Raw genomic sequence first — 576,716 nt, forward strand, 5'->3', positions numbered from 1 at the left:
TGGAAACATACCTTTGGCCAGCAATCAGGCAAGAGTGCCGTTCTGGACATGCAATAATAAATATTCATTGAGCACATTATCCTACTAGCAAGTAATTGCTACAGATTTGTTAAAAAGGCCCACCATTTTGAAATAACTTTACGAAAACTAGTTTACTGTGTTTGGTACTGAAATCTGTTCAAAATTCTTCTTACTTCATTTCTCTCAACCCCTCCTTTAAAGTTCTTAATAAGTAGTCTATGAACGTTGTCATATCCACAAAATGATGTTTGTTTTAACAGTATGGGTGTTGTCCAATATGTTTAAAATACACAGGTTGTCACTATTTTGTTGTATTGGCTCTGAGCATAAGTCTGCTCCCAATTGTTTGAAGTAGTAGCTCCACCTCAATTGCTTGGTGTGTCAACCCCCCCAAAGTTCTGCTCTAGTTGTGCCTCTGACAACAATCATCGTCTGCAACAACCACAAATGTATCTTTTCTCCCACACCTTGTAAAACACTTATGAAGTGTGTCTTTACACGTTCAAAATTGCAGCAAATATGCAAACATGAGCTACTTTCTTAGCCATCTAATTCACGAATTTGGGCCACTTTCATTTTGGTTCCTGGTTCTATTTCTATTTTCTGTCCCCGACCGACCCTGCCTTGATGTTGTTTACATGTAAAATATTTACTGTGAATGCCCATTACCATTGTCATCTTTTGAGCCTAAAAAGGTCAGTGAAACTTCTTTCCAGCTGCTGCCACTGGACAACACAGTCTTAAACTGGTCCTTAACCTGTCGCTTCTTCCTTCTTGTATGTGGTGCTCTGAGAATTGGCTTTTTGGCTTGTTTCAGCTGATTAATCGTAGTGACATTTTAACTTATGAGGTGGTGGCTTTTCTGTCAGATACACTTTGCTGCACTTGATTGTGATTGATGCCTACAAAACTATCTGTTGTATTGTATTACAATGGTTAGGATTAGAAGAAGGCGGGGACATTTTCAGAAATTTAGCAATACTGCCTGTGAGCCAGACTGAATTGAATGCTTTTGGTGAACTAACAGCAAATTTGTCTCGCCTTTAGTGTGGTGCTGTATACACATGCCTAAGGAAAATTTAAGTACTTTGATTATTTTTTTGACTATATCATTTTGATGTGGACACAGTGGATTAATTAATTTACACCAATTAACAGTTATGATAGGCAAGGAGTGATGAGTGATCTCACATTGGAGGGGGACATTTAAGGAGTGGCAACCTCTAAACAATCTGCTTTTTGAGTAAAAAACATACATTTCATTTAAAATCATATAAAAGTTGGTGATGTGTGCAGGTGATCAATTAAATGACGATGTAATTTTGAACACAGTCCCCAGTCATTGATTAAGAATTCAGTAGTTGTGGACTTAAAGAACATTTTACCAAAGCATTTTTTAACACAAAGAAAGATGTGAAATCAAATGCTGAATAGCCGTGTGACACAGTATGGGTAAGGATGAGCATTAGAAGCCTGTTAACTTTGCTTGTGAAAGGAGATGAGGTCTTGGAATACAGTGATTCAAGACCAGCTACATGCATGTATAGTCAATATCTTGAGTTGTGGTCTTTAATATTGGTGGACTCATGTTATGTTATGTTATGTTACATGTACACTATCCCCGGCGAGGGTATCCAGGCACTGAGCAAGGGTGTGTGCCTATCCTTGCCTAGGGTTGGTTGGGTAATTGAAAAATCAGGTCTTCAGCTACTTGCAGGACTCAAGAATAGAGGAGAGGAGGAGGCTCTAATCAAAAGCTTGAAACTGTTTCCCCTTAAGATGAAATTTAAGAGGACACCCGTTGTACTGATCTGACATCGTGTATGAGTGGGATCTGTGCGAGAAGGAGTCCTGTGGAGCACAGGTGTCTGGGTGGTTGAAGGAAGGAAATGAAACTGAGGTAGGTGGGGCTTGTAGTGTCTTACGGGTTAGAAATTACAGAACCCCTTTGGGTCCTGATGGACTCTGTAGAGCTGTAATGCATAGGTATTAGAGTGGAATGCAATGAAGGCTGGTTTGGAATATTGGGTTCCCAGTTGCACACAGAAGAATAAAGACGTGTCATACTAAGCTCTATGTGTGGCATAGTCATTGGCAGGTACCTAGGCTGAGGAGGACGCTACAGCGCCTACGTTGTGTAGTGCTTTTGAGTATGTATGGAGTTTGAAATGAATGTGTCTGTGTATTGGGAGCAAGTTTAGCTCCTTTAGGTGTATGTAGTGTGATGTGAGTTCTGTTTGGGAGAGTGAGGATAAGTATAGCTGCTGAGGTCTGGATGGTTTGTACCCGTCAGCTGAGTTTCTTGATGATACCGGCATAGTGTTCCTGTAGTCCAACATGCTGGAGACTAGGGTGTGATAGACAATGACCTTTCCTGTGCCATCATAACTAATTGCATTTGTCATTATGTGTTTGTTGATATAGTGGAGTGTTTGTACGAAAATTATGTGTGGGCTGGAGCAATTGCATGATTTGCCATTGATTTAATGTGAATAATATAGTAGATGTATTCTTCAAATGTAGGAATGCATTTGTCAAGGTCTAAGTGGCATGCAAGTATTTGGGTTTGTGTGTGTATAGGTGGTTATCATAAGGTTCAAATCATAATGGACCATTGTGGAATGTTGCTATGGTTATTACTTTTTATTAAGTACTATTTTTATGTCTTGGTTTTACCTGTTTTACCAAACATGCTTCTAATATCGTTTTATTAATAATAATCCACATTTGTAAAGCGCGAACAATCACCCTCAGGGTATTCCAGACGCTGGGGCCGTCGGGAAGATTAAGCAAGCTATTGCCCAGAGTCATATGGTGCTGGGCTAATCTGCCACCGGCGATCGAACCGAGATCCCCAGATTCCTGCCTCAGTTGCCCTGGCCGCAGCGCCACACCTCTCCCTCATTGTCGAGATGATTTTAATGCTGTTATGTGCATAATTTTCTCTCCTTAGCTCAATATGTTCATTTTTATTGTGATACTTGCTATGTAATTTTTATGGATGATTGGGTCATGCGAATAAAGTCTTTGAAACTGAAATGTGTTTTTGATTTAACCATTGAGTAGAGAATCAAGTGTTGCTGGTAACAAAGGAGTTTTCAAGATCTGAAGTGATTTATTATTTTCCGCTGTCTTTCACGGTAGTTTGGCGAAATTGTAAGGGTATCTCAATATGAATTGTTTCATAAATGGATCACTCTTGTCAAATTAGCAGGTATCCCTATACATGTAAGAAACACTACAATGCATGTTGGTTAACATTAATTCTCAAAGAATTGTTGAAGACCTTGAATTAACTAAATAGGCTTCCTGTATTGTTTTGGTGAAAATAGGCGATTGAGCGTTTCTTTTTTTTGTGTTGGCCTGAGGACTTTGGATGCTGACACTGTTGTGGATATTATTCCAATGCTCAGAGTTCATAAAACAGTGCTTGTGCATGCAAATGCGTCGTGTTTCTACACTTTACTGAAGATGTATTTACCATCAAATGAAACTTTAAACTCAGAGAAGGGCATTAACAACCTGTAGCGAACCACATGCTTTGTTCCGATTTAGGGGGATGCCTTCAGTCTTGCTTCTGTGCTTTCGGTCTTTTAGAAGGAATAATATAAGTTGCTGAATGTCATTTTCATGAAGATAGTTTCAATTCTAACAAAGCTGTACATTCACACAAACACGTTTTCATGGACATGTATGCCAGACTGATACAGAAGGTTCTAACTTTGGTGGCGAAGAAGATTGTGCAATTTTCAAGTTGACTATCCTGGAGATTCAATCTCTGAAAAGGTAATGGTGCCTAAAACATTAAGATAAGCTGTTAAAGGAGGACCTGCTCTGAATTTGGGCACAAATCCTTTTATTTCACAGGTGGTTGTGAAATTTATGACAGTTTGGCAGAGATTTTGGCAAAAGTTATGGAACTGATACCGAAACTACTGATGGCGCGAGATTACAAGCTTGGGATATTTCTAAAACACCATACTCACCTGGTCCCATAAACACACACGCTATAAGCCGGTAATCTTTTTGCTGCCGATCAGGAATTTATTTTCCTTATAATGACTTATACCTGCTCACCATCACTTATCAATACCTTGTCACTTCAAAATTTATTTTACTCAGGTCAATGAATCAGGTTGTTAGAATAATAGGCATAAACAACAATTTACCTTATTTCATAGAATGACCACAGACTCAGGAACATTTTAAAACCTTTATCTATGCAATACTTTATGAGTCAAATACCAATACATGTAAATCACCAGTTTCACAAGAATAAAAATAACAATCAAAACAAAAATCTTTAAAGACTTAGTAAAATCTCTAGGCATTGGTACCTGGGAAGGGTGGCTAAGGAAAACCGTAAAAAGACATACCACACAGATTTATATTTACCTAGAATGGTGCGAGGACCAACGCCTGGCTAACGGCTGGAAAGAAAAGGAGCTTCTGGCTGATCAGGAGCCAAAGGATCAGGACAGGTGCAGGACAGGACAGGTAACTTCTTCTAAGTGCAACACCAGCAGCACACCCCTCTCTGCAGCTACTCTCATTCCCCTTGTAGATGGACAGAGTCTTCTCCCTCAGCAAATCTCCCGATTCTTCTTTCAGAGTGCTCGACCAGCCCTCTGAGCTCCGTGGCATTAACGATATCCTTCAGCATACGTTGGGTCAGTGACACGTCTGTGACAAGTCGGACAATCTAACTAACTAAGCCTACCTTAGTTATACCATTTCCAAAATATGTACCACCCCTCAATGTTGCAAATTTTGTGTATTCCCTTCATTCGATTGGTCAGTGGGATGGTGAGAGGTCATCACACCATACTAATGTGAAGTCATCTTGATTTAGCTAATTTGTTCTATGTTCCCGCCCTTAAATTTACTTTCCCATGCTTTTATTCCACTCAGCAACATTCACATTATTTTCTTGTACAATCTAAATACTTTAAGCAAATCTTCTTCCCCTCTCCGGGTCAAGAGGTAAACTTCCCAATCATTTTGATGGTCAGAAAGTCCTTGGCAGCAGTTCAATGTCGCAGGATAGAGTTTTTCATGAATCAAGTGCGCATATGTAGGGTTCAGACAAGATAGAGAATCCAGTCACCCTCCAGGCCCAAAAACGAGCTAATAGTAAAGTCAAAGAAAAACACATTAGAATATGAAAATAAATGAATGCACTGAATACCACTTACTTCTACTCTAGCCCCATAACTTTATTTTAACTATGGCGTTAATAGTTTAGCAGAACATGCAAGGTTTAGTTTAAGAAAAAGCATATGCATTAGCATGTGAGGTTGAAAGCGGCCATTTTATGCTTTACTGGGCAGCTGCAAAGAATTCCCACCAAAAGCGAAAGACACCATACTAAGTAGATGCAGTAGACGCATGCGCAGAAGCGTTCCTGCGTTTTCAGCAGCCATATTTAGACACTCTGATTACTGGTTACTAAAGCACATAGACAAGCTTCCCCTTTAAAAAGAAAATGTCGTGTGGTACAATTATTAGTCTTCACAAAACATGTTGGTTAATTCATTAAATGTTATTTCAAGAGGATTGAGTCCAAGCAAGTTTCTTTATAAATGAAACCTTGCTCAATCAATCCCCTCTTTGATGGAATTCTATCCCATCACTAAATACTGAACCAGATGCCAACTTTAGCAATTTCCCAATTCTATTTCCTCTATTACGTTGGCATTTCCTCTTTCTTTTCTCTTTTGAAATCTTTTCATTCTATTGTAAATATCTCCTTTATTTCTTCAAGCTGAATTTCATCATATTTTCTATTATTTCCTTTTGCATTTACTCCATACCCTATTCTATTTCTGCAGCATTTACACCAAAGCATTATCATTAAGACTAATAATGTTATTCCCAATATAGGCATACTCTCTTTTTAAACGATGGAGACAGATTTTACCCTTTATTTCAAGGTCTAAGGACATAGCAGCATGAGTCTTGCCAGGTGCAATGCAATCTTCCCTCTCAGCCCATTTAGGTATCTGAGGTTTCGTTTCAGTGGGCTTTCAATGGAAATCCTGTCTCTTTTCGCTACTAAATTCTAAAATATCTTTTCTTCTTTATACAACCTACATGTTGGATTATCCTTATGTGCTTCAGCTATATCTATTGTTTTCATTGTTGGAAAATATTCACCCATGAATTGTGAATCTCTACTGCTAAGGACGGGCTTCATATTCTTACGCAAAGGAATTTCTGAAAAAATCACATCTATGTTAGAATAATAATACAGTTCTATAAAATAAACTAGCTAAAATATTACATGAAATACCATAAGTCAAAGATGATATGTCACTCCTTTTGCTACTGATGTAATTGTTATTTCATACATGCATAACAATCACTAACTTCCATGATTTCTACATAATGTACTAACAGGTTAGCGAAAACATTTAAATCTGTCTCAGTTCTATTTATATTGTGGTGTAATTCTGTCTCATCTGGTGCTTTTAATTCTACTCTATCTCGCTTAATGTTAGCTACCTTTCCATGTTTACTAGTGTCATTCTGTTTATTTACAGTCATTAGATAGGGAATGGCTATTGTCATTCCTAACCATACTATGCGCACTAAAAATAGACTGCATATGCATATTCTACAATTTCGTTTAGGTTTTCCAGCAGTTCTATTACGAGCCATTTTCTGACTAAGGAGAATTTATTCCCCTCTTTGTAAAATTTGTACAGAATACAAACTATGGGGGTCATTAGGATCTCAGGCGGATCGCCACCGCCCGCATGGCGGTGGAGATCTGCCCGAGATCTGTCCCCGGCCGCCACCCATTTCCCCCGCCATATTACTATGCTGAGGACCGCTTTTCCACCCGGTCAACAAGTTGACTGGCGGAAAAGAGTTTAACATGGTGGACGTGTCTGTTAGACACCGCCAGCCATATTACTATGCTGGCGGAAACATGCCTTTCCGTAGCGGTATTGCTGCCATGGAAAGGCATGCAGAAATTTCTTGCAGGCCCCAAGGGACTCTGGGGGTCGGGGTGCACATGGGGGTATCTATAGTACCCCCCATGCATTTCAAAAGACAACGTGGCAGGCACCGTGCGGTGCCTGTCACGTTGTGCATTGGAAGGCACAACATGAATTTTTAGCATTACAGTGGGCTGTGCTGCGGGATGGGCCCACCACTGTGGTGGGCACATCCTAATTGCCCCCACGGGACCCCACCCTTATGGCAGGCCGTCCCTCTTAACATCAGGATGGCGGGCGGTCAAAGTCCACCCGCCATCCTAATGAGCCCCTAGAACATTACATTTCTCAAGTTGGTCTCACTTCTTCATCAATTCGATCAGCACTCAATCCTTCATCACTGTCTTCACTTATTTCCAGATTCTTAAAGTCCTCAAGAAATACATATCTCCATTCAGGACCCCTGAATTCATTATTTAGTCATTGTAATCGCAGGCTTCTCCTTCTTGGCCTTTCAGTAGACGGTCCAGATTGGCTTGTTACCTCATTTACTTGGTCAGGTTCTTCATTTATTTTCTTAAGGCGATATTTCAGTCTTTTGATAACACTTGGCCAAGCATCACCATTTCTGAGTCTTTTAGCTGGCATTGTGCTTTCTGTTTCTTCAATTGCTCTTTTATTGTCGTTGATTTAATGCACAATTTGATTAATTTTGTCTTCTGAATTCCTCTCTATCTGACCTTTTCCAGGGCTTATTATCTTTGCAGTTTCTGCCTGGATGTGTTCTTCTACACTATTCTGACCCTGTACAGGTATTTATTTGCTTTGACTTTGTTTTCCTTATTTATCCTGAACTTGTTTTTCTTTACCAAACTGGACCTGCTCAGGTCTTATAATTTCTTGATTGTCTTCTGCCTGAACGTTTTCTCTAATACCTATATTTCCCTTCTCAGATGCACAGGTATTGCTTCTATTTTCTTCAGTCTGAGTACATTGTTCTTTCCTTATCTGGTCCTCCTCAGATTTGATGTTAGTTTTAGTTTCTGTAATCTGAGTGTGTTCTTCTATTCCTGTCTTGTCCTCACTATCACTCTGTCTGTCTAAATAGGTGTGACTTCTTGTTCTTATGATGCTTTCAGGTATGTCTACCACTGGGATCCAGTTGTCTTGACTAGAGCTAGGTTGTTCTTGATCTGTTACTCCAGTATCTATTGCTTGTGATTCTTCAGCTGTGCAACCATCAGCCCTCTCAACCACTTGAGATTCTTGTGATTCTGTTTCGTCAGGTGTTGGTATACGCTTTGTGTGACTGATATGTATCCAATTCAGCAATCCTGTACATGTTATAGCTGTTGTTCTAACCAATATAACCTGCTGTGGCTTTCCCCACCTTGGTGCTAGGCATGATTTTCGAGGGTGCACTTTCACTACTACCCAGTCACCAGGATTCAGCTCATATGCATGGTTCGGCTGCCTGGCAACAGCGTCTTCCCCAACCTGGGGAGAGATAGAACGCACTTGGTTAGCCAACTCTTTGCAATATTCCAGTACCTAATCATCAGATATATTCAACAGCTTGTGTCCTGGTATAGGTGCTTGGCTCATTGCCCTTCCCATGAGGTTCTAATGGGGACTAAAGCCTGTATTCTTGTCTAGGATTCTTCCCATCAGAACAAGAGGTAAAGCATCACGCCACTCCAGTGGGGTGGATGCATACACCTTTCCCAGTCTTGACTTAATTGTGCCATTTAGTTGTTCTACCACTCCAAAGCCTCTGGAAAGTATGCACAGTGCAATTTATGTTTGAATGCTTCACAAATTAATCAACTTATTTCATTATAAAATGAGACCCTCGGTCTAACTCAATAGTTACTGGAAAATCAAACCTAGGAATGAGCTCTCTTAATAGGAGTTTGGCCACAGTTAAACTGTCATTTCTTCTGGTTGGGTATGCCTCCACCCACTTGGAAAATAAACAAACAATGACAAGGACATATTTTAATCCTCGACAAACAAGTAACTAAATGAAATCAATCTGAAGTCTTATAAATGGACCCTCAGCTTTCCCAATCCTCCCTGGACAGGCTACAGTTTTCTTGCCTGGGTACATTTGTTGACAAATTAAGCATCTCTGGCAAAGACTCTCTGCGACATTCCTGAACCTTCCATTAAACCAGTCTTGTCGGAAAAATCTAATCATTGCATCTCTGCCTATGTGTGTGTCTCCTTGGTACATTTTAGCCATTGGTACAAGCATAGAGTCAGGTAACACATGTCTCTCATCTGAGTACATTATTACACCATCATCAGTTCTTCTCTGACAACCTATTTTCTCCCATTCCTCCTTTTCTTTTGTTTCTGCCTCATTTTGTAATTTTTCACCTCTTCCCATGTTCCTATGTCCCCAAGTACCATAAGTTGGCAGCTGATTTCACATGCATCAATTTCCTTGATTACTGCTATTTTGTATTTAACACAATGTTGAGCAACTTGGTCAGCATAACGATTACCAACTGTCACTTTATCGTTTCCAGATTGGTGAGTTGCACACTTGACCATGGCCACTTCTTTTGGTAATTGAATTGCTCCAATGAATTCTTTTATAAAATATCAATTTTTAATAGGGGTTCCTGAAGAAATCAGGAAATCCCTTTGCATCCAGAGCTGGTCAAAGTCATGCACAACTCCGTAACCATACTGACTGTCATTGTAAATGGTTACTCTCCAATTTTTCCCAATTTTGCAAGCTTTGACTAAAGCTACCAATTTGGCTATTTGTGCAGACTTGACTCCTGGTAACTTGGATGCTTTGACTATTCCAGCCAATGTACACACAGCGTAAGCAGCACTCAATCAACCTTCCCCATGACGCATACATGAGCCATCTACAAACAGCTCATTTTCTGCATTCTTTCAAAGTTCTTCCTGTATGTCGGGACGTGGTTTGGTAATTAATTCAGTAACATCAAGGCATTCATGTTCGACTTCATCTTTTACTTTCTCAAAAGGTGAGTCAGGCAACCAGAGTTTCTGGGTTTAAGATAGTACATCTGACTATCATTACATTTTCTGCACCGAGTATAACTCATTCATATTAGGCAGCCAACTAGGAGTAAGATATTGAGTGCAAGTTTGCGTCATCAAATCACAACTGTGTGTGGGACATACACTGTCACAGAGTGGCCCTTTACAATGGATTCACTTTGTTCCATACTCAGGCATTCAGCAGCTCAGATTTTAAACACCCTGGCAACGCAGATGCCACTGGGTCCAAAGTGGAAGAGAAATATGCCACAGGTCGCCCACTAGGCCATGGGTCAGTGTAAGTACTGAGAGAGCACAATTGTCTCTTGCATCACAGAATAATGCGAACTCTTTGAAATAATCAGGCATACCTAATGCAGTTGCTTCACACAGACAGTTTCGCAATTTTACAAAGGCTGTCATGCTTTCATCATCCCATGTGACTGGATCTCTTACTCTTTTCTTTGTCAATTGTATCAATGGTTTAGCTAGCACTGCAAATTCCACAATCCACTGCCTGCAATATCCTACAATTCCGAGAAACATCCTGATTTCTTTCTGAGTCTTAGGTAATTTCATATTTCTGATCATTTTGATTCTTTCTGAAGTCACTCTTCTGACCCCTCTTTCTAATTGCGTCCCAAATATTTGACCAAAGTGGTACAGAATTGTAATTTTTCAGGTGACACTTTATGTCCACCCACAGCCAAGTGATTCAATAATGCAATGGAGTCCACAATACAATCATTTTGAGTTTTAGACGCAATCAATAAGTTGTCAATGAATTGCACCAAAGACCAAAGATTCAAGATATTTTTTCAAAATGTGATTAAAGATTGATGGACTTTCTGTGTACCCTTGTGGAACAAGATTCCAAAAGTAAACATGCTCTACAAATTTGAAGGAAAATAAAAACTGACTGTCTGGATGCAATGGAATAGAGAAAAAGACCATAAAACATCCTTCACTCCATGGTTTCTGATATAGGATCACTGCTGGTTTCGGTACTATTGCCAACATGGCACAACAATTTTATTAATTTTGTGTAACTTTTGGACCACTCTTTATTTTCCATTTGGTTTATTTATGCCAATTATAGGTGATTTACAGGGACTACTAATTATTTCTTTTAATATGCCTTGCTCAACTAAAAGTTCGATTTCTGCTGCAACACCTGCTTTTATTTTATGACTCATTTTGTATTGTCGGGTATTTGGATAGACTGCACCTTCTTTTACAGTTACTTTTACTGGGTCGACATTAGTCATCAATCCTACTTCTTCTCCAGTGAAATCCCACACATTAGGGTTTACTGTATTTTGGACCTCCTCTGGTAGCTCATCTGGTGTCATCTTTTTAACCGCAGTTCCTTTTCTATCTAACATGAACTTGTACACTCAGTCTTCATCAGGGGTCTGAATTGCAACACCATCCAGTGTGCAATATATTGTGCAAGTCATTTTGCACAATAAATCCCTTCCTAACAAGTTCACAGGACTTGAGTTGCAAAAAATAAACTCATGTATTTATTTGAAGTTGCCAAAACATACCTCCATTGGTTTGGTAGAATGGGTAACACTGGTGTTTAACAAGAAGGTGATATAATTTCCCTCAACCTTACCTTCAATATATGGACCTGACTAATCTACCAGCAAGGATGTGCCAAGTACGCATTCCTCTTCCCCCCTCCCAGGCACCGTCATAAAGTCTCTTTGTCAAAAAATGTGTGCTGCAAAAGAAACTATGGTGTTAACAAATTTTTCTTACCACTTCCCTCCCGGAATCCAGTGTCCACACTGTTCTTGGCTTGACTCACAAAATCTGGCATCAGGACAGATGGCAATTGACTCTGTATTACCTGTTGCGGTTACCTCATTAACACCTCATTCTGCGTCTGTGGATTTAAATTTTGAGTTTGGAAATTATTATTCTGTGCAAGTTTACACTCCTTTTTCCAATGCCACAATTTTCCACACCCATGACAGGGAAACTTTTCCTTTGCCTTTTCATTACTCATTCGCTTTCTGGGTTTGCCCCCACTACCTTGCCCTTGTTCCTCACCTTGTCCTTGATAATTTGCCTGATTACTTAGCTGAAGATCTTGTTGCTTGTTATTTGGCCCGCATTAATTTTTCTTCTAATTTCTTTAGTCTATTATCAATTTCACCCCCACAGTATTTTGCATACTTGAGGATCTCGTCGATAGGTTTTGCCTGCCAACACAGCTTATGCTCTTTAATCATTTGGGATATATCTGTCCTTAATCCAGTCACAAAACGACATACAAAATGTGTCATTATGATCTTTATGATCAATAATTTCTAACCCACTGTACTGTTTGAATACCTGAAAAAGGCGCTCATAATATGCATGTACAGATTCATCTTTTCCTGGGTTGTTCTGTCTAATTTTATCCAATCTGCCCGGTTTTCCCTTTTGTTCCCCCCGCTGCCCCGTGCCGCTCTGTCTGTTTTGCTGCTTGTTCTTAGCTGCCCCTGTATTTCTGTCTTCTGTATTTTGCCTCAGTGCCACTCGTTTTTCCGGTATTTCTGTGCCCTTTATGCCTTCTTTGCCACTCATTTTTCCCTCATTTTTTTGCCCCTTTTTGCGTTCTGTTCCACTGTTTTTTGATCCTGTCTGCCTTCTGTACACTTGTTTTTTCCTTTTTTTGTGCCTCTTTTGCCTTCTTTTCCACTTGTTTTTTTGTGCCCTTCTGCCCTCTGTGCCACTTGTTTTTTGTGCACTTCTGCCCTCTGTGCCACTCGTTTTTCCCTCGTTTTGTGTGCCCTTCTTCCACTCGTTTTGGTGCCCTTTTGCCCTGTTCCACTCGTTTTTCCCTCATTTTTTGTGCCCTCCTGCCTTCTGTTCCACTCATTTTTTGTGCCCTTCTGCCCTCTGTTCCACTCGTTTTTTTGTGCCCTTCTGCCCTCTGTGCCACTTGTTGTCCCCTGATTTTTGTGCCCTTTTGCCTTCTGTTACACTCATTTTTGTGCCCTTCCGCTCTCTTTTCCACTTGTTTTTTTGTGCCCCACTGCCCTCTGTGCCAATCATGTATCCCTTGTTTCTGTGCCCCTATTTCCTTCTGTTACCTTTGTTGTCCCTTACTGTCCTCACTGCTGCATCCCCTGCGGCCCTGCCCCCCTGACTCCCCACTGCCCATTCGCTGCCCCCGCCTCCTGCCTTCTAGCTGCACCTCCATCCCACCTCCCCATATATGCCGGCCGCTGCATGGCCGCACCGCTGATGCACTTAAGGCGCTCCTAAGGCAAGCCCGTCTATGACCGTCTGCACCTGGACCATGCCCAGCTCCAGAACCGCTGGCGCCTGCACCCACCACGACGACCAACGCCACTACAACGCAAGCACTCTACACGTTCTGAACTCCAGACGGAGCAACACCTGCTTCAAGGTCACCCCAAAACGCACACACGGCCCCTTCACCTGCCAGAATTGCAGCAACACCAACCTCAGAGCCAACGAACCACCCACCAAGAATGACCTCAACCACCTCCGATGCATACTACTGAACACCTGCTCCGCACGCAAGCATGCTGTCGAGCTCTGGGACCTGCGCGACATAACATCCCCAGATGTCGCCTTCCTGACAGAGACCTGGTTTATAGACTAACACAAAGCTACCCCTATCAGAGGGGAAGACTCCTCCGTGCACTGCTTGTGAGACTAGGAAGTCTAAAAGTCTTATGTTGAAATGTAATCAAGTTTGATCAACAAATATGAAGTTTGAAACTTTTTATTCCATTCTATTGCTTCATTGCTTATGATTCAACGCATTTTCTTTCATGGTTGTAACCACAGGTTGTGAATAGTGCCCAAATATGTCAGTAAATCATATTTCCCAATGCATTTCGGGCTTTACTGGCAGCCCTTAGTCAGGGGATATCTCTACAAGTGAAGAAAGTAAATACCGATCAGTATGAGTATTCTGGAAGATAGTAAGCGCGCAATGCAAGGTGAAAAGGTGGGCTGGTGCTACCAATCATGCTTGACATACCCGTGTTAAAATTGCTTTGATCATACAAATGTTAGGGTCTGAGGTGATGAGATGAGTTCGCGTTTACCGTCATGTCCATAGAGACCTGGTTTAACCACTCTTCCGCACCTGATATCGCCATAGCCATCCCAGACGGCTACAAGATCACCCGCAGAGACAGCACCAAAGGAGTTGGAGGAGGAATCGCCATCATCCACAAGAACAGCATCAGGGTCTCGACTAGCACCAACAACACGCTCAGCACTGCCGATCACATACATTTCCAGATCTACACAGAACACTAACTCCCCCCTCAGAGGCACCCTCGTCTACCGACCCCCCGAACCCCGTCCCCAGTTCAGCGACTCCATCGCCAACTTGATCAGCATGCACGCCCTGACTTCCACCGACTACATCCTCCTCAGAGACCTGACCTTCCACCTTGAGAACAACAACGACAACAACTCCACAACCCTGATCGACAACCTTGCCAACCCCGGACTGAAGCAACTCATCACAGCGCTCACCCTCTCCACCGGCCACACGCCCGACCCCGATTTCTACTCAAACCTGCATATCTCCATCAGCCACACCACCAAACTCCTCTGGACCGACCACCACTGCATCCCCTTCGCCTTCCAGAAACCCACCACACACCACCGCACCCAACAGATCCCCTGCCGCTGCTGGAGCAAAAGTCACCAAAGACCAACTACACGCAAACATCGCTTTCAGCCCACCCACCGAACCCTCCAACATCGTCAAGCTGCCCACAGCCTCAGACGCTGGATTGAGGACTGCACCAACACCCTCACCCCGCTGAAGAAACCCCCCCACAGAGACACCAGCAAGAGGGCCAGCTGGTTCACCCCAGAACTCCTAGCCTGTAAGCAAACCTGCCGGAAACTAGAGAAGAAATGGTACAGTAAACAAACTCCGGACAGCCACGCAGCACACAAGGACGCCATCAGAGACCGATCAGAGCAGCAGATGAGGAGAAAGCAGTAAGTGCTACCTCGTTGAGTAAATGTTCGTGCTTTTAATACACTACAGCAGTGTAAAGGCCCAGAAGAGTTGTCTTCAGTGACTCCGTGTGTCTGTAACTTTGCCACCGCGCCCATAGGCGCCGAGGTCCCTCGAGTGAGCTGTCCATCACAGTGGGGGAAAGGGCTGGAAGAGGTTGCATAGCCTAGTATGTGTGGGGCCGGCCTTCTGTGCGAGTTCACATGCATCTTGTTTATAAAGGTCAGAGACCGATCAGAGCAGCAGATTAGGAGAAAGCAGTAAGTGCTACCTCGTTGGGTAAATGTTCGTGCTTGTCCTACACTACAGCAGCATAAAGGCCCGGAAGAGTTTTCTTCAGTGACCACGTGTGTCTGTTACTTTGGCACTGCGCCCATAGGCGCCGAATTCCCTCGAGTGAGCTGTCCATCACAGTGGGGAAAAGGGCGGGAAGAAGTTGCATAGCCTAGTGTGTGTGGTGCCGGGCTTCTGTGCGAGTTCACATGCCTCTTGTTTATAAAGGTCAGAGACCGATCAGAGCAGAAGATAAGGAGAAAGCAGTAAGTGCTACCTCGTTGGGTAAATGTTTGTGCTTTTCCTACACTACAGCAGCGTAAAGGCACGCAAGAGTTGTCTTCAGTGACCACGTGTGTCTGTAACTCTGCCACCGCGCCCCATAGGCGCCGAGGTCCCTCGAGTGAGCTGTCCATCACAGTGGGGGAAAGGGTGGGAAGAGGTTGCATAGCCTAGTGCGTGTGGGAAGGGGCAAAATGGGCGGGACTTCTGTGTGAGTTCACATGCCTCTCGTTTATAAAGGGTCAGAGACCGATCAGAGCAGCAAATGAGAAGAAAGCAGTAAGTGCTGGTCACTGGAAGTACAGGGTGATTGCGCTTGAGAAACTCGTGGATGTCTAAACCCCCATCATGGATTACAGCTAATTGTAAACGGTAGATCTGGGGAGAAAGCAAACCTGCCTAGCAATGACCGTGCTCACTAGATTCTTGGGCTGATTATAATGTGTTACTGAATTTGAGCTTCAACTCGGCACCTGCTTCGTGCTGGGGTAGATTTAAGGTTTTGGGTAGTGCAATGGTGTTTGGGTAGTGCCGGGGCTCGTGCTGGGGTAGTGTTCTCGGGTAGTGCAGTGGTGTTTATGTAGTTTAGGGGGTCATGCTGGGGATTGTGTTTTAGGGTTGAGGGTAGTGCAATGGTGTTTGTGTAGTGTAGAGGGTCGTGCTGGGGGTCGATTGAGGGTTTAGGGAGGTGCAGTGGTGTTTGTGTAGTGTAAGGGGTCATGCTGGGCTAGTGTTCTAGGGTAGTGCAGTGGTTTTTGGATAGTGTAGGAGGTCGTGCCGGGGTATATTTAAGGTTTAGGGTAGTGCAATGGTGTTTGGGTAGTATAGGGGTCGTGCTGGGGTGGTGTTTAGGGTAGTGCAGTGGTGAATGGGTAGTGTAGGTGGTCATGCAGGAGGTAGATTTAGAGTTTAGGGTTGTGCAGGTAGGTTTGAAACACAATTGTGAAGGTGGTTAGACTACTACATGCATAGTGCATAGGAGTTTCAAGCACTGCGAGCCTTAAAGGCTGGCTCACTGAAACAGTATATGTACTGTTCCACATTCCACATATTTCATTACTGCATTTTACTATTAAATCTAAACTCATTTTGGAAACATATAACCAATGCCTTAATCTATCCTTATTAGCAGGGAAATATACCCTAGCTAAAGAAGGGCAATTACTTCTGGCATTTATGGATCTATCATAACGACTGAGCATTGAAGGTCCAAGGATTCCAGGACCATATCTGTTTTCACAGAAGTTTTTGTGGGGGAAACATACTCGAAAACTCTGGACCTTTTAGAGTTTTAGAAGAAAACAGTTTTATAAGAAGTAGAGTATGTGTTCCAGTTTTTTGTGCGTGATGTTCAACAGATGAGGTCGATTCGAGGTTTAGGAAGAGTATAACATTTTTATTAATACAAAATTGAACGAAGACAGCCGACACGTGTCTCTTTGAACTTTAAAGACTCAATCTCTTTGGTCTCATCGGGGTCTCTTCCTCTCTCTCTCTCCTTTTTTTCATAGATTATGAATACCTATCTAAAGCACATCACCTCTTATCTTTCACAGCCTTGAGAAAGCCCTGGCGCAATTCACCAAAGAGGGCGAAACACGTGTTGGCTGTCTTTGTTAAATTTTGTATTAATAAAAATGTTATACTCTTCCTAAACCTCGAATCGACCTCATCTGTTGAATGATAAATTGAATCAACGATTAAAGGATTTAACCTAAAAAAACATCACGCACAAAAAACTCGAACACATACTCTACTTCTTATAAAACTAATTATGGATCTATCGTCAGCTTTTGATCTGGTTAACACGTCAACATTGTGGCAAATCTTATCTGAGATGGGGATAGAATCCAGCTTGGTCTCCTTCCTAGCACATCTGCACCAGGATCTTACTGCTAGGATAAGGATTGATCAAGCAGGCAATTGCACAAGACACTTTAAGTCAGGCCGGGGAGTAAGGCAAGGCTGTATTTTAGCCCCACTGCTTTTTACCCTTTATATTAATAACTTAGGTAAAATTTTACATTTGGCTAGTTTGGATGTCTCGCTAATAGGTCATGATCGTTGCCCAGTACTTCTCTACGTCGACGATGCTGTTTTACTAGCACGTTTATCAGTCAGCTTACAGAAGCTTTTAGATGCTTTTGGGCTTTTTATGAATTCTTTGGACCTTAGGGTAAATACTGCTAAATCTCATGTAATGACCCTAGGTAGGAAAAAAGGATCAATTCTAGAACTTTTTATTGTGAAGGCATAGAATTAACCAGGGGTCCTGTTTGATGAAAGAGGGACCTGGGCCGCACAACATAAGGTCAAGATAAATGCGTTGACTAGAGCAATTGCGGCAGTGAATGGCTTTGCACAGCGATTAGGGGGAAAAGCGGAGAGGCTATTTTAAACATATACAAATCCAAGTGTATAGCAATAGCTATGTATGTTTCATCAATTTGGGGCGATAGGCCGATGGAGAGGCTACAGAGAGTGGAGAACAAGTTTCTCCGCAATCTTATGTCGGTCCCCCAATCCACTCCAACTTTTGCAGTACACCAAGAATTAGGGAAGAGCTACATAATGGATAAAATGAACTTAGCCCCAGTAATTTGCTGGTTAAAAATCTGGCTTAATTCACAACTTGACCTTAACCATAGTATTATTAGGGATTGTATCTCTTTGGATGGAGCTAACAAAATCACTGTGTTGTATTACATTAAGAATCTGTTAGCTGATGTGGGCTGTCAAGACTTTTTTGACCACATGGACAAGATTGTGAGAGCTGACCTGGTGCGGGTCAGAACACAGCTTCTAAATGTGTGGTCAAATGAGCGAGAAGAGCTGGAGTTAAGAAAACTGTCCGTTAGAGCATATTATCTTTTAAAATCTGTACCTAAGATGGAACCATATTTGGTGTCTGTAAATAGGCCATTCCATCGTTTGCTTTTAACCAGGTTTCGGTTTAATCTTATACATTCCTTTCTAGGTAATTCACTAGGGTGGTGTAAACAAAATGAGCTAGGATCTTGTACCAGTGATAATTTTTCAGTGCAAGATACCATGCATTTCCCCATGTTTTGTGCACACTATAATGTTATCAGAACGAAGTTTGTATTCCCTGTTTTAAAGAGAAAGGGTTTTATCCGGGTTAAACCGGCTCTAATGTACCTCCAACTCTTAAATGAGCCCTGTGAAATTTTCTATATAGCACGTTTTTTTGCAGCAGCTGTGAGACTCAGGAACCGTCGTAATTGATTGCCTTTTAGACTTCTTAACGGATATATTTATGTTTTTAGATCATGTACTGTATATTTCTGTATTATAATATGAATTTTTGGGAATACTCCGGCTATATGTATGTTGTAGGGGCCTATATTTGTATGTTCTGTACTTTATGGTTTTTATTTAACTAAATAAGTGATTTGACTGACTGACTAACCAATGCCTATTTTCTAATTCTACCAAAATGTGAGAACAAAATAAGTTTTTAATCAATTACATATCAGCAAACACACAAAGTACCAAAATGCTTCTCTCAGAGTGATTCCTAAATGCACACAGACTCACTCTGCGATTCTAGACAAGCAACACTATCCCTTGCATTGTACAAAAAAACACATTTACTAGTCTACAAGACATAAGGTGACTGTACACATTGCACAACATTTTCTACTACACATTAGTATAAAATGATTTTATCACAATGATTCCTAAATGCACACAAGACTCACTGTGTGATTCTAGATAAACAACACTATCCCTTGCATTTTACCAAAACACATTTCATAGTCTAGAAGGAGTACTGCATTTTAATGTAGAAACTTGACTAATTTTGCAAATACATAAAAAATGACTGGTTTCTAATTCTACCAAAACATGAGTACAGCACAGTTATCTGTCTGCAAACACATGAAACACACAAATGGTTATCTCAGAATGGTTTCTAAATGCACACACACTCACAATAAGATTACAGAGAAAAAAAAGTATTCCCTGAACTTTACCAGGAGAAACACAGTCTGATTACAATGAAAATGCACCCCACAAATTATTAACTCACCTTTCAAGTGTGCTTGACTTTTCAACATATCAGCTTATCCTAAGTAATGTTCCTTACAATCAGATTTTGTTAACCAATAAGAATCATGCTTTTAAAAAACTGAAACATGCACCCTAGTTTTCAGTGTACAATGTTCTCAAACAACCAATCATTTCTTTGCTTTTTTCAAAACTGCACCTTATCCACCATTTTAGAAAAATCTTACTTTTCAAACTGCCATTTCATACAATGAAAATGCACCCCACAAATTAATAACTCACCTTTCAAGTGTGCTTGACTTTTCAACATATCAGCTTATCCTAAGTAATGTTCCTTACAATCAGATTTTGTTAACCAATAAGAATCATGCTTTTAAAAAACTGAAACATGCACCCTAGTTTTCAGTGTACAATGTTCTCAAACAACCAATCATTTCTTTGCTTTTTTCAAAACTGCACCTTATCCACCATTTTAGAAAAATCTTACTTTTCAAACTGCCATTTCATTTACAGACACCATCTGAGTGCATCCAGACCTCCCTTCAAGATGTTTAGAGTGTGGATTGTGGAACACAGCTACATTTTCTGGAGCCAAAGGTATGCAGAAAACAAAGGAATTCACAAACACCTAGGTTTACCAAATGTAGACATTAAATGGATTGGACAGAGAGGGTTAAAGTGGCACCAATTGATGCCATTGGTTAAATCCTTTTTGCATCTCCAACACCCTGACCTCATAATTGTGAACTGTGGCGGCAATGACCTAGACACTTTGACTGGGGTAGGTCTGTAAATGCTTATGAAGGACACCTTTAGAGAATTGATGTCACTTTTCCCCCAAACTACCTTTGTCTATTCTAACATATGCCAAAGGCAGAAATGGAACTGGTCCAATCAATTTTGTACACAGATTGAGAAAGCTAGGAAACATGCAAATAAATCTGCTTTTTTTCGAGACTATAGAATGGGGCCCATTTACCACAACAATCTGCAATTCAATATGGATGGCATCTATAGGAGAGATGGTGTACATTTTACAGATGAGGGAAACAGAGTCTTCTTTATAAACTTTAGACTCTGCATCGGTACTTACTTGTAGGTAATAAAATCTCTCAATAAACAAAAGGGCTCTTTTTAGAGCCACCTAAGAACTAAACACATAAGCTTGATGTATATCTGAAAAATAATATTTATTTTTTGGCTTGGAGTCACACACCCAACGCGTACAAGTCGTGCACCACACGCGCTAGAGTTGCACACCCTATGGATTAGAGGCCATGCATCCAACGCGTGCACACCAGGGGGCTGCACTGAGCGCCGCGATGGGTGCACAACTCCTAATTTTAAAGTAAAAAAAATAACCCCATCACTCATTTTTACCTACCCCAGGGACCGCATCCCCGGGGCCGATAAAAAATGTTGGGGACCGTGGGGGGAGCCCCAATGCCCCCACGGTCCCAGCCGGCTCCACGCGTCCTTCGTGAGCTGGCATTGCTTTTCCACATGGGAAGCTGGTAACATGCAGCTCCCCGTGTGGAAAAGAAATATGGTTTGGATTTTGAAAGAGAGAGCAGGTTTCCCTGCTCTCTCTTTTAAAATCAAAACCACATTTGCTATGGAAGGGTAGGGGACTCCCGCCCTCTCATAGCAAACAGCAGTGTCCCAGGGGTGGGCACCCCAGGACACTGCAGGAGCCGGCCCTGGGGGGTCGCGTTTCCCAGAGCCCTCTAGAACTCCACAATGCATTAAGCCCCAAGAGGTGGTAGTCCCCGGGGCTAGTGGGGACTGTTGAGCTCCCCAAAAAATTATACTGGGAGGGGCTTTTGAACCCCTCCCAAAAATGTGTTTTGTAGCCCCGGGGGTTATGGTCCCCAGGGCTGGGGGCCACTCTGGGGCCCCTTTAAATTTGTTAATTTTGCCCCCGGAATTTGGCCCCCCGGGGGCTAATTATAAAAGAAGCTCCGTTCTATTTTTATTTTTTTACATCAGGATTTGCGCACCCTGCGCTCACTTAGCGAGTTTAAGAAAAAAAAGAATTGGGGGGGCTGAGAGTCCTTCAGAGACCCACTAAGCAGGTCTAGAAGATCATGGTATTTCTACCCTGCCCCCTTCTTTACATTTTGCACACATATTCCACAGACTTCGTCATCCTCGCATCTACAGAGGCGCAAATTGGCTGCCAACAGTCCCTAGTTTTGAATGCTGACAACCACTTGACAGCCAATTAGCATTCAGTGTGTGATCGGGAGGGTGCGCTCAGGGTACACGCAGGATGTGTGGATCCACAGCAGCCATAGATATTTATATGCTTTTAACTGTCATTTTCTCAGGAACTACTGAACAGATTGACACCATTTAAGCAAAAGGCGTGAGTCTGAACTGAGGACTACCTCTTTGCCAAATGTTGAGTAATTCTGTTCAGCAGTTCGGGCTGTAGCTGCGGCTAAAGGTCCTATAGGAAATTGAATGGGGAAAACACTTTTTGGGACCCCCCTTTTTTTCTCGCCCCCTCTTGATGAATCATCCCGAGACTTTCAGGATAGGAGCAGACCGGAGCTGGCCAAACGTTTTGAAAATTCTGCGAAGATTCATCAATCAGCGCCAAAGTTATTGGGAATAGAATGTTGCGGATTTCCTATGGATTATGGGTCCAAACTATTACTACCTACTGACGACCGCCAGTAGGGGTCATATATATATATATATCTATATATATCTATATATCTATATATATCTATCTATATAGCCCGCCAGTAGGGGTCATTATAGTGAGGCCACGCCCATCGAAGCAGGTGTGAGGATTTAAGAAGTGCACAAGGAACTTTGCTCTCTGCTGCCGTGTTGCCACTGATGAAGGGAACATTTTGCCTTCCTGAAGCGCGTATGGCAAGTTATGACATTGTGCTGCTTTCCTGTTTAAATACCTGCTTGCAAGTTTTCAAAATTAAAATAGTTGGAACAAAGTGAACTCCTGGTGGTTGAATCCTTGGGGGCTTACCTGCAATTGATGGATATGTTATGGCTGTTGCCCAGCCGTGGATTTCAACCCACTGCTTTTGCGGGTCCATGCGACGCCACTGAGTGTTGCAGAGACTGGAGAGAAGCAGCTGGCGCCGAGGCAGGATCGATGTCAGCTTATTTTCCCGTTTTGAATTCTACAAAGCAAGGCAGCAATTTTCACTGGACTGAGCACTAACTCACTGGGGTATTCATTTGAACTTTAATCCCAACGAAGTGACAGAACATACCCACATCAGGAGTTTTGGAACATTAAAAAATTCCTCAAAAATCAGCTGAACTACGACTTCCGATTTACTCACCTGTTATCAGGAGAGACCTCAGTGCTGCATCTTTCAGCTCACTACTATTCCTGAAAAGTAAATTTAACTGTACTTACCAGTAACTTGAATTTCCTTCCATAAGATATCATTGCCTGCTATATAAAATATATATAAATGAAAAATATATTAAATAAAAAATATATATATTACAATTTCAATATTTTTATAAACATTTTTTTTATTTATATTAAAAATATGTAATGTAATTTAAAAAAAAAATATCTAAAAATAAATACTTTAAAACAATATAGTATTAGTATAAAAAATATAACAATTAATACATTTAAAAATTATCATTTACAAAACCTTTGAAATTCACTGAAAAAACCATAGGTTTCAGCCACGATATAGTTAGGAATTAGCATTTAAAAAACCTAAGAAATTCACTGAGAAAACCACAGGTTTCATACATGTTATAGTTAGCTGGACATTTCACTCATACAAAACCATTGAAATTCCCCCGTTATAGTTACTTCAGGTAACTATAACTCGCGCGCCTGCAATGCACTGCTGATGATGTCACATATTACATCACTCATGACATGTTCAGTGACATCACTCATGTCATCACTGATGACATCTCAAATGACATGCATAAAAACATGGGAGCGTGTTTTTAACTGCTGTATTAAAACTTGAATTTCACCGCGATGTTGTGCGGCTCACTCTTTCCCTTCGGGAGAGGTTTGGTAATATAAATGTGGAATTGGTCCTGCCACAAAGAACGCACCACCCTCAAAAGCGCGCCAGAACTTCCCGAGATTGGGTCGTCTGTGAGTTTAGTGAAAGCTACAAGGGCAGCGGTAGCCACCAGGAACTGTTCTTGGTTTGGGACCCCAGAACATTTCAAAACCATGGACATGGGGATCGTGGGAGAATCACACCTGCAGATTGAAGCAAACATCACCCACTGGAGGGTAAGATTATCGAGAGCTGGGCGACACACTACAAGAACCAGCATGCTCCATATTGAAATACATTGGGAGTCCACCAGAGGGCAATTACTGTGAGAACTTGCCGGGTTATAATGTGTGTATACGAAGACTCGGGATGTTTGCAGCTCCTCCTTCGGGAGAGGTTTGGTAATATATATATATATATATATATATATATATATATATATATATATATATATATATATATATATATATATATATATATATATATATATATATATATATATATATATATATATAGATATAGATAGATATATATATATATATATATATAACATATTAAAACTTTACAGAAACACACATTCATTGGATGATGTCATGAATGATGTCATGAGTGATGTCATTTGAGATGTCATCAGTGACGTCATCTGTGATGTCACTGACCATGTCATGAGTAATGTAATATGTGACATCTTCAGTAGTGCATTGCGGGCACGCGAGTTATAGTTAGCTCAACTAACCACAAAAGGTGAATTTCTCTGGTTTTATATGAGTCAAATGTTCAACTAACTATTACATCCCTGAAACCTATGGTTTTTTTGGTGAAAATATATATATATACATATATATATATATATATATATATATATATATATATATATATATATATATATATATATATCCAGTCGCAGAGTTCCGCACCACCAGTTAGAGCGCCAAATATTACCCGACTTGGACTGACAAATGTGACTCGGTAACCCGAACTACATGGGTAATTGGCTGCCACCAGACACTGGAGTCTGGAATGGTTCCTAACGAACTGAAAAACAGGTTCGTAACAGGAAGCACACCTCTGGGGACTTTTAACCGAGTGAGACTTACGGGCAAAAATTATCACGGGGCAATCGGGAGAAGACTGAACTCGGGACTACAGGGACCATCTGGCCCGGCGCTTCCTGCCCCACCAGGAACACCCACCGGAGGGCCGGCACTGATGAAAAACCATCCTCACCTGCAACCCGCGTCCAGCTCCCTCCTGCCTGTGATACCTCTGAGGAAGTTCAAAAGCATCAGGAAAATCGCCACTCTGCTCAAAATAAAGGCTGTTGCTAAGGTGTCCCGTGTGCGACTCATCTCCTTTCTAAGAAGGAAGACTCTGCTGCCATACAAAGCGACGTGGTCCAGTCACAGAGTTCCGCACCACCAGTTAGAGCGCCAAATATTACACGACTTGGACTGACAAATGTCACTCGGTAACCCGAACTACATGGGTAATTGGCTGCCACCAGACACTGGAGTCTGGAATTGTTCCTAACTAGCTGAAAAACAGGTTCGTAACAGGAGGCACACCTCTGGGGACTTTTAACCCAGGGAGAGTTACGGAAAACTTTGCTGCCATTTATATATATATATAAACAACTTTGGTCGGGGGTCCCAGCAACTGCCACTCACCTTCACCTCCTGAGGCAGTTTCCTGATCCTGCAGCACCCTTGATATCCTCCGCTGGGAACATCGCGGCCGCCGAGTGAGGAGAGCCTTGGGGGACAATCAGAACTACTACTCCCAGTGTCCCCTGTTCCTGGACGCTGACCGCCACATCACTCTGCCGCGCCCGGAGGCGCATAAGAGAGAGGCGCTCCTCCCGCATCACGGGACGTGCGCCGGCAACGCCGGGCTGAGCCCGGGCAGAGGGCGGGCTGTCTGTGGCCGTCCGGGGTCGGCAAGGGTCGGGTTGGGCCACCCCCCCCTTATCTGCGATATTACTGCCGGGACCCACTACAAAGGTACCGTCACTTAGAATACTGTGTCTGTTAGCCACTGCTCATTGATTCACTGGGCTATTGCCGGACCAAGAGTACATCCTGTGATCAACCAGGGTCCTGTTATATTTTGTAGTTGCTAGTAGAGTAAATTTTTGTTAGCAAAATGAGCACTTCAGTCAAGAAGTCCCGATTGCCTGCATCTCGCCCAAATACTAGACTTCAGGCCACATTACCGCAGCCCCTGCCCACATTGACGGCCATTGACAAAATGCTGCAACAAACTATAGGGGTGGTGGCCAATGCTATAGAACACACTGAAAGAAGATTATCCTTTCCACCCACAGCATGAACTAAAGATCGTGTTGAGGATTTCTCAATTATTATGAACGATCCCACGGTCTTGGATTCCTATTTAACACCTACCTATGCTGAGCTGCCTTGCGCTCAGGTGCCTGCTGAGACTACAGTAGATGTCGAACTGGTACAAGTCCTAACAGGGTCCCCAACTAACAACGACGACGCCCAACCCTGTACCCTGACCTCCCCTCTCCCTGCGGCAACTTCTAAATCTGGCAGAGCTGGTCCTTAGTCAAAAAAGGATAGTTGCCCCAAAAATACGGGTAAAAAGAAGCAGGCCAATCATAATTTAGTTTCCCCATTTGCCAACTCGTTTCACCCACCCTCAGGGATACCCTGTTGGGTCACCAACATGGTGGCCAACCTACAGGCAAGCATTGAGCAAACTATCGCCTCACATTTTAAACCTCTTGTTTCTAAACTGGACAGATTAACCTCCATTCTAAATAATAAAACGCCAGGGGCAACAAAGCTAGTAAATTCCGAAGGCAAACTGACACCCCCAGGACCTGCTGCAGCTTCTATAAAGTCACCTTGCCCTGTAGTAGCCAAGACTACTGTCCCAGTTGCATTGAATCAAAACTCAGGGCCTCCACCAATCACCACAAAATCCCTAAACCCTGCAACCCCCGCCAACCACTATTACTCTAGGACACACTATTCCTCCCATAGGGGACCCTAACGGGAAATCTAGAAGCCACCACAAAGAGGGCAAAAATGTGGGAAACAATAACACAGTAAAACTACCAAGACCTCCTGTGTTAAAGGCAGCACCTAGGCAATTGCCATCAATAAATCTACCTCTGGATGCACAACCATATGTAGTTGCCCTAGTGGGTGTCCCGGCTCTCAGTAGGAGGAAAAGAGAACATGAGGCAGACTTATATAACAAGTGGGTACAGTGGTTGGACTTAAATAGACCTCTGCCTCCAAACGTTTCGGGGAAAATACTAGCAGTGAGAAGAATTGATTGGATTGGAAGGGGCCCTAAAACAGTGGCAGGAGATGTCTTTACTATTAATTTTAGGGACCCTTCTGCCGTGGAACATATTTGCAAAACCCCTCCCTATAGAGAATCCCACATTTTTCCTCTACACCTATCCTACTTCTATCCTACCCCTAACCACAATTTGACTTCCCACAGGAGACCCCAACTGATTAGAAATTGCTACCATCCTCCTAATAGGATTAACCACTTGCAGTCATTTGGGGAGGGTATTTCTCCAACAATTCCCACCTACCCACTGCTCGCCCATTGGAATGGATTTAAGAATTTCTTTTGGGGTCTATAGTAGGCATGGCTAGGTGCACTTTTCAAAGCCTAAATATTGCTTTTCAGTCGGTGATTTAGCCTCATGGTTCCTTACAGATGCATGAACCTTCATTGTCACACTGTGGTAGTTTGATTTGATTCTGGGGCTGCTGCGTTCTATCTCTTCACTTTTCAATGTTCAAATTGTAAATAAATAATATAGCCACTGAGATAGCCTTTTGCCGATGTTTGCACATATCTTTTCACATCAGATTTGCCTTAGGCACAAAGACATTGTTTTTCAGCATGCATTTTTTAGGACAAGACTTGACTGTGGCCATGCTTCACTCTCTGTACAATTAAGAACAGTAGGACAGCCTTGAATCAGCTGTTAGGTTTTTGCTTGGGTTTTTGGGCAGTTTGATACATGATTAATGATGTTTCTGATCCAGGGCCAGCCCTTAGGGATGATAAAGGGTGCAATGTACATTTAATTGCCTGAACCACATTCCTGCTTTGTTTGATCATCCTGATTGCCATTTTAGCCTTTTAAAGAGAAGTGGGACAGTTCTGAAAATTGCAGTACCATCGTGGTATTGTGGTAGGCTGAACACAGATGCAATTTTAAAGCAGCCATTTAAAATTGGCTTTAAGGCACCCATACTGAGTCACAGCTGCTCATCACTAACACTTTCATTGTTATCTAATGTAATTTCTGTGCAATTTTCTATAGTGCATCATTTTAATTCAGACCACTCTGTATGCGAATTTGAATGAGTTGGTTTTTCGGCAGTGGCCATGGAACATTGTAATTGGTGTCTCAATTTTTGTGTAAGTGTCTGACTCTAGAGCTTCGTAATCATCTATAAAGTACTTTGCAATCTCCTTAATAAAGCCATTGCGTAGTTTCACTCCGATGTTGGCTTTTGTTACATAGATGGTAATAAATGCATTTGAGATAGGTACATAAGTTATGTACCTAACCCGAATGCTTTGTTACCATCAATGATGAAGCACTTTGTAGCCTACTGTGTTCTGCCTTTATTTATCTGCTAGCGATTCAGAGACCCGTAGCCCCAGTGCTGCACATGAATATGGCTCAATTTTCTGTACCCCTAGCATTTCATCATCTGCTAGCAGTGTATATTGTGATACGTTTCCTTTACTCCTCTACCTACAAGGATAGCACTATTGGAGCCAAAACAGGCCGTATGTAAGCACTCAGGTAAGAGATAATGTCATACGTCCACACCTGCACTATAGAACCCTATATGTCCTTGGCTAAAATGACTCATAAAGCCATGTGAGCAGAGTACGTAAATGGTCTTTGATCGTTCCATCAGCCTTTACCGCAGTCTTGAATCATGAAACCCCTGAACATAACGCCTGTCCTAATATTGCCAATCCTCCAGTGATGGAGCAGATTTCATCTGTGTTCAGGGATTATTTTTTATTTTTGTGCTTCAGACAGACTGCTTTTAAAATTGGCACGCACATTTTGGTGCAAGTTAAAAACATGGCACATAAAAAACATATGAAAGTGAGGCCTAGTCAGTCAGAAATGCTTGTGCTGAATTAACATGTGTTTTTGCAGTGATTTAAGTGGCCTTTTCCCAGCCTTTTTCCTTATAATGTACACCCCTGTCTTTAGATACTTTGGCTTGTTGCATATTTAGAATATATATATATATATATATATATATATATATATATATATATATATATATATATATATATATATATATATATATATATATATATATATATATATATATATATATATATATATATATATATATATATATATATATATATATATATATATATATATATATATATATATATTACCTACTGGCGGTCGCCAGTAGGTAGTTATAGTTAGGATAATTTTCAATGTTAAATCTCAACATTCTATTTTGAATAACTTTGGCGCCGGTTGACGAATCTGCCTGAAATTTTCAGGAAAATGGTCTCATGGCGGTCCGGTCCTTCCCTGAAAGTTTGGGGGGGATTCGTCAAGCGGGGGCCGAGATAAAAGGGGGGTCCCAAAACGCGTTTTCCCCATGTTAATTTCCATAGGGCGGTCGATTTCACTTTTAGCCCGAACGGCTGAATGGATTTCCACCAAACTTGGCAAAATTGTAGGGACTGGTAGCCCGATGTGCCTTTGCTATGTCTCAAGATATGTGCTCCAGTGGATTTTGAGTAATTTAGGTTCAAAAAAATATATATATCTATAGGCGCTCTCCCGTGCGCGCACCGGAGTGCGCTCCAGGCGCGACACGCGACTTGCGCGCAGGAAGCTGATTGGATCTCAGTTGTCTGTAAACATTCTAAACAGTGCGGAGCGGCCGCCATCTTGTGTCTCGGTAAAATCGAGACACAAGGGGTTTGAAAAAAAAAGGGGCAAATGACCATAAGGGGGAAGAGTAGACCCCCTCTGACCCCCTAGGTTTGATGTAGGGACTAAAATAGGGTCCTGCAGGGCATTAAAAAATTTTTTTCGTTTTGCGCGGGGGAAGCGCATGGTACGCGCACCGGCGAAGCACGGGGAAAATCCAGGACCATATTTATGAAGGCCTTGCGCTGTTAGTTTTGCGCTTCCTGTGCGTCAATTTTTGTGACGCACCAGCGGTGTAAAAAAATGCGCATTGTTATGCAATATTTAAAAAGTGACGCATCTATCTAGATGCGTCACTTTTTAAATATAGTGCAACGAGGTACATTTTATTACACTGCTGGTGTTATGCGTCACTTTTCTGTGCGCACTCCTTATGACATTCCAGATGTGTCATATTTAATGTATGACGAATCATGTTGCAGATACGATATGGCGCAGAGTTTTAAAAAGTGACCCATGTACCTAGATGCGTCACTTTTTAAAAATAGCGTCAGGTATAATGCATGCAGAGGGGGTGTTCTCCCGCAAAAAGCTTTGTAATAGCGACGCAGTGAAATCTTTGAGATTTCACTGCGTCAGTTTTAGGATGCTGTTGCGTCAAAATCTTGTGCCTGCTTTACAGCAGGTGTTAGACTGAGGCAAGACCTTTCATATGCTGCTTTCCCCATTTGAAAGGACACATTACTGGAGTTGCGTCACTTTTGTGACGCACTCCAGCAATGCGTTACTTGGAATGTCATAAGGAGTGCGCACAGAAAAGTGACGCATTGCACCAGTAGTGTAAAAAAATGTGTTGTGTTGCGTTATATTTAAAAAGTGAGGTATCTAGGTAGATGGGTCACTTTTTAAAATCAAGCACCACATTATATCTGCGTGAGGTATAATGCATGCAGAGGGGGTGTTCTCCCACTAAAAGCTTTGTAATAGCGACGCAGTGAAATGTTTGAGATTTCACTGCGTCACTTTTAGGATGCTGTTGCATCCTTTAAATATAGTGCAACGAGGCACATTTTATTACACTGCTGGTGTGATGCGTCACTTTTCTGTCCACAGTCCTTATGACATTCCAGATGTGTCATATTTAATGTATGACGAATCATGTTGCAAGGAGTTACAGATACGTCAGTATTTCTGACATATGTGTAAACATAAAAGTGATGCGAGGCCGGCGCAAAATTTTGACGCAATAGCATCCTAAAAGTGACGCAGGGAAATCTCATAGATTTCAGTACGTTGTTATTACCAAGCTTTTTGCGAGGGATTGCCCCCTCTGCATACATTATACCTGATGCAGATACAATATGGCGCAGAGTTTTAAAAAGTGACCCATGTACCTAGATGCGTCACTTTTTAAAAAATAGTGTCAGGTATAATGCATGCAGAGGGGGTGTTCCTTGCAAAAAGCTTGGTAATAATGACGCAGTGCGTCACTTTTAGGATGCAGTTGCGCCAAAATCTTGCGCCTGCTTCACAGCAAACCTTTCACATGGTGCTTTTTCCATGTGAAAGGACACATTTTTGGAGTTGCGTCACTTTTGTGACGCACTCCTGCAATGCGTTACTTTTGTGTTTACAGATATGTCAGAAATACTGACATATCTGTAACTCCTTGCGAATTGATTAGTCATATATTAAATATGACATATCTGGAATGTCATAAGGAGTGCGTCCAGAAAAGTGACGCATCGCTATTTTCACGTAGCGATGCGTCACTTTTCAGAAATGAGGCCTCCAGTTTATTCACTGTGTCATAACTTTCTTTTCTAACACTCACCTTCTTTCAGTCCTCCTACTTCACTTCCTTTCACCTCTCATACCTTTCTGTTCTTTCTTACTCATTCTCCTTTCAATTATCAATGCACTATATTTCACTTACTCTTCATTTTTTAAGATTATAGCTCTTTGATGAGAATTGGAGGTAGTTCTGAAAAGAACTTTTGGTTTTCTTCTTTTAACTGAAGAGGAACAAAAACAGGGAATAGAAACTGCTCAACAGGAGCAAAAAGAAAAGAAAAAAATTAGGGGTGGGAAGGGCAGTGATGGTTCTCCAATGCCCGAACCATGAGCAGGACACTTTGCTCCCCATAGGTGAGGAGTTGATTGCAGTATCTGCATTTGACGACCCCATGGTTGAATGCAGGTTGAATGTTTGCTACCTGCCCCTGAGATTGTTCTCTTCCAGAAGAAGTTGCTCCTCCTGTTGATGTAGAGGCCCCATCTCTGGGAACCTCCTGTGCCAGAGCCCTGACACTTTCCCGGGCAAAATTCTGGGGGTGCCTCCTCTCCACATGGCGAATCATGGTGAAGTTGCCAAAAGAGTATTTTTTTTGGGGGTTACCCCGTGACAGGACCTGTTTGCAGATCCTGCACTCTACTTTTGGTGCATTCACCTTCTTCTGGCCTTCTGGAAACTTAAAAAATTTCCAGATGAAATGTTCCTTCACCTTTGGGGTAGGAGGCTCTTCATCAATGAAATCATCTTCACTGCTGGATAGTCTGGCAGCCATGATGAATCCAGGAATATGGAGCAGCAAAAAAGGCAGGTCTTTCAGTCACAAAAGTGAAAGAAGAAGTGAAGGAAATGGGTGGGGATTTCATTCATTGTAAAAAAAAACTGTTAGCAACCAATGAAAAGTGTTATTTTAGGGTCACATGACCCGACGCGTTTACGCTGCGCGCTCCGGTGCACTTCCGGGTGCGTTTACGCAGCGCGATCGTAGGCGCTTCCGGGTCGCAAACGTGGCGCGATCGTAGGCGCTTTTCCGTGCGTTTATGCGCTGCGCACGTATGCGCTTCCGAGGGCACTTACGTTGCGCGCCGAAGTGACGTCATCAATCTTTTATAGAAATGCATAATCATTTTCCATATTAAAAAAAACAAATTTTATTTGTATGGTACGAAATGTTTTGCATTATTATTAACTTTTCATTCATATTTTTTTTTCACGAACGACAGTTGCGCTCTGGGTGCGCTTTCAGATGAGCTCTCGGAGAAGCTTACAGGAGAGCTTAGCTGAAAGCTTCCCGGAGCGCGCACCCAGAGCGCAAAAGAAAAAAAATATAAAAAAAAATAAATACTTAAAAAAAAACAGCAAATTGTAAAAAAAAAAAAGGTTAGAAACTCGATATACAAAGGAATTAGCATTTAAAAAACTATGAAATTCACTGAAAAAACCATAGGTTTCACACCAGTTATAGTTAGGAATTAGCATTTAAAAAACCTATGAAATTCACTGAAAAAACCATAGGTTTCACACCAGTTATAGTTAGGAATTAGCATTTAAAAAACCTATTAAATTCACTGAAAAAACCATAGGTTTCACACCAGTTATAGTTAGCTGGAAATTTTACTGATATAAAACCATTGAAATTCCCACGTTATAGTTAGTTGGACTCACTATAACTTGCGCGCCTGCAATGCACTGCTGATGACGTCACATATTACATCACTCATGACATGGTCAGTGACATCACTCATGACATCACTGATGACACCATCCAAAGAATGTGTGTCTTTCTGAAAAAATAAATATGTTTTATATATGAGTGTGTATACATATGTTTTATTCTAGTATATGGAGTATTGATTTATATAAGTGAGTAAATGTGAGAGTGAGAGATTGTAAGAGTTCCTGTTTAAATAAGTATGTGATTCTATAAGTGATTGTTTAAGAGAGTAAGTATGTGTAAGTTTCCTTAGGAATAAGGTGGTAGTGTGTGTATAGCTGTATATGCAAATAAATGGATGTTCAATAGTTTTTTTGCATGTGTGAGTATATGTGTGAGTAACTTTTGGAAGACTGTCGGTGTGTTAACGGATGTAAAGGTGTTTCACTACATATGATAAGTGAGTATATGTATGAATGACTATATAGAACTGTTGGTGAATGAGTAAATGTGTATATAAATGGTTGAATTACTGAATTGGTTGTTGTAACTGGTATAGGTATCGCCACTTTTTTGTAAATGTTAGTTTCTATTTTTGAATATGTGTTTCAGGGGTTACATTACACTGAAAGGAGGTCAGTCACTCTGTCACAGGGATGGTGTCATCAGTGATGTCATGAGTGATGTCACTGACCATGTCATGAGTGATGTAATATGTGACGTCATCAGCAGTGCATTGCAGGCGCGCAAGTTATAGTGAGTCCAACTAACTATAACGTGGGAATTTCAATGGTTTTATATCAGTAAAATTTCCAGCTAACTATAACTGGTGTGAAACCTATGGTTTTTTCAGTGAATTTAATAGGTTTTTTAAATGCTAATTCCTAACTATAACTGGTGTGAAACCTATGGTTTTTTCAGTGAATATATATATATATGTCCAAACTATCTCCCCATCCGAAGAGAAATTGAGTCCCACACGGAACTTCCATTTAAAAGCCATTTGTTTTATTTGGACAGCAGGATTAGGACTTTTTTGACGCGTTTCGTTTCTTCCAGGAAACTTTTTCAAGATGTGTCCTGCACCTAAGAGACATACCATCCGTTCCCCAGTCCGATGTTTTGGTATTATTTCACTTCGTCCGCTAGTGTCTTTTTAATCACTTCCTCTTTGCGTTGTATTATGGGACTTCTTTTTGCGCTGCATTTTGGGACATGGGGTTCCGACGGTTGTTGTTTGTTTACCCTCCAGTGGGCGGTGATTGAAATCCTGCTGTGATTGTCCACGCAATTACTGCATTTTCGGCAAAAAGTTCCCCCATGTCAGCTTACTTTTGAAACTGACTCGGGGCCAATACCGGGGTCCAGTCCTCGGCGGCACCTCTCTCCATATCCGTCTCATCAACTCCAACACTGCGGTTCGGGTTTGGAGAGCGTAGGCGCTCTTCTGGTGGTGCGTTACTCTTCGGCAGAACCAAGCCGATAAATGTGTCCAAACTATCTCCCCATCCGAAGAGAAATTGAGTCGCACACGGAACTTCCATTTAAAAGCCATTTGTTTTATTTGGACAGCAGGATTAGGACTTTTTCGACGCGTTTCGTTTCTTCCAGGAAACTTTTTCAAGATGTGTCCTGCACCTAAGAGACATACCATCCGTTCCCCAGTCCGATGTTTTGGTATTATTTCACTTCGTCCGCTAGTGTCTTTTTAATCACTTCCTCTTTGCGTTGTATTATGGGACTTCTTTTTGCGCTGCATTTTGGGACATGGGGTTCCGACGGTTGTTGTTTGTTTACCCTCCAGTGGGCGGTGATTGAAATCCTGCTGTGATTGTCCATGCAATTACTGCATTTTCGGCAAAAAGTTCCCCCATGTCAGCTTACTTTTGAAACTGACTCGGGGCCAATACCGGGGTCCAGTCCTCGGCGGCACCTCTCTCCATATCCGTCTCATCAACTCCAACACTGCGGTTCAGGTTTGGAGAGCGTAGGCGCTCTTCTGGTGGTGCGTTACTCTTCGGCAGAACCAAGCCGATAAATGTGTCTAAACTATCTCCCCATCCGAAGAGAAATTGAGTCGCACACGGAACTTCCATTTAAAAGCCATTTGTTTTATTTGGACAGCAGGATTAGGACTTTTTCAACGCGTTTCGTTTCTTCCAGGAAACTTTTTCAAGATGTGTCCTGCACCTAAGAGACATACCATCCGTTCCCCAGTGCGATGTTTTTGTATTATTTCACTTCGTCCGCTAGTGTCTTTTTAATCACTTCCTCTTTGCGTTGTATTATGGGACTTCTTTTTGCGCTGCATTTTGGGACATGGGGTTCCGACGGTTGTTGTTTGTTTACCCTCCAGTGGGCGGTGATTGAAATCCTGCTGTGATTGTCCACGCAATTACTGCATTTTCGGCAAAAAGTTCCCCCATGTCAGCTTACTTTTGAAACTGACTCGGGCCAATACCGGGGTCCAGTCCTCGGCGGCACCTCTCTCCATATCCGTCTCATCAACTCCAACACTGCGGTTCGGGTTTGGAGAGCGTAGGCGCTCTTCTGGTGGTGCGTTACTCTTCGGCAGAACCAAGCCGATAAATGTGTCTAAACTATCTCCCCATCCGAAGAGAAATTGAGTCGCACACGGAACTTCCATTTAAAAGCCATTTGTTTTATTTGGACAGCAGGATTAGGACGTTTTCGACGCGTTTCGTTTCTTCTAGGAAACTTTTTCAAGATGTGTCCTGCACCTAAGAGACATATCTATATATATATATATATATATATATATATATATATATATATATATATATATATATATATATATATATATATATATATATATATATATGTATATATATTACCTACTGGCGGTCGCCAGTAGGTATATATAGTTAGGATTTTTTTGAATAGGGATTTCTGAAAATTCTATGTTGAATAACTTTGGCGTTGAAGGACGGAATCGGCTGAAATTTTCAGGAAAATGGCACATTTTGTTTCTGAGCGTTTGGGGGTGTTTCGTGAAGTGGGGGCCGAGAAAAAAGAGGGTTTGAGTTTTCCATAGGGCGGTTGGACTCACTTTTAGCTCGAACGGCTGAATGGATTTCTATGGAACTTGGCAAAATTGTAGGGACTGGTAGCCCGATGTGCCTTTGCTAGGTCTCAAGATATGTGCAATAGTGGATTTTGAGTAATTTAGGTTTAAAAAAATATATATATCTGTAAGCGCGCCCCGGTATGCGCACCAGGGAGCGCTCCGGCCGCGCTACGCAACTTGCGCGCGGAAAGCTGATTGGCTCCCTGGTGTCTGTAAACATTCTAACCAGTCCGGAGCGGCCGCCATCTTGTGTCTCGGTAGGATAGAGACACAAGAGGTGGCCAAAACAAAGTGGGAAATGACCATAAGGGGGCAGAGTAGATCCTCCCTGACCCCCTAGGTTTGATGTGGGGGCTTTAAAAGGGCCCCGCGGAGCAAAACTATTTTTTTTTTTTCCGTTTTTTTGCTGGGGGAGCGCCCGGTACACGCACCGGGAAGCGGTCTGGGGAGCGTAATATGGGGAAAAAAGAATGATAGAATTTTCAAATATTGTATGTTAATTGATTGTTCTTTTTGTTGTTTTTTTGTTGTTTTTATTTAAGTAGCAACATGTAGGTACCAATGCACTGAAAAAAAACATAGGTTATAGACCATATATAGTTAGGAATTCGCATTTACAAAACCTTATTTTACTCACACAAAACCATTGAAATTCCATATATAGTTAGTTGCACTAACTATATATCGCGCACCCGCAATCCACTGCTGATGATGTCACATATTACATCATTCATGACATGGTCAGTGACATCAGTGATATATATATATATATATATATATATATATATATATATATATATATATATATATATATATATATATATATATATATATATATATTCACTGAAAAAACCATAGGTTTCACACCAGTTATAGTTAGGTGGAAATTTTACTTGCATAAAACCATTGAAATTCCCACGTTATAGTTAGTTGGAGTCACTATAACTTGCTCGTGTTATGCACTGCTGATGACGTCACATATATATATTCACTGAAAAAACCATAGGTTTCACACCAGTTATAGTTAGGTGGAAATTTTACTTGCATAAAACCATTGAAATTCCCATGTTATAGTTAGTTGGAGTCACTATAACTTGCTCGTGTTATGCACTGCTGCTGACGTCACATATTACATCACTCATGACATGGTCAGTGAATTTTTGTGTTCGCAAGGGTTTCTGCCAGTTCGCAAGGGTTTGGTACTAGTTTGCAATTGCGAACTTACTTGTCGGCTCGCAACGGTCGCGACTATGTTGTTTCTACGTCTGGTTCATCATCACAGCCTCCCAGCACCCTCTGTTTCACCACTGCCACCCTCTGTATCACCCACGCCACCCTCTGTTACATCAATGCCACCTCTGGTTCATCATCACTGTAGATTATGGGGGGGAAAAGCAAGCACACCTGCCCTGCTTCAACTGACATTAATTCATTTGGGTTTAGTTTATTAATGTGTCACTGTTTTAAAATTCCAGGTTTGGACCTGCTTCCTTATCAGTAATTTGCTTTCTGTTGCAGTGCAATTTTTTTTTCCAGGACCTTTGTGGCCTACTTCTAGCTATTCAATGAGCCTGCTGTGAGGGTCAGAGCAGGGTCATACAATTGTTGCAACTAGCAACTGAACTCTGGGGGGTCCCCAGTCAGGAAGCACTACAGGGAATGGTTACTAATGATGAGTTTGAACTCTTGCACCTGCCGAGTGCTTTCAGTTTGGCAAAAGTCGTTTTTCTGCAATTTCGCGGGATTCCCGGGGCACGAACACGCGCGAGATCGGATTCGGAAGCCGCGAATTTGTGCGAATATGCGATTTCTTTTTTTGCGGCGTGTTAGTTCGCAAGGGTTTGTGCGTTTTTGCGAGCCGCTTGTAGCGCAAGGTGCGAAGTTACCCTCGCAGTCCTTCAAGGGTGCGGCCATCTTGTTTGCATGACGTATTTCCGTTTCCGGGCGCGAAGTGTAATCTCGCAAAGTGTGTGGCTCGCCAGTACAATTTCGCGAGTGTTCGCAAGGAACATCTCGCGCGAACTTACCCGCGCGGTCGTGAACGGGCGCGGCCATCTTGTTTCTCATTCATTGCTATGGTTCTGGGCATGCTTTTTGTATCTTCTCTAAATCTCTGCCATCCTTTGCTTGTTTGAAGTTTTTTTTGATCTATTTTACTTATTATCTATTCCTCTATTTTTCTAGCCCTATATTTTTGTGTTTACTGCTACTTTTTGTTAATTTTAAACTACTTTTTTAAACTCTTTTCTTTTCTTCTCTTCCCTATTCTATTTTCTTTATTCCTTTCCGCCCAGACCATGGTGAAGGGAGCCGGGAAGCATCCCGAGAAGGGGAAGGGTCCCGCACCCCGTGCCCGGCTCCCGTGCGGGCGTTTGAGGGGGGAGCTAGTGATGCCACGGGAGATCTTTAGGGTGGAGGAGGTGGCCGCACTAGTGTTCTATGTACAGCGCCACCTCCCCAAGACCATCATGGCAGGTGGCAAGATCGGAAGCGGGTATGGGATGCGGGATCGCCGGAAGTGGTGGGATAAGGTGTGCCGGGCCATGTACCACCACTCTCGGGTCCAGTGCACCTACAGCCAGGCCACCCACCGCTGGACGGATGTCCTGACCCGTGAACGAGATCTGCTCGACCTGCTTGGCCTCGAGATCCCCGGGCTTGGTGAGTAGTAGTAGTAGCTATTTCTTTACTACTCTGTTTTCTCCTGCTGTGTTATTATATTGCAATTTCTTTTTTTTACCAAGAGCAATAATGCTGCTCATTACATTGTAGGTAAATTATATTTCAAAATCTTCTGTGCATTTCAGGTGCACTGCTCTCCTTCTCAGTAGTGTTGCTACTATGCTTATTTGTTTTCGATTTTCATTGGCCTGTGAAATTATGTATGAGTGTAGTTTAAAGAACTGCGTAATGCTACACACTAAGGTTCAGATGTTTAATTACCGGTGCATCCCTGCAAAGTAGCAGGGATGCGCCAGTAATTGTGCGCCACGCCACTATCACCCATGGTGCGCCGTATTTACAATGCGGCGCACCATGGGCCCAAAACGTCACTAAAGCGTTACTCTTCTGTGCCGTAAGGGCGGCGCATTGCTGGAGTTGCGTCGCAACGATGGCGCAGCTCCATCAATGCTCTGGGGTGCCCTATCTCCCCAATGCTGCGTCAAGCCGTACGTCTGCTTCAAGCAGGCGCAGGGTTTGAGTCACGCATCATTGTCGTTAAAGTGAGTGATTGAAATCTTTTAGATTTCCCTCAGCCACTTTCAGGATGCGTTCCTGCGCAGGAACGCCCTCCCTTGCGCCGGAACGCCCCCTGATGGCGCAGGGCTTTACAATGTGATGCATCTCCCATATGCGTCACGTTGTTAATATAAGCCGCACCATTGCGCCTCTTTTGTGCTGCCGCTGGGTCACAAAAGTCATGCAACAATGGAGCAAAAGAGCCGCAAGGGGCTTCTAAATCAGCCCCTACAGACTCAAGTCCAGTCCTTCCTTTGTACACATGGTGATAAGAAGATATAGTGGTGGTGGATTGATAGTTTGAGTATTTTAATGACTGGTTAATGTAGTAGGAAACTTTAGTGTTGTCGCTGATCTGCAATCACGATGGACTTTGGCTGTCACTTCGCGTGCTGCGGACTGCTGCCTGCCAATCCTAGGTAAACCTTTTTAGTACTTCGTGTAGTGAGTTAAATAAGAAGTTTCCAATTCGACGGTCCGCAAATCAAGCAATACTAATAACGTAGTAGACCACATGAGATTGGTCAATAATATATCCCGTGAAATAGTTGTCTATTTGCTATTTCGCCAAAATATTTTGTTAGTTTCTTATTAGTCTGTCTGTGTAGCTAACTAAGATTGCACATTTTGTCAATTCCATTGGACTCCCATTCTAGTCAGCAATAGCTCTATGCAGAGTGCAGTCCTCTGGGATTGTCCATAATGTCTTTTCAAGTCTTCTAAATGTTTATGCTTTGACAATTGCCGACAATAAAAAGGTGAATGACCACCAAGAAAGAATAAGATACTACTTTACTTTTGGTTTGGATAGGAGGACAATCAATTCTACTACTGTTGGAGGGACAAATCTGCACAAACAGAACTATGGACACTAAATAATGCATTGCTTAGCTTATCAATTATAATAGGTGCTGTTAGACTTTCCACATACCTCAGTGATAACAGACTTTGTAGTTGAACCCCCAATCTCCTTACTGACTAGATAATGTAGCAGAGTCATTTAGCTCCCAAAGTCACCAATGATTATGATTATTCCCCAATGATGTCAGAGGCATGGACTAATGCTTGAAAAAATTGCAAAACCTTTAGCTCATCTACTCTAGTCTGGAGGACCAAAAACCACAGAGTCTATTTAAGTTTAAAAGCTTTATTAAAAATAAACACATTTATTAAAATCAAGTTTGTCATAAAAGTAAACGTTTACCTGAAAATGGAAAAGTGCTTAGTACTGACGATTAATTGGACACATTTCTTGTGGTCGAGCCGAGCTCTCACCTGGTTTGAACTTGATCCTGCTCGTGTTCTTAGAAGTCAAGCTTCTGTCTGTTAGGAGAAAAAGTGGTGCGTGTTAAAAATAAAAAGCAAGCATTCATCAGTTTTGCCAAAAAGTGCAGCAAGACAACAGCCTTCCCTGGAAAAAGGGACATTTTTACTTTGGAGTACACAGTCACAAATTATTAAATTGTATACTGTTTTTTTCACATTTCTTTCTTCCTCCTAGACCAAATATTATATAGTAGTGAGTGGTGTATTCTAACATTATTAAATGTACTTTGTAGGTGAAACATCTGGAGGCGGGGCCACCACGGAGGTGGTGGTGGCATTGGACGAGGAGGACAACTCTGGGGAGGAGGCGGTGGAAGTGCCGGACAATTCTGTGGGGGATGACACGGTGGTGGCGGGCAGAGGTAAGCTATATATTCCTTACTCATTGAGATTGAAGACTGCAGAGTGTGCTTTCTACACGGGTGTATTATAAATAAACCAGGTAGTAGCCTCCTCTAAATGTACTTCGACTTAGCTGTGAAGTTTTTGGCGAGAAGAATCCCAATCAGATCTGAGATGAACTTGATGGATGGGATGAACGAAAAGCGAAAGAAGGGTGTAAGTAAGTGTGGAAGGACGAGAAATGTACTGATGACTGGCAAAGAAGAATGATATGTGTTTGCTTGGTCCCCGAGGTGGCTGGGAAGGAAAGAATATGGTATGGTGCATGGCTGGGTGAATGATGAAGCAAGGATGGGTGGAAGGAGAACAGCCTGGGTGGGTGAAACAGAAACTGTATGTGTGCATATACTTTGAATGGATGGATGCATGGATCATTCATGGTACTATCTGACTCTTAGATAGCATAAGTGTATCTAGAGAGAGTAGATGGTCACTGGATGAACTAAGTGTTACTTTGAAGAGCATGTAACACCGCACCCGCACGTCCTTTCCAGTGTAGGAAAGGCAAGGAAAAGAAGTTGTAATTTTGTCCAAATACTACCATGAATAGTAGCAGTAGTTTGTATTGCAACTGCAAGCGCAGCATATATCCGGTTATTACGATGGACACTCCCTACCTCTCTTAATAACTTTAGTTTAGTAGTAGTACGTCATTCATGTGTGGGTGTATCACTGTTCACTCAATAATAAGCAAAGCACCTAAAGTCATCCCATATGTCATCAAATACATCCCATGTGAAGTGATAGATAATCAGATTATTTAGCTTCTTCATTTTCCTTTTCTAATACTCATTTGCACTGTAGGGTGAAAGCTAAATTAATTAAGCAGTAGCCCTTTTAACAGAGTATTCTCAGTGCCACCCGTAATAGAAAAGTAAGAGCTTCACCACCTGCATGTACTGGACCGGTACAGTAACGCAAGTCTGTCTCACTCACCATGGTGTGCGTCTGTTTTTCTCGGGTGCAAGTTCACTGCGCTGGCATTATGCCGGCTTGCATAAGATAACGTACCAATTTTCCTAAACAAGAGAGAAGAAGAAGAATAAGACTGGTGTACTGTCATAGTCGACTGTAATGGAAGTCCATAGTGCTCATAGAATTTGTTCCTTAAACTCCCACTAATGTTAGAGCAAGGATGAAGAAGTCGGAGGTTACATAGATACTGTCCTCAATAGTTATGTACTGTGCTTTCAATTTGCTACTTGTACTGTGACAACTTTCTGCTCAATCATTTTGTGTTAATCTTAAGGAGCATTGGTTACAGACTATGTCTTTCTTTCTTCATATAGTTGCTCCTTCCAAATCCAAGAGACCATCAAGGAGGAAGGAGCTGGCTCGAATGGCCCGGCAACGGAGGCTGGATGCCACTGTCGCTGAATATCGGCGGCTGGTGGCCCTGGAGGAGGAGGAGACACAGTCTGGTACTACAACAACGTCCACTGGGACAGCTGCATCCTCCTCCGTGCGGACTGTCAGCCAGCGCAGTGCTCCAGCGGTACAGAGCCGGGCTACCAAAGCCAAACGCCACCGCTGAGCAGCAAACACAGCAGCTGCCCCCCACAGGATTTGCAAGGCACGCCGGCGCCGCTTATCCCTCAGACTGTCCTACCTGGAGCAGGAGGTCCTGAACCATAAGAACTTTGGTGGAGGGCCTCCGCTTCGAACATGCCACCCTCCGCAAGGAGCATGATGCCCTGGCTGCTAAAGTCAACAGCACCCTGCCATAGTGTCCCTTGCCCCTTTTTTAGAGACTTTTGGGGGGGTAGGAATTGGGAGTTGGGTTTTTTGGGGACTTTTGAAGGACAATCGTTGGGGTTAGGGAGGGTCTTACGGGAGATTATTTTGTTAGGGCTATAAACATATACTTTTTGAAACTTTATCTGACCATACCTGTTTTTTACTGCTTTTGAGTCTGGTGGGTGGGGGTTTAACAGTAAGTTTGTTTTCCTGAATAGTCCTAGGACTTTAGTAGTACTACCGTCAATCTCTTGTCTCTCCTAATACTCCATTATACTACCTCCATCCAAACGCTTATTTTACCTGTAATTTCTGTTTGAAAGTAGGGCTAGGCCCAGGGCTGGCTCCACGGGAAATGGCGATTAAGGTTGCAATCCAGGGCGGCTGAAATTTCCTCCTCATTGCGGTGGTACTAGTGGTGTGACACAGTGGCAGTTGCATGGCTATGGAAAAAAAGAAAATGAAACATGGTTTGTCCTTACTGTAGCATTACAACGGTACGATAGAGAATATAGCAGGTGACAGTACACTAGACTACAACAGTGCCACAATGTAGCCTAACAAATGGTAAAGTATTGATAGTATAACTTGTACTTGTATAGGATTTCTTTGACATTGGCTACTACTACAAGAAATAGTACTGAAGCTGAGTAAGTCTAGAATATATCCTCGGATTCCTTCACCAGCCTGTTGCCTATGACCTTATCCTCCCCAGCAAGTGTGTGGAATTATTGATGTCATTTAGTCACACATCAAGCAAAACCACACAACCCGGGGGAAGAGGGTTAGGGTTTGTAAAATGGATAGGAATGGGGGTTTCTTTTTGGGTAGGTTTTGTTGAGAGAAAAAAAAAGCACAGCATGGACAAACAATAATTGAACATAAAGACATTTTTGGGTACAAAGCTAACCATAAATCTTTTACGTGACATAAAGGAAGTACATGCACTACTGAATGCATTGTTACAGAAAAGTAAGTATTACTTTTGACAACCGTGATTGACAGAATGCGACAGTACAGGGCTACATTAAATTAGGTTTAAAAAATAGCCGAAGTAAAACCTACAGAATGGCTGTAGGGATCAATTTAGAAGCAGAGAGAGATCCAAGAAATGCAGTCACACACACTCATTGAATAAAAGAATGGATACTGTATCTGTACTGTTGTAGTTGTCCTGTTGAATTTGGTAAGTAAGTTGCATGCAGCAAACAATTCCTCTTATTAGCGCCACTCCTCCATTCCAGCTGACGCTTCGTCCATCAATGTTGGTGACCAGAAGACACCCTGTCCACTGCCTGCCTGGCGGATGCTTAATTGTGGGTCGCTAATGTGAAGCCTGACTCCATCCTTTTTTCCCCATTGCAGACTGAAACCCGGCCTGTAATTATTGAACGAAAAACAGTACTGATAAATAAATATAAGGTATGTACGCTGTGTAGTGCAAAAAGTCACACTTTGATTTTCCTAATAGACAGTACAACATTTTTGAAAGTGTGTACTCTGTCTGAGTCACCTTTTCAAGGATAAATAGTATGGGCAAATTAATTTAGCGGATCTTTCCCCTCAAGCTAGGTGTACTGTAAACTGCGTTTTAGAACAAAATTAGACCTTCCCAGCAGTGCTTCCACCCAGACCCTTACTAAAGCCAGTTGCAAAAATGTAGAAGACCCCCAATCAGTTCTCAAAAAACGAGGCCTAGCAGAAAATTGGTGACAAAACGTACTTTGAAAGTAAAAGTAGGCCCAAATACCCCATTACCCACCGTGGATTGTATTCAAACCACTTGCAAGCAAGCATACGTATCCATAGCCAGCATCGCTCCAAGACTCAAAAACCCCCCCACCCAAACACATGCAATAGAAATACTGCTAACCCTAACGAGCCCTAAGTTAAGAATAGTGGCAGAGGCTTTCTTTAACTATGCCAAATCCCCCCTTTCGCACCATGGATTTTCTTCAAATGACTTGCAACCAAAATTACAAATTCTCAAAAGTGCTCTAAGACCCCAGAACTCAGTTGCAAAAATCTAGAACTCCCCAAAACACATGCAATCCTGCTGTTAGGGCTAACCCTAACGAACCCTAAGTTACAAAAAGTGCCAAAAGGCTTTTTCTTATGGACTTCTATCCGGTATTAGACCTTCCCAGGAATGCCCCAAGACCCGCCAACCCACCCGCCAAAAAGCACAACACCCCTAAACAGCCCAAAAGCAAAATCTCATACTTACAATATTTCTCGGCCTTCGGTCCAAACGCGCAGTGCAGCTAGACCATAACTCCAGTTTTCCACCACGGATTTCCTGAAAAGCAAATGCAATCAAGATTAGAGTGTCCCAGAAGTGCTCCCAGACCCCAAAACTCAACCACAAACAGCCGGAACCCCCCCAAAGAGCACCTCAAAGGCAAGCAAGTCAGCAAAAACACAAACAAATTTCCACCTCCGATTTGGTCCAAACCACTTTTATCCGGTATTAGAGATTCCCAGCAATGGCCCCAGAGCCGTCAACCCAGGAGAAAATGAGTAGAAGACCCCCAAAAAGTCAAAGAGCAAAAGTACAAAAATGGGGACTTAGTCATTTTTGGGCCAATTTCCCAAATCACTCCGCGCGCGCTCTGCAGCTAGGCCCTAACTCCCCTCTGCCACTATGGATTTGCTTCAAACCTCTTGCAAACTAAAGTATCTGTAGCCAGCATTTCTCCCAGACCCCGAAACCCACCCACAAACACCAGGAAGCCCCCCAAACAGGCCCCCAAAAACGCTGCATTGAGCAAAATGTCAGAAATAGCAACAAAAAAAATCAAAGTGGATTTTGTCCCAACCACTTCTATCCGGTATTAGACCTTCCCAGGAGTGCCCCAAGACCCGCCAACCCACCCGCCAAAAAGCACAACACCCCCAAACAGCCCAAAAGCAAAATCTCATACTTACAATATTTCTCGTCCTACGGTCCAAACGCGCAGTGCAGCTAGGCCATAACTCCAGTTTTCCACCACGGATTTCCTGAAAAGCAAATGCAATAAAGATTAGACTGTCCCAGCAGTGCTCCCAGACCCCAAAACTCACCCACAAACAGCCGGAACCCCCCAAAGAGCTCTTCAAAGGCAAGCAAGTCAGCAAAAACACAAAAAAATTTCCGCCTCCGATTTGGTCCAAACCACTTTTATCCGGTATTGGAGCTTCCCAGCAATGGCCCCAGAGCCGTCAACTCACCCGCAAAGAAGTAGAACACCCCCACAAGTGCTGAGTCTTTCTTCATTGGGCATAATCCAGCCCTCTGCTTTGATGGAAATAGGAGTCTGGAGGAGGAGGATAGAGTAGCATGTTCTTCTGAACTTGTGAACCTGAGGAATGCAGACTGCGGCACCTTCAAATCAATAAGCAAATAAGTAAAGACAGTTCTGCTGATGGGCTTGTTTTTGTGATTAGGTGATTAAAGTTTGAATTATATTAACTGTGCACAACAAAGAAAGACAGACAGACAGGAATGAAAGTGAATAAGGATGAAAAAGAAAGTTATTGATTCATTGTCTCATTTTCAGGGCTCGGTGTTAAGGTCCAGGAATAAGAATAAGGCTTCGTCATCATACTCTGCGAATTCAGGCAGGGTGAGCTCAGTGTCACCTGACAGAGTAGAAATTCCCTCATCTACGTTGCTGTCCACCTCGTCTTCATCCGGCACGCTTTCTCGTACTCTGTAATCTGGTGGTATGAGGTGCTGATTCATCTTGATCATTGTTAACCTCTCCACATTTTTGGGCGAGAGGCGGCTCCGTTTGGGAGTTACAATGGCACCAGCAGCACTGAAAACACGTTCAGAAGACACACTTGCGAGTGGGCAAGACAAGTAGTTTAAAGCTAGGTTGGAGAGCTGTGGCCACAATTCTTTTTTCCCATGCCAATACGCCAATGGGTCATCATTAACATAGACCTCTGTTGAGTCATTCAGATAGTCCTTCACCATCGACTCAAGGTCCTCCTCCAAGGTTCCTCCACTTTGCTTAGCTGTTGCTGTGACCTTTTGAGAACCAAACCCAAGCCGAGCTAGCCAATCCTCTTCAGCCTCCAATGTTTCTGTTGTGTCTGGTGCAGATGATCCGGTTGCCGGTGTCTTTAACGGCTGAGAGGTCACTTGTGCCAAAGCCACAGGTGCAGAAGTGGATTGTTTTGACTGGGGATGGCCTGCTGATGCTGATGTACTGCCTTTTCCTTCAATTTTCTGTCGTACTTTCAAACCTCTTGGCTGACAAGGCTAGCCAACGTTTGTACTTTGGAACATGTTCACCATCAAAAGGAAAGAATGCTCGGCCTGCCAGCGCCTTTCTGTAGCGTGGATCCAGACTAGTAGCACAAATGTAATGCTGGTTTGAGTGGATCATTTTAAGACGTTCATCACCTTGTAGGCGCTCTAATAATTTCTCCGCCAAAACAAAAGGGTCTTTGTTTTTTTCATCTTTTTGAAACACAGAACACACCTCCTTCAGTTGGTGCTTCAGCATGTAAAACAATGGGATAGCTTTTCCCAAATTACTGTCCTCCTTGCTGACTGCACGCGTGAAGACCTCAAAAGGACGAAGCATGCGTGTCAGGCTTTTAACTATGTCCCATTGCGCTGCACCCATCCTCAGGTCCTTCTGAGCTGTACCCTGTGTTAAGAAATAGTGATTGAGTACCGTATACTGCTCATACAGACACTCAAGCATGTAGAAGGTTGATTTCCAACGTGTTGCCACCTCCTGGATGAGTGCTTTCACTGGCATTCGACGTTCATGTAGCAGGCTCCTCAGATGCTTCCGGGCCTTAAAAGAATGGCTGAAATGGTTGCACATTTTTCGGCAGTTCTCCACTACCTCGTACGCTGGACTGTCTTTATCACTCAAGAATTTTTTGACAACCAGGTTTATACAGTGCGCCAAACATGGCACTCTGAAATACTGACCCAGCTGCATGGCCTTAACTACATTGGCGCCATTATCCGTGGAAACATAACCAATCTGGCGTTTTTTCGGGGACAGCCAGTCAAGGACCTTTGTGTTAAACTCATCCAAAATGTTTTGTGCTGTGTGACGTTTCTCCAAACCAAACATGGCTAGTGTTGCATGTTTCGGAGCAGCTTTAAAAACTTGGTCCGGGTCAACACCTGCGTTTAGCTTTGCTTTAACCCCTGAAAAAGAGACCCAGTGTGCAGTGATGCACATGTAATCAGCGCCTGCGCCACTGGTCCACATGTCTGTTGTCAGATGTATAGTGTGAACAGCACTCTTCTGCAAAGCTGCCCCAATCACCTCCAGCACATCTTCATGTAGTGCTGGAACCGCAACTCTGGCAAAATAGAACCGGCTAGGAACCTTCCATTTAGGGCAGAGCGCTGCCACTAATTCTAGAAAACCAACCCCTTCTACAAAAGAAAAAGGGAGAAGGTCCAGAGCTAGCATTTTAGCCAGCTTAGTGTTATACAGACGCTTCAGTGGGTGGTTGCGTTCATATTGCGCTTCTGTAAACAACATCTTTTTAATGTTGCCCTGGACCAAGCATTTACGGGATGATGATGATATCTTTGACCCAGTTACGCTCGCTGATGAACTTTTTCGCATTGGTGTTTCACTCTCTCCCACACTCTTAGTGTGGCTCACATGGGGTGTGCTGCTGACAGGGGTACTGGGTGTAAGAGAAGTGTTTGACACGTCTTCTTCCTCCTCGTCATCATCAGATGAAAAATCAACGTTTTCATTACGTGCAATTAGGGCTTCCTTGATCGCCTGTAGGTGCGCAAACCATTGGACAGGGTGCTGTCTCTTAAGAAGACCTCTCTGGGCTCCGGTACCATAGTTGGCACCAAACTTACCACAACTAACTGCAACCTTACAAATGCTACAAATGGCGACGTTTTCCCTTTTTGGGCAAACACTAAAGAAGTCCCAAGCTGGGGACTTGATATGTCTGTGGGGGCCGAAGGAGGCGGCGATACTGGTGGCGGTGGTCTTGCTGCTAATGCCAGATGAAGTGGAGGATGTGGATTGCCGAACTTTAGTACGTTGTGCACTTTCACCACCACTAATTGAGGTCGAGGTGGATGGAGGTCCCTTCTTGCGAGGAAGAAATATGGAAGCGGTAGGTGTTGGTGTACTAGTTAACTCCAATGATTGTTGTGTTTCCATTGCCTCCTCGTCGACATCATCATCACGCTCAGCAGCTTCTTGGGCTAGGGTAAAAATGTCTCTTTGCTGCATGCCCGCTGGGGCTGCAGTGACCTTTATGATGACTGGCTCGTCGTCGTGAGAGGCTTCATCAGCAGCAGTATCCGCCACTTCTTGTTGAGCCTCATCACACTCCATAACTATGAGTTTTTCGACGACCTTCCTTTTACATTTAAGTACCTTTGTCAGATCATGGTGTGCCTCACTCTCAGACGGCCGTGATGGTTCCCAATCTTCATCCAGATCATCAGAAGGAGGTGGGCTTGAAGAAGATGTAGACACCCCCCTTGATCTTTTCCTTGCTAGGGATGTGGAAGACAATGAATGATCATCAGGAGGAGTGGCACTGGCTTCCTCAAATGATACCTCGGATTGATTGTCGATTTCCTGATGTGCCCCTACTTCGGGAGGAACAACTATTGTGGACACTTGTGACCCTCCATGCACCTCTGCTTGCGCATCTCCTTGCGCTACCTCTCCTTCCACATGTACTTGGGCTTGTACTTGCACATGTGGTTGTTGTTGCGGCTGTGGTTGTTCAACACTTGTCAGATGAGTTACAACAACCTGTGTTGATTGATTGAAGAAGTACACTGACTGCCTCTGCAGCACTCAAGGGCTTGGACTTAAGTTGGCGTGGTGGTGGTGGTGGGGCACTGAGCCCAATGGAGCGGGGGTGCTGCTCCCAGCTTGGTCCCCAGCAGATCCCGCTGCTGCTGCAGGCGTACTTTTTTTTTTACTCCCAAAAAACGTGGCGGCCGGCACACTAGCCTCCTTGGTAACTTGCTTCTTCTGCTCCTTACTGGCAACTTTCTTGCTAGAGGAGGTACGGGGAACTCTTTTTGGGGCCATCTTCATCAGAGCAGGTCAGAACAGCAGGCCGCAGTTGCACGAGTTGCAGAGTTGTCTGTGGCCAGACGTGACGTCGCGTGACGTTATGCTGCACACACACACTGCTGCTGGACTTCTTCCTGGCATTGGTGGTTCTCTTGAGTCTTGTGCACCTAAAAGCAATGGAAGACAGAGGAACATCAGTTCAGTTATACACCCCAAAAAAATCGACAAAACACAGAAAAATCAGCACAATCCCATGCCCTCCAAGATGTTTAAATTCAAGACACCCCACAGAAAGACTAGGCACATGCAACACTCACTACCCCTGGGCATAAAGGTTGAAAAGTAGGCAAAATGGTTGCAGGACTAACAACACTGACTGCATTCAAAATGGCCACTTGCCTCCCAGCACATGGCCTGCCTGTACCAGCACTCAAAATGGCCCCCACCCACATGGCCTGTCCCCATGAACACCCCAAAAACATCGAAAAACACAGAAAAATCAGCACAATCCCAAACCAACCAGGCCCTCCATGATGTTTAAATTCAAGATACCCCACAGAAAGACTAGGCCCATGCAACACTCACTACCCCTGGTGAAAAGGCCACAACAACAGGCCAAAAAAACGAAAACCACAGAAAAATCAGCACAATCCCAAGCCATCCAGGCCCTCCATGATGTTTAAATTCAAGACACCCCACAGAAAGACTAGGCACATGCAACACTCACTACCCCTGGGCATAAAGGTTGAAACGTAGGCAAAATGGTTGCAGGCCTAACAACACTGACTGCTTTCAAAATGGCCAATTGCCTCCCAGCACATGGCCTGCCTGTACCAGCACTCAAAATGGCCCCCACCCACATGGCCTGTCCCCATGAACACCCCAAAAAATCGAAAAACACAGAAAAATCAGCACAATCCCAAGCCATCCAGGCCCTCCATGATGTTTAAATTCAAGACACCCCACAGAAAGACTAGGCACATGCAACACTCACTACCCCTGGGCATAAAGGTTGAAAAGTAGGCAAAATGGTTGCAGGCCTAACAACACTGACTGCATTCAAAATGGCCACTTGCCTTCCAGCACATGGCCTGCCTGTACCAGCACTCAAAATGGCCCCCACCCACATGGCCTATCCCCATGAACACCCCAAAAAATCGAAAAACACAGAAAAATCAGTACAATCCCAAGCCATCCAGGCCCTCCATGATGTTTAAATTCAAGACACCCCACAGAAAGACTAGGCACATGCAACACTTACTACCCCTGGGCATAAAGGTTGAAAAGTAGGCAAAATGGTTGCAGGCCTAACAACACTGACTGCAATCAAAATGGCCACTTGCCTCCCAGCACATGGCCTGTCTGTACCAGCACTCAAAATGGCCCCCACCCACATGGCCTGTCCCCATGAACACCCCAAAAAATCGAAAAACACAGAAAAATCAGTACAATCCAAAGCCATCCAGGCCCTCCATGATGTTTAAATTCAAGACACCCCACAGAAAGACTAGGTACATGCAACACTCACTACCCCTGGGCATAAAGGTTGAAAAGTAGGCAAAATGGTTGCAGGCCTAACAACACTGACTGCATTCAAAATGGCCACTTGCCTCCCAGCACATGGCCTGCCGGTACCAGCACTCAAAATAGCCCCCACCCACATGGCCTGTCCCCATGAACACCCCAAAAAATCGAAAAACACAGAAAAATCAGCACAATCCCAAGCCATCTAGGCCCTCCATGATTGTTTAAATTCAAGACATCCCACAGAAAGACTAGGCACATGCAACACTCACTACCCCTGGGCATAAAGGTTGAAAAGTAGGCAAAATGGTTGCAGGCCTAACAACACTGACTGCATTCAAAATGGCCACTTGCCTCCCAGCAAATGGCCTGCCTGTACCAGCACTCAAAATGGCCCCACCCACATGGCCTATCCCCATGAACACCCCAAAAAATCGAAAATCACAGAAAAATCAGCACAATCCCAAACCATCCAGGCCCTCCATGATGTTTAAATTCAAGACACACCACAGAAAGACTAGGCCCATGCAACACTCACTACCCCTGGTGAAAAGGCCACAACAACAGGCCAAAAAAAACGAAAATCACAGAAAAATCAGCACAATCCCAAGCCATCCAGCCCCTCCATGATGTTTAAATTCAAAACACCCCACAGAAAGACTCAGTGCACCCACCACTGAGTACCCCTGGGCAAAAGGCCCCAAAACAGCCCAAAAATCGGAAATTCCAAAATTGTAGTTGCAGCAACTGTAATGCCCCAAACAAACTTACTTGTGAAATTTCTAATCCAAAAGTGATCCAAAGAAAGTTAAAAAGGCCTCAAATCCAAATATCCAGCAGCATCCACAAAAAGTAATCCTTCCAGCTCCAGATCCAAATGAAAAGTGACCAGGAGATGGACAAAGCACTGGGAGGAGCCTGCTGGACAGGAACAGGAAGTTGAAGACTGTGGGGCACTTCCTTCCTCCCACCCCCCCCTCCCCAAAATGGACTCCTCGCAAAAAAAGTGCAGGCAAATGTCAACCTGAGGATTTATTCAGATAAAAATCATGATTTCCATAAGGTTTATGCTGCTTGCTGGTGGATTTCTTGTGCAGAATTGCAAATTTTGTATTTTCACGAGTGCGAGATTGTTGCTGCTCGTCGCATCTACAAGCTCGCAATTGCGAAGTCCCGTGATACGTGATCACGGCGTACTCGCGTTGACAAACTCTCGCTGTGCAAGTTGGCAAGCCGCGATTACGTAATCGCGCTCGCCAAATTCCCGCAGGATCCCGCAGCAAGATCCAAAATGGCGCAGCACTCGCAAAATATCAAGAAAAACAACTCGGCAAACGCTGAATGATGGTAAGTAAACGCTGCGCGCAACAAAATTGTATCACCAAGAAAAAAAAATCCGCTGCGTGCGAATTTGCGGATTTTCGGTAAATTCGCGAGCGTTCGCGGATTGCGAATTTACTGAAAATCCGCAAAATCCGCGAGCGTAATGGATTTTGCGCCCATGCTTATTCGTCAAGCAGGGGCCGAGATAAAAGGGGGGTCCCAAAACGTGTTTTCTCCATGTTAATTTCCATAGGGCGGTCAAACTCACTTTTAGCCGGAACAGCTGAATGGATTTCCACCAAACTTGGCAAAATTGTAGGGACTGGTACCCCGATGTGCCTTTGCTATGTCTCAAGATATATGCTCCAGTGGTTTTTATGAAAATTAACTTTGAAAAAATATATATTGGGCTACATTGGGCTATATATATGTTAGAACCCAAATGTAGCCCAATGTAGCCCAAAGATGGCCACCAGAGACAAAAAAAAACAAATGTAGCCCAAATATCAGCCAGATGTAGCCCAACTATAGCCCAATGACAGAATGTCCCAGAGTGTTCTAAAGAACAACTAGAGCGCTAACAGTCTTACGTATGACAAAAGTATGGCAAACCTGAAGTCATCTTGATTGGAATAAAGTGTTAACACTTAAAACATTTAATTTGCAAAGGAACAAAATGAGGGGTTCATTTTGCCATAGAAATTATTATTAGTGCTGGAGAAAGAAAAATTAGGGCACATTTTGAGTGACTTCTCAAATCTTCTTATATTTCATTAAAAAAATTCTGATATGCAGTCTCCCAAGATGGCCACCAGAGACAAAAGAACCCAAATGCAGCCCAAATATCAGCCAGATGTAGCCCAACTATAGCCCAATGACAGAATGTCCCAGAGTGTTCTAAAGAACAACTAGAACGCTAACAGTCTTACTTATGACAAAAGTATGGCACACCTGAAGTCATCTTGATTGGAATAAAGTGGCAACTCTTAATACATTTAATTTGAAAAGGAACAAAATGAGGGGTTTTATTTTGCCATAGAAACAAACGTCTCTGCTTGAAGCGCTCTGTCTCCCAGACACGCACTCAGCGTCCACACGAGGCTTAAGCAAGACTCAGACACACAGGCAAACCAGATGGACTACCATTGTGGGACCTTTATGTGGGAACATTCATGGCACTATAACTCAAAAGGGAAACAGTAGCAAGTTGCGTTAACTAAGAAAACACTTTCTTCTTTCTTTCCTTTTTTTCACTAAGGGTGTCACCAAGTTTTAAATATGACCTCATGTCGGCTGTGAATTTTAACATGCTATATGAAGGAAAGGTCATAAATTATGTTGACACTAGGTTCTGGTGATAAATGTAACTATGTAAAAATGTCTAAAAAAACAATTTTGAAGTAATGCTCGTTCTGGGTGCATAAATGTATTACATTATACAATACAGGTTCAGCCACATTGTAACCATGGCAAAATCTAGTTTCAACCTGTACCTTAATTGAACTCAATTGAATGTCACGCCCAGTTCTCTGTGCATATATAAACGCTCAAAATTCTTATGCAGATGTAGTGAACAAGGCGGCAACGCCGAAACGCGTCTAAGCAGACACTGATCTATGAATAAAAGTTTGGATTCAGATTCACGGAGTCAGCGCCTTCTTCAATCGTATGAGCATGGTATGAAAGAATATATATATATATATATATATATATATATATATATGTATATATATATATATATATATATATATATATATATATATATATATATATATATATATATATTCACTGAAAAAAACATAGGTTATAGACCATATATAGTTAGGGATTCGCATTTACAAAACCTTGAAAATTCACTGAAAAAACCATAGGTTATAGACCATATATAGTTAGGGATTAGCATTTACAAAACCTTAATTTACTCGCACAAAACCATAGAAATTCGCATATATAGTTAGTTGCAATAACTATATATCGCGCACCCGCAATCCACTGCTGATGATGTCACATATTACATCATTCATGACATGCTCAGTGACATCACTGATGACATCAATGATGACATCTCAAATGACATCACTGATGACAACATCCAGTATGTTTCTGTAAAGTTAAAATATGTCTTACATATTGAAGAATGAGTGGATGTATAAGTGTCTGGATGAAGGATTTAGTAGGTGCATGACTGACTGTATGAGTAAGTGATTAAATGTGTCTCACTGAGTGCATGGGTTAGTGACTAAACTGTCTTAATGTGTGCATCATTATGTCTGTTGTTCTGTAAACTGCTGCATGTGTTGATCAGTAGCTATATGAGTAACTATATGGGTTATTGATTGGTTGCCCAAGTATTTGTATGGGAGACTGAGTGTGTGTGTGGGTGGCTGGGAGGTGTATGACTCTGTGCATAGATGTGTGAGCAGTGGATTCACTAGATGTATGGGTTCAAAAGTGCATGTGGAAACAGCTGTATGGGCGGTTGACTGTGTGCATGAGTCTATTGGTGAGTGAATGGATATCTTAGTGCTACATGTCAAAGTAAGTACATATGTAAAACACAGTACATGTGAGAGTTGACATACATAAATAACTGTGCATGAGAGCCAGTGAATGTGTGAGTGGCTGTATGGATCATTGTGAACTTGTATCAGGGATTGTATAAGAGAGTAAATGTGTGTTAGTATATGTTTGAATAAGTAAGGTGTGTATAACTGTGTAGTTGAGGAAATTGAGGTGTGATTGATTCTTTGCATGACTGACTAGGTGTGTGAGTAACTCCATGGATGAGTGACAGTCTGTGAGTGTCTGTTTACACTGATTGTATCTAAGGTTATATTAGAGTCTGAAGAGGTTCATCGTATTATCACATGAATGATATCATCAGTGATGTGATCAGTAATGTCAAATGAGATGTCATCAGTGATGTCATTTGAGATGTCATCAGTGATGTCATTTGAGATGTCATCAGTGATGTCATCAGTGATGTCATTTGAGATGTCATCAGTGATGTCATCAGTGATGTCACTGACCATGTCATGAATGATATAATATGTGACATCATCAGCAGTGGATTGCGGGTGCGCGATATATAGTTATTGAAACTAACTATATATGCGAATTTCTATGGTTTTGTGCGAGTAAATTAAGGTTTTGTAAATGCTAATCCCTAACTATATATGGTCTATAACCTATGGTTTTTTCAGTGAATTTTCAAGGTTTTGTAAATGCTAATCCCTAACTATATATGGTCTATAACCTATGTTTTTTTCAGTGAATTTCAATGGTTTTTTAATAGCAAATATAAAAAGCTGTCAAATGTCAAGTACGTGATAGGTAAAAACATTTTCGTGTTTATGCACGCTGATGTGCTTTGAACGCTGCCCCCCTCCCCCCCTCTTTTCTCTTAGGAGTACTCTCTCTTTGCAGATAGTGAAGGGTAGTTAACGCAGGCCTTTGCCCCCGTTGTAATCCGTCGTGCCTGCTTCTCTCTCCATTTGATTGATTGTTATCCAAGCATTTACTGTTTTAGAACTGGTTCTCTTTGGTTCATTCTCTATTTACAAACAAGCACAGAGTCGCAATACTCTGTTTAGTCTTTGCAGATAGTGAAAAATCATTTAAAAAAACAAAAGGAATCGAGCAAAATCAGTAGGCCACTAATGGGATCTCTTTTTGACCTCGCTAAAATAGAAACATTAACAACAACCCCTCATGAGAAATACGAAACTAGTGAGATGAACTGAGCTCCACACCATGATGGCTGCAAGACAGCTCGGCTCCGCCACCCACCTCACCCAAAATAACGACAAACCCTATGCAAATATTATAAATATATACAACACACCAGCAAAGTAACAGGGTAAAACATTTTATTAAATAACTATTTACATAACTATTTTATACTTTTTGTTGCCCGATCCGGCTAGCTCAATCGATCGAGCATGAGACTCATGCACTCTGATCTCCTTGGCCTCAGTCAAGCATCAATAGTAAGATTTTCATACATGAGTGTACATTCATGGTTTTGGTCCCTGAGTTGCTTCGATGTCACTGCCTTGCACAAATGGCATAAGTCCTGGATGTTGGGTGCCATAGTTCAAAGTTCTGAGCAGCGCTTGCAACACTGTCTGAAGCTTATTTGCACCTGCTGCAGCTTCACTATTCTCAAAGTAAGTGGGGGCCGTTTGTGGACCTGACTGCATTTGAAAACAATGTGATGCGGTGCCTCCCTAAACCGCTTGACGGAGGCCCCCGAGGGGCGGTGTGATGGCGCAGACTTGGAGGGGGCGCTTGGCTCCGACCCCCTCCCCAAGTCTTGTTGCCCTGGTGTGGCCTGAGATCGCCCTTGACATAGGCGGCCGGCTCCCGGGGTCAAGCGGAACTTTTTGCCTTTTGGTGACTCTTCCATTCTGGACCTTGTCCCACAATCTGTTCGACCTGAAGACACGTCCTGCGGTGCCCTAGTCCGACCATCACATATTCCTGCGCCAGGAAACGGCGTGGGATGCACTAGAAGGGAGAAGCGGCGCGAACGAGCCTCCCCCACCTCCCCAGGTGGAGGTTTTTCAGGTACACCCCAGCGCTTTACGCAACCAGCTGAGTTGCGCCCGCTCTTGCGGCTACAGCGTCTCGCCCACCATCCACTTGAATTGAGCCAACTCTTGCAGTGCAGCGATATCGCTGCACCGCAAGAGTGGGCGCAACTCAGCTGAATGGCGGATTTTGGCACAGTGTACCAAAAGCGGGCGAAATGGCAACTGAAACGGTAAAGGGGCGCCCCACTACAGCAGACGAGCCTCCACCTGGGGAGGCCCGTTCACGCCGCCTACCCCCGCCCCCCTCCCCGGGGCGCCCCACGCCATTTTTCGGAGCAGCATTATAGGATACCAAAACCAGTTCGGCAACTTTTTTTTTTTTTTTTTTTTTTTTTTGGAAGACCTTTATTGCACATTATACATATACACAGCGGTGTGCCTACAACCCACTGCTGGGGCCGGCCGCAATCCGTGTACCACATAAATCACACGAGCTTAACAGCACACGCCAGTGACAAAGGTGCAGGAGTCCAGAAGTCATAGCTCACGAAGGCACTACAGTTGAACCAGATAAAATATTGACAGCACACCTTCAGAGTGCGGCCGTATCACCCCCATGTGATCTTGGTCTAATTTTCAGTTTTGCATAAAGAAAGGTAACACCAACAACTCCCAAACCCTCCCCCCCCATCTTTCTCCTGGTTGCAGCAAGTAACCCAAGTCCAGTAGGCATAGTGCCATAGGGCAGCCAATGTAGCAGATGTCCAACAGTGCATCCCCAAGGTAGGGAACCCTCACCCCCGTCTTGTAATCAACCAGAGGCCGTAGTGCAGCTCGGGAAATACTTCACACCGTGCCAGTCTCAGCAAACCACGACATTCCCCCGACATGTCCCCCGTCCAATCACCCTGTGCCAGACACAGATCTCTCATAGTAACATCTTAGGCAGCGCCAGCCTCCCCGTCCGACAGAGCATCATGCACACTCTCGTCGCTGTCGGTGGCAGTTAAGGACAATATATAGAGTGTAAATGGAGCCCACACATCCCTCGGGCGTGACGCCGTAGGCAACTCGTCATAGTAACAGCTCAATTGGTCCCTGCAATAGGCCATATCCTTCAGCCACAGTTGCACCTCAGGTGCTCTCCTCCCTCCCCACACCATAGCAACCCTCCTTCTAGCCAGTTGAAGCGCCAGTACCACCAGCCGCCGCGAGGACGCAGCCACGCCAGAAGCCATGCCCAAGAGACACAAGCGCACATCCAGTCGCACCTCAGTCGAAGCCATGACAGTCAGCCTCTCAGTCACCTCCTTCCAAAAGTCGTAGACGCGCGAGCACCCCCAGGCCAGGTGTACAAAGTCAGCGTCCTCAGCTCCACACCGGACACAGTGAGCAGTGGCCCGAAGCCCATACCGCACCAGTTGAGCAGGCGTATAGTACCACTGTTGTAGAAATTTATAATGCAGAAGGCGGAAATTGCCATTGATCACATACCCCCCAGTCATAGCACAGCATTCATTCCATTCCTCATCACTCAGCGGTTCCGGGAGACTCCTATCCCACCTCGCTCTAGCCAGTGTCGCCCCCCCACCTTCGTCCTCCTGCGCAGCCTTGTATAGTTTAGATAGCAGTTTAGTCCTGTCCCTGGCCGTATACAGCAACTGCAAGGCCCCCAGGGCCGGTGGCTCCTCAGGATACGTTGGGTATAAGTCACGTACAGCGGCCCGAAGTCTGACATACACAAAGGTGGACATTGTAGCATTCGTCGAGCGAGTTGTCAGCTCCCGAGAGGAGAGAAACGACGCTCCCGGAAATAGGTCCCCCATAGTCTGTAGTCCAGCCTCCCGCAGGATCTGCAGCCCGCCAGGTTCGCCCGACACAGAGATATCTGAGTGATAAAGCAGTGGCATAGCCGGGGCGTATAGCGGGAGTCTACCAGCACGTGCAGCCAGGCTGACCCATGCAGTCGCCGTGAGCCGCACAGTATCAATCTCCCCCTTCTCAAACACCGAGTGCTTATTCACGATCATAGTCCTCAGCGGATACGGCAGAACCGCGCTCGCTTCCAGCGCCACGTGCGGTGTGTATGGCGGGGCATTTATCCAGTAACTCGCAAAGTGTGCCTGTGCACACAGATAGTAAAGTCTCATGTCCGGCAGGGCGAACCCCCCCAGACCGTATGGCTTGATCAGCACCTCCCAAGCCACCCGCGGTTTCTTGCCAGCCCACGTGAGCGATATCAAGAGGGACCTTAGCCTCGCAAAGAAAGGGGACCGCAGAGGAACCGGAATGTTCGTAAATAGATAAAGAAATTTCGGTAGTACCACCATTTTGATCAAAGACACGCGATCCGCCAGGGTCAGTGGGAGACGAATCCATCTCGCCACTTGATCCTCTAGGTTAGAAATAGCTACACCGTAGTTGGCCCGTATGACTTCATGACAATCCCTATGCACCCAAACGCCCAGGTACCTAACCGACTCCGACGCCCATTCCAGCGGGAACTCCAGTGGAACCTGACAAGTGCCGTCCGTGAGTGGCAGCACAACTGACTTGTCCCAATTTATGGTCAGGCCCGAGTGACGGCCGAATTTAATGAACTCTCGAAGTATGCGTTCCAGGTGGATAGCTGGGTCCCTGACATATAGGACCATGTCATCAGCATACATGGACACAGCCAACGATCTGAGAGGGAACCTTAAAGCTGCCTCCGCACATCTTTGCCGTAAGACACAGGCCAACGGCTCCATCATGATGGCAAAAAGCAGGGGCGAGAGAGGGCAACCCTGCCTCGTCCCCCGCTGAATCGGGAAGGAGGAAGAGACATGTCCATTGACCCTAACTCTCGCCGTGGGTGCAGTATACAACAGGGCAATAAGGGACGTGAAAAAGAAAGGCACCCCCATCCGATGCAAAACGGCCAGCATATACTTCCATGCCACTGAATCAAAGGCCTTGGCGGCATCAAGCATGACCGCCACCGCGGCTAGCTCTGGCTTAAGGAGATGTAGGACAGCGAATAGGGTCCTCAGATTGTGAGTGGTGGATCGGAGAGGGATGAATCCGGACTGATCCGGCAATACCATAACCGGCAGGAGGAGACGCAGCCTAGTGGCTAACACTTTGGCAATTATTTTAACATCAGTGTTCATGAGTGAAAGGGGGCGGTACGAATCGCATCTATTCATAGGTTTCCCCGGCTTAGGGAGCGCCACTAAGAGCGCCTCCCGCATAGTCCCGGGTAGCCGTCCGCATTCAAATGCCTCTTCCAGGACCAGTGCCAACTGCGGAATTAACAAATCTGCATATGTTTTATAAAATTCGGCGGGTAGCCCATCAGTGCCAGCCGCCTTCCCGTTCGGGAGCGCTGCTATTGCATCTCTAAACTCCGCCTCAGTTACGTGATGCAGTAGGAATTCCTGTTGACCCCTGGAGAGCCACACCAGAGCAACATCCTCCAAGTATCGCGTTATTTCGTCCTCCTCCGCCGTGACCCTGTGCTCATGGAGCTGCGCATAGTGTCTCGAGAAGCAAGCTAATATACCTTCCGTCGTAGTCACCACGCTCCCCTGATCTTCAATTTCTAATACCGTGCAGTGTTTCGCCCAAGGTTCTCTAATGCGATCAGCAAGTCCCTTACCCGGCCTGCCCCCTTCACCGTAATATCTGGCCGTAGCACGTTTGGAAAGAAATTTCACCTCCTGGTCTGCCAGATCATTATATTCTGTAACCTTCGCCCTAACATCCGCTAATAACGTGACTTCCGCCCCCTCCTCCAGTCGGCGTTCTAGAACCAGCAACTCCCTTTCTAGTTTGGACATAGCGTCCCTGATGGACGTGAGAACCCCGGACCGCAACCCAATACACGCACCCCGCACTGAGACCTTGAAGGCCTCCCACACCGTAAACATACTGTCGACGGAACCCACATTGTTCACAAAGAACTCCTCAACTATTTGCCTCAGACGTTCACACAACACTTGATCTGTTAACACACCAGGGGAGAGTCGCCAAGTAAACGGAGCAGGGGCATGCGTAGGTATCTGCAGCTTCACTGTAACAGGGGCATGGTCGGAAAGCGTACGGGGGAGGTGTTCTGCATTCAGCACCCATCCACTCACATCCCGGGTCAGCAACCAATAATCCAGTCTCGACCACGTACCATGCGCTGATGTGTAGCAAGTCCCCTCCCGCCTGCCAGGATTTCGCAATCGCCAAACATCTAGCAGATGCAGCCCAGTCATACCCTCGCACACTGCATCCGCCGCTCTCTTACGCTCACATGGCTGATCACGCCTCCTATCTAACTCTGAATCCAACGTGACATTCCAGTCCCCCCCACAGAGAATAGCCGATGGTGGTAGACTATATAGCTTGTTCCAGAGTGCCGTGAAGAAATCAGGGTCATCTACATTAGGTCCATACACATTCAACAGAGTGATTAGCGTGCCACACAATTTACCCTGCACGACAATATATCTACCATCCTGGTCTACCTCCTCGTACAGCACCTCAAACGGGATATTCTTTTTTATCAAAATCATTACCCCACGGGCATAGGAAGAGTATGCCGTGGCCCACCTCGCCCCCGCCCATTGTTTGCCCACCACCTCGGCTGCTTTGCCCTTGAGATGTGTCTCCTGAAGAAACGCCACCTGCACACCATGTCTATTTAGAAAGGTAAGCATTTGTCGAGTTTTCTGCGGCTTATTGAGACCTCGGACATTCCATGTAACGCACGTGACAGTACCCCCCCTATCCATATCGCAAAAAATATAAGCACCCTGACAGGAGGTCGTTCCTCAGCAGCCCCCATCTGCTAGACCAGCCCTCAGCGCTCACCAACCCGGAGATAACACCTCTGGCACACTGTAAGGTCACAAAACCCCGCCCGATGCCCATCCCACAGCCCGTAGTATCTCTAGACTTGCACCCCTTGACCAGGAAAAACAGCAACATCCCAACAGATCCCAACACCCCAGCCCCCAACCCACCACCCACTTCAGCACTCCCAATTTGCCAAAGCCTCCCCGTTTCCCCCCCCTTTGCAACCCCCAACAATGCAAACAGCCATATTCGGGGTCTCCCATATCCGGGGGCGTAGTGGCGCACCACTCTCGCCAGAACTGACGAGAGCGCAAACCATCGCCGTGAACAACTACCCCAACCCCTCCACCCACACCCACAGCCAAAGCATGAAACATGTTGGTAAGCATATATCAGTACATTGCACCGAGTGCCCCCGGAGGCGCCCACACCCCAGAGAGCGGCACCCGAATCCAAGAAAGGCCATTACATCCAGCGGCTATTCACATAGAACACAATCAGGCCATGTTCAATCAGGGTCAGCCGGGGGAAAGCCCCAATGGAGCAACATATCAGCAGTGGCAAAGCAGCGTCAGCCAGTGCAAACCCCAGCCGCATCTTGTGGAGCAAAAGTACAGAGCAGATCCGTTGCTAAATCGCCTGGACGGCTCTCATTCAGAAATTGCGCGCAATATCAGAGGCGTCCCAGGAAGGGCCTCCGCAGTTTCCTCATCACCGCGGCTAGCAGTGTAATGCAGTTCAGGCCTCCTCGTCCAGTCTTTCATCATCTCCTTCATGACGCCCAGGCGGTTCTTTAGCACGTTTTTTCAGCCTTTTAGCGTAGTCCATGGCTGCTTTTGGTGAAGAGAATATCTTGTTATCCGAAGGAGGCCCAATCCGAAGGCGCGCTGGGTACAACATGGCATAAGCTATGGTCTCGGCCCTCAGTAACTGTTTCACCGCAGCGAATTCCTTGCGAGCAGTCTGCACCGCCATGGTGAAGTCGGGATAAAACTCCAGTTTGTTACCCTGGTATTCTATGGAGCCCTTTTCCCTGGCGAGCCGGAGAATAGTGTCCCGGTCCCTGTAGTTCAGGATCCTAGCCACGATAGGTCGCGGTGGCGCCCCGGGCGGGGGCTTCTTAGCCAGGGACCGGTGTGCACGTTCCACAATAAAGACACGAGACAGCTGGTCCGCCCCAAATATGTCGACAATCATGCGTTCCATGTAGTCCTCCATGCGCCCCACGTTTGTGGACTCTGGCAAGCCCGTGACGCGAACATTGTTCCTCCTGGACCTCCCTTCTAACTCCTCATTCTTCGCTTGTATGACCGCCAGCACTCTCTCCATACTGAACACTTTGGACGATACCGTGGCCAGGCCATCTTCCGTGGCGGATACTCGTTGCTCCACCTCTCCCATCCGCTCATTTTGTCGGTCAAATTGCGTCGCCATTTGGTCTAGCCGGTGATTCACTGACTCCATTGTGCCTTCAATGGACTGCAGAGTCTTCTGCATAGCCACCAGCGTGGATTCCAGATTAGGCGTACCCCCGACGGCCCCAGCTTGGTCAGAGTCCGCGGGCACCTGTGAGGATGTAGGCGCAGTCTTTTTCGCCTCGAAATTGAGTTTAGGCTGACTTCTCTCGGGCCTGCCCATGTCTGCGATCTATCCCGGCACGGTCCCAGGCTCAGCCACGTGGGGTGCGGTCACCAGAGAAGGCTATCAAGTCCGTAGCAGAGGTCCCACCAGTCGCAGCACTGCGTAGAGTAGGCCCAGGTCCAGGCCCCACCGCCACTTCAGACTATCACCAGCGGCTCTGCCACACCGGTGGGCAATGCGCGCCAATTGAGTCCCTGCGCAGCCACACAGTTTAAGCAGACACCGGATTGCACAGTCCCCAAAGTAACAGAGTGGGCGACTTAATTCAGCCTTATAGTCCGGATCCTCTCTCCAGGATCACCGATGAGCAGGAGAGGCCGTGCTAAATATGCGCCGAGCGCCGAAGCACAATGTTCAGCAGCCAGGAGAGCCCAAAATGGTGGGCGCCCCGCAGGTCCGCAACGCACAGTGCAGTAGGCCTCCCAGCAAATGTGCGAGATGTAGAGACTGCCCCTCAGTGCCCCAGATCGTGGTCCCGCTGTAGCGCTGGTCCGGTCAATTTACAGCGCTCCTCTGCCGATCCTTTCCCCAGCCCCCCCGGCCCCAGCTCGCGCAGCGCGGGCTATCGCGGCCCGGCGCCACCTCCGCAGCCCCGGGCTTGCGTAGCGCCCCGCCCCACTCACCGAGACCAGCAGGGCCAAGTCCAGGCCGACCGATGCACCGACGCCGCTGTAGAAGGATTCCAGCGCCGCCTCCGCCACACCGCCTCCGCAGGATCAAAGCGCCGCCTCCGACTCTCCGCTATCACAGGCAGCAGCGGCAACAAGGGCCCGGACCGCAGCGGGCCTCCGCACCCTCTCCGCCGAGGCCGCAATCTCCGACGTCCCGGCCCGGGACAATCCAGCCGCAGGCGCCCGCAGGACAACTGCAATCCAGGCACGGAGCGCCCCAGGGAGCCCCCGATGCCAGCAGGGCAGGCTCAGCCGGGGTGCAGGGCAAAGGCGCCGGGTAGGGCAGGATAAATAATCGGATTTTCGATGGTTGTGGCAGAGCCTCACACAAGTGCGGCCATCTTGCCCGGCGCCCTCTAGCGCCCCAAGCCCAGTTCGGCAACTTACTGGACATCACCTGGATGCCATCCACATCTCAGCGCGTTCTGCTGCCTTGGGACTATTCGCACAACAGACCACTACTGACGAGGCCTCCCCCCTCCCCTTCCCCCCCGGGGCGCCCCACGCCGTTTTTCGGAGCAGCATTGTAGGATACCAAAAACCAGTGCGGCACCCAGGTGACATCACCTGGGTGCCGTCCAGAACTCAGCACGTTGTGCTGCCTTGGGACTATTCGCACAAAAAACAGCTGCTGACCATTGTTGCTTCTTTTTTCAAAAAATGTTTTAAATGTGTTTACTGTTTTTGTTGCGTTGTATATATTTATAAGTTATTAAAGTTTTATAATCCTACTACTTTGTTGGAGTGCTATATATTTTTAATATGACACATAATTGTAAAAACTTTGATGAACAAAGAGGCATCCCTGGAATCTTCCGCTTCAGGCTCGGTCCCACACACCCTCACAGTGAGAATCCCCTCCCCAATCACAATACAGGATGGTTATCAGATAGTAGGAACGCGTGTGCTGTGACGGATCTCATGAGGTGGGGCCTTGATCTACTGTAACTCCTTTGAACAGGGGTGATTCATTAAAGTTGGGGCCATAAACTACATCCGCACGGCTAGGTGATAGCCTAGGACCGGCCTGGACAATTAGACACAGAGGAAGAGGGTGCGGTAGTGAATAGGGTGAAAGGGAGGTGTCGGGCGGGCACAGGGTGTGATTCTCAGGGAAGAACAGCGCAGATGGGGGGAGGTTTATAGCCCATGCATGAGAGAGAGAGCGGGGGGGACCAGTGCGTGGGGGAGATGCTTGCGAGGGTGGGGAGCCATGCTGAGGATCGGCGACGTGCAGAGAGTTGGTCTGGTCAAGGCATCTAAAATGGCTGCCGTGCACGACAAAATTGTGGCATTGGAAAAAAGGCAAGATGGCGCAGACAATGTTTATCAATACGGATTAATTTATAACAATTATTTTTAACAAAATATTTACTCGCAGTGACAAAATGGCGGTCAACACTTCCTGATTTCCTTCGAATCGAACGTTAACAGACGTCACGCAGCAAAAAAAAAAAACGCTCACGCGCAGCCGCTGGAAGACATGTATCAACATATATGAGCCTCCTCAGCCACCCTCAGAAAACATAAAGGGTCAGGATACGTCTCCTGTACCCCCTTATACCCTGTAATTTAATTAAAATGAAATACAAAATGGCGAATTCCCGTTTCGCTACCTGTTCGCGAACCGGGAAGGGCTTCTACCGTGAAAAATCAATTTTTTTTTTCCCACGGGACCCTTTATTAACCCCAACATTATTCCTAGTGGGTCAAGAGGGGTCTACCTTGCCCCCTTTCATTAAATTCCCCCTTCGTTTTTCTCCTCCTCTTTTCTCTCGATCCTACCGAGAGACAAGATGGCGGCCGCTCCGAACTGTTTAGAATGTTGACAGACACCGGAGAGCCAATCAGCTTCGCTTCGCAAAGCTCCGTTACGCGACATCGCCATCGCTATCCCAGAGGGCTACAAGATCGTCCGGAGGGACCGAAACGCCAACCAGATGGGAGGAGGCATCGCCATCATCCACAGGAACACCATCCGTCTCACGACCAGCACCGACAACACCCTGACCAGCGCCGAACACCTGCATTTCCAGATCCACACCAACCCGAACACCACCCTCAGAGGCACCCTGATCTACCGACCCCCTGGACCACACACGCAAATCAGTGAGGACATCGCCGACTTCGTCAGCCCACATGCCCTCCCCTCCGCTGACTACATCCTCCTGGGAGACCTCAACTTCCATCTGGAGAACAACAATGACCACAACACCAGCACCCTGCTCGACAACCTCGCCAACCTGGGACTCAAGCAACTGGTGTCCACCCCCACCCACCTCGCTGGACACACACTCGACGCCGTCTTCTCATCCAGCACAGACATCGACTTCAGCCACGCCACAGAGCTTCAATGGACGGACCACAGCTGCGTCCACTTCACCTTCAAGAGAACGACGACCCACCATCACCAGCAACAGACCGCCCGCAGAAGCTGGAACAAGATCACAGCAGACCAGCTCGCCACCTCCCTGAGCCAGCACCCTCCTGCCAGCTCAGCGAACCCCAGCCAGGCCGCCGACAACCTCACGAAGTGGATCAGCAACTGCGCGGACGAACTCGCCCCGCTGAGGACCCCGCCTAGCAGACCCGGCAGCAAGAAGGCCCCATGGTTCACCGACGAACTCAAGAGCTCCAAGAAGAACTGCCGAGCCCTCGAGAAAGTCTGGAAAAGGGAACCCACACCGGACAACAGGACCTCCTACAAACTTGCCACCCGGAAACACCACCAGCTGATCCGCGCCGCCAAGAAAACAGCATTCAAGGACCGGTTGGACAACAACGCACACAACTGCAAGGAACTCTTCAACATCGTGAAAGAGCTTTCCAACCCCAGCGCAGGAAACAACGACATCACCCCATCGCAAGACCTCTGCAACTCCCTCGCCTCATACTTCCACAACAAGATCACGGACATACACAGCAGTTTCAACAACCAACCAACGCACACCATGACCGACCAACCACCCCCCCCCCCCACCACCACCCTCCACGCCTGGACCCCGATCAGCACCGAAGACACCATCCGCACGATGAACTCCATCCACTCCGGATCACCGACCGACCCCTGCCCTCACCACGTCTTCAACAGGGCCGACGCTGTCATCGCACCCCACCTGCGAGACATCATCAACACCTCCTTCGACACCGCCACCTTCCCTGAGAGCTGGAAACACGCCGAACTCAGCGCTCTACTCAAGAAACCAACAGCGGACCCCACCGACCTCAAGAATTACCGCCCCATCTCGCTTCTCCCGTTTCCAGCCAAAGTCATCGAGAAGACCGTCAATAAGCAGATGGCCGCCTTCCTCGAGACGAACGGATCCCTCGACCCCTCACAGTCCGGCTTCCGAGCCAAACACAGCACCGAGACCGCCCTCATCGCCGCCACCGATGACATCCGAGCCCTGATGGACAATGGAGAAACAGCGGCCCTCATCCTCCTAGACCTCTCCGCGGCATTTGACACGGTCTGCCACCGCACCCTAGTACGGCGCCTCAGCAACATCGGAATCCAGGACAAGGCGCTGGAATGGATCATCTCCTTCCTCGACGGAAGAACACAGAGAGTCCGCCTACCACCGTACAAGTCAGAGGCCTCCGAAGTCATCTGCGGCGTCCCCCAAGGATCATCCCTGAGCCCCACCCTCTTCAACGTCTACATGAGCCCCCTCGCGGCCATCGTACGCAAACACCACCTCAGCATAATCTCCTACGCCGACGACACCCAGCTGATCCTCTCCCTGACCAACGACCCCGCCTCCGCCAGAGCCAACCTGCACGAAGGGATGAAAGAGGTAGCCGAGTGGATGACGACCAGCCGCCTGAAACTGAACTCGGACAAGACGGAGGTCCTCATCCTGGGCTCCTCACCCTCCGCCTGGGACGACTCCTGGTGGCCTCCCGCCCTGGGCACCGCACCCAAACCGACAGACCATGCACGAAACCTGGGCTTCATCCTGGACTCCTCCCTCTCCATGACCAGGCAAGTCAACAACGTCTCCTCGGCGTGCTTCAACATCCTACGCATGCTACGGAAGATCTTCTGGTGGATCCCCACAGAGACCAGGAAGACCGTCACCCAGGCCCTCGTCACCAGCCGACTGGACTACGGTAACGCCCTCTACACCGGTACCACCGCCAAGCTCCAGAAGAGACTCCAGCGGATCCAAAACGCCTCAGCCAGACTCATCCTCGACATCCCACGATCCAGCCACATCTCCGGACATCTGAGAGACCTTCAATGGCTCCCCGTCAACAAGAGAATCACCTTCCGCCTCCTCACCCACGCACACAAAGCCCTACACGACCAAGGCCCGAGCTACCTCAACAGCCGAGTCAACTTCTACGCTCCCAAACGCCACCTCCGATCAGCCAACCACGCCCTCGCCGCCGTCCCCCGCATCCGAAGAGCGACTACAGGAGGGAGGTCCTTCTCCTACCTGGCCGCCAAGACCTGGAACTCCCTCCCGTCCGACCTGCGCCTGACCCAAGACCACCTCTCCTTCAGGAAGAAGCTGAAGACCTGGCTGTTCGAGCAGGAGCGGCACCCCCCCCCAGCGCCTTGAGATCCTACAGGTATGTAGCGCGCTTTATAAGTGTCACTGATTGATTGATTGATTGATTGACAAGTTCGCGAACCGGAGCGCTACCCGGGACGCTGTCACAGATATATCTGTTTTTTAAAACGTTAATTTCTCAAAATCCACTGGAGCACATATATTGAGACCCAGCAAAGGCACATCGGGCTAACAGTCCCTACAATTTTGCCAAGTTTCGTGCAAATCCATTCAGCCGTTCGAGCTAAAAGTGAGGCCAAACGCCCTATGGAAAACTCAATGTTAAAAACACGTTTTGGGACCCCCCTTTTTTCTCGGCCCCCCCCTGACGAAACCCCCCCAGATTTTCAGGGACTGGTCAGAAACAAAATGTGCCATTTTCCTGAAAATGTAAGCCGATTCCGTCCACAAACGCCAAAGTTATTAGACATAGAATTTTCAAAATTCCCATAGAGAAAAAATCCTAACTATATATACCTACTGGCGACCGCCAGTAGGTAATATATATATATATATATTTAGGAATTAGCATTTAAAAAACCTATTAAATTCACTGAAAAAACCATAGGTTTCACACCAGTTATAGTTAGGTGGAAATTGTACTCGCATAAAACCATTGAAATTCCCACGTTATAGTTAGTTGGACTCACTATAACTTGCGCGTGCAATGCACTGCTGATGATGTCACATATTACATCACTCATGACATGGTCAGTGACATCACTCATGACATCACTGATGACATCTCAAATGACATCACTGATGACATCATCCAGTGAATGTGTATCTTTCTGAAAAATAATAATTTTTATATATGTATATCTAAAGGTTGATGGAAGAATAAATAGGTAAATAAATGTCTAAATGGATGTTTTTTTGTGTAAAATTGATTGGTTAACTGACTTATTAAATGTATCTTAGTGAATACATATATTAGCGAGTAAAGTTTAAATATCTGTATCTGTGTCTCACTTTGTGTATAGGTGGCTGCATGGGTTGGTGAGTAGCTACATGAGTGTGTATATGGGTTATTAGTTGTTTTTTTGAGTATCAGTATCAGTGTCTGTATGGTTCGGGGGATATTACTTGGAGCACAGATGCATGAATGAGTGACCCACTATTTGTATATATTTTGAAGACAGCATGTGTGCAAGACTGTATGGGTGGATGATTGTGTGCATGGGTGGGTTAGTGAGTATGTGTTTTTATAATTGATTGTTTAAGAGAGTAAATATGTTTCCGTTTCTGTAGAAGTATGTGTAGTGGTGTGCATATAGCAGTATAATCAAGTAAATGGTTTTTTGATAGTTTATTTGCATGTGTGAATTTGTGTGTGAGTAACTATATGGATGAGTATTAGTGTGTGTAACAGGATGTATAGATGTATGAGTACATATGATGAGTAAGTACATGCATGAGTGACTATATAGAACTGTTGGTGAATGAGTGGATGTGTATGTAGATGTTGGAATTACCTAATAAGTTGTTGTAATTGGTATTGGTTTCTCCTTTTTTAATAAAATGTTAGTTTCTATTTTTGAATGTGTGTGTCAAAGGTTATTTTATGCTGATAGGAGGTCTGCCACTTTGTCACAAGGATGTTGTCATCAGTGATGTCATTTGAGATGTCATCAGTGATGTCATGAGTGATTTCACTGACCACTGACCATGTCATGAGTGATGTAATATGTAACGTCATCAGCAGTGCATTGAACGCGCAAGTAATAGTGAGTCCAACTAACTATAACGTGGGAATTTCAATGGTTTTATGCGAGTAAAATTTTCCACCTAACTATAACTGTAAAATGTTTTTTTCAGTGAATTTAATAGTTTTTTTAAATGCTAATTCCTAACTATAACTGGTGTGAAACCTATGTTTTTTTCAGTGAATATATATATATATATATATATATATATATATATGTATGTATGTATGTATGTATGTATGTATGTATGTATATATATATATATATATATATATATATATATATATATATATATATATTTCTAAATATGCAACAAGCCAAAGTATCTAAAGACAGTGGTGTACATTATAAGGAAAAAGGCAGGGAAAAGGCCACTTAAATCACTGCAAAAACACATGTTAATCCAGCACAGGAATTTCAGACTGACTAGGCATCACTTTCATATATCTTTTTTATGTGCCATGTTTTTAACTTGCACCAAAATGTGCGTGCCAATTTTAAATGCAGTCTGTCTGAAGCACAAAAATAAAAAACAATGCCTGAACACAGATGAAATTTGCTCCATCACTGGAGGATTGGCAATATTAGGACAGGGGTTTCATGATTCAAGACTGCGGTAAAGGCTGATGGAACGATCAAAGACCATTTACGTGCTCTGCTCACATGGGCTTTATGAGTCATTTTAGCCAAGGACATATAGGGTTCTATAGTGCAGGTGTGGACTTATAACATTATCTCTTCCCTGAGTGCTTACATACTGCCTCTTTTGGCTCCAATAGTGCTAGCTTTGTAGGTAGAGGAGTAAAGGAAACGTATCACAATATACACTGCTAGCAGATGATGAAATGCTAGGGGTACAGAAAATTGAGCCATATTCATGTGCAGCACTGGGGCTAGGGGTCTCTGAATCGCTAGCAGATAAATAAAGGCAGAACACAGTAGGCTACAAAGTGCTTCATCATTGATGGTAACAAAGCATTCGGGTTAGGTACATAACTTATGTACCTATCTCAAATGCATTTATTACCATCTATGTAACAAAAGCCAACATTGGAGTGAAACTACGCAATGGCTTTAGTAAGGAGATGGCAAAGTACTTTATAGACGATTACGAAGCTCTAGAGTCAGACACTTAAACAAAAATTGAGACACCAATTACAATGTTTCATGCCCACTGCCGAAAAACCAACTCATTCAAATTCGCATACAGAGTGGTCAGAATTAAAATGATGCACTATAGAAAATTGCACAGAAATTACATTAGATAACAATGAAAGTGTTAGTGATGAGCAGCTGCGACTCAGTATGGGTGCCATAAAGCCAATTTTAAATGGCTGCTTTAAAATTCTGTCTGTGTTCAGCCTACCACAATACCACGATGGTACTGCAATTTTCACAATTGTCCCACTTTTCTTTAAAAGGCAATCAGGATGATCAAACAAAGCAGGAATGTTGTTCAGGCAATTAAATGTACATTGCACCCTTTATCATCCTTAAGGGCTGGCCCTGGATCAGAAACATCATTAATCATGTATCATACTGCCCAAAAACCCAAGCAAAAACCTAACAGCTGATTCAAGGCTGTCCTACTGTTCTTAATTGTACAGAGAGTGAAGCATGGCCACAGTCAAGTCTTGTCCTAAAAAATGCATGCTAAAAAACAATGTCTTTGTGCCTAGGGCAAATCTGATGTGAAAAGATATGTGCAGACATCGGCAAAAGGCTACCTCAGTGGCTATATTATTTATTTACAATTTGAACATTGAAAAGTGAAGAGATAGAACGCAGCAGCCCCAGAATCAAATCAAACTACCACAGTGTGACAATGAAGGTTCATGCATCTGTAAGGAACCATGAGGCTAAATCACCGACTGAAAAGCACTATTTAGGCTTTGAAAAGTGCACCTAGCCATGCCTACTATAGACCCCAACAGAAATTCTTAAATCCACATTAACTGAGAGGCTACTTGTTCCTTACCCGTTTGGCTACCTTCCTCGTACAACCTTCTTTTAGTGCAAACAGGGAAGGAGAGTAATAAAGTGGGGCATGGGCTGGCCGTGCTAGGCAAGGTGGGCTTGGGCAAACCTCAGTACTCGATAAAGGGGGTCAGTGTAATGTTAAAAAAGCAAGGCACCCCATGACTCCTTAAAGCCCACAACTACCAAGGGAATAGTCAAAGCACAAGGGACCACATTTATTTATTTATTTATTTATTTATTTTACTTATAAAGTTTTATAGAGCGCGAACCAGACCCAAAAAAGGGTATCAGAGATCTTTACATCAGGCATAAGGTGAAACATTTAAAGGAAGCAAATGTATTCAGAGAAAAAACACAGTCTGTGGGTAACGGGGAGTAACAACATTGAGAGAGCTTGTTATGAAACACCAATAGGAAGACCATTCAAGTTCGTGTGGGTCATCATTTCTCTTGGCAACAGTGAGAAGAATGTTCTGAGCCCAAAACCATTTAAGTACATGCAGGTCATACATTAAGCGCACCAGCGAATAACATTAGTTTGGGGATTGTCGCTCTTGTGACATGGTTGTCTTAATTTAAGGTAGGAAATTGCTCATCAGGAATAAGGAGGTAAAACCAACAATAACCAGCTGAGCAGCCACAACAGCTGGCATCCTACATGAATGTTTAGAGTGAAGCAACCTAGCCATCAGGGTCTAATAAATGCAGATCGGCATTCATTTAGTGTAGTAAAGTAGGATCTGATCTGCTTCTTATGGTTACCCCCACTTTTTGCTTGATGTTGCACCCTTTTTGACTAGTCTGACTGGGATCCTGCTCATCAGGACCCCAGTCTATCTGCTTTCTCCTAAATGCATGTACTTTGGTGCCGCAGCGTCAGGTGTTGGTCGCTTTATACCGAAGTGGAGCCCTTTCTCTTCCCACATTTTCGTCCAGCCTGGATAATCTGAGGAACTTGACTGGAGCAGCGGAGGGGGACCGGGAAGCAGCGTGAGGGAAAAGCGCATACTGCAGCCCAAGGACTACATCCCCCAGGAGTCACCCTGAGCCCACACCTGCAGTGGAGCTTGAGCACAGCCCCTGCTGACGCCTTAAAACACCTTGCTGCACCCGCTTCGCGAGTGCCACAGCGTCAGGTGTTCGTCGCTTTATACCGAAGTGGAGCCCTTTCTCTTCCCACCTTTTGGTCCAGCCTGGATAATCTGAGGAACTTGTGCGGAGCAGCGGAGGGGAAACGGGTAGCAGCGCGAGTGAAAAGCGCAAATTGCAGCCCAAGGACTACATCCCCAGGAGTCACCCTGAGCCCACACCTGCAGCGGGGCTTGAGCACTGTCCCTGCTGACGCCTTAACACACCTTGCCGCACCCCCTTCGCGGGTGCCGCAGCATCAGGTGTTGGTCCCTTTATACGGAAGTGGAGCCCTTTCTCTTCCCACCTTTTGGTCCAGCCTGGATAATATGAGGAACTTGTGCGGAGCAGCGGATGGGGACCGGGAAGCAGCGCGAGTGAAAAGCGCATACTGCAGCCCAAGGACTACATCCCCCAGGAGTCACCCTGAGCTCACACGTGCAGCGGGGCTTGAGCATCACCCCCGCTGACGGTATATATTGTGGGACATCCTCCGCTATGCGGGAGCGTGTGGGAGCGTCCCGGGAGAAACCTGGACAAGGGCGGGGCCGTCTGCGGCCGTCTGAGGCCAGGAGAGGCAGGGCAGGGCCACCACCCTGACAAGCGAGACTTGGTTAGTGGCCAACTGTGTTTCTTACATTATATATCTGTTTTAGTTCATGGCAGCAAACCTTAAAAATGCACATAGAGCGGGGGAGGGAGTGGCTGGAACAATGGACGCTTTCTTAATCAGGGCGGAATCTGTTTTACAACGCGAGATAACTCTAGCGGAGAAGCGGTTATCTCTAGGTATAGCTGAGGTGCAGAAGAGGTCTTCTTTGGGTACAATTAGTAATGTCAAATCACCTGCAGTGAACCTCTATCCTGTACCTCTCATTAATAAGAAGGGTCAGGAACAAGGGATAGGCAGTGCACATGATGATATAGATATATCTATTAATGACATCATTGAAGCTGAGCCAAGTGGGCATCCCCTTGTTTCATTAATACCTTCTTTGGATATGGCTTGTTTACCCCCCATAGCCCATTATTGGATTCACCAAATACATCACGGCTGTCCAAGACCCCAAGGACTTCCGTGATAACTTCCTCTGAGGAAGACATATCGAAGACTACTCCATCCCTGGTAGCAAGACTTTGCTCCCATAGACCAGCTGCAGAGCGTAAGGATCAAGGTCATGGCCCAGAGAAAAATACAACTAATTCTACAGTAAGGAATAAAATTAACAGCAAGGAAATGGGGGGGCTAGACCAAAGACTACATATAACCATGCGAGGGGCAAGCAAGGCGTCCCAACAACAACTATAGGCACCCAAACAGAAAGCGGGAGTTCTACTTATGACATAGGGTTGGAGAGAAGGCTTGAAAATTTAAAACCATCACTAAAGGACTCCTTAGAAGTAATGTTAAGGGGGACAGAGGATGAATTAGCAAAGGATTTGATAGCAAGCTTAACTAAGTTCACCGCGAGAATAGAACATATGTGTAAAAACTTGGGGAACGCGGGAAGAAATCCTACATCAAAATAGAGTAATCTCCCACTACCAATCATATCTGCAGGAAAGGAAGCAGAGAGTTTGGTGTCATCTACTAACCCTCCACGGAGGGCCGTCAGTTCAACTGAGGGGGAAAAGGATTTAATATATAACAAGCTGGAACCAAACACTGGAAGTGCAGATAGACCGCCAGTCCAGGGAAGCCCGAGTAAGACACTAGGCAGGAGTAAAGTCTATAGCCCAAAAGGTACCAATCTGATGCCAAGCCCTGATGTTCTGCAACTACCCCCCGCATCTTCACCATATGTAATAGTTCTAACTGGGGTACCATCCTTGAAAAGAAATCAAACAGAATCTTAGCAAAACCTGCACAACAAGGCAGTAGATTGGCTAGTTAAAATCAAACGGTTTTACCCAGGAAATAGCCATGATATTTTGATGGTTCGCAGAGTGGGGTGGTTGAGTCACTCACCTAAGAACATCAGAGGAGACTGTGTGGTAATCAACTTTAGGCGCCCCCAGCAAGCCGGAAGGGTCTTGGAATCAATGGAAGAACCTCATTGTGAAAATACATTTATTAGCGTACTTCCCCTGAGTTACTTCTATAAACCAAGGTACAAAGGGATCCCAAGACACCAGTCCTTCTTTATCCCCTTGGAGAACAGATTTGATGGCTTTAATACTTTAGAGAAGGTAGATTGACTAACCAAATCAAATACACCTACAACCCCCCCTATTAAAGTTAATATGGAGTCCGACTGCTGTGGAGAGACACAGACTCCTACTATAATGCAAGTGTTAAAAGACCTGGGTAGGATTGATAAAGGCTGTGGGGATAGTACATTAAGAACCAGTAGTAGTAATAATGACGCATCAACATCCAGTAATAGTAAAGACCCAAAAATGGGAATAGGCAATATACCTACTGGCACATGGAGTACAACTACCCAAGTTGGTCAAGCTGATCTTTTTCCATTAAAACTAAGCGGAAATCTGGAAGTTAAATTGATGTCCTGGAATATTGCAGGCTTAACCAGGAATCTACGGTATAACATCTGGTGTAATTACCTTAATGAATATGACATAATACTCTGACAGAAGACATGGTCTTTGGGCACTCCACATAGGCTTGGATACAAAACCTTCTGCTGTGAAGCTATTCCATCTGCAAGAGGAAGGGCCTCTCGGGGTTTGGTGATTTGGATAAGAATCACCTTGGAAATTGAAGTTACTTCACTTTCTATTTTATCCCAAGACCTTTTGAGAGTAAAAATAGTGACCAGAGAGAAAGAGGCTGTGTATTTAACCCCTTGCGTGCAGGGCGTATTCCCCGCCTGTGCTGACTCCACCTTGCACGGGCGGAGTCATGACGGAACGGTTCCGTCATCAGCACAGCTCAACCGATGCTGATGACGGAACCGTTCTGTCATCAGCACGCAAGGGGTTAATAAACGTATATAACAGGGCAAGCCCATTAAATAAGGAATCTAGGGTGATAAATCAACTTGACTCTTATCTAGACCCATTAGGTTCTAATCTGCAAATAATTATAGGTGGGGTCTTTAATTGTAAATATGAGCCTTTATTGGGCCTAGATGGTTTATTTGATGAGCTAATAATATCCCTGCCCTAGATAGTACTGGGGAGGTAAAATGCACGGTTGCGGCAACCCAAATTGTACAATTAACTGTAGGACACGATCTAAGGGCATGCAATGGTCGCTTCCAGTCAGATAGACCATCGGCTCCTACATTTTGTAGAGGAAATTCTAAATCCTATATAGATTTTATATTGGTCTCCATGAGTCTCTGGTATTTAATTGTTGATTTCAAAGTTGATCCCAGGACGAAGAGTGATCACCTGCCACTACAATTAATTCTAGAACCTCAGCCATTTATAACTAATATAGCTGAAGAAGCAGCGTCTAAGGGGAATGATGGCGAACTTCAGATAAGCAATAATAGGTGCGCTTTAAAATGGCCGTATATTTTAGCCAAGGAAGCAACTATGGTAAGCATCTATAATACTTTTGCAGACAACGTTGCAATTCATCAGGATCTCCCATTAGGTGACCATGGTGTGTTAGATATGCACTATCAATTGGTTGACGCTCTAACACCTCTCTTGAGTAAAATCTATGAGAAGGATGAAAGCTCTAACGTTAGCAATTTAGAACTAGGTAATCCCTGGTATAATAAAGAGTGTAGTTTAGCTAAGACTCTCCTGATTCAGGCAGTAAAGACCAAGAATTCAAAGGCAATAGGAGATAGTAGACATCCTTATAAAAAAAATCCTTTCTCAAACAAGAAAAGCATGGGATGAGGAAATCTGGGCTGATTTACTCACAGCAGATAAAATGAGGGACCAAGGCACCTTTTGGAGTTTAATATCCAAGAGGAATAAGACCGGTAGAACCTCTAAGCATCTCTACTTAGATGAAAAAACATGGAGTGATCATTTATCTAAGTTGTATTTTCAAAATAAGGAGGGTTCGTGCATAGCAGAACAGGAGGTTGTAATAGCACCAAGGCCAGCTAACTTGTACTTTAGTCTAGAGGAGACTGTTTAGGCGATACAGGCCATTAAAGCAGGGAAAGCCCCAGGACCTGACAAGGTTCCTGGTGATCTATTAAAACATGACATAGAAGTCTGGGGTCCATATATAAACTTTTTATGTAATTCCGTAGTAGCAGTCACGCCGATTCCTGAGACCTGGAAAGGGGCAGAAATCGTAACAATTTTTAAAAAAGGCGATCGCTATGACCCAGCTAATTATCGCCCAATCAGTTTAATTGATCTTATACAAAAAGTGTTTGCCAGATACATTTTAAATAGACTTTTAGAATGGATGGAAGAAACCCAGGTACTGTGTAAATATTAGGCAAGGTTCAGAATAAAAACTAGCACTATAGACCAAGTATTTAGGTTTACATGTATTTGTTGGAAATACATTAATATAAGGAAGGGCAGTCTGTATGTTGCTTTCATGGATCTGAGGGCTGCCTTCGACCTTGTTCCTCGCACTCTTTATGGGAAACACTAAAAAATATAGGGGTCCAGGCGAAATACTTATAGAACTAATCAGACTTCATACAGGAAATTACGCCAAAGTAAGATGGGGGAAGGGAGGGGAGGTAACAAAGGCCATACCGGTGAGACGGGGCGTACACCAAGGCTGCGTTTTGGCACCTACGCTCTTCTCGCTGTATGTTAATGATATTCCAATGTATTTGGGGAATTGTGATCATGATTCTCCAAAACTTGTGGCCAACGCTATCACAGCATTATTATTTGGTGATGACACCATCCTCATTTCACATACCCCAAAGGGACTCCAAAATCTGTTGAATTCCTTTCATATTGTGTGGAAAAGGGACTAGAAATTAACTCATCAAAAACCAAATACATGTCCATAAACCCTCAAAAATTGTTTAAGAAAAATCTGTCCTTAAATAACCAAAAACTGGAATATGTGGGGAGTTGTAATTATTGGGGAATTATGCTGGATAGCAAGCTATCCTGGAAGGGGCATCTAGAAAAGAGTAGGATAGTTTTTCGCCAAAATTCGATGCCCGTTCTAAAAGTACATGGTGGTAGCCAATCTAAGGCTATCACACCAGCATTGGAAGTATTTAAAGCAAAGGCTTAATCAGCTGGACTTTATGGGGCTGAGATTTGGGGGCCATCCTCTAAAAATAATTTTGAACGGGTTGAAAATAATCTTATACGGAGATTGCTAAAAATACCGTCTAGAACTCCCATAGTACCTGTGTTTTTGGATGTAGCTATTAAACGTACAGATCACCAAGCTATTTTAAGGCCTTTATTGTATTGGGTTAGGATATGGACCACCCCAGAGTTTATCAACTATAGAAGTGGCCTGACAGAAATCATGCAGATTGATGGGTACAAGAACATTGCCTGGTTAAAACATATTTCACTCAATAGGCTAGGGTTATCCCATTATTGGGAAGAGCCCTTGAGTCTGCACCTTCTGTAAAAAGCTCTTAAAGTCTGCATTTTGGTCTTATATCAGTAATACAACACTACATAGTTCATCCACTGGTTCATTAACCCAGAAGTTCCTCACCTTTAAAGATGTTGTTTCCTTTGAACCCTTTATGGACGAGATAGGACCACCGTTAGCAAAAACCTTATTTTTGCAATTTAGATATGGGGTCCTGCAGATAAATGCAAATACGTCCAGGTGGGGGGGGAAACAAGGGTATTGACTGGGACGACCAGATTTATTTACTGACCCCTCTGGTATTTCAAAATAGGATGTGGATCTTATTAAAAAACAATTTATGGTAAGGGAAAGATTGTTGCGAGAAGAATCAGAATTGTTAAAGCCCACAGTTAGACGCCATTATTTGTCACTTCATTCACCTGCAATTGAACCCTATTTATGTTTTGTCACAAACCCATTTCATAGGTTTCTGTTAACAAAATTCAGGTTCAATCTTATTCACTTTTATTTGGGCAAATGTAATTCTAGGATAAAACCAGAGTTAGCACCACCTTGCACTTGTGACAGCTTTTCAGTTCAAGACACGATGCACTTCATTATGTTTTGTGATTTCTTCTCTGCACAAAGAAAAAAACATCTGCTACCTGTTTTAAGGGAAGCTGGTTTCTCCCAGGTGAGACCAGCCATGCTTTATTTACAAACATTGGGAAACATATGCATCACATTCTCCATTGCAAACTTTCTAATGGCAGAGGCTAGATCAAGAAGAACCTGTCAATCCTGTGTGTATAAACTGTTTTTATCGATTCTTAAACTGTTTTTACTGTAACACTATGTCAAATAAACTCGATTGCAATGAAACTGTTTAATTCTATTTTACTTGTATGTAATATTGTATATAATATTGTTTTTATGTCCTTTGTATGATTTTAACCGAATCGAATAAAGTTAATTTGACTGACTGACTGACTGACTGACTTGTGCACTCTTTGTACGCAGAAGGCGAAAGAGGATGATGTTCACTTACTCTTCTTTTGCCCGGTATACAAGTCACCCAGGGTTCATTGGATTAGATCTCTATGTAGAAACATGGGTGTTAGGTCATGCAATGAAGCCAAACGCATATTGAAGTCTAATACTTCTCAGGTGGTGGGGTTCTGTATAACTAGGTTTTTATACAATGTTTACCTGATCAGGAAGAAGGCTGGGTTAAAACTATATTGCAAATAACTAGATTTTAATGACCTTCGTTTTATATTCTGTATACATTAATTTTTGTGTAACGTGATCAAATAATTTATGCTCTGGCTTTTAGACTAACTTTTATCTTATTTATGTAAGTAGATTGTAGGTTTTAGGGCGTGATCTATAATGTGGACAAATTGTACATCTGTTTCTGCCCTAAATTACTGTAACTTGCTCATGGGATTACTTGTTGTGTAATGTTTTTTATCTTGTTGCTTTTATGGCTAAAGATAGCCAAAATAAAGTTGAAACAAACAAACAAACAAATGTACTTTGGTACTCTCCAAATTGGATACTGGGGTACCCTTATAAGTCCCTAGTACACTGGTACCCATGTACCCTGGGCATTTGTACCCAGAGGCTTCCCATGGGCTGAAGCATGTATTATGCCACCCATGAGAGGCCATGCAAAAGGGAACTACAGGTCTGCTACTGCAACCTGTGTAAGCTGGTGCTTGCACCACTTACTTTAGATATAGTTTCACTATAGCTATAGGTCACTTAAAACTTTTAAGTCACCCCTATAGCAGGCCACATCAATTCTGAAGGCAGGGTGCTGGGTTTTAAATGAGAGGATACCCCTGCATTAGCAGAGCCTCTCTGCAGGCTTCGGAGACCATTTTCCCGGGTTGTCTGTGACTCAGCCGGACATATAGGCAGAGCTGCATTATAACCTTGCCGTAAATGCTATCTCGAAACTGGCTGCATAGAAACCTATTGTGTTTGGTATCAAAGACCTTGGAATCATACCTCCACACCAGTAACAGGTGTGGGAGGAAAGATTCCACCCTTCTGAGGCGAGCTTCGTGGAGTCACTGGTCTATCCGGTGCCAGCCTTCTCGGCCCGGACAGCACAAAATGGATGCTGGCGACCAGAGACACATTTCTGCCCTCCTGCTGCTGAGCCAAGCTTGAGTTGAGGAAGGCAGCACAATAGGCATCCTGTCACAGGGAGGTATGACCACCACCCAGACAGGGTTTATTGTACTGGTGCTGGGTGACTGCACTCTGAGAGTACCTGAAAGTCTTCGCCTATGTCACATTTGGTGTCCCTGTGCATAGTCCAACTCAAATCAGCTCTGGGAGCCATTGGCTCCTGCTTCGGCGCAAAAATGGACAAAGGACATGGAGGTAACCTCCCCTCTGTACTGCCCCTCCCCTAGAAGGGTTCTCAATCTGTCCTACTCCTCTTCTGTGGGTTAAAAAGGGCTTACCTGGCTCTAGCTCTTTAGATTTTACGTGTACAAGATTCTACAAGAATTTGACTGGGCCCGACTTTGTCTCCCTCTCTGTCCAAAGCTTTGCCTGTGCACTTGTGCATACAGGCTCCATGCAGGACCGGTGGTGCACTAAGGACAACTGAAGAATCTCCCTTGGGGTGAAGGAGTCACACCCCTGCATTTGCAGGCACCTCAACACTAGTGACTGGTCTGCTGCTCCTGAGCTGCTGCAGACTCTGAAGATTTCAGCAACACAGGAGGTGGGTTACAAAGGTCTCTGAAGTTGGTCTGTGCTCTCAGCAAGTTTGAGGCCAGTATCCCTTGTGGGGACTGCATAACTTGAACCCCTATGTAGTGCATCTATTTGAAGTTGCATATGCTTGTAGGCAATTACTGAGCTTGTGCATTAGACTCCATGTAGTCCTCACCCTGAGCAATATTTACACCAAAGAACTCTGGTCTCTTTTCACCGAGTGCTCTGTGGGCTGGTACTTTGCAATTTCGCTTGAGGTCCCGTTGCCAATCCTGGTCATTCGGCCTGTCGGTCCTCCTGAGGGTCATCTTGATTTCTGTAGTGCTTTCCTGGTTGCTCCAGATGTGCACCGACTCCCTATTGCTTTGTGAGTCCCCTGGACCTTGCTGGTCCACACCATAAGCTGCTTGCCCTTCCTGCCTCAGTTGCATTTGCCAAGGCTTGTTGGTGCTCCAGCCGGACACCGACTCCTCAGCACTCGACATCCTTCAGGGGACAGCTTGCATCTGGCTCCTGGTCATCGTCTACATCTCCTGGTCCTCGTGGCTGCAGAGTCAAGCATCCCTTCTTACCACATGAAACACTGGACATCGTGGGCATTCGTCTACCAAGCCCCTGGTCACTCTGAAGTGACCCAGACTCTTTCCCCTCTGCTTTCAGGTCCTCCCTTTCAGAATCCAGGCTTGGATTCCACTGGACCCTTTTTCACCTTCACATCAGCAGTACCTTTTCACAGCTCTCCATGTAGAAAGACAGCGGTTTCGGACACCACTCCAGACCTATGCACCCGGGTTCTCTGGGATAGGTAACTCGGGCACTACTGTATCCATGGGTGGGGTGGCTCTCCAACCTATTAAGTTCCAAAGAGTTTGCTTGAAGTCCTCCTAGAAGGGTCCTTAAACTGTGAAATTACAACAGCAACTTCCCCACAGAATTGTATGGAGCCTGCGATCATGTTTGCACGCTGCACCTGTCCTCCGTGAGGTCCCCATCTATTCACCTTGGGTGGTTTCTTGTGGTCCCAGTGATTCTGCATGCTCCAGACCTTGTCTTGACTCGAGTCGTGGTTGTTATACCACTCTTTTAGTATATGGTTTGGTCTCCCACTGGAGCCCACTGTATATTGTGCTAATTACAACTGTTCTATGGATCTCGTATTGTGTGCTTTGTGTTCTACTACAAAAACAACTGGAGAGTGATAGAACAAACCACCCTTAAAAGAAAATTAAGGTGGGATGAAAGGAGTAGACTGAAGGTGAAGGAGAACCAAAGGAAGGTTTAGTAAGAACCCTCACTCACCACCTAGTGGTGACATGCTTCATCACTGGGTTCCCACTGGAAAGACCTAGCGTCTTTCCAGTGTGCTACAACGCCTGTTTTGCAGCGGAGCTGGTTGTTATGAGTGTTGAGGGTGCAAACGAGAAGAAACCAAAGAGTGCTATGTGAGTGCAAATTAAAAAGTGCGTAGTTGTGACAGTAAACTATTTTATTCAAGGTCCAACTAGCGCTAGTAAAAACAATGTTAAGTGGAAACTTAGGAAAGGTATCTATAATTAAAGACACCTAGTCCACTGGGTGAAAACAAATGGTCAACATGTTTCTGCTATTGGTGAGCCCAAGTCGCTCAGCTTTCGTCAGGTCCAAAGGACAGTGATCCTCAGGTGGTATGCACACACTAAGGTGCACCCAACCGTGAGGAATGTTGTGTGAAAAAAGATTTAAAATATCCGGAAAATTGTTCCTAAAATAATGACGGCTTAGAGCCGGTTGTGACCCATACAGCCAGCCGCTGGGGTCTGTACTTTCAGAGGAAGACAAACTCTCCTCATGGGCAAAACGCGATGGAGGGAAAGCTTCACGTTGCGTTTGTTTCCGCTGACGACTCCCCACACCGAGGCCCATCTTCCGGGCCGCGGTGTTCACGAACTTAGGTCCCGAGTGGGGAGTCGTCAGCGGAAACAAACGCGACGTGAAGCTTTCCCTCCATCGCGTTTTGCCCATGAGGAGAGTTTGTCTTCCTCTGAAAGTACAGACCCCAGCGACTGGCTGTATGGGTCATAACCGGCTCTTAGCCGTCATTATTTTTGGAACAATTTTCCGGATATTTTAAATCTTTTTTCACAAAACATTCCTCACGGTTGGGTGCACCTTAGTGTGTGCATACCACCGGAGGATCACTGTCCTTTGGTCCTGACGAAAGCTGAGCGACTTGGGCTCACCAATAGCAGAAACATGTCTACCATTTGTTTTCACCCAGTGGACTAGGTGTCTTTAATTATAGATACCTTTCCTAAGTTTCCACTTAACATTGTTTTTACTAGTGCTAGTTGGACCTTGAATAAAATAGTTTACTGTCACAACTACGCACTTTTTAATTTGCACTCACCTAGCACTCTTTGGTTTCTTCTCGTTTGCACCCTCAACACTCACAACAACCAGCTCCACTGCAAAACAGGCGTTGTAGCACACTGGAAAGACGCTAGGTCTTTCCAGTGGGAACCCAGTGATGAAGCATGTCACTACTAGGTGGTGAGTGAGGGTTCTTACTAAACCTTCCTTTGGTTCTCGTTCACCTTCTGTCTACTCCTTTCATCCCACCTTAATTTTCTTTTAAGGGTGGTTTGTTCTATCACTCTCCAGTTGTTTTTGTAGTCATTCCTTGGGGGTACGAGAGTGATCTGTTATACCCTTACTCTCTCTTTGTTTAGTAGTGCTTTGTGTTCTATCCTCATGTAGAGGATAGTAGAGAGTGTTATATTAATAAATACATATTTTTATATAACTACTGTGTGATTCTCCTTTCATTTGATTAATTCAGGTGGTGATATTCTGGTAAAACAAGCTGCTTTACATTAATCAGGGGTATGCAGACAGTGCACGAAAATTAAGCGTCTACAATATATCCACATTGTCTTAACAACAGAAAAATAGCATTCTGACAAAAGATGTAAATCAACAATTTGTAATCAGCACAACTTGCCAAAGGTGTTAAAAACCCCACACACCCAGATCAATACTGTGATGATGCGGTCTACTCCCGGAGACAAGGAAAGTACCACTTTGTAAGGGTGTTTTGTGAAGTATCCTCGGGGTGTGGGATATACAGTGGTCCTGCCAAGATATGACCTGGGAGCACCAACTAGTAGGTTGCCTACTTCCTGGGACAGGGATTTGTAGTTAACCTGCAATTCGCCTCTTACCATTATTGTACGCTGATCCACACACACTATTTTAAGTCTCTTGGTGTCGGCCAGCTTGCAACAAATAGCGGCAAGGATGACTATTCCATTGTGAGAATACCCTTGATGTGCAGCCAACTGGACTGCCGCTTTGCAGCCTGGAAGTTACGCCACCTTGGCTGCCTCTGACAACCGGCACTTCCACAAATACCTGGACTGTTGCATCAAGCTAACATGAGGGAGTGACCCGGGGGTGAGCCGAGAGATCCTGAACACATGGCATGTAAACCACGCCCTCCTGACCCACTCTGCAAGGGCGCAACCCCACATATTTTCTGGTGACATTTTTGCACAGAGGCTAATAACCACAAGAGGGCATCCATTCACCACGCATTGTGTTGCTGGTGATTCCCTGGTTGCAGCCTGATGACTTTCCATTTCCCTGCATCTACTATAGTCAAAAGCCCACAGTGGACGCTTAGAAGTACAAGTTCAGGAAAAAGGCAGTATTCAGTCGAGGAGCAGTGTGGAGCAGAAAGCTACCACTGGCATCGCTGCACAAAGTGATCAATCAGTGGAGAGGGGTGCAGTGTTTTTACTACACCATAGTTGAGAGAATGTTGACAGCCACAGGATTAGAAGAAGAATAGAAAAGAGCACTACTCTGCACGGGCAGGAGCAGACAGCTAAAATATTTTCCGCTCAGTGCAAGAGGAAGAGCCACCATACACACACAAGATGATGGTTACAGTGCTACATACTTCAAATTGATGGTGAACACATATTACAAAAGGTTAATTTTCAGACAAGCCCGCCATGAAACAAAGGATCTAGCCAGCACCTGCGCTTTCACAAATTATCTGGAGAAGATATTCATGAATGATTCAGGGGTATGCTTCCTCCAAGCAATGGAAACACATCCTACAATCACCAGGGATGCCACTTCATGACATACTGACATTGGGCCCGTCAAAGGGACTGTCAGAGACCCGAGCATCGCATATGAAGACTATATTGCACAAACCCATAAAGGCTGCACCCATCAACCTAGTCTTTCCAAGTAGATCTGCAACAAGGAAAGGCAACAACTGCAGCAAAAAGGTTCCTATGGGTACTGTGGGGTCCGATCCACCTCCAAACTGAATTTCTCATTCAGGGTAAGATGTCCTCATGCAAGAACCCCAATCACTTTGCAAGGGTCTGCCAATCAATGCTACAATCAAAAGTGAAGCTGCTGAGGCAGGGGATGAAGAAGGCATATCGAACCACATGGATCATGACAAACTTGAAAGGGTTCATATTGGCTATGAGGCAAGTCAATGCACAGACTTGATCACCAGCAAAATGTGAAATCGAAGTCATTCCACCAAAACGGCGGCAATCGTAAACAAAGGGACCTTAAATGCTGATGAAATCCTGTGTCCTCGATTGACTCTCATACCTGCAAAAGCTACGCATATGAACAAAAGCAGAAATTGGTGCTGAAAGGGAGGACACAACAATAATAGCACACGCTTGTCAGACAACCTCTGCAGTAGTTGCCAAAAACTGGACTGGCATGCTGCTAAGCTGCCAAACAACTGAGGGGGTAGGTATGGTTCGGTTCACACTAAGGGTGCATGTCATGATAATGGAAGGTGTCAAGGACCTGTTTGAAGGTGTGGGATGCCTGAAGGGCGAGACTGTCTGCCTTCACTTCCAAAAATTGGTGCAGGCTGTTATCCTACAGAACCACAGTGTAGCCTTTCACCTCAGGCCAAAGTGGAGGTGGAGCTCCAAAAACTTGAGCAAGCAGACACTATTGAAAAAGGAGAGGGCCCCATGCTGCAGGTGTCCCCCATCATTGTCACTAGGATTCCTAAGCAGCCAGGTGAAGTGAAACTATGCATCGACAAGTGGCTGCCAAATGTAGCTAGTCAAAGAGAGTAGAGCACCTCACCCATGGCCAAAGACATAGCCTGTGAATTGGGAAGAGCCGGGTGATTCTCAAAGATAGACCTCCTATCTGGGTGCCGTCAGATTCTGCTACATGGAAGCGAAAGTATTCCAGAACATGATTCATGAGTGCTGTCTGGACTTCCAGAAGGCATACATGTAAGTGATGACATCCTTGTCTATGCCTTCTCTATCAAGGAACACAATGACTGACTGAAGAAGGTATTCTGGAGACTCCAGAAAAGCAGACTCACTTTACACAAAGAAAAGTATGTGTTCCTCCTAGACACTATCAGATTCTTGGATTAACAATTCTCAGAAGAAGGGGTGGCCCCTGACCCCGCAAAAGTACGAGACAAGTGAAGACAACCCTGGCCCCATTGTGTGTCTCGGAGTTTCATATCTTTCTGGGGGTGGTAAACAGTTTGCCAGTCTCCCTCAAGAGAAGTACACGAGGATCATCCTGAAGTTGAGACAATGTCCTGTATTTTGGCCACTTGAGTCTTAACCACATTGGAAAGAATGATGGCTATTAATGGCCTGTTGCAAGAACTGACCGTGGACCTCCATTTCAGGGTCAGGATATGTCTGAGTACCTAAAACATGAAATATCTAATATCACTCACCGGAACATAAAACTCAAAGGGCTGCAAGTCAACAGCGAGATAGAATGCTTTGCACGAATCATGGACAAGGTAGTCCGCATTGCTCAATATAACTGGCAACAGCAGTCCTAAAGGACTATCGTCATATACCCCATACTACCACTTATGTAACTCCCAGTCAATGAGTTGAGTGGTCAGAGATGTAATCTCCTACCACTATGGCTGAGTGCCTGTGCCTACTGATGATCAACAGCTACTACAGAAGCATTGGCACAGTAATGTTCACACAAGTGTTAGTCTGCTCTCCGATGAAACTTCATAGCAGACTTTTGACTTCACCTTTACTAGGTTTATACTTACGTAATGCTTTTTGAAACATGAGATCTACTTACCCGCCCCATCCATCAATGGCGGTAGTATGGTTCTGAGCCCTTCCTTATCCATGTGGGTCGATGGTCTCTGACCTTCAGGAAGAAGCTGAAGACCTGGCTGTTCGAGCAGTAGCGGCACCTCCCCCAGCGCCTTGAGACCCTACGGGTATGTAGCGCGCTATATAAGTGTCACTGATTGATTGATTGACATGCCCTTCTGTACTAGCGGCCCGTTTTTGGCTTCGGGAAGTGCTGCAGGTTTCTCTCTAATGTAGCACTCCCATTTCCTGCATGTAGAGGAAGTTCCACTTGGGATCTCCAGCTCTGTGCTGGATAAAGTCTTCCACAATAGCCATGTCCTCTGGTTTGAATGATTCTTCATTCAGCCAGTGTCTATCATACTGCCCCTCTCTTTCGGTCCAGCAGGCTAGCAGAGGGCAAAATGGTTGTGCGAAGGTCTCGCCTTCCTCTCTGTTCACTATCTCCCCTGGGGTCAGTTTGTCTACACTGCACATTCGGTTGTCGCAGTGGACATCTTTGTCACTGCCTTCCTTGTGCACACATATAGGTACCAGGTTTCTTCTTCTACATCTTAACTGAGTCTGTGCCAGGCTGCCTTGATCCCTTATCACCTGGTCAACCCTTCTCCTACAATGACGATCTGGTGAGGCTCGGTCCCCAGACAGAAGCCTTTCTTTAACCTTGTACTCCTCTCTGAGTGATGCTCTATACCTACCTTTGCTCTCCTCAGATGGTGGGTGTGTTTGCTCCATTCTCTCATTGAGTTCACAGGGTGAGAGCCCTCTCTCTCTCCATGATTATTTCATGCCTCTCCTCTATCTCCCCCCTGGGTTATTTCCTTCATTCTGAGCAAGGCGCTGTTCTTCTGGGTAGGAATTTGCCCTCAAACTTGCTTTTCTTTGTCCCTTCATCTGCCTGACCATACCCTGTGGCTTCTCTTTTACCATATGATCACAGAGGACTGAGGCCCCTATCTATGCCCCCACTTGTTATATCACTGTCTAGTATTGCTATATATCTCCTGATCACCTGAGTGTGTTTACCTGGGCAACTCCGTTCATACATACAGTGGGGGAGGCATGGATGACTTGCTTGCAGGTTATAGGATAGGATTGTTGTTCTGACCCTCCTCAAAGATGGCCCAAAGTTCTAGCGGTACCTCTCTGTTGGTCTTTTTTTGCCCTCCCTGTTTGGTCTGAATCTGTGTTCTCGGGTGTTTGATTATGTTGGTGCGAAGCTTGGCCTTCTGGCCAAGGAAATGTGTGTGCCTTAGTGTGTGCATGTTATGTGCAGAAATACTTGCTACGTTTTTTGATCTGTGTGGGAAATCTAGTTTGCATATGTTTTAGTGGCGACTCCAGAGCTTTATAGGGGACTGATACGCTCTAGCTTCTCGAGGTCCATTATTATTCGATTCTACTTTGATCGTTGGTGATATAAATACAATAAGGTTTCCTGGTTTCATCTATGAGATCAATACTATTTGCACAGCTGCATTAGGATAGACATTAAACACAACAAAAAAAGCATATGAAGGATCACAGCCTGAAAGAGAGTGCAATGGTTAGTTCAAAACATGTGAATTCAGCAGAAAAGCAGCAGATATGGAAAAACGACAGTACAAATTAGAGGTACCTTCATAAGCACATTAAGTCAGTAACAAAACCCAACACCGAAGACAAGATGTGTAATTCCAACAATTTACAAGCACCACAACATTGAGAATGTTACAATTGATAACCACCATGAAAAAAGAGAAAGAAGAAAAAAACTGATGACTTGGTCAAGAAATATCTAAGCTTGCTCCTTAGTGCATGCAAACTGATGATGAGGGGAGGGGGTTAAGTGAGCCCGATAGTTAATCAACATTGGCTCAAAGACAAATATAAGAAAAATGTTAATTGAAACAAGGAGCAACTTGACAACCACAGCCCATCCTTGAACAAGCAGAAGCTACACCTAATCTCCAAGGTCCAGATTTTCCCTAATGTCTGGTTTACACCCTATACCACACCCAGGTGTCATGCGTACCATGTGTATCATGCCCAGTGGTCCAAGCGAATAACACTTCTCACTTCTTTTAGATACCCACAGTTTCAAGAAATCAGTAGCACTGAGAAACCCCTTTTAGACTAAAAAATAAGATCAAGGTGCTGGCCCTATATCACACCCAGGGCCTATATGTACCATCTGTATCATGCCCAGCAGTCCAAGTGGTGACCCTGTACACACCCAGGGCCAAGTCTACCATCTGTATCAAGCCCAGTGGTCCAAGCGACAACCTATAGTCAACGTTCCTATCCTGCTGACTATCAAGGCAAGGTAACCTACGTGGGAGCTCCTCTGCCGTTGCCTTGTGACTGTTAAGTTCAGACACATGAAGTGGGAAATATGTCAGATGTCTGTCAGTGGCAGGGTGCTCAGGATGAATTTTTGCACTAGTTTGCCATACGCCAAATGCTGGGGCCTATTGATCAGATGTAGGCTATTACCCAATTTACTGCAGCTTCAGGATTTAGCAGAACTTTTCATCACTTGATCAACGTCTGTGTTGCTCTGATGTGAGTATATCAAAGCAGGGTCATTTCATTCATCTGCAGTCAGGTTCAAAGCACTAATGTCTCCTGGCTGGCTCGCAAAAATGTTGCTCGAATGGGAATTTACGTTGAAAAAACAAAGACAAGCAGCATTTTGCAAAACAGGAACGGTTGGTTTAACTAAACACTATGGCCGGGAGTGCAGCATACAGAAATAGTTCTGAAGACTGGCTCAAAGTACAATCATTTTGAATGTATTGTTATACATTTCTTGATCCTGTTTTGGTAGTGGAATGAGTCTTGTCATGAAACCATAAATGACTTGAACATCTAATTATGGCACACCCCTCTTTACAAATCACCCCACTCACATGTAGGGCAAAACGCATTCCCCACAGTCCCTCATTAGGGAAACAAGGATATTAGACAGTTAACAAAACCCTGTGAGTGCAATGTGTTTTTACGAACATGTGAGCTAGGATATATATATATATATATATATATATACATATATTCATTCATTTGATAACTTTATTTCGGTCGAAGGACCATAAAAGTGAAATAAAATATGTACAAGCACAATAGTAAAACCACAAATACTATTGGATTCAAAAGTTATTAAACAATGAGTTATCAGAGAATAGAAGTATGGGTAAATATGGGACATTATTTCATACTAAAAAAAGAGTTCTTCTCCGCCACATGCCATATAAAAAGCGGGAAACAGCAAAGACAATGGGAGGGGCAGTATCATAGGTTAGAACTCTTGTAGCTTGAGCACATTGTCTGAAGCCCAGATTTTTACACAGTGATAGGATCCAGCATTTCCGAATTCCGCTGTATGCGGGGCAGAAAAAAAATATATGTACGATGTCTTCCCTCCAATAGTTGCAAGCAGGGCAATTGGCCTCCATTGAGTGTGACCATCTGGATGTTAATGCCCCTATCGGTAGGGAGCCATGCCTCAGTTGGGTATACAGTTTTCTTGCGAATGGGGGCTGTACCAAGTCCAGAAACACCTCCGTCCTGGGGCTAACTTTCGTCAATAAAAACTCTGTGGACAGCCTTCTCAAGGCGGTCGAGCAGTGAAGGGTTTTAAGATTGTGTGACTTTACAGCCGCCACTATTTGGGACCTTTGCGTCCTCGCGCAACTGTCTTCAGGTGCATCCCAAAGTTGTGGCATACCAATTTGATGGAAAGAAGCCTTAACATGGGCCAGCCAGGGTATGTTCTTATGCTGTAGCTTACCCCAAATTGCAGTGAACTCTGCCTTAAAGGATGCAAGCTCCGGCACAGACCAAAGCCTTCTCCAATAGAGCAGAGGTCGTGCAGCTGCCAGCTCGTCGATGGGTTCCAAGCCTAGGTCTAGGCGTAGTGGTATGAGGGGAGTGCTTTGTGGAAGAGCGACCAGGTGGCGCATGAAGGCATGTTCAACCTTCGATAGCTCATGTACTTTTGCGTGTCCCCAGGGTTCTGCGGCATACAAGGCTGCTGACCTGACCTGTGTTTTGTAAATCTCAAGGGCAGGGAGGGGTGACAGGTTTAAAAATCGAAACACTGTGGAATCTACCTATGCCTCCCATAATCTGGGCCAGTCTCAAGGATGATTTCGAAATTTGGTGATCCTAAGTGAAAGGTTCAGTCAATGTGACTCCCAGGTATACAAAAGTCTTGACACGCTCCAGGGAGGTTCCGTTCAGCGTAGGATTTGGACGGGTGTGCCTCGGGGGATGGAAGATCATGAACTTTGTCTTCTTCAAATTGACCTCCAGCCCGCGTGAGGCACAAAAAGACACAAACCCGTCCAAAATCCGCTGGATGCCCGTTGATGTCCGCAATAACAACAGGGTGTCATCCGCGAACATCAAGGCGGGCACCCTACCAGTGGCCAGGCGAGGAGCATTGTTGTCTCTGACGCCAGAGAGTACATCTATCAGGCCATTGACGTACAAGCTGAAGAGGGTGGGGGCCAGTACGCAGCCCTGGCGTAGACCCCGAGTAACGGGGAAACAAGCTGATAGTTCCCCGTTCCTTCCACATCTGACCTGTGCGTAATTCCCTGTATGGAGGCTGATGAGGGCTTCTAACAAATAGGGAGGGAGACCAAGCTCCTCCAAGACCATCCAGAGCCTCTCCCTGGGAACCAGATCAAATGCGGCCCGCAGGTCCACAAAAACAAGGTAGAGTCTGCCACCCTCTACTCTTGCGGTTTTCCAGTATAGGACCTGGAGTCGCAAGATCTGGTCCATGGTCGAGACCCCTGTTCTAAATCCGGCTTGGAGGGTGGTTAAGACTTTTTTCTCCTCCATCCAACCCAATAATCTATCGAGTAGGATTCGCCCCATCAACTTCTGGGTAGTGTCAATTAAACTAATTGGTCGACAGTTGGATGGGGCGAGCGGACATCCCTTTTTAAAAATTGCAACAATCTCAGCTCCAAGCAATGCCGAACCTTGTAGAACCGCATTGAATAAGACCATAAGGTATGGGGCCCACATTTTAGGTTGGGAACGAAAAAGATCTCCTGGGAGCCTATCAAGACCGGGAGCTTTGTTTGGGGGCAATCTCTTGATTGCTGACTCCACTTCCTTGAGGGAAATAGAATAAGGATTAAATATAGTAGTCCTCTCTAGGGGACCCACTTGCCCCATCCTGTCACCGGAGCCCAGGTCCCCCGGCGGCCTATACTCATGCGGGAAGTCTAGGGCCACGGATGTCTCAGGGGCTGGCTGGTTGTCCTTAGTTTTATAGATTGAATACCTCGGGACCCAAGACCCCCTGCAGTCGATGCTCGTGCGGGGGGTCTGGGGTGTTAGAAATCCCAAGAACGAGGATAGTGTCTTGATTTTTGCAGGGGGGAGCCCCGGGGGCCCAGACCCCCAGCAGTCTATGCTTGTGCGGGGGGTCTGGGGCCGTGGGAACCCCAGGAACTAACATAGTGTCCTGGTTATTACAAAGGGAAACCCCAGGCCCCCAGGCCCCCAGGCCCCCGACAGTCCATGCTCATGTGGGGGGTCCAAGGCCATACAAATCTGGCGAGATAAAGTCGCTCTAGGCAAGTTCTCCCGCCCTTGCCGATCAAAAGTCCCTGACTCTGGACTAGTATAAAGTGACCTAAAATGCGTCTCCCAGACTATGGGAGCGATGTTCGAGACCCCACTATCTCGCTCACCACCCACCGAGGAGGTAGCAATGGCCCGGAAGGTCTTAGAATCTTTTAAGAGGAGTGACTGTCTCATTTCAGCCCATCTAGCTTCCTCCCACTCGCTCTTGGCCCTGTTAAGTTCTTTCTTATAGAGCAATCTTGTGGCTTGGATTTTAAGGGTGTCCTTAGATTTAATTGCTGTGAGGAGGTCTTTCTTGGATTTCTTACACGCATGGTCATGCCAAGGGTGTGTTTTAATCTTACGCGGTTTCATCTTGCTGACTGGATAGAATACATCCCCTAGGCTCAAAACTAGCTTTCTATGGGACTCAATAATTTGCCCATGGGAAGTAGCCCTCCCCATGTCGCTTATGAGTGGGGTAGCAATCTGATAGATTTCAGCAAGGCGACATGGTGAGTCCACACACAAAGGCCATTTAACCCTTCTCCTATTGTTGGATATGATATAGGTAGGCACTACCATATTGTTACTAGGGGCGGGATTGGTTAGGCCAAAAGATCCAGGCTTAAGCGTCAGGACCAACGCGTTGTGGTCACTGTCATGCCTTGGACTGACCTTAAAATCTTTAAGCCTGTCCCAATGTTTGGCTTCCAGCATAAGATAATCAATGGTGGAAGTACGGTTGGTCCGGTTGTATGTGAACAAATCCGAACTGTCGTTGTTGGCCCTTCCATTACATGCCCGCAGGGACGTTGCAAGGGTCAGGGATTTAATTTGTAATACTAGCGGGGTCCATGCCCTTACCGGTGCAATCCTTGGGGCAGGAATATGCCAGACCAAATCAACCTCGTCCTCATCAGACAACTCAGGTCCACCCATGGGCTCGAACTGACAATTAAAATCGCCACCTAGGATTATCGAAGTTATCGGGTCAAGTGTTTGGAGAAAATGGGCGAGCGCTTTAATAGTGCTCAATTCCTTTCCATTCGCGGTGGGCCTTGAGTATATATTTATAATGGCCACGCGAGATTTGTCAATGGTCGTTAGTACGACACATTGTATATCGGGTGAGTTTGTATCGACACGGATGGCCTGCACACCAAGGTGTGCACCCATCCATATGGATAGGCCGCCATAAGGACGACCTTTCCCCCCAGATACTGCATGGATGTCATAGGTGGCAAAACCGGGACTAACACTCTCCTCTAAGGACCAAGTTTCTTGCATCAGACAAATATCATATGTGGCCATAAAAGAAAGCCACCCTGGATCAGGTAGCTTGCTCTTTAGCCCAGCCACGCTCCATGAAAGGATTTTTATACTTCCTTCCATGGCCTCTTTTGTACATTGCACACCCCCTTGTTCTAAAAAGAACTCCAGGCCCGGTCTCTGCTCTGCACTTGGCCCCTCCCTCATCGCTACATTGGGAGAGAAATTCTCACCAATAACCATTGGTAAGGTCTTCCCCTTAGTTCCTATCCCCTCCTCTAGATTGTTGTTGTTGGATTGCAGTGAGGGAGTGCCTTTCGAGGTCAGTCAATCAACCTCCTCAAGGACGCTAAACCTATTCCAATGGGCTAGCAGTGGGTAGGTGGGAATTGTTGGAGAAATACCCTCCCCAAATGACTGCCAGTGGTTAATCCTATTAGGTGGCGGGTAGCAATTTCTAATCAGTTGGGGTCTCCTGTGGGAAGTCAAATTGTGGTTAGGGGTAGGATAGAAGTAGGATAGGTGTAGAGGAAAAATTTGGGATTCTCTATAGGGAGGGGTTTTGCAAATATGTTCCACGGCAGAAGGGTCCCTAAAATTAATAGTAACAACATCTCCTGCCACTGTTTTAGGGCCCCTTCCAATTCAATCAATTCTTCTCACTGCTAGTATTTCCCTCGAAACGTTTGGAGGCAGAGGTCTATTTAAGTCCAACCACTGTACACACTTGTTATATAAGTCTGCCTCATGTTCTCTTTTCCTCCCACTGAGAGCCGGGACACCCACTAGGGCAACTACATATGGTTGTGCATCCGGAGGTAGATTTATTGATGGCAATTGCCTAGGTGCTCACTTTGACACAGGAGGTCTTGGTAGTTTTACTGTGTTATTGTTTCCCACATTTTTGCCCTCTTTGTGGTGGCGTCTAGATTTCCCGTTAGGGTCCCCTACGGGAGGAATAGTGTGTCCTAGTGTAATAGTGGTTGGCAGGGGGGGAGGTGCAGGGTTTAGGGATTTTGCGGTGATTGGTGGAGGCCCTGAGTTTTGATTCAATGCAACTGGGACAGTAGTCTTGGCTACTACAGAGCAAGGTGACTTTATAGAAGCTGCAGCAGGTGCTGGGGGTGTCAGTTTGCCTTCGGAATTTACTAGCTTCGTTGCTCCTGGTGTTTTATTATTTAGAATGGAGGTTAATCTGTCCAGTTTAGAAACAAGAGGTTTAAAATGTGAGGCGATAGTTTGCTCAAGGCTTGACTGTAGATCGGCCACCATGTTGGTGACCCAACAGGGTATCCCTGAGGGTGGGTGGAACGTGTTGGCAGACGGGGACACTAAATTATGATTGGCCTGCTTCTTTTTACCCATATTTTTGGGGCAACTATCCTTTTATACACTGCAGGTTTTGGGTACTTTTTCTTTCTTTTCTTTCTTCTCTCTTTGACTCTGCTTTCGGTGACTCCGTTATCTGATTCCTTAAGAAATCAATGAACACCTCACCTTGGTATGATCAACGGGTCCTTCACGAATTATGTGAAATCTAAAGCTCGCAATTGTCTATGAATTTCTGCATGATTAACGTTAAGAACTGAAGGAGTATATTTTTCCATTCATTCAAACTTGTTTTAACCTTTCACTACTTCACTTCCCTTTGCATCTCTTTGAACTTTAAAGACTCAATCTCTTTGGTCTCATTGGGGTCTCCTCCTCTCTCTATCCCTCCTTTTTCATAGATTATGAATACCTTTCTAAAACACATCACCTCTTATCTTTCACAGCCTTGAGAAAGCCCTGGCGCAATTCGCCAAAGAGGGCGAAACACGTGTTGGCTGTCTTCGTTCAATTTTGTATTAATAAAAATGTTATACTCTTCCTAAACCTCGAATTGACCTCATCTGTTGAATGATAATTTGAATCAACGATTAAAGGATTTAACCTAAAAAAACATCACACACAAAAAACTGGAACACATACTCTACTTCTTATAAAACTGTTTTCTTCTAAAACTCTAAAAGGTCCAGAGTTTTCGAATATGTTTCCCCCACAAAAACTTCTGTGAAAACAGATAAGGTCCTGGAATCCTTGGACCTTCAATGCTCAGTCGTTATGATAGATCCATAAATGCCAGCAGTAATTGCCCTTCTTTAGCTAGGGTATATTTCCCCTGCTAATAAGGATAGATTAAGGCATTGGTTATATGTTTCCAAAATGAGTTTAGATTTAATAGTAAAATGCAGTAATGAAATATGTGGAATGGATGCGTGATGTGTTTGCAGACACATAAGTACATGTACTGTTTCAGTGAGCCAGGCTTTAAGGCACGCAGTGCTTGAAACTCCTTTGCACTATGCATGTAGTAGTCTAACCACCTTCACAATTGTGTTTCAAACCTCAGTATTATGAGCGACAAGAATTAGAAGCTAAAAGTAATGAGGATAAAAAGTCTAAAGAGTTCAAAACAAAGGTTATTTTAGCTCAAGCTTATTGACCAAATTCTAGAGGTAATGATAGAGGCGGACGTGGATCTTATGGTTCGTCTTTTCCTTCTTATACTCGTTAGAATTTGTCTGTTGACCAGTGTGCGTACTGCAAGAAGTTTGGACATTGGATTTCTGATTGTCCAGTACTGGGTGCTCAGCAATGTCCAGGTGGTCAGGAACAAATGAGAAATCGCTCAGGATACTCAGGGCCTAGAGGAAGCACGAATGATCTCGCTAGGTTTGATGCTCATACACGTGGAACCAATATCAGATGTCCGACTATGTGCCATCTGATTTGCAAGATTCTGCTTCTGCATAGGATTCCCTAGGATGGGGTAAGGAATCAGTTGAAGTTCCAGTAGATCAGAGGGGTCCCTATGTTACAGCACATGTTTTGGGTTCTACTGATCAGTTTCTGTTTGACACAGGAGCTACTCGTAGCAACTTGTCTAAACTCTTGGTTCCAAGGGCTCCCCTGTCTGGCTTAACCATTACATCAATAGGTTTCGATGGAACACCTTCCCTTAGCCCATTGTCACAACCACTCGCATTCCATGTTGATAAGTTTACTGCTCAATGTCCATTTTTGCTTTCTCCAAACACACCAGACAATATTGTGGGTCTTGATGTACTTAAATATTTCAGGGCTATGATACGATGTTCTCCGGAAGGAGTACGGGTTATTTTGAATGACAACTACCCTGTGATTGAGAGATCTTGTATTGATAAAGAGGAAATTGCACTAGCCTCCCTCCCTAGTACTTTGTGGGCTACTTCAGACACCGATGTAGGTTAAATGGTTATTCCGCCAGTGCACATAAGTGTCAAGGAGGGTGCTTCTTTGCCAAGACTGCCTCAGTATAACATTTCTAAAGAAGGAGAAGAAGCACTTGCACGCATTGTTCATGATTTGATTAAAGTGGGGATTGTGGAAGAAGTTCCTTCCAATGTTTGTAATAGTCCGATTCTTCCCATTTTGAAAAAAGATGCTGACACCAGGATTTATAGATTCATCATTGATTTAAGAGAAGTCAACAAGATTGTAGTATCGCAGTACCCTGTGGTTTCTGACATAAGAACATTACTTCCCCCGGTTCCTCCAACAGCAACTACATTCTCTGTAATAGACTTGAAGAACGCTTTCTTTTCGATCCCTATTCATCTTGAAAGTCGATATTTGTTCGGTTTCAGTTTGAATAACCGATCATATGGATTTTGTAGAGTTCCTCAAGGCTATACTGAGAGTCCTAGTATTTACAGTCAACATTGAAGAGACAGCTTGATTCCTTTTTCCATGCCTGAAGGGGTGGCTCTCATAGAATATGTCGATGACATCTTGTTGGCAGCCGATACGCCTGAACTATATGAAGAGTGTACTTTGTCTTTGCTTTCTTTTCTTGCATACCATCATAAAGTATCACGAAAGAAATTGCAATAGTGTAGACCAAAGGTAACCTACTTAGGTCATCTTCTGTCTAAGGAGGGCCGCGCACTGACACCAGATGGCATTCAAGCAATTTTAGACACCCCAGTACCTTCCACACAGAAAGATGTCCATGCATTCATTGATTTGACTTTGTTTTGTAGGCAATGGATATTGGGCTTTTCACACATTGTTAAACCTCTGCTAGCGCTTCTGACTAAAAACACTCCGATCCCCCTTCCGTGGACAGATGCATGCCAGGTGCCAGATGAATGCCAAAATACTTTTCGTCAGTTAAGACCAGCTCTTTCCTCTGCACCAGTGTTAGGCACACCAGATTACACGAAGGTTTTTACACATTATGTACATGAGAAAGATGGTAATTGTAATTTATATTTATATAGCGCATTATCATCAACGGTCTCAAAGCGCTTGCTTTGGGAACCCGTCCTGGTTTTTCCCTGTGAGATAACTCGTACTGGGCACCCCCAAGGTGAAAGCCAGGCATCCTGCCGTGGGGGGCCATAGTGGAGATTAAGCAAGCTATTGCCCGGAGTTGCAGAGTGTGAACCCGTGATTCGAGCAGGCACCAAAGCGAGAATTATCGAGTCCGTGGACATTTTTGGGCTCAAGACCTTGCCGCGTTGGAAATTGAACCCTGGTCCCGGGTCTGACCTCTGCTTCATGGTCTGCCTCTTCTAACCATTGAGCCACACCTCTCTACTATGTGCATTGTCAGTTTTAGTACAGACACGGGGACAAACAGCGTCTTGCGCATACTTTTCTGCAGTTCTTGATCCTGTTGTTCGTGCGTTGCCTGGATGCTTCTGTTCAGTCACAGCAACAGCTGTGTCCATACGTCAGAGTGAAGGGATAGTTTTGTCACACAAACTGTTGGTGCTAGTACCCCATGCAGTATATGGCCTCTTGAATCAGACAAAGACACAACACTTAACTAGTGCTTGCCTGACAGGATATGAATTGACACTGTTAGCACCTCATATTACCTTGAAGAGGTGCGCGACACTGAACCCAGCCACTTTGTTGCCATATCCTGTGACTTAGTCCCAGTCAAAGGAACCTCACGATTGTATATTCCTTACTGAGGAACAGACAAAGGGTTGCATCAATTTGCAAGATACGCCCCTTCCAGATGTAGATCGGGAATTGTGGGTTGATGGGTCCTGTCTGAATTTACCAGATGGCACGACTTCAGCTGCTTATGCACTTACCATGCTTGAGACAGTAGTGGAAACAGCTTGCATACCTCAGAAGTCAGCTCAAGCAGCTGAACTAATAGCTTTGACACGAGCGTGTGAACTTAGTACTGACTTGTGTGTGAACATTTACACGGATAGCCGCTATGCTTTTGGAGTGGTCCATGATTTTGGCATACTGTGTGAAGGAAAGAGGCTTTTTTACATACCACGGGATGCACATAATACAAGGAGAATTAGTACATAATCTCTTGACTGCACTTACATACACAAAGAAAGTTGCTATTATGAAGTGTAGCGCACACAAGAAAATGATTGACAAAATAGGACAAGGCAATGCCTTTGCAGATTGTGTAGCTTGTGAGACTGCGATGCAGCGAAGCACTACATCCATGTACGTAGTGAAATCACAAGCTGAGTGTCGGCATGATTCAAGAGAGGAAGTATCGGATGTACAGAGATCTGCCTCTGTGGAAAAATTTGAGCAATGGCCTAAGGAAGGAATGTTAGACGATGAGGGCTGTTGGCTTAACAAAGAAATGAATAAATGGAAATTGCCTGCAGCCTATTTACAAACTATGGTTCAAATGGCACATGGGCTGGCACATGTTGGAGCTCTAGCAATAACTAAATTGCTTACGCAAGTTTGGGAGTATCCTGAAATTGCCAGCACAGCTAAAAGAGTAGTACAGTCCTGTTTGATCTGTTGGCAGTATAATCCTGGAAAAGGGACACAAACTCCTCCAGGAGGGTTTGCTAAACCAACCGCACCTTTTGAAGTCTTGCAGATGGATTACATCCAACTTGAACGCTGCAATAATCTGAAGTATGTCTCAGTGGTGGTATGTGCCTTCAGTAAATGGATAGAGGCATACCCTAAAAAGGATAATACTGCTCTCACCACATCAAAGGTGCTTCTGAGGGAGTTTTTCCCTAGATACAGTGTTTGTAAGCTTTTGTGACGTGACAACGAACCTCATTTTATTGGGCAAGTTGTTGAGCATGTCCTGAAAGGATTAGGGATCAAACAGACACTCCATACAGTCTTCCACCCACAATTAGCAGGATTAGTGGAGAGGTACAATGCTACTTTAAAATTGAAGTTGGCAAAAATACTGTCTTTGAAGTGGCCAGATGCATTACCCTTGGCATTGTTGTCCATTAGATCAGTGCCACACTCACGATCTGGTTTCATCCCGTATGAAGTGGTCTATGGGAGACCGATGAATATTAGGGGAGTTCCTAGGCCACGCCCCATACATGATGTTCCTTGTGTTTAGATGAAAGATTTTTATGCACAGTTAACCAACAGTTTGATCTCTATTCATCAACAGGTTTGAGTAGCGCTTCCTGACAGATCTAAAGGTGAGGCCCACAAACTCAGTCCTGGTGACTATGTGATGGTCAAGGTCTTCGACAGATCGAACAGCCTGGAACCGAGGTGGCGAGGTCCGGAGCAAGTACTCCTTGTGACAAGGACAGCAGTTCGAGTGACAAACAATAAGAACTGGGTCCACAGCACACACTGTAATGTGTGTGTCGCCTGCCTTGGTTGAACCTGCTGTGCTCACCGACCATCGAGAGTTTCTGGAGACGGAGAAAGGTCAAGCTATCTCACCTGAAAAATCTGAAGAAGTCTTCCCGGACCACACGATTCCTGGAGCATCGCGATACCAATTGAGACCGAGGAAAGAATCTAAAGTGTTGAAAAAGACTGGTTGAGCTACCGCCCTGGGTTAGTGAAACTGAGAGCCGATTTGGCAAGGGGGTGGATCAGCCCTGCATTAGTGTAGTGACACCCGTCTTGGCCCGTGGTGAAGAAATCAGCGGCTGCCCAAGGGATAAGAGCTCCAATGATTGTTTTCAACGAGTTTTAGAAAGATCAATTATCACTGTTGCTGAAATGAATAACAAAAGAATCATTTGTGCTGTAGGGTTTGTTGTTGCTCTGGTGATTATGGCGATAATCACCTGGTTTGTTGAGAAAGTGGCTCCTGCTCGACAGCTTCTTGTTGCCACTACTCCAGTACCAGTTAAACACCACTACTTTACGCTTCCCTATCATGAGCAGAAGCATCAACAATCCTACTTAAATAACACATTCATCCAGATGTTGCATCATACACACAATGCTATGAATGCTACCAACTGTTGGGTGTGTGGAATAATGCCTGCACATCAAAAGAAAGGAGGTATACCTTTTATTCCTCTGCCGTTTTCCCATAATGGTTCATGTCAAGCTTGGTATGCGCTTTTGTTTGCATCTGGAAGACGTACAGTAGGGGTTTTTTCTTGTTTCTCCTTAATAAAGTATGCTACCAAGATAAGGACAGTTATCCACAAGCTAAAGGGACTAAATGGGAAAAGGAAGAGTACCAACCGGACAATATTTCAACACCATATGTCTTCACAAATATGAGGAACATTAAAGACAATTGACCTTTTCTGATTTCTGTTACCAGAGCCAAAGCTGATCAATGTATAAGGAGTATTAGGAGAATTCCAATTGGGAACAGTGAATGTACTGTAATTCTGACTATTGAAGGTGTTAACAACAGTAGCTTTATATCCTCACATAATACCTATCTTATCTGTGGTAGCCACGGATATTATCAACTACCTGCTGGGTGGTCAGGTGTGTGTTATGTGTCCTTTTTATTGCCCCCTGTGTTTCTGACACCTGCATCATATCACCGGGACCTTAAATTGTTTGATGATATCTCTAGAAATAGATACAAAAGGAAAATAAGTGCTGATGAAGTAGACCAAACTGACACTACTCAGCAACAATATGTCGATTTTAATTTAGGTTTGTTCTTCTTTGTGGTTGCTGCATTAAACAGTAGGAAAAAAAGGCGATTGACTAGAGATGTGGAAGTTGTTACCAGTCAGACAGCTATGGCACTTGGGAACATTACAGATGAGCTGCAAATTGCAAGAATTGTAGCTCTCTAGAACCGAATGGTGCTTGATGTGATTCTAGCTGATTGAGGTGGTGCATGTCGCTTCATTGGCAGCAGCTGCAGCGTCTTCATCCTGGATCACTCACCTTCAGTATATGATGCAATCTCAAAACTGCATAAAATTGCTGCAGGAATTCACACAGAGACTGGTACATGGACATTTTCAAATTGGATATGGACACTCTTTGCTACTTGTGGCTGGAAGCTACTGACTATTCTATGTATACTACTGGTGATACTATTTACATGCTGTGCTTGTATACAATGTGGTCCTATGCTTTGATCCATGTGCATCACTGCTTGTACACCTGCCAAAAGAAATATTCCAGATATAAAAGCACAGCAAATATTAAACAAAGAAATACCTGAGATGATGAACATCAATGTACAGGATGCATATCTAAATTACCCCAGATAAACGAATGTCTTCAGCTAATGCTGAAAGGGCTGTCTATTGTACTTTAGCAGCGATTAGGATAAGCATTAGCATAAGACATCTTGTATTTAGAGACTATCTTGTCCGTTGTGCGGAATCCTATTTGTATTTCTGGCAGCCATTTTGTTTGCCATGTGCTCACCATGTGCTATGTCCTACCTTCCTGTTAACTGCTCTTGAAATCTGCCTAGAGACAAGATATATTTAGCCTCTTCTGCTTCGCACATGCTCAGTTGAGCTTACAGCTGTCTCCAACTTGTAACCGTCAGGATGTGTCCACCAGAATTAGCTAACTGTCAGCCCCTCCCACTTGTTGCCAGCACACTCTCTGTATGACCTTGTATGTATTTAAAACCAGCATTCTGTACATGAACCACTTTCATTTGAGCCCCTGTGTGGGTATAAAAGGACCAAGCTCCTTCCGACCGACCCGCCTGACGTACTCCGCCGCCACCCTCACCGCTCTCAACACCGGCCAACTCGCAGATTGCCATCAAGCCACTCCAAGACGTACCCACGGACCTTTCAGCTGCCAAGCCTGCAAGTTCACCTGCATCCGGACCAGCCCCGCACCGACACCCGCCAAGTCGAACTCCAGCAGCAACCACCTCAAGTGCATCCTGCTCAACACCCGCTCCGTCCACAGACACGCCATCGAACTCTGGAACCTCCTAGACGCCACAGCCCCTGACGTTGCCTTCCTCACGGAGACCTGGATGAACGCCTCTTCAGCTCCCGACATCGCCATCGCTATCCCAGAGGGCTACAAGATCGTCCGGAGGGACCGAAACGCCAACCAGATGGGAGGAGGCATCGCCATCGTCCACAGGAGCACCATCCGTCTCACGACCAGCATCGACAACACCCTGACCAGCGCCGAACACCTGCATTTCCAGATCCACACCAACCCGAAGACCACCCTCAGAGGCACCCTGATCTACCGACCCCCTGGACCACGCACGCGATTCAGCGAGGACATCGCCGACTTCGTCAGCCCGCATGCCCTCCCCTCCGCTGACTACATCCTCCTGGGGGACCTCAACTTCCACCTGGAGAACAACAACGACCGCAACACCAGCACCCTGCTCGACAACCTCGCCAACCTGGGACTCAAGCAACTGGTGTCCACCCCCACCCACCTCGCCGGACACACACTCGACGCAGTCTTCTCTTCCAGCACAGACATCGACTTCAGCCACGCCACAGAGCTTCAATGGACGGACCACAGCTGCGTCCACTTCACCTTCAAGAGAACGACGACCCACCGCCACCAGCAACAGGCCGCCCGCAGAAGCTGGAACAAGATCACAGCAGACCAGCTCGCCACCTCCCTGAGCCAGCACCCTCCTGCCAGTTCAGCAAACCCCAGCCAGGCCGCCGACAACTTCACGAAGTGGATCAGCAACTGCGCGGACGAACTCGCCCCACTGAGAACCCCGCCTAGCAGACCCAGCAGCAAGAAGGCCCCATGGTTCACCGACGAACTCAAGAGCTCCAAGAAGAACTGCCAAGCCCTCGAGAAAGTCTGGAGAAGGGAACCTACACCGAACAACAGGACCACCTTCAAGCTGGCCACTCGGAAACACCACCAGCTGATCCGCGCCGCCAAGAAAACAGCATTCAAGGACCGGTTGGACAACAACGCACACAACTGCAAGGAACTCTTCAACATCGTGAAAGAGCTTTCCAACCCTAGCGCAGGAAACAACGACATCACCCCATCGCAAGACCTCTGCAACTCCCTCGCTTCATACTTCCACAACAAGATCGCGGACATACACAGCAGCTTCGACAACCAACCAACGCACACCATGACCAAACAACCACGCCCCACCACCACCCTCCACGCCTGGACCCCGATCAGCACCGAAGACACCATCCGCACGATGAACTCCATCCACTCCGGATCACCGACCGACCCCTGCCCTCACCATGTCTTCAACAAGGCCGACGCTGTCATCGCACCCCACCTGCGAGACATCATCAACACATCCTTCGACACCACCATCTTCCCTGAGAGCTGGAAACACGCCGAACTCAGCGCTCTACTCAAGAAACCAACAGCGGACCCCACCGACCTCAAGAATTACCGCCCCATCTCGCTCCTCCCGTTTCCAGCCAAAGTCATCGAGAAGACCGTCAACAAGCAGATGGCCGCCTTCCTCGAGACGAACGGATCCCTCGACCCCTCACAGTCCGGATTCCGAGCCAACCACAGCACCGAGACCGCCCTCATCGCCGCCACCGATGACATCCGAGCCCTGATGGACAATGGAGAAACAGCGGCCCTCATCCTCCTAGACCTCTCCGCGGCATTCGACACGGTCTGCCACCGCACCCTAGTACGGCGCCTCAGCAACATCGGAATCCAGGACAAGGCGCTGGAATGGATCATCTCCTTCCTCGATGGAAGAACACAGAGAGTCCGCCTACCACCGTACAAGTCAGAGGCCTCCGAAGTCATCTGCGGCGTCCCCCAAGGATCATCTCTGAGCCCCACCCTCTTCAACGTCTACATGAGCCCCCTCGCGGCCATCGTACGCAAACACAACCTCAGCATAATCTCCTACGCCGACGACACCCAGCTGATCCTCTCCCTGACCAACGACCCCGCTGCCGCCAAAGCCAACCTGCACGAAGGGATGAAAGAGGTAGCCGAGTGGATGACGACCAGCCGCCTGAAACTGAACTCGGACAAGACGGAGGTCCTCATCCTGGGCTCCTCTCCCTCCGCCTGGGACGACTCCTGGTGGCCCCCCGCCCTGGGCACCGCACCCAAACCGACAGACCATGCACGCAACCTGGGCTTCATCCTGGACTCCTCCCTCTCCATGACCAGGCAAGTCAACAACGTCTCCTCGGCGTGCTTCAACATCCTACGCATGCTACGGAAGATCTTCTGGTGGATCCCCATCGAGACCAGGAAGACCGTCACCCAGGCCCTCGTCACCAGCCGACTGGACTACGGCAACGCCCTCTACGCCGGTACCACCGCCAAGCTCCAGAAGAGACTCCAGCGGATCCAGAACGCCTCAGCCAGACTCATCCTCGACATCCCATGAACAAGCCACATCTCCGGACATCTGAGAGACCTTCACTGGCTCCCCGTCAACAAAAGAATCACCTTCCGCCTCCTCACCCACGCACACAAAGCCCTACACGACCAAGGCCCGAGCTACCTCAACAGCCGAGTCAACTTCTACGCTCCCAAACGCCACCTCCGATCAGCCAACCACGCCCTCGCCGCCGTCCCCCGCATCCGAAGAGCGACTACAGGAGGAAGGTCCTTCTCCTACTTGGCCGCCAAGACCTGGAACTCCCTCCCGACCGACCTGCGCCTGACCCAAGACCACCTCTCCTTCAGGAAGAAGTTGAAGACCTGGCTGTTCGAGCAGTAGCGGCACCCCCCCCCCCCCCCCCCCAGCGCCTTGAGACCCTACGGGTATGTAGCGCGCTTTATAAGTGTCACTGATTGATTGATTGATTCCAGTCAGGATGCTACGTCCTGCATTACCGAAGGGTGCTGTGTGAATGTAGTTCCACCTCATGAGGTTTAATAAACTCTGTCTTTTCTATTCCAGTTTCTGTGCCAACTTCTTCCTATTGGTCTGAGGACTCTGTGCAGAGAAGGGCGAATCCCTTGCACTGGTAGGCCTTGCTGAGGCTCCCCACCACACTTTGACTAATTAATTAGGTCTGAAAAGATTTATTTGTCTCATGCATTTATTTCTCTTAATGGGAGATTTTTGCTAACTATTTAATTATTGATTAGCCATGCAAGACTCTTTTTCTTAGAAACTCTTTAAGAGTTTTGACCAATATTTTGCGCCACATTTTCTTTTCTACATTTGATGCTTATATGCACACTGTAATATGTTCTGTATTAATGCTATTTTTCCTGTTTTTCAAAATCTGTAACCTGATTGATATTTTACTAATGAATAAAGGCTTAGAGAAAACCTTAACATTTGACTAGCAAATAAAATCCTTTAAAATACTCAACAACTCTCTTCATTGGCTTAAATATTAATTGCATTTTTGACTATTCATGTTTATTTAAAGTCTCCTAAAGGTAATGCACTGTGTCAAGGGCCCAACACCTTTTCAGCTGTAAATAGAGTTAGCATGAGGATTTTGCATTGAGAAATTACCAGATGAAATTACTGCTGCATCACCAGCAGTAGCTTGGATTAACAATGCTTTGTATTATTTAGCACCCATGAAATTGATTATTAGCACATGCTCCAAACCAATCGTAGAACGGTTTTCGCTGCAACTCTCAGCCTTGAAAAAGGTTTGTAAATGGTTGGACAGTCTTTGCATTAAAACTATAATATAGATAATAAAAAATCCTCTCTCAATGCTCTGAAAGAAAATCATAAACAATTGAGGAGCACTCGAGCCAAATATTTTGCTCAGTACTTTAAGGGGTCAAAAAATTCCTCAAGGGAGCTCTCTGAGATTGTTAAGTCACTGACTTCCTTGGAACGTATTTCGTTGGCAATATCCCCTTCTTCTGATTACTGTATTCAGGTTGTGCGGTACATTCAAGAGAAAATAGATACCATGTATGCGTCTTTTCCAGAATGCAACAGGAATTTCCAGTTCTGCATACCTAAACAACTACCATCTACCCCAAGGGTACTCACAAACATTGGCCCATGGACCACAAAGTACGGTCTGGAGTGTGACCGAGGGCCGCTCTGGTGCCAGCAGGGTGGTGGTAGGGGGTCTGGGTGGGTCAGGGATTGGGTAAGAAGGTCTAAAAATATGTTAAACAGGCAAGCATTTTATTTTACAAGTTAATAAATGCTTGCCCGTTTATTTAAAAAAAAATCTTAAATATTAGTGCTCAGCAACTGAACAGAGGCATGCCACAAGCGGCCCCCGGGCTGTACTTTGAGTATCACTGATCTACCCCATCTTCAGGTTTTCCTACCATAATGACTATGGGGCAGATGCACAAGGCCCTTGCGCCACGTTTGCGTCACTTTTAACATGGGAAACATGATGCAAAAGTGGCGCAAGGGGCTTGTAAATCTGTCCCTATATTGGTAGCCAAGACTTACGCTCTACCCTCTAAAGTGAAATCTGGATCTCCTCTTGACCCGGTCTCTCCGACTATTCTGGTACATGATATGGAGGCCATTGCCCCCCTGTGTAACTTAACAAATGTGTATTTTTCCACTGGGTGTATACCATCAGACTGAAACTCGTCATGGTAGTGTCTCTCTTAAAGAAGCCTTTATTGAACCCTTCCAAGCCAGAGAATCTCAGACCAATATCTTTGCTACCGTTCTTAGCTAAGGTTAACCTTCTATTTGCCTCAGAGTCATTGGGTCTCACTGCCTTAGTCATGCTTGACTTAAGTGCAGCCTTTGACACTGTGCTCCATGGTCTATTATTAACACAGCTTTGGAGGCTCGGAGTGGTTGGCTACGCACTTGGCTGGATTGTTGCTTTTCTCCAAGGCTGGACCTTTCATGTTTTTCAGCAGTCCTATACTTCTAAGTTACTATGTCTGCAGCAGGAAGAGCCACAGGGCTCAGCCCTGAGTCAGAACTTATTCAATTTGTATATGTGTCCCCTTGGGGAAGTAATTGAGAGCCACATTGTTAAATTAGTATCTTACGCCAATGAAACACCAAAATGAATATAACTTTGTCGCAGGACCACCGCAAACCTGTAGCTGATTTAAAGGCATGTCTAGTAGATATGGCCATATGAATGGACTCCAGCTGCCTTAGGCTAAATGCATCAACTCAATGGAGTCTTAGGGGGAATAGAGGTGCAGGCCGCCCCCCACTCAAAATGGATCAAAACAAAGAAGGCCTGTCCCACGAAACACTTCTTTTGTTTAGTTATGCTGCAGGTATTCTAAGGGTGTAATCATAACCTTATCACTACCCCTTCCCTTCTAAATCAAGGCTCAGTAGTTCCTGCACAAGTGTCACTCTTTGTCACAGTACAAACAAGGTGGAGTAAAAATGACAAAACACCATCACCAAAACACAAAAAATTGTGGAGAAAGAGAGTGAGCCCCTCACGGTAGAACCACCAATGGGGTTATCTGGCTAGCAAATGCCAGTGTACCCACTTCTCATCATCGGTAGCTCACTCTCATGAAAGTGGAAAGAAAAAGACGAACACGTAGAAGGAAAGGACAGACAACATGTACTAATCCTTTTCCTTCTGGACCAATGAATAAAGCTTAATTCCGTGCCCCAGCGACTAGTGAAACCCAATCGCTGTATTAAGTGTGCATAATCACCATTACCCCTGTGAGACAAAGAAAAAGTGAATCTCACATGTTAAAATTGCAGAACTCACTGACCACTCCTGTTTTTATTCTGGGTTGTGAGCGCTCCAAATTAAAACGCCCACATTGAACCAATTTTCATGTGAGACTATCTCGCCAACATGTTTCGTTGCTGTATTCTAAGCAACTTCATCAGGGCAGGTAGGGGTCTGTGCTTTTTAACAATTTCTCCTACCTAAGCGCATTTGCACTTTACTTGATTCTGTTTGCCTACGCCTCCTTAGCTGCTCTGATTAACTTCTCGCGTTTCCTCCAGTCCTGGTCTGCCGCCACGGCTGATACGCCGATTGTGCGGAGGGCTGGGGCTACTATTGGGCTCCACACTTCTGCCCAAGCAGTTTCCATTTCTCAGCTGCGTTAGAGATCCAGTTTGCATAGGTATTAGCCTACATATTCCCGATGCAAACGGACGTGAACAGCGGGTGCGCCGCTGGCAAGTCTATCTGCACCCGTCATGTTGAGAGGTGTCGGGCACCAGCCATGCTGCTGTGGTAAATATTTAATTACCGTCCTAATTTCTATGCAGGTAAGTACTAATAATAAAATAACTCAATCGGAAAGAAAGACGCAGAGTCCGTGGTGTTAGAGTTCTTAGGGGTTTTATTCCTTAAAAAGGAATGGTTCTTGAACCGGATATCGGGTTCCTGACACCACTGGGGTTCAGGAAGGGATAGAGCAATGCTTTATTGACAATACATAACTTTTATACTCAAATCATATAATGGAAACCAATACAGTAGGCGTAACAGCTGAGAGAAACAAGATAAGAGCACACACGTGTTAGCAATACGTAATCAGAAGGCGTGAACTAGGCGTGAACATAGAGGTGTGTGCTAGAAACGTCACATGAAAGTGTCACAAGTGGGTGGATACATAGCAGAACCTTGCAATGTCAGCAGAAATCTGAGATCTGGATGCGCGCGCAGCTGCATGACGTGTGATTGACGTGAAGCTGGAGGGTGCAGGGGACTTGACATTTACACTAGAGGAAAGAGACAGAAGTCTGGCATGTCAGATCAACTCGTTCCTATATCATATCTGATATCTGATGTTTGGGAACCATATTATCTAGAGGGAAAGGTCTCTTGGGCAGAGGCTATTCTATACTGACTGTGAGTGCGTGTATAAGCGTCTACGTGTCTGCATGAGATGCGAGGGGGCATGGGCCTACCATGGTAACAGGAGCTATGAATTACTTGCACGGAGACAGTGAGGCCGGGCCCTTTGCTCTGCAGCCAGCTGGAAGGATGTTTACTTGAACTAGTAGGCAGGAATGTATTTTTGAGGAGCGGAGCAGATAATTCGAAGGTTGAATACAGTCTTGGCAGGCGGCAGGCTGAGCTAAGCGTCGTTAGCCGCGCAGGGAGTAAGGCAGAGGTCACGGGTACAGAGGCAGACCCAGGCTGAGGCATTCAGAGTCAGAAGGCAGGAAAAGGCTCGATGGCAGAATTCAGGGCCTACTTCGCCAGAGCTGAAAAACGTGTAAAGTACACCACATAAAGACGTTGGCAAGGCATACTTAGGAACGGAATATTCAACCCATTCAGGGTGGATCTGAAAGAGAACATGTTAACGTTGGACGCAAATGTATTTGCGTCTTCATAGCTGGCACAGGAGGGAAGTTACATGCACTTTAAGCTCGTACATGGAGACGGTGGGGTACACGTTAGGGAACATTTCTTGACCATAAAATTTATATTTCCTCATTCCCTCCTTGTTCCCTACGGACCCTTCATGATATATCGATCCTCATGAATCGATCAGTCTGTTCATGTAACATCATTTGCTCTTCTTTCTTCTTTTCGCGTTTTGAGTGGAAACTTGAATGCGGAATACATGATGTGGCGCACAGACCACAAATCGCTGGCCCACATTGTAGGCACAGGCAGCAACTGAATACTATGAGAAGGGCAATGCCTAGGAAGGATAGGATCTTCCATCCCCAAGCGGTCAACGTTGTCCAGAACCAACCGGACCAAGTCCAGGTGCCTGGATTCTGATGTATCAAACTTGCAATTTTATGAAGACGTGTGATAGCCTTATATACTGTTGGCGCGTTTTCTGGAATGAAAACACAGCAACTCGACCCGATGACCTTACAGGCTCCGCCCCTATCTGCTAGGATGATGTCAATAACAAGACGATTTTGAAGAACAACAACCCGCATGGCAGATTGCTCCTCTGTTAAGTTGCCTAGAGCGGAAGTAGTTTCATTCACTACTGCTTCGAGGGTTCTAGTTAATTTTCGTATCAGTTTACTATTAAAAACAGTACCTAAGTAGGGGAAGAAACCTTTATTGAAGTCTGTATATTGCTCCCATGCCGTTTCAGTATAGTCAACAATCGGGAGATCTCTTCGGAGTCTATTCGTTACTAGATTTGTATTTCTGTGATAATCAGGAGGGGCTAGGAAAACAGATGGCAGAAGGAATGCAATGTAACAGGTACCATCCCAATCTGGAGGTAAGCGTATGTATGCGGTATGGCCACAAACAAAGTAGGAATGACGAGTAGCTCTAAATGTAGACTTGCCTTGATCACTGAATTCGACCACAGTAGTACATTTACTAAGACCTAAGTGTACTGAACCCTTCTTTCTGACACATAAGTCACCCGTGACTGGTAATACTGACATAGCAGGGAGAACTGGTGCAGCTTCGGATTCAACAGTAAGAATCATGAGGTTAATTGTATAATTACCTAATCCATATACTTCATTTTCTAGATCAGTTCCTGTCCTAATGGGAAGTCCCTTCTTGTCAGGGTAGCAGGCTTTAAGCAGAACTAAGTTCAGGTTTCCCCAAACCCAATTTCCTTCGAAAACAGCAATATCAGAGTCTAAAGAATTAATTAATCCAAACCATGCTGCACATGAGCCATTGTGAGTGAACGGGTATGGAAAGAGAGGCAGAACTCCCTTGTATTTCTGATAGGTAGGGAGTCGGCCACATATTCAACAGTTTGTAGCATTATTAGTCTGATGGGAGTGATGTAACATACTAATGAATGTGTTGTTGCGCAGCGCAAGTCTGTAAGATAACTCGTGTGGGGGTAATTCACTAAAAGAATGTTCGGCAGTGACATTGTAAGCAGATTGAGCACGCTTGAAGATAGGGTAATATATATGCAACAATATACTGGCAGCAATAATCAGAAGGCTTAGAAAAAACATAACCAATAATGTCACTATACAGTGACTACGAAGTGATTTACAATATGCACGTTTCTTGAGTTGTCTCTCTCTCTCTCTCTATCTCGGTCTAGGGGATACATGTCAGAAACTAATTTAACCGATTCACCTAGGGGAGGACTTAAACAATTAAACTGTCTGACTTGCTAGACCGTAACTTTGATTTATACTCCTCTTGCGGAGTTTTCTCTCTCTTGGGAACTTTAAAGTCACTAGAATCGGGGCAGTCCTTTGAGGGGGTGGAAGAGTCGGTCTCTGGCAACAGTTCATTACACTTTTTAATATGACTCGTATGAATCCACCCCTTTCTGCCCTCAACCTTGATTGCAGTCCTCGTGGTCAGAAGGACGAGCTTCGGCTCCTGCCAACGGGGCTCCAGCGGACTCCTCCTATCGAAATTTTGGATCAGGACAGTATCTCCAGGACGGACATCGTGTGGCTTCACATCAGTGTTGTCGGGAAAGGCTGCGGCAACCTGTGAACGACATGATTGGAGTGCAGACATCAAGGAGGCAAGGTAATCTGTCAGCATATTACAGTCAACATCGGTTATTTTCTTAGGCATGGGCGTCCCCCACATATTTGGTGGTCGGCCAAAGACCACCTCATACGGGGATAGTCCTGATCTCGAATGGGGGACCATTCTCATGTAGAATAGTGCAACTGGCAGGGCGACTATCCAGTCAACCCCTTTATCTTTGCATATTTTTGCCAGACGTGTTTTCAGTGTCTGATTGTGCCTTTCTATAAGGCCAGCTGCCTCGGGATGTCGGACGCAATGGAATTTCCACTGGTATCCTAACAGAAGTGAAACCTGCTTCATGAGCTCGGATGAGAATGGCTGTCCGTTATCTGAGTACACGATACGAGGCAGGCCGTACCGTGGGAAGAATTCTCGAACCAGCTGCTTGGCAGTGGTCGGGGCAGTGTAATCTGGGACTGGATATGCTTCAGTCCAACGGGAAAGTGCACAAACAACTACGAGGACGTACTTGAATCCTTGACAACGGTCCATCTGGATATAATCCATCTGGAGGACTTCAAAAGGATGATCGGGAGGATGAAATCCACCTTGCTCTACAGGGACGCTTTTACCTGGATTGAACTGACAACAGATCATGCAAGTACGCACTTTCTGTTTTGCTGCTGCTCGTAAATGTTTGTTGTACCAGAGATTCTGTAAACTGTCTAACATAGCTTTTTCTCCTAGGTGTGCTGGACTATGTGCTGTATTTATTATGACTTGAACCATAGAGTCGGGGAGAAACCATGTAGATTTTCCCTTTGTCATCCATCCCTGATCTGTCTGGATCCCTCCTAGTTCAGTCCATTTCTTGATTTCATCTGGAGTAGCATGTGTCTGAATATCGATTACATCTAGTGTGGGATCCCTAACTGTCATACAATGTGTCGGCACTATTGTCTTTGTCACATCAGTTGTCTGGGTGTGAGTCAATGCTGTATGTTTTGCTGTTTGGTCTGCCAGGTCGTTACCCTGGGAAATAGAGTCGGTAACTTTAGTATGTGCTTTACACTTCATGATAGATATGCCTGAGGGCAGATGTATTGCTTCTAACAGTGCTTGAATGAGGGGACTGTGTTGAATCTTGGCACCGTGAGAGGTCAGGAAACCTCGTTCTTGCCATAACACTCCGAAGTCGTGTACGACTCCGAAAGCATAACGTGAATCGGTGTATATGTTAACATTTCTGTTCTTGGCTAGTATACAGGCTCGGGTCAGAGCGATAAGCTCTGCTGCTTGAGCGGACAGTGTATCAATACGATGTGTTTCTTTGACTTCAGTTTCAGTGGTCACTGCATACGCGGCCACTAATTCTCCTGTGCTTGTTCTCATACATGAACCATCCACGTAAAGTGTCAGGTCTGGATTTGTCAGTGGAACATCTGTGAAGTCTCGTCGGGGCTTTGTTACTGCATTAATGATCTCTATACAATCATGCGGGGCTGAATCTGTCATAATCGAAGGTTACAATGTTGCAGGATTTAGAATGTTACAGCGTCTGATTTCTATGTGTGGCTGGAATAGCGTTAATTCATAACCTGTCAGTCGTGCTATAGTCAGGTGTTGAGTCTGTGTTCGGTTTAGAAGGACCTCTACAGAATGTGGAACTTGTACTGTCAATGGATGTCCTAATACTATTGAGTCGCTTTGTCTGATTGCTAGGGCTGTCGCTGCAACTGATTTTAAGCACGCAGGCAGAGCCTGGGCCACTGAATCCAATGTACTTGAAAAAAAAGCACAAGGCTTATGTGAACCTGCTTGATCTTGAGTGAGGACAGACAACGCTGTACCATCACGTTCTGTAACAAAAAGTGTAAAAGGTTTGCTGTAACATGGTGTCGCTAAAACTGGTGCTTGACATAAAGCTTTCTTTAATTCTTCAAAAGCCTGTGTATGTTCCTGAGTCCAAGGAAGGGCAGTCGAAGTCGCTGCCTCCTGTGTTGTCAACTGAATGAGTGGTTTAGCTAGAAATGCATACTGAGGAATCCATTGTCTGCAGTACGAGGTGAGGCCTATAAAGGCCTGCACTTCCTTTTGTGTCTGGGGTTGTGGCATGTTTACAATTAACTGGATGCGGTCAGGAGTGAGCTGTCTCCCCACTTTGGACAGCAAGTGACCCAGGTACACAACTTGCTGAACACAGAATTGTAGCTTCGAAGGGGACACCTTGTGTCCCTTGTCGGCCAGAAAATGTAAAACTGTCAGTGATGCTTGTTCACATTCGGGTTCACTTCGTGCGGTGATCAGCAGATCATCGACGTACTGTAGTAAGGCAGTGTTAACTGGCATTTGGATACAGTCAAGTTGTCTTTTCAGTGCTTGGCTATAGATGCTGGGGCTTTCTGTGAACCCTTGAGGTGCGCGTGAAAATTTGAAACTTCGGCCATTTAAACTGAATCCGAAGAGATATTGGCTCTCTGGATCAATGGGTACACTGAAGAAGGCGTTCTTGAGGTCAATTACAGTAAAGAACGTCGCTTCTGAATCAATAGCAGTCAATAAGGATGAGATGTCGGGAACCACAGGATACTGTGGAACAATGCATTTATTCAGTTCTCGTAAATCAATCACCAGCCGATATACTGGCGGTGCATTGGGATCAGTACGTTTAAGAATCGGAATGATAGGGGAATTACAGATATTGGAGTCGGTTTCTACGACCACTCCTTGGGCAATGAGCTCTTCAATAATTTCTAGTAAAGCCACTACAGCATCGGGTGGTAACTTGTATTGTCTGATTCGTGGTAAAACAACTCCTGGTTTGAGTGTAACACGGTATGGTGTGATGTGCATGCAACCTACATCGGTTGGGCCTTTTGCCCACAGGTGTTCCGGTACATTTTTCAATCTGACATCAAACTCTCGTAATACATAGTGACCCTTAAAGTCACGTAGAAAAAGTCTAACTCCTTCCGGAGAACAACATATCACAGCTCCTAGAGCCTTCAATGTTTTGATACCTAGCAAGTTTTCTGGACATGATTTCGTGAGTAACAAGTCTGTAACACGTGATAATGGACCTACTGCTAGGGGGACTGGTTTCGATACTTCATTTACAATAGGCTGTCCTGAAAAACCAAGGGAAACATTCTGTGAGCCTGAGAGGGGTGCCCCTGGGACTTCATCATGGCTGATCGTTGTGCGGCTTGCCCCTGTGTCAATTAAAAATTTTCTGTCTTTTCCCAATACTTGACTGTGTACATAAGGACCCTCTTGATCTACAGGAATCTCAATAAGAGGCAAGCCAACCTCCCTCTCTAGGCTGTTTCATGTGTATCGCTGATAATCGGGGTAATCAGATTGGGCATACTGGCTCATCTGCCGTGAAACTTGCTGCGTCGCGGCAATGGGCTGTGGCTGTGGCTGGGATACCGCTGCGGTCTGTACTGTATGTGGTGGAGCATGCATAGGCTGTGTATTCTGGGAAGTCTGTTGCTGGACCTGATCTTGTCTAGGCTGACGCGGTCTTTCTTTAGTTTTACCTGTTGATATATTGTGTTTCAGGACTGAACATTCATGTACGTAGTGACCTGGCTGTTTGCAATAGTTGCATGTCCCTTTAACGGGAGCTGCTGAATTACCCGTCTGGGTCGCACCCTTTCTCTGACCGTCGGCTGGAACCGACTGGCCCACTAACATTTTCATTTTCGTGTCTTTCATACGTCTCTGTTCGTGATCCTGTTCTTCTCTAATTCTGTTCTGGTGATATTGTAACATTTGTAACATCTGCGATGGCGTATTTGCTTGCCATGTACTTTCAACTTTATATACACGGTTCTTAACTTGTGTCAGGGAATTCTCGACTAATTTTGTTACAAAAAGATGTGGGTATGACTCGCTACCTGGTTTCAGGCCACTATTAATAATGAAACATTTCTCGAATCTTGAATAGAAGTCACTAGTATCTTCATCGTGTTTCTGTTTACAGGCTGAGATTGCGTCCCAGTCTTCCTTTTTAGTTGTCAATAATCTTGGCAAAACCTGTACTATTAAACCTGGTAATGCTTTAGCTTTGTCCCCAAGGCCTAGCCCTGGAGTACGACCTTTTTCCTCGTCTTCGATTTCAGTCCAAATAATCTTTTTATCTCCCACCTCCCATTCTTTTTCCTTGAGTTTCTCGTAAATGCCGGTGGGCAGCAGTACTTTTAACAATTTCATAATATCCGTATACGTGTAATCTCCCATGAGTAACATGTCCTTAAGTTCTCGGTGAAAACCTGCAGGGTCTTTATCATGACAGGGTACTAGTTTCTTCATTTCTAACAATTCCAACTTTGTTAAAGGTGTGTACACAAACACACGTTCCAAGGTATTATTGGCATTCATAACTGGGTGTACTTCTCGTAAAGGATTCTGCCTGTCAAAATGAAACATTTGTCTTTCTGGGGGCGGAGCTGAAACATATTGTGGGCCTAAGAAAGCGTTATATCTGCGCCGTTGTTCTAGAAATATTTGAATTAACTTGGTACTTAGGCCTCTCCATCTATTCATAAGTAGTGCTTCTAATGTATCAGGTAAAGGACCTGGATCAGAATGTTGTTGTCTGTATAACGTGATGAGATGCTGAATCATGTATACACCAGCTAATTTATGCTCGTCTGGGGAAAGGTTCAGAAATGTCTGTGCTACTGTATCATCATTGTATGTGCTAGGATTGTCAGCCCATAGTACTGCTGACCGGGCTAGTTCTTGTTCATCCATAGAATTGAGTACATGGTACCCCATTCGTTCTTGAAGACTTTTATCGGTACCTTGAAACAGATATTCAGGGGAACTCGGTTTTGATATGCCAGAGAGAAAAACTCTCTTGCTTTCTGGACGAATGCCTTTCTTAAGGTAATTTCCCTTACCCACATACGCTATCATTTCTTTAGCTGTGTCATGTTCTTCAGGTCCGTCCTCCTCGGAGGAGTCATTCCTGTCACTTTCTTTTTCTTTTTCTTGTTCTTTTTCGTGTATTTCTATTACTGCTTTTCTGATTTTCTTGTACATGCTTGCTATACAATTCAGTTTATCATGGTTTCCTTCGGCTATATTTTGACCCCACCTGTTTAGTGCTTCCATCTCTTCCTGGTCTACTCCAGGCCTGTCTCGTTCTCTTATTTAGCAATTTATGAAGAAACATAATATACAACCTTGAGTGTCAACTTTCTGGTGAGCCAGGGCCTCTTTAATACTTTCAGGATTTTCCCCAGTCTGGATAAAATGATATATTCTATCTAGGTGTTCCGTCATTCCTGGAAATAACACTAGGTAATCTGTAACTTTTCGTAAACGTAGGGATGCTAACAACATTCTATCGTCTTTACCGGGTACTGGATCATATCTGCAAATTGGAAGGGGATCTTTAAGCATGTCGAAACGTGGCGTTTGGGGTGTACGTTGCTTCATTATGTCCCTAAGGTTCAATCTGTGTGTTGATGGCGGGGTCTGGAGACCTCCTGTCGCACCTCCTGTGGCGGAGGCTTGAAAATTGTGTGTCTGTGGAGTCGGTATCTGTACCTGAACTTGTCTCTTATTAGGATCAGGCGCAATCGGATTTAGTATATTAATCTTAGATGTGGGAAGTGGTGGAGGTGGAGGAGCAGGTGGAGCAGGCTGTCGCACGGGTGAACTTTGTTGCGGCAATGGCTGGACATTGTCTCGGAGCGGGTTGCCACCTCCGTCACCGTCAGTAGGCGGTACGTGGGCACGTGGATTGGTGTAAGCGGGAGCTACATCGTCTAGATAGGAAGCAAGGAATATGTCTTTGGTGGTCTTGTGACTTACTTTAGTTGGAACCAATGGTGGCGGCAGATCTTTCGGTATTTCTGAAGTGGCGTTAGGCAAACCCTCGGCCACAAAGTACATGCCATTTACAAGATTGTTTCGCATGCGGTCTACTTGTTCTGCTTTTACTCGGATCCCTTCATTAACTAATTCGTTTTCTCGGACTTCATCCGACTCTTCTCTATGTTTATCTTCTTTTCGGAGTGCTTTTTCGGCACGTTTATGTGATTCTTTCCGCCACAATTCTATGGCATCTTTCTGGGATTGTCTGGCTTTCTTTTTCCATAGCGCTTCCTCTACTCTCAGGATGCACTCGGCATCCCATGTTCCTGTAACGGGCCACCTGTGTCTCTCCTCTAGGTGCTTGGTATAATCGGCCCATAAATCTAGGTACAGTATGGCATCTAAGCCATGCTTATGGTACATAAAATTTCCAGGAGTGTCCCTAGGGGGGATAGGAATTTCTTCCTCTAGTATCCCTTTCCTAGTTCCTATCTGTCTTAATTTATTGAAAAACGGCATCTTGTTACTTAGTACTGGATACTCGATACTTGTTACTTACTCTGAACACAGCTAGTTACACAAAAACACAGTAATGTACATCAAACAGTCACTCATACCACAACATTAATCACATGAAACATTTTGAACACATATGACTACCCTTGATACTAGATGTACTGCTAAACAGCACAGATACACTGTCGAGAACAGTGCAAGAACTTGAATGCCTGATGTACTGCTAAACAGTACAGATACACTGTCTAAAACAGTGCAGACCGTGTTTGTGTACCCAAACCCGTCTTTACCGGATACATAATAATGCACCCATCTAGATGCGTCCCCAGCAATGGTACTCACCGGGAAGCACGGAACAGAAGGCCTCGGAAAACTCGACTGGACTGGACCGGACTGGACTGGACTCGACTCGATACGTGAATACTTCGGAACTGGTGGGCCTCTCGACACCTCGGACCTTGCTTCTTTCGGCTAGGCTCTGGTCGGGATCCTCCGCACTCCTCACCGCCTCGTCTGGGTGCTGATCGCAGTCTCCGTCACCTCCGTAGGCCTGAGGGAGATACAGGAAATCCTGCGGGTACGCGTAATTGTCCGTCTTGACTTATTGCAGGGGGCAAAGGTTGCAACGCACCAACCGGCGCGTGGGGTGGGGGAGGGGTCCCTATTCGGGCGCCAAAATAATGTGGTAAATATTTAATTACCGTCCTAATTTCTATGCAGGTAAGTACTAATAATAAAATAACTCAATCGGAAAGAAAGACGCAGAGTCTGTGGTGTTAGAGTTCTTAGGGGTTTTATTCCTTAAAAAGGAATGGTTCTTGAACCGGATATCGGGTTCCTGACACCACTGGGGTTCAGGAAGTGATAGAGCAATGCTTTATTGACAATACATAACTTTTATACTCAAATCATATAATGGAAACCAATACAGTAGGCGTAACAGCTGAGAGAAACAAGATAAGAGCACACACGTGTTAGCAATACGTAATCAGAAGGCGTGAACTAGGCGTGAACATAGAGGTGTGTGCTAGAAACGTCACATGAAAGTGTCTCAAGTGGGTGGATACATAGCAGAACCTTGCAATGTCAGCGGAAATCTGAGATCTGGATGCGCGCGCAGCTGCATGACGTGTGATTGACGTGAAGCTGGAGGGTGCAGGGGACTTGACATTTACACTAGAGGAAAGAGACAGAAGTCTGGCATGTCAGATCAACTCGTTCCTATATCATATCTGATATCTGATGTTTGGGAACCATATTATCTAGAGGGAAAGGTCTCTTGGGCAGAGGCTATTCTATACTGACTGTGAGTGCGTGTATAAGCGTCTACGTGTCTGCATGAGATGCGAGGGGGCATGGGCCTACCATGGTAACAGGAGCTATGAATTACTTGCACGGAGACAGTGAGGCCGGGCCCTTTGCTCTGCAGCTGGAAGGATGTTTACTTGAACTAGTAGGCAGGAATGTATTTTTGAGGAGCGGAGCAGATAATTCGAAGGTTGAATACAGTCTTGGCAGGCGGCAGGCTGAGCTAAGCGTCGTTAGCCGCGCAGGGAGTAAGGCAGAGGTCACGGGTACAGAGGCAGACCCAGGCTGAGGCATTCAGAGTCAGAAGGCAGGAAAAGGCTTGATGGCAGAATTCAGGGCCTACTTCGCCAGAGCTGAAAAACGTGTAAAGTACACCACATAAAAACGTTGGCAAGGCATACTTAGGAACGGAATATTCAACCCATTCGGGGTGGATCTGAAAGAGAACATGTTAACGTTGGACGCAAATGTATTTGCGTCTTCATAGCTGGCACAGGAGGGAAGTTACATGCACTTTAAGCTCGTACATGGAGACGGTGGGGTACAGGTTAGGGAACATTTCTTGACCATAAAATGTATATTTCCTCACTGCCCAGTTATCCCTCCGGTGAGTTTCTTCCACTATCTTACAATAGGGAAAAACAGCTTAGCCTTTGGCGGCTACCATTATGTCAGAGTACAGTGGCTGATCCAAGCTTGGAGATAGACTTTTGATGCAATAAGTGCAACTGGTCTCTCCTCCAGCCCAGGAAAATCACACCCAAGATCCTCCCATTCAACTATAAGTGTAAAAACAATAAGAAAACTGACGACTTAAAGTCCACTCTTTTAAATTGTTGCTTTAAGCAAAAGCATGAACCAAACATTTATTACATACTTTTAGACAAAGAGCGTGATCTTAAATTTATTACTGAGACCTGGCTGTCTGAAGCCTCCAACCCTACTATCATCTCGGCCTTCCCTATGGGTTATAAAATCCTTAGGAGGGACCGACTGAGTGGAAAGGAGTTGGTGTCGCCATCATTTACAAACAAAAACTAGACTGCTCTCTCATCACGATGGAAAACAACGAGGGTGCAGAGTCCTTAGACTTCCGCTGAACCTTATCTCCCATCATAGCTTTGCTGGTTTTCTAATTTACAGACCTCCTGGTGCAATTGGAAATGCTATTACTGCGCTTCATACAGTCACCACCTCCCTGGCCTTAAAATGCAACAGCTGCCTTTTTCTGGGAGATTTCAACATACATATGGACAAAGGAAAAGACCCTCAAACAATTTACTTGTTGGAGACGCTGCAGCCCTGCAAAATGTTTCCATCTATTTCTTCGGCCACCCTTGAGAAGGGCCATGCCCTAGACCAAATCTTTCACGACTTTGACATATCAGTAAACCTACCTCTTCTCATTACCTGGTCTGACCACCTCCTATAAAAATTTGTCATTCCCAACTCTGCCACAGCCCCTCAGGCTAATGCAGGGCAGAGGGTCCCTAATTACAGGGCATTCTATAAAATATCTATCCCGATGTCAGAAGAAGCCCTTGGTTGTTCTTCAGCGGAGCTGTCTAGCTGCCCCAACTCGGATGCTCTCTCAATAGATTCATGGCTCTGAACCAACATTGGTGCAGCGGTACTGGTTGTTCCCCGCTCCTCAAATGGGTCGGCCCCACCAGCTCCATAGTTTAATGATTCCCTTAGATCCATCAAAAGAAATTGTAGAAAAATGGAGCGGAACTGGTGTAAATCATGTCTACCTGAGGACAGGAAGGTTTATAGAGACACCTTAAAAGCGCATTACATTCTTGTGAAGGCAGCCAAGAAAAACATCTTTCAAACCAAGATAGAAAATGCTGAAAATAAGAGTAAGGAAATATTTAGTATAGTTAAGTCTTTTACCACCCCTAAAGCTGTCACAAAGGAAGGGCCATGCACAGATGAATGGTCCAAGCAAATACCTCAATTCTTCCACAAAAAGATCTCAGTGATCCACCAAGCATTCACTAACATCTCAGAGGAAGAACTGACCTTCTACCTTAGCTCTAATAGCAAATTTCATCTCTTGAATCATCCATCTTCACAAGCTTTCCCTGAGTTTCTGACCCTTCTCCAAAGCATTAAGTGTGGCTCTCCTACCGACCCATGTCCAGCGAATATCCTGAACCTATTAGCTCTCACTATAAAATGCACAGTAAACCAGCTCTTTAATGCTTCCCTCTCCTCAGGCAACATGCCAAAATTTTGGAAGAATGATAAGATTCTTCCACTGATTAAAAAGGCTAACGCCAAACCGACGGATCCTACCAACTACAGGCCAATCTCCCTTCTTTCGGCCCTCTCCAAAGTATTAGAGAAGCATTTAAACACCGCCCTCCAAAAACACATTGAAGATGGGAAGCTCCCTCATAAGTCCCAATCCGGTTTTAGGGCTAACTACAGTACGGAGTCTGCTCTGCGGGAAGTGACTGAATTTGTCAAGGGTAAGCTGGACCAGGGAGGCAAGGCAGTTCTGATATGGCTCGATTTGTAGGCAGCCTTCGATACGGTCCTACATGATAAAAACGGCCTGGGGGGACTGCCTGAACATGTATGTCATCCTTCTTGGCAAATAGATCTCAGGACATCTGGCTCCCCCCTTTCTCATCCCCGGTTCTGGCCATGAATGTAGGTGTCCCTCAGGGCTCCATTCTCAGTACTTCCCTTTTTAACATATATCTATCCCCCCTTGCATTTCTGGTAGAGGAATATGGCGCCTGAATCATTTCCTTTGCTGCTGACACTCAGCTGATTTTTACGGGTGAAAAAGAGAGGGCAATGATTAGGGCTTGTCTCACAAAGGTTTTTAACTAGCTTAAGATCAATCAGCTGAAGTGCAATCCTGACAAAACTGAAGTTGTTTTCTTTGGTAATCCAGAAAATTCCCGACTGGAGCTCTTGGTGGCCAAAAGATCTGATGGCCCCGCCAGCGGGAAAAGGAGAAAGTAAAAATCTTAGGAATATTCATAGACAAGACACTTTCCATGCGCTTTCAAATCAAAATCTAACTGGCGCTTGCTTTGGCATACTCCGGATGCTAAAGGAATTCCTGCCACTGTTGCTGCTTGAGAGCCGAAAGATCATTCTGCAGGCTCTGGTGATATCAAAGCTTGACTATTTCAACAGCTTGTACCTTCGTCTGCCCAAATCCCTTATCTATTGTCTACAAGTGGTACAAAACACGCAGCCAGAGCCATCCTGAGACCTAAACTCAGTGCTAGTATGACCCCTATTTTTAAGTCTCTACACTGGCTCCACATAAAAGAACGGATCGACTTCAAAGTGATGACCATCTTCTGTAAAGCTGTCCACAACTTAGGAGCCAGCTACCTAAATATGTGCGTTAATCACTACACAACATCTAGACCCCTAAGATCTTCTAATGTCAACCTGGCCATCGTGCCTAAAATACGCTGTGCCCGCACTGGAGGCAGATCCCTCGGCGTTCTAGGCATAAAATTGTGACATAGACTCCCTGAATCTCTGAGAAAACTACAGACCTACTCTCTTTCAGTAAGAACTTAAAAACCTGGCTTTTTATTAACTGGTGGGACTTTTACGTACGTTTTCCTCCCGGTGTCACGCACCAGGACACTCTAGTCTGAGTAGCTGCGTGATTAATTAAATACGCTATTTCATTTCATTTCATTAGGTCCCTGACAGTGCAAAGGAACACTCATACAACTTTTAGGAGTCTTATTTATGAGGCCTTGTTGCCTCCTATTTACAAAGTAAAAGACACACAATTTATGGATGGAATGCTGAACAAATCAAAACATTCACCCCCAGCCAAGAGATCTGGGTTAAATCCATCGTTCTTTTGCTCATCATGCCACCCCAGTTTAGACCTGGTCATATGCAAATCAGTCTTTACCCTGTGCCTCATGGGAACAGTCCAGCCTGAACTGCCAAGCCAGGTCCTCCCTGGACTGTAAATAGGTATCCTAGGACCGGTTTCGGGGTTTAACCATTCTTCAGCCAGGAAAGCTTTATTCCAGTGGCACAGTGAGATCAGGATCCACGTCTGTTCATACCTGGCGCACTTAGGATAAGAAAGCAAAAGATACACAATTGATGGACGGAATGCTTGGCAGTTCGGGATGGACTGTTCCCATGAGGCACAGGTTCAGACTGATCTGCATATGGCCATGTCTGAACTGGGTTGGCAGAGTGAGCATAAGAATGATGAAGGATTAAACCCCGATCAGTTGACTGGGGGTGAGTGCTTGAAATGTTCAAAGCTCTGTCCATCATCCTTTTTGGTTTTGTTTTATTCGTCCTAATTTGTCAGGGTATGCCCAGACGTGGGTGCTTTGCTCACTTTGCCACTGGATTCAAGCTAGGCTTGCTAATGACGGCTGATTTGCCAGAAAACTGTCCCAGGATTCTTGTTTCCGGTCCTGTGAAGAAACGGTTTGGCAGTTGGGGCTGGACTGTTCCCATGAGGCACAGGGTCAGACTGATTTGCATATGTCCATGTGTGATCTGGGGTGGCGGAGTGAGCTATAGAATGATGATGGATTTAACCCAGATCAGTTGACCGTGTGTGAGTGCTTGCAATGTTCAACACTCCGTCCATCATTCCATTTGCTTTTACTTTGTTTGCCCTAAATTGGAAGGGTTGCCCAGACCTGGGTCCCTTGCTCACTTTTACACTGGATTCAAGCTAGCCTGGCTGATGACGGCTGATTAGCCAGAAACTGGTCCGAGGATGCTGGTTTCCCGTCCAAGGAAGACATGGCTTGGCAGTTCGGGCTGGACTGTTCCTATGAGGCACAGGGTCAGACTGATTTGCATATGGCCATGTCTGAACTGGGGTGGCGGAGTGAGCTAAAGAATGATGATGGATTAACCAAGATCAGTTGACGGAGGCGGGTGCTTGCAATGTTCAACTATCTGTCCATCATCCCCTTTGGTTTTGCTTTGTTCGCCCTAAGTTGGCAAGGTATGCAAAGACCTGGGTCCCTTGCTCACTTTCACACTGGATTCAAGATAGCCTGGCTGTTGACCGCTGATTATGATTAGCCAGAAACTGGTCCGAGGATGCAGGTTTCCCGTCCAATGAAGACATGGCTTGGCAGTTCGGGCTGGACTGTTCCTATAAGGCACAGGGTCAGACTGATGTGCATATGGCCATGTCTGAACTGGTGTGGCGGAGTGAGCTAAAGAATGATGATGGATTAACCCAGATCAGTTGACGCAGGCGGGTGCTTGCAATGTTCAACTATCCATCCATCATCCCCTTGGGTTTTGCTTTGTTCGCCCTAAGTTGGCAGGGTATACCCAGACATGGGTCTCTTGTTCACTTTGCCAATGGATTCAAGCTACCTTGGCTAATGATGGCAGATTAGCCAGAAACAAGTCCCAGGATGCTTGTTTCCGGTTCAGGGAAGACACGGCGTGGCAGTTGCGGCTGGACTGTTCCCATGTGGTATGGGGTCAGACTGATTTGCATATGTCCATGTCTGATCTGGGGTGGCAGAGTGAGATATAAAATGAAGATGAATTAAATCTAGATCAGTTGACGGGGTCGAGTGCTTGCAATGTTCAACACTCCGTCCATCATCCCCTTTGGTTGTGCTTTGTTCGCCCTAAGTTGGCAGGGTATGCCCAGACATGGGTCCCTTGCTAACTTTGCCACTGGATTCAAGCTAGCCTGGCTGATGACAGCTGATTAGCCAGAAACTGGTCCCAGGATGCTTGTTTCCAGTCCAGGGAAGACATGGCTTGGCAGTTCAGGCTGAACTGTTCCCATGAGGCACAGGGTCAGACTGATTTGCATATGGCCATGTCTGAACTGGGGTGTCGGAGTGAGCTAAAGAATGATGATGGAATAAATCCAGATAAGTTGACTGGGTGTAAGTACTTGCAATGTTCAACACTCCGTCCATCATCCCCTTTGGTTTTTCTTTGTTCGCCGTAAGATGGCTGGGTATGCCCAGACATGGGTCCCTTGCTCACTTTGCCACTGGATTCATGCTACCCTGGCTGATGATGGCTGATTAGCCAGAAACCGGTCTCAGGATGCTTGTTTCCGGTTCAGGGAAGACATGGCTTGGCAGTTCGGGCTGGACTGTTCCCATGAGGCACATGGTCAGACTGATTTGCTCATGGCAATGTCTGAACTGGGGTGGCAGAGTGAGCTAAATAATGATGATGAATTACATCCAGATCAGTTGACTGGGGGTGAGTGCTTGCATTGTTCAACACTCCTTCCATCATCCCCTTCGGTTTTACTTTGTTCGCTCTAAGTTGGCAGGGTGTGCCCAGACGTGGGTTCCTAGCTCACTTTGCCACTGGATTCAAACTACCCTGGCTGATGATCGCTGATTAGCCAGATACCGGCCTCAGGATGCTTGTTTCCAGTTCAGGGAAGACACGCCTTGGCAGTTGGGGCTGGACTGTTCCCATGAGGCACAGGGGCAGACTGATTTGCATATGTCCATGTCGGATCTGGGGTGGCGGCGTGAGCTATATAATGATGATGGATTAAACCCAGATCAGGTGACGGGGACGAGTGATTGCAATGTTCAACACTCTGTCCATCATCCCCTTTGCTTTTGCTTGTTCACCCTAAGTTGGCAGGGTATGCCCAGACATAGGACCCTTGCTCCGTTTGCCACTGGATTCAAGATAGCCTGGCTGATGACGGCTGACTAGCCAGAAACTGGTCCCACGATGCTTGTTTCCGGTCCAGGGAAGACATGGCTTGGCAGTTCAGGCTGGTTTGTTCCCATGAGGCACAGGGTCAGACCGATTTGCATTTGACATTTCTGAACTGGGGTGGTGGAGTGAGATAAAGAATGAGGATGGATTAAACACTTATCAGTTGACGGGGGGTGAGTGCTTGCAATGTTCTACGCTCCATCCATCATCCCCTTTGTTTTTGCTCTATTTACAAAGTGACACATGTCGGCAGATGCGTCACTTTGTAAATCCTGCACCACATTATACCTGCGCCAGATATAATTTATTTAGGGTGGGTGTTCCCTGACAAAAAGCCTCGCAGATATAGTGCATTGAATTCTATGAGAACTCTGTGCACCACTTCTAGGACGTCATTGGGTCAATATCTTACACCTGTCTCACAGCAGGTGTAACACTGATGCAGGCATTTTCACATGGGGCTCGCCCCATTTTAAAGGACACATTGCTGGAGTTTCGTCTATTTTCAGACACACCAGCAATGCATCACTGACTTATATGTAACTCGTTGGAATAGGATCCATCATTTAATAAATATGACACATCCAACATGTTGCAAGGATGGCGCACTGAGAAGTTTTGCATCCCTGTTTTAACACAACGAGGCATGACTTCTCATAAATAAGGCCCTAAATGTGTTTACATCTAATATTCAGAGATAGTTATGTTTGTTTTCAATACTGTAACACAGCAGCAGCTCGACAATATAATCTCTATGAAGCCCTGCAATTCCTCATATGTTCGGCCATGTTTTGATCTAAAAGAAACTTTTTTATGTATATTGTATGAAACATAAACACAACATTGCTCTGCAAAATGGTTTTACTAGACTCTCACACATCAGGTACTTAAAAAATCAATTAAAGGAATACAGTATTTAAAACAATCCATTCTATTCCATTTTATTAACTTTATTTCGGCCACTAGGGCCATAAAAGTACAAGTAGCAATAACACAGATGGTATACACTTGTGATTAAAAAATGTGGGTAGCTCAATTCCATCTTATTGTACAGAGATCATCCACTGAATACACAGGAAATAAGAGTCACAGCAGGGATATAAAAATATACTTAATACTGCCTTCAACCAGTTATAAACACAATAAAAGCAACCATCTGGAGATAAGCTATACTCTAAAATGTTTACAAAAATAAAAATATAGGACTGGAGCGATAAACCCAAAACATGGATACATACTTAATATGCCTGCGCAAATTAAATACATTTGTTCTTCCCCATGGGGTTTACTTTAAAATGGCCCGCCGGATATGCCACATCCAATTTAAAAATCGTGATACAGCAAAGACGATTGGTGGATGGGTGTCATACTTTCAAACTCTGTAGGCCCCTACACAGCACACAAAGCCAAAATTCTTGCATAATTGTATTAGGCAATGCTTGCGCGACTCCGGGAGGGAGGGCAGAGGAGCAGAACACAGAATTCAGACTCCACCTTATGATTACATGCAGGACATTCACCCGTTTGATCTTTCTCCCATTTGCTGGTATTCGCTAGTAATGGGAGGGTCCCTAGTCTGAATTCCACATACAATTTCCTGGCTAATGGGGGTAGAATAATATTGAGAAAATGTTCCTTTCTGTATACATCTTTTACTAGCAAAAACTCTGCTGTCAAACAAACACATGAGGCACTTTCTTGTACGGAAATTAATTTAGTTAGTCTATAGCATTTAACTAATTCTGACCTGGAAATCATGGCACATGATGTTTCAGGTGTTCTCCAGAGGTCCGGCTTGCCTAACTTAAAGGTGAGCTCCCTTATGTGGCCAAGCAATGACATTTTCTTGGTAGCACAAATGGTCAGGAGCTCATTTAGGTCAGCCCTGTAGACGGACAACTCTGGGGTCACTCATAATCTCCTCCAGAACATTAAAGGTCTCAGGGCAATCTCTTCATCAAGGGGCCTAATACCCAGATCCATATGGAGAAGTGTAAGGTGGGTACTACGGGGTAGGGCGACAAGCTGCCTCATGACATTTTTCGTCAAGTTAGTGGTTGAGCAATGCCCCCAACGATCCACCCATGTAGTGCAGCACCCCTTGCTTGTGCTTTGAATATTTCCACGTATAAGACCATGTATTTAGTCTTTGTTAAATTGATCTCCAGCCCTTGCAACTTACAAAAATTGGCAAAGCCATCAAGAATGCGCTAGATACCCATTGGTGTTTTTCAGAGTAGCAGGGTATCATCGGCAAACAGCAGTGCAGGAACCTTCCCGGAGACTAACTTGGAGGCATCATTGTCCTTTATTTTTTAATGATGGTCAATAAGACAGCTGATAAAAAAGACAAAATAAAGTAGGAGCCAAAACACATCCCTGCCGTACCCCCTTTGGACAGGAAAACGGGAAGTAAGTTCTCCATATTTTCTGCATCGTACTAGAGCAAAGTTTTTCAAGGGGAGCCTCTCAATAACATTCAGAAGGTAGGGAGGAATCCCAGGGTCGCTCAGCACCTTCCGGAGGTCCCATGGTTTTAAAATCAGAATCAGTGCATTATAGTTGCTATCCTGCCACTCTGTGACATAAAATTCAAGGACCTTTTCCCAGAGCTTGATGGAGTAATTTAGGGAGACTTGGCCAGCTGTTTTTAACTGTGTGCCTTCCTGGTTGGTCGGATTTAGTCCATTCATTGCATGCCCTTAGCGATAGAGATAGAGTGAGTGAGTTGAGCTGTATTGCAAATGGTGATCATACTTTAATAGGGGTGGTCAGTGAGAACGGAGTGAGTTGGATTGGTAAGGGGTTCAAAGTGGCAATTAAAATCAACCTCTACAATCAGCCATATCTCTGGGTCCAGAGTTGGAATGAAATGTCCCAGATGGTCGATGGTGGCAGATTCTTAGCTGTTGTTAACAGGACAATAATACACAATAATTAGGGCAATTGTCATCTTTGTGGGAAAGAAGAGCAGAACACATTGGATGTCATGTGTGGGTGTTGTCATCTGCGCTGCTCTCTAGCCAAGGTGGATGCCTACCCGGGTGGAGAGGCCACCAGAGGGTCCCTCCTCACCCCCATGGTTGCCACATTGTTAAATAAGGCAAAACCCACTCACTGAAAGTCTTCCCTCGCCCAGGTCTCCTGAAAGATATAGATATCATATTTATAGACAAAATCACCCCAATTGGGTCAGGGCAGTTTGTTTTAATACCTGCCAGGTTCCATAATAGTATCCTCATCCCGCTGCCTTGCCCTCTTTCCCCACTCGCAACATCAGAAACACTAGCACTGTGAGATGGAGAATCACCTGGGTAGACCGCACAATACATATCTAGTACCCTCCTCTGTTCACCTTCTCTTCTTGCAACACCTAGCGAAGTGGGAAATATTACGTTAAGGTCCCCACATGATTTTGTCCTACCTCCTGCCGGATCAGTGCACTGGGGGACTTAAAACTACTACCCCTAGATGGTCCTTCACCCAGTCAATCTACCTCCTCAAGAATGTTGTATCTGTTGTTCTCTGGGATATTAAATGAAGGGGGGCCTGTTATGGGCAGCCCACCTTCCCTCATGTAAGGGCAGAAATAAAGGTGGTACACAGCTTCTAGGATATGTATGCTGTTGTAAGTAGAAAGAGTCCTAGTGGCACCGGTTCATGCCCATCGGAGCATACTGGCAGCTAAGGGTGGTTTTAAATAGATTTATAACAGTGTTAGGGGTTTTGAAATTAACAACTACACACTCACCCGATTGTATTTTTCTATGGTTTCCTACCCGCCCTATCCTTCGAAAGAAATATAATCCCCCCTGCTCTGGCACAATCAAAGTGCTTATATCTGGCAAGCCAGAACAGACATTTATTTCTCAGTTCGAGTTGGGTTTCCTTAGAGTTGGGTTCAATTGGCGTAAAACCTGTCAGAATAGCTACAGATGGGAAGCAGTCAGGGGGAAGATTTATGTTAGGCAGGTTTGAACTTGGACAGGCATGTCTCCCCTCACAGTGTTCTTGTACTAATTGCCTACTCACTTTTTTAATGGTGACTTGGGCTAGGGGGCTAGGTTTATCTCGCTGCCTGGAAGGGGACAACCTGTTTCTAACTCTGGGCTCAAGGCTGGCACTCCCGCCTCTCTGGTGCATAAGAACACTCTGATCCCTTGTCTCATGTCTAGTAGAGGGACCCTCATCCTCCAGCATCTGCATCTCCAGCCCGGGTGGGGGTGATAGGCCCACACTGTCCGCCTGACAGCCCATGTCTATCCCTCCTCTAGACTTGCTGGTTGAGTGATTTTGTGAGCCGGTTAGTCTAGCTTCCGCTGCTGCCAATTCTTTATCCAGTTGTCTAGACGAATTATAAGGGGGGACAATTCTTCTATAATGGTGTCCCTCAGGTTGTTCTACAGATCTGACATCAGATCCAGAGCCCACGACAGATAGGTTGTGTCTGTGCTGGCTGTTGACGGTATACCTGGGTTCTGATCTCGCTCTTCACCCCCCTCTATGATGAATATATTACCCTCACAAAATGTCTTCTTTTTATGGGCAACCTTGTTTGCGCTTTCCGTTAATGGGGATACTCATGGTATTTCTACTCTTGCGCACTGCTTTCTTGTGAGGAACAAACAACGAAGATGGCAGGGGCTGAACCTCTAACTGAGTTTGGAGCGTATTTGGCAGTGCGATGAATTAATGAATGAATGAAAAAGAAATGTATAGAGCGCACGTTCGCCAGCGGCTTCTTGGCGCTTAGGGACAGACTGGCAGAGAACAGAGCAGGAGAGGGTTTAATCGAACGCCTGTACAAACAGCCATGTCTTCAGGGCTCTTCTGAACATCTGGTAAGAGGGGATGTGACGGAGTTCCGGGGGAAGGGAGTTCCACAGGCGGGGAGCTTGTGAGGCAAATCTTAGACCCCCGAGCCTTTTGCGCTTAAACATGCAGGTGGCAAGGAGGTTAAGGCCAGTCGACCGGAGTGTTTGGGAAGGGGTATAGCGGTGGAGTAGGACGCCAATAAAGAAAGAACCTTGATTGGCGAGGGCTAGATAGGTGAGACAGGCAACCTTGAAGAGACTGCGGTGGATTATCGGGAGCCAGTGCAGACTTTTCAGAAGTTGTTTCACAGAGCAATGTTTAGGCTGTCGAAAGATCAAGTTGGAGTTGGTGAGTCAAATCAGATGGTGGAATAAATAGATCAGGTGTGTGTGATAAACGCATTACTTTAGCTCAATTTCGGAATCCACCACCCCTATGGCCCTCTGTAACATTTTGTCTCTTGATGTTGGAGGCAGTGAGGATGCACATGTAGTTTTGGCTCCAGTTGGGTCTGCCCTCCTCCTCGTTTGCTGCCTCCTGCCAAAACACCACAACTCACTCCACCCTGGTTCTCAATTACACTTGTCTGGCGTGTAGCACCTGTGATCATTTTAACAGCCTGAAGAAGACCAAAAAAGTCACAAGCTAAAACAAGATGCTATCTACCCCGGGACCACCCCCACATTGACATAACCAGCCCGTTTGCTAATTAATTAGAATGTCAGTGCAGTCTCCTGTTCCTTTGGACTCCACAGTTTGCAGTTCGGGCAACTTGTGAGGGCAATAGTTCCTCTGTAGGGGAGGCTAGGTAAGGAGGAGCACAAAGGAATGTGAAAGTCTTACCAGCTGATACTGCCAAAACACGCGTCACAACAGCCAAAGGGAATGGTCCTGCCCTGCCTCTTCCTGTCGATTACGGGTGCAGGATGGGCCTACCCTTGGCCTGTGCTTCGCCCGGGTGCGTCCCACGTGCATCCAGTGCTACAGGGGGAGAGTCAGCGCTTTATTTGCGAGGCTGATTGGGTGCCTCCCCCTTTTTTGCAGCACCTAGTTCAGACTCTTTGAAACTTTGAACTTGGAGTTCCCACCAGGGTGTGACGATAGTCAAGGAAATGCGGGTGCAGGGCAAGATGACCCTGGGACAACGGTCCCACCAGGACAGACTGAGTGGAGCAGCAGGACCACGATTGGCCCCCCAGCAGAGCCATTTCAGCAAAACAACAGCAGCTGGATCCCGGACTGCGGGAGGAGAGTCAGGGCTTTATGCACAAGGCTGATTTGGTGCCTCCCTCCTAGTCTGCAGCACCTGGTTGTGATGCCTTGCACCCTGGGACTTGGAGTTCCCAGCAGGGTGTGACGAAGGTCAAGGAAATGCGTGTGCAGGGCAAGATGACCCTGGTACTACAGTCCCACCAGGGCAGACTGAGTGAAGCAGCAGGACCACGATTGGCCCCCCAGCAGAGCCCTCATAGTTAGAAAAATCAGTCTGAAATGTAGATTTTATGCCTCTGTCGCTTGCACAAAACCTCAGGCCTTGCTCTGCCGAGGAGAAGCGGCTGGTCTCTGCAGGCAGTTGGCGAGCTGCTGCAAACCTTACGTCACACGCTGCCGCAGGCGCTGCATGGGGTCTGGGACTCAGCAGGCACCAGGCAGAGCAGGCTCCCAGGGGAGCTAGAAGTGCTCTGGCGTGATGTTAGCCTTCAGCGGCGTAAAGGAGGAGTGCCACTTGCCGGGCGCTCACCGTACCACTCTTCTGCTGAATGGGGCAGAAGATTGGCTATACGGGTTCCTTTGTGCAACGCTTGGCTTTTTCACAACCCCGATGACTTCAGTTATGTAACTTTGATGGCAGCACCCTCACTCTGAAAATTGGTCCAGCACCCCTTCTTTAAAGGATATTTTAGAGGCACCCCCGGGGCCCTTGGCAGCCTAGGCACAGGTTCAGGAGTGTAAAAACCAATGCTTGAGGTTCCAGGCCACAATCAAAACAAGCTGTTTAAGAAATATTCAAGGTCATTAGGGTAAAATTCTGGAGAACGGAGCTGATTCTGTCAGGGGGCCCCCTGAAGGGTTGGGGCCCTGGGCCAGAGCCCACTTTGCCCATGCATTAAAACATCTCTGCTACCTCCCCCTTCCCCGCTGCTAAGATCCTGTGATGCCGATGGCCAGAGGGTCTGTTCCGCCCTATCTGGCCTGCTGCTGATGAGGATAATGCCTGACATCTCACTGGAATGAACACTGCTGGCAAGAATGCTGCACTTGTCTCTAAACTCTCGGACCCGATCACGCTGTGATATTGGCACATGCCTGGGGCCGAGCGCCGGAGGGGAGCTGTGTTTATCCCTGGGGGAGTTGCTGAGCACAGCTTTGTCATCTTTGTCAGGTTTGAAGGTGCACGCCGCTCGACGATCCATAGCATCTTGCTTGAGGGGTAGCAGTCCAGCTGGAGGTGCGTAAAAAAACAAACAAAGTCTATACCTGATGATATTCCAAGGCATCTTGCAGAGCCTGAGCGTCGCCCAGGATGCTTCTGAACAACACGTTGAGATCTGGTGAATGCTTTGGATTGACGTGTGCATGGGGATTGCTCGCCTGCGGTCAGTGTGACTTCCCCGGCTGCCCTCTCCTCCTGCCCTTGTCAAGTGTGGTGAACATTTTTGCTTATAGCTACAGTTCTTTCCACTTTCCTGCCCTAGCATGTTAGGTTGCCCCTGAGTTCAGTTCACTACAAGATGGGCGCCATTTTGTGCACCTCTATTAGCGTCTTGGTGAGGCTATCATCCAATTTGACCCCCTCCCTCGGAAGTTGATGAAGGGTTCCTCCTTCCTTGAGCACTAGGTAAGGCATGCCATGGAATGAGAAATGGGACTGCACCATTCCCAGCTGGTGGTGGCCATCTTGGAGTTGGTTCTTCGTCATGTATCCCACACAGTGGCTCTCTTAACTGCTGTATTATCTGTTGATATTTATATGTGTGCCCAGGTTTCTGTTTGACCGTACTGATTGATGTGCTTTTAGCTACTCACTCATTCAGGGGTTTGGGTCTTCCCCTGTCCTGGAGGCACCACACACTCACTGATATCCAACGCCCAGTTATCTCTACTAGCTACCTGCCTGAGCGCCACTCACCTGCTACCCCAAACCCTACACAGTAGCTATTGTTCACACTACGCAGGTCTGGCAGCCAACGCAGAGCTTTACCGTACAGACATACCTGAGCCCTGGCATGGATAGAGACAAAGTTGCATAGGATCTGTTTGATAATCTTGAGAAAGGAACCCCCACAGCAGGGCCCTCTACAAGGGGAAACCCTCAACGCAAAGATGGTTTAAAAGAGAAATTCATCATGCTAGAAAGACTCAACAAAAACTGAGAACTCTCGATGGTGGGATAGCGCCACCCTGAAACAATATCGTAGATTGAACAGAGCACCAAGGGGGCTTCGCTCACAGATCTTTCCAACTTTTGACGATCTGGATGACGATCTGCTGGGAAAGTGGGAGGAAGCCCTTACGGTAAACTCAAATACACTCATCCACATCTTGATTGAAAATGCGGAACGCAAAGTGACAAAGCTACAAGCAGAGATTGCACAACTTGAACTAGAGATAAGGGAACTCAATCTTACAGAGGCGACAGAAAAGAACTATAAAATCTTAAACGATATACTGAACAAATACCAGAACGAAATAAAGGACAGGAAAAGCAGACAACTGAAGAGGGACGAAGCAGACTACAAAGAAGGTTGTGTATTCACGTTTCCCAAAAAATACGACCAACTGGTCAAAAACACCCAGAAGACGAACAAACCCGAGCAGACTGAAACATCTTCCATTTCTTCAAGCTCATCGTCACTTAATACTATTCCCAGCGACGTTGAGTCCGAACCTCAGAGGGTTGCCACTGGTTCCAATTTTTTACGAGAAGTCCAAACCATAAGACGCGAGAACAGGACCCAACAGAGACAAGGTCCACAAGAAAAAAGACCCGCAGAGGCAAATGAGCAGGCAAAGGAAGAGTACAAGAGAAAATTGAGATCGGGAGACATGAGGAAGTAGCAGAAACTCTCAAAGAAGTTCAGGTAGTTAATTTATCTTTCAAACCATTGCCCCGGATATGTTCTCTCTCCTCAGTAAGGGTCTCAACTTTAATCCTCAAGAAATAGGAGATATTTCAAGAACCAACATTGAACTCTTTAAATTTATTCGGGGCCTCAAACTTAGGAAACATTTTGCAGGCATACCCGATAAAGATACCAACATCATGCATTCTGGAGGTACCCAACCTTCTCTACCGAGCATCAAGGAGATAAAGGGGACCCATCTACTTATGACACTTAGTGAGATGGATGACCATCTGTACTCTATGGAGCAACTTATACATGAACTAGAAATTGAAACAGACATATCCATGCCTAGTGGACTCAAAATGAAATCCAAATGGACACCTACCCTCCCAGGAGGCAAACCTGTGGATATTTTCTACAACCTAGTCCTGAACGATCTAGACAAACACAATATTAAACTTGACAAATGCAAACACAGAAACCAAGATAACCTGACAAGAAATTAACGCCTAGCGTTGAAAGATCTGTCCTCCGATCATGACATTATCATCAGGGAGGCAGATAAAGGTGGCAATGTTGTTATTATGAACCTATCTGACTACCACAATGAGATTATTTCACAACCTAACCAGTCTTATCAAATCACATCTCAGGGATTGGCATACCATAGGCCTCCTAGATGACGACGAAGCTCTTTACCTAAGGGTTGACAAACTTTTCTCACCATGGCTTTACACACTCCCTAAGATACACAAGCAGGAGAAATTTCCTCCCGGAAGGCCGATTTTGTCAGGCATAGGTGGACCTACAGAGAAACTATCAGAATATGTGGACCTCTTCCTGAACCCGGTACACAGACAAAATATCGAGTTTTAAATTTTGATATACAATTATATTGAAGTTTAAATATCGATGGGACAAAATATCGAAGGTAAGTAATATCGACAGTCTTAATATCGATATTAGTATGATATCAGTAATATCGAAGTTTTAAATATCGATGTCAATAATATCGAAATAAATAACTTCGATGTTACTAATATTAATTTTTAAATAAATTTAGTGTATATTATATTGTATTTATTATGTTTTATTATTTATTTTTAATGTAATTTAATTAAATATTGCCTTTTACTACTGTAGCGGGTTGTGGGTTTATAGGGGAATAGGGTAGAAAGTAATTTAATTATGTTAAATTAATTATTAATTAGTAGGAATTATTAATTAATTAATTGAGAATTAATATTTAATTAATTTTAATTAATTGATTAATTGATAAATATGTTCTGTAGCGGGTTATGGGTTTATAGGGGAATAGGGTGGGAAGTAATTTAATAATAATTAATTAATATATGTTTGTACATATTTTAATTTATAATTAATTGGTAATTAATTTATATTAATTAGTTAATTAATTAATATAATTTTGTACATATTTTTAATTATTAATTCGTTGGTAATTAATTAATAATAATTAGTTTATTACATTAATTAGAGTAATGTTTTTATATATACTTTTTTGTTATTCTTAATTAATTAATTGGGAAAAATAATATTAATTATTAAATTAAATTAATTACAGCTAATGTGCTAATATATTTACTTTATTGTTATTGTTAATTAATAATTAATTGGTAATTAAATAATATTAATTAATTTTGGGTAAAGGAGTATTTTTAGGGTTCAGGGTCAGTTTTCAGTTTTTGGGTAAAGGGGTATTTTTAGGGTTCAGGGTCAGTTTTCAGTTTTTGGGTAAAGGGGTATTTTTAGGGTTCAGGGTCAGTTTTCAGTTTTTGGGTAAAGGGGTATTTTTAGGGTTCAGGGTCAGTTTTCAGTTCTTGGTTAAAGGGGTATTTTTAGGGTTCAGGGTCGGTTTTCAGTTTTTGGGTAAAGGGGTATTTTTAGGGTTCAGGGTCAGTTTTCAGTTTTTGGGTAAAGGGGTATTTTTAGGGTTCAGGGTCAGTTTTCAGTTCTTGGGTAAAGGGGTATTTTTAGGGTTCAGGGTCAGTTTTCAGTTTTTGGGTAAAGTTGTATTTTTAGGGTTCAGGGTCAGTTTGGGGTTTTTGGGGTACAGGGATATTTTTAGGGTTCAGGGTCAGTTTTGGGTTTTTGGGGTACAGGGATATTTTTAGGGTTCAGGGTCAGTTTTGGGTTTTTGGGGTACAGGCGTACAGGGTAAAAATATTTTTTTTTTACATTAAATCAATTAAATGAAATTAAAAAAAGAAAATTACATTAAATTATTAAGTGTTTTATTTATTTTAAATGTATATGTATTAGTTTTAATTTTGTTTTAATATTTTTATTTAATATTTGTAAAATTATATGTATTTAAAATTATTTTTACATTATTATTAATACATTTAAAAAAACGATATTTTTAATTTCGATATTTTTGTACTACGATATTATTTTTTCAATATTTTTGTACTTACCTTTATGAAGATATGACTCCGATATTTTTGATGTCGATATTTTTGTGCCGATATTTTTGTATTTCGATATTCTGTCTGTCGATATTATGTCAGACATTCCCTGAACCCCATGGTCAGGAACCTCCCCTTATACATTCAAGACTCCAAGCACATTCTCAGCATCCTCAGTGACTTACAATGGCAACCTGGCATGATCTTGGCTAGACTCGACGTGTTATCCCTATATACCTTTATTAAACCAGACATGGGCCTTGAGGCTGTTGCCAAATGTTTGGAAACTAGACCTGCCTCTCAGTGGAAACATACCAATATGGCTTTGAGGTACGGGTTACGCACTCCGCGTTTGATTGTTTGGTAAAACAGTTGTGGTGTGCATCAAAGATATCACCCCCCACTAGAATGTGTGGTAATCAATACAATGTCCTTGGCACCTAGGATAAGTGCCAACTCTCTGAGCACAACCTTGAGAAAATGAATGTCGTTTTTATCCAAAATGTTTAGGTCCAATAAAGTTTAAACCAAAATTGTGTTGAATTTTCTCATGATTTATTTCATGTTATTCTCACATGAATTTAATTCTTCAAAAGGTTAGAGTTTGTAAATTCCATTTTCCATTTCTGGTACCACAAGTAAAGTTACAACATAACCTCATCGCCCAATGCATTTCGGACTATCAGTCCTTCATCAGGGGTATTCTGTAAAGTAATATAAACAATCTATGTATGATCCACCAAGAAAAAATGTACATTTAAATGCATGCTACTTGTATATTTACTACATGGTGTATAGGGTCAAATCACATGTGCTCGAATCATAAAAGAATACTGAAAGAATGCAGTCCCAATTTATATATAGTTCTCGAGTGTGAATTGTCCAAAGAATCGTGGCTTAGTATCCCATAAACATGCCGGGTGACAGAAAAAATGAAGGTGCTCGGAAGGCTCGAAAGAATCGACCGTGAAAGACAACGTGCAGGAGAGTGTTGCAATTTTTGCAATTGAGACATGGTTGGTTGCCTTTATATGTGATGGAAGAAGTATGTTTGGGGTTTTTTATGATTTCCTTCAAGTTGTTGCCCCTTTTATATGCAAATAAAGGTTGATCACAAAAGATGTCATTAAAGTCTTGTTCAGTGCTGATAATAGGCCAATGTTTTAATATGGACGCTTTGTATGCTTTTGAAGCTACTGAGTATTTCGATACGACCACTGGTCTCTTGACACTGTCTTTTTTCTTCATTGTCAGAACAACGTGACACTGACATCCAAGAAAGTGATAGTCTGTTGATTAATTTCAAAGGTGAATTTAATTCGGTCATTAATGTTGTTGAGTTGTATGAGTGCTGTTGTTAGAGATTCCTGATCTCCTTGCCATAGTACAAAGATGTCGTCGATGTATCTCAGAAAGACCTTGGCATGCGTATTCCAAGGGGCATGGTTCAAGATATTGTTCTCTTCAAAGTACTTCATAAACGCATTTGCGTAAACCGGTGCCGCACAGTTGCCCATGGAAGTACCGGACAACTGTACATAACATTGGTCCTCCCAAGAAAAATAGCTTTGATACAACGTGAAGTGCATGAGCTGCATTATGAAAATCTGAAAATCGTTGTTATATTACGAATGTAACAGAATGTTTTCAATTGCTTCCATACCAAGGTAATGTGGTATGCTGGTATAGAGTGATTTGACGTCTATAGAGCATAGCCAAATGGTTTCATTGTCCTCAAATGTGATATCACATATCTGTTGTAAAAAATCTGTAGTATCCTTAACATAGGTGCGGGATCGTTGGATCAGTGGTTGCAAATATCTGTTAATAAGTTTTCCAGTTCCTTCATGGATGCTGCCACGGGTGGATACAATTGGTCTGAATGGAGGTCGTGTCAGATTCCTATGAACTTTAGGTAGCATGTACATGCTGGGCGTTTTTGGATTGCTCGGAATCAAATACCGTTTGGTTTTCTGATTGATGATACCCTTTTCTTCAGCTGCAGACAATATGTTGAGCAATATTTACATATACTATCTGGTCGGATTGAACTGTATAGGACTGTAGGTGTTCGTGTCTGAAAGATGCTCTTGAACTTGTTCTCAATAGAAAGTTGTATCCATGAGGACTAAAGCACCCCCCCTTGTCCGCAGATTGATATGTGATTTCCACTTTTTTGGCCGAATTATTGAGTGTGGAATATTCCTTGTTGGTCATGTTGGTGTATTTTTTCTTCCTAATGTAATTGAAACCACTAATGTCGTTTTTCACCAGATTTTCAAAAATGTCAAAGGATTTATGGTTGACAGGTGCCATGCAACATGTGACACGGAGAACATGATCTACATTATCAAATGCCCTTGTGGATTAGTATACACTGGAAAGACTTCTCGAAAATAGAAAACAAGAATAAATGAACACAAAAGTAATATAAGAACTGAGAACGTCAAATCGAATCTGGCAGCACACTTTAAAGACAATAAACATAATGTGAGTCAACTTAGATTTGCTGCTGTGGAAGTTGTGGCTAAGCGAGATGACCTGGACAACAACAACTTCCTGTTGCAACGTGAAAACAATTGGATCAAATTTCTACAATCTTCAAAACCCTCTGGTCTCAATGACCAGATGGAATTTACATGCTACCTTTAGTGATCGAAATATTTCAGGAATTTCATTAATCTTTTCTCATTATTAAAATGTTTCTACATTTGTAAGGATCACTGCACAAATACGATCTGTTTTTATTAAGGCAGTTTATTCAGTTCTAATCATTATCTCTTTTCTACGTTCTCACTTGGTAAATCACGTTTTTTTTCACTTGGAAAATCACGTTCTTCCGCTTTCTGGGCACCCTTATACTTCTACAATATGGCCACCATCGAAGAGGTCCGCTTTCTATGTTCATGTTTAAGCCATTTGCACTTCCGTATATAGGGCGCACTTCCCAAACTTCCGATACCGAAGGGCGCACGATTAAGACGCGTGGGTTCATACTCCTCAAAAAGTAAGTCTGTATACGGATACTTTCACGTACTTTAACTTGTGCACAATTTCGGAATATGTAACCGCACTCGCGGGTCTGCTTCTCACGATGGGGCGTGCACAAACATTCAGTGTTTTATCTCCTGCACGTTGTCTTTCCGGTCGATTCTTTCGAGCCTTCCGAGCATCTTCATTTTTTCTGTCACCCGGCATGTTTATGGGATACTAAGCCACGATTCTTTGGACAATTCACACTCGAGAACTATATATAAATTGGGACTGCATTCTTTCAGTATTCTTTTATGATTCGAGGACATGTGATTTGACCCTATACACCATGTAGTAAATATACAAGTAGCATGCATTTAAATGTACAGTTTTTCTTGGTGGATCATACATAGATTGCTTATATTACTTTACAGAATACCCCTGATGAAGGACTGATAGTCCGAAATGCTTTGGGCGATGAGGTTATGATGTAACTTTACTTGTGGTACCAGAAATGGAAAATGGAATTTACAAACTCTAACCTCTTGAAGAATTAAATTCATGTGAAAATAACATGAAATAAATCATGAGAAAATGCAACACAATATTGGGTTAAACTTTATTGAAACTAAACATTTTGGATAAAAACGACATTCGTTTTCTCAAGGTTGTGCTCAGAGAGTTTGCACTTATCCTAGGTGCCACGGACATTGTATTAACATCCAATATGCCCATAGCCATGCTGAACATCATTCTACAAAACAACTGCTTCATGTATGACAGAAAATGGTAAAGGCAGATAAAAGTGGTGGCCATGGGCTTGAAGTTCTCTCCTTCATTCGCCAACCTGTTTATGGGGGCACTAGAAAGCACATGGATTTGGGGCAAAGAAGGAACATCTTGGACTGACTCGATAGTGTACTGGGTGCGGTTTATAGACGATTGCCTGCTCCTGTGGTCTGGCTCACAGGATGAACTGAATGACTTCTGTGATCATTTAAACTCAAACGACATGGACATCCATGATCACTTTCCTTGATTTTGAACTCTATGTCAAAGACAACACTCTGTAAAGCAAGCTATATCGCAAAGAAACGGCCTGCAATGCAATGCCATTCTCAATGCCGACAGTGCACATCCCGCACACCAACTGGATTCCATTCCTTACGGCAAAATTATAAGAGCACGCCGAAACTGCAGCAATGATGCAGATTTTCTTGAATGCATTTATGACATGGGAGAGAGATTCTCTAAGCGTGGATATAAACCAAAAATCATTAACAAAGCCATCAACAGAATCAAGAAACACAATAGAGCAGAAAACTTGAGACCCAAGAACCCGAGAACATCAGGCGACTCTCAGACTAGGTTAATCATAGATTACAACGAAATTAGCTCTGTCATAAGGAAAAGTTTGAACAAACACTGGTACGTACTACGTGCTGATAAACAACTCAGCACTAACATCTCAACCAGACCCCTGATCAGTTACAGACGAGGGAGAACCTTAAGAAACAGAATAAGTCCCACAGTGCCCCACACCTCCAGCACTTCTACTTGGCTATCCCCTCACACTAAGGGTTTTCACAAATGTGGCAATTGTGGAGTATGTAAATCGACTAAAAATGGAGTAAAGAAATTCAGAGGATATAACAACAGACAACATGAGATCAATATGAACATCAATTGTAACACCAAATTTGTGGTGTACATCAAACAATGCACGTGTGAAAGCCAATACTTTGGCAGCACCATCTAACCTGTCAAGTAACGAATCAGCAAACATGCCAGAGCCATCTACCATCAGGATGCTAAATACCCTATGGCTTTACACATAGCCTCTTGTCCATCAGAAGGCTCCCACAAAAATTTCTCCTTTTTTGGAATCGACATCGCTCAACCTAACATCAGGGGGGGCAACCGTGAACTAAGACTCAGACAACTGCAGGTGACATGGATCATGCACCTTCATACTGTGGAGCACGGTCAGAACCCAGACCATGAATTACATTACTTTCTAAGTAAATAGACTTCCCTCTGTCACACTAGAATCCCTGCCGGTGTTCACATGCTTTTATATGTGACTACCTTTTCTAGTAGCTCATTTTTGTTAGTTATATTTATTTTTCCTTAAACAACTGAGCCCCGTTTCACACTGATATGCATTATTCGGGCCCTTTTCACTCGTATTTCCTGTAGGAACATGTCCCCACACGTTGCATCGTTCTGCCTGTCCTTTTTCTATCTGTTCTTATCCTGGACGTACCACTTATGTTTTCCACGCAACGTGGTGTTATTTTCCTCATAAATGATGTCTTAGCAAACCGTTATGCTGTACTTTGATTTTAGCATTTTGAGTCTCATCTAACCGTTAAGCTACATCTTGTTTTAAGCATTTTGTTGTCAGCCTCTATGCGACTTTACTTTAATTTTCTTTGACCTTAGGAGCTTCATTCAGCTATATACTGACGATACATTTTTGTGTACATTACTTTGTCAGCTGTACCTTCACAGCACCCTGTGACATCCTGTTATCACAGAATATTGTTAAGAATCAGCCATGCCAAAATTTTAATGTTCCTTACTCCATTTGAGCACTTGCGATTGTCGTGCTATAAACAGACTTGTTGATACAACTTGCATGTGGTTACCGCGCTGCTCGCTCAGCCTTAAAGATCACTTATTTCTACTTCACTTTTCCCTGCTATGATCACTCGTTTTCATACTTCCCGTTTTTGGACTTGGCCCTGTTAGTGAGCAGTCTAGTTTTTGCTCAAATTCCTGTTCAAAATCCAACTCCCGGACTTTGCTCCCTCTCGGATTCATTCTTCCGACGAGACGAGCACGAGGGTAGTTCTGCTTTTTCAGGTACTTGCAGACAGAACGAGGAGGCACCCTAGCGAATAGACCTTTAGGTTAAGAGGAGAGCCATTGACAATTCCCCTTTCTTTTACACCCTGTCCTATATTCACCAGGCTCTTCTGTTGTCTCGGACGCACTCGCCCGCCCAACAACTTATGACGCAATGAACCCACCGTTACTTTTTTACCCGTACTCCGGGTTGGAATTATCACCGAACCATCGGTGAGTTTGCCCCGTAACCTTTTGTTTCATTTTTCCGTTTCCACTCTATTGTCACATGTGCTCCTGAGCTCCGCTCTATCGTTTATTTTATAATTTTTCCTTATGCTCACATCTGCGGTGTCTTTCACTTTTTTTCCCCAGATACCTTCATCACACCTCCTAAGGTAATAAACTATGCTCCTCTTACTAGTTACGCTGTTTGTCTAAATACACCGCTCACCACCACCCTGCCTTTTTTTAAGCTTCAGCAGTTCCGTTACCTTTACTTAAATTCTATTTTACCAGTTTGGTGGCACTGTCAGCCCCGTATGTATTTGATTAGTGTCGCCACTCTACGCGACTATTGTTTATGTTTTAAACTAGTTTTTTACGTAGTTCTCACATCGGTTGGAAATAGACGAGCATCACATGATGTATATAATTGTGTACGTTGTATACTATTTGCAGTGAAATGTTGTGACCAAATGTTGATTCTGATCACATTACCGCTTGCATGCAGGACCGTACTCACACCGGCCAACCAGCTTATAGTAGCATTTACCACTATTTTCACAATAGTTCTGTCAGACAGTCTGATCGCCCGTTGCACTTCCCTGACAGTGCCTCGTTTTTCAGATAAAATGATACAGATTTACGGTTGTTTTTTTATCACTTCAGTCTCGTTAATTTAACTTCCCTTGTACAGATGCACAGTCGTTTTTTCTTCACTCAAACACCATCTGTTGAGCAATTATACATGATACGTTGCGCATTAGTTTAATTTATTTTCATGGAAGTGGTGCATATGCTTTACCGTTGTTCCCATTCCCTGAGATGCCTATGTTCCAATACGCTCTCCAAGTGAATCGCACATCTTTTTTCTGCTGCTCCCCATTCCTTGAGAACTACTACGTTGTAGGACCTCCAAGCGAATTTCGCTTAATACTCAACTTTGTTGGCTGATTCTCTACGTTGGCTCACCTGGACCTTATTGTTGTCACTACCGCTCTTATGTTTACACAGGTTCACTTTATTAAGGGTTCTCACGCTTTTTTGATGCTCTGACAGTCATGCCACAATAATATCCTTTGTACTTTGAACAATTTTACATTTATAATGTATTGTCTTTGATCACCTTGTTCCCAGCCCTGAAGAGTCACAGGCATTGACCTGTTGACGAAACACGTGTCGGCTGGCTTTGTTTTTTCTATGAACATCTTCACATATAAAAACCTTTAAAGAAAACTACCGTTGTCGACAACATTCACTACCAATTGCTGTATTAACTGTTGATATTTATATGTGTGCCAAGGTTTCTGTTTGATCGTACTGTTTGATGGGCTTTTAGGTCCTCACTCATTCAGAGGTTTTGGGTCTTCCCCTGTCCTGGAGGCACCACACACTCACTGATACCCAACGCCTAGTTATCTCTACTAGCTACCTGCCTGAGCGCCACTCACCTGCTACCCCAAACCCTGCACAGTAGCTACAGTGGCTCTCTTAGTTTGCCCCATCACCGCAGAGTGGGAGATGGCTACTTCCTCTGTGGGCTTTTACCAAACAGCCAGCCTGAACTCAGTGCTGAAGAGTACGACTGCTCCCATAGTGGACTCTGACCAGACCACGCTAATTTCTGCCACCCGCCACCCTCATCCTCCACACCCATCACGATCTGGAACCTGTGAATCTTGCCAACGATGTAGAGACTTAACTTTTTTGAGCTGATGTCCAGTGGAGCTACTTTGTTAGCTATAGAGGAGATGAGCTGTTGACTTCCCCTTCAGCTGTCACCTACCCAGCTGGACATTGAGCAGACTCAACATGCTCTTCATGTGAAGAATGTTGATGTTCATATGAATTTCTTATCATGGTTGTCCTTTGATACCCACAACAATGAGCCACCATTTTGTTGTTTCTTGTCCTCTCCCTCAGTCCATTGGACTTCATCCTGCCGACCCTCAGACATTGCTTTTCGGCTGGACTGCCTTATCTCTTTCTCCCCCCCTGGCCAGTCTCTCCTATCACCTTTCTCATCTCCCCCCTCCCTCTCTCTACCCCCTTGGATGTCTTATTTCTCCGTTCACTCTGTAGGTAAGCAATATACAATCGTTTTTAGCCTAACCATTGTGTAAATGGAATCCTGGGTGAATTTACTATTTGCATAGTTACAACTCTAACCACTAATATATGTAGTAGTTCTTTGTACATAATATCACTATTTTGTGATTCTGAGCTTTCCCATTTGCATCTCCCCCCTGAATGACTCTACAACATTTACATTTGCTTTTCTGCTATCTGTATCTCTTCCTTGTGGGACTCTTCAACTAGCTGAATCCCTCCTTTTGTTCTTCGTAACCCCTGCCTTTTGTGGATCCTGTCTTTTTCTGGATCGCTAATTTACCCTAGTATTGAATGTGTTTTTTTTTCTGTAATTAATGGGTCTTTTCTCTTTTGCCATTTGTTCCCCCTCTGTTGACCAGCCAGTTCGTACCCGCCTCCTAGCCCCCTGTCCCTTGTTGCCCTTTGACTAAGCACTCCATCTCCCCTTGTTGGGGAAAGATCCAATATTCATACTCTGGAGTCTCAGTAACCCCTCTGAGAGAGTCCACAGCGTCAAGAGAGCCCCACACAGATGAGGTATGGTATTGCGTCCCCCTCCCCAATTCCCTTGTTGGGGAAGGATCCAGTAGGTAGGCCTTGGAGTCTCAGAGACCCCTCTGAGAGTGTCAACTGTGTAAAGGGTGCCTCAAGCAGTGGAGATGTGTGAATGATACAACTTCCCCCGGGATCACATCTTACCGGTCCTTGGATGCTGCTTTTACTCATCTACCAGTTTATGCCCCCTTCACCCTCCCCATCCTCCTTCATGCTCTGTCTCTCACCCTCCCCCACCGGTTTCCCTCTTTTTTTCTTTGTTTACTTCCTCTTCTCCTGTCCCCTCTCCCCTGATTCTCTCCCTTTGCCTGCTATGCCGCCTATCCCCCTGTCGCTTGTGCCCTTTGACTAAGCACTATTTCTCCCCTTGTTGGGGAAAATTCCAATATTTATACTCTGGAGTCTCAGTGATCCCTCTGAGAGAGTCCACAGCGCCAAGGGAGCCACTCTCAGTTGAGGTATGGTATGGCGCCCCTTGCCAAAGCACTCCCTCTCCCCTTTTTGGGGAAGGATCTAGTAGAGAGGCCTTGGAGTCTCAGAGACCCCTCTGAAGGAGTCCACTGTGTAAAGGGAGCTTCTTGCAACGGAGATGGGGGAATAATACCCTTTCCCCTGGGATCACAGTTTACTGCACTTTGGACGCAGCTATTACTCGTCTTTTGGTTTGCGCTCCCTTCACCCTTGCCCTCCTTTTTCATGCTATATCTCTCCCCCTCCCCCTCCTCTTTTCCTCTTTCTTTCTCTGTCTACTTCCCCTGCTCCTACCCCCTCTCCCCTGAATCTCTCCCCTTGCCAGGTTTTTCCTTTACGTATATGTCATAATTGTTTGTCTCGACCCAACATGTAACTAAGTAGCATGCTCTAAAACTGTGTAAACTTTGTAACGATGTCACCTTCAACTATGGTCTGATACTCATGTAAAGAGCGATGATACCCTCGGGTCTAGCCAGCGCTATATAAAACCTTTCAAATAAATAAATAAACGTATTTTCCTGGACAAATCCTTAGATCTTCGGGGCTGCTCAGACAGTGATCCCTAAAAACTTTAGCTGGGTGGTAGCGCATTCAGTCTCTTGGATGCCAGACTCTGGCACTCACTGCCCTTGAATCTTAGACTGCAACCCTTTGAAATCCTATTCAGAAAAAACTTGAAACCTGGGGGGCAGATTTACAAGCCCCTTGCGCTGTCAGTTTATCACGTTGTATGACGCACTGGTGGCGCGGCCTTCTGAGTGATATTTAGAAGCACGGGTAAAGTCACCCTGGTAAATTAACCTGCGCTTTTAAATATCTCCCCATTCACACAACACTTTGCGTGTTAGGGGCGTGACAAAGGTGTTGCTGTGGGTGTTCCCACACAACACCTATGTCCACTGATGTATTTCCAGATTTACGAGAAATCGTAAATCAGGAAATGCGTCAGAATGTTGCGAGGTGCAACGAGGAGAAATGTTTTCATTTCTCCTTGTTTTTTTCCTCTTTCAATGCCTGCAGCATTCTACAGCACACATTGGAAGAAAAAATCACCTCAATTGATTGTTTTTGTGCAGGAAGGTGCCCTTTCCTGCACAAAATCAATCTCCCCGTGACGCAGGCCTCCTTGCACAGAGATGCGACATATTGTTGTAAATATGTCGCATCCCTGTGCTTCGAAAGAACGCAGTGCGGTGCAGCAAAATGGCTTGCAGCACCGCGCTGCTTTAGCTTCTTGTATATCTGCCCCTTGGTTTTTTAGACAAATCTTAGATCAGTAATCTTTACCTGGCTGGCCTTTTCACCAGGCTCTCAGTTAAAATCCAGTGTGGGACACTTTGATTTGGAGTAACCAGGTGCTTTATAAATCGCTAACATAACATATATAGAAAACATTGTGTAAATTGGTGGTAGTCTCACCAATTGCCACTGTGGCGGTCGGTGCCGGTTTCAGCAGCTCAGATCTACTTTTTCAAACACTCCTTGCTAGCAACAAATCATCTGTACTGTACATTGGTGACAGGGACGGGATGAGAATAATTATCTGTTTGGTCTGCCTGAGTTTCCATGACTTCCGCTCATTAATCTTCGTCTGAATTTGATCATTCATTTGACTCACTCAATTCTGCTGTGATTCTTGTTGGCTGTTGAATGAGCATACGACGTGAAGGACAATGTGATGCAGTGTTGTCCAGCAATTGCAGTGTTACACAAGAGTGTGGTTAAATACACTATTTGGACTGAGTACCTGGGCACGTGCATTATCTTCATATGTTCCTTTCAGGGTCGGCCCTACTCTTTTTGAGCAACAGGCTGTGCATGGCAACCCTTGCTAATTGCTGCCATTTCGAATCCTCTTTGTTATGCTTTGGTGAAGCGTTTCAAGCCTCACTCTGAACCCAGAGGCCATTTGATCAGTCACAATCCTTTTTCGTATCTGCAGTACATTCTTCTGCGATGTGCATTCAAGCAGTTTTTGTGTATGTTGAGTATGCTCATGCACACACAAACGTAACCATGGCAATGCTCCCTTGCAATGCACACCAACAATTAAATCAACACATTGTTGACTATACTCAGTTTCGTTACTGGAAATTCAAACAGATGTGCACACATATAATTGCCTACACAAGTGAGTTATTGGCTTCCACACAATTATATCTCTGTATCTTTTATCTGTGAGGTGAGTACAACCTACAACATTTTGTTGCCTGTAACATGCATGCAATAATTTCATCCTTACAAGCCATTTCTGTGACATGCACATATATGAGTTCAGGAAGTGTCTACTTAGCAGGCCGCCAGACAAATAGTACATAATCTCTGCTATTTACCCAGTGACCAGTAAAATAGTACATAATCTCTACATTTGAGTCGGCCATAGCCTAAAAAGTAGAAATGATGTACAAGTTGATCAACGACCAGATAAAGAGTGTGAAGGAGGTTTTTATTTAGCATGACATATAGAAAAAAAGGAACTCATGGCAATCGTAGAGTGGTGGCCATCTTGTAAAGGGGATGCACCTTGTGTGAACCAATTGAATGTAAGTGCATATACAAATGTACAATAGTTGGTAAAATGTTAAGTGCAGAAATTAAGCTAAACTGTTTACAGATACAAAATGTGATATCTATTTTGAATGAAAACTCTTATGTTATTTTATTATTTAAATACGACATGCAGAAATCAAAAAGAAGGCATTCAAATATTTTGTGATTCAGTCAGTATTTGTCTGTCAACATGGGATACTGAGAATTGTAAATGCTGTATGCACTCATGAGAATACATTGATGCTCCCAGTGATGTTCTTTGAGGGCTGTGCTCTTTTGGGGTTTCTTATGAAAGGCATTGTGCAAGGTTTAGGCTTCTGTTTAAAGGTGTTTGTGCTTGCTTAGTATTTCAAATCACAGCAGTCATCAACACGCAGCGGCAAACAGGACATGCAGTCAGATAGGTGGTATCTAGGCTCCAGAGGGATGGACATGTACAATATGTACATTGGTGTTTGTGTGCGCAGTGCTTTGGGACACTTGCAGGAGACAAAATGAGTGAGATACTGTAATGGGCTTCTACTTAATGGGTAATTGAAAGCAGGAGACAGGTAAGTAATGCATCTGGATAATTCCCGTGAGGCGTCCACTCTGCTGCATATGAATAAGTAAACATTTTCATTCTATTCACCAAACAGAGCTGGTTTAGGGCAAATATACTTATTGGTCCCATTTCCTGAATGGCCCTTTCAGCCACACTGACATATTAGTCACCTGTACAATGCATCTTTGGAATGGTTGTTTTGATGTTTAACATAGTAAGCAGTGTCTTAAGTGGGCTAGGTCCCGTCTTTACCAGGCCTTAAATTCTGTTCCTGACAGTGCTGTCTCAGCAAAAGAAATCTGGAAGCCAAAAAAAGAAATCAGTATGACAAGGGTGGAGGCTGTGCATGACCTAAGCAATTGTAGAGGGTGTGCTGAGAAAGGAAGCAGTAGGAGGAGGAGGATGAAAATAGGGAGAATAAGGGCCAAAAGGTAGGCCACAAGAACTGCTAAGACAACCAGAGCCACGAGATCCAGGGAACAAAGATCCAGGCAAAGGGAGACCAACTCTATGGGGACACAGCTTACGAAGGCCAGATGGGAACAGGAACAAAGTAGAATATGAGAAACAGGATAATGAAAAACAGCACTAGGGGTACCAGGACCATGGGTGGGAAGGATTAGGTGGGTCAGGAGGATGTACAATCGGGGGATCTATACCCAGTGGACAAGGAACTAAAGGACCAGAGGTAGAAGGAACAGAAGACCCTGGAACATAATGACAAGGATGGCATTGAGAGCCTGGGCACACCAACCAAGTGCAGCGGGATGAGGACAGCCAAGGCCGGGAGTAGCAGAGCCAAGTAGGCACCAAAGAGGGCAAGTACCATGAGACCAATGGAGAAATGGACCGGAGACAGGAGGGCCAAGACCATAGACAACAGATCAGGCAGGACTAAAGGAACAGAAGCAAAAGAACCAGGATCAGGAATACCAAAGCCAGAAAGGACCATGGCTAGCAGTATCTGGAGACCCTAGATTAGAATGACCAGGGGTTTATAAAGGATGAGAACGTCTAGGTCCAGTGGAACTAGAAGGTCCAGGAGTGTCACACTCAGTTGGATCCCAAACCAGCGAGATGAGACTTACATGAACTGGGTGACCCACAACATAAGAACTAGGCATACCAGTAGAAGAGGGATTAGGAAGACCAGACGCTACAGGACCATTACCAAAAGGACCATGATAGAGAGGCTTATGGTCAGAAAAACAAGAACAAGTTATAATAGACAAACCAAGAAACCAGGAGTACTAGTAGGAGTAGGATGGGGCATAAGGACTGGGGACTAGGAGGGTTAAGGTCAGCAAAACTAGCATCAGATGACCCAGTGAATGAAAGCCAGACAAAGGAGTACCAGAACTAAGGGTGAGGAGAATGAAAAGTTCCAGAACCAAGAACTTATGAAACAGGAGACCGAGAATCCAAATGACTAGTGGCAGGAGTATATGGAAATGATGATCAGTCACAACAAGAAGTTCAGGGCCCGTAGTTCTTAGACTAGCATGGACCAGAGGTTAAAGAACATCAGAACTAGGAAAGTAAGGATGATCTGTGACAGGACACATTATTGCAGATCCATGAGTGCAAGGAGCAGGAGAACGAGGGCCAGGTGGATCAGAACCAGATTGAAGAGGACTGAGAAAATGAGGAGCTGATGGGCAATGGCTAGTATGTTCAGGATACTAGGATAAGCAGGATGGGGATTAGGAAGACCAAGGAGAACAGTACCAAAGACACCCAGAAGACCAGAGCAAGAGGACTAGCTGAGCTAAAATGATTATGACCAGGAGGACCGGAAACAGGACTAAATGGGTATGAAGATCAGGACCTAGGGGGAACAGGGCTCAAATTCCTAGTGGGGTAGAACAATCATTACAAGAAGAAGGACCAAGATGAGGAAGATCTGAGGTAAAGGGCCAGTCAGCATCTGGAAGACCAAGTTGAAATCCCCAGTGATGAACAAGAGGACTAGGACCAAAATGACTAGGCTCACGAGAACACAAACAAGGAGAACCTGGATCAATGGCTGCAGTACCAGTAGGACTAAATAGGCAAGCAACAGATCCAGGAGAACAAGGACAACCCAGACCAGGAGGACAAAGATTAAAGAGCGCCAGAACATAAGAAGTCAAGTCAAGTCAAGTCAGGTCAAAGAATTTATATAGCGCGCTACATACCCGGAGGGTTTCAAGGCGCTTAGGAAGGGGAGGAGGATTACTTGTCAAATATCCACGTTTTAAGTTGCTTTCTGAATGCTAGGTGGTTCTGGGTAAGGCGAAGGTAAGCGGGGAGTGAGTTCCATGTTTTAGCAGCCAGGTATGAAAAGGATCTGCCTCCCATGGAGGTCTTGTTGATGCGAGGTACAGTGGCGAGGGCTTGGCTGGAAGAACGTAGTTGGCGGGAGGGGGTGTAGAAGGACAGTCGTGAGTTGAGGCATTCTGGACCGATGTCGTAGAGTGATTTGTGTGTGTGGGTAAGCAGTCGGAAAGTGATCCTCTTATTGACGGGTAGCCAGTGGAGGTCTTTAAGGTGACCAGAGATGTGATCGTTGCGTGGGATGTCTAATATGAGTCTGGCAGAGGCGTTTTGGATTCGTTGGAGTTTCTTCTGGAGTTTTGCGGTAGTGCCTGCGTAGAGGGTGTTTCCGTAGTCCAGTCGGCTCGTGACCAGAGCGTGGGTGACTGTTTTCCTTGTTTCGGAGGGGATCCAGCGAAATGTTTTTCTGAGCATGCGAAGAATGTTGAAGCAGGAAGAGGATACGGCGCTGACTTGTCTGTTCATTGAGAGTGAAGAATCCAGGATGACGCCTAGGTTCCGTGCGTGGTCTGTCGGGATGGGTGCTTTTCCGAGGGCTTCCGGCCACCAGGAGTCGTCCCATGCAGAGGGGGATGTCCCTAAGATGAGGACTTCTGTTTTGTCTGAGTTCAGTTTCAGACGGCTTTGTTTCATCCATTCGGCAACTTCTTTCATTCCTTCGTGTAGGTTGGTTTTGGCGGTGCTGGGGTCATTGGTGAGGGAAAGGATCAGTTGAGTGTCATCCGCGTACGAGATGAGGTTGAGGTTGTGTTGGCGTGCGATGGCCGCGAGGGGGCTCATGTATACGTTGAAGAGGGTGGGACTGAGTGAGGATCCTTGTGGTACGCCGCAGATGACTTCAGAGGCCTCGGACTTGAATGGTGGAAGGCGGACTCTCTGGGTTCTTCCGGTGAGGAACGAGGTGATCCATTCAAGTGCTTTTCCTTGGATTCCGATGTTATTGAGGCGTTGTAAAAGGGTGCTGTGGCAGACTGTGTCGAATGCTGCAGATAGGTCGAGGAGGATGAGGGCGACTGTGTCTCCATTGTCCAGTAGAGTTCGAATGTCATCTGTTGCTGCGATGAGGGCGGTCTCAGTGCTGTGTTTTGCTCGGAAGCCAGATTGTGAGGGGTCGAGGGATTTGTTGGCTTCGAGGAAGGCGGCGAGCTGGTTGTTGACAGCTTTCTCGATGACTTTGGCCGGGAATGGAAGAAGCGAGATGGGGCGGTAATTTTTGAGTTCGGTGGGGTCCGCTGTGGGTTTTTTCAGAAGGGCGGTGAGTTCAGCGTGTTTCCAGTCTTTCGGGAAGGTGGCGGAGTTGAAAGAGCAGTTGATGACGTCTCGGAGGTGCGGTGCTATGACGGAGTCTGCTTTGTTGAAGATGTGGTGAGGACATGGGTCTGTGGGGGATCCTGAGTGGATGGAATTCATCAGGCGGATGGTGTCCTCAGTGGAGATTGGGTTCCAGTCGTTAAGGGTGTTCACGGGGGGAAGATGATCAGCAAATGGTAGGGTGGGTTGGTTTCCGGGTTGGTTGTCAAAGCTGTTGTGGATGTCTGCAATCTTGTTGTGGAAAAATGAGGCTAGGGAGTCGCAGAGGGTTTGAGAGGGGGTGATGTCGTTGGAGTTGGCCGAGGGATTGGAAAATTCCTTGACGATGTTGAAAAGTTCCTTGCTGTTGTGAGCGTTGATGTCAAGTCGATCCTTGAATGCTGTTTTCTTGGCTTTTCGGATTAGTTGGTGGTGAGTGCGGGTGGCGTTTTTGAAGGCGTCCTTGGTGCTGGTGGTTGGGTCTTTTTTCCAGGCCTTTTCAAGGGAGCGGCAGAGTTTCTTGGACTTCTTAAGATCATCGTTGAACCATGAGGCCTTCTTGCTGCCAGGTTTGTTTTGACGTTTTTTCAGTGGTGCTAAGGTGTTAGCGGTGTTGGATAACCATAGGGTGAGGTTGGCGGCGGCTTCGTTAGCGTTAGAAGAGAGGGCTGGGGAGTTTTGAAGGAGCGATGCGGAGATTTGGTCCGTGGTGATTTTGTTCCAGTTCCTTTGCAGGGTAGGTTGGAGGTGGATGCTGGGTTTTGGTTTGTTGTAGGTGAAGTGAACGCAGCTGTGGTCAGTCCAGAGGAGGACCAGAAAAGAAAGGAATACATGGAACAGGAAGATCAGGGTAAAGAGGGTCAGGACCTTTAGTATCAGGACCAGAATAAACAGGGTGAGGAGGGAAAGAAAACAGACTCTGGAGGTAAAGGACCAGAGACATATGTATCAGAATGATCACCGTCTTGAGGTCCAGGCCCTAGAGCTAGGAACAGGATATCCAGGAAGATGCACAACAAGTTGGGCAATCTCAGGAGGACCAGATAAAGGAGGACCATGGTCATTTTGTGTAGTTGTGTAGCAGCCCCAGGACAAGTAGCTGGTGACAGGGAACAGCTCTGGTCCCAGGCTCCACCACATCTCATTCGTACCCACCCCCTAGGCTCCTTGGTTGCCCATGTTTATTATCCTTTATAGGGTTGTAATCACTGCTTCTACATTAACTACAGCAGGATTCTATTGTGTGTAGCAATGCTTGTTTAATTCAACTTGTAAATGTCAATGCTTGTTGAATTGCAGCAATGCATGTTGCACTGTCATTCTGACATGTGATAGCCAAATGTCGGATTGGCGGGTGTGGCAATCCTTGTGCAACTGCATTTGGAGGGGCGTGGTTTGCCATCTGACAGTCAACTGTCATTTTGGTAGGTGTGACAAGCTTTGGCAACTACTTGTTGAGGGGTGTGGTTTGCCTCATGTTTACAAGCACCTGTCCTGTGGGTTATAAAAGGGCAAGCCCTGCACATTCCTGTGCTAGGCTTATTACCTGGATTCCTGCAGGTTGCTGTCTCAACATCTCTCCAGCTGTCAGTTTCAACACCCAATCTGACTCTTTCAATTTGGCTTTCAAGAGGATTCCTCATGCGTCAGACAAGCTATGTGCCGCACATTTCTTCAGCTTATCCTATTATCTTGTCTGTGACTTCTTGACCTCGCGCTTGGCTACTTCTTACGTTCTCGGTGTCAAACATTAACCAGTGACTCTCTGAAGTGGTAACATTGCTTTTGAAGACAATTTTATGGGTTTCTGTCTAACGCCCTGATACAGGACATCTGGGAACAAGAAAACAAAGACTTTTAGTGTGCTTATCGCCCTTCAAGAATGAATGAACACTGTTTATATTCACCATTTCCCATTGTTAGTATTGTGGCATGTTATCAACGGTGATATTTGCCTTGAAGCACAAGTGCACATTATGATTGGTGACATATGCTTTAGTCCTTTTATTGTTCAGTTCTGCCTTATTTTTTTTCCTTTGAATCTTTTATTTTGATAAACATACTACTGTTGGAACAAGACACTATACATGTAAACCAAAGCACAAAGTATACTATAAAAAGAAATCATATTATATTCATATCTACCACAAATTTCTATTGAGATATTAAGAGGCTGCAAGTGGTCCTTGCATAAGGTGAATACACGTTTATTATATGACATTGCTATATCTAAACTGGTGAGTGTGTATGTGTGCGGAGAAGTGTAACTGTACTCATTCTTACTATTTTTACCGTCAGAGTATTACACAAACAAACGCTATAGATTCCTCAGAGACTCAAGACGTAGTACCTGGCTGGACCAGGTTGAGTGAAGAGGCAGTGTTTTTCTCTTCTCTTCTTTCTCATTCGCTTCCCCTTCCCTTTTGGTAGAGATCTGCAAGTGTGACAGTGTTCTAGTCACACCACTGAGAGGTGTTCCAAGAGGTATTGGGAGCATTCGTTATTCTTCTCTCCTGTAGACATCCTGAGATTTCAGGTGCATGGTTATGCCACAACCTTACATTAAACGAAGCCACAAGAAAAACAGGGCTGCCTGGGTGATGAATGTGCAAGTGGGCACTCTAGACGCCTTACCAGAAGAGGCTCAGGTTTCCCTATCAGATTTAACCAGACTACGAACTGGTCTACAGCAGGAAGTCCTCTCCCTTAGGATAGAAAACCAGGATTTCCAGCGCAAATTACAAAGGTACAAACCCAGAGAGAACCCATGGGAAAGAACTAAACCCAAGGACAAGACACCCTTCATGCATCCCCCTAGGTTTGAATTTCCATCTACTACAGACACACCAAGTGCGACCAATAATATGACCACACAACCCTTACATTTAAGTGTTACAACTCCCACGCCGGTTCCTTTGGCCCATCCAGAAAGATTCTAAGGTGATACAACTAAGTTTAGAGCTTTCATGACCCAGTGTAATTTGCATTTTTTGTGACATCCTACAGCATTTGCTAGTGATGCTGCCAAGGTGGCCTTTGTTATCTCCTATCTTGGGGGAACTGCAGCAGAGTGGTCCATATCACTAGTAGAACAAAATGTTCTCCTGCTTTACAGTTTTATGAGATTCAAGGACGCTATGCAAAGACTCTTTGATAAACATTTATTCATCCAAGCTAGGGACAATAAATTACTCAATCTAAAACAGGGAAACAAAGATCTGTGGACCCATATCACATCATTTAATTGGGCTTTGAGATGACCTGAAGGATGTTCTGGCTCAGATCGTAGATCCTCCTACTGAGTCCTCCGAATTGATAGATTTATAGATTTGGTGGTGCGAATGGACAATCGTTTAGGAAAGCGTAAAGGAGAAAATGGACTTAGTGAGCACTGTCTTTTACTAGTTAGAGCTGATAAGAAAGAGATAGTACTTCTTCCCCGGACGTTATAGAACCCATGCAAATCGGTAGTGTAAGAGGCCCCTTGTCAAAAGACGAAAAAGACCGTAGACGAAAGTTAAATCTTAGTTTATATTGTGTCAAACCCAGGCATTTTTCTTGTGAGTGTTCTAACAAACGTAGACCATCTGAAAAAAGTATTGCATCACTGATAAGCAAAGATACCCCTGTGGAGCAAACGGAAAACTAATCTGCTTGATAACGTCTGAGACTGCCTTATCAAGCTCTTACATGTACAGGGTCTCACATCATCTAGCAAACACCATGACTCCCATCCCCGTCATCTCACTCTCATTGTTACACTTGTTCTTTCTCCACAAGTACGGAAGGTTCTGCCCATATTACTGGATTCAGGGGCCACCGTTAACTTTTTATATCAAAGACTGGCCAAAACATTGGATATACCGCTAGTACGCAAAGATCAGCCAGGACCAGTGCAGGCTGTTGATAGCTTCAAAATATTCTCTGGGTTATTTGTTCATTAAACTGGACCCTTAGAGATGGTTTGCACGAATATGCATTCGGAAGAAATCTGCTTTGATCTTATTGACACCCCTGTGTTTGGTGCCATTTTAGGAATACCTTGGCTGCAGCTACATTATCTGACCATAGACTGGGTAGCCAGGACAGTAACATTTGATTCTTAGTATTGCTGCCAATCTTGTTTTACAAGAAAAAACACCTCTAGTACTTCCATTACATCCTGTAACTAGGCCTTGTCTGATCGAAGCGGTTGGTGATTGTGCTCACCTGTGAGGAGGAGGAGTCCCATGCAGTCAGCAGCCTGTGCAGCCCAGCGGAGCGGAGCAACGATGGGTCCGGTGCTTGGAAGAGTTGGGGTCGAGCAGAGATCGAGCTGAGGGGTCGCGCCGGGTCAAGCCGATCAGGTTTTTGCGGCGGAAGTTCACTTTTGCTTCCCTGCTGTCCCGCTCCCCCACTCCCAGTTCCTTCGGCACACTTACTCCTCATCCCCCACACATTTGTGTCAAGTAAGCAGTGCAGAGCGGGGGACCAGAGCCACTCTCCGGCTGCACTTAAAGACGACCCGAGGCAGACCAGGACTGGACAAAATCAGATGGGGGAAAACCAGCCAGCCAAGCCAAGGGATTTCATTATACTTATTAAATACATTCCCGTACAGGCCGCACAGCCACAACGAGCAATGAGTATCAAGCCCTGCCCCTTCGACTGACAATCTGGTCCGCGTTTCGCATTTGCCGACAGTGAAGCTGAGTTAAACAAGTAACAGGCGGGGAGCGGAGCAGAGTTGCGTGGAGTTGGGGGGGAGAGTTCTGCCACACCGCCACCTGCCCTCAGCACATGAGCGAAGCCAAGTTGGGTGCCAGGGAGCAGGGGTAGACGCTGCCCTCCATCGCCTTTCAACACGTTTGAACTCCCTCCATGGCTGGTCTCCCCCACACCACTGGACTGTCAAAACCAGCAAACATACCATAACTGGCACAGCCACAAGGGAAAGCACCAGCCTGTGTCCATGTGAATGCAAAACAATGTCATAAATTCACCCCAGTACAGAGATCTGGACCTAAATCTATCATTTTTATGCTCACCATGCCATTCCAGTTTGAACCAAGCCATATGCAAATCAGTCTTGACCCTGTGCCCCATGGGAACAGTCCAGCCCGAACTCCCAAGCAACGTCCTCTCTGGACTAGAAACAAGCATCCTAGGACCAGTTTCGGGCTTTCAGCCCTCATCTGCCAGGATAGCTTAATTCCTGTGGCTTGGAGAGCACGGGACTCACGTCTGAGCATACCCGTTCCACTCAGGGTGTCAAATGCAAAAACAACAGTTGAAGGACAGAATGCAGAACAATGTCATACATTCGCCCCAGTACAGAGATCTGGGCCTAAATCCATAGTTTTTTTGTTCACCATGCCATTCCAGTTTGAACCCAGCCATATCCAAATCAGTCTTGACTCTGTGTCCCATGGGAACAGTCCAGCCCGAACTGCCAAGCCTGTTCCTCCCTGGACTGGAAACAAGCATCATAGGACCGGTTTCAGGCTTTCAGCCCTCATGAGGCAGGATAACTTGATTCCAATGGCATGGAGAGCACAGCACTCACGTCTGAGCATACCAGTCCCACTCGGGTGACAAATGCAAAAACATCAGTTGATGAACAGAATGCAGAACAATGTCATACATTCAACCTAGTACAGAGATCGTTTTTTGTTCACCATGCCATTCCAGTATGAACCCAGCCATATGCAAATGAGTCTTGACCCTGTGCCCCATTGGAACAGTCCATCCTGAACTGCCAAGCCAGGTCCTCCCTGGACTGGAAACAAACATCCAAGGACCGGTTTTGGGCTTTCAGCCCTCATCAGCCAGGATAGCTTGATTCCAGTGGCATGGAGAGCATGGGACTCACGTCTGATCATACCCGTCCCACTCGGGGTGACAAATGAAAAAACAACAGTTGATGGACAGAATGCAGAACAATGTCATAAATTCGCCACAGTACAGAGATCTGGGCCTAAATCCATTGTTTTTTTGCTCACTATGCCATTCCAGTTTGAACCCAGCCATATGCAAATCAGTATTGACCCTATGACCCATGGGAACAGTCCAGCCCGAACTGACAAGCTAGGTCGTCCATGGACTGGAAGAAGGCATCCTAGGGTATGAACAAATCAGGGAGGCCACATACTCATCCAATCTGGGACAAGGGGAGTCAAGTACCAAAAAATGCGAAAATATCCCAATTGTCAAATAATAGACTACTGAATGTAGCCCAGCAAACAATACATAGAGCACAACATATAACGTAAAGAGACTCTTGTCTAAACAAATCCTGGTGCTAAGATTATAAAATAAACAATTTGCAAAACATTTTTTTATATATATATATCAAATAGTGAAAAACAAGGCTATCACAAATTATTGAGAGAAAATTTCATACATTTTATTCAATACAATTGTACATTGATTGTTAATGAAGTAAAATCACATAAAAAATTACATAAAAAATACATGTCAAAATACTATGCAGTAGATTAAAAGCAAAAAAAACAGTTGTCGACGCAGCGTTTCGGTTTTTTGAACTTAAAACACCTTCTTCAGGACAGTTCTAAATTAACAAAAACATATAGTTACTCTCAAATACAATAATGTAATAGTCCTTGTTCTCACATTTATATAATTGGCACTTTTGATAATACACCTCACTTTTCCTTAACAATACACATTTATAAGCAAGACAGTTTTCACAGAGCCTCTTTAAACAGTAATGTCTTTTAACATTCAATGCACCTTTTTTTTTTAAAACTAACACAGAAGTTGCTACTCCCATAACTAAAAGACACCCTCACTCATGAGCAGTAGAATACCCACTATGGAAACATCGCCTTATTACAAATATTTTGCACTAGGTCCATACCTTAGGCTAGAGAAAGAGGAGAGATTCTTGTTCTCCTATTACAGTCTTTTAATACATCAGGAACCCGATGTGGATATGTAGGTCCTGTTCATCAATGATAACAGCACTTTTCCTTTAGGAGAAAATAATAATCATAATAACATATTTTAATATATTATAAATGTATCTAATGGTCCCTCAATTTATATTTAAGACCTATTTACCTAAATTATCGGAACAGAAAGCTACACGGATGTTCAGTGGAGCCACCGGTATTAAATTCAGATTTCAATCTCGAGTCTTCAAAAGCAATGGTAATACATGCCTGCTTAATTTATATTCGTGGTGTATCTGCCCTCCTTAATCTAATTGGGGAATACCAAACAAAACTCACCTAACTTGAGCAAGGGTTAAACCAATGTTTATAACGCCACAGACACAGTCTCATTCCTGCTTACTCAGATGGCAGCCATGCAAGGGGTATGACCTCTCGTGCTCGTTTGATTCTATCAATTAAAACTCTACAGAAAAAACTGCCCTTTTGTAAGGCATAATAATCGCGGTTATTTAGGAGAACTAACCAATATGTATCACAATCATATTAATTTTTTAATTATTATTTTTATCCAATCATTTTGCATTGTTTAAACTCGAGTACAGATAGCAGATGGAAAGGTCCAGTCAAAGTATTAAGACTGCTATCCCCCCTTCTTCTTCTTTTTTTTCTGTAGATTGTTTTAATTGATAGAATCTAATGAGCACGGGAGGTCACCCCCCTTGCATGTGCTGCCATCTGAGTAAGCAGGATTGAGACTGCGTTTGTTTATTTTATTTATATTGCTTATAAATGTGTTTTGTTAATGAAAAGTGAGGTGTATTATCAAAAGTGCCAATGATATAAATGTGAGAACAAGGACTATTACATTATTGTATTTGAGAGTAACTATATGTTTTTGTTAATTTAGAACTGTCCTGAAGAAGGTGTTTTAACTTCAAAAAACCGAAACGCTGCGTCGACAACTGTTTCTTGCTCTTAATCTACTGCATAGTATTTTGACATGTATTTTTTATGTAATTTTTTAATGTAATTTTACTTAATTTTTGTGTCCCATGGATATGGAAACTTTATTAACAATCAATGTACAATGGTATTGAATAAAATGTATGACATTTTCTCTCAATAATTTGTGATAGCCTTGTTTTTCACTATTTGATATATATAAAATAATGTTTTGCAAATTGTTTATTTTATAATCTTAGCAGCAGGATTTGTTTACACAAGAGTTTCTTTACCTTATATGTTGTGCTCTATGTATTATTTGCTGGGCTACATTCAGTAGTCTATTCTTTGACAATTGGGATATTTTCGCATTTTTTAGAAAGCATCCTAGGACCAGTTTCGGGCTTTCATATCAGTTGACTGAGTGTTTGATTTGCTCCAATGCTCCGTCCATCACCCCCTTTGGTATCACTTTGTTCGCTCTAAGTTGGCAGGTTATGCCCAGACATGGGTCTCTTGCTCACTTTGCCACTGAATTCAAGCTGGCCTGGCTGATGATTGCTGATTAGCCAGAAACCGATCACAGGATGCTTGTTTACGGTCCAGGGAAGACATGGCTTTGCAGTTCGGGCTGGACTGTTACCATGAGGCATAGGGTCAGACTGATTTGCATATGGCCATGTCTGAACTGGGGTGGTGGAGTGAGCTAAAGAATGATGATTGATTAAACCAAGATCAGTTGACTGGGGGTGAGTGTTTGATTTGCTCCAACACTCTGTCCATCATCCCCTTTGGAATCGCTTTGTTTGCACTAAGTTGGCAGGGTATGCCCAGACATGGTTCTCTTGCTCACTTTGCCATTGGATTCAAGCTAGCCTGGCCTATGACGGCTGATTAGCCCAAAACCAGGACACAGGATGCTTGTTTCCGGTCCAGGGAAGACATGGCTTGGCAGTTTGGGCTGGACTGTTGCCATGAGGCACATGGTCAGACTGATTTCAATATGGCCATGTCTGCACTGGGGTGGTGGAGTGAGCTAAAGAATGATGATGGATTAAACCCAGATCAGTTGACAAGGGGTGAGTGTTTGATTTTCTCCAATGCTCCGTCCATCATCCCCTTTGGTATCACTTTGTTCACCCTAAGTTGGCAGGGTATGCCCAGATGTGGGTCCCTTGCTCACTTTGCCACTGGATTCAAGCTGGCCTGGCTGATGACGGCTGATTAAGTAGTAACCGGTCTGAGGATGCTTGTTTCCGGTCCAGGGAAGACATGGCTTTGCAGTTCGTGCTGAACTGTTCCCATGAGGCACAGGGTCAGACTGATTTGCATATTGCCATGTCTGAACTGGGGTGGTGGAATGAGCTACAGAATGATGATGGATTAAACCCAGATCAGTTGACCGGGGTGAGTGCTTGATTTGCTCCAACGCTCCGTCCATCATCCCCTTCTGTACCAGACTCTCTTTCAAACTCTACAATAATTACTGCAGCTAAATTACAAGTTCAAGCTCAAGTTCATGACAGCAGCTTGTCCACCCCTTTAAATTATCCAGAAGGCAGTGGAGACCCAGCCTCAGTCTATTTATCACCGAAGTCCGCCCGCATTGCATCCCGGGTGCCCATCAAATTGAGCCCACTGCCTCCTTATAACCAAGAAAGAGCCCAACTCATGAAAGCCCCTTTTCATCTAAAAACCTATCCATTCGGTACCTGGCCTCTCTAGAAGCTCAAATTTAGGCCTCCCTAGCATACACACCCGGCTTTCATTCTCATCACAATTCTTTCAGCCCTGTGCAAGAAGACAAGGACCTGCCTATGCCCTCGGGCCCACAAGTCCTTTCTTGATCTTGTTGATGTACCTTCATGTAAAACAAGACTCTGTTGCGACAGCCCTGTTATGGCAATCCCAGAAAATTGAACTACAGATCGACTTATTTCAAACTTTTGCTTCAACATTGCCTGACTTGGGATCCAGGCATCCAGTTCTCTCAAAAGGTCTGTAGGGCCTCCAGGAAGCTCGAACTTTTGTTCCTGCTGTCCACTAATTAACAAATTCTCATCCCTTCCAGAAATTCTGGGCTCGCTTTTGGACAGCGTGAAGCTCAGTTACCAATTCCACCACCACCCTGGCATACCACAGTATGGATTTTATAACAGAACTTCCCCTTGCTCATGGTCACACAGTCATTTGGGTGGTAGTGGATTATCTGATCAAGATGGCACTTTTGTCCCATTAAAATACATTCCCACTGCCAAAACACTAGTCACCCTATTCACACAACATATTGTATGACTCCATGGGCCACCTTCCACAATTATCTCCAATCGGAAATCCAGTTTGTATCACAATTCTTGTGGGGATTGTGCTCCTCCTTGGGAGTGGACATTAGGTTATCCTCTGCATATTACCCCCAAACTGACGGACAAACAGAATGCATAAACTGTCCTTAGAACAGATTCCGCTGAGCCTTCTTCCCACCTGGTCTCCTGACTGGGATAATGCTTTGCCACTGGCTGAGTTTGTGTGTACAACAATAGTGCACATACAGCAACAGGTGTGTCTCCCTTTTACTTTCTGTTTGGTAATAATCCCAGGATACTTCCTGTCTTAAACCCCACCATAGCAGAGAAACTCCCTTCAATTCAGGAACACCACACAAGGTTGAACAATATCCAATGAATAGTTCAACAACACAACACACACTATCAGAAACAAGTCATGGAGCAGGCTGACAAACATGGAAAGCCTATCCCAATTACCAGGTGGGGGACCAGGTATGGTTAGCTTCAACGAATCTCCATCTAGCTGGCCCAAAGAAGTTACACCCACGTTTTCTCGGCCCCTTCACCATGAAAAAGGTTGTTAACCCCTTGGCCATGGAGCTTGATTTACCTGATGACCTCAGGGTACATCCGGGTTTCATGTATCCTTCCTCCATCCTTATTCATCAGATGCCAGGGTCACTCACGACCACCTCCAATGCATGTGAATGGTCATTGGGAGTTTGAGGTTGCCCGGGTCCTTGATCCTAAGCGGGTCCTGGGCAGAATATACCATCTTCTGGCTTGGAAAGGCTATGAGCCAGAAGACAATTCCTGGGAACCCGCCTCTGCGGTCCATGCCCCGCGGCTTGTGCGCCATTTCCACCTTCGATGTCCCACAAAGCCCGTCCTCTTAGAGGTTTTTTGGTGGGGGAAACTGTCAGAGAACAGCACCGGTCCTGGGCCCCACCATGTCTCATTTGTACCCACCCCCTAGGCTCCTTTGTTGCCCTTGTTTATTATCATTTATAGGGTTTTAAATACAGCCTCTACATTTACTATTGCAGGAGTGGTTTCCCTCATTTTTACAAGCACCTGTCCTGTAGGTTATAATAGGGCAAGCCCTGCACATGCCTACAGGTTGCTGTCTCAACTACTCTCCAGCTCTCAGTGCCAACGCCTAATCCGACTTCTTCTATTTGTCTTTCAAGAGGATTCCTCATGTATCAGACAAGCTAAGTGCTGCACATTTCTTTTGCTTATCTTTTCATCTTTTCATCTTGCCTGTGACTTCTTGACCTCACACTTGGCTACTTATTACATGCTCGGTGTAGAACTTTAACCAGTGACTCTTTGAAGTGCAACATTGCTTTTGAAGGTGATTTTCTTGGTTTCTGTCTAACACCCTAATACAAGACTTTTGGGAATAAGATAACAGACTTTTAGTGTGCTTATCGCCCTTTAGAAATTAATGATCAGTGTTTGTATTCAGTATTTCCTGTTGTTAGTATTGTGGCATAATGTGCTGTACTTTTCTGGGACAAGCTCAGATATTGGAAACTGTAGTGCATGTTATGAATAGTGATATTTGTTCTTGAAACACAAGTGCACGTTATGAATGTTGAAATATGCTTTAGTCCTTTTATTGTTCAGTTCTGCCTTATTTTGTTTTCCCTTTGAATCTTTTATTTTGAAATACTTACTTCTTTTGGAACAAGAGACTATACATGTAAATCAAGGCACAAAGGGCCCGATGTAGGTAGGGCATTACCGATCGGTATCGGCCGAAAATACCGATTTTTGGCCCTTACCGATCGGTAAACAACCATCGCGATGTAGGGAACCAAAAACAGAACGAATCGGACAGAAAACCGAATCGGAATGAGTACCGAATGGGAAAGAATCCGATACGTACATACCGAAAATCGGATATGTAACGAATCGGAAAAACACCGATTCGGTTACAAAGACCGAATCGGTCCATGTACCGATTCGTTAGTGACACCGAATCGGAAAATCACCGATTCGGTCCTACTACCGATTCGTTAGTGACACCGAATCGGAAAATTACCGATTCGGTCCTACTACCGATTCGTTAGTGACACCGAATCGGAAAATTACCGATTCGGTCCATGTACCGAATCGGAAAAAATACCGAATCGGACATGAGCCGAATCGGAAATCATGCCGATTCGTATGATTCTCCGATCGGGAAATTCCCCGATTCCGACAGTTGGGGAGATGTAGGGAGGCACAGAAACACCGAAATCGGCTCAAAATCGGTAGAATTCACTCGGTATTTACCATGGATTGCAATCACGTGGTAACCAACTCCAACCCATATAAACAGTCCCAAAATGCATTGCAACTTGCAGGATGGCAGCTTTCTATGTCATTGCGAGGCGGCTACGGCTACAGCAGGAAGGACAGAGGGAATGGCTAAGAAATGAACAGGTCTACAGACAGAGGATAACCCTGTTCATGCTCACTGAGGCTGAGATCCTACAGAGATACAGGCTGGACTCTGACACCATACTTGAGCTCATCAGGGACCTTAAGCCATACTTGGACCACCACACCCCAAGGGCACACGCCATCCCTGCGCACGTCCAGGTGCTATGCAGCCTACACCTGGTAGCGTCTGGTAGCTATCAAAGTGGAGCAGCAGCAGCAGGAGGGGTGAGCCAGAGCAGCCTGTCAAGGTTCTTCCACATATTCCTTGACGCCATGATAGACAGGATGGACCAATACATCTCATTCCCTGCAACCCACGCAGAACTGCTACAAACCAAAGCAGACTTCTACCAGATGGCGCAGTTTCCCCAAATCATCGGTTGCATAGATGGCACGCATATTCCGATTTGCCCACCAGCGGACACCGAATACATATACCGCAATCGGAAATCGACACACACCATCAACGTGCAGGTGATCTGCAATGCCAAGTGCACCATCACAGACCTGGTGGCAAAATTTCCAGGGAGTACCCATGACTCCTATATATTCCAACAGAGCGGCATATATGCACGGCTGATGGCTGGCGATTTTGGAGAAGGATACCTCCTAGGTGAGCCACATCATCAGACCCCCATAACACATAGTAGGTAGGTGTAATACATGTATGCATGTGTCTAATGTGACCCCTTTCTCTTCCAGGCGACAGTGCATATGCCCTCCGCTCATTCATACTCACCCCCTACCTCAACCCCTCCACACCCAGCCAAAGGAGGTATAACCGGGCCCACATACGCACCAGGAATGTTGTTGAACGGACCTTTGGCATCTGGAAAAGTAGATTCAGATGCCTGCACAAGAGTGGAGGTGCAAGGCAGTATACCCCCATCACCTGCTGCAAGATCATAGCTGTATGTGCAATGTTACACAACCTTGCGGTCAAGAAGGGCACTGAGGTGGAGTTGTCTGACTACGAGGACTATGACGACGACGAAGCTGTGCCACTGACACAGCCAGCTAGGGTGTGTACGCCATGTGATGGCAGATACAGACGTGAGGAGATCACTGAGAACTATTTCTGACTGAGTACAGATGCAAAGACAGCTAAATGTTGCTTGGAAAATAAAATTTTTAATAGTGAAGCACCACAGTTACATCACTGAAGTGCATCAAAAAATGTAGTCTGTAAAAACAAATAAAGTCCAGGGTTCTGGTTTGCTCATCCCCCCTTGCCAGCCTATTTTTTGGCCCGCTTTCCAGACCCACTGGGGTGTCCCTCGGCCCCCTCCGAATGGCCTGCAGCATCAGCGGATCGCCTGGTGCTCCTCCTTGGCTCTGATGCAGCGCTGGACGGGCTGCTGCGGCTGCTGCTGTCTCCAGCATCACCCAGGTCCAGGGCAGGATTGGAGGCGGCGTTTGATATTAACATGGCCTCCATGGCCGTGGTGATCCTGGCCATCCCCCTGGTCAGCTCAGCCGTATGCTGACTGAGCACCGACTCCTGATTTGAGCTTCGATGGCACAGCTGTGCTGTCGCCGCTGCAAGGCGGGCCATGGCCGGGTTGAGCACCCGGGCATCCCTCCTGCGCGCAACCTCATGCTCCTCCTGCCTGGCAGAGGAGTGGGTGATGGCAGTGGTCAGCCTGCCCAACCCTGCTGCCACCTCCTTGTTGCTGTCCACAACAGCCTGGAACCCCTTCACCAACTCCCCCATCTGCAGGTTGTGCTGCAGGAGCTGGCGTTGGCAGGCCATGGTGGATCTGGCCTGTTGGCGCTGGATTTTGACCATCTGGCCCTCCAGGCCCAGGAACACACTGCCCTCCCGTGCTGGTGCAGCAGTGGTGGTGGTGGTGGTGGTGGTGGCACGGCGTCTGGCACTGCTGCCTCCGGCCTGCTGAGTGGGCAGGGGTGCCACTGGTGGTGGTGTGGTGCTGGCCGGTCCCGGAGCCCCTGCTCCCAGGACAGGTAGGACGGGTGGCAAGGCCACGGTTGTGGCAGGTGCTGTTGTCGGCGGAATGGTCTGCCTTGTAGGGGAGTTTTCAGGTGAAAATTGCAAGGGGGGTGTGCTGGCCAGTACTGGGGAGTGCACTGCTTGGTAATCAATCACCAGGACTCCCTCCATTCCAAGCCCTGGGGTGTCTCCTTCCTCATCCTCATCCTCCTCCTCCTGGCCAGGCTGGCTGGTGCTCGGCCCTGCCACTGCAGTATTTGATGTTGAAGCTCCCTCTGCTGCCACAGTGGTGCCGCCTGATGGTGCCCCTAGGTACAAAGAAGCATTTGTAAACTGAGTGCCGATGTATTACAGTCAGTACAATTATGGCATTCCACATGTCCTTGCATCTCCTTACACCGTGTCACACTGTTTCCTGTCTTGTGATTCTGCACTGACATATTTGGCTAACTTCTGCTGACTACATGTACCATGATGCTTGTCTCTTGTATGTTGGTGACAGTACAGTGCTGGTGTTTGCCTATGCATTGTGTCTAATGGGGAGGTGTCTGGTAGGGTGTGTCATGATGCGCATGCTTCTTACCTGTAGCTGTGGCCATCGCAGTGCTGTCCAGGGTCCCGATCCCTACGATGCTCTCCCTCTCGATGGTGCTGGAGACAATTTCCTCCAGCTCGGTGAGGGGTGGCGCCGGGTTCTTGCCTCCTCCGGTGAGATCAGCCTGCCTTTGGAGGTCGGCCAGCTTCCTCTTCGTGAGGCTGCGGAGGTCGTAGAACCTTTTCTTAAGTTCCTCAATGGACCTGGGGGTGACTCCAGCAGCATTGACCTTCTGGGCGATGTCGGCCCACAATCTCCTCTTGGTGCTGTCTGGCACGTTGAGGGACAGCTTGCCAAAGAGCTGGCGGTGCACCCTCACCACCTCCTCAACCAGCACCTGAAGTTCTGTGGTGGTGAATTTGGGCTTCCTCTTTTGGGAGGACTTCTGGCTTCCTGCCTGATCTGCCATTTTCTCCAGCTCCTGCTCAGTCTGCAACCTCCTTCTCCCACTGCTGCTAACTGTGTGTTGGGCTCAGGCAGGCTTTCCAGAAACTTCTAGAAACTTCTTAATTGGCTGCACCTGCCAGGGTTGCCACTCCCTGTTTGGGTGGGGGAGGGGGAGCCACCTCATTGGCTGAATCGCCTATTGCCGAGTCGGCTTTTACCGAATCGGTAAAATCCGAATCGGTAAAATCCGAATCGGTATTATCCGATTCGGTAAAAGCCGAATCGGTTCATGCAATGCATTCCTATGGGCTTTTTCGCCATGGGTCTATGATTGCCGATTCGGTTTTTACCGAATCGGCTTTTACCGAATCGGTATTCGCCGAATCGGAAATATCCGATTCGGTGGTAGCCGATTCGGTGTTTTCCGATTCGTTGTTGGCCGATTCGGTAATTTCCGATTCGGACCGAGCTGAATCGGAACGTACCGAATCTCATTACCGATGCCGACCGATTCGGTTTTCATTCGGTATTTTTTTCCTACATCTCGTTTTCCGATTTCAGAATACCGATTCGGCCCGCCTCGGTATTTTGAAATCGGAAAATCCCGTTTACCTACATCGGGCCCTAAGTATACTATAGAGAGAAGTCATATTATATTCATGTATACCACATAATTGGATTGAGATATTAAGAGGCTACAAGTGGCCCTCGCATAAGATGAATACACATTTATTTTATGACATGCTATATTTAAAGTTGTGAGTGTGTATGTGTGCGGAGAAGTGTAACTGTACTCATTCTTACTATTTTTACCCTCAGAGTATTACACAGACAAATGCTGTAGATTCCTCAGAGACCCAAGACGTGGTACCCGACTGGACCAGACAGAGTGAAGAAGCTGTGTTTTTCTCTTCTCTTCTTTCTCATCCACTTCCCCTTCCCTCTGTCACTGTGAGAGTGTTCTAGTCACAGCACTTAGTGTTGTTCCAAGAGATATTAGGGGAATTCGTTATTTATGACAATGCAATGCCCAACACCAAAACAAACCAGACACAGACCATAACCCTCAACAAAACCCACCCATGCCGATGTCAAAAATTATATAGGCCACAAAATATTCTATGTGAGAAATAAATAAAAAATACATGAATGTGATCATTAAATACCTAAAATCAATTAAAAAGATCTATAAAAATCACACAACAGCTGGAAATACATGATGATAAGAGAAACTACTGGTGCAGTCCGGGTTCAACTGTCCAGTGCATTAAGTATTTCTGTTCACGTCACTTATGTCCCACGATAACTACATAAGATCCACTCAGGGTGTTCCATGTTTGTTAGCAAGGAGTGAAGCGCACAAGGAGATTAGTCTGTCAGTTGTGGCTCCTAAAGGTATCTGCACAGGTTTGGATTTATTAACACACATGGCTGGTTGGTTTCAACAGGAAGGGGAGTTTAATTAAGAGTGAATCTTGGGAAAGTGTTAGAGGGTAGAGGGGTTTGTATTAGTAGAATGGGTTTTGTAAATGTGTTTTTATTGGTTTTTGCACCTTTTCACACTGTGGATTATTTTGAATTTTGGGTCTGGAGTGGGTTTGCTCAAAGTGGGAAGAGGTTTAGTATTTAGCTGTTACGCATGTTTTTTTTAGAGTTAGGTTGGGGTATGGGGTGAGGGCTGATGAGGGTGGAGGTAGATGGTGTTGTAGTATATATTTTATAGCACTCTGAGAGCTGGCATTGAGCAGCTGTTTTTTTATTTGTTTCAATGACCCCTGACGAAGAGCCCCTAGGCTCGAAATGCATTGGGTGTAATAACATGACCTCAATCTTATGAATGTTTGACCTTCTCATGTCGCTGTTGAAAGCCTGGATGGGCATGCAGGAGACATTTGAAAATGTTCAAATAAAGTATCATGTTGGAATCTCGCTGTGTCCCCAGCGATTAGAAGCGTATGGATGAATCATGAAATAAGGATTTGTATAATTATTGGTATGCTTGGGTCAAAAAATTGGATAACTCAGCAAGGAGTGGTCTACTGTAAGGAAATATTCCTGTACTCAGCAGTGCGACAGATTGGTGAACAAGTCATGTGCCTTTTGGGATACATTTAAAAAAGTTGACATTTTCTTGATTTAGCCATGTGTTGCCTTCAGCCTGTCTCTGGTCACATGCGTGGGTGTAGTGAACAGTTGGGCTTTGTGTTTTTCTCCTAGACAGCCACACACAGTGGAAGCCTGGGTGTGACTGGATGAGCCATCACTGGTAGGATGGGAGTGAGGAGCTGGGACCATCCCGATTTCCACCTAAATATGCTGTGCCCTAATGGCACAAAAAGGGGTAGTTAGTCTAGAGACAGGGAAGGCAGGGCTTCTGTGCACTTCAAAGGCACAACTGTGGATAAAAGAAGGAACTCAGCCACCACCACTTCAGTACAGTTCTGGCCCTGTAAATACTCTACCAGGAATCCAAGGACTGCCACTCTGTTGGACTGCTACTCTAAAGGAACTACTGACTTGCTGTGGTGACCTGGTACCCTCTTACCCAGGGAAAAAGAAGTGGACCTGCAAGTCATCTTGAACCCAGAACAACAGAGGGCTAGTTTACTGGCAACTGATTTGGGCCTCAGGGACATAAAGGCTCCTCAACAGCCCGTCTTTATTGAGTTTCTGACACCTAGGTTGTGCCTCTCAGGTTCTGGACCCTTAGTGCGGCTCTCAAGTTCTTAAAATCACACTTTTGGGCTCTTCGCAGCTGCAAATGTGCCCGTTCACACTATAACTGCTCCAATCGCAAAGACAATCACAGTAAGCCGCTGTCAGCTCGTCTCTTTGCACAGCAGCATCTGCAGCCCGTGGAAGACTGCTAGCACGAAGCTCGAGCCCGCTCATCCACACCACCAGCCCTACTCTTTGCGCTATATTAACTACAGCACGCAATGCACTCCCTGCTCCTCGCCCTCTCCACCGTGAACAAGACTTTTGGCACAAAACTTGAGAAGGTTCGAAACTACAGCCAGACTAATCTGGTACTGTATCTGACCCACGCTACATTGCGATCAGCCTGAACTTTTGACTTTGCCGCCGTCCAGCGTGACCAGTTAGCCGCGGTTGGCGCTTTATGCTTTTAGGGACTATATTACAGTTTACTGTTTAGAAATGCATCACTCTGGTTCCACTGGTTAGATTTCTGTTGTTTTTGTGTTGTGCCGTTTACTTAATTAAGCTCTATTTTTCTAAGTTTGCGTGGGATCTTTTTGTGTGGTGTTTTCACTGTTTTACTGTTTGAAGTGTTGCACCCATAATCTATACATTGTCTCAAAGTTAAGCCTGATTACTCTGTGCCAAGCTACCAGGGGTTTGAGCACAGGTTAATTTGGGGTATGCTTGTGCCTTGCACTGACTTGGATTGTGATTGCTTCTTGACCAGAACTCACACCCCAGTCAATCTGGAGCCCAATTTCTAACACATAAAAAGATTCAAACCAGGAGGACCAGAAACAAAAAGACCAAGCCTAGTGGGTTGCAAACCAGGAAGAGAACATGGACTGTGAGGACCAGTAATAGGAAGACTAGACTGCTGCTAGGAAAACCGGAATAAGACTGAAGATGACTGAGAGAACAGGGCCTGAAGAATAAAGATTAGATGGCCAGGCAACCACAGCCAACAAGGTAAGAGCAATGAGGGTCGGGGAAATGAGGACCAGTGGGATCACAACCAAGGGGAAAAGGAAGCTTAATCTAAAGAGGCCCAGAGTATCAGGCCGTGGCATATGACAACAAGCAGGACCAGGATGAAGAGAAGAAACATGACAAGGAAGACCAACTGTGGAAAAACAGTTTTTAGTAATGGACGAAAGCTCCTCCATTTTGTGTTTCCTAGCCACCATTTTGTATTAGTCTCTTTAGCTTGCCACCTCAGCACATATGGTGTGGCCGCTTCATCTGCACAAAGAAATGTTAATACACCAGTCGACCCCAGAGCATATGTTTGCACTTCACCTTGTGACGCACAAGTAGAGCAGGGTATGTTGCTTAAAGGTCAATGACTCATTTGCTTAAACTTTCCTATCTAACTAATTCCAAATAGATTACAGCTAACAAAAGACTGCTGATGGTAATGAATCGTTGTTGACACAAGAGATGTAACCTTTGCTCTGTATCCGGATGACTAATCAAATGGGCGCCTGACTCTGTAACCACAAGCCCGCCCATGTTTATACTTGGCACAAGTTATGCATAGTTCTGCTTTATTTCTGTGTATCACAAGATTATTGATGACTGATGGGGTTTAGTGAGTAACCTTTATATTATTGTTCAGCAAGCCAAGTATGCATATTTCCAGAGTCACTGGCCCTGACCAGTACGTGATATTGTTTGGAGATCATTAATCATCCTTGACAGCTGCTGATTTATCATATCCATCCCCACCTACGCTTATGAAGCACAAAAGTATATAAGGCTGTCTCTGACTATTGTAAGTTGTCCACTTCCCTCATAGCCACATGGAGCTGTGAGGTGGTGTACCCGCTCGAGCGCAATAAATCTTTTTATGTTTCAGTTACCTCCGACTGCTGGTCTTCCTTTGTAAGCATACCTGGCCGAGGTAGAAGAATTCCACTTCGTCAGCTGGCGACTCTGGTGGGACTTGTCCGTGGGACATCCAACGGCTACCTGAGTCCGTGGTTGAGAGGTGCGACTGAGGACCGAATGATCGTAGGGGCCCCTGCACGAAGGAGACAGCGTTTCTCCGCAGCAGCTGCCACCGAACTGCCTCAAAAATATTGCTGCAGCGGCTGCTGCAGTAAGACAGGCAGACTCTATTGTACTTGGACATCCAGTTATGGTTTACGTACCTCATTCAGTAGACATACTGCTGAATAAAACCAAAACTCAGCACTTAACTAATGCTAGGCTGACTCAGTATGAGCTAATACTGATGGCCACTAATGTGACCTTGCAGAGGTGTAACACCATAAACCCAGCTACTCTGATGCCTCTCCCTTCGGAGCAGGATGAAGTACAACATGATTGCGTGATTGTCACTGAAACTGAAACGAAGGGTCGAGTTGATCTGGCGGACACACCTATGCAAGAGGTCGATGGAACACTATTTGTGGATGGCTCTTGTCTAAAGAGACCAGATGGAACTACCTCTGCAGCCTATGCAATCACAACCAATAAAACAGTTGTAGAAACATGTAAAATAGAACAGATGTCTGCTCAGGCAGCCGAGTTGATTGCCCTAACTAGAGCATGTGAGCTTTCAGAAAACTTAGCCGTAAACATTTACACTGATAGTCAGTATGCATGGGGGGTGGCACATAACTTCGGCCGATTATGGGCCGAAAGAGGGTACATCACATCTGGAGGTGCGAAAATACAGCACGGCACCTTGATCACAAGACTACTAAATGCCCTTGCATTACCAACTAAGTTGGCCGTCATGAAGTGTAGCGCACACAAGAAAATCACAGACCATGTAGGTCAGGGAAACGCCTTTGCCGATGACACAGCAAAACACACTGCGTTGAATGAGTACACTTTAACATATGTAGTGTCAAAGACTGATAAGGAAGAGACAAACATTGATCCCTACAAAGAGATAAAAGACATTCAAGAATTTGCAAGTGAAGAGGAGAGGAAGCAGTGGGTTAAGGAAGGATATTACTTTGACACACACTTTGGGGCTTGGATGCACACACAGGGATACTTGAAAAGGTGGGTCCTGCCCGACAGCTTTCTCCTACCCATGCTTCACATGGTTCACGGTCCCGCACACTTGGGGGCTGATGGAATGACAAATACCATTGGAAGGATATGGGTCAACAAAAACATTAGGAAGACAGCTGTAAAACTATCCAAGAACTGTATGACCTGTGCTCTCCACAATGTGGGAAAGGGAATACAAGTACCACCTGGCCATTTCAGATTGCCAGAATACCCCTTTGAATGCCTACAGATGGATTACATAGAAATGCCCCCTGCCAATGGCAAAAGATATGTTTTGGTCGTTATATGCAGTTTCAGTAACTGGGTGGAGGCATTCGCTTTGAAAGATAACACCGCATTGAGCACAGCTAAAATGTTGTTGAGAGAGTACTTCACCCGCTATGGCTTGGCCAGGAGTCTCTGGAGTGACAACGGGGTACATTTTTCGAATAAAATAATGAACCTAGTTTGCCAAGGGTTGGGGATAAAGCAAAGTTTTCATTCAGTTTATCACCCAAAAGCAGCAGGGCTTGTGGAACGCTGTAACGCTACATTGAAAAATAAACTGCAAAAAATATGTGCATCAAGCACTCTCAGCTGGGTAGATGCATTGCCCTTAGCCTTGTTCTCCATGAGGACAACTGTTACATCCAAAAACAGACTTTCTCCATATGAAGTGGTCATGGGGAAACCAGCAAATGTCTATGGGTTTGCCTCTCCACCAAAGTTGCAAGAATTAACGCATTCTGCTTTGTTGGATTATTGTAAAGAACTAACTTCTGCCCTGTCTACCATTCGCCAACAGGTCAGAGACACATGGTCCCCGCCTCTGGAAGGAGAAGTACACAACATCAGACCCGGGGACTGGGTCCTGACCAAGAACTTTGTGAGGAAGAACAGCCTGCAGCCCAGGTGGAAAGGGCCAGCGCAGGTTCTGTTAGTCACACAGACGGCGGTTCGATGTGACGGACATAAAAGTTGGATTCATCTTTCAAACGTGAAGAGAGCACCACCGTTCTGGCCAGCACTGCCCCCGGAAGAGGACCGTTCTGACCGAAGGACTGGTGACTGCATTCCTGCACGCATTGATGATCAACAAGCTGCATCAGGATACAATCTACGCCCAAGGAAGATGAAGAGTGCTTAGGACGGAGCAAGCACCAACTGCCACGCACTGAATAGTGCCAACTTTAAAGGACTAACTTGTGCAGTGAGGTTAGTAAAATAAGGACACTGCCGACTCTGAGCTGAAAAGAGAATAAAGAAATACCTCCGAAGCCCAGCGACCCATAGGAGGAGAGGGTGTGAGGTCAAATTTGCCAATTGCAAGGTCTGAAACAGTGAGGCCTATAACGAACACTGTTGAACTGCCGCACTTGTGAGATTATATAAATCAAAAAATTCTGAGAGCGAATGGTACTTCCGTTTGGAAGAACAACTAGACATCTTCCTTTACTAGAAATGGAGGATACATATTCCACCCTTAATGTGAACAAAAGGGGGCGCTGGTACTCCAAACTATGCATATTCTGTATGTTATTTTGCATAATGTCTTTGGTCATCGGTTTATTGTATCTCCTAGAGCTCTACCATCCATTTGCAAAAACAGCCCCGCTCCCATCAGAGCTTCCCTCTGACTTTGTCCCCTCAGTTACAGTACCACCAGAGGATATGGATCACAGAGAGGAGATGCGTCATAATTCTTTCCTTACCTTACTTCATCAGACCCATCAAGTAATTGATAAAAATAATTGTTGGATCTGTATGCAATTCCCAGCCTATGTAGACGAAGGTATACCCCTTCTCCAAGTACCCCTGCCATTTGAAGCATCCTGTTATGCATTACACATTGCAATACTGAAAGTTGAGCTAATAAGGGTCTTCAGCAACTTAGTAAACTCCCGTTCTACCACTAGAACACCAACTGCCTCCTTGTACACCCATTATGACAAAGACATTCTCCAGTCAGGAAATTGCTCTGGAGTTATTTTGCCAAATGCAACGTTCCCTTTTTCTAACATATTCACCCCACTGCTGTTGGTAAAAAATGATAGCACACCTCCGCTCCATAGGGACACCAGAGAGATACCTTTTTTGAAAATGAGGCAGCGTAGTGTGCTTGGGAGTATATGTATTAGGAGCAACGGTACCGCCAACATGGGGAATAGTACCAATTGCAATATGACATTTGAAGTGTCTTCCCAGGAAATAACTGTTCCACTCTATATCGGTGACTCAGTTTATTTCATTTGTGGCTCCAGGGCCTATATATGGCTACCAGTGAATTGGGGTGGCTGTTGTCACCTAGGTCTTGTAACACCAGCAATGTCTGTAAAAAGTACTGCAGAAGTGAATAAAGCATCCAGAACTCTGAGAGGTAGGAGGAGTGTTGATCAAGGGGATACAGCGGCTGAGATAGCTGGTGATGTACTAAAGGCCTTTGTTCCTTGGTATGGCCCTGCCATAAATTCCAGAAACATACGCAGGTTGTCCCGTCTACTAGAAGCTACTATAGAAGAGACAGCAGGCATAATTGAGAACATAACAGTTGAGCTCAAGGCTCTCAGATTAGTTTCTCTTCAAAACAGGATTGTGTTAGACATGATGTTAGCAGAACGGGGTGGAGTCTGTAGAGTGATCGGGGTATCTTGCTGCACGTATATTCCTGACTCATCAACATCGGTTAGGCAGGCTGTCAAAAGACTATATGATATAGGTGCCCAGGCTCATAGCGATGTTGGCCCCTGGGATCCTGTAGGTTCCTTTTGGAACGCCTTATCTGCCTGGGGCTGGAAGATAGGGATGTTTCTAGTGGCTATCTTCCTTGTGGTAATAGGGTGCTGTGTTCTAATCAATTGTCTGCCCATGTGTTGCCAGTGTATGGGGCGATTGTTAAAACCACCCCCAATGCCCCCAATAACTGTGACTAATGCTCTTATTATGAGGGATGTTGTAACCCAACAATTGATGGACATTGATATCTCAGATAATAACCCTTCTGACGCAAATACTGTTGATTACGTCAATGAGCGCAATGAGGCCCACTATAGTAACAGCCGGCCCATATATGAACATGTGCATTAGGCCGCAACAAAATGTTGGACCTTGCGTCCAAAGGGCCGATTGTGGAAAAACAGTTTTTAGTAATGGACGAAAGCTCCTCCATTTTGTGTTTCCTAGCCACCATTTTGTATTAGTCTCTTTAGCTTGCCACCTCAGCACATATGGTGTGGCCGCTTCATCTGCACAAAGAAATGTTAATACACCAGTCGACCCCAGAGCATATGTTTGCACTTCACCTTGTGACGCACAAGTAGAGCAGGGTATGTTGCTTAAAGGTCAATGACTCATTTGCTTAAACTTTCCTATCTAACTAATTCCAAATAGATTACAGCTAACAAAAGACTGCTGATGGTAATGAATCGTTGTTGACACAAGAGATGTAACCTTTGCTCTGTATCCGGATGACTAATCAAATGGGCGCCTGACTCTGTAACCACAAGCCCGCCCATGTTTATACTTGGCACAAGTTATGCATAGTTCTGCTTTATTTCTGTGTATCACAAGATTATTGATGACTGATGGGGTTTAGTGAGTAACCTTTATATTATTGTTCAGCAAGCCAAGTATGCATATTTCCAGAGTCACTGGCCCTGACCAGTACGTGATATTGTTTGGAGATCATTAATCATCCTTGACAGCTGCTGATTTATCATATCCATCCCCACCTACGCTTATGAAGCACAAAAGTATATAAGGCTGTCTCTGACTATTGTAAGTTGTCCACTTCCCTCATAGCCACATGGAGCTGTGAGGTGGTGTACCCGCTCGAGCGCAATAAATCTTTTTATGTTTCAGTTACCTCCGACTGCTGGTCTTCCTTTGTAAGCATACCTGGCCGAGGTAGAAGAATTCCACTTCGTCACAACATAACAGGCACTATGATGACCAAGCTGGGTAGTTAACAATGGCTAAGAACAGAATGACATGAACAAGGAGCTTCAGGATAAAATGTGGACATTAGTCCACGATGAAAGTGCGCAGGAGGACCAGGGCCAAGAGTATTATTCAGGTCAGGGGTAGGTAGACTAGGGTCATTAAGACCAGGGTCCAGATGTCCTGCTTATGAAGGGGCTTAGGGTTCCGTGAAATATCCATATACCTACTAGCAGCCCAGATCCACTCCTTCCTTGATTGGAACCATGACACTGAGAGTACGTTATGGGTACAGGTAGGAAAAGAGTTTTAAACCATGCCACTCAAAGAAATTTTGTGGCTGCCGAAGGGGGCCTGACCCTGTTCCACACCCTTCCCACCTTTAACATCGACACTACTGACCTATTGGTACATTATATGTGGTAAATGGGCATTCCCATCCTATTTGTTTCCACTCACCCCTCTAATTCATAATCCAGATTTTCATCCAGGACAGTTGGTGGAATGGAGGCCAGCAACCATGTTTGAGGGAGCACTATAATGTGGAAGACTTATGTTTGAGAGAGGAGGTAATCAAGCACTTTGTCCTAACTAGACAAATACATATAGGCTCACACAAGCTCTGCACTGGGCATAGAGTGACCAAGCAAGGAAGATGATTCGGAGGGAAGAGACACAAATTGAATAGTGGTTTAATAATACATTAATATTGTCAGATCTAAGGGCATTTCCTGGTTATATTGCAGCATTCTGGGGTTTACTCTTCCTAAAGAACATGCCTACATAGCCCAATGAAAAAGTGGTCTGAAAACAGAGATACCGGAAGACACACGGTAAGTTACTTAAGTGAGAGCTGCCACATCACCTATATGTCTGCATTATAAAGAAAATGCTTACAAGTTGTTCAATCATTGCTTCCTGATCCCAGTGCGCTTACATTAGATGTTTGACGACTGTATAGTGTGATGAAAAGGGTGTCAAGACAGGGACAATTTCTTGCACATGTGGTTGCCCTGCCCCAACATCCAGCTGTTTTGTGAGACAATCCTTCAAATGATAAGAGACATCACAGGCACCACACTGCCCCGTGACCCATTATTCATTCTTCTAGGAAGCCCTTGAAACAGAGGCTGTACCTCAAATCTACCAAGATGGGGAAGCTGTTCCTTCACTTCCTTTTGGCTGCTCTGCCATGCAGTGCCCAACTATGGCAACAACCTCAGGTGCCAACACTCAACTTTTGGTGAGGCAAAATGTAGTCACGTTTTGCAATGGAAAAACTTACAGCCCTAGTCCAAGACAAAACTTGGTGCCTGTTTAAAACTCACATAAAAAGGCTTCAGTGTTCTGGAGGCTTAAATATGTCAATGTCCAAGCATCATGCTCCCCTGGCATTTGTGAATCATCAGACTACAGTTTGACATCCAACTCTCTCAGGCAACTTAGCTGCACTACCAACATCTCTTTTTAATCTACTTAATTATTACACAAACTGGAGAATCAGACTTCAATGTCCGTCCCCATTGATGGAGGTGACAGACGGGGCTTGTCAGGGAGAACTGCTGTAATACCATCTGAATGCATATGATCACAACATACTGTAAAGAAATGCAATATCAATAAGTGTGATTTTCTTTAAAAAAAGACCTCTGTCCAAATGTTTGAGAATTAGGTGGACTAGAAGGATCATAATAGGCAGGACCAGGAATAGGTTAGGAGGACCATAAAGGTCAGAAGCAATGGACCAGGACCAGGAGTTGCAAGAGGAGCAGAAGGACTAGGAATTGGGGTATTAGGACCAGGATGGTGAGGATCAGGAGTACCAGGTAAACCAGAGCCACAAGGACAAGGACCTATGGTACCAGACCAGAAACAAAATGACAAGGCCAAGCCAAAAAGGACCTAATAAAGAGGACCTGTGGAGGCAGTATCAGGTGTTCCACAAAGTTCAGGGCAGGGAGAATAAACATGACCCAAACCAGGAATACTGAGAATGCCAGACGTAGGAAAACGAGTACAACGGGACTAGGTTGAGAAGGAGCCATCAAAACAACAGGATCAGAATGAGGATTAGTGATACCAGAATCAGGAAGCCCAGGAAGATTGAATTCAATGATGAGGCAGGAGCAGGGCCAGGAAGACCAGGGTCAGGAAGGACTACAACCAGAAAACCCAGATTCAGGAAACTAGTACCAGAGAGACCTGAACTAGTTGGAAAAGGGCCTTGGAGCTGGACTAGAAAGAGTACCAATGCGTAAAGGCACAGAAAGGCCTGGAAGTGAACGAAGAAGAAAAAGAGCAGCTATGTGAGTCATGCCACATATATTAGGATATCCCTTTTGTAAATGATTCTTAGTTTTACACTTACATCCCCTAGAAAACTCCACATCTTCAGTCCACATACAGAATGGGTAAATATTTACAGAAAAATAATAGTATGCAAAGTGAATTAAAGGCAGTACTGTTACACACTGCACCCTGACTGTAGAAGACATGACCTGACACTGGGAAAGTATTCTGAGGGTGGAACTGAGGGCAAAATGCCTCACACTTTGCAAAGGAGTGCAGTGTAGTTCCTATATTCCCAATAGGCTCTGCGCATTAGAATAACATAAACAATAGTTTAGACGTAGGACTGAAGTCGACTAGGTCTCTATTGAGTATGTTAGACTTAATTGTGAATGCCAGCTAGCTCAGAGGTCACTAGAAACTTTCTCGAATTCACAAGAAGGGATTAGTTTCTGACAACCATATAACATGACAACTTTGTTCCCCAAGAATAAGAAATATATCTTCAGAGTCACGGAAACAATAGATGGCTATTTCACTCAGTCAATCGTGCATGCTTCGTTTCACCAGGGTTTTTGCAGAGAAATAGAAAGACGGGCGTTTTCAATAAAAAGGTTATTTATTGAGCAGTCTTCTTTCTCATTCAAGATAAGTTAATTGCACCAATTGTAATACTTGCTATGAAGTAAAGTGCATACAGTAAAATGAATATTATGAAATAATACTGTAAAAGCATGATATGGTTTCTAGGCCGTAAATAGATAAAATACATATAATGATCAATAATGAGTAAAAGTACTCAACTGGTGCATCCAAAATACGCCAACCCCGGTGTACCTAACCTAAGTCTAGTGCAAAGGAAGAAGTAAGTGAGGTGTAGCTTGAGGTAAATAGTTTCTGCCAAGAATCTATCCAAGAATTCTCAAAAGTTCTAATCAGCGCCGTACCTTGGTTATAGAATGAAGGAGGTCTTGTATCTCTCTCTCAGGACTCGATCTCCCTGTAAACTGCAAGGGTAGCAGGGAAACACTGGAGCTGGATTTCTCGGCAGGAGAAAAGACAGTGTCTCTATCAGTGCGTTAGCTGGAGGGTCGGCTTCCTTCGGCACTCGCTTACACAGGGCGTCGGGCAAGTTGTTAGTCGATCTGCTCCAAATCACTGTGCGTTTCCTAGGGCAGATGTGGGGATATTTATACCTGGAAGGTGCCGTGTTTGACGTAAGGGCGGACATAATAACATCACTAAGAGCTCGAAGTTCTTTACACGCTCCAGGAGTTCTGGGACAAATCAATACTGAAGCAGGGGGAATTCCCGTACTGCTGAAGGCTGGTTGTCTACAAGAACTCGTTGTACTTTAGGAGCTTAGTGGAAGTAGCCATGCCGAATTTGGACTGCATTGGCTGTGCCTAAATATGGTTATGATTCTTATGCCTATATAAGGATATGATACGTTTTACCTATATAAGGGCATGAATCGGAAAAATTACACTAGAGCCCTAGATACGTTCACAACAGGAATTTAAAGGGTGAAAATTAGTGTTGTCTGTGAAAGATGGCAGAACGATTTTGAGAAACTAATATGGCAGGAAAAATAGTTAATGGCTAAGGAAGGGATGAAAGGGATATGGGACTCAGCAAAGGGAAGCTCAAGATCATAAGAAGGCTCTGATGAGCAGAAGATGGAGAGACAGATTCCATGGAGCAAGGGCACAAAGGCATTAATTTGAGGTATTTTACTATTTCTCTGTTTGCTGCAGATCAATACAGATATTCCTCCTTGTTACCCCTCACTTGGGATGGTGCACCATTTTTTTGAAATTACAGGTTTGCTTACCTTAGTTAATCTGGGATTTCCTCAATATCGACGTTAATCTTTATTTACCAAGCCACATGAGTTGGCTTTGTGTGGGTTAGTAAATTCAATTTAAGGGCAGTGTTGCCTTGCTTCATCTTTTTTGCCCTTAATAAATCTACACCTAAGTGTGTAGTAGTAAGAATCCTTGTGTGATGAACGTCCTAGTGCAGGAACTCAAGGGATGCAATTTGAATGACATTCATGGTGAGTTGATATTGGTTCCATACACAGTGGGAGTGAATTGATTGCATCCTTGTGGAGAGGGTGGAGACCCAAAAAAGTGAGGGAGATTGAAGAAAAGGCTATCCAGAAAATTCCGCAAAGTCCTTTTTAGCAATGTACTGCTGATTAGGTCTTTATGAATAATGTCATAGGGTAGATGTTAGAAGTAAGGGGTAGGTCATAGGTTTCATTTGTTAAAGGTGTCAACGTTTTTAAGCAGGGCTGCCTTTTTGTCTGTTCCTGATGACTACCCAGAAAGCCTCATGACAGCCAGATGTTGTGATCTCATACCTCATTGTGTCCTTGTTTTAAATACTTCTGCTTGAAGCAGGCACCATTGCTATTGCTGTGAGAGCCATCACATAGCACAAAGGCTGTGTCTGAATTACAGCCAGAAACACCCTAAATCAGATCTGAAACTCAATAGTGGATCCACATACCCTGTCTGAAAAATGAGTATCAAAGCTTAACTGTGCAATGATTGATCAGTGGGTCACATCAATAGAGGTACCAAAGTATCTCTATTCATTCAGTGTTGTATTTCTTACAATATTTGTTATAAAGTTAATTAATAAAAATCTCTTTGACTTTCTATTCTTCTGTGTCTTTGATGCCCTTATGTCTTTCTCTGATTTATTGAGAAAATTCATTCATATTCCAAAGACATTCCTTTCAATTAATTATAGTCCCATTTCTAAGTGTGGGCAGCAACCTCTGCTCCGCCGGAAAAGTTTGCGGAGTTTAGGGCACTCCGCACTCTGCCTGGAAGGCAAAGTTTGCCCAAAAAACTCAGCAAACCACGGCAGAGCGGAGTTTACCGGCCGAACCGGTAATGGACAGACACCTCTTTACTACTTTAATGCAGATATAATGTTTAAAAGCAATGATGGTGCTGAGTAATGAAGTTGAGGCATGGGCCTATGTAAACAAAATTAGGAGCCGTGTTTGACGGCTAGAACCAGGTGCATTGCTTGCCGTTTTACCAACCGTCACGCTTGGCGAATTGGCGTTGCCTTGCCTGCAGCCAACACTGTTTTTCTGTTGCACTTCTTGCTACCAATGGTGTATGACTATACATTGTTTTTCGGGTATTAAATTGCAGTCGAGCGGTCGGAATGGCTTTTCTTCACCTAACTGAACTTCAGCTTGTGAAAAACGAAAATTGCATCTGCTACCTTTACATTGATTGATAAGACAGGAGATAATAACTATGGGGCATATTATCAAGAAAGCTCAATACATTTTCGCCGCTTTTATCGGCAGGAAACTGCCGATAAAGCGGCGATAATGGGTTTGATAATATGCTCTAATGAATTCTAATCAAAGCCCATGTTAGATGTGAAGTCATCTAACATGGGCTTCGATTGGAATTCCATAGAGCATATATTTTCAAGCCCATTATCGCCGCTTTATCGGCAGTTTCCTGCCGATAAAAGTGGCGAAAATGTATCGAGCTTTCTTGATAATATGCCCCTGAGTGTCTCAACAGCACGCACCTAGCACACAGTATAGGCGTACCCTCCGGTGTTTGCCTGATTGGCGAAAATGCAACATTTTCAATATGTGTGAAAAAAAATCACCTCTGATGTTGAAACAGGTAAACCTAAGCAACCCCTTTTTTAATTATATTGGTCATGTAAGTCTTATGAAGGACGCTGTTGCACGTATCCTCTCCTTAAGCCCTTGGGTTTTCCCCATAATTTTGTCTAAGTACTGGAATAGAGTAAAGGGAGTTGGACCAGGTTAGTGTCTGCCCCGCCACATGACACCTGCTCTGCAGTACAAGCCAACAAGCTGATACGATGTCATCCATCAATAAAATGCATCCTGCCTGCTTGTCCCGGATAAAAGGAGCAAGCAGTTTGCTCCTATTTGGAGTCGAATTTGCATGTCGGTGTATGAGGCAAATGATCTTTTGGCAGCGTTCCTCATGTTTTTTTAATGTTCTTTGTCTTTTCTGCAGACCCGCATCTCTGGAGGCTCTCATTTATTGCAAAAAGGCTTTCATTTCCTTTTTTTTCCTTCTGGATCACAAGTAATTCCCAACAAGTTGTATCGGCCTGTGAGATGTGTGCTAATACTAATTGATCTAACAAATGTATCGGCGATCCACAATGTTCCATTATTTGGCTTGGTGTTTGTTTTAAAATGTACAGCTGCCAGGATATGCACTATATGTGATTACTATTTTTATTCCTGTCTGTACAACTATGATTCTCTCATTTTTCAGCTTTTTATCATATTCTCAACTATGTATTGTTGCCCAGTGGCTGTCTATATATGTCACCTTCCTCAGGAAACATTCCGGAGTTCACTTGAATAACTTTGTTTTTAAATTTAATGAATTGTTTATAATGTTATGCTTGTATAATTTGTACTTTCAAATCGAAAAAAAGCTTATGAAATTGAATTGAAATTGTATCGGCGAGGTAAACCAGCGTGCTTCGAAATTATGCTGCAATTATTTTTAAGTGTTTCTCTTAGGTAGGTGGTAAAGACAGCATATCTGATTTTCCATGATTTCATTTTCGTCATATTTTTGGGAACCAAAATCTTTCATAAGGTGGCAACAGTACTCCTGTGTGCAACCTCGTCATCGCAGCAAACGCATTTGTTTTGTATTACCCATAAGGAAAGTTAAGCAACAAAGATACATACATAATTTATTTGGGCAAATACAATTTTATGCTTCTGACTCAGTTATAATAGCAACAACTGATGCCTCCTACAGGTTTATTATCAACACTAGGGGCCCGAGTCACAGAACTAACTTAAGACAAAATCCTAAACTTACTACATTTGGTATTCACAGAAGGCATTTAGTAGTAGTAATAGAGTTAGGATTTTGTCTTAAGTCTATCTTATGTCTGTCTTAAGTCTGTCCGAAGTTTGTCTTAAGTCTGTCTTAAGTCTGTTGTAAGGCTGTCTTAAATCTGTCTTAAGTCTGTCTTAAGTGTGTCCTATGTTTGTCTTATGTTTGTCTTAAGACTGTCTTAAGTCTGTCTTAAGTCAAACTTAAGTTAAACTTAAGACAAAATCCTAACTTTACTACTACTAAATGCCTTCTGTGAATACCAAAAGTGTTAAGTTTAGGATTTTGTCTTAAGTTAGTTCTGTGAATCGAGCCCTAGGTGGCGGTATTGCTCTAAATGAAGCATACCATCCCTATGTTCCTGTCTGAGAATAATAAGGAGGTCATGAAACTTAGTCTTATTTAGTTACGAGACAAATTAAATTCCTCAACGTTTTCTGGGACAGAAAATGGTGGTAACCTCTACAATTTGTTCCTTTGCTGACAGTTGCTCACGGAATTATGGGGCATATTATCAAGGGGGTTTATCTCCGCTTTTTTGGCTTTAAAAGCCAAGAAAGCAGAGATAAAATTATCTCCCTATTACCAAGCTGTCGCTAACACCAGTTAGCGACAGCTAGTAGGAGATAGCGACCATCTTGGGCCCCACTTTGCATGTCAGTGATATTTATCACTAATGAGATGCAAAGTGGGCGTGCCAAGATGTTAGAGACTGAAAACAGTCGCTAACATCGCTATCTCCTATTACCAACTTTTGGAGATATTCGCGCTAAGCGGGAATATCTCCAAAAGCTAACACCTGCCCTGAGCAGTTCTTAGCCATGTTATCCAATGGGAGGTGGATAACATGGCTAAGAGCATTTGCTCGATAATGCATGAATATCGCTGACTTTTCAGCGATATTCATGCATTTCGGCCGTTTTTTATCGCATTTGCGATAAACCTTGTTAATAGCAAGGTTTATCTGCGATAAAAATCGGCGATGTGCGGCGATAATGTTTGCCTCTAAACAAGTTAGAGACAAAAATTCTCGCTAGTTGTTGGTAATATGCCCCTATGTTTTTTAATTAAAAAAAAATACACAAAAAAAGGAGAAAAAAATAAAACTTAGGTGCCCGACCCGTTTCATCTGTCTCGTGAAATTCAAATAATTGATGATGAGAGATTTGCAGTCAGGCCACTATGCATTATTTTTTCTGGGGGCACATACCTGAGCAAGAAAGAATGCTTTTTAGGGTACTAAAGGCTTTGGCAAGTCTAGATTAGTGTGGCAGAGAAATACTCCACCTGCTTGCGGAGCTTCTACGGCCATTTGCTGAGTTTTTTTGTAACTCCGTGGAATTCTGAGGAGTTAAACTCTGCGAGCTCCACCCAGGGTTACCCATTTCTTTGCTTGTGGCTTCTCGACAGAATACTTCCTCTAATGGCCAAATAAAGTACAGGCTTAAGAAGGGAGGACTTTATAGTACCTACCCTATTTAAATCAAAACCTGGCTAGAAGAGGCAGGAAAATAAAATAATGATCCCATCACTCAGGAGAAAACTCCCATGTGGGGCAATTAGTTTATTTTTAAAAAAAACTTTTGGTTTGGGAGTTTGTTTTCGAAAAACAACTTTTTGTTTAAAGTTTGCTAGCTGGCCATGATGTCTGACTGTGCTGTACTTCAAATGTTTCATGCATAGACAAGAACCATCATGACAGCAGTTCCTGTCAATGTAGAGAGTGTCCACAGGGCTAGCTATCAACTCAAAATTTGAGGAGTAGAGGTCACTCATCATGTGGGAGGTATTGTCCTCTACACTCCCAATGGAGTTAACTCCGCCCTTGAATCTCTAAGTCAGGTCCATAGTTTTTCTTAGTTCTGTCATGAGATTGGAATGAAGACTCTCAATTATACCTTGTTGGTCACTTCATAAGGGGCACTATGCAATTCTTTTTATTTTGATGAAATTACCCTAAATATTAGTTGGCTACATGTTACTGGGATATAACATTCCAATTTCTGGTTTTTGCTTTTACAAATCATTGTTTTTAATTGCATAAGTGTAATTTCTTTGTATGAACTGAACAAGAATACATAATTCCAGAATGCTCTCATTTGGAGTAGAAAAAGAGGTGTTCTCAGAAAAAGAGGTGTTCTCACAACATGGATCCTTTTGGTCATTTTATATCTAGCCTTCATACATTCCCATGGCTTTGTGGGGAAGAGTGATCAAACAGCTTTAACTTCTCTTCCAAAATCACCTTTATAATTTGTCGCATCTGCTGGGAAATGTAAAGGAGCAGGAGCATTTGTGAGGCCTGAGACACTTCCATAAAGGGCCTCCCAAGTAGCAATCCCAAGTTGCAATGTCGTAGCCCACGATGTAATGGAGTGGTATTTTGTGCCGTCTGTTAAAATAACTTGTAAACATTCAAACATTAGAGACCTTTAGACCCATAAGTTAGTGCATGCATTAATACAGTTTTAGCACTAAGGGCCTCATGTCTCAAAATCACAAGGTTAGTGACCATAAAAATACTCATCATTATGTACAAATCCCTTTTTATGAGTTGGAGATTCCTTTACTCTAGTAAAAGGGCAGGTGTGACTGTTTAGGAATTGCAAATAGGAGTGTTCATGGAAGAGGTTTCCTCCATCCCCTTTCCAATTCAAAAAGGAAGTTTTTGACAGCTACTGACTGAAATGGCTGTCGCAAACCATTGATGAGCTAAGGGCTCCTGAGTTTAGTGTGGTAACTAATTTGCAAAGGGGAAGGAGTCCCCTTAGGACAGGTTGTTGGCAGCCTTGAGAGAGGGGGGTGGTAGTTCTTTTAATACTGCTGGCCAAACAGTAAATAGTGAAGTTTTTCTGCTATTTGCATGGCTGCCTGTCAAACAGTGCCTAATCTCTACAATACAGCCAGCAGTTGGGTACATTTGTAAGTTTTTCTTCTGTTTGCACAGCTGCCGATAAACAGTGCAGTATCTCTAATACTTAACAAGTGGCCAGGTAAATTGTGAAGTTATTCTGCTATTTTATGGCCCCCAGCTGGACAGTGTAAAATCTGTACTGTTTAGAAAGAGGTCGGGTGAATAGTGAAGTTTTTCTGCTATGTTTATGGCCATTAGCTGTACAGTGCAGAATCTCTACTGTTTAGAAAGCGGCTGGGTAAGTAGTGAAGTTGTTTGGGTATTTGCATGGCTGCCGGCCAAACAGTGTAGAATCTCTTCTATTTAGCCAGCCTCCCAGTACCTCCGAGCGTCACGGTGCTTCGGGATACCGGTATCCCGAAGCACCGTGACGCTCGGAGGTACAGGATTCCTTGTATGGAAAGACGGCGCCGCAAATTAAGTGGAAGTAATCTCCACAGGAATTAGACATCCGGAAGCACTGGGAGGTCGGATGGTTACGCTGGAATCTCGAATACAGCGGCTTACGCCTGGAAGAAGTTTGGATTAGTTCCCCTAGTGTCTTCCACACAATACACATTTCAGAATCAGTGCGCGTTCATTTCTGGAGTGACTGCTCGTAATTGTCCACCATGGAGGCTGTGTATACACATAATTAAGGTACCACCCACATGTTCACATAAGAAACAATCGACTACATTATATGGACTCAGATTTATTTTCAAGGTATCACCCACCACGTCCATATAAGAAATAATCGACTCCATAAAATGGACCCTGATACACTTTCAAGGTAGCCTGTTTGAGACGTGGTGAATTTGGATCACCAAACCAACGTTTCCTCCACTACATAGGGGTTATTCAATAATCCCTGGTTGCCTCGTCGTTTGCTCCCTGTCCTGATGAAGACTCGCAATCCCCAGGTCCAAATCACCGTTCGGGAATAAGTTGAGTCGAAACGTCGACATTCTCAATACATACACCTTAGACCAGTGTTTCTCCAACATTGTAGACAGTGCAAGACTGTGGACATTGATACGTGAATACTACAATGTTGTTGATTGTAATTTAGATGAATTTATGTTTGTTGGCTAGGTGTCCAATACTGCTATTTTTGAACAATTTGTATACAGTATTGATTGTTACAATTATATTTATCTCTCTTTTCCACCACTGTGCAATTTTCCTTTTTCATTTCACTTGCTCACCCTTTTGAATCACACTTTCCCTTTGCACTTTCCTGTTTTGGGGCAACCCATATGTTTTTATTGACAAAATTATGAAAAAACTTGAACATAAAAATTAAACAAGAATATATTTTTCCAAAAAACCGTGGTGTAAAGGTTTTTCCCAAAGATTTAGTCTTTGTTGTGCAGTTAGCAGTCTTATTTAAGGTGCTTTTGCTTTTGAATAATAATTCAATTTCTGATTTGATCAATGTACCTCAATCTATAGGTCTAGGACCATTGTTTGTTTATACCGCCTGTGATTGTGTGGTTGCACCCTGAACATCCTGTTGGGTCGGACCAAGTTGATAATTGTGAGGCAGAAAAGTCCCATCTAAGGTCCACAACACTTCCTGGATCGGGGGTCTCACAACTCTTATGCCGGCTAACCTTTTTCCTTAGAGACTTTTCCTGTACTTGGGGTTTCATGGATAATTCTGAGACCGAGCTGCTATTACAGTTATGCCCCTATCCTTCACTGGAGGCGGATATGCTTACGTCTGAAATTTCAGATTCGTCTGTTAAAGAATACAATTTTTCCAAATTGGCAGGTGTTTTATGCAGGGGCAAGGGGCCTTTTCAGTTTCTTTGACTTTATTGTAAGCAGCAACTTCATTGCTGGCTGCTCCTGACTTTCCTCCAGCATTTGCATTGTGCTTTTGTAGGTCATCTTGGGAACCATAGGTGGAGGTGTTATTGCTGGTCTCTTCAGGAACCAATTTCAGACTGGGAGCTGGGGTTAACTGTAAGATAGGACATATAGATAACTCCGGTGCATAAATGGGACAGCAGCAGCATTGGCAGCCTCGGTCTGATCATTTGGGCCATCTTCACATACTGTTCCTCCCATCGGCTGCCTATGTACTTTTCCCTCACTTGGGCTAAATATATTGGATATAAGTGTCTGACACTTATAATTGGCTTGACAGTTGTCATAGTCTCTGGGGTATTTTATTTGCACTTCTTTTGTATGACCGTTCTGCCATTATTTCCTGCGATCTCACTTTTATCAAGCTGCCCTCTACCCTTGATCTTGGCCCGCGCGTATCAAGGAGCTTTTGCCAATTTTTGGCAGTCACGATGCTGGGCTTTAAGGATTCTGTGATCGTGGGGGTAGAGAGCTGCACATTTCTCACTTTAAGCGATTTCGCCCCTGCCCTTCCTTCCTTACTTGTCTAGCTTTAAGTCCTTTGTTGAAACAATGTATCCTCCTCACGTAGGATGACACAGGAAACCACCACTGCACTTGAGTGGCCAAGGAACTTCCTTCAATACCGGCAGGGCTCTGTAGATTGCTGAGAGTATCTTCCTGAGAGACCGCGTCACAGGAGAAATCTACCGCAGGGCTGAGAGCATCGAAGATGTTTGATCAAGGCGAGCCGACACAGAGGATGACGAGAAGGGAGGTTGCTTCAGTGCCTCGTGGAATTCAAATTGTTTGTTTCGGTTGGCGAAAGTTACCACAATTTGCAGGTAGTGAAGATGATCCATTTAATAACCCTTTAGAAGTATTTTAATGCAACTATGCGGGCATATTGAAGGCTTTACACAGCTGTTTGAGGGACTGACCGGCAGAGATATGCAGATGTGGCGTTACTCAGATGCCATCTTGCCTCTGGCCTCCCCCTTACTCTCATTCGCCTTGTAAGGCTCTGTCCAATGCTTAAAGAGGGCCCTGGGCTCAACTGACTCTATCACCCACACCTTATGAACAGTCAAAAACTCAACCAGAGTGGCCTTCTGGTGATGCCATTGCTTTAGCACCACCTTCTGGGTTGCTTCCAAGTTCTCTGAAGCTTTCTTCCAGAGCTCCTGCATTTAGTTGAGGAGGGATAGCATGTAGCTAGCCATGTCCTGAGGGTGTTTCTTGGGAGCTTGGTCTACCCCTCCTTCACCAAACTTAGAGGTCCCTTACAGAGTTATTATATAGGAGTTTAAAAGGGCAGTACCCTATTCCCATCGGAGGTATCTACCTATAGGCAAAGAACAGACAAGAGGATGCCCCACATCTACCTTTTGGGCTCCAGAAATCATGCTCTTAAGGGTCTTGTTGAACCTCTCAACATGCCCATTAGTTTAGGGATGGTACAGAGTGCAGAAATTCTAGGTTACCCCACACTCCTTCCGCATTGCCTTCATGTACGCAGACATGAAGTTGGTGCCCCTGTCTAACACCACTTCCTTGGAGAAATCCACTCAGGCAAAAATTCCCTTCAAGACCCTTGCAATTATGGGCCTCAGAGGGATAGTCTCTGGGCACTGGGTTTCATAGTACACTATAAACAGGATAATCTGTTGCCCAAGGCACTTTTGAAGACTAAAGGCCCAAACATGTCAAAGCCCTCTGAAGGGGGTCAATGAATGGCATGGGAGTCAGGGGAAGTTGAGCATCTTCCCTTTATTCTCACTAGATGGCAAGTGAGAAAGGTCCTACAGAAAACATAACTTATTCTCAGTTGAATTTGCAGATAAACCATGGAATACTTTATGCAGTAGGTTCCTGGAACTATTAAATGAATTTAAATCAGAAATGAGGTATCTCATTTGTGTCAGGGATCACTTCTTCAAGTGGTTTTACTGAATTGTTGTTGGACATGCATCTACCACTAACATAATAGAATTCTTGAATGAAACTTTTATTAGACAAGGGAGTCCTGCAGTCATTGTCAGTGAATGTGGTGTCCAGTTTTCTTCTCAAAACATAAAGGGCTATTGCAGGGAATCTTCATAGTCAAACAGCTTTATAGCATCCAGAGGCTAATAGTATGGCAGATACCATTTTGAAAAAAACTCAAGCGTGACCGCTTGCCCTCTGCGCACTGTTGCAACCCCACTAAAGGAAATTGTTTCACTTCACTCTTCAAATTATTTAACTCAAATTCAAATCATTATATACAATGAGATATCACAAATACTCTATGTCATTGGTTTTATATCTTTACTGATATATCTTATTTTACTCATATGATATGTGCTTCATGTACATGTTAATCATTGGTACGTCAATAAATTGCAAACAACTTTCTTTCAAAAAAAATATTGGTTCACAACAACATCCTGATCATTTATCCCTGCCCAATGCATTTCGGGCCACTCAGCCCTTCGTCAGGGGCGGTACCTAAAAAACAAAGAAATACATTCTATCACTTAAATCTGTATTGTCCTACAGAAATGCAAATCTTTAAAAAGATTAATTTGAAGTACAAGCATTGTAACGAAAGGAGTGCCTTTCCCACCATTAACTTTTGTTAGATACCATTTTGAAACATTATAGTCAGTGGGCTATGGCCAATAATATGGATCTTGCTAAGGAATTTAAGTTTCGGATGTAGTCACATGGGAATGCTCCTAATTCCATCACTATGAAACTCCTTTTTTGCTTATGAGAGGTAGATGATCTATGTTATCTTTATGCTCAACTTGTATGCAAGAGTTATTTAAATGTTACTTTGATGATCTAGGAGTGAGTACTTTCTGATGTTGGGTAAGGACTACAGTGCCAATAATTGTATTACTGCTTCTGAGGAAATATCTCTTACAGCCTGAACTTCTATCCATCTTGAATACAAATCCACAACCACAATAAGATAAGGAGTATCACTTACACCATGGAGTGGACCAAGAATGTCAATTGCGATTTCATCCCAAGGATGATTAGGCACAGCATTCTATGCATTCTCATTTTTTTTATATTTTATTTTATTGAAGCCAGAAATTTTAACATAAAGTTAAGATCAATTCATCATTAAAAACTCCCTTGGGGGAAATACACAAAAAATTAATAATACACAAAGCATCAACAAAAGATCAATAAATACATTTACACAATAATACATTCAAGACCACAACCCAACATACTTAAGCATCATAAAACAATCTCCCAACCCTGTTTTAATCAAAATAAATACCCCAAACCTTGTTAAATTTTGTTTTTTAAGCAGAGGCTAATGATTGCAGTTTTCCAACTTTGGGGATATAAGTTAGAAGTAATATCCTTATACAGAGTTGATGTGGGGGTAAGGAATAATGTTATCTGCTTCCAGTTACATCAATGTAGGTGAGCAGGGTTTGAGTGGGAAGCCTGATCTTACATTTAGAATATATGTCTCAGTCAATATGGCCGAGATACCCGCCACCCCCTCTCAACACAATCCCCAAAAAGGAGGGAAACCGGAAACAGTTCTTAAAGTTTTTGGATGTGGGATGGAGTGACCATCCCCGGCCGTATTTATTAAAACAAAAAATTAAACATTAAACGTTTTCATGTTATGTACAATTTCATTATCACATTACGATGTTTGGCTAACCTTAACATAATCTCTAATACAGAGGTTCTCCTAGCCGAACTAGCATCCTACAAAAACATTCTCTAAGAACACTGAAATTGTACATCCTAACGTTTAAGGGCCAACGGCAAGGTCATAACCGGTGTCAAGATCCCTAACCAGACTTACCCCTCCCACGTGGGAGGGGCGACAGCACAGAGGCTTACCTCAAGTGCAACTACGAACAATTTCCCTTGACTTGACGGGGGCACTTAAGACTCGACGCCATTTAAAGGTCGTTCGAACACTTGTGTGTGGTATCTAGAAGGTATCGTTGACCTCTCCCCACCCCACACAACTTACCGCATCTGCCGTCGCAGATGACACTGGCCCCGGGAAATTCCCCAGGAGGGGGCTGTAACCCCTCCTACAAAGGAAGGGGCCTTGACCGCCTTTCCTTTACTTCCGGCGACCCGCCCTTAGACGGGACCGCCTCCCCACTGAGGGGCCAATGGCCACCTCTCCCGAGCGCTCCCATCCGTGTTGGGTGACGCCTACTCATAGGGATCTACCAATTAGTGCTCACCGATCATGACCTTACCGCCTACCAAAATTAAATACGACAATTCTTAAACCTATAAAACATTGGTCGCTACGACCGAAAGAACATGTTAGAAATGCAACACTACATCAAATCATTTTAATCGTAACAACCTAGACGATATTCACCATACTTTATTATGATTAACCACAAACTGATACTGTCACAGCCTGTAAACGAAATAGAAAAACAAACTTATCAATTCATTTTATTGCACAACAACTTGCTGTCCTCAGGGGCTGGTGGGTGGGTCAAAATTGGCTCTTCGTTCTGTCCCGAGCTCACGTGTAGCGAGGAGGTGCAGCTTCGGAGCACAAGAACAAGAGGACGTCTTCTGGTCTTGCGCCTTCTTTTATCCGTCTTCAGGGCGGGCGAAAACCCGCCCCTGCCCGCCCCGAGGGCGTGGCTGGCTGCGTCGGTGTCTAGGCCAGCCCACTCTAGGGCGGGAAAAAGCGCGCCCCGGCTACGCCGCTTCGGGCATACCAGCCGAGACGCGCCTCCCGCCCAAAAATGGCTTCCCGGGGGGATCGAGGCACTCAGCCATACGTTCGGGGGGACCGAGTGGTCGCCCCTTTCCATATGGCCGAGATACCCGCCACCCCCTCTCAACACAATCCCCAAAAAGGAGGGAAACCGGAAACAGTTCTTAAAGTTTTTGGATGTGGGATGGAGTGACCATCCCCGGCCGTATTTATTAAAACAAAAAATTAAACATTAAACGTTTTCATGTTATGTACAATTTCATTATCACATTACGATGTTTGGCTAACCTTAACATAATCTCTAATACAGAGGTTCTCCTAGCCGAACTAGCATCCTACAAAAACATTCTCTAAGAACACTGAAATTGTACATCCTAACGTTTAAGGGCCAACGGCAAGGTCATAACCGGTGTCAAGATCCCTAACCAGACTTACCCCTCCCACGTGGGAGGGGCGACAGCACAGAGGCTTACCTCAAGTGCAACTACGAACAATTTCCCTTGACTTGACGGGGGCACTTAAGACTCGACGCCATTTAAAGGTCGTTCGAACACTTGTGTGTGGTATCTAGAAGGTATCGTTGACCTCTCCCCACCCCACACAACTTACCGCATCTGCCGTCGCAGATGACACTGGCCCCGGGAAATTCCCCAGGAGGGGGCTGTAACCCCTCCTACAAAGGAAGGGGCCTTGACCGCCTTTCCTTTACTTCCGGCGACCCGCCCTTAGACGGGACCGCCTCCCCACTGAGGGGCCAATGGCCACCTCTCCCGAGCGCTCCCATCCGTGTTGGGTGACGCCTACTCATAGGGATCTACCAATTAGTGCTCACCGATCATGACCTTACCGCCACAGGTCCGGATAGTTGACCGGCTATCCGGACCCCCCACAAAACTCCTACCTAAAGGTCATGTTTTAAAGATTTTAACCAGGCTAGGAAGTCTCCTATGAGTAACTCATTCCCCGCCCTCGACAAATGCACACCATCCCCCAGGTACATACTGTCATCATTAATACAATTATGCGAGATCGAATGTAATGTCTTGGAACGGAACAACCTACTCACTTTATTATTCAATTTTTTAACGGAATGATTCAAAGCAGGGATCGATATAGCCCCCCGCCACACTTTTCGTGGGATCATATGCGACCACGCAATTAGGCACCCCGGAACTCTCCTCGCTAACCAACTTACCGTGGAAAGCATAGCCTCCAGGAGAAGTCGTCTACCGGTGGTGACCAAATCATTGCCCCCCAAATGCACTATGACTATGGACGGCGGTGACCTTATCCGCTCTAACAAGCCCTCAAAAAATTCCTGAAACTGGTCAATACAGAGACCGCCCCTTCCGTAGAAGGACACTCTGTACCCGTATTCCCCAGGTACGTGAATCATGTCACCTGCTTTGAATACGTCTGCGGCCCGTCTCACGTATGAGTGGCCCACGACCCACACCTCCTTCCTCACAGCCGGTGACGTGCGACCGCTGGCCCGGTGTTGGGTTGACTGCTCAGTCTGCCCTGCCGCGTAGGCTTGCGCAACTGAAAACAAACAAAAGACAAGAGGCGTGAGTACATGATTACAGCTTCACAACATGTGCAATCGCACGTACCTCTTATAACAATTGGAGGACCAGCGCCCCACACGTTTCACTTGTTCTACATTAAGACCCCTGGCTGTAGCTTCAGTGGCAGCCCCTATACGAAAGGAGTGGGTCCCAAATTCGCCCGGGTCCAAACCCGCTGCGGCAATGGCCATTGCAAGCACCCGTTGAAACTGAAACCTCGTCAGCGGGGTGGCGTCTGCATGCCTCAACAATGTCCCCCCCCATGATGCCACTCTCTGTGCTAGGTAATTTTCTAAGCACTGTACCGGGCACATGGATGACTCGGGGTTCCTGCGAATGATCGTGCAGTCCCCTCTCCCATCTTGGTCAGTCTTCGACCTGAGAAAGGAGACAATCATCGCATCCCCCCTGATCTGAACATGTTCCCTGCACAAGCCCCCCGTCACATCCTGTTTGTTCCTTGCAACCAGCTCACTAACTCTCATAGCCCCGTGAAACGCCAGCGTAAATGCAGTCCGGAACAAACAAGTCTCAAAAGGGGACGAGCATGTGTTCGGGAGTGTGGCCAGTAACTGGGACAACCTGTCTAGACCTATCGGTCGTCTCACGTCTACTCTGCGACCCTCTAGGCGTTGCCACCCACGCAGCGCTTTCTGTACTGTGAAAGACGCTGTCGGGTCCCGGATGCCATGGGCCCTGGCAACAAAGGAAATGGCGGCACGATGCCTTTGGGCCGTAGCCACCGATTTCCCAGCCCTGTGTAAAGACATAAGGAAGAGCACTACCCACTCTTCCTGACCCCAAAGACCCCCTCTCTCTGCCCCTAAAAAGGCTAAATAGGCCTGGAACGCCCCTTCATATGCCTTCCTTGTCCTGGGTGCTAGACTCTCTCCCACGAGGTGACGAAGTTCGGGGCACCGAGAGACCAGAGAGCTTCGGGGAAGGGTGCCGGCTCCGGGTCCGCTGAGGGAAGGAAACCCGAGAAAGCCTGCATGTGAAAACGAGACAATGCGTCAGCAGCCTGATTCATCACCCCTGGGACATGTTTTGCTCTGAATACCACGTTCAGTTGCATACAAAGTAGGACGATTTCTTTAAGCAGCCTCAAAATCAATTTACAATGGGCTGACTGACTATTGATGCATTCTACCACAGTCATATTGTCGGACCAAAAAATGACAGAATGATCTCTGAAACCTTCTGGCCAGGTTCTCAGGGCCACGAGAATGGGAAATAATTCAAGGAAAGCAATATTACTCGTTAGCCCCTTCTCGTGCCACCATAAGGGCCATCTTTGAGCAGACCAGTTTGTGCCGAAGATGGCGCCAAAACCTATGCTTCCTGCTGAATCCGTCCATAGCCCAAGCTCTTCCGAGGACACGGCTGGCTTGTTCCAGACGACTCGGCCATTGAAGTCCGCCAAGAATGCTAACCATATCCGCATGTCCTGGCGGACCTCAGCCGATAACCTCGTTCGATGATGACCCTCCTTCAGGCCAACCATCGCTTGGGCAATGGAGCGGGAAAAGGGGCGAGCCATTGGGATTACTCTCAAGGCAAAGTTTAACTTCCCCACTAATTGTTGCAACTGATGCAGTGTAACCTTAGGTGTATTCAAACATACTTGGAGGGCTGTCCTGAATTTAAACACTTTGCTAGCTGGTAAACGGAAACACCCCTCCCCTGAGTCCAACTCGATCCCCAAAAACTCGAGGCAAGTCGTGGGACCCATAGTTTTACCCGGTGCCAACGGCACGCCAAATTGACCCATCAACACACAGAATTCATCTAAGGCCTGGGCACATTCGGGATTTTGGGCGGGACCAAGGAACAAAAAATCGTCAAGGTAGTGCATTACATTTCGAAAACCCGTTTTCTTAGTGAACACCCATTGCAGGAAAGTACTGAATTGCTCAAAATAAGCACATGATATAGAGCATCCCATTGGCATACACCTATCCATGTAAAATGATCCCTGGAACCCGAATCCCAAAAGACGCTGATCGTCTGGGTGTACCGGGAGCAACCGGAACGCTGACTCGATATCTGATTTCGCCATCAACGTCCCGGGCCCCAGGCGATTCAAGATGGCTACTGCCTCATCAAAAGATGCGTATCGCACCGAACAAACTTCTGGATCGATTGCGTCGTTCACTGAAAGACCATGTGGAGCAGACAGATTATGAATCAATCGAAACTCACCTGGGTCCTTCTTGGGGACCACCCCTAACGGAGAACAAACAAAATCCGGTACCGGGGGTACACTAAACGGGCCGGCGACCCGTCCCCGGCTAACCTCTTTCTGAATTTTCTCTTGCACTACAGATGTATGTTGTAGAACGGAAAGTTGATTTTTGCACACCCCTACACCCTGAAAGTCCCCTACCGGGATGCGGAAACCATGTGTAAAACCGTTCCGCAGCATCCCGGCAGAAGTCCGATCCGGGTATTCGCTGAGCCAGGGAATCATTGCCAAGGTATCAATCGGAGTTGGTAAAGGCGCCCCTCGGCCTAGCTTAGACCTGTTTGGCGCCTCCCTTACCCCCATTCTCACTCGTTCTGGCTCTGCACGCTGACTCAGGATGGGATGACCCACACGTACTACATTCGTGTCTAAATTTACATGATCCCGGAGGCCTGGTACATTTCCCTCTGTTGAAGTTATAACAGAAACCCTTTCTCCCTGTATTGCCTGCGGGCCTCGACTGGTCGTCGGTGCTCGTACTTGGTCGAAAGGACGACCCCACATTTTGGCGGGAATAATCAACAACATTGCTCCCAACCAATGGCATTCTTAACATTCCCGATTCTTTCATTTTATCCCATGTTAAAGAATCGTAACAATCCCAAGTCAAACTTTTGTTATGTTCTTTTTCTTTCCTGAACAGATTATCATAACAAAACCAATGGTTACCTTGATATGCTGTCGAGTAACTCATAATCCTTGATTGGTAAACGGGAAACTCAGGAAGCAACTCGGGCCTACGTTCCCCCAAAATCGATGTAAAAACACCCCACGCATTGCCCCAGTTACCAATATTCTCATTTACCTTAAAGGCGGCCATTTTCGCGCGCCAAACACTCGGATGCATTAGGTCCTTCTGACTTTTTACATGCTCCACATCATAATGATCAACAAGCAAGGAAAAAATATTCACGTATTCCCCTGCCCAGATCTTTTCCTTTATCGCTAAGGGGACATGTTGTCCCAATCTCTCTCTACGAGAAGGTGCTGACTCGTCCCGTGCAATCGGCAATGGCCGCTTACCTGAACCGGACGCAGCTTCTGCCGCTTGCGGCTTGTCTATCCCTGCCAACGGTGCAGCCACTCTAGCTGCCTCTTTCTTCTCACGAAGCCCTTTTATCAGCGCCTGTGCCTCGGCAGCCGTGGCGCCATCACTGCTATCCCCCAACCATGCTGCTAGCTGTGCTGCCAGCTCGGGGGGCATGTCTTCCTTGGGTGTCGGGGTGACGACAACGGGGATTGGATTCCCCTCGACCGGTACTGGGGTCGGCGCCTCGAGCGGGGCAGAGGGAACCGGGGCGTCTCCACCGGCTGGAACCCTTCTCGGTCTCTTAGGTCTCGCTCCAGCCGGCGCAGGGCCCGAACCCTCCTCCCCATCTCGCTCCGCCAACCGTTTCTTTATGTCGGACACCTCTTTGCAAAGGGCCCGCACCATCTGGTCGGTCGTCATTCTCTTTGCTCCTTTCTTGGGCATCTCTCCGAGGAAGTATCTGGAAGACAAAGAAAAGGATCAAAACGCTCAAAATTGGCTCTTCGTTCTGTCCCGAGCTCACGTGTAGCGAGGAGGTGCAGCTTCGGAGCACAAGAACAAGAGGACGTCTTCTGGTCTTGCGCCTTCTTTTATCCGTCTTCAGGGCGGGCGAAAACCCGCCCCTGCCCGCCCCGAGGGCGTGGCTGGCTGCGTCGGTGTCTAGGCCAGCCCACTCTAGGGCGGGAAAAAGCGCGCCCCGGCTACGCCGCTTCGGGCATACCAGCCGAGACGCGCCTCCCGCCCAAAAATGGCTTCCCGGGGGGATCGAGGCACTCAGCCATACGTTCGGGGGGACCGAGTGGTCGCCCCTTTCCATTTGTGGGTCAAGAGGAAAAAAGCAGACAAGCAAGAATCCCAACTCTTGGACTGTGAAGAGCTAGGGGCTACATAGATATCTACATGAGCTCAGAGTTGATCAAGAATTTCCCCATACTATTACAGAAGGCCTGAGAGAGCTTTCAATATTGAGAGAGGCAGTGTGTGCAGATAAAAAGTTAATCAACTCAAAAATCTCTCTAGAGGAATCGCCCGATGCCAGCTTAATATTTCAGTATATAGCTGGCTCTTTCATGCGGTTCATAGCATTCACTCCATGCATGCTCTAGATCATGGCAGACTTGTCTGTCTATTCTACGTTTCTCTGAAAACGTGGGAGGAGTAGGCTTCTTTTTCTGTGCATAGGATTCCTTAATCAGGGCAAGACAGTCAATGGCGGATGAAACTCTTTAACTGGTAGATCAGTATCAACATGATCTGTCAAATTAAAATCCTTCAGAGCCCATGAAAAGGATGCTTTAGTAAAGCCTTTCCAATTCCCTTTGAACGCCTCATTACTTCATCCTAGGGCAATCTTGTGTGTGGTGAGAAGGGAGAGGGAAAAGGGAACAGCATGGTGATCAGACAAAATGAGCAGTGTAATGTCCCTTCTATCCTTGCTGTTGGCAGTCACTTTATGTTAATTAGCACTAGTTGCCCCTATTGATTCATGTGTATTTAACCTATTACCTGTACTAATAAACCTGTGACAAGTTCTTTCCAATCACATGTTTGTGCTACGTCCTATTAGCTATGTAACCCTGCATGTTTGTATGGCAATGTACAACGGGCTGACTAAGGTAGACCAGTACTGACATCCTACCTTAATTTGTTATTATTCAAGCATAGTCTAGCGCAGGGACATCTTAAGAATTTTGGGGGCCCTGGGCCAAATACATTTTGGGGGCCCCTGTTCAGAACAGCTTTGAATTCATGATCCAATTAGAGCCCTTGTTTTATACGCTGTTTCTGCTTCCTCAGCTGCGTTAGCAATCCAGTTAGCATCAAAGGCATTAGCCTATAAATTCCCGATGTAAACGGACACGCGCAGCTGACAGCAGTAGGATTTAGTGTATGCTGCCCTGATACTAAGTTTTTGATACTTTTTAAATTGTATATGTGTGGCTGAATTACTTTATAATAATTTCTCCTACCTACGCGCACTTGCACTTTACTTGATTCTGTTTCCCTACACCTCCTTAGCAGCTCCGATTTCGCATCTCGCTTTTCCACCAGCCCTGGTCCGCAGCGGCTGATACACCAATTGTGTAGAGGGCTGGGGCTAATATCGGGCTCCTCACTTCCGCCTATGCAGTTTCCGCTTCCTCAGCTGCGTTAGCGATCCAGTTTGCATCATAGGCATTAGGCTATATATTGCCAATGCAAATGGACGTGAGCAGCAAGCCTGTCTGCGCCCGTCAGCGTCCCATCAGCTTTCGGCACTGGCCATGCTGCCCAGTTCCCCTCCAGTAATTTTTTTCCACTCTATTACAATAAGTAAAAACTGCTTAGCCTTAGACGGCTACCATTATGTCAGTGTACAGTGGTTGATCCGCTTGGAGGTAGACTTTCGATGCAATAAGTGCAACTGGTCTTTCCTCAAGCCCAGGGAATTCACACCCAAGATCCTCCCACACAACAATAAGTGTAAAAACAATAGAAAAACAGAGGACTTAAAGGCCACCCTTTTAAATTGTTGCTCTATGCAAAAGTATGAACCACACATTTATGACCTATTCTTAGACAAATACCCTGATCTTTTTTTCTCACTGAGACCTGGCTGTCTGAAACCTCCAACCCTACTATATCCTTGGGCATCCCTACGGGATATGAAATCCTTATGAGGGACCGACCGAGTGGGAAAGGGGGTGGTATTGCTATATTTTACTATCAAAAACTATACTGCTCTTCCATCCCGATGGAAAACATCGAGGGTGCAGAGTCCTTAGGCTTCCACTGTACCTTATCCCCCCATAATAGCATAGCTGTTTTTCCAATTTACAGACCTCCCGGTGCAATTGGAAATTGTGTTACTACTCTTAATAAATCCACCACCTCCCTGACCTTAAAATACAACAACTGCCTTATTAAGGGAGATTTCAATATACATATGGACAATGTAAAAAGACCCCTAAACAATTTACTTGTTGGAGACGCTGCAGGCCTGCAACATGTTTCCATCTATTTTCTTCAGCCACCCATGAGAAGGGCTATACCCTAGACAAAATCTTTCACAACTTCAATATATCAGAAATCCTACCTCTTCCCATTACCAGGTCTGACCACCTCCTATTAAAATTTGTCATTTCCAGCTTTGCCACAACCCCATGGGCTAACGCAGGGCAGAGGGTCCCAAATTAAAATCCTTTGCCACCCCGAAAGCCGGCACAAAGGAAGGGCCATGCACAAAAGAATGGTGTAAGCAAATAGCTCGATTCTTCCACAAAAAGATCTCTGTGGTCCAACAAGCCTTCCCTAACATCTCAGAGGAAGAACTGACCTTTTAGTTCTAACAGCAAATTTCACCTCTTGGATCCTCCATCTTTACTGGCTTTCCCTGAGTTTCTGCTTGAAGAGTCACTGACCCTTCTCCAAAGCATTAAGTCTGGCTCTCCTACCGGGCTGATGTCCAGCGAATATCCTGAACCTATTAGCTCCCACCATAGACCCCACGGTAAACCAGCTCCTTAATGCTTCCCTCTCCTCCGGCAACATGCCCAATTTATAGAACACCCTGCCAACTACAGGCCAATCTCCCTTCTTCCAAACCCCTGCAAAGTAGTACAGAAGCATGTAAACAAGGCCCTCCAAAAACACATTTAAGACGGGAAGCTACTTTATGAATCCCAATCCGGTTTTAGAGCTAACTACATTACAGAGTCTACTCTGCTGGAAGTGATTGAATTTTTCAAGGGTAAGCTGGACCTGGGAGACAAGGCTGTTCTGATTCTGCTCGATCTGTCGGCGGCCTTCGATATGGTCCCACATGCGAGGCTCCTCGAGAGTCTTACTGACAACGGCCTGGGAGGGACCGCCTTAACTTGGATGTCATCCTTCTTGGCAAATAGATCTTAGGACATCTGGCTCCCCACTTTCTCATCCCCGGTTCCAGCCATGAATGTAGGGGTTTCTCAGGGCTCCATTCTTAGTCCTACCCTTTTTATTATATATCTATCCCCCCTTGCATTTCTGGTAGAGGAAGAGGGTGCCAACATTGTTTACATGCAAAAAAGTAACCGATTTTGAGGGGGCAATGATTAGGTCTTGTCTCACAAAGGTTTTTAACTGGCTTATGCACAATCAGCTGAAGTGCAATCCTGTCAAAACCGAAGTTGTTTTCTTTGGTAAGCAAGACATGCCTGACTAGGGCTCTTAGTGGTCAAAGATCTGCTGCCCCCACCCATCGAAAAGGAGAAAGCCAAAAACTTAGGAATTGTCATAGGCAAGACACTCTCCATGTGCTTTCACATCCAAAACCTGATTGGTTCTTGCTTTGGCATACTCCAGATGCAAAACAAATTCCTGCCACTGTTCCAGCTTGAGAACAGAAAGATCGTGGTGCAGGCTCTGGTGACATCAAAGCTTGACTATGTCAACAGCTTGTACCTCGGTCTTCCCAAATCCCTTATCCAGCACCTTCAAGTGGTACAAAACGCGGTGGCCAGAGATATCCTGAGACCTAAACCCAGATCTAGTATGACCCCTAGTCTTAAGTCTCTATACTGCCTCTGCATAAAAGAATGGATACATTCAAAGTGATGACCATCTTCCTTAAAGCTTTCTTTAAGCCTAAATAAGTGCGTTAATAGCTACAAAGACATCTAGACACCTAAAATCTTCCAATGCCCACCTGGCCATCATGCCTAAAATATGCAGTGTCCGCACTGGGGGCAGATCCCTCGGCTTTCTAGGTGCAAAACTGTGGAATAGACTCCCTGAGTCTCTGAACCTAACCCCAGACCTATTCTCTTTCAGGAAGAACTTAAAAACCTGGCTTTTTAATAACTTATGGGACTTTTAAGCACGCTTTCCTCCCCCTATCACGCACCAAGACACTCTAGTCTGAGTAGCTGCACGCTTTATGAAATACACTATTTCATTTCATTAGGTCCCTGACAGTGCAAAGGCATACTTGTCCAAATTCTAAGGGCCTTCCTTATGAGGCCTTGTTACATTTTTATGACACCAGTGCGTCACTTTTTGTGACGCACCGGCAGCGTACAAAATGTGCCATGTTGTGTCCTATTTACAAAGTGACGCATCTAGACAGATGTGTCACTTTATACACCCCTGCACCACATTATACGTGCACCAGGTATAATGTATGCATGGTGGGTGTTCTCTTTCAAAAAGAGTCATAGAAGTAGCGCATTGAAATCTATGAGAACTCAGTGCGCCAGTTCTAGGATGCCAATGTGTCAATATCTTACACCTGCCTAACAGCAGGCGTAAGACTGATGCAGGCCCTTTTACATGGGGCTTACCCAATGTGAAAGGACACATTGCTGGAGTTGCTTCTATTTTCAGACACACCCCAGCATTGCATCACTTTTTCGCATATAGATACATCAGAAATACTGACGTATCTGTAACTCCATACGACATGATGCGTCATGTCGCAAGGAGGGCACACTAAGAAGTGACGCATCCCTGTTTCCACACAGCGATGCATCACGTCTCATAAATAAGGCCCTAAATGTGTTTATATCCAATATTCAGGGATAGTTACGTGTGTTTTCAATATTGTAACACAGCAGCAGCTCTTCAATATTACTGCAAATAATCACTGTGATGTCCTCCCATTTCTGATATGTTAGGCCTTGTTTTGATTTAAAAGAAACTTTTTTTATGTATATTGCATGAAACATTTCTCTGCAAAATGGCTAACTAGACTCTCACACATCAGGTATATAAAAAATAGATTAAAGGAAATAGTATTTAAAACAATCTGTTTAAGAAATATTCAAGGTCATTAGGGCAAAACTCTGGAGAATGGAGCTGTCTTTGTCAGGCGGCCCCCTGAAAGGCTGGGACCCTGGGACAGAGCCCACTTTGCCCATGCATTAAAACGTCTCATCGTAGATCACAGTTACTGGAGCCATAGCTTGCATAAATGTTAGTTCTCCTTATACATCGAACGCATAGCTTTCTCCCACAGAAGAGTTGATCTGAACAGGATTGTGGGAACTATGAAATTGGATGTGTCAGGTGACTTGTGCGAGCAATTGCCACATAGTTTATATAAACTGGAGAGTGGACCTTGATAGGAAAAGGTAAGTTAGATCATATATACTCGTTCTCATGGTGGAAAAAGCATTGACGAAGACCCACATTTTCACCTTGCACCCTCCTATAGCACATGCAAAACTTGTAGAAGTCCGTCCACCTCTATTTGAAATGGACCCTTCATCCATTTAGCATAACTATTATTGGAACCAAAATATGCGATCCAACTTTCAGTGTATCCACGCTGAATTAAACGAACTTTATCCACATGCATCTGGATTTTGAAAACTGTCACAAACAAGGTATTGTTTCTCCTGACCCATTTGTTATACGTGTTTGAAAAGGTTAAAAAAACAATGCATGTCTCGAGATTTCAAATTGGAAAAGAATTGCAGGTTTTAGAGTCCATGGAGCCATTGCCTATATAGGACTGTATTTACTGGTGCTGAATTGTTGTAATTCTACAATTTCCTCAAATCATGAAGGAGATTATATACCGTGCCCCTAGTCTTCAACTGAAAAGGAGATATCAAACAATTCCGGCAATAATAAACCATTTATTTTTACAGTTGACAAAGTACTCTTGAAATGATGCTTACTTTTCTTCCCAGGGGTGCAGATGCATTGTGATAAGCAAACTAGCAGCAAACAAGTCTATAGGATTTCTTCAAAATAGGAGGTGAATGTTATTATTGAAGGTCAAAGAAAAAGATCATGTGAAAAGCTGCCTGAAGTCAAAGCTGGACTTCATTATGTCTTCAGTTTCAAGCAATGCTACTTAGATTTCACTCATGCCTTAAGTTCGTTGAAAATGGGGTAGTGTCGGAAACAAGAACATCACATGATCCATGAAGGGAAGAGATGAGTACACAATGGGGCATATTTACAAGCTCCTATTGCCACCACGTCACCATTACTGATATTGTGGTGGCGATAGGGGCTGCGCCTTATTTACAAGGCAGCGTTAAGCCACTTAATGTGGCTTAATGCTTCCTTGTAAATAAGGCCCTCTTTCACACTATGTTAGCATGAAAGGGGTGGGCAGTGGATGTTGCGGTGGGCGTTCCACCGCAACACCCATTCATTTTGACGCTGCCCCCTATGTACAAGGGTGGCGTACAAGGAGGCAGCGCTAAAATAAAGACCAGGTAAATTCTGGTCTAAGTTGCCGAAACGAGGAGAAATGCATTATTGCTCCTCGATTTTGCTTTTTCCATTTGTGCAGCTTTGTGCAGCACACATGGAAAAAGAAAATTGCCATGGTTTGGTTCTGTACAGGAAGGTGCCCCTTCCTGTACATAAACAATCTTCAAAAAACAACATTTTGTCACTTTCATGTGTGCTGCATGAAGCAGCACACATGAAAGTGAGAGAATGGCATTTTGTGATTGTTTAGGAGCAGGAAGGGGCACCTTCCTATACATAAACTATCCTTCCCTGCACACAGACACCCTTGCACTACTGTGCAACTGGGCCTACATTGCTAAACTTAGCACCATCACAGGGGGAAATGCAAGGCTGCACCACAATCTTGTAGATATGGTGCAGTCTTGCGTTTCAGAAGTGGGCGATAGAGGAGTTAAGCTAAGAAGGCTAATGCCTCTCTCCGCCAATTCATTGTACATATGGTCCAATGTGTCTTCAAATAAGTAAAGGGTTTGCAAGTAAATATGCTAAGAATTGAATTAAAGGATGAGCGCAGCCACTGATTTACACCAACGTTGGGGAACAAAAAAACAAAGTAGTAGTACCAGTATGGTGATAGTGTGAAAGGACAGCTCTACCAGAATTCAAATGAACTCTTGATGATGTTTTATGTTAAAATTGTAAGCACAATACATAACATTATTTTGCATTGCCACTAAAACAGACACTATAATTATCATATTCATGGTACCCATTTTATCTATTGTGAAACGATTGCCTATCCATGCTTATAAACAGAGAATACCATCTGCGGTATAAACACAATTCTTGTTTCCCCGAGAGAAATATATCTGTACTCTTTGTACTTGAATATATTTCTGCGTTTCACAGATAGGACATTATTTAAACATAGAGGGCCTGATTCACGATCATAAACTTGCACTTTTATGTAACTTTTCTATTTTTTAGAGTTCACAAACTTACAACTGTAGAGACTCCACAGTCAGGGCGGAGAACCCCATACATTAAAAGATCGAACATGCCTATCTTTCTTTTAATGGACTTCCCTTCCCTGACTGTGGAGTCTCCACAGTCATTAACATATCTTTCTGATTCATGCCCAATCTCTCTAGCTGCTTTAGGCAAGTGTCCCTTTTTGACATGGTCAGCCCTACTTTTTGCCTTAGTACTGATGCTTTATGATTGAAGTTGTACTGGGTCCCTGATAACGAATATTGGCCCTGCAGTCTTGTTTTCTTCTCCTCTCCAGGTCAACCCAAGAAGTGAGAGCCCCGCCGGCTAAAACACCTCTGCACTTGAGCACCACAGCCTGAGTTTGAGTAAACCAGCGGTGTCCCCTTACTCCAGAGACCCTCAAGAGCCAAGCCCACCACTTGTCCCCAAGTCACCACGCACAGATTTTCTTTTTCAGGCACTTACCCATAGATTTTAACTTGTATTGCTCGAGGCTATCAACGTGAGCAGCAACCCCGCACTTGGACACACCAGGCAGGTAAATCCAAACTGCTGGTGGTTTCTTGGACATTGACCCCCAAGCACCTTATGTCCCAAGGGTACCATAAAGAACCACTTGCAAGTAACTGTATGCAGTGTATGTTTCTCCCATAGGGTAACACTACCCAGTTCGAGGCTCATAACCTCAAACACCATTATTCTACCATGTTATTGTATTATTTCAAACATCTATAACCCCAAAAGTTCTTACCCGATTCTGATGATATTGGTGTCTAAATTATATGAAAAGATGTGTTATTTTTTAAAATTGATCTCAGGTTTCTTATTGAGTGTGTGTTTAATTTATTGACTCTATGTGTACAACACATGCTCAAAGCTCCCCTCTCATAAGTCTAAGCTGCTCAAACACACTGCCAAAAATAGAGCACTTGGGATTAATAAAGTAATAAAGGTGACTCACAACTCATGAAAACCTTTCAGACTAAGGTTTGTGAGAGATGAAAGTTGTCTCATTTAGAGGGGAGCAGATGCGAGGAAAAGAAAAGAAAAAAATCCCCTTTAGCAATCAGTGTAGATCTTGAGGAAAATAACCAAAGTACCAAACTCCTGATATTTAAAGGTAGGAAGGAGCTTAGCAGAACAATAGGTCCAGGGTCAGATGATTCACAAGAATGTTGATCAAAAAATTGTCTGAAATGAGACAAATAGAGCAAAATAAAAGCTATACTAGGAACCAGAAAACACAAAACTTAGAAGGAATGATCAATAATTGCTGGAAAAGATGAGGAACAAAGATGTATAGCATGGGAGTGCAGAGCATGATAAAACATCAGGGATAGAAATGCTTTGACGCACATCTACCTTTTCCAAGTGCTGCCTTTTTTGTGCCAAAAATAGACCTTACCTTAGAGGAAGAGACTGGCACATCTTGGATTGGGACAATCATGGAATTCTCAATGGAGAGACCACAATCTTGCATTGGACACTTTGGGGCCTATTTACAAAGAAAAGGTGCAGCCCAGCACTGCAGGCAATTTAGCAGTTTGGCCCACATTATTTAAAAAATGCAGGGATGCATTTGTTCACAAGAATACAGTTCACCCTTATGTTTACTCTAGCATTAGTGCTAGTTAAAGCCGCCTAGCACCAACACAGACACCCTTGTGCCATGGTGCAAGGGTAACGGCGCTGTAGGGATGATTCCCTGCAATGTAGGCACCCTTGCAAGGGTCTCTGTGTTGCAGGGATGATTGCTTATGTGCAGGAAGTGGTCCCTTCCTTCACATACACCATCATTAAATGTGATTTGGTCCTTATATGTGTGCTGCAGAATGTACTGTGATTATGTCATTAGTGAGGTCATAAGTGATGTCACTGACCATGTCACAAGTGATGTAATATGTGAGGTCATAAGCAGAGCATTGCAAGGAAATAAGTTATAGGTAGCTCGGCTAAATCTAACTGTTGATTTTCTCTGTTTTTTTACAACTTAAATATGATGTATAACGTCCCTGTATCCTTTGTTATTTTCAGTGAATTTCGACCTTTTCTTAATTCTATTTCCTTACTGTAATATCCCTGTTAGATTTGATTTTTTCTGTGAATTTGTAAGGTTATTTTAATTCTATTTCCTAATCATAATGTCCCTGTCACCTTTGTATACTTTTTAATGTTAATTCCTAACTATAGTGTCCCTGTAACCTTTATTTTTTTCAGTGAATTTCTATGGTTTTCTCAATATTATATCCTAACTAGTTGAGGAAGGGGCAGGAGCTCCCACAAGCTCTCAGCAATCCCACTGTGTAAGACTTTTAAAAAATATATATTTATTGATTTTTACACATACGCACAGCACAATACAGCCAAAAAAGAAAACAATTCAAAAGACAGACAAATGTACACATCACAATATATCACAATATTACAGTACACACCAAAATACTTCAGTAGATTCAACCTAACCCAACAGAATCAATCCGTCTTATCCCTACCAAGTGTGGGATCTAAATTACACAACTCATGTCAAATAAGAACAAAGCAAAAAGAAGAGAAAAAAAGAAACAAAAATAATATATTTTAAAAAAGGGCCAAACTATTAGTTAATCAGTTACCAGCCTTACCCTCCTTCCAGGCCATTATTGGCTCCCAAATGTTCTTACCTAGTCCCCTCGCTCTCCTAAAACTTCTAGCATATATCCCTTTTTCTAAATTGTGGAGAAGTGTGGCTCACCGATTAGAGCGGCAGACCCTGAGGCATAGGTCTGGTCCGGACCAGGGTTCAATCCCCGTCACGGCAGGGTCTTGGGCTCAATGTTCTCAGACCCGATATTTCTCGCCTCGGTGCCTACTCTAATCATAGGTTCCACTCTGCAACTCTGGGCAATAGCTTGCTTAATCTCCACACTGGCCCTAACAACGCTAGGATGCCTGGCATCACCTTGGGGGTGCCCAGAGGTGGACACCTCACAGGAACAGGCCAGGAAGGGTTCCACAGCAGTATTCGTACAGCGCTTGGAGACCCCTGGGCGATAGGCGCTACACAAATCCAAATTACATTTACAACAGCCAGGAGAGTGGCCAGCCACTGTTGCACCACTAGTGATGTTTTATCTATCGCCAGTCTAATGACTGCCAAAGACACAAAAAAATTTCGCCATATAAGTTATGCGAATCTGTGCTAGCTTCTAGTGAAATCAGGGGGAGGGTGAGGTTAGTGGCCACCCCCAGTGAATTGAACAAAAAGCCTTCTATACCCTTGATGAGTATATGGAGCTGAGGACAGGTAGCAAAAATATGCATACTGTAAGCCTCTGGTGCGTTACATCTCGGGCAGGGTGTCCCGGAGGTCCCCACCCACTGTGCTATTCCTGCTGGGGTGAAATAGAGAGAGAATAGTGTTTTGTAATGCTGAGCTTAGAGAGAAGCTGACCATAGAACTGAGCGCCCTAGATCTAATGAGTCCCGAAAATAGCCTGCCTCAATCTCCAACTTATTTGCCCACGTGTCTCCATGTTTCTCCAGGTCATCTAGTTTAGTTGCTGCCAGGGCTGCATACAAACTACGGATTGAACACTCCCCTCCCCTTTCAATAGCCTCCATTATGTTGTTTTTAGCCAACCCACTAGTCCCCCCTTTCGTATTGCTTAAAAAATTGCGCACCTGGAGATATTTAAAAAAACTCCTCCTATTTAAGTGATATTTAGCCTCCAGACTTGAAAATTGCTGTACCTCCCCATCCGACCCCAACAGGTCCCCTATTTTCACAATCCCCTTACTTGACCATTCAGCCATAGTGGCATCGGCGAATATCATTGGGGGTAACGTTCTATTTTTATACAACCGAGTATATCTACTAAATCTTCCTAGGCCGCATTTCCTTGTGAATGCGGACCAGATATTGTAAGCTGCTCAAATGGTCTTGAATCTTGTCCTTTTGAAATAGGAATAATTGGTACAATTTAAGAAACAGTTCTCCATCTCTGGGCCAGCAATAGTTGTGTAAAGTTCGGTGGACATTGTCGTTATTCTAGGGTCTGACCCCCCACCTCACACCAACCCCTGCATAAACTGGAGTACTGCTGCCGAATATTAAAGTCTAAAATCCGGAGCCCCCCAGCCTCCTCTCTCCCTTGGTAAGGACATAAATCTGTACGCCCTCCTAGTTTTCCAGTGCACCCAAATAAACCTATTCAAAAGTGCCTCCAACTTATTAAACCATATAACCTCAAAAACCAACGGGATTGCCCTAAAAAAATATAAGAACTTAGGAAGAATAAACATTTTGATCGCATTCGCGCATTCTACCAGATAGAGCTGGAGATTATTCATCCGCACCAGATCCGCACTAACCCTAGACATTAGGGCTGCCAAGTTTCGTTCCACTACTGTATTTAAATCTGCAGAGATCACCACCCCCAAGTAAATAGCGGAGCTGACTACCCGGGGATCGCTACATCCTGTATAAGAGTTTTTAACTATTTGGGTCTTATTACTGTTTAGTCTATACCCTGAAACTCCACCAAACAAACATGCCTCTAATTCCATGTCTTTGATGGCTAGAGCAGGGTTGGGGGTAACTATTGCCACATCATCAGCGTATGCTAATACTTAAAGCTGCCTGCCATTCACGCTTATGGGTGGAATATTAGGGTTCCCTTACAGTCTACGTTATAAAGGATCCATATAAAGCACGAAGAGCAGAGGCGACGATGGACAGCCCTGCTTAATCCCCCTCCTGATGTACACCAATGCAGAAAGACCTTTGTTGATCCGAGCTGACGGTTCCCAATATAATGCTTGCACTTCTCGAATATAGCCAACTCCTAATCCATACCATCTCATGACTTCCCACAGGTAGTCCCAAGAGACCCTATCAAACGCCTTTTCTGCGTCTAAAAATAGGGCAGCAATAGGGTCTCCTGGGACTTCGGTGTTATTAAACAGCGTGATGACCTGTCTAATATGTTGGGTAGTGCCCTTACCTGGGATAAACCCATGCTGAGTTGTACTAACCATGCCCTCTATACCTTTAGCCAGTCTCTTTGCTACTATCTTGGAGTAGATTTTTGCATCAGAATTCATTAATGTTATAGGTCTATAGGACCCAGGACCTGTCGAAGGCTTACCTTTTTTTAAAATAACGATTTCTTCCGCTCCTCCCCTCGAATTAGGAATTGAATGTCCCTTCTGTGCCTGTTTAATCGTGTTTAGTAAATCTGCAATCAGCTCCTTCTGGAATACCTTGTAGAATTCCACTGGTATCTGGTCTGGGCCTGCCGCTTTGGCTGAAGGGAGATCCGCTAATGCTGAGGTCACTTCCTTCATGTTAATTGGCTCATCTAGTGTTTCTTTAACGTCCTCTGGTAACTCTGGTGCTAAATGTAATTAAGATAATCCTCGATCTCCTTGCCACCACCTCCCTCAACTGTGCCATAGAGATCGGCATAATACTCTCTAAACACTTCTCTGACTCCCTCTGACTCATCTACCAATGTTCCCTGCCCATCCAGAATTCCCTTGATTTCTCCTACTGCCGCTTGCTGCCTAATGCGAATTGCCAGGATATGACCAACCCTCTTGCTTAGGTCAAAGGATTTTTCCTTTTTAGCTAAATATTTAGCTGCCACCTTGCTAGCAATGTCCTCTAAAGCATCGGATTTTAATGTCATGATTGTTAACAATTGTTGCTCTACAGGCATACCTTGTTGAGTTAATAGACTGAGATCTTCCTCTGCCCTAGTTACCTTCCTCACAATTTCCTCCACTCTCCTCCTCTCGGATTTCTGCTTATGCACTGAGTAGCTAAGCGTCTCGCCTCTAACTTCCGCCTTAAATGCGTCCCAGGCATTGCCTACGGATGTGCTCCACCTATTGATCGTCCTCAAGTCTTTTATCGAGTTACTCATGAAGCTGTTGTATCCACTATCCTTCAAAAGAGCTCTTTCATATGTCCAAATACTTTGTTTCATAACTTCACCCATTAAGTTAATTGAGAGAATCAGGGGGTTATGGTCCGACATAATTCATGGGAGTGTTTCGATTTGAGATCTAGAAACTAAAGAGTTAGAAATCAGAAAAAAGTCTAATCTTACCAGGACCCTATGTGGGGCTGAAAAAAAGTACTACCCTCCCTCTGTGGATTCAGTTTAGCCCATAGATCTACCAATGCATTATGCTGCGCCATTGCTATTACTGCCCAGAAAGGTCTCTTCTTTCTACCAATATAACCTCCCCCTCTTAGGATCTCAGAGTCTGAGGGGCTGTTAATGTTAAAATCGCCACAGCATATGATCGGCTCCGGCAAACTAGCTAATTCTGTGTCTCCATAAACCGAAACCAAGGTGAATTTCTGCACCCTATATACTAGCTCTACTATAACCCACCTCCCCCACAAATTTTCAGCCTTTCTGGTGACTAAACAGTACCTCTCTCCAGCCAAAATCGCCACCCCTCTTGTTTTAGAGCCTTGCTTAGTATGAGCTAATAAAGCAAACCCCAGCTGCTCAAGCAGAAATCACTTCCCTCCCTCAACATGCGTTTCTTGTAAGCATACAAAATCCAGCTTCATTGTTTTCAATAATGCAGAGACCCGAAGTCTTTTCTGTACATCGTTTAGCCTGCAAACATTAATTGTAGCAATACGACAAGACATCAGAAAATGGCAAATGGTTTTTCTACTATTTTCACCTAATGTTCATTTAGAAAAAAATCATGTGTGCTGTGCTGCAAGTGCTGTGCGTGCCCTACCTCCCCCTGCCCCCCTTCGCTCCCCCCTACCCCTCCCCCCATGGGCAAATAGGTCAGGAAATGATCTATGTGTGGTCGCTTTTGGAGTGCAGCTGCCGCCTCCTCTTCCCACCCTTACAAACTAAACACCACCACCACCTCCTCGACTGTAACATTTAAACACCCTGAGTCCCTGAGCTGAGCCGTTACCTGAAGACTTTCATCCCCTTATCTCACCTGCTCCCTTCCCTGTACCACAGTACCTCCACCATGTACTCCTGAGCCTTGATCTCTGAAAAAAACATGTTCATCTGCCCTTTGGTGATGACCTTTATTTTGGCTGGGTACAACAAGTAGGCCTCCGACCACAGGGCCTGTATAGGAGCGATAAGCTGCCCCAATCTCCATCTACGCTCCACCGTAACGTGACAAAAATCGGGCCTTGCAAAAAAAGACACATTGTTAGAGCTGTTCGCTTATGGCTTTGCCTTCTCTAGAATTAATTGCCTTAACAAAAAGTTGCCAACAAATATGAGAATAGCTCTAGGTCTCCCTTCTTTAGACCCAACTTGCCCCCTCTTGATTGTAAACTGGAACAATGCACCCTCTGAATTTCTTCCTCCCACCGCCACGAGGACAACTCTGAAAAAGCCCCCTTCAGTAAGTTCACTACAAACAGTCTGACATCTTGACCTTCAAGTCCCTCTGCGACCCCGAAAAGTCTGACGTTGTTGCGACGCTGGCAGTTTTCGTAGTCCTCCAACTTCCACTGCACGTCCTCTGCAACTTTCTGCTGATCTTACTTAAAAGTGTGGAAAATTTAGAAGTCATCCTCCAGCTTCCCTGTCCTTTCTTCAACCTGAGTAACCCTCTCAGCAACCTCATCGTACAGTTTGTTCATTTTCCTTAGAGTATTCTGTACCTTCTTTGCTCCTTGTCTCCCCCTCCGGCTTTCCACCCTAGCCTCACTTTGCATAGTTTTTAGGGTACTGAATAACAAGTCTAAAGAAACTGGTTGGGGTGACACATGTGGTGCCGCTCGCAGCCGCAACCTGGGCAGTTCAATTTGGCTGATCGTTTTGCTGGATTTGTGACCTTCTGTCTGGACCCCCTGTTTGACGCCTTCAACGGACCCTGATTTGAAAGGACGCTGAGGCAGATACCGTGGTGAATACCGGGGCAGGGACTGCGAGACCCAGGGTGCTTTGCGCCTCTTCATCCAGCGCACCTGGTGTCTCTTCCCCGCCCCCAACTCCCGTGTGCTTAATAGCGGCTCGCGGCCCCCACTCCGCGGGATCCGCTCGCAGCCGCGACCTGTGAAGGACTGGGTTTTTCTAGGACCCAGCGGTGCCAGGGATAACACCTGAAACCTTCGTGGGTTACCTGTTCCGGCGTACAAATGACAGAGACACGGGACACTTCCTTCGGCGTCAAAGATTCGAGGTTTATTTACTGCAGGGAACACAGAAGTCACGAGAAGTACATAACATGTATGTTCAAGGAGACTGCTTCAAATTGTATCTGTGGATCGCTCCTTTTATACAGTTTTTCGTCATAAGATAACATGGCAAACAAAAAGGTTACAACCCGGTTCCCACGGTAAATTTCATAGGGGGTCGCTTTCATGTATTCAGAGCCCGGAACATAATCACAGTAGCATTTGCCGGTTCCCAACTGTAAAAGTACATCTTCCCACCATTAGTGCATTCCGTTCGGTTGTAAACGAATCAAGGAAGAGTCAGAAACAGGTGCAGAGGAAGACAAGGATAGCGAACAGATCGAAAAGAGTGTAAAGGGGGTGGTATCAGGAAACACGATTGCAGGGATCAAAGGAGATGTGCCTAATGAATGCACAACTGAGACAATAGACCGGCACGGCAAGATGAGCCTCGAGCGGGGCCATCTGCCTTACAGTGTCATCCCCCTCGTCATAAAGACACCCTCAAAGGAACACGTGTCTTCCGGAAGAGTTTGGGAATCCCAGGGTCACGAAGCGGACAGTGTCCATTCGCTGGCTACTTGAGGGCAAGAAACAAAATGGATGCCGTATCTAAAAAATGGAACCCGTGGGTTCAGATGAAGAAACCCACGAAACAGACGAACGGTTTAGGCTAGCACAGCGAAAACGCGTACACCCACTAAACTCGTCATTTGCGGTTCATAGATAGACATATTCGGGCGAGTCAAAAACACCACTTACAATTGTCACGGAACCTCAGACGCTCCTTTTGCCCTCATGTAGGCAAGCACTAATCGGAAATCAGAATCAGAATCGATCTCGATATTCATCAGACCATCCAGATGTTGCTGCAACATTATTCTATCCATCAGTGCTTCCTTGGTAACAGGTGGCCGTCTTATACACGTCGTAGCACAGAGGCCACATAAGGCAGGACCACACTGCACACAAAGACAACACGTGAACAGAAATGCTACAACAACCCCGATGATCATCAGAATTTTCCAACCCCACGTCGACATCAGGCCCCAAAACCACCCTAGTAGCGTCCAATCCCCTACGTCCACGTGTATGGACTCGGAGAAATTATGCAACTTCGAGATGGCTTGATAGACAGTTGGAGCGTTGTCAGGAATGAAAATGAAGCAACTCGAATGGATCACCTTACATACTCCACCTCTATCTGCAAGGACAACGTCCAAAACCATACGATTTTGTTACGTCATAAGCCTGTCCGCCTGAAGCTCTGCTGTAATGTTGCCAAGGGCACTTGCAGTGATATTAGCGGTCGATTCCACCACTCGAGTCAACTGTCTCAGGTTCCTACTATTGATCATAGGTCCCCAAAACGGCAAGAAACCCTTAAAGAAGTCTCCTGCTTCTTGGCCGGCAGTGTCCTCTTCGCTAATTACGCCTCTCACAACTCTGGTCTTGTGATAATCCGACCCAACAGTAAAGGTCGGCGGCAACAGATTCGCAATATAACATGTGCCTAAGAAGTCACGAGGCAACCATGTATATGCGCGGTCGTAGCAGACAAAGTAAGTACCCTTGGCAGTCAGAAGAACTGGGGAAGAGGCCGTCGGCAAAACATACGTTTCGGTACAGGCACTCCTCCCGAGCTGAGCTCGCGGACTTCGGCCAAGACCTTTCAGACAGAAATTACCGAGATGGGGTACAATCCAGTTTGGAGACGAGCTTTTAAGCTGCCGATCACCCACTGACATGCTATACTCAGCCTCACTCAGATCTCTGTATGCTCGCACCTCTTCCTCTGGGATAAGCGATGCGTCGAAGATATCCCTATCTAGATCGGCAATCGCTCTTGCCAAAGGCTTGTGGTACGGGCCAGGACCATGATCTGCAGTGCCCGGCTCTCGATGGGGGTAGGAATCTAGTGCGCTACGAAACATTGTGTGAAATGCTCGAGCTGAACCCTGGGAACTGTAAGGAAGAACCAAGTACGGAATTCCCCTATCGGTGGTATGTGGCATTAATCCACACACCCAACAGTTGGTAGTGTTCATCACCAACTGATGCTGATGAAGGAGCTGAACGAAGGAATTGTTAATAAATTCCGCACGTCTAACCTGCTTGTGTTGGGGTAAGATATGGAAGGAATGAGGAGAAACAGTGGAAGTAGGTTTAGGTTCAGAAGAAGGGGTAGGTGAAGCAGAAGGCAATAATGATTGTATCGCATAATACACTCCACCCACCAGTAATGAGGAAACAGTTAGGAACAGTAGAAACACCTGAAACATAAAGCATTTAGTACGTACAATCCTATGCAATTCGAATCTTTGTGCTTGAGTCCTCCCTACTTCCGACAACTTTGAGAATGCCATCCTCTAAAACCGTCCGCAACGTTCTTGACATACTTCGTTCTGTGTAGCAATAGTCAATCCCCAGGAGTTCCTAGGAATCGACGGCCTCCGACCTGGTGTCAGGACCTACTAAACAGAAGGAAGTACCCGCACGGCCCTACGGTCCACCCGGATGTAAGGTTCTTTTAATTAAACAATCTATACAAAATCTCCTAGCTGCGGAAAAAAACACACATATGCAGACAAGAACTCAGAATTCAAACAGAAACCACAGTTGTTCAAAAATGTTCAGAGTGATAATGGGGTTAACGTGGATTTCAAAAGGAAAAAGCAAAAATCATTTTATTAGTCTCTAGTATTGGAACAAAGAAAATATCTGTTTCTTCCAGGACGAGTCTGCTCTTCAAACAATTGGTCGGATGATGAAACAGAGTCCTGTCCGTCAGATGATAGTTCAGATCTTGAATTCTCCAATGACAAAGGTTCAATAGTGTTGTCTGGCTGCACTGAAGTATCTCCCACAGGCTGAGCGTCACTGAACGGCACAAAGTTCGGCAAAGCTTCGGTTTCAGATGAGGCGATGCCTGTCCTCACCCACGAGTCCGCTGGTAACGGTATCAGTACCTTTTTGGTGTGGGTGGTGTGCACCCAATGCTTGCGGCCCTCCAAACGAACAGCAGTTCTCGTGGCGAGGAGCACTTGGAAGGGTCCAATGAACCTCGGCTCAAGGTTTCGCTTTCGGACAAAATTCCTGGTAACCACCCAGTCTCCGGGTTGGAGTTGGTGGCCTGGACCCTCCGTCTGCCCGGCAGTGCTTCAAAGATCCGTTGATGAATTAACCTCAGTTTAACAGTCAGATCATGAAGGTAATCAATTAGCATTGGATATTCAAGATTGGTGAATGCACTGGGTCTGGGAACCCCCCAAATATTTGCAGGACGGCCGAACACAATCTCATATGGGCTGAGCCCTACTCGAGAGTGTACGGTCGCCCTAGTTGACAGAAGAGCCAGGGGCAAAGCTTCAGGCCACGAGAGACCAGTCGTAGCCTGAATCTTTGTGAGTTTGAGTTTTAGAGTACCATTGTACCCCTCAACCAAACCTGCTGACTGGGTATGGTTGGCGCTATGGAATTTTTGTGTAATTCCAAGGCCCTTACACACACTCTTCATCACACTCCCCACAAACTCACTTCCATTATCAGACCATACAATCCGTGGCATTCCATACCGAGGAAAGTATTCCTTCAGTAGGACTTTCGCTGTGGACAAGGCAGTATTGTCTTTGAGAGGGTAAGCTTCGATCCATCGGGAGAATGCGCAAACCACAACTAAAATGTATTTTAGGTTATTACATCGCTCCATATGGATGAAGTCCAACTGAATTACCTCAAAGGGACATGTAGGAGGAGCAAAGTGGCCAGGGGGTGTAGGAGTGCCCTTGCCAGGATTGTACATCATACATATCATACAATTCTTGACCAATCTCTCAGCACACTTAGCGATACCATCATTCTTCCATACGGGGGACAACAACTTGCAAATACCTTTCACACTAATATGTGACAAACCGTGTGCTATGGTCACAACAGCTAGCACATATGCATCCGGCAACATCCACCTTTTATTCTCCGACAAATCAATCCAACAGCCATTCGCATCCAACTTTCCTGTGGTCTCCTTCCACTTGGTCTTTTCAGTCTCAGTGGCCTCATTCTGAATCGCTTTCACACTTTCAATAGTGTCCTCACACATACCAGTTTCTGCAGGCCACCTTACCGAACTCGTCACATACATTCTAGTTGTAAGATTTCTCGCAGTCTCCTTAGCGATCTCATCAGCAAACGCATTGCCACGACCAACATCATCCGTCACCTTACGGTGTGCACTACATTTAATAATCGCCACCTGCTTAGGCAATGTAAGTGCATCTAAAAGATCATTCACAAGCTGTCCATGCTGGATCTTCGTACCATGCGACGTCATGAAACCTCTCTCTCTCCACAATCGTCCAAAACTATGGGCGACGCCAAAAGCATACTGGCTGTCGGTAAACACATTCACATTGCGCTCGTCAAGTGTTGGGTTTTTGTACAATTCAAGAGAGTGTCAACTGCATGCGGAACCATCACCGTAAGCATATTATCCATGGCCAATCCTGCAGATTGTCGGATGGACACCGCAGCTGCCGCTGTCGCTCTTAAACAACTCGGCAATGCTCTAGCTACCGGGTCCAAGGTCGAGGAAAAATATGCACATGGATGCTGCTTACCGCCAAATTGTTGCGTCAAAACACTCAACGCACAACCTTCCTTCTCGTGAACGTATAGTGTAAATGGCTTACTGTAGTCAGGAGTACCTAACACAGGGGCCGAACACAACGCATCACGTAGTTCAGAAAAACTTTTCTGACACTCTTCCGTCCATGGCAAAGGAGTTGGAACATCCTTGCACGTGAGAGCTACCAATGGTTTCGCTAGCAATGAAAAATTTGGAATCCATTGCCTGCAGTATGACGTGATACCTAGAAAGGCACGCACATCTCTCTGAGTTGTTGGCACAGTCATCCGAGCGATCGCTGCAATTCTCTCTGGGGTCAACCTTCTTCCCTCCTTTGACAATAAGTGACCTAGATAGGTTACTTCTTGGCAACAATATTGCAGTTTAGAAGGTGACACCTTGTGATGTAAGGCACAGAGATGTTGCAACAAAGACACCGTAGCAGTTTTGCAAATGCCTCGTGTGTCCGCAGCCACCAATAAGTCATCGACATATTGGATCAAGGCCGCACCAGCCGGTAACACAAACGCGTCAAGTTGACTCTTCAGGGCTTGGCTATATATCGATGGACTCTCACAATAGCCCTGAGGAGCACGTTTAAACCTAAAGCTGCGGCCACCTAACGAGAAACCGAAAAGGTCCCTGCTCTCCTCAGCAATCGGAATGCTAAAGAAAGCATTCTTCAAATCGATCACTGAGAACCAGGACGCAGATGCTGGAATCAGAGTCAGTAAAGCCATAATGTCAGGCACCACAGGGAACTGAGGAACCACAATTTTGTTCACCTCCCGCAAATCAATGACAAAACGATAAACAGGAGGCTTAGATGGATCAGTGCGTTTCAAAATGGGTAGCACAGGACTGTTACACACGTTTCCCCGAGTCTCCTCGATAACATCTTTCTCGATCAAATCATAAATGATCGCTAATAACGCTCGCTCACCATCAAGGGAGATACGATACTGGGGAATACGTGGTAACCGCACATCCGATTTTAATTGAACAACATAAGGGGAGATGTGAAGCAGGCCCACATCATTGGGACTTGTTGCCCACAAAGATACAGGAAGAGAACTCAATTCCGGTGGGAGTTTATCAATGGACAAGTACATTGGAGAGATTACTCTCTCACCCAAAGTAAGCTTTACTCCCGCAGGAGAACAATACAAAGTCGCATACAGACATTTCAGCAAATCCAGGCCCAAAAGATTTTCACCACAACCAGTGGTCAAAATCAGAGGAGCTTTCAGCTCACGAGGCCCAATTGTAAGGGGCAAAGGGCTAGAGACCGGATTGCTAACAGGGGCGCCAGAGAATCCAACGGAAACATTTGTTAAGCCAGACAAAGGTGCGCCAGGGAGTTTCGAATGCATGATGGAACTTTTCGCTACACCAGTGTCCAACAGAAAAGGCTCAACTACGCCTGAGGTGGCAACTGCGACGTAAGGCCCTCTCTGATCAACCGGAACTGATACTACTCCCTCTCCTTGTCTATGGCTGTCCTAGTAATTACCGTCGTCAGTACCCTGATCGACGTAATAATCGTCCACATTGTACTGTGCAGATCTACCCGATGATGATCCACACTGATCAAAACAATTATTGGAGTCAGAGGAATTATTAGAACGCTCACTTTGATTCTGAGTAACACCACGACCTCTACCTCGTGAAGCCTGTTGAGGACCACTACGACCTCCTCTAGAAGAATTGCCATTATTCCTATCACGCAAAACCGGACAATCAAATTTCAAATGACCCTCACCTCTACAATAGGCACACTGATTGTACCCAAGCATAGATCTCTGCGAAGGAGAATCATTTCGCGACTGTGACCTAGATGACTGCGATTGCGATCTATTCTGCTGCTGAGAATCATTTTGATTCGAGTGCGGAGGATATGCTTGTTGCAACAAAACTTTCGTTTTGAGCTCTTTCGTCTTTTTATCTGCACAATCTTTTTCTTCTTTCTCTCTATTTTCATAATATTGAGCCGTAGCCAATATCTGGGCAGAAGTAGAAACAGCCCACGCACTCTCTGAATTTTTTAATTTATTGCTTAGGTCAGGCAACAAATTAGATACAAATTTGTCCACAAACAATCTCTGACCTCCCTCAGTGCCCATATCCTGACCACTATGATCGATGAATGCCTCCTCAAATCTCGTAAAGAAATCGGAGACACTCTCGTCCTTCTTCTGCTTACAAGCAGACAATTTGTCCCAGTTAACTTTCATAGCTGGCATAAGCGTTTTCATAAGGGTAATTATTCTTTGGGGAAGATCAGTAATAAGCTGTTCGGGCTTAGCCCCACCAACTTGTCGTACGTCAGCCGCTGTAAGCGCAGCCCAATCACCACCTAATTCAGCTGCATGATCTTCGTGACGTATTTTCGCCCATACCGGTTGCGGTACGACATTGCCGAACAACATATCGATGTCGGCAAGATTCATTATCGTAGCATCCACTAACTGAGACAATTCTTTATAGTACCCTGCAGGATTTTTGTGAGGGTCAGGCAAAGATTGCTTAACCTGCAAAACTTCTGATCGTTTCCATGGAAGGTGTATCCACACTCTCTGGAAGTGTGGCGGAATAGCAGGATTAGCATTCGCATCACCTGGCCTCCACACTGGTGGAACTTCTCGCATGGGATATTGACCAGGCGTCACCATCCACTCCTCAGTTTCGTCTTTAAACAATGCTCGGGGTATCACAGTGGGACGAAAAGATAGAAGATGCTCAAGAGCACGTCGAACATTGCTACCCACAAGTATACCACTCGCAAACTGAAGCTGAAGTTCAGTTACGTCAACCGGTACTTCGTTGACCTCATCATTAGATATTGCTTCACGTAAGAATTTGCACATTTCGTCGAACACAAATCTCTGTGTTGGCACATTGAATTGAGAGAAAGTCTCAACAATTGTGCGCGGAGGATTTTTAAGAGGGTACCTAATCCAATTACGCGCCATTTTGATTAGTGTATCACGTTCCCTACCACCGGGAAGCTGACTCCGTCATTGGGGAGCATCAGAATCATCAGACCCAAGAAGCGGTCCAAAAGGAGAATAAAGATTAGCAACAGTGTTAGGAATGCGTCTTCGAACAGACGGAGAAGAGGAGTAAAGTGCAGGAGCAACAACATGAGGGCTAAAGACAGGAGCAGCAGGAGCAGTAGGAGTAGCCACAAGAGCAGAAGTAGCGGGAACAACAGCTTGAGAAGGTATAGACGGTGGAGCAGTAGGAACAGGAGCAGGTAGAGGAATAGGAACAAGAGGATTTGCAATAGCAGGGCCAATGACAGGCTGATTAACAGCTGCCGGAACAGCAGGTTGAGGAACAGGGGGAACCACGGGAGCTGTGGTATCCTGTGCATATGGAGGTGGCGACTTCAGTAGATAGGACAACAAAGGGTCCTCTACTGCTTCCTCTCCCTTCTTATCAGTACCCGTCGGTAAAGCGGGATAACATTTATCTACTGTCATACGTTGTAATCTATCAAAAATTTCCTTTTCCTTCTCTTCTTTGTCTCGCTGAAACTGCTCTGCATTTCTCATCGTTGTAACGATACCTTCTCTCTTATTACGTTTAAGCTGCTTGATTTCTTTCTGCTTGGCTTCTTTACGTCATAACCAAAAGGAATCAAACATGGCCGGCCTTGCTTTCTTTTGAAACAATTTAGCTTCAAGATTATCTAAAATCGGGGTCTCAAAACTACCATGAGGTGGCCAACTAAGGACACCGTCATTTTTAGTGTAACGAACCCAATAATCATTGAATGTGATAGGACCCACACCATGTCGACTATATAATTCGTAAATGGGAGTTCCAACTGGAGGTATCGGACACGAGTCCTCCAATCGGGAATCCGCACCACAACCTCTAAAACAACTGAACAAAGTACTACGGCCAGGCATCGTGCACACTAACCGAGTTTCACAAACGTCAAGGGTTATTGGATTACAATGTCCCCGGCAAAAGTGCAAAACCCTCGGTTTTTGGCGACTGCAGACGTCAAAAAGAACAACTAAGAGCAAAATACAAAGAACCACAAATGCAATGGAACCATGCAACAACTAAGCACCCACAACAACTAAGGATTTTGGGAGCGACCCACAAATACTTAATACCTCAGAACAATGGCGTCACCAGGAAGGCCCGTCAATCGTCTCGCTGTACCAAGGTCTACGCCAGGCGCCAAAACAGGTCTACAGTCAGGGCAGCAGTCCGTCGCAGCCGTCAGGAGGCGGGGATCTTCGCGGGAAAAGTCTTCGGGCCACTTGTTTCGACAACAGGATCGATGAAGCGGGGTGCACCTTCCCTCGGAGATTTCACACGAAGTTCTTCACGATCGTCGAGCTTTGGACCGGTACCACTGATGCAGCCCCATGTTGGGCGCCAACTGAAGGACTGGGTTTTTCTAGGACCCAGCGGTGCCAGGGATAACACCTGAAACCTTTGTGGGTTACCTGTTCCGGCGTACAAATGACAGAGACACGGGACACTTCCTTCGGCGTCAAAGATTCGAGGTTTATTTACTGCAGGGAACACAGAAGTCACGAGAAGTACATAACATGTATGTTCAAGGAGACTGCTTCAAATTGTATCTGTGGATCGCTCCTTTTATACAGTTTTTCGTCATAAGATAACATGGCAAACAAAAAGGTTACAACCCGGTTCCCACAGTAAATTTCATAGGGGGTCGCTTTCATATATTCAGAGCCCGGAACATAATCACAGTAGCATTTGCCGGTTCCCAACTGTAAAAGTACATCTTCCCACCATTAGTGCATTCCGTTCGGTTGTAAACAAATCAAGGAAGAGTCAGAAACAGGTGCAGAGGAAGACAAGGATAGCAAACAGATCGAAAAGAGTGTAAAGGGGGTGGTATCAGGAAACACGATTGCAGGGATCAAAGGAGACGTGCCTAATGAATGCACAACTGAGACAATAGACCGGCACGGCAAGATGAGCCTCGAGCGGGGCCATCTGCCTTACAGTGTCATCCCCCTCGTCATAAAGACATCCTCAAAGGAACACGTGTCTTCCGCAAGAGTTTGGGAATCCCAGGGTCATGAAGCGGACAGTGTCCATTCGCTGGCTACTTGAGGGCAAGAAACAAAATGGATGCTGTATCTAAAAAATGGAACCCGTGGGTTCAGATGAAGAAACCCACGAAACAGACGAACGGTTTAGGCTAGCACAGCGAAAACGCGTACACCCACTAAACTCGTCATTTGCGGTTCATAGATACCAGACTCGACCATATTCGGGCGAGTCGAAAACACCACTTACAATTGCCACGGAACCTCACCTGGGCAGTTCAATTTGGCTGATCGTTTTGCTGGATTTGTGACCCTCTGTCTGGACCTCCTGTTTGACGCCTTCAACGGACCCTGATTCGAAAGGACGCTGAAGCAGATACCGTGGTGAATACCGGGGCAGGGACTGCGAGACCCAGGGTGCTTTGCGCCTCTTCATCCAGCGCACCTGGTGTCTCTTCCCCGCCCCCAACTCCCGTGTGCTTAATAGCGGCTCGCGGCCCCTGCACCGTGGGAGCCGCTCGCAGCCGCGACCTGGGCAGTTCAATTTGGCTGATCGTTTTGCTGGATTTGTGACCCTCTGTCTGGACCCCCTGTTTGACGCCTTCAACGGACCCTGATTCGAAAGGATGCTGAGGCAGATACCGTGGTGAATACCGGTGGAGGGACTGCGAGACCCAGGGTGCTTTGCGCCTCTTCATCCAGCGCACCTGGTGTCTCTTCCCCGCCCCCAACTCCTGTGTGCTTAATAGTGGCTCGCGGCCCACGCTCCGCGGGTGCCGCTCGCAGCCGCGACCTGGGCAGTTCAATTTGGCTGATCGTTTGGCTGTATTTGTGTCCCTCTGTCTGGACCCTCTGTTTGACGCCTTCAACGGACCCTGATTCGAAAGGACGCTGAGGCAGATACCGTGGTGAATACCGGGGCAGGGACTGCGAGACCCAGGGTGCTTTGCGCCTCTTCATCCAGCGCACCTGGTGTCTCTTCCCCGCCCCCAACTCCTATTTCCTGACCTGTGAGTCTCATGCTAGTGGGACACGCGCAGGACCAAGCCCGGGGCTAAGCCCGGGCAAAGGGCGGGCTGTCTAAGGCCGTCAAAGGTCGACAAAGGACGGGACGGGCCATCCCCCTAACGTTTAATCCCCGGTAAGAGACTATCTTCCCTACTACCATCTGTAGGAAAACTGCTAAAGAACGACGAACTATAAGACATTGTGTACTGCTCCCCGCTTATTGTGTTTGCATATTGAAACCTTCATTCCCGCGTAATCATGTCTTTGGACACTGGAAAATCTAGGAACATAACTGTCAATACGTCAAAGGGGGCTGTAACGGGCACTATAGACCAATTTTCTAAACGGGTAACTATTGTCCTAGAAAAGGAAATGGCTGACACCGAAAAACGCTTATCTATGGACCTGTTAACTGGTAAGCGTTCCTCTCTAGGACTGATTGGGAAAGCATGTTCACCAGATGTGTTAGCTTTAGATTCCCCGAGCGTCATCATTCCCCCTATCAGCATTGACTCTCTTACTCCCCTTGGGACCATAGGGGCTGAGGGATTAAACAGGACAAACATCAATGAGGCTACGCCCCCCTCTAATTTCCCAACTAGTCCCAACTCATCGAGATTATCCAGTTCACCTAAATTACCCGTTTCTTCCCCGGTAACCCTAGAACAAGCAGAAAACCACCCAAAGAAAAGAAAGAGAAGACCCTCTCCTCCGTCTCCAAATACAATCATCACTTTGGATACAACTTCCCCACCCACACGATCTCCCAAGCCTAGTGTGCCACATACAACGAACAATACAACAGGGCCACCTCCTGACATGGAGAACGTACTTCTCTCCAAAATAGAGGTAATAGTGAAGTCACTTTTGCTTCCGCTTCTGGAGAGAACAAGACTAATAAGTACACATCTAGATAAGCTGGGTAAACAAATAGAAGGGAACACCATGGCTCTAACGAAATTGTCATCACTACCTCACAAAAATTCCACGCTAAATTCTACTGCTCTCAATGTACTACCATTAGAACAACCATCTACCAGTGGAGCTCCCCCAAAACCTGGCACCACACAGGGGAAAAAAACATTAGCAAAATCCTCAAAAGAAACTACCATTAAAGAAAACCCCAAGCCACCTGTAAATACTCAAGCAAAAGATGGAACTATAGTAAGTGACAGGGGAAAAAATGTAGTAGAGAAGAATCAAGTAGGAACAAATTCTCCCTTACCGAAGACTAATCCACCCATGAAAATTAGATCATCTAGAGAAACGGGAGAGCAGTCAACTCAGCGCCCAAAAAGACCAATACCTAGGATAGTTGATCTACCCCCGGAATGTGCCCCATACACAATTGTTATGACAGGAGTTCCGGAATTAGCAGAGGGGGTTAGAGAGAACTATCACGCCCTAAAAAACAAAACTATTTACTGGCTGAAGCAAAATAGACCCCTTCCCGCACAGGTCAACGGGGAAATCTTATCAGTAAGGCGTGCTGTCTGGGTGGGATGAAGACCAAAAGATAAGAGGGGGGATGTGATAATCATTAATTTCAAAGATCATAGAGCGGTAAGGAGTATAGGTGACTGGTATGAGGCCATAGGAGGAAACAACATTTCCACACACTATGTCAGCTACTTCTACCCATGAGAATTGATAACTAATCCTAAACATCACCAAATTAGAAGACATCGCTCATACTGGAGAGAAGTAGGCTACCAACCCTTCCAGAAACACTTCTTTAACCAACGCCCTCAACCATTATACCCACAGCCACAGTGGGGGAACCAGAACAACAACTATCAACCATCATTTCCAGAATTTAATATACCCACATTCAACCCTTTCTCAATGCTGTTTGGGCTAGAGGAAGTAGATTGACTCGATAGAGAACTCCCGTCACTACTAGAACACACCATGGCAGAAACTATTACCCTGCAGGGTGATACCATTCTAAACGGTCTAGTAGAAAAACACAAGGCAGAAGGAGAAAGTCAGTTGGCTCGATCAAATGTGATATTTGTGAGGGGGGGGGGAAATCTTACCCTGGGGAACACAATCAGTAATACATCTGATTTAATACATGAGGAACAAAATTCGGTTATAGGGACATTTGTGCCAAATAAGGAGAGTAGTACAAATGAAAGTACAAATGAAAGACAGGACTTTGGCAGGAGAGTAGTAAAAACACAAATTATGTTTTGGAATATTGCGGGCCTTCACGCAAAAATTATGGATGGCAGCGTTCTAGAGTTTGCCAAAGATTATCAGGTGTTAGCCCTTCAGGAGACCGGGCTTACCACAGAAATGCACCTGACGGGGTATAAAACGTATTTCTCACCAGGGATTGCAGGCACCTACGGCAGGGCAAAGGGTGGTCTGATAACCTATATAGCAAATACTATACCATGCCTAGAAATTACTGCGCTCTGTCTAGAACCTCATTATCAGACTCTGAGACTGTCATTCCAGATAAAGAGGGTCATTCTTATCGTAAACATGTATGACAACCTAGTGGAAAGCGAGAGAATAAAAATACTGGGGGGGTCTCCGTAAGAAACTTACTACTTGGACAAAACAAACACAAGGCCTAAAACACACGAGTATTGTTTGGGGTGGTGACTTTAATCACCACCCTTGCGAAAGGTTAAATAGGAACATCTGTGGTATGGGGCAGGAAACAGATGAGCAAACAACCCATTTTAGTCACTCAGTGGTGTGAGATTTCTTAAATGAAACTTTATCTAGCTTGGATCTAGTAATTTTAAACGAAATAAATCCCCTTTGCGGGAAATTGGACCCTACTTACCTCGGAAGGGGAAGCGAAACAACAATCAATTATATTCTGACTACAGCGACCCTTGTAAATAGGACTAAGAATTTTAATGTTAAAATAAACACATTAAGTGATCACACCGCTTTAGCCTTTGATCTAATTATGGACCAGGGCCACTTATCAGCACAAACCTTAATGACCACCCTCGCCCAGAATAATTTACAACTTACAAAAACCAATGGCTATACCCTTGGGTGGGAGAAGATAGACCCTGATGAACTAACAAACAAGGTAGTAATTGCAGCGTATCCAGCAATACTGAAGTGTTTAGACACCGAGACAAGAGATGAGGAAGTCCTATCCCAATTTAAGGTGATCCTAGAAAAGGTAAATTAATCCCTGACAGTGAAACAAAAAGGGAACACGGCAGTGAAAAAAGGATGGTTTAACAACGACTGCTCTGCAGCCCACAAAAATTTAAAGAGAGCGTTAACAAAAACCATTAGGGACCAAGAGGAGGTTAGGACCCTGAGAAAAGCATATAGGTTGGCATGCAAAACGAGAAAAGAGGAGCTAAAGAAAGCCTTATGGATCCAGCTCCATGAGAGCGCACTAAGTAGAAACAGCGAATTATTTTGGAAGGTGGTGAAAGCACCTTTTCTGATGGATACAAAGCATCAGCCAAATATAGAAGTAGCTATTGAGGGCCAAACCTGGGTAAACCATTTTTCAAAAAATTTTGGCAAACCCCCTGAAGTAGCTTCAACAGAAGGAAACAATTGACTAAATCAGGGCAATCCATTCCCAATCCCATTGGAAGTAGAACTATACGAGGTAATAAACGCAGTGAAAGCAAGTAAGAGCGGAAAAGCCCCTGGCCTGGAGGGGGTACCAGTTGATTTCTTCAAATTTAAATTAGATCTGTGGGCCCCCATCATAAAAAGGGTGTTCGACACCACAATGAAGTGATGATTACTTACATCCTGGACCCAATCAATTCTGGTGCCCATATTCAAGAAGGGAAATAGAGAGGAGGTGACTTGTTATCGTCCGATCTCACTCCTGGACTCGTTGGGGAAAGTACTGGGCAGAGTGGTTCTCCAGCGCTTACAGGAGTGGGCGGACGATACCGGGACCCTCTCGGATATCCAGTATGGCTTCCGAGAGGGCCTCGGGACAACGGAACAAGCCCTGAACTTGGCCCTGATGATGGGAAAGTATGTGTCGGCCAAGCATGAAAAGTTGTATATGGTATACGTCAACCTTTCCGCAGCTTTCGACTGTGTTTCCCACGCAAAACTATGGTCAGTCCTGATTGACATGGGAATGGATATAGTTCTTGTAACCTTCCTTAGAGAACTCTATTCGAACGCCTCCTCCAGGGTGCGTTTTGGAGTTCGGGGGGAACTGTCAGAGCCCTTTACAGTAGAGCGCGGCGTCAGGCAGGGTTGTGTCCTGGCCCCCTTTCTTTTCTCCCTCTATACCAATGGTCTTGAGGTAGAGATGTTGAAGGGGGGCTTGGACATGCCCCGCGTGAAAGACCGCCTGGTGCCCGCGCTGTTGTACGCAGATGATGCGGTGATTTTAGCACGCACCCCACGAGAGCTACAAAAAGCCTTGAACAGCTACGTCAAATTTATGAGCAACCTAGATCTTCACATAAACATAAAAAAGACATATGTTATGGTGGCAGGCCAAACAAAGAAACATGGAAAGAGCATCTTCCTTGATAACGAAAAATTAGAATCAACCCCCAATACCCTTATTTAGGGATCATGATGGGTGAGAAGCTTAACTGGAAAGCGGCTATAGAAGCCCGTAAACACCAACTTTTGCGCTCCATAGCGGCACTTATGAAATTCGCCCAGAAATTAGGGAAAAAGCCCCCAGTTGAACTACTCCACATTTATAAAGCTAAATGCCATTCCATCACACTTTATGGGGCGGGCCTGTGGGGCCATAAAAATACAAAAGCCTTGCAGGTAGCGGAGAATACTTTCATGGGATTTCTATTGGCCATCCCAAAACGAGTATATACCTTTGCTTGCCACGCAGAGTTGGGAATGCCCCACATTGAGGACTTGGCTAAGATTGAACCTGTACTTCTCTGGCGCCGTATCTGGGTGTCAACAAAAAACACTCTCACTAAAGAGATTGTTGCAGATTGCATGACACTGGACTACATCGAAAAAATAGACTAGCTAAGATACGTAAAAAATCTTCTTACTGACTTAAAGATGGCTGAGTATTACTCCAACCCCGCAACAATTGCTGAAATCCCAAAGAAAGAGTTAAAGGCAAGGGCGTTGAGCCATATTGAAGAGCTACGTATCACCTCAGAGATCAAGAAACCATCAGTACAACATTCCTTAGCGGTTATGACTACACTGGAAATAGAACCCTACCTAACATATGTTGATTCAAAATTTTAGTGCTTTTTATTAGCAAGATTCAGGCTGAATATTTTTCACAGGGTGGTAGCCTTTCCTAATAGAAATAGCTGGGAAGAAAACTTAACGGTATGCCTGTGTGATGAAACATCCGAACAGTCAACGATTCACACCGTACTGTTTTGCAAGTACTATTCCGCACATCGCAAGCTCTGGCTAATCCCCCTGTTGAGAACTTTAGGTCTTAGAAAATGCCGTCCTGCTATGTTGTGGTTGCAATTCTTAAACTCCAAACTTATATGTAAAACAGTGAGTACTTTTTTAAAATGTATTTTTAAACACAGAGTAAATCTTTAATATAATAATGTCTGATTACTTGGACTAAGGAACAACGGCATCAATTCTAAATGAATTTACATTAAATCTGTACTAGTTTTGTTAAAATGTATTTTAATGTATTGCAAATACTTTTATGGTCTTTCATGTAAATTGAAACCGAATAAAGATTTTACTTACTTACATGTGGTGCGAGCTGTGCCCCCTGGGGGAGTGAGACTCCTTCCGAATCTTGGAATATCTGCGAGGTGGCTGAATAATCCCACAGTAATTTTTGGGATGGATCTGTGGGGCTACCAAAAAGATTAGACTTCTTTCTAGATCTCCTTTTTTTCTGTGTACATTTTGGAGCCCTGGAGCTGATCCCCGTGTTAGTGGACTCTCCTGTGCACCACTCGTCAGACCCCAGTGACTCTGAGTCTTCGTTTAGAGAAAAGAAGTGGTTTGGTGAGGTGCCTCCACCCCCAGCCCCGTTCTGGTACTACCCTGCCAAATACATTTCCTGGGGTAAAGTTGCCAAAGCCTGGTTGCTCCCCCAGGTACTCAGAATGCCTTCTTCCCCTACACAGAGCCCCATGAATGTCCAATCCGATCTTGCGGGAACACCCTGGGTTTTATCAGGTGGGGGGTTGCCCTGCAATTTTACATTACATACGCTGCCCCTGTCACAGCCTCCAGCAGCGCCCTGCTCCGAGCTTGTAGTACTCACAGTTCCTGGGCCTTGTAACTGGCCTTGCGCCCCCTTTCCTTCCGGGGTAGCATCCTCTGGCGAAGCCTCTAATGTTGACTCCGTTCCGCGCTCTGCGCTGTGCCTCAGCTTCTGCTCCACTGTGAGCGCCTCTGCTGGTTGCTTAGCAACTGGCATGCCAGCGTCCTCGAGGACCTTCTCTGAAGCGAGCACCTTTCCATCACTCCTTTCACCAGCGACTGCATCCACGGGGGGAGCTCTGTCTCGTGGGGCCCCCGGAGTTGGAGCCACCTCATTTCCAGCCCGAGCTTCCCCGATCTTTTTCCCCAGTGTCCTTTTGGAAGAGTTAACAATGTTATTCTTCTGGGCATCAGCGCCGGTCATATTTTTCGGGTCGGTTTTATCCTTTACAGCGGAATCCTTCTGTGCTGCAGGGTCTTTTGCTTCATTTCCTTTCGTCTCTCGGGGTGGCACCTTGAAGACAGCTCTGCGGGCCAGCTTCTTGTGGGCATGGCAAAGAATTTCCTCAATATACCAGCCGGTATACTGTCTCCAAAGCCTGCTAGCTGAACCACTCAGGCTACTGCTTATGCTCCAGCAATTAAGACCCCAGGGCCTCGGACTCATCACCATCTTAGGGATCACTTTCTATCCATCAAAGCTAAGGACGGGAGGAGGAGTGAGATGCAACTTCTCACCACAACCCGTCAGCGGCCATCTTGCTCAGGTTGAATTGCTCCCCAATGTGTAAGACTTACTGGAGGTAACAGGAGAGGTTCTTAACCCCCAAGGGCCCTCAGCATTCAGTGGTAATTTATACCCCAACCTTTGGTGCTCTAGGAGGCATGTTTGCAGAGTAGTGGAGAAAGGGGACAGGGCCTCAGACGACTGTGGGACTTACCGGAGGTAACAGAAGGGGTTGTTGGTCCCTAAGGATCATCAGAAGTCAAAGGGACTTCATCCCACAACCATTAGTGCACCAGGAGGTACATTTGCTGGGAGGTGGAGAAAGGAGGTGGGCTTCGGATAAGCCTTCATCAATCCAGCTGTGTGGGACATAGTGGATATAACAGGAGGGGTTCTTGGCCACCAAGGACCCTCAGTATCAAAAGGGACTTCAACTCCCAACCAGTAGTGTGACAGGTGGTGCATTTGCAAAGTGGTGGAGAAAGGGGTGGGCCTCCGATAAACTCTCAGCAATTCCATGGTGTGGGAGTTACTAGAGATAAAAGTAGAGTTTCTTAGCCCACAAAGACCCTCAGCATACAAGGGAACTTCATCCCCCAACCAGCAGTGTGCTAGGAGGCACGTTTGAAGAATGTGGAGGAAGGGGGCAAGGCCTCAGATGACCTCTCCGAAATTCTGTGGTGAGGGACTTACTGGAGGTAACAGGATGGGTTTTTGCCCCTAAGGGCCCTCAGAGGCAACAGGGACTTGATCCCCAACCAGTTGTAGACCAGGAGGCCCCTCTGGTTGAGGAAGGGGGTGGGGCCTACAATGACTTCCCTGGGTTAACTTTTTTTATATGTATTTTTGTGAGGGGGGGGGCTGTGTGGTTCTTACGCCTTCATCCCCAGGGGTCTTGCCATTACACTACCACCTCCAAGGGCTGATTTCAGCCTGCAGGACACTATCCCCTTGGGCCAGGCCTCTTTATTCGGGTGCTGACCTCTTCTGGGGAACATAAGATATCCTCAAGCCCCAGTGATACCTGCAGGCTCCCCACCTCCTGTGGGAGCTGGCATTGCTATTGCATACAGGTGCTGCTGAAAGGATGCACCCTATTTGTCAGAGCAAATGTTTCATCTGTCTTCCTGCATGCATATTTGCATGCAAGGAAACAGATGAACACTCTACATTCTGCAGAAATGGAGTTATGTTTGTTTTTGGTTAGTCAGAGCTGCCAGCTCCCACCCAGCAAAACCAAACAGCTACCTCCCAAGGATGTGCACCTCAGGAGATAGCAGGAGCCGGCCCTGGAGGTTGGGGGTAACCAGGACTATCCATAATTCCAAGTGTGGGCTGTGCAGCCTCCCTCCTACATATAAGTGTAGCCCCAGGGAAGTGGTGGTCCATGGGGCTGCGGGGGTTGCATGACAACCCCTTAATTTAAATAAATTGCCCCAGGAAGGTGGTGGTCCCTGGGGATGTGGGGGCATGTGGTCCCCTGCATTACTTGAAACATAATTTGTCCTCGGGAGGGGGCATTCCCTGGGGTGCAGGCAGGCCCAACGTGCCTGTATTTATACATTTTTTAACTATCCCAGGGAGTTGACAGTTCCTTGGGTTGCAGGGGGGCCATATTGGCCCCACATTATTTTAGTATCTTTGCCCTGGGAGGCGGTGGTCCCTGGGGCCACCATAAGCCTTATGTGAGTGACCACAGTTCCCCATCCTTTTTTAGCCCCCAATGCCCCAGGGATCTGCCCCGCCCAAGAGAAAAAAATGGAGAAGTGCAGGTAACCACATTAAAAAAAAAGAAATCTTGGAGAAATCTACGGGTCCGCGTGTGGATCTGTCGGAGATATTGTTTTACAAAAAATGCTTTTTAGCCGTGGCGGGGTCTCCTGCATCACTGCTATGGTCCAAGTGTGTCCTTACCTTGGCCCCTTTTCTTTTTTTAAATCTTTTTTTTTGTAGAACCCAAGATGGCTTCCAACACTTCCTTGTTGAAGGGTTGACAGCCAATCAAATATCAGCACATGACTTTTCAGATCTGCGGAGGATCAGCGTTCCTATATATCTATTTTTTTAACCGTTAATATCGCCAAAACTACTGAACGAATTTTGCATCAAATTACAAAAAGCGTAATCTGCTAAACCAAATCTATATTTCTGCCAAATGTGGTGTAATTCTGTCCAGAAGATCAGGCTCTAGGCTTGTTAAACTGACCTATGGGAATTAAAGTAGGGAAAACACATATTGGGCCCCCCCTTTTTCTATGCCCCCCACTTCACACATGTGCCCGAAACTCTCAGCACAGCCCTTGAACAAAACAATAAATGCTTTTCCTCTGAAAACTAGGTCCTACTTATAACTACCTACTGGTGACCACCAGTATGCAATATATATATATATATTGTGTGTGTGTTGAAATAAGATAAAAACTATTGTTTAATGACCATAAAAACCCTGGAGTTCAGTAGGTACAATTTACTGGGCTAGCTATAACTTACACCCTTGCCATGCACTGGTAATGACCTTACATATTACCTTCACTCATTAAATGACATCACTGCAACTTCTCAAGTGACATCATTGATAAGTAAAAAGTCCAGAAATCTTTCAGGACAATAAAACTCCCACAACAAATTTCAAGCAATAGAGAACATATGACTTATATAAATATCCCTCCAACAAATCTGGCCTAATCAAATATGCCCCTAGGGTGAATTATGCTCATGCTAATTGATTCGAATCTCTAAAAAATCTGACCAAAAAATTGACTTTTGAATCAAAGCAGTCAACTGGGGGATTGTATCCAACAGGAGCCTGCTATTTCAGAGCCACCTCTTTTCAAGTACATTCCAATGAAATCATAATCTGACCTTGTGAGTGGGCCAGGTTTTCAATTCCAATTGGGTGATTTTATGCTACAGGAGGCAGCTACTGCAGAGCCACTTCTTGCTTCACTCAAGTACACTCCAACAAAAGCAGAGGCTGACACCGTGACTAGGCCAGGCTTTCAATTTATTTCAAGGAATAATGCTGGCTTTAGGAGCAAATCAAAAAATGAGAACTGGTTGATGTTCCTTCAAAACTATGATATTGTATGCTGTCAGGAAACATGGGTAGTTGATCCTGTTTCCATCAATGGACATAAATCATACTGTTCACAAGCACCCAAGTCACCAGCAGGGAGGGGAGAAGGAGGTCTAGCTATTTTTTTCAATGTACTATTAAAAATCTTTCAGTCAAAGTCATAGTGACAAGACCACGTTATCAAATCCTGGTATTGCGAGTGAGAATTTTTTTTAAATTGATGGTTGTAAACTATTATTTTAACATTTTTCTAAAGAGATTATACATGAGTTGGGGAGGTCTTTGTCAGACTCTGTAGAAAGAAACCAGAACAGTGCAATTTCAATAATGTGGCCAGGGGATTTTAACATTATTAAAAGCCCTTATAGTGGGAAATGCAACTGCAGATTTCTAAATTCCCAGGGGGATGTTGTGAACCTTTTTAAACACACAGTTTATGGTAAATCTTTAAACCCTTTCATTTTAACACATAATCTGGACTGTACCGCACACTATTGTGGCCAGGGTGAGCCTATTTTTACAGGGAGAGGAGAAGGGAACATTATAGATTTTGTAAATCTTACAGCAGACCTAGAAGATCAACTCACACAATATGAGGCATGCTGGCTACCGTTTATCGATCATAATCCCATTTTGTTTTAGCTTCAGTCTATCAGAAGGGAAACTGGTAACTAACAGATCCCTGAAAATTTTACAAAGAACACAGGGGTCCAAATTAATGGGAGGAACATAAATGCAGACAAGTTCTTCCATAATATGACTAGTAAGGTATTATCTATATTACTGACTGTCTTTCTCGGGATATTGCCACAGAAAAGATCCTGGAGGGTTTCACAAAAGTTACCAGTTTTGTGGCTTCTGAATTGCAAACAACCAAGCCCATGAAAGATCTCCCAATTACTGCTTGTTTCAGTCCTAAGTCTGAAATCTTTAAAACAATCTATCAATCAAGATCCTCAAAACCTAGAAGACATTAGGACGCCTGGAGAAAAATATAGGACAGCTTTGGAAAAAAGGAGACAAGAGATCTGAACTAATGCCTGGGATGATCTTTAAATGGCGGCTAAGCTGAGCCCTTCAATGGAAGAGAAAGTCACATCCTTGAACAGGACTGGTTTAATCACTTCTCATTAGTTTTTAATTCTGATCAAGGTAGAATTACTCATGCTAGGGAGATGAGGCCTGACCAACAGCCAATAACTGAGGATTGGCTAGTTAATCTCATAAATGTTTCCTCTATCACCGTAGTCATTCAGACTGCAGCAAGTGGTAAGACCCAAGGCCCTGACGGGGTCCCAGTTGTCCTTTTTAAGCATAACACTGACTTCTGGGCCCCTCTATTAACAAATGTTTTGAGGGCAGCATTGAGGGGTAATTGAATTGCATCCTGAAGTGAGGCCGTAATGATCTACATTTTTAAAAAGGGTGTCCGGATTTCCCCAGCCTGCTACCACCCAGTATCATTCATAGATAGTACAACCAAGATTTTATGGTGGGTTGTTTTAGAAAATTTGGAGGATTCGGTAGACTCCACCTTCCTTTTTACCTCTGCAACAAGGTTTCCGACCATGTTTAGAGATGGTAGAACAAGCTTTAAATTTAAATTTGATTTGAGGAAAGTATGTCAAAGCCAAGAGCAGAACCCTTCATATGGCATTTATGGACCTCTCCTGTGCTTTTGATCTAGTTGATAGGAGGAAACTATGGGTTTTAATGGAACACGCTGGTGTGATTTGATTAAGTGTATGCATTGCAACACAACTATCAAAGTACGATATTCATAAAATGTGGATAATACTAAACCATAAGGGTGTACAATGGAGTGAAACAGGTACGTATCATGTTTCCATTCTTGTTTGTATTCTTTATAAATTCTTTGGACCTTAATTCAGGGACCTGTAGATATCCCACAAATCAATTCCCGCACAGTACTTGTACTTTTGTTTATGGATGACACAGTTCTTTTGGGGCAAACTAAAAATGCCTTACAAAGTTTGTTAAATCATTTTAATCATTGTATGAATAAAGTAAATATTAAGGAAAATCATCAGAAGTCCTTTTAATGGCAATTGGCCTGAAAAGCACAAATACTAAACACTTTAATATTGGAGGAACCCCAACAGAAAAGGTATCCACTTGTAACTATTTAGGCCTTCTGGTTGACACAAATGGGTACTGGGTCAGTTTGCTTAATCAGAGATCACAAAAGATGATAGTAACTGGAGATATGATCCTGAGGTTTGATAAAAAAAATAAGATACAAACTGATTAGAGAGATGATACAGCTGCATAAAACTATGGGGCCCTTTAGGATGACGGGCAGACTTTGTCCGCCCGTCATGTCTAGGGACCGCCCGCCGGGGGTCCAGTTGGGGGCATTAGGATGCACCCGACACAGTGGCGGGCGCATCCTGTATCTTCAGCATTGTTGCAGGCGGTGCTGAATGCACCGCCCACCGCAATGCTGAAGATACATGCAATGCATTACAAAGCACAACGTGACAGGCTCCGCGCCACATTGTACTTTGTAATGCTCGGCGGTACCATAGGTACCCCTGATATGCACCCCCCACTTTTGCAGTACATCCTATTTGCCTTACTGCAAGCTATCTCAGATGTGCATTTTACTGAGTAAAGTCCATCACAGAACCACCCTTCAGGTTTCTGGTGTTCGAGTGAGAGGTGTGTTTGGGGAAATGTTCAAACCCCTCCTCCTCAACTGTACTAAATTAGTTCTAGGACTTGCTGCACTTCCAACTGGTCTGTATCAAGCTGTTTTCAAGTGGTACAAGGAAAAAAGTTCTTCTTCTCCAAATCTCATTTTACACTTAACTATGAATGGGGATGTCTTACCCTGTTCCCATTCAAGTAAATGATGTCCCTGAACCTTCCCCATCTGCCATTCCTGAAGGAGGATGTGCCACAAACCTCATACCCAGTCCATCAAGCCAAAACGCCCTAAGTCATTGGTTGCCTCTGGGACAGTTTTCACACTTCATTGAGGAGACGCACTGTTGCTGCTGGCAGGCTACTGCTAACTACCCTGCTGGATTCTGGGGTTCAGGCAGCTAGTATCTAACGTTTTAAAAGTTACTTTTATTAAAAAATCTATTTTTACAAGTGGATTGAGTTTATAATTAAAATTAAAAGTAGTGGTTTAATCATTCCAATAGCCTGTCCTAATCCTGATTTATCCGAAGTAGTAATTTTTCTGAACCTATATTTTACTCATAGGACAGCAACAGATTTTTGCAGTGAAAAGTGTTTTGTGGCTAGTTTCTGTAGGTATATGCTAACACTAAATATGTTCATGTACCACTTTTAAATGCTAGCCCATCTGTTTTTTCTCTTTAATGCCTGCATTTGGTCAAAAGCATTATATTGAAATGTTTGGCTTCAGGTTTAAAAGCTATAGCACCCCTGATACACAGATATGTCTAAAGCCAACAGTCAATATTACTTTTCCAGCCCAGTGGATAACACATCATATGCTGTTGTCCACAGGTGATATTTAACTTTCCATGCCATTGGTGTATTTCCCTGCACCATATACTACGGCCTTAGTAGAAAGTAAAATATTTCTATAGAGGATTAACCCCTTTGTAGCAGGGCTAATTCCCCCGCTGTGCTGGGGGTGCGCACAGCGGCCCGTGCTCATGACTAGCTCAGCTCGTCATGAGGCACAGTGCTCGTGTGCTCATGGCGAGCTGACCTCGGCATGACCACACCCGTTTCCGTGGACCGTTCAGCACAGCAGGGTAACTATCCCCACGTGTGAGCGTTCCATGGTCCATGACAAGCTCAGCTTGTCATAAGCACATGAGCACCGTGCCTCATGACGAGCTGAGCTCATCATGAGCATAGAAGGTTTCAAGCAATTTTACCATGTTTTTGGGGTGAGAGTGCATAGTCTGGGGACTGGACAGCAGTGCTCAGGTGTGAATAGTTAATAAAAAAACATCAATGCCGGTCAGCAAAAAATTGACTGGTCATATAAAAATAGGTTTTTTTCTCACAATTGACATCGATGACCAAAAATTAAAAGATCGTATAGCTGTGTACACACAATTTGGTGACATATAGATATAAACTGCAGAATTTAAAATTTCTTTATGCGTTGCGTGTAACCATGCACTTATTGCACTAAATAGACCAAAATAAGTAACAAAAAGACAACAGATGTTGAACCCCGCTTTGCAGAATTTGTGTACGTTGTTTGGTTGTGTACTAAAGCTCAAAACCTCCTAGAAAGTACAATCTGGGAAATAATGCGAGAAGTAGAAACTGAAATGCCTTGCACTCTTCAGGGTATGTCTTTGGGGTATATGGCAGATGTTTTAAGCCTCTGAGGTGGCTATGGGCTGGATGAAGGTGCCAGGCTCACACACTCACAAACAGATCACTGTATTCAGGACATAATATGGTGTAACATAAATGTTTAAACATATGCATGCTTCAAACTGACAAAAGTAAACCTGGATCTATATGGGAAGCAGTTCGTAGATTTCTAGTGGACAAAACAACCTAGGCACTGCTAGGAGCATACTTGTATTGCAGTTTGATGTTTGTTTTGTAATAAGGGATTGAGGGCATCGTTCCATGTAATTGATTAACAGCATTGTTAGCAGCCACTGCTTTACGTTCCAGCACTAATTAAATATTCAGAAATACAATTTTAATATTCAAGACCATGGACCTGGAATGCATACAATGTAAGTTGATTTCAAAGTACCATGTATGCTACCTTTGTGTGCTCAAATAACAAAGAAAAAAAATAATGATGAAAAAAGGCAAAAAAAAATGTTGGTATTTGGAACAAGTGTGATTGTCAGACACAGGTACCATTCAGCTCACCTTTACTTCAAGATAAGTGGTTCTTGAGCAGCCATTCGTCATCTGGAGAGGGGTTGAAAGAGATTCTCTATGGGCGATGTTCAGTTCTCTGGATTTCTTTGGCTGATAGTGTCACCCAAAAAGCAAGTTACCAGCAGCAGCAGGGTTACTGCTAGAACTTCAGTTGGGCATCCTACTCTGTCCTAGTCTTAAGGAAATGGAAAGGGAAGACCACTCGGTCCCCCCGAACGTATGGATGGGTGCCCCAATCCCCCGGGAACCATTGTGGGCGGGGGGCGTGTCTCGGCTGGTATGCCCGAAGCGGCGTAGCCGGACCCCCCCCCCTCCCGCCCAGAAGAGGTTGTCCTAAACACCTGCCCGGAAGTCCGTGTACGGATGGGCGTGCTTGAGGCGGGCCCCCGCCCTCCCGATGATGGATAAATAGAGCGGGAATCCAACGAAGCTTCCTCTTGTTCCAGTGCTCTGAAGGCTGCACCACTCGTCGCTCGTGAGCCCTCTAGGGAACAAGCTGCAATTTTGAGAACTTGTAATCTTTGTTATTTCTCTTTCAGTGTCAGGCGTGTGGAAGATCGAGTTACCCTTGTGGATCAAGTCGGACGCAGTAACCGAAGTCATGTCTGGCAAGAAGGCGGGAAAGAGCTCCGAGATGGAGAGGATGCTACGCACCTTGGTGAACCGAGTAGCGGTGATGGACCGGAAGATGGGTAAAGTGGATGAGCTCGGTCGGGGCTTAGCGGCCATCAAGAAGCAGATGGCAGCCCAGAACACCCCCTCGGGCGGCCTAAAAAAGTCATAGGTCCGGCCTTGCCGAATGTCGCCCCAGGGAGTAAGGGTAAGAGAAATAAGGGGAAGGCAGGTTCCAGTGAGGTCCCGGTCCCAGAAGTGCCTCCATCGAGCCCGGGCGCAGACAAACCAGTCGCGCTGGTAGATAGCCCGGTACCAGGTCCGGATGGGGGTTTGCCAATCCCCGTAGTGATAACGCCAATTGGGGATGACCAAATGCCTCTGGAACTGGCGCTTCAGTTAGCAGCAGTATTACCTTGGCTAAAGAAAGGAGCAGGGGGATCAGTGGCCGTGGGCGATCCGGCTGAAGAAGCCAGATTAATCATTGAGCAGTTGCGGCAGTCAAGGGATGCCGGGACGGCGAATGTACCTTCTATTCCCCCGCAGGTAGCGACGGGGATCCCGACGGACGGTCGAGCGAAGACAACAGACACGGCTGGGAAGGCGGCTGAACTTGGTAAGAGACCATTGCCATTAGTGGGGGAGAGTTCAGTACCTTCAAGGCGGGAAAGTTTATCGCAGCACATTCCCATGGCCATGAAAGAAATAATATGGGGTGATAAATACATCAACATGTTTTCACTTTTGACTGACCATCGTGAGGTAGAATATGCAAAGACCCAGAAAGATTTGTGGCACCCCAGTGTATGGCGAGCCAAGATGGCGGAATTCTGGGTCGATGAGACCATGGTGAACTGGGTCAGTGCCTTTTCTATTTTTTCGGCAGTTATGGGGGAGCGTAAACCAGAAGTCTTGCCTGACTTATCATGTTATCAGAACAGGATCATGAATTTCTATGCAATGTACGGGAGAAATGAATGGAAGGGTTATGACGTTACCTTTAGAAAAGCAAAGGAGTTTAACGAGACTTTAACATGGGATTGTCTGGACACGGTGTCGTGGCATGCCCAGCTTTTGCCGGGACCGGCGGGTACGTCGGTACCAAGCATGAGCGTTTCTGGGGCATTCCAACAGAAGCCGGCACAGCCCTTTCGGGCGAACGCCGGAGGGGATCCGCATCCCAGGTACGGCGGGAATGGAGGCAAGCGGGGGGTTTGTTGGGGATTCGACAAAGGAACCTGTAACAGGCCACAAGGAACGTGTAGGTTCCGGCATGCTTGTTCGGGCTGTGGGAATTCCTCACACCCAGAAGCTAGCTGTCGATCCAAGTCCAATGGCGCGGGAGGAAAGGGGGGATCCAAGCAGGATTGAGGTGGTGCCCTGGAAGCAAACATCTTCGCCCATTGATATCCTGGCTATGACCCCCTGGCTGAACCGATACCCAGATCATGTGTCCGCCGGGATTTTGAGGAATGGCTTTCTGTATGGCTTCAAAATCCCGGTGGGAGATTTTCGGGGGAGCCCCTTCTGTAAGAACCAACTGTCTATTCGGCACAACCCGGCGGTGGCCGCCAGAAAAATAGCGAAAGAAGTCGGCTTGGGGCGGGTAGCGGGGCCATTTGCCTGCCCGCCAGTTGCGGGATTTGTGTGTTCACCTTTAGGAGTGGTTCCAAAGAAAGACCCGGGGGAGTATAGACTCATCCACAATCTATCGGCCCCTAAGGGGGCCTCGGTAAATGAGGCTATTGACCCTGAGGTATGCTCAGTTAGATACGCATCATTCAATGATGCAGTCATTCTGTTGAATCGCCTGTGCCCCGGTGCACTGTTGGCAAAATCAGACATCGAATCGGCATTCAGGTTGCTCCCGGTACACCCTCAGGACCAGCGCTTGCTGGGATTCACGTTTCAGGGGAAATATTACATGGATAAATGTATGCCCATGGGTTGTTCAATTTCATGTGCTTATTTTGAAATGTTTAGCTCCTTTTTGGAATGGGCGTTCACCGAGGCCACAGGGCATAGACAGGTGATGCACTATTTGGATGATTTCCTTTTTCTAGGTCCGGCGGGCACTCGGGACTGTGCACAAGCGCTGCAGAACTTCTGCATACTCATGCAGGAGTTTGGTGTCCCATTGGTGCCAGGTAAGACGGTGGGGCCATCTACATCACTGGAGTTTCTGGGGATTGAGCTAGACTCAGTGGAGGGGTGTTTCCGTCTACCAGTTGAGAAGGTGGCCAAGTTCAGGGCATCCTTGGTACAATGTCTCCGTAAAGATAAGGTGACCCTACACCAGTTGCAACAGACAGTGGGTCAGCTTAATTTTGCTTTAAGAGTTATGCCGATGGCTCGCCCTTTCTCACGTTCCATAGCACAGGCTATGGTGGGCCTTAAAGAAGGACACCACCTCACTAGACTGTCAGCAGAGGTTTGCCAGGACATGCGCATTTGGTTGGCATTCCTGGCGGATTTCAACGGTCGAGTGGTGTGGAACAAACCCCCAGCCTCATCGGAAGAACTGGGGTTGTGGACCGACTCGGCAGGGAGCGTGGGATTTGGCGCAATCTTTGGAAACTGATGGTCGGCACAAACATGGCCGGCGTGGTGGCACTCATGTGGCCTAACAGGTAACATTGGATTTTTGGAGCTATTCCCCATTTGGGTGGCTCTGATGGCATGGCCGGAAGACTTTAGGGACCGCTCAGTGGTGTTTTGGTCAGACAACATGACAGTGGCCGAGTGCATTAATCAGCAGGCTGCACGCTGCAAGTGGATTTTAAGACTGTTGAAGGACATTGTATTGCGATGCATGAGATTGAATTTACAATTCAGAGCAAGGCATGTGCCGGGTGTACTGAATAACGCAGCTAATGCACTCTCTCGACACACATGCAGGTTTTCAGGGGTTATCTACCCACAGCGGAACTAGTGGCGGCCCCTTTCCCCGAAGCACTATGGCAGATCGGTGCCCCGGACTACAAGACCTCGTGGCAGCCAGTTTAGCGCCCAGGACGAGGAAAACGTATGAAGGAGCGTTCTGTTCATACTGCGCCTTTTTAGGGCCGGTAGGGGGGCATAGCTGGGGGTGGGAAGAGTCCTTCCTCCGGTTTCTGGTGGCACTTCACATGGAAGGCCGATCGGCGGCAACCGCCAACAGGTATAGGGCTGCCATATCCTTCACGGCACAGCTCCACGGGGTACGGGACCCAACGGGGTCATTCTTGGTCAGGAAGGCACTCCGGGGCTGGCAGCGCCTGGAGGGTCGCAGGCAGGATAAAAGGCACCCGATTGGGTTAGACAGACTGTCCCTGCTACTAGCGAAACTGGATGAGACATGCTCCTCGCCCAGTGAGGTAATTCTGTTCCGAGCGGCTTTCGCATTGGCATTTCATGGGGCTATGCGGGTAAGTGAACTTGTGGCGAGGAATAAGAAGGACATGTGGGGAGGTCTATGCAGGGATCACGTCCAAATAAGGGGCGATTCTCTTCTGATCTCGATAGCCAGGTCTAAGACAGACCAGGAGGCTTTGGGGAGTAGTGTGGTGCTCCAGCGTGCCCGGGGGAACCCCGGTTGTCCGGTAAGATATTTGGAGGCCTACATGGCGCAGAGGTTGACAACTTGGGGGGGGGGGACCCTGTTTAGACACAAGGACGGCACCCCGCTGACAAGATTTCAATTTCGGAGGGTGCTGGCAATTACGATTGCAACGGCGGGCTTGAACCTGTGTGATTTTGGGACCCACTCATTTAGAATAGGGGCCGCTACGGAGGCTACGGCTCGGGGTCTGTGTCCAGAGGAAGTGAAACAATTAGGCCGTTGGTCCTCGAACTGTTTCAAGAGGTATGTGCGACTGCACATTTTATAAAACACTGATGGAATGCACTCACGCTTGTTGTCTTTTGTTTGGATTACAGTTTCGCAAGCCTGTGACGCGGGGCGAAAATTGGGATCGGCCCAACACCAGAGGACCAGCGGGAAAGGATCACCGACTGGAGGTCAAGTGGTATGGGTCGTGGGCCACTCATACGTGAGGCGTGCTGGGGACATATTCAAGGCAGGTGACGCGACTCACGCATCTGAGGAATATGGGTTCAGAGTGACCTTCCATGGGCAAGGAGGCCTCTGTTTTGACCAATTTCAGAGCTTTGTGGAGGAACTGTTAGGGCGGCATAGGTCACCGCCATCTGTAATCATAGTGCATCTGGGAGGCAATGACTTGGTAAGACTGGGAAGACGGGTGTTAGTAAAGCACATATTGTCAGCAGTCAGCTGGTTGGCCAAAAGGCTCCCGGGGTGTACGATTGCCTGGTCCCACATGATCCCCAGAAGAATCTGGCGGGGGGTATCTCTGTGTCGGCGTTGAACCACTCGGTAAAGAGGGTCAACAACAAGATTGAGAAACTGTTTTGCTCCAATCATTTGCAATTCAGAAAAGGGGGTGGTGATGAACAGAGTGTCTGAATTAAGCAGACCACTCTTACCCAGTCCAAAGATCAGGGCTTGATCCATCACCGTTATTTATCTCACTGCCAATCATTTGCAAAGCATTTCACATGGGTGTCTTCGGGGTGATCAATATTATTTGGATGATGGGGTGCACCTGTCCAGGGCTGGGAATGACTTACTCATAGGAGACTTCATAGCATTGCTAGTGGCATTGAGGAGACATGACCTTTAGGAGGTGTGGGGGGGCCGGATATTCGGTCAACTATCCGGCCTGTGGCAGTAAGGTCATGATCGGTGAGCAGTGATTTCAAGGTCCCTAGGGGGGGCGCCACCCAGTATGGATTGAAGCGCCCGGGGGGAGGCGGCCATTGGCCCCTCCCACGGGGGGCGGCACCCACTACGGATGGGTTGCCCAGGGGGAGATGGCCATAGGCCCCTCCCAGGGGGAGACGGCTATATGCCCCTCCTACGAATTTCCCGGGGCCCGGATATCCGCTCCGGTGGAAGAGAATGTGGGGAAGGGGGGGAGTCCACGCTGTCCTTCTTATGGATACCTCGCACGAGATCTCGGACGACCTTAAGATGGCGTCGAGTGAAAGGGGGCCCCCACGACAAGGGAAGTTACAGTTGGCTGCGAGGGTAAAGTCCTCTGCGCATGCGCCACTCACTCCCTGAGGGCGGGAATTTGGTAGTAGGGATCTGACACCGGTTAAGACCTTGCCGTTGGCCCTTAATTCTAGGTTGTACAATTTTATTTTAGAATGTTATGCATTTTCAGGATGCTAGACTCGGCTAGGAACCCTTTGTATTAGACATTTGTTAAGGTTAGCCAAGAACTTGTCTTCATCAAAATGTAATGGAAGATAAAATTGTACATGATTCATGAAACGTTTTAATTTAAAGTTTTAAATTTTGTTTCATATTTTAATAAATACGGCCGGGGGGGTAACTCCCCCCCGCCTTCCAAAAGTTCAAACCTGTGTCTGTCTCCTCCCATGGGGAATTGGTGTTGGGAGGGGTGGCGGGCATCCCGGCCCATATGGAAAGGGAAGACCACTCGGTCCAGCCGAACGTATGGATGGGCAACGGAGAAACAGCGGCCCTCATCCTCCTTGACCTCTCCGCGGCCTTCGACACCGTCTGCCACCGCACCCTAGTGCAGTGCCTCAGCAATGTCGGAATCCAGGAGAAGGCACTAGAATGGATCGTCTCCTTCCTCGACGGAAGGACACAGAGAGTCCGCCTACCACCGTTCAAATCAGAGTCCACCGAACTCATTTGCGGCGTACCCCAAAGTTCCTCGCTGAGCCCAACCCTCTTCAAAGTCTACATGAGCCCCCTCGCTGCCATCGCATGCCAACACAACCTTAACATCATCTCCTACGCCGACGACACCCAGCTGATCCTCTCCCTGACCAACGACCCCGCCGCCGCCAGAGCCAACCTTCACGAAGGTATGAAAGAGGTAGCCGAGTGGATGTCGACCAGCCGCCTTAAGCTGAACTCGGACAAGACGGAAGTCCTCATCCTGGGATCCTCGCCCTCCGCCTGGGACGACTCCTGGTGGCCCCCCGCCCTGGGCACCGCACCCAAACCAACAGACCACGCACGCAACCTGGGCTTCATCCTGGACTCCTCCCTCTCCATGACCAGGCAAGTCAACGCCATCTCCTCGTCGTGCTTCAACATCCTGCGCATGCTACGGAAGATCTTCCGGTGGATCCCCACCGAGACCAGGAAGACGGTCACCCAGGCCCTCCTCACCAGCCGACTGGACTACGGCAACGCCCTCTACGCCGGAACCACCGCCAAGCTCCAGAAGAGACTCCAGCGGATCCAGAACGCCTCAGCCAGACTCATCCTCGACGTCCCACGACACAGCCACATCTCCGAACACCTGAGAGACCTGCACTGGCTCCCGGTCAACAAGAGAATCACCTTCCGTCTCCCCACCCACGCTCACAAAGCCCTTCACGACCAAGGCCCGAGCTACCTCAACAACCGCATCAACTTCTACGCTCCCAAACGACACCTCCGTTCAGCCAATCACGCCCTCGCCGCCGTCCCCCGCATCCGAAGAGCGACGACAGGAGGAAGGTCCTTCTCCTACCTGGCCGCCAAGACCTGGAACTCCCTCCCGACCGACCTGCGCCTGACCCAAGACCACCTCGCCTTCAGGAAGAAGCTCAAGACCTGGCTGTTCGAGCAGTAGCAGCACCCCCCCCCTCAGCGCCTTGAGACCCTCCGGGTAAGTAGTGCGCTCTACAAATGCCTATGGTTGATTGATTGATGGGTGCCCCGATCCCCCGGGAACCATTGTGGGCGGGGGCGTGTCTCGGCTGGTATGCCCGAAGCGGCGTAGCCGGAGCCCGCCCCTCCCGCCCAGAAGAGGTTGTCCTAAACACCTGCCCGGAAGTCCGTGTACGGATGGGCGTGCTTGAGGCGGGCCCCCGCCCTCCCGCAGATGGATACATAGAGCGGGAATCCAACAAAGCTTCCTCTTGTTCCAGTGCTCTGAAGGCTGCACCACTCGTCGCTCATGAGCCCTCTAGGGAACAAGCTGCAATTGTGACCCACCCACCAGCCCCTTTTTGCAATGTTTGTGGAATAAAGTAATTGTTGGTGATTATTCGAATGTAATAAAAAGATACAGTCAATTTATGCATCGTAAATGTATGCCTTTTGATTGGATAGATGCCTGTAGGCCTTTTTCTCCTTTGTAGAAATGTAGAGGAATGATTTGAATAATAAAATTTGTCTTGTGCTTTAGGACTTTTTTCCCTTTGTAGCAATGTCAAAGTTGGTGAATTGTCAAGCTGTTCCAGATAGGAGTATTTTCTTTCCTTAGTAGGTAAAACAACTGTCGTATTTATTTTGGTCGGGCGATAAGGTCATGATCGGTGAGCAGTGATTTCAAGGTCCCTAGTGGGGGCGCCACCCAGTATGGATGGGAGCGCCCGGGGGGAGGCGGCCATTGGCCCCTCCCACGGGGGGGCAGTACCCACTACGGATGGGTCGCCCAGGGGGAGACGGCCATAGGCCCCTCCCAGGGGGAGACGGCTATATGCCCCTCCTACGAATTTCCCGGGGGCCGGATATCCGCTCCGGCGGAAGAGAGTGTGGGGAAGGGGGGGAGTCCACGCTGTCCTTCTTACGGATACCTCACACGAGATCTCGGACGACCTTAAGATGGCGTCGAGTGAAAGGGGGCCCCCACGACAAGGGAAGTTACAGTTGATTGCGAGGGTAAAGTCCTCTGCGCATGCGCCACTCACTCCGTGAGGGCGGGAATTTGGTAGTAGGGATCTGACACCGGTTAAGACCTTGCCGTTGGCCCTTAATGCTAGGTTGTACAATTTTATTTTAGAATGTTATGCATTTTCAGGATGCTAGACTCGGCTAGGAAACCTTTGTATTAGAGATTTGTTAAGGTTAGCCAAGAACTTGTCTTCATCAAAATGTAATGGAAGATAAAATTGTACATGATTCATGAAACGTTTTAATTTAAAGTTTTAAATTTTGTTTCATATTTTAATAAATATGGCCGGGGGGTAACTCCCCCCGCCTTCCAAAAGTTCAAACCTGTGTCTGTCTCCTTCCATGGGGAATTGGTGTTGGGAGGGGTGGCGGGCATCCCGGCCCATATAAGAAGGATGCAGTTCACAGTCAAAAAGCCCTGGTGCAAGCTCTGTGTAGAAATCTGTCAATGGAACCTGAGCCTAATTTTACAGTGATTGGTGTTTGAGCATCAGCTCACCGACTCTCTTCCTATTTAATGTCTATATTAGACCATGTAGCCTTTCTAGGGAGTCTCCAACACTGGAAAAACTAGATAGCTTTATAAATGGCTTGGAAGAGATACCGAGTATGAAATTAGGTGGAGACCTGAACTGTAACTATGAGCCAATTGTGGGTCTCGGTGACGTCTTTGATAAAGAGGACAGGGCTAACAATATTCCACCTTTATCTAACACTGAGGCGGTGCGTTGTTCTGCTCTAGCAGCCCAATAATGAGGTTGGCAACTGTATAAGGGCTGAGGGACTGCAATGGGCGTCTCCCCTCTGATTCCCATAAGGCTGCGACTTTTGTAAAAAACGACTCCCAAAGTAAAATTGATTATATCCTTGCAACGTTTGATATCTGGCCATATTTGATTGATCTATAGATTATGCCAAGGTTAGAAAGCGACCATCGTCCACTTCAATTGATAATTGCCCCAAGCCTATTTCCCAGTGATAGTGAAGTGACTGGAACCCCCATTACATCTAACTCCAACAATGATGCTCCATTAGTAAGCAATAATAGACGAACGCTCAAATGGGCTCAAATATTGGATCATAGAGAAGTGTTAGCGTGTATTTACTCACTTTTAGCAGACACGTTCTCCAGTTATACAATTCTTTCAGCAGGGGATAACATTTTTATCGATCTACATAATGGGTTTTCCAAAGCATTGATAGCCTACATTACAAAAATCCCCAAAAAACACTGTCAAAAGAACAATAGCTTAGTTGGCAGACAATCTTGGTATGGTAAGGACTGCCGTATTGGCAAGGCTATTGTTTTAGAGGTGATAAAAAGTAAAGCACCGGAAGTGATTAAGGTGGCAAGAAAACAATATAAAATGACACAGGCAAAAGCTAGATCAGACTGGGAGGAGGAAAGTTGGGCGAATATGTTATCAGCAGCAAAGAACAAGGACAATGTGGGGTTCTGGAGATTGGTGGCAAATGAGAACCACCTAGGAAGAGTGGCTCAGGATGTGTTCCTTGATGAGCAGACCTGGGTCGACCACTTCTCTCATTTATACAAAGCCCAGGAACATACGGGGTCAAGAGAAAACAATCAGCCCTGGCTTTCTTCATGCACTTGCACTTAAGAGTTTGTTATAGGAGAAACTGAGTTAGCTATTGACATGGTTAAAAATGGTAAGGCACCAGGCCTAGACAAAGTCCCAGGCGACTTATATAAACACGAGATAAACATCTGGGCACCTTATATTAACAATCTTTTTAATACTCTAGTAGCAGGTGCTGATTTTCCTGACAGTTGGAGGGGTGCATAAATTGTTTTGATTTTTAAAAAGGGCGATAGGATTGACCCATCCAACTATCGCCCGATCAGTTTAATGGATGTTTTACAAAATAAATTTGCCAGGTATATTTACTAAGTTCCAATCAGGTTTTAGGAGTAGTATAAGTACTATTGATCAAGTTTGTAGACTATGTTGCCTTGTTTGGAAATATGTTTACTTAAGGAAAGGGCACATATATGTTGCATTTGTTGACCTTAGGGCTGCATTTGATTTAGTTTCGCAAGATCTTTTATGAGATAGTCTGTATTCGCAGGGGTTGCCGGTCTGCTTACTTCAACACAGCATGCTGCATAGTCTGGAATCATATCAGACGAATAATCACAACAGTGTTAGTCATGTAGTAAATTTGAGGATATGGGAATGTATGAGTGAGCCCTTGGAGGTGTCGCCACAGCTACACAACTTGATTAGATCATGTACACATGTACTTGCCAATTTGTGGTTAAATGCCTATAATTTGACATGCATGCAAGGAAGGAGTGCATTTGTTGCAGGACGCATTGTGTACCAGTATTGACCAGCACAGCACCTTTCTGTGCAATGACCCTATGGGACAGCAAAGCTGCTGCATGTCAACCACACATTTGTCTGCACTTCTTTTCAAACAGTGGTAGTGTGAACACATTTATTTTAGTGCTAAGGAATGCACCCTCACCCAACAGTGCTATGTTGTCTGATTTGAGCACATGTTTGTCAATGTTAAACAAGGATCACCATCATGCACTTGATCCATCAATGAACTATTGTATTTTTCATGTGTGACACATTCTGATGACCAACTACTAACATGTGAATTTGAGAACTGTTACACATGTCACTGTAAAGAGTATATTATAGACATATTTTACACACAGTGTGAAAATCAGACACTCCACGATATTGAAGGTGCCCTTGTGTGAATGGTTCTGTGTGATGTGTAATGACAAATGAGCTTAGCAGAGTACCAATGTCAAACCCTCAACACCTAAATGCAGTGTGAAAGGATGTCTGATGCATGAGTTGAGATTGTCCTGCATTGATTTTCTCATGCCTGCTTCGGCACTGAGTCTGAGATAGTCTGTCTAAGACTATGTTGTGACAACAAAATGTTCTTTGGCCAAAGAGGCCATCTTACTTGCATCAACATGGAAAAGAATCACAGGATTCCTTGTCAAATACACAAGTATTTGATGTGATAAATTTATGTACCAACAATCCTTGTTACATTGTAAGAGTTTTCCTGACAAACTTGCTGATGTTTCATCATGTCAGTCAGCCCTCTGTGACACCTACTCACGTTGTCATTGTGGTTATGTGGCATGCACATTGAATAACTAACTGTAAATGTCAACTGGAACTGTTAATATTAGACAGGACAGTTATCTACATTCACATCAGTGCTGGTGTCAATGTGTTCCAGGTCTGTTCACACACATCAAAACCATTACTCAAATGTATCTTCTTAAATGTGTACACTCTGGGATGTACCTACAATGGCTGGAGTGATGAACAAAGTTTGAACTGATGGGCTCTTTATTCAGTTGCTCACTATGTACCATATTCATCAGGAACATATTTCCCTGAAAAGTGAGCATAATTACTTTGTTGTAGCAGTGGACAAGCTGACCTGTACACATTACATCATGTCAAGGAGCCAGGATCATTGTGAGTTTTTGATGAAATCATGCACAAACATCACATATGTGACTGCCCATTGTACCTTACTGACATCAAACTAAATGTGTCATGAGTACACACAGACACAGCTTACGTCAAATCACAGTTTTTTGGGTGACACAGCTGATAAGAGAGGTGCAAAAAAAAGAGTGAGGTGCAGAAAATAGAAAATGAGGTGCAGAAAGAGGCAAGAGAGGTGCAGAAAGAAGCAAGAGTAGTGCAGAAGGAGGAAGAATGGTGCAGAAAGAAAGGAATGTAGTACAGAAATAAATGGTATTAATGTCTTTATTTGGATATAAAATAACATCCTTAAAAGGAGCACCAGCAACAATACACATTGTGCAAACTAAAAACTGACATCAAATAACCAACGGTGGGTAGGTACAGGTTTTCCACATGGCATTGTGCAACTCTCTATTATAAACAGTTCACATGGCGTTAAACTAACTTTAAAAGAAAAGGGGGTCGTTATACCAATGATTAGCAGTATTGGACTTGAAAACTAACCAACCGTTGACAAGTAATTACAAGTTTTTAAAAGTAGGTTCAGATAAAAAAAGCAGCAACAGTTGAATAGCAGCGAATTATAGGAAAATACAGAAATTAAAAGAGAACTTTTTAGCAGCTTAAAAATGGTGCAATTTAATTTAGGCTGTTGCCGACAGGGGGGTGCATGCAAAAAATTGCGATATGTAAGGCGTATGTAGGTTGTGAGGCCTACATTTAAAGCTGTATTTTCTGGCCTTAGGGCCGCAATGATTGCTTGTCTGCAGGACCGGATTCCCAGCCTGTTCCACTCTCCTTTCAATATGCGTCTACACTGTGACATAAGTGCTGGGCAATGACAGACCAAGTGCTCCAGAGTTTCAGCCGTCCTGCCACACCCTCTGCACCATAATACATCTGACGTGCGACGCCAGCCTGGCAGATCTTTTAAAAATTGCCAGTCACCGAGTCTAATGGCCATAAAACTACGTTTTAGATGCAGGGAGTAGGTGCATGACAGGTAGGTTGTGGGAGCTAAACGCCCGTACGAGTTCATGATAGCCCATGCGTGTCTGCGTTTGGCAAGGTGGTTTTTATCGGTGATGAGGGAACTCGTTCGGACACATTTCTTAATGGTAGTTTTAAATGCTGTCGTACTGGGATTGAGGTCCCATAGGTCACCCGCGGAGAGTTCTTGGATGGAGTCTTTAAAGAGGTGACCATACAAGCCCCCTGGGTTTTTCTCGGTGATGTCTAGCCAAACTAGTGACTCTAATGAACCTGTATCTGCTTGTCGGAGTTTATGGCAAGATTTAGGTAGGTGCCCATGCTGAAGACTTCATAGTTTAACACACCCTGTTCCAACCTAATCTGGGCAGCAGAGGCATTTTTGGGCAAGCAAGGACTTTTTTTAAATACATTTTAGTCACGTGTTGATTTAGGTTCATATTTAGTTTACCCCTAAAAATCTCAATACCATATGACAATGTCGGACCAATTTTTGCTCTCATAACCACCAATAAAGGTGTTAGACTTGGGCCAGACAGTTTTTTGGAGAGCTTGGAGAGGGTCACCTGTAAGGTCACAGCTTTAGCTGTTATCTCCTTACGCTATTGCACAAAATTGCCCCTTGAGTCAAAATTAACCCCTAAGTATTTGTATGCACTTCCTACTGCAACACTCATGTTGTTATACGTCCATCCTCCCCTGACTTTTCTTTTTTCCCAAAGGTGACCACTTGGGTTTTCTTCAGGTTAACCTCTAACTTATTTACAGTGGTGTAATTATGTAGTTCAGCCAGAAGCCTTTGTAAACCTACATGAGTGAGACTGAAAAGCACTAAATCATCAGCGTAGAGCAAGTTGCTTATGGGAACGCCACCCATCTTTGGTGGGTGACTATTAGTTTCTTCTAAAGCTGACGGCAAATCAGCTATAAACAAATTAAAGAGAAGTGGGGCCAGCACACAGCCCTGTTTGACACCCCTGGTTGTCATGATTTTCCGAGAGAGATGTGTGCCGGACCCCAACTTCACCTGGACCCATGTGTCTGAGTGTAACTGAATAATTGCCTCCAGGAGTTTTCGTGGGATTCCCCATTTGTTAAATTTTTCTAATAGGGCTGCCCTAGGAACCCGATCGAAGGCGGCTTTAAAGTCAACAAAGCAGCAAAAAACGGCCCTGGATGTTAAACAGACGTCGACAATTATGGCCAGTGTCAATGAATTGGTCATAGTCCCGGATTTGGCAGTGAAGCCTGTTTGATTCATTGGAATCAGGTTGTTCTCGTCCACCCATGCTCTCAGCTCGTTCAGGAGAATGCCTGCATAATGCTTATCCTCAATATCGAAGATAGCAATTAGTCTGTTGTTGCTTGGTGATGAGTGGGGACCTGATTTGTAAATTGGGTGGATTATTGCTCCATGCCAAGAGTCCGGTATGATCGAGATTCTGAGGGAGTAATTAAAAAGGTTGCTTAAATGACCCGACCACAGTGCTATGATTGATTTGAATAATTTCCGTGGTAGGCCATTGGGGCCCGGGGCTCCGTCCGATCTTGCTTTTAACAGTACTTTAGTAACCCTTTCTTGATTAGTCTGCAGATCGTCGGTGCAGGGTTCCAAGTAAACAATAGACCTACTCCAGCTCTTGCTCGGGCTTATTTGCATCAAACTGGGAGCACATGCGTCTGTTGGCATTTTTCATTCTGGGGACTTAAAGTGATCAGCCAGAAAAGCAAACCAACTAGCTTCTTGAATGTTGGCTGACCCGAAGCTAGACTAGCTGGAGTTTTGCCGATTAATTAAGGCCCAGAATTTCCTTGAGTTGCGATTTTTACTCTCCCATATTAGTTTGCACCAGAATTCATTTTGTTGGTGTTGCTTTTCTTTTTGTATTGCCTGCCTAAACGATTTTTGAGCAGATTTGTATGCCATAAAGTGCCCAATATCTCCTGGAAATTTCATCAGAGACCGCAAGGCGCTGTTTCTAGATGTCTTCAGTGCCCTTGCCTCTCGTGAAATTGTGCACTGGCGGCTGGCAAAGTCCATCTGAGAGTTCTGTTTGGTTGGGAAAAGAGTTATCAGTTGTACGCAAAGCCTCGACTATGCAGCAGCTGGAGAGAACCCCGGGTCGGAGCAGTCAGGAGTGAAAGCCAGACTTGCCTCCGTAACAGAGGGTATTATGTCATCACTCCATCTTAGGCGTTTCAAGTTGTCGCAGTACGTTCCTGTAGATGTAATTGGGGCAGGTTTGTGGAACTCTGGCATTATTTTGAGGGTTATGGACTGAGGACGATGGTCGCTTTCAGTTCGCGGGTGCATACTAAAATTGCCCAGATGTTTCAGCAGAGCCGAATTGCAGATGATATAGTCTAAATAGGAATGCTTGCGCCCATTCGTCCAAGACCAATTTGGTGGTGTGTTGTTCGTGGATCCTCCACTCATTACCAGAAATCCTGCACTGTGTAGTTGCAACACGCACAGATCACAGTGGACTTGGTTTGATGGTTTGGACTGTGCTTCGACATCTGCAAGTGCAAATGGGATTAGCCCTTCACAATCTTCCATGTTGCCCTGGAAAAGGTTGGTGTTAAAGTACCCTGTGATTATGCAGACAGCAAGGGGTTGTTCCACAGCCAGGCCTCGCACGATTTTCATTAGGCGGGTTGGATGGATCTTTTTGTGTGCGGGTACTGGGGTTGATGTAAATGTTAAGCAATAGGAGCGGACGTTGTTTACTCCACACGTTGATTTTGACTCCCAGTAACCAGTCTTAGTCGAAGATTAGCGGCACAATTGGCCCTTTTAGATTGTTGGACACATAGATCGACAGGCCCCCTTTAGGGTGGCCGTAGTGACTGTCTCTAATTGCTGGTTTCCAGAATTCAATGAAGCCGGTCACTGGGGTGTTTTGGATGGCCCATGTCTCTTGGAGTGCTATTGCAGTGTGCCCAAATATGAAAGAGTGTGTTTCCAAATTAGTGTTTTTGTTTTGGAGACCACTAATGTTCCATGAGGACAAAGTAAATGAAGGATCACGGTCTGGGATTGGGTATTTTTCAGATGGAAGTCTGTGGACAGACGCTCGGGGTTAAGTCGTCCTTAAGTGTACTTTGACCGGGAGTGACTGTCCTAGGGGGTTGGTTGAGGGGTGCTTAGTGTTTTTTATTACTAGTGTTTGCAAATATCGGAAATAATTTGGGGGGATCAATTGTTGCATTTAATCTTAATTTATTTCTCTGTTTGCGCTGGCGTTTGCGATCCTTCTTACTAATGTGAGGGACAGGAACAGAAAGAATATCTAAAGTGGGAATGACCGCGGTGGCTGGGCTGGCAGGCACCATTGCCCTATTGTCGTTGGTAGAGAGCGAATGCCCATTTGCTGGGTCAGTGTTTATGGCCGAGGGCGCAGACAGCACTGCTGGGGTGAAGGTGCCCTTGGAACAATGGGGGACTTCTCGGTTGACAGTCTCAGTTACCAAGGATTCCGACGCCCTGCTTTGCTGTGGCGCGTCCACTGAGCCATGCATAGTGTCGAGTGAATCAGGGATCACGGTTGAAAACATTTGATTTGGGTGTTGTGAACATTCAGATCGGTTGCCTCCCTTCAATTGCTTAACCTCGTTTATGACAGTAGATAAAAAGGTCGGAAACGAGGATAGCGAGTCGATGATGGGCGAGCAACAGCAAACCGATTGCAATAATTTGGAAGGTGATTGCGCTCCTGTAATTAGCTTATTTAGTTTGTCGATTTATTGTCAATCCCTGCTGTGAACAGTGCTAGAGTGCTCAGCAGGTCCACCTGAATGTCCAGTTTGTTAGAATGATAATTTAAAGCGGTGACTGTTGATTGAAAAGTAAGTAATAATTGGGGCCAAATACTCGATTTTATAAGGGCATCCGGCTGTGACTCTGTTTTTAATGTTAAATTAGGCGAGTTCTGGGGATTTTTGAAAAAGAAAGACAGGTCCGCTAACAGTTGGTCAATGGAGTACATTTTTTGGGATGATTTTGGGGAGGCTATTATTTCCGCTGGTAATGCACAAAAATGTTGTTGAAGGTTTGTCAAGTGTACACTTCCCTCTGAAGGACTTGGGTCATGGGAAATGAAGGAACTAAGTAAATCGAACTTAGATACAGGAACATTTTGTGCGTGTATTTGTGGAAAGATTAGGTGAGAATGGGGCGCTTCTGGGCCCTCCCTAGGCACTCCATGTGTTTGGGGGAAAGAGGCTGGGAGCTTCTCTGATTGCTCTGCATGGGAGCTTTCATTGGGGGCTAAAGTCAAAGGGAGTAGTTGACTGGAGCAAGCCTCTTGCTTGGTGGGATCAAATTGGGGCGGAAGTTGCCTTGGAGCAAGTTGGTGACTTGGTTGTAAATTTTGAAAGTCTCTCCCCATGTGAGTCGGAGATGGTGGTTGACTAAGGCAAGCCTCTTGTTTGGGGCAGTCATGTTGGAGGGAAGGCTGACTTGGAACTGATTGAAGACTTGGTGATGGATTTTGAGAGGCTCTCCGAGACAGGTCCTCCGGGACGGTGTTCAGGTCGACGAGTGGAGAGCCAAAGATGAACAGGTCCATGATTGGAGCTGGCTTGTTGATTAATGAAGACTGCATTTGGGACGAGTGCATGTTTGGGTCTGCAGTTCACTCGAACTCGCAGGGCTTGTTTACCTCTAAAGGATGAAGAGGAAGGGTCGACTTAGCCCCACCCGGAGCTTTTTTAAAGTAGTCCAGAAGGGTGAGGGATCTTAAGCCTTTCGAGGATGGAGCACATAAGGGGGCTGTACCCATATTATTGGAATATTGCCCTCCGTTTTATGGAGATTTGGGGGCCTTCAATGTGACCTTGGGTATCGGTGAGCTCACCGGGTTAGCTGATGGGTGTTCCGCTGTGATTTCCGAATGTTTAATTTTTTCTTCTGTTTTGTTATCGCCAGGGCTTTTCTTATATTCCCTGATCTCATCCTCTTAATGTTGGAGGAGCTGTTCGAGGGACTGTTCAAGCCAGTAAAGATGTAGGCTTGGATGAGGGGAAACGTCTTCCCAACACTCTCTATATTGCCGGCAGCATTTGATTGTGTTTGCTTGGCTGTGATTGCTTGATTGTAGTTGTGTTTACTTGGTGTTAGCTGAGTCAAAAAGCCCTAGACAGTCACTCCAAGACGGGCCTGAGGTAGTGCAAACTGGGATGCACCCCCTTAACTGCCTATGAAGTGTTTTGTAGAGGGTAGGCAGACTGTAAGGGGCAGGGGTGCAAGGGAGCACTTCTAGGCAGGGCGCATCTGTGTTCCCTTGTGTGCCCCGTATGCCCTGTATGCCACATATGCCAAACAACGCCTAGAACCCAGAGCCCAGAGCCACAATATCCATTTGCTCGGCACCAGCAAACAATGTCTATGGCTCCTCTCTCGGGAACGACTCCCTGATACTCCCAATGCTCTCCCAGGTGTAAAATAGCTGCTTACCAGGTTCTCTGCCGTGTTCTCCAACACTGAGGCTTTGTGTAATTATGGCGGCAAATGTGGCAATTCGCAGTCTGCTGCTAGCTTATCCTGGTCAGAGCAACTACCCGAGCTCACTCTGGCTCTGCCTCAGTGTCCATCTACGTCGACTTTGCAGAGATGCCGCGCCCCCCCCTGCAGGCTTCAACTAGCTTCCGCTGTCTTCCTGCTTGCCGGAAGCCAAGCGCCTGGGAGCCGGGAGCCGGGAGCCGGGACCTAGATGCTTTTTTACCGGCTGCCAGATAAAAATGCAAAGTGTGGGAAACCGGGTGCCTGGTGCCGGTCGCAGTTGAAACTCAGGCGGGGTGAGATGACCTGCTTGCCCTCTTCTTGCCTGACCGCCATCTGCTTGTTGCTCGTAGCTCGTTGCTCATGAAAAGTGAAAAGTGGAGAATGGTGACTGGAATCAGCTCGCTACTGTGCTCTAGCGGTCCTAATCATTTGCCTCAGTACAGAAATAGTCGAGTGAGGTACAGAAAGAGGCAAGGGAAGTGTAGAAAGATGCAAAAGAAGTGCAGAAAGGGGCAAGAAATTTGCAGAAAGAAGCAAGAGAGGTACATAAAGAGGCAGGGGAAGCACAGAGAGGAAGGAATGTACTGAAAGAAGAAAGAGAAGTGCAGAAAGAAGCAAAAGAGGTACAGAAAGAAGCACCAAAGGTGCATAAAGACAGAGGAGAAGTACAGAAAGAAGCAAGAGAAGTTCAGAAAGAGGCAAGAGAAGTGCATAAAGAGAAAGAATGTTGCAGAAAGAAGCAAGAGAGGTACAGAAAGATAGAAGGGAAGTATAGAAAGAGGCAAGAAAAGTGCAGAAAGAGGAAGACAGGTGCAGCAAGAAGAAGAAAGGTGCAGAAAGAAGCAATAAAAGTGATGAAAGAGGCAAGAGAGGAACAAAAAAAAGCAAGAGAGGTACAGAAAGAAGCAGAAGAGGTGCAGAAAGAAGCAAGAGTGGAGAAGAAAGACTCAAAAGAGATTAAAAAGAAGCAATGGAAGGGCAGAAAGATGAATAGTGGGGCAGAAACAAGGAAGAACAGTGAAGAAAAAGGCAATAGAAGTTAAAACAGAAGAACGAGAAATGAAGAAAGAGGCAAGAGTAGTGTAAAAAGAGGCAAGAGAGGTGCAGAAAGAAGCATGAGAGCTGGAGAACGAGGCAGAGTAGTAAAGAAAGGTGAAGAAAGAAGAAAGAGAAGTACAGAAAGAAGCAAGAGAAGTGCAAAAAGAGGTAAGTGCAGAAAAACAGAAGGGAAGTGCAGAAAGAGGCCACAGAAGTAAATAAAGATGAAGAAAGGTGCAGAAAGAAACAACAAAAGAGCAGAAAGAGGCACGATAAGTTAAGAAAGAGGAGGAAAGGCGCAGAAATAAGCAAGAGTAATGAGGAAGCGGCAATGGAATTGTAGACAGAGAAAGAAAGGTGCAGAAAGAAGCAAGAGAGGTTCAGAAAGAAGAGAGTGAGGTGCAGAAATAAGTGAATGAGTTGCAGAAAGAGGCAGGAGGTGCAGAAAGAAGCAAGAGTAGTGCAGAAAGAAGAAGAATGGCGCAGGAAGAAGGGAGTGAGGTGAAGAAATAAGCAAGTGGAATGCGGAAAAAGGCTATACAAATGCAGAAAGAGGCAAAATGAGTGCAAAAAGAGGCAAAAGAAGGGCAGAAAAGGGCAAGAGAAGTGCAGAAAGAAGCAAGAGAGGTACATAAAGAGGCAAGGGAAGTGCAGAATGAGGAAGAAAGGTACATAAAAAAGAAAGAGAAATGCAGAAAGAAGCAAGAGAGGCACAGAAGGAAGCACAAAAGGTGTTGAAAGACGGAACAGACATGCAGAAAGAAGCAAGAGATGTGCAGAAAGAGGCAAGAGAACTGCAGAAAGAGAAAGAAAGTTGCTGAAAGAAGCAAGAGAGATACTGAAAGAAGCAAGCAATGTGATGAAAGAGGCAAGAGAGGTACAGAATGAAAGAAGACAGGTGCAGAAAGAAGCAAGACTGGTGCAGAAAGAAGCAAGAGAGATGCAGAATCAAGTAATTGAGGTGCAGAAAGATTGAAGACAAGTACCGAAAGAATGAAGAGAAGTACAGAAGGAGAAAGACATTTACAGAAAGAGGTAATAGAGGCACAGAAAGAAGAAAGAGAGATGCAGAAAGAAGCAAGTGAGGTTCAGAAAGAAGCAAGATAGGTGCAGAAAGAGGTATGAGGATCAGAAAGAGACAAGCGAGGTGCAGAAAAAATCAAGAGAGGTGCAGACAGAGACAGGATAAGTACAGAATGAGGCAACAGAACTATAGAAAGAGACAACAGAAGTGCAGAAAGAAGCAAGAGAGATGCAGAAAGACGCTAGTTGGAGAGCAGAAAGAAGCACAATTGGTGCAGAAAAAGCAAGAGAGGTGCAAAAACAAGCAAGAGAGGTGCAGAAAGAGGAAGAAAGCTGCAGAAATAAGTAAGAAAAGTACAGAAAAGAGTGAGGTGGGTGCAGAAAGAATCAAGAGAGGTGAGAGAGGTGCAGAAAGAAGCAAGAGAGGTACAGAAAGAAACAAGAAAGGTACAGAAGGAAGCAAGAGAAGTGAAGAAACAGGCAAGAGAGGTGCACAATGAGGCACAAGAAGTACAGAAAGGGGAAGAAAGGTCCAGAAAGAATGAAGAGCTGCACAGAAAGAAGCAAGAGAGATGCAGAAAGAGCAAGTGAGATACAGAAAGAAGCAAGATAGGTGCAGAAAGAGGTAAGCGAGGTTCAGAAAGAGACAACAGAAGTTCTGAAAGAAGCAAAAGAGGTGCAGACAGAGGCCAGATAAGTGCAGAAAAGGGCAAGGGTGGAAAAACCCTATGTGTCCTGGCTTCTAAGGCATTGAATTCCATGCCCAAAGAACTGAGACTGGTGGACTTAGAGAACCCATTCAGGAAACAACTTAAGACTTGGATTTTCAATCTGACAGATGTATTGGCCGCCATTTAGACCTCACCTCTGTTTTCTCCCACTTTCCTCAGCGCCAGGTTGATCCTTCCGGAGCGACAGTTCGCGCTTCATAAATCCCAAATACAAATACAAATACAATTGGACTGCAGAAAGAAGACAGAGAGATGCAGAAAAACTCACATTAGGTACAGAGAGAAGCAAAATTGGTGCAGAAAGAAGCAAGATAGGTGCGGAAACAAGCAGGAGAGGTGCAGAAATATGCAAGGAAAGTGCTGAAAGGAGCGAGGTAGGTGCAGAAAGAAGCGAGAGGTGAGAGATACAGAAAGAAGCAAGAGAGGTGCAGAAAGAAACAAGAGAGGTACAGGAGGAGGCAGGATTGGTGCAGAAAGAAGCAGGATAGGTGCAGAAAGAAGCAAGAGAGGTACAGAAAGAGGCAATAGATGTGCAGTAAGAAGTAGGAGAATGCAGAAAGACACAAGAGAGGTGCAGAAAGACGGAACAGTGGTGCAGAAAGAGGCAAGAGAGGTGCAAAAAGAAGTAAGAGGGTGCAGAAAGAGGCAAGAGGGGTGCAGAAAGTAGCACGTTGGGTGCTGAAAGAGGCAACAGAGGTGCAGAAAGACGTAAGACAGGTGCAGAAACAAGCAACAGAATTGCAGAATGAGGCAAGAGAATCGCTGAAAGAAGCAACAGGGGTGTAAAAAAAAGCAAGAGAAGTACAGAAATAGGCATGGGAGGTAGAGAAAGAGGCAAGAGAGGTGTAGAAAATGAGAAGAGAACTGAAGAAATAGGCAAGAAGGATGCAAAAAAGGGAAGACGGGAACAGAAAGAAGCAAGAGAGGTACAGAAAGAAGAAAGAGGTATGCAGAAAGAGGCAAGTTTGGTGCAGAAAGAAGCAATTAAGGTATAGAAAGTAGCAACAGAGTAGCATAACGATGTTAAAGAGGTGCAGAAAAAAGGAAGGGAAGTACCGAAAGAGACAAGAGAATTGCTGAAAGAATCAACAGCGGTGTAAAAATAAGCAAGAGAAGTGCAAAAAGAGGCAACTGAGGTGCAGAAAGAGGCAAGAGAAATTATAGAAAATGTTGAGAACTGCAGAAATAGGCAAGAGGGATGCAAAAAGGGAAGAAGGATGCAGCAAGAAGAAAGAGAGGTGCAGAAAGAGTGAAGATGAGTGTAGAAAGAGACAACAGGGGTACAGAAAGAAACAGGAGAGGTGCAGAAAGAGGCAAAAGAAGTACAGAAAGAAGCAGCAGAGATGCAGGAGAAGGCAAGAGAACTGCAGAAAGTGGAAAGAAAGAAAGTTGCAGAAACAGGCAAAAGAGGTGCAGAAAGGGGGAACACAGGTGCAGACAGAGGCAAGAGAGGTGCAGAAAGAAGGAAGAGCAGTGCAAAAGAACCAACAGAAGGGCAGATGGAGACAAGAGGGCTGCAGAAAGAGGCAAGGGAAGTGAAGAAAGAAGGAGCAGAGGTGCACTAGGAGGCAGGAGGGGCAAGACAGCTGCACAAAGAGGGAAGCAGTGTGCAGAAAGAGCCAAGAGGGGTGCAGGAAGAGACAACAGAAGTGCAGAAAGAAGCAACATAGGTGCAGAAAAAGGCAAGTGAAGTACACAAAGAGGCATGAGAGGTGCATAAACAGGCAGGAGAGGTGCAGAAAGAGGGAACAGGGGTACAGCAAGAGACAAATTAAGTGCATAGAGGCAAGAGTAGTACAGAACGAAGCAAGTGAAGTGCAAAAAGAGGCAACAGAGATGCAGATAGAGGTAAGAGAGGTGCAGAAAGTGCAAGAGTTGAGAAGAACAATGCAAAAGAAGTACAGAAAAAGAAAGAAAGGTGCAAAAACAAGTAACAGAAATGCAGACTGAGGCAAGAGAGGCGAAGAAAGAAGCAAGAGTGGGTTACACACCATTAGTACCAATGTGATACCCACATTTAGCAATGCGTAACAGGTGACCATTCTAAGGCCTTCCACCATGCTGTAAAACTTGTAGCTGCATTTTTGATAATGTTTGAGCCGTTTAAGCTAGAAACAAGCTTTTTTTTGTTCAAATCTGCAGATTATGCAGCAGATGATGGATTATGTGGCAAATGCAGAAAAAATTTATAATTGTGCAAACGTCTGTGCAGCCAAACAGTCGCATATTTCCAGTGGCCCTGCTCATACCCCTGACTAGGTCCAGAATGACTCCTCAGTAGTTGAAATGAGGAAGACTAATTCTGTGGTTACCACTCCACAACACAGACTATCATACCACACAATTACTCTCCATAACACATAATCTCACTCTACATAATTCCTGTACACTAAACACCAGACACTTTCTATCTACATCATTTCACTGCACAACATACCAAATAATTCCACTTGACACAACCTACATCCACTCTACTCCAAGAAACATTAATAAAACAATTTTACATTTACAGCAGAACCGAGTCACAAGAAAAAAGGAAACCTGCTCTAGCTTCCAAACTCCAAAACAGATTGCTTTTCCACAAAGGGAGCTGCATATTAGCAGATCCCTGTGTGATAAAGTAATTCTGGCCCCCACAGGAGTGGGGGAGGTGGCGGGACTGTGGGGGCATTGAGCTCCCCAAACGGGGCCTGATGTGACATGTGTGCAAACAATTTCTGTGGCATGTTTTAAGCTGTGGGATTAAGACCCCTTGAATCCTGAGGGATCCTGGGCACCAACTAGCCCACCAGGTACCTCCAGTAAGAGCCACAGAGTTGTGCTGCAGAGAGGTGTAAAAAGGGGCATGGCTTCGGACCACCTCACTTAATCCCCCGACATAAAATGCACCACAAGGTGCATTTGCACACTTGTCACAACAGGCCCCACCTCCTCCCTGCACCACTGTGCAAATGCGCCCTGTGGTGTATTTTAGGTTGGGGATTAATTCCCCTTCAATCATGAGGGTCCCTGGGAGCCAACTAGCCCACTGGGTACCTCCAGTAAGCGCCACAGGGCTGCATTGCAGAGAGTTGGTCTGAGGCCATGCCCCTTTATACACCCCGTTGCAAGGCAGCTCTGTGGCGCTTACTGGAGATACCTGGTGGGCTAGTTGGACCCCAGGGACCCTTAGCACTTAGGGGGACTTAATGCCACAAGTTAAAACAAGCCAAGTGTCGTGTTTATACATTGGTGAAGGCAGGGGTTGGAACCTGATGTGATACATGTGCAAACTCGCTCTATGGTGTGTTTTGAGTTAGGGTTTAAGTCCCCTTGTATCCTGAGTGTCCCTGGGGGCCAACTAGCCCACCAGGTACCTTCAGTAAGCACAACAGAGTTGAGTTGCAGAGAGGTGTAAAAAGGGGCATGGCCTCAGACCACCTCTCTGCAATGCAGCTCTGCACCCCCAGCGACCCTCAGGATTCAAGCGGATTTAATCCCCAATTTAAAACACACCATGGCGCGTTTGCACACTTGTCACATCAGGCCCAACCCCCTCCCTTCAAAACTGCTCAAATGGTCCCTATGGTGCGTTGCAAGTTGGGGCATTAAGTTCCCTTGAACACTGAGGGTCCCTTCGGTCCAATTAGCCCACCAGGTACATCCAGTAAGCGCCATGAGGCTGTGTTGCAGAGAGGTGTTAAAGGGGCATGGCCTTGGACCACCTCTCGGTAAAGCAGCTCTGTGGCACTCACTGGAGGTACCTGGTGGGCTAGTTTGCCCCCAGGGATCCTCGGAATTCAAGGGGACTTAATCCACCACCTTACAACGTGCTGGGGGCACATTTGCACAGTGGTGAAGGGAGGGGGCGGGGCCTGATATAAGAAGTTAGCAATAGTTTTGTGTGGGACTTACTGGTGGTAATAAAGGGATAGTTGTCTACCAAGGTTGACGTTGGGGGCTTACTACTCCTCCTGTTACCTTCAGTAAATCCGAAAACAGTGGGATTGCTAAGAGGTATTTTTGAGGCCACACTCACCTTTCTCCACTACTCTGGGAACATGACTGGTATGTTATAGTTAGAAATTAGCATTTAAAAATCCTTTGAAATTCACAAAAAAAATAGGTTTCAGGGACATTATAGTTAGAAATTAGCTTTTAAAACACTTTTGAAATTCACTGAAAAAAGCACAGGTTTCAGGCACTGTATAGTTAGAAATTAGCATTTAAAAACCTTAGAAATTCACTGAAAAATACATATGTTTCAGGGATGTTATAGTTAGGAATTAGCATTTAAAAAAACCTTTGAAATTCACTGAAAAAAACATAGGTTTCAGGCACGTTAGTAGGACATTTGACTCATAGAAAACCAGAGAAATTTGGCTGTTATAGTTACTTCAGATAACTATAACTCGCACCCCCGCAATGAACTGCTGAGGACGTTCCATATTACATCATCCATGACATGGTCAATGACTTCACTGATTATATCACTGATGACATCTCAAATGACATCACTGATGACACCATCCCTGTGAAAATCTGATGCACCTCCTCACACTCTAATATAACCTTTGAAACACCCACTGTAAAATACAGACTACCATTTCTGAAACCATCGACACACCAATACCAGTTACTACATATACACTAACTGATTCCTAGGTCTACACAAACATCAACTCATTCTCCCATACAATCACTCATACATGCAGCCACTCATCAATACAACACTATCATATGCACTCATACACCTATACAGACCACCACCACTCATCCATGGAATTACTCACACACCTAGTCAGTTATGCAAAGAATCAATCACACTCCCATTTACTCACCTACACAGTTATAAACACACAACCTCACATATTCATTCAGATACTAATGCATAAATATTCTCTTATATAATCACTGATACAAGTACACACTCATCCATACAGCCACTCTCACAATCACCGACTCTCACGTACTTTTACATATCTAATTACTTGGATATGTTCCACTCAACTCAACCAACTCACCCATACACACACTCATACACACCCATACAGTTGTTTTCACATGCACTTTTGAAGCCATACACCCAGTGAACCAACCACTCACACATCTATGCACAGAGTCACACACCTCCCACCAACCCACACACACACTCAGTCTCTCACACAAAGACCCAGGCAACCAATCAACAACCCATATAGATACTCAGGTATGAAACACATATTCAAAAATAGAAACTAACATTTTAAAAAGAATTGAGATAACCATACCAGTTCGAACAACCAATTCAGTAATTCCACCATCTATATACACATCCTCTCATTCAGCAACAGTTCTATATAGTCACTCATACATATACTCACTCATCATATGTAGTGATACACATATACATCCTGTTACACACCGACAGTCATCCAAAAGTTACTCACACACATACTCACACATGCAAATGAACTATTGAATATCCATTTATTTGCATATACAGCTATACACACACTAGTACATTACTTCTAAGGAAACTTACACATACTTAAACAATCACTTATAGAAACACATACTTATTTAAACAGGAACTCTTTTAATCTCTCACTTTCACATATACTCACTTATATACATCAATACTCACATATACTAGATTAAAACATATGTAGTTACTCAAAAAGACACTAGTGAGGCAGGCATTCACTCACTAACACACACATATTCACACTCATCCACCCATACAGTCCTACACATACGTTGTCTTAAAAACACATACAAACAGTGAGTCAGTCACCAACCCATGCAGCCACTTATACACAAAGTGAAACACTGATACATATATTTAAAATATTTAAAAATTACTCGCTAATGTATGTATTCACTAAGATACACTTTATAAGCCAGTTAACTAATCAATATTTTATTACAAATAAACATCCATTTACACACTTATTTAAACATTTATTCGTTCATCGACCTTTACAAATACATATATAAAACATATTGATATTTCAGAAAGACACACATTCACTGGATGGTGTCATCAGTGATGTCATGAGTGATGTCACTGACCATGTCATGAGTGATGTAATATGTGATGTCATCAGCAGTGCATTGCAGGCGCGCAAGTTATAGTGAGTCCAACTAACTATAACGTGGGAATTTCAATGGTTTTATGTCAGTAAAATTTCCAGCTAACTATAACTGGTGTGAAACCTATGGTTTTTTCAGGGAATTTAATAGATTTTTAAATGCTAATTCCTAACTATAACTGGTGTGAAACCTATGGTTTTTTCAGTGAATTTCATAGGTTTTTTAAATGCTAATTCCTAACTATATATAAGGCCCCGAACCTATGTTTTTTCAGTGAATTTCTAAATTTTGTTAATAGCAAATGTCTATAGCTATGAAATGTAATGTTTTTGAAAATGAATGAATCCTATATTATATTAGTATTTAAAACAATTTTTTTAATGTATATATATATTTTTTTGCCCTGGAGCGCTCCCGAGCGCGCCCCGGTGAGCGCCCCGGAAAGCGTAGTCTTTTGAAGCGCCCCAGGGCGCTCTGGAGAGCGTCCCGTTAGCGCTATTGCCGTGAACGAAAACATCATCGTGACCTATTGCGTAGCCGCGTCCACGTGATACGCACAGCGTAAGCGCACCCGGAAGCACTCGAGCGAATACGATCGCGCAACGTAAACATCCGACGCGCTTACGCGACCCGGGTTGCGCCCACGGGCGCGCCCGAGGGCGCGTTGTGTAAGCACGTCGGGTCATGTGACCTGAAAATAACACTTTTAATTGGTGCAGAACAGTTTTGGTTTCATATTGATGAAATCCCTGGTCTTCTGACCTGAAAATAACACTTCTCATTGGTTCAGGACATTTTTTTTTTCAAATGATGAAAGACCCCACCTTTTTTTCCTTATTCTGACTTTGTCCTTTGAGTGAGGAAGACCTGTTCTGAAATCTTTGAGGTATACTTTGTACTTTGAAATGGCTACAGTAGCAGCATCAGCTGTAGCATCTGCACCACCACCACCACCACCACCACCAAGAGGACCACCACAACATCACATTGGTGGTCAAGAAGAAGAGGAGGAGGAGGAAGAGGAGGAGGGGACGAGGAGGAGGTGGCTGGAAGAACACAATACCCCATACCAACCCAAGCCACACATTGTATGGGAGTTTTTTTCCATCCCTGAGGGAAAAAAGAGAGCGAATGCGGCAAAGGTGTCTTGCCTTATCTGTGACATGGAACTCTCAAGGGGTAACCCAAATAAAAAATATTCTTTTGGGAACAATACCATGATAAGGCACATGCAGCGCAAGCATCCTAACAACTATGCTGCCGCAGAGATGAGAGAACTGGCCAGCAACCCTCCCCAATCTACACCCAGCACCTCCAAACGAAAACAACCCACTCCATCGGGACCAGAGACAAGGGAGACCATCCCTTGCATTCAACCACGGTTTGGAGAATTGAGGGTCACCTGTATTTTTTGTGGTAAGACCATCTCCTATGGTGAGCATAGCCTAAAGCTCATCCTCCTTGCTGGTGACAACCACAATTGCCCCAAAAAACCCTAATTTTTTCCTTATTGTTTTTTTACTCCAGTTGAGCCATTTTCAATTCCCTGTCTTTTGTTTCTCCCCATAAAAATAACAAAAAAATACAAAATAGTTCGTAAAAGCCAAGAAAAGTACAAAATGTTCAAAAAACATAAAAAAATATAAAACAACAAAAAGAAGAAAAAACAGTTCTTTTTAGAACTACCTCCAAATGATAAAAAAAGGCTACACTTTTTGGAAATTCTATCATTCTTTTTTCCCCATGGAACGCTCCCCGGTACGCTCCGCGGTGCACGTACCGGGCGTTCCCCCCGCGCAAATCAAATTAAAAAAAATATATAGCCCCCACATCAAACCTAGGGGTTCAGGGGGTCTACTCTGCCCCCTTATAGTCATTTCCTCCTTTGTTTTTGCCACCTCTTGTGTCTCAATCCTACCGAGACACAAGATGGCGGCCGCTCTGGACTGTTTCGAATGTTTACAGACACCCGGAAGCCAATCAGCTTTCCGTGCGCACCTCGCGTGGCGCGCCCGGAGCGCGCCCCGGTGTGCGTACCGGAGCGCAGCCATAGATATATATATTTTTTTAACCTAAATTACTAAAAAACCACTGGAGCACATTTCTTGAGACATAGCAAAGGCACATCGGGCTACCAGTCCCTACAATTTTGCCAAGTTTGGTGGAAATCCATTCAGCCGTTCGGGCTAAAAGTGAGGTTGACCGCCCTATGGAAATTAACATAGGGAAAACATGTTTTGGGACCCCCCTTTTACCTCGGCCCCCGCTTGACGAATCCCCCCCAAACTTTCAAGGAAGGACCGGAGCTTCGCGAGGCAAATTTGAGGAAATTTTGAGGCAGATTCGTCAACCGGCGCCAAAATTATTCACAATAGAATTTTTAGATTTTGCATTGAAAAAAATCCTAACTATAACTACCTACTGGCGACCGCCAGTAGGTAATATATATATATATATAGATATATATATATATATATGTATATATATATATATATATATATATATATATATATATATATATATATATATATTCCACACTTCTTCGCTTTGTCAGAAAGGAATTTGGGAGCACACCTTTTGAATTCCACAATTTGGTTTATTTCAATCTTTTTAGCATGGAAGCAGATGATCTACGCGTTTCGATGCCACAAGTATCTTGCTCACGATCAACTTCCCGCATTTTTTTCAAACCATTAAAAGCATTCAAAATAATGTGTTACATCATTTCCTGTGTTACAATGCTAAGCATTGTGGATATTGTAGTTTTTATATAAAAAGAGTCTCTGGGTAAGATTTAATTAACAGAAAATCATAACCCCTTATTTTCAGTTTTATTCTCTTTTCAACTCTTAGAGCAAATCCCAGTTTTTTCAGTTCTTGGGTTTTATGATTTTAACTCTTCGGTGTGTCATTTTAATTTTAGGTTTTGTGTTGATCCCTCCAGTGGGATTTGTTCTCCTTGTTAGTTTCCTTCTTCTTTGTGGGGTCATTAACCTTATGATTATCTTTTTGTGTCTTTCTTTTTTTCTTTATTTTTTATTTTTTGATTTTCAGACGTTTTTTCTTTGGTGTCTTCCCTTCTTATGTTCTCATTCAAGATTGTCACATATTAGTGTTTTTCAGATATGAATGTATAACTCCTCCGATTGATTGAGGCCGTATGGACTTAGAATTCTGAAGTTTAGGATGTGATGTGACTCCTTCTGCCTTAGGGATTTTTCCCAGTCACCTCCTCGGATGTTCTTCGGTATAGTTTCTATACCAAAGAATTTTAATTTCTGCCAATCTCCATTATGCGCTTGCTCCATGTGCTTAGCAACAGCATTTGCTCTATCCTTGTGCGTAGTTGCTCTGGCATGTTCCATAATACGTTTTTTCAGTTCACCTTTTGTACTTCCCACATACATTAGTGGGCAGGGACACTCTATCCCATAAATTGTGTAATCTGTTTTGCAGGTGATTAATTGACGTATTTCCCATGTTTTGTTGTTAGGCATTTTAACTTCCTTTGTTTGTTTCGCAATTTGACACATTTTGCATCCATGACATTTAACAAAACCCGTGGTTTTGAGCCAGTCCTTTTTCTTATCCTTTTTCATTTTGCAATGACTGTGGATTAATTGATCCTTCAGGTTTGGTGCTCGCCGATAGGTTATGGTTGGGTGTTTTCCAACTATTTTTCCAACTGTTTCATCCAAATGCAGGATTTTCCAATTTTTTCTCAGGATGTGCATGAATTCCTTGCCGCCTTCGGAATAATCCGTGATGAGTCTGATCGGTTCCTGTTCAATTTTGTCCGTGTTTTCAGTTGGGCGTCTTAGGCATTCTGCTCTAGGTTTCTCATTCGCCTTTTTCCAGCATTTTTCCACATTTCCTTGGTTATATTTACGGTTCCTGAATCTCCTTTTCATTGAGGCGCTGTGTTTTTGCCACTCTGTTTCTTCACTGCATATTCTTTTAATGCGGAGAAACTCCCCGAGATTAGTGATGCTTGGTGGAAACTTGTGGCTTCCAATGTGGCATTGGTTGCAGTGGATTTTCTATGCAGGGTAAACTGGATTTGATTGTCCTTGATATAGAAGTGTGTGTCAAGGAAAGTTACTTCACGCTTCTACTTGCATTTGAATTTTCACATGATTTTAAACAATATCAAACATCAAAAGAGGACTGAACACCCATATTGTGTATAAAACAGAATTACAACATTTGGCGGCCATTTTGGAATGTCTTTTCGGCAACATATTCATATAATAAAGGAGAGGTTTGATCTTTAAATATCTGGAAGAAGTTCGTAGAATATGATACAATATTATTACTTCATGTTTTTACCCAACTTTAAAAGGAAAAATTAATTATTCCCAATTACGGAAAATATGTGCTTCAATACTCCCATGATTCTCATACCATTGTGGTAAAATCTTAAAAGCTCCAAAAAGGTCTCAAAAATGCAATAACAGTCATTAGAATGCCCGTCTGGGTTCCACATAATGCTTCTCTCACCCAAGTTGGCATACATGTCAGTGCAATGACAAAACATCGTATCGCGCGAGCATGCACAGATTAACTGCAGGATTGCTTAATTTAATCCTTACCTTAGTTATCTCTTTTGATTATAAATCTCACTGTCTCTGTCACCTCATCTTGTTTATTGGGATGTAATAGCTCAGTTCTTGGTACTTTCTCTACCCTGTCACAGGCTTCACCAATGGTTTTTACATTGTAACCCTGTTCCTTAAAATGATTGCCCATAACCGCTTTTTCAACTTCATAAGCTGCATTTGTGCTGCAATTACGTTTAGCACGTAATAGTTACCCATAGGGGATGATGCCATTAAAACTATGCGGGTGTGACCTCATAGTACTCAAAATTTTGTTTCCTGCTGTTTTCGTATGGAACAAACTGGTTTCTATTGTTCCTACCCTAATCTCAATAGTAGCATCCAGAAATTCAATAGATGTGTTACTGATGTGCTCAGTGAACTTAAGATTAGAAGCGTTCACGTTGAGTTTGCTCACAAAAGCCCTTGCTGATTTAGCATCCCCACTCCAAATCAGAAAAATATCATCAATGAATTGCAGCCACAGGACCAAGTTGTTGTCAATTTCCATCATTTGTGTGGAAACCTCCTCTTTCCACCAGCCCATGGAAAGATTAGCATGGCTGGGGGCGAAGCAGGTGCCCAACGCTGTGCCCTGTGACTACCTGCAGAATTAATCATCAAAGATGAAAACATTATTAGTGAGACAGAATTGAATCATCTCTACTAACATTTTTGAGTGATGTAATACGGAAATGGAGCGTGTCCTAAGGTAATGTCTGATAGCCTGTATGCCCAGTTCATGCTTGATACTGGTATAAAGACTACACACATCTAGGGTGACAAGAGTATATTTATCATACCAATATATACCATCAATGATTGTTAAAAAATGTGTGGTATCTTTCAAGTTGGCAGGAAGAGCTACTACAAAAGGGCTTAAATAATGGTCGATGAACTGAGATATTTTCTAGCAGAGAACCCATTGAAGAGACTATGGGTCTCCCTGGAGGGTTCATCACATCTTTGCGTAATTTGGGGACTAAATAGAGAATGGGTATTTTCGGATGGGCATCCTTAAGATAGCTATACTCCTCCCACTCAAGTAAACCCTTCTCTCTCCATTCAGTCAACCTCTCTAAATCTCTTGTTCCACTGGCTGATCTCAGTGATATTTGAAGTGCTATAACATGTGGTGTCCCTCAGTTGTTTTATACCCTCAGCTAGATACTTCTGCTTGTCTAGTACCACCACATTTCCGCCCTTATCTGATTGGCGGATTACAATCTTATTATCATTCTTCAAATTCTCAACTGATCTGCTCAAATGTGAGATTCCTCCTATTGGATGGAATTTTCTTGTATAAATGTAATTTCTTAAGATCTTTAAGTACTCCCTTCTCAAAAAAGTCAACAGCTTTGCCATTGATATTTGGCAAGAATCTTGATTTGGGTTTAAATTTGCTCCCCGGGTTTGTCCCCAAATCAATTTCACAATTTTGTAGTACTTCCTCTCTAGACATATCCCCTCATCCCAAGGTGGATAAAGAGTGGAGAGCCTCTATGTCATCGATTTTTAAGTCACTCAATAGCTTCAACCCCTTTTCAGCTCCATTTTTAGTGGTTTGCGTCTCAAACCATTTTTTTAACTTCAATTTCCTAGCAAAGTAGAAAAGGGCAATTTTAGTCTGTATATAGTTCAAATTTATAGATGGACAAAATGACAAACCCAGTGAGAGGACCTCTATTTCCTGAATGGAAAAGGTTCGCTGAAAAAGATTGATGACAGTCATGCTTTCGCCTTCGTGCCCCTTGTCTCCATTCTCTCTGGCATTTTGTCGTCGCTTTTTCCTCCTCTCTTTGGCTTGTTTGTTCCTCTTGCTCTTCCTTTTCCTCTTCCTCCTTGTCCCCTTCCCCTTTGTGCCCCATGCTCCTGATAAAACTCTGTCCTGCCTTGTTTCATCAGTTGGAACTGTAATAAAAAAATGCTCTTCCTTTTCTGTAGGTCTTGGCTGGTTTCCTGGTTAAGACCAGATGTCAAAATGTCAGGAAGTCTCCCATCCGAAACTTCGCTTTCCCTCACTTCGCCCACTGTTGGTGTTGTTAAAGTGGTTAATACAGAATTTCCCGTTTATTTATCAAACAAATGATCATATTTATAATAGAAGGTGAGAGTGTAGCCTGCAGGATAATCTTTCAAATCTCGCAGGAACTTGCATTGAATTTTTGCTGCTATTTCTTCCTTAAGTTTAGTGATGCGAGTAGTTAGATGTTTTATATGCTTCTCCAATGCATCCTTTGATACTAATTGGCCCAATTGCTCCAAGATACCATCAATCTTTGCTAACAATTTACTTCTGTCCTTGAGGGCATTTTTTACCAAGATACACATGATGGTAGTTGAGCAGGCTGCAGAGTTATTGGACCACTCCTCTAACATCTTGGGGTCTGGGTCTTCAAATGTGGGGATGGTAAATATCCTCAGACCCCGAGGCACACGTCCCACATCGATGTATCTCTGGGGTGGCTCTGCCTCCCAACATTTCGACAGTTCTTACTTGTGCAATTTTTCTAGTCGACTGTACAGGGTTTGCGTTTTGATGGAAACTTTCGTACAATAGCAGACTATTTCTGTCTGTAGGTTTGTTATGGACCTTGGTACGTATTCCTTCAGAAGTAAGACTGATGTCTAAGTCTAGGAATATGGCGTGTTTTTCTTCGATCTTGTAGGTAAAAATCAGGGAGAGTCAATTCCATTAACCCAATTCAAAAACAAGAGTGCTTCCTCCGTGGTGCCTTTCCATACTATGAAGACATCATCTATGAATCTCTTCCATGTTTTCTGGTTCAAAGAGAATGGATTAGTGTCATTGAAGATGTTGTCCTCCTCAAATTGTTGGACATATTGCATGTTTGCACTATTTTTTCTTTTTATATTTCCACAGGTCAATGGACCTCTTGAGTGGATAAGGACTATAGGTCATATCCACAGAGTGGCACTACCTATACAGCATGGTAAGATTGGAACCCCCAATTCGGTCCTGATGAAAGCCATGTACCCTAGGGACATTGTGGCTGAAACATGTTGACCTCTTGTTTAAAAAAACTCACATAGCGGTGATTGGATGATTGCTTTCTTACTCACTGCACCTCTGGTTTTAAATTCCACATGGTTCCCTCACTAAATAAATTGGGGAACTCTTGATGGCTTTTTAACTCACTACTCCCTTAGGGCCCCCACTCACTTTAGAAAATGCATCCCTGTCGTCAGGTGTATGCCCGTCCTCCACCAAACCGGGTTTTTGGAGGGCGAGGACTGGCAGATGATGAAGCATGACACCTGGTGGTGTGTGATGCCAGTCCATCACTTTTTGTGAGATGCCCTCAGTACTGCTTGGCAATCTACATTCACTTGGTTATTTTCTAGAAGTGGTCTATATTTGTGATATATAAAACAGAATTACCACATTTGGTGGCCATTTTGAAATGTCCTTTAGCCAGCATATTCATATGATAAAGTTGTGGTTCGATCTTTAAATATCTGGAAGCAGTTCATAGAATATGATGCAATATTATTACTTCATGTTTTAACCCAACTTTAAAAGGAAGAATTATTTATTCCCAATTACAGAAAATTAGCGCTTTGACACTCCCATAATTCTCATACAGTTGTGGTAAAATCTTAACAGTTCCAAAAAGGTCCTGACACTGCAATAACAGTCATTAGAATGCCTGTGTGGGTTCCACATATTGCTTCTCTACACTATCCCACCCAAGTGAGCATACATGCCGGTGCAATGAGAAAAAATGTGTATCCTGTGAGCATGCACAGATTAACTGCTGGATTGCTCAATGTAATCCTTATGTCAGTTGTCTCTTTTGATTAAGCACATAAACAGTTGTATACTGTACTTGTAGTGGCTTCTAGTGCATGGCTGAAATATAATCTAGCAATGATGTAAAATTACAGTATACTACTGTTTATGTGTTTCATCAGAAGAGATACCTGCACAATGGCACCCACTTGGAATTTTTATAGACTGTGAACTGCAACTACCAGAATGCAAAAGACACATACATCCATTGAAATGCCCACTAGGGTGGGGTTTCAAGATACATTAGGAGCAGGTGTTTCACGAAAGCTATTGTTCCCTCATCCAAGCACACAAAGCTCTCCACAACACCGGCACGGCATACCTCAACAGACGACTCAGCTTCTACACCCCCACCCGCCTGCACCACTCATCAGCCTCACCCTTGCCACAATCCCCCGCATCCAAAGAACAACTGCCGGTGGCAGATCCTTCTCCCACCTTGCCGGCAAGACCTGAATCACCCTCCCCACCAACCTGCGGCAGACCAAAGACCTACTGGCCTTCAGCAGACTCCTCAAGACCTGGCTCTCCAATCAGTAGCAGCACCCCCCCCCCAGCACCGTGAGACCCTCACGGGTAAGTAGCATGCTCTACAAGTGTCCTGATTGATTGATTGATTCCTTTGCAAAGTGCCAGTGAGCAAGGACTATTTGGTGTCTGTAACACGTTTGGCAACATATTTTGATCTGAGATGCAATACTGAACTCACTTGCAGTACTCTGAATAAAAGGTGTTAAACTCGCCGTGTGTGGCATCTTCATTGAGGCAAAACCTACGTTTGGATTTGTAGCGGCTGATCCAGCCACGAAGACGCCCTGCTGCTGACTGAGCGGGTCTGTGCGTCTGGGGAAACCGAGGCTCAAAGGAATGGCAAGACTGCTTTAGAATAACCTTTCCAGTTCCCTCGACTCACATCAACCCACTGGGGTAAGAAATGTAGCTGAACAGAAGGCACAATGGAACCCACTTGGGATTATAATATACTATGAACTGCATCTACCAGAATGCAAAAGTCACGCCCATTAGGGCGGGGTTTCAAGATACATTAAGAGCAGGTGGTTCACGGACGCTATTGTTTCCTTTGTAAAGTGTCAGTAAACAAGGACTATTTGATGTCTGATGCGCGCTTGGCTACATGATTTGATCTGAGATGCGATACCGAACTCACTTGTAGTCCTCTGAATAAAAGGTGTTGAATTCGCTGTGTGTGGCACCTTCATTGAGGGGAATACTACGTTCGGATATATATACATATATTGGCGGTCGCCAGTAGGTAGTTATAGTTAGGACCTAGTTTCCATAAGAAATCCACAACATTCTATTTGGAATAAATTTGGCGCCGGTGGACGAATCTTCATGAATCTTTCCAAGAAAATGGCCTGCTTGGTTCCGCTCATTCCCAGAAAGTTTGGGAGTGATTCGTCAAGTGGGGGCCGAGAAAAAAAGGGGGTTCTAAAACGTGTTTTCCCCATGCAATTTTACATAGGGACCTTTAGCCAGGGCTACAGCCCGAACGGCTGAATGGAATTACACGAACTTTGGCAGAGAGGTAGAGTTCCGTTCGCAAATTGTACTTTTCGTTAAATGGTGTAAATCTGTTCAATAGTTTCTGAGAAAATTGCAAGTAAAATCATAGCAATGTCTAGAGACGGAGCTCAGCACGCGTACGGAAATCCGTTCAATTACGAGCGCGAGCTGCATGCTGATTGGCTGTGAACTGTCTGTCAACATTCGAAACCAGGAAGTGTTGGCAGCCATCTTTTGCCTCGGTAGAACAGAGTCACAAGAAAACAGTAAAACAAAGTTGAGAAATAAGGGAAGTGGCGGGCTAGAAACATTCTGAACCTCTAGGCTTGCTCAGGGGGGAGTACATGGATGTTTAGGCTCTATTTTGTTTTGTACAGAAAAATCGCGGTGTACGCGTACGGAAATCCGTACAATTACAAGCAGGAGCTGGATGCTGATTGGCTCTCAATACTCCAAACAAGGAAGTGTTGGCAGCCATCTTATTTGTCACGACAGCTGAGTCACAATAAAACAGTAAAACAAAGTTGAGAAATAAGGAAATGGGGCAGGGTAGAAACATTCTGAACCTATAGTGTTGATCAGGGGGTGGTACATGGATCTTTAGGCTCAATTTTTATTTTATTTTTAAATAAAAAATCGCGGGGTACTCGTCCAGTACTCGTACGCGGTGGAAAAGGTGGAAAAAAACTAGAAGTCAGTTTTATTCATTAGGTCCCGGGGGGCAAATTATGGGGTCAAATATTTTGCATAATGGGGGCTTGTAAGGTGCCTCGAGCACTGGGGAACGGCATTGCTGTATGCGGGGGGTTACAGTCCTACTCACAGCAGTCTCGGGGAGCGGCACCCCTCGGTCTTTTAAAAAAAAAAATGTTTTGAGTTCCCCCTCCCTCTATCCCCGTACACATCGCGGGGAATGCCACGTTTTAAGGGCAGTAATATGTAAAATGATCTTTCTGCTACGGGTATCTGCACTTTCTGTTTTTTTTTATTATTGTTGGGAGGGTGGGCTTGATAATACGTCCTTGTTAATGTCCCATGGAAGCCCATGTTCTGGTGTTAACATGGGTTTCTATGGGAAATAACAAGGCTGTCTTATCAAGCTCATTATCGCCATTTTATCCGCAGTTTCCTGCCAATAAAACAGCGATAATTTTTACATGTCTTTGAAAATATGCACCTAAGTTTACAGGTCAAAAAAAGAGCTATGGGCCATATTATCAACAAAAGCGATACATTATCGCCCATTTTATCGGCAGGAGATTGCCGATAAAGCGGCGATAATGGTCTTTATAATATGCCCTTGTCAATTGCCATAGCAGCCCATGTTAATACCAGAACCTGGGCTGCTATGGGAATTTACAAGGGCCTATTATCAAGCCCATTATCGCCGCTTTATCAGCAGTTTCCTGCCTATAAAAGCGTCAATAATGTATCGCCTTTTGTTGATAATATGCCCCTTCGTTCATTTTGCGATGCAGGTCGCAGGATACAAAATTCATTTGAATAATTTAATTGTTTACTTACCTGCAATCATTCAGATTCCACTGTTGATAACCCCCCACCCTGCCCCTTCCCCGCCCCACCTGCGTACCCCACCACAACTCCCTCCACGGGCCGCGACTGAGTCAGTTACTTGTACTTACCTTAAGCATAATAAATAATAAAAAAATTACATATTATAAAATTGTCACCTGTGGAAGATACAAACAAACCCAGTTACAATATATATATTTTACAACACAAAATAATTTGTAAAACATTTCATTTGCCTTTTTTGCTGTTCTCAGAATATATTGAATTTTTTTTCAAACAGTGAGTTCAATAGTACTCATCACATAACAGCGGGCACAAAAAAGACAATCCATAAGGATATCTTAAAGAAACCCAGTCAACATTCTCAATAACTATATAAAAAATAGATATAAAACATATCTTAAATGTTTTTTTCTAAGAGGAATTTCGTACGTAAATATAACACATCTCAAACAATCATAAAATACCAAAACATTATGATTAATTTTCTTACACTGTAAATAATGTTACTTACAAATATATGCTGACAAAATACACGGCAAAAAGTCCTTAATGGTTTCACACACTTTTCCTTACGGCCAAATATTATGCATCAAGTCCTTTGTTTGGAAGTTGTTCAATAGTAATCCTGAACATCCGCCTTCCGCCTTCTGATCCAAAACCACCGACATCATCTACGGGTCCCCCAGGACTCATCCATCAGTCCAACGCTGTTCAACATCTACATGGCCACCCTAACATAAGTAGCCCACCATCACAACTTTAACAACATCTCCTACACAAAGAGCACCCACCTCATCCTCTTCCTCACCAAGAAGCCACATACCACCAAAAGCAACGTCTACGACACAATGAAGGACGTCACCATTTACATAAAGAGAAGCACTGTAAACACAAACTGGCACAAGATGAAGGTACTCATCCTCAGACCCACCCCCTCAGCCTCAGCCAACTCCTGCTAACTGACTGCACTGTGAATAGTACCAACACCTACCAACCATGTCCACAACATAGGATTCAACCTCAACTCCTCCCTCTCCATGTGTAACCAAGTCTACACCGTTTCCTTGTACTGCTATAACACCCTCCACATGCGCCGCAACATTTACAAGTGGATCCTAACCAAAAGAAGAAGAACAGTGACACAGACCTTCATCAGCAGCAGACAACATTGTGGCAAAACACTCTACACATGAATTCCAGCCAAACACCTACAACAACGACAAAAAATCCAAAAGACCTCCACCTGAGTGATCATGAAAGTCCCTGGCTGCACCCACATCACCCACCACCTGATACACCTACACGGCCTCAATATCAACCTCCTCACCCTCACTTACAAAATACTCTACATCACCAGACTAATCTACCTTAACAGCACTAATCCTAAAGGGCAAATTTTGATCTTAAAAATGTTGCCTTTAAGAATATTAGGTAAGAATTTGGTAACTCTTTGGGCAAACGTTGCTTAAAAACGAATTGAGTATCATTACAATGTATCAAACCTTCCATCATGAAAAATAATAGCAACAGCTACAAAAGTTCTTCCTGATATTCACCATTGACCAGCTACAACTTTTTTAATTAAAGTTTTCAATTGTGTTCCATCAGCTCCACAACGTTGCAGCATTAAAATAACATACTGTACATATCTTTGTATAAGTAATGTTGATGACAATTCTGATTTACATTGGCTACACTCCATGTTTTGACTTGCTTCTCGAATTAAATTGTTAAAAGACACTGATTCACAGTCAGGTAAAGTCAAATATATGAATCTCTCAGTGTCTATGTCAGTGCTACATGTAAACAAACAATTTCGACAGTCATGATGCCATTTATAAGAAAGGCCAAAAATGTTTTCAACATTTATACCTTCATCTTCCAGTACACCAAGCATAAACATTAAAAATTCCTGACAATCTTGCTGAATATTCTGCGTAAATTGAGTACAACCAGAATATATGTCCAAAACATTTCGAATATCAGAAACACTTTGTATTTTACTTTTATCACTACTACTTTTCTCATAAACTGAATTCAACAATGAACAGAATCTTTTGTCCCAATTTTCTACAATTTGCTGTTGCAAACTTTCAAGAAAAAAATCAACATTAACAACTACATTAGCATAGCAGTTGACTCCACAACTATTTTCAAACCGAAAACCAACATTCTCTTCAACACTGTCCTTTTTCTTTTTGCTTGCAAGCGCAACCTAATCTTGTTTTTTTCTTTCTCTACAGTTTCACAACAGATATTCTCAAATCTTCTTTTTCTACCTACCCCACGATTTTCAACTACTGGATATTGACCTAAATTGGGTGCATATTCTCTTCTTAACCTATTATACTCTTTCACACAATTTGCATCTGCACAAACCTTTGTCTCATCAAAATCAATCAAGTACAATACAGATAAATTTCTGACTCGAGACAAACCAACATATGCCAGACCTTCTTTAAACATGGTACTTCCAATATTCACTAAAGCACAATCTACACTTAAACCTTGAGATTTAAGAATAGTCACCGCATATGCCAAATAAACAGGAAACTGTTTTCTGCAGACATACAAATCTTTTACAAGCAAAAAACAAGCTGCACAATGACTAACTTGTTGTACTTCAGCAATTTCATCGAATTTGATTTTCAAAAATTCAATCCCACCTCTATTTACATAATTAACAAAATCAACAATTTTACCCATTGCTCCATTTACTTAACCTTTTCCACATTCAAATGATGTAGCAAAATTACCCTATAATTTACACATGCATACAAATTCTTTTCTAAACCAGCAGTTTCACTTATCGATTTCTCTAAACAATCCAATTTCCTCTTCAACTTTTCACTCAAAATAATACTGATTCATTCATGTTCTATTTTATCAATTGCTTCCAATTTTATAATTTATTCATTTTCCAACTTTAACATTTCTTCATTGAATATAGAACATTCACGCAGTGTTGGTATTAAGCAGATTACAGATTTTTTTTCTGCAATTCTCATGTATATTTTCTCTGGGACAATTTTTGCATTTGGGCACAAATTGGAAAGTAATTGTCTCTGTAAATCTTGTTTGCCATGTTTGGTCAATTTTCCAATTCTAATATATTGAAGAATGGTTCCATAATCAACATCATTACCTGTCCAATATTTGTAGTAAGTTCCTTATACTGAAAATAGGACCAAATGTTCACATTGCCAATACTCCCCAAAGACTTTCTAGTATCTACATGCACCAGTGCACTGGCTGTCCTTTTACAGGAGTAAGTTGTAGAAGATCTCTAAAAACTATGAAGTGTTTTCCTCCGAATAATACGTCATACTCTGTTTTAAGAATTTGCTGCATTCTTAAATGCACAAAGGCAAGCATTAAGTTTGAGTCCATGCTTAACTCATCAATAATGAGAAGCTTCATTTTCCTCAATACTCTTGAAACTTCACAAGAAGCTTCTCCAGATAGCTTGTGGCATTCTAATTTGTTGTCATGCTCTACTGGTATCATTAATAAACAATGTAAAGTAATTTCTTTAATATTGTGAGCTGCTAATCCAGCTGGAGCAGTGACAACACAAGACAAATGTGACTCAGTTCTTTTCTGTAAAAAACTTGTGATTACTTTAATTAAAAAACTTTTTCCTGTTCCAGCTTGTCCACTCACATGCATACGGATAGGTTCAAATGATGAGCAAGAGCACTCTTTCTTCTCATGAAGTAATCCATGGTCAATCTGTTCTCTCACTTGCTCATATATTTCTTTCTTCTCAAGATTTAGTTGTTCTTCCAAGTTTCCTAAGTTTCTTAGATCTTCTTGACCTTGATACATCACTGTTTCCACCTCTTCCATATCAGTTGCTGCTTCATTTAGAACAATTGGTTCTCCTAATGGGTCCTGACTCAATGGAGCAGAAGTTTGACTGTCTTGAGAACTGTCTCTAGCAATCTCAGCTGCAATTGTAGCGTCTTGCTCAATTTCGTCATTCAACATTTTCACATAATTAGCAATAACATGACATTCTATAGTATCTTTAGTTGCATTGAAGGATTCTTCAAAGCTCTCAAAATCTCCAAGTAATTCCAATTCTGAACGCCATGGCTTGAAAAGTTGTAAAAGAGCTAAATAGTAAAATTCCTTTTTGTCAGCTGTTTTGCAACTCAGTTTATGGTGATTAATCAAATGTCCTTTTCTTTGTTTCACCAGACATCCTTCAGAACCAATAACGGCATATATACCGTTATTGATGTTTTTGGTAATATTCCGTTTAAAAATACAGTTTTGCAGCACTTCATAGAGAAAAATGCTCTCAAGATGATGACTTCTATTTGAATAATATGTATCCAACATATTTGTTTTCACAATATCAGTAATTTCTGGTTCTTTTTCAGCTAAATATTCAATTTCTTGTACAGATTTAAGAACTCGGTTTCGTGTTGCAGCAAGACCTAGACTCACCCAAATGATTCTTCTAGATTTAGAATACAGACTTGCAGATGATAAGCGATCCGAGCATTCATACGCTCCAATTTCTCGATGAGATAACATCTCCAAACTGTAACTGTATAACTTCTTACTTAGACTCTTCTCATGGGAAATCTCTTCCCACATTTACTTCAATTCCGTTTTTTCTGACTTTGTCATGTACAATGTCACATATCGAGCAACAGCAATGGAATTGTCTGCAACATATTGAATATCCATATTAGCATTCCACATAGAGAAAATGACTGAGTTATAGTCATTTATGTATTTTGACTCTTCATTTCTTCTTAAGTTGTAGGCATTTTTTGGAGACTTTCTTGTGATATTATGTTGCAAAGATGACATAAAACTGGTAACTCTTCCTTTCGATATAACAGGTCGAGGAAATGCAAAACGGCATTTGCCGTAGAATTTGTCCTCAGATTTGTACTTTCGACAACAGTATTTCCCACCACGATGGCTTTGGAATCGTAAGACTTGTTGTCTTAAGTCCTTATCTTGTGCACTTTTGGGTAATTCACATGTAGCATATTCTTCAATAAAAGACAACACAGTATCATCTTAGTCTGATCCAAATTTGGGAACATCTTTGATCCATAATAGCATATGTATGTGAAGAGCACCTCTCGCTTGATACTCCTTTCTCCAAAAGAAATCTAGAACCTCTCCAAGAGGAGAATATTTTTTATTGATGATGAAAGACATCATAGCTTCGAATCTATGATTGAAATTCCTGCATACATTAACAGGATTCAAAGAGCACAATTCTCCAGGTGTCTTGTATTTGATATTTAGTATATTTGGATTTGCCTCTCGAAGAAATTGAAGTGAATCATCCCAAGCATATTCAGCACAGTTTAGAGTAATGAACCCTGTAGGAGTTCCTAAGGTCCTAAGCATACATTTGAGTTCCCTGTGACAACGGTACCAGTACTCATTAGTACCACGCTGACATGCCATCAGATTAATCAGCTGAGATTCCAAAACATTATCTTTCTGCTATATTTTATCCATAAATTCCTTTGCCGAAACATTTTGCAGATATACACCTGTTTTCAATATATGGTTTACTGCATAAGAAAGTCTAGACAAATCACTCTCAAACAAAAGATGAAACAAATACGGAATACATTGTCGAAATCTTGGATCTTCTGCATATAATCTTGATGTCCGGTATTCAGATGCAGGAATCTGCACAGGTCGTTCATCATATCGTCCTCCTTTTCCTGTAGGAAACAACTGAGGGAAACAACCAGCTTCCAAGCTTTTTTCCCATACACTAATGAGACTTCGTTTTGCTCCTTTCATTTGAAATAACTCTATAGCATTCACCATCATTTCTTTGGAATGCAATGGATGACCACTGTAATGTTCATAGATTTCTTCAGTTCGGGACACATCCACTTTTTCAATTTGTCCAGATGGCAAGTCATTATTTTTTGTACAGTTATTTCTTCTTCTCCCACATGCACATTTTTGTAATATTGATTATTTTTTACCAGATACAACGTTGCCTTTTTCACTTTCCTAACATCCACTAATTCTTGACAGATTTTCTTACTCTTAGTAGGAACGCCATTAACAAGAATAACTAAAGTTTCATCCTCTACATTTTCTACACCAATAGTTTCAATATTTGTCTTTAAATCTAGAGGCAAATATACAACACTTCCCTTTATTCCTCTCTGTAAATCAGGAGGCAATTTTCCTCTCTTAGGCGTCATACGAACAATAGCCTGAAATGTATGCACACATTGAATAAGAATAGACTCATTGGTATTTGAATCTATCAGTTCCGAAGGAATATTTACCAACTCAAGATTATTTTGCACAGCACTAGCAGGAATTTTGTTCTCATCTAATTTGTTATAACAATATTTACATATATGCTGATCAGAACCCAAATCAAAACAATTCTCTACCAACAAATAAGTTGCAAAATCCTTCCACTCATTATTATTTTCCTTTTCACTTTTTAAATACATATCAACAGTCCTGGTCTGATTTTTATAATGAATTAGTCGACAACAGATACAAGAATAATTTGGCCTTTTACCTGAAATCACCTTAAACTGTATAATTTCTTGCTCAATATTTTCTACACTGCACTGTCCTACATTCTCTTCCACATTTTCTTCTATTAATCTCTCACTTTCTCCACTGTCTTCCTGAGAACCAAAGTAACAAATCTGAATTTCATCACAAACATTTGTTACGTATGATACAGATCGACGCAAAAGAGCACTGTTCAACTTTTTTAACATTAGTGCTGGACTTTTCGCCTAATACAATGTTCAGACTAATTTCCTCATCTGAGTATGATGAACTGCTTACATCCTGAAATGGTGGAAAACACTTCGACATACTTTTTTAGAAACACAAGGCAGAGAATGACCTTGCAAACCAGTATTTTCTGTCATGCTGCAAGGATCTAGTCCTTGCAACATCTTAATCTTTTGTTTAACAGTTTTCTTAGTATAATTACATTAGAAATTGCGTAACAAAACAATAGATTCTTTCCGCACACTGCAAATACTACTACAATTCCAAGTGTACACTGGAGCTTTAGGACGTCTCCCTAAAACTTCACCAGCTAACAACCCTTCTGCATTTCTAGAAAAATGTTCTCTTTCTCAATAGGACAACCATTTATAACCTCAGTAGCACAACCACTGGTGTCAACTGCATGCAACAAATCATTACTCTGAAGATAAATTTCTTCATTAAAAAAAGGCTCAGAACTTGAACTATGTTTCCATTCACCCAAAAAAAATCACAAAAATTACTTCTGTTAATTAATCTTCTCCACCTACTTTTGGCCTTCATTAAATGGATTGGCTTATTTAGTGATCTAACTCTATTGATTACTAAAATAAACAATTTTCTTTTCAATTCCAAAGCTTTCTCAACTTCATTTTCTATAGCTTTCTTCTTCTTATAAAATACTGTTTTTTCTTACATACCTCAATTTCTTTAATTAAATTTATCACAGATCTATTATAAAACATTTGTTTCCTAATTTCCATAAATAAATTTTTCCTCCTTTTACTATACACAGTTTTGGCTACACTTGATTTTCCATTATTCTTCTCTTTATTAGTATTTTTTTTCATTGCTGATACACTAAAAACATTTTTCTCTTTCTGAACACTACTCTTAGGGGTCCATTAGGATGACGGGCGGACTTTGTCCGCCCTTCATCCTAGCGGGGATTGGAACTGCCTGCCATAAGGGCAGGGGTCCCGTGGGGGGCATTTGGATGTGCCTGCCACAGTGGAGGGCACATCCTGCATTACTAGCATTGTGGCAGGCGGTGCTCTCAGCACCGCACGCCACAATGCTAGAAATGCATTTCAGCATTTGCATAAACAAAGCGGCAGGCACCGCGCGGTGCCTGATGCTTTGTTTATGCAAATATGGGGGGGTACCACCGCCACCATATTAAACATTTTCCGCCCTGGCCACAAGGCGACCGGGCGGAAAAGCGGAGGACGGTCTTTCCGTCCGCCGTGGTCCCCCCGCCATACTAATGTGGTGGTGGGGAATTCGGGCTGATAGTCGGGCGATAATGGTCTCGATAATATATCCTTGTGAATTCCCATAGAATCCCAGGTTAACACCCTAACCTAATTATTGATGTCATCATTTGAGATGTCATCAGTGATGTCATGAGTGATGTCACTGACCATGTCATGAGTGAAGTAATATGTGACGTCATCAGCAGTGCATTGCGGGTGCGCGAGTTATAGTTAGCTGAACTAACTTTAACGAGGTAATTTCAATGGTTTTGTATGAGAGAAATGTCCAGCTAACTATTACATGGGTGAAACCTATGGTTTTTTCAGTGAATATATATATATATATATATATATATATATATATATATATATACATATATATATATATATATTACCTACTGGCTATCGCCAGTAGGGAGTTATAGTTAGGACCTAGTTTTCATAGGAAATCCACAACATTCTATTTGGATTTACCTTTGGCGCCAGTGGCCGAATCTTCGTGAATTTCTCCAAGAAAATGGCCTACTCGGTTCCGCTCCTTCCCTGAAAGTTTGGGGGTGATTCGTATAGCGGGGGCCAAAAAAAAGGGGGATCCCAAAACGTGTTTTCCCCATTCAATTTTTCCATAGGGACCTTTGGCCAGGGCTACAGCCCAACGGCTAAACGGAATTACAGGAGATTTGGCAGAGAGGTAGAGTTCAGTTTGCAGATTGTGCTTTTTGTTAAATGGTGTAAATCCCTTCAGTACTTTCTGAGAAAATCACAAGTAAAATCATAGCGATATCTAGAAACGGAGTGCAGCACGCGTACGGAAATCCGTTCAATTACGAACGCGAGCTGCATGCTGATTGGCTGTGAACTGTCTGTCAACACTCGAAACAAGGAAGTGTTGATGCCCATCTTGTGCCTCGGTAGAACCAAGTCACAAGAAAACAGTAAAACAAAGTTGAGAAATAAGGGAAGTGGCGGGCTAGAAACATTCTGAACCTCTAGGCTTGCTCAGGGGGTCGTACATGTTTAGGCTCAATTTTTATTTTTTTTAAAAATAAAAAATGGCGGGGTACTGGGGCAGTACTAGTACGCGGTGGAAAAGGTGAAAAAAACACAAGAAATCTGTTTTATTCAGTAGGTCCCGGGGGGCAAATTAAGGGGTCAATTTTTTGAATAATGGGGGCTTGCACCTTACAAGGTTTTATTTTGAAGTATGCAGGGGGGTTACGGTCCTACTCTCCGCAGTCTCGGGGAGCGGCACCCCTCAGTCTTTTAAAAAAAATACAAGTTATGAGCTCTCTCTCTCCCTTTCCCCTTACACGTCGCAGGGAACACCACCTTTCTAGGGCAGTAATATGTAAAATGACCTTCCAGCTCCAGGTACCTGCATTGTCTGGGTTTTTTTATTAATGTTGGGAGGGTGGGCTTGATAATACGTCCTTGTTAATTCCCCTAGAAGCACATGTTCTGGTGTTAACATGGGCCTCTATGGGAAATAACAAGGCTGTATTACCAAGCTTATTATCGCCGTTTTATCGGCAGTTTCCTGCCAATAAAACAGCGATAATTTTAACACCGGTCCTTGATAATATGCACCTAAGTTTACTGGTCAAAAAAAAGAGCAATGGGCCATATTATCAACAAAAGGCGATACATTATCGCCACTTTTATCGGCAGGAAACTGCTGATAAGCGGCGATAATGGGCTTGATAATATGCCCTTGTGAATAACCATAGCCGCCCAGGTTAAAGTCAAAAACCTGGGCTGCTATGGGAATTTACAAGGGCCTATTATCAAGCACATTATCGTCGCTTTATCGGCAGTTTCCTGTCGATAAAAGCGGCGATAATGTATCGCCATTTGTTGATAATATGCCCCTTCATTTCTATTATAGTATGTAAAACTTTCCTATTTTTTAGTGTAGCAGTTGTACTCTCTACGCATGCGCAGACTCGTTTCGAAGCCCACGTTTTTTTCTTTTTCTTCAAGTTCAACAAGCAAACCTTTCTTTATTTCAGGTAGTAAATTTGTCGCTTTCACAGGCGTGGGTGTCATCCGCTGCTGTACTTTTATAATATATTAATAATCATATGTTTTCAATATTTCTTTGAAAGGTAGTGTTGAGGCGCCAAACGTTGATCATGTACTCCGTCCACCACCATTTTAGTAGTTTTTCATCATTATTTTTATTATATCTGTTACTTAGAACTCAGTTTTTTTCAATCCTAGTCTTGAACATCTTACTATAGAATTTCAACATTATTTTTATTGTGGACCGTCATACCCCTCCCCCACAAAATAATAGAAGTATGTCGTTGTTTTTTATTAACTTTTATCAAATCAATAAATGTAAACAGAAAATGAATTATAACCATATTAGAAGCAACTAGAAAAATAACTTTAACAACAAACAATATTATAAACAAAATGTTAAATGGACTCCAAAAGATGTCCAATTGGTAATCTGCAAAACAAAAATGATAATTAGAGTTTAGAATTATGTAGATGTGAGTAAATTAGATGAAGCATTACAAGGTTTAGTAACTCTACAGTTTTACGTGCGCAGTGTGCCTTGTACATTTCAGTTCTGTTATTCTGCCGCGTTCAAGTGGTGTCTATATGGAAGTGGCTACTGCGGTACTGACGTCTGTTATGCCGACTTATTTCTAATGTATTGCTATGAAGGCTTTGTAGATCTAGTTGAATTCACAACTTGTTTTGAACAATTCTGCTATACGTCCAAGCAGACAGCAGTGTCTATAAGTTTAAGAGAGAAAGAGAAATGATATCACAGAGAGTGAGAGAGAGAAACAGAGAGAAAATAACATTAAAACTGTGTCGCAGAGTTTGTAGTTGAGATTTTTTCTTGAAAAGTCAGACGTAGATTTACAAGCTCCTTGCGTCACTTTACCCTTGTTAAAAGTGACTCAAAAGTGGCGTAATAAGGTTGTGGATATGTTTGTCAGACTGTTGTAACCTATCTGCTGTCACTGCTCGGAGGTAATTATAGATTTTACAGAGAAGCTGCTGTACACTACACACTCTGGGCCATAATATTAGGCCTGGGCGACAAAATTATCGCCACTTTATCGGCAGGAAAGTGCCGCTAAAGTGGAGATAATGGGTTTGATAATATGCTCTATGTCCTTCACATCTAACATGAGCTTCGTTTGGAAATCCATAGAGCATATTATCAAACCCATTATCGCCACTTTAGCGGCATTTTCATGCCGATAAAGTGGCGATAATTTTTTCGCCAAGGCTTGATAATATCGCCCTCTCTCCTTTCACAAATAAAGGTAACACTACAGTTTTACGAGTGAAGTGTACCTGGTACATTTCACTTGTTATAGTGCCGCGTTCAAGTGGTGTCTATATGGAAGTGCCTACTGCGTTACTGACACAAAAGTGGCATAACGGCATTGTAAATATGCTGATTTATTTCTAATGCATTGCTATGATGGCATTGTATATGTAGGCTGCTGTGCTTACCTTGTATAAACAGTGCAGCCACTGGAGTTCACCATAGGCCGTAGTTGCTTCTGAAGGATGTTTGCTGAAGGAAACAAAAGGACATTTTGATTAGTCATCGTAAACTGAGTTGCGTGAATATATTCCGGACATTTCAGCGATTCTAAAAACGTTACTGCTATTGGGAAAACAAAGTAAATATGTAAATTAATACATTATATAGGAGTGCGTTTGTCTAAAATATTAAGTTGCATTTTTGTATGTAGTCAGCTACAACCCTTTGACTCCTTCTGGTGCGTACTCAAGTGTCACTGCTCACCTTTTGTGGAAACGAGTTTCTTCATGATGTAGTCGCGATCTTCAACAAAGAAGTCTCATACGTGTTGCCGAGTATTGTTACCTCTATGGCTCACTACATACTTGTGCTCCCATCATCATCATCATCGCAGGTTCTTCACCCGCTCAGTGCTTCGGGCACTACTAACACAGTGACCAAAGAGGCCATGCATGTGGTAGTGGGTCCTTTGCTCTGTGCTTTGGGAACAAATCTAAAATGGCGTACAACACGTGCGCTTTGTCTTTTTTATAGATAGGGTCACGTGTGTAGTGAGTGATGTGCTGAATGGGTGTGTTGGGGGTGTATACCAGTCATGAGGGACTGTGTTTTGATCTGACAACTAGACCTGCAACTAAGAAGTCACTACAATGGAAGTTTGGGCCTTGTACTTTTGTTGTGTTTTCCTGGTAGCGTAAGAGTGGCTTTCTTTTTTCTATGTGATGTTATAGAGTCACCATGTATGTGACCTATTTTGTGACGCATTTTATTGTACAATGCGTTTGAAAAACTAGTTGTGGTAGGGTGTTTTTTAAATTAAACTGTGTACTCTGGTTACGAGTTTGTTGAGTCTAGAAGTATATATATATTTTTTCTATTTTGTATTTTATCGTAATTGTGCTGACTTTTCTGCTTTAGCGTGCCGTAGTATATTATTTTATAAAATGTATAACAAACTGTTGAAATCATGTTTGAAATTAGAATGGAACCATGTAAGCTTCTCTCTGTGAGGAATAGCAATGCCATCTCCCGCTGGAAGTAGGGAGCCGGCTTGAATCGTGGGGGCCTTGCGGCTGTTCCCACGGTCCGCAACGTTAGATTTGAGCCCTGGGGGATGGGGTCCTCGGGAATCCACACTGTAAGCATCTTGAAGAGTGGTATGTATGCACTATGAAGGTCTCTGTAAATGAAGTGGCAGTTTGAAAAGTGAGATTTTTTCTAAAATGGTGGACAACATGTAGTTTTGAAAAAAGAAAAGGATTGTTGTTCTAGAACATTCTGCACTAAGCTACGATGAATGTTTCTATGTTTTAAAAGGCTGATTTTTATTGGTTAAGAATAGGTGCCAGCAAAGAACGTTACATAACATAAGCTGGTATATTCTCAATACTTGCTATTTTAATTTGCAACCATGTCTGATGAACTTTTCACCTGTGTGCTGAGTTAGGCGTTCCCTGAAGTATTTCTATGGTAACTGGCAGATTGTGGAATGGAGGAAGGGTTGAAAGTTTTGTCAGTTGGAAAGGGTGCAAAAGTTCATGCAATATAAATGTGTTTCATTTTGAATTTAATGTAGGAATAAATCTGATTTTTTGTTTATTTGTATATGTGTGTAGTTTGATTGGAAAAGTTTGCTATTTGCTATAGGACTTCCTGAACCCGTAGGACTTCTTACAGGGAATTACAATAATGTCCAAGTTCAAAATCTTTGATGGCCTTTGTTGAGCCTTTGATGGCCCTGGGGAGCACTGTCTCCGAGGGTCAGCTCTTGTAATGTTATAGGCTGCCTATTCGTGGGAGTCTGCTGTGTGCTATGGTTGGGCGAGAGTTCTCTTTGAAGTAGGAAAGCAGATTGTTTTTCATCTAAGAGAGCAGCAGGCCCGGCTCCAGGAATTTTTATTTGGGTGGACCAAGGGCGCATTCAGGTGGGCCACTGCGGGCCCAATTTGTTGCTTCTGGAGGTAGCCTACAAGCCCTAGATTACAACATATATACTTGCAAACAGGCAGCATGAGACAACAGATGGCTTCTGTGTGTACCCAGAGCATGTGGAGAGTTATTTGAAAGTAAGACCAATGTGTGGACCTAACTGCAAACCCTCGAATTCCAGCTGGCCAGGCAGCAAGAGCAATGTCTGGAACTAACTGCAATCCCTCAAATTCCAGCTCCCTGGCTTCAACACAAGTACTTGAATGCTAAGCATATTATGAAGCATTCAAGATTAAGGAAGTCCCTATTACTACACAACAGCCTTGACACCATTGCACTAGAAAGGCTGGAAATGTACTCGTTGCAATTTGCCCAACACTTATTTCTCTGCACAAATGTAACTTTATACATTTTATTTTCTTGTCATTTTTTTGCAAAGTACTTTCATAGATAAAAATTCTTGAAAAACAGTAACACATTTGAAAAAAGAGAACAGGAGTATTTTTGAAAACTGCCAGCAGTATTCTCACCGACCATTTCAAAACTGCCAGTTCCAGTTAGAGGTAATCTTCTATTGTTCTTTGAAAACTCCCTTACAAACTCATCCATACATAGGTTTGCCGTGAACTCTTTCTCATGTGCTAAAATAGTAACCCTGGGCGAAGCACTACGCTACGCTTGCGGAGTTTGCGAAGTTTGCGCAACTTCGCACTACGCGAGCTGCACGTAGCACAGTGCGAACACGCGTAGTGCAGCGTAGCGTAGTGCAGTGCTCATTTTTTGCTTGTTCGCAGTCCTGAACGTCATGTTCGCGACCGCGAGCAAGCAAAATGACATCCCGGCGAGATTCTCAATGCGGGGAGGTAAGGTTTCTCATTGTGAGTGGTTGCCCATGCTCGTGACCGCTCTCAATGAGAAACTACCAGTTCGCGTTGAGAAAGCTGCAGCTCGAGTAATAATCTACTCCAGCAGCAGAAAACTACAGCTCGCACTGTGCAAGATGCCGTTTTCAATGATTGCACAGTGCCGGATGCTTGTCTGTACTGTGCAATCATTGAAAACGCATCTTGCACATTGCGAACATGCTACTACGCAGCTCGCGTAGTGCTACGTGAAGTTCGCGTAGTGCGAAGTGCACTTCACATAGCTTCGCATAGCGCTACTTCTTGAACTACGCCCACCCTTATAAAATAATCAAATTCTGTTTCCAATCACAATTCATTGCGCTTCGGAAAGGTGTGAGGACGCAGGATAGGTTTGAAAAGGAGCTCTCACAGACTGCGGTTGAAAGCCCTATAACCAGCGCAGAAACATTTCATGAAGTGTGGGGAAAGCTTCAGCATAATCAGTTCATAAATGGTGGCAACATCTGCACCATCTGGGACTTTCTTTTGTAACAATGGTTTTGAAACAGTTAGTACTGCTTCAAGAGTCACTTAAGGTTTGAGCCAGATGCCTGGTTCAGCTCAAGGTCCTCTTTGATCCGTGTGCTCCAAAACAAGCCTTGCTTTCATTTGACTTCTGCCTGCTGCCCAGGCTGTAATGTCATATGCCAAGTATGAAAGGTAAAGCATTAATCTGTAATGCAAAACAGGAGAGTGAGACACCTATCTATTGAGTGAATTGCACAATGTGAAACTACAAAACCTGGGATCAATCCTGGCTTCCATGCTTGACCCAATTGTGTGATCCGAGCCACATCTTTATTTCCAAGAGCCTCCTTTATTCATCATTACATAAGATTGCACCTTCAAATACATGTGTTCTAGCTGTGCTCCATAGAAAACAACTTTTCTGTTTAATTAAGTATACTATAATATTGCTTCTTCAGCTGGCCTTTTAGTTCAGATTTGTTTAATACAGAAATGGCACTAGAGGCAAGAATCCTAGTTGATGTGCACCGAGTGAACTGTGAGTGAGGTTTAACATGTGAATATGTTTAACATGTGAATATTTAAAAGTTCAAAAACAGAAGGGCAATAATCAGCCTGGAGGCAGTTTTCAAGACGGCAAAGCAGGAGTACTGCAAATCACCATTTAAATGTAATGTAAAGGACTTTAGTGATTATTAATGCAGAAATAGCAGAGCTCCAAATCAGGACTAAGATGCATTGTAAGAGCTCAAGAATCCAGAAGTGCAGGAGCTCTATTTTCGGAGTACTTATTTGCCCCAGAGAAGTGTAGTACTCTCTTTTCAGAGTAACTATTTGCTCCTGAGAACATGCAGTAATCTCTTTCTGGAGAACCTATTTGCTCCTTAGAAGTGCTGGTACTCTCTATGCAGAGAAACTATTTCCTCCAGAGAAGTGATGTTACCCCTCTGGAAAATCTCTTCAACATTTAAGAAAGGACTTTTTTAATATTGAAGAAATTTCACAGGTGGTATGCTGTACAATTTACAGTGCAACCTTTCAGTTCTCGGCTTGTTGCCAGGGTCTTTGAACCAAGCCAAACAGATTGCTGAACTGCCTCTGCTCTTCCTGTTAATTTGTTGCCCCACCCACCCCTGGAGATGGGCCCATATATCTAGCAAGGCCTACTTCAGGGTCCTTCTTTATCTCTCCTTAGTCTTACAAGGCCCAGTAAAATGTATTATTTTGCAAATCTTTCAAATCGTTAACACTCTCAAAAAGTGTTTCATTCCCCATGTAAGGTTCCTTTGATGGGAAGAGAAGGTTTCTGAGGTGGGAGTATCAGGCAAGTAACACTACTCAGCCTCCCTCATTGCCAGCCTTCAGAGAGAATCTCTCTTCATTAATACATGCACCTGGGGGCGTGGCTAGCAGCCGGCGATGGCGGCAGCCTAGAGGGAGAGCTCCGTGCTTGAAACGGCTCCCAGATAAATCCGGACATCCATCCGTAGCCTAGAATTCCCAGGCGGGAAGGCAACGAAGCCCAGGACCGGGCGGCAGCTAACCGGACCAGCGCGACCTCAATCCGAGGTCGGGAACTACGGTTCTGGCAGTTCCCCGTGTGGGCCTATCCGCAGCATCCGGACCGGGGACCACAGTAGGCGACGGGCCGGGCAGGAAGTGGCCCGTCTCGGCCTTCAACCACCGGAAGTGCCCGGCGACGAAGAGCAGCGGCCGACAAACCGGGGCACCCAGCCACCAACGCCGGACTTCACGAGCCCGAGATTCCAGGCGGGGGGGCCTGTTGAGGTGAGGGATGAGCAGAGGCCGGCGCACGGAACAGAAGCACCGAGGCGGCAGCCGCCATCTTGGGAGGTACTGACCGAAGCTCCGGGGAAGGCGTCAAAGGATCCGCGCGACTCCGTACACCGCGCTGCGATTTCCCCCGAGTGCACTGAGCGGCAGAGGGCACATTTGCGGAATAGACCAGGTGACACCCCCGCCAGGATTGGGGGCGGTGAGCAGGAAGGCGCTCCTCATGAGCCCAGTGGGATATACCAGGCAGTGACTCGGGCCCCCCCACCTACGGGCCCAAGTAATAGCCCTAAAGGCCGCTAACAAGGGGTCGCACACGTGGCACCACAGGAGGGCGGAAGGCAGCAGTCCTCGGTGGCATACCCCACGCACCAGTCCGGGACGTGAGCAGCAACCCCACGCCACCATACAGCGAACGCCCCGTCCAGCCTGATTTCACTACTGGACGCAATAATCAAAGCACCTCTCAGGCGCCACACCTCGCCCCGGCAACCAGAGTGAGCCCCAGGACAACCCCCCGGGTGGCTGTGTGTGGAGGATAGAAAGGAGCGGCGCCAACTTACAGTCCAGTCAGCCCGAGTCACGCAAAGATGGCCGGCAAGGGGCCCAAAAACGCGGCGGCGCAGACGCGCCTGGACCGGTTCGCGTACGAAAAGCCAGGCTCACCCTCGCAGGAGGCCAAACCACAATCGGGCAAGACGGCCGAAGTGACCGGTGGCAAGAAAGCGACCATTGACGACGTCATGCGAGCCCTCACACAGGTACAAGCCACGGTGGGCTCAATCTCAGCCGAGATCACGCTGATAAGGGCGGACTTCCACAAGATGACGGAAAAAGTGAACAATATGGAGGTGGTAACCAAATCCTTGATTGAGGACGTGTCGGAGCTGCAAATCAGCATGGAACGCATCTCGAAAGAAAACAGGGAACTGCGTGACAAGCTCGATGACCAGGAAGGGCGCTCGAGACGAAACAACATACGTATCATAGGTGTGCCAGAATCGGAAGACACAAGGGCGATGGACCTGTATGTGGAGAACCTAATCAAAGAGACGCTGAAACCCAAAGGACTCTCCGCCTTCTTCACTGTGGAAAGGGCGCACCGGGTACCGGGCGGACGCCCTAAGACTGGGGCCAACCCCAGACCGATCATAGCAAGACTCTTCAACTTCAGGGATCGGGACGCCATCTTACAGGCGGCAAGGAACTCGCCCCCCATCAAGATTCAAAACGCGACACTTGCGTTCTTTCCTGACTATACGGCCGAGGTGGCACGGCGGAGGAGAACCTTCTTTGAAGTTAAAAAAGAACTGAGAGCCAGAGAAATCCCATATTCTATGCTTTTCCCAGCCAAACTTCGAGTCGTAGCTGACAATAAGACATGGTTCTTTGATTCCCCGGAAACGGCGCGGGACTGGCTGGAGGGATGGAGGACAACGGGCCTCCCTCGTCGCTCCAACAGACAAAATAGACACCGTGCTACAGGCTCCCGACAGGGCTCGCAAACCAACGACGAAGATACAGAACTCCAGTCCCCGTTGGCCGAACATCAAGAGGACAGTGCGGACGGAGAACAATGAAACACTGCAATTGTTTATGGAACCGATGGAGAAAGAAAGATGACAAGGCCGCCACGGACACTGGGTGGAAAGGCCTCCGCAGCTGAGGAAGGGAGCCGCTGACCACGGAGAAACCTTCACCCCAGCGAGCAAGTACTATGTTATGGGTTGGGATCAGGCACTCTGCTAAGTTTGGGGGGCGGGCAGTTTGGAGTCCGTTGAGCAGGGGGGCAGGGAGGGGGGAAGTTGGGGGGGGGAAGGGGTTCTGGTTCTTAGTTTCTACACAGGGTCATGATAGCTACGATAGGGCACACGCACACAGAACGGCGAGGTTACGATGCACGGGCCTCCTAGTCCTCCACGCACAGAAATCATCCATCCACATAACCGGCCATGGTGGGGGAGGGCACTGATATAGGGCAGGTGGCCCCATTGCGCCTCATGTCCTGGAACGTGAGGGGTCTGGGTGATAAAATTAAGCGAGGCCTGGTCCTGCAAAGCATAAAAAGATTGAACCCCGCCCTGGTCTTGCTACAAGAAACGCACCTCACCGGCACGGCCACAAAGGCCCTTGACAGGAAAGGCTATAGTATGCTAGTTCATTCTGAGTTCACGAAGGGATCCCGGGGCACCGGGATACTGATTCACCGTTCCTCCAGGTTTATAGCCCAATCAACGGCAGTAGACACACAAGGGCGCTTCGCAGCGGTACATGGGCAGTGGGAGGGAAAACCGCTCAACGTGGTGTCGGTGTATGTTCCGCCGGCACTACACACCATAGCCTTCCCGGAACTGGGGAAATTCTTATTAGACCTACCAGAAGGGGACCTGATATTGGGTGGGGATTTCAATGCAGCGGCACAGGACTCCCTAGACCGGTACCCAATGCGTACACAAACACCGGGACACTCCAAACTACTTGACTTCATGGAAGCACAGGGCTTAGTAGACATATGGAGGCGACTCCACCCAAACGATCGGCAGTACACATACTACTCGGCAGTCCACGATAGCCTATCGCGGATTGACTATTTCTTGACGTTGGGTGGGGGTTCTCTTGCCTTCACTGATTCCCAGGTCAAGCCACGAGGAGTCTCCGACCACTCCCCGCTGACACTGACACTGTCCAACCAGGAACGGACATACAGACGAGCTTACCCCATCTACCCGGGTTACCTCAGGGTACCGGGTATAGCCAAGGCTTTGAAAAGAACCACACGCTCCTACCTCGCCGAGAATGTGGGATCGGTGGATTCGCCTACAATCCTGTGGGAGGCCTACAAAACAGTACTCTGCGGACAGGCGATCTCAGTGATCACACAGCACAAACACACACAACGTCAGGAACTGGGGGGCCTAGAGGACCAGCTAGACAAGACATCACAGGAACACGAAAGGAACCCGACTGGGGATACTCAGCATGCACTCCACCTGGCACAGCAGCGCCATACCGGCTTTCTGCGTCGTAGAGTGAAAGAAAATATATCAGCAACTGCGAGCAGGGTGTATGACGTGGGTGACAAAGCGGGGAGGCTTCTGGCGTGGCTGGAAAAGGCGCGGGGTGGTCAGAGGGCCATACTCCAACTGAAGGACCCTAGTGGTGAGACACAGACCAGTCCGGCACGGATAGTGGAACTCCTGGCAGACCATTTCCACTCCGTGTACTCCCCTGACTATGTGGTCACACAAGAATTGGCGGAGAGCTCTCTCGTAGGGGTACCGGTCCGCACTCTCTCCCCAGACCAACGGGATGAGCTTGAATCCGATTTGACGGCGGAAGAAATACAGATGGCCATAACCGCGCTACACTCGGGGAAGGCGCTAGGCCCCAATGGTGTGCCAATAGAGTGGTACAAAACCATGTCCGAAACGCTATCAACACCATTGCTCGATATGTTCCGGGAGTGTCGGGTGCAGGGCCGACTGCCTCCTGACCAACGCACGGCCACGATTGTCGCGATACCTAAGCCCGGCAAGCCCCCTGAGGAATGCGGGTCATACCGCCCGATTTCCCTCCTTAATGCCGAAAGTAAAATACTTGCGAAACTATTGGCCACCAGGTTGCTGTCCCATCTAACACATCTGATACACCCAGATCAGTCGGGTTTCATGCCACATCGTAGCACGGCTCTGAATCTGAGGCGCCTACATGGAGTGCTGGCCCGCGCCCCGCAGCTGGAGGAACCGGCAGCGGTACTGTCACTGGATGCCAAAATGGCGTTTGACATGGTGGAGTGGCGCTATCTCTTTGCGGTCCTGGAACACATGGGTTTCGGCCCGACGTTCATATCGTGGGTCAGACTACTGTACACCGAACCCGTAGCGCGGGTAACCGCGAACGGACATATTTCAAGGGAGTTTCCGCTGGCGAGGGGCACGAGACAAGGATGCCCACTCTCGCCGCTACTGTTCGCTCTAGTGCTGGAACCCCTGGCCACGATTATCAGAACCACCCAGCTGCTGAAAGGCATACAATGGGGAGATGGGTGGGAAGATAGGATATCCCTGTACGCCGACGACATGCTCGTCTACCTCACGGACCTCGTGAACGGTATCCCGGTTCTGCTGGCACTGTGCGAACGCCACGGTACGGCTTCTGGATACAAACTCAACTGGTCCAAGTCCGTCCTCTATATGGTGCAGGGCGACCTTCCAGCCCTGCCTGAGGACTGCCAACTGCTCATAGAACATGTCTCCTTTAAGTACCTGGGGATACAGATCACGAAGGACCACTCGACCTTCCTTGAACTGAATCTTAAGCCCCAGCTGGACAGACTAAAATCAGATGTGCGCCTCTGGAAAAATCTCCCCTTGACACTCCTAGGTAGAGCTGCGCTCTTCAAAATGATGGCGCTACCCCGATTCCACTATGTTCTAGAGAATACGCCAGCGACGGTCCCCGTGACATTCTTCCGTCAAGTGTCGGCACAATTGTCCGGCCTTCTGTGGGGAGATAAACCAGCCAGGGTGGCGCAGGTGAAATTGACCAGGGACTGGTATAGTGGGGGGATAGCCCTCCCCAACCTCGAACTGTACTACTGGGCCGCGCACCTCAAGGTGATCAACCAATGGGTCCATGCAGCACAGGATGATCCAGCGTATGAGGCGGATAGACGCCAACTGGGCACGTCCACCCTCCTAGCCCCACTCTACAACAAAAGTATAGCAAGGAAACTGGAGGGACCCACCAAACACACAGTAGCCATCTGGCACAAAGCGCAAAGACGGCTGGCATGGGAAGGAGTGATTACTAAACTCACGCCACTATGGGATACCAAAGCCCTCGGCAACCTGCGCAGTTCAAAAGGGTTTGAACAATGGGACACCATCGGGATCTCTACGGTGGGCGACCTGTGGACGAGGGAAGGTGTACTCTCCTTTGCGACCCTGAGGGAGCAATACAACCTTGAGGTGACAGAAACATATAGATACGTACAAATTAGACACGCACTCTTGTCAGTGTTAGACCCAGGCGTGACACCCCCAGAGTCGGCTCCGTTAGAGGACCGACTACTCACGGACTACATGGAGTCAAGCGCAACCTCCCTCACTTACCGCAAACTGCTAAACAATCTGCCTGATCCCCTCGGTAAACTGAAGGGATATTGGGAAGACGAGGTTGGGGACCTGGACGAGGCAGAATGGAACGCAGCCCTGGCATCTCCCAGGGAAGCAGGTATCTCCACCCGATTCAGATTGGTCCAATTTAAAATACTCCACAGGGTCTACTACACCCGCACGACACTACACAAAATACACAGAGCAGACCACCCGTATTGCTTGAGAAATTGTGGGGAGGAGGGTACACTGTTCCACACTATATGGACCTGTCCAACTATACAGAACTACTGGAGGGGTGTAACACGCACGATCGGCCAAACCCTCCAGAACCCGTTCACTCCCGATCCCAGAATCTGCCTCCTAAATGTGTGGGGCCCAACAGACCTATCACTGCATGCGAAGAGTTGGGTGATCATTGGTGTAATGATGGCAAAGCGTGATATTGCAAAGAACTGGGGGGCACGGGAGGCGCCAACTCTGGCGCAGTGGTGCAGAAACATGGATGTGCTTACGGTGACAGAGAGGGCTGTGTATCAACAAAGGCTTAATCCACGCAAATGGAATAGAATTTGGACACCATGGAACACATATAGGGGGGACATTTGTGAGCCGCTTCCTGAGGAGGAGGATGGGGACAGTTCGGGGGACGAGGTGGATCTGGAATAGTGGGGGGGAGGGAGGGATGGACCCGGGCACGGGACCTGCCACAAGTCTTGGGCACTGTAACTCCAGCCGAGAAGGTTAATACAAGTAAGAGCGTTTAAGGACCCCATGGACACACCAATGTTATACTGGACTAATGTGCCGGATCGTGAACTTTGACCCTTGAAGTAGCAAAAGTTTTTAAGTTGGGGGGGGAAAATGTAAAAGTTGCTTTACTGATCGGAGGCAGCTGAATGTTGAGGCTGCCCAAATGAATGAATAACTGTCATTGTATACCATGTGCCAGCAACAACAAAAATAAAATTTAAAAAAAAAAAAAAATACATGCACCTGACCCACACTCTGCAGCACACTTCCTTCAAGGCCTGATTATCAATTTTCTACCATCCCTCTAATGTGCACCTTATATCACAGCTAACCATGGTTCCCAGCCCCATATCAGCCACCACCCGGCTTCATTTTCCTTATTCCCACTAAATAAACATTAGTAAAATTACCTTCAAACTCAAAATCGTGAATATAACCTTAAATATAATTAGCACACACTTCAGAAATATGTTACACTGTGGCCCTAATGCCCCAACTGCTAATTAAATAAACAAAAACAGAAAGGACATTACAGGGTCTATTTTAGCGCTGGTGCGAAAGTATTTATTGGCGTCCAACCACTGACCTCTTTCTCGGTAGACACCTTTACACCCACCCTCCAACAGTGCACTTCATCTCTCCATAGCCCCTCCCCATGACCTCCTCCTCAGACGTCCTCACAAATACCCTCCACCAGCGCCCCTCATTGCTCTATATCTTCTTCTCCCATTTACCTCCTCCTCTGATTCCCTCACTGCCACACTCCTCCTCAGACTTCCTCCCTTCCACCATCCACTAGTGCCCCTCATCCCTCCGTAGCCCCTTCCCCCATTGACCTCCTCCTCTGATTTTCTCACTGTTACCCTCTACCAGTGCCCCTCATTGCTCCAAAGTGCCTACCCCTCATGACCTCCACTGCAGATTCCCTCATTGCCACCCTCCTCCCAGACTCCCCCACTACCACCAGTGTGCCTCATCACTCGAAAGCCCCATGACCTTCCCCTCAGGTCCTACTCCTCAGACTTCCTCCCTTCAACCCTCCACCAGTGCCCCTGATTGCTCCAAAGCCCCTCCCCCCTCATCGCTCCATAGCCCCTCCCCACGACCTCCTCATCAGAGTCCCACCCTCCGCCTCAGAGTCCCTCCCTACCACCCTCCACCAGTGCCTCTCATCACTCCAAAGCCCCTCCCCCATGACATTCTCCTCAGATTCCCTCACAAGTAACCTCCACCAGTGCCCCTCATCTCTCCGTATCTCCACCCCGCAGGACCTCCTCCTCAGATTACCTCATTGCCACCCTCCACCAGTGCCCCTCATCTCTCCAAAGCCCCACCCCCATGATGTCCCCCTCGGATTCCCTAATTGCCACCCTCCAACTGTGCCCATTATCTCTCCGTAGCCCCTCTCTCATATGCATTTTATTTTTTGGATAGCGCTACTCATAGTGTTGGGTGTCAAAGTACTGTACATCACACACACTATGCGGGGACAATGATTCATAAAAACATGCAACTCAGCCTATAGGGAATGTCACATGAGGATTAGTAGGTGTAGGAATCACATGTCATCCACGCTGCTGGGGAATATGTTTTAAGAGGGTTGGGTCTGGAGAAGCACACACACAGGATTTAAAGCATACCCTAGTGGTTTGCTTTACTGATTAGAATGTATATCTGGCCAAACTCTTTTTTGCAACATTAGAATAATGAAAGACTGGGAAAATTCGAACTAACCAGCAATACAAAAACAAGCAAAAAAAATCTAATTATACCATTCTGGTTTGAATGCAGGTCTTTGGTGACAGTCCGTAGGTCACTGTCCTATGTTAGGATTGTAACTTCTGAACTGCAAATACTCAAATGATCTCTGTGACAAAGGTAGTAACCCACTGAGCTATCCACGTTAACTGCAGTTTCTCTGCATTTAAAAACTCCAAACAGACAAAAGATTGCTCGCCAGCAGTATAGTAATCCCCAGAGTTATCTGGATATTTAGTTGCTGTGCATTCTTGGCAGAACAAGTCATGAATGAAAATGATACGATTTAAACAAACGATTTAAATGAAGTATATACGGCACACAAAGATTACGTCTTGCTCACAGGTTTAAAAACACGACAATAGCCACACAGTCTCCTACCTGCTAATTATAAACTCTGTACTGCCCGATCTGATAAACAACTCAAGGGTTCAGGAAGATCAGGAAAATGAATTGGCAAAAACAAACTCCTCTTCACCAGCTGAAAAGAATGACGTATCCACGCAGCAGGAGGGTACATAAATCCAGTGCCCCTTTCCCCATGCCCCATTTGTACCTGCACGAGTGGGCGGAGACAAAGCCCACCTTTCCAATAAGAGATACGTGATTGGGGGTGCGAGCCCAGGCTCAATCACACAACTCCTAAAGAAAGAAGAAAAATAATGTTCAGAGAATGTTTTAACCCCTTCGATGCGGGTGACGGAACCATTCCGTCATCAGTCACGGTTGAGCGGTGCTGATGGCAGAATGGTTCCGTCACGACGACACCCGCGATTGGAATGTTCAGCACAGCGCTGAAATTCCTGCTGCACGGATGTGGTTAAATTGCAGTGGCCAGTTTTTGCTGGCCTTGCTGACGTCACTGCCAGGGCCCAGGGTTATGTTTGGGTGGGCCAAGCTGATATTTGGGTGGGCCTGGCCCAGCCAGCCCACTCGCTAGAACCGGGCCTGGAGAGCAGTATGTAAGGTAGTTTCTCTGACCAAAAGCAATTCTGGCTCCCAAATAATGCAGGGAGGCAGCTGGTACTGTGGTGGATTTGGGGCTCTACCTACGGTCTTGAACGTTATATTTGAGGCTTGGTGGATGGGGTGTCCGGTGATTGTAAAAAATGAGTGATGTATGCTATTTTTTTTTTACGGTATATTTATTGTGCGCGTACAGTGTGAATTTTGAAAGTTGTCCCATAAGCATACGTAAGCAAGAGAAATGAATTAAAAATAAATCTTTTACAGATATTTATCAAGTTTATGTGTGTATATCTTTGTTGCTTTTAATGAGACGTTTTTGCCTTATTGGTACTTATAAGTAAGTGCTTATCCATAGTCTAAATTTGTTGAGGAGCAGTGTTTTATACAGTGCTGAACTTTTGACCTCTGTTGACAATTGACTTTTGCATGATCTGTTGGGGGTAGGGTGGAAAGTTATGTCAGTTGGAAAGGTTTGGAATGTTGAATCAATAGAAATGTGTGTTATGTTTTGAATTAATGTGTGCAGGATTTTAATTGGTTATTTATATGTATGTATGTGTAAAATGAGAGGTGAAAATGTTCCATTTGACGGTTCTGCTGCAAACACGGAACTAGAGAGATTCTGTACCAGAATATGCACTGTGTGAGTGGTATTCTTCTTAATCTACAAATCAATTTGAAAGGCGAGTTGATAAGTTGTATGGGAGTGTGTGCGGTGCATCTTTGTACATTAAGAAAATATGGGGTATATCAAGACAGGCGATAATATTATTACTGCTTTATGGGTAGAAAACTGCTGATAAAGCGGCGATAATGTTATCTCCTGTCTTGATAATATGCCCCTATATTCATCCGTTGTTAAACGTTTTCATAGTAGTTGATGTGTTTTGCTATAATGCATGCTGTTATGTTTTTTTGTTTTCAGTTTGTGCGTCTCTGTACATTAAGGGATTATGGGCCATATTATCCATAAAGGGCGATACATTATCACCGCTTTTGTCGGCAGGAAACTGCTGGTAAAGCGGTGATAATGGTCTTGATAATATGTCCTTGTGAATTGCCATAGAAGCCCAGGCTAACACTAGAACCTGGACTGCTTTGGAAATTTACAAGGGCCTATTATCAAGTCCATTATCGCTGCTTTAGCTGCAGTTTCCTGCCGATAAAAGCGACGATCATGTATCGCCCTTTACTGATAATATGGCACTGATGGGCATATTATCAAGGAACGGAAACTACAGATAAAACTGAGAAAATGGTCTTGATAATACGCCCTTGTTAATTCCCATAGAAGCCCATGTTCTGGTGCTAACATGGGCTTCTATGGGAATTAACAAGGGCATATTATCAAGCCCAGACGCGGCCCGTGGAAGGAGTTGCGGTGGGACAGGCGGGCGGGGGAGGGGCAGGGTGGGGGGTGATAAACAACGGAATCTGGATGATTGTAGGTAAGTAAACAATTAAATTAATAAAACAAATTTCAGGCCATATTATCAACAATATAAGGCGATACATAAAGCGGCGATAATGGTCTTGATAATATGCCCTTGTGAATTCCCATAGCAGCCCAGGTTAACACCAGAGCCTGGGCTGCTATGGGAATTTACAAGGGCCTATATCAAGCCCATGATCGCCGTTTTATCGGCAGTGTTCTGCTGATAAAACCGGCGATAATATATCGCCTTATGTTGTTGATAATATGCCCCTTTGTTCCGTGCCCTGTATCACATTTTGCGATGCAGTGGGCGCTACGAAATTCGGGGCATATTATCAGGGACCGGTGTTAAAATTATCGCAGTTTTATCGTATTCATAGCGTATGCTGAGAATGATTAGCAGTAGAAACTATGGTGCGATCACTCTCTCACTGTCAAATCAGAGCACACGGCGCGCTATGAGAATAGTTAGAAGTGGTCACTTATTAGAGATCCGATTCAGCTGTGTGGCTTGTTGTGCGATGTTAGCAGGCATCGCTTACATGATTACAGTAACTGAGCGTGTGGTTTGCTATAAAAAAGTTGTGTTTACTCCTCTGTATGGGAAGCTGGATGTTTCCATCTGGCCGTTGATTCCGACCTTGAAAGAAGAGTCCACCAAATGAGCCATATAATAGCGCTATTGTCTCAAAAAGAGGTCGCTCTTACATCCGCTAGAGAAACATTTGTCCTTCATGTAGCACACACCCGCACAGAAGTATATGCTTTATTAAATACAGATGTGCCCCCGGGTTTTAGGAAGCATCCTCGAGTAGGAGGTTAGCTTACTTTTTTAAAGATATAAGCATCGGCCTTGTGACTTCTGTAGAAACTATCTTTGGTGTCTTGTCAGTGTTTTCTCATTCAATTTTTTCCAGCATCTTTGGTGAATTGTACTTAATGCTCACATTAGTTGCCGGTGTGCTTGTATTAATTTGTTTACTTAAATATGGATGCACATCTTGCAGCAGACGACAATATTTCTCGGTTGTTGCTGGTCCTCAACCGAATGCTTAGTTACTATGGAGGGCTGCCTCTTGCAACGTTGAGTGCAGCTTATGGATTATCGTTTCGATTCTCCTTTTTCACCTGTGTCCCATTGCCTGAGCTTTGATTTCGACTGGGCCCTGGATTTGTGTCTCTGCAGTACGGTGTCTATCAGCGCCGATTATGACCAGCTGATGAGCCCCTTAGTGGTTCATGACTTGCTTTGTTCTGGCGGCGGGATTATGGCCTTAGCAGCGACACATGGAATAATGGGACGTTGGAATGTTTTTGCAGCAGCGCATGACTTCCTGGCATGCAGTTACATTGAAGATGACCCGAGTTTTCCTCCGATGGTGATAGAGGCTCCCGTCGTTGAGGAACATGTATGCTCATTCCCACTATTGGATGGCTGAAATGTTTTCAGTTGAGAACAATGACTTCCTGTTGGAGGCTATTGCTACATACTGTGCTTATACGCTGGTGGACTAAGACTGTTTGATTTTTCTACCTATTCTTTATTATTTAGTTACTGCTTTTTATCAAGATCGAATAATTTTTGTTGCAAAATTGAACTTGACTCTGCTTTTTAGGCATGGAGTCTGTGTTCGTAATTTGCCCAGGTTTATATTATGTGCTTTGGTCAAGGAAATGTGTCGTGGGCTGAGCCTTGCACTCACACCGAATTAAGTTAGCATGGGTTTATTAGAAGCTTAAACGCCATTTTTGTTTTCCTACTCAGGTTTGTACACAACACGCACTTGAAATATTGTTTAGAGAAGGCTGAGTATTTTGATTCATATGAGAATAATTTGATATAATACATTTGTAGACTGTCTCGCTACTTTAGTGTGTATAGTGAGAGCATGAAACATCAAGGGTATTTTGGATACTGTGTGTGTTATTCGGAATGATGTTCGCACGTTCGAGCCATAAGAGATATGCAGCGGTGGCATCTCTTATACTTGCGCGTTTAGTAATGAATTGTGCAAGCATGATTACACACAGTATGAGAACATTTGTCTCTTGACAGTTTGTGTAGAACTCAATGTGATCCACTACTGCTGAGTAACAGAGGTATGGGTCTGCCTATGTAGTCGTATGTGATCTTCTAAGGACATCATCCAGTGAATGTGTGTTTCTGTAAAGTTTTGAAGTATTGAAGAATGAATGGGTGTATATGTCTTTGAATGGATGATTTAGTAGGTGCGTGACTGACTCCATAAGTGAGTGATTAAACGTATCGTACTGAATGCATGGGGTAGTAAACTGTGTGAATGTCTGTAACCGTCTGTCTGTTGGTGTGTAAGCAACTGCATGGGTTGGTAAATAGCTACATGAGTGTCTATATGGGTTGTTGATTGGTTGTCTGAGTACCTGTATGGGTGCTTAGGTGTTTGTGTGGGTGGAGTGTGGGTGATTAACTGGGTGCTTGGTTTCAAGAGTGCATCTGTGATGGACTGTATGGGTGGGTGAGTTTGTGTATGCACATGTTAGTGAGTGAATGTATATCTCAGTGGTACATGTGTGAGTAACTACATATGTGTAAGGCAGTATATATGTGTGTTGGAGTATATAAATGGCTATAAGTGAGAGTGTATGATTGTGAGAGTGGCTGTATGGATTAGTGTGTGCTTGTATTTGTATGAGTAATTGAGCTGGTGTGTATAACTGTATAGGTGAGTAAATGGCAGTATGATTAATTATTTGCATGACTGACTAGGAGTGTCAGTACCTCTATGAATTAGTGATGTGAGTGAGTGTCTATATAGGTGTATGAGTGCATATGATAGTCCTGTACTGAGTGACCATAAGTATGAGTGACTTTACGGGTGAATGAGTGGATGTGTACGTGCAAACCTAAGAATCAGTGAGTGGGTATGTAGTTATTGGTGTTGGAGTGTCTATAGTTTAGAGTATGGCAGTCTGTAATTTAAAGTGGGTGTGTCAAAGGTTATATTAGGGTGTGTGATTCATCAAATTATCACATGGATGATGTAATTTGACATGTCAGTGATGTCATGAGTGATGTCACTGACCATGTCATGAGTGATGTAATATGTGACGTCATTGGCAGTGCATTGCGGGGGCACGAGTTATAGTTTGCTGAACTAACTATAACAGGGAATTTCTATGGTTTTGTACGAGTGAAATGTCCAGCTAACTATAACGTCCCTGGATTTTCAGTGAATTTCTAAGGTTTTTTAAATACTAATTTCTAACTATAAAGTGCCTGAAACCTATGGGTTTTTCAGTGAGTTTCAAAGGTTTTTTAAATGCTAATTTCTAACTATAATGAGCCAGAAACCCATGGTTTCTCAGTGAATTTCAAAGGTTTTTTAAATGCTAGTTTCTAACTATGGCTACAGAGGTAGGACATGTGAAAAAAGAAGAAAAACCGCACAGAAAGAAGCAAAATAAATGCAGAAAGAAGCAACAGAGGTCCACAAAGACGAAGAAAAGTGCAGGAAGAAGCAAGACATGTGCTGAAAGAACCAGCAGAGGAGCAGAAAGAGGCCTTGTGGCAAAATCATCCTGTGCCAACAACTTTTTCAGACTGGTACTGGTGGTAACGGACTCTGACTAACCAGGAATAGAGCCAGTGCTATGCTAAAAGACACTTGGAATACAGTGAAAACACCTACATACACTAGGGAATACTATGCATTGAGGTACCCCTGTGATTAGCATGACCTCCTCTGTAAGACCCTAGTACATATTGGGGCAGGGGGATTTAAACTACCTCTAAGTCAGAGTTGCAGATATATACTACTTTAACTAGTAGTCACGTTTGCAGAGTGGTGGAGAAAGGGTGCTGGGAGTCCAACCAACGCTCAGGAATTCCGCTGTGTAGTACTTACAGGAGGTACCAGGAGGCATTCTTGGCCCCCAAACTCCCTCAAGACTAAATTGGACTTCATCCCCCATCCCGTAGTCTGCCATGAGGCACGTTTGCATGCATAGTGGGAGAGAAAGGGGGCCATGACCTCAAAAGACGTGTTAGCAATCGCACTGTGTGGGACTTACTGGAGGTAACAAGAAGGGAAGTTGGCCCCAAGGACACCCTTGGGGGCCAACTTCCCAAACTATTACCTCCAGTCAGTCCCACACAGCAGCACTCGTGTACTCGTACTAGGACATGCCCACTTTACCACCACTCCACAATCGCGCTCCCTGGCATGCTCTTGGATGGGTATTGAAGTCCCCTTGACTGCTGGGGGTCCTTTAGGGGCCAACTAGCCCACCTTTTACCTCCAGTAAGCCCCATGCAGTGGGATTGGTGAGAGGTAGACAAAGGCCATGCCCTCTTTTTCCACCACTCTGCAAACGTGCCCCCTGGTGCTTTGTATGTTGTGGGAATTATGTCCCCTTGAATTCTGATGGCCCCTGGGTCCCAACTAGCCCACCAGGTACCTGCAGTAAGCACCACAGAGCTGCATTGCTGAGATGTATAAAAAGGGGCATGGCCTGGACCAACTCTCTGCAATGCAGTGCCGCTAACTGGAAGCACTTGGTGGGCTAGTTGGCCCCCAGGGGCCCTCAGGATTGAAAAGGAATTAATTCCCCAACTTTAAATGCACCACAGGGTATGTTTGCACTCACGTCACCTCAGGCCACTCCCCCTCCTGGGGGCCAACTAGCCCACAAGGTACTTCCAGTAAGTGCCACGGAGCTGCATTGCAAAGAGGTGTAAAAAGGGACATGGCCTGGACCACCTCTCTGCAACGCAGGCCTGTGGCGCTTACTGTAGATACCTGGTGGGCTAGTTGGCCCCCAGGATCCCCAGTATTGAAGGGAATAAATTACCCAACCTAAAATGAGCCAAAGGGTGCCTTTGCAGAGTGTTTTTATTTTTAAGAAGGGGGTCTGTGTGGCCCCGCTTCCATTCCTATTTTATGGGCCCTGGGGACCCCACCTGCCAGGGCCTGACCCATATATTTTTTTTAAATGTAAGTGGGCCCTGTGACCCCCTCCCGAGGTCATATTCCGCCCCGGGGAACCCATCCCCCGGGGCTGGCCTTTTTAAAAAAAATTTGAGGGGAGAGGGGCTGCTTGTCTCCCCTCCAGGCCACATCTAGCACCAGGGACCCCATCCCCAGGGGCTGGCCCTCTCTGATGGGAACCGTGGGGGGAACCCCAATACCCCCACTGTCCCATCGGGTCCCCGCTTCCTGTCGGAGCCGGCATTTCTTTTCCATAAGGCGGGGTGCTAACATACAGCTCCCCTAATGGAAAAGCAATTCTGCACTGCTTCATTGAAGCGAGAGCAGGTTTACGTGCTCTCGCTTCAATGAAGCAAATGCAGTTTGCAATGACAGGTCAGGAGCCGCGTGGCTCCCTCCCTGTCATTGCAAACAGCAGTGTCCTGGGGGTGGGCACCCCGGGACACTGCAGGAACCAGCCCTGTGGAATGGTGGTCCCCAGGGCCATCAAGGGCTCCAGGAGTGAGGCAGTGCTACCACCCTCTCAACATGTGCATAGCTGCAGTGAGGTGGTTGTCCTCAGAGCTCGGGGGTCCATTACGGACTCCCCAATTAATATACTTAGTGTCCCGGGGAGGTGGTGGTCCCTGGGGAATGTGGGGGGCTCGAGCCCCTCCACACAGGTTAATATTTTAAAAAAATGTTGCTGATTTATTAAAAATAAAACGCTTTTTTTGGCCCAGGGGGTCCTTATTGGACCCCCTGAACAGGCCCAGGGTGTCACTGTGTTTCTACACTGCCCCCTTTTCTTGTTTTTTGCATTTGTTTTTCTGTTTTCTTGTCACTCGGTTCAACCAAGTCACAAGATGGCGGCCAACACTTCCTGGTTTGGAGTGTTGATAGTCAATTAGAATAAAGCTCATGGTTGGGAGGATGCGGGAATCCTTCGTGCCTCTTTATATCAAAACTTTTAATTTTTGATTTTCTCAGCAACTACTGACTGATTTACACCATTTTAAAAAAGGACGCTTTTGAACCAGGCACTAACTTTTTGCCAAATTTGGTGTAATGCCATTCAGCAGTTCGAGCTGAAGCGGTGTCTAAAGTTTCCTATGGGAAATTCATTTTTTGACCTCTTTTTTTTTCAATTTCTCAAGAACTACTGAACGGATTTACAACATTTAACAAAAAGAGTTCTTTCTGAAACAAGGGCTACCTTTTTGCAAAATTTAGTGTAATTCCGTTCAGCATTTTCGGCTGTAGTCCGTATCTAAAGTTTCACGCTTGCCAAATCAACCCGAAACTTTCAAGATATGAGCTGACCAGAGCGCTACACGAGTTTTGAAAAGTTCACAAAGATTCGTCATCTGGCGCCAAAGTTATTGGGAAAACAAAAAACGCTTTTCCTATGGAAACTAGGTTCTATTTATAACTATATACTGGGGTCCGCCAGTAGATTTTATATATATATATAAAATTCACTGAAAAAACCATAGGTTATAGACCATATATAGTTAGGGATTAGCATTTAAAAAACCTTATTTTATTTGCACAAAACCATTGAAATTCCATATATAGTTAGTTGCACTAACTATATATCGCGGACCCGCAATCCACTGCTAATGATGTCACATATTACATCATTCATGACATGGTCAGTGACATCACTGATGACATCACTGATGACATCTCAAATGACATCACTGATGACATCACTGATGACATCTCAAATGACATCACTGATGACATCACTGACATCTCATTTGACATTACTGATTACATCACTGATGATATCATTTATGTGATAATACATCTTCAGACTCTAATATAACCTTTGATACACTCAGTGTAAACAGGCACTCACAGACTGTCACACATCCATGGAGTTACTCACACACCTAGTCAGTCATGCAAAGAATCAATCACATCTCCATTTCCTCAACTATACAGTTATACACACCTTACTTATTCAAACATATAGTAACACATATTTACTCTCTTATACAATCCTTGATACAAGTTCACAATGATTCATACAGCCACTCACACATTCACTGGCTCTTATGTTCAGTTATTTATATATGTCAACTCTCACATGGAGTGTGTTTTACATATGTACTTACTTTGACATGTAGCACTGAGATATCCATTCACTCACCAATATACTCATGCACACAGTCAACTGTCCATACAGCTGTTTCTACATGCACTTTTGAACCCATACACCTAGGGAATCAACCGCTCACACATCTATGCACAGAGTTATACACCTCCCAGCCACCCACACACACACTCAGTCTCCCATACAAATACTTGGGCAACCATTCAATAACCCATATAGTTACTGATATAGCTACTGATTTAAACATGCAGCAGTTTACAGAAGAACATAAATATTGATTGCCAAATTAAGACACTTTAATCACTAACCCATGCACTCAGTAAGACACATTTAATCATTCTCTCATACAGTCATTCATGCACCTACTAAATCCTTCATCCAGACACTTATACATCCACTCATTCTTCAATATGTAAGACATATTTTAACTTTACAGAAACATACAGTCACTGGGTGTTGTCATCAGTGATGTCATCAGTGATGTCATTTGAGATGTCATCAGTGATGTCATCAGTGATGTCACTGACCATGTCATGAATGATGTAATATGTGACATCATTAGCAGTGGATTGCGGGTCCGCGATATATAGTTAGTGCAACTAACTATATATGGAATTTCAATGGTTTTGTGCAAATAAAATAAGGTTTTTTAAATGCTAATCCCTAACTATATATGGTCTATAACCTATGGTTTTTTCAGTGAATTTTCAAGGTTTTGTAAATGCAAATTCCTAACTATATATGGTCTATAACCTATGGTTTTTTCTGTGAATTTCATTGGTTTTTTAAAAGCTAATATCTATAGCTGTAAAATATATTCTTTATTAAGTGACGTATCACGTAGCCCGTGAGACGCCTCATGATGCATCGCATAACCGTGACGTATCGTCTCTGCAGCGCAAACCAAACCCAAAACGTAAGCGCGCCAGAACACGCTTAAAGATATATATATATTTTTTTAACCTTAATTAGACAAAATCCACACGTGCACATATCACAAACGTTCAAAAAACACAATATGTCGGACTACCGTTACGCTGCCGGTTAGCTGCCCGGTTAACGTACCAGGAAGCACCTTTACCGCGAAAATCGCAATTTTTTTTTTTTCACCCCCCAGGGAACTTTAATAGCCCCCTCATCAATCCTAGGGGTTCAGGAGGGGTCTGCCTTACCCCTTTCATTCATTTACACCTTTTTTTTTTCCACCTCTTGTCTCTCGATCCCACAGAGAGACAAGATGGCGGCCGCTCCAGACTGTTTACAATGATAACAGCCAATCAGCTTCTCCTCAGACTCCCGTTACACTGCCGATTAGCTTCCCGGTAGCTGCCCGGTTAGCTGCCCAGTTCGCGTACCAAGACGCGTCTCTACGGCGTTTGTTTTTTTTTAGCCCCACGTGGCTTTATAATATCCCCCTCATAAATCCTAGGGGGTCAGAAGGGGTCTACCTTGCCCTGTTTCCTTCATTTCCCCCTTTGTTTTGGCCTCCTCTTGTCTCTCGATCCTACCGAGAGACAAGATGGCGGCCGCTCCGGACTGTTTACAATATTGACAGCCAATCAGCTACTCCTCAGACTCCCGTTACACTGCCGGTTAGCTTCCCGGTTAGCTGCCCGGTTAGCTGCCCGGTTCGCGTACCAAGACGCGTCTCTACGGCGAAAAAATCGGATTTTTTTTTTTTTTTGGGTTACACTGCCGGTTAGCTTCCCGGTTAGCTGCCCGGTTAGCTGCCCGGTTCGCGAACCAAGACGCGTCTCTACGGCGAAAAAATCGGATTTTTTTTTTTTTTTTTTTGGGCCCGGCGTGGCTCTATAATATCCCCCTCATCAATCCTAGGGGGTCAGGAGGGGTCTACCTTGCCCCCTTTCCTTCATTTCCCCCTTTGTTTTGGCCTCCTCTTGTCTCTCGATCCTACCGAGAGACAAGATGGCGGCCGCACCGGACTGTTTAGAATGTTGACAGACACCGGAGAGCCAATCAGCTTCGCTTTGCAAAGTTCCGATACGCGAAAAGTTCGCGAACCGGTTAGCTGCCCGGAGCGCTGTTACAGATATATATCTTGATTTAAACGTTAATTTCTCAAAATCCACTGAAGCACATATATTGAGACCTAGCAAAGGCACATCGGGGTACCAGTCCCTACAATTTTGCTAAGTTTCGTGGAAATCCATTCAGCCGTTCGGGCTAAAAGTGAGTCCAACCGCCCTATGGAAATTAACATGGGAAAAACGCGTTTTGGGACCCCCCTTTTTTCTCGGCCCCCCCTTGACGAACCCCCCCCAAATTTTCAGGAGCTGCTCAGAAACAAAATGTGCCATTTTCCTGAAAATTTCAGCCGATTCCGTCCACAAACGCCAAAGTTATTAGACATAGAATTTTCAAAAGTCCCATAGGAAAAAAATCCTAACTATATATACCTACTGGCTATCGCCAGTAGGTAATATATATATATATATATATATATATATATATATATATATATATATATATATGTCAGCAAATCCTCGAACCTCCACGCCGACGGCGTGGCGAAAGAAGAAGCAGGACCCCACGTTTCAGGCAAGATGGTGTATTTTATTTCAACCTTTCAATGACGCGTTTCGAGTACGATGTACTCTTGTTCACACACCGGAAAAATGGTCAGCCTGTTTTTTTATATGCTTTTTCCTGACCCTTCCTAAGGGCCACACCTCCTGTTGAACATCACATGACCAGATGTATGGGCGTAGAAAGGGTACATGGCACTCAGATTTGTGTGAACACGGGACATTTTTTGTTTCACAGAAATGCAAATTACATCCCCCTTGTGTTTGTGCAATATAGACAACGTTGTAAATTTGTTATTTTAAAATTATATTGCGTCACTTGACTTTAAAAAAATGAATAAATACACATTTTTAAAAATTGTCATTTCCTACCCTGAGGCATTGTACAAATTTTACATCGTGGCTCTAACACATATCAAGATATGAGCTGACCAGAGCGCTACACGAGTTTTGAAAAGTTCACAAAGATTCGTCATCTGGCGCCAAAGTTATTGGGAAAACAAAAAACGCTTTTCCTATGGAAACTAGGTTCTATTTATAACTATCTACTGGGGTCCGCCAGTAGATTTATATATATATATATATATATATATATATATATATATATATATATATATATATATATATATATATATATATATATATATATATATATATATATATATATATATATATATATATATATATATATATATATATATATATATATATATATATATATATATATATGTATATATTACCTGCTGGCGGTTTTATGCCTAGTTTCCATAGGAAATCCGCAACATTCTATTGGGAATAACTTTGGCGCCAGTTGACAAATGTTTGCAAATTTCTCAAAGAAGATGGCCCGTTCTGCTCCACTCCTTCCCTGAAAGTTTTGGGGTGATTCGTGCAGTGGGGGCCGAGAAAAAAGGGGGGGGTCCCAAAACGTGTTTTCTCCATGTTATTTTCCATAGGACGATTAGACACGGCTACAGCCCGAACAGCTGAACGGAATTACAAGAAATTCAGCAAAACCGTAGAGTCTGATTCGCAGACCATGCTTTTGGTTAAATGGTGTAAATCCCTGAAGTAGTTCCTGAGAAAATCAAGAGAGAAAAAATATATATCTACAAGCGCGCACCGTTCGTGCCCCCATGCGCGAGCGGAATTCTGATTTGCTGTTAGACGTCTGTCAATGCGGACGATGCCCAGCTGGTGGTCTCTTTGACGCGGGCTGAAGACCCTGCGGGCACGGTGGATCTGGTTGGCTGCCTGAGCGAAGTCAGCAGCTGGATGACCCTGTCTTGTCTCAAAATTAATGGGGACAAGACAGAGGTCATGCTGTTGGGTCGTTCGGCTCCATCTGCAGTCGACCACATCTGGCCAGTTTGTCTGGGTCCCCCTCCAGTCCCTAAGGATGCTATTAAGAACTTGGGTGTCTGGTTGGACAAGTCCTTGACGTTTGACCATCAAGCTGTCGTGCTACCTGCCACCTGTTTTGGCCTCATTAGAATGCTGAGGAAGATCCTTCCCTTGCTACCATTTGAGGCCAAACAAATTGTTGTTCAAGGATTGATTCTCTCCAGATTAGATTTTGGAAATGCACTCTACCTTGGAGCTCCAGACTTCACACTGAGGAAGCTACAGGTGATCCAAAATTGTGCAGCTCGGACCCTGCTTCAAATCCCCCGCAGGACCTCTGTTAGACCTGGATTAACAAAACTGCACTGGCTCCCTGTAAGGGATAGGATTAGTTTTAAATCTCTCTGTGTTGCTCATCAGGCATTCTGGGAAACTGGCCCAGCAATTAGTCGTCCCTTAATCACCCCTTACATCCCCAGCAGATAGTTACGGTCCACCAATGCTTTCAGTGCTGTCGTGCCAAAGGTTAAACGGTCCAGAGCAGGAGGTCGTTCCTTTTCCCTGAATGTGGCTAGGCTTTGGAACAGTCTACCCCCATTTCTCAGGTCCAATTCAGATCTTAACCCTTTTAGGAAACACCTGAAAACTTTTTTGTTCAATAAATAGATCTGTTTTTTCCTGTTTCTGTCACTTGCCCAGCTGTCTATACATCGTTAGCTTTAGCGCTTGGACGCCTCTGGGCAGCTATTTGCGCTTTATAAAACACATTTTCATTTCATTTCATTTCATTTCATTTCATTTCATTCATTTCATTTCATTTCATTTCATTTCAACATTCCAATCGGTCGGAATCACGAAGTGTTGGCCGCCATTTTGTCTCCGAGGCAGAGCGAGTCAAGAAAAAAAGTGGAAAACGTGAAAAGGGGGCAGGGTAGAGACCCCTTAGGCCATCTGAGGGGCTCCCGGAAGGACCCCGAAGGCCCAAAAAACTATTATTTTGGGGGGTGAAAAATCGCGAGGTGCGCGCACGGTGCATGCACCCCCGAGGCAGAAGAGAGGTTAAAACAAAAGTGGAAAACGTGAAAAGGGGGCAGGGTAGAGTCTCCCTGAGCCCCTAGGCCTTCTGAGGGGGTCAATGAAGGACCTTGAAGGTCCCCAAAAATTTGTTTTTTTTTAAATAAAAACTTGCGAGGTGCGCGCACGGTGCTCGCACTCTTGAACCGCCATTTTGTGTCTCCGAGGCAGAAGAGAGGCACAAACAAAGGTGGATAACTTAAAAAGGGGGCAGGGTAGAGATTTCCTGACCCCCTAGGCCTTCTGAAAGGGTCCCTGAAGTACCCTGAAGAACCAAACAAACATTTTAATTTTTTTTAAAAATTCACGAGGTGCGTGCATGGTGCTCGCACCCTTGACCCGTCATTTTGTGTCTCCGAGGCAGAAGAGAGCGAAAAACTAAAATGGATAGCGTGAAAAGAGGGCAGGGTAGAGAATTTCCTGACACCCTGGGCCTTCTCAGGGGGTCCTAGAAGGACCCCGAAGGCCAAAAGAATTTTTTTTTTTAATTTTCGAGGTGCGCGCATGGTTGGCTCTAAAGAGAGCCGTTGTGTTCATTGGGAGGTTTTTTTACCTACAAGTAAGTACCGATGCAAAGTCTTAAGTTCAAGAGGAAGACTCTGTCCTCCTCATCCGTGAAATGTACACCGTCTCCTCTATAAATGCCTTGCATGTTGTAACGCAAGTTGTTGTGGTATATAGAACCCATACCATAGTCTCTGAGGAAAGCAGAAACAGATTTATTCACATGTTTCCTTGCTTTCTCAATCTGTGGACAATATTGGTTGGACCAGTTCCATTTTTGCCTTTTGCATATTTTAGAATATACAAAGGCAGTTTGTGGAAAAAGTGACATCAATTGCCCAAAGACGTCCTTTAAAAGCATTTCCAGGCCTAACCCAGTCAAAGTGACTAGGTCATTTCCACCACAGCGCACAATTATGAGGTCAGGTTTTGGGAGATGCAAAAAGGATTTTAACAACGGCATCAACTGGTGACATCTCAATCCTCCTTGGCCAATCCATATAATATCCACATTTGGTAAATCAAGGTTGAGAAAGCATCTATTTGCTGCATACCTTTCAGTCCAGAAAATATAACTGTGTCCCACAAACCACATTCTAAGCATCTTGAAGGGAGCTCTGGTTGTACTCAGATGGGCTCTGGAAATGAAATGGCAGTTTAAAAAGTAGGAGTTTAGAAAAAAATGTGGATGAGATTCCCTGCAAATGAAATTGAATACATGATTGGTGGTTTCTGAACTTGATCATTCAAAACTAGGGTGCATTCTTCTGTTTTTTGAAATAAGTAATGCTAATGGTTGAGAAAAAGTCATTGAAAGGAACATTGCACAGGATATGCTGGTATATTGAGAGGTCTAACACCCTGGCTGAGTTCATCTGCTACATTGTATGATGAACGTTTTACCTGTGAGTTCAGTTAGGTGTTCTGTGGAGTGTTACCATGGTAACAGGCAGAGAGAGCAGTGGGGGGAAGGTTGAATATTAAGTGAGTTTGAAAGTGTTGAAATGTAGAACCAATTAAAATGTTAGTTTGGTTTTGAATTCGTGTGGGAAGAAATTTTATTGGTTATCTAAATGAATATGTGTGTGAAATGAGAGGGGAGCCTTGTCATTCTATGATTCCAGTGACTGGTGCACAATTGAGAGATTCTGCTTAAGAAAATCTGGTGTGTGATTGTCACTGTTCTTAATCTACAAAAGCATTATTATAGGTGAGTTGTTAATTTGTAAGGGGATGTATGTTGTGCAGTTTAAAATAAGACAAAAGATGTGTTCTAATGTGGAAGCAGGAGTTTATTTGTATAGAGTCTGTAGCATTTAGTAATCATTTCAGAAAAATTCTGACAGAATAATTTTCTTGGTTGATCTGTTTGAAAATTTAGACTCCAAATGCAAGGCATACTGTCATGTGTCTAAGATCACAGTGTGAGTCGGACTTGAGTCAGGCTTTAGGAGATGTAGTGTTAGAAAGTGCTATGCAGTATGTCTGTCAGGCCTCTTAATTCCCAAGTAGTCTCCATGCCATGTAAAAAAAATGCTGGGTGTGCTCTATAAATGCCATTGAAACTCTTTCACTAGCATTTAGTAATCATTTCAGAAACATTCTGACAGAATAATTTGCTTGGTTGATGTATTTAAAAACATGGACACCAAATGCAAGGCATACTGTCATGGGTCTAAGATCACAGTGTGAATCAGACTTGAGTTAGGCTTTAGGAGATGTAGTGTTAGAAAGTGCTATGCAGTATGTCTGTCAGGCCTCTTAATTTCCAAGTAGTCTCCTTGCTGTGTAAAAAAAATGCTAAAACGCTGGGTGTGCTCTATAAATGCCATAGAAACTCTTTCACTAGCATTTAGTAATCATTTCAGAAAAATTCTGACAGAATAATTTGCTTGGTTGATGTGTTTGAAAATATGGACACCAAATGCAAGGCATACTGTCATGTGCCTAAGATCACAGTGTGAGTCAGACTTGAGTCAGGCTTTAGGAGATGTAGTGATAGGAAGTGCTATGCAGTATGGTTGTCATGCGTCTTAATTCCCAAGTAGTCTCCATGCTGTGTAAAAAAAAACGCTGGGTGTGCTCTATAAAAGCCATAGAAACTCTTTCACTAGCATTTAGTAATCATTTCAGAAAGATTCTGACAGAATAATTTGCTTGGTTGCTGTGTTTTGAAAATAGGGACGCCAAATGCAAGGCATACTTTCATGTGTCTAAGGTCACAGTGTGAGTCAGACGAGTCAGGCTTTAGGAGATGTAGTGTTAGAAACTGCTATGCAGTATGTCTGTCAGGCCTCTTAATTCTCAAGTAGTCTCCTTGCTGTGTAAAAAAAACGCTGGGTGTGCTCTATAAATGCCATGGAAACTCTTTCACTAGCATTTAGTAATCATTTCAGAAAAATTCTGACAGGATAATTTGCTTGGTTGATGTGTTTGAAAATATGGACACCAAATGCAATGCATACTGTCATGTCTCTAAGATCACAGTGTGAGTCAGACTTGAGTCAGGCTTTAGGAGATGTAGTGTTAGAAAGAGCTATGCAGTATGCCTGTCAGGCCTCTCAATTCCCAAGTAGTTTCCTTGCTGTGTAAGAAAACGCTGGGTGTGCTCTAGAAATGCCATAGAAACTCTTTCACTAGCATTTAGTAATCATTTCAGAAAAAGTCTGACAGAATAACTTGCTTGGTTGATGTGTTTGAAAATATGGACACCAAATGCAAGGCATACTGTCATGTGTCTAAGGTCACAGTGTGAGTCAGACTTGAGTCAGGCTTTAGGAGATGTAGTGTTAGAAAGTGCTATGCAGTATGTGAGTCAGGCCTCTTAATTCCCAAGCATTCTCCATGTTGTGTAAAAAAACGCTGGGTGTGCTCTATATTTGCCATAGAAACTCTTTCACTAGCATTTAGTAATCATTTCAGAAAAATTCTGACAGAATAATTTGCTTGGTTGATATGTTTGAAAATATGGACACCAAATGCTAGGCATACTGTCATGTGTCTAAGATCACAGTGTGAGTCAGACTTGAGTCAGACTTTAGGAGATGTAGTGTTAGAAAGTGCCATGCAATATGTCTGTCAGGCCTTTAAATTCCCAATTAGTCTCCTTGCTGTGTAAAGAAAACACTGGGTGTGTTCTATAAATGCCATAAAAAGTCTTTCACTAGCATTTAGTAATCATTTTAGAAAATTTCTGACAGAATAATTTGCTTGGTTGATGTGTTTGAAAATATGGGAATACATGTACTCATGAAGTCAGTCAGGCTTTAGGAGATGTAGTGTTAGAAAGTGCTATGCAGTATGTCTGTGCGGCCTGGGGGAGCTGTAGAAATTGCATGCCAAGTCTCTCTGTAGCATGTAGTAATCATGTCAGTGAATTCTCATTTCTACATTCTCCCTTCCACCTTGAGCCCCCACACTCCCTGAACACCACTGCTCTCTCCTAAAACCTAAAACAGCACTCCCAGCAAGACTGGTAAAGACATTTTTAAGTACAAATTCTTATAAACTAATTTAATTGATATAATCATATAAAGTACTTGAGAAAGGTGTCTGTATAATATTTTTTAAAGGTTAAAATAGTTGATAAAGCTAGTTTTGTATTATCTATTAGAAAAAATAATACAATTAAGTATTTATACTTTTCTGCAAGGTACAACACCATATTAAAAATGAAAATGGATACTATTGAGAAGACGATTGAAATCAGTTTTGAGATTACAGACAATCTTCTAGAGGATTTTAATGTACCTTTTGAGGACAGCAACAATGGAGAAGAAGCTATGTCTGCAGGAGAAATAACCTGCTATTTTCTCGATGAAAGCTTGGACAATAAGTTTATTGACGTATTAAATGAGATTGAATCTAAACAATCAAGTTTTGAAAATAATGAACAACTAGATCAACTAGATGAAATTTCCGATGAAATTATGTTAGAAGTTCTATTAAATTATGAAATGAATGAAGAATAAATTTAGGATGAAAAATTAAAAATGATTTCAGAGAGTCTTCTTCTACAATTGTAATGTTTGAGGTAGTAGCCATGTTATTGTGGTATAAACTAAGTCTTACAGCAAAGAGTCCAACATAAAGTAGTGCTAGAAAGTCCTATGCAGTATGTGTGTTAGGCCTTTTAATTCCCTAATCGTCTCCATGACCCCTTACACTGCCCTAACACCACTGCACTGTCCAAAACCGTGAAACAGTACACCCTGCATGATCTCCTACACTGCCCAAACACTGCTGCTGTGCTTTAAACTTACTTATGGAGTGAACTAGACTTTGCAGCATGTAGTATTTCTAATTGCTATATAGTATGCTTGTAGTGGTCTATAATTTCTTTTTTAAACCATGTTTTTTTTCTTCACAACAGATTTCAATTATCTACAGAAAGAAAAAGCATCATGCCTTCAAAGACTGAGAGAACAAAAACATATAAACGGGCTTACTTTTCCAAGGAGAAACAAATACAAGATTTATCTAAACAACTTGTGGAGAAAAAGAGGAAAGCTCCTGGTAGGATAACAAAGGATTTCATAAGGAAGATAACGCAAATTAAAAATTTTTGGGATAATCTTGAAAAATCAAAAAATATATCTGTAACTACAAAGAGAAACCACAGAAAAAAGAAAAATGTTGAAAAACTATGTGTTAAAGTAGTGGTGTATAATAAAAGACGTTTGAATAAGTTCATTGAAATTCGCAAGCGGATGTTTTATAACAGAGTTGTTTTAAATTTATTAAAAAATGTAAAGAATTGTAAAAGAAAACCAGCTTTTTATAAGAAAAAAAAATATATTCAAACTATTGTTGAGAAGGCTTGTGAAGTAAAAAAGAAGTTGTATATTTTAGTAATCAATAGAATTCGATCACTAGATAATCCAATCAAAGTTATGAAGGCCAAAAGTAAGTGGAAAAGACTAATTAATAGAACTATTTTTTGTAATGTTTTTTCTGGAGAATGGAAACATAGTTCAAGTTGTGAGCGGTTTTTTAATGAAGAGAGTTACCTTCAGAGTAATGATTTGTTGCATGCAGTTGACACCAGTGGTCGTGCCTATGAAGTTAAGGATGGTTGTGCGAATGAAAAAGAGAAAATTGTCCCCAGAAATGCAGAAGAGTTGTTAGCTGATGACATTTTAGGGAGACGTCCTAAGGCTCCAGTGTACACTTGGAATTGTAGTAGTAGTTGTAGTGTGCGACAGGATTCAATTGATTTTTTTCACAATTTTTTACGTAAGTATATTAAGAAAAGTCTCAAACGAAAGATTAAGATGTTGCAAGAGTTAGACCCTTGCAGAGTGAGAGATAAAATAGGTTTGCAAGGTCATTCTCTGGCTTGCCTTTCTAAAAAAAGTATGTCAGAGTGTTTTTCATCATTTCAGGATGTTAGTAGTACATCACACTGAAATGAGTAAATTAGTGAGAAGGTTGTATTATGCAAAAGTCCAGCACTAATGTTAAAAAAGTTAAACAGTGCTCTTTTGCATGGATCTGTATTAGATGTAATCAACATTTGTGAAGAAATTGCGGTTAGTTACTTTGGTCCTGAATAAGACAGTCCAGAAACTGAAACATTAACAGAAGGAAATGTAGAAGAAAATGTACAGAATTTTAGTATAGAAAATTTTGAGCAAGACATTACTAGGTTTAAGGTCCTTTCAGGTGAAAGGCCTAACTTTTCTTGTATTTGTTGTAGACAAATTCATTATAAAAATCAGACCAGGTTGGTTGATCTATATTTAAAAAGTGAAAAGGAGAATAATAATCAGTGTCAGGAATTTGCAACTTATTTGTTGGTAGAGAATTGTTTTGATTTGGGTTCTGATCAACTTATTTGTAAATATTGTTATAATAAATTAAATGAAAACAAAATGCCTTCTAGAGCTGTACATAATAATCTTGAGTTTGTAAATTTTCCTTCGGAACTGATGTATTTAAATACTTATGAGTCTATTCTTATTCAATGTGTGCATCCATTTCAGGCTATTGTTCGTATGGAACCTAAGACAGGGAAATTGCCTCCTACAGATTTGCAGAGAGGATTAAAGGGAAGAGTTGTATATTTGCCTCTAGATTGAAAGAAAAATATTGAAACAATTGGTGTAGAGAATCTGGAAGAGGAACCTTTAGTTATTCTAGTTAATGGTGTCCCTACGAAGAGTAAGAAAATCTGGCAAGAATTAGTGGATGTTAGGAAAGTGAAAAAGGCAACGTTGTATTTGTATTATACTACAAAAATGTATATGTAGGAGAAGAGGAAACAACTGTAGAAGAGGTCATTGATTTGTCAACTGGACAAATTGAAAAAGTGGATGTGTCCAGAACTGAAGAAATTTTTGAACATTATAGTGTGCATCCACTTCACTCTAAACAAGTGATGGGGAATACTATTGAATTATTCCAGATGAAAGAAGCGAAAGGAAGTCCCATTAGTGTATGGGAAGAAAGCTTGGAAGCTCGTTGTTTTCCGCAGTTATTTCCAACAGGCAAAGGTGGATGATATGATGAACGTCCAGTGCAGATTCCTGCATCTAAATATCGGACAACAAGATTGTATGCAGAAGATTCAAGGTTTCGTCAATGTATTCCATATTTGTTTCATCTTCTGTTTGAGAGTGACTTGTTTGCACTTTCTTATGCAGTGAACCATATACTAAATAGTGGAGCACATCAACAAAATGTTTCGGCAAAGGACTTTATGGATAAAGTCCAACAGAAAGATACTGTTTTGGAATCTTACCTAATAATATCATGGCATGTCAGCGTGGTACTAATGAGAATGGAAAGGGGCGACCACTCGGTCCCCCCGAACGTATGTTAGGGGGCCCGGATCCCCCCGGGAAACCATTTTGGGCGGGGGGCGTGTTACGGCTGGTATGCCCGAAGCGGCGTAGCCGGGGCGCGCCTTTTCCCGCCCAAGTAGGGTTGTCCTAGACACCTACACTGTTGGCCACGCCCCGTAGGCATACCGGAGGAGGGTACACACCCTCCCAAAGAGGAATAAAAGGAGCAGCAATCCGAAGAAGCATCCGCTTGTTCCTGTGCTAGGAAGCTGCACCCTCTCGTTGCACGTGAGCCCTCGACGGAACAAGGAGCTATTTTGAGAACTTGTAATCTTTTGCGTTTCTCTTTCAGGACTTCGAGCCTGAGGGTCCAGGACAGTGCTGAGCAACAGGGACCAGATATCCGTTGAACAATGCCTGGCAGGAAGGCGGGAAAGAAGTCTGAGACTGACCAGATGCTTCGAATGCTGATAAAAGATATGGCAAGTATGAAGAAGCAGATGGCGGCGATGAATAATACGGGTAGACCGAAGAAAGTTATAGGCCCTGCATTGCCGGGCGTTGTCCCTGCAGGGCGAGGTAAAAGGGTCAGGAATAGGGCGGCAGGGGAGGAGGTCCCGGTTCCCGAGGTACCCCCGGCAAGCCCGGTCATTCCAGTCGAGGCCCCGGTACCGGTCCCAGACGCGGGTCAACCGATTCCGGTTGTTGTTACGCCCGCCAGCGAGGAGGACATGCCTCCCGAATTGGCCGCCCAGTTGGCCGCATGGCTTGGCAAAAAGACAGGGGGCGCTACGGCACCGGCAGACATGGCCGAAGAGGCCAAGTTACTATTACACAGGTGCGGCAGTCGCGAGATGCCGCGAAGGCGAATCTCCCTTTTGTCCCCCCACAGGTGACCCCAGGAGGACCGGCAGCTGGTGTCGACAAAACGGCGGGAACAGCAATGGAGCCGGGTAAGCAAGCATTGCCGATGGCAAGGGAGGGGTCTTTGCCCTCAAGACGGGAGAAGGTGGTCCAACATATACCGTTGGCCACGAAAGAATTGATATGGGCTGATAAGTACGTTAATATGTTTTCCCTGTTAACCGACCATCGCGAGATGGAGTATGTTAAGACACAAAAAGATTTGTGGCACCCGAGTGTATGGCGAGCAAAGATGGCGGGATTCAGGGTTGATGAGACAATCTCTAATTGGGCCAGGGCCTTTGCGATGTTTACTGCAATTATTGGGGAACGTAAGCCCGAGGTTTTGACTGAATTGTCCTGCTATCAGGCACGAATAATGGATTTTTATGAGACATATGAAGGTGATGAATGGATAGGTTACGATATGAAGTTTCGTAAGGCCAAGGAGTTCGATTCATCTCTGACGTGGGATTGTCTCGACTCGATCTCTTGGCAGAAACAGCTCCTGCCGGGCGCGACAAAGTCGTCGTCGCTTGGCGGGAACGGGTCCGGGCCTTCCCGCCGTCAGCCTGCGGCGCCCTTTCGAGCGGGCCCCGCTAGTGACCACCAACCAAGGAATGGAGGGAATGGTGGTAAGAAAGGGGTCTGTTGGAATTTTAACAGGGGCAAGTGCACGAGGCCTCAAGGGACATGTAAGTTCAGGCATGAGTGTGCAGGTTGCGGAAATTCTTCACACCCCGAGAGTTCGTGCAGAGCCAAGAATGGTGATACAGGGGGTAGAGGGGGGGCCAAACAGGTCTGATGGGGACCATGGTGTACCGCTACCAACCCCCGTAGATGTCATGGCAATGATCCCCTGGCTAAACGAATACCCTGATCATGTCTCCGCTGGGGTGTTAAGGAACGGCTTCTTGTGTGGTTTCCACATCCCGGCGGGGGATTTTCGTGGGGAATCACTGTGTAGAAATCAACTGTCGGCTCAGCATAATCCAGCAGTGGTAGAAAGGAAGATTGCAAAGGAGGTTGCCCTTGGCCGGGTTGCTGGCCCATATAGGCACCCGCCAGTAACTAATTTTATCTGTTCCCCCTTGGGAGTAGTCCCTAAGAAGGACCCGGGGGAGTTTAGGTTGATCCATAACTTGTCAGCTCCGAGGGGTCTTTCGGTGAACGATGCGATTGACCCGGGAGTTTGTTCAGTGCGGTACGCATCCTTCGACGATGCCGTCGCCATGTTGAATCGCCTGGGGCCCGGAGCGCTGATGGCGAAGTCAGATATCGAATCAGCGTTCCGGTTGCTCCCGGTACACCCACGGGATCAGCGTCTGTTAGGCTTTGTGTTCCAAGGACGTTACTACATGGATAGATGTAAGCCAATGGGTTGCTCCATCTCTTGTGCTTATTTTGAGAAATTCAGTTGTTTTCTGCAATGGGCGTTCACCAAAGCCACTGGCCATACCCAGGTTATGCATTACCTAGATGATTTTTTGTTCTTGGGGGCAGCCGGCGACACACAATGTGCGCAGGCGTTGCGAGACTTTTGCACTCTCATGGAGCGGTTCGGGGTGCCATTGGCACCAGGTAAGACGGTTGGACCATCGACTTCACTCGAGTTTCTGGGCATTGAGCTCGATTCTGTGGAGGGATGTTTCCGTTTGCCAGTGGGGAAAGTAGCGAAGTTCAGGGCTTCCCTAGAATTGTGCATTAGCAAAGAGAAAGTCACGCTCCATCAGCTACAACAAGCAGTGGGTCAGCTTAACTTTGCCCTCAGAGTGATACCAATGGCCCGCCCCTTTTCCCGCTCTATTGCACAAGCCATGGTTGGTCTCAAGGAAGGACACCATCGCACGAGACTGTCTGCAGAAGTTCGCCAGGACATGCGCATATGGTTGGCATTTCTGGCGGATTTCAACGGTCGAGTGGTGTGGAACAAACCGCCAGCGTCCTCGGACGAGCTGGGTTTGTGGACCGACTCGGCGGGGAGCGTGGGATTTGGCGCCATCTTTGGTAATCGATGGTCGGCACAAACATGGCCGACGTGGTGGCACACCAGCGGTCTCACAGGTAACATTGGGTTTCTCGAGTTGTTCCCCATTTTTGTGGCTCTGATGGCATGGCCGGATGAGTTCAGAGATCGCTCTGTGGTGTTTTGGTCCGACAATATGACTGTTGTTGAATGTATAAATAATCAGGCAGCACGCTGCAAGTGGATATTGAGACTACTGAAGGAAATTGTACTACTCTGCATGAAACTGAACGTACAATTCAGGGCGAAGCATGTGCCAGGTGTACTGAACCAGGCGGCTGATGCACTCTCTCATTCACACATGCAGGCTTTCAGGGGTTATCTACCTTCCGCGGACCTAGCGGCGGCACCATTTCCCGAAGCACTCTGGCTACTCGGTGCCCCGGATTACAAGACCTCGTGGCAGCAAGCCTAGCCCCCAGGACAAGGAAGGTATACGAAGGAGCGTTTCGTTCCTATTGTGCATTTTTGGGTCCGGCAGGGGGGGTCAATTGGGGTCAGGAGGAGTATGTCCTGAAGTTCCTTTTACCACTACACAGGGCAGGCCGATCAGCGGCAACGGCCAATAGGCACCGGGCCGCCATTTCATTCATGGCGCAGGCGCATGGCATCAAGGACCCCACATCGTCCTTTTTGGTAAAGAAGGCCCTTCGTGGATGGCAACGCCTTGAGGGTCGTAGAGTAGACGAAAGGCGCCCGATTGGGTTAGAAAGGTTGTCCCTGCTGATGTCGATACTCCCCACGACATGTTCCTCCCAGTTCGAGGCAGTGCTGTTCCGGGCCGCTTTCGCATTAGCGTTCCATGGGGCGATGCGGGTGAGCGAGCTGGTAGCAAGAAATAAGAAGGATGTAGAGGGAGGGCTGTGTCGGGATCACATTCTGATCAAGGGTGATTCAATGGTGATCACAATAGCCAGGTCCAAGACCGACCAGGGGGCCGACCAGGGGGCCGACCAGGGGGCCATGGGAGACAGTATTGTGGTCCAGCGCATGAGGAATATTTAGCGCGAAGGGCGGATGCATGGGGGGGAAGCTTGCTGAGACACATCGACGCCACCCCACTGACAAGGTTTCAGTTTCAGCGGGTGCTAACGATGGCAATCGCAGCGGCGGGCTTGGACCCGGGCGATTTCGGGACCCATTCCTTTAGGATAGGGGCTGCTACAGAGGCTACAGCCAGGGGTCAGAGTGTTGAGAAGGTGAAACAACTGGGACGATGGTCCTCGAACTGTTATAAAAGGTATGTGCGGTTGCACATGTTATGAAGCCAATGTCATGCACTCATGCTTCTTGTCTTCTGTTTGGTTTACAGTTTCGCGAGCATGCTATGCGGGGCGGACTGTGCAGTCGACCCGGCACCTGGGGACCAGCGGTCAGAGATCACCGGCTGAGGAAAAAGTGGTGTGGGTCGTGGGCCACTCATACGTGAGACGGGCCGGGGACGTATTCAAAGCAGGTGACGTGATTCACGCGGCTGGGGAATACGGGTACAGGGTGACCTTCCACGGAAGGGGCAGGCTCTGTATTGACCAGTTTCAATGTTTTGTCGAGGAACTGTTAGGGCGGACAAGGTCACCGCCGTCTGTAATCATAGTACACCTGGGAGGTAGTGACTTAGTGACACTCGGTCGGCGAGTACTACTCGAGGGGGTTCTATCTACTGTTAGCTGGCTGGCGAGAAGGATCCCGGGCTGCACGATAGCATGGTCACATATGATTCCCAGGAAGGTGTGGCGGGGGGGCCTCTCGGTGTCAGCACTGAACAATTCAGCAAAGAAGGTCAATAACAAACTTAGTAGGTTGTTTCGCTCGGCGCAGTTGCACTGTATTCCGCATGGATGTATTCGGGGGGATCACATGTATCTCAAGGATGGGGTCCATTTATCCCGGGAGGGGAATGTCTTACTCATAGGAGACTTCATAGCATGGTTAAGGGGTTTGTAAAAGCATGACCTTTAGTAGGAGTTTGTGGGGGGGCCGGATAGCCGGTCAACTATCCGGCCTGTGGCGGTAAGGTCATGATCGGTGAGCAGTAATTTCAAGGTCCCTAGAGGGGGGGCGCCACCCATTATGGATGGGAGCGCCCGGGGGAGGCGGCCATTGGCCCCTCACACGGGGAGGCGGCACCCACTAAGTATGGGGTCGCCTAAGGGAAGGCGGTCATAGGCCCCTTCTAGGGGAGGAGGCGGCTGGATGCCCCTCCTACGAATTTCCCGGGGTCAGGATATCCGCGAAACCGGTCCCCGGTAGCTTGTCTCCTTTCTGGTGAAGAATTGGCTTGGTAGTTTAGTCTGCCCTGTTCCCATGATGCACTGGGCCAGGGACAGACTGATTTGCATATAGCCAGGTTCTGAGCTGGGATGGGGCAGTGAGATAAATAACGGTGATGGATCAAGCCCTGATCTTTGGACTGGGTAAGAGTGGTCTGTTTAACTCAGACACTCTGTTCATCACCACCCCCTTTTCTAAATCGTTTTTGGCCACTATAGGTGTGGCAGGGTATACTCAGACATGAGTCCCTTTCTCACTGCTCCATCAGGATTCAAGCAAGCCGGGCCGAAGAAGGCTGAAATGCCAGAAACCGGTCCCCGGTAGCTTGTCTCCTTTCTGGTGAAGAATTGGCTTGGTAGTTTAGTCTGCCCTGTTCCCATGATGCACTGGGCCAGGGACAGACTGATTTTCATATAGCCAGGTTCTGAGCTGGGATGGGGCAGTGAGATAAATAACAGTGATGGATCAAGCCCTGATCTTTGGACTGGGTAAGAGTGGTCTGTTTAACTCAGACACTCTGTTCATCACCACCCCCTTTTCTAAATCGTTTTTGGCCACTATAGTTGTGGCAGGGTATACTCAGACATGAGTCCCTTTCTCACTGCTCCATCAGGATTCAAGCAAGCCAGGCCAAAGAAGGCTGAAATGCCAGAAACCGGTCCCCGGTAGCTTGTCTCCTTTCTGGTGAAGAATTGGCTTGGTAGTTTAGTCTGCCCTGTTCCCATGATGCACTGGGCCAGGGACAGACTGATTTGCATATAGCCAGGTTCTGAGCTGGGATGGGGCAGTGAGATAAATAACGGTGATGGATCAAGCCCTGATCTTTGGACTGGGTAAGAGTGGTCTGTTTAACTCAGACACTCTGTTCATCACCACCCCCTTTTCTAAATCGTTTTTGGCCACTATAGGTGTGGCAGGGTATACTCAGACATGAGTCCCTTTCTCACTGCTCCATCAGGATTCAAGCAAGCCGGGCCGAAGAAGGCTGAACTGCCAGAAACCGGTCCCCGGTAGCTTGTCTCCTTTCTGGTGAAGAATTGGCTTGGTAGTTTAGTCTGCCCTGTTCCCATGATGCACTGGGCCAGGGACAGACTGATTTGCATATAGCCAGGTTCTGAGCTGGGATGGGGCAGTGAGATAAATAACGGTGATGGATCAAGCCCTGATCTTTGGACTGGGTAAGAGTGGTCTGTTTAACTCAGACACTCTGTTCATCACCACCCCCTTTTCTAAATCGTTTTTGGCCACTATAGGTGTGGCAGGGTATACTCAGACATGAGTCCCTTTCTCACTGCTCCATCAGGATTCAAGCAAGCCGGGCCGAGGAAGGCTGAAATGCCAGAAACCGGTCCCCGGTAGCTTGTCTCCTTTCTGGTGAAGAATTGGCTTGGTAGTTTAGTCTGCCCTGTTCCCATGATGCACTGGGCCAGGGACAGACTGATTTGCATATAGCCAGGTTCTGAGCTGGGATGGGGCAGTGAGATAAATAACGGTGATGGATCAAGCCCTGATCTTTGGACTGGGTAAGAGTGGTCTGTTTAACTCAGACACTCTGTTCATCACCACCCCCTTTTCTAAATCGTTTTTGGCCACTATAGGTGTGGCAGGGTATACTCAGACATGAGTCCCTTTCTCACTGCTCCATCAGGATTCAAGCAAGCCGGGCCGAAGAAGGCTGAAATGCCAGAAACCGGTCCCCGGTAGCTTGTCTCCTTTCTGGTGAAGAATTGGCTTGGTAGTTTAGTCTGCCCTGTTCCCATGATGCACTGGGTCAGGGACAGACTGATTTGCATATAGCCAGGTTCTGAGCTGGGATGGGGCAGTGAGATAAATAACGGTGATGGATCAAGCCCTGATCTTTGGACTGGGTAAGAGTGGTCTGTTTAACTCAGACACTCTGTTCATCACCACCCCCTTTTCTAAATCGTTTTGGCCACTATAGGTGTGGCAGGGTATACTCAGACATGAGTCCCTTTCTCACTGCTCCATCAGGATTCAAGCAAGCCGGGCCGAAGAAGGCTGAAATGCCAGAAACCGGTCCCCGGTAGCTTGTCTCCTTTCTGGTGAAGAATTGGCTTGGTAGTTTAGTCTGCCCTGTTCCCATGATGCACTGGGCCAGGGACAGACTGATTTGCATATAGCCAGGTTCTGAGCTGGGATGGGGCAGTGAGATAAATAACGGTGATGGATCAAGCCCTGATCTTTGGACTGGGTAAGAGTGGTCTGTTTAACTCAGACACTCTGTTCATCACCACCCCCTTTTCTAAATCGTTTTTGGCCACTCTAGGTGTGGCAGGGTATACTCAGACATGAGTCCCTTTCTCACTGCTCCATCAGGATTCAAGCAAGCCGGGCCGAAGAAGGCTGAAATGCCAGAAACCGGTCCCCGGTAGCTTGTCTCCTTTCTGGTGAAGAATTGGCTTGGTAGTTTAGTCTGCCCTGTTCCCATGATGCACTGGGCCAGGGACAGACTGATTTGCATATAGCCAGGTTCTGAGCTGGGATGGGGCAGTGAGATAAATAACGGTGATGGATCAAGCCCTGATCTTTGGACTGGGTAAGAGTGGTCTGTTTAACTCAGACACTCTGTTCATCACCACCCCCTTTTCTAAATCGTTTTTGGCCACTATAGGTGTGGCAGGGTATACTCAGACATGAGTCCCTTTCTCACTGCTCCATCAGGATTCAAGCAAGCCGGGCCGAAGAAGGCTGAAATGCCAGAAACCGGTCCCCGGTAGCTTGTCTCCTTTCTGGTGAAGAATTGGCTTGGTAGTTTAGTCTGCCCTGTTCCCATAATGCACTGGGCCAGGGACAGACTGATTTGCATATAGCCAGGTTCTGAGCTGGGATGGGGCAGTGAGATAAATAACGGTGATGGATCAAGCCCTGATCTTTGGACTGGGTAAGAGTGGTCTGTTTAACTCAGACACTCTGTTCATCACCACCCCCTTTTCTAAATCGTTTTTGGCCACTATAGGTGTGGCAGGGTATACTCAGACATGAGTCCCTTTCTCACTGCTCCATCAGGATTCAAGCAAGCCGGGCCGAAGAAGGCTGAAATGCCAGAAACCGGTCCCCGGTAGCTTGTCTCCTTTCTGGTGAAGAATTGGCTTGGTAGTTTAGTCTGTCCTGTTCCCATGATGCACTGGGCCAGGGACAGACTGATTTGCATATAGCCAGGTTCTGAGCTGGGATGGGGCAGTGAGATAAATAACGGTGATGGATCAAGCCCTGATCTTTGGACTGGGTAAGAGTGGTCTGTTTAACTCAGACACTCTGTTCATCACCACCCCCTTTTCTAAATCGTTTTTGGCCACTATAGGTGTGGCAGGGTATACTCAGACATGAGTCCCTTTCTCACTGCTCCATCAGGATTCAAGCAAGCCGGGCCGAAGAAGGCTGAAATGCCAGAAACCGGTCCCCGGTAGCTTGTCTCCTTTCTGGTGAAGAATTGGCTTGGTAGTTTAGTCTGCCCTGTTCCCATGATGCACTGGGCCAGGGACAGACTGATTTGCATATAGCCAGCTTCTGAGCTGGGATGGGGCAGTGAGATAAATAACGGTGATGGATCAAGCCCTGATCTTTGGACTGGGTAAGAGTGGTCTGTTTAACTCAGACTCTCTGTTCATCACCACCCCCTTTTCTAAATCGTTTTGGCCACTATAGGTGTGGCAGGGTATACCCAGACATGAGTCCCTTTCTCACTGCTCCATCAGGATTCAAGCAAGCCGGGCCGAAGAAGGCTGAAATGCCAGAAACCGGTCCCCGGTAGCTTGTCTCCTTTCTGGTGAAGAATTGGCTTGGTAGTTTAGTCTGCCCTGTTCCCATGATGCACTGGGCCAGGGACAGACTGATTTGCATATAGCCAGGTTCTGAGCTGGGATGGGGCAGTGAGATAAATAACGGTGATGGATCAAGCCCTGATCTTTGGACTGGGTAAGAGTGGTCTGTTTAACTCAGACACTCTGTTCATCACCACCCCCTTTTCTAAATCGTTTTTGGCCACTATAGGTGTGGCAGGGTATACTCAGACATGAGTCCCTTTCTCACTGCTCCATCAGGATTCAAGCAAGCCGGGCCGAAGAAGGCTGAAATGCCAGAAACCGGTCCCCGGTAGCTTGTCTCCTTTCTGGTGAAGAATTGGCTTGGTAGTTTAGTCTGCCCTGTTCCCATGATGCACTGGGCCAGGGACAGACTGATTTGCATATAGCCAGGTTCTGAGCTGGGATGGGGCAGTGAGATAAATAACGGTGATGGATCAAGCCCTGATCTTTGGACTGGGTAAGAGTGGTCTGTTTAACTCAGACACTCTGTTCATCACCACCCCCTTTTCTAAATCGTTTTTGGCCACTATAGGTGTGGCAGGGTATACTCAGACATGAGTCCCTTTCTCACTGCTCCATCAGGATTCAAGCAAGCCGGGCCGAAGAAGGCTGAAATGCCAGAAACCGGTCCCCGGTAGCTTGTCTCCTTTCTGGTGAAGAATTGGCTTGGTAGTTTAGTCTGCCCTGTTCCCATGATGCACTGGGCCAGGGACAGACTGATTTGCATATAGCCAGGTTCTGAGCTGGGATGGGGCAGTGAGATAAATAACGGTGATGGATCAAGCCCTGATCTTTGGACTGGGTAAGAGTGGTCTGTTTAACTCAGACACTCTGTTCATCACCACCCCCTTTTCTAAATAGGATATCCGCGACGGCGGATGTGATAAACAGTGTGGGGTGGGAGGGGGGTCCACGCTACCTTCTAGACACCTCACACGAGTCCTCGGACGTCCATTAAGATGGCGTCAAGTTAAATAGGGGGCCCCCGCAAAGACAAGGGAAATTGGTGTTGGCACAGAGGTACAGTCCTCTGCGCGCCCGCACTCACACCGTGAGGGGGAGTTCTGGTAGTAGGGATCTGACACCGGTTGCGACCTTGCCGTTGGCCCGTAATGCTAGGATGTACAATTTTAATTTAGAAAGTATGCATTTGCAGGATGTTAGACTCGGCTAGGAAAACCTTTGTACTAGAGATTTGTTAAGGTTAGCCAATCAACGTGTCTTCATCATAATGTAATAAATGAAAATTGTACATGATATGAAACTGTTATTTTAATGTTTTAATTTTGTTTCATATTTTAATAAATACGGCCGGGAGGGTAACTCCCTCCCGCCTTCCAAAAGTTCAGAACTGCGTCCGTCTTCACATCCTTGGGGATTGTGTTGGGAGGGGGTGACAGGCATCCCGGCCATATTGGTACCGTCGTCATGGGGAATTGAAATGTATGCTAAGAAACTTAGGAAGTCCTACATGGTTCCTTACTCTAAGCTGTGCGGAGTATGCTTGGGAAGATTTACTTCAATTTCTTCAAGAGGCAAATGCAAACATAGAAAATATAGAATACAAGACACCTGGAGAACTGTACTCTCTTGATCCAGTTTTTGTATGCAGGTATTTCAATCACAGATTTGAAGCTATCATGTCGTTTATCACCAACAAAAAAAATCCTCCTCTTGGACAGGTTCTGGATTTCTTCTGGAGAAAGGAGTTTCAAGCACGAGGTGCTCCTCATATACATATGCTGCTATGGATCAAAAATGCCCCAAAATTTGGAACAGATTCAGATGATACAGTGATGAGCTTTATTGAACAATATTCTACATGTGCTGTACCAAAAAGTACAGAACAAAACAATTTAAGACATCAATTCTTACGTTTTCAAACTCATCGTTGTGGAAAATACTGTTGTTGAAAGTTCAAATCTAAGGATAAGTTCTACTCAAAATGTTGTTTTGCATTTCCACGACCAGTAATGTCAAAAGGAAGAGTGAACAATTTTATGCCATCTTTGTGACATACTGTCACAAGAAATTCACCGAAAAATACTTACAACTTAAGAAGAAATGAAGAGTCAAAATACATAAATGACTATAACACAGTCATTTTGTGCATGTGGAATGCTAACATGGATATTCAATATGTTGGAGACAACTCCATTGCTGTGGCTCGATATGTAACGTCTTACATTACAAATTCTGAAAAGACAGAACTTAAGGAAATGTGGGAAGAAATTTCTCATGAAAAGAGCCTAAGTAAGAAATTGTACAGCTACAGTTTGAAGATGTTATCTCATCGAGAAATTGGAGCTTAAGAATGTTCAGATCGCTTATCATCTGGAAGTCTATACTCCAAATCTAGAACAATCATTTGGGTGAGTTTAGGTCTTGCAAGAACACGAAACCGAGTTTTGAAATCTATACAAGAAATTGAGTATTTAGCAGAGTGAGAACCAGACAGTACAGATATTTTGAAGACAAATATGTTGGATACATACTATCCAAATAGAAGTCATCATCTTGAGAACGTTTGTCTCTATGAAGTACTGCAAAGCTATACTTTTAAGAGGAATATTAAAGAAGACATCAATAAAGGAGTGTATGCTGTGATTGGATCTGAAGGTTGTTTAGTCAAACAAAGAAAAGGACATTTGATTAATCACCGAAAACTGGGTTGCGAAAATCCGGACAAAAGGGAGCTTTACTATTTAGCTCTTTTGCAACTATTTAAGCATTATTAAAAAAATTTATAAAGCGCGTAGTCACCCGTAAGTATCCCAGCGCTAAGATCCCTACAACTGCGGGTCAGAGGGGCAAAGGGGGGAAGAGTCAAATTAGGGAAAGAGGTGAGTTTTCAACCGCTTCCTGAATCGGAGATAGTCAGGTTCTGTTCTAAGGTCGCGGGGTAACGAGTTCCAAAGGCGGGCAGTATGGACAGAGAAGCGCCTTCCACCCGTGCGCGCCTTCTTGACTCTAGGGATGGTGATAAGATATTCCTGATCGGATCGTAAGGATCTTGAGGCTTTGTATGGTCTGATAAATTTTCTTAAAATAGGGGGGCCTTTGTCTTGTAGAAGTCTGTGAGCCATAGGGCCTTAAACTTCACTCGCTCTCTCACTGGAAGCCAGTGGAGATGCTTCAAGGCTGGTTTGGCCGAAGCTCTGGCAGGGGTATTGGTGAGGATCCGGGCAGCGGAATTCTGGATCCTTTGTAGTTTGTTCAAAGTTGCCTCTGGGGCGCCTAGGTAGACGGTGTTACTGTAATCTAACCTTGATAAAATAAGGCCTTGGATTAACAGTTTTTGGGAGGTGGGAGGAAGTAGAGGCAGAATCTTCCTGATCGACTTGAGGAGTCCAAAGAACGTGCCGGCTACTTTTTTGGCTTGTGTCGTGAAAGACAGATCTTTTTCGAGCCAAATACACAGGCTTTTGATCTCAGACTTCGGATCTGGAGGCGCACCCAGGCAGGGGGGCCAGATGTCCTGTGAAAGGGACAGCCCCTTCTGACCAAGGAGGAGAATGTCTGTCTTTGAACTGTTAAGTTTCAAAGATGAACTGTTCATCCATCCCTGTATTTGCGTGAGGGACACTACTAATTGAGTATCATCAGCGTAGCTGACGATACTCACTCCAAACGGGTTGACAACCTCCTCCAATGGGGACATGTAGACATTGAATAATGTCGGGCTCAGGGAAGAACCCTGAGGCACGCCGCATTGGAGGGGTGTTTCGGGGGAACGGGTGTCATTCTCCCGGATCTGAAAAGAGCGTTGGCCCAGGAAAGAAGTGAGCCAGGTCAGCGCTGTTCCCTACACACCGAAATTCCTGAGTTGGTGAATAAGGAGCTGGTGGTTAACGGTGTCGAAGGCCGCACTGAGGTCCAGGAGGATCACTGCCACTGATCCCCCATGTCCAGAAGTGCTCAGGCCTCCTCCACCGCTGCGAGAAGGGCGATGTCGGTGCCCTGCCCTGGACGGAATCCAGTCTGCGAGCTTTTAAGCAGATTGTTGATTTCCAAATATTTTGAGAGTTTTTTATTCACAAGCTTTTCAGCAATCTTACTGGTTCCGTGAAGAAGGGAGATTGGCCTGTAGTTGGCCAAGTCCGATGGGTCCAGGAAGGGTTTTTTCAGTAGCGCCTTGACGACCGCAGCCTTCCAGCTGGGGGGAACGACTCCCTGTTGCAGTGAGGCATTAATGAGATGGGTAAGGGGGGGGATGATGGTAGGTGCTACTTTCTTAAGGATACGTAGCGGAGCGGGGTCCCTGGGAGATCCGCTTTTGATGGTATCTAGCGTGCTTTCGACCTCTTCGACAGTCACTGGTCCCCAGGAAGTTAGACGGGGAGAAGTGGGAGTAGTGATGGATTCTTTTTCCTCGCTCAAGTTGGTGGATGGAATGGAGGCAAGGATTTTCTGGATCTTCTCCTCGAAGAAGTTGGCCAGTTTACGGCATTTTTCCTCATCTGCTTTGGGGTCTGGTGGGGTTCTAAGTCCGGAGTCTGGGACCTTAAGAAGTTCTTTTAAAATAATAAAAGATTCCTTGCTGGAGCAGGAGGAGTTTTCTATTCTTTCTTGGAAGAATAAACTTTTAGTCTTGCGAAGAGCGGTCTTGTAATTTTGTAATGAGGTATGGTAGGCATCCTTCTTTACAGTTGACTTATCCTTCCTCCAGGAGCGCTCCGTTCTTTTACATTCTTTTCGTAAAAGATTGAGCTCCGGAGTGTACCAAGGGGCAGGGCTCACTCTTTTGGTATGCTTGAGGGTGGTTGTTTTGGGGAGGAGTTTGTCCAAAGAGGATGTAAGCCAAGAGTTGAACTGTTTATCGGCGTTGACTGGGTCGGTGGAAAAGGCGGGGATAGAGTTCATAAGAATGGTGGTCCATTCGCCTGGTACAAGTTTGTGCCGGTCAGTGACCCGGGTTTTGGGGTGTTGGGTGGGTGATACAGAGAAATACCAGGAGATGGGGATTAAGAAGTGGTCTGTCCAGGGGAGAGGAAGGGGGGGCCAGTAGTGATGTCCGTGATGTTGGTAAGGACAGGATACAGAAGGTGTCCCTTGTCGTCGGTAGGTCCTGTATTGACTAGTTGAATGTTAAATGACATAAGGTCAAGAAGGAGATCAGACGCTGTTAAATCTGTAGAGTCTGATAGGTGGAGATTGAGGTTGCCCACGAGGAGGAAATTGGGGGAGAAGGTAGCTAACTGTGACACAGTGTCAACAAGAGCATTAAGGAATTTCCCTGGTGTTCCCGGAGGACGGTAGATCAACAGCCCTGAGAGGGAGTGTACCGGGGATGTTTGAAGAGCGAAGTGGCAGCTTTCACAGTCTTTAATGTTGGCATTACTGGTTCTACAGGCAAGGTGTTCTCTGTGAATTATTGCAAGGCCCCCTCCTCTACCCCGAGGTCTATGAAGAGTTTGAATGAGGTATCCTGGGGGTAGGGCGTTGACAATATCAGAGTCGGACCAAACAGAGAGCCAGGTTTCTGTAAGAAACAGCACGTCCAAACCTTGGTCCTGTATCAGCAAGTTAGTTTCGTGAGCATGCTTAGGGAGGGACCGACAATTAGGAAGGCCCATCTGTAGTCCAGGATTGCCAGTGGCCATAGCGACTGGGTTACAACGTTCACAGTCGGTATAGGGTTTACCTTCTACGTAGATGTAGCGACACTCCTGATTTTTTTCCGGGTGGAGAGCCCGGAGCATGTCACTTGTATATACCAAACGGTCATTAGGTGAAACGGGCAGAGTCCCTGGGCATGGGTCCGGCTGGGCCCGGACGGGCCCAGATGGGCTTGCCTTAGGCGCGCCTTCGGCGAGCTGACGGCGTGCCCGCTACGCCCGTCCGCTGCACGTACGTGAAGTGCACATTTTTTGTAGGCGGAGGGGGCGTGGCCTCGAGCGAGTGGGCGTGGCCACAAGACCGGCTCACTCGCTGATGGCGGCAAAGAACTGGGCGATCCCGCTGCAGCGTTTAGCTGCGCGGCGGTGGAAAGGTAGGAGTTATGCCCCAGTCGTAGTTCAGTCAAGGGAGGGAGGTGGGATTTTAAAACAATTCAGAAACACACAAATTGTACAAATAAATCGCAGCTTTCTTGTTAAAAATGCTCCCGGCTGTGCCTCAGGAGTAGGATCTGACCGGAGCTCGCATTCAGCTTCGGTTTATGTAGGCGGAGGGGGCGTGGCCTTGAGCGAGTGGGCGTGGCAACAAGACCGGCTCACTCGCTGATGGCGGCGAAGAACTGGGCGATCCCGCTGCAGCGTTTAGCTCTGCTGCGCGGAGGTGGAAAGGTAGGAGTTATGCCCCAGTCGTTGTTGTTTTTTTTCTTGAAAGTTTACAACAAGAAATTGTTGAAAATCGGGATAATAGATTTTGTTCATTGTTGAATTCTGTGTTTGATAAATGTAGTAGTAATAAAACTAAAATAGAAAGTGTTTCTGAGATTCGAAATGTTTTAGATATATGTTCTGGTTTAAATCAATTTTCACAGAATATTCAGCAAGATTGTCAGGAATTTCTAATGTATATGCTTGTTATATTGCAAGATGAAGGTCTAAAAATTGATAATCTTTTTGGCCTTTCTTATAAATGGCAACATGATTGTGACAATTGTTCGTTTTCAAGTAGTACTAAAATAGACACTGAAAGATTTATATATTTGACTTTACCAGAGTGCAAATCAGTGTCTTTTAATAATCTAGTTAGAGAAGCAAATCAAAGCATGGTCTGTACCCAATGTAACTCTCAAATGTTATCAACATTATTTATACAAACATATGGACAGTATGTAATTTTAATGCTGCAACAATGCAGACCTGATGGAAGAAAACTGACAACTTTAATAAAACATTTTGTAGTTTCTCAACTATCAATATCAGGAAGAACTTTTGTAACTGTAGCAATTATTTTACATGATGGTCCTTCTACAACATCCGGACATTACACTGCTTATTTAAAATGTACGAAAGGCTGGACTCATTGTAATGATACTCAATTGATTTTTAAACAACGTTCGCCTTATGACTTACCAAATTCTTATCTAGTGTTTTTACAACCCAAATTTTAGGGGAAATAATTGGCCTGGGAAAATTACTGCTGTTAAGAAAGGGTAGTCTGTTGTTGAAAAGTACTCTCACAGTGAGAATGATGTGGTTCAAAAAATTCTTAAAGTTGACGTACAGGTATTATAAGTGTATCAGATAGTGAGTAATTTGGCTATCAAATGAGATGTTGATCATCAGTGAGGCAGAGGTGTAGCTGTAGTAGATGTTGGAAATATTTTTCATTCCTTTTTATATAGGTTTCTTTTAATAGTATACAGCTCTTAGCTAAGATAAAGGATGAGCAGAGTGTGATCTATATACCAGAAGATGTTGAGGTTCTGATAGCATGCTAGTTGTTTAAGATTCTATGTACATGATAAATAGCATCAGGTGGAGGTTTAACCTTTGTTAAATGCTACAAAAGATGTTGGTGCTTTTGATTCAGAAGGTTGGGAAACGGACGCCTAAGAGTACTATTAAGTCACTTCTAAATTAAGGATTTCACACATGCCAATTGGCCATGAGGAATGATATGTGGAACAAAAAAATGACTATTTAGGGTAAATGTTCTTAGCATATGTTGGTACATTATTTTATTTAGAGTGTATATCCAAGTGGTAATAATGTTTTGTTACTTTGTGATTGTTGGTGATATTCCCTACTTACGTAAAAAATTGTTGTTCGAAAAAGACATTTAAAATATGTTTTTTTCTAATTGTTACATTTTTCATGAAAATGTTGAATGGGTTTTTAAAGACAATCTTATTGATTGTCTTTTTTTCTGTCCACTGTTAAGTGATAAGTAATATTGAACTCACTGTTTTCAGTGAAATTCAATTTATTCTGAAAACAGCAAAATAAAATACATAACATATTGTACAGATTTTTTTGTATTCTGAAATATATATTATAACTCAATTTTTTCTTATCTTTCACAGATACTATATTTATTTAAAATAAATTATTAACTTTTCATTACTTATAAGGTAAGAATGTCAAACAAAAAAAACTTTTTCAACAGTCTTTTACTTTTGTTTCCCTCTTTCCCTTTCTTTTCGCTCACTCCCTTACTCCCCTTCCTTTACTCTTCTAACTCCCCTACTCTCACTCTCCTTACTCCCCTTCATTCAACCTTTAAACTCCATCTCTCATCATCAATACACTTCCCTCACCCTCACTTAACTTCTCCTGCTCCCTCTTTCCTCTCTGTGTCCCTCACTTCTCTTTTCTTTCTTCCTCCATCACTACCCTTCGTTTGCTCTATCCCCCCTGTTTTCTCTGTCCGCCCTCACTCTCTTTCCTTCACACCATCCTCCACTCACTTTCAGTCACTCCTCTTCTCTTATTCCCTCACTTTCTTTCCCTCAATCCCCTTTCTTTATTCCCTCCCTAACTCCCCTTTTCTCCATCCGTCACTAAATCTCTTCCTCCGTTTCAGTCACTATAACTGACTTTCTCCCTCATAGTCCCACACTCTCCCTTTGTTTGTCTCTCTCACTGTCTCTCTCTCGCTCTGCCCACCAGTGTTCCTTTTCTTTCCTCCCTGTTTCCATAAATCCTTCTCTCTCACTCACTACTTTTTACTTTCTCTTAATATGCTTCTTTTTCCATCATTCCCGTTCCCTCACCTTTATATCCCTTCCGTCACTGTCAGTGCCCTTTACTCAATCTCAGTCCTACTTCCCCACTTCATGTTCTCCTCTCTGTGCATCTCTGTGTTCTTCTGCTCCCATTCCCTCACTCCCCCTCACTCTCTTTCGTTTACTGTATCCAACAATACCCTTCCCTTATTACCCTTTTCTCATTCCCTTTTGCTAACTCTCATTTCTTTAGTCTCTGACTCCCCTTCAGTCCATTTCTCTCTCCCTTTGGCTTACTCAGTCTAACCTCTTCATTCCCTGTCATTCACTTGCTCTCAATCTCTTTCTCTCTCACTCTCTCCCTCTCTCTCTCTCCCTCACCCTTCCTTTATTTCCCTTTCTGTTTCCTTCACTCCTACTTTCTTTTGTATTGTGAAATATATATCATACCTCAATTTTTTATTGTCTTCCACAGACACTATATTTAAAGAAATAGTATTAATAACTTGTCATTATTTATAAGGTAATTATGACAAACAAAAAATACAGTTTCATTGCTCTAATATTTCTCTTTCTCTCATTCCCTTTCTTCACTCTCTCTCTTACTCGCCTTCCTTTTCTTCATTTTACTCCCCTTCCCTCATTCTCCTTACTCCCTTTCATTCACCTTTACACTCCTTCTCTTACCATCAGTACTCTTGCTTCACCCTCAATCACCTTGTCCACTCCCTCTTCCCCTCTCTGACCCTCACTTTTCTTTCCTATCTTCCTCCATCACTACCCTTGTCTTGCTGTATTGCTCAGTCTCTTCTCACTCTCCCCTTACTCTCTTTCCTTCACATCATTCCTCAGTCTCTTCACTCACTCCACTTCTCTCACTCCTCCTAACTCTCTTTCCCTCACTCCATCCGTCAGTCCCTTTCCCTTACTCCCTTTTCCTTATTCACTTTTGCTAACTCCCATTCCTTAGTCACACACTCCCCTTCACTCAATTTCTCTCTCCCTCTTCCCTCTATCTCACTCAGTCTAACCACCTCACTCCCTCTCAGTCACTTGCTCTCCCTCTCTTTCTCTCTCACTCTCACTCTCTCTCTCTCTTTCTCTACCTCACCCTTCCTGTCTTTCTCTTTCTACTTTATGCCTCAGTCTACTTTCCTGTCTCTTAATCTCCTTCCTTCTCTCTCATTCCCCTTTCATCACCCTCATACCCATTCTCTCACTGTTACTGCCTTCCACTCACCCTCAGTACTTTTTAGTCACTCACCTTCCCTCACTCCTCTTCCTTCAATCCTCTTTCCTCACTCCCTCACTCCACCTCACTTACTCCCCTTTGTTTATCCCTTTCCCCTCTGCACTTTATCCTATCTGTATTTCTCATCCCTTCACTTTCCTACTCCCTTTTCCTCACTCCCCCTTGCTCTGCTTCTATTACTCCCCGTCTCTCACTCTTCTTCCTTTACTCCTCTTTTGTCACTCTGTCACTCCTTCTCTGTTACTCCCCTACGTTCACTCCCTCCCTCACTATTTTTTCATCCATGTTTCTCTCCTTGTCTCCTTATGTCTCACTCATTCTAACTACCTCACTCCTTTTCAGTTCCTTGCTCTCTTTTTCTCTCTCACTCTCTCCCTCTGTCTCCCTTACCCTTGATCTCCTTAACCTCTCCATTTCTACCACTCCTCCTCTCTCCATCACTCACTTTCCCTTTGTGTTAATTTTTTACCTTCTCCGTTATCCCCTTCCCTTACCTTCATACCCCCTTCCTAACTGTCACTATCCTTTACTCATAGTCACTCCCCTTCCCCCACTTCACATCTTCCTGTCTGTATCTCACACCCCTTCTCTTTTTCACATTGTTCCCCTCCCTCTCCCTCACTCTCCTTCCCTCATTGAAATCCTGAATCCCCTTCTCTCACTCCAGTTTCCTAAGCCCCTCCATCCCCTCACTCCACTTCTCTCTCCCTCACTCCCTATCTCTCACTTTCCCTTATCCCCCTTTTCTTATCCTCATACCCCTTCTCTCACCATCACTCCAGTTCTTTTACTTTTACTCCCTTTACCCTGCTCTACTTCTTCCTCTTCGTCTCTTACTACCCTTTCCTGTCTCCATCCACTACTCCCCTTTTCTCACTTTCCCTCCCTCACTCTCCTTTACTTACTGCCATTCCCTTACTCTTTCACTCCCCTTACCTCTATCCCCTACCCGTAGTCCTCTTTTTTCAGTCATTCTTTGACTCCCTTTTCCTCACTCATCATACTCCCCTTTTCTCACTCATCCTCTCAGTCCTTTCCTCCTCTTCACTCAATCATTTCAGTCATTCATTTATACACTACACATTCATTCAAAAAATGATTACACAGTATATTAGAAATACAGCTCTTCTTGGAGAAGTGAAGTTAGTTTTTAAAAGAACTTTTTTTGCCTTTGTGTTTTACATTTTCTTTTTCTTTTTTGAAGTTTTATATATATATGTTTTTTTAAATCAAAAAACATAATCAGAAAATTGAAAACTGTTCAACAGGAACAAAACAAAAAAGAAATAAAATTATCTTTGGGAGCATTGGTGCTGCCTAATCTTCAACTTGATTAGGTTCATGCTCTGCTCCCCATAGCAGAGTATTTTGTTGCAAAAATTGCATCTTATATGTACATTGGTCAAAAATGGCCAGAGATCTAAATTTGATGTTGATGGAGATACTGTTGCTGCTGATAAAGTGCTGGGGGCAGCAGCTGGAACTTCGGCAGCAAGGGCTCTTGTGGATGCTCGTGCGAAGTTGATGGGATGGACATTCTTCACGTGCCGCATCATGGTGTGAATGCTGAACGAGTATTTTTTGTTAGGGTTTCCCCTTGCCAGCACACTCCCACAGACAGTGCACTTCACCTTTGGTGCATTTACTTTTTTTGCCCCTCCGGATAACTAAAGAATTTCCAGATGAAGGTTTCTTTTATCTTTTTGGTCTGTGGCTGCTCTTCCACCAACTCCACATCTGAGTCTGATGAGGAATGCTGTGGCTGCTGTTCTGCCATGTTGTTAATAACAAAAGCTAGAAAAAAGCTCCAAAGATCTTTCTCTCTGGAAAAAGAAAGAGATATTGAGGGAAGTGGGTGGGTTTTGGAAGATTCTGGAACAGAAACTATTATAAACTAATCAAAAGTGTTGTTTTGTAGTCACATGACTTTGTTTTCAAGTCACATGACTTTACGTGCGCGCAAAGTGCGGACGGTGCACGCATGCGTTGCAAATTGACATTTAATCTGCACGGTGCACGCACCCCCGAGGTAGAAGAGAACTAAAAACAAAAGTAGAGAACGTGAAAAGGGGGCAGGGTAGAGACTCCATGACCCTCTAGTCCATCTCAGGGGGTAACTAAAGTACCCCAAAGGGCAAAAAAAACATTAAAAAAAAAAATTGCGAGGTGCGAGCACGTTGTTCGCACGTTGAAATGTTTTTTTAAAAAACAAAACAAATTTCACTGTTTATATGTTGATTGAAGATGTCAGCTATACTGTTCAACTTTATGCAAATAAAAAAAAAAGCTGAGCCATTGCGTATTACAAGATACAGTCAATCTATTACAATATACATAGGCAGTTGGATAAAAAAAGTATATAAAAATAGAATAATTGATACACAAATTAGATTTTAAATACCTTTGAAATTAATTTAAAAAAACATAGGTTTCACACATGTCATAGTTTGGGTGACCTGACCTGACCTGGTCAGTCCAGTCGCTCCTCTTGCTGCGTGGCCACCCCGAGTGTGCCCGATACACTCCCGCTGCCGCCGCCGCTGCCGAGTCAAGACTGCCCCTGTCTTGGTTTGGCCCCTGACCCTGACTGTCCCTGTGCCTGCTTGTTTTTCTCGTGTCAGCTGCTTATTTTGCTGCTGTTTTCTCGTTTTTCTAGTGTTGCCCTGTAAGTTTTGTCCCATTGTCCTCGTTGTTCCCTGCCCCAGCCCGCTCCCTGCCGCTGCTCCCCCGCGGACCCACCCCCACTCCCTCCAGCATCTCCGCACGCTCCCCCCATTCGCCACCCCGCTCCCGCCTCCCAGCTGCTACTCCCTCGCCCCGCTCCTCCACTCTACTTATGGCAGAGTGCATGCGTACACGCAGCGTTGACGCGCAGCGGGGGCGCCGATTGTGCGCCGAAGGCGCGCCAAAGGTAAGCCCGTCTGCGCCCGTCCGTGCCTGGACCGCGCCCAGCGCCAGAACCCCTGTCCCACGCAGATGCCAGCCCACCCACCGGACCTACAACGCAGCCACACTCAACGCACTCAACACCGGCTTGGCCCCTTGCTGCCACCGAGCCACCCCAGGACGCACCCACGGACCCTTCACCTGCCAATCCTGCAAGTTCTCCTGTATCCGGACCTGCACCGCACCCGCCAAGCCAAGCACCAGCAGCAACTACCTGAAGTGCATCCTGCTCAACACCCGCTCCGTCCACAGACACGCCGTCGAACTCTGGAACCTCCTCGACTCCACATCCCCAGACGTCGCCTTCCTCACGGAAAGCTGGATGAACGCCTCCTCAGCGCCCGACATCGCCATCCCCATCCCGGACGGATACAAGATCACCCGGAGGGACCGCGTCAACCAGACAGGAGGAGGCATCGCCATCGTCCACAAGAACACCATCCGTATCACGACCAGCTCCGACGACACCTTCACCGCCACAGAACACCTGCACTTCCAGATACACACCGACCCCAAGACCACCCTCAGAGGTACCCTCATCTACAGACCACCAGGACCACGCAGACTATTCAGCGAAGACATCGCCGACTTCATCAGCCCGCAAACTCTCCCCTCCGCTGACTACATCATCCTAGGGGACCTCAACTTCCACCTGGAGAACAACAACAACCACAATACCACCACCTTGCTGGACAACCTCGCCAACCTCGGACTCAAGCAACTGGTGACCACCCCCACCCACTACGCCGGCCACATGCTTGACACCGTCTTCTCCTCCAGCAAGGACATCTCCTTCAGCCACGCCACCGGACTCCACTGGACAGACCACATTTGCGTCCAATTCAGCTTCAGAAGGACCACGCTCCACCACCACCCGCAACAGGTTCCCCGCAGAAGCTGGAACAAGATCAAAGCCGACCAGCTCGCCACATCCCTGAGCCAGAACCCTCCCGCCAGTTCAGCGAATCCCAACCAAGCCAACAACCTCACAAGGTGGATCAGCAACTGCGCAGACGACCTTGCTCCACTGAAGACCCCCCGCCAGACCCGGCAACAAGAAAGCATCCTGGTTCACCGACGAACTCAAGAGCTCTAAGAAGAACTGCCGAGCCCTCGCGAAAACCTGGCGCAGAGACCCAACACCAGACAACATGACCACCCTCAAGCTCGCCATTCGAAAACACCACCAGCTGATCCACACCACCAAGAAAACCGCCTTCAAGGAACGACTAGATAACAACGCCCAGAACAGCAAAGAACTCTTCAACATCGTCAAAGAGCTCTCGAACCCTAGCGCCAGAAACAACGACATCACCCCATCGCAAGACCTCTGCAACTCGCTCGCCTCGTTCTTCCACAGCAAGACCTCAGATATACACAACAGTTTCAGCACACAGCCGACGCACCCTATGACCACACCTACACCCCCAACCACCACCCTCTGCGCCTGGACCCCGATCAACACCGAAGACACCATCCGCACAATGAACTCCATCCACGCCGGATCACCAACCGACCCCTGCCCTCACCACGTCTTCAACAAGGCCGACTCCATCATCGCACCCCATCTCCGGGACATCATCAACACCTCCTTTGACACCGCCACCTTCCCAGAGAGCTGGAAACACGCCAAACTCAGTGCCCTACTGAAGAAACCATCAGCGGACCCCACTGACCTCAAAAAATACCGCCCCATCTCGCTCCTTCCTTTTCCTGCCAAAGTCATCGAGAAGACCGTCAACAGACAGCTGGCCGCCTTCCGCGAGACAAATGGATCCCTCGACCACTTGCAGTCCGGTTTCAGAGCCAACCACAGCACCGAGACCGCCCTCATCGCAGCCACAGACGACATCCGAGCCCTGCTCGACAATGGGAAAACAGCGTCACTCATCCTCCTAGACCTCTCCGCGGCGTTCGACGCGGTCTGCCACCGCACCCTAGTGCAGCACCTCAGCAACATCAGAATCCCGGAGAAGGCACTGGATTGGATCATCTCCTTCCTCGCCGGAAGAACCTAGAGAGTCCGCCTACCCCCGTTCAGATCAGAGGCCACCGAAGTCATCTGCGGCGTACCACAAGGATCATCACTCAGCCCCACGCTGTTCAACATCTACATGAGCCCCCTCACGGCCATCGCACGCCAACACAACCTCAACATCATCTCCTACGCCGATGACACCCAGCTGATCCCCTCCCTCACCAACGACCCAGCAACCACCAGAACCAACCTACACAAAGGGATGAAAGACGTAGCCGAGTGGATGATGAACAGCCGCCTGAAACTGAACTCAGATAAGACGGAAGTCCTCATCCTGGGATCATCACCCACCGCCTGGGACGACTCCTGGTGGCCCCCTGCCCTGGGCAGCGCACCCAAACTAACGGACCACGCACGCAACCTGGGCTTCATCTTGGACTCCTACCTCTCGATGACCAGACAAGTCAATGCCGTCTCCTCGTCTTGCTTCAACATCCTACGCATGCTACAGAAGATCTTCCGGTGGATCCCCACCGAAACCAGGATGACGGTCACCCGCCGACTGGACTACGGGAACTCCCTCTACGCCGGAACCACAGCCAAACTTCAGAAAAGACTACAGCGCATTCAGAACGCCTCAGCACGACTCATCCTGGACATACCCCAACACAGCCACATCGCCGAACACCTGAGAGACCCGCACTGGCTCCCCGTCAGCAAGAGAATCACGTTCCGACTCCTCACCCACGCACACAAATCTCTACACAACCAAGGCCCCAGATACCTCAACGACCGCCTGACCTTCTACACTCCAACCCGCCAGCTACGTTCGACCAGCCATGCCCTAGCCGCCATTCCCAGCATCCGAAGAGCCAAAACGGGAGGAAGATCCTTCTCCTACCTGGCGGCCAAGACGTGGAACTTCCTCCCCATCCACCTCCGCCTGACCCAAGACCACCTCTCCTTCAGGAAGCAACTCAAGACCTGGCTGTTCGAGCAGTAGCGGACCCCCCCAAGCGCCTTGAGACCCTCCGGGTAAGTAGCGCGCTATACAAATGCCTTGATTGATTGCCTTGATTGATTGAATTAGCATATAAAAAACCTTGCAAATTCACAGAAAAATCATAGGTTTCACATACGTTATAGTTTGGAATTAGCACTTAAAAAACCTTGCAAATTCACTGAAAAAACCATAGGTTTCACATACGTTATAGTTAGAAATTAGCATTTAAAAAACCTTAGAAATTCACTGAAAAAACCATAGGTTACACATACGTTATAGTTAGCTAGATATTTCTCTCATACAAAACCATTGAAATTCCACCATTATAGTTAGTTCAGCTAACTATAACTTGCACGCCCGCAATGCACTACTGATGACGTCACATATTACATCACTCATGACATGGTCAGTGACATCACTCATGACATCACTGATGACATCTCAAATGACATCACTGATGACATCATCCTTGTGAAAGAGTGGCAGATCTCCTCTTACTCTAATACACACATTCAAAAATAGAAACAAAAATGTTCAAGAAAATTGAGATATCAATACCAGTTACAAGAACCTATTTCAACATCTACTTCCACATCCACTCATTCACCAACAGTACTATATAGTCACTCATACATTTACTCAATCATCATATGTACTGATACACCTATACATCCTGTTACACACCGATACTCATCCATAGAGTTACTTACACACATACTCACACATGCAAATAAACGATCAAAGATCCATTTACTTGCATACACAGCTATACACACAAACATACACATACTAACTCTCTTAAACGATCACTTATAGAAACACATATTTAGTTATACAGGAACTCTTCAAATCTCTAACTCACATATAAACTCACTTATATACACCAATACTCACGTATAGTAGTTTAGCACATAAGTACTTAGTCATAAAGACAGTATTGAGACAGTCATTCACTCACTAACAAAACTATACACACACTCATCCACCCATTCAGTCCTGCACACATACTGTCTTCAAAACACATATAAACAGTGAGTCACTCATTATTGCATCTATGTGCTAAGTATTATCCCCCACCAAACCATATAAACACTCAGACACTCATAATGATACTCAAAAAGCCAACTAATAACCTAAATAGACACTCATGTAGCTACTCACCGACCCATGCAGCCACTTATTCAAAAAATGTGTGAGAAAGATACATATATTTACATATTTAAACATTACTCACTAACCCATGTATTCACTAAGATACAATTAATCAGCCAGTTATACAATCAATTTTAAAAAAGTCATCCATTTAGACACTTTCTTGCCCATTTATTCTTCCATCAACCTTTAGATATACATATATAAACAATATTTATTTTTCAGAAAGACACACATCCACTGGATGAGGTCATCAGTAATGTCATCAGTGATGTAATTTGAGGTGTCATCTGTGATGTCATTAGTGAAGTCACTGACCATGTCACGATTGATGTTATATGTGACGTCATCAGCAGTGCATTGCGGGTGCGCGAGTTATAGTTAGATGAACTAACTATAACGGGGGAATTTCAATGGTTTTGTATGAGAGAAATGTCTGCTAACTATAACGTATGTGTTACATATGGTTTTTTCAGTGAATTTCTAAGGTTTTTTCAATGCTAATTCCTAACTATAACGTATGTGAAACCTATGTTTTTTTCTGTGAATTTTCAAGGTTTATTAAATGCTAATTCCTAACTATAACGTACGTGAAACCTATGTTTTTTTCTGTGAATATATATATATATATATATATATATATATATACATATATAACCAATTGTTTTTAAATTCCGAAAAAACAATGTCCAGGCCGTTAAAACTGGGGGGTCTCTACTTGACTGAGGTAGGCACCCCTTGCTTCTAAGTCAGGGAAAGTAAGGACATCTTCTCAGATAGCCTCTGCTGACCCTCTCTGTAGCTTGGTACGAGCAGCCAGGCTTATCTCCAAGGCAAATGTGTAAAGTATTTGCAACCCAGCTCTCAGTTTCCCAATGATGACACCACAAATGGACTCCACACGAGTTTCATAAAAAACAAGTATATGTTTATATAAAAAAGATATATGATGAGACCAAACGATAAAAATCCATCATATGCGTATTTGTAATATTTCACCTGGCCGGTTATTAGGCCAGCAAGCCCTCGTAGGGTCTTGCAGTAATAATGTGCCTTCCTAGATGATCCAATGCAGTCCTAATGCAATGCTATGCAGTTCGTAATACAAGAATCAGGCACTTCGCAATGTAATCATCAATACAACGGGAGTATCAAGGGGAATACCATGACAGCCAGCCCCCCACTCAGTGAATTAATGTCAATAATTAGCTGTCCCTACAGGAATACACAGAACAAAGTTTACAATTAGCAGTCCAAAACTTGTCAAATCAATTTAAGACATCATTTTATACAAACCAATGAACTCAATTGGTCATCAAACCGCAGTGTATCCTACTTCTAAAAAGAAATAAACCACCATCACAAACCTTTCATCACAAAGAAAAAGTGTGAGAAGGAAAGAAGGCACCTCACGGTAGCAACACCAAGGGGGAAAACACTGACTGGTACTCGCCAGTGACCCACTTCTCATCATCGGTTACCTTCTTTCCAATGGAAAGATGTGCATATGTAGTGCAACAAATCCACAACCCAATGAAAACAGAAACGAAAAATAAGAAGTAAACAACCTAAATGTGAACGTACTTCCTATGTGTGCAGAAATCTTGCATGTGTTCAAAGGATCCCGTGAGAACCAAAGACGTAATTATCACCAATAAAAATTGGTAAAGCTTACTTGCCACCCATAATCTTTATTCTTTAGCTGTAAGCCTTTTCACGTTAAAATTGACTCCTATCAAGTCAAAAATTAATAATAACTAGCCAACATGTTTCGTTGCTATGATCAATTTGAAGCAACTTCGTCAGGGCTAGGGATCCAGATCATTGTTTTCAATAGGGATTTATATCAGAATCTGTGGTGGTGATAAAATAAAGCAGACGGGATTAAAACTGATTATAATTGCAATCTCTTTCGAAACTTATCCCAAGCCATTGTAGTACTCCACATCAGTATTTCAAGGTAATTTGACCGTCATACCTTCTAGTTGCGTTACTGCTGCATACCGGCAACCTCACAGAGACTAACGCGTCGTATGATCGCGTCCTCCTGCTGAACGCCCACGGGTCTGTATCACCTGTGGTCAAATTTACCTGTGGTCAAATTTAGAAGGCAGAGCAACTCCATCAATACTCATATTCAATGTGATTCAGTACCAAAGTCCTGATTTGTGTGGTCTCTCGCACCCCTCTCACTATGAGGAAGTCACATCCTTTCACTACATATAATGAAAACGAATTTGAGACCTTATTGTCATTCCTTAGGAGAATGCGTATTCAACATTACAACGCATTCGGTCTATTAGGGGGACCTGCTTAAAAACCTAAGGTCAGACAAATAGTTAGGAAACATTGGTCAATTCTTAGCACTCCCACCAGTAAAATGCCCCCACCTCGTTTTGCTTTTAAGCGAGCGCCTAGCCAGAAGAATAAGTTGGTACACACACGCTTATCAAACTTGCCTGCCACTTCTACTTTACCTTCTGGGCATCATCCCTGTGGAGGTTGTTCTGTCTGCGCCCTTACGAAGGCCACTAAAAGTCTGATTCTGACGAGTGGACGTGAGTGGTTCCACACAAAATTTAGTAGCTCTATCGTTTTGGACTGCTAATTGTAAACTTTGTTCTGTGTATTCCTGTAGGGACAGCTAATTATTGACATTACTTCGCAATGTAAACCTGATGCAGTTTGTTATGGAACAATCAGGCAGTTTGTAATGCCCAAATAATGCAATTTGTAGTGCAATAATCAGGTAGGTTGTTATGCAAAGTAATGCAATGCATAATGCAACAATCAGGCAGTTCGTTATGCAGAAATAATGCAATGTGTGATGCACAAATCAGGCAGTTTGTAATACCAAAATGATGTAATGCGTAATGCAACACTAAGGCACTTCGTAATACCAAAATAATGTACTCCGGCACCGATCAGGGTACTCGGGACGGTCTCCAGGCCACTCTTGCTGACTCGTAGTTAGCTACTGCCAAAATATGCCCCCATCATGGGTATGGTGTAAAATCAACAGTTGATGGACAGAATGCAGAACTATGTCAGTACAGCTAGCTGGGCCTAAATCCATTGTTTTTTGCCCACCATGCCATTCCAGTTTGAAACCAGCAATTTTGCAAATCAGTCTTAACACTGTACCCCATGGGAACAGTCCAGCCCGAACTGCCGAGCCAGGTCCTCCCTGGACTGGAAACAAGCATCTTAGAACGGGTTTCGGCTTTCAGCCGTCATCAGCCAGGACAGCTTTATTCCACTGGAATGGAGAGCACGGGACTCACATCTGAGCATACCCGTCCCACTCTGGTGACAAATGCAAAAACATCAGTTGATGGACAGAATGCAGAACAATGCCATACATTCACCCCAGTACAGAGATCTGGGCCTAAATCCATAGTTTTTTTGCTCACCATGCCATTCCAGTTTGAACACAGCCATATGCAGAATGCAGAACAATGTCAGTACAGCTAGCTGGGCCTAAATCCATTGTTTTTTGCCCAACATGCTATTCCAGTTTGAAACCAGCAATTTTGCAAATCAGTCTTGACCCTGTGCCCCATGGGAACAGTCCAACCCGAACTGATAAGCCAGGTCCTCCCTAGACTGGAAACAAGCATCCTTGGACTGGTTTTGGGCTTTCAGCCATCATCATCCAGGATAGCTTAATTCCAGTGGCATGGAGAGCACGGGACTCACTTCTGGGCATACCAGTCCCACTCGGGGTGATACATGCAAAAACAACTTTTAATGGACAGAATGCAGAACAATGTCATATATTCACCCTTGATAAGTACGGGCCGTGATATGAGCTAGAGCGGAGGCTCTCGCTGCCAGAATGGGAAAGGCTGAGAGTGTCTATCTCCGAGCCAGCACCCTGCCCTAGGCGGCAACACACGCATGCTCGCTGAGTGTTACCTGGGAGGTGCTAACTGGCTCTCCTTGTGAATTGGGCCTCCGATGCAACTTCGTTGATTTGGGCAGTGGAATTCGACCCCTTGACGACAGAGATGGCTCAAGGCCCATCCTTGGCAAAAGGCAGGCTCGAACCGGTGGCAGAGCCCCACTGGGGATGCTGGTTCGGGCCAATGGCAATGACCTCAGGCTGAAACAAGGCACATGCACACAGCATCGTTGAGACACACTTGAGCTCTGGGTTTGCACGGTCACAGGACAATACTCACAAAAGTCTCAGGCTGCACGAAGCACGCGCACTCAGCATCGCTGAGACTACCTGGAGTTCTGGGTGCACACAATCACAGGGCAATCCTCACGAAGGTCTCAAGCTGCACAAAGCACACGCACATGCACACAGCGTCTCTGAGACTCCCTTGGATTCTGGGTGCACACGATCACAGGACGATCCTCACGAAGGTCTCAGTCTGCACAAAGCACACGCACACACCGTCGCTGACACTCACTTTGACTCCTGGTGCCCACGATCACAGGGCAATTCTTACGAGGTTCTTAGGCTGCAAAAAGCACATGCACACAGCGTCGCTAAGACACACTTAAGTTCCGGGTGCAGACGATCAAAGGGTAATCCTGCAAAGGTCTCAGGCTGCACAACGCACATGCACACAGCGTCGCTGAGACTCACTTGGATTCCGGGTATACACAATCACAGGACGATCCTCACAAAAGTCTCAGGTTGCAAAAAGCACATGCACACAGCTTCGCTGAAACACACCTGGAAAACTTTGTGTTCCTGAGTTTCCACAACAGGGAGCCAGCTCTCCTTGGGCTCTTGGAGATAAGTTACTTCAGGACACAGCACACAGGAAAGTTTTTTCAAGCAGGGGGACACAGCATACAGCAAAGTCCCTTTAGCCTCTCCTTGGTTAAAGCAGCAAACTGCAGGCCAGCTCCAGAACACACAGCAAGGGTCAGTCCATTACTTCAGTCTCTTCAGCTGTTTCTTCCTTGGCAGAGGTTCCTCTTGACCACAAAGATGTGTTATTGTATTGTGAGTTCATGCATGCTAAACTTCACCTCTCCATCCTAAACATATTACACAGCCAATAGGCAAGATGACATTTCAAAGGTGAAAAACGGACTGGAGTGTATTTCACTGTAAGGCCATGGTATACACCTCAGTACATGTCCTACCTTTCACATACACTGCATCCTGCCCAGGGGGTAATCTGGACCTACCATAGGGGTTTCTGATGTGCATAAAAAGGGAAGGCTAAGACCTGGCAAGTGGGTGCACTTGTCAGGACAACAAGGCAGTTTAACAAACTGAGCGCAGGCCTGAGTTCTCTAAGGCTACTGGTGTGGGTGGCACAATTAGTGTGGCAGGCCCACTAGTAGCATTTGCATTACCAGCCCTGGCACACATAGTGCACTTTAGTAGGGACTTTACTAGCAAGGCAAACATACCAATATGGACAACCAATTACCATTACACTTTATACAGGGAGCACTTGCACTTTGACAATGATCAGCAGTGGCAAAGTACCCAAAGCTTCTAAGTTGGCAACATCAGGGCAGAAAAAGGTCTAGTGGGAATGCAAAACGTTTAGGGAACTTTAGCCAAAAAGGGCCAAGTTAAACACACACACCCACACGCACACACACACACACATGTGGGCGGCACTTGTGAAATGATATTCTTTCCTCACAATATGTTTGTAAAAATATTGTGTCGTGCAACCGTTAAAGATTACGCCCTTCTGAATGTAAACTTATTTTCTAACCATTGAGCTCTCCAGAATTTAGGAGCCTTAATTAAGTATCCATATTCCTGTAATCCCATACAAAGCATAGTAGATCATAATAAATAACCTCAAGTGTACAGGGAAAGAATAATTTACTATTCTAACACGTACTCTCTGTTTTTCTTGATGCAGTACCAACAAGCAATAAGAGTCAACATATACCGATGTTAGTGTGCATGTGCGTTCAGTAGTTGCATTTGTGATGAATGCGATAGGGCATGAAAAGAAATGTAGTTTTATCGTGCAGAACAATGCACTGCTCAGGCGTGCCAGTGATACGGGATGCTTACTCGTGGTACAGTGCAATGACATCTTTACTCGACCCCCCATAATATTATTCATATAAGCACCAATGAATAGGTTTAGCCATGTTCATATGGAAAATTTCATGAGCCATACGATACCGATGTGCATGAGGAGAATTTCCAGAGGCACACAGACGTGAGCAGTACAGATCATGGATATGGCATTTACAGAGTAATTCAGATGTGTACAATCAGCATTTACTACACATTCACTATACAGAGCTGCACATGTAGCTCTCTGGAAAGCAAACACAAATATTGTTATCCGCAACGTTAGTCATCTAAACAAGTTCCTGCAATATCTTGAAAGGCAGAAAAGCATTACTTTAAAGCATCAGAGAGAGGTAAAAGAAAAGACCACATCACTTTGATGACAGGCACGATCTAACAATGGAATAGGGGTTTTGTATGTATTGGGGGTCAGTGGCTGACGGACCCAATGCTGGAAATACACAAAAACTATCCACCTGTGCTCCCATTTGCCGTTAATGACAGTAACATTTCTGTGTCGATTTTTACTTGTTTGACCCTTCTTCATCTCTGTTTTCAGCGTTGCGCCATCAAAGAGCTTTCTCACCTGCCAGGGGATGCCTAATTAAACGAAGAGATCCGGGTCACTTCACCATGTCTACCTTTCCAACAAAGAATTCTCAATTTGTGACAAGTGCTTGGTGACAGTATATGCGGAGAGAGAAGAGCAAAGGATGCGTACAACGGGAGACTCATCATTTTCCTGCAGCAACTTCAAAGAGTAAGGTTGTGGCCGGGAAAGTTATTTTGAGAAAACAAATCTAGGAAAAGGGAATTTTTTATGAAAGCCTCATGAACTACTTCTGGAAACACAATGTAACAGGAAGGCTTCGAAGCAGACAGAAGTTCTCTTAATTACCTTCTGCAGGCCTTTAGGCACTGCAATGCAAGAGCGGAATGCACCTTTGTACTCATGGAATTTTGCTCCAAAATTCTTTTCAGGGACAAACATTTTTCTAGGACCATTTGTCAAATTTCTAGATAAAGACGGACAAGTTACACACAATTCTGGCTCACATTGTGCCATAAATGGTGTGCACAAACATGCATTTCCATCTGTACATTTTTAGAAGGATCAATGTCAGTTTCCTTTGTGATGCTTGGAGTTAGAAGTAATACTTCCTAAGCATGCACACCAGCATTCGGGCGGGGCGGTGTGTTCAGACTGACTACAAGGATAGTTAGTGTGTGAAAGGTGCTTTAATGAAATCCAATAATAAATCAGGCTCTTCCTGAATGCTTGCAGCATGGGGGTTCATTTGATGCTGAGGGGGAGTTAGTTCCAGGTCTTGGCCACGATGTAGAAGAATGATCTTCCTCCCGCTCTGGTTCTGCAGATGCATGGGATTTCGTCCAGGGGGCTAAAGTCGGCAGAGCAGATATTCCTCTTGAGAGTGTAGAAGGAAAATCTGGTATTAAGGTATGGGGCTAGTATTTTGAGTGGCTTTGTAGGCATGTGAGAGTACCTTGAAAGTAACTCTTTTTTTGACAGGGAGCCAGTGGGGGTCTCGTAGGTGCTGGGTAATGTGGTCTTTTTGTGGTATGCTGAGGATGAGTCTGGCTGCAGCGTTCTGGATGGTCTGGAATTTGAGGAGTAGAGATTTGTTGATTCTGGTATAATGATTCCCGTGGTCCAGTCTGCTAGTTATGAATGCATGGGTGATGGTCTTTCTTAATTCGGGGTGATCCATTTGTAGGCCTTGGGGAGTACAAACCAAGAAAGAGAAGCGTAGAGGTACTGATAGAATCACCCTCCACAGTAAGACTTTTTTAACCACAGAGATTCTATTTTTCATTTTTTTCACTTTTTGCACACTCACTAGTGTCAGGTCCCTACACTTTCACTGGTACCCATGCACCTACACATAGCCTCTGTCACATCTTAGTGCTCCCGCGTATTTCGTCTGGTCGTAGCACGCCCCGTCCCGTTATAGGGGCGGGAAGACCCCTATGATGAAGCATGACACTAACGGTTTTTTTAGTGTGTGAGGGGTATTTTAACAAGCACATTGTGCTCCCATCTTTCCATGCATAAGAGAGAGCCTAGCACCCTTTAGAAAACGGTAAAAATTTAAAAAATCATCACTTTTTTCACTTTTTTGATAGAATCTCTGTGGTTAAAAAAGGCCTTGGGGAGTATGCAGAGGGTGTTGAAGCACGTGGAAGATGCGGCATTGATATGTTGGTTCATGGTGAGGGAGGAGTCGAGTATGATGCTGAGGTTGTGGCATGGTCCATGGGAGTGGGAGGGTGTTTTAAGTGTATTACTTATTGAGGACACGCATCAACCCCGCGTGTCCTTGAATGTGTTTATTACTGTTTGCAATTATACACAAGTTTCGAAGCACGGGTGGGATTCCACAGCAGTTCCGACTGTTGTGGGTTCCAACCTGTTGCTCTGGGAGCATCGTGGGGTGTCGTTGAGGGATAAACATCTATGTCACCGACCACCTGCTTCTTGGTATTACTTCCTCTTCATTTGACGATGAGGGTGGGATGCGAACCCACACGTGCAGAGAACAATGGATACAACTTGGATACAACTATCTGTTCTGGGGCAGTCATCTTCAGCTTATGGTTGTATTTCAGTTTACACTGATATGGGTGTTTCTGGCAGTTCTGCCTCTCTGCTTGCCTAAGGCAGTATCTCAGTGTCTAACTCTGATGACATCTCAATAGCAAGATCCCACACTATTAAGACACCCTCGAAATTCAAGGACTTTGTAATGTACTGATCTTTCTGCTTTTTCTCCTCAGTATTTTACATCCATGAAGTTATACTTTTTCGTTCTTTGCATATTATTTATATTCTTTGCAATGCATTTCAAGATGTAATTATGTATTCATTTTTCATTGTAGAGGGAAAGGTGAGGTTGTAAGTGTATTTGCTTATTGAGGATACGCACCAACCCAGCGTGCCCCTGAATGTGTTTATAAATGTTTGTAATATCTCATGCGTTTGCTAAGCACAGGTGGGATTCCACAGAAGTTCTGACTGTTGTGGATTCTGACCGGCTCCTCTGGGAGCATTGTGGACTGTCATTGAGGACTAAACCTCTTGGTCACCAACAACCTGCTTCTTGGTATTACTTCCACTGGAGAGGGTTGCCTAGGATGGGGGGCCACCAGGTGTTATCTCAAATAGAGGGGGTGGATCCTAGGATGAGTTGAGCTTCAGCAGCTGCTGCTCATCTAGGATGCAACGTCCTTCATTCCTTCCTGAAATTGTGTCTGATGATGTTGGGTTCCTTGGTGAGGGAGAGGATGAGCTGGGTGTCGTCAGTGTAGGCTACAGTGCTGAGTCTGTGTTTTCTGACGATGGTTGCGAGTGGGGCCACGTAGATGTGCTTGGGGTACTCTGCATCTGTTTTCTGTGAGTTCGAAGAGGAAGGGAGGTAGTCTGTATGGCTCGCAAGGAAGGATCGGTTCCAGTCATCATGTACTCTGGCATCTAGTGTGTGGTGGGGGACAGTGTTGAAGGCTGCTGAGAGATCTAGCAGGATGAGGGCTGCTATGTGGCCTTGGTCGAAGGAGAGTGCAAATGTTGTCCGTAGCGGCTAGGTGGTGTTCTCGGTGCTGTGGTTGCTGCAGAATTCAGATTGAGAAGTGTTAAGTGTCGAGTTGGAACCCATGACGTTTGTGAGCTGGTTGTTGATGATCTTTGCAGTGACTTTGGCGGTGAAGGAGAAGAGAGTGATGGGCCTGTAGTTCTTGAGGTCTTTTGGCTCTGTGGAGGGCTTCTTGACTAGGGATTTGACTTCTGCAAGTTTCCAGTAGTTTGGGAAAGTGCCTGTTTCAAGGATACAGTTGAATGTGTGTGGTAGAACAGGTCTATGGCGAAGGTGTCCCTGTGGAAGATGTGTGGTGGGCAGGGGTCAGTGGGTGCTCCAGAGTGTATGCTCCTCATGGTCCCTTTCAGTGCCTTCCATGTTTACAGGGGTCCAGGTGGTAATGGTTTACTGGGTGGTGTTGCTGATGGCTTGTGTTGTGTCGGTGCCTTGGTTCTGTTTGTTGAAGATGTCGTATATAGTCCTGATCTTGTGATGAAAGAAGGAGCCAAGTTTGTTGCATAGGGAGGAAAGGACGTGGTGAATTCTTGTATGATGTTCCTTTGAGTTGCTGGAGTTGGAGAGGATGCTACATTTGAGGAAGTTACACTGTGGATCTGATGAGTTGGTGGTGGTCTGTCATCGTGGTCCTGTAGGCGATAAGTGCTTCTGAGGTTTTTCTGTTCCTCCATGCTTTCTTGAGTCATCAGCCAGTGCGCTGGATTCTCGGAGGTCTGTGGTGAACCGGGTAGGTTCGTAATGTGTAGTCTGTTGGAGTTCTAGAGGGGGGTGAGAGTGTTTGCGCAGTCTGCGATCCAACTGTGGAGTTTGTTGGCCCCAGAGTTGGCATCAGTCGTGGTGGGAGGAGGAGTGCGGCTGAGGGTAGAGTTGAGGTGCTCTTCGGTGACTTTACTCTGGGGGCATCCGTGGCATGGTGTAGTCTTGTGTGCAGTACATTTTGAAAATGAGAAGTGGACACAGTGGTGGACCGTTCAGAGGGGTTGCGTGGTGTGACTGAGGCAAATTATGTTTCCTCCTGTGAAAATAGGGTCGAGGGTGTCTCCAGCTTTGTGGGTGGGGTGGTGACGAGCTGCTTCAGTCCAATGTTGGCGAGGTTGTCCATGAAGGTGGTGGAGTTTGGGTCGCTGGGATTGTTGAGGTGGAAAATTGAAATTGGAATTGGAAATAGATTTATTGAGCGCGATTGCTGCCCAGGAGCGTCCAAGCGCTGGGGGTAAGAATCGGAAGGACAAGCGACGTGACACATTAGAGCTCGGAGGCTTGGGTGAATAGTAAAGTCTTGAGCTTTTTACGGAATGACAGCAGGTCCGGGTTGGAACGGAGTGAGAGGGGGAGGGTATTCCAAAGTTTAGCGGTATTCAATGAGAACAGCCTACCCCGGGATCTGGCTCTCTTCACTCTAGGAAAAAAATCTGGTCTTCGAGCAGTGCATAGTCTGTGGAGGCGAGGGTGTTTGGTGAAATGAGGTTCGTGATGGTGTTGGTAAACAGGGCGTTGGGTCTGGGAGGTCTGTAGGTGACTGTTCATCTAGCATTGTTCTGGGGGTGATAAGGATCTGGAAGTGGAGGTGTTCCATGGGGGGTGAGGAGTCATTCAAGATGGTGGTTGTGAGTCAGTTTTTGTGTATGATAGCGAGGCCACCTCCAGGGTGGTTGGGGCAGTCCTTCCTTTGGATCTTGTACCCTTTGGGGATGGCGGTTGCGATGTTGGTGCAGAGCTGGTCTTGGTCCAGGTCTCAGTGAGGAAGGTGACGTCAGGCAAGATGGTGTTAAAGAGGTCCCAGATTTCTACTGCATGTCTGTGTAGGGAGCTTACCTATGAGGAGGATGCAGCTGAGTGGTTTGGGTGTGCCAGTGTCCGTTATGTTGATGGTAGCTGTTGGGGTCCAGAGGTGGGTGAAGGTGCAGTGGCAGGGTCGGCAGGAGAAATGGCCTTGGGTGGTGTTTAGCATAGACAGCTGGCAGTTGTTGTTTCTTCCAGGCTTGAGTGCATGGAGGCTTGCTTAGTCATAGTTGTGGGTGGTTGGAGGACCAGGATCCCTGGCGCTGGTCACAGTCAGGCACAGATGGGCTTGTCTTTGGCACGCCAGCGGCGCTGCAGCCATTAAGTAAGATTTGGGGTAGGGAGAGCAGCTGGGAGGCAGGAACACACAGGGGGGTCCACAGGGGCAGCAGTGACATCAAGGGTGAAACATGGCAAACAGGGAAGGAAAGTGAACAAATGCACAAAGAGATAAATCGACAATAACGCACAAAAAAGTCACAAATGGGGCATAAAAAAAGCATGGACAGACAAAGACAGAAAGACAAAGGCAGACAGACAAAGGCAGAAGAATACAGAGGGGCTGGCAGAGCGGACCAGCAGAAGAGCAAGGCTCTCCCACTGGACCACCAGGGATGAGGCACAGGCAGGAGCCTGTGGATGGAGGAGGGCCTCAAAAACCTACCTGGAACCAGAGAGGAGGTGTGGGCAGCAGTGCAACAACAGAGCTGCATGAGGGGAGAGCAGTTTCCCTGACCAGGAAGCCAGAGGTCTTGCTAACAGGTGCACAAAATGGCAATACCCATAACATAAGCATATAATTAACAATCCAAAACCCCTCCCTCTCTCCAAGCAACCCTTCCAAACCAAAGCAACCAAAATCCAATCACACCCTCATCACTCATTAATCCCCACATCCATCCATCATGCATACCACTGTTGTCCTTTCATTCCATTCATAAACTGCTCCTCCCCTCCCTCCCAAATTTCAACTAGGTCCCAACATGAACAATGCTTTATTTAATGAAAAAAACTTTAAACTGGTGAATGAACAGCCACCAGAAAGGCTCCTGAGTGTTTCTGTCCCCCTGAAACATAGGAAACCTACTCCATCCCCACTGGCAAATGCAGTGTAAATAATACATTCCTTACTTTCCACAAATACAATTCCTCCCAGTAAATCAATAAATGAACCCCATCATCTTAAAAAAAGTTCCACTGCTCATTCTTGATATTACTTATGCGCTAAAAAAACAAACCCATCCATTCTGGAAAATTTCCGAATCACTCTGTTTCTTTTTCGCAGCGCTTTGTTGATGGCCCCTCGTTTTTTGTCCTCCCTCCATACTCTTCTTAGCATGAACTCAGTACATGACCATGCTGTCTTATTCTACAACAAGTCTTGTTTGACATCTTTTCCTAACACCAGTCTCTTCAGCTGCACCAAGCCATTTTCTCCTAGGTGCACCAGTAACATATCCAGGCAAGGAGAACCCTTTTTCATTGTGTTCAGTTTTGGCAGCAGCTTGTGCTCTTGCATGCCTACTTTGCCAAACCATCTTAACTGCACTACCAAATTAGGCAGTCTCAGCTGTCTTCCTCCTTGCCTGAACTCAGCATGCCTCACTGCCCACTTTGCAAAAGGGTGTCCAGTTGTAGACAGATCCAAACCTCAATTTAGCCTATTTGTGACCCACAATGGAACCTAGGAGAATACTGACTCATTTTGTTAATGATTGTGCAAAACCTATCGCCAATACCGCATATGCTTCATCTCCAACACAGTCCAACCCCGGCACTCAGCCTCCATCACAATACGTTTAGGGCTGAAATGCATGCCTCATTCTCATCCTGAAACATCTTGTCAGTCTCTGGGTCTTTCATACACAGAGCAACCCACCAAGCACAGGGAAAACCATCACATCTGGGTATGCTCATTGGACATTGGAATTCTCACCTGATAGCCTAGGCTAATTATGGCTTTTTTTCCCATAAATACATGCCCACATGTCTGAGTCAGAAATACCTTTAAGTTTCATTTTACCAATAAGAAAATCATGGATCTGTATATATTTAAATCGCATATATTCAGGTAATTTAATAAGTAATTTAAGTGTTCCGAACTCTAGGAAGCACGCTGAGCCATATCAATCCCCCAGCTTGGTTATACATAAATTAGCCCACGTTCTCCCAGCTTGATAACTAAAGATGTCCGGTAATCCCGGGTTATTCCAGAGTGTTAAGGTAGGGTGAAAAAGCGAAGTCTTGTCAAAAGCCAGTATTATATTCCATATACAAACCGCATCCTTAGCGGTCTTAAACCTAACTCTCTCCCAAGTCTGGGAAATTAAGACTAGGATTCCCTCCATTGTGGTCGCTCACCCTGCACTCGGCTTGCACCTCGGAGGCTTCTCTCCCAGCTACCTGCCTGTCCTGGAACCTGCTGCCTGCCTGCCCTGACACAGCGCACTTGGTATCGTCACAATCAATTTCATAGCGCTGTTTATTACTGTGTATGCGCGCGCTTTCGTTCTCCTTAGCATTTAATTTACATCTAATTTACTTGCATTCCTGGCATTGTAGTACGGCTAAGAAGCATGTCTATTTACTTTTAAGGAACCTCACTCGAACTCGATTTCCAGCTCTGCCCCAGTTTCGATTTAGATAGCGAGCGGCCATCTTACTGTTTATTTACTTTAGCCCGTGGCTCCTCCCCGCCTCCCAGCTGACCCTCCCACGCTCCGCCCCCTCCACTATCCATTTATAGCATATGATCCAACGCGCAGCGTCCACGCGCTACGGCCGCTCCGAAGGTGCGCCAAAGGTAAGTCCGTCTACGCCCGTCCGCGCCAGGACAGCGCCCAGCGCCAGAGCCCCTGGTCCTCGTAATGTCCACCCCTCCCGCATTTCTTACGATGCCACCACCCTCCTAGCCCTCAACTCCGGCCGTTCCCTCAACTGCGTCCAAGCCGCTCCTGGACACACCTCGACGTCACCAAGAACAACTCCACATCTACGATCACACAACAGATATCCGACCCCAACCACCTAAAATGCATCCTGCTCAACACCCGATCGGTTCACAGGCACGCCATTGACCTCTGGAATCTACTAGACACCATCTCTCCGGACGTCGCCTTCCTAAGAGAAACATGGATGAATGCCTCTTCAGCCCCAGACATCACCATTGCCATCCCGGAAGGCTATAAGATCATTCGCAAGGACCGTACCGGCCACACAGGAGGAGGTATCGCTATCGTCCACAAGAAATCCATCCGCATCTCAACCAGCTCGGACGTCCACCTCGCCAACTCCGAACACCTTCACTTCCAGATCCACATCGACCCCAAAACCACACTCAGAGGCACCCTCCTTTACAGGCCACCAGGACCCCGCGCACAGTTTAGTGAAGACATCACAGACTTCATCCCTCCACACGCGCTCCCCTCAGAGGATTACATCCTTTTGGGAGACCTCAACTTTCACCTTGAAAAGAACAACAACCGCAACACCACCACCCTTTTGGACAACCTCGCCAACCTCGGACTTAAACAACTTGTCACCACCTCCACCCACATCGCAGGTCACACACTCGACCCTATCTTCACCTCCAGCAAACATGTCTCCTTCAGCCACACCACAGCTCTCCTCTGGACTGACCACAGCTGCGTTCACTTCACCTACAACAAGCCCACTTGCAACAACCACCCCCAACCCACTCTGCAAAGAAACTGGAACAAAATCACCATCGACCAGATCTCCTCATTGCTTCTTCAAAACCCCCCAGCCCACTCCTCAAACCCAGACCAAGCAGCCACTAACCTCACCCAATGGTTATCCAACACCGCCGACATCTTAGCACCACTGAAAAACCGACATATCAAACTAGGCTGCAAGAAGGCCTCCTGGTTCAACGATGATCTTAAGAAATCCAAGAAACTCTGCCGCTCCCTTGAGAAGGCCTGGAAAAAAGACTCAACCACCAGCACCAAGGATGCCTTAAAAAACGCCACCCGCATACACCACCAACTGATCCTGACTGCCAAGAGAGCCGCTTTCAAGGACCGACTAGATAACAACGCCCACAACAGCAAGGAATTATTCAACATCGTCAAGGAATTTACCAACCCCTCGGCCAACTCCAACGACATCACCCCCTCTCAAGCCCTTTGCGACTCCCTAGCCTCATTCTTCCACAACAAAATTGCAGACATCCACAACAGCTTCGACAACTGACCCGTAAACCAACCCACCCAACCCCCTGCAGGACCCCCACCTCCCTGAACATCCTCAATGACTGGAAGCCAATCTCTACTGAGGACACCATCCGTCTGATGAACTCTATCCACTCAGGATGCCCCACAGACCCATGCCCTCACCACATCTTTAACAAAGCAGACTCCATCATAGCACCGCACCTCCGAGACGTCATCAACTGCTCCCTCAACTCCGCAACCTTCCCGGAAAGCTGGAAACATGCCGAACTCAGCGCCCTCCTGAAGAAACCCACAGCTGACCCCACCGAACTCAAAAACTACCGCCCTATCTCACTCCTTCCATTCCCGGCCAAAGTCATCGAGAAAGCGGTCAACAACCAGCTCGCCGCATTCCTCGAAACCAACAAATCCCTCGACTCCTCACAATCCGGCTTCCGAGCCAAGCACAGCACGGAAACCGCCCTCATCGCAGCAACAGACGACATTCGAACTCTACTGGATAATGGAGACACAGTCGCCCTCATCCTCCTCGACCTCTCCGCAGCCTTCGACACGGTCTGTCATAGCACCCTTTTACAACGCCTCAGAAACGTCGGAATCCATGGAAAAGCACTGGAATGGATCACCTCATTCCTCACCGGAAGAACCCAGAGAGTCCGCCTCCCACCATTCAAGTCAGAGGCCAATGAAGTCATCTGCGGCATACCCCAAGGGTCCTCACTCAGCCCCACCCTCTTCAACGTATACATGAGCCCCCTCGCGGCCATCGCACGCCAACACAACCTCAACATCATCTCCTACGCCGACGACACTCAACTGATCCTATCACTCACCAAAGACCCGAACACGGCCAAAACCAACCTGCATGAAGGAATGAAAGAAGTAGCCGAATGGATGAAGCACAGCCGTCTAAAACTGAACTCAGACAAAACAGAAGTCCTCATCCTAGGCACCTCCCCCTCCGCCTGGGATGACTCTTGGTGGCCTGAGGCCCTTGGAAAAGCACCTATCCCGACGGACCACGCACGCAACCTGGGCGTCATCCTGGAATCCTCACTCTCGATGAACAGACAAGTCAACGCCGTTTCTTCATCTTGCTTCAACATTCTTCGCATGCTCAAGAAAACATTTCGCTGGATCCCCACCGAAACTAGAAAAACAGTCACTCATGCTCTATTCACGAGCCAACTGGACTACGGAAACACCCTCTACGCCGGTACCAACGCAAAAATCCAGACAAAACTGCAACGCATCCAGAACGCTTCAGCCAGGCTCATATTAGACATACCGCGTAAAGAACACATCTCTGGCCACCTGAAAAACCTCCACTGGCTCCCCGTCAATAAGAGGATTACTTTCTGCCTCCTAACCCACGCACACAAAGCACTCTACGAAATCGGACCCGAATGCCTCAACACACGACTGTCCTTCTACACCCCCTCCCGCCAGCTACGATCCTCCAACCAAGCTCTTGCCACTGTACCTCGCATCAACAAAACCACCATGGGAGGTAGATCCTTCTCCTACCTGGCAGCTAAAACCTGGAACTCACTTCCCACTCATCTTCGCCTTACTCAGAACCACCTAGCATTCAGAAAGCAACTTAAAACGTGGATATTTGACAAGTAATTCCCCTCCCTTCTTCAAGCGCCTTGAGACCCTCTGGGTATGTAGCGCGCTATACAAATTTACTGACTTGACTTGACTTGACTTGACTAAGCTATAAATGCTTCAGCCAATATAAAACCGATGATTGCCCTAAGTTGGCTCAGAAATGGGCTTTCAAACTGGGGATGGATATATCTTCGAATAATATCTCCAAATTCTTACAAAGTACTAATAAACTTGTTATTCATCCAGTTTAAAACTTCAAGCTTATAAGACTGTATGTCAGTTATATTATACTGCACTAAGAATTTTTAAGTGGTCTGGCAATTGTGCTTTTAGCGATCGCACCAAATGCCCGAAATGCGACCTGTCAGCTGCAAACCTAGAACATATGATTGTTTTATGTCCAACTCTGCGCGTATTCTGGGAGAGCATAGAAAATATACTAAAGCAAAAACAATTGATCTTTTCTCCAATATCTGTGGATATGATACTGCTAGGTATGCAGCAAACTATCGCTCCTTTTCAAGATCTGTTATTTATTATGCTATCATGCGCTAGACTGATTATTGCAAGATCATGGATTTCTGATAAACCACCTCATGTAACCGAACGGTGGTTCTTGGTGAATGAAATATATGATATGGAACTCTCTTTAGCTAGATCAAGAGGGGCTCGCTCACTTAATAAATTAGAAAAAATCTGGGGAACTCTCTTTCCTGAAGAGAAGTGATATGATTTGATATTTGGGTTGTCTTTTATGTTCTTGCTCTTGCTCTTGCTGTTACTTAGTTTATTCTTTTATTACTATTTTTTTTCTAATATATGTCCTTATAAGACCATATCTAAATTTCTTTTGGAAATATATGTGTTTGCTTTTCTGTATTGGTTTATTTGACTTTTGTAACTCTTGACTGCTTGCGTTATCAATAAAAACATGTTTTAACAAAAAAACACAAAAGGAATTCTCACCTGAAAGGCCCTATCAAGCATCCCGACTTCGCACCACTGGATCCTCTCGCGTGATGAAGACCGAATGACCTCTGTAATCCGAAAAGCACCAAATAACAACCACATCATAATGACTGAAAAACTGATCATCTCCCTTCATTTCATCACACGCTCAGGAGTGCAGCAAGCACTTGATTCCAAATATGCAGTCTCTCTAATAGCCCCCTCCCCTGACCACTCCTTCAAAATGTGCATCTCCATCTCCGTAGCCCCACCGAGGATTCTTGAAAAAGCCCACACCTGCCAACTGATCGGATATGCAGACGATACACAGTTAGTCCCGTCCATCAAAAATAATGTACAAAAGCTGGCAGATGGATTCAAAGACTGCATGATGGCAATTGGAGACTGGATGGCCTCCACTTGTCTAAAACTCAATTCCGACAAGACGGAGGTTGTCATTTTTTGGGCAACTTACACCTAGCTGGTCCCCTGCTTGGTGGCCTGCGTCTTTCGGAACCTTGCCTAATCCCATCTCTAAGGTAAGGAACTTGGGAGTTGTTTTTGACAACCAGCTCACTTCGTTGCCCATGCCAATCAAGTAGCATCGTCTGCCTTTCACAAACTGCGCTTAGTAAAGAAAATCATCCCCTTCCTTTCTGAAAGTGCTGGGAAAACTCTGGTAAGCTCTCTGATGTTGTCCACCTTGGACTATTGTAATGGTCTTTTTCCTGATACCCAGGTTAGAGTATTCAGCAAAATGCGGCAGCAAGACTACTTGCCGGAATTCCCAAGCATAAGTCCGCCAGAGATGCCATCAGAAGTCTTCACTGGCTTCCAATCAGTAGTAGAGTCAAGTTTAAAACTCTCTGGATTGTATACAAGGCTTTGCATAATCAAGGACCTCGGTTCCTCAAGGATCAGCTGATTCCTTACCGTCACCTCAGGGGACTGAGATCCTCCACACTTAATGACTTAGTGGTGCCCTGTACCAGGACTGTCTCCTGGGGAGACCGTTGGTTCATGGTTTCGGCCCCAAAGCTTTGGAATACCCTACCTCAGTCAATCCGAACCAGCACATCTCTCTGGTCCTTTCTTAAACATCTTAAAACTTGGCTGTTTAACCAGTAATGTCTCAGATCATACATTTGTAGAGAGAATATGATGCAGAAGTTGCAGCGCCGAGACGCCCAAAGGCATTTGTTTGCGCTTTATCGAATCTCATAAATAAATAAATGTCGTAACCAACAACAGACCCTTCTCAATCAAGGACATGATAAAATTAATCACATTGTTGTAATTTGGCAGCGATTAGGTTAGCATTCGCAGAAGCCATCCTGTATTTAGAGACTATCTTGTCCATTTTGTGGAATCCATTTTGTATTTCTGTCAGCCATTTTGTTTGCTGTGTGCTACCATGTGCTCGCCATGTGCTCTGTCCAATCTTCCTGTTAACTGCTCTTAAAATCTGCCTAGAGACAAGATATATTTAGCCTTTTCTGCTTCACACATGCTCAGTTGAGCTTCCAGCTGTCCTTGCAGCTGTCCTCAGTCTGTAACTGTCAGGATGTGTTCACCAGAATTAGCAACTGTTAGCTCCTCCCACTTTTTGACTGTGCATTTTCTGTTTGACCTTATATGTACTTAAAACCAGCATTTTGTATTTGTATCGCCTTCATTTGAGCCCCTCTGTGGGTATAAAAGGACCAAGCTCCTTCCATTCAGTTTGCTACTTCATACATTACCGAAGGGTGCTGTGTGAATGTAGTTCCACCTGATGAGGTTTAATAAACTCTGTATTTTCTATTCCAGCTTCTGTGCCAACTTCTTTGTATTGGTCTGAGAACTCTGTGCAGAGAAGGGACAATCCCGAGCACTGGTAGGCCTTGCTGAGGCCCACTACTACAAATTGGCGCTCCAACGTGGGGCTCATCGGCGACTCGGATGCCCGAAGGACTGGTCGAAACGAAGGATTGGAATCTCTCTTTGGACGCGATCTCTGCCTGAGGAGACCCGAGTCTTGGCAACCACAGCGTTTTTCCTTTCTTTCTGATCTGACAATCCATGTGGCGCCGGTCCTCGACTGAGATCTCTTCTGTTGATTCGCCGTGCAGTGACCATTTGGTCAATTTGGGAACTTGCCAGATGGAACTTGGACAACATTTGATTGGTAAGAGTCGTTCTGTGGCACTTGCTGTTGGTTTTTAATGCCTTGGATTGGGAAGGTAGTTTAGTAACACTTACTGCGGCTTATGATTTGTATGACTGGCCAGGATTCGTATTTGTATGTATGTGATATATATGAATTGCAATTTATATTGGCAGGTAATGATGAGATTTTTCTCTATTTGAATTTGTTTGAACGGCGCAACGTACGAAGAGTACCTTAAGCGCTACTTTGAATATTATACTGCATATTTTGCACTATTTTTGGCATGCCTGTTTCTAGCACACTTAGTAGGATGTGTTGCGTTTGTAGAGGTACCAGTTTGATACTCGATGAAGCAGAACCGGTCCCCCAGAGGGGACGCCTAATAGGGACATGTATATTAAGTATGGTATTTCTTTCAGAATGTACAGCATGTTATGGAATAAATACACTCGTAAGGATCCTGTGTTGCATTGGCCCATGCATAGGTCATTTGATTTGCGAAAGATTCAGTATGTGGAACAATGTATGTTTAAGCGAAAGACTAGGCAAGATATGTTTGACTGTGTGCAAATGTGGGAGAAAGAAGTGCATGAACGAATGAAGCATGAGCAAGTTTTGATTGAAAAAGAACAGCTAAAGAACATTTATGCAAAAGCATTAGAGTTAAAAAACAATATGGCTGAGATACCCGCCACCCCCTCTCAACACAATCCCCAAAAGGAGGGAAACCGGAAACAGTTCTTGAAGTTTTTGGAAGTGGGAGGGAGTGACCCTCCCGGCCGTATTTATTAAAACAAAATTAAAACATTAAACGTTCATGTTATGTACAATTTCATTACCACATTGCGATGTTTGGATAACCTTAACATATTCTCTAATACAGAGGTTCTCCTAGCCGAACTAGCATCCTACAAAACATTCTCTAGAAATACTGAAATTGTACATCCTAACGTTTAAGGGCCAACGGCAAGGTCATAACCGGTGTCAAGATCCCTAACCAGACTTACCCCTCCCACTTGGGAGGGGCGACAGCACAGAGGCTTACCTCAAGTGCAACTACTAACAATTTCCCTTGACTTGACGGGGGCACTTAAGACTCGACGCCATTTAAAGGTCGTTCGAAGACTCGTGTGAGGTATCTAGAAGGTATCGTGGACCTCCCCCCACCCCACACAACTTACAGCATCTGCCGTCGCAGATGACACTGGCCCCGGGAAATTCACCAGGAGGGGGCTGTAACCCCTCCTACAAAGGAAGGGGCCTTGACCGCCTTTCCTTTACTTCCGGCGACCCATCCTTAGACGGGACCGCCTCCCCATTGAGGGGCCAATGGCCACCTCTCCCGAGCGCTCCCATCCGTGTTGGGTGACGCCTACTCATAGGGATCTTCTAATTAGTGCTCACCGATCATGACCTTACCGCCTACCAAAAATAAATACGACAATTCTACTCAAACTTATGAAAACATTGGTCGCTACGACCGAAAGAGCATGCTTAAAAATGCAACACTATATCAGATCATTTTAATCGTAAAACCTACACAACATACACCATTCTTTATTATGATCAACATCAAACTGATACCATCACAACCTGTAAACGAAACGGAAAACATATATATAAATTCACTTTATTATAAAACAACTGGCTGTCCTCAGGGGCTGGTGGGTGGGTCAAAATTGGCTCTTCGTTCTGTCCCGAGCTCACGTGTAGCGAGGAGGTGCAGCTTCGGAGCACAAGAACAAGAGGACGTCTTCTGGTCTTGCGTCCCTTTTTATCCGTCTTCAGGGCGGGCGTAAACCCGCCCCTGCCTGCCCCGAGGGCGTGGCTGGCTACGTCGGTGTCTAGGCCAGCCCACTCTAGGGCGGGAAAAAGCGCACCCCGGCTACGCCGCTTCGGGCATACCAGCCGGGACGCGCCTCCCGCCCAAAAATGGCTTCCCGGGGGGATCGAGGCACTCCGCCATACGTTCGGGGGGACCGAGTGGTCGCCCCTTTCCATATGGCTGAGATACCCGCCACCCCCTCTCAACACAATCCCCAAAAGGAGGGAAACCGGAAACAGTTCTTGAAGTTTTTGGAAGTGGGAGGGAGTGACCCTCCCGGCCGTATTTATTAAAACAAAATTAAAACATTAAACGTTCATGTTATGTACAATTTCATTACCACATTGCGATGTTTGGCTAACCTTAACATATTCTCTAATACAGAGGTTCTCCTAGCCGAACTAGCATCCTACAAAACATTCTCTAGAAATACTGAAATTGTACATCCTAACGTTTAAGGGCCAACGGCAAGGTCATAACCGGTGTCAAGATCCCTAACCAGACTTACCCCTCCCACTTGGGAGGGGCGACAGCACAGAGGCTTACCTCAAGTGCAACTACTAACAATTTCCCTTGACTTGACGGGGGCACTTAAGACTCGACGCCATTTAAAGGTCGTTCGAAGACTCGTGTGAGGTATCTAGAAGGTATCGTGGACCTCCCCCCACCCCACACAACTTACAGCATCTGCCGTCGCAGATGACACTGGCCCCGGGAAATTCACCAGGAGGGGGCTGTAACCCCTCCTACAAAGGAAGGGGCCTTGACCGCCTTTCCTTTACTTCCGGCGACCCATCCTTAGACGGGACCGTCTCCCCATTGAGGGGCCAAAGGCCACCTCTCCCGAGCGCTCCCATCCGTGTTGGGTGACTCCTACTCATAGGGATCTTCTAATTAGTGCTCACCGATCATGACCTTACCGCCACAGGTCCGGATAGTTGACCGGCTATCCGGACCCCCCACAAAACTCCTACCTAAAGGTCATGTTTTAACGTTTTTAACCAAGCCAAGAAGTCTCCTATGAGTAACTCATTTCCCACCCTCGACAAATGCACACCATCCCCCAAATACATACTGTCATCGTTAATACAACTATGCGAGATAGAATGCAATGTCTTGGAACGGAACAACCTACTCACTTTGTTATTAAGTTTTCTAACAGAATGATTCAAAGCAGGGATCGAGATAGCCCCCCGCCACACTTTTCGTGGGATCATATGAGACCACGCAATTATGCACCCCGGAACTTTCCTCGCTAACCAACTTACCGTGGAAAGCGTTGCCTCTAGGAGAAGTCGTCTACCGGTGGTGACCAAATCATTGCCCCCTAAATGTACTATGACTATAGACGGCGGTGACCTCGTCCGCCCTAACAAACCCTCAAAGAATGCTTGAAACTGGTCAATACAGAGACCGCCTCTTCCGTAGAAGGACACTCTGTACCCGTATTCCCCAGGTACGTGAATCATGTCACCTGCTTTGAATACGTCTGCGGCACGTCTCACGTATGAGTGGCCCACGACCCACACCTCCTGTCTCACAGCCGGTGATGTCTGACCGCTGGCCTGGTGTTGGGTCGACTGCATAGTCCGCCCTGCCTCGTAGGCTTGCGCAACTGAAAACAAACAAAAGACAAGAAGCGTGAGTACATTATTACAGCTTCACAACATGTGCAATCGCACATATCTCTTATAACAATTGGAGGACCATCGCCCCACTCGTTTCACTTGCTCTACATTAAGACCCCTGGCTGTAGCTTCAGTGGCAGCCCCGATTCGAAAGGAATGGGTCCCGAATTCGCCCGGGTCCAAGCCCGCTGCGGCAATGGCCATTGCAAGCACCCGCTGAAACTGAAACCTCGTCAGTGGGGTGGCGTCTGCATGCCTCAACAATGTCCCCCCCCATGATGCCACCCTTCGTGCTAAGTAATCTTCTAAACACTGTACCGGACACATGGAGGACCCGGGGATCCTGCGAATGATCGTGCAGTCCCCCCTCCCATCTTGGTCGGTCTTGGACCTGAGAAAGGAGACAATCATCGCATCACCCCTGATCTGAACGTGTTCCCGGCACAACCCCCCCACCACATCCTGTTTGTTCCTTGCAACCAGCTCACTTATCCTCATAGCCCCGTGAAATGCCAGCGTAAATGCAGTCCGGAACAAACACGTCTCGAAAGGAGACGAGCATGTGGTAGGGAGTGTGGCCAGCAACTGGGACAACCTATCCAGACCTATCGGTCGTCTCTCATCTACTCTGCGACCCTCCAGGCGTTGCCACCCACGCAGCGCCTTCTGTACTACAAAAGACGCTGTCGGGTCCTGGATGTTATGGGCCCTGGCAACAAAGGAAATGGCGGCACGATGCCTTTGGGCCGTAGCCACCGACTTCCCAGCCCTACGTAAGGACATCAGAAAATGTACTACCCACTCTTCCTGACCCCAAAGTCCTCCTCTCTCAGTCCCCAAAAAGGCTAAATAGGCCCGAAACGCCCCTTCATATGCCTTCCTCGTCCTGGGTGCTAGACTCTCTCCCACGAGGTGACGAAGTTCGGGGCACCGAGAGACCAGAGAGCTTCGGGGAAGGGTGCCGGCTCTGGGTCCGCTGAGGGAAGGAAACCCGAGAAAGCCTGCATGTGAAAACGAGACAGTGCATCAGCCGCCTGATTCATCACCCCTGGGACATGTTTTGCTCTGAATATCACGTTCAGTTGCATACACAGTAAGACAATTTCTTTGAGCAGCCTCAAAATCAGTTTACAACGGGCTGCCTGACTATTGATGCATTCTACAACGGTCATATTGTCAGACCAGAACACGACAGAATGATCTTTGAACCCTTCGGGCCAGGTTCTCAGGGCCACCAGAATGGGAAACAGTTCAAGGAAAGCAATATTACTCGTCAGCCCCTCCTCATGCCACCATGGGGGCCACCTTTGTGCCGACCATTTTGTGCCGAAGATGGCGCCAAAGCCTATGCTTCCCGCTGAATCTGTCCATAGCCCAAGCTCTTCAGAGGACACGGCTGGCTTGTTCCAGACGACTCGACCATTGAAGTCCGCCAAAAATGCTAACCAAATACGCATGTCCTGGCGGACCTCAGCCGATAACCTCGTGCGATGATGACCCTCCTTTAGGCCAACCATCGCTTGGGCAATTGAACGGGAAAAGGGGCGGGCCATTGGGATCACCCTCAAGGCAAAGTTCAACTTCCCCACCAATTGTTGCAACTGATGCAGTGTAACTTTAGATGCATTTAAACATACTTGCAGGGCTGCCCTGAATTTCGACACTTTGCTAGCTGGTAGACGGAAGCAACCCTCACTAGAGTCCAACTCGATCCCCAAAAACTCGAGGCAAGTCGTGGGACCCATAGTTTTACCTGGTGCCAATGGCACGCCAAAATGACCCATCAACACACAGAATTCAGCCAAGGCCTGGGCACATTCGGGATTTCCGGCGGGTCCAAGAAACAGAAAGTCATCAAGGTAGTGCATTACATTTCGGAAACCCGTTTTCTTAGTGAACACCCATTGCAGGAAAGTACTGAATTTCTCAAAATAAGCACACGATATAGAGCATCCCATTGGCATACACCTATCCATGTAATATGATCCCTGAAACCTGAATCCCAGAAGACGCTGGTCGTCTGGGTGTACCGGGAGCAACCGAAACGCTGACTCGATATCTGATTTCGCCATCAACGTCCCGGGCCCCAGGCGATTCAAGATGGCTACTGCCTCATCAAATGATGCGTACCGCACCGAACAAACCTCTGGATTAATTGCATCGTTCACCGAAAGACCATGTGGAGCTGACAGATTATGGATCAATCGAAACTCACCTGGGTCCTTCTTGGGGACCACCCCTAACGGAGAACAGACAAAATACGGTACCGGGGGTACACTAAACGGGCCGGCGACCCGTCCCCGGCTAACCTCTTTCTGGATCTTATCTTGCACTACAGATGTATGCTGCAAGACGGACAGTTGATTTTTGCACGTCCCTACACCCTGAAAGTCCCCTACCGGGATGCGGAAACCATGTGAAAAACCGTTCCGCAGCACCCCGGCAGAAGTACGATCCGGGTATTCGCTGAGCCAGGGAATCATCGCCAAGGTATCAATCGGGGTTGGTAAAGGCGCCCCTCGGACTATCTTAGACCTGTTTGGCGCCTCCCTTACCCCCATTCTCACTCGTTCTGGCTCTGCACGAGGACTCAGGATGGGACGACCCACAAGTACTACATTCGTGTTTGAATTTACACGATCCCGGAGGCCTAGTACATTTACCTTTGTTGAAATTGAAGCAGAAACCCCTTTTCCCTGTATTGCCGGCAGGTCTCGAATAATCGTCGGTGCTCGTACCTGGCCGAAAGGGCGTCCCCGCATTTTGGCGGGAGTAATCAACAACATTGCTCCCGACCAACGGCATTTTTAACATTCCTGACTCTTTCATTTTATCCCATGTCACAGAATCGTAACAATCCCAAGTCAAACTCTTGTTATGTTCCTTTTCTTTCCTGAACAGATTGTCATAACAGAACCAATGGTTACCTTGATACGCTGTCGAGTAACCCATAATTCGTGATTGATAAATGGGAAACTCAGGAAGCAACTCGGGCCTACGTTCCCCCAAAATCGATGTAAAAATACCCCACGCATTGCCCCAGTTGCCAATATTCTCATTTACCTTAAAGGCGGCCATTTTTGCGCGCCAAACACTTGGATGCATTAGGTCCTTCTGACTCTTGACATGCTCTACCTCATAATGATCGACAAGCAAGGAGAAAATATTCACGTATTCCCCCGCCCAAATCTTTTCCTTTATTGCTAAAGGAACATGCTGCCCCAATCTCTCTCTACGAGAGGGTGCTGACTCATCCCTTGCGATCGGCAATGGCCGCTTACCTGAACCGGATGCTGCTTCCGCCACTTGTGGCTTTTCTATCACCGCCACCGGCGCGGTCACCTTGGCTGCGTCTTTTTCCTTACGCAGCTTTCTTATCAGCGCCTGTGCCTCGGCAGCCGTGGCGCCCTCAGTACTATCGCCCAACCACGCTGCTAGCTGTGCTGCCAGCTCGGGGGGCATATCCTCATTGGATGTCGGGGTGATGACAACGGGGATTGGATTCCCCTCCATCGGTAATGGGGTCGGCGCCTCGAGCGGGGCAGAGGGAACCGGGACATCTCCCCCGGCTGGAACCCTTCTCGGCCTCTTAGGTCTCCCTCCAGCCGGTGGTTGGCCTGATCCCTCCTCCCCGTCTCGCTCCGCCAGCCGCTTCTTTATGTCGGACATATCCTTAAAAAGGGCCCGAACCATCTGATCGGTCGTCATTCTCTTTGCGCCTTTCTTGGGCATCTCTCCGACGAAGTATCTAGAAGACAAAGAAAAAGATCAAAACGCTCAAAATTGGCTCTTCGTTCTGTCCCGAGCTCACGTGTAGCGAGGAGGTGCAGCTTCGGAGCACAAGAACAAGAGGACGTCTTCTGGTCTTGCGTCCCTTTTTATCCGTCTTCAGGGCGGGCGTAAACCCGCCCCTGCCTGCCCCGAGGGCGTGGCTGGCTACGTCGGTGTCTAGGCCAGCCCACTCTAGGGCGGGAAAAAGCGCGCCCCGGCTACGCCGCTTCGGGCATACCAGCCGGGACGCGCCTCCCGCCCAAAAATGGCTTCCCGGGGGGATCGAGGCACTCCGCCATACGTTCGGGGGGACCGAGTGGTCGCCCCTTTCCAGGAAACAAAATAATTAAAAGAAAGAGAGGACAGGGAGCGCCATTTACAGGTAACTGGCCAATACGCTGTTCGGCAACCCCTTTATCCTATTCTTAATAAACTCCAAGATGATTTTTTGTTATTAGATCATTCTCCACCTCCGTATATTCTTCCCTCTGCCCCTCATGACTCAGATAAGGATTCTCCTACAGAGCAGGAGAAAGTGCGAGAAACTCGTTCTATGCTGCCCACCCAGCATTCGTCTGAGCTTAGGTCTGCTGCCCGAAAAGCCCTTCGCAGTACCGCCCCTGTTCTGAGCTTTTAGAGGAGATAAAACATTGGCAGGAAAGGGAGCAAATATATTTTACCAAGGTATTTGCCGCAGAATTTGTTGAGCCGTTTAGGAAACATTCTGATGAATTGGAGCCCGATGATGTAGCACAGGATTGTAAACAAATGCGTGATGGTCTTTTTGTGTTTTATCAGGTGGCTGATACAATCAGGCGTTTGGTTAAATTACGTGTTGAGGCAGTCCGTTTCCGAGAGGAGAAAAAGGCATCAGACGCAGCTGCACAAATATCTCAGACCGGCGTGGCACAAGCTTCTATCTTCGGAACAGATAAGACTATGATAGTTCATGCGAAACCTATGCGGGAAGCCGCAACTTTGTATGTTCCTCCTAAAGGAGCGAGTACGAGTGATGATAAGACTTCTATTGATGCAAAGGGTTACTTTATTTATAATTGGGTTTACACTCCTTGGAATAGAGCGGATGTTACGGCCCTTAAAAATGCATTGCCTGATCCGCACAAAAATCCAGCAGCTTTTTATGAGGAAGTTGATGGTGCTATTAGCACTTGTACCATGACTTTGCCTGATATTGATTTGTTTTTAGGATTGATATTGCCGACTGACATGTGGAGAACTGTGCATAAAATTGATGATCAAGCAACTTTTGGGGCATTACGGAAAGAGTTAGAACAAATGGATGTAGAGCGGGAGCCTGCAAAGAAACCGTGTAAATTGATTTTAGATCTCCCTACAGGTATATTAGTTAAGTTAAAGATGATTATTCAGCCTAAAAAGATAGATTGGGCTGTATTAGCGTTGTGTAAGCAAAAGGCAGATGAATCGGTTTCAGCTTTTCTTAAACGCTTTGAGAACGCATTCCATGATTTTAGTGGCCAGTCATTGACAGGTGACATGGGTAGGTATCTTTTTGTCGATAAATAGGTCACAAACCTTTTGCCAGGAATAGCTAGTCACCTAAAGGCCAGTGAGAGTTCATGGACTACCTCTTCTCCAGTTTCTCTTTTGACTATGGTTCAGTATTATGAACGCCAGGAATTTGAAGCGAAGGGTAATGAGGATAAAAAGACTAAAGAGTTGAAAACAAAGGTTATGTTGGCTCAGGCTTATGGTCCGCCTTCTAGAGGTAATGATAGAGATGGACGTGGATCTTATTGCTTGTCCTTTCCTTCCTATACTCGTTCGAATTTGTCTGTTGACCAGTGTGCGTACTGCAAGAAATTTGGAAATTGGATTTCTGATTGTCCAGTGCTGCGTGTTCAGCAGTGTCCACATGGTCAGGAACAAATGAGAAGTCGTTCAGGATATTCAGGGCCTAGAGGAAGCACAAATGATCGTGCTAGGTTTGATGCTAATACAAATGGGCAGGATGGGTTTAACACTTTTGATAGAAGGAACCAATATCAAATTTCCGACTATGTGCCGTCTGATTTTCAAGATTCTGCTTATTCATATGATTGCCTAGGATGGGGTAAGGATTCAGTTGAAATTCCAGTAGATCAGAGGGTCCCTATGTTACAGTGCATGTTTTGGGTTCTACTGATCAGTTTCTGGTTGATACAGGAGCTACTCGTAGCGCCTTATCACAATTGGTTCCAAGGACTCCCCTGTCTGGCTCAACCATTACATTGATAGGGTTCGATGGAACGCCTTCCTTTAGCCCATTGTCACAACCACTCGCATTCCATGTTGATACGTTCACTGCTCCATGTCCATTTTTGCTTTCTCCGAAGACACCAGACTATATTGTGGGTCTTGATATGCTCAAGTATTTCAGGGCTTATAGTGAATGACAGATATCCTGTGATTGAGAGATCCTGCATTGTTAAAGAGGATATTGCATAAGCTTAACTCCCTAGTACTTTGTGGGCTACTTCAGACACGGATGTAGGGCAAATGGTTATTCCATCAGTACATATTAGTGTCAACGAGGGTGCTTCTTTGCCAAGACTGCCTCAGTTTAAAATTTCTAGAGAAGGAGAGGAAGCACTTACACGCATTGTTCATGATTTGATTAAAGGGGGGTTATGTTTGCAATAGTCCTATTCTTCCTATTTTGAAAAAAGATACTGACATTAGGATTTACACTAGGATTTACAGATTCATCACTGATTTTAGGGAAGTCAACAAGATTGTAGTACCGCTTTACCCTGTGGTTTCTGACATAACGACACTACTTACTTTGGTTCCCCCAACAGCGATTACATTTTCTGTGATCGATTTGAAGAATGCTTTCTTCTCGATTCCTATTCTTCCTGATAGCCAATATTTGTTCGGTTTCACTTTGAATAATCGATCATACAGAATTTGTAAAGTTCCTCAAGGGTACACTGAGAGTCCGAGTATTTATCGTCAAGCCTTAAAACGACAACTTGATTCCTTTATTTTGCCTGAAGGAGTAGCTCTCATACAATATGTCAATGACATCTTGTTGGCAGTCGATACGCCCGAACTATGTGACGAGTGTACTTGGTCTTTGCTTTCTTTTCTTTCTACACACCATCATAAAGTGTCATGAAAGAAATTGCAATATTTTAGACTGAAGGTAACTTTCTTGGGTCACCTTCTGTCTAAGGCCGTGCACTCACACCAGATCGCATACAAGAAATTTTAGACACACCAGTACCTTCCACTCGGAAAGATGTCCGTGCATTCATTGGTCTGACCTCGTTTTGTAGGCAATGGATATTAGGGTTTTCTCACATTGTCAAACCCTTGCTAGCACTTTTGACGAAAGATACTCCAATGCCCCTTCCATGGACAGATGAATGTGAGAATGCTTTTTGACAGTTACGTCAAGCTCTTTGTTCAGCACCAGTGGTAGGCACTCCAGATTACACAAAGATTTTTATACACTATGTACACGAGAAAGATGGTGCATTATCAGTTATAGTACAGACACAAGGTGATAAGCAGAGTCCCTGGGCATACTTTTCAGCTGTCCTTGATCCTGTTGCTGGTGCATTGCCTGGGTGTTTTCATTCAGTTGCAGCAGCAGCTGTGTCCATACGTCAGAGTGAAGGGATAGTTTTGTATCACAAACTGTTGGTGCAAGTACCCCATGCAGTAGATGCCCTTTTGAATCAGATTAAGACATAACACTTAACTAGTGCTCATCTGACAGGATATGAATTGACACTGTTAGCACCTCATATTACCTTGAAGAAAGGCGCAACACTGAACCCAGCCACTTTGTTGCCATATCCTGTAACCGAGTCTCAATAAAAAAAAACTCATGATTGTATATTCCTTACTGAGGAACAGACAAAGGGGTGCGACAATTTACAAAATACGCCCCTTCCAGATGTAGATGGGGAACTGTGGGTTGATGGGTCCTGTTTGAAGTTACCAGGTGGCACGACCTCAGCTGCATATGCAATTACGACACTTCAGACAGTAGTGGAAACAGCTTGCATACCTCAAAAGTCGGCTCAAGCAGCTGAGCTAGTAGCTTTGACACGAGCGAGTGAACTTAGCACTGACTTGTGTGTGAACATCTACAAGAATAGCCGCTATGCTTTTGGAATGGTTCATGATTTTGGCCTACTCTGGAAGGAAAGAGGCTTTCTTACATCCTACGGGATGCAGATAATGCATGGAGAATTAGTACATAATCTCTTGACTGCACTTACATACCCAAAGAAAATTGCTCTTATGAAGTATAGCGCACCCAAGAAAATCATTGACAAAATAGAACAAGGCAATGCCTTTGCAGACCGAATAGCTCGTGAGACTGCAATGCAACAAAGCACTACTCCCAGGTACATAGTGAAGTCTCAAGCTGAGCGATGGCATGATGCTAGACAGAAAGTGTTAGATGTACATAGATCTGCTTCTGTAGCAGAACTTGAGCAATGGGCTAAAGAAGGAATATTGGACGATGAGGGTTGTTGGCGCAATAAAAACATGAATACATGGACATTGCCTGCAGCCTATTTACAACCTATGGTTAAAATGGCACATGGGCTGGCAAATGTTAGAGCTCTAGAAATAACTAACTTGCTTACGCAAGTTTGGGAACATCCTGAAATTGCCATCACAGCTAAAAGAGTTGTACAGTCCTGTTTGATCTGTTGGCAGTATAACCCTGGTAAAGGGACACAAACTCCTACTGGGGGGTTTGCTACACCAACCGCACCTTTTTAAGTTTTGCAGATGGATTACATCCATCTTGAATGCTGCAATAATCTGAAATACGTCCTAGTGGTGGTATGTGCCTTCAGTAAATGGATAGAGGCATACCCTACAAAGGATAATACTGCTCTCACCACAGCGAAGGTGCTTCTAAAGGAGTTTTTCCCTATATATGGTGTTTGTAAACTTTTGTGGAGTGACAACGGACCTCATTATATTGGGCAAGTTGTTGAGCAGTTTACCACCCGCAATCAGCAGGATTAGTGGAGAGGTACTTTGAATTTGAAGTTGGCGAAAATACTGGCTTCCACGTCTTTGAAGTGGTCAGATGCACTACCCTTGGCATTGTTGTCCATAAGATCGGTGCCAAATTCACGATCTGGCCTTACCCCATATGAAGTGGTCTTTGGGAGACCAATAAGCATTTGGGAAGTTCCTAAGTCACGCCCCATACATGATGTTCCATGTGTTCTGATGAATGATTATTTGGCACAGTTAACCGACAGTTTGATCTTCTCTATTCATCAACAGGTTCGAGAAGCTCTTCCTGACAGATCTACAGGTGAGGCCCATGAACTCCGTCCTGGTGACCACGGGATGGTCAAGGTCTTCGACAGATCAACCAGTTTGGAACCGAGGTGGCAAGGACCGGAGCAGGTGCTCCTAGCAACAAGGACAGCAGTTCGAGTGACGAACAAGAAGAACTGGTTCCATAGCACACACAGCAAACGAGTGTCGCCTGCCTTGGTGGAACCTGCTTTGCTGATCGACCATCGAGAGATTCTGGAGACGAAGAAAGGTCAAGCTATTTCACCTGACGAATATGCGGAAGACTTCCCGGACCACACGATCACTGGAGAATCCCGATATCAGCTGAGACCAAGGAAAGAATCTGCTTTGCCGAAAAAGACTGGTTGAGCTACCTCCCTGGGTTAGTGAAACGGAACGCCGATGTGGCAAGTCCTGCATAGTGTAGTGACTCCCGTCTTGGCCCGTGGTGAAGAAATCAGCGGCTGCTCAGGGATAAGAGCTCCAACGATTGTTTCAACAAGTTAGTAGAAAGATCAATTATTGCTGTTGCTAAAATACATAACAAAATAATCATTTGTGCTGTAGGGTTTGCTGTTGCTCTGGTGGTTATGGTAATAATCACCTGGTTTGTTGAGAAAGTGGCTCCTGCTCGATAACTTTTTGTTGCCACTACTACAGCACCAGTGGAACATTATTGCTTCACGCTTCCCACCCATGAGCAGAAGCATCGACAATCCTACCTAAATAATACATTCATCCATATGTTCCATCATACACACAATGCCCTGAATACCACCAAATGTTGGATGTGTGGAACGATACCTGCACACCAAAAGAAAGGAGGAACACTTTTTACTCCTCTACCGTTTTCCCATAATGGTTTGTGTCAAGCGTGCTATGCACTTTTGTTTGCTTTTAGAATGCCTTCGGTAGGTGGGATTAAATTTCGTCTGAATAAAGTATGCTATCAAGATACAGATGGTTATCCTCAAGCTAAAGGGACTAAATGGGAATGGGAGGAGTATCAACCTGACAATATTTCGACACCATATGTTTTTATGAACATGAGTAATATCAAGAACAATGGACCTTTTGTAATTTCTGTGACAAGAGCTAAAGCAGATTTATGTATAAGCAGTGTTGGGAGAATTCCAGTGGGACGGAGTGAATGTATTTTGGCACTGACTATTAAAGGAGCTAATAATAGTAGTTTCACATCTTCGCACAATACCTATTTTGTTTGTGGAAATAAGGGATACTATCAACTACCTGTTGGGTGGTCAGGGATCTGCTATGTGTCTTTTCTGTTGCCCCCTGTGTTTTTGGCACCTGCGTCATATCACCTCGACTTCAAATTGTATAATGACATTTCAAAGATACAAACAAACAATAAGTACTGAAGAGGTTGATCAGACTGATATCACTTTGCAACAATATGTCGATTTTAATTTGGGTTTGTTCTTCTTCGTGGGTGCTGCATTAAACAGTAGGAAAATAAGGAGAAATAAGGAGAAAATAAGGAGACTCATTCGTGTTGTGGAAGCTGTTACCAATCAGACAGCAATGGCACTTGGGAACATTACAGAGGAACTGTAAATTGCACGGATTGTAGCACTCCAAAACAGAATGGTGCTTGGTGTGATTTTGGCTGATGAGGTGATGCATGTCGCACCATCGGTAGCAGATGCTGCGTATTTATACCAGATCACTCACCTTCAGTACACGACGCAATATCAAAACTGCATAAGATTGCTGAAGAGATTCACCCAGAGACTGGTACACGGATTTTTTCGACCTGGTTCTGGACACTATTTGCTACTTTGGGCTGGAAACTACTGACTATTTTATGTATGCTGTTGGCGATATTATTTACATGCTGTACTTGTATACAATGTGGTCCCATGCTTTGCTCTATGTGCATCACTGCTTGTACACCTGCCAAGAGAAAAATTGCAGAAATAAAAGAACAACAAATGCTAAATAAAGAAATCATTGAGATTATGAGCATCAATGTACAGCATGCATATATAGATTACCCCAGATGAACGACTATCTTCAGCTAATGCTATAAGGGTCGTCTTTTGTAATTTGTCAGCGATTAGGTTAGCATTAGCAGAAGCCATCCTGTACTTAAAGACTATCGTGTCCCTTTTTCTGGTATCCATTTTGTATTTTTGTCAGCCATTTTGTTTGCCATGTGCTACCATGTGCTCGGCATGTGCTCTGTCCTACCTTCCTGTTAACTGCTCTTGAAATCTGCCTAGAGATGAGACATATTTAGCCTTTTCTGCTCCGCACATGCTCAGTTGAGCTTGCAGCTGTCCTTGCAGCTGTTCCCAGTGTGTAACTGTCAGGATGTGTTCAACAGAATTAGCAACTGTTAGCTCCTCCCACTTGATGACTGTGCTTTTTCTGTATGACCTTATATGTACCTAAAACCAGCATTTTGGAATCTTACCGCCTTCATTTGAGCCCCTGTGTGGGTACAAAAGGACCAAGCTCCTTCCATTCAGTGTGCTACTTCATACATTACCGAAGGGTGCTGTGTGAATGTAGTTCCACCTCATGAGGTTTAATAAACTCTGTATTTTCTATTCCAGCTTCTGGGCCAACTTCTTTCTATTGATCTAAGGACTCTGTGCAGAGAAGGAACAACCCCTAGCCCTTGCAGGCCTTGCTGAGGCCGACTACTGCAACATCTTCCCAACAAGCTTGACCTCCTTCCTCAATTCTGCGTCGCACTGCCCACAACTGCAGAAACTCATCCATGCCAGTCCATATGCTTTATGCCCTGATCCCGATAACGAGCCAAGCATCAACTGCCTCACGCACACTCCCCTACCATCCACAAGTGAGCTGGAATTGCAGTCTTCAGCTTGGCCGCCCCTAGGCCAACTGACAGAACCTCATCCTCTGAAAGTGAGAAAGAGCATCAGCAATTTTGCTGTGTACTCTTGGTATGCGGTGTGCCCTGTAAGTAAGATTTACAAGCAAATACTCCAATACAAAGACACTGAACAACTGCCACACTTAAGTTTCCCTTGCAGACTGGTGGTTGACCATGTTCACCACCGACATGCTATCAACAATGGAACAAAACCTTTTTGTTTGCAAAATATCACCCCCACAAACATACAGCCACCACCAAAGAGAAAAATTCAAGGAAAGCAATGATACGCTTCTCGGCTTCCAAGCCTCTGGCCAAGCCTCTGAACACCACTTCCCTTGCTAGAAAAGACCAAAGCAATGAGCATCCACAGGATTAGAAAACATCTCAATTGACCACTCCATCTTTTTCCCAATCCAGCCATGGGAATCCCGGTGCATTAATTCAAAAACCTGCGCTAAAGCTTCAAATCCTTTCTCACCCCTGCCTTAAGCTGCACCTAGTGCTGTGGGAGTGAGGTGCCTCTCAGTGCCCAAACCAGCCACCTACAAAAAGTCCTCCCAGCCCTGACTGTCCTACATGCAATGTTCAAGTGACCTAACAAAACCTGTATGTCCTTCACCTTCACTCTGAACAAAATTGCATCCAAAAGCTTCATACAGCATCTTTTCTTCTCCTCAGGCAATTAAATCTCCATCCGGTGTGAACTAACTCAACGCCCTGAAATGTAAGGATCTGAACAGGCCCCACTGTCTTCTCTGGGGCTATTGGGATGCCCAGATCATGCAGCAATCCCTGGAACAACGTCAAACTCTCCTGACACTTTCTTGAACGTGAAACACACTCAATGAAAAAGTCATCCAAGTAATGAGTCATAACTTCTCCATCCAGTGCGGGATTCTCGACGGAAACCACCCTACTCGGAGTGGTGGAAAACCTTCGACAACTGGTTGACTCTGGTAATACGGCCGCGCTGATCCTTCTGGACCTCAGCGCGGCGTTTGACACCATCTCACATCAAACATTACTTACTTCTCTCTCCAAGATAGGCATAAAAGGAAAAGCGTTAGAATGGATTGCATCCTTCTTGAAGCTCAGGACATTCCAAATCTCGTCCAGCAATGCGACATCCAAGGTCCATTTCTCCCCACACGGGGTCCCACAGGGTTCAATACTGAGCCCCCTGCTTTTCAACCTTTATGTAGCCCCGTTGGCCCAGATCGCTGAAGCTGCAGGCCTTACCATGTATACATATGCTGACGATTCCCAAATAGTTTTTTCTCTGTCTAACGACAACCCGGAAACTACTTCACGTCTTCAGGCAGGCCTTAGGGACATCTCATCGTGGATGAATAAAAACCTGCTTAAACTTAACGGCAGTAAAACTGAGGTCCTGATAGTAGGCCCCGACCAGAACCTCTGGAACTCCAGACATTGGCCACCTGAAATGGGCCCTCTGCCAATACCATCTCACCAGGTTCGCAACCTGGGCATCTTTATTGACAGAGAACTAACTATGGAGCCTCAAGTGAACGCCCTCTCAGCCATCTGCTTTACAATCTTAAGATGGCTCAGAAAAATCATATGGATGCTCCCTGACGTCACTCAAAAGACAGTGATAAATGCATTAATTACCTCCCGCTTGGACTACGGGAATGTCCTTTATTTAGGGGCATCTCAGGCAACTACAAAGCGCCTCCAACTGGTCCAGAATGCGGCAGCCAGGCTGCTCTGCAAATGCAACAGGAGAGACCGTATGTCCAGCCACCTTAAGACACTCCACTGGCTTAAAATTGAAAACAGGGTCAAATTTAAGACTCTCAGCTTTATGCACAGGATAAAATGGGGCAAGGCACCTAAATACCTCCAGACCCTTGTGCACACATATATGCCTGCCCGCTGCCTAAGATCTGCCACCCAAGGTCTCTTCTGTGTCCCCAAGATACGTCGGGCAAGGATGGGAGGCAGATCTTTCTCCCACCTTGGCCCAAAACTCTGGAATTCCCTTCCCCAACCACTGCGCCTTGAAAGCAGGTATGTGTACTTCCGTAAAGCCATTAAGACCTGGCTTTTTAATCAATGACTTGCCTGTCCTCCCACTAACATTCCTTTCCTACTCTGCTAGTTCATTATTCTGCTTAGCGCCGGGAAACCCTTTTTTGGGTATCTGTCGCGCTCTATAAGCCAAATAAATAAATAAATAAAATAAATCCAGTGTGAACTTACTCAACACCCAACAATGTAAGGATCTGGACTGGCCCCCTGTCTTCTCTGGTGTTCATGGGATGCCCAAATCATGCATCAATCCCTGCAACAATGTCAAACTCTCCTGACACTCCCTTGAATGTGGAGCACTCTCAATGAAAAAGTAATTCAAGAAATGAGTCATCACTTATTTCTCCTGCCATATGCATAAAAATATTTTGCAAAAGGGTACCGAAAGCTTCAAACAAAGTCCAAGAAACTGAACAACCCATAGGCAACGCCTTGTCTATAAAAAACGCCCCCCAAACTGGAAGCCCAACAACTCTTGATCTGCCGGGTAGATGGGCAGCAAACAAAAAGTGGATTTGACATCACATTTTGCTGTCAGGGCGCCTTTACCCACCTTATTTGCCAACCGCACCGCCGTATCAACAAAAGCATATGCATCTTACTGCACACCTCAGTAATAAAGTAATTGAATGACAGCTCTTTCAACCACAATAGATGGTGAATGAGATGAAACTCACCCAGCTCTTTCTTCGGTACCTCCCCAATTGGAGAAATCCCCAGGATCTCCATCTGCCAATCCTGAAAAGGCCCTTCTATCATTCCTTCCTTCAGCTTCTTCAACATTGTCTTCCAAACCAACTCTCCCTGTCCCTTCATGAACCTAAACTGTTCTATACACCGCCTCACCCTAAGGCCCTCATCGTATAAGCGAAAACCTAACTGGAAACCTGGTGAAAGCATTTATTTCTCTCTTTCTAAACCTACTAAGGCAATTTAGTGTTGCAATTGGTTCACCTTAACTGGTGAATTTGCCTTTTCCTATGGGATTCATGATCTCCTCTCCCAATCCCCAGTTACCCTCTGAACTTATGACCATCCTTGAACCTTATATTGGAAAAACAGCCTTTACCATCTTGGGTGATTTCAACTTTCACCTAGATGAGACCAACTCAAAAGACACGATCTCTCTTGTTGAAACCCTTAAAGCTTGTGACTTCACCCAGCACGTAAATAGTTCCACTCATAAGGCAGGACATATTCTTGACGGACTATTCTCTAATGATGGCAGGCTTTCCATCGGCGCTCCAATACAGGTGGTCTGGTCCGATCACTTTGCTGTGCCATTTGAACTTCACATCCCCGTCACCTGTCCCACTAATCAGACAACCCCTCCCTTCACTCTCAGGAGAAACCTAAGGAATATCTCAGATGAGACTCTTGCCCCTTTGATCTCCACTTCGGAACTCTTAGCTGTCACTGATGCATCAGAGGCAGCCCAAACTCTGACTGACTCCATCTCTAATGCAGTGGAACATCTCGCTCCCTCATCCTTATGCTATGTAGCACGCCTTAAACTTACGGCACCTTGGTTTTCCGACCAGCTTAGACTGATGAGACGGGGCTGTAGGAGCAGTGAGAGGAAATGGAGGAAATCCTGGGATGCAAAAGACAGAGAGGCTCATAAATCCGCACTACGTGCCTACAAACAGCAAGTGATAACCGAGAAACAGGAATATTTTTCTAATTTGACCAGCTCTCTTTCTTCCTCAAGGGAGCTCTTTAAAATTGCTGACTCCCTATGCTCCCTGCAACTCCCCGATCCTGTAGTCAGCTCCCAAAAACTCTGTAATGATATTTCTGATTTCTTTCACAACAAAATACATGATATTCACGTTTCTCTCGAAGCTCACCGTCTTGCTCTTGACCTAAACACTCCTCCTCTCATATCCAATCTTGATGCACTTGGCAAGGATCCCCCCTGCCTACTCACAACTTTTCCCTCCCTATCCCTTGAATCTCTTAACTTACTTCTTGATAGGACTAAATCGGCCTCCCCCCTTGATCCGATACCACTTAAGAAATTGAAAGAGTGCAGAAATTGCCTTGTTCCTCCCTTGCTTGAGGTCCTAAATAAGGCCATTACTCAAGGTTCTTTCCCTCCGATTTAGAAGAAGGCAATTGTGAAACCGCTGCTTAAGAAGCCGACTCTTGACCCGGCCATGCTGAAAAATTTCAGGCCCATCTCTCTCCTTCCAGCACCCGCGAAGATGCTCGAGACTCATCTGAATTTCCATCTATCTGCCTTTCTCGATTCTTCTGAATACCTAGACAACACCCAACACGGTTTCAGAAAACACCACAGCACAGAGTCCGCCCTTACCTATGTGGTCGATAACATCCGACGCAAGGTGGACTCAGGCCAAACCACGGTGCTGGTTCTGTTGGACCTCACGGCCGCGTTCGACACCCTATCCCCCGCCATTCTGTCATCTCGGCTGAGGGAAGCGGGTGTCACTGGACCAGCCCTGAGCCTCCTTAACTCCTTTTTGTTCGAAAGGGAACAGAGAGTGATGCTTGGGAACCACCTCTCCCCCGCCAAGTCTTTGCAATGTGGGGTGCCACAAGGGTCGGCTTTAAGCCCGACCCTCTTCAACATCTATGTGGCCCCCCTTGCAAGACTTATTAAATCTCAGGGGATGGAGGTGGTATCCTATGCAGATGATACACAGATTATGGTCTCTCTTGCTCACACCTTGGTTAGTACATCTGCCGCTAGTTTCAGGGTATGCATGCAGTGTGTGGCAGACTGGATGACTATAAACTCCCTGAAACTAAATGGTGAAAAAACCGAGGTGTTGATCTTTGGGAAGAACCAAAATCTGAGGTCGAGCGAGTGGTGGCCCACTTCCCTTGGCACCTGCCCCACTCCCTCCCTATCTGCCAGAAATCTTGGAGTGGTTTTTGACACCTCCCTCTCTATGTCCCTGCAAGTCAACAGGACCGTGGCCACTTGCTGTGGTGTGATCCGGGTACTCAATAAAATCCGTGGGTACCTCTCCCCCCAGGCGCGTAAACAGGTTGCAGTCGCCCTGGTAGGCTCGAGACTGGATTACTGCAACTCCCTGTATATGGAAGCCAACAAAGGGCTGATCCACCCTCTGCAGATTCTTCAGAACTCTGCTGCGCGTTTTGTACTTGATCTTCCTAAAGTCTCCTCTGCCACCTCAGCCAGGAAGGAGCTTCATTGGCTTCCGGTACAGCACAGAATCGCCTTCAAAACCCTCTGTCTTACCCACAGAGCATTGATGGATGGTCCTGCTAGTGCCATTGGTTCCCTTCTTTCGCGTTACGTCCCCACAAGAAGCCTTCGCTCTGCAGGACTTTGTCAACTAGTTGTCCCCCGTGTTAAACTTGTAAGATGGGGAGCCAGAACCTTTTCCGTCGTCGCTCCGCAGCTGTGGAACTCCATCCCCACGGAAATAAAAACTCTCCCCTCCATCGAGTCTTTCAAAAAGGCTCTAAAAACCTATTTCTTTAAGAAGGCCTACTTATGATAAAATAGGACCAGGTAGGATGTAAGCTTCTGTATTTCATTTAGGCGCCTTGACGCCCACGGGGCTAAGTATGCGCGTTACAAGAAACCCCTCATTCATTCATTCACTGTAACCAGTCCATTGTTCCCCGTTGCTTCCTTGTTTCCCAGAACTCCCTGCCTTATTACCCATGGATAGGCATTCTCTTTCCCCCACATTTGGAGCACTCATGAGAGTTCTTGTAATACTCCCACAAACATTGCACCCTGTTAAAGGACCAACATGCACCTGCAGTCCCGTCTGTCCTCAAGCTGCCGTACCCACCCCAGCCTCGGTGGGACACCCACGAAAGGGCTTGTAAATGACTGACTAACCACTTGCCATATAAGTCAATGTAGCTGGCTGCTCGTAATTACCCGTAATCTAGGTGTCCCCACAATCTGTCTTCTCCTTTCACAAAACGACCCTGAAATTATGCATGGTAACACACCCACACCCATCTGAGTAATGTTACCTGTGCTTCTTGCACCACATCCAGATACTTAAACAATGCGACACACCTCTTGGGGTGCTTTTCACAGTAAATTCTCGCATAGATAGGAATCACTACTGTCTAATTCTCTATGATGATGGCCACCCTGGGCCTAGGGGGCAGCTCATATTCCTCCACCTTTGAAACCTCCTTTGCCTGTATCTCATGAGTTAGTAACCTAAAAAGCTGCACATACTTCCCATTCCGAATTCACCGCTTAGTGCCAGCCATTAAATTAGCCCTTAATGGCCTTGTAATCCCCATATATGGCATAATATTTTTCTTCTTTATCTCTTTTTGTTCTCTGTCCCCCACTTCCCCACCTGCAGTGTTCTTTGTGGCCTGTCACTTCTTCAGCAATCCCCTCTGTCCCCACCTGCCTCTTCCCAACTGCATTCATACCCATGTCTTGATCCTGCACATAATTTCCCTTCAATACCCTGGGAACCCAGCCACCTGTGGCATGCACCTCAGTTCCCTACCTTCCACCCCCACTAATCTACAACCCCTGCAACTCTGACCATGCAATTCTCCTCACCTGGCTTCCGTCCTAATTGTCAGGGTTGTCAGCAGCACAAGAAACAAACAACGACACAAACCTTTTCATTGTGGCCAGCGGAGACGATGGTCGTTGTTAATTCCTACAATTCTCCTGAACGCAACCCCCAACAGAGGAAGAGAACATTACTGCGGAGGGTCATGCCCCGGGGAAACGGGGAAGGGATAAAACAATAAACTGTGCTGCAGTTGCCCTCGTACCTCCCTGGTCTGGTCAAGGACTATGAATGGCACCTTTCTAGGTTTCGGCACTACAGTGTAAGAAAAAATAAACAAGTATGAGAAGCACCACACTTCTATACACAACTGAGTTCTAGGATATTAATTCATACATACACTCACCAGGAGCCCTGCGGCTATCCTCTGAAGAACTTGAGTAGCGTAGCTCCCCAAATAGTTCACCAGTAAAAGAGTCCACCTGGGAAGAGGTAGCTAGCCTCAAATTAGGTATGATATTTGATATTTGATATTTATGGGTATTTATAAAGCGCGGACATTCGCTCCGGAGGGAGCATCTTGGCGCTGAGCTTGCGTGCAGTGAATAAATAAAGGATGGTATGCGGTGAAAAACTGGAACTAGATGGCTGCCAGTACAGAGGTGTCTGGTTGTTGGTACACCCATGTCTTAAGGAGTTTTCTTAAAAGGCTCTCCTTTTCAATTAATCTAAGGTTGACTGGTAGGTTGTTCCATGCCCTAGCTGCCAGAACAGTAAAGGTTTTCCCACCCTTAGTTTTGTACTTAAATCTAGGAAAAAATAAATAAAATAAATAAATAAAATAAATAAAATTACGACAATTAAATCCAACATCCCTCCCCCTTCTCCCTCTTTTGTTGACCCCATCCTTCACCTGTCCTCAGCTACTTTTAATTCCTTTCCTCCACTCTCGGAAGATCTTTTTCTGTCCCTTCTCCCTAAAATTAAGTCCGGTTCCCCATCTGATATATGCCCGGCTCATATTCTACGGCAGATTTACACTGTCTGCTCATCGCCCCCTCTGGGCTTCCTTAACGACTCACTAGCCCGAGGGGTTGTTACCCCATCGCTAAAAGCCGCTTCCATCGTTCCCATTTTGAAGAAGCCGGGAGCCGACCCTTCTGTGATGGCTAACTATCGCCCCATCTCCCTTCTCCCTTTTTTGGCGAAGGTGCTGGAGCGGCATGTGACATCTGCACTCAGCGCCTTCGCCGAGAAGAACGGGAGGTTGGCCCCTTGTCAGGCGGGATTTCGGCCAAGGCACTCAACTGAGTCAGTGGTGGTGTCAGTATCAGACACCCTCAGAGAGGGCATGGATGCCGGTAGATCTCAGGCGCTGGTCCTTCTCGATTTGTCCGCCGCCTTTGACACGGTGGATCATTCCATCTTGCTTTCCCGTGTCAGGGCGGCGGGCATAGGAGGATCAGCCCTCATCTGGCTCTCGTCCTTTCTGAGGGACCGGACCCAGGTGGTTCATCTTGGGGAGTTTTCAGCTACCCCCTGCCAGGTCCAGTGCGGTGTTCCTCAGGGTTCTTCTCTCTCTCCTTTACTCTTCAATCTTTACATCGCTCCGCTCATCTTTTCTCTACAGCACCTGGAGGTCTCGGTATTTAATTATGCCGATGACCTCCAGCTCATCTTTAATCTTTCTTCTACTCCTGACTCTATCTCTAATTTCCAATCTACTTTATCTTTCATCAGGGACTGGATGAACCTCAACCACCTGAAACTCAATCCCGATTAAACGGAACTTGTGGTGACGGGTGGTTGTTCCAGTCCCTGGAATTCTCTTTTCTGGCCCCTCTCTTTTGGTTCTCCTCCTACTCCGGTCTCCTCTGTTAAGACTCTTGGTATTAAGCTCAACAATCAATTCACTATGCACTCCCAGATTGGTTCTGTGGTTTCTTCTTGCTTTCTTACTCTCCGCACTATTCGCTCTATTTCCCGTTTCTTTTCCTTCCCTGCACTCAAGCTAATTATGTCCGCACTGGTCCTGTCCCGCCTGGACTACGGGAACATTCTGTATAATGGCATCCCTCAGTACAGCCTCCGTAAATTGCAATTAGTGCAAAACCAGGCTGCTCGTCTTGCCTTTGGTCTCCCTAAATTCCACCACTCTTCCCCCCTCCTGAAAACTCTTCACTGGCTCCCGGTGCGGGAGCGTGCCCTATTTAAGCTAGGCTGCATGGTGTTCCAGGCCAGGACTGGCCTGGCCCCCCTATTTATATCATCGGCCATCAAGGCTTATGTCCCTGGCAGAGACCTTCGTTCCTCGGCCCAACTTCTCCTAGATGTGCCCCGTTACCGGAAAAAAAAACAGGGTGGCTCTAAATTTTCCATTCTTGCCCCCATGTTTTGGAATTCTCCCCCTTTTTATCTTAGGTCTCTCACTGACTACTCCGCTTTCCGCAAAGCTTTGAAGACCTTTTTATTCCCTCAGGCTCTTCCCTAGTCCATCGTTTATTCTCCAGCCCTGTCTCAGTGACTGTCCCCGCTCAGTGGGCTGTCTTCTACTTTAGCGCCAAGAAACCGTTCAGGTGTATGTTGCGCTCAATAAATACTTTAAACTTAAACTTTAAACTTAAACTTAGGAATCGTAATGAGATTTGTCCCAGAGGATCTCAGACATCGCGAGGGATTGTAACGCGTGAGGCGATTTGCGAGGTAATGGGGCCCTGTGTTTTTCATGGATTTGAAAACAGTGAGAAGCAGTTTTAAAAGGATTCTTTTATGCAATGGTAACCAGTGCAGAGATTTTAGTGCTGCTGAAGCTGATGACCTTCTGGGGAGTTTTAGGACCAGTCTAGCAGCTGCATGTTGTATACTCTGCAGCTTTCTAAGGGTGGACTTTTTCACTCCAGCCATTAATCCATTGCAGTAATCAAGTCGGGAGAGTATTAAGGCTACCGCGACTGATTTTCTGGCTGCAATGGGGAGGAAATCAAAGAATTTTTTCAAAGATTTAATAAGTCCAAAACAACGTCCAGCAGTGATCCTGACGTGGTCATCGAAAGAGAGGGATGAATCGAATTGCACGCCTAGGTTTCGTGCTGATGATACTGCACTGGGTGGGGCCTCAGATCCCATGGGCCACCAATCTTTCGGACAGAAAGATAGATCTTTACCCAGCGGTATAATTTCTGTCTTGGCACTATTGCATCTTAAGTGGTTTTTATTCAACCACTGAAATACATCAGAGAGGCAATTTTGAAATCGTGAGTCTGCATCCGTACACTTTTTGTCGATAGTGACGACAAGTTGTGTGTCGTCAGCGTATGACGTGACAAGGATCCCATGAGATTCTATCACAGCGAGGAGGGGCGCCATGTAGATGTTAAAAAAGAGAGGACTTAATATGGACCCCTGGGGCACTCCTGATGTGATGGGTTTTTCGCTGGATAGGTAGGGACCCAGGGACACAATCTGGGACCTATTAGATAGGAAAGATGTAACCCATGCCAAGACTGTGTCTGTCACGCCGATCTCTCGCATTCTATTAATCAGGATGACATGCGAGATAGTGTCGAACGCTGCTGTTAGATCAAGCAGGATGAGGACTGCTTGCCTTCCTTCATCCTGCAAGAACTTGATGGAATCAGCTAGTTCGATCAAGGCTGTTTCGGTAGAGTGACCGGAGCGAAATCCCGACTTTTGAGGATGCAGGATGCAGGATGTTATGGGTCTCTACAATTTTTTTTAGCTCTCCATGTACTAACTGTTCCGTGATTTTGCTAAGGACAGATAGTTGTGAGATGGGGAGCATGTTGGTAAGATCCGTAGGCGATTTGTTCTGCTTCTTCATCAGGGGATTCACAATGGCCTTCTTCCAGTCGTTTGGCACTATCCCGGATTCGAGAGATTCATTAATAATAGTATTAATGTAAGGGTTTACTGCCTCGATCAAGTGATGCAAGATGATAGGAGGACAGGAGTCAGTGGGGGCTCCTGATTTACATGCCAGAATTGCCTTGCCTGTTTGTTGAAGGGAAACTGGTTTAAAACTGGAAAGCGGAGGGTAGTTATCTGTTACCTCATGGGAGTTGGTCGAAATCTTTCTGGATGTTGACGATTTTATCTACAAAGAAATCTGCGATTTGATTACACAGGCTCTCTGATGGTGGGATTTCGGGTGTGAGGGCTTTAGGATGGGTGAAAGACTTGACTATTGTGAAGACGTTTTTTTGATTTTGGTGGGCTTCATTTATGACCTTAGTAAAATATTCCTTTTTTGCATTTTTATGTTGGCAAGATATAATTTCCTCTGTTGGACATAAAGTGCTCTTGCAGCCTCATCATACATTTTTCTCCATTGTCTTTCTAATTTCCGACATAAAAGATGGCTATCGGATAAGGTCTGGGTGAACCAAGGAGCGTTAGTATGCAGCCTTAATGCCCACTTAGCAAAAATCACAATAAGAAGTGTACTCTGAAGTGCTGCTGAAAAATAAGAATTAAAGTTGTTACTCCAAATGATACTGAACAGCGTAGCAGAGAGCAAAGAGCACCAAAAGAAATCCAGCTCACAGTCAAGGTATTCCTGCCTCACTACTGTGCTGGACGTAACGCAAAGCAGAAGCTGTGTCACAAAATTAAAAGAAAAACAAGCCCCTCTTCGGTAAATCACAGGCGGGTCCTGACCGCAAAACCAACTAGAGAGGCAGGTGGGCTGATAAGACTTAGCTGGTGGAAGTTAATTAGTCACGGCAATGAAGGCAGTGCTCCGGCGCTTCTTTACCACAACTCCTGATAAGCTTTAGAAATAAAACAAGAAACGGGAGGAAGGAAGCGCTCCTAAACTCCTTCCCGAGTACCTGTGCAGTGGTTGAGCTTCGTACAAGCTGTCAACCAAAGAGTGACGCCAAATGGGATCATTCAGGGTCTCGGGAAATGCGGGAGTCTTCTTGCTGAAATCCGGCGGGAAACACCGTCCACCACCAACAGAAGCTCGGAAACGGATTGTCAAGCACTTTCCTCAGAAGGAGGAAGTGCTTAAATAGGGAGGCATCTTCCTCCGTGCTGCAGCCTGAAGTGCTCCACTGCCTGCTGGGAGTTGTAGTGCCTCTGGCTCCTCTTCCACTCACATCCGAGCCCTCGCATGTAAAGAAGTTGTGTACATACCTATCTGGCGGTCTCATTAAGGATGAGTGCTATACTGATGCTCTGGTTTTACCAATTTGACTGCATGCTCTTCTTGGTACCACCTTCTGCAAAACACTCTCACAACCACCATCATCCCCAACAACCACAATCTCCATTTCCTCCAACTCCTCCTCATCATAATCCAACTCCCACTCATTCTCTCCGAGCCCACAACCACACTCTGCACTCGTGCCCGGCATCTCACAATCCCCAATCTCTCCATCACCAAATTGTTGTCCTTGCCTGTGTCATTTTTTGGCCATTGACAAGTGAGAGTCGCTGGAAAAACCAGAGACTACATGTTGCACAGCACAAGGGCTGAAAAAAGCCTCAATAAGTTTATCAAACTTTACTTTACTATCTTACCAAAAATAACACTAAGATTCAAATACAAGGTTTTTAGAACACTTTGTTGAAAGTTTTAAACAAACAAGTTATCATCAGACAGAATTGTACTGTGCTATTCAACTCATTACACACATAGTAAAACAGTTTCAGCAAAAATGCAATTTTATGCATATAGCACGTTATATCAAAAGTGTAAAGATTTTTAGAAGATAAAGAAAATTGGTGAAATTAACTATTCCCAATGCATTTCGGATTCAACATGAACCCTTCTTCAGATGATGAAAAACATGAACAAATGTATATATATGTATCCAGTTAACAATTTCTTCTTGATGTTTTCCTCCAAATGTACAACACAAGACGATTTAAAAATCAATGAAAAAGCCCTACATAAACATTAGTTGCAATACAACACATAACCTTAACCTAAAAGAAGGTACTCGAGAGTTGCAAAAGACAAAATGAGTAAAAAACGAAATGAGTAAAAAAACGCCACCGCAGGGATATATATACAGTGTGTTCAAGAAAAAGAAGGTAACAGAATAAAGGAATAAAGAAAGGAGAAAAAGGATGATGCAGTAATAGATAACAGGGTGCATAATGACCGCGACTAGACGTCTAATTAAAGAAAAAACAGCATGCGTGTGTAACTGAAATCAATATTAAGAAACATTGGATGGAGGGGCGGAGCCGGGCCGCCGGCCAAGATGGCCGCGCCGAGTCCCGGCTCCGCCGACCTTCTCCCCTCACCGCCTGCTTCGCTTGCCTGCCCCGTGAGAGTGCGGAGCTTCCGTGCGTCGGAAGGGACGCCGAGGTGAGGCGTCCGACTCCGGCGAAATTCCTGGCTCCGGGGACGAAGATAAGCTCCTCAGCGCAGGGCGGCCTGCCCGATGCCGACGACCGGGACCTCGCGTTTCGCTGCACCCGACCGCCAATGCAACAACAACGAATACATGGACCTGTGGGGCGCCGGTCTCCCGTCAAGGAGCCTGAAAATACCCTCGACACCGCCGAAGCCCTCTGCAGGTGCGATGCACAATCCTCCTGTGCTGATTGCTTCTCCCCCCCCTTACTTCCCCCCCCCCCAGCGATCTTTTGTTGGCTGCCGGACTCTGGGAACTGCTCCTTGTTCTATCTAGAGTATGTTGCATGCCTGCATATTGCACTGACATTTCATCTCCAGCTCATTGGCGCCGGCGAGGGCATGATATTAATGTGTCTTTTTGGACTGGGGGGGCCCGCAAACAATACTCAATGGTGGGGAGAAGGGCACCCTGTGTTACTTCATTGTTGATGCACAGGCGATTTGTCATCTTGATCGGGAGGGGACTGAAGACTCCTAAGCCTGCCTGTACTGCACCGTGGCGCTGCTTGTTGGGACAGTGGCGACCTGATGGATTCTACCTTGTGGTGGTGGCCGGGTGTACTGGATGCTGGGGGATGGCGACTGTATATCCCCAAAGGGCCGCAGTCCTACGTTCTGGTGATGGAGGGAAGTAGTCCTGATTACTATTGAATCGATGTTTCAGTGTGGCCGTCACCAGCTTCGCTCGTCACTTTCTCTGTGGTAACTGTTACTGCTATCATGGCGGGGCTGCGGCTAGACATGGAGGTGGCTTACTGATGGCGACACTGCGGACTTGCTCCCTTGGGAGACTTTCTGGTGTCTCACGGCGGATCGACTACAGGACAGCTGATTCCGTGGACTACGATCGGTGGTGGCTGATTGATCGTTTCATGTGACTTTGTGGAGGTTTTGGTTATTCCTTGACTGCCATGACTGCTCCATTTGTGATCTCTAACCCGGTCCGGCATCTTGGGGTGGGTGGGACCTGTACCATTGATCCTGTTTGTCCGTGGGAGTCGAGTGCGATCAGGGCGCCATTTCTGCTGCTGGGGGTTCACTATGCCCCCCGTGGGACTTGGACTGCGTAGCGATCGATACATCCTGTTTAAGTGGGTGCTCCTAACATTGTGTATTTGCTCTCTGAATAATTTGAACGGTGGGTGAAAGAGGGGGGAGGGTTGGGGTTCCCGTACTGGGAGTCTCCCTCATGTTTCCTTCCCTATCGTGGGCTGTTGGTTATTTCCTTTCCTTTTCCTTTTTATCTCTTTATTTCTCTTATTCTCTTATCTATATTTCGGGTTCACAATGGGCGACAGGCACGCTGCTAGGGGGGTTGGCCGTAGCCACATGCAGGGGTGCAGGGTGGGGGGATGGGGGAGGGGTGTTGTTGTTTTCTTATTTTTCTTTGTCTCTATGGCCTTCTTATTCTTTTTGCTCCCGGCTATATCTATTTTATCCTTTTCTTTTATTCGGGACCTTTGTGATGGTAGTCCTCTGCACATTTGTCCTACTTCGATTAATAAGGGGGATTTAGATTGCTTTGCTACCGCGAACGGGAACTTGTTGGTGGGCGGACTGCTTGCATTTTGACTATCCTGGTACTGAGTTGAATCATTACGTCCCACTGACAGTACTCCTGGACTATGATCATCCTGCCTCTTGAGCTTCCCCTGATTTGCTTTGTTCTACATGTAATGCTATAGATCCAGCCCCTTCCACCTTAATTTTAAAATCAAACCTTCTTTAATCCTGTTGTTTTCCGACAAAATTGCTCTCCTGGGTTGCAACCGAGCACTTGCGGAACGGAGCCCTGCACTGCCATGGTCTAATTGCTTTGCTATGTTTGAACCTGTTCCGATGGCTGATTATGATGTGCTGCATTGTATAGATTGTAACTGATCTCATTTCTAATAAAGGTTTTCCAAAAATTTAAAAAAAAAAAACATTGGATTGTGTGAATTATTGAAAAATACAATTGATTAAAAATGTTGGTGATTTTTTGGGAAAGATTATAGATCTGCTTTACATATATTGATATGCTCACCCTTGATAACGTCAATAGGTCCAAGTGTTGTCTTTTGGTGTTAATACTCTTTGACAAAGTCAGTAAGTCTGTCTGAGTGTGAGGGGTTGGCCAGGTCATTTGGTCAATGGCTATGGGGTTGGCTACATGGTGGAGTAGGCTGCAGAGCCTGGATGCAGGCCAGGACCTGTAACCAAACCCCTCTGCACATTTCCCCCAGCTGCACACAGCCATTACTTTAACTGGTGAATTTCAGTGTTTTTTAAGTTTAAATTGTTACTTTGGGGCCCATTATGATGGCTTAACGATCGCCACCGCTGAACCGGCGGTGGCGACCGTTACGCCCTCATAACGTGAAATACCCTCCCCCGCCCTATTATGATGGCGGTGGGTATTGCCACGGACGCAAAGTCCGTCTGCCGCTTTTCCACTGGGTGGGCGGAGCTGAGCCAGTAATATGGTAGCAATGCCTAGCATGCCGCCATGGAAAGGCTGGTGGGAATTGGCTTTGAGGGCCTAGTGCGGGCCCCCAGGGGGTGGGAGGGTGCACTTGGGGGGTATCCATGGTACCCCCCTACAGTTTCCTGCACCAAGTGGCAAGCACTGTGTGGTGCCTGCCATGCGGTGCAGGGAAATGCAGCGCATCTCATTTTACCATTGCAGACGGTGCTGCTCAAGTGTCCAAGTGTCCACTGTAAAACACTTTCTAATTTGACACCTATGGATGTGTGCAAATGTTTCCATAATTCCTACTATCTTCAAAAAATGCAGAAAATACTGTTGTAAGATTAGAATCCATGCAGCTTTCAACTTCATTCATAACTGCTCGAGGTCAGCAAAGCAGTATGTGATGGAAAAATATAAGTTGTTCTTATATGCTTGCAAAATTAAATGGGTAGATATCCTTGCATAAATCAACCTTAAACCTACCAGCAATCAACTAAGCTGCTTGAATCTTTCTTCTGCTCTATAAAAAGAAAAACAGACCACATTACAAACATAGGTTCACTAAATCTATGTCATGGGCATAAAGCTGACCTATTCAGCTCCCTGGTTTCCTGACTCTAATGATTAGTGGGCTGGCAAATTGCTGGTGGTGGCTGTTCTGTGCTTGGTCATATGATGGAGGTATTTACCCTTGAGGAGTGTTTTACCCAGATTCTAGTGATACTCTACTATTTGTTTGCACAACAAAAGACAGTAAGATACATTCTTGAAAAGGTTGCAGTGGACATGTCATGACATTTGACAGTTAAACATTGGACATCATTATTTTATGCCAGGGCTTAAATTAGTGCCAAACCCATGCAGCACTATGTTGTAGTTAGGTATGGGCGGAAAATCCGTTTCGCTCGCGGATTTTGCGGATTTTCGGGAAATCCGCAATCCGCGAGATTCGCGAATCTCCCGCAAAATCCGCAAATCCGCGAGCAGCGGATTTTGCTCGCACTGCTCGCACTGTTCGCGTGAGTTCGCGGCTTCCCAGTACAACTTCGCGCCCCGCGAATAAGTGCTAAATTGCAGAAATACGATCTTAGCAAAACTGAAACTACTTGCCAGGTTCAAAAGTTCAGGCTCATCATTAGTAGCCATTTCCTGTAGTGCTTCCTGAGGGGCCCCTCCAGAGTTCAGTTGCCAGTTGCAACTATTATGTGACCCTGCTCTGAACCTCAGAATAGTTACACATATGCCACAAAGGTCCTGAATTACAGCTAAGGGAGACAAGCAGGAGCCAGGCTGGAAGTTAAAATCCATTAATGAGCCCCTAATTCATTATTGTCAGTTGGGGCAGGGCAGGTGTTGTAACTAATTTTGCAACAATGAAAGCACTTAGCAAGTGCAAAAGATCACTAATCAGGGCGCACTAAGGAAGCAGGTGCCAGCTAAAAAAATATTCTGTGACACATTAATCAGCCCCAAATTAATTCAGGTCACTTGAGGCAGGGAAGGTGTGCTTTGCTCTGCCGAAAATAATGTACACTGGACAACCAGAGGGTGTGGTGATGAAACAGAGGGTGGCATGGGTGGGCCAGAGGGTGGCATGAGTAGTCAGAGAGTGGCAGTGGTGACAGAGAGTGGCAGTGATGAAGAAGAGTGTCCCAAACAGGCTGGACACGTAGAAACAACAAGTTCGCAAAACTTGCGACCCGACAGGTAAGTTCGCAAATTGCGAAATTGTAAAAACCCTCGCGAACTGGCAGAAACACGGGCGAACACAAAAAAAAAATCCGCAAATTCGCGGGAATTCGCGGATTTTGCGGATTGCGAATCCGCAAATCCACAAAATTCGCGAACGCGAGATCCGCAAAATTCGCCCATGCTTAGTTGTAGTCAACTATTTGGATGTTCCTGCAGATGGAGTGGCTTCTGCTTACAACTTGTGGAAATATTCTTGAACTGCTCGCCTGAAATTGGTGAGGGATAACCCTGTTGGAATTGGCAAGACTGGACATTTATGTTGAGTGTCCTATCACTGTAAGGGGATATTCAGTTGATAAAAATGATGTGAGAGCTTTGCTTGAGCTGATTATGAAAAAGCGCCCCTGTCCAATACCCAATTTCTTATAAAGATTTTCTGGCCAGGTGTTAGAAATGAGTTTTGTGGTTGTCAGATAAATGCACCCTGTTCAAGCAGGAAACACAATCCTGGTCAGAGAAAGTCAGATACACACTATAAAATACTTGTGCTCAACCTCTGGTATCTCTGCACAGAGCATGCAGGCTTAACTTAAGAGGCAATATGTAAAGTATTTGTGCAACACTTCAAACAGTTAGTGAAAGTGAAAACAGCACAAAAAGACTGCAAACCAGTTTAGAAAAATAGATTATGATTTTATAAATGGAGTGCAGGCCGGGGTCAGGAATCAGGCAAGGTCGGCCGAACAAAAGTACAGTGATACTGGCCTGAACAGCGAGATGCAGGGTGCAGCCAAGTTATGCAGCGGTGTCAATCCAGCAGTCGAGGTTGGCTCCGTGTGTGATGTGCCGAGTTTCTCCATGCAGTCGAGGGGATGTGTTTATCGCCTCTCCTGCAGCAGCAATGATGTGGTGGTTCCAATGCATCGGTTCCGATGGCAATGCACTGGTTCTGTTCCAGCAAAAGCACTGAAGCATCATTTCTGCTCATGTAGCAGAGGATGCACAAGGTCCACTGCACCGAGCACCTAGACACAATTACCATGGAGCAGGTGGTAAGACTTTGACATCCCTGGCTCTTAGAACAGGAGTCAAGCCAGCATGCCCTTGATGAGCAGTCCGGGTTCAAGTAAGAGCCCAGTTAGTCCTCAGCAGGGCAGAGGGTAGCAGGCATCAGGGCAGGAGATAAGAAAAGCAGTGCCTTCATAGTGTCAGCGGAGCAGAGTGGCAGTCCTTATAGCAGCACAGTAGCCCTTTATCCTGGCAGAGTTTATTCACAGGTCCAAGAGTGTCTGATTTGGTGGTGTCAGAGACCCAATACTTATACCCAGTAGTGCCTTTGAAGTGAGGATGACTTCAAAGAGGGGTTTTGAAGTGCACAGAAGTCCTCCCTCCCAGCTATGGCTTCAGGTTCACTACAGAGGGGGGCATGCAGCCATTTCTGTGGGGACAGTTGTAAGTGTCAGTTCCTCCCTCCAACCCTTCCCAGGATGGCCCATCACAATGTGATGAGGCATCCTGAAAAATGCCATCTCTCTAAAAGTACCATTTTTAAAAGGGTAGTGATAAATTCAAATTCACCAGTAAAGAAGATTTATCACTATTATTTCAAAGACATGAAACATGACTGACCTGCTCCTTCTCAATTAGGAATTGCAATTTATAAGCGTAATGAGGAGTTCCCAATGCTAACCTATGAGAGGGGTAGGCCTCACAGGACACAAATCATGAATGTAGGTGTTTTCCACTACCAGGGCATATAAAACATAAAAGTACATGTCCTGCCTATCGATTACACAGCATCCTACCCAAAGTCATACCTAGGGTCTACTTAATGACTGACAAACATGCAATAAAAGGGGAGTGTAAGGCTTGGAAATGGTTTTTTAAATGGCAGGTCAACATGGGAGTGTAAACTGTATGCACAGGCCCTGCAATGGTATGAATTAGACATGTCTCAAGTTTTATTTGTGTGGGTGGCATGTCCAGTGCTGCAGGCCCACTAATATCCTTTAACATGCAGGCCCTAAGACATAATGTTATGTACTAGGGACTTACAGGTAAATTAAATATGTATCAATCAAACCATGTTCAAGGAGAGAGCACATGCACTTTAGCGCTGGTTGGCAGTGGTGAAGTGCCCAGAGTTCTAAAGACAACAAAAACAACGTCAGATAAAGAGAAGGAGGAAGGCAGAAAGTTTGGGATGACCCTCCAGAGAGGGCCATTTTCCAACAACAGTTTCAGCCCAGAAAGTATGGGAGCAACTGGCATTAAAGGGTAAAGACAAGCTCTAATATTTAAGTGGTGCAATAATAATATGTCTTAAATTACAGTCCAAGGTAACAATGGAAGAGAGCTTTCGTTCATAAACTGAATGTGGAACATTTCTTTTTGTTATATTTAACTCTAAAAAACAATCGAATTCATGAAGCAACTGTGAAAGCCGAATGTGATGCTTATACTATGAAGTAGTGGCTAAAGTCAATGAGATGCATATTTATGCTGAGGTAACTAAATATAGGTACAGTGAATGTAATACGTGTACTGCTACTACAAATTTGTGTTTTGGTGAAATTTTAACGAATAACACAGAAGCAACATGCACAAATTTTGCATACCGATGTTAATTTCAGTTCACCGATCCTCTATTGTATTCACAACAAAACTGGTGCTTCAGAATGGTGGTAATCTTGGAGTATGCTATCCTTGATAAACTGGAGCTTGGCCTACGAATAGCACACTCAAAAATGGATGCCACAACCAAGAGACAACCCAGAAATTACTTCCATCTTCGAACACATAAGACAAAAAACAGGTAATCCAATTTTGAAGCCAAAGAAAAACACCAAAACAATTGTAAGTAAGCGATTTCCAGCAACTGAGAACTTTAAACTGGTGCAACATGTGTAACTCTCCAATGCGTTTGATTATTACATCGCCATTCCAGGGGCTCATATCACTTTGGAAGTCTAAAAAATCAAATCAGCAAACTTCCTACTAACCTAAATCCATCCCCATCTTTCTCCTCGAGCACAGCTCTTTTTGTTTAAGCAAAGTATACTTCACAGAAATATGCACTCTATTGAAAAGTGTAAGAACCATCAAGGGCTTAGAGATACCCAGCATAGCTTTGATCAGTTTAGGTCATGCAGATATCTTGGTATTCCTATTTACAGCCTTTTTCAACAGCTGCCATCAAGTTGAAAAGGTAGCCACAGCAGTATAGCATTTGCATTTTGCTTGACTTCTCAAGAAGCCTCTCTAGGCAATGCATAGCTGACTAACCACAAGCCTATCATAAGTTGCAGTAAACAACTTTTTTGTGATGCCTCTCTATTGTTTTCTGAATGGATTTAAACACTTGGCACAGGGACCTAGCAATCCCAGTGCATGTACGTTGCCTTCTAAATATGGCACTATAGTGATTAATCTCAATGTTCTTGTCTTGCCTTTAAATAAGGCACATTACCTAGCAGTCATATGAGGGGTGCAGTGTAGATTCACCACACCCATATGAATCACTCTTGACAAATGTCTTCAGAACAGTCAACTCAACTTTGAACTTCTAAAAGCAAGGCTGTATCAGGCCGAGATCAAGGACAAGGGGTTATTGATATGTATAAAAGCTTGCTTTTTATATTACCTAAATCCACCTTATAGAGTGCCCTTGGAATATTAAGTTCAGGGTGCACAAATTCCAAAAGTACGACATGCTACATATATGTTAATTGTATATTCCTGCAAAGAAAGAATACTAACTCTCTTTTTTTCGCTGCATACGTTATGGCATATTTTTCGTATCATAAATGACTCCTTGTGGATAACAGTCTTGGTTTCTGTAAGCCACATTAGGAACTGGCAACAGAGACAATTATGCTATTTATTCAAAATCCAATGCTATTTATTCAAAATCCAATTCAATAGTAAACGTAGATTTTTGATAAACATACTGCAAGTATGATGTTATAATATCTAACGTTTTCGTTGATTGAAAGCCTGGACAGTACTTTTTTCAGCTCTGCTCGAGGGGCAGTAATTAGCTATTGATGAGTTGGGCAAAAACACTTCCCGTCTGGAAAAAAATAAACACAACCATCATGGAGGGCTACAACTACATTTTGAGTGACAGTTGCTAATCCTGTCCACTCCCCTATATCACATTCCTAGATGAGTAGAAATTAATCTATTGTACTTCACTCTCCCCGCACCTTTTAGCCAGAATGTAAGAAGTTTTGACAACTTATCAAGTGGTAATTACTAGGATAATGCACTGGATAGATCGAATGGCCCTCAAAAAGAATGGTTGTATTTGATTTAATAGAAAAACTATTTAATTTAACACCATTACTAAAAAAAACTGGACCTGAACTGTTTATTCATAATCTACAAGATGAGTAATATTTACATTTTCATAGAAAACAATTAACAGAATGCCTTTTTTCAAAATTGACTTTTGCACGGATATTTTGTAAGGTGTAAATGCAATTAATCTTTAGAAGCAGTTTTCTTTGTAGGTTTTCTGCAAGGTTAACATAGATGCTTAATCTCTATACCCCCTATCAAGCTATAACCCCTTTAAAGGATGTATGTTTCTGCGGGCATCCACTAATCCCCCTTTTTATTATATATAATCCCAGTTGGTGGTCGCAACAGGCTAGTTATAGTTAGAACCACGTTTTCATAGGAAAAACACTTTTTTGGGTTTGCTCATAACTTGATACCATTTGAGGAATTTTCAAAAAGCGTTCCCAAATTAAAGGTTCATCCACCTCAGCTCTTTCCTGGAAGGTTTCAGAGTGATCCGTCAAGTGATGAAAACTGGGATCTCAAAATACGTTTTTTCCATGCAATTTTGCATTTGAAAATTAGACAGGACTGCAACCAAATGGTGTTTTGGTTTCAATTGTTTCAGTACTCTGTCAATCATCTTGTTGAGTTTGCTATGTTTACACTAAGTGGCCAAGGGTAATCCCAGATGTGGGTCCCTTGCTCACTGTGCCACTGGACTCAACCTAGCCTGGTTGATATGGGGTGATACCTCAAAATCGGTCTAAGGATGCCTGTTTTGGGTCCAAGGAGGACCTGTCCTGGCAGTTCGGGATGGACTGTTCCCATGAGCAGCAGGGTTGAGATAGATTTGCATATGGCTGGGTCCAAACTGGGATGTAATGGTGAGCAAAAGAACAATGGATTAAACCTAGATCTCTTGACTGGGGGTCAGTGGTTGAAAGGTTCCAGCACTCCACCCAGACGTGGACCACATGAATTTATCCTTACCTTATGCCAGGTACATTCAGGAAACCGTATTTTGCGCAGGTTGGCAGTAACGGGACTCCGAGCCTCATGGGTTGGGGTTTGGATGAGGACGCTGCTGCAAGTCTATACCAGATAAAATCTTTTCACAAGTGTGGGCAAAAATCTAGCTATTCCAGGCCAGTGGCATCAAATTGTTTGTTTTATTTCAAACCACAAAACATACAGATGACGCGTTTCAACAATGGGCCTTGGTCACATGACTCAAGGTGCGACTCATAGCTTTTTAACGTCATCAATTTCAATTAACATGAACAAAAACAGGACATTTTATATATTTCACTGCTGTTCCTTTGCTGCAGAAGTCTTATCGGTACCAGCAAAAGAGACACACCCCTTCGCAAATCTCTCCACATTTGTTTTTCCAGGCCACCACAAATCTCCTTTCACCTTCCTCTTCATGAAGGGCATTCCTCCATCTCTTTATTGCAATGTCATCACAAAATTTTCTGCCGTTCCCTTGGCACTAACAATCTGTTATTCTACCTAAGAATTCCACCGAGATATGATCATTCTGACCATATTGACTTGTAATCAGTTATCTCAGGAGTCTCATCCCAAATCAAGGTCTAGAGTTGAGCAAACAATTAATTTATTTTTTGCATTGCTGCATCCTCTGTCAATGTTTGTTTCTATCCAACCACTGATACGCCTTGAGACTTGCACATTCTGCATCTGCCATTACCTTGCCATCCTCCTTTTCAGTTCTTTCCACATGTACTTGTGATTGAGACAGATAGTCCACATTAACATTGCTAGTGCCTGGAACATATTTGATGACAAAAATGAACTCTACCAATCTATACAACCACTTAGCAATATCTGGTGTGACATTGCCTGGCCCCTTCATTGTGATTGATCAATTAAGGGATTGTGCTCTGTTCCTACCTCAAATTCACTACTGCATACATAGTTCCTAAGATGCTTTACACCCCACCAACAAGCAAGTGCCTCGTTGTAATAGAGTGACTTGCTTTCCCATCCTTTAACGTTCTGGAAGTAAAAGCCACCACCCTTTCATGTCCTTTCTCCCGATTGCATCAAAACAGCTCCCAAAGCATGCCTACTTGCTGGTGTGGTATTTTATGTCAAAAGGGTGTGAGTTCACCAGGATCCACAATATATTTCTTGATATCATCAATTGCACATTGACACTCCTATGATGAGTGATACTCCTGACCCTTTTTCATCAATATGCTCATGTGTTGAACTTTGAAAAGTGTTTCACAAACTTAGTGTAATACTTCACCAGCCCTAAAAAAGAAGTTTGTTGTTCTGGGATCACCGAGTGTTAGAAAGGCGACCTTAGGGGGAGCAGAGGCTATCTGCCTGACCACCCGAAGTTCCACCTCTCCTTCTAGAACTGGCCGAGCGCGGTCGAGAGATCTCCGGGCGAGGTTCCTCTCTTTAGAATCGAACAGGTCGAGCAATCACACCACTACAGATGGACACCACACAAGGATAGATTCTTAAAGTCTTTATCAGTAAATTAGGCAGGTGATCTCAATGATACAGTACAATAGATCAAGGGATCCTCAAAGTCTTTGGTAGTTGTGGAAAGGGGGTAGCGGGACAGTCTCGGTACCAGTCTGGTACGGGGATACCTTGCGCTCAGCTCTCAATCCTCGAGCCGGGAGGTTCCTTAGGGTTGGGCCGCGGCAGCGCCAGCAGGGCTCCAGAGATGGTTTCAGGAAGGTTGGGCCGCGGCAGCGCCAGCATGGCTCAACAGATAGTTTAGGCGAGGTGGGGCCCCGGCAGCGCCAGCAAGGCTCCAAAGATGGTTACAGCGAGGTTGAGCCATGGCAGCGCCAGCAGGCTTCAAAGATGGTTTCAGCGAGGTTGGGCCGCGGCAGCGCCAGCAGGGCTCCAAAGATGGGTACAGCGAGGTGGGGCCGCGGCAGCGCCAGCAGGCTCCAAAGATGGTTTCAGCGAGGTTGGGCCGCGGCAGCGCCAGCAGGGCTCCAAAGATGGTTACAGCGAGGTTGGGCCGCGGCAGCGCCAGCAGGGCTCCAAAGAGGGTTTCAGGGTTTGAAGTAGGTGAGTTCGTCTCGGGTCTCTCGACGCCAGGATACAACTGCCGACCCATTCTATAGCTGTCCCAGATATAGGTCTGCAGTCCTTTGATGTCTGGACCCTCGCACCTGGGGGCCAGAGGGGCCGGGATGAGCGTGGCCAGACACTCAGCAGGAGGGTGGTGTCAGCGCCCAGGGATGCAGGAGGGCGATCGATACCCGGCGTCCGGGGGCGGTTGAAGGCCCATCGACACTCTCATCCTCCAGGATGTGTCAAGTGGCCATTTGACCACCCGGTCGGGTCCTGGTGCCTCGATGTCGGGGCTGCGTTGGGGCCGCGGCCGGGGTCAGGCCGAGGCCACGAGGCCAGGATGAGGAAGGCCCAAGATGGAGTCGGGGCCTGCGAGGGTGACCCTGGGTAGGTATCGGGCCAGCAGTGTGGGCGAGTCGGGGTCGCCATGTCCTGATTGGGGGGAGAGTGCTGGGGTCGCCAGTGGTGGCGGCTCTCATGCCGGGTTGGAGGGGGTCTCTTCAGCCCGGAGGACAGGGGTGATGTCATCCAGGGCCCGCCAGGCGGGGGAAGCGGGACCACGCCACGAGGCCGGTTCCAACACGCGACCCCCCCAGCCGAAGGCAGGGAGAGTCACCCATCTTCTTGGGGGTCCTCCTCGCTGAGGCGGAAGAAGCGGGACAGTCTGTCGGCGTTTGCGTGGTCGCTTCCAGGGCGATGTTCCACAGTGAAGTCCATCCCTTGTAGAGAGATGGACCAACATAGCAACTTCGGGTTTTCCCCTCGCATCTGCATCAGCCACCGTACGGGCCGGTGGTCAGTTTGCACCCGAAAATGGGTGCCAAAGAGGTACGGTCGGAGCTTCTTGAGGGCCCACACCACGGCGAAGGCTTCTCGTTCGATGGTACTCCAACGCTGCTCTCGGGCCAGCAGACGCCGGCTGATGAAGGCCACCGGCTGATCAATTCCCTCGGGGTTGACCTGGGACAGGACTGCCCCGACACCATGCTCAGAGGCATCTGTTTGGACCACAAATTCCCGGCTGTAGTCGGGGGCTTGGAGCACAGGGGCGGTACACATGGCTCTCTTTAGGGTCTCAAATGCGGCCTGACACTCGGGTGTCCAGTGTACCTTCTGTGGCTGCTTCTTCGAAGTGAGTTCAGTGAGGGGGCCCAAAATACTGCCATAATCCTTTATGAAGCGCCGGTAATACCCAGTGAGCCCCAGGAAGGCTCGGACCGCTGTCTGGGTGACGGGGGGCTCCCAGGCCAGGATGGCATCGATCTTGGGTTGGAGGGGGGCCACCTGACCGCTACCCACTTGGTGTCCCAGGTAGGTCACGGACCACTGGCCGATCTGGCATTTGCTTGCTTTGATGGTCAATCCGGCCCGGCGGAGGGCGGCCAAGACCTCCTGGAGGTGTTGAAGGTGTTCCGCCCAGTGGAGGCTGTATACTGCTATATCGTCCAGATATGCGGCACTGAACGCTTCTAGTCCCGCCAACACTTTATTTACTAGTCTTTGGAACGTTGCGGGGGCGTTCTTCATCCCGAAGGGCATCACCCTGAAATGGTAGTGGCCATCGGGGGTCGAGAAAGCGGAGCGTTCTTGGGCGCCTGGGGTGAGTCTGATTTGCCAGTAGCCAGAGGTTAGGTCGAAGGTGCTCAGGTAACGGGCCGCCCCCAGGCGGTCGATCAGTTCATCAGCCCGGGGAATGGGGTGGGCGTCCGTCTGGGTGACGGCGTTCAACCCCCAGTAGTCCACACAAAACCAGAGCTCGGGAGCAGTGCCAGGGGCGGAGGCCTTGGGGACCAGGACGACAGGGCTGGCCTGCGGACTGTCAGAGGGTTTGATCACCCCCAGAGCCAGCATCTTGGATACCTCTGCCTGGATGCATACCCAAACTCGTTCAGGGACTCGGTAGGCCCGGTGCCGCACAGGCAGGCTGTCCCCGGTGTCGACGTCGTGAGCGTACCACGGGGTGACTCCGGGTGTGAGAGAGAACAAGTCCGCAAATTGTCCCAACAGTTCTTGGCAGTCTCGGCGTTGCTCTGGGGTTAGGGCGGAAGAGAGATGGACTCCCTCCACGGAGCCGTCTTTCTCGGAGGTGTTTAGGAGGTCCGGGAGAGGCTCGGAGTCGTCTTCGGCCCCACTATCTGTAGCCATCAAGAGGCTAAGTTCTGATCGGACAAAGTGAGGTTTGAGCCGGTTGGCCTGGAGGACCCGGAGGGGGTTCCTGGGGGACTCCATGTCCACCAGGTATGTGACAGGGCCCTTGCACTCCACCACCTTGAAGGTCCCAGTCCACTTGTCCTGGAGGGCACATGGTTCGACCGGGGTCATGACCCATACTTGTTGGCCGGGCTCGAACTCAATGGACGAGGCGTTTGATCATACCAGCGCCTCATGTCTTCTTGGCTGGCCTCTAGGTTGTTTTTGGCAAGTTCCCGGAACCGCTGAGTCTGGTTTCGGAGCGTCAGGAGGTACCGGTACACATCGGGGGGAGCATCTTGGGCGGCCACCTCCCAGCCTTCTTTGACCAGGCTTAGGGGACCCCGGACGGGGTGCCCGTATAATAGCTCGAAGGGGCTGTACCCCAGGGACTTCTGAGGGACTTCCCGATATGCGAAGAGAAGGCAGGGTAGCAACATGTCCCATTGGCGTCATAAGGGCTCCTCCAGGCCCATGATCATCCCCTTGAGTGTTCGATTGAAGCGTTCCACCAGTCCGTTCCCTTGGGGATAATAGGGGGTCGTAAATTTGTGCGTGACCCCACATTGTTGCCACAAGGACTTCATGTAGCGGGAGATGAAGTTCGTCCCCCGGTCACTGACGACTTCTCGGGGGAAGCCCACCCGGGAGATGATCTCCATCAGGGCCCGTCCCACTACAGAGCCGTCACGGTCCGGTGGGGGATGGCTTCGGGATAGCGGGTGGCATGGTCCACCAGGACTAGGATGAAACAGTGACCTTGGGAGATTCGGGGTTCCAGGGGCCCACAATGTCGATCCCCACCCGCTCGAAGGCAGTGGTGACGACGGGAAATGGTTGCAGGGGGGCCTTTAGCTACCCGCCACTCTTCCCGCTGGCTTGGCAGGTTGGGCAAGTCCGTCAGTGATTGCTCACATCGTTCCTCATCTTGGGCCAGTAGAAATGGGTCACCAGGCGGCTGTACGTCTTGTCCTGCCCCAGGTCCCCGGCGAGGGGCACATCGTGCGCCAGATTTAGGAGAAAGTCTCTGAACCGGAGGGGAACCACCAGCACCCGGCTGGCCCCCAGCTCGGCAATTTTCTGCTCACTGTAGAGGAGGTTGTTGTCCAATAGACCCAGTGGGACCCCGAGGAGTCTCCGGTGCTTTGCGCGGTGGCTTGTTGTCGGATCCCCTTGAGGGAGGGACAGGCCTTCTGTTCCTGTCGGAATTGTTCTCTTGTGGGGCCACCTTCGTGGTGCCATTGGGCTAGTTCCGGCAGGTCGTGGAGTGGGGTGATTTCTTCATGGTTGGGCTCCCGGGGACCAAGCTCAGGGTCGGAGTCTTCGGAGACAGCGGGCGGTGGAGGTTCGGGCCACTCTGGTTCTTTCGTGGGGGGGGGTGGCCCGGATGGCCATGGATCGGGTGGTCGCATAGGCCCACTCAGGGAGGCCTAGCATCCCCAGATGCTCTCTTCGCTCAACGTCAGCCCAGGGGGAACTTTCCAGATCATTCCCGAGGAGGCAATCTACGGGGGCATCATCTCGGACGGTCACCTTCAGTATGCCTGCTACTCCCCCCCACTCGAAGGGAATGCGAGCCATCTGGCATAGGCTTTCTGAATTGTCAGCTGACCGTACTGGGCACAGTACATTGGGCAGGATCTGGTCAGGGGTCACCAGGTGGCCACGTACGGCTGTCACGCTGGCTCCCGTGTTGCGGAGGGCTTCGGCCCGGTGTCCATTAATGGTGACCCACTGGCTGTACTTTTGAGTGTTGGCCGGAATCGGGGCCCGGGGGACCATGTCTCTTTCGCCCAGACATACCAGCGACATGGCGCCGGGCTCCCACTCGTTCTGTTCTGGGTCATAGTCCTCTTCCTCGCCCCTCTCCTCTACCGGGGCGGCGGCGGCGATCTGGCGGTGTGGCGGATCGGTGGTGCTGGGTCGCTGGTTCATTGGGCAGTTGGGGTCATTGGCATAATAACCAGGTCGCTGACATTTGTGGGAGACGACGTTTGAGCGCGGCCCCAGCCGGGCTAGGGGGGTTGCTCCCCTGGTCAGGGGGGAGCAACCCCCCTGACCTCCCCCACAACCCGGCACCCCAGTCTTTTTGTGGTATCCGGTGTGAGGTCATGGCTACCTCGTAGGCTTTAAACCATTGTTGTATGTCGTCGTTTTTATAGTACTCTCTGACGACATCCTTTGGGATGTGGACCTTGGAGTCGGCAGGAGGAGGTGGGCTCCTTTTCTCGGAGGCGCCGGCCACCCCGTTTTTGGCCTTGATCTCGAGTTCTTTCAAACCACGCTCATGCTCGTACGCAAGCCTCTTCTCCTCCAGATCCCTCTGCCTTCTTTTCTCCTCCAGGTCCCCCTGCAGCCGTAACTGCTCGAGGCTATCTTTTTCTCGGCCAACTGTAGTTCTCCATCTAGACGGAGTCGGGCCAGCTCCAGCTCGTGGAGCCGGCTTTTTTCTCGTTCTCGGGCGTCTTCGTGGGAGAGGCCCGTGTTTAGGTTGGCATTTCTTTCCTCCGCTGGGGTTGTGATGGCTTCCGGCTGCCTGTCTGGGATCGTGATAACTTCGTTCTGGGGTGGCGTTACTCCTGTGTCTACCCAAGTTTGCAGGGCCTGCTTGAAATCGTCCTTGGTGCTTAGTCCCGTGGTAGCGATGCCCAGGTCCTTGCAGAATTGTTTCAATTCTTTGTGGTTGTAGTCTTCCAGCCATTCCATCTGGAACTCTGCGGTCGGTCTGGTTTCCTTGGTAGTCATGGTCGGGTGTTTCCGTTAGTAGTGGGCAACTCGCTCTCTGTAAGATCTGCGTCGGCTCGGGTCGCACCGCCTGCCACCAATGTTAGAAAGGCGACCTTAGGGAGGGGCAGAGGCTATCTGCCTGACCACCCCAAGTTCCACCTCTCCTTCTAGAACTGGCCGAGCGCGGTCGAGAGACCTCCAGGCGAGGTTCCTCTCTTTAGAATCGTACAGGTCGAGCAATCACACCACTACAGATGGACACCACACAAGGATAGATTCTTAAAGTCTTTATCAGTAAATTAGGCAGGTGATCTCAATGATACAATACAATAGATCGAGGGATCCTCAAAGTCTTTGGTAGTTGTGGGAAGGGGGTAGGGGGCCAGTCTCGGTACCAGTCTGGTACGGGGATACCTTGCGCTCAGCTCTCAATCCTCAAACCGGGAGGTTCCTTAGGGTTGGGCCGCGGCAACACCAGCAGGGCTCCAGAGATGATTTCAGCGAGGTTGGGCCGCGGCAGCGCCAGCAGGGCTCAACAGATAGTTTCAGCGAGGTGGGGCCGCGGCAGCGCCAGTAGGGCTCCAAAGATGGTTACAGCGCGTTTGGGCTGCGGCAGCGCGAGCAGGCTCCAAATATGGTTTCAGCGAGGTTGGGCCGCGGCAGAGCCAGCAGGGCTCCAAAGATGGTTACAGCGAGGTTGGTTCCGCGGCAGGGCCAGCAGGCTCCAAAGATGGTTTCAGCGAGGTTGGGCCGCGGCAGCGCCAGCAGGGCTCCAAAGATGGTTACAGCGAGGTTGGGCCGCGGCAGCGCCAGCTGGGCTCCAAATAGGGTTTCAGGGTTCGAAGTAGGTGAGTTCATCTGGGGTCTCTCGATGCCAGGATACAACTGCCGACCCATTCCAAAGCTGTCCCAGATATAGGTCTGCAGTCCTTTGATGTCCGGGCCCTCGCACCTGGGGGCCAGAGGGGCCGGGATGAGCGTGGCCAGAAACTCAGCAGGAGGGTGGTGCCAGTGCCCAGGGAGGCAGGAGGGCGATCAAAACCTGGCGTTCGGGGGCGGTTGAAGGCCCATCGAAACTCTCATCCTCCAGGATGTTTCAAGTGGCCGATTGACCACCTGGTCGGTTCCTGGTGCCTCGATGTCGGGGCTGCGTTGGGGCCGCGGCCTGGGTCAGGCCGAGGCCACGAGGCCGGGATGAGGAAGGCCCAAGATGGAGTCGGGGCCTGCGAGGGTGGCCCTGGAAAGGTATCGGGCCAGAAGTGTGGGCGAGTCGGGGTCACCATGTCCTGATGGGGGGGAGAGCTGGGGTCGCCAGTGGTGGCGGCTCTCATGCCGGGTTGGAGGGGGTCTCTTCAATCCGGAGGACAGGGGTGATGTCGTCCAGGGCCCGCCAGGCGGGGGAAGCGGTATCACGCCACGAGGCCGGTTCCAACACCGAGTATTGCCACCTTTTAGATTCTATCAATGTCTGATTAATATTGCTTCTTTATGAACAGGCATGCATTGAAATGCACGCAAAAGTAAACATGTTGCTGCAAGCTCATGAGTCTTTCCCCGTTCAGAGTTCTGTCAGCACATGGTTAAAGTTGCTTATCAAACTGCATGCAGGCACTGGTTGTACACAGCTTACAACACTTGGCCCAAAATACTCCTATGTATTAAACTGCACTCCTGAGAAGCATGGCAAGAGGAAACAGATTTGGTCACCACACCAGCTGTGTACAGGGACGCTACTGTTAATAGTCACCCAAGATTACAATGAGCCACGGCGAGAAAGAGCACATTGATTCCCAATAAGTAACAGTCTGCCCAAATACAGAGCTGGCTTTTATCTTCCGAAATAAATTCCGCCACAGAAATAAACTGAGGTTTTATTCAACAAGTGCATAATACGCAACCAGCCCAAGGCAAGCTCTTCCTACAAACTGCCCCTGGTGTTCCTTACAACTCTGAGATGTATATTCTACTCTCTAAATTCTTAGCAACATCTCTAGTACAAAACAAAACAGTACGAATGTTCACATTCAGGGTTAAGGTATTTTGCCAGGACCAGGTGAACCACACCCAAAAACACCACACTAATTGCAACAATACCGATAGATTTACCATACTCACCTGGGCCCATAAACACATACACGGTTTGAACAGGTAAACCTGCGCGGCCCATAAACACATACACGATTTGAACAGGTAAACCTACGCTTAAACCAGTAGTATTTACCTTAGGACCTATACCTTGACTTACCAATCCTTATCAGGGATCAAGGGATTTAGCAAGAAAATAGGTAGTAGATAATCATTTGCACTCCTAAAATAACCACAGACTCAGGAAAGATTTAAATGCTTTATTTAAATAATTTCTTTAAATGTCAATGTCCATGCTAAATTAATCAGAGCTTGATCAAATAAGAATAAAATCAAAGCAAGATGATGTGAAAATATTATGAAACGTTCTTTAAGCATAGAAACATAGGAAAGGTAAGAGGAGGGAAACAGCACAATGACATGCCCATGCAACTTTTGATATTTAACTAGAATGGTGTGAAGACCAACCCTGGCCACAGGTTGGGAAAAAGGACAGGACCCCCGATAGTGCAGGTGCCAACAGGATAGAACAGGTGCAGACCAGAATCAGGATACGTACGGACCAAATTGGATCAGGACAGGACCACCGCAGGTCAGGACCAGCACCCACAGATAAAGTGCAACGCCAGCGTCACACCCCTCTCTGCAGCTAACTGTTGGACCCCGATTGGGTTAGCAAACCTTCTCCCTCAGGACCCCTGATTGGGTTATCGAACTCCTTCCCAGTACCCTGATTGGGTTATCGAATCTTCTGACAGAGCGCTCCGCCAGCACCTCTGCTCTTGATTGCCTATTGAGTGCGTTGGGTCAGTGACAAGTCAGCTATTCGGAAAAGTCGGACAATCTAACTAGCTAAGCTTACCTTAGATACTCCATTTTCCAGGGCAGTGTACCACCCCCCAATGTTGCAAATGTGTGTATTCCCTCAATTTGATTGGTCAAAAGACGAGGAGAGGTCCTCACATCATGCCAGTTATGAAGTCATTCTCTTGAATATTCAGATCAATGTTCCCACCCAATATTTTATTTTCCCATGGACTTTTATTTCACCCGGCAATGAATGTTCCAATAGTAAATACAATGTATAATTTGACATCCTCTTGGAGGTTCAGGAGGTTGATTTCCCAGGAACATCTTCTAGCAAGTCTGGAATTGGCAAGAATTTAATGCCATGCGTTGTAGACTCGGTGAATTTGTCGCATGCCCCGTTTCAGGACCCAAGAAGGACCCATCATTATACTCGAATGGTCAGAACACGAGCTAATAGCAAAGTCAAAGAGAAACAGTTTCAGAAACTTTTATAAATGAATGCACCGTATTCCACTTATCTCTACTCTATTACCAATACTTTATTTTAACTACAGCATTAGGGATTATGCAGAACGAACAATTTAGAAAAAGCAGCAATGCAATTATTAGCACATGAGAACATAGAGCAGCCATCTTTAGTTCTAGTGCTCAGAAGCAAAGTTTTCCCTCCATAGCAGTAAGTACATCATGTCACGTTAGTGTGACAGACGCATGCGCACAAAAGTTCCCGCGTTAAGGTGGCCATTTTAATGCCTTCGAGTTACGGTTAGTAAAAAAACACATATGCAAGCTTCCCCAGCTTACTAGAAATGTCGTGTTTTGCATTGTTAATAAGACCAAACATGTTTATTAGTGTATTACAGTTTATTTTGAGAGGGTTGAGTCCAAGCAAGTCTCTGTTCGTGCAGAACCTTGCTCCATCACCAGGTATGTACTTAAAGCAGTCTAATGCTCATAAAATGTATTCCACTTTATGCAGACCATTCAGAAGAAAAAATGCGAACTGAACATTGCTGTCTGGTTTGATAGGTCAGTGTTTTGTCCGTTTTTATTAGCAGTGTGTGGGTCTATTTTATGGCCAGGTGGGATTTTTTTTACTGTTGATATTACCATAAGCATTGACCTCAGCAAACACAAATGCATGTTGTCTACTAAACCTTGCAAAAATACCCATACAGTGTGTCTTCGCAAGTTCAAAACTTGCCCGGTTTGCAAATGTGGGATACTTTTTTAGCTGTCTGGATCGCTAATGGGGGCCACTTTTATTTTGGTGCCCAGTCCTATTTTATGTCCCAGTCCGACCTTTTCTTTCACTTCGACACAGGCCGAGAAAGGTTTAGATGAGATCCTCTCCATTCCAGAGTATGCCTCCCTCTTTCCTGCAACAGGCCACCCATGGCAATAGGGGATGGAAGTCAGTCTTACAAGGTTGCCTCTCCGCAACAGAAAAACTATGGGGCAGATTTATGTTGGGAATGCGCCACGTTTGCGTCACGCAACTGCGGCGTAAACGTGGCGCATCCCTACGACCGATTTACAACGTGACGCATCTAGGCAGATGCGTCACGTTGTAAAGCCCTGCGCTGCTTGTGGGCGTTCCCGCGCAGGGTGGGTGTTCCGGGGCAGGGGCGCCTCGCAAAAGTGGCTGAGTGAAATCTATAAGATGTCACTCAGTCACTTTCAGGCCAATGCTGCGTCAAAACCCTGCGCCTGCTTGAAGCAGGCGTAGGTCTTGACGCAGCATTGTAAAGATGTGGCACCCCCGAGCATTGCTGGAGCTGCGTCGCGCTTGCGACGCAACTCCAGCAATGCGTCACTTTTACGGCACAGATGCGTCACGCATCTGTGCCGTTTTTGCCCCATGGTGCGCCGCATTGTAAATGCGGCGCACCATGGGTGGCGGAGCAGCGGCGCAAAATAACTGGCGCATCCCTGGGGATGCGCCAGTTATCATAAATCTGCCCCTATAAGTTCAGATCTTAGACAAGGGATACAGGGTGCCCAGGGACGATTGGGTGCTTTCCCTTAACCAGATGCAAATTGGGTGGATTGCTCGAAGTGTTGATCTTCTAGGGCAAGCCCCAGTGGAAGAGGGCGAGCTCTAATTCACAATAAATTACAGTAAGACGGTGGGCAAGTTCCCACAGGATGACGTGTTAATGGAAACGAACGTGTTCGGAGGAAGGGAAGAGGCGAAAGAGTCTGTAAATACTACCTGGATGCTACCATTTGTTTGGTGACTATGGTGCTTTGAAAGCCCTACTGCTGCTTTCTAATGAATTTTATAAATGTAATATCCATTTAATAGGCGAGCCTTCCTAAAACGTGCTATAAAATCTTAACTGGCAGAGGAACATCAAAAATCAACATTTAATAGCCAAAATTACAGGGGAATCAATAAGTGGAGCCCGATGATTGCTGAAAATGAGGTTTCAAAAGGGCGAAAGAATGAAAACTTACTGAGAACCCTTCACAGAAATGGCATGTGAAATTCAGAGTGTGCTGCCAGCCCCTGGCTCTCCGCCGGTGCCGGAGCCGGCGGTGCTTTTGTTCTCTGACACTGAAAGGCATCGATGCATGAGCAGTCCTCCCACTCAGCCCTCCATGCCGCAGACCCTACAGTGAGGGAAGCAGAGCCCTTAAAATGTTTGCTATTGATTGGCAGAGAGGGTGTTCTCATGCCAGAGCACACGCCACCTTTGTGTTCGGGACCTATTTATACTGTTTCATTGTTTCTACGGTGACAAATTAAAAGGCATGCGTGCACCAAGAACAAAGGACTTGCATCAAAAACAAATGTGTTTAGTATTTGTTAGAAGTTGGGCTTTTTGTCATACGTTTTCCCTTGCTTTCGCTCTGGATTCAAACACAATGGTTATTTTATTAAGTAATTCTTTCCAGTGTGTTATGTTGTGTGATTATATTAAGTTGTGTTAAATTATTTTTAAGCGTTGAGGGTAAAAAAATCAGTGTGAAGCGCCATATGAACACAAACTATTCGACTAGAAAATGCTACCTTAATGTGAAGGCAACCTTGTGTATGAAGGTGTGAACTTAAAAGATGGCGTGTTAGCGCTAAGAATCAGCAAACACTCCTAGGCAAGTATAGTTATTTTTGAGCAGATGGATGCCGGTGGTCTACACTGGCACTTTATTGTTGAGACCCTGTGCAAGATAAACCCATGGACGGCAGGTGATGGTTATGCAGGTTGTCCTGTCATTGAGGAAAGGTCTCCCCAGGTTCTGACATTGACGTTGCACGTGCCCTTCATACATGCTTGACTAAAGCGTGACTCACCTCAAACAGTTAATCACACTCACATACACACACAAGGCAGTGCATACAATGGCTCACTGCTGCTTGTTATTAAAGACCAAATTTAACAAAGATTCTGAATAAAACATTCTAAATTGGGACTAATAACGATTCACAATTGCGATTTCTTTCTGGGAATGTACTAAAATGGATTTTCTAAAACTGGTTGCAGTTTACTCATCGACTTCTGAATGCATTCGTATATTGCAAACTGACTTATGTTCTACTGGGAGGGTTCACAAAATGCAGAATCTGGAGTGGGTCGCAATTCGACCTACCTCATCAATATATCCATGAGGTAGGTCACAAATTGTGACTCATTACCATGGGCCACAATCACAAGGATGCTGACCTACCCGGGTCAGCAGACCACCATGTCTGTGATTGTTTTAAAGAAAACGATGTATTCTTTTAATGTAGTTTATTTTCCTTAAAGGAAAACAGCATGTGGTTAAAATAAAAAAGGAATGGTACACAAGCCATTGTTTTAGAGTGGGAAGTCATCCCATGTTCCACTGCCTATTCCTAAAAAATTATATTTGTCAACATTCATGAAGTGGGCCCTTTTCTGTTTGTGATTGGCCTACTACATCTTTTGAGTTATTGGTAAATTAATAATGTTGTGTGATCAAATTTCCAGTCACAAAAAACTAATGCATACCATAAAGAATAAGAGTGTGTGAATATTAAAGCCCTTTATTAAAATGTTCTAAAACCATTAAAAAAAAAGCCCTGGAAAGGTTTTACTGAGTTTGTACATGGTTTAGGGAACAGTGGGACAATGCTATTTGGAAGAGGCGTGTTAAGGGCATCCCTTTCAAATAGTCATTCCTAATGGTTTCCTAATCTCAATCCAAAAGTGTTTTAACCTTTGCAATTTCTCTGATTTGACGAGTCAGAGAGTTTTCAAACACTAAAATTCACTGTACATAAGGCCCGTGGGCCCACATGCATCAACATGGCCATTTGCAATTCCTTATTAGCGAAAAATAAGTAATCGCTAATAAGGAATCGCAAATGGCTATAGCATAAAATTCCTTAATTGCAACTCGCAAATTGCGAATCGCAATTAAGGAATAGCTCCCCATTGATTCCTATGGGCCTAGAGGCCTACTGGAATGAATGGGAAGACGTTCTCAATTTGCGATTTGCAATTTGGAATCGCAAATTTAGAATGCGATTTCAAGGGTGCAGGGGTGTCCAAAGGACACCCTGTTGCACCCCTGAAATAAATCTGTGCACATATGTTGTGCACAACATGAAACTTTGAAAAATGCACAAAAGTGCATTTTTCAAAGTTTTCGCAAAATACCATGAGGTTCAACCTCATGATAATTTGCCCCACCTAAGTGCGAATTCGCTATTTTTTTAAAGTTTCAGGCATTGCATTTAAAAGAATCTCACTTTGAGATTCCTTAAATGCAATCGCAATTTAAGAAATCGCAATTTTCGATTTCTTAAATTGCAAACAATACAAAAATGTTGATGCATCCCAAATAATGAAATTGCATTTGCCAACGGCTGAATTTTGAGATTCGCACCCTTTGCGAATGCAATTTTCATTGATACATGTGCCGCAAAGATCCTTATCTTAGATCTGCAGCTGTTCTTCAGAGCATGAACACACCGGCAATGTACACTTAACCACATATGTACAAGGGATATTTTCTTCTGATCACTCATACGGCCCGCTGCACAATCAAAATGATACCTAAGCAGCAAGAAGCTGTACCATCAAACTGGTTCAATGTTTTCTTGCTTTGATGATCTGTTTGAGTGTCTTTGTGCTGCAATGTAAGACATCAATTTCCAGAGAGTGCTCTTAGCCCTGCACTATATGATTCACTCCAACAATCATCTGAATGCGTGGGTAGGTGTTTTGGCCCACAGTGCATGAAGCCTAATATAAAAAAAATATTCACTCACAAACATACTGACATGGCAGTGCTGGATCTCTTCTCCCCACTTCCTTCTAAATCCCCTCTCACACCAAAAACTGCATACCACACTTCTTTCCTCTCACACTAACAATCTGTGCATTGTGAGGGACAGCAGTCCTGTGCGGAATGCAGCCTACTCTTCTCTTCCGCCACCTTGACCTCCCTTGTACATGTGACAATACTTTCAGGAGTTATAAAGCAGAGCAATACTACACCTAAGCAGCTTGCCTCAGCTTTGAACATCCATTGGTAGCTACTGTAGCTAACATTCCTCTTCAGTTTCAGAAGAGTTGTTTGAAGGAAAATGGAGGGAATTAGAGGCATCCACTACTGGTGGGTTACTGACATCAGTGTGGGTTTAATGTGCTGAAAAGCTTGATACCAAACTTCTCAGTTTTCAGTGTTGCCATTATGGTGTTCTGGGGTTCGTAATGACAAGCTCCCATCACCATATACTCTTAATGGCAGCACTGCACTTAAAATATCTAAGAATGGACTTAGACACTGTAGGGGTACAGGGCTCATACACCTGTACACCTACCACTGGCATAGGGCACCCAGCTAGAGGGGTGAGTGATCTATGCCAGGGCAGTGGGTTGTAGGCATGGTACACAAGGTGTGCCATGTCGACTCTTTACTTTGTTCTGCATCAAAACATGCAGCCTGCAATGGCAGTGTGTGTGTGCAGTGCCGGACTGACTACCGGGTGTTTTGGATTTCTGCCGAGCTGGGGGCTGATTTCACTGCAGTGGGGGCTGATTTTGTTCATGGAGACCTGCGTGTACTTCGAAATATTTAAAGCAAAATGAATTTCGTTCAGTACACGCAGGTCCCCATCAATGAAATCAGCCCCCAGCTCAGCAGCATTCCAAAGCGTCTGGTAGCTAGTCTGGCCCTGTGTGTGTTTAAAGGTGCAGGGCCTCTAAGGGTGGCATAATAAACGCTGAAGCCCTTAGAGGACTTCCCTGGGCTCGGTGTCCTGGATACCTGTGGTACCATTTACCAGGGGCTGACCTGTGGCGAGACCTGTGGCCAGAGAGATGCCAATTGGGTTTGTTTTGGGGAAAGAACACAGGCCCTGAGAACCTGATTGACAGGGACCCAGGGCACACCAAGAAAAAGTTCATCAAAAAGTGGGGGGGTGTTACTGCAACAGAAACCCACTTTCCTACAGACATTAAATGTACAACTAAATGATGAGATTGTCTGTGTCACTGGACATAACCATAGGTAGCCTGCTCTTCTTTTATGATAGCATAGATTAGAGCAGACACACATGTTTTATTTTCCACAGAAGAAAATCAATTAAAATTAATATTAAATCCACATCCTCACTGAACTTTGACGTGTTGTTTTACAGCACTTAAACTATACTGAGATAGTCAATTTTACCATTACTTGCCTAAACTCTGATGCCCACATGCATAAAGCATTTTTGGAGTCGCAAACGGTGCGATTCCTTAAAATCGGCCGTTTGCGATTCCAAAAATGCTTTTTGAGATGCATCATTGGTTTTTGTTGAAAGTCGCTAATTTTGCGATTTTCTAAAATGCGATTGCATTTAAGGAATCGCAATTTTGCGATTCCTTAAATGCAATTCATCATTCTTTAAAAAATTGCGATCTTGAAGATTGCAAGTGCAAATTACCACGAGGTTGAACCTCGTGGTAATTTGCGAAAAATGTTTAAAATGCTCAAATTAGCATTTTAAGCACTGTCATGTTACAGACATACATGTCCTTAGGACATGTGTGTGTGAAACATCCATTTTGAAATACATTTCAGGGGTGCAGGGGGGGGTCCTTTGGACCCCCCCTGCACCCATGGAATGCATCAACATTTTACGAATTCCAATTTGCGAATTCGCAATTTCCATTGATTCCTATGGGCTTTTTGGCCCATAGGAATCAATGGGAATTGCGAAATCGCAAATTGGAATTCGCATAATATTTGCGATTCGGTAAAAATTGCAATTTTTACAGAATCGCAAATATTATGCACTTTCAATAATGCATCCCATTTTGCAATTCCTTATTTGCGATTCAGTAAAAATCGCAAATTTGCAATCGCAAAACGGGAGTTTGATGCATGTGGGCGTGAGTATTTTAAGTTGTGCGAGGAGTTGTATTAAAACTAGAGTCTCTCTGTTTGCTCAGCCTGCTAGTGGACAATAGACAGAAATTTATTTGTGCATATATGAGTGTTTGTCATCCATAAAGATGTACCATCTAAATCAAACAATTTTTAACTGTGTGTTCTATTCTGCAAAATTTCAATTAAGGAACAATCTGTGATATTTTCTGTCCATTTCCAACTCGTAAAGTGGTTCACGTTAAAGTTTTGCAATTAATGGTGTTTTTGAATCTCTGACAGAGGTAAAGTGTATTCAAGTAGTCGTACATGCTCTGAACATGGTATTAATTCACCCAAACTGACCTTTAGTTCCCCAAACACTCTTTTCAATGATTATTTCTTTTCAATATGTATATCTCTCTTCCAAAATATCAATCAATGAACTGTGATTAATGCAGATGGGTCAAATCTGTCACCACTATCAAGATAAGAAAACATTTTCTGAAAACCTTTAGGACTGTTGGTGGGGAATGTCTGACAGTGCTTAAATTGTGCATAATTATATTTGTCTCTTGGGCTGTCAGTACGATGGATCCAATGGTACCCATACTGATGAAAACATAGCATCTCCTAATTATTCTCTGTCTTGAGATAGAGATCTTGAGTATCCAAAGAAGCATATGAACTGAGGCCAGCCATCAGTTGTTTAACAGCAATTATGTCCATCAAATTGGAAAAGGACATTGAGTTAGAATGTCATCGAGTATAGCGCAGGATACACAGTGATGTTAACAGTATTATAATCCATTTTGGCTCTGTTAGGGAAAGAATGTGTTTGCAATTCCTAAATCACAGCAGACAACAATGATTACTCAGGAATAGTGTCCCTATTTATCAACAACAATATTATAATAATCATTATTCAGCATAAATATATAGCCATAAAAGAGACAGTTTAAAAAGAAACATACAAGAAATGTCTCTGGTAGCTACACAACAACCTGATGTACACAATTAAATTAGCAAACAAAGAATTCTTTATGTCTTTTTGTCACGACAAATTTTTTAATGTCGCTAAACTGCCAAAAAAAACATTTACTATGTTATCACAGAATCAATCAAACCCTGGTCAACATTTGTTAAACATCAGAAAACAACAAAGATAATCCTGAAATTCACCGCCAGTTCATTACATTTATAGCAGCATAACAATATGTAAAACTCGCAAGTACTTTAATGACCTTCAGTCATCTCTAGTGTTTCTTAACCTTAAAGCAGATCTTAAAAAATTGGAAGCACAAAAAAGTGTATCAACATCAGGTAAAATGTGTAAAAACAACTAAGCAACACGAACCTGCTTAAATCTATGATCTTTTAAAAGTTCTTTAATGAACACTTGTCTCAGGTTTGAATAAGGGGGTGATTAATATTTACAGAGGAAGACAATCTGAAAGTGGTCCTGTGGAGACCTATTGTCGCAGCTACAGGGACCTCTGTCTTCTATATGTAGGGAAAAACCAGAGGGTGAAGCCAGTAGTTGATGAAGTAGGTTCAATCTAAAAAGAGTGATTACAAATCTTTTTTTTGCACTTATTAAGAGAGATAAACTGGGTTCCATACCTTCTACAGATTTTACTCAAAGGTGCACTCTGACCATGACTTTCCTGAGCTACTTGTCCTTTCGGTATGCTGTTAAGTATTTAAGAAACAATTCTTTGATAATAACCCTGTCTTGGGATTTTACCTTAATTTACTAGTGAACAAATCTTCTCTTCCTAATGCAGTGAAGGTATCCTTAACATATTTTAGCCATGGAATATTTAGCGCATGATCAAGACAGAGGAAGTCCTGGATTACTAATTTGTTAAAACCTGCCTCCTCTTTGAACCAAATCTTCTCCCAGCAGAGCAGGGGTTTGACAGACATCAATTCCTCATATACAGAGTATGAGGTAGTACTCTGAGGGACTTTCAGAATCCGCCTAAAATATTTGTTTTCTGCAGTTTGTAATTTGCTGGCTGCCATGTACCCCATAACTCGTTGCCATATAAAGCTTTAGAGATACAAAAGGTGTTATATAGCTTTATTATCGTCCCTGGTTATCAGTTGCCCTAACTGTGAGCATAATTTGTGATTGCTCCCATTGACTTAGTCATTTCTAAAAGCTTCTCCTCTAATAAATATTTAAAGCTGAGTTTCTCAACAAATAAAATGCCCAGGTAAGAAAAAGCCAGAACTTTCACTAAAGTATGGGTGTCTACTTTATAGATGTTAGGCCTCCTGCTCTGCCTGCCAATTTCCATACTGTAGGATTTGGTTAAATTAGGTGACAGATCCATCTTGTTCATAAAAGACACAAACCCATCAAGTAAAAGCTGCAAGCCCCTCAAAGTACATGCAAGGAGTACTGCATCATCCACATATAACACAACGGAAACTGGTCTTGTGCCTATCCTTTGAGTATAAGCCTGTAGGGCCATCAAAGGGGAATCAAGACTGTTAATATATAACGTAAATAAAGGATGTGATAATATACATCCCTGTCTCACCCCACTTGAGAATTTAAAATGATCAGTGGTATTCCAGTCCTGTGTGTATCTAATTACGGCAGTGGTGTTTAAATGTGTTAAAATGTAGGATCATTAAAACATTGGTTATCCCCGTATCAACCCCAAGGTCCACAAGCGATTTCCAAAGTTTACAATGGTTCACTTGGTGGAACGCCACAGTGAGATCCATGAAACCCAGAAGCAAGCTATTGTATATTTTTCAATTACATGATAAATATTGAGGCATTGATCTGTGGTGGATTTACCAACACGAAACCCATATTGTACCTTCAGTATTATTTGGTAGGAATCCGCCCATTCAGACAGCCTGTTGAATAAGACCCAGCCCAAAACTCTCACTGTAACATCAATGAGGGATATGGGACAATAACAATGTGGACTGACCCTATCTCCCTTCTTAAAGAATGGTTCAAAAGGTAGACCATGATGCAGGTATTACTGTTGCTGCTGCCGCATTTAAAACCCTAAAAAGGAGTGCAGCCCATGCCTCTGTATTGTAACAGAAAAGGTTGGGAAAGATCCCATCGGGTCCCTGCTCCTTGTTCCAGGACAGTCCCTCAGATCCCAATCTAAACTCATCCAAAGTAAAGGTAATGGGTTCAGATACATGGTAAGAGTTTAATTCCGGTGAAGGTGGGGCACTGTGACAATGATTATAAACTGCCTGAAAGTGAGCCTACCATTGCTCTGGTAAAATATTATGACTTAGCCTTGGCTTATGAGGTTCTTTGAAACAAGAGTTAATAATAACAAACCAAAAGTTGGGACAGTCCTTTTGCTCGCAGGCCTCTGTTAGATCATCCCAAGCACTTTTTAGCAGTAAGCGCTTCCCCCCCTTGATGACCTGCTTGTAATTGCGACGCAGGCTGCTGTAGTATTCTCTTCATATCTATTGTATGAATGTACTTTGGAATCTAGAATGTTAAGATGAGGAATATTCCTCAAGTTGCCAGTTGGCTGCTTGGTAGCTGATGGTTAGGGTGTTTAAGAATAAACTCAGCTTTAATCTTCATCCTGCTTTAGTATTTATTACATCTTTTCATTGGCGACGAGGGCGGGATGGATTGAAAGAAAAGAAGAAGAACACCTTAATATCAAGCTAAGTGATTTGACACCTGTGTTATTCTATTTGTAGAATTTTGAAAATTGGTTTGAAGATTAACATTTTTGAAAATTGCGTTGAGGTGTTGAAGTTTATATTTAAAATTATCGCTATCAATTTTGGCTTTGAACTTCCCCAGCGGCTGAAATTTTGAATGGAAGGTTAATGTTCTTCCCCAGCGGCAGTTAGTTGAAGATTCAAGAAGGACTTAATATTATTCCTTCTCCAGCGGCTGATATGAGCAAAGAGAAGCATAGAATTAAATGAAATTGTTAAGGTGACTTCTCCCGCGGCAGTTTGTAAGAAAGAGTTGGGAAGGAAAGAAAGGAAAAGTATATTAGTGCAGCATAAACAAGAAGAAGAAACTTTTGAGGAGTTAAAGTGAATACAACGTGATTTTCTCACCGTTTACTTCTTGTTTTGAACTGTTTTTATATGTGATTCGAGCTCTTTCTAGTTCGGCGGTTCTATGGAAATGATGACGTAGTGGAACATGAAACGGGAGTTGGCGAAAGGCACGCACGAGACAACGTTAGATTCAGCGCGTCTTCTTCTCATCGTGCATTCAAGGAAACATCACGTCTGAACTGCCTGAACGTGTCGGTTCGTTAATGACTCTGAGAATATTATTTGTGAGGCAGCACTATTTCATATGGCTGAGATACCCGCCACCCCCTCTCAACACAATCCCCGAAAGGAGGAAAACCGGAAACAGTTCTTGAAGTTTTTGGAAGTGGGAGGGAGTGACCCTCCCGGCCGTATTTATTAAAACAAAAATTAAAACATTAAACGTTTCATGTTATGTACAATTTCATTACCACATTGCGATGTTTGGCTAACTTTAACATATTCTCTAATACAGAGGTTCTCCTAGCCGAACTAGCATCCTACAAAACATTTTCTAGAAATATTGAAATTGTACATCCTAACGTTTAAGGGCCAACGGCAAGGTCATAACCGGTGTCAAGATCCCTAACCAGACTTACCCCTCCCACTTGGGAGGGGCGACAGCACGGAGGCTTACCTCAAGTGCAACTACTACCAATTTCCCTTGACTTGACGGGGGCACTTAAGAACTCGACGCCAGTTAAAGGTCGTTCGAATACTTGTGTGAGGTATCTAGAAGGTATCGTAGACCTCCCCCCAACCCCACACAACTTACCGCATCTGCCGTCGCAGATGACCCTGGCCCCGGGAAATTCCCCAGGAGGGGGCTGTAACCCCTCCTACACAGGAAGGGGCCTTGACCGCCTTTCCTTTACTTCCGGCGACCCATCCTTAGAAGGGACCGCCTCCCCATTGAGGGGCCAATGGCCACCTCACCCGAGCGCTCCCATCCGTGTTGGGTGACGCCCACTCATAGGGATCTTCTAATTAGTGCTCACCGATCATGACCTTACCGCCTACCAAAATAAATACGACAATGCTAATCAAACCTACGCAAACATTGGTCACTATGACCGAAAGAGTATGCTTAAAATTCAACACTATATCGAATCAATTTAATCGCAAAAACCTACACAATCTACACCATTCTTTATTATAATCAACATCAACATGATACTATCATAACCTGTAAACGAAACAGAAACATAATTATAAATTAACTTTATTACAAAACAACTGGCTGTCCTCAGGGGCTGGTGGGTGGGTCAAAATTGGCTCTTCGTTCTGTCCCGAGCTCACGTGTAGCGAGGAGGTGCAGCTTCGGAGCACAAGAACAAGAGGACGTCTTCTGGTCTTGCGTCCCTTTTATCCGTCTTCAGGGCGGGCGAAAACCCGCCCCTACCTGCCCCGAGGGCGTGGCTGGCTGCGTCCGTGTCTAGGCCAGCCCACTCTAGGGCGGGAAAAGGCGCGCCCCGGCTACGCCGCTTCGGGCATACCAGCCGGGACGCGCCTCCCGCCCCAAAATGCCTTCCCGGGGGGATCGAGGTACTCCGCCATACGTTCGGGGGGACCGAGTGGTCGCCCCTTTCCATATGGCTGAGATACCCGCCACCCCCTCTCAACACAATCCCCGAAAGGAGGAAAACCGGAAACAGTTCTTGAAGTTTTTGGAAGTGGGAGGGAGTGACCCTCCCGGCCGTATTTATTAAAACAAAAATTAAAACATTAAACGTTTCATGTTATGTACAATTTCATTACCACATTGCGATGTTTGGCTAACTTTAACATATTCTCTAATACAGAGGTTCTCCTAGCCGAACTAGCATCCTACAAAACATTTTCTAGAAATATTGAAATTGTACATCCTAACGTTTAAGGGCCAACGGCAAGGTCATAACCGGTGTCAAGATCCCTAACCAGACTTACCCCTCCCACTTGGGAGGGGCGACAGCACGGAGGCTTACCTCAAGTGCAACTACTACCAATTTCCCTTGACTTGACGGGGGCACTTAAGAACTCGACGCCAGTTAAAGGTCGTTCGAATACTTGTGTGAGGTATCTAGAAGGTATCGTAGACCTCCCCCCAACCCCACACAACTTACCGCATCTGCCGTCGCAGATGACCCTGGCCCCGGGAAATTCCCCAGGAGGGGGCTGTAACCCCTCCTACACAGGAAGGGGCCTTGACCGCCTTTCCTTTACTTCCGGCGACCCATCCTTAGAAGGGACCGCCTCCCCATTGAGGGGCCAATGGCCACCTCACCCGAGCGCTCCCATCCGTGTTGGGTGACGCCCACTCATAGGGATCTTCTAATTAGTGCTCACCGATCATGACCTTACCGCCACAGGTCCGGATAGTTGACCGGCTATCCGGACCCCCCACAAAACTCCTACCTAAAGGTCATGTTGTAAAGTTTTCAACCAAGCTAAGAAGTCTCCTATGAGTAACTCATTTCCCGCCCGCGACAAATGCACACCATCCCCCAAATACATACTGTCATCGTTAATACAACTATGCGAGATAGAATGCAATGTCTTGGAACGGAACAACCTACTCACTTTGTTATTAAGTTTTCTAACAGAATGGTTCAAAGCAGTAATCGAGATAGCCCCCCGCCACACTTTTCGTGGGATCATATGAGACCACGCAATTATGCACCCCGGAACTTTCCTCGCTAACCAACTTACTGTGGAAAGCATTGCCTCTAGGAGAAGTCGTCTACCGGTGGTGACCAAATCATTGCCCCCTAAATGTACTATGACTATAGACGGCGGTGACCTCGTCCGCCCTAACAAACCCTCAAAAAATGCTTGAAACTGGTCAATACAGAGACCGCCTCTTCCGTAGAAGGACACTCTGTACCCGTATTCCCCAGGTACGTGAATCATGTCACCTGCTCCGAATACGTCTGCGGCTCGCCTCACGTATGAGTGGCCCACGACCCACACCTCCTTTCTCACAGCCGGTGATGTCTGACCGCTGGCCTGGTGTTGGGTCGACTGCATAGTCCGCCCTGCCTCGTAGGCTTGCGCAACTGAAAACCAAACAAAAGACAAGAAGCGTGAGTACATTATTACAGCTTCACAACATGTGCAATCGCACATATCTCTTATAACAATTGGAGGACCACCGCCCCACTCATTTTATTTGTTCAACATTAAGACCCCTGGCTGTAGCTTCAGTGGCAGCCCCTATTCGAAAGGAATGGGTCCCGAATTCGCCCGGGTCCAAGCCCGCTGCGGTAATGGACATCGCAAGCACCCGCTGAAACTGAAACCTCGTCAGTGGGGTGGCGTCTGCGTGTCTCAACAATGTCCCCCCCCATGATGCCACCCTTCGTGCTAGGTAATCTTCTAAACACTGTACCGGACACATGGAGGACCCGGGGATCCTGCGAATGATCGTGCAGTCCCCCATCCCATCTTGGTCGGTCTTGGACCTGACAAAGGAGACAATCATCGCTTTGCCCCTGATCTGAACGTGTTCCCGGCACAAACCCCCCACCACATCCTGTTTGTTCCTTGCAACCAGCTCACTTATCCTCATCGCCCCGTGAAACGCCAGCGTAAATGCAGCCCGGAACAAACACGCCTCGAAATGAGACGAGCATGTGGTAGGGAGTGTGGCCAGCAACTGGGACAACCTATCCAGACCTATCGGTCGTCTCTCATCTACTCTGCGACCCTCCAGGCGTTGCCACCCACGCAGCGCCTTCTGCACCACAAAAGACGCTGTCGGGTCCTGGATGTTATGGGCCCTGGCAACAAAGGAAATGGCAGCACGATGCCTTTGGGCCGTAGCCACCGACTTCCCAGCCCTACGTAAGGACATCAGAAAATGTACTACCCACTCCTCCTGACCCCAAAGCCCCTCTCTCTCAGTCCCCAAAAAGGCTAAATAGGCCCGAAACGCCCCTTCATATGCCTTCCTCGTCCTTGGTGCTAGACTCTCTCCCACGAGGTGACGAAGTTCGGGGCACCGAGAGACCAGAGAGCTTCGGGGAAGGGTGCCGGCTCTGGGTCCGCTGAGGGAAGGAAACCCGAGAAAGCCTGCATTTGAAAACGAGACAGTGCATCAGCCGCCTGATTCATCACCCCTGGGACATGTTTTGCTCTGAATATCACGTTCAGTTGCATACACAGTAAGACAATTTCTTTGAGCAGCCTTAAAATCAGTTTACAACGGGCTGCCTGACTATTGATGCATTCTACAACGGTCATATTGTCAGACCAAAACACGACAGAATGATCTTTGAACCCTTCGGGCCAGGTTCTCAGGGCCACCAGAATGGGAAACAGTTCAAGGAAAGCAATATTACTGGTCAGACCCTCTTCATGCCACCATGGGGGCCACCTTTGTGCCGACCATTTTGTGCCGAAGATGGCGCCAAAGCCTATGCTTCCCGCTGAATCTGTCCATAGACCAAGCTCTTCAGAGGACACGGCTGGCTTGTTCCAGACGACTCGACCATTGAAGTCCGCCAAAAATGCTAACCAAATACGCATGTCCTGGCGGACCTCAGCCGATAGTCTCGTGCGATGATGACCCTCCTTTAGGCCAACCATCGCTTGGGCAATTGAACGGGAAAAGGGGCGGGCCATCGGGATCACCCTCAGGGCGAAATTCAACTTCCCCACCAATTGTTGCAACTGATTCAGCGTAACCTTAGATGCATTTATACATACTTGCAGGGCTGCCCTGAATTTCGACACTTTGGTAGCAGGTAGACGAAAACAACCCTCACTAGAGTCCAACTCGATCCCCAAAAACTCGAGGCAAGTCGTGGGACCCACAGTTTTACCTGGTGCCAATGGCACGCCAAATTGACCCATTAACACACAAAATTCAGCCAAGGCCTGGGCGCATTCGTGATTTCCGGCGGGCCCAAGGAACAGAAAGTCATCAAGGTAGTGCATTACATTTCGGAAACCCGTCTTCTTCGTGAACACCCATTGCAGAAAAGTACTGAATTTCTCGAAATATGCACAGGATATAGAGCATCCCATCGGCATACACCTATCCAAGTAATATGATCCCTGAAACATGAATCCCAGAAGACGCTGGTCGTCTGGGTGTACCGGGAGCAACCGGAACGCTGACTCGATATCTGATTTCGCCATCAACGTCCCGGGCCCCAGGCGATTCAAAATGGCCACTGCCTCATCAAATGATGCGTACCGCACCGAACATACCTCTGGATTAATTGCATCGTTCACCGAAAGACCATGTGGGGCTGACAGATTGTGAATTAAACGAAACTCCCCTGGGTCCTTCTTGGGGACCACCCCTAACGGAGAACAGACAAAGTACGGTACCGGGGGTACACTAAACGGGCCGGCAACCCGTCCACGTCTAACCTCTTTCTGAATCTTATCTTGCACTACAGATGCATGCTGCAAGACGGAAAGTTGATTTTTGCACGTCCCGACACCCTGAAAGTCCCCTACCGGGATGCGGAAACCATAGGAAAAACCGTTCCGCAGCACCCCAGCAGAAGTACGATCTGGGTATTCACTGAGCCAGGGAATCATTGCCAAGGTATCAATCGGGGTTGGTAAAGGCGCCCCTCGGACTGTATTAGACCTGTTTGGCGCCTCCTCTACCCCCATTCTCACCCGTTCTGGCTCTGCACGAGGACTCAGGATGGGACGACCCGCAATTACTACATTCGTGTTTGAATTTACACGATCCCGGAGGCCTGGTACATTTACCTTTGTTGAAATTGAAACAGAAACCCTTTTTCCCTGTATTGCCGGCAGGTTTCGAGTAATCGTCGGTGCTCGTACCTGACCGAAAGGGGGTCCCTGCATTTTGGCGGGAGTATTCAACAACATTGCTCCCCACTAACGGCATTTTTAACATTCCTGACTCTTTCATTTTATCCCATGTCACAGAATCGTAACAATCCCAAGTTAAACTTTTGTTATGCTCCTTTTCTTTCCTAAAAAGGTTGTCATAACAGAACCAATGGTTACCTTGATACGCTGTCGAGTAACCCATAATTCGTGATTGATAAATTGGAAACTCAGGTAGCAACTCGGGCCTACGTTCCCCCAAAATCGATGTAAAAATACCCCACGCGTTGCCCCAGTTGCCAATATTCTCATTTACTTTAAAGGCGGCCATTTTTGCGCGCCAAACACTCGGATGCATTAGGTCCTTCTGACTCTTAACATGCTCCACTTCATAATGATCGACAAGCAAGGAGAAAATATTCACATATTCCCCCGCCCAAATCTTTTCCTTTATTGCCAAAGGAACATGTTGCCCCAACTTCTCTCTACGAGAGGGTGCTGACTCATCCCTTGCGATCGGCAATGGCCGCTTACCTGAACCGGACGGTGCTTCCGCCACTTGTGGCTTGTCTATCACCGCCACCGGCGTGGTCACCTTGGCTGCATCTCTTTTCTCACGCAACTTTTTCATCAGCGCCTGTGCCTCGGCAGCCGTGGCGCCCTCACTACCATCACCCAACCACGCTGCTAGCTGTGCTGCCAGCTCAGGGGGCATATCCTCATTGGATGTCGGGGTGACGACAACGGGGATCGGATTCCCCTCCTTCGGTACCGGGGTCGGCGCCTCGAGCGGTACCGGGGTCGGCGCCTCGAGCGGGGCAGAGGGAACCGGGACGTCTCCCCCAGCTGGAACCCTTCGTGGCCTCTTGGGCCTCCCCCCAGCCGGTGGACGCCCCGATCCCTCCTCCCCGTCTCGCTCCGCCAGCCGCTTCTTTATGTCGGACATCTCTTTAAAGAGGGCCCGAACCATCTGATCAGTCGTCATTCTCTTTGCGCCTTTCTTGGGCATCTCTTCGACGAAGTATCTAGAAGACAAAGAAAAGGATCAAAACGCTCAAAATTGGCTCTTCGTTCTGTCCCGAGCTCACGTGTAGCGAGGAGGTGCAGCTTCGGAGCACAAGAACAAGAGGACGTCTTCTGGTCTTGCGTCCCTTTTATCCGTCTTCAGGGCGGGCGAAAACCCGCCCCTACCTGCCCCGAGGGCGTGGCTGGCTGCGTCCGTGTCTAGGCCAGCCCACTCTAGGGCGGGAAAAGGCGCGCCCCGGCTACGCCGCTTCGGGCATACCAGCCGGGACGCGCCTCCCGCCCCAAAATGGCTTCCCGGGGGGATCGAGGTACTCCGCCATACGTTCGGGGGGACCGAGTGGTCGCCCCTTTCCAATAGCGAAGGAAAATTCCAGAAGTGAATAACGAAGGAAGAAAATTGCTGTAGCGCTTCAAGTATAAGATAATTATATCATTTTAATGTTCCCTTTCTTCTCTGTGAATTATTATTTGCACTGTATTTATTTATTAGGAGAAGATTAGTTATGTAATGTGTATTACAGAGTAAAATCTTTATTATAACAAATGAAAATTGCATATTTTATTTAGGATATTGGTATTCAGTGAATAGAAGTTATTGAATATACAGTGCTACACACTTTTCATTTAAGTATTATTTTAAAGATGCAGAATGTAACAACTCCACCGTTTTTTTGGAGTGAACCAGGAGAACCTAAGGTAAAATGGAGAAAATGGAAAAAGATTTTTGCACATTATGCAAGGGTTTGTGGCGCAAATTTAAGCGCAGAAAGAAAATATTCTTTGTTGATGCATTGTCTTGGTGGGGAAGGGCAAGAAAGTTCTTGAAAATTTGGCAGCTTTGACTCATCAGGAACAGAGAGGTTTAGATGAATATGAGGTATGTTTGTTACAACTTGACAAACACTTTACCTCGTGTAAGTACCATAATGGAAAGATATCATTTTGGTAGAAGGGAACAAGGTAAGGATGAGTCAGTTGAGGAGTATTTAACTGCGTTAAGAAAATTATCATCTACTTGCAAATTTGGTCCTGCTAATGAAGAACGTTTAAGAGATCAGTTTGCGTTGAAATGTAGAGAGGATAAAATTAGAGAAGAATTGTGGCTCAAGGATGAACCACCTTTAGAAGAAGTTATAGGTATAGCCAAGAGGGTTGAACACATGATGAAATGTGTTCATGAATTAAAGACTGACAAAGGGAAGACTGAAGAAAAGGTAGAAAAGATAGAAGTGAAGGAAGATGTTTCTCAGATTAAGGATGTGAAAGAAATTAAGACCTCAGTACATTATAAAAATAAAGAGGAGACTACCTTGTCTGCTGTAACATGCTTTCGATGTGGAAAATCTGGTCATAAAACGAATTAAAAATTTTGTCCAGCAATGAGTTTTCTCTGTCATGGGTGTGGAAAAAAAGGTCATTTTGTAACATTTTGCAAATCTAAGGAAAAAAATAGTCAATAAAGAAATTAAAGAAGTTATATGTCAAGTGAAGGATACAAATTATAAGGATTATCCTACTGGAAAAGTTAAGATTGAAGGTGAAGAACTTAAAATGAAATTTGACTCTTGTGCACATATTACAATTATTTCAAAAGAGTTTTATGAAAAATGTTTAAAGCAGAAGAATAAGCTTTTAAAATCGATGTAAGTCCAGGAGGATATGGTGGTGCACCTTTAAGTATGATGGGTTATTTCAATGCTTATATTGAATTTAAGAATATAATAGTTGGAAAAGTGTATGTCTCCAAAGTGGGTGATTGTTTAATTGAGTGGCCTCATCAACGTTTGCTGGGGGTTATACTGCATCCAAATTCAAATCCACAAATTCAAGTCCAGGAGATTGAATCAAAAAATAACTCTTTTATGAAAGAGTTTCCCAAACTTTTTCGTTCAGATCTTGGTTGTCTCAAAGGTTATAAACATTGTATAAAATTAACAAAAGATGCTATACCTGTAGTTGCTAAAGTTACAAGATATAATTACTTCTGTGGAGGCAACTGAATGGTTGGCTCCAATTGTTGTCGCTAACAAACCTAATGGCGATATAAGATTATGTTGTGATTTAAGGTCACTCAATAAGGAAGTCATAGTGGACAAGTTCCCTTTGCCTAATATAGATGAATTATTATCATCTTTAGGTGATTCTAGGATATTCACAATACCCGATCTTACTCAGGCATATCATCAAATTGAGTTGACGCAAGATTCACAAGACCTAACGGCTTTTATCACTCTGATGGGTGCATTCAAGTATAAGAGAATGCCGTTTTGTCTTGTGTCTGCTGTGTCGGTTTTCCAACGTGTTATGGCATCCATTTTGAAAGGTATAAAATATGTGAAATGTTATCAAGATGATTTGTTGATTTATGGTGTGAATCAAGAAGACCATGATAGAATTTTGAGGGTAGTTCTAAAAAGATTAGAAAATGCTGGTTTGACTTTAAAATATGAGAAATGTCGATTTTCTGTCTCTGAAGTGAATTATTTAGGTCATTGTATTTCAGCAGTTGGAATTTCACCTAAAAAAAGATTTGGATGATACCATTAAAATGTAGTCTCTCCAAAAAATAAGGAGGAGGTTGTTTCTTTTCTTGGAATGGTGGAATATTATGGAAAGTTCATTAAAAATCTAGCAAGCAAATCTTGTGGTTTAAGAAATCTTTTGGGAAAGAACAAAGAATTTACGTGGTCAGAAGAATGTCAAAAGGAGTTTGAGAACATCAAGAAAGATTTAGTTGTTGCTCCAGATTTGCAAGCCTTTATACCTTTTGAAGAGACTTATGTAATTACAGATGCAAATTCAAAGGGATTGGGTGCGATTTTGAAACAAATAAGTAATGGACAAGAGAAGCTTATTGCCTATGCTTCAAGGAGTTTGAGAGGTGCAGAACTGAATTACTTGGTCATTGAGAAAGAAGCCTTGGCTATATTTTGGGCTTTAAGGAAGTTCAGGAATTTTCTATGGGGTTTAAAGTTTGTACAGATCATAAGCCTCTAAGAGAGATTTTTATGGTGAAAGTTTTAGATAATCTTTCTTCGAGAATCAGAAAATGGGTTATTAGTCTCCAGGAATTCAGTTTTGACATAGACTGTGACCAGGTGTGGAGAATGTGGAGAATGTATCTGCGGATTGTCTTTCTCGTCTTGTTGATGATTCTCAAGGCTTTGTTGTTGAGGATGATGACTGTGAAAATGAGGTAAATGTATGTGAAATTACTTCGGGTGTCATACTTGAAGAGGAATGGTTGGAAGAGAGTAGTAAAGATTTTGAGATTAAAAGTGTAATTTCTTTGATTACATGTAATTCTGATTTTGACAAGGATTTATCAAAAGGGTGGCATTTGATTAAAGATGAATTGTCTGTAGAGAATGGTATTCTTTTAAGAAGTTCCAAATTGATTCCTCCTAGTTCTTTGAGAAAGAGGTACATCAAGGTCACATGGGAATTGTACAAACTAAGGAAAGGATTTGTTGTTCTTTTTGGTGGCCAGGGATGGATTTGGAAATTGAAAGAGAGGTGAGGGAATGTTTACAATGTAAAATAAGTGATAAAATCTTAGTTTCTCGCACTGTTCCCAAGATATGTCGTAATCTTCCAAATGGACCTTGGGAGGACATTGCAATTTTTATTGTGGGTCCGCTTACTGGTGAACATCGAACTCCTTATCTGATAGTTGTGATTGATCTTTATTCAAGATGGGTTGAGATTTCTTCCGTTTCAGAAGTAACATCTTCATGTGTTATAGATTTTTTTAGAGACATTTTTAAAAGAGAAGGTTATCCGAAAACTCTGTTGTCAGATAATGGTCCACAGTTTTGCTTAGGTTTTTGTTATCATGTGGTATTCAACATAAAAGATCATCAGTTTATCACCCAGAGACCAATGGAACTGTGGAAAGGTTCAATAGGGTAATAAAAGAGAATATTCAACTTTCTAGAGTAAATGCGTTAAATTGGAAGGAAGAATTACAAAAGTGTATTCTGGCGCATAGGTTTTCTCCTCAGATGTCTACTCTGAAAACTCCTTTTGAATTATTTAAAGGAAGAACTGCTAATACAAGCTTAAGTCCAGCTTGGATGTTCTGGGGCAGAGGGGTAAAGGATAATAGTATTGGTGATTGGAGACTTGGAGAGTTAAAACTGCGTCTAAAAATCAAGTTGTGTTTTGATGAAAGAAAAAGAGTAAAAGAAGGAAAAGTTGTAGTTGGAGATGTAGTTAAAGTGAGGGCACGTATGTTCTTTGTCATGGTCAAAATACTCTTCTCCCTTGAAGGTTATCAAATGTTTTACAAATTCAGTGAAATTAGAAAATGGTAAGATTTGGAATTTAAACTGTGTTGCAATTGTTAAAAAATGCAATTCTGCTATGAATTCTAGTGTAAATCATTCTGTCTCTTCTAATAATTCTGTGGTAACTCAAAATAGAACTAGCAATCATATAAGGAAAACTCCAACTATACTTCTTGAAAGTACCTTTACATGTCCTTATCCTATATTCTTTACTCTGCATTTTGTGTTCAATCTGTTATATGAATATTTATTTGCGAAGTTGTTTTGATTTAAATTCTATTTGTAAAGTTGTATCTAGGTATAAGAAAGAAGATGTGTAGTATTCTCTTCATATCTATTGTATGAATGTACTTTGGAATCTAGAATGTTAAGATGAGGAATATTCCTCAAGTTGCCAGTTGGCTGTTTGGTAGCTGATGGTTAGGGTGTTTAAGAATAAACTCGGCTTTAATCTTCATCCTGCTTTAGTATTTATTTCATCTTTTCAGCTGCCACCCAGCATCTATCTCCCGAGGACTGTTTTAGGGCCTTCTTATGATCTCTAAGGGCCCAGGAGCACTCCTCATCAAACCATCTTGGGATGCCGCATGTGAGGAACAGCCGGGACTGATAACAACAAGATTATTAACAGCATTATAAATTATAATCCTCATAACGAATAGTAGTATTACTGCAGGAGTCCAGATGCAAGACCATGGTAGATGATTGTATCTGTCACAGAACCAGCAATCAATCAATCAGCAAATTTGTAAAGCGCGCTACTCACCCACTAGGGTCTCAAGGCGCTGGGGGGAGGGGGAGTCACTACTGCTCGAACAGCCAGGTCTTGAGTTGTTTCCTGAAGGAGAGATGATCCTGGGTCAGCCGTAGGTTGGTGGGGAGGGAGTTCCATGTCTTGGCTGTCAGGTAGGAGAAGGATCGTCCTCCGGCGGTGGATCAGCGGATTCGTGGGACGGTGGTGAGGGCGAGGCTGGCAGATTGGAGCTGGCGGGTGGGTGTGTAGAATGCGAGGCGGCTGTTGAGGTATTTGCGGCCCATGTCCTGGAGAGCCTTGTGTACATGGGTGAGGAGTCTGAACGTGATCCTCTTGCTGACGGGGAGCCAGTGCAGGTCTCTCAGGTGGTCAGAGATATGTCCGTGAAGGGGGATGTCCAGGATAAGTCGTGCAGAAGCGTTCTGTATGCGCTGGAGTCTTTTCTGGAGTTTGACAGTGGTTCCAGCGTAGAGGGTGTTCCCGTAGTCCAGTCGGCTGGTGACGAGGGCCTGGGTGACTGTCTTCCTGGTTTTGGTGGGGATCCATCGGATGATCTTTCGGATCATGCACAGGGTGTTGAAACAGGATGACGAGACAGCGTTGACTTGCTTGGACATCATGAGGGAGGAGTCCAGGATAAAGCCCAGGTTGCATGCATGGTCCATTGGCTTGGGGGCGGTCCACAGGGCAGGGGGCCACTAGGAGTCGTCCCAGGGAGAGGGGGATGGTCCCAGGATGAGGACTTCCGTCTTGTCTGAGTTCAGTTTCAGACGGCTGAGCTTCATCGATTCTGCGACGTCTTTCATTCCTTCCTGGAGGCTGACTCTGGTGGTGGCGGGGTCGTTGGAGAGGGAAAGGATCAGCTGGGTGTCGTTGGCGTAGGAGATGATGTTTAGGTTCTGTTTGCGTGCGATGGCTGCAAGGGGGCTCATGTAGACGTTGAAGAGGGTGGGGCTGAGCGAGGATCCTTGCGGAACGCCGCAGATGACTTCGGCGGCCACGGATCGGAACGGGGAGGCGGACTTTCTGGGTTCGTCCAGTGAGGCCGTTTCTTGGATTCCGGTGTTGCTGAGGCGTTGTATCAGAGTGCGGTGACATACGGTGTCGAAGGATGTTAATGTTAATTTTATTTTTCTTATAAAGCGCTAACAATCATCCTAGATAGGATATCACGGCGCTGCAGCGACTATAGTGAGTGGTGGCATAACTTAAGTTCTAAGATTTTAATCTAGTTTAGGAAAAAGGAGAGTTTTCAATTGTTTCCTGAATGATATGTGGCAGTCTATAAGTCTGAGAGCCACGGGCAATTCATTCCATTTGATTGCGGCTATATGGGAGAAAGCTCGCTCTCCTATCCTGGCTCTCTTCACTTGAGTTGTTCTTGCTCTTGCTGTGACTTGTGAGAGGAGATTTCTAGTTGGTACATAAAACTGAATCCTATTTCTTAGGATAAGTGGGCCAGTGTTGTGCAGTGCTCTGTGTGTTATGTACAGCATGTTAAATTTTGCTCTCTGCCTCATTGGCAGCCAATGGAGTTCTCTCAAGAAGCTCTTGGTGGAGTCGAATTTTCTTTCCTTGCATAATGGCCTTGTTACATTGCTGTATGTATTTGTTTGCGTTCTTAGCTAAATAGAGCCACTAGTACCATTGCTGTCGCACTAATACTGTTGCACTGCTACCAAAAGGAGCCAAATATACCCACTCACGAGCCATCTTGATTAAATCTAAGCTATCAGACTCATTAGGTATGCAGATCGCTAGTCCCAGTTCTAAAAAACATGGAAACATTGTCTTTGGTGAGACTATAATAATATTCAGAGGGGATACCATCATGAGTTAGTTTGCCTTTCAGTGTTGCCTGTATTGCCACCATGTTGGCATCAATCTTGGTTTGAGATTGACTTACAGCAGCTACCTTAAATATTTACACTGCTGCCTATGCAGCTAGAAACTCTGTCCAGTTACCTTTAACATGCATTCTTCCACTTTTATGGGTCATTGGGGCACATGCATCAATCTTATTACTGTTCGCAAATGGGGCGATTCGCAGAATCAGCCCTTTTGCAACCAGTAATAAACATTTTGGGATGCATTAAGCCCAAATCCATTTGCAAAATAGGTCATCGAAAAATTTGCGATTATCTATTTTGCAAATGCAGTTAAGGAATCACAATGTAAGACTTCATAAATGCAATGCAAGACGCATTCTCCGAAAGCGATTTTGCATTAGGTAATCGCAAATTACCATTAACTTTACTTTGATGGTAATTTGTAATTCATTAGAAAAAAGCACAGAATTGCATTTTTCTAAGTGTCATATAGCGCACACACTTGGGGGGATGTATGACGTTACAACGCATACTTTTACAACGCATACATTTACAACGCATTTTTCACAACGCAACATCCATTACAACGCATTCCATTACAACGCATGCCATTACAACAAATTTTTAAAAACTACCTTTACAAAGCATTCCATTACAACTCATACTACTTTTACAAATCATACCATTACATTGCAAGTATGGTAAATATTGGATAGTGTAGTGGTAAAAATGACTATTCTAGCTCCAGGAGGGTGCAACAGTAGGGTAAGTTTTGGATAGTGTAGGGGTAAAAATTACTATTCTAACTCTAGGGGGTGCATCAGTAGGGTAAGTGTTGGATAGTGTGGTGGTATAAATTACTATTCTAACTCCAGGAGGTACAAAAGTAGGGTAAGTTTTAGATAGTGTAAGGGTAATATGCGTTGTGATGGTATGCATTGTAATGACGTTTTAATGACTGCGTTGTAATGACATGCGTTGTAATGGTATGCTTTGTAGTGTCATGCATTGTAATCGTTGCGTTGTAATGGCATGCGTTGTAATGCATCTTGCGCTGTAAAGGTTTCATTGTAATGGTAGTGCGTTGTAAAATTTGCGTTGTAAAGGATGTTTCCCCACTTGGGGCATGTGTTTGTGCCAAATGTGCATACATGCCATCTTCGGGGGTGCATCATGGTGGCTTTTTGGCCTCCTAGCACCCTTGAAATTACATGCACCAGGGATTTTGCAGTGTCCTCCCACTTTTTGCCCCCATTTTGACAACTACATGCTGGTTTTCTGATGCTGATTGTGCTCTGGGCTGATTAAAAGTACATAGTAATTAGGCATAATTACAATTGGTACAGACAACCTACCTATAAGTCCCTTGTATGTGGTAGGACATGTAGGTTTGGAGGTCCAGCAGATTAAATGCACTTACGTGTGCACTGCTGTGCTGGCTACTGTCAGTTTAAAGGCAGTCCTGCTTCACAGGCTGATTTTAAAATTAAATTATGTGCAAAGTCGACTTTGGAACTGAAGGCCCTCCCAAAGTAATAAACGACCCTATGTTTACATATGAGTCATTCTACGGTCTCCCCTAAGTGCCCCTGGGGTAGGGTGCCTTATATCTATAAGAAGGTACATTTTAAAAGATGTTTTATATGCCCTGGTCAGGGAAAAACTGTAAATTTAGTTTTTATTAACTGTAGCACATTGGCTCCATGGCTAAAATTTGAATACTTTATTAAAGTATAACTATTGATAAGAGTGAGATGAAATAATCTTTCAATATGACTTAAAACGATAGTTAGAATAATTCTAACAATTTGCCAAGTTTGCAATTACTATAATTATTACAGAAAGGAAGTTATAGCTCTTGCTCTTCTGATATGCTAAAATCCAGCCTTCCGGCAGCCTCTCCTGATTGGCAAGCCTTCGACAGGTGAGACAAACTGCTCTGATGATGGATGAAGTGACCTGCAAAGAGACAAAGGACATCTGGTAGTAGGAGATCTGCAGCTGCAGCGCACAAAGTAGGATTGGGGTGGAGTAGCCAACCTGGTCTTCAAAGAGGGAATGACAGTTAGGACTGGGGACAGGTTCACCCCCTCATTCTACAACCCCAGTCAGAATGGAGGCCCAGTAATTGAACTACCAGAGTGACTGTAATGTGAGTGTTAGGGAAACTTAGCCACACCATTGGTTTGGCTAAGCCAGATAGTAACCTCCAGGATAGTGTTTCTCCATTTTGGATCTAAAAGAAAAGTGCTTTCAGGGAAAAGAATGTGCCACACTTTGGAGGAAGTTGTCATACCTGAAGGTTGCACCCTGCACCCCATGTTTGTCACCCTGTTAGTCACCCAAGAAAACTGGATAAATATGGGAGAGCTACTCAGCGACTCAGATCCCGGCCTGAATCTACAAGAAGAAGAACTCTCCTACTGGAACCCAGGCCTGCCCTCAGATGAGTGCAATCTGAATGGCTGCACCTGCTGCACACCTTTGAACTACAGCCCTAATGACTTTGCTATGCTTTGAAAAGTGAAGCAGTAGACTTCCTGAAAGTAACTGGTTAAAAAGAGCTCGACCTGCATCATCTCCACCAAGAGAAACCCAGCTGGACCGTGTTCAGTGGACTTTTAGGGTTTGGCCAAGTGCATTGTGGGTCTTGTAGTCACAACTTCCCAGAGATTCTGGTACCTTGTATTGGTGTTTTGGGTGACTGGAGAAGAAGGAACACCATGGGTGACCCTTGAACTCCACATGAGAGAACTGCACTCAAAAGGACGGCACCTGCAGCACTCACAAAGATTCACCACAAAAGAACGTTGTCTGTCTTAAAAGATAAGGAGTGGACTCCCTGATAAGCAACAGGTAGAAGAGTACTGGAAGGGCTACCTACAACATCAATGAGGACAACTCCAGCTGACAAGCTTCCGCTTGGATTGGCCAGGTACAATGTGGGAGTTGTAGTCCCAGACCCCAAGAGGCAAAGAAGAACTACTGTACCCTTGGCTGGTGTGGTGGACCATTTTCCTGAATCAAGAAACACGTCTGGAAATAAGTCTAAAAAGTGACATCATGGGAGGCCTGAACTCTTGACTTGGTCTGGTCCAGCATAACCTTTTTTTAACCCTTTGAGCACTATTTGCTTCTAAGAGCTAGTTTTACTTTTAATCTCTGGTTTCCTACGTTGGATTTTTATCATTTTGGTGTTGTTCTAATCATAAAAATATTTCCTATTTTTATAAATTGCTGCAAATTGTTTGTGTATTGCGTCTTAGTTAATTGATGTTTTGGTGATTTTAAATGCTTTACATGTCTCTCTCCTAAGTTTAGCTTACCTGCTTGCAGCCAGCTACCAAGGGCTGAGCAAGGGAATCATTTATTGAAAATGTTACTGGGCCTTCTATTGTGATTGTGGCCTTAACCAGTGGTAGGTACATACCTACACCTACTAATAAACCACATTCCAACATTACTGGACTATAACTAATGCATAAAGTATGTGTAACTGTTCCAATTTCTTTTATTATGGAGTTTTTCACTGCTTTTTCAAAGTTGTTCAAATTCCTATCCTCCCTATCTTCTGAAAAGAATATTCTAATTTGATCTCACATTTCTGATGTTAAGTGCTTCTTAATAATTGAATACTGAGAGCAGGTACACAGTAGGGCAGTTCCGTGACCATTTTAGGCATGCAAAGCATGCAACAGTCGGCCAGCGGGACTATACACAACCATGTAGGATGGACGGTAGAATACAAAAATAGTAGCCCCCCAAAAGTTCCTTCCCAGTATAAGAATTGGCTTGGTAGTTTGGTCTGCCCTGTTCCCATGATGCACTGGATGAATTGGTATGTATCAATCTAGGCAACACAGCAAATTAGTTGGTCGAAATGAACTGAGCTTAAAACATTGTTTTTTTTTGTAAAAAGGGGAGGTACAATTTTATTCACAAAAATTTTTTAAAAACACATTGAAATAATGTACATTCACAAATTATATTTAACACATATAACTCAATAAATCAAAAAATATATAACAACATCATTAAAAAAGGCAATTAATCCAACAAATAAGGTTTACATAAAATAAACACAATTATCATGAGAAAAATGTGGCTAAATTAATCTCTACGCGCGTTTCGGCGAACCAGCGCCTTCTTCTGGAGCAGCCACGATAATATCTAAAAAGAGGGGAAAATACCATAAAGACAGAATATTATGTACATTCTTGCATTACTCTTAAAAGACACTTCTTTTAAAAGAAAAACAATCCAATGTTGTTCTAATAGTCTCAGACTTTCTATTTTCTTTTGACCAACCTTATTTTATTACAATGACACTTTTAAAGATTTCATTTCCTTGCCTTAATGATCAACCAACAAGTCAGCAACAAGTCAAAAGAGACAATGTCTCCTGGTATAGAATTGCCCATTCTGAAATATCTGAAGATTGGTGGGTTCTTATATTGGATGTCTAATCGAAGATTTCTGATATTAACCCCTTCCACACTCATGACGAGCTGGGCTCGTCATGGTGTAGCCTCCTCAAACACTGATGACGAGCCCAGCTCGTCATAAAACAATGTAATAAAAGAATTTTCAGCACAGAGGGGGAAAACGCATAGCAGCCATGGAGTTAATATCTCTCTAACTGATCATGTAAATGACATTAGCGATAAAAAATTGAGTACATTCTAAATGATAACGGTTATCTAGAGGTTATCTTACCAAGACCTAAATATTAGTGTACAAAGTATTCGTATCATAAATAAGGTCACTTACTTTAAGAGCACGAAATATTTTAATGCAATTCGTTGCTGCAGTCTGGTTTGTCAGTACAACTAGAATCCTTTCTTTAATTGGGTGATGAGGATATTCTAAACCATAGAAAACAGTACATAGACAATAGTTATTGTTCTCGCCTACTTTATAGTTTCCTTATAACTGATATTTGATATAAGAATCGGTTTGGTATGTTACCTATTTTAATTGTTGATTCAGATGGAAATTCTGTGGTTACTGATGCGTTTAGTTGATCTCGAGTGTTGAATTTAAAATGTTGTATATTTCCTAAAAAGATGTTTAAGAGATCTTTTAATTTAAAGGATCTATCAATCTATGATGTTTTGCTTAAACTAGACAATAGACAAGGATACAGAATTTACCAAAAAAGAGCGAACATTTATTTCAAAAGATTAGAAGTACCTTGATTTACAAGTGGAAGTTCGTTTAGACCCGCCGACCGGAAGTTAAAATATTAGCCTCAATGATGCGTCAATGATGCGTTTTTATATGAGGTCGTCAAGATATAGTCCTCCTGATATGGGGATAGTAAGTGGCGATGATAGCCTAAAGAGTAGATGAAGAGAATTCTAACATCAAGTTCTATATAATGTAGTTAGCGAGTAACAACTTCTTAACCTAATTATTTCTGCAGAAGAAGGAATGATAGTTACCCTTTTGCTTGTATTCCAATAGCCGGTCGATTTCAAGTGGTTTAAAATAACTCCCTGTCTGTAAGATACAAAAAATAGTGGGGAAGTTATATTGTCTACTATTTAGTTAAGGTTACAGGTTAAAAGAGTAACTAGATTAATTGTGCCGCATTAGGGGTTTCTGCAAGACTTACCCAATTAGTATCAACAGGGCTCGAAAATTCCGGCGACGGGACTCGGGGGTTCTATGCTCCTTCCTCGAACGATGGCGTTTAAATGGTCTCTTAGCGCGCTGTTTATATACTCTACGAGATTGGATGAGTGAATTCAGGTGATTTGTGTATAACCACAAAGAAAGGACCACGGATTGAGGAGAGATAAAAAGAGGACCGATTTCTCTTAAAGAGATATCGCCAATGGCTACCAAGAAAAGAGTCATTGCGTAGACATAGAAGATGGTATGTAACGCATAGATTAGCCTATTTGAACAGAGTAGAATCTGGGGAGCCATCTCTAAAAAGGCACTCGAATTAAATAACTTGAATGTGGTACAAATGAACAATTGGTAACATATCGAATGTAGATACAAAAATATCATGCGGTTAAAAAATGAAATGCAATTAGGAAATGTAATTACATTTCCTAATTGCATTTCATTTTTTAACCGCATGATATTCTTTATGGTTTGACTTATGTATTCATAGACTATCAAGGAGACCACTATATAACGGGTTTACTGATATTTTTGTATCTACATTCGATATGTTACCAATTGTTCATTTGTACCACATTCAAGTTATTTAGCTTCACACAATCTCATTCTTTCATTCACTGAAAACTAAGGAGAACGTCCCTCTTTTTACAAAAGGTCACCGTTATTATAATTTTTGCACTTATTCAGTTGTGTTATGGATATAGAATCTCCTTAACCGTAATGAACAATGAGTTATTTAATTTGAGTGCCTTTTTAGAGATGGCTCCCCAGATTCTACTCTGTTCAAATAGGCTAATCTATGCGTTACATACCATCTTCTATGTCTACGCAATGACTCTTTTCTTGGTAGCCATTGGCGATATCTCTTTAAGAGAAATCGGTCCTCTTTTTATCTCTCCTCAATCCGTGGTCCTTTCTTTGTGGTTATACACAAATCACCTGAATTCACTCATCCAATCTCGTAGAGTATATAAACAGCGCGCTAAGAGACCATTTAAACGCCATCGTTCGAGGAAGGAGCATAGAACCCCCGAGTCCCGTCGCCGGAATTTTCGAGCCCTGTTGATACTAATTGGGTAAGTCTTGCAGAAACCCCTAATGCGGCACAATTAATCTAGTTACTCTTTTAACCTGTAACCTTAACTAAATAGTAGACAATATAACTTCCCCACTATTTTTTGTATCTTACAGACAGGGAGTTATTTTAAACCACTTGAAATCGACCGGCTATTGGAATACAAGCAAAAGGGTAACTATCATTCCTTCTTCTGCAGAAATAATTAGGTTAAGAAGTTGTTACTCGCTAACTACATTATATAGAACTTGATGTTAGAATTCTCTTCATCTACTCTTTAGGCTATCATCGCCACTTACTATCCCCATATCAGGAGGACTATATCTTGACGACCTCATATAAAAACGCATCATTGACGCATCATTGAGGCTAATATTTTAACTTCCGGTCGGCGGGTCTAAACGAACTTCCACTTGTAAATCAAGGTACTTCTAATCTTTTGAAATAAATGTTCGCTCTTTTTTGGTAAATTCTGTATCCTTGTCTATTGTCTAGTTTAAGCAAAACATCATAGATTGATAGATCCTTTAAATTAAAAGATCTCTTAAACATCTTTTTAGGAAATATACAACATTTTAAATTCAACACTCGAGATCAACTAAACGCATCAGTAACCACAGAATTTCCATCTGAATCAACAATTAAAATAGGTAACATACCAAATCGATTCTTATATCAAATATCAGTTATAAGGAAACTATAAAGTAGGCGAGAACAATAACTATTGTCTATGTACTGTTTTCTATGGTTTAGAATATCCTCATCACCCAATTAAAGAAAGGATTCTAGTTGTACTGACAAACCAGACTGCAGCGTCGAATTGCATTAAAATAATTCGTGCTCTTAAAGTAAGTGACCTTATTTATGATACGAATACTTTGTACACTAATATTTAGGTCTTGGTAAGATAACCTCTAGATAACCGTTATCATTTAGAATGTACTCAATTTTTTATCGCTAATGTCATTTACATGATCAGTTAGAGAGATATTAATATCAGAAATCTTCGATTAGACATCCAATATAAGAACCCACCAATCTTCAGATATTTCAGAATGGGCAATTCTATACCATGAGACATTGTCTCTTTTGACTTGTTGCTGACTTGTTGGTTGATCATTAAGGCAAGGAAATGAAATCTTTAAAAGTGTCATTGTAATAAAATAAGGTTGGTCAAAAGAAAATAGAAAGTATGAGACTATTAGAACAACATTGGATTGTTTTTCTTTTAAAAGAAGTGTCTTTTTAAGAGTAATGCAAGAATGTACATAATATTCTGTCTTTATGGTATTTTCCCCTCTTTTTAGATATTATCGTGGCTGCTCCAGAAGAAGGCGCTGGTTCGCCGAAACGCGCGTACAGATTAATTTAGCCACATTTTTCTCATGATAATTGTGTTTATTTTATGTAAACCTTATTTGTTGGATTAATTGCCTTTTTTAATGATGTTGTTATATATTTTTTGATTTATTGAGTTATATGTGTTAAATATAATTTGTGAATGTACATTATTTCAATGTGTTTTTAAAAAAATTTTGTGAATAAAATTGTACCTCCCCTTTTTACAAAAAAAAACAATGTTTTAAGCTCAGTTCATTTCGACCAACTAATTTGCTGTGTTGCCTAGATTGATACATACCAATTCATTTGCTTTTCCCTGGTCTAGGAACTCTATTTCCGTGCATTCAGGGGGTCCTTGATAAATATTCACACCCCATGATGCACTGGGCCAGGGACAGACTAATTTGCATGTAGCCAGGTTCTGAGCTGGGATGGTGCAGTGAGCTAAAAAACGGTGATGGATCAAGCCCTGATCTGTTGACTGGGTATGAGTGTTCTGTTTAATTCAGATACTCTGTCCATCACCACCCCCTTCTCTGAATCGTTTTGTCCACCATAAGCGTGGAAGGGTATACTCAGATGTGAGTCCCTTGCTCATTGCACCATCAGGATTCAAGCAAGCCGTGCCGAAGATGGCTGTAATGCCAGAAACCGGTCCCCGGAAGCTTGTTTCCTTCCCAGTATAAGAATTGGCTTGGTAGTTTGGCCTGCCCTGTTCCCATGATGCACTGGGCCAGGGACAGACTAATTTGCACGCAGCCAGGTTCTGAGCTGGGATGGTGCAGTGAGCTAAAAAATGGTGATGGATCAAGCCCTGATCTGTTGACTGGGTATGAGTGCTCTGTTTAATTCAGATACTCTGTCCATCACCACCCCCTTTTCTGAATCGTTTTGTCCACCATAAGCGTGGAAGGGTATACTCAGATGTGAGTCCCTTGCTCATTGCACCATCAGGATTCAAGCAAGCCGGGCCGAAGATGGCTGTAATGCCAGAAACCGGTCCCCGGGAAGCTTGTTTCCTTCCCAGTATAAGAATTGGCTTGGTAGTTTGGTCTGCCCTGCTCCCATGATGCACTGGGCCAGGGACAGACTAATTTGCATGTAGCCAGGTTCTGAGCTGGGATGGTGCAGTGAGCTAAAAAACGGTGATGGATCAAGCCCTGATCTGTTGACTGGGTATGAGTGTTCTGTTTAATTCAGATACTCTGTCCATCACCACCCCCTTTTCTGAATCCCCAACAGTCCTAGCAACGTGTGCATCAGAAATAGGGTAAACAATTCCAGTTTTGAGTAATACAACAATTAACAATAAGAAACACAAATCCACCCCACCCTCGTCCAGCAATCGTATCATGGTTGGTTACATTAGTCAGCATTTAAGATTTGGGCGTGAAACTATGTGAACAGGGATAGCTAACTTCGTTGTGGATGTCATGTGGTTGAGTAGGATCCTGAGCATCATCTGCTGCCCACTCCCCACCGTCTAATGGGCCGTCTTGTGCCTCAGTGGTGTGCTGTGTGGAGATCCATCAGAATAGTGTCCTAGTTAAAGGTAGTGATGGGAAATGTGTGCAACCATAAGTTATCCTCCCTATATAGTGAAAAACTTTCTGCCTGGGTCCATTCGAGGAGGGAGTGCATCCAGGCCATCAACGCTGGTCATTCATGTGATTTCCTGTGCAAGGTAATGCATTGTAGGAAATCCATTTAATTAATAAGATGTTTGGCTGTCAAAAATCCCAGATCAAGGAACCACACGGTGACTCTCTGTTTATGTGATAGAGGCCTAAGAGACATGTTTCCCATGTGTGCAAGGCAGGGCACCCTGTGCAAGTGGTTAAGTGAGCCGCTACTGCCAGTAGCGATAAAGAAATGGGCAGGTCCACAGCATGTGGAGCAGCTCTGCATTGTCCAAGTGACAGTGAGGGTGAGCTGCATCTGTGCAATGGAAGTAGATAATTATTTTGTCTGGGATAAAGTAGACCATGTGTATGATGTAAAATTGGATACGTCGTAAACAGGCATTGCGTGGAATATGAACTGGGCTTTCCAGTAAGGCAGCACATTCTTTGTCTGTGCAGGGGTGAGTCAAATCTCCCTTCCAGTGATGGTGGAAGGGCATGAGCTGTGATGAGGTACTGTATGAGTTTGAAGCGAGTCCATAAACCAATGTGTGAGGTGTCTGCCTGGTTCCAATACATAAAGGTATTGTTTGATGAAGTGTGTCAAATATTTTATGTCATATCGCCCAATTTGTTCCCTAGTGTTATGATTAGAGAATTATATAAGAAGTGGGCCGGGGTAGGCCATTGTGCTCCATCGTGGACTCATATGGGATGAGGGCACCATCGCAGTAAATGCCAGGTGGTGAGGTATGTTGTTGAGGTGATGTTGTGCCCCCCAGACATGCAAACCAGAACTATTACTGGTGCACAGGGAATCGCTGATCGCGTAAGGTAAAGACATCGATGAAAGTAGCGTATGCAAGTCGCAGAGGCAAAGTCAGGCGATATCAACTGGGTACATTGGTGGAACAATTGCAGAGTGGTGGGTAAGTTCCAGGTGGGCAGCATCATGGCAGTGTCAGCCAACTACAAGCCCACCAGCCTTTTAGCCACCCACTGGAGCTGAGAAGCAAGGTAGCACTGTTCCAGGTTCAGCACAGCGAGCCTACATTGGTCCTTGGGCAAATACATTTTCGAGAGCGCTACTCTTCAGCGTGAATTGTTTTAGATGAGTTCCCAAATTAGCTTCTCGAGGGAGGGAAATAATGGGGCTGGGATGTTATGGGGGAGGTTAGAAAAGTAATAGTGGAGACCGAGGAGGACAACCATCTTAAGGAAGGCTTTACACTCCACCACTGAGAGTGGTCATTTGCCAAAAACCCATCAGAGATTTGGGAGCTGTGGCAGCACGTGTGAGATTGCCATCAAATAGGTCCTTTAGTGAATGATAGACCTGGATGCCTCGGTGGAGGACTGCCAGGTTGTTAGAACTCCATTGAAAGTACAGTCTGGGTTAGGCTGGTCAGGTGTGGAGGGAAACAGGCAGGATTTAGCCCAATTTACTTTCAAGCCAGAGATATCAGCTTAGCAATTCATTGTCAGAGCGAGCTCGTCAGGAATCGAGTGCATATCACTGAGGTCAAGGAGCAGGTCATCTGCATAAAAATAGGTGGAGTGGATACCACCATCCAGGGGATGCTCCAGTCCACACTCTGCCCCCAATGGACAATTGAGAGGGGCTATATTGCAAAGGAGAAAATAAACAGGGATAGTGGACAGCCCTACGAGTGCCTCTGTGTATGTGAACAGGTTCCACATAAGGGTGCCTGTTTTGACCCTGGGGATTGGCTGGGTCTATAGTAATTTGACCTGATACTGTAGCACAGCAGGGTTTCAAACAAGAAGGCCTTCGCCAGGGAGTTAAAGGCCTTCTCTTTGCTTATTTACTTCTAGTCTACGTGTTCCTTCAGTTCTTGACAACAAAATGGGAAGATAAACAAACACAAACAGTTTTCAGACGTTTACCCTAGTCTTGTCTATGTGCAGAAGCCAGGGCTTGCACAGCTGCATGACTCATGAAATCACGAAGAAACAGCATGAAGAACAGTTGCACAATATCAAATGTATCCTCTCACACAGCCTCTGTGCCAAACCTTAATCTCTCAGCTCATGGAATCACCTCTCTCTCTGTCTCTCATTGTCACTAGTTTTACATACTTTTCAGGGCTCCTCTATTCAATGATATTAAAGATAACAATCAACATGTTGCCTGTTATTAAATGTTACTGAGAGCAACAATCAACATTGCTTTTGACCTGCTTACGAGCTCTGCTACTCATTGTTGATACGAACAGTGGGACAAAACAACATTAAACAACGTGAAGCACAGTGAACGCTTCTGCAGCACGAAGAACTGCTGATCTACCAATTCACACTGAAGCCCACACAAAACAACATTTTTTATAGAAACCAAACAAAGTTAAATACAATTATACATTCGACATTTGCAATCAAATATGATGAATATATATAACGCAATGGGGGTTTAAAGCAGAAAAAGAGAAGGTTACATCACCATGTCTGTAGAAATGAAAAATTCTAAGAGGAATATGACAAAAAAGATGGATTTCCTAGAATGCATTTACAGTGATGTTTCAGGTTTGTTAATGCATCAAATTAAACATTAAAGTTATACTATAGCCTTATAGCCCGCCGTAGAGGGCTAATCCGGCTATTAAAGGCCCTCTCCAGCGTTAAAGGCCCCGAGCTGAAGGAGAGGACCTTTAACAAGGGAGAGGGACTTTAATAGCGGTATAGCCCATCTACGAAGGGCTATAAGGCTATTAGAACATTCTGTCACTAGAGGACAGAATGTTCTAACAAAAAAAACAAAGCCTTTTGGGAGCGCGAGGGGATTGGAATCCCCTCAGGTTCCCTGATGCCTTTGTTCACAGCCAGAGCTGTGACAAAGAAACATTGGAATGTTGGAGCACCAGGCTTATACCAGCGATTATAAGCCCAGAGCACTCCATTGTTTTCAATGGAGCTCCCATCATTCCAATGTTCTAATAGAGTATATCTACGTTTTTATAGCATTATCAATGCTGTGGTCTTTAATAAGACCTCTAGTGGAGTCCCATTTCCTTGGGCTTTGGAATGGTGAGTTTTGGCGCACCGAGGAATAAAAAAGTGGCAAGAAGCTTAGGCGGGATCAGTGACGAGCGCCATCTTCTCCTTCCTGGGTTCATAAGATTCCTACAGATTCCATATGGTCCGAGTAGAAAGAGAACAGGGGTGACACCACTGCCCTCCCACTGCAACCCTTGCTCCATGACTGGCCATGTACAAGTTGGAGGTTCAAAACTACCAATCAATTCTTACATTGCGGGTGTTTAATGTGCTGCTGATGGGCACTATTGCATGGACACCTACATCTATTTAAAGGCATCACCTTGAGTTTGGTGGCTGGGGGACATCCAGTAATGCAGAAAGAAGTTGGATGTTCCAGACTATGATGTAAAATAGAATTTTAATAATCAATGTTTATTCGACATATCCTTGGCTACTTGCATACCACATCAGCTCAAACAGAATTGCAATGTTGCGTTTTCTGGGATGTTTCCATTTTACTCTGCCTTCTCTAACAGTGCAGGGTCCCATTTTCCTACAGTATTTTGGAATTCGAAGGAATTTCACTCTCATTGGATAAAGTAACTGAGGTATTTGGACAATACCGCACCCCTTATTTCCCAAACCAGCCCTCTCATCCACCGTGTGGCTTCAGGTCGTATTTCCACTAATTCCTCTTTCACCATATCTTGCTTCTAAAAAGGTATTTGTGGGCAACGGCAGCAGATTCCTGTCAACAGCTCGATGTCCTGTATCACATGTATACTGATGCAATAGTACCCATTGTTTCACACTACAGAAGTCGATAACCTCGACTTACAAAAATATTGCATCTAGGATATTGTCTACCACTACATCACCAAGGTAAGGATACAATTATTATAATCTCCACTTCTACTCATATTTACCTTGTAGTCGTTAAATTGGTGTCCTAGTGTTGTTTTCATGTATTACATTTATCATATTTGATGTAGTGGAGGATCACCAATGTTAATGTTAATGTTAATGTTATGGTGTGTTTTGTATAGCGCTCGGCTACTCCAAGGAGTGTCCCGGCGCTTTTAACCTAACCAATAGAACCTCATTATGCAAGCAGCCTTTAATCTCTGCTGCAAAGGAGCAGCGCCGGCTTTAGTGATGGTGGCAACCTGTGCAACAATCATTTCGGTGCCCGCGCACCCCACGACCACCTCCTCAGATTCTCTTACACCGCCTGGCAAAAGTACCCCTCATCTCTCCAATCATAAGTTATTGTTAAACACAGTGCCCCCCTTGCCCCATGTCAGCGCCCCCTCTACAGGCCAGCGCCTAGTGTGGCCGCAACAGTCGCACTGGCCTAAAGCAGGCCCTGTAAATGAGCATAAATGGAAAAATGCACAAACCAGTTGTTCCCCTTTTCAAGCAGGTCCTGGTGCAAATCAATGTACCACATTAGGAGGTGACACTGGCAAGAAAAAAAATTCAAGTTTAGTAAATATAAGTAAATGTATGAGCTGTGCATGAAAGCTCATTAGACATATTACATTTATCATAAGTGGCACTTCTTTTAAACTTGGAAACAATAAGAAAAAACAAATACTACTTAGTGCACCATAATTAAAATAGGAGAAGAGTTAGACTCATCTGACCTTGAGCAGAATATATAAGAATGATCATCTGTGCTGGAAATCGACAAGCGATATCCAAAGAGAATGGCAAATAGAACAGAGACTAGGAAGCACAAAGTGACAAATACAATAACAAAGGGAGCTGACATAGCGTGACTACATAAAATTATAGTGCTCTGATAACACAGTTGCAGTTAATCAGTAGACTTCTCCAAGTGACAGAGACCAATCTGAATAAATCGAAGCAAAATAACAAGTCTGAATGCAGGCCCACAGAGCTGGGTGGAAAGCCAAATTAACTTCTGTTTTTAAACATGTAGCTTAGGCTTTATTGTCAATAAACTAACAGGAAATAAGTACATTCCACTAATGATCAAAAGACAATACTTTGCAAGGTATTTGATGGTGACACCTGATGTATGTAATTGCCCATACGTATTGCATGATGAGCACTAAAATGTGAAGGAAAATAAACTCTGTTGATCCGTGACATAGCATGGCGAACATGTAGAGAGATGACCACTCAAATACTAACAAAATGTAACTTAATTATAAAAGACATTTACACCCTGGGGACAGGTATGATAGAAAGGAATTTTGGTAATTTACTGTGTCTCAAACAATAATTTTTTTCGATAATTGCATACATATTCCTCTCCTTACGATAACAAACAGCACCCTGTCAATCAGAACCAATAATTAGGGTGGAGAGTTCACATTACAAGTCGTTTTCTGCAACCACTCTTTACTTCAGCACTAATCTCATGCTGGACAGGACAGAGTTATACCAAACAATAACAATGAGTAAATACATTACATTATTTAGATTACTTCACTGTAGGGTTCACCACAGCCCGGGAGCATGAAAATGAATATGCCACACACTGAGCCCTAGATTGTACGTCTTTCTTCCTCAACATACAATCACACACTGTTCTCCGATTACATCATAACCATTAATAATCACACCTTAACACCTCCCAATCTGTTATGTGTTTCCTCTGTCGAGGCCACCCAGAACCACCAGTGTCATAGAACACATTTTCTCACAACACTACATTTCCCCTCTTGTTAAATAAAAAGTACAAACAACCGTTATATTACATTTCTTCGATATGTCGTTGAGGCCCCCACACAAGTCAGCCACAGTGAGTGACATGAAGTGGTTGAGATGCACTCTATTCATCACTGAAGGTACAGGTTCTGATGCTTGATCTGGACTGTCAAGTGGAACAGCCTCTCTTGTAAGTGCTGGAGCTGACAATCGCAGAGGTAAGTGCTTAAAGTGTGAAGAGCCTCATGTGATGGACTGTCCCAGATGATGGGCTTTCAACATGTTTCCTTTGTATGTCACAACCCTCAGAGGAACGACAGCAAACGGTGTGCCTGTTTTCCGCTTTCACTTCTGCTTGACCAGGACTAAGTCACCTTCATGGAAGATTGTTTCTCGGGCTCGCCGATGCAGACTGGCGTACGTCCTAATTTTTAACTTTTGAGAAGTGCGGGTGACACAAACCTTATCAGCACTCATGGAGCAGTCTACTGTCCATTGTGGCAGTTTGGTTCTGATGGTGCTGATGGCTCTCCCAAATAACAAGGTGGTGGAACGTTCACCCATTGTGGAGTGATGAGTTGAATGATAGGCACAGAGGGCTTGATACAGGGCTTGCTTTCATTCAATACCCTCCATTGATTCCCACAGAACTACAGTTTTGAGGGTACCCATGAATCGTTTCACACCATTTGCTTGGGACCACAGAGATGTACTCTTTTAATGCAAAATGTTCATTCTGACTGGAAACTCGCTGAGTTCTTTGCTGTTGAATGGCCATTGTCAGATTTAAAAATGGTGGGTACTCCCACACTCTAAAGATGTTATCCACACACCCAATGTCCTTGTCATGAGTTGTTGATGATAACTCCTCTGCCAACGGGAAAAGTGAATACTCATCGATACCTACCATGAGATGATGACCATTTCCTAGGAGCGCAAAGAAATCAATGCTACTCTTTCCCAGTTCTGTGTCGAATGGTGTCGAAAGGTCAGACATTGTCAATGGATTTTGCGTCCTTTTGAGGCAGTTGCAAAGATGGCACTCCTTTAGTTCCCTCTCAACTCGCTCATCTAAGGGCGGGACTCAATGACATGTTGTCTTACTCTATCAGGTATGACAATTCTTAAGCCTCTCAATACAACACTTTCCTTACTGTGGTCAATTCATCTTGAACATTTCTGAATTTTTGAAATTCTACATCTCCAGCAAGAGGTTGAACACTCCTTTTCCAGGATTGAGTAGAAAATATGTCCTTGAGGATAAGCATGAACTTATTAGCATTGGTACCAGCAACACTCTGCTCAATGGATAGGGCTGCTGGTGTATTGGACCTCACATTGAAGTTAATGGACTCCTCAGCTTTTTTGGATTTTGAATTGCAACGGTTTAGCGGTATTCATGAAAATTAATCAACAAGGTTCTGGTCTTTACCCAGCTTGTGTACAATTGAGTAGGTGTACTCTTGCAGTCTCAAACCTCACCGCTCGATGTTAGGGGGCAACTTAGCTTTCAGATTTCTAAAAATGGAAAGCAGCGCTTGAAGGTCTCTTATAATAGGGAAACGTTTTCCACATAGAAATATTTGTAAATGTTTGCAGACCCACACTAAAGTCATGCTCTCCTTCTCTGGCTAGAATAGGCATGGTCTGTGTCAGACAAGCTTCGACTTGCATAGGCTACAATGTGTCTCTGGCCATTCAGATTACCGTTATGTTGAGCAAGGTTTGCACCCATCCCCACCGGGCTACCATCTACTTTGATCTCAGTTTGAAGTTTGGTGTCAAAGTAGGCCATCTCAGCTGCATTCTCAATTGCACTTTCTATTCTTTTGAAGCTTTGATCACATTCATCAGACCATTTGAACAGGATATTTTGTTTTGTCAGTTCTTTCAATGGAGCACTCACAGTGGCAAAATCATGAATACATCTTGAACAGTAACTGGCAATGCCTAAGAAGGATCACAGCATAGTGACATCTTGTGGCAAGCAAGTAGTTGATAGTTCTTTCACTTTATTAGGGTCAGGAGTCATTCCTTCACCAGACAATATGCGTCTAAAATATTATTTTGGTTTTATGAAACTAACACCTTGCTGGGTTCAGACTGAGACTCACATCAGCAAGTTACTGGCACAATTGTGCAAGAGCCTTGTCCTGCTATTTTCTGCTCCAAATACCAGTATATCATCACTGTAGTTAAAAGCATTTGTGACAGGTTGTATTATTTGATGTGCTACATCCAGAAATATTTCTCTGCGGCTAACTTCACTTCAAATCTCAACCTTTTGTATCTGAACAGACCAACATAAATTGAAAAAGGACTGATGTACCTGCAATTCTCTTCCAATCGGCGTTGATGATATCCCTTGTTCAGATCCAGTTGGGAGAAGTCTTTGGCGCCTTTCAGCTGCATGATCATTTCTGCTGTGTGTGGACCCGAATGTCTTTCTCTCTTGATCACTGTGTTGGCCTGGCACATATCAACACAGATGTGCATTTCATCCTCATGGTCCTTTTTTGCACCACCACTATGGCTGACACCCATGGTGTATGACCAGTAGAGCTCTCAATGATGTCATGTGTCAACATCATTTTTTGTTGTTTCTCAACAGTTTTAAGTGGAAAGCAACTCTGTGAGGCCTTTGGAAAAAAAGAGCAAATGCATTCATTGATGTGAAGTCACACTTTTATCATCTTGAGCCTGCCTAGGCCATTAAATAACAACAGGAACTGATTCACAACCTCAGATTGAGTGTGGAAGTTGAAATTGAGCGAAATCAGTCCTGTGTCAGCAATAGTGGCAAAACTTAGTAGGCAAGATCTGAACGAAGCTCCTTGTATAACATGAATTGACACCTGCACAGGTACTCCTTTATGTTTTAATGTTGCCGTGAATGACCTTTGACTCTGAAATGGTTCAGAAGTAGCCCATGTTTATACTTTGCGCACATCCATCATCTTCACTGGTACTCAACAATGACGCTGACAAGCCTTTGTTGGATGATGTTGATTCTGAATGACTTTATCTGGTTTCTCCTTTTCATAAATGATGTTATCTTTCGGCTTTGTGGGTGATGGAGTAGTGGAGAAACACACATGTTTGTATACCCCTGTAAAATTAACTGTAAAATAACTGTAAAATAACTGTATTAATAGTATGATGCATGGAAATTAATCCATAAAATGCACTTAGACACTTATATTAGACGTAGGAAACTAATTGCAAACTGCAAAAATGTATCTACTAACCATTGTGAACGAGTCATATTAATATAATGCTATAGCATTGAAACAGCATGTATGTTTTGCTTGAATAGAAAATATGTTTTTATCGTGGCAAAAGAAAAAAGTGTACTTGGTAAGTAAAATAAAGCTATATGTCACGCTTATGCTAGGTAATTACTAATAAGGGACATTAGTATGGTGGGAGGTAAACAGAAAAAGTATAATTCTAAATATACCGTCTGTTGTGTTTGTTTTCCACTAGTTCTCATTGAGGCCTACACGGCCTGATTGTTGAAAACGGCTGCTGGTTGCAGTGTTGGCATCGGCTAATAGAGAGAGCCTCTACGCATGCGCGTGAAAAGAAGCTGAAGCAGCATGAATGGTACACAGAGCAAAGTGATGTCAAGGCCACCTTGACCTAAAGTACAAAATGTTGCCAAAGGATGTTTGCTTCCAAGACCATGAGAAAGGAAGAGCATGTTGTGAAAATGGAATTACAAGCATAAACGGAGATGACATCTATGGGAAAATGTTGAGAATCGTTTGGGTGAGGATAACATGAGGTGATCATAGCCACCCCCCTAATGGACCAATCAGAATGAACTGTGGACCCTAAAAGTTTCAATTTTAAGTTAGATAGTTAGTGAAAAAGGGTATAAAAGAGCTTTATCGAAAGGGTAAAAGAAGATTGCTCCATGGATTTATTTTGCACCACGATATGCTTTCAGTTTCAACTATTCCAAGGTGCTAGAGACTTTGAAATATTTTTGTACTTTAAATTTGGCGCAATGAAGACGATTGAATGCAGAATATTCTCTCTTATTATAAAAAAGGGGCGTTAAGTAGAATAGAGAGACAGATTGAGACATGTTCAACCATGTTATTTCCTAACAGGACTTGGTAATATGATTTCTAAATTGTATTTCCTTTTAACATGTACTAAGTAACATTCTTATTTCTTGCTTGTATAAATAAACTAAATTCCGTTTTCTTTAAAATGAATTAGATACATTCAAAAAATTTAAACATTTAAACTTGAGTTGTGATTTACTTTATTAAAAAATGTTATGATAAATTAAATGCTAAGCTTATATTTTTACTATGATTAAGCTGGCATTGTCTCCATCAACTAACTTCTACTAGATGATCTACTGATCAAAATGGTGGAGTACCTTGGTGTAGGGTTACCAGATAACAGATTATTAGCATGTGGAAAGAATTATTTTATAAATGTATATAATGTATATAATATGAACCTAGGTACTCCTATAAGCAGCAACATGCCTTCTTTGTCACTGATTTTGGAGTCAATTGTATGTGAGTATGAAAGAGTATATGACTCGCAGTGCTATGGGCCCCACTGATGAGTAAAGTAATTTGCTCCTGGGTTTGGTACTATAGATATTGAGGGTTATTGGAGAGCCGTGCTTGAACATGGGCATAGTGAGAATGCTTTTGGAACCTACTGTTGTCCACTGTCTCTTCTCGCTGTGCAGTGATAAGTTTCTTTTTTGCTTTCCAAACCATTATGAAGTGGCTCTCTTTACTGAAACCTTTGCACATTTGTCCTGTGGCTGGACAGTTGCCTTCACGTAGAAATTAAAACCCAAATTGGAAATACAATTTTTTCCTCTGTGAGGTCATTGAAGCTACCTTGTGGTTGCTTTTCATGATCAATAATGATTCACTCTTTGCTGTTCCAGCTTTCATGTAGACAGTGTATTGATCCGCCCTTTCATCAGCTCTTGCAGCCATTAGTATTTTCTCTCTCAACATGCGTCTTCTGAACAAGTCTGAAAGACAGCCATTGATGACTCTGAGGTGAATGGCTTCTTCGCCATTAAACTCACTAAATGTACAGTGTTTGATAAGCACATCACGTCTTCAACAAACTCATCCATCATTTCATGATCTAGTTGTCTTGCTTGGTTGAAAAGGTACCTTTCCTAGTCAACGTTCGGCATCTGATTAAACTTGGCTTTTAATGCTTCTTTGATTTGACTGTACAATATTTTATCAGTCTGTGAGACCTTCTCTATCACTTTATTTACTCCCTCACCAGCATGGTTTTTTAAGTGATGATTTTCTTGTCATCTACTACTTCGAGGGCATCTATGAATTCATCAAACGTCTCGATCTATGCTGTCCAACTGACGCCAATATTCTGCTTCTTCTGTGTCAAATGGTGGTGGTGGTTCAGAAACAAAGAGGAATTGTACTTCACACTCTTTTCTTCTGCTATTGAGATTATATGCAGTTCAAATGTCGTAAGCTGTTCTTCTGAGACGATACATTCTGTAAGCATGGGCCTTGAACCTGTACTTGTGTTACCATGTTCGATCGAAGGTCATAAGGCATCATCTTCTTTCTTGATGGTAAGTAGCGGTTTTGTCTCTCACTGCTTTTAACTTTTTGCATCATTCCTGAATGTGGCTGCCTGTATTATTTCACTTTGTATCGATAATGGCTCTTTGTTGTCCTGTGGTGCATTATTTTGTCTTTTGGCCTTACAATTGGGTTCCTGGTGGACTTTCTGAATGCACTCCTCTGCAGGTCTCTTCAAGGGCCATTTATGGTTGGGAGCCTGGCTTCAGTTCCACACATGCTAACTTCAAATTGCTTCTCATCAAATTGAGTGCACGTGCACACATGAGCAGTTTACCATAATATTTCTAATTTCCAGGGGGAGCAGTCTCATTTCTTTGGGGCACAGATCCCACACTTGTCACCAGTTGTAGCATCCTCCCCAGCCTTGAAGCAGGCAAATGAATATGTCACACATGGAGATCTGGATTGCACATTTTTATTCCTCCACATACAATCACACACTGTTCTCTGATAACATCATCATTTATAATAACCATACCTTTAACCACCCCATCAGTTATGTATCTCCTCTGTTGAGTCTTCCTAGAGTAACAAGGGTCCTAGCACATTTAGTCTCATGACACTACAGTCACTGTGTTGAAACTGAAACAAAATGACTTGGTCACTCCCGGTAAGGCCTTGATAAAGCAGGAACAACTATGCAACTACCTCTTTTCAGACAAAACTATGCCTTTCTCTGTGGTGTATCATGATCGGCTGTGCTAGCACAGAAACGAGTGCCTCTTGATGTGCATGTCAGACATAAAAAACATTTGCTTAACCTGCTGTATCTTTCACTTAGGCCCTGATTATGAGTCGGTCAGAATTACAAGTTGGATGTTGTTTAATTCACCCAGTAAGGACTGGGTGTGTTAAATATGTCACTTTTTGGAAAATGTTGTCAGATGAAACTTGCCAGAAACATGTACAGGATTTAGTGTACCATCCAGGTAAGCACCAAGCTACCGAAGGTATTCCTCAAAAACTCAGTGCAGCTGTTATTTAGTGCATCCGATATATAATACCTTGATTCAGAGGAACTCGGTATCAGGGTCTAAGGACTTGATTTTCAGGCGGGACAGTTTGAAAATGATGGGCAAAGTTTGTCCATTTCTCTTTCTGAAATGTACAGTCTGAAAATACTTTGCACTCTGCAGGTGCATAAAACAGGCACTCTGTTCTGCACCAGGAAACCCCATCATTACACAGCTTCAAGCTCCCATTGTATTTGATATATAGATGCTTCTCTTTTCTCACATTGATGACTGTAAAACTCCCATTGTGAACAGTAATCTGATGCTTTGTGGCTAGGTTTGTGACAATTACACCTCATACGAACACCGATACAAATGTATATATTACAGAGTGCCACTCTACACTACTCTACTATATGGCACTCCATCCTACACCACAGTACTCTATGATATAACACTCTATGACACAACATTCAATAGCACAACACTCTATGCCTTACCACTGTGTGATATTCCACTCCATGCATTTTACACCACTTTACACCACCACATTCTATGCCACTCTTGTCTATGCAATCCCACTGTACACCACTCCGCTCCATGCCTCTCCACTTCAAAAGAGAAAAATGCACAAACCAGGTGTTTTCCTTTCCACGCTGGTCAAAGTTGCAACCCAATGTAAGGAGGTGACAAAAGTAAAAATACAAGTTTATTAAATTTCAGCAAATGGGTGTGTTGTTTGTGAAAAGTCCATTATAAATCTTACATTTTATAATGCGTTGCACTTCTTTTAAACCTGGAAACAGTAAGGAAATGCAAACCATTCTCAGTGCATACAAATTCAAAAAGAAAACAGTTAGAAACACCTGAAAGTTAGCTGAAAATAAACAAATTATCACCTATGCTGGAATTTGGCAGGCAATATCCAAAAGAAAAGGAAATCGAGCTGATCAGGTAGTGGAACAGAGATTAGGAAGCACAAAGTGCCAGATGCAATAACAAAGGGTTCCGACATAGAACGACTACATGAAATTATATGGCTCTGACAACACAGTTGCATTTAATCAGCAGTCTTCTCCAAGTGACAAAGACCAATCTAAACAAATCAAAGCAAAATAGGAAGACTGAATGCAGGCCCACAGAGCTGGGTGGAAAGCCAAATTAACTTCTGTTTTTAAACAGGTAGTATGTCTTTATTGTCAATAAATCAACAGGCAACACGTGCATTCCCCTAATGCCTAAAATACAATACTTTGCAAGTCATGAGATGATGACACATGATGTATATGTTGCCCATAAATGTTGTGTGATGAGCACTGTAATGTAATGTGATGCTCAAGACAATAAAATAAACTCAGCTGAGGGAACATGATGAACATGTAGGGAGGTGACCAATAAAATGCAAACTAATTTTCGAAATTCAACAATTATCATAATTACTTAGTATTAGAATTTTTACCCCATCGAAATCTTTCCCTTGCATCTCCGTACAGAATGTTGTGAATTCGCTAGCCATACTAATTGAATAATAACTCACCCTCCAGCATGCACATTTTTCTTATAAATTATTTAATTTCTGTTGCCATGCGTGTTGTTAGGAATGCTAATATTTAGCATGCTATAAATGATGTAATATGATAGGGTATAAGCAGTGCATGGAGAAAGCCCATCATTTTCTGAAGTAGAGGAGGTATTATTCTATGGCACCTTGCCTAGAGAAGATCTGGCCCTTAGTCAGAATGTATCTATTCACAGCCATTGAACGGTTTACTTAACGCCAGTTCCACTTCAGTCCCAATACTTTGCTTTAGTAGAATACAACATAAAGCATGTAGGAAAATACAAGGCTGGCTGAGATGGACACAGTAGACAGTAAACATGACTCTCCTGCCTCTTTCTCTGCATGGAGCACACTTTACAATGATGACATGGTCAATCCTTTTTGGGTGTTGCAGAAATGCGATCAGCAAAGTGTCGCTCCTGCAGCCTTGTCACGTCCTCCAGAAAATATGAAGTGGAGGCTGCTGCTTATGTAGCAGTAAGACTTTCAATAACAGACTACTGAAAGTCAAGGAAAGACATGAGTCTCCTGTTGTTGTCTGACAATAAAAAACATAAACATTTTATGTTGTCGTCTGGATCAGGTGGCTAAACAGTTTCTTATACCAAGTGCAAGTTTTATGACTCACATTGTATGGCGGAAGAACCTGATCAATCTTGTCCACTCAGCTCATGTACTTGTTGTAATCAATTATACAGGTGAGCTTGTGGACTTTGGTCATCTGACCCCAAACATTGACTGGGGAAGTGCTCTCATCATGACTTGCAGTGAGAACATACACATACTGCCTATCCAATAACTTTACTGCGAACAGTTCGTTGGAACGCAAAGCAGTGCTTTGGGTTTTGTGGAGCTTCTTGCAAACATGCTCCGGGGGATTGAAGCTAGCCTGCCTGAAGAAGGGTCACATATCCTGAAACCGGTCCCAGGATGCTTGTTTCCGGTCCATGGAGGACCTGGCCTGGCAGTTCGGTCTGGACTGCTCCCAGGGGGCACAGTGTCAAGACTGATTTGCATATGGCTGGGTCCTAACTGGGGTGGCGTAGTAGATAAAAGAAAGTTGGATTTAACCCAGATCTTCTGACTGGGGAGAATGTTTGCATTATCAGCATTCCGTCCATCATTCGTTTGCTACAACACTTTTCTCTCTAAGTGGGATGGGTATGCCCAGATGTGGTTCCCTTGATCACTGTGCCACTGGATTCAGGCTAGCCTGGCTGAAGTAGGGTGACATACCCTGAAACCGGTCCCTGGATGCTCGTTTCCGGTCCAGGCAGGACCGGGCCTGGCAGTTTGGGTCTGACCTGTTCCCCTGGGGCACAGGGTCAAGGCTGATGTGCATATGGCTTGGCCCAAACTGGTGTGGCATAGTGGGCAAAAGAATGATGGATTTAACCCATATCTTTTGACTGGGGAGAATATTTGCATTGTTAGCATTCCATCCATCATTTGTTTGCTATAACACTTTTCTCTCTAAGTGGGATGGGATGCCCAGACGTAGGTCCTTTGCTCACTGTGCCACTGGATTCAAGCTAGCCTGGCTGAAGAAGGGTGACATACCCTGAAACCGGTCCCAGGATGCTTGTTCGGTCTGGACTGTTCCCCTGGGGCTTAGGGTGAAGACTGATTTGCATATGGCTGGGTTTAAACTGGGGTGGCATAGTGGGCAAAAGAATGATGGATTTAACCTAGATCTTTTGACTGGGGGAGAATGTTTGCATTGTCAGCATTCCGTCCATCCTTTGTTTGCTGTAACACCTGGGGAATCCTTTGCGGCAACAACAAACAGTATCACCGGCCACAGTGCCAGTTTTGTAGAGCTCCCTGAACAGCTCTACCCCGTATAGAAATTGTCCAAATAAAGGTTATAACTTGGGGTGGGCGGAGCTCACCGAGTGGCACTACACGGAATTCTGCGGAGTTGCATAAAAACTCCATAAAATTCCACTGTGGTGAGTTTTGGCTCTTTTCAAGCAGGAATCAGCATAAATTAAAAGTTACTCTTTTAAGTGGAGGGCTCGGATTCCATGCCTTGACAACCACCCTGCCCTCACAATCGGGCTCTAATGTTTATTTAACAAAAAGCAAAGTGAATAGTCACTGTCTGTTAATAATTTTCCCTGGTGAAGGTTTCTTCAACTCACCTAAAATGTTGACAGTCCGATGTGTTTATTCTTCTGAAGAGCGTTGTGGGACATGCGATATGTAAAACACCCGGGCAGACCCTGTAAGAGATGACACTCTTGGGCAACTCGACTCGAAGACTGGGCACGGACTGAGGACACCAACTAAAAAACATAACAATACCGCTAACATACATGCTAGCACAACACTGACCTGTCCAGCGCTTTGCCCTTCTGTCACTTTCAATTCCTCATCATGAGTAGTAAGCGCTACATAAATACTCCCTCCTTGACACAAACACAGTAACAACATAGGCATAGTAAAGAACTCGGAAAAGGACTTAAGTGCAACACCCCTCCAACAGCATCCATTTTGGATCGGGAAAATGTAAACACTTTTCTAATTTAGATTGAGGACATCAGTCTTTTCTCTGTACAACAGAGCAAAAGTGAAGAAGCATTCATGCTACTGCAGTAGAAGCCTTTGAGTTTTCGGCATTTCGCCAGATATCAGGTTTCCCAGATTTCTGTCTACCAAGCTCATCTAGTCAAAGTTTATTTTTCTGTAATGTGGGAGTTACAATTCATGGAATCTGAGCCCTCTTCTTAATAGAGTAGCTTTTAATTTATGCTTATCCCTGCTTGAAAAGAGACAAAACTCAACTCACATCACATGGCAATATCATCATGGCATGTTCTTGGTCTGCAAGATAACTAGTCGTGGGTGCCGGCAAACTCCACTAAGCGACATAGACAGAGTTTTTATCATACTCTGCCTTCTAAGCGGAAACAGGAGTGACACAAACTCTCTAAACTCCGCTGGCAGAGCAGAATATACAGCCCGCCCTTATTTATAAACTGTGTGAAGGAGTAGCTGGACAAGCTCCCATACAATCTTTCCTATGACTCCTAGCAAGGGAGGGCAGCCAACCGTATTTTGGGTGGAGTCCTTCCCTGTATACACTCTCAAGCTGTGCACATAGCCATTCGAACTCTTACGCAGCATGTGCAGCTTGATGCCATAGTGAGCTCATTTGCTCACAATGTACTGCCTGAACAGCAGCAGCCCTCTGTGCAAGATCAAGGAGGACTCATCAAAGGCTATATTCTTTCTAGAGTATAAACCTTTGGAAACCTGCCAGACAAATGTTCCATTTTTTTTCAACCAGGACCTGAAGAGGGAAGGTATACGCCAGATCAACCTCCAATCATCAAATATTCAAACACAAAGAATCTGGCCTTCTCTGGCAACACTCATATATTTAGCGTATGACTGGTGTAGGGGGATTATTTTTATTTCCACCCAACCTCTGCTGCTCAATTATACAGTGTAACCTAGTCCTCTGTGCCCATTCCTCTAATAATTTCAAAAAGAAAAATTGTAAGTCTGGTCACTCATCAAACGACATACCCTCTATAATTAAGTGTATGTATACCACAAAGAAAAATTTGTGGAGAGATGAGAAAGTACTTCCCGTGCCCACCACCTGAGAAGCTATTGGTAGGTTCTCAACAGCTTGCCTGCATTTTTGTCATCATCAGTAACTTTCTCATATAGAAAAGACATTGTATGTCCAATAAAAGAGAGGTGTCAAAAAGAATGCAGTGTGATCAACATATCACTAAAGAAAACAGAAAAGAAAATAGAGACAAAATTGAGCTAAACTCACATATATGGTTGTACCCTTTTTAATCCGAAGTGAGAGCTTGCTCAACATTAAAAACATAGCATATTGTAAACCACTTCAAGGACGGCCAACATGTTTCATTGCCTTTATAGTTTTGTGGCAAATTCATCAGGGTAATGTAACCGAGGTCAACAATCACCTCCCTGAACATCTGACATTGAATTACGAGTGACTGACAAACAAACAGAAATAAATTATTAACAATTAGAAACACCCCCATTCACAGCTTACTTCAGGGCAGGTATTGGTAAAATCAGAACAAGGATTGAGACATAGCCCCAAATCCTGTCCTTCAGTGATCATTATATTTACCTAGTGGGAGCCATGGGCCCACAAACCAGCTCTCACTCAGTCTCGAGGGTATATATCTCTTATACTTTGATCCCTCTCAAAAAGCACAGCCTTTGCTTATAGGTTCATCTGTGGAAATACACACATATCATTATATACATCTAAAATTGCCCCTCGATGTATCACAACATCGTCAGTTTCGGTTCCATAACTGGGACTTGGCCTAGGTTTGATCATTCAGTACAAAGGTTTATGCTATCATGTCTCTATGTTAACTTAATTTCTTGAGGCATACACTTGATAACTCAATTTCAAACCATGCCTCAAGCCATCACCAACTACATGCTCGGCCATACCTTGGCTGTTATGCGAGGACCGGCCGAGATACCTAGACCGCAAAGCACACTTTTATAAAAACAAAAAACATCCTTTCACTCATATCCCACTAGAGTATCTACATCACGGAAATCTCCTGATGACGGGCATCCCACTATACACACACTCTTACCCCTAACCGACGACCTTTGCGCCGTATCTCAACCTGGTTTAAAAGTACTGCGGCCAATCTGTTGCGGCGTTGCGTCAGTCATGCGGTCATATGACCGCTACTCAGGGGATTAATTTATGCGCCTTCTTGGAATTACCAAAACACAACTTATAGACAACACCACATAGATCTGATGCAAAAACGATGCAGCTTGCTTAAAATATCAGCACAGATATCCTGGCGTATAGATGTAGATACACGACAGACAGGAATATAACTTACCCCGTATGTCAACGCCGCTGACTGGCGTATGGATGCAGTTAAACTCATGGCAGTTTCACAATCTTGTAAACACTCTACTATGGCATTACGTGATTCATGCCCATCACTAGTCCGCCACCCTGAGACTTGGGCTCCATCTTAAACATCCCCAGACATCAACTTGTAAGGGACCACTAAATCAATTTTGTTTTAAAACAGAATAATCCGCCTAGTATTGGCGTCTCTAATCACACAAGTCATTGCAATTTGATAAAGATGTAAAATGAGTATAACGTTATCAGCTGTTCTAACAGGCCATCTTATGCGAAACAAAATACCTTGTATTCCACCCGACTTCGGGAATGAAGCGGGAGCCATATGGGACACCCAAGTCCATAATACCTGAATGTCACTAGGCACAGGGATCATGCCATGACCCCATGCCCAAATCGATACAGAGGACATAATCTGCAAACAGTTGTAGCTTCATAGCTTCAACAATATTCTTCAATGTAATGCTCTAACTATTATTCAAACAGTTCTCATGACTCCAATCAAAGCCAAACTTCCCATAAGTACGTCTTGCGGAAGACAAGTTCGCATTGATGTATTTCATAAAAGGGAAGAGTGCCCTACCCACTAATGCATGAAACCGTCTTACTTATTCAAATTAGGAACAATTGCTCCTGTCTCATACAGGCCATACCCTTTCCCCATATCAAGTTTGTGAAACCTTGAAAGACTTGAGACTTATTGTCTCTTGTTTGCAGTAGTTGGCACCAATCCGGTCCATTTTTTGCATCAGCCGAGGACGCCAGCGCCGCGAGTAGCAAAGCAGCAGAGCAGCAGAGCTGTGTGGAGAGAGCTCTGTCACGCCGCCATCTACCCTCAGCCCGCCCCCCCAGTTCTCCCCCAGTCCTCTCCTGGTCATTGCCTCAGTCTGTCCCAGCTTAGAGGGAACCAGAGCAGTAGCAGCACAGTGGTGTTCTGGATGGCCCAGTCCTGCTCAGCACAGGCGTGAGGTGTGTTGGAAAGAGGCTGCTCTCTGACGACCTTTCCTCACGTAGCGAAGGCTCTCTCGGGAAGGTGGTGTTATTGGAGGCTAGAATCAAGGTTGGAGGCAAGGAGCTGTAAGGAGCTGCACCATTGACTCGGCGCCCCTCTTATACGGCATACTTTACCCCACAGTGCAGTACAGTGCAGGGGGCTTTATTGGTGCTTTATTGGTGCAAAGAGGCGTAAAGGTGAGCACAGCAGGTGAGTGTGTCCACTTGTATTACAAATATTACAAATACATTGAATACTAGCGGCCCGTCCCAACGTTGTCTGGTGATGTTTAGCAATTATATAGAACGTCGTATTTTACCTCTCCAGTTGAGCTGTGCATAGACGGTAACGGTAGGTGTCCATTGCAGTCAAACATGTGCCTCCGCTTGTGCAGCCAGTGACCGGAAGCGACACTGTGATATGTGCCTCTGCAGCGCCAACGTTTTGTGCATGTGGCTGCTGTTGAGTCCCTTGGGCTAAACACACAAAAAGGTAAATATGGGTCTGAGGCCAAGGTTTATAGACCAACTAGAACATGCAGCCCCATGTAGACATATAAATACAAAATATGTTCTAGCCTCTAGAAAATAATGGAACCAAGAGAAACAAACAGCTCATCTAGAATCAAAGTGAGGTGGAAAGAGATACACCAAATATATCGTGAGTGCGGATTCCCATCATACACCAGAAACGGTGATCGGCTTCATCATTTGGGTATCCTTTGTGTAAGTAGGTGACAATAATGCTCCATGGAAATCAGAGCTTGCAAATGTCACAAAGGTATGGAAACCAAGATGAGCAGAGTGAAGTGTATGGGAACAGATATTTGTGCAGTGCAAAAAGTGAAGTGCAAAGACTAAAATTGGTGCGTGAACAGACTGTGAATTTTATTAGTGTCTGTCACGATCAAAAGTTAAAAACTGTGAATACTAGGAACAGTTTTAACTAATAGCTGTCCTAGATACTAGTGGTCAACATGTTTCAGCACATCTGGCCAGAGGTAAGGCCAAGTGCTTTCGTCAGGACCTCTAAGGAAAAAGTAAAAGTGCTCTTATCACTAACAAATAATCGTAAAGGATATAGTGTGAGATAGGGCTCTCACAAATCCAGTATCTCTCCTTGTCTCAGTAGATTTCTGAAAATAGACAAAAAGAAAAAGCACACACCACATATGATTCTTAGAAGAGAGAAATGATCAATGGTACCATCAACACGTGTGGGCTAACTCTCATATACCATCATGTGAGCCCATTAATTAGGGCAAGGCTCCATCTTACCTCAAAAGTATGGAGGATCAGGCCTCACCCCACCTGGCAACAGCTCAGGATAAAGGAGGCACCGCTCTAGAAAAAAATATAATACACCAACCTGAAATTCTTGGAGTGTATCACATTCAAACATTTAAAAACAGAACAACGAGTCCCTTGGGCTGACAGTGCCCGACAGCGGCCCCGCGATGCTGTGCGTGTGTGAAACAGCAGTCGGTGGAATGTGCTTTCGCGCCGCTGCTACGCTGAATCACCTCAGCAGCCGCAGATCAATGAGTCCGCTCTGAAGCAGTGTTTCGGATTGCGCTGAAGGTGATCATGTGCTGTATGGTTTATTGTCCTTCATGCAATATGGGATCGTCTGTGTCCGCTCTATCTGCGAACGTGTTTCTCTGCTCCACCTGACGCCACTGCAACATGCGAACTGTGTCCGCTCCAGCCGCAAACGTGTTTGTACGCTCCAGCCGATGCCACTTACACGCCCTGTATTGGAACACTAGTCCCACCCAGAATGCTTCCCGCGAGCGGTTTAATCCAGCAGGCTTTTGCTGAATGCCACGGCCATCGCTCTAGGCACACGCCCATCGCTTTCCAGCACAACGCACCTGCCCACAACGGACTACTTTGCCCCTAATGTTCTTTTCCCCTTCTAATGTATATGGTGGGCTCCTGTATAGCCTATGTCCTTCTGCTGATTCTGGCTTTTGCAATATTGTATTGGGTGTTCCGATTGGCGCTGTGGTTCCACAGCTTACCCGCCTCAAAGGTTTGGGCTCTCTCTTTATAATATTAGTATGGATATGGATATCAATATATCAATTACCTATCAACTACTACTGCACCTGGCGACAGAGCAAGATCAAAACTGTTTGGGAACACTAATAGGCCAGAAGCTGTTGGGAGTTGGACTGAGCTGGGCTGAGCAGTGCTGTAAGTGACGGTCAGTGACACTTCTGGGTTGCTGGGAGAAAAAAGCCCCTGGAATTTGTACCGGCACCAGACTCAGCATCACACACACCCAGCCACTCTGTGTCTTTCTCTGGATTTCTCCAGTGGCATCATTTCTGGTTATCTTTAATTGTCTGCTGGCTGACAGTTGCAGCAGCAGCATCAGATGGTGGTGTTGCAGGGGGGATATTTTATGAGCATTTGAGCGGAGGTGTTGATGGTTGTGGGTGAGAGGCGAAAGTTTCCATCTTGTGCGGGAAAGGACTTCTAGAAAATTACGTTCTCGATAGACGCATACTTACCTCGTCTCCTAGCTGTATGAGGAAATTGAGGAGAACATATAGCGGAACCAGAAATCTACAGCACCTTTGTTATAAATCCCACCCAACCATTATGTTGTTCTTTCGGAAAGTTTCCCAGACTGCTCATGTGGAGGCAACATTGGGGCAAGAAAGTTTGTTTTCCAAGTTTACCTTAGTTACACCGCCCCTCCTGTCTTCATGGGAAGCTCAGGGAAACCCCTATGGTTCTGCGGGAAGTCTGATAATGTCTCGTGAAGGGGCCAGGGGCCGGATAAGATCAGCCACAGAAGATGGCTCAAGTAGCTTCTCAACAAACACAATGAAGAGAAAAGACAGGTCAAAGATGTGAAGATGTACTGCAGACTATGAGAATGGACAATAGTGGGTCCCATCTAAGTATCAATTGGCTAAGATATTCCCATCAGACCACCCAATTGGCAGAGTTTCATCATGTGGGATATTTGTAACAGCATCCATCCGACCGCCCATGTCCATCAGTTGATGGTGCGGATATGAATGCGAAGTATATACTCTAGCCAATCATATACTTGTGGGATGGTGTTGAGGGAGTGAGGTGCAGTGCTGTGGTGAAAAACTAAAATTAGCGACCCAGATCCAAAAGATATGTTTATAATCTGGAAATGATCTGAGTGCCAAAATCTAAAAACACGCCAGGTAGTGGAAGCTAATGACTACACTATGGCGCTGTGCAGAAGGATTGGTCAACATGTTTCAGCCACTAGATATATTATCCGGCTTTCGTCAGGACCTATGTTGGTCAGCTACTGCAGCAAAAAAACAAGTGTCAGTGAGAGAAAAAAAGAAAATTCTTACATATCTGATGTATCTTACAGATACTATGAACCTGGAGCCCCAATGTTCATAAGGGAGATGTAGATACTATCTCTATCCTGTAGAGGAAAGAAGAATGTGAATTTTTTTTAAATTCCCATGCCTATCTCCACTATCCCAGAAAAACAGTACAGACAACACATCACACAAGGAGTCTATTTGTCTCTGTGTAACCATTGTACATTTTACTCATTCACAGAGAGCTGTTCACCATGAATACTCACCGCGCATTGCGTGGGAATTGGCCTCACCTCACCCGGCGTCCGCTCGGGAATAGGAGGCCCCGCTCTAAAGTGCATAAAAACAAAGGCAAACATTCATAGTAGAATGCCTTAAGCATTTAGCTATTGCATCTAACATCAAACTTATTCTCTGAAGGCAAACTAAAAAAATGGCTAATGACAATAAGGGACAGATGGCTCTGATATACTAATGTGGAACATAGAAAGTTTCTGAGTTCATTAAATAAAGGAAACTAATATGCCTAGATTTATATGCCAATGTAGACTAAGGGTGGTTTGGAGGAGCCTTACCTGTCCGTCGGTACCTCACGCTGACATCCGAGAGGAAGTGAAGGTACCGACCATGACAGGGCACCTCCCTTATATACCCCAACCAATTGATAGATGAGGTCCATTAGGCTGTCAATTACCGCCACAGGATCGTGATTGGGCGGAAATGCCATATATGGTGCCGCTGACGGGTTGCTACGAAACGCCCGGGACTCCGTGTATGTTTGAAAACAAAAGTGCGTTTCTCTCTTGCACATGCGCACCACCAAATGTTTGTACTGGTGCATGGGTAACAGATGTCCGCCTACCCATGGGAAGTGACCGCTGATCATGTACGCATGCGCACGCATAAGGTACGCTGCTCTTGTGCGCTTGCGATTCCCCAAATGCTATACTCGCGTATACAATTCGGTGTAATCCCAGGCCCTTGTGACCATCTGTTGATCAGAGGCATAGTCATATAATGACTCCGAGTTGAGGAAGGTACGGGCGTATGGTAAACAATAGCTATGCAATGCCTCGCACCAAGAGACGCCACGCATTAATTACATGCGCATGCGTGCCATATATCTAAAGACAGGCGACGCTATACAGATAGCGGAAGTAGCACTGTTCATGAACACGAACTTAGTCACGAGATACCATTGATGACGTGACCGTTCAGCTACTAAGTTGAACAAACAAACATCCATCATAAAAACTATGTATGTGAAGTAGTTTTATATAAAGCCCTATGTTATGTAAGAACAGATGATAATTAGAATTTACAGGCTTTTTTAATGTTATATAATTTTATGTAGTTTGACGGATTCTAGTCAGTGGGTCGAGAACTCACATGTGAACACTTCGGTAATACTGGTGGGTGCGAAAATGGATCTTTATAAAGACCATCCAGAACTGCTTGACCACAAAAAATCTGGGGAATGTTGTTGGTATTGTCCCGTGTGGCAAAAATGGCATAATCAATGCCTAGTGAATTACAGTAATGCAGATTCTGTTTCTGATCCACAAAGACTAAATCGAGGTCCAAGGAATCGAATCATTGAGCCCAATGATGTCGCTCCAAAGTTTGAAAATCCAACGCTGTTCCTTCACAAATAAAAACCTAGATTTATCACTGATGTGGTTCGGGACATAAGGCTGCTCCAAAACCACCCATTTCAGGTCTTCTGCTCGGTGTTTCTTTTCTAGAAAGTGGTTGGTTAGACAGGTGGATTGTTTGTGGCACCGAATGCTGCTTTTGTGTTCGCTGATACGAACTTTCATTTTCCGAGTTGTGTGGCCAACATACTGTAGTTGGCATGGACAGGTGATTAGGTATATAGCGCCCTCGGTGTTACAGTTAGTATGCTTTTGAAGTAGCCAGGGTTGGCCTGTGCCTATGTCTATTTGATCTGTTTTATAGGTCTGAGGACAGGTGTTACAAGAGCCGCATGGAAAATGACCACGTACTGGCTGGGTGTTCCAAAGCGTGATAGTGGTTGCAGTTGTTTTAGTTCTTGGTCTAGTGTGGACTAGACTATCTTTGATACTGCGGGCCCTCGTGAAAGAAAATAATGGTAGTGGCATCTTAGTTTGAGCTATATTGAGAATGCCCCAGTGTCTGCGCAGTGCGCACCGTCTGCTGGATCTTATTAGACAAAGTTCTGAAGGTACTAACGAATGTTAGTCTGTCCAATGGCTCTTTATCTGGTCTTCTTTCCAAAAGTGCATCTCTGTTATTGTTTGATGCACGTTTCCAAGCTCTACGTACTAGATGGGGTGGGTACTGGCGGTCTTCCAAATGTCTTGACAAAATTCTGGAGTGTTTGTTAAACGAAGATTTAGAGGAACAGTTTCTGCGGACTCTCAAAAACTGGCCTACAGGGAGATTCTCTCGTAAGGCATGTGGGTGGTGGCTAGTAAAAGCTAGAAGAGAGTTCCGGGCCATAGGTTTTTTATACAGCTCGCATTCCAATTTGCCGTCCTTCGGAAAGATGACAATGTCCAAGAAGGGTAATTGAACCTTGCTTGATTCAATGGTGAATTTCAAATATTCATTCTGTTGGTTCAACCAACTGTGAAAGGATTCCACCACAGTTGTCGAGCCATGCCAAACCATAAAAATTTCATCTATGTATCTCTTCCACAGCAACACCTGATGAAAATGTGGGTTGCTTTGGTTGAGTACAAAGTTCTGTTCGAATAGATGAACATAAAGGTTGGCGAGGCTGGGGGCAAAAACGCTCCCCATGGACGTGCCAGAGGTTTGAAAAAGATCTGGTCTTCAAATTGGAAATAATTTTGCATCATCGCCAACTTGGCACAATCCATAATAAAAGCCACTGGGGTGATGCTTTGTAAGTCACGTGTCACAAGGAGGGACCTGATTGCCTCCAATGTTTCAGCCTGAGGGATACTTGTGTAGAGGGATTCGACATCAAAACTGACCAATAGATCAGTCTCGATGTCAAAATCCACTTCTGGCAGAAGTCTCAAGATATATGCTGTATCTTGCAGATAAGTGGGCATCTCCTTTACGAAGGGTCGCAGGAAGAAGTCCACAAATGTGGACAAAGGCTCAAGGAAGGAGCCTATCCCCGAAATGATTGGGCGTCCTGGGGGTGGCCTTGTCGGTTTATGAATTTTAGGGAGGAAATAGAAGCCAGGCATCACTGGTTTGGTTGTTATCAGAAATTTCGCTTCATGGGGAGTGATCCACCCTTCTACACTGGTCTCTTCTACTAGAGTTTTGATTTCTGTGAGGAGGCGGGGAGTGGGGTCACTGGTTAGACGTTGGTAAAAATGTGCGTTATTTAAATTCCTCAAACACTCTTGGCGATAGGGGGCCATGTCCAGAATGACAGTTGCTCCGCCTTTGTCCGCCGGCTTGATGATGATGGTCTGATCGGCGGATAGGCGGGCTAGAGCTACTTTTTCATTATTGGACAGATTTTGATAGCTGTGTTGGTCATTACTAAATAAAGGTGAAATTTGCGAATTCGCATACCACAAATTCGCGCGAAATCGAATTCGCAATTCGCAAAATCCGCAAATTCGTGCAAATTTGCGGATTTTTGTTTTTTTGCGTGTTCGCAGGGTTTTTTGCGTGTTCGCGAGGTTTTTTGTGTATTTGCGGGGCTTTTTGCATGTTCTCGGGCCGCTTGCATGGCGAAGTTACCATGCGGTCGTATATGGGCACAGCACCCTCTGGTTCACCACTGCCACCCTCTGGTTTATCACTGCCACCCTCTGGTTCACCACTGCCACCCTCTGGCTCACCCCAGCAACCCTCTGGTTCACCCCTGCCACCCTCTGGTTCACCACTGCCACCCTCTGGTTCAGCACTGCCACTCTCTGGTTCAGCACTGTCACCCTCTGGTTCACCACTGCCACCCTCTGGTTCACGACTGCCACCCTATGGTTAACCACTGTCAACCTCTGGTTCAGCACTGCCACCCTCTGGTTCACCACTGCCACCCTCTGGTTCACCCCTGCCACCCTCTGGTTCATCACTGCCACCCTCCGGTTCATCACAGCACCCTCTGGTTCACCCCTGCCACCCTCTGGTTCAGCACTGTCACCCACTGTTTCACCACTGCCGCCCTCTGGTTCACGACTGCCACCCTCTGGTTCATCACAGCACCTCTGGTTCAACAATGCCACCCTCTGGTTAACCACAGTCACCCTCTGGTTCAGCACTGCCACCCTTTGGTTCACCACTGTCACTCTCTGATTCGCAACCGTCCGGTTCACCCATGCCACCCTCTGGTTCAACCCTGCCACCCTCTGGTTCAGCACTGCTACCCTCTGGTTCAGCACTGTCACCCTCTGGTTCACCCCTGCCACCCTCTGGTTCAACCCTGCCACCCTCTGGTTCAGCACTGCTACCCTCTGGTTCAGCACTGTCACCCTCTGGTTCACCCCTGCCACCCTCTGGTTCATCACTGCATCCCTCTGGTTCACCACTGCCACCCTCTACCGAGACCTTTTGTGACGCAGCGGCAGCACAAAAGATGCGCCATGGTGCTGGGTATTAACAACGTGACGATTCTGAGAGATGCGTCACGTTGTAAAGCCCTGCACCATCAGGAGGCGTTTCGGCGCAAGGGAGGGCGTTCCTGCGCAAGAACGCCTCCTAAATGTGGCTGAGTGAAATCTACAAGATTTCACTCAGTCACTTTTAGGCCATTGCTGCATCAAAACCCTGCGCCTGCTTGAAGCAGGCGCAAGGCTTGATGCAGCATTGGGGAGATAGGGCACCTCAGAGCATTGCTAGAGCTGCGTCACTAGCGCGACGCAGCTCCATCAATGCGCTACTGTTACGGCACACATGCGTGACGCATCTGTGCCGTTTTTGCCACATGTTGCGCCGCATTGTAAATGCGGCGCACCATGGGTGGCGGAGCTGTGGCACACAATACCTGGCGCATCCCTGGAGATGCACCAGTTATTGTAAATCTGCCACTATACATTTAGCCAACGAGGGAGCACTTACTGATTACACAGTAGAAAGTACTCCAGTTGAGTAGAGGTATTGCACAAAAAGGTGGCATCTTCGTGGACAAACATGCAGGGCGGGATTCATTCTGCCCCCTGTTAGACTCGTTTTTTGTGCCCTTCTGCCCTCTGTTAGACTCGTTTTTCCCTTGTTTTTCTGCCCTTCTGCACCCTGGTAGACTCGTTTTTTGTGCCCTTCTGCCCTCTGTTAGACTCGTTTTTGTGCCTTTCTGCCACCACAGCATTACTCAGCGCTACCCCAACATCACTCAGCACCACCACATTATCACTCAGCACCACGACATTATCGCTCAGCACCACCACAGCGCCACTCAGCACCACCACAGCATCACTCAGCACCACCACAGCATCACTCAGCACCAACACCGCACCACTAGGCACTACCACAGCACCACTCAGCACTACTCCAGAATCACTCAGCACCATCCCAGTATCACTCAGCACCACCACAGCACCACTCAGTGCCACCCCAGCATCAATCTGCACAACCATTCAACAACAACTGGTTCAAATATGTTCTCTCAAGGTTTCAAACTTTATTACATTTGTCACAAAAAGATGTTAATATTTCACTTCTGTGCTTGTATTTTCGTCACAATGAAATACACTGAACATAATCTTCACAAAAGTTATTTACAAAAGTTTAAGCTTTTGCCATTATAAATTAAAATCACTTTTATTTAAGTATTAATTATTAAAAAAATTGAAAGCCGTTGTAATTTGTAATATCAATACAGCTAAGTCACGTAAATACAAATCATGTTGCATGACAAATGCTATAGGTATCACATTTGCGAAAGTTATAACTATTGGCATTGTAAATAACAAAGCTATTAATTTACTATTTTCAAAACGAAAACATAAATAAAAAAAATTGTCATTTACACGACCAATAGCTCAAACTTTCCTAATGCGAGACCTATTGCATTGCAAATGCTTGTTTTTATATCTGTCAGTGCTTGCTGTTGAGGTTTAATTTTCGTGACCGGCGCCTCATTGCCTATTTGTAACTATTCTCTGACCCTGCTTCAAGGGTCAGAGCAGGGTCAGAGAATAGTTGCAAGTAGGCAACGAGGCGCCAGGAAGCACTTACAGGCTTTACAGCAGCAGGTGCCCAAGTTGAAGTTAATTTCTTTGTAACCCTTTTATAAAAGGTTACAAAAAATTAGCTTCAACTTTTGCACCTGCTGCTGTAACCCTGTAAGTGCTTGGCTGAAAATATGTCCCCGCTGATTCGCGGATTTTACCGCGATTTTGCGAGATTCGCGGATCACGAAATCGCGGAAAATCCAGCGGAACGAATTTTCAGCCCATGACTACTGAAGAACTGGGAGGGCAAAACTGAGGCTGGCGATGAAGATTAGTCCAGAATATAGATGGGGGATCTTGTTCCTTATCAGAAAATAATTTTTTGATTCTAATCTTTCTCATTATTTCTTGTCATTCCATTCTACATTTAAATGGATCATGGCAAGGAGTGGGAACATACCATAAACCTTTATTTAAGCTCACAAAGTGTTCACTGATGGTGAGAGAGGCTAACAACAATGTTATTTATATCGGGGTCCTGCCTCGACTGCGAGTTACCCTTTGTGAGTACATCTGAGCTTGGGCCTGATTCTCTGAGCTTGGGCCTGATTCTGGCAGGCACGGCCTCTGTCTCTCAACGCTTTCCCTCTGTTACCTCATTGATTCTGCCCTAAAAATAAGCAAAATAATACTCCCAAATCCTGATTGGACTGCACCTGGGGATTAAACCTCACCCTCCCTTGATCTGATGTTTGTGCAACCTCTCCTTCTTCACTTGATGTATTGTCAAAAGTCCAATTTTGTGGGAAACCTGACCACACGCTTTGTACAACTCTTTTGGGAACATCAACACCAACATAGAGCCTTGAAATGAGTGGTGTTAGTGAAAGTAGTGGGCGAGGCAAGTGACCTGAAAAAGATACTTGCCACCAAAGAAGCCCGTTGGATATTCTCTGAGAAAGCAGATCAGATTGGTTTAAATGACCAAGTAGAGTGGAATCAAATCAGAAAATAGTGAGATGAAGAAATATGACCTAAATACTATTTGAAGAGATGGCTGGCCTTCTTTACTCACAGTGATAGTATAGAGATTGTGACTATGCCAAACTAAGGGGCCCATTAGGATCACGGGCGTATCGCCACCACCTGTATGGCTCTGGTGATCCGCCCATGATCCTACCCCGCCGTCCACCGAATTCCCCCCAGCCATATTACTATGGCAGGGGGGACCGCAGGGGACGGAAAGACCGTCTGCCGCTTTTCCACCCGGTCAAGGAGTTGACCGGGCGGAAAAGGGTTTAATATGGTGGCGGTGTCTGTCAGACACCGCTATCCATATATTACTATGCATGCGGGGACATGTGGTGTTAGACATTGGGGGCCCTACTCTGGGGGGTGGGGGATGCACATAGGGGGTACCTGTGGAACCCCTCAGAAGTTCCATGCACAACATTACAGGCAGCGCGGATTGCCTGCCATGTTTTGTATGGATTTGCACAACATGCATTCCTGGCATTGTGGCGGGCGGTGCTGAGTGCACCGCCCCCACAATGACAGGAATGCTGGATGCGCCCTCCACTGGGGTGGGCGCATCCTAATTGCCCCCACGGGAACCCCGCCTTTATGGCAGGCGATCCCATTTGCCGATGGAGTGGCGGGCGGACAAAGTTTGCCCATCATCCTAATGGGGCCCTAAGTATTCACAAACTTTTTTTTTTTTTTTTTTTTTGATGTTCAAAACTGCTTTATTGCATAGTTAGAAAATTACACTGCTGTGTATGCCCACAACCCGGAGGCTGGCAGCAAAAGGACAATTGTGGCACAGGTTAAGCTCCAACATTGAGAGACACAGCCTGGGTACCGGCATCCCGGAGGCCCGGTGGCGATAAACCGAGTTGGGATGTGATGGGGGGAGGGCGTTTGGCGGGAGAGGAGAAGGATAAAAAAGGGTGGGTATGATAGGGGGGGGAGAGGGAAGAAGAGGGAGGAGGATGGGTGAAGGGAAGGGGATGAGAGGGCGGAGAGGCATGTACACTTCAGAATTCGCAGCAGTAGAACAGTTTTTTCAGTGTTTTCTCCCCAACTCTTATCAACCCAAAACAAGTAAACAGAAAAAGAAAAAGGAAAAGGCAAAGAAAAAGGGAACATTGAGAGGCCTTACACATTCGAGTTGAAAGGAAAAGGAAAAGAGAACGAGTCCATATAAGTATTCAGAGAATATCAAGCACAGAGCACAATTCGGATCAGTGGTGGCGATCATGGCAACCATTGGGCATAGTCAGCACTAAGTCCAGGACTATGTATCACGTCCTAATGTAGTAGTGGGCGTGTGGAAGGGGCGGGAGTGTGATGCATATTGGGGCGTGGAAAGGAACAGCCATGTACACTAGGTGTAGCATCGGCACACACGATGCATCAGGAGGGAGACACCCTATTGGCCGGAGAAGCAGGACAGAAAGCATTGGGGACACATGTCTCTGAGCACCCGGGTGTCTAGGTCAGCCAGGCACCCCCCCAGTCGTCAAGCCGAAGACGTACCATCGTCATCCAGATGCAGCAAGTAGGAGACTAGTGGCTCCCAAATGTCTTTGGGCCTAGTCGAGAGCGGTAGAAGTTCGGAATAAGTGACGTGTTGAACTTGCCAATAAGTCATATCCGAGATCCAGTCCTTGAACTTTGGTGCCCTGCCACGGCCCCAGCGACATGCCTCACATCGTTTAGCTAAGAGCAGAGCGGTGTCTATGAATTTCCTACCAGAGGACGGAAAGTGCGACGTATGCCCCAGCAGAGCGATAAGCGGGTCCGCTCCCACGGTAATCTTGGTCATCTCAGTGAGAGCCTCCACCACTTGTTGCCAGTATGCCCACACGGCCGGGCACTCCCAAGCGAGGTGCAGGAAGCCGGCATGAGCAGCATGACAACGCTCGCATTCGTCAGTATCAGCAAGATGGAACCTGAATTTTTTGACCGGAGTATAATATAGCCGTTGCAAGAACTTGTAGTGGATCATCTTGAGCCTGCTGCTAGCCGATATCCTGGCAGTGAGTGAGCAGCAGCACCGCCACTGCTCATCTGTGAGAGCGGCCGGTAAGTCAGCATTCCAGGCCGCTCGAGCACCTGCCTCAAGAGGGGCAATGTCCGACCGGAGTCGGCGGTAGAGGCCGGAGACCAAGTGTGCCCCATCCTGCAAACTAAGTAGAAAATGTAGTGGAGAAAGGGGCTCTGGCTCATGGGGATAGTCTGGAAGGATATCTTTCATCCCCTGCCGGAGGCGAAGGTAATAAAAGACATTGAGTGGGGAGCGGACATGAGTGGTGAAGAAGACGTCCATCGACTTGAATACTCTATTCGCAAAAAGATCACCCCAGTTGACAATATGCAATCGACCGCAGAGCAGCCGGAAACCACATTCCTGCAGAAGCTCGAGGGAGGGATGAAAGGACAAGGGGAGAAGGGGAGAGTATGGGAAAGCGCAGGAGAGTCTCCTGGCCAGACGGCGCCAAGCGTCCAGGGTGCAGGAAACCGATGTGTGCGGAGTCTGGATCATCGACAATGAAGTAGACCATTAAGGGGGTGGGATGTACGATCCAGTCCTCCACCGCTAGTTGCGGCATGAAGGGCGTGGGAGCCATCCAATGAAAAGCAAAGTGGGCCTGCGCGTAAAGGTAGTAGGCTTCAAGGTCGGGGACATCGAATGCTCCAGCCTCGTAGGGAAATATCAGTGTGGACCACTTCAGCCGCGGGGTCTTACCACCCCAGAACAGGCGACAGAGCTCCGATCTCAGGGTCTTGAAAAAGAAATGCCCGGATAGTACGGGATATTGAGGAATAGGTACAGGAAACGGGGCAACACAACCATCTTGATGAGGGACGCCCTACCAGCCATGGAGAGTGGCAACGTGATCCAGCGGTCAACCGTGGCAGTAAGGGACGTGATCGCTACACCGTAATTGGAGCGAAGGGTCTCCTCCCGGTCCCGCGAGATCTGTATGCTCAGGTAGCGAAGGCCGAACGGCACCATTCGAGAGGGTAGTCGAGGGGAAAGTCAATCACGGATTGCGTGAGGGGAAAGAGCTGGGACTTAGACCAATTTATATGTATCCCTGACATGCCCCCGAAAGCTACAAACTCCCTCAATAAAGGGTTGAGATGAAGATGAGGATATTTAACATAAAGGGTGATGTCGTCCGCATAGAGAGAGACATCTATATGGCGCTGCAGACACTGCACGGCGCTTTCCCGATGCAGCTGACGGGGCCGACAAGCAAGAGGCTCAACTGCGATCGCAAAAAGGAGGGGGGATAGAGGACAGCCCTGGCGCGTGCCCCTCGTAACGTCAATCGGGTGAGAAAGGTTGCCGTTGATAAGGACTCTCGCCGTCGGTCGTGTGTAAAGGAGCTGTATCCAGAAAAAGGAACAGCTTGGGGAAGCCCATACTCAACAGTACCGAAAACAAGTAGGGCCATTCGACCGAATCGAAGGCTTTAGAAGCATCCAAAAATACTGCAGCGACTGGAAGATCAGGATGAACTGTGCGGAGAAGCGAAAATAAAGTGCGCAGGTTATGAGAAGTGGAACGACCGGGAACAAACCCCGACTGATCCGGCAAGACAATCCTAGTCATGATCAAGGACAACCTTGTAGCTAGGACCTTAGCTAATATCTTCACGTCGCAATTAAGGAGGGAAAGGGGACGATAAGAGCCACATGAGCAGGGGTCTTTACCAGGTTTAAGGAGGGAGGTGATGACCACTTCGCGCATGGACCCTGGAAGAATGCCATCAGCAAGTGATTCCTCATATACCTCACGAAGGACTGGGGCCATTATATGAATATATGTTTTATAGAATTCGGCCGGCAAACCATCTAGTCCGGGAGCCTGGCCATTTTTAAGGGACATGATGGCTTCACGAATTTTGTCTAGCTCAAACGGGGCCGCCAAGAAGGCCCTGTCGCCGTCGCTGAGCCAACAAAGCGCCACGGCACTCAGATAATCAGTGTAAGGCATCTCTGCTGGAGCAGTAGTGGTGTACAAATCGTGATAATGTGAAGTGAAAGTGGAGAGAAGTGCCTCCGAGTCTCTGATCTTGCGACCCTGGGCATCAGTGAGTTCCAGTATTGCGTTACGATCGCGGGGAACCCGAGTCAGGACTGCTAGTGCTTTACCCGGGCAGTCCCCCTCACAAAATCTCCGAGCCTGCCAGTGTTTCCCCTTGAATTTCGCTTCCCTGTCCGCCTCCTCCTCGTATTTGGTTAGTGTGGCCCTGAACTCAGCATGTAAGGCGGGATTATCCCCCTCGACCATACGGTTCTCCAATGCTCACAGTTCCCCGTGCAGTTTACGGATAGTGGCCTGTATGTCCCGGAGGACCCCAAAACTTTTAGCTATACAGAATCCTCTGACAGTGACCTTGAAGGCCTCCCAGATGTGCTCCACCGAGTCGACCGACCCCTTGTTCCTCAGAAAGAAGTCCGCAATTTCCTCCCCCAGCTCGGATCGGAAAAGGGCATCTAACAGAGCCGCCGGTTGCAAGCGCCAAGGGGGTCTAGGACAGTCCCACCCCGGGAGTCTAGTATGCATCAGGACTGGGCTATTGTCAGAGTATGTCCTCGGTAAGTGTGAGGCCGACAAGACTCCAGATGTCATGCCGGGGGTAACAAGGAAATAATCCAGTCGTGCCCAGGTGCCAGTCTGTGAAGTAAAGTGGGTACCCTCTTGTCTGATCGGGTGTAGGGACCGCCATACGTCCACCAAGGCCCCCTCGGCCATAATGCCCTCAAGGGCCTCTCGTGCTTTAGGTTTATATTGGGCATCCCCATCAGCCCTATCCACGCTGGGCACCAACGCAAGGTTGAAGTCCCCTCCCCAGATGATATGGCGGGAGCCTACATCAAGGATTTTACCCCAAAGTGTGGTGAAGAAGGAAGGAGTGTCCACATTAGGGGCGTAGCAGTTGGCAAAGGTAGCAGTGTCGTGACCCATTCTCCCCCATCTATCAGTTCCCCGCATTTATGAAACGGGACAGTGTTCCTGAGTAGAATGAACACCCCCCTAGCATATGTAGAGTAGGATGAGAAAGTGCGGGTAGAAGCCCATTTGCCTGCAAAGGTGGTCCGCCCTCGTGGCGGCAGGTGAGTTTCTTGGAGCATGGCAACATGCACATTATGCCTGGTAAGGTAAGCAAGAACATCACGACATTTCCTGGCATTGTTGAGCCCACGGACATTCCATGACATACAGTGTAGCTGTGTTAGAGGCTCCAAGACCGCCATGTATTATGGTGTACGATAATATAATGTCTCCCGCATAGCAATGCAGGCACTCTCAAAGGGCTTGAATCTATGTATATAGCAGTAATTGACATAATCCAAAACGATACTCGGTGTGCAGACCTCCCCCATCCCAACAGACCCCCCCCCACCCACCGCAGCGCCCCGAACTTGTCAGCAGCCATCCAGTCCCCTCCCCAGTCCCCCTCCCCCTCCCCTACCCCCAACAGCAAAGTTCAACATATCAACAGTCGGTATGGGGTACACCCGATGGGGTAACAACATCGAGGGCGCACAACCGCTGTACCCGCCATTGGCCTCCAAAAACTGTACCGCCCTCGGTGGAGGCCAGGGCTAGGCAAGCGGATCCTGGTATACATTACCACAGAAGTGTCCAGACATCGCCAAGTCCCATCCAGGAGGCAGCCACCTCGGAAAGTATTCACAAACTTGATATGGGGAAAGGGTATGGCCAGTATGAGACAGGAGCAATTGCTCCTAATTTTAATGAGTTAGATGTTTTCATCCAATAGTGGCAGGGCACTCTTTCCTTTTATGAAATACAGCAATGTAAACTTGTGTCCCTACTTATGGGAAGTTTGGGTTGAGTACACAATTCAGCTTTGATTGGAGTCATTAGAACTGTTTGAATAATAGTTAGAGTATTACATTGAAGAATATTGTTGAAGCTACAACTGTTTGCAGATTATGTCCTCTGTATCGATTTGGGCATTGGGTTCATGACATGATCCGTGTGCCTAGTGACATTCAACTAATATGGACTTGGATGTCCACTATGGCGCCTGCTTCATTCCCAAAGTTGGGTGGAGTACAAGGTGTTTTGTTTCACATAAGATGGCCTGTTAGAACAGTTGATAAGGATATACTCAGTTTACATGTTTATGAGAATGCAATCACTTGTGTGGTTAGAGGCACCAATACTATGCAGATTTTTTCCGCTTTAACACAAAATTGATTTAGTGGTCACCTATAACTTGATGTCTGGGGATGTTTAAGATGGCGCCCAAGTTAACTCCCAGAGTGGGTTATGGGCTTGAACCATGTAATTACGTAATGCCATAGTAGAGTGTTTACAAGACTGTGAAATTGGTATGAGTTTAACTGCATCCATACGCCAGTCAGCGGGGTTGACATTCTAGGTAAGTTATATTCCTGTCTGTCGTTTATCTACATCTATTGGCCAGGCTATAAGCACTGATATATGATGTAAGCTGAATCGTTTTTGCATAAGATCGATGTGGGGCTGTCTACAAGTTGGGTTTTGGGAATTTCAAGATGGCGCATAAGGTAATCCCCTTGAGTACGCTATTTGGCTTTGATTGGAGTCATGAGAACTGTTTAAATAACAGTTAGAGTATTACATTGAAGAATATTGTTGAAGCTACACCTGTTTGCAGATTATGTCATCTGTATCGATTTGAGCATGGGGTCATGGCATGATCTGTGTGCCTAGTGACATTCAGGTATTATGGAGTTAGATGTCCAATATGGCGCACACTTCATTCCCGAAGTCGGTGGACTACAATGTGTTTTGTTTCACATAAGATGGCCTGTTAGAACAGCTGATAATGTTATACTCATTTTACATCTTTATCAAATTGCAATGACTTGTGTGATTAGAGACGCCAATACTGATGTGTTTTATCTAGGACTCCGATCAATATTGTGACCTCATGCCCCTATACGGCTATAATCAATACATATCCGTATAATGGCATAAGAATCAGAGCCATATTTCTGTAACTCGCCCCTGCAGCCCATGACACAGCAGAAGCCACTTATTTAGACTCCTAGATAGCACACCGAGTTCTTTCGACATACCAAACCCCCAGCAACCTGGGAAAGCCCCGCTTGCTTTGTTTTGATTAGTAATCGAACTCCTGCGAGCACTGTAAGAACGACCAGTTCTTAGTGACATCTTTATTGACGTCTTATGTCCAAAAACTTACATCAAACTCGGCACCTTTCAGGTATAAATATACCAACGTTGCCTTAAGCAAACACACGGTGGTGGTGAATACTGGAGACGAATAGCTGTCCCCTTGCAGGGAGCACAGCAGATGCGAGAAGCCCACGGACGCTGCCCCTCCTCCTTGACGCGTTGAGAAAGACGCTGTCTTTTCCCCTCCAGCTCAGGTGTTTCCAGCCTACCCTTGCGGGTGACTGGGATATCGGGTCCTAAGGAGGAGATACCAGACCTCCTACATTCTATTCCAGAGGTACGGTGCTGACTAAACCCTTAGAGAGAATTCTTCAATCAAACTCTTGGCAAAACCAACTTAACTTAAACTGCTACTTTCTTACTTCCTCCCATGTATTAGGCTTAGGTCAGGTACACCGGGTAGATGTAGTTAGAAGCACCAGTTGAGGTCGTTAGCCAATGTATATATGAATGTACAAATTTCATTCATTTTAACTATCTTATGGCTAAGAAACCATATCCATGCTTTTACAGTATTATTTCGTAATACTCCTTTTACTGTATGCACTCTTCATAATAACAAGTCTTGCAATTGTGGCAATTCATTTCTCTTGCATGAGAAAGAAGACTGCTCAATAAATAATATCTTTTATTGAAAACGCCCGTCTCTCTATTCTCTGCACACTGGTGAAATTAAAACTGCACAACTGACTGAGTGAAATAGCTGTCTATTGTTTCACACGACTCTAGAGATTGACTCTTATTCTGGGGAGCAAAGTTTTTTTTAAATTATATTTTTATTGCAGAGTTATAGACAGCAGGAAAAAAGTAAACAGCCAGTGCACTTGTGGGCCCCCCCCGTCCAATAACAGTTCACAGTTGTACACAGCCATTCAGCCCGCATCCCGGAGGCCGGGCGGCATATCAGATCGCTCTAGAGGAGCACAACACAGTGTACGTTCCATTGGGACCCTGGCGTAAGGTCGTTTTACGTATCTGCTTTTACCCCCCCGCCCGCAACAACATTCCCGTCAGCCATCCCCGTGGTATCAACGTAATTGCCCCCGTCGGGGCCTGCTCTAGGCTATTCGGGCCTTCGTGCCAGGCCGTCCCACCCAATCAGTCCGCCCGCTACTCAGTACCCCCCGTCCCAGTGGGTCGAGGCCTCCAACAGCTACCCTCCAATGGCTTCCGGCCCCCCCCACCCCCCCTACAACTAACCCCCCAACGCCCCCCCCCTGGCAACTGCTAAGGTGTGTACTTCGCTCTACCGAACTGGATGGTTCCATTACAGTGCGTAATGACATACTTCTGTGTTCGCCCCGCGGTGTCCAGCGGCTTAGTCCTCGCCGTCCTCATCCTCAACCAAAGCATCACGCAGAGCCTGTACCACTAACTCCCATGCACGCGCCGCATCCAGAGCCCTCTCATTCCCCAACTTCACTGCTTGCTTCATCCGGAGCACGCTCTCGCAGTCAGACCATCGCAGCAACTCACTCTTCCATCTACGCAATGAGGGACCCCCCCTGGCCTTCCAGTGCCACGATATTTCCCTTTGAGCCAATATCAGACCCAGATCTATGAATTTACTGGTCACCCTGGTGTGCTTAGTATGCGGGAACCAGAGCAATAGACACGTCGCCATGTCGAATTCTACCTCCCTGTCAGTCACTTCATTCAGGAGTTCCCCTACCTCCGCCCAATAAGTTCCTAGTTGTGGACACCCCCAAAACAAGTGGTCCATGTCCGCCCCTAGGGACGAGCACCGGGGGCAACAGGCATCCGGCACCCGAAAGTGCCGCTGTAGTTTCTCTGGAGTTAGATAGGCCCTATGGAGCACATAAAAATGGACCTGCTGAAAGCGCGCGTTCCTGGTGCCCTTCCACGTGCGTCGCAGGATATGGCCCCATGCCGTGTCCGGTATGGGCCGGCCAACGCTCCCCTCCCATTTAGCTTTGAGCCCATGGAGTGGTTCCAGCCCGTCGTTCAGCATCCTATTATGGAGGCACGTGACAGCTTTGAATGTACCAGCCGCCATCACCACATATTGGCATGCCATAGTCGTCGCAGGTTCCAGGAGCCCCTCTTTCCAGTGCTTTTGCATGGCAGCCACTACAGCCGCGTGTAGTAGGAAGCCCCCCTCAGGCAGTCCGAACTGGTCCCGGAGCACGTCGAACGGTGCCAACGCCCCATCTATATACAAGTCACCCACCACCTGCAGCCCCGCGTCCTCCCAATCCATCAACGGGGACCAATCCCCTCCGTGCGGCAAAGCCGTCAACATCCCGATCGGAATCTCCGGGGCATAAGGCCGCGATGCCCTCGCTCTCCGGAGGCTCCTCTGCCAGCACAGCCGGAGCGTCCGCTCCTCCATGGTGAGGGCCCGTAATTCGAGCCGTTGCTGCATAATGATGTACGACAGCACGTGGCGCTGTATCCCCCGACCCCGGTCTTCCTCCGGCCCCCGGAACACCCTGGCTACGTTCTGCGTAAGGACCTGCAACTGCGCCGCTAAATAATACAGCTCCAGGTCGGGCACGGCCATGCCCCCCTCCAGCTTGGGGCGAAGTAGCGTACTCAAGGCTATCCTGCGACGGCCATGCCCCCACAGAAAGCCAATGATCATTGACCGCAGTTCCCTAAACACCCCCTGGGGAATCCAGACAGGTAGCGTTCGGAAATATTAAAGGAAGCGGGGGAGCGCCACCATTTTCAACAATGCTATCCTGCCCAGAGCTGTCAGCGGGAGGGTCAACCAGAAAGACAAGCTACCCCGCAGTGACCGGACACAACGGCCAATGTTACCCTCCAAAAGGTCAGTAGCCGAGTGGTAGATGCGGACACCCAAGTAGGTGATGCAAGAGGGTTCCCACGCCACACCCAGGTCGCTGCTAGGGGCTGGCGATCCCGCTCTCAGCGGAAACACGCAGGTCTTCGCCCAATTGACCTTAAGGCCCGACAGTCGGCCGAACTCGGACAGCAGACCCATCGCTCCAACCAGTGCCCCCGAAGTGTCAGCTAGGTACAGGAGCAGGTCATCCGCATAGAGCGATATATAATGCCATTGCCCATCACTCACCATTCCCGCGTATCGGTCGCCTGACCTCGCATGGACCGCCAAGGGTTCCATCGCCAGGGCAAACAACAGAGGGGAGAGAGAGCATCCCTGTCGTGTTCCCCTGCCCACCGGATACGCGGCAGATACCAAGCCGCCCAACCGAACTCTCGCCGTCGCCGAATTATACAAGACCCTCGTCCACCTCCGAAACCCATCGCCCATGCCAAACCGCTCCAGCACTCCATCCAAGAAAGGCCATTCCAAACTATCGAAGGCCTTCTCGATATCCACGGACAGAACCGCCGGCGATCCCTCTCCATCCAAGATGGCGTCCATTATTCCCACCAGGCGGCGGATATTCATCGCCGTGCTCCTCGCGGGTATAAACCCGGCCTGATCCCTGTGCACCAGGCCCGTCATGTGCGGGGCTAGTCTAGAGGCTAGGATGCGACTCAGGATCTTATAGTCCACCGTTAGCATGGACAGCGGGCGATAAGATCTCACGTCCGCGGCATCCCGGCCGGGCTTGAGGAGTGGCACTATCAAGGCCTCCCGCATGGAGGCAGGCAACGCCCCCTTCTCGAAGGCCTCCGTATACACCACCAGCAGCCTGGGCGCCAGAGCGTCTACATAGTGCTGATAAAACTCGATTGGGAGTCCGTCCACCCCGGGCGTCTTATTACGGGCCATATGTTTGATAGCCACTCGAATTTCCGTTAGCGTGATCGGGCTACCCAGGTCCTTCGCGTCGTCCTCGTCCAAGACCGGAAGCGGCCTCTCTCCCAGGTACTCCACGATGTCCTGGACCCCCACTCCCAGCTGACTCCGGTACAATTCCTCATAGTAACCCCTAAAGCGGTCCAATACAGCTGCCTGGGAGTACACCATCTCTCCCCGCGCGTCAATAATGCTGAGGATCGGGCAACCCCTAAGTTCCGGGCTAGCTAATCTGGCTAAGAGGGTACCCACCTTGTCCCTTTCTGCGTGTGCCCTGATAATGTACTGCCTATAATCATAGCATCGCAAACGTTCCGTCTCCGCGGCTACCGCTTCCTTCGCCTCCAATAACTGGGCCTGTAGATCTGGCCTAGTGGGCCTGCGGCACTCCAGGTCCCTCAAAGCTTCCTCCGCTTTCGTTAAGTCATTCAGCACAGTCGTTCGAGCATTCGAGAACCTGCCCAAGCACACCCCTCTCACCACCACTTTCATTGCATCCCATTCAACAGACCTGCTCGTCGCCGTTCCTTCGTTCACACCGAAATAACTATCAATGCCCTGCCGGACCGCATCGTCGAACACAGAATCCTCTAGCGTCTCCGGGCGAAGCCGCCATGTTGGTATTGCTGAGCGCTCCCGCTGCCATTGGATATGCACTAACAGGGGGTTATGATCGGATATCGTCCTAGCAAGGTACTCAGCATGGGTAATCAATGGGGCTAGGGAGCTCCCGCAAAGCACCGAATCAATCCTGACATGTAAATCATGTAGAGCGGAATAAAAGGAGTAATCCCTGGTTCCCCTGTGCCTCTCCCTCCAGACATCCAGCAACCCCCATCGTTCTTGCCAGTCCTTCCTGTGCGCGGCCAGCCTGCGCACAGGAGAGTCTACTAGGGGGGGATGGGACCTATCCAGAGCCACATCCGTAATCGAATTGAAGTCCCCTCCTAGCACTATCGGGCCCGCCAGGAAAGAGGCCAAGGACCCCGAGAGGCTATCAAAGTATCGGCCTTGGTCAGAGTTCGGTGCATAAACACAACATAAAACCACATCCCGTCCATACAATCTCCCTTCCACCGCTACAAACCTGCCATCCGAATCTATTACCTGATTCAGCACCTGAAAGGGTATCCCCGCCCTCACCCAGATCAAGACCCCCCTGGCATACGCTGAGTAAGTGGTGCCAAAAACCTGGCCCCGCCACCTTTTCTGCAAGGCAGCGCACTCTTTTTTGGTGAGGTGAGTCTCCTGGAACATAGCTATCTGAACCCCCCTGCGTACCAGGTATGCATGTACTTTGTGGCGTTTCACCATAGTCCGCAGCCCCCGGACATTCCACGTCAGGCATTTCAAATTAGGTAATGTCCCCATACCAAGTCCGTACAGTCCGAATTAAACTCCAGCGGTTCATGACCCCCCCAATGCAGTTGCCCCCCCCCCAAACAACCCCAAAACTGAAACATTCCCCAAACCCCACTCCCCAGGACAGAGCACACGAACCCAATGGCCGCCCCCATCCAAACCTTGATCCAACTTCTCGCACACTTACCCTGTGGTCTCCACCACAGTCGACCTTAAGGGCCTAGGGGGGGTGAGTCGCCGCCGACCCCAGCTAGCGGAGCCCGCGTCCCGCCCTTCATCCCCTCTGATACACTCAGCTCCCCCACCCGGCAACCCGCCCTCCAGCCACAGGATATCACCCTACCATGAAGTCCCGGTCTAGGCCAAAGTCTATCTTAGCCGCAGAAAATATTATCCGAGGTCTGTGGGGTCACTGTCGGCCCCTTCTGGCTCTCTGCCTCCGAAAGTTCCTCTCCTGTTCTGCTGCCTTCTCCTCCCGAGTCCGTTTCGGCCCGTTCACTGTTCTGTTGCGACCCTGTAATGGCCGCCGTCGCTGCGAGTGCATCCCTCTTCTCCGCCGCCATTTGAGCCTCCCGCTTCTCCCGCTGGCGCCTGTTGCGGGACCTGATGCGTTGTGACTGCCGCACCCGGGGCTGCTTGGGCTGGTCTCGCCTACTTTGGTTTGTCCTGTCCGTCCCCGCTCTGTACGATTCAAGCCAGTGCCAAACTTCGTCCGGAGTGAGGAAAAAGTGTGTGGTGCCATCCATGATGATCCGCAGCTTGGCCGGGTAGAGCAAGGAGTACTGAATGCCTTCCTCCCTGAGCTCCTTCTTCACAGCCAGGAACGATGCCCTGTCCTTCTGGACCGCCTGCGTATAGTCCGGAAAGATCGTTACCTTGCTGTTCTCCACCCCATAAGGGCCCGACATCCTGGCCCGCTGGATGAGGAGGTCTCGGTCTTTGTAGTGGAGGAGCCGCACCACCATTGGTCGGGGGGGCGGCCAAGCCCCGGCGGGCGAGCGGGCACCCGGTGAGCTCGCTCCAGAGTGAAAAAAGGAGTAAGCCCCTCCGGCGCCACCACAGTGCATCCTCCCCCTCAATCCGTTCCGGCAGGCCTACGACCCGCACGTTGTTCCGCCTATTGCGGCCTTCGGCATCCTCCGCCCTCCGCTCTAGAGTGTCCAGTCGGGCCAAAATGTCTGTAATCCTGTGCTCCGCGGTCACCACCGAGGGCTTCAGGTCCAGCAACAGTTGGTCATGATCCTTGACCCGATCCGCCAGCTTCGCGTGGTCCGCGCGTAGCAGCCCCAGGCCCGTGGCCACTTGGGCAATGTCGTTGTGCAACGCCTCCTTGGTGGAAGTGATCGCCTCAAGGATGGCATCCAAGCGCCGGTTCAGCCGCTGTTCCTGGTCAAGCTCCGGGGAGGGACTCTCACTCAGCCGGGTCGATGTCGCCGAGTCCCCCTCGCGGCTCCCGGGCATCGGCCCTCCGATCGCCGCCATGTCAGGGCGCTGCGTCACAAGTCCGGCCACCCGTACTGTGGGTGCTCCCGTGGGTCCGTGCCGATTACCGGGCACCGGGCAATGCAATGCCACCGCCAATGGTCTCAGGAGCAATGATCAGGCGGATGAGCTCCGTTCCGTCACCCCCACTGGACCTGTGGGGGGAGGATGAGCCGTGGGACGGTTGCAGACGAGTACCCCCGATCTCCTGGGTGAATCGGGCAGCATCCCCTGGTCTCAGGGCTTCGCGCTGCCAATCCCAGTGCGTCGGGCAGCCGGGTGCGGGGTCCCTCTCTGCTTGGCGACAGTTGGACTCAGGGCTGAAGTTCGGGACCGTCCGACCTCCACGCCGCCATTTTCTTCACACCCCGGTCTACACCTCGGCCGCCTCTTCCTCGATCTCCTCGGGGCCAGCAGTCCCCCAGCGATTCACTGATTACGTCCAGCTGTCCCCTCACCCTTCAGAGGGCAGGAACGTTGTCTCCGGGTCGCCTAGGGTCCCGAAAAACAGGAGAATTAGCGGGATTCCGCGCGGAGCTGCGAGCTCACGCCGCCATCCCGATCGGCGTCCAAGCCACGCCCCTACTGGGGAGCAAAGTTGTCATGTTTATGCAGTTGTCGGAAGCTGAATCCCTTCATGTCTGAGCCAGGAAAGCTGATCACTTCCTATTCAGTCAAGAAAGTTTCCAGTGACCTCTGAGCTAGCTGGCGCAAACCTAAATTAAGTCTGACATAGTCAGTAGAGACCTAGAAGACCGCAGTCCTACGTCTACACTGCTGTTTATGTTATTCCAATGCGCAGGGCCTATAGGGAAAATAGGAACTACACTACATCGCGCCCAATGTTTGGTAAGGCGATAAAACTAACGCTAGACGTTAGAGCAACTCAGTTGTGCTTTTTCACACAGACCCTTTCTCTTGTAAATACTCCAATAGACGTCTGGAGTGGGTGAAAGGTTAAAATCCGCCGGAACTTAGTAGGAAGAGATTCCTATGTAGAGTTTCTGGTTTAGTCAACGTTGAAGGATACAGCGTTCCAAAATATTGTGCACCTAATCTTTGTTTCCTTGGAAACATGATCTGCAACAAGAAACCTTTCTGACAGTAAAATGAGTGATGAAGAAAGGGATGCTGCTGTATTAGCAAATCATCTAATGGAGGCCGACACGAGTCTCCTACAGACTGACCAGAATGCCATCCTCATTCCGATCAACATAAGAAAAACTATAACTTTAAAACTTATAGATAACGGACTGACATCACGAGGTGGTACAGTCATTTTCGTGATAGAGGCACACGAATATCGGCAGACAGAGGTATTCTATTCTTGGATAAACTTTCCAGCGGCAAACGCTACAACACACAAGTTCCACTATTACAAAATAGAGGAACCACTGGAAGAGTACGCTCCTTTCAAGGAGATTGAAATCCCATTAAAATACCAAGAGCACCTGCTCTGGTTTAAAGGCACCCTAAAACATAATGTTCACATTACCAGGCTCGGTCCACTAGGTAGACCAGGAGCAACGTGGCCGGTTCTAGCCAGCTACACACCACATCCAGACATTGAAAAAATGTCAGGAGAAGAACTTTTAGCACAGCTAAAATTATTAATTTATTTATTATTTTGATTTTCGGCAAGTTACTTCCTGCTTGGTCCTCTACCTGGTGGCTGACCAATCTGGGACCATCAATTCCCCCGGTATCGAAAGTGAGAAATATAGGGGTCGTGCTTGACGACAAACTGGCTTTCATCTCACACGCCAATGCAAATGTCTCTTCATCTTTCTCCACACTAAGAATGATAAAAAAACTCCTACCCTTTCTGCCATCTTGTGCCGGAAAAACTTTGGTAAGCACCCTAGTAATGTCAAAAGTTGCCTACTGCAATGGCCTGTTTTTCAATGCTCAGAAAAAGGTCACAAACAAACTACAGATGGTGCAGAATTCAGTAGCTAGAATGATAACAGGTACCACTAAGTATCAACCAATCTGATCGGTAGACCAACAACTCCACTGGCTACCTATAATAAGCTGCATCAAATTCAAAGCCCAATGCATCACCTTCAAGGCCATCCACAAAACTGGACCTGACTTCCTGAAGAAGGCTTTTTTACACTCCCAATAGACAATTGCGTTCATTACCGGCCAACCTTCTGAAGGTCCCTAGCATAAAAGAAGTCTCCTGGGGAGACAAAAGGTTCACTGTTGCCACTGCTAAACTATGGAACACTCTTCCTCTGCACATCAAAAGATGCCCAAATGTACTTCCCTTCAGGAAAATAATAAAAACTTGGCTTTTTGATCAATAAGCTCCCCTCCTCTGGTTCGACCTCTATATAGTCCACAGCGCCGAGACACCCAAGGGTAGTTGAGCACTCTACAAATTGCCTAAAATAAATAAATAAATAAATAAAAGTTGGGTTGAGGACTGGGAAGGGAGACTGAAGTAGAGAAAACAGTCCCTCAAATGTCATGTGATGCAAATGCTTGTGTGAGTAGCAGCGGTGGTTGCTAATTTGGAGCTATGGATCAGGCATACACATGCACACTCACTTCCACTCATCCACAAGCATGCACAAAGACACCCATCCATTCCCAAGCACACAAGTACACAACTCACACCCATCCATTCACAAACACATACAAATTCACATATTCACACCCATCCATACCCAAGGAGACAAACATGCACATACTCACACCCACCCATTAACACACACATGCACACATACACACACCAGCCTACTCAATAGCATATACATGCGCAAACACTTACTGATTCACAGCTCACATGCTCAACTACACATATATTCCTACATACACCCAAACATTCAATAAAGCACTTTCTGGGCCATGGCAGTGAAGGAAGGAGCAGTGGGTAGTGGGATGGAGAAGCACAACACAATGGTTCAGGAAGGAGCTGAATTCTTTGAGGAAGGAAAAACAAACATAGGATTCTGCCACCTGCTCCAATTAGGTAACCTTGTTTTGGGTCAGCTAATCTGCCAGACTGATGACATCACTGCCCTCAGGGCTCTGGTGTGTTCTTCCCACAAGCCTTGTCTCAGGCTGCCAGGCTTCCATGCATTAGCACAGGTTAGGCACCTGGCTGGCTGACCCTGACATGGTGAGCGTCTGTCAGGCAGGCCTATGCTCAGCCTAACAGACATGCAGCATGCTTTGTAAGAAGTATGCAGAGCCCTGGCACCTGTAATGATGGAGTACCATTAGATGGATACATGCCTTTTAATCAAAACACAGTGAGACCTAAATTCTCCTGGGCGGGATAAGTGCTATGTTTTGTATTATTCACAACTGATCGTTTAACAACACACCGCTAAAGCTGTATGGAGTCAAGAACTTATAATAGCTGTTTATACAACTTTTTGGTGTCTGAAGTGGTAGGTGTCACAGGGGTTTCCCCAGTGTTAAAACTCCAGCCAGAGGTGCTTACTACAGAGCAGATGGCAGTCAATTCAACTGTCTCAAAAAAACTGAGTACAATGTACTTTCATTTTGGCAGATACGCCAAGGCGACACTTGAACACATATTTGCTACAAGTGAGTGTGTGTGTGAGGAGGGGGGGGGGGGGGTGCGTGAGTGCGTGTGTGTATGTTGTTTAACAACACATTCTAAAGGCTTATATAGTAATGCTGACTGAATTCGAATCTTGGTGCTCATTTGAAAGGTCGCTCATAAAAGGTCATCTTATTTTACCTAGCTGACCCAGATTCGAGCCTTCGACCAACAGATGGACACACATATGTACTCAATCCCCTGCTTTAAATACAGCTGAATGTATGCAAACTGTTTAAAGATGTGTCAATTATGTTTCTAGAAGTATATGCTATTGAATCAGCTGGTCTCTTAAAGCATTAAAAAGATGCAGCTTGTAAAAAAACAGTCCAGGTATCCTCAGAGACCCAATGATGCAGAAAAAGTAAGTATAGCCTTGCTACTCGCAATGAGCTGAGGCTGCTTGTTTTTTTGTCTTTCCTTTGCTGCAATGTTCTGTAACTGAAGGTCAATAGATGTTGGAAGAGGCAGTCAATAACAATAACAAAAAGAATAGCTTTGCGTGAAAAAGACAGTGTGTTTGGAATACTGAGCTTTAAAAAAGCATTTTACATTGGCCAGCATCTTCCTGACAGCGTGAATAATCATCAGTTCTTTGTGATAAGCAGAGTTCAAACACCTGAAGAAGTGCTCATTAATGTTCAGGTGTTCATGCCCAAGCCTTAAGCGCCAGCTTAGTGCTAAATTCAGCGATTCCAGTGTATTTCAACTTTTCTTTATAGACAGAGTTGCAGTTTTTCTAGGTCATTTTACTTGAATGTGTCAAGAAATATCATCTCGTCAAGCCTCTGCCAACTGGTAAATATCGGGTAATGAAACCCGCCTCCTCGATCTCAGACCAATTTGTCAAGTCAGTTTCTATTAAATGGGATCTTCCGAGAGTGCAACAACTTCTTTGAATGGTATTTTCAGTTGACCCTTTTCACCGTGATCTGTGCAACGTGATATCATAACTCATCTTAACAATCACAATTGTAAGATTTAGGGTTTCAATTCAGACTTTTAAACATTAAAACATGCTAGGTGTGCATTACAGAAAAAAAACAAGTCCTCTCAGTTATAAGCAGGGCCACTGGAATTATGCGATTGTGCCGCAACCTCCGTTTTTTCACATTTATATATTTGCCGCATAATCCGTCACCAACGGCATAATTTGCAGATTTTAACAAAAATACATTTGTTTCAAGCTCTAAGGGTTCAAATGTTACCTAAAGCGTAGTGCAACAGGTTGCTGCGCACTGGAAAGGCTTTTTGCACAGCTTAGCTGGTCACCTTTCTGTTGTTTATTGCTATAATTTGCAGTAAAACTGGCACAATTGAGGTGCAACCAATCCCCAGACAGTGTTAACAAGGGGCAAAATGGCCAAATAATGAGGTAGTACCATCACTAAATGTGCCACATAACGTCGCCTAATTTGCCTTTTCTTGCTGCATAATTTGGCACTCCACTGCCGCCTATCTTCAGTGGCCCTGCTTATAAGAAAATGAATATGGCATGGCTGGCATGAGTGTATTACTGTCAGGACATGTTTATTTGCTGTCAGGGAAGTAATGTAGTCCCTGGCAGTGCTTACAGGGCAAGACGGGTGTTGTATCTAGTATTCAGTCCTATGCATCTTCCCTTCTTCTCTGCCTTGCTGCTCAGCTAGAGTGGATGTGTTAAGGAATGCTGGGGCAGGTGAGGTAATGGAATGTTGGAGATGCCTGGTGGATGAGTGTCAGTTGGGAGTTTGGACTTATTTAGCATTATTACATTTGGCGATGATCTGAAAGAATCTATGTGTACCTGCTTTAAGCTATATATTTATAAGCATACTGGCATTTTGAGCCCCACCAGTGACCTTTCAATTGGCCGCCCTGCCAACTGTAACATGCCAGTTCCTGCTCTTTTAGGTCTGCTGTGCGTCTTCAGCTGTGTGCTAGCTCCTGCACTTGTAGTCACCTTTGTTGCTTACAGCTGTGTACCAGTGTCTGCCCTTCTGAGTCTCCAGTGATACAGTTCCTGCTCCTTCAAGTCAACTTACTGCTTGCCTGCCTAAACTCAGCATTATGTACCAACTCCTCTGAATTGTGATTTTACCGCTGCTTTGGGAGTGTTGTTCCTTGTTTTCCAATCCATCCAAAAGCGCAAGCCTCTAATATACAGGAATCATTTGGATAATAAGAGAGAGACGTGTGAAGTTAATTGCTGGCAGAAGATGTCAGCTCCTAATCACCGTTACATTTAATGTGCCAGAGATGGTGGAGTATTTCACAAGGGATTGCTTGGCACAACAGGCTTGATATGATAATAGCTCAAGCAGCGCTTTGCAAATTACGAAGCAGAAAGGGCCAGCATATCACATCTGATACATTTTCAGATAATGCATGGACATCTGCGTGCAGGATGTAGGATGGATAAATCTGAATATAAATGCTGTCCTTATGCTGTGAGTACTTTTTTATTGTGTACATTTGCATTTTGCCTCAGTGTGTTTTTAAGTTTTAATGCGCCATTGTCATTTTTAACATTAAGGCAGTTAAACCGCTATTCAACTTCTGAAATCAAGACACTCAAAGCTTTCAGAACGCAACCTTACCTTCGAGTCAGCGCATTCTTCAGCTGTGCTCTTATCGACTCTGACATGTTCTCTGTCACTGCTGTGCGACTTTGTGGTGCACGGTGATGCCATGAGCCATCCGGCACGGTGTCACCAGTGCATCCCGCCATCTTTTGATTGGCGCCCACACACGTATTAAGTACTGTGTCCAGCTACCAGTACCTTCTGCCAACCACATTGTTTCTTGTGTGCATCGCGTTAAAGTTATTGCCTACATTGTTCTCATGCAGCACGCAATGACTCAAGTACACTTTCCAGTTTCTTCACAGTGTTTTTCTTCCTGCCGTGCATTTTCTTGTTCACGTGTGCTGCTTTGGTGCTTACACTTTCTCCTCCTTTGTATTGTCTGGAGTCTTTGATTCTGGCTCATTTTCCAAGGACATGCAGCACCTTGGAAGTTTCTGTAAAGTTCAAATCTTCAAAACAAAGGTGCTGCTGTTTTTTTTTCTGCATTCCTGCCACTTGTTACACAAGCAACATGTATTGTCTCAGAGTCAATATGGAGCTGCTGGTGTGTTCTTCTCTCCTCCCAGACTTTTTGCAACTGTGTACTCCTGTAAAGCAATGTCTTGTGTACTAGACACATGGCGAGTCACGCAATTTAAAAAGTTCTAGCATATGCTTCATAAGAACTTGAATCTACCTTTTTAAAAGTAATTTGTGGATCTGTTACTACTGTTTTCACCTGCTATATGATATTTATTTTTCAAAAAATTTTTTTCCTACAAAGTTCTTTTTTGGGAATTCTTCTTTTTGAAGTTTTGTGATGATAGTCATCTGGCTATGTGACTTTACTGGTCACCTAGTTTTACCTGAATGATGATGTTTAAATTTACTTTTCTTGAGTTATTCTTCAGCAATTCATTTACAAATTTCTGTATGAATTCTTCTTTGTTAGATGTACGATTTATGATAGTCTTTTGGGCTATGTGACTTTCCATGTCACCTACATTTTTACTTGCATGCTATGTTACATTACAGTAATTTGTTTGACACGTTTATGTAAGTGAATTTTGCTGTTTGAGGTATGCTTTGTAATAGCCGCTGGGTATGTGACTTCCCACATGTGCAATTCTTTTTGCATGGGCTCGTCACCTATATTTTCCCTACATGGTTTTACAGTATTTTACAAGAAACTTGCCTTTAGTCAAGGCATTCATTTTTATAGCTTTTGAGCTATGTGACCCTCCACCCTTTGCAATTAATATATTGTGGATTTGTCACATACATATACATTAGATTTTACTTTACAGTAATTGTTTTGCAAATTACCTGTTTATGGAATCTTTTGCTATGATTCCTATTTATTTCTGTCAGGTTCTATTCTACCTTTGCACTAAAGTATGGTAATGTGCGTGGAAAGTCTGGCATTTGAGGGTTTCTTCTCAAATGTTAACATTGTAGGTACTTCCAGCGGGTGTATTTTTCACCCCTTTATGTGCGTGTGGATAGGTTTCCTGTGTTTCCTGAGTTGGGCGTTCACTGTTTATCATGTAAACTTGTCTGGCCAACTGGTATGTACTGGTGTACTCTGACGTTTTGTCTTGTGTTTTTATCTCTGCTTGTGTTTGTATTACTGTGCGTTTGATGAGAGTTATATTTTGTTCTCAAATTTCTCTTTCTCATTTAGTGTTTCCTTGCTATATGTTCGTGCTCATTCAGCCTTTAACATGTGAAACTTTGTTTTTATTGTAACAAGGATTTGTATCTTGCATTTTATTGTTATGTTTTACAACAAAAAAGGGGAAGATGTGTGTCATGATTTCATCTTAAGTATTTATTGACTGCTTTCCCATGATTTCATCGTACGTATTTATTGGTTTCCTTCCCATGTAATGTTATGTCCTGTCGTGTTTACATTAGGTTGTTGTCATCATTCATTGTTGTTAATTTGTAAAGGGGGAAGATGTGCTGTATCTAGTATTCAGTGCTATGTATCTTCCCTTCTTCTCTGCCTTACTGCTCAGCTAGATTGGATGGGTGATGGAATGTTGGTGCATGTGAGGTAATGGAATGTTGAGGATGCCTGGTGGATGAGTGTCAGTTGGGAGTATGGGCTGAGCAGCAAGGGGGCTGCTCCTGGTGGGGCTCACATTATAGTCTACAGGTTGACCTCATGATCTACAATAAACCTGCTTCATTGATCTACATCTCGACTACATGGACTTATTTACCATAAATTCAAGGGGCCTCAATCCTCCAGGGCCTCTCAAACCCTTCAGATGGCATCCATTCAGTCCAAGGCTAAACAATATCTGTGACATATGGGAGATTCAGGTGGGTCACTTTACATTTTACAGTGGTGTCCCATCATTTTGCTTTACTGCGCTATTTTCCGTCATACTACTACAGAACTACTGTTTTAGCGCAAGCAAAGGAAGGTATATCCACATCGCTTAATGATTGAGCTGTTAAGCTTGACTGTCAACACGACTGCTCAAATAATAACGAATCCCATCAAATTCAGCTTTGCCTTGATGGTCACATCCATTTTTTGCTCCCTCCCTAAAGCATGGTAAATTGTCTAACTGTTGACTGTCCTATTTATCTTTCCATGAAGGCTGTGGTATATGGTGCAGAAAAGGAGTGCTTGTGTGAGGTGATTTTTAAATTCTGAAAGGAGGGTTCACTGGGGGTGATAGTAACTGTTTACTTTAGGAACTCATTCCTGTTCCTGAGTCAACTGGGAGACTCCTGTGCAAGTTGTTCATTTCCTCTCCAGATCATGAACATGTGATCAATACAACACTTCCAATTCTTAAAATTGTCAATCTTTGTGTTGGTGATATTTAGAGCCTTTCTAATTATGAAGCCATGGGCATAAAGGCTGATAGCACTTGGGGCATATTAGGTCTGTGTTGACTGCCCTGGTGGGTCCAACCACAGGGATTATTATGGATAATCCATTGGTTGATAATCTCTCTCCATCTTTGCAATCCTACTTGCTTTTGAGAAATTGAATAGCTCGGTGAGGGATTTGACTAAGGGTAACCATAGACCTGTAAGGAGTCCCTGTCCAGGATGGTTTTCAGCTCATGTAGAGCTGCAAAGAAGAGATTATATCTGGTACTTAGTTATAAACCCCGACATAAGATATTGATCACAACTGGCAGGTAGAAATACAACCAAACTAATAATGTCAGGACATTTGAGATCAGGACGCAATTGTGGGAGAATCTTCTGCAAGGATGTGAAATGAAGGGCACAAAGAGATTTTCTGAACATTATCTATAAAGGGAGACACTATAATGTGACCACAGAAGGGTTAGGGTGCAATAGTAATCCTGAATGTTGGTGTAACCATTTTTGTTGGATTTGCTTATATGGAGACAATTTGTAGAAGGGTAAGAAGCTTGTTGATCTTCATTTTCCCCTGGAGATTATATTTTATTCGGAAGAAGCTGGAGAGGCTTTTGATGCCAGTCACTTTGAGGGTGGGAATTATCACGAGTGTTCTTAATACTGCTGTCTCACAGAAAATGTCTGCCTCATTGCAAACAGCTAATATAGTACCCATTTTTAGGAAAGTAAAATAAAGGATCCCAGGTGCTTTTAACCAATATTGTGTTTATTCGATAATCAAGATTGGGGGATGTATCATTCTCCACAGAATTGAGGACTGGACCCAAGAAAATGATAGTCTCAGTTTTGTGCAGTATGGGTTCTGTGAAGGTATGAAGCAGTGAAAGCCTTGGGACTCAAGAACAGTCCTTGAACCAACATCTCCGGATAGAGAAATATAAGATTGCCACAAAGAGATCTTTATATCTTGATTTAATGGATTTAAGCAATGCCTTTGATCAGGTAAATCATTCCAAACTTTGGGGAATATTGATTAATTTGGGTCTGCCCTACCTGTTAGTTGAATTTTTACAGGCATTACATGAGGGGTTAATGTCTCATTTAGATATGGAATGGAGGGTGAGTGCACTGATTCTTTTAACCCTTTTTAGGGATGTCAGTCAAAGGGGTGTTTAGCCCTCATTTTATTTCTTCTATATATTAAAAGCCTGCACACTTTTTTAGTTTCTAGGGAAAGGATCTCCCAAAAGTGTAAAGTAAACTTTCAATGGACCTACTTTATGCTCATGGCACAATTCTGTTTTCACGAACACCTAATGGTTTACATGGCCTTATTAACACCTTTGTTAAGTACATGGATGGTTTAGAAGTCAATATATCCAAAACATATTACATGGTGAATCGTACGCCTGAATGCAAAACTGGGCCCATGATGATAATTGGGCAAACCCATAGCTGGATAAATGAGTTTTCCAACTATGGGTATCTTATGACTCCAGGGCAGCTGGTTGCAATGTTTAGCAAAGGGCTATTCACACTTTAATACCTCTGTCATGACTGTTTTGGGCTGGCATCAAGAGTTCGCAACCAACTGATTTTGCCCTCACTGGAGGTGTATAAATGAAAGTTTTTACCTAGTATTACTTTTGAGACAACTATATGGGGGTATCGGGACTGCCTTAGGTTATAGCAGGAATAGAACCGCTTTTTCAGGCAACTGTTTAGAGTAGGACCAGGTAGTCCCCAATTGTTTTTATGTGAGGAATTAAGTTTAGGTTTTATAGACGACTTTATTAATCTTGCAAAACACCTTTGGATTTCGGTTTTGGTTAATACACACACTGATTTCCTACTACTTGGTGTGGAATCTGGGCTATAAAATCCCTTGGTAAAGTTATATATTAGGCGCATTGCCAACACCTTAGGAAGGACGGAGCTGTTTTCATCCACACATCTGTTGAGTAAAAGGGAGGCTGGTTCGGCCTAGAAAGAGTTCCTGAGACCTGCATCTGCTGCTAGAGAGGCGAGGGAGCTTGATAAGCTGTCTTTAAGAGTTTATACTATGTATATCTGTCACAGGTCAACACTGTTTGGGAAAGATCACTTTTGACAAGGTTCCAGCTGCGATCTATCAGATGCAATCTCTGTTTCCCTGTGGGTCAGTATGACACTAAATGTATTCTTGTGGTACCTCGTCTCAGACACTGATGCACTTTACTCTTTTTTGTAAATACTATGACATTTTTCGCACAGATTTGTATTACTCATTTTAAAAGCTCAGGGTTTTTGGCAGTGTAGACCTGCATTTTATTATCTTTGTAAGGTAGCTAACCCTGCTGTGTGTTTGTCTCTGGGAGCTTTTAAAAAAATACGTTATGCTTGCATAATTTTCAAATTGTATTATGTGTCATTTTTACTCACCCATTGAATATTCACTGTGCATTTCATGTGATGATTGTTCTTTTATGATTAAGTTTAGAAATCGAATATCGAATATCCAAGATAAAGAAGAACAGTTGGGGCAATTGTACTGCCTAGTTAAGTGCTGTGTGTTTAAAGGGAAAACTTCATTTTCAAACTGGAAGTAGTTATTTGTGAGGTCCATAAGTACAAAGTCCTTAGGAGTGGTGGAGTCCCACTGAAGATTGGAAATGGAAATAAAGAACCATACACTTAGAGATTGTTGTTGTGGGATACTTGTGTATTTTGCATACACAACCATGCAGATAAGTAGTTCTTCTAATGGTTCAATGCTGGCACATTTGTCTTGATTAGGTATGCTGGGGGCATTTCTTCAAATGGCCTAATCTGGAAATCATTACTTTCTGCAAGAAACAGTGTGGTAAATGTAGATGTATGTATGAGGGAACCGTCAGTGTTTTATATTTTAATCCCAGAATGGATCAAGAGACTATGACCTTCATAATTATGGGCACAATTAAAAAAAGGTCAGTGATTTCAACAGACAGATGGTATAACTGGCCACACATCATTTATTATGACAGCTAATATGAGTGCTATGTGTATAGGCACTTTGACAGATTTACGTGTGTTTAGATTGTTGAACAAGTGCAAGAGATTATTAGCTAATCTATTTCACCAGTATCACAAAGATGAGGGAAAAACAAACTTCTCATCCCCTAGCAGAAATACACTGCATGAAAAGTGACAAAAAAAAACATCCTTCATGTTGCGCATGCGATGTAATGTCTATAATGTTCTAACTGTCAGTATATTGGACATACCAGCTGAACCATGTCTAAGGTGCAGTAAACATGCTGTTGTATGCATACAGGTGTCATAATCTCAAAAAAACAATACATGGGAAAATTACTATGTGGTTGACTTTGAGCTAACCCTGGGTGTAAAATCCAGTCAACTCGTGGAGTTTGCGGATTTTTGGCAACGCCATGTTTCGTGTGGAACGCTGAGTTACCAAAAACCTTGCACTCCGCAGCGGAGCTGAGTTTTTTTTGTGTTTGCAGTCTCAAAATTCATTTTTACCAGGTTGCCTGTGTTTGCCGAAGTGGTTTCCCATCTGTTTGCGAGAGCCACAAGAATTGGTAGCCGGCCACTCGTTCCCGCAAGAGTGTGCGATCGCAAACAGGTCATTTGGGCTCGCCGTCGGACTTCCGGCGGTAGTTTTGCAAAGATCGCGATCCCAAACAGGCAGAATTTGCAATCTAAAAAATAATCTCTCTCAAGCAGCATCAAAACCTTCTCAAAAGGCTTTTTAAGAGGAAGGAAGTGCCCCAGAGTCTCCAACTTCCCGTTCCTGTCCAGTTGGCTCCTCCCACTGCTATGTTCATCTCCTGTTCACTTTTCATTTGGATTTAAAGCTCGAAGGATCACTCTTTGTGGCTGCTGCATCATATATAATTTGATTTGAGGACTTTTGTATCTGAGATTTCACAAGTAAGTTGGAAAATTCTTGTTGTTTGTTTGATTGGGGCATAGCACCTATATTTTTTTTGTACTTGTCATTGTTTAAAAAAAATGCATTGTGGTGGGTTACCTGTAGTTCAGTATGAGCTTCGTTGTTTCTTTGTAAGTAATTTTTCATTTTTCTTAAGGAAACATGTTACACAGTTCACTTCATTTTCTCCACATTTTGAAATGTATTAATTTGCAATAATTATTTAATTATGCCCAGTAGTTTGCCAATACTATAGGCCTTTTAGCCAGTAGGCCCAGAACTGCTCATGTGTCATGGATGCATCAAACAACTGTTTCTGTGATGTCTGTTGAATTTAAACATCATTTAGGGCCTGGATGGCTTTGGATTGAATAGCAAAATGTGTTTTTTGGGGGGAATTTCACATTTTCTTGTGTGTACAATATATGCCTTTGTTGGATGTGTGTGGTGTGGTTATTGTGGTTATTGTGTAACTTGCAAACTTCTTTTATCTTGTGGATTTTCTTTTTTGCATTGTTGCACTAAAGCAGTGTTGTTTAGCATGCCTCCTTTGTCTTGCCATGAGGGGCCTGCTTGAGTTTATTGTTTTACAGGCCTCCTGCTTGTTGTAAGTGACCATGTGGCTGGTGGCCATTTTGTGGTGGCACTAGTGTACTGTTTTTGCCATAGGCCTACATGTCTATCCTTTGTTCCTCTTGGCTTACTTCTTCTTCTTCTTGTGGCCTGGCTATGTGGCTGGTGGCCATTATGTGAAAGCAGCCAGTGTGCTATTGCCATAAGCTGCATTGTCTGTCTTCCCTTTCTTGTTGTGCCATGTGGCTGCTGGCCATTTTGTGAAGACAGCCTGTGTGTTTTTTCCATAGGCCTACACTGTCTGTCTTCCCTTTCTTGTTGTTGTGGCCTTGGCCATGCGTCTGGCAGCCATTTTCTGAAGCAGTCAGTGTGTTTTTGCCATAGGCCTGCATTGTCTGTCTCCCCTTTTTAGGTTGAGCCTAGTGCAGTGCGCATGCGCTGCTCTAGGAAAACTACCTCTTGGAATCGCTCTGGACTTCCGGCCTATTGCTTGCGATTCTGAGCAGTGGCTCGCGATCGCACGCTCACCCCTTGCGGGATGCTGCAGCTGCATTCATGGCTGCGCTTGTTCAATTTGGCTTTCAGTTCGATTGTAATTGGTTTATTAACTCACCTTTGTCCCCCTTGTCCTGCCTCCGAGTACTTCCTAGTCTCGACCAGGCCCTTCCATCAGCAGTGGTCCTTTCTCGCTAAAATCCTTGTTCTCCAATGCTGCAACTCCCTGGTTACAAGCCTTTTATACCAACGGCATTGCAATATGGAGAACTTTCATAATGTCACCATGAAATCATTATGCCATTGGTGATACCATATATTATCAGGCCGAGGGGGAGCAATGTAAGATAATGTGAATATCTTGACAGGATTAACCATTACTTCCCTAAAACTGATCCAATTGTCCGCCTGAATATATGACCCCATGTTTCCTAACATATTGACTCAACAACGAGTCCTCCTCACCGCTGCTGTAGTGGCCTGCCCTGTGTGGCTTTCCTTGTCTTCACGTGCCCTCGTCCTTTTGACATCACAATGCAGGGCTTCCATATCACTAGAATTCTCGTCACGAGGTGCTTCCTCTGGTGCTGCTATGATTGGATGAAGGCTTTCAAATCAAATACAGTGTTTACATTTTCCTCCGTCCTTGTTCAAAATAAATGACACATTCAACATAAGGCTTATGCTCCTCGTTCGTGTGCCTAGACCGTTTCCAGTTATGTAAGCATTTACACTGGACAAGTCCACATCTGTGTCCAACTCGCTCCTCCCTCTGGTAATAATATTCCATTGTCCACTTACCTACTTTGCTCCTCACAATAAATTCTGATTTCACTGCAGTACAGCCTGCAGGAAAGATATACATAAAAATCTGTTGGGTGGAACGCTCTTTGAGTCTCAAACCCTGCCGTATGTTTCCGGCCGTCTTACATTATTCCTTACCTCTGTCGACATAACTTCAGGGGCTGGCTGTGGTTCTCCCCGCCTCTCAGGAGGGCACTGCTGTTACGGATGTGTTTCCTTCGGTGGGATCCCTCCTGTGCCTTTGCAGAACACTCGCTCTCCACTATCTGTTGCTGTGTCTCCCACTTTGAAATCACCAGCTGGGAAATTCAGCTCTGAGTATCTATAGGTCTTATTGGGAACCCTCTCATCAGGTGTGGTAAAGATGGAAGGAAGATTCCTTATATTTAGTGGCACAACCAAAGCGTTCAAATATTACAAGTTCCTATCCTCCTGTAATGTTCATGCTCTCATGACGCATGGCCTCTATGTATGTCAACAGGTCTCGCTTTTGGGAATTTATAAGTATTTAGCTATGCAGCACAATATCCTTAGTGCAACAACATCAACTGTTACATTCTAAACACTTATAAGGTCCCAAAGGCGAGACCTATTGTCTATGCCAATGCTTGTTTGTTGTTGTGGTGGCCTGGCCATATGGCTGGCGGTCATTTTGTGAAGGCAGCCAGTGTGCTTCTGCATTAGGCCATCAAGCCTTCTTGTGGTTCCCATGCCTTGTTGTTGATTTTCCATGCAATTTCTCCTTTTTTTACCCAGCAAGAAATGCATCACAGTTCACTACATTTTCAAATAAATGTGCAATATTATCGATTGGAATTGATTCTCTATGTGGCCTAGTCTGCCAATGGGTTTTCCAATAATTTGGCCCAGAGCTAGTCATGAATGCATGAATCCAATTTTTCTGTGGTGTCTGATGAATTTACTTAATCAACGAGAGAGAGGGATACTGTGACACTCTTAGACCCCCTAATGATAATCTTAGTTAAACAACAAAAGAGTGCAGGTCAAAAATCAGAAAAGAAATCGGGAAAAGAATCACTCTTGTGAGTAAAAAGAACCCTCACTCACCAATCTAGTTGGTGACATGCTTCATCATCATTGGGTTTCCTCCAGAGAGGCGGAATGCCTCCCTGGTGTGCTATGATTCCTGGTTACAGCGGAGCAGGAATTTTGTGTAATCCAAGTGTTATAAGGGTGAAATGTGATTTAAATAGTGACCAGTTGAACCAAAAAAGATCTTTATTCATGGTGGAATGGGCACAATTAAAAGCAGTGTGGTGGATGTTAAAGAGTCCGGCTAAATTGACCACACACATCCATGGTGCAGGTAAGAAAAAATATTGTTAACATGTTTCTGCCTCTGTTCACTGTTAGCGGGGCTTTCGTTAGGACCAAAAGTCGAATTCACCACATCGGTATGCACTCGCTCAAGCGCACCCTAACCTGTGGTGTCAAAAGAAGTAGAAGATACAATTGCAGTTGAAGATGAACAAGAGGGAGATATTTTCTCTGGTACACAAAGTAGCCAAGTCCCCAGCAGTGCAGTGGAACCACCCACATCCTCATCAGCCTCAGCAACATCTCATTGGCACAAGAGTAAGAGTCAGGCTGAGACACTAAGGCAAGAGAGTACCGCAATTTAAAAATGTGCGGCGTTGAGCCTTACACCATCTCTTGCATCAGTGACAGCAAAAAAGAAAAAAATCCAGCATACCATTCTCAGCATGTTTAGGTCGGAGGGACAGCACGAACGCAACCGCCCAACAGCACATTTGTTCAATGCAAAGCTGGCTAAAATGTTAGCGCTGGACCTTCTCCCTTTTCTTTTGTGGAAGGGGTGGGTTGCCTTGAATTTTGTGACAGCCATCTGCCCAAAATGGAAGGTTACCAGCAGGTCCTATTTCACCAGAGTTGCTGTTCCAGCACTACATCACAATGTACTGGAATTTCTTGGACAAGCTTGCAGCAGAGCGTTGTGCACAATATCTACCTGACAACAGACATGTGGACCAGTTTCCAAGCCACTGATTATAATTGCATCACTGCACACTGGATCTCTTTTCTGGGGTCAGAGAAAATATATCAGAAGCAGATGTTGTTGACACTGCTGAGGTTTTTAATGCTACTCAGAAACATGCAACTGTAGCCATGTTCGCAATGGAAAAATATAATACTGCTGCAAACATTTTGGAAGAGTTTAACAGCAAGGTCTTTGAATGGCTGCTCCCAAGAGGGCTTAACATTGGTGTTGTTGCCATGGATAATGGCAGTAATATAGTTAAGGCCATGGAGGATGGTGCCTATTTCAGGGTCCTCTGTTTGGGGCACTGCATTAACAATATTGTTGAAGACTTTCTGAAAAAATAATCCAGAGTCAACAACTTACTGATCACCTGCGGAAGAATATGCACATATTTTAGCCATTCTTTAAAGCAGCTGAGGATCATTCAATGTGAGTATAGAATGCCAGTCAAAGCAATCATCCAAGAGGCGCCAACATGTTTTAACTCAACTTATTACATGCTTGAACATCTGTTTGAGCAGTACTGACCAATCAATGAATATGTCATGCAAAGAGGGGATGCTACTGTGAAAGGCATGACCATTGAGATGGACCAATGGGGACTAGTTAAATGCCTGACAGAGATGCTACTTTCTTTAGAGCTCTTCACAAGGAGGACTGTACTATGGGCCAAGCTATCCCATTGTTGCACATGCTAGAGCAACAGTTGAAGGAGGTGTCTAAAATGTACACATGTATGGAGGCAAAAAATTAAGCATATGAGTTTGCAGAGAGCTCATCACATCACTTACGTGAAAATATAGGGGTGCAAACTTGCATTGTTTCAGAAAAACATTAAAATCGTGCCACAATTCTAGATCCATGGTACAAATCAGCACTGATTAGTAAGACATTAATTCCTTTGTTAGAAGTGAATGTTGCCCAGTACAAAACTTGGATAGCCGAGGCAGCCAGTAAATTGGAAAATGAACGGCTGGTAATTAAAGGCCCACTACTCAAACCCACAACAAGTACAGCAACAGGGCATCCAGGTCAAGTTCAGCTTCAGAGCCTGAGGGCAGTGCATTTGGCTCAGAGCTGTCACCAACACTATCAACAACAGCAAGAACCGGATCATCAGCCCCAGTAAAATCGGCACAGTATTGGTATTTACAGCAAGGGCTTGCTAGGTCCAGTGCTGATGTAAAGACAAAAGAGGCCCAGCAAAATGGAGCACCCCTGAACATTGAGCGGATGGCCCAGGCCTATTTGGATGACCCAATAGAGGTCTACCGTGATCAAAACCCATTGATGTATTGGTGTGGTAAAAGGTGGCAATGGCCAGTGCTTACCAGGCTGGCGATAAGCTATCTGGCTTGCTCTGTTGCTAGTGTATCTTCTGAGCGTGTTTTCAGTGCTGCCAGTGCCATTGTAACGGTGAGAACGACTAGTCTCTCGAACAAAAACGTGGAGAGGTTAAAAATGAGCCTATAACATAACATAACATAACATGTGACTACATTTAATGTACACCAATAATTGATCACACGCTTGCTGGAGAAGATGTGGTGAAAGCAACACTAATTCAATTTCAAGGCAGGGTGTAGATATGTTTCTGCTTGCCCACCCATGCTCAGTATATTTAATTTTTTCATTTCAAAAATCTTTATTTCGATCACATGATCATAAAAGATATACATAGCATCACAAAATATTTCATTTTAAGTTAAAAACGCATTAAACAACATTAGTAATCATGATTAATAGGAATGTGCCGGGGATTCAAGTCTGTCCAGAGTCGCCAAGTCTCTTAATGCAGTGGTTTCGGGCATACCACATTGAGGTTAAAAATTTAGATAGAGCAAATACAGTAGTTGGGGCTAAATCTGTCTTTAAAACTCTATAAGCAGGTAAAAAAGTTCCGAATCCCATGTTTTTAAGCAAAGGGACGAGCCAGTATTTTCTGCTCCTATTATAGGCTATGCAAAAAAAGACCACATGTACATCATTCTCCTTTGTGTTGGCACATGTGGGGAAAATTTCTGTGGGAGGGCGACATAACCATGTTGCTGTGAAAGATGCCAGAGGCAGAGTCCCGTATCTCCATTGCAGGAATAATTTCCTAGTTAATACCGGAGTCATGGCATCTAGGACACTTTCCAATTGGTAGGAGTCTTTCATTTTTATAAACTGGTTGGTCAGTGATCCATCACGAGTGCCTTCAACAGCTCGGGAGAGCATTAGATCGTAGTAGGCTCTCGATAGCACCTTTCTGGGGATCCTATTGCTTATGTTTGCTGGATCCGACCATAATTCAGGAAGTCCAATTGCCTCAGAAGTTCTCTTAATGTAGTTTAACCAATGTGTTCTAGTGGCATTGGGCAACAATAGGAATTCCTGTGGCTCAGCTCTATAAGTTGAGAGGTCTGGACTGCTCCATAGGCGTCGCCAGAATGCTAACGGTTTGAGCCCCAGCTCCTCCGTTATGGGCCGGAGGCCCATGTCCAGCCTAAGGGGCAGGATTGGAGTACTCAACGGAAGAGCAGCAATCTGCCTCAGGAATTTGTGCTCAGTAGTCAATAGTTTTGGTGATGGGATGTGACCCCACAACTCGCCCCCGTATGTGACACCCGCCCGGGCCTGTGCCTTATAGATTTGGATGACAGGGGTGAGTGGTCGGTATGGTGATCTACTCGCTATTCTCATAGTACCACCCGCCAGCTGTACCAGTTTGATATTTGCTTTTGACTGGTGTGACGACCACGTTAAGTTTTCATTGAGGGTGATCCCCAGATATTCGATTGTGTGGACCCGTTCCAGTCAAACTGTACCCAGCAAGGGAGGTGGTCGATTAAGGGGCCTGGGGTTGAGTATCATGAATTTGGTTTTCTGAGGGTTGATTTCGAGTCCCCTTTCTGTGCAGAACTCCAGAAAACCGTCCAAGACTCGTTGTATGCCCATTGGGGATTTAGACAGCAGCAGGGTGTCATCCGCAAACATAATTGCGGGCACCCTGCTGCCAGTCAGTTTTGGGGCATCAGTATTGGGAATCCTGTTCAGGTGGGGGATTACCCTGTTCACAAAGAGGCAGAACAGGGTCGGTGCAAGCACACAGCCCTGTCTAACCCCTCTGCGAACTGGGAACCTTTCAGTTAAATTGCCACCTCTGCCGCACCTAACGCGCGCGTAGTTGTTATGATGTAATTTCACCAGGATTGCCAAAATGTCTCCCGGGACATTCATCTCCTCAATGACCTGCCACAATTTTGCTCTTGGGACCAAATCGAAGGGGGCACGCAAGTCCACGAAAACCGTGTACAAGGGGCCGCCCTCGATTAATGCTGTCCTCCAGTATAATAGGTTCAGCCTAAAAATTTGGTTGATTGTGGACACCCCTCGCCTAAATCCCGCCTGGTAAGGAGTCAAGATGTCAGTCTCCTCCAACCAGTTCTGTAACCGGTCCAGGATCAGTCTTCCAAAAAGCTTTTGGGATACATCAATAAGACTGATCGGGCGATAATTGGCTGGCAGCAGAGGGGATCCCTTTTTAAAGATAGGAACCAACTCTGCTCCCAGCCAAGTATCCGGAACCTCCATCCCCCTTAGAATAGTGTTAAATATCAGCATGAGGTAGGGGGCCCATATCCCTGGTTCCTGCTCCAATAGGTCACCTGGTACCCCGTCAAGGCCTGGGGCTTTCCCTGTTGACAACCCCGCTATAGCCACCCTCACCTCTTTTTCTGTAAAAGGTTCTCCTTCAGAATCCGACACTATCCTATTGTATGGTGGATTCAGGGCTCCTTCCTCCATTGTACACAATGACTGGAAGTGGCTCTGTCATATACTAGGAGCTATGTTGGGCTCAATTGCCGAGGATAAATCCTCCGTTCCATTGGACACTATACGCCAGAATTTGCTAGAATCTCTACTGGCGAGTGTCCTTGAACGTTCCTCCCAATAATGTTGGTCCCACTCAGCCCTGGCGTTCGCCAGGAGCTTCCTATGTGCCCTTCTCCTGGATTGAATCTCTTCCCTGCCTTTACGCACCTTAATTGCAAATAGCAATTTACTTTTGGAGTCCCTGCATGTGGCATTATACCACGTTCTCTTGGTTGTTAGGCCGTTTTTACCCCTTCCTTTTGAAAACAGGTCCAACTCCAAGGTACTAATTAAATCTACATAAATCTGCCCTAGCATTTCTCTATTTTCCCCTTCACCTATTTTCTCCCCAATGGAGAATGCCCTCTCTAAAAGCGGGGTAATTCTGGCATACAATTTTGGTAGCTTATCGCCACTAGTGGTCAGTTTCTCCCACCTTACTCTTCTCCGATTATTTTCCAGGAGCAGGCCTGACTTGTCATTATTAAGACCGCGGCCTATGTACTCGTTGCCTGGTAGGGCATAATCGAGTTCCAGGGCATTGTGGTCACTGTCGTGTCTATCAATAACCTTAAAGTCAAAGATTTGTGACCATAGTGGTAATTTAACGAGAATATAGTCAAGTCTTGATTCACTGCCAGTATTGTTATAGGTGCATTTACTTGGCATATCTGATTTACAGCGCCCATTGCAGGCCCTTAGACCTTGGTTTAAAGTAAGAGCAGTTATCTGCAGAGCGAGGGGAGTCCAGGCTCCACGTGGGGGAGCCACCGTGGCCGGAACCAGCCATCGTGAATCCTCCTCGAAGGAGGATCCATCACGGAGGCCTGGTAGTGGCTCATAGTGTGCATTTAAATCACCTCCCACCACGTAGTGAAGTTCCCCTGGGATGTCATCTAAGAAAGCAGAGAGTTCCTCTATAGTGTTGGATTCACGTGACGTGAGTACAGGTCTCGAATACACATTTACTACCACCAATTTCGTGGAGTTTGGCCACTCTAAGAGGACAGCTAGTATATCATCGGAGTCTGTCGTTATGCAACTGGCATGGCAGCCCAGATCTGATGCTACCCAAGTTGCCAGTCCTCCAGATGGTCTGCCTCGCCCCCCCCACTTAGCTGGTTTGGAGAATACTGCATAGCCCTGAAATGTAAGTTCTTCTCGAGCCCAAGTCTCTTGGAAAAGGCAAACACTTTTTGAGTTGATAAAGGTAACCCAGTCCAAGCAATCGATTTTGTTGGCCAACCCAGCAACGTTCCATGAAATCAAAGTCATGGATTGAGGTTTAATAGGAGGTGGCCCAAAAACGTGGAGAGGTTAAAAATGAGCCTATACCATAACATAACATAACATAAGATGTGACTAAATTTAATGTACACCAATAGTTGATCACACGCTTGCTGGGGCAGATGTGGTGAAAGCAACACTAATTCAATTTCAAGGCAGGGTGTAGATATGTTTCTGCTTGCCCACCCATGCTCAGTATATTTGCAAGTCATTTTTCTTTTCAAAGGAACCTAATCCATCATAATTAATTGCCAGCATTGATTGGATTTATCCTCCTCCTACACAGCACTAAAGGTTTGGCTTGTGTTAAGATACTCAACACAACTACAATTTTGAAACTTGTTGTACTAGACTATCCCTGCCAACATTATGTTTTATTTTACTTTAGCATTGCTAATCAACATTATTATTATTATTTGGCTGTCTTCTTTTGTATGTACTGTATGTTGTTCTACTACTCTTCCCAGAGTCTCTCTCAGGCAACTGACTGTCCAATTTTCTTTTTTTGCAAATGCTACCTTCAGTGTCTACTACTACCACCACCATAATAATGGCATCTTAGAAAACCAAACCATCATCGCCATGTAGCCATCGCTATGCTTAACTTAAACACCAATCAGAGGTAAGATAAGAAGTTTGGGGGAGGTATAATAATGGACTAGGAGGAGAGACTGACAGTACTAGTAGGACAAGTCACTCAGTGAGGGATACCACATCTAATTGTTTTTGTGTTACAAAATTGTCATAATATTTTAATCAAACACTGGCTGTGGCCCTGCATTAAACCCCCAACAAAACAATGAATGCTATGTTTCAGTATAAATAGAATTTCTCCCTAACCCCAAACAATGTCCAAAATGAGAAAGTCCAACCAATGTCAAAATTGCCCATGTAAATAAACCCCAACACCCACTGCCCACCCACTAAAAAAGGATTAAAAAGGGGCAATCCAACAGGGTTCCATGATTATCTGCTTTCCTTCTCCAGACCTTAATCTTTTTGGTCTGCTCCTCTAAGTGCTTCTTTAGGCGTGCTATTCGGTGGAGCATGCAGCGCGTATAAGCCGTGCAGTTGTATCCACGGGGGGGGCAGCAGTGCTGGATGTTGTAGTGGGGTGGTGTGGAGTGCAAAAAAACGATGGATTTAGGCCCATATCTCTATACTGTGGTGAATGTATGACATTGTTCTGCATTCTGTCCATCAACTGTGGGTTTTGCATTTGTCACCCCGAGTGGGATGGTTATGCTCAGACGTGAGTCCCATGCTCTCCACACCACTGGATTCAACCAAGCCAGGCTGAAGACGACTGGAATGCCAGAAACCGGTCCTCAGAAGCTTGTTTCCGGTCCAGGGAAGGCATGGCTTGGCAGTTCGGGCTGGACTGTTCCATTGAGGCACAGGGTCAGACTGATTTGCATATGGGCATGTCTGAATTGGGGTGATGTGGAGTGCAAAACAACAATGGATTTAGGCCCAGATCTCTGTACTGGGGTGAATGTATGACATTGTTGTGCATTCTGTGGTTTTTGCATTAGTCATAAATATTACATCTCGTCCGTCCTTCCTAATTTCACCCTTCTTTCCCTTTTCGTTTAAACCACCCATCAAGGTAATCTGATCTGACTTTCAGTCTTCTCCATAAAACTTTCGCAGCTGAATTAAAGTCAGATAGAAGAGGCCATTGGTTACTCAATTCCTGCCGCTATTGCTTGTTGTGTAAGACGCATTTGAGCCCACATGAGCTCATACTGCTACTATCTGAGCGCTGCGAACAAGGTCGAAAAAAAGCCACTTTGTTATGGAGTTCTGGTCAGTCCGTATTGCTTAGGCATAACATGTTACACTTTTTGGCACAACTGAGAAATGCTTGCATTATACTAACGAACTTGCACCATTTTTCTCATAACAGATGGTGGATTCCCATCTACAAACTAGAGTTTTGCAGAGTTTATGATGTAACCAGTACTTCTAGTTTCTAAGGTGAGGCCGGGGTCCTCCGGAATTCACTCAAAAATCTTCATTTATATCAACTATATTCCTACCAAGGGGAGGGATGTTCTTCCACCACTGTTCAGTTATCATGATTTCCCCTTTTGTCTTCTATTGACTTGTAGTTGTAGCAATGCTCATTGTCTTAATCGTATGCATTTTGCTGTTGGTGCTGGCTTGTATACAGCATTATAGAACAACATACAAAGATTGTTAGTTAAAAAAACCTTTTGATCTTAGATAGACTCTGTGGTATTGTCGCAGGGATTCTGCTCCTACACAGAACTGTGCATAGAGACTTGGAACCTCAGTGAATTTGGGTTTGCCAAAACTCACCTTAGTAGCCAAAATCCCCTACCAGACTAGCAATCAGTGTCTCATTAGTTCTTCCATACTCCCAATGTTTAGACAACCCAGAACATGAACTTAGAACACCTCAGGTAACGTGGAACACATGAGCACTCTTTCGTTATACTATCATACTAGTCCAAAACGAGGAGTAAATGAAGACACGTGCAAGTTTGAAATATTTATTTCTAATGCCGTGTTCTCAGGCGCAGTATCTTAGCTAATACAAGCAAACATATTATAAGTAACAAGGTTATCAGCATAGTTAATATTCCATAAAATACAAAGGGAGAAAGCATGTTAAGATGCTAAAGGGAATAAGGCTAAAGAACACCTCAGTCTTACCCTCCTTTGCTAGTATATTATATTATATCTACAGAAGGTATCTTTGGGTTTTAGAAGGGCGGCCCCATATATCTGGTTTTAGTAGAAAGGGATCACATCATCTTCTACACCAGTTCTTTGCATGCGAATGCTCATCAAGTGTGTTTGCATGCTCTGCGAAAGGGTTTCCATTGCTTCCACAGCTTTGAGAGGTCGGGAGTGTTATGTTCTGGGTTGTCTAATCTTTGGGTATCTTTGGGGGGCTCGGGGAGCTAATCAGACACTATAGCTAGTCAGTCAGGGGATTGTGAGTTCTGAGGTGTGAGGAAGGTCCAACCTCCTATCACCCACTTCCTATTTTCTTGTGCCTAGTTCTGTGTGTGTATAATTCCTACAACAGTAGTAGTATGTCCTAGTATCCTATCAAAAATAGTAAAATATCTGGTTGGGCATTTTGTTGGTGGGAATTGTTAAAAAGCCTTCAGATTAAGAAGACTAGAAAATGAAGATCCAAAGGACTGGACTCAGTGTATAAAGCTATTGGTGAATCTGAGTTTCAGTTAAAAGTTTTTAAATGAAGACTAGCCAACTGGGAAAGTTTAGCTACAGACACACTAAATGTAATAGTACATAGAGTCATAGCAGAGGCAGTTAGAGGCAGGGATAACAAGAATTTAGAAGCAGATATTCTAGGTCGTAGGAGATTTTGTAAAAAATAGAATGAGAAAACCTTAATAATAGTTCAGAAAAAATAAAGTGCAGTAAAAGTTGGGGAAGTATCATTATTGCTATTAACAACAGGATGACTTACTGTAGCCAGCAGCAGAGCCCTCGGTAGTGAAGCAGTACTGGCCATCAGCTGCTCCTGCCAACTCCGTTGATCAGGTCTTCTTGCCCCTGGGTACTGACAAAGAAAGATCTAAGAAATGAAGAAAGAGACAAACATGGATGATTGGTGTAAAACAAATGAAATATTTTAAAAAATGCTGAAAAAAACGTTTATGGAAACAAAAATTGCAATAAAATTAACTTATCTAATCTGGTTGACTAGTATTGCGGGATTCGCGGACCGACTAGTTTTTATTTATGAACACGAATCCAGTGTTCCATAATCCATTCTGATTCCAGAATAATAACTAAGCCTAAGTACCACCTGACCTAGCCCACCTATTCCAGACAGGCAATTGTTCCTAAGTCTGCATTTCCATTTATTTTAGTCCTCAAAAATGCATAGATGGAGGACACATGCATACATTTTTGCATACACGAAATTGTTGGTTGGTTGCTGCTAATGTTCTGCTAGTGATAAGCCTATTACCACTCACTAAACAAACAACAAAATATTCTACTAAGGACTGGCGTAAGCAGCACTCAGCAGCATGTGACGTGACAGAGGATGCGTCACACAGACAACTAAAAAATTACCAACTAATACTAAAAAGTAACTAAACCTATCAATCAATCACTTTATCTTCTTAGTGGCTGGAGGAAAAAGGAAGGACTAGAGTTTCTCTAGCATTACCTAACTTAAGTTCTCTAAAGTAAACTCTTACATATTCAAGCCAAGTGAGCGCAAAGTTGGAAACAAGTAAGATTAGTGGCGCTAAGCACCTGTGTCATAACAATCACAGAAGATTTTCAAATGTAATTTACCTGCAATGTAAGCAGCAGCATTCTTGCTGTTCGGGAAAAACATATATTCACAATATTTAACACAGAGCAGAAGAACACAAAGTAGTAATATTAAATAGTGACTCACCAAGCCCCGGGACCTCCACTCCTAGCAGGTCCAGCAGATCCTGCTCCAGGATATCGGACCACCGGTGCATCAGCTGGATATAAGTGAGCCGGAAACCAGAGCAGCGAAACACTGCCCGGTGCACCTTTCCCCACCACTGGCGACCCTCCAAGAGCCCGTACCCAGACCCAGACCTGCCGCCTGCTGCTAGGGTTATGGGGAGGTGGCGCTGCACAAAAAAATCAAGTGCGGCCGCCTTCGCCTTGGTGAAGATGTCCCTGGCCTGCACCGCTTTTGGGCGCCACCTTCTGCAGGGAAGGCGGTCACAGCTATGATGAGTAGCCTTGCCCTTGCCCTTGCTTTTGCCCTCTCCCTTGGCCATTATTCTGGGACTCAGGAGCGGATAAGAAAAGGGAGGAATTAGAAAAGTAAGTAAAAGAAATGAAAATGCAAGTTATAGAAAAAGAGTGAAAAAGTAGTAGAAAAGTCACAAAAAGTAGAAAAAAACAAAATATAGAATCAGGAAAATAGAGAGATAGATAATAAATAAAAAAGATTTTTTTTAAAGTGTAGAGAAACAAAGAATTGCAAAGAGGGAGGATAGAAAAGCAGGCCCAAAACCATAGCAATAGAGTGAAAAAGAAGATGGCCGTGCCCATTGCGACCGCATGGACAAGTTTGTGCAATATTTCTCTCCTGAGTACGCAAAAAGTATTGCGAACATGTAAGACGCGTTCCCAAACAGGAAAAAATCATCGTGAACGGGCGGGAGCACACACTACGCAACCCAGAGCAGGAAATAAGCATTGTGAATGGGCGGGACAAGTGAAAAATAAGATGTCCACTCCCATTGGCGAATGCATGGGCAAGTTCACAAGATATTTCCCCACGAGAATGCAAACAGCATTCCCGAACAGAAAAATCACATCACGAACGGGCGCAACAAGCAACTCCACATGCTTGCGGAGCTACGCGAAGCTCACTGAGTTTTTTGGTGACTTCGCGGAATTCCGCGAAGCGCGACTACGCAAACTCCACCCAGGGTTAATGTACACCCTTGCAGCGAGTGTATTCATCATTCTCAATAAGTAAGGAATATGACTTACCACCACCCACCACTGCTGCTAGCTCACCTCTGTGGCTGCTGCATCCGCTTCCTTTGGAGTGGCATGGCCCTCACCGCTGGCACTGGCACTGGTGGTCGGTACACCTGGAGAAAACATTTCAATTTTTTTTAGATGCCATATATGCCTCCCCTATTTAATTTTGTCATTAGCAAGATTGAAAATACATAATTGATATTGTCATATACACCACACACATCACTACTATCTACAATTCGGATACTAGAGTAAAGGAGACAGTATGTCCTATCAAAAATAACAAAATAATATCCGCTTGGGCATTTTATTGCTGGCAATTTTTGGAAAGCCTCTCAAGAAGAGGATAGCCCAAAGGACTGGACTCAGTGACTAGAGCTTTTGGTGCATCTCAATTTTTTTAAAAGAAGAAAGAGTGGCCAACTGGGTGGACATGAGGTCTCTCTTAGTTGGAAAATAATTATGCCATCATCCTACTTCTCATACTTTTCTCCAGCCATGGTGCACGGTAACAGTTGTTCAGTGTTCACCATCAATTACTGCTACTAAAAAAAGTACTAGAACGTGATTAGAAAAAGTAAAATACACCAATTTGTCCTGTTCCTGTCCTATTTGAGTGACTATCATTACTGATTGAGCATTATGAGACAGTAAATGAAACTAAAACTTTCTCATATCAACATGCGGATAATACCTTACTTGGGCATGCAATCTGCACAGCAGATTAGTGCTACTAGTGCTAGTAGTAGTAAGGAGCCCTTACTAGTACTAGTAGTAGTCTAGGACCAATGGGTTCTCTGAGTCTTACAGTACCACTACTAGGCAATCCACATATAACTGAGGGGAGAGGGAAAGCTGAGTAAAACTCAGAAGAAAGTAAGCTACAGACAGATTAATACAGAGATTAATACAGAGTCAGAGCAGAGGTTTGATATATATCAAATCTGCTCCCCTGAAGACATTTGCTCCCTGAATGAGGCACTAAAGCTGACAATCCATTGGCTCACCACCAACCAACTTAAACTCAATGCAAATAAAACTGAATTTCTCCTAATCTCCCCACGCAAAACCAACCCGGACATTCAGGAAAATATTAAGTGCATCACAGCACTAAATTGCCCTCCCACCATTGTTGACTCTGTGAAATCCCTTGGAATGAGTCTTGACAGCAGCCTTAGCATGTGCAGCTATATAAACTCGATGGCCATCCTTGAGGTTTCTGACCTCAAAATGGCAATCCAGGCTCTAGTCATTTCCAGACTAGAATATGGATGCTCCACTCTCGCAGGGCTACCCAAGAACTCCCTGGCTTCACTGAAAGTCTGCTTCAACACCGCCGCCAGACTCCTAACTGGCTCAAAGAAATTTAACTAAATTTCTCCTCACCTCAAAACTCTGAACTGGCTTCCCCTAGAGGCCAGAATCCAATTCAAACTGGCCTGCATTACTCACAAAGCTCTCTACTCAGATCAAATCAGCTTTATTTGGTGCATGTAAAAATCACCATAAAAGCACAATATTCATACAGCGACAATTCACATAAAAGATCACAATTCATAAAATATAGGAAATAGTAAAACATTATTTCATTTGAAAAATTCTATCAAAGGAAGCAAATTTCTAAACAAAAAATACATGAAAATTATTTTAAAACTTTGACTAATTGTTTTTATGTATTGATAAAGCCTAGATGATGTTGTTTTCATTCTCATATAATAATGCTTCCAGATGGAAATAATCTTCTCTTTTTCTAATTGCGTATTGAATGTATCTAATGACAGAGTTAATCATTTTTACATTTCCCAGATTACAAATAAAGCTATAAGCATAGTTTTGATTAAAAAGTCAATTTGATAGGAGTAAAGGTTTTGAAAACACTTTCCATATATCCATATAAAATGTACAAAACAGGATAACGTGCATAGCTGTTTGTACAGAGCTTTCATCACATGGGCATTTAGGTAGGGTGTTATTCCACTGTTTCATATTTGGAAATACTACTATAGAATGTAACGTATCAAACCTTAACCTTGTTAAGAAAAATCTGTGTTGTATAGTTTTACCAATGTTAAGCATACAGGTAAACCAGACACAGTCACCCGATCGTGATTGGAGACAACACTTTCTTTTAAAATGTCTTCTCTATCTCTGGTTTTCGGCGAATTCAAGGTAACCTGCCTTCAAATCCCTTTTACTAAAAACTTGGATATTTAGGGGGTTCCTATAATCAAAATCAAATTTGCAGTAAAGTAATAGGTTTGAGATATGCTCCAGCCATGGGATTTTCCTATTTCTATCAAGTTTTAGACAATCCATTATAATTTCTTTCAAGAAGTTAGGTTCGTCCTTGGACCATATCCTTTGCCACAAGAGCAAGCCAGCGAAATTTATTGTATCGCTTAAAAATGGGGACAATAGCTCTTTGTCAACTATATGATTTGCCGTGCCTTTGGGACCGCCAATAGTCTTTTGAAATATTTGTCTTCTAAGGTTTGTAATGTGGTAAAATATGTTCTCCCCCAAATTGCAGCCCCATAGCAAACACCAGTAATACACTTACTACGATAAAGGGCTAATATTTATCTTATGGACTTGTTACCTAATTTTGTAGCAAATCTAAAAATAATTTCTGTTACTAATAAAAATGTCATGCTATTTCACTTTATGTGCATATTCCTTTTGCCTGTATTACTAAAAAGCGTACCTAAGTAGGAAAAAGTAGAGACTCTATTTATGACAACTCCGTCGACTTGGTGTTGGTTGATCTTGGGTCTATTTTTACCACAAGTCATCAAAAAGGTTTTTTTTTTATTTAACTGTAAACTTTTCCCAGTCATGAATTTAACGAAGTTGTCAAATAAAAGTTGGCACCCGTTTGCTGTCCTACAAATTAGGACAGCATTGTCCGCATATAAAATCACTAGTATCGGGCATGTACCCACTTTTGGTGAATCTGCTGGTAATGATTGTAAAAAAGAATCTACCTTATTAATATAAAGGGAGAATTAAAAAGGCACTAAGACACAACCTTGTCTTATGCCACGTAAAACTCTAAAAGCTGCCGTACAGTCTCCCTTTTTCCCATACCGCAACCTACAAAAAAAAAATGATAGATTTGGGACAGGTAATTGATGATTTCAATGTAGTTAAATCTACAAAGCACAAATGTAGCCCCCCTTCCTTTGCCAGGGTGTATTTTCCTAATAGTAAATCTAAATTCAGGCATTGTTCAACTGTACCAATACTTCTTCTGAAGCCATACTGGGCATCTGATAAAATATTACATTCTGTTGCCCAATTTTCGAGTCTTTCTAACAAAATACGATCCATCACATTCACTTTAAAAGAGGAATCCAGAAGAGATATTGGTTGGTAACCATTTGCCATTCCCCTGTCCCCTTTTTTAAAAATAGTACAATGATTCTCTCTGTCCATGTTGCAGGCAAGACATCGTTTAGGGTTGCGTTAAAGGTGTTCTTTAAAATTGGAATTCAGAATGCCATATTAGACTTAAAAACAACGTCGATAGGCACACCGTCTGAAATTTTTATCTCTTACTTGGTTATCAATGCCATTTCAGCCGGTTCTATAATTGTAAAATTATCTACATTGACATTTGTACTTTTTATATCCTCTGGGTTAAACATATGCCTAAAATGTTATACCCACGCTTCTGGGGCAATAACTGTATCGATATTTGGTACACACAAGGTCGGATGGCTGGGTGATAATTGCGCTGAGGTGTGACAAATATCTATATATACAATATGGCAAGCTCAAAGGATAAGGTGATGGCCATCCACCAACAACCAAACTGGAAATGATAAATCAGTACCATGTATAATACAAAACCAAGATATATCCTGGGCTAAGAGCAACACATAAAGTTTGTCAAATCAATCACAAGTCGAGTAGTCTTTTTCTCTTCATTTATTCAAATATAGATCTTTTCAAAACAGTCTAGCCGCCAACACATGTTTCGTCTATAGTGGTATTGACCACAGACTTCTTCAGGGCAATAGCTAGGCTACTATTAAAATTAATTGTGTTCAAGAAGAGAGTATCGACAAGCTAATATGACATCTCATCAGGATCTGTATATAGAGTATGAGGGTTTCTGGTTGAGTATATCAAAATTCTTATAAGGACTCCAGCTTCATGAAAGTACCCCAAATCACCTAAAAACTAGAACCGAGTATAGTCCCGCACGAAAGGCAGAAATCGGCGCTTTCTGCCTTTCGTGCCGGACTATACTCAACCAGGAACCCTCAAACTTGACTGTTTTGAGAAGATCTATATTTGAATAAATAAAGAGACGAAGACTACTACTTATGTGTTGCTCTTAGCTCAGGATATATCTTGGTTTTGTCTCGATACTTGCTACAGTATTCTCATTAAAAAAAGGGTGATTTACAGTTTTCCAAAACAGTACTTGGTCATTCATGACGCTGCTTGAGTTAACATTTCCCACGCCCCTTCATGTATCTCTATTTGTCTTTTTGCAAGGGCCTGCTTATAGTCTATCCACACTATGCGGATCCTAGTGTAATCTCTTGATTGTTGTTGTAATGCCAATTTCAAATCTCTATTTAATTTTGAGCATTGATGGTTAAACCATCTAGGGTTTGTGTTACACATTTGTTTTTTCTTTTTAGTAGTAAGGCCCTTAGCAATGGAAATGGTAATGTTACAAAAAGCATCAATTATAGCAGAGGCGTTGGAAGTTGCTACAAGGCATGTGTCGATATCACCTTGTGATTTCTGTATAAATTGCCCCAAGAAAGTTACCGGATTTACTCCACTCCATTTAATAGATACGCCGTTGCTACCATGAGTGCTAATTTCTTCATCCTGTAATTTGTTTTTTGGTCTGGAGACAAAGTCCATCCTAAATGTAACAATTACGGGGGTTGTGATCACTGAAGAGTCTATATTCAATGTGAGCAGTAATCACCTGATTACCACAATTTTGGGATACAAGCAAGTGATCTATATTAGAGGACAACCTATTTCCCACAAAAGAGGGTACTGAGAGTTTTCCATCTATACCTTTTGGTTCCAAGACAGATAGGTCATACTTATGCATCAAGTTAATTAATTCACCATACTCATCATGTTTAAAATGTGGGATCCCATCCCCGAGACCATCATAATACCCACAGGGATTGCCCACTTCATAAGCACACTTAACACAATTGAAATCACCCCCCCCCCCCAAATTAGATTATAATCCCCTTTAACACTCTTCAAAAAATTGTCCAAATCTGTTTCCAACGATGTTATAACTTTACACTTCCTTTTATCAAAGATGTTGATATAGAAGGTAATTATAACAAATACATGGCATTCTAGTGAACGAAGTTCCACAAATTGGTAACATTTGGGCATATTAAAGATGTTAATTAAGGAAAGTGAGGAAGTAACCGCAATCAAAGTGGCAATACCACCTTTTGCTCTACCCATACTAGAGGGTTTAGTATTACTACTTATCGACTGGAAACCGTCTATAAAGAAAGGCTCAGTACACCATGTCTCTTAGATAAGGATGATCATATATCCCTCTATCACTTTTAACCATTCCTTATCTTTATGTTTGCCTTTGCTGCCCGCCATGTTCCAAGTCATGAGTCTCCTGTTCACCATTTTGTTGGTATATTGTTAGTTGTAAAGGCACTTTGACCCCATACTCTTATGGCCCAACTAGATGTTCTTGTTCCTTGTTACTAGTCAAATTGTTTACTTTAGGGGGGACTTCACTAGCAAGCATGTGGACTGCTTCTTCTGATCCTTCTAAATGAGTGGCCAAATATACGGCAGGGGGCCAAGTATTAACAAAGTCGCCTCTATTCGATATCCTACAAACTCAATCAAACAGTTATTTGTTAAGCGCACTACATACCCGTGAGTGTCAAGGCGCTGGGGGGGAGTAGGTGGGGGCCGCTACTGATCGAACAACCAGGTCTTTAGTGTCCTCCTGAAGGTCAGCAGGTCTTTGGTCTATCGTAGGCTCAGAGTGAGGGGGTTCCAAGTCTTGGCGGCGAGGTGGGAGAAGGATCTCCCGCCGGTGGTTGTTCTTTGGATGCGTGGGATGGTGGCGAGTAAGAGGTCGGCGGACCGCAGCTGGCGGTTGGGGGTGTTGAAGGAGAGCCGTCTGTTGAGGTAGGCTGCGCCGGTCTTGTGGAGTGCCTTGTGTGCGTGAATGAGGAGCTTGAAGGATATCCTCTTGTTGATGGGGAGCCAGTGCAGGTTTCTCAGGTGGGGGGTGATGTGGGCGTGTCGTGGTACATCGAGGATCAGTCGTGCCGAGGCGTTTTGGATGCGTTGTAGTCAATTGAGGAGCTTGCCGGGGCTCCGGCGTAGAGGGCGTCTACCCTTGCCCCTGTAGTCAATCCACTTCACTACACATTTCTAGTGGTGAAAATCTGTTATAAAGGGGGAGATTGAAATAGATTGGCATCTTTGTGTTACAGGGTGTTATTTAAAGAAGGTATGTAAAAGAAACTTAGTAGGACAGCCATAATATAATCATTCCTAACTAGACTAGATCTATTGTAATAAGCCATCAAGTACTTTAATAAGTTACCCACTAACTTGTGGTTTCCAAAATTGACCACTACAGTCTCCTTCACATGATTTCATGTATTCACCCACCCAATCAACTCTTCTCAGCATAATTATATTTTGATAAAGAATATGCGCCCCGGTATCAGTGTTTGTGGAAAACCAGTGAACCACTTGGTTTTTTAGAATATCATATGTTTCTCTCTGATTAATCTTAAGTTTTGGGACATTTTTAAAACAATAACATATGGTGTCTCCTGGGGTGGAGGATTAAAAGATATTTTACAAGTAAGCTCATCCTGGCCAGGTGGTACTCTACTTGATGAAGCTAAGGTAACATGCTCTCTTGCAGTATTGGGATTTACTTTTTTCCCCCAAACTCTGAGTTTCAACTGATTGTTTTATGATGTCCTTAGTCAGGTTTCGCATGATAGGCTTATTAGATTTAGGAAGTTCTTTTTCCTTTATATAGTCCCTTTCCTCTGTGGTACGGCTAAATATAATTTGATCTAGACCACTGGCACAAGGTGATTTTTTAAAATATTTGGCTGGTGATTATTTAGAACCAGATCTGTTAAGAATGCCATTTCTTTCTGCAATGATTTAATATCAAAATTTAGTTGTTTTTCGATATTGTCTAGTTTTCCATAACGTTTTTTAAACAGCTTTTCATAATTCAGATCATGTTCCACTTTGCTCACCTTCTTACAATTGTCCTTTATGCGCGCAGATATGGTAGCCCCCCTCTTATTCTTAGATTTTTGTTTTAGAGTAGGGTTGGAGGTAGGAGTAGAATTAGACTTATTCACATGCCCCCCTACCTGCTCCTTCATTAAAGGAATGCTAGCTGATTTTAATTGATTCCTTTTCTTTTTGGCCAGTGGGGATATTAATGATGTATTGTTAGACAAGGTTGAAATCTCTCGGATCGACGTAGATACACAGGGGTTAAGATGTCCAACTATTTGTCCATGTGGGTTTATAAGATCAGAAACAATCCTTCTATCACATACAGTCTCATTTTCCTTTTCTCCCTTCTCTTGTGTACCAGTTTGTAGTGGTGTCTCATTCTCTAATACATTATCCCTCATCATGGCATTTAGGGCAGATTTAGTGGCCGACAATTGTTCCTCCGCTTGTATGATTTCACTGTCAATAATGCCCACAGCACTCTTTAAATAATTGGTAATTGGGGCAGTTTTAGGAGTAGATTTACCACCTAATATGCTTTACTTCCTTTTTCCCTTACTGGTTGTAAATAGAAATAGTTCACATGATCAAGAAGAGGCTTAGCTTCTTACCGGTACCTCGATTGTGCATACATGGGGGTGGCCCTTCCCTGTCACGTCTTGGTCCCGCCCGTGCTGCGTGAGGCTAGGGGCGCTGAAAATACTGCCTCATGGCGCGCTGCGCAGCGTCAGAGGCAGGCGTCAGGCAAGGGCTGCTGGGTCTGTAGCCCCCGTCTCTATATGTCGTTCACTTTACACTGGAGAGACCGGGAAGCTTAATTAATGGCGGTTGCCCTCACAGCTGGCAAAAGAGAGGCGTCTGGAGATGAAAGCCCCCTTCAGAGTGTCACCAAGTAAGTAACGATGAAAAGCAGGAAAGTCCAATGTACCTCTGTGGAGAACTACAAAACCTCTGCGGAGAACAAACAAAAAAAATTCAAAGTCCCAGAATGCACCAGGATGGTGATCAGAGGAGGGCTTGAACGCCCCAGGGTAACTGGCAGCCTCTCCTCCTGGCGTCCCTTCTCACCAGTGGCGCTCGCACTCCGTCCGGGGGTCTCTGGTCTCTAGCACCATCCAGCACAGCACAGCTCAGCTCGGCGCCATCACAGCCCACGGGCAGCGTCCATGAGGGTCACTGACACAAGCTTGCACTCAGGCTCGGGGTGGGTTCGTGCTCATGATCCAGTGGCTTGCACGTCCTCTGTGATAGCTCTAACAACAACAGTGGGGGTGTTGTGTGGATTTAGAGTTCCTAGGGAATTTTCCTAATTCATGCCCTTATATAGGTACAATTCACCTTGACCTTATATAGGCATAGAAATATATCCCTTATTTAGGCATAGACCATGCGACCCAAATACAGGCATAGCTACTTCCACCCGTACCTAACGTCACAACGAGTTCTTGGAAAATCAGCTTAAGCAGTTAGGGAACTTCCCCTTGCGTGAATATTGATTTGTCCAATAACTCATGTACTTTGCAAAGCACAACTATGCCCTAGGGGTTCTTTCCTGATGTTCATATGCCCAACTTTATGTCAACCTATGGCATTCCTAAACACCTTCGAGTGTAGTGTAGTTCCTATATTCCCAATAGGCTCTGCGCATTGGAATAATATATTCTATAGATGTGACTTAGGAATTATGTCTACTAGGTCTCTATAAAATATATTGGACTTAATTGTGGTTGCCAGCTAGCTCAGAGGTCACTAGAAACTTTCTCGAGTTCACAAGAAAGGATTTAATTTCTTACAACTGCATAAACATGACAACTTATTTTCCCCAAGATAAAACTGATCTTCAGAGTCATGGAAACAATAGATAGATATTTTACTCAGTCATTCGTGCATGCTTTGTTTCAACAGAATTGCAGAGAAGTAGAGAGATGGGCGTTTTCAATAAAAGGTATGTATTGAACTGTCTTCTTTCTCATGCATAAGAAGTGATCTGCAAAATATAATGCATACAGTAAAAAGAGTAGAATACAATAATACTGTAAGAGCAGTGTATGGTTCCTAGATCATAGATAAATACATAAATAAGTAACAAAGGCTAAAAAGTACTCAACTGGTGCTCCGAAAATACGCCTGCCCCAATGTACCTAACCACAGTCTAGTATGAGGGAGGAAATAAGTGGGGTGTAGCATAAATTTAGTATTCTTTGCCAAGAGTCTATCCAAGATTTCTCTAAGGGTCTAATCAGCTCCGTACTGTTGTGTTCTTATCTAGGACCCTAATTCGATATTCCCGATTTATGCCCTTGTGAGGTTATAATCAATAATGTCCTGACAAAGGCATAAAAATCAGATTCATATTCAGTATTAGCCCATGCAATCCAAAGCACAGCATGGCTACTCCCATCAACTCCTAGAAAGCACAACGTGTTCTTTAAACAAACCAAGCCTCCAGCAGCCCGGGAAAACCCCCCTGCTTTTGTTTTGATTTTAACAAGAACTCCTGAAGTCCTGCAAGAACTGTTAGTTCTTGGTGACGTCTTATGTCCAACCTTACTTCAAACACGGCACCTTGCAGGTATAAAATACCAACAGTTGCCTTAAGCAAACACACGGTGGTTCGGAGCAGAGCGGCCATCTACTTGCCCGAGAGCCCAGCTGATGCGAGAGCCCGCGGAAGCCGCCCATCCTGTTTGATGCACTGAGAGAGACGCTGTCTTTTTCTCCAGCTGAGAAAATCCAGCTCCGGTGTTTGCAGCCTACCCTTGCGGGTTGCTGGGATATCGAGCCCTGAGGAAAGAGATACCAGACCTCCCACATTCTATTACAAAGGTAAGGAGCTGATTAAACCCTTAGGAGAATTCTTGATGCAGATTCTTGGCAAAAGTTACTTAAACCAACTTAACTTAAAACTGCTACATTCCCACGTATTATGCTTAGGTCAGGTACACTGGGGTAGGCTTAGTTAGAAGCACCAGTTGAGCCTTTTAGACATTGTATACATGTATGTATATATTCTATCCATTTTAAAGTATCATATGGCTAAGAAACTGTATCAATGCTTTTACAGTATTATTTCATAATACTACTTTTACTGTACGCACTTTACTTTACTTTAAGTATTGCAAATGTGGCAATTCATTTCTCTTGCATGAGAAGGAAGACTGCTCAATAAATAACACCTTTTTATTGAAAACGCCCGTCTCTCCATTTCTCTGCACTCTGGTGAAACTAAGTATGCACTGTTGACTGAGTGAAATAATTGTCTATTGTTTTCACACAACTCTAGAGATATACTCTTATTCTGAGGGAGCAAAGTTGTCATGTTTATGCGGTTGTCGGAAACTGAATCCCTTCTTATCTGAGCCAGGGAAGGTGATCCATCCCTCTTCATTCGTGAACGTTTCCAGTGACCTCTGAGCTAGCTGGTGCAAACCTAAATTAAGTTTAACATAGTCAGTAGAGACCTAGATCACCTCAGTCCTACGTCTACACTGCTGTTTATGTTATTCCAATGCGCAGAGCCTATTGGGAAAATAGGAACTACACTACAGTACCTTGGTTTAGAATGAAGATGGTCAGGCTCAGGACTCGATTTCCCAACAACCCGCAAGGGTAGCTTGGAAACACTGGAGCTGGATTTCTCGGCAAGAGAAAAGACAGCGTCTCTCTAAGTGCGCCTTCTGGAGGGTCGGCTTCCTTCGGCACTTGCTGTAGCAGGATGCGTCAGGCAAGTAGTCAAACTGCTCCAAACCACTGTGTGTTTGCTATGGCAAGTGTGGGCATATTTATACCTTGAAGGTGCTGAGCTTGACGTAAAGGTGGACATAATAACGTCATCAAAGAGTCTCCGTTCTTTGAAAACGCCATCAGTTCTTGGACAAGTCAGTATTCGAGCAAGGGGAAGTCCCTAGCTGCTGAAGCTGAGTTTTCCTAGAAATCGTTGTGGATTTTCGGAACAAGTGGAAGTAGCCCTGCCCTATTTGGACAGCATGAGCTATGGCTAAATATGGCTATGATTTCTATGCCCATATAAGGATATGGTGATGTATACCTACATAAGGGCATGAATCGGGAAAATTACAATAGGATCCTTAAATGTTATACAACACCCACTCCATGTAATTATGTCCAACTAAGTTCAAGCTTAAAACATATAATCTAAAGCATGTGTTTAGAATCCCACCCTAAAATAAAAAAAAAATGCATTTGAAATGGTGGCACACAAAAAAATGAGCATTTGCACTGAACCTATTTAAAAGTAATGATTTCATCATAAGCACATAATATCAGATTGGGAATGCTAACCAAATGAATCACGAAATTACATTTATGAAATGGTTCTTGGTTACAGAAGAAAAATCGAGACCATCCCATAGCAGATTATACAAGTTGTTCTTGTTTGCCAATTTATCTCCATATTGTTTCTAGGAAGTGTTCAAAGAATTCTTGTTCTCTAATAGTAGTTCTACTTTAAAAGCAGATTACTTTGTGCCAAAGTTCATTGTGTTTTTGAAAAAGTCAAATCAAAAAATAGAGTTCTTTTTTTTATTTTAAATGAAAGTGGAATTTCAGAGTTGAAAGAACGCTGTGTGCTAACTTCAAAAGTTATTCTCGGTGTCAGGAGAAGACATTAATTTGTCTAGGCTGGCAAAGAAATCGTCCACCACAGTAGATGAAAGTTGAACCACTTCATTAAGTAGATCAATCGTACACAGATGAGAAGCAGCGTCTGTCGCATTAGCAATATTTGTAGTTGATGGTACCTGTCTGCCTTTTGGTCTGCGTACCTCACCTACAGCTGGAATTTCTGGTGAGATTTCAATGAATGCCATCATCGGGATTGGTAGCCTTTAGGGGCAATACAATGCATGAGCCGTTACTGGACTCAGTAATGCGTCGACATCCGTTGGCATTGCCGATTGAAGTGTTTGACAGATATCCAACATGCATTCCTCTCCACAAAGCAGGCATCATAGAACAGGTAAGATGCCAGATTGGTCTGAATGAAAGGAACCATGAGGTATTCAGATCTCTCAAATGAGCCAAGCCAAGGATCTGTCTTATGCGTTCACGATACTGCATTGCCAGAAGAGCATTCTCTATGGTAATTTGGGTATCGCTGGTGACTGGACTTGCCATAACAAAGCAAAAGGAATAAAAATAGTATCCCTGCTATGAGTCCCAAGATGATAGGCAGGGAGCAGAACACAGAGTGCACGAACTTAGGAAAAATGCCCAGGACTTCTTCAAAGTGTGCTAACATTCCCGAAAAAATTGTCTTAAATACATGTACAATACCACTGGTATCAGACATGTTTAGGATATGACCTAACATTTCTGCGAAATGTATGGGGCAGTTTGTTGATAATAATGCATGTATCTCCGCAGAGGACCTTGCAACTTGCAGATCATATGTCTCTCTGGACAAGGTCAGTGGCACAGTTTTTTGTAAAATAATGGTTTTCATTCTGTTTAAAGTATCAATTCGTATAGAGGAGATGTTTAGTGAAGGCCGCAGTGGTGACTCCCCGTCTGTCTTAGTTTTTGGAAACAATACTTGCATACAACAAGTTACCTTGGCAGACACACTAATGAGATAGGCTGTCCCTGGCATTGTTTCACAACAGCTGTGATCATTCAGCAATATCTAGATTCCATTGGAAAGCTGCCTAAAAATGTGATCTATCACTGCTGCCGGGGAACCCTGCAGGTGGCATGATAAGCTGTTTGAAGAACCCTCACAGACTCCATGTAAATTAATGCCTTGACATAGAAGTATACCGCTTAACGTGGTTTTGCAGTTTTTACCACTAAGAAATACCTCCTTTTCCACACTCCAACATTTGTGTGTGTATGGTAAATCCCAGGTCGATTTTATGTATCCCTTACCCAACATTTCATACACGCCTGCTGGTATGTGTTTTAAGCAATACAGAAACTGGAAAATCGTCACTGGTATCGTGATGGTGCCATGTATTATCCATTCAATGGATGGTTTCTCAGAAACGGTCAATGGTAATCTCTCCAGTTTTTCTATGATCAGCACCATATAGTCTGCTCCCCTCTGTGCAAAGAGATTTGTCTGTAAGGTTAAATACAGTAAACAATGACGTGGTGTTGATTAGTCACCAAGGCACATAGTCAGAACGAAGGTTTTGTAATGTCCAGCCCAGCAGCATTACAGAGCGTAATTGAGACTGGCCATGTTGTAACATTAGCATTTTTTTTTCATTATGTCTATGGCAGAACATACGATCCTGTGCAAAGAGTAGATTACGGACGACAGAGTTGTTAACCCATTTTAAACTACAGAGAGTGCTTTTTCTAAATTAATACGATCAATTTTTAGGAATCGCTCTGCAGTTTCCATATGCGTGACTTTCCATGCTTCATGGTAAGCAGCGTAAATACCGGCGTATATGAACCGATTATGACGCTGTTTGCAAGGTCCTGGTAAGAATTCTCGTAATTCTCTGAGAGTGTGGATTTTTGTAGCCAGTCAAGGCAAAGTTTCCCTACACTGTAAGTCAATATTATCCCTGGATGTTGTCCCTGGATATATCTTGGATCTGGCCTAGTTATTGTAAACCCTTGTGTCTTGTTCAGGAATCTATCTTGATAGTTATTTGTGTATTTGGTCCAGATTAACCATTGCTTCCATTCAGGATTAGTTCTGTCTCGTTGTAAAATATAATTTACGTCTACCTTCTCATCTGTAATTCTATTACTATCAGGTGTGGGCTTAAGTATTGGTGGTTTGTTTACATCTTTTATCTTAGTCAGTCAAATACAAGATGTCTGTTGAACAGTTTCATTTACGAACAGTATTTGTTCTGGGATGATGCAGGCTCTGAACAATGCTTCTAAACCTTGTACCTGCCAGTCTGTTGTGCCCCAAACAGTTTTTGTCTCAATGTTGTCTTTCCAAAAGTCAAAGGCTAACGTGGATAGTTGAGCATAAAAGGCCACAGAATAAATCTTTTTAGTATTTGTTAACATACTTTTCATGCCTGTCTTATTAACATTTTTAAAGTAAAAGCTTTCTGGAATTGTGACATTAAAACCTGTAAGATATGGAAATAGAATTTTGAAAATGCTCCGTAAATTCCTGCCCCTGCTGTCTGAGGAGCACAGGCGTATTACTGTGCAGGCTCTCGTCGGCTCTAGGCTAGACTATGCTAATGCCCTCTTCCTTGGCCTCCCTGATTACCTAGTTCAGCGCCTACAGGTGGTACAGAACTCTGCCGCCCGGGCTATCTTTGGCTTGCGTAGACGAGCCCGAGCTTCCGGGCTGCTACAGGCATTCCACTGGCTGCCTATCCGGAAGCGGATCCAGTTTAAGTCCCTGACTCTGATGCATAAAGCCCTGTTTGGATCAGGGGCCGGATACCTGCGGCGGAGACTGGCCTTCTATCGACCAGTCCGCTCCTTGCGCTCGGAATCCCTTTACAAAGCGGTGGTCCCTCGGGTGAGGAAGGCCCGTATGGGAGGACGCTCTTTCAGCTGCAAAGCTCCACAGCTGTGGAACTCGCTTCCTCTTTCGCTGCGCAGCACTGCCAATTTGTTCCAGTTCAGGAAAAGCCTGAAGACTTGGCTTTTTAATCTTTAGGCTGTTCTTATTGTTTCAGTTTCAGTTCTTTTTCTTTTTCTTATTTTTCTACTGTGTTGTGTTATTTTTATTCTGAGCTGCAGGTGGAAAGCGCCGGGACACTCTTTTTGAGTAGCCGTGCGCTATACAAGAGCGCTATAACATAACATAACATAACATAACAAATGTTCTATAGAATGTTTTAGAGCTACCTTTTGCGGCGTTGGACAATGTTCCCCATTATTATAAGTTAAAACATTTTGAAGGTTTGCAAATTTGTGCAAATAATGATGTCCAAAATGATTAAAACAAGACATTTCTTCATAATTTGATGAACCTTCTAAGTATTCATGCTTTCCAAATTTTGAAGACATTTCTAAGTCTGTCATAATGTTATTAACAGTTTCAAAGTCCTGATCATCAGAAGATGTACTTGGTGAAACAAAATCACTCAAGGAAACCTTAAAGTTGTGTGGAATCTGCACCAGCTCAACCGGGCCATGAATGTCATAATCAGTTCTATCCCATGCTATTCCACCAGGCAGGGGAACGGCTGTGATGTTCACAGATGACAGGTCTCGTTGTTCATGATGAGATGCCTTGTGTGGCTTCAGGAGCAAGTTGATGTTCTTACTTGCTGTGTCCATTTTACTATATTTTACATCTATCAGGTTTCCCAAACTTAAAACAAGAATGAGCCATAATAGGACAAAAAGTATACCTAACCCAATCCATAATTCAACCCATGGTGAAACCAGATATGTTTTTGTAAGCTGATGAAAAAGTTATTTTACTTGTTCCTTGAAGGTTTTGTTTGTTGGCGTTGTTTCAGGTTCACTTGGATCCTCAGAAAACGAATTGAAGCTGATGAAATAGCCAGAAGTTGTTCTGTCAATTGTTGGTATAGCATCTGGAATATTTGAAATCTCTGGAGCTGCTTGTTCCCTTGACATGTTAGTATAGTCAGATGCTACATCATTGTAGATGAGAGTTTCTTGACGAACTATTATTTGGGTTTCAAGAGGCACAAGTTCCATGGCTTTGTTGCATAGTCCTTATTTTCGTACTGCAGATTCTTCAAAGGTGATGAGTCTTTCAGTTTAAACCTCTTGGATGGTAGCAAGATTTGGTCGTCTGCTACATCCTTGGAGTACGGAGTACACTGGGTCTACTACTATTATCGGCCACATGGTGTGCTTTTACCAGGTCAATTGATACGTACCGGTTCTCCTTTCTTCCAGCAAGGGGCGGCAGTAACACTGTTCTTGATCAGTGGATTGCTAGTACAGGTACTGGTTTTCTATAAGAAGGCCCAAATTCCTTCTTATCTGCTATTTTCTCTCTGACCAGATCCTCAATATTTGGAATCCAGACTGGTCTTGCTAGACAGGTGGTTTTTCTTCAGTGGTTGTTGGCTTTTGTATGGTGTTGCTTAGACTTCTTCTTGTTTCATTTAAGTCCTGTAAAACCAAACGGTCTTTGATATCAAAGGGTTTTTGTTCCACCACTGAAGTATGATGATCAAGGTCTTCAAACATCATTCTAGTACCAAAAAGGATTTCATATGGAGTGATTCCACCCAGAGAACTTCTTAAATTACTTACTGTGCCAAAAATGGAACCTGCTGCCATCTGAGATCAGGAATGCTATCTCTCTCTTGAGCTTTAAAAAAAATTGAAAACATGGCTGTTTCAGTGATGGGAGCTGGTTGTGGATCTGCTCATGGTTCTAGCACCGAGACACCATTTTGGTATTTGTGCGCTTTATAAATATCATTATCATTATCATTGGCAGGGTATTAAGACTACGTTGGACACTTATTAGATGTTTGACCAACCCATCACCCGAACCTAATACCCTAGCTGTTATAGATTGCTTTATGTCACAGTTTTTTCTTACCACAACCGAATTTCCCTCAAGATTCAATGGACTTGAGTACCGCAATGAAACGCCCAAGCTGGCCATGGCCTCCTTGTAAGCCCGAGAGCTAAAAGCAGGACCCTGGTTAGAATGTAGCACGACGATTGCGTATGTGCCGATAAAGACTCACAAATCTTTTATAACAGTTCGGGAGTCAGCCGAGCGCTGAGGCCATATCCAAATGAATCTTGTCCTAATAGTTATGGGACAGCTTTTGTCCATGTTGACGTCTGAAGGTGGATAGTCTAATGCTATCTAGCAATGGTGTCTGTACTGGGCTGGCTACATTGTAATCAGGAATCTGGTGGTGCTCCAAGCTGTGATCTTTGTACCAGGCATCGCAAATAATTCCAAATTCGTAAATGTGGACATTCAACCCTGGCCACCAGTACATCTCTTGTAATTCTAGTAGAGATTTAGAGATCCCTTGATGTATCAGACCCTCTCCCATATGTGCTTCTTGAATCAAAGCACCTCTCCGACTTTCTGTAAAAGAACTACTATTTCCCAAAGAATTTTATGCTTGATTATGCAACCTTTTGTGTCTTTAAAATCATTTTGAACCCAGTTCTGCAGATATTCATTGTAAGACTGGACGCAGTAATACAAATCACACACTATGAGTGGGGGGAATTTCGCGATCGGTATTTTCCAGCGCTATCTTGAAAGCTTGTATTTCAGCTTGCTGAGCTGTACAGTCTCCTAGGGATTGAGTTTTTGTGACCATGGGTCTGAATTTACCATTGCGCCAACGACTTTTAACAATCGCGCACGCAGCACTATAAGCTTGTTTTTCCCCAATTGCGGGTTATGCTGATCCATTTGTATATATTATACAGCCGTAATGTTCTAGAGGCAGAATCTCAGTGGGCAGAGGACATTCTTGTTCGTATTGGAGAAATTCTTGTCTCTTCAGGTAAGGGTCAAACGTCTGTCACAGCAAGAGAATGAACCCATTGTATCCATCTTGGATGTAGAGCTTTCGCATTTGGAATGCTGGCCTTTGTCACTGCCTCTAAGGCAGGTACAGGAGTAACAACTTTTATGTGTTTACCCTGTGCGAGGGCTGTCTCTTTTGCTACCGCAGTTTGTACTAGGGGTGGGCGGGCAGCTACGCTCAGTGCACGGAGTGTGCGTAGTGCTGGCTTCTACGCATTTTGCATAGCAGGCCTAGAATTCGGCACTACGCACGCTCCGCAGACGGTGCGTAGCTGGCCGCCACCTGCCTCCCTCCTGCACTCACTAAATACTTTAATTTAAATGTTAGTAAGAATTAAAAGGCACTTACCTTGCCCGCCGCTGCCCGCCGCGTCTCCGGAGCTCCCTCTCTTCATCGCCGCCGTCTTGGGTACTAATGCGCATGCGTGGGCGGCCTGCATGCGCATTTCTCGTGAGGGAGGGCAGGAGGGAGGGAGGCCTGCGGTGCGTAGTGGGGCTACATGGAGTGCGGAGGTGGGCGTAGTTTCTCGCCCACTTCACGTAGCTCCACGAAGCCCCACTACGCCCACTACGCCCACTACACCCAGGGCTGGTTTGTACCGCTTTCAGAATTTTTTCTGTTGAAGTGAATTCCATTTCAGCTTGTGTGTACAAGTGTGATTTATAAGCTATTGGTACCTTTTCACGTTCAAAAAAGGTTAGGTATGTGAATATGCATCTCCCTGGGATGATTCGGATTACAAGGTTGCGTTCATTTACGCGTGTCTGTGAATGTGTTGTTGCTAACATGTCTGTTTGCACTTAACGCAACATTTCTGTGTGTTTTTGACTCCAATTAGTAGGTTTGAAATCAGGTTTGATTAATTCGTAGAGAGGTTTAACCCTTTCTGCGTAGTTTAGAATGTAAGTTCTTCCGAAATTCAGGAATCCTAGAACTGACTGCGAAAGTTCGTATTCTAGGAATAGGATGTTGAGGTGGGCAATTCTTGATTTTTTAAAGTTGAATTCATACCCTTCAGAGGCGAATCTAAGTCTTATGGTGTTCACCCAGTTCAAGTGCCTGTCCAAATCATCATCTGTAAGAGAGATGTCATTTTAAATGTCTGTAGTCCAAAAGTAGATCATACGTTTTGTCTGGTTTGGAGACAGGAAACATGGACGAGGTGCATGTTTGAATCACCCCTTGGTATTCAATTTGATCTAAGATCTCCCTGACCTGTTTTTTAGCTTCTTGCTTAACTGTATACAGCCTCTGGATCTTAGGGTGAGGAGAATCCTCCTCCCATCCCACATGATTTTTATATAATGCTGGAACCTGGGCTACAGTCCATTTTCTGGCATAGGTGTATTTTTTATGAAAAGGAATATGATTTGAAAAGGATGGCATAATGATCTCTTCGTCATGTGGGCACTCCCTGAATAAATTCAGGTGGCCAGTTATTTTTTTAGCCAGAAAAATGTCATAACCCTTAGATAGTTTTTCCCAAAAGAGTGCTTTTATTTTCCTAGTTATATCCCCCTCTATTCGGAGTGTTACTCCATATAACTTATGTGGTAGACTAACCCTGGTATCTGCAATTTCAACCTGAATGTATTCATTCAGGTCCACTGTCTCCAGATGATCCTTCAGGATCTTGCGAGCTATGGTAACCTCTGCTGCACTGTCCAGCATTGTCTGGGCCCACTCCCCGTCCTTGAATTGTGTCCTCAAGATCCTCGGCTTTTCTGATTTTTAGACTTGCTACCTTCTTCTTGGTGAATTGAGTTTTCTTATTTTTTGGAACGTGTTGATCGTCTTTGGATTTCACATGTTCTTCCTTATGTTCTGATCGTCCTCTTATTTTGGATTTCCGAGAGGAAGTCTGAACGGTACGAGAGGAACGTGTACCAGTATCTTAATATCTATCAGGTTTTCTCAAATTATCCCTGTTTCTGAGGTTATACCTCTTTTCAGAGGGCTCCTTTTGAGGAGACCTTCCTCTGGATTGAGAACGCATATCCTTAGGAAGTGTCTGTCTAGTATTTTCCCACTCCTTTTTAGGAGTAGTGAGTGTGTTTTTGATAAAAACTTTTTCAGGATTTTCTGTTAGTTCGGGTTTTACTGGTTTCCCTCCCAAACTATCTCTTCCTAGTTCTTCATAGGATTTTTCTATTATTCTGGCCAGTTCATACGGTTGCTCAGTTACATCAAGTTCTTTTAGTCATAAGAATAAGAGTAAGAATAGTTATAATATTAGCTAACATTATAGCTCAGACCTGTTTGAAATCCTTCAGTAACTTCATACCGAGATTTGAAGCAGCCTCTGCCCTGTATTCATTTTGAAGTTGTTTCAGGACATCTGGTATCACCGCCATGGACGGAACAACCTGTGTTTTTGTGTAAATTGCAGCAAAGACTGTACCCCAAGTGTCACAGTCTTCCAGATGTGGTGCAATCCCCATTGGTAAACAGATTGTAAGAATCCTGTGAAGTGTACTATCGGGAAACACTGCCTCGATCTGAGTAATTGTTTGAGCTAACCAGAATGGAATTTGTTCCCTTTTTGTGGGTAATTTACCGATGACTGATTGTATAGTCTGTGGTGTAATTTTATTTGTGTTCCCCTGATGAGGGGTGTGCTGTGGAATTCTTATAGCTGGTTGGACTGTTAGTGTCCGCATGACATATTGTACCAATTGTCTGTGGATTTTAATTAATTGTTTTAGCTGAGCTAATAGTTCTGGACTCGTCATTTGTTCAATGGCAGGATGTGGTGTAAAGCGAGCTAGTACCGGCCATGTTGCTCCTGGTCTACCAAGTGGACCGAGCCTCGTAATGTGATTTTGATGTTGTAGGGCGCCTTTAAACTAGATCTGACGCTCTTGGTAAGTTAGTGGAATTTCAATGTCCTCAAAAAGAACGTATTCCACTGGATGTTCCTCTATCTTATAGAAGTGAAACAGATGAGTTGTTGGATTTGTTTGTGGAAAGATCATCCATGAATAGAAAACCTCTGTCTGCCGATATTCATGTGCCTCTATGACAAAAATTACCCTACCACCTCTTGGTGATAGGCCATTTTCTATGAGCTTTATAGCTATGGTTTTCCGCACATTTTCCGGGATGTTTATAGAATCTGCGTCGTCATGTCTGAAACCTGTAACGTCACGACCTGGTTGGTTTGCATTTACTGCAGTTCCACTGCTCCCGGGATTGTCATCGTCTGACATTTTGTTAAGAAGTTTTGCAGAGCAAGTTTCAAGGAAATAAAGATAAGGTGCACAATATTTTGGAACTCTGTATCCTTCAACGTTGAACAGACCAAAAACTAAAATATAGGATTTTTCATCCTACTTGGTAATGGCGGATATTTTATCCATTAACCCACTTCAGACGTCTGTTGGAGTTTTTCATGGGATAAAGGGGTCTCTGTGAAAAGCACGACTGAGTTACTCTAGTATCTAGCGTTAAATTAGTGCCTTACCAAACGTTGGGCGCCATGTAGTGTAGTTCCTACATTCCCAATAGGCTCTACGCATTGGAATAATATATCCTATGAATGTGACGTAGGACTTATGTCTATAAGGTTTCTATCGAATATATTAGACTTAATTGTTAGTGCCAGCTAGTCCAGAGGTCACTAAAAATGTTCTTGAGTTCACAAGAAGGGATTTACATTCTGACAACCGCATAAACATGACAACTTTGTTTTCCCAAGATAAAACTTATCTTCAGAGTCGTGGAAACAATAGATAGATATTTTACACAGTGATTTGTGCATGCTTTGTTTCAACAGAATTGCCAGAGTAGTAGAGAGATGGGCGTTTTCAATAAAAGGTATTTAGTGAACAGCCTTCTTTCTCAAGCATAAGAAGTGAACTGCTACCATCTTAATACTGGTTGCAAAATATAATGCATACAGTAAAAAGAGTAAGAGTAGAATAAAATAATACTGTAAGAGCATTGTATGGTTCCGAGAACATAGATAAATACATACATAAATAACAAAGTTTAAAAAGTACTCAACTGGTGCTTCTAAAATACGCCTACCCCAATGTACCTAACCTAAGTCTAGTATGAGGGAAGAAGTAAGTGAGGTGTAGCATAAATTTAGTATTCTTTGCCAAGAATCTATCCAAGATTTCTCTACGGGTCTAATCAGCTCTGTACCTTGGTTTAGAATGAAGAAGGTCAGGATCAGGACTCGATTTCCCAACAACCCGCAAGGGTAGCTTGGAAACACTGGAGCTGGATTTCTCGGCAAGTGAAAAGATAGCGTCTCTCTCAGTGCGTCTGCTGGAGGGTCGGCTTCCTTCGGCACTTGCTGTAGCAGGGTGTCCAACTGCTCCAAAACACTGTGTGTTTGCTATGGCAAGTGTGGGCATATTTATACCTTAAAGGTGCGAAGATATACGTAAAGGTGAACATAATAACGTCATCAAAGAGTCTCAGTTCTTTGAAAACTCCATGAGTTCTTGGGCAAGTCAGTATTCGAGCAAGGGGAAGTCCCTAGCTGCTGAAACTGAGTTTTCCAAGAAATCATTGTTGATTTTCGGAACTAGTGGAAGTAGCCCTGCCGTATTTGGACTGTATGAGCTATGTCTAAATACAGCTATGATTTCTATGCCTATATAAGGATATGGTGATTTATACCTATAAAAGGGCATGAATCGGGAAAATTACAATAGGGTCCTAAAATGTTATACAACACAAGGTATAAATATACCTTCACTTGCTATGGCAAACTATGGTCGTTCGGAGCAGTTCAACTACTTGCCCAACGCAGCTCGCTTCAGCATAAGCCGAAGGAAGCCGACTCTCCAGCTGATGCACTGATAAAGAGGCTACCCTTCTCTCGCTGAGAATACAGCTCCAATGTTTCCAAGCACCCCTTGCGAAGTGTTGGGAAATCGAGTACCGAGACAGAGATACCAGACCTCCTTCTTTCTAAACTAAGGTATGGAGCTGATTAGAACCTAGAGAAACTTTGGTAGATTCTTGGCAAAAACAACTAAACCAATGCTACACAATACGTACTTCTTCCCGCGTACTAGACTTAGGTTAGGTACATTGGGGTAGGCGTATTTAGAAGCACCAGTTGAGTATTTTCTAGTCAATGTTATTTATGTATGTATTTTTATATGGCTTAGAAACTATACAACGCTTTTACAGTATTATTTTATAATACTATTCTTGCTGTACGCATTATACTTAACGATTGTAGAAGTTCACTTCTCTTTTTATTGAAAACGCCCGTCTCTCTATTTCTCTACAACTCTGTTGAAACTAACCATGCACGATTGACTGAGTGAAATACTTATCTATTGTTTCTACGACTCTGAAAGATATATTTCTTATTCTTGGGAAACAAAGTTGTCATGTTTATGCGGTTGTCAGAAACTAATCCCTTCTTGTGAATTCGAGAAAGTTTCTAGTGACCTCTGAGTTAGCTGGCACTCACTATGTAGTTTATTATTAAGCATGGGCGGAAAATCTGTTCCGCTCGCGGATTTTGCGGATTTTCGGTAAATTCGCAATCCGCAAAATTCGTGAATTTCCCGCAAAATCCGCGAGCGGAACGGATTGGGTCAAAAGTTCAAGCTGACTTTTGTAACTCTTTTAGAATGGCGCCGGCAAGCTGCCAGAGCCATTCTAAAATAGTTACAAAAGTCAGCTTCAACAGGAAGCTTCAATTGATAAAGTAAAACAGATGCTCAAGTTGAAGCTCAAATTCAGTTACACAATCATTAATCAACCCAAACTTGGGGTGATTAATGATTGTGTAACTTAATTTGACCTTCAACTCGAGCACCTGCTTTACTTTATCTATTAGTGCTTCCTGTTGAAGCTCTTTGTAGCTATTGTAGAATGGCGCTGGCAGCTTGCCGGCACCATTCTAAGTGGGGCTGAGGGCAGAATGGCACAAAAGTGGGACAGAGGGCAGAAGGGGACAAACAATTAGTGGGGCAGAGGGCATAAGGGCACAGAAACGAGTAGTATAGAGGGCAGAAGGGCATAAAAAACTAGAGGGTGGCAGTGAATAACCAGGCAAAAAAAAAAACGCGAACACGCAAAGCGCCCCGCGAACACCCGCAAACACGCAAAGTGCCCCGCGAACACGCAAAAATAAAAAAATCGGCAAATTCGCACGAATTCGCGAATTTTGTGGATCGCGAATTTGCAAATCCACAAATTTACGGGTCGTGAATTCGCAAAATTCGCCCATGCTTATTTATTATATTCAATAGAGACCTAGTTTACCTCAGTCCTACATCTAATCTATTGGATATATTAATCCAATGCGCAGAGCCTATTGGGAATATAGGAACAACTACAGTAGCAGCTCACACCCGCTGCTTTGTGGCAGCTCGCACCACATCCAGGTGGCGGCTCGCACATCAGCAGTTCCCCTGCTTTTCTCGCTCATAAACTTGTGATATCAGGAGGAGTCAGAAACTCCAGATCTGACAAAGACCTTTTGCGGCAACCAGCCCGCTTCTGCAAGAAAAAACCTACAATTGGGCCTTCTTAATGGTCAAATACCTCGTCTGATGACTACATCACAATCACCGTAGCGACTTGTTTCCACCCTCCGCCTTTACATCATCCACTGCTCTGCGAAGGATACTTAATACGGCACCCCTGGGCATCCCACCCAAGTATTGAGACCGCAGGCCTTCTTCCATAAGTTTCTTCCTATTGTTATCTCCTTATCCTGCTGTAGCCTGGACCTTAAACTGCTTGCTTTTCTTGTATAATGTTTAATGTATCTACAATCTCACCTTAACCACATGACTGCTAAGGCAATTCCCCATCTGTGCTGCAGATCCTTGAAATACATTATTTCATGACAAGCTCAGCTCGTCATGAGCACACGACCAGTGTACTGCATGACGAGATGAGCTCGTCATGAGCAGCGAAGGGGTTAAACTACGTGCTTTCTTGTATAATGTATAACCCACCCCCCCATCTTACCTAACTGTTCCCTCCCTTCCTAATGCTTTGTATGCCACCCTCAAACCTGTAAAGCGCTCTGATACCCTCACAGGTCTGGTTCTTACTCTATAAAACCTTAAAATCAATCAATAAATAGTCAGATGCAGTTTGATTTGATGAAAAAAAAACGGACACTAGACACTAGAAACAATGTTAGCAGTAGTACTAGTACTTAGTAAGTAGGTAATGGAGCAAAAACAAGAATTTAGAAACAGATAGATTGAAGAGCATTTTGGAAAAATGTAAATTAGGAAATGAAAATAATTGAGCGGTAAAAGTTAGGAAAATGTTAATATATATCAACACCATGAGGACGTACTGGGGCCAGCAGCAGAGCCATCTGTGCCTGAGGCCACTTCCTGCTGCTTCTGGGAGGCTCCTCCAGCTCCCACACCCGCCACACTGCCAGATCACCCAGTCTTCTTCTTGCCCCTGGATGTTGTCCATGTAAGAGATAATTAAAGAGATAAAAAAATGATTTGTCTTAAATAAATGAACATAATTGCTAAATATATTTTTAGACAGAAAACAGCAATTGCAATAACATATAATATGTCAGTTTGTAAATCCACAAGAAAAGAGCAGTTGACGCCTGTTGGTCTCGTTGCTTTAATACTCGTACTAGAAGCGCCAGCCGACACTGCCAATGATTGACACAGAGACACACTTCCGGTGTGCCACCACGTGCCCTACGGCAATGTGGTCAGCATTTTAGCTTTCTGTAAACCAAAAGGAACTTGCCCTATTATAGCACATGCGCGCACTCTCTTATAGCGCATAGACACTACCGCCATTACCAAGGATGCCGGAATTATTGTCGGGCAGACTGGCAGGTATGTTCAGATGATGCAAACTTCAGTAATTCGTGTTTTTTGTGATTCGGGCCCATTTACTAATTAAGATCACTTCTTAACTACAGGCTGTTACCGAGGAGCCTTAAATATTGGAATACTTTGCAGCGGAGAGACCTTGAATTAAGTGAGTGCTGTTTTGATTCCTATATTTACCCTGATCATTAAGATGTGTATCATAAGCTAATAGTTGTGTTACATTTTCAATCTCAATATAGTGTTCACCTGATACTTTTCCTACATCTGTCCCGAACTTGATTACGGCAAATTTTCATTAAGCACACCGCCACAGGTGAGCTCCATGTTTGAACAGCCATAACTGACCTCTATGTGCCATTTCTTACTGTGTTTAGGTAGACCAGGGCGGGCAATTGTGGACAATGATAAGAGAGGTCTCTCTATATTTGTGGCGATCAGTGTGAAATATTTTCTTGAAATTATCAGTCACATAGCCATTAATTTTGTGGATCGGATTGAGTCATTCATGTCAGGGGCAGCCAATGATGATGCGGAACATGGACAGTCTATGGTCCAATAAGAGTATGGATTTTGGGCTCATATTATGATTTGAGGTCAGGGGACATGTACTCTGTATTCCTCAGTGGGATCACGCTCATGATTTTACGCGTCAGGAATAATTTGAGCTTTTGATTTCACGGGGGACCCCCGGATATTTGATATTGAGAAGGACGTGACTAACAGGGGGTTTTTCTCTCCACTCCTGTTTCTCCCTATGGGCCGGATCCTCTCGAACAGCGGATTGATGCTTTTATTCTTCATCTACTACGCGTCAATCTACTGACACCCTAAACGGGTTGGAATTATCACCGGTTGAGGGGTGAGTTGCTTTAGTTTCTGAACAAACTTTTTTATTGGATCGTAACTTAGCGATCGCTATCATCCTTTCATGTCAGTAATCGGAATTCTCCCCTTTTCTATATTTGTCCAGGGATTGATCCTCTTGCTTCTAATTGAAGTAAGGTATGTATCAGCACGCTGATACTTTAAGAGTGACATACTCAAACTTCACCTCACACTGTACCAGAAAATACAACTGTGTGAAGTTCTTAAGATTACTGTTGGCGGTTCTTTCCTTTATCCTTCCTTCCCTTTTTTCCATTCACAGTGGTGGCACTTCATTTTGCACGTATATTTCAATCCAAATTGCTCACCACAAAGATGTACAAATGAAATATGAGTTCATACATGGGGACTAGCGGATACTATTAATACTGTTTTAAATTCAATGTAAATCGGAATTCTGGTATGGTGTGTCAGCATGCCATTGAGATATTGCGACTAGTCCGGTATAACTTTGTAGACATCACATGCCTCTTCTTTCTTGCATGTTCACCTCATCCTTAAGCCTTCGAAAAATCTTTTTTCTAACTGTATATAAACGCACAATTGGAAGTTATGTGATTTATACAATTACATCCCTAGGGATAGTGTGTGTAACTGACATTCTAGCTAGAATTGTCAGTTGTGTATATATTTTGTTTTATTTCCAGCCCTGAAGAGTCAGAGTGTATCATACTCAGATGAAACACATGCCAGCTGGCACTGTCTTGTACGAGTATGAAAGCAACAAGACCAACAGGCGTCAACTGCTCTTTTCTTGTGGATTTACAAATTTACATATTATATGTTCAATTCTATGTGTGTGCACAGGTTTTTTGTTTCAGATGCAGATATTGTCCTGTAAAACATCTTTTAAGGGGTTGTTAGGGTCACCCCTTTCCTTGTAGCACCACAATATTAGGTCTTTCTACAGTGAATCTGTCAGGTATACAACTGAGCGCAATCACTCCCTGATACACGAACCCTTTCCTTTGGCATCAAGCAATTGCAATAACATTGACCTATCCTAAATCATTCAGATCAACTTATTCGACTAGTAATTGTCGACTAGTATGTATCTCAGTTGAGTACCATCCGATCATTATTATTCCACAGTTCAATCCCAATTCCTGAATCCTAAACATAGGTAGCCTGCCCATTCCGGACATTGTAATGAACTGCAAACAAATTATATTTGCTTCTAAGTTCCGATCTCATTCCCAATCGTCTCTCACTCTCAACTCCAACAACCCCCTTTGACGTGACAATAATTACTAAGTCTGCATTTATTCTTCATAATGCATAGATGGACGCATGCATATTGGTTGGTTGGTATTCACTCACTATAAGAACTACAAAAGGTTCTACTAGGACTGAAGTTATGTGAGATGACACATCGAACAGGCCACTAATTTACCAAATAATACTAACTAACTAACTACTACCACTAGCTTAGTGACAGGGGACATGTCAGCCTGACAGAACAAAGGAAAGGACTGGAGTCATTCCTATCTGGATACCCTACCTAACGTAAATTCTCTAACCTCTCTTGCATAACCAGCCCAAGTGAGCATAAAGTTGCAAACAAGTACGATTAGTTAGTAGCGCCGAGCACCAGCCTGGAAGTAACAATCACATAATATAAGATTTGTAAATATAAGTTACCTGCATGAAAGCAACAGCAGCATGTTAGCCACTTGTGAAAAAATACTAGCAATAACACAGACCTGAAGAACACAATAGTAATATAAATAACTACTCACCAAGCCCCGGGACCTCAAAGCCTAGCAGGACCAGCAGGTCCTGCTCCCTGTCCAGGATATCGGACCACTGGTGCGTCATTTAGTTATGGGTGTGCTGGACCCCAGAGCACACTTGCTCACCACCGATGACGCTCCTGGAGCCCTTACCCAGTCCTAGGCCTGCTGCCTGCTGCCAGGGTTAAGGGGAGGTGGAGCTGGATAAAACACAAGAAACAGTGCGGCCACCTCCGCCTCTGTGAATAAGGCCCATGGCTGCACCCCTTGTGGACGCTGCCTTCCGCAAGGAAGGTGGTCGCAGCACGCATTCCTCTTCGCCTGGCCCTTGGTCTTTGCCATGGTTATGGGTATGCGGGGGACGGAAAAGTAAAGGTAAAAGGAAAGTAAGGAAAAATTAAATGGAAAAAGCAAGTAATAGAAAAAGAGTAAAAAACCCACAAAAAACACAGAAAAAGTTGAAACACAAAGTATACAATCAGGGATAGTGAAGGATAGATAATAAATAAAAAAGATAGAAAAATAATGTTACTAGAAACAAAGGATTGAAAACATATAGGGAGGATAGAAAAACAGGCCCAGAACCATAGCAAAAAGTGAAAACCATGATGGCCGCACCCAGTGTCGACCGCATGGTGAAGTTTGCACAATATTTTCCTCTGAGCATGCAAACAGCACCACTGAACATGCAATATGCGCTCCCAAACAGGGAAAATGCAACACCAACAGGCACAACAAGCAACTCCACATGCTTGCCTAATTCTGCGACCCCTCCAGGTTTTTTTTGCGGCTTCGCAGAATTCCGAACTCCGCCCACAGATACTTTGAGCACAATAGAGGTGCAGAAAATGGTACACCCCAGTGTTTGACAGCCCCTCATTTATCTTTCATTATAGGATGACCAATACACAGAAGTAGATGAGGTATGAGAGTCTTGTGTCTCTATATTATGTACAAATGCATGTTTATGGATGTCAAAGCCCCAATTAGACGCCATGAAAACCTAAAACATTTTGGCAATAGACAGTGGATGTTAAAATTATTGATTCAGAAGACATCCTATATTTACTCTTTTAAGGATTCCATGGGTACCAACAATTAAAAGGGATCTCATTTGGGATTATCATGAGGCATTTTCAATTTATCTGCATTGCATCAATTATCTAGTTCACATTTATACTAAACTCCCTCAAAAGGTTGAGTCTGTCCCGGTGGTACTCACCTACCAGGATGGGAGAAACCCACAAACATTTAGATGATGTGTCCTTATCAATTATCTTTTAATATCAATATTGCACTGGGGATTAATAAGAGTGTTCTGCTACGTCTTACATCTTTTGTGATACATCACTTGAATAGGGAAACTGTGTGACAATTCATACTTCTTCTGACTCTGATTTTGGTGATAATGTGTATGTGACACATATCTGTTCAGGAAGGTCATCTGGGTAGTATGCAGGACCTGTATTACATAGAAAGGGACCAGAGTGAGACCTGTCCATTCATGGATGAGTGTAAAGGGAGATCAGGGGAAGAGAAGTATTTTGTTTCTTGGGCTCTCTGAAGTCATCTAGGCACCAGCCCAGTGCTTGAGAGGCATTGGAGGGGGGAGGTCTGATCCCAGAACAAGTTTGGTACAGCTGAGGAAAAGAGGGGTACTCGTTTTCCTTCAGAAACCCCTCACTGTCACCCTGGCCACCTCCAAGGGCATGAAGGTTGCGCCATCTTGGATTTTACTTAGCATAGTGCATGGTGGGATTGTTTTTAGTAAGCCAAATAGGATGTGCTGCAAAAGTAGAAATGGTTGCTATTGGTTTTTTTTTCTCATTGGTAATTGAATTTCCTGGTGTCACTCTGACCCACTCTGCTAGTGAAACCTACAAAGCTGGCACCTCATCCATAGCTCATTAGAACACTCTCTGTACCTATAGAAGAACAAAAGAGGACTGAGCCTGCTGTTTGACACAGGAGGAACAAGAGAAGTTGCTCCAGAAACAGTGAAACAGATCTCCTGAGCATTAGTGGACCTCGTGGCACAGGTATTAAATTTTGAGTGGATTTCTTCGGCTAAAGCTTCAGGTTTTTCCGGATAAAGTCTAGTGAGCTCATAAAAATGACCAAGCAAAAAGGCAGCAATTTTGACCTAGCAAAGGTATACATATTTATTCACTCAATGTAAGGACTGTGGCATGAGGGGAATTTGAATTTCCCCTCCTCAGAGCTTTTCCTGCCAAAACCAACGTGTTCTGTAGGACCTTATCCAACAGCTATTGAGCAGCAAGAGGAACTCAGTGAATCCATCCAGCAATGTTGCCCCAGCAGGAGGGTTTCAACTTCCCTTTCACAGACTAAGTCAGAAGGTAAAATCTTTTAGCAGAATAACTTGCTTGGAGTATCCAACCCACTCTCCACAGCGGTCGGCCTGAAAACATACGTAGGTCCTGGTCAAACAAGCACAGTGACTGCTGATTAATGGGTTATATTTTCTTGATGTTCATTGCCTTTATAAATTATTACTCCGGTTCCCATGGTTGGAATTTTATCCTTTTTGTTTCATTTTGCTCCTTAAATGTTTATCTATTTTCATACATCAGTTGTAGAATTTTCATTGTGTATTCATGACACATTTGTTTTAAGTTAAGCTTGTTTGCTCGGTGCCATCGCTACCAGAGGTTGAGCTCAAATTTAAATTATTGAAACCTTTTACTGGACCTAATAGGATAGAGAGATTATTATTTATGGTGGACACTAATCCACCCTAACTAATTACCCACTTTCTCAGAGTCTTATTTTATTTTTTAATTATATATTTTATTGTTTTATAGAGCGCGAACTTGACCCGTAGGGTATCAGAGCGCTTTACATGGGCACATAGTAGTGTACAATAGGCAAGGAATCACAGTAGTTTAGCGGACAAGTATGAAACAGTTTACATATAATTAACTCCGGATAAGGCCCCAGATTTCTTGAAGAGGTAGGTCGGTATTCCGAAGGGAGGCGCTAGACCGTAATGGGTCAAGGTCTGTGTATTGTTCAAGGTCTGTGAATTGGCAGGAGGCAGCATTTAGGAGAGGAATTTGCCCATAAGGAAGGTTTTGGCCTCCTTTTTGAAGCGTGCCAGAGAAGGCATTCTCCTGATGGCCTGCGGGAGAGAGTTCCATATTCTTGGAGCGGATCCAGAGAAAGCCTGGTTATAAGACTTTTTTTTCTGGAACTGTGCAGGTTGAAGTGAAAGGTTTCTGGCGGAATGGGAGTTTCTGCTTCGGCCGACAAGTTCATTATGGATAGGAAAGTTATTGATGCCAAAATAAAGCAAAGTTTTGTAATGCAACCAATTTGGCCTTTTGTTAGGGACAGGATTTGTTAATGGATGGCCAACTTTGCGTATTCGGTTCCAGCTGGCCTAGAAGGAAAACCATTCATAGAGCAACACCATGCTCTGTGACAATATCGAATCTGTGAAAAGGGTCACTTTATTGAACAGCTTGCATTACAAAAATAACCATCAAGAGAGGAACCAGAAGATGATATTTGCATTGTTAGTGAAGAATTAAAAAAGGCATATACAGCAAATGTTTGCATGGTAGAAACTTAGCAGACGTTTGGGCAGTATCTTTAAATGTAATTAGTGATACATCTCGGAGAGTGACCACATATCGAATGGTCAAAAATGATCAGAACTTTGAAGAGGACACATGCTATAGTAAAGAGATATCATTTGTTTTTGTAGACAGATATATTTTCCTGTATAAGAGATAAATGAGGCAAAGCATCATGTTGCATAAGGGGCAGGCAATGTGAGGAGGCTCCAACCTACCACCCCTAGAAAGGCTCATCTACACAACATCCAAAACAATGACATTACTGTGAGCTTTTCAGCACATAGATATAATTAAATGTAACAGAAGGAATCAACATCGGATTCTGGTTTGTGTCAACCAACACATATATTATAACACAGATTATAAGCATTTGAATAACATTTAGACACTTTCACAATCAGGAATGATTAGCATTGAGTCCGAATTAGAGTTTGGGAAGTTGCAATGCTTCTCCATGACACTCTCCAAAAATATTTGACATAACTACTTTCAATTTTAAAAGCTTACAATTGAAAATGCTTCAATAAAAACATGGTGCATAACTCTTCTCAAGCTGTTGAGGTTTTATAATTTTTTTTTAAACTTTCAAACTTTTCTTACTGCAAAGTTTGCAAGGCACAATTTCAATTTTATCTAATCCTAGCCCTGACATTATGAACCTTTCGCCCTAAAATCTTTTTTGTTCCTTGTGCTTTTAGCAGCTTTCCAATATTAATTAGGAAAAACATTGGTTCCACAAACAGAAGTAACACGTGCATGAATATGTCAAAGGGAGGATTGCAGGTTGTGTAATTATTTTAGTAATATGTACACTGATGTCAAAAGTACATAGGTGATTCAAAATCACAATTTGTTATTGCCAGGAAAGTTTAAGACACAATATTATAAAAGAATAACATACACATATTATTGGTAATTCCTCAATTAATATAAGAACATAATTTGAAGCCATTTGGAGTATGGGATTATCAAAGAAGTATGAGAAATGGTTTGTTTGCGTTATCCGTATCTCTTATTCTATTCCTATTCTTTGTATTATTCCTGATTTTATTATCTTGCTAAACATTTCTAAAATTCCTTGACTGTATATACAACTTAAGCTATTATATATTTAAATCATTATTTCAACCACTGCATTAACACACTCTTTCTGATATGAGATGATCCATATGCCAACTCATGGTGCAATTTGAAAAAGAATCCTCACAATCTTTATATACCATGAGTTGTACATATGTTGCTTAAAATTTGAAAAGATGAAAACTGATCCAGGGAATTTTTTTGTTTTTTCTGATTGTGGATTCCAAAGCCTTATCCAGATGTAATTAGCGGCGTTATACATCAGGCTCAGATTTCACTCGTACAAAACCACTGAAATTCGGTAGTGACAGTTAATCAAACTAACTATATTTTATGCCCCCAACATGCACTGCTTATGACCTCACATATTACATCACTCATGACATTACTGATTCTTTCTGTACTACTGAGTGACACTATTTCTAACATATGTGATCTGAGTAATTGTGTGACACTGACCATGTCATGAGTGATGTAAAATGTGAGGTCATAAGCATTGCATTGCGAGGGCAACATTTTTAGTTAGCTCAGGTAACTATAACTGCTGAATTGAAATGGTTTTGTATCAGTGAAATCTGAGCCTAACTATAACATCCCTGTAACCTTTGGTTTTCTCAATAAATGTCTAAGGTTTTGTTAATTCTATTTCCTAACTACTACTTTCCTGGAATCTTTGTTATTTTCAGTGCATTTCTAAGATTGTTTACGGTATTTGCTAACTATAACGTCTCTTTAACCTTTTTTTTTTAGTGAATGTCTCCATGGTTTTAATGCTACTTCCTAGCTATAACGTCCCTATGTTTTGTAACATTTTATTTCCTAACTGTAAGCTGTGACCTTTGGGTGAGAATGTGTGGGTGAGTGCATGAGTGTCTCTGTGGGTGTGTGTGTGAATGCATGAGTGTCTCAATTGGTGTGTGAGTAGGTGTGTGAGTGTCTGATTGGGGTCTGGGGTGACTGTATAAGTGTCTTACTGGGTGTGTGAGTGGGTGTGTGAGTATCTGAATGGATCTGTGAGTGGGTACATAAGTCTCCGAGTAAGTCTGTGAGTGAGAGTGAGTGTTTCAGTGGATCTCTCAGTGGATACATAAGTGGTTAAGTGGGTCTCTGAGTGAGTACATAAGTCTCTGAGTGGGTGAACGAGTGAGTGCATTAGTCTCTGAATGGGTCTATGAGTGGGTGCATGAGTCTCTCTGTGGGCCTGTCAGTGGGTGTGTGAGTGTCTGAGTGGGTCTGTGAGTGGGTACATGAGTATCAGAGTGGGTCTGTGAGAGCAGGCATGAGTGTCTCAGTGGGTCTGTGAGTGGGCATGTGGGTGTCTGAGTGCCCTCTGGTTTGCCTTTCCTACTCATTTTTCTGCCCTCTATTTTAACTTTCCTGCATGATTTTTGCACTCAGTTTTACCTTTCCTGCTCATTTTCAGCCCTGTTTTGCCCTCTTTTGCAATAGCCGATTTCAGCCCCTGTTACCCATCCCCTGGGGCCCTGCTGTGTCTCCCTGGGTGGACTGGAGCCCACCCAAGGAATCCAGTGGGCTAAGAAGGGGACTGTGGGGGGAGCCGGTTCCTTGCCTTCTGAGGGAGTCAGCAGTGCTCCAGCATGCAGGGGGTAGCTAATCATTCAGCTCCTTGCATGCAGGAGTGATTGTTTCTTCTGTTTCCCTGCCTGCATAACAGCAGGCTTGGAAACAGATGAAAATGCAACTTTCAACGCTTTAACAGCTCCGCATTGCTGGAAGAAGAATTAAGTTTGTTCGGGCTTGGCAGCCACTCTCACAGCTCTCGCCAAGCAAGATCTAACAGCTATGTACCAGGGGTGGGCATAAATATATATCTAGTTCATGCTACAATGATTAAACTTGATTTTCCATGTTAATAAGTTTATTTAAATGTGAAGATTGCTACTACTGTTACCAAAAAAAACTAAAGGAATAACAATGGGTCAACACAGCTCTTGCATACACCAATATATGGATACACATATGTTATAACATACTCATAACCAGGAACACAAATGGCATAATGGTATTGACTAACTCATAGTAGCTTTGCTCTTCAGGGTGGTGGCCATTCAAGTGTTTTAGTTGATATAACAAGCTCAGTAACCCAAATACTCCCCATAAATTACCCTGAACTTCAGTGATACAGAATTTTAAACAAAAGGTGTTGGAAATGGCCCTTTAACACATTTGAGTGGCTTAAAGGTTTTGCATATTGAGCAGAATTGTGTGATCCTTGTCCACCAATCGTTTATCCTAAGAAAACAATGTGTGATATCCCAGAACTATGTGTGATATTGTGGCAGCATTCTTTGACCATAGTATTACTGTTGCATTTGGTAGTGTAGTCTTGGACAGAGCTGTGCTATCCAGGTTCAACTTTGTACAATCAAAGGTTACAAGTGCCTTGCAATTTAGTGTATTAAAAAAAATACTACCTGCTTTACAAAGTAGAAATAAAGCAGCCATGTGTGACTGTACTGAACATTCTCACTCCTGTCATAGCAACTGAAGGGTCACAGCTTCCACTCTGCAATCATACACAAGAGTTTTCTAACACCCCACACTCTAATGAGATGCATTTCATATAGGTGAGAAATCAACCTGTGCTGTAGTAGATTAGTGCTGTTTTCTGTTTTCTTAAGGACAAAACTTCCAAATTGTTGAAGTTATCATCTAGCACATCCTATGTGATCTTAGGTGAGCTTTGTGTGTTCTCCTTGTGACATAAACTGTAAAATTTAAAAAGAGGCAAAAAAGGTGGAACCAAGGAAATGTCAAATACCCCTTTGGGGTGTGAAATAACTACATCTCTTGAAGTAACACAGAGTAGAGAAGCTGTTGGTCTTTCACTATTTCCGTGTTTAATTTATAATAAAAGTTAATATGTATGAAGTTGTGAGCAACCACTGCCCCTTCAACTTAAAAGTCATTGATTAAAGATCAATTAAAGGTGCTCACCTTTATTTGTTTTTCAATTAATAACATGCCTGCTCCTCTGTTGATAACACAAAGTTCTATGATATCACACAGTTGAACTAATCACTGTTGGACTAAGATCAGACAGTTTTTCTCAATATGCAAAACATGTAAACCTCTTAAATTTGTTCTGAACATCCTTCAATAGGAATAATGGTCCAACAAGACCAGTCTGTTTATTTGCATGTTTCAAAATTTGGGAGCATGACATGAACAAATTGCTCATTTGCTGACTAAAATGTTGGGGTTCGGCAACACAGAAGGGTTGGGGTAGATGGAAGCCTAGAAGGAGGAGAGCCTTTCCCATACCACTACAACATGTAGGTTCTCTCACCCCTACTCTAGAGCCAAAATGATGCTTTTACAGTCTATCTGTTCAGAATTCAAAGGTAGCACTAGCTGAGTAGCACATATTACTAGCTTGAAGCTGTACTTCTGCTCATTCCCAAACAATCTGATATCCTTAAGTGTAGTGAACGATTGCTTTGCCCTAAGTAGTCTCAATCACTTCTGTTCTGGTGGTCAGGGCAAAGGTGAGTCTTTACTCCGAACTCTTTGCCTGTTGTGAGTGGAGTGGTGATAATTCAAAGTTTTAATTACTACAGAATACTGGACTACAAGGTCCACCCTTCTTTCACAATCATTTTTGTGCTAACATTAATATAAAAAAAATTAGATTGGCAAGGGTGCAAAATATTAGATGTGCAAGGGTACAAGTCTGCAGGGATCTAATGTGTTGGGATCCTGGGAATGCTAATCAAGGTTTGCATAGTGATCTGGATTTGTCTCTGTCTATTTCTGTTGATGCAGATCCTTCCAGAGGGCCTTCGTTCTAGACTCAACACCTAGAGACTGATTCCAATGGGTCTTGTTCAGTAGTCAAGTTGGCTTTTGATTCGCCATAATACGCAGCTGCAGTAAGGTTTGTCATGGAAGCAGATCCAATTGGTCCCAAGGGGGATATTTAGCCATAGGATCAGAGGCAAGTGATTAGAGGAATGTTTCCAGGTCTTCAATTTCTTGAAATAGTTTGTTTACCATTTCTTTGTTTTTAATTTTGTTTCATGAGAATAGTCGGTTGCCATGAAAAATTTGTGGTCCTCTCTACCAAATTGCTGAAGCTATTTCACATCATGCTAAGTCCGACAGACCTGCAAAAAATGTAAGCGAAAGTGCAAAATAAGAGAATTCATATGAAAGGTGATGCGGAGACCTGTTGGCTTAGAACTTTGTTGGAACACACTATCCTGTCTGAGAGATACTTGTTTGATCTCATTTGAAAGGTAGATAGATGTGGAAATATTACAACTGTATTAAAAGGGTAATTAGCAGGGAGGGGATCAAAGCTCCATCGTTTGTGTGAAAGGTAGCTGAGCTTGGCCTAGTTTAAGGGGCAGGCACATACTCAACCTTATGGGTCACAGTCTTCTAATATGGGAGGAAGTGGCGCTTAGGTGGTTAATGTATTTAGATATTTTCAAAATAGCTGTTATTTTAGCTTCACTTTCAATGCTGGATTGTGAGTATCTCAGTGTCTAAGGGGCAGTACTCCTGAGACCCTTCACTCATGCTGTCTCAGGTTGTGAATGTCAACTGACAAATGAAATGCTTGTTTTCAGATCCTATGTTTTTGGTTGGTATGTAATCAGGCATCTGAATCTCCATATTGCCTCCCCACCCACGTTTTTGAATAAGATATGCACGTTAGGAGTTCTTGAATGTAATCCTGTATTCTATTAGAATATTAGAAAAGCTTGTTAATATATAATATAACTTTGTGTCCTTGGATTTGAGGTGTTTCATTTCACAACTAATATGCAACTACAAATCAAGAAAAGATAAAAGAAACACGTAACTATTTAGCTTCAATTTTAAAAAGAATTTAGGGGTATTTCGCATTCTCGGAATGTTTACCTGTGCGATTACAATTCCACCACAAGCTGTTTAATTAGCATTTTTTTTATCAAATACATATTTCATACTTGCTTTTAGTTCCATAGCACACAGGCGTTCTGTTCTTTAGAAGTATATTGTTTAATCATTGCTGATTTTCAATTTCACATCTCGGTGCATTCTGATCATTGTGGTCTGCTGTGCTAATTACAGAGGAGCCGTGTAGATAACAGGATGAGAATAAATCAGAACCGTATATTCCAGAATTGAAAGTCATTATACTCTCTTCATGTCCAACTGTGTTTGAGTGCATAAGAAACGTTTCTCCTTATTAGTTAGATTGTGTTTATAAGAATGGCCACCTGAAGATGGTCTGGTTACTTACTGCCATTTGCTAAGAAAACCTTGCACTTCAAAATTCAGCAGGCCAATGAAGCAAGGAATCATTTCAATTGGGCAATAAACAATGGATGTTTAGTGGTAGGCACGTATATTTTAATTGCCTTGTTATCCAGTCCAATCAATTTGGGACAAGTTATAGAATCAATCATCAATTTTGCAGAGAGCAAAGGCTAATATTTATGGCAGCAATTCCACTGGTCTACTACCTACATTCCTAGAAATGTTTACTGCTTGCTTTACAACCCACTAATTGCGGCTATACTTTTTGTACTACAGGATTCTAACTATTTTATTCCTAAACTATCATTATTTATGATCTTGAATTACAATTCGTATTTACCAGGGTATAGTACAGACTATTCCACTGTGTGAAGCTTTAAGTTGATGTTCAAGTGTATTGGAAGTCCTAAGGCAGTGCATGTGACGTCCCCCCGCTGCTGTATAACAATAGCAAGCCTTGATTAACAATATCTGAAGTTCAGTCTTATATTGAGGATTGAGAACGTTGGGAGGGAGATAGAACAAATACTATTTTATAATTGCCTATCGAACATATTTTGAAAGATGTAACACTACTCTTAGCTTCAATGCTTATTAAAATAACTGATGCGCACACCACAAAATATCACTTTTGTCTGTAGGTGTCTGTATGCCTGCATTATTAGAGGGCGTGCAATCACATTATTATGCTGCATTTTTGAAAAAAATAAACAAAATTATGCCTAATTTCACAAAATGTTATTTTGCTGAAAAAATACGTGTAAGAATTACATGAAGGCCAGCACCCTGGCTGGCAACAGGACGAATAAGTAATATCCTATCTTGATGAGTCTCCCACAATACCGATTCGAACGTACTTTCATTCTGTGAAAAAGTGTGATGGAATAATTCTGAAGAGTGTTTGTGCATGAGCAGTTGACCTCCGACCTATAACTGGACCTGGAGTGCTGTGGTGGATGGGAAGAGAAGACAGTCAATGTCACATCCAAAGCTAGACTGTCACAATTCCCGCCTGCACCCTTTTTGTCACAACCCCGTGTTGTGCCCCCTACGTAGTGGTCTACATCGCACAGCTCACATTCTATCACCCCTGTGAGGCTTGATTCCCTCCTGCACCCTTTCTATCATGACCCCTTCCAATACTCCCGGTGTTGTGGTCTAGTGCAAAAACCTCACATTGTATTTCCCCCGTGCCGCTGTATGGCGCTATGAGATCCTAACTGATGTTCACCTAATCCTGTAATTCTATTGCTCTTGATTCCCTGCCATTGTCCCTCAAAACCTGTGGTTCTGTTGCGCTTAATTACCTGCTAGCATCCCCCAGGATCTGCTGTCATGCAGACATCGGTGTAGTTTTCCATTGAATACCTGCATACTTCTCCCAGAATACCATGAGTCAATGACATGCCTTTCTCCCAGTGTTACTGGGGCCTTGGCATTGTTTTCTATTATGAATGTTCAAGCGAAAATGATACATTTGTTTCCTGTTATTTGGTTCTGAATATCAGTTTCACATGATATTCTGTAAGGTCAAAGCAAGTGTACTAACACCTGTTTTCTCCAAGAATCGCAAATCTTCCAGGTGGCTATGTGGTACACTTGCCATACATGATCGAGCTAAATTCGTTGGAGTTTTGAGAGGGTATATAAACCCCACCCAACCCTGAACTGGGACTTGGCCTCGCTCTAAATTAAACAAACGTCACCCTTCCAATTCACCTGAAGAATCCTGTGGTTCCCAAAGCTCCAGCTCCCTTGAAGTCTTCCTCCTCTTTCCCTCCTGCACAACTACTCTGGACCCCGTGACTCCCTGAATCAATGCCTCGAGATCTTCAAACTTCAGTCAAGTAGAAGAACTAGGCTAAGTACTTGATATCAGGTTAGTGCGCACTAATCCTTCAATATTAGTATGTTTACAATAAGACAAGGGAACCCATGGATTTCATTATCCATCAGACTGCCATATCTGCCATAGCGCCTTCGGCTTTTAAAATTGAGCTATTACGCTCGCACTCAGACCGATCCAGACACTAACTGCTCTGGACGCGGCTCGATTGAAAGCTCATCCAGCCACATTTTTTAGAACTGCTGAGTCCGTAAAAAATCATGCACTAATGCGATAAAAGGCATAGTGTAAATAATTGATGTATAAGACAATAATGATGAAATTTCTTGTCCTGATGATGATGCCCCACATGTAAAAAAGGCATCGAAACGTCGTCGACCATAAAACCCCATATGCAATATGATAATGTAATATTGTAAAATGCAATGGTGTGTTTATAAGAATTTGAGTCTGTAACACTGACTACAAGTACACAGACAGATTTTTGCTTTGCCCTTTTGGCCATTCTTTTCGTAGTTCTGTCTTGAATGTTGTGGGTCACGGCTGTGCCCACTTGTTATTAATTTGTTCTCACATCGTGCTTAATCAACTAGAACGCTAAAAATAAATTTCTTGTCCGGCTGGACAAAAGACATAACACTTATCAGGTGTATGATAATTGTTTCTGTATATTATTCTGTCCACAAATAGGGACCACTGTCCTGTGTAATATAATAGTTCAATATTAGTAAGCAGGGCTGAGTATTCATGTCTTCAAAGACTATAGACCTTTCAACCTTTCCTCCATGCCCTCTCTGTGATTTACTCCAGCGCTTCTTGAGTGTGAATACTAGGGACCCTTTCTGGAACCTTGGAGCTAGAACTGTCATCATGCAAAGACTAAAGACTTTATCTCCCTGTTTCTTTGATGAACAGGAGTGTCAACAGAAGGCACTTCAGAGTCTTTGATATGTGCGTGAACCTTGTACCCAAACCTTTGTTCGAAGTGTATCCCTGGGAGTGCACGTAACTCCAACCTAACTCCACAGCACTGGAATGAATCAAGATATAAAGTACAAGAAATATCATAACTAAATATTTTTCAACAAACACCTGCACAAAAAAGGTGAGGTGAAGGTGCATGGAAGGGATAGTGAGAAAGGACTATCCAGAAAGTTTCCTGCCAAATACATTACATGCCAAATCATAACATAATTGCAGATATACTTTCTCTGTCATTTATGCCAGACAATAAAATAAAGAAGTGTCAACAATTCGACCCCTAAATGGAACAGCAAAATTGGGGCATTGAGGGCTGTGTCTTCATCAGGGCTGAAGTGAAAGTGAGGAGGAAGCACCAGTGACGGTAGTTATATTGCTTCAGGCTGCGGATATATAAGCAGGCCTGAGTGAGCTCTTGTAAAAAAATATTTAGTTATGATTTTTCTTGTACTTTATATCTTGATTCATTCCAGTGCTGTGATGTAATGTACTAAAATCACATCCATTAGTGAAATAACTGTATGGTGGTGTTCTATTTTCTTCAGATACAATAGATTCATTCTTTCTTTGTCTATCTGCTTCAAAATTGCTCTCCAATGTGACATTACCTTATTGTACCACTGCTTATACTACTCGGTCTATCTATAGCCTTTGACACCATCAATCACAACATCATTAAAATAATAATATGAGATCTCATGGAGTTTGAAGACTGGTCCCTATTGGTTTGAGTTCTACCTCAACACTCAATTACAATAGATCAAGGTTGGTGTTTCTCAAACGCTGTTCCTAGCACACAAAACCTTTAAATTTCCATCCTAGTAATGGCTTTCTTCAACCTATATCTTCTACCTCTTAGATATATCATTATGTATTCTGACATACAACATAACCTATGTGGGTTTACCATAACATACAGGTTAACATAATATAATTTAAAAGTCTCCTCTCTTTATGATATCTCCCATTGGGCTAAGATGCTAGAACATATGCAGTCTTAGATAATACCCCATCACTAGATGACACAATCATATGCCCCTTTCAGGCGGACTTTGTCCCTGGCCGATCCACTGCTGTAAATCTACATGCCATATTTGCTGTTATGAATCAGCTAGAGTCCACCATACCAGCAGCGGTGGTCTGACTCGATGCTGAGAAAGGATTTGACTCTTTGGAATGGCCCTTACCATATTTATTTGTATTTATTTTATTTCGTGGATTTGTTGAGCGCAAACGAATCATCCCCGAAAGGATCTCTCGGCGCTATACAGGAGAAAGGTCAAGAGGATGTGAGTTTGAAAGGTCAAGAGGATGTGAGTTTAAAAGAGTCATGTCTTCAACAATTTTTTTAAATTGATTAGTTTCCTGCAGGACCTGAGGTTTTGTGGGAGCGTATTCCAGTGATTAGCTGCCAGGTAGGAGAAGGCTCTACCTCCAATACGTACCTTCCGTATTTTCTGGGTACACAGAAGATTGGAGTTACTAGATCTCAGTTGTCGGGCTGGCCGATACCATCTGATTTTATTCCTAAGGTAGGCTGGGCCCTTTCCCTGTAGTGAACTGAAGGCTACACAGAGCATCTTAAAAATAGCTCTCTTCCTCACTGGGAGCCAGTGTAGCTGGTGCAGCAGTGGGGCTGATGGAGTTCTTGCCGGTTTGTTGAGGGCAAGCCAGGCCGCGGTATTCTGCATTACCTGGAGTCGAGATAAAAGATCTTCCCTTGCTCCTACCAGCAACGAGTTTCCATAGTCCAGCCGACTCACCAGGAGTGACTGGATGAGGGTCTTCCTTGCTGACAAAGGGATCCACGGGAAGACCTTCCTAAGCATTCTCATGGTGCCGAAACAGGCACCTGAGACTGTCTTGACCTGTACTACAGAAGCTGGTAATTCCGGTTGGGTTTCTCAATTTATTTTGACTTTTATATGCTGCTCCAGTTGCCCGCCTGAAACTGAACAGTGAGATAACCTCTCAGTTTCCCTTGACTCTAGGCACCACACAGGAGTTATTATAGCTATGGACCCCCTAGTAAGGCACATTCAGGAAAGAAATCTCCATTGTGGGCTACAATTGAATATGTGCCCCCTTGTGGGCTCGTTCTATGCTGATGATGTGATGCTGTTGGAGGGAGCCAGCCACTAATCTGTCCCCATTGCTATGCGAGGTGGTCCATTGCAGAGTATACTCAGGGCTTGTTGTCAACTGGGTCAAATCAGAGATTTTCCCATTGACTCCGTCCGTCACCCAGATAGATGTTGAATTGCCGCTAAAATGGTGCAATGACTCCCCCAAAATATCTTGGTATTTTTCTACACTGTAGCTCGTTGGAGGTGATTTGCCTCAATTGCAGGCCGGCGATTGACAAGTTAACCACGCAAGTTGAACAGTTGATCAATCTCCCTATTTCTATGGCAGGTAGAATCACCATAATGAAAATGGTGGTACTTCCTTGTTTTTTTATACTTTTTTTTTAAATATCCCCAATGCACTCACCACAAAATTTCTTGATACCCTACTAACTTTACTTATTTGCCTTATATGGGCTGGCAAGCAGCCGCGTATAGGCGGGGGTACCCTAGTCATGCCATATAAGCAAGGGGAATTTGGTGTCCCTGATTTCTATTTATATTATCTAGTCGCTCAAATCCACTTTACATATTGTTGGTATCACCCTGATGCCCGTCTCCAGTATTTAAAACCAGAGCGATCCCAGGTATATCCTGATCTATTATAGGCCATATTACCAAAGGGCCTGCCTCGAAGCCCCCCTGAAATTCAGACATTAACCAACGCATGCGGGGCATAATCAAAACTACAGCGATATTTGCAAGCTGAGTTTTTATACTCCGTACACATACCGCTGGCTGATAACCCCTGGCTACCCTTCACAACAGAAGCCCTCACTAAGCATACGCTGACTAGACACGGGTTAAGGGATGTTGGAGATTTTGTTAAAGATTCACGACTGTGTGCTACCGGGGAACTCACCCCCATGGAGATATAGCGTATATGGACCGATTTCTCCTTCTTAGGATCCGCTGCTCTATTGCAGGGGCACTTCTAGACGTGGCGATGGACCTAACTGATTTTCCCCCACATAGATTAGTCATAACTGTGCTGGATGGGGCCCACTTGGTTTCATGACTATATCATTTATCTTCGAGTCTCTGCCCTGCAGTCGGGGCAAAAGTATGTGTAGCCTGGGAGCAGGATGTAGGTCTACCATTAACTGACCGGATGTGGTACTATTGCTGTGAACAAACACATTATATATCAATTAATCACTGCCATAAACTCTTACATTTTAAATATTTACATCGCGCATACATAACCTCATACCTGTTAGCCAAAATTGATCCTAACTCTTCATGCGTGTGCCGGGTGTGCTGCTGATGATTTTTTGCATCTTTCCTGCAATTGCAGGCCCATCCTGGCATACTGGAGAGAGGTTTTCCAGCACTTATCTCTAATGATTACACCCTGAACTATTGATGGCGCTGCTGGGATATGTTCAGCCTCTCAAGAAAATTATAAGGCGGTTTGCCGCAATCGCCCTATTGATTGCGAAATGTCAAGTTTCCCTGCACTGGATCATAACACAAACATCAACAGTGAAGGCCTGGTTATGGGACCTGGCTTATTGCAACACTGCCAGTGAAATATATGCCACATTACAGCCACCAACCTCGGGTCCAAAAGACACTTGGGAGCCATCTAAAAAATATTTACAGACATACCCCTTGGAAAGTGACTGATGCTCACACAAAGTTAACGCGGTACGCACCTTTACCTGCATGCTAAGAAGGGGAGACTGGGGTGTGGTGGGATGCTCACCTTTGTAAATAACTATTAGACTGAATGCGACTTTAAGTACAAAAAGAAATGTGAAATTGATAGTGTTAGATGAGCCATCTTGTGGAAGCGACCGTCAATATTGTGAGAGGAATACAAGGTACCTTGTTTTATTGTTGGGGTATTTTGTTTGTTATTAATGACCAACTATGGAAGATTTGAGAAGATGTATCTTAAAAGACACTTACATGTATCATTGTACATTACAAATCTCAATAAAGATTTTTTTTTTAAAAAGATGACGCCCCATCACCTTAAATTCAATCCCAACAAACCCAAGTTTGATTAATTTCTACCAACTTCTGTCCCCAATTGTAACACTGTCTGGACTCCACAACATCTTGGAATCAACAAAGGCAATCAAAATCATTGAAATATGATTTAGATCACTTTTTTACACACAAGACCTAGGTAAAGTAACTGTACTCGGCTCACGTATGGATACAATAAGTACATTACGATATGTACTAAGACGTTAGGGGCAGAAATATATGTTTTCTTTGTGTAGATTTTATGGATCTCTAGAATCAGTGTAAGTTTGAAGACGTCCTTGATTACATCTTGGTTCCCCTAGAAAGGAAACTGTATGTTATGGTCTAGTTTGGATCCCTCCCTGTGAAGTTCTTTTGCAACAAGTGGAAGGGTTTCCCTGATCTGAGCATTGTGTTCCCTGTCTGCTTAGCCGCAGATGAGACACTTTCAGTTTGTTTCCTTTTCTCCAGGTTACAATCATCCAAGGAAACAGTGGATAGTCTTTGTCTGTAGGCAGTTTGGCACTAGGCAGTGTTACACTGCACTTAGATTGCTGTGTGCTGAAAAAACAGAGCAGATTGTGTGTGCAGTAGCTAAGTATTTGCACTGGTGTTTGACCATAAGGTTAACATTATGACCCAATTGTAAGAAGATTCTCCATGATATGTGAGGGGCTTTTTAAGGCCTTGTCTACTTTGTGGCTTTCTTTTTGCACATAATTGAAGCCCAGTGTTGTTATTACACAGATTATTTCCACTTCTATATTATGCTTGCATTTTGCAGCCCTGTTTATGGCTGTTTATATTTGTTGCCTAATTATTAGCCTCATACCTCGGGAGTGCTGCCGGCGGCCGTTGGACGTTCCAACTGCACCTGCGCAATGGAACGTTCAGCACTGGAGCTGGACGTTCCATAGCTGCTAAGGTGTTAATGTTTTGTTTTAAGTTAAAAACAAATCCCAATGTTGTTTTTAAGGAAACAGTTGTCTTGCTTACTGTTTTCCATGTTATGACTCTATGCAGGGCCTGAAAAGCATATGTATGACTAATGTTATGACCATGTGAAATTATTACTTCTAGTTTATATCATCGAAGAAACTGGCCATGCACAATATTTGAGATGCTGGAATTTTTCTGTTTAGACATTTATTTGACTTCAGTTGTGCCTTTACGCCTCTCCAATCTCCAATATCATATAGCTGTAATCATCTCTGCGGTTCCATTCTGATGAGTAGGCGCCGTCATGTTTTCAATGCTGAACTTAGTGCCGCTATGTATCTTTCAAATGTTAATGCTTTATTTTTGTCCTATCTTTTTATGGTTTGTACAGAAAGAAAGTAGTTTTGAAGATAAACATATTTTTGTTGATTTATTCACAATTGGTGTATTTATTTCATCTGTAAGACTCTCGCAGAGTGCTTTATCGTTGCCCAGGGCCTATAAATTAAATGCTACAAGTGGGACTGCAGCACAGTTTGTACCACTCACTCAAGAAGCCCATACTCCCCTTTTTTCACATATAATTCACCCCTAAGGTAGGACCAAGATAGGCCACTGCGCAAGGTGCTGTGTAACTCAAAGGTAGGACATGTACTGTTATGTTTTGCATGTCCTGGTAGTGAAAAAAAACCTACATTTACTAGCAACTACTGTGAGGCCTACTCCTCTCATAAGTTAACATTGGGAATTCCTTATTACACTTTATCGCTGTAATCCCTGATTAAGAAGGAGTAGCTCTCTCATGTTTAGTATCATTGGCATGTTAATGATAAATCCTCTTTGATGGCAAGTTGGATTTACCATGACTATTTTAGAAATGCCACTTTTAGAAATATGGCACTCATCCACTCTTAAACCTTGGTGTGCCCGCAGCCTGTTTCCAATACACGTCTGGGGTGGGTGATAGCTGTACTTTCTACATCCCTTTAGGCAGCCATGCACAAAGGAAGTGTAGGTGTTACTGAGTGCCTATCCGCATCCTGATACATCCTGAACAGGATGGGAGGGAGGAACTGATACTTACACCTGAATTGGCAGAGTGGTGCCCGCAGACAAAGGATTCATTACCCCATGTAGAGAGACTGGAGCAAAGGGTGGGAAGGGAGGATCTCTGTTGACTTGAAAGCCCCTCTTTGAAGGCACCTCCTCTTCAAAAACACAACTAGGTATAAGTAATGGGTCTTTGTCCCCCACCAAATCAGACACTTTTGGAGCTCTAAAGATACTCTGTCAGGAAGAAAGACTGCTGGGCCACTAGAAAGACTGCACTCCAATGAACTGCTGCTGTGGAAGAACTGTTTTTCTGGTGTATTGCCCTGCTGTCAGCTACCCTCTACCCAGGCTAACGAAGAACTGGACTCTTGCTGGAACCCAGAGTGGTCTTCAAGAAACTGTTGGCTTACGTCCTGTTTTGACACTCTAGGATATCAATATTTCACCTCCTGCTGCTGTGCCTGGTCTTTTGAAAGTGGGTACAGGTGGGTGCTCAATTGGAACGAAAGTATCCTCTGCTGAGTGAAGTAAAATCAATGCATTTTCAATGTTGCAGAAACAGAACCGGTGCATTATGCTTGGAACCAGCTCATTGACTTCAGAACCAATGCATTGGCACCGCCACATCACAGTGGCTGCAGTGTGAGAAGATCAATGCATCCCCTCAACTGATTGGAGAAACCAACTCATCTCGGCTTCAGTACTTTGTTTTTGGACCTGGTGCATCAACATCATTTAGTGGACAAAATCAAAACATCGCCTTGCCTGCATGGATTCACACCAAAGCATCGCTGAGCACCGCATCTCGCTGTTGTGTGCAGGAATAAGGGATATTCAGTGGGCTTTGTGTGGGTGGCTTCCATAACTGGCCCACACTCAATTGTGGTTGACCCCTACTCTTGACTCTACTGTGGTCCAGTGCAACAAGAAAACCCTTGCTTCTATGCAATATTTTTGCTTTTAATCTTTAAAAATTCATATCTCAAATTCTACTTACTGGTTTTTTGTAAATTTTGTCTTGTTTTAATCATAAAATATTAATCTTTTTTTCTAAATTGTGTGGTCTTTTTGTGGTTTTTACACTGTGTTACTGTTTGAAGTGGTTCACAAATTCTTACACATTACCTCTTCAGTTAAGCCTGCCTACTCTGTGCCAAGCAACCAGAGGGTGAGCACAGATTAATTTGTGGTGTGTAACTGACTTACCCTGACTAAGATTGTGGTTACTTCTTGGACACAGTGCATACCTCTGCCAACCATAAATCCAGTTTCTAACAGTTACCTTATTACATTTAATAAGTGATAATGTTTGTTTGGAAGCAGGTGAAAATCTCACGTTTGGTGTCTAAGGAAATGTAATATAAGTGCCTCTTTAAAGTTAAAGTTGGAATTAAAGTCACATTTCTGAATCTCCCACTTTGAGAAAGTTGGTGTTTTCTTATCCTAACTATTTGGTGCCTACAGCATGTTTTTTGGGTCACATGACTAAATATAGGTGGTAGTTGGCCTTTGCGTATTCCTCTCAGAGAGTCACACGGTAGACGGGTTGGATGTTGGCAGGATGGGCTATCCTGGCAGGATGGGGGGCCAAAGTGAATCTGTGCACAGTACCACTTGCACTTCAATGCAGCTGCGTCATCCCACACACAATGAACTTCACACTAGACTTTTGAGGCCCTAGACATCATGGGACCAGGGCATAGATAAAGGAAATTCAAACACTTTTTGTACAGGAGAA

The 576,716-nt window shown here is 44.7% G+C and overlaps 1 protein-coding gene across 1 annotated transcript; it reads left to right on the forward strand.

Moving 5' to 3' along the window:
* The first annotated feature begins 177,482 nt into the window (after positions 1–177,482).
* On the forward strand, positions 177,483–179,153 carry LOC147701963 (uncharacterized). Its single transcript, XM_086928731.1, has one exon. It carries the CDS (start codon positions 177,483–177,485, stop codon positions 179,151–179,153), a length of 1,671 nt encoding a protein of 556 aa, XP_086784857.1.
* Positions 179,154–576,716: the final 397,563 nt, after the last annotated feature.

The sequence above is a fragment of the Lissotriton vulgaris genome, chromosome 7 (genome assembly GCF_964263255.1).
Source record: "Lissotriton vulgaris chromosome 7, aLisVul1.2, whole genome shotgun sequence".
In the NCBI taxonomy this organism is placed as follows: Eukaryota; Metazoa; Chordata; class Amphibia; order Caudata; family Salamandridae; genus Lissotriton; species Lissotriton vulgaris.

What these genes read in the sequence shown, in the direction of transcription:
- LOC147701963 (XM_086928731.1), top strand. Translation starts at nt 177,483, where the DNA reads ATGGTACTTCCGTTTGGAAGAACAACTAGACATCTTCCTTTACTAGAA.